This window comes from Choloepus didactylus, chromosome 1 (assembly GCF_015220235.1).
Source record: "Choloepus didactylus isolate mChoDid1 chromosome 1, mChoDid1.pri, whole genome shotgun sequence".
NCBI lineage: Eukaryota > Metazoa > Chordata > Mammalia > Pilosa > Megalonychidae > Choloepus > Choloepus didactylus.
This window is the reverse complement of record NC_051307.1, coordinates 161,152,778-161,714,799: the sequence shown is the minus strand read 5'-3', so window position 1 is coordinate 161,714,799 and position 562,022 is coordinate 161,152,778. Positions and strand designations below refer to the sequence as shown.

The 562,022-nt window shown below is 45.3% G+C and overlaps 1 protein-coding gene across 1 annotated transcript; it reads left to right on the top strand.

Annotated features, from left to right (window-relative positions):
* The first annotated feature begins 85,065 nt into the window (after positions 1 to 85,065).
* On the top strand, positions 85,066 to 537,683 carry EPHB1 (EPH receptor B1). Its single transcript, XM_037844578.1, is given in 17 exon segments — positions 85,066 to 85,476; positions 226,387 to 226,451; positions 247,879 to 248,560; positions 384,736 to 384,891; positions 412,283 to 412,618; positions 446,005 to 446,129; positions 452,734 to 452,896; positions 456,507 to 456,615; positions 457,611 to 457,676; positions 472,161 to 472,241; positions 472,243 to 472,280; positions 483,894 to 484,141; positions 491,503 to 491,718; positions 524,505 to 524,654; positions 531,112 to 531,305; positions 533,234 to 533,389; positions 536,877 to 537,683. Coding segments are annotated over 17 exon segments (2,955 nt in total). The 5' UTR covers positions 85,066 to 85,415; the 3' UTR covers positions 536,986 to 537,683.
* The last annotated feature ends 24,339 nt before the right edge of the window (positions 537,684 to 562,022 follow it).

Here is a 562,022-nt window from a genome sequence, read left to right as displayed (position 1 = left end):
CCAGTTTGAATTTGGTTTCTGTTACTTGCAACCAAAGAGTTCTGAATGATACAGAAATTTCAGTTATTAGAATTTTATTACCTTTAAAATTCACTGTAGTGACTTCCCTGCAAGTCTTTCTTTTCAATCTTTATTTGGCCCTTTGCATCAACACAGGAAACATCTAATTCCTCTTTCATAGGCCAGCCTTCATTTAAAGGCATTATAGTTTCCCTGAATCTTCACTTCTCTAATCTAAACCTCAAAAATTATTTTGTATATTCTTATGACAAGATTTCCAGTCCCCTCACCATCCAGATTACCTTCTTCAAGACAAAATCTGGCTTTCCAATGTTTCTCTTAAGTGTGGCTCCTGCATTTGAACTTGGGATTGCAGAATTGGTTTGATCAGATTACAGTGCTCAAGGCTACCTCTTCCTTTTTTGGATGGATTCTCTACTTCTATTAATTCAGTTTAAAATTCCATTAATAGTTTCAGTGGCTGTGGTGAACTCTTGATACACTGAGGTTGTGGTTATATAAAACCTCTGGCTGTTTTTCAAAGAGTTGTTGAGAAACCAGACCTAATCTGTCCTTAATTTAACCACTAGATATGAACTCTGCTGTCACACAAACTTAAATCCAGCCTTCTTCCATTTATAATCCTGAAAAGCTGTTTACCCTAGAACCTTACTCTTCAAGATGTTGTATAAGGACTGGCGGCATCAGTCTCATCAGAGAGCTGGTTAGAAATGCAGAAACTTAAGCTCTAACCCAGATTTATGGATTAGAATCTGCATTTTAACAAGCTCCCTAGGGGATTTGTATACACATTAAAGTTTGAGAAGCATAATCCTAGGGTATAGTTTTTTTTTCACCTATGGGGTCAGTTTTGTTAAAAATAACTTTGAGATATAATTCACATACCACACAAATCACCCATTTGAAATGTACAATTCATTGTTATTTAAATATATTCATAGAGTTGTGCAGCCATTAACACAACCTAATTTTATTCCATTTCTGTCCCCCCTAATGAAAATCCCATACCCATTAGCAGTCAATTTTCATTTCTTCCCTACTCCCTTCTCTATCTCTAAATGATCACTAATCTCCTTTCTATTGATTAATTTGCCTATTCTGGGCATTTACTATAAATGGAATCCTACATTTGGGTCTGGCTTCTTTCACTTAGCCCAATGTTTTCAAGGTTCATTCATGTGTAGCATGTATCAATACTTTGTTTCTTTTCTATTTATTACATTTTTTTCCTTTTTATTACATTTGTTTATCAGTTGATAGACTTTGGGTTGTTTCTACTTTTTGTTATTATGAAAAATGTTGCTATGAACCTTTGTGTATAAGATTTTATATTTATGTATGTTTTCACTACTCTTGCGTATATACTTGGGAGTGGAATTGCTGGGTCATATGTGAGCTCTAAGTTTAACTTTCTGAGGAACTGCTAAACCATTTTCCAAAATGCCTGAATCATTTTACATTCCCACCAGCATTGTATGAAGGTTCCAGCTTCTCCACATCCATTGACACAAATTGTCTCTCCTTTAGATTATAGCCATCCTAGTGGGTGTATAGTGGTATCTCACTGTGGTTTTTATTTACCTTTCCCTAATGACTAATGATGTTGAACATCTTTTCATGTACCTATTGGCCATTTGTATGTATGCTTTGGAGAAATGTCTAATCAAGCCCTTTGGCCATATTTTAATTGAGTTACTTGTCTTTTCATTATTGAGGTATAAGACTTCCTTATCTTATAGATACATGTGCTTTCTCAGATACATGATTTGCAAATATTTTCACCTACTCTGTGGATTGTCTTTTCACTTTGTTGATGGTATAATTTGTAGCACAAAGGTTGTCAATTTTGATGTAGTCTGATTTTGTCTTTTTTCTTTCCCTCTTGTGCCATTGGTGTCATATCTAAGAAAACATTGCCTAACCCAAGGTCATGAAGAATTACTCCTAGGTTTTCTTCTAAGAATTTTATAGTTTCAGTTCTTACATTTAGGTCTGTGATCTATTTTGAATTAATTTCTGTATGTGGTATGAAATAGGGAGTCCAACCTCATTCTTTTGCATGTGGCTCTCTTGTTGTCCCAGCACCGTTTGTTGAAAAGACTATTCTTTTCCCACTGAATGGTCTTGGCACCCTTGCCAAAAATCAATTGACCATAAATTTAAGAATTTATTTCTGGACCCTATATTTCATTGATACACATGTCTATCCTTATGTCACTATCACAGTGTGTAGATTACTGTAGCTTCTTAGGAGGTTTGAAATCAAGAAATGTGGCTCTTCCAACTTTGTTCCTTTCTGAGATTGTTTTGGATATCTGGGTCCTTTGAATTTCCATGTGAATTTTAGTATCAGCTCATCAATTTATTCAACAAGGCAAATGGGATTGTGATAGGGATTGTATTGAATCGGTGGACTAATTTGGGAAATATTGCCATCTTAATAGTGTTAAGTCTTCCAACAATGAACATGGATGTCTTTCTGTTTATTTAGATCTTCTTTAATTTCTTTCAATGATGTTTTGTGCTTTGTAGTGGATAAGTCTTGCATTTCTTTTATTAAATTTATACCTAAGTATTGTATTCTCTTTGATGCTATTGTAAATTGAATTGTTTCTTAATTTCAATTTTGGATTTTTCATTGCCAGTATATAAATGTACAGTTGAATTTTGTGTATTGATTTTTGTATCCTGCCACATTGCTGAACTCATTTATTAGTTCAAATAGTTTTTTAGTGGATTCTTTAAGATTTTCTATATGCGAGGTCATGCCTTCTGTAAATAGAGTTTTACTTCTTCCTTTCCAATCTTGATGCTTTTTATTTCTTTTTCTTGACTAATTGCCCTGGCTAAAACCTCCAGTACCTATTAAATAGAAGAGGTGGGAATGGCTATCTTTATCTTGTTCCTGATATTGGGAGAAAAGCTTTTAGTCTTTTACCATTAAATATAATGCTAGCTTTGGGTTTTTGTAGATACTCTATCAAATTGAGAACATTCTCTTCTGTTCATAATTTGTTGAATGTTTTTATCATACAGGGTATTGACTGTTTTCAAATGCTTTTTCTGTATCTACTGAAATGATTTTATGGTTTTCTGCTTTATTCTGTTAATATGGTGTATTACATTAAACGATTTTTTTGGATATTAAACCAATCTTGCATTCCTGAGATAAAACCTACCTGGTCATCATTTAGAATCCTTTTTTTATATTGCTGTGTTTGATTTGCTTGTATTTTGTTGAGGATTTTTCTATCTCCATTCATAAGAGATATTGTCCTGTAGTTTTATTTTCACTTGTAATGTATTTTTCTGGTTTTGGTATCAGGGTAGTCTGGCTCCATTGAATGTTCCTTTCTCTTCTATTTTTGGAAGAATTTGTGAAAGATTGGTATTAATTCTTCTTTGAATGTTTGTAGAATTCACCAACAAATCCATCTGGGCTTGGGATTTTCTTTATGGGCAGTTTTAAAATGACTAACTCTATCTCTTTACTTCTTATAGACCTATACAGATTTTCTATCTCTTCTTGAGTCAGTTTCAGTAATTTGTGTCTTTCTAGGAATTTTATCCTTTAAGTTATCTAATTGTTGCTTTACAGTTGTTAATAGTATTCTCTTACATTTCTTTGTTTCTGTAAAGTTGCTGTTATCCTCTCTTTCATTCCTAGTCAGCTAGCAAAATGTTTTTCAATTTTGTTGATGTTTGTAAAGAACCAACTCTTTTCTCTGTTGATTTTCTATTCTCTATTTTGTTTTTCTCTGCCCTAAATCTTTATTACTTCTTTCCTCATGCTAGCTTTGGATTTAGTTTGGTATTCTTTTTAGGATACAATGTTCTTTTAATCTGAAAAAGTGTTGTTTTGAGGATTAAATAAAACGTGCCTGGCATGTAAAAGATGCTCAATAAATGTGAACTCCCTTCCTTACTTATTCAACCCTTGTTTTCTTGGATCCATATGTCCAGCCTGTTGATACCAATTTGAATTTTGATATTTGCCACAAAGGACATTAGTCATGCTGCTCAGCTGTGTATCATCTGCAAATCTGATAAAACATGATTGTAATTGTGCCTGTTTGGATATATTATGTCCCCCAAGAAAAAGCCACGATCTTTTGACCCAATCTCGTGGGATATTGGGATAAGTTTGTTTCCATGGGGCTGTGACCCACCCAACTGTGAGTGATACCTTTGGTTAGGGTGTGACCTCTGATTGAATGTCTCCATGGAGGTTGGCCCTGCCTATACAGCGTGGGCCTTGATTAGCTCATTGGAGTCTTATAAAGGGGCTCACAAACAGGAGGACCTCAGAGCTGCAGCTGAGACAGACATTTTGAAGACAGCTGTTGAAGACAGCTATTTTGGAGAATGCCAAAATGCTTTGGAGCAAGCAGACGCCAGCCACGTGCTTTCCCAGCTAAGAGAGGTTTCCTGGATGCCAATGGCCTTTCTCTGGTGAAGGTACCCTATTGTTGATGCCTTACCTTGGGCACTTAATGGCCTTAAGACTATAACTTTGTAACCAAATAACCCTCCCCCCCCCCTTTATTAAAGCCAATCCATTTCTGGTATTTTGCAAAATGGCAGCACTAGCAAACCAGAACAGTAATATATACACCTAAGATGTGGATGGAATCAGTGCAGCAGGGCAGAAGCTGGTGGTATGCAACTGCAAACTGTTTCCAGGTGGACATTGATCTTTAGGCACAGTGGTTCAGCAATAAATCCACCAGCTGTTGTCCACATTTGCCTCTGCCAAATGCCCTGTGAAAGATAAGTTGCGTTGTCTGTGGCACTCCCCAATTCTCTTATTCCTACAATGGGCTACTGACCTTGCCCATCTGTCACGTGTTCTCCCCCCAGGGGTGGTAGATGACTTATAGTCCCAAATTTTCACCCCTCCCTGCATCCACATCCTTGCCATAGCCTCTTGTGGATCTACCCCTTGACTTTGGATTTGGCCACGCGCTTTACTTTGGCCAATGGTAAGTGGATGAAAGTGACAGCATGCCAGTTCCAATCCTAGGTCTTAAGAGGCTCATATGTTTGTTTTTACTGTTGTGTTCTCCTGCCAGCACCTTGAGAAGAACATGACTAGGCTTTTCCTCTGGTCCAAAGTTGATGAGATACATGTGGAAAAAACCTAGACCTGCAGTCCTACAGCATGAAAAGTTTCTCCAGCCAACCCATAGCTCCCTGAGAATTTCTGATGGCTGTTTCAAGGCAAATAGTGGGTTATACAGCATAATTGGAGCACTAGTTGACCTAGATGAGACCCATTGGAAGGCTGTTTAAGCAAGGCTGAAAAGAGTAATGAGAATACAGGCTCATGATTCCAGGTGTGAGAAAGGATGGTACAACTACCTTAAATCTGAGACTCTGCTGTGAAATAGCAGAAAGAACTTTAGGCTAAAGATGGTTTAAGGGGAGTTTTATTCTGGCCCCATCAATCTTGAGCAGGTTCCACTTCTCTCTACCTGGAACACGAGGGCCTTCCACCAGCAGAGCAGTACTCTGCCATTTTTCTGGAGGAGGGACATATCTTGCGGGTGGTGGCCATATGTAAGATGCGTTCTCTCCACAAGATCCAGATTTTCATAAAGCTCCAAAAGATTATTAGGAGGAAGTAAATCATGACAATAATTTGCAACCACTACAATGAGTGGTACTGCAGTAAAATGCACTCACACGGGGCTATGGTGTAGATAATAGGAGCTTGGGTGATGTGAAAATCCAGCATCCCTCCTGGTTATTAAAGCCCTTTCTTTTCCATTCAAGAAATCAGGGGAGTGAGACTGTAATTATTCATCAGACTGGGAAGTGAGTAAAACTTTAACTTCAAGCTCCTCATTTGCTAGGTCCCTTTCAAGGTCCTTAGCAAAGTGTCCATGTGGTTCTGCATCTTTGTAAAATTTGCAAAGATAAGGGATTTTAACTGCAATTTTAGGACCATCATCATTTTCTATTCTCTCTTCTCTGTTAAACTTTTTTCATATCAGGTAGCAATGAAATGGCCAAGGACTTTTCTGGTACCTGCCAAGGGGCTTGAGTTAGGAATGCATTTAATTTGTGTTTGGTTGGATATATTTCTGTGGTTTGCATCACTTCCAAGGATAAGACAAAACTGGCCATGCTGTTATAAGAATGGCTTCCAAGAATATTCCTACTGCCCACGCTGCAAAATTCTCCCATCATTGGAACATAAAGGTACCTGTGACACCCATGTCCAGAAATCTGTGGGTAATGCAGGAGATGTGCAGAGCTTCAGTAGTCTGTGTATAATCTTCGAATTACTACACATAAAATTATAAGCAATGGATTCGGTTCTCTTCAATGCCTAGTCAAAACAGAAGTTCACTTAGGCAGGAATAAACTCGATAAGCCAGAGCATGCAATTATAATTGCATTATACATTTTTTTTCCCTTTTTAGATGGGAATCATGTAATATAGCGTTGATTTGAATTCCTATGCTATAGAACAGGCCTATAGCAGTATTTCAAACCTCAAGTACAACGGCAACAGCTCATATATGAAAGACACTTCATAAAGGTTTTATTGATTTGACAAGAATACTAAAAATGAACATGACATTACCAATAATGAGTGGTGAAACTGAAAAAAACTTTTCTGAACTATCAATAATTAAAAACAAATTTGAATTAATTGATCCAGAGGAAAGAGTGAATTTCTATGTATTCTCTCCGGAGAAAATATTACCAATTCATGGTCATGTGGAGAGTTAATCCAAAAGTATGCAGGCAAAAATTGTAGGAAAAAAGTATTATAGAAGCATGAGTGGCAGTGAAGCATTATCTTTTAGAATTACCTTGATTCTCTGGATTTTGTGATGTGTGTGATATTTGCCATCATTTTGTAATTTGTAATTCTCATCATTGATGTTTGTAATCCAATTTGTAATTTGCTGTAATTTCTTTTCTCATTTTAAATACATGTTCATTTACACTTAACTTTGTTATTTGTTTTTACATTTCTTCTTAAAAAGTGTCCCCCAAATTGTAAAGGCTTTGGACCACAGCAAATTTGTTTCTGCCCCTGCCTAGCAGAGGTCCCTCCCCAAATGCTTACAAGGGATCGACAGTAACACCAGGGAAGTGTTGTGCCCACATAGCCATCCACGGTGTCACCGAGCCCCGCCGCCCACTAAGAGGTAGGGCACTCAGCTCCCACCAAGGCTGACACATGGGAGCGCCAGTCCCATGTTGCCAGGTCTTCTGCTTTCCCAAGAGAAGTCAACGCTATGGATTTTTATGTGACGTCTCCTGAGTTTCCAAAGTTAGCACATACAATGTTGAATGGGCTGCCATTTCTGTGCCCTCTCTTGAGATAACTTTGTCCTGCTTTAATTTATGTTTTCAAAAGTCAACAATTTGTAAATATCAGGACTTTATTGTTGCAAACAGTTACTTGCCACGGACCTGACCATGGCATCCATAGGTCAGATCGCTGCAGTGAACATGGTCTGGGGAGTTGTTAGGGTGCTGCCTCCTTCCAGTAGGCTCTCTGCTACCCGGCAGCAGAGCAGACGAGCAAAGACCCCAGAGTGTGGGGGTCAGGTCTCTCTCCCCAGCCCGGGCAGGTCAAGGGCTCAGAGGAGTGAGGACAGCCGAGACGATAACCACCAGAGCCGCGGCTGTGTCCTCTGAGGCCCAGAAGGACAGGGGTGTGTGGAAGGGCAGGGGAGGTAGGTGGAGTGCAAGAGTTAATGTGATAATGTCTGTTGATTATTTTAAGCCACACGGAGGAAAAATACATTATAAATAGCAAGGGGCATAATGGATTCAAAGGGTAAGTGTATTGATAGCCTTTCCTCTTCCTAAAATTTCTGATGTTTCAAAACAAGATTATTTTGGGAGCACATCTATTTTAATTCAAAACACTCTTCTTCAGACACGTTTCATGGCAAGAGACACTGTCTCCTCCTCCTTCTCCCCAAGCTTTTTCCACGGAAAGGCAAAGCTCTTGTTTCACACACCTCGTGCCGGCCTCAAGCCTTTAAAAACCTCCCGGGCACCTCTCGGCCGCTGTGCACATTAGCATAGTGCAGGCTTTGGTTGAGGGTTGACATTTTAATCCCCCAGAATCCTCCTTGTTTACCACTTGACAGCAGGCTTCATTTTGAATGAGGCGCTTGGTAACTTCCAGCTCTTAAAGCTGGCACGGCAACACATACACATACACACACATACACATAAAGCAAGAAAGTACCCTGATATTAAGGGACTGCCAAGCTGCCCCTCCACCGCCTCTCTGCAGCATGACACCCCAGGAGATGCTGCAGGGCTGGTGCAGGCTGAATGCTGACCTGAACGCAAGCGCTGGTCAATAAAGGGCATTTAGACTTTTCTGGAGAAGGCTCGGGATCCTGGCCACAGCTGATCCTGGGCATTGGCAAGCTGGTATTTCTTCACCCACACGACATAACTTCCTCTGATCTGCAGCCCCAGGCTCCAGCGCCAGATGCTGAAGTCAGGCAGGCGGCTTAGATTCCTGCGGGTCCTGTTGCTCTCACCAGGATTAGCACAGGGAAAGGCCGGCAGGAGCATGGGGTAGCATGGCCTTCTCCTCTTCCAGCCTGGCTGCAGTTATGTCTTTGCAAGCACTTATTTTTTAAAAACTACTTTTGCTGTCTTGCAGACATATCTTTCTCGTGTCTTCCTTTCTTTCTCCCCCTCTCACTCTGCTGCTTTTCCACCCTGCAGAGCCCATAGTCCTCACATTTGAGGCAACCTGCTCTGCACAGATTCTGATTTCTTCAGTGATTTGAAATTGGATAAAATGATTCCAACAGAGGAAATACAGACTCGGCCACCATCTTGCTCTTCTGCTTAAAACACAAAGCCCAGTCTGCAAAGGGGAGTCAATGAGGGGATTCACTGCTTCTAGGATGGCAAAGATGATCCTGTTTAATAAAGAGGGGAGGGAGATAACCCATTTCTTTCCTAATGTGAGCCACTTTTTAATGGAGATGAATTAAGATTTAACAAGGTTAATGCTGTTGAATTATGAGTTTGATTAAGGTGGGTGATCAGCTAGCAAAAACCCAGGCCCAGAGACCATTTATTTTTGTGCTCAGCAAATGCAAATTGATGATTCTCTTCTCCCACGGATGTGTGTGACTTTGGCAAGGCCTTGGCTATTCTTTTATCCAAAATGCGTGGCTACAATATTTCACCAGTATCCCATGAAGTATGTGCAGGTATGCTGAAAAAAAAACAAAGGCCACATTTTGTATAAAGCAAGAGTCAACTAAATGTGGAGGCATGACAGAGGGCAGGGTTCTGAAATAAAGTCCTTATTATGGAGTCAACCCATGCTCTTCTTAAATAGAATTAGTCATATGGCAGTGTAAAAATTCTTTGGATACTTATGAGTAAAATCCTATGATATTCAGGATTTGTCTAAAATATTCCAGCAAAAATATAAAAAACAAAAATTAAAAAAGTGTATGTATGTGTTTGTTGGGGGAAAAACAGATAAAACAAGATTGTCAAAGTGTCTATTATGGAGGTAAGGCTTTGGGGCAAGGAGTTCATTATATTATGCTCTCTACTTTGTGTCTGCTGGAAATTTTCCACAATACAAATCTCCTCCAAACCTCTGAAAAAATTCCCTGGAGACAATTAGGTAAACCATGTAGTGAGGGTCAAGCAGAGAGATTCAAAATTTAAAAAGAAGATATATAAGCAGATATAGAAGAACAACATGCAGGCCTAAGTAGACAGATAGACAAAGGTATGAAGAGACAACTGGTAAAAAAATAATCAGGTCTAACAAACATTTGAAAACCTGTTCAGTCTCACTAAAACAATTAAAGAGATTTAAATGAAAGCAATAGGATGCCTTTTCACTTCCCAAACAATTAGCAAAGACTTGGAGTAAGAGTTCCTAATTCCAGTGATTGTCTGTACCTGTTCCGTCTTCAGTTGCTGCTGAGAGTGCACACTGGGACAACTTTTTGGATGGCAAATTAGCAGTGTGGTTTCAACAACCTTAAAATTTTTCCTACCCATTGAGCCACTAATCCCACTTCTAGGAATTTTGCCCAAGGAAACAAGTAAAAATGTGCTCGTTGATTTGTGATTTATGTATACGGATGACTAAGCTACCATTATTTAGAGGAGTTAAAATAATTAGAAACCACCCGAATGCCCCATGATAAGTGACTACTTAGGTGATTTTTGGATAATTAACTTGTGCATTTATTCAATGAACATTTATCAAGATCCCTCTACATGTCAGGTACTGGGACACAGAGATGAATAAGACACAGCTCCTATCCCCAAACTGTCGACAGGACAGTGGGGACATGAATAAGTAAACAGGTGACAAAGGCCATTTATATGATGAGGTATACTTCAGACATTAAAAACAGAGATTGCAAGGCTTGGCTTTGCAATAGGGCAAATGCAGGTTAAAAAATTGCAAATATGACTCCATGTAAAATTATTTATACAAAAATATAAATATTAATGAGCAATATATAAAACATGAACTGATTTACCTCTGGGTGCTGGGATAATGGGTGATTATTTTTTCTTTAGGCTTTTCCCTACCTTGAAATTTTTCTCTAATTAAAATATATAATTTTATAATTAGAAAAAAAAATAACCTCACAAAGGGAAAGGGTGCTACAGTTAATAAAAACCTGCTATATGCCATGTAGAGCATGTGCATGTCCACAAACACACAGTCTCATTTATTTTTACAACTCTAAGAAACAGACTTTATTTTTAATTTTTTAAAATGGCCTATTTTTATTTTTTATTTTGGAATAATAAATATTCATAGTGCTCTAAAATCAAAACAATATAAAATTGTATATAGTGAAAAATCTAATTCCCACCCCCATCCTGCACCACTCTTTTGTCACCACCATTCTCCATTCTCACACCTAATGTTACCACTTTTACTAAGGTCTTGTGTATTGTTTATGTAAAATAAACAAATAAAATATATTTTAATATTCCCCTTTCTTTAAAAGGGTAGAATGTTACACATCCTATTTCCCATCTTGCTTTTCTCACTAAAAATAAATCAACCTCTTAGAGTTATGAGGATTAAAGAACTCCCTATTTTTTTTTATGTCCGTGTAGTATTACACTGTGTAGCCATAGAATCATAATCTGACTAATCAGTCCCTAGTTCTGCTGAAAATGAAGTTTGCAATTTTCTGCTATTGATCTCCATGGCCTTTAAAATGATAAGATTTGGTTCAAATATGGAGTTTGCAATTTTTTTTCCTGTTAGTCTGAATAGTTTCTGATAGAATAAGTTCTGAAAAAGATCTAGTTTCCAAGAGGTCACTTGTACTGGTTCCATTTTATAGATGAGGGATATAAGTCTCAGAGAAGTTCAGAGTATTGGCCAAAGTCATTACAGCTCTTGATTGATCTAGGCTGCAAACCCAGACCTCCCAGGGTTCAGAGCCTATGATTTTTCCTCTCAGAGCTGGACTGAGAGATAACCATCATAGATATTATGGGAGAAATGTGCAGGGAACTTAGAGCTTTATACAATTTGGTAAATTATTAGCTTATTATAATTAGTTAGAGATAGAAGAGAAGACAAGAAGACCTCCAAATAATTGTGAGCAGGAAAACTCATGGGTGTAAGGGTTGAGGAAGCAGTGATCAAACAATCTGAGAGGACGTTGGCAGTGATTTTGAGGGACTCATACCCATTGTTTTAGTTCCTTAGGCTGCTGAAGCAAATACCATGAAATGGGTCAATGTAAACAATGGGGATTTATTCGCTCATGGTTTTGAGTTTGAGAAAATGTTCAAATCCAGGCATCATCAAGGCGATGCTTTCTCCCCATGATTGTGACAATGTGGGGCAGGCAGCTGGTGATACTTGGTCCTTAGCTTGCCGCACGGCAAAGCACATTGTGACGTCTCCTGGTCTCTCACTTCTCTTCCAGGTTCTGTGGATTTCAACTTCTCACTGCTCCATTGTGCCTTCTCTATGTGTCTCAATTTCATTCTTTTATAAAGGACTCCAGTAATAAGATCAGCGCCCATCCTGATTGAGGTGGGACACACCTTAACTGAAGTAGCCTCAACAGAAGGTCCTACTTACAATGGGTCCACACCCACAGAAATGAATTAAATTTAAGAAGATGTTGTTCTGACGTACATACAGCTTTAAATCATCATACCCATTGAAATCAAGGTTTTTTTTAAGCAAGTGAATTTCTTTGTGGGCAATCAGTCAGCAATCTTTTATTGAACTCAAGGAGAAAGCAATGCCTGGCCATGTTCCTTCAGTTTTGGGTTTTCCTGGTCTGTTGTAGCTTCTGAGGTCTGAACCTTGGCAGACGGGCTGGGTGGGAGAGCTGGGGACTTGTGGTGGAGTTGTTGGCAAGGAGGCAGAGCACAGTGCTAGGATGCTGGCTCCATGAATCTGAAAACCACATGGCAATAGTGTCCTCATTCTTTATAGTAAGTGCTAAAATGGCCCTTGAGAGAGTATTAGCAACTAAGAGATGATGATGAGTCTGGGTGTCCAAATAGAGAGCATGCAGTCCTAACCTTCCTCAGCTCCATGCCACAGGGTGAGGTCAGGGACTTGCAAGGAAGAGCCACCACATTGCCTCCTTCTACCCTCTGGTGTAATGAATGGGTGAGGCTGACCCATGGTGGACAGTTGCCAGATAAAATGCAGAATGCCCAGCTATATTTGAATCTCATATTTTTTAGTATAACTATGTCCCATGCAGTATTTTCATTTGCTAAATATGGCAACCTTCTCAGAGGGGCTCAACTCAGATGCTTCTGACAGCATCCATTCTCTTACTGCAGTTATTTACTCATCACAGGTGAACATATTTGTGGGGAGAGTGGAAAGGTTCTGCCAGGCCTTCATACCACTTGCATTTTATTCCTGTTTTAAGTCCATCTAGCAATAACCATAACACTATTTCCATTTAAAGTATTATTTATCTATCCATCTATATATCAGACTATTGCTAGATAGTTTTAGATTACAAAAGTAATATACATTAATTGTTGGAAAATAGATATAAAATATATGTGTGTCTACACACATATGCAGTAATACATTTAATTTTACTTGGATTTTACAGGAAAAATATTAAAGTCTGATAGAATTACTAAACTCCAGATAATATTTTTTTAGAATAAAGGAAATTGGTTCTATTCTTAAAAAATAATAAGAAATAGTATGAATATAAAAAGCATGGTAAGTATAAAGCACAAAATAACTTGGGAAACTTATTCTATATAAATATATCAATAGTCTATATAAATATATGAATAATCGCTATATAAATGTACCAAATTCTCTAATTAAAAGACAAAATTAGCAGACCGAATTTTAAAATCCAAATATATTCTGCTTGCAAGAGAACCACCGAAGCTAAAGGACATGAAAAGGCTGAAAATAAAAGGATGGAAAAATATACTTGCTAGGTAAAATAACAAGCACAAAGCTAGAATAGCCATATTAACATTAGTTAAAGAAGATGAAGAATGTCAAGATATAATAATAAAATATTCAATCCATCACAGAAAGATAATCATTATGTACTTGAATATACTTCATAATATAGTTTCAAAATATATAAAGCAAAATCTGAGATACCAACAAGATTTTATACCTTGAGGTGGGAGGTATACTCCACTCTGGGAAATTTTGACATATATTTATCAGTAATTAGTAGATAAAGCAGACAACAGATTTTTAAGGATATTTGAACAGTATAATTAGTAAAATTGATCCAATGAGTGAATATAGAGCCTGCATCAAGAAATTGGAGCATATGCATTATTCGCAAGCACACAAGGATCATGTAAAAACCTATTTATTTCATAGAATCAGCAACATAGATAGTGCATATCTGATCACATGGAATAAATGAGAAACAGATAAGAATAGTTTTAAAACCACATACATTTCAAAATGTGAGAACACATTTCTAAATAACTAAGGGATGCCTCCCCCCCCCCCAAAAAAAAACCATCAAAATGGATATTTAAAATACCTAGAATGGGGGAGACCTTTTAGGTCTGAAAAATAATGGCAGCTGCTTGAATGTCTTTACCTCCATACAGCATATCCCCAAACCATTAAGTCAAAAGAATGGGAACAAACAAATCCTCCCATGATCCACGCCTTCAAATTACTAAGAGACAGAGACTACCCTAAACTTCAAACTAACTGTTATGTTGATAAATAAATACCATTTCCAAAAGAGCTCCTCTGTGTAGGAGAGTAGAAGAAGGGAGGCTTAAGAGAATCTGTGAAAAAGAAAGTGGGGAGAGGGCATAGATAAAATAAAGACAAAATCACCCCCAGAAAGAGAAATTCCAACAATAAGTTTCAAAATACTGAACAGGTCTGGGACATGGGAGTTCACATCAACAGCCAAAGGGAAGGGGCTTAAAAGTGAATAGGATTGGAATTGGCAGCCTCAGAGTCGCAGGTCTGGGAGATAGCAGATAAACAGAGACTCACAGAGACGTAGCAGGTACCGAGTTAGAAGAAGAATACAGATCCCACAGAGATGAAAGAGAAAAAAAGATATGCCAACCCTTTCTGTCCACCATCTTCATCCATAAAGAAACTGACAGAAGAGGGTACTCTTAAACTATGAACCCTGATCACATGATGCTTAGGAATAGGGAAAAATGAATCAAACAAAGTACATACAAGGCTACTGTAAGAAGAAAATAGAAAATGCAAACTATAGCATTCTAGTTGATATAAATTCTCCCCTAAAATGCGATCACAAAGCAGGAGAAACTAATAACACAGAGTTTCAATCTGAATTAAATACACTTAAAAAAAAAAAGCATTTGGAGATTTAGGAAAACACTAGAATCAGAAATTCAAAAACTGAAGACTGAGGTGAACAAAATATGAGAAGAAATGCAATGAGAGTAAGCCAAACTCTGGAAAAGAATGGAAGAAAAGGGCAAACAAATTCAAATGTGAAGAATAAATCACGAGGTATGCAAGAAGGAATATATTCAAATGAAAATTTTAAAAGTAGCCTTGGAGAAAGGTAGAGGACAACCAAAATAACAGATGAGATAATGAAAGAAGTAAAATGGTTTCAAGAGAGAGTTTGAAATAGATGATGGGCAAAAGGATTCAGCCTACATATAACTGGGGTCCCTGAAAAAAGAAAGACGAAACACAGGAACAAAGCAAATACTTAAAACTATATCCAAGAAAACCTTCCAGAAATAAGAGTAAGTTAAATCACCATATTAAAAGGGCCCATCTTGTTGTCAAGAACTGTGAAGGGTCTGAAACTTGATCCTACTTACAAGCTAAAAAGTTAGCTTGCCAGTTTTATGAAGCTAGTAGAAGACATGAGATTCCCAGATAAGAGACAAAAGATATTTTATTACTTACAGCAATAGCAGTACCCAGAATAGCAACATTTTTATACCAGTTTCCAGAGCCCCAACAACCAAAGGTTGATGTAAAGAGGGCCAGATGACACCTGTGCATGAGTGTTACAAGAAAGGAATCCTAAGCTTAGAAAACCTAAATTTCCTGTAATGAATAGGAAGCATCCCCTCCCTTTGCTACAGAGGAAGATATTATCTTTATTATACTGGACAATCAGCATGTTTGCCCCTTGTTCTGGAGGGGCATACTAACTCTATCTTCCAAGGCTGTTTGGTATACAAACTTCCTTGAAAAAATAGTCTGGAACAAGGGAACTCAGCACCTCACAACGCATGCACCTGGACAATTTATTCAAAATGTTCAAATCTGAGATGTATACTAGTAAAACTATCAGCATTTAAAGACCAAGAAATATCCTCAGGGTCTCCAGGCAAAAAGATAAAATTACTAAATGGGTATGAAAAATAAGTTTCCATCAGTCTTCTCATGGACAACATACAAAGTAAGGCAACAACTGAATAATGTTTTCAAAAAACTCTAGTAATAAAATGGGAGCCAGGATTTTACACCTAACTAGACTGTCCTTCAAAAATCAAGGCAATACTTATGAAGCTCATTACCACAAAGGAGAGTCTAAAGTTGTATGTAATGGTGCCTAAGAGTCTCCCCCTGAGTACCTCTTTGTTGCTCAGATGTGGCCCTCTCTCTCTCTAACTGAGCCATCTCGACAGGTGAACTCGCTGCCCTCCCCACTACGTGGGACCCGACTCCCAGGGGTGTAAATCTCCCTGGCAACCAGAGTATGACTCCCGGGGATGAATGTGGACCCGGCATCGTGGGACTGAGAGTATCTTCTTGACCAAAAAGGGGGATGCAAAATGAGACGAAATAGTTTCAGTGGCTGAGAGATTCCAAATGGAGTCGAGAGGTCACTCTGGGGGACATTCTTATGCACTATATAGATAACACCTCTTAGGCTTTAATGCATTGGAATAGCTGGAAGTAAATACCTGAAACTACCAAACTCCAACCCAGCAGTCTGGACTCCTGAAGACAATTATATAATAATGTAGATTACAAGGGGTGACAGTGTGATTGTGAAGACCTTGTGGATCACACCCCCTTTATCTAGTGTATGGATGAGTGGAGGAATGGGGATAAAAACTAAAAGACAAATGGGGTGGGATGGGGGGATGATTTGGGTGTTCTTTTTTCACTTTTATTTTTTATTCTTGTTCTGGTTCTTTCTGATGTAAGGAAAATGTTCAGAGATAGATTGTGGTGATGAGCGCATAACTATGTTATCATACTGTGGACAGTGGATTGTATACCACGGATGATTGTATGGTGTGTGAATGTATTTCAATAAAACTGAATTTAATTAAAAAAAAATCAAGGCAATAGAAAAACAATTTTGGATGAGCAAGAACTCAGGGAATGTTGTACACAAAGTCCTTCCTCAGAAACTTGGTAGAGGATGACTTTTATTCAAGAAAGAGATAACTGGAAAAACATCATCAAAAGAATTGATAGTGATGTACAAATAAGACAAAAACAAGAGTGGTGTGCTAGGCTGAAAATGGCCCCCGAAATATATCCATGCCCTGATCTGTGGAATGTGTAAATGTTACCCTTCTTGGAGACAGTGTCTTTGCAGGTATGATTACATTAAGGGTTATCCTGGATTATTTGGTTTGGCCCTAAATGTCATCATAAGCGTCCTTATAAGAGAGCAGCAGAGGGAAATCTGACACACCCACAAACACATGCACATACTGGAGAAGGTGATGTGAAGAGGAAGCAAAGGGAAATTTCAATTTGCTGGCCTTGAAGAATGGAGTGATGTGGCCACAAGCAAGGAACGCCACCAGAAGGTGAAAGAGGCAAAGAATGGATCCCCTCCTAGACCCTCTGGAGGAAGCATGGTCCTACCAACACCTTGATTTCATCCCAGTCATACTGATTTTAGACTCCTGGCCTCCACCACTGTGAGAGAATAAGTTTCTGTTATTTTAAGCCACCGGGTTTGTTGTAATTTGATATAGCAGCCATAGGAAACTAATACAAGTGGTTACATCTATGGAAAAATAGAATGTAAATTTTATATTTTGTAATAAAGTAGAACAAATGCACTAAAAATGGAAGAAGAGAAGGAGAAGGGGGAAAACAGAATAAAATAATTGACTAATGGATATATCAGGGATTGGCAAACTTTTTCATTAAAAGGCCATATAGCACATTTTTTTTGTCTCTGTAGGACATATGGTCTCTGTTGCAACTATTCTACTCTGTTTTTGTAATGCAAAATAAACCATAAACAATAGATGCATGAGTCTATATCGGGTCTGCAGGCCATAGTTTGCCTGGTCCAGATATGAGATGGATATCATAGAATACTATTTAAAACTGGCAGGCCAGTTGTTAAAAGTTTTAGAAAAAAAGAGGTTAAGGGTTCCAAAAAGGTTAAAAATATAAAGGTAACAACAAAAATCTTCCTAAACATTACAAGAAATTAAAAAAAAATAACAGAAGAGACACACCAAATAGAGTAAAAACAACATAATGTATGTAGTAAATACATGACAGAATTGAGACAAACACATATAAGTCATATAAAAAACGTGAATGAAATTTATTTGTGCATTAAAAATGTTTTCAATTTAGCTCATAAAGCAATTTTCAAATTAGCACTAGAGACAAGAGATACACATAAATCAAAGTGATTCAGACAAGGCAAATACAAAGAGAAGGGCAAAGATATGTTAAGCAACTGAAAAATTAAAAAAGCAAAGTATATCCTCTTGACATCAGGCAAAGTAGAGTTTTGGCCAAAAACATTAAATGATACAAAGGACACTTTATAATTCAAAAAAATCACAATGCACAATAATGATATAGTATTTATCTACTACACAGAAACTACTTATATAAAGCAGAAATTACAGGAGATGCAAGGAGAAATAGAAACACAAATAACAGAAGAGTTTAATAGAGTGCCCTCAGTACAAGACAGATCCAATGGACAAAAACATAAATGAGCATAGAAAAGATATGAAGAGCACAATCAATAAAGTAGATTTTATGGATACCTCTGATAATAAAAAATATGCCTTACAAGGAAATTTGATGCACACAAGCATACATGGAACACTTTCAAAAATTGATCATGTATTAGGTAAAAAGAAATCATCAGTAAGTTCTATAAAGTAGAAATATTACAAATTAGGCTTTCTAATCACAATATTATGAAACCATAAATCTAAAACAAAATAAAGAAAAGGGAACTTCCACTTTTAAATTAAAACAAAAGTTGTAGTAAGTAACTCTAAGGTGAAAGAGGAAATACATAGAAATTATTGAATTTCCAAAAATTAATGACAATTGAAAACTGCATGTAAGTATCTCTGCAGTCTATTTAAAGCAGTGATCAGAGGAAAATTCATAGCCTAAACAATTAATAAACAGAAATTTAAAAAATTAATATCCATAATTTAAAAAAATCTGAAGAAAGATAACAAATAAATCAAAAGAAAACACAAACAAGAAAATTATAAAGATAAAAGCAGAAATTAATGAGGTAGAAAAAAAGTGGATTAAATTAATAAATCAAAATGCTAGTTCTTTAAAGAAAAGCAACAAAATAGACAACTAGATAATATAATCTAGACAAAAGGAAGAAAGCACAAATGTACAAAATTAAAAATGACAAGGGGGAAATAATTCTTGACATTCTTTACAATATCATAAACCAATACATTACACACAAAAGTTGACCCTATTAGAGATATCAGGTTTAAAATTTCCAATTTTCCTAAAAGAAATAGAAATGAATCCCCTCCTGAGCATTTATTTCAGAGAAATTAAAATTTATGTTCACATAAAAATAATGTGCACATGGATGTTCATAGCATCTTTATTTGTGATTGTCAAAAACTGGGAACAACAAAAATGCCTTCAATAGATGAATAGTTAAACAAACTGTGGTACATCCATACCATAATACACTATTCAGTAATTTTAAAAAATACTAAATTATTGATACACTTAATGACTTTTTTGTACCTAAAGGGCATTATGCTAAGTGAAAAATGCCAATCTCAAAAAGTTACATACTTTTCCGGTCAACCAAGATGGCTATGTAAGATGCTCCAGGGTACAATAACCCCCACAGAATCTTTGAACAACTAGCAAAGAGTTTTGAGCCATCTTCCTCAAAACTCCAGTAAACAGTTAAACAGTTGCAGTAAAGGGACAAGTGCCGAATCAAGAAAATGCAGTTTTAAAAATAGGTGAAGCTTGTGTTGCCTTTGATGGTCCCATTTGCAACCATCCCTGGAACATTGTGGAGCCAGTCTGTGCTCCCACTGAGGGCCCCTGGCCCTGTTCCGGAGGGTGCAGAGTAAACGTTATGCACATACCAGGGTGCTTGTATGTCAGTGCCAATCTATTGGATGGCAATTCTGAAAGACTGAACCAGGAAACTCAACTCTGGCTTGCCCTCCTAGAACTTGCAGTGTAGGCAGAAGCAGCTTGCTGATAGGTAAAGCAGTATGAGAAACAATTCAGACAAAGTGACCCTGGGAAAAGGACTACCTACTTTAAGATATACAATGGAGCATCTGGTGCAGGGTGTCTAGTTCACAAGGATCAGAGGGGTTATTTGAATTCCTGTAAATGGGAGAATTCCTAAGTCCACAAGTGAGCAACCACAAGACCAGGACAAGTTTCAGGGTCAGAAAAGATGGAGAGGACCCTGAACTTCACTTTCACCTCAAACTGTTCTCCTGGATAAATTCTGAAGGAAAGCACCAGTCAATGCAGAGCCAAATTTGCAAAGGATGTGAAAGTGTTTTTTGCCTTGGCTTGTTTGTTTTTGTTAGCTCCTGGAGCTCAAGGAAGATTGCTTTATATCACTAACTGGATATAATCTTAGGAAACAGACAGCTCAGGGACTAAATCCCAGAGTTAACACTATAAAATATTAAGTGTACAATATACAACAAAAGATTACAAGACAAACAAAGAAACAGGAAGTGATGGCCCATCCAAAGGAACAAGATAGAAATCCAGAAGCCATCAATGAAGAGAATAGGAGTTTGGTCATACAGGACAAAGATTTTTAGAAAGACTGTCTTTAATGTGCTTAAAGATATAAAGGAAAACACTGGGAAAGAACTAAAGGATATGAGGACAACAATGAATGAACAATATGACTATCTCTATAAAGAGATTTAAATTTTAAAAAGGAACCAAACAGAAATACTAGAGTCAAAGACTACAATAACTAAGATGAAAAATTCCCTAGAGGGATTCAACAGCAGAATGGAGTTTGCAAAAGACAGAATCAAAGACAAGGCAACTTAAATGATTCAGGCTGAGTAGCAGAAAGAAAAAGATTGGAAAAAAGTGAACAGAGCCTAAGAGATCTGTGGAACACCATCAAGTTTATCAACATTATGCATTATGGAAGTTCCAGAAGGAGAAGAAAGAGAGAAAAGAGAAGAAATATTCAAAGAAATACTGGCAGAAAACATCCCAATTTTAATGAAAGACATGACTATACATACTCAAGAATCAAAACAAATTCCAAACAGGATAAACTCAAAAAGAACCATGTTCAGGCACATAGTAGTCACACTGATCAAAGCCAAGAACAAGGAGAGAGTTCTGAAAACTGCAAGAGAAAAAAATATTATGTACAAAGGAGCCCCAATAAAATTAAGCTCTTATTTCTCATGAGAGAGCATAAAGCAAGAAGGCAGTGGGATGAAATATTTAAAGTGTGGAAAGAAAAACAATTGCCAAGCAAGAATTTTATATCTGGCAAAATTGCCTTTCAAAAACAAAGAAGTAATTAAGTCATTCCAAGATTTTAAAAAAAGGGGGGGAAAGCTGTGGTAGTTCATCTACATTAGTCTTACACTACAGACAATACCAAAGTGAGTTCTTCAGACTGAAAGGAAGGGACACTAGATAGTGGAATGAGGAGGCATAAAGAAAGACAGACTTTGGTAAAGGTTACCATATGGGTAATTAAAAAGACTGAAATTATTGTGTTGTAATTTTTGCTAGGTAACTCCACATTTTTTACTTCTTACGGGTTCTAAAATGTAAGTGCATAAAAAGTAATGATAAGTCAATGGTTTTGGTCATGCAATGTATAAAAATATAATTTGCAATAAGTACAAAAAATGGTGGTGGGAAAGAGGAGTATAGGAACAGTATTTGTACATGCTATTGAAGTTTTAAGTTGGTATCAAATATAACATGATTGTTATAGACTTAGGATTTTAAATTTAAGTCCCATAATAAAATACACACATATACAAAAATCTGAAAAGTATATACAGAAGGAAATGCGAAGGGACTCAAAATGGTACAATACAAAAAATCAAATAAATGTGAAAGTAAGCATTTATGGAAGAATTGAAGGACAAAAATGTTATAAGACTTACAAAGACCAAATAGCAAAATGGCAGAAGGTAGGCTTGTATTATCAGTAGTTACTTTAAATATAAATGGATTGAGCTCTCTTGTGAAAAAGCAGAGATCAGTAGAATGAATAAAAAAGCTTGATCCAACTATATGCTACTTACAAGAGACTCATCTTAAATTCAAAGACACAAGTAGATTAAAAGTGAAATGATGGAAAATATATACCATACAAATCGTAACCAAAAGAGAGTTGGGGTGGGGTAGCTATACTAATATCAGATAAAATAGACTTTATATCAAAAATGGTTAGGAGGGACAAAGGAGTCACAATATTGGAAAAGAGGCCAATTCTACAAGAAGACACAATAATTATATATGCACCTAGAGACAGAGCCCTCAAATATGTAAAGCAAATATTGACATATTTGAAGGAAGAAATAGACAGTTATACTCTAATAGTAAGAGATTTCAATACACCACTTTCAATAACAGATAGAACATCTAGACTGAAGATCAATAGAAAGTAAAAAACTTGAAGGGGATACTCTAAACCAGCTAGACCTAACAGACGTATATAGAACACTTCACCCCAAAGCAGCAGAATGCATATTCTTCTTTAGTGCATATAGGTCACTGTCTTGGATAAAACATATGTCAGGCCACAAACAAGTCCCAAATTCAAAACTATTGAAATCATATGATGTATCTCTCTGACAACAATGGAATGAAGCTATAAATCAATGGCAGAGGGAGAAATGGAAAATTCATAAATGTGGAAAGTAAACAACACACTCTTAGACAACCAATGGGTTAAGGATGAAATCAAAAGGTAAATTAGGAAATATCTTGGGGCAAATGAACACTGAAACACAGCATACCAAAACTAATGGGATGCAGCAAAGGGAGTGCTGAGAGGGAAATTTATAGCTCTAAATCCTTACATTAAAAAAAGAAGGAAGATATCAAATTAGAGACCTAAACTCATAACTGAAGATCTAGAAAAGAGGAGCAAACTGAAACCAAAATAAGCAGAAGGAAGGAAATAACAAAGATTAAAGCTGAGGTAAATGAAATAGTGAATAAAAAAATCAATAGAGAATCAGCAAAACCAAAAGTTCATTCTTTGAAAAGAGCAATAAAATCAACAAACCTTTTGCTAGAATGACAAAGGGAAAGAGAGAGGGGATGCAAATAACTAAAATTAGAAATGAAAGGGGGTACATTACTACTGACCCCACAGAAATGAGAAGGATAACAATAGGATAGGATACATGAACAACTGTACACCAATAAATTAGATAATCTGATAGAAATGGACAAATTCTTGGAAATACACAAACTATCTACACTAACTCAAGAAGAAATAGAATATCTCAACAAACCAATAATAAGTAAAGAGATTAAATTGGTAATCAAAAACCTCCTAACAAAGAAAAGTCCAGCACCAGATGGGCTTTGGTTTTATCAAACATTCTAAGATGAATTAACATCAGCCCTGCTGAAACTCTCCAAAAAATTGCAGAAGAAAGAACACTTCCAAACTAATTTTATGAGGCCAACATCAACCTAATACCAAAGCCAGATATAGATACCAAAAGAAAAGAAAATTACGGACCAATATCCCTTATGAAGATAGATGCAAAAATCCTCAACAAGATACTAGTAAACTGAATCCAACAGCACATTGAAAGAATTACATACCATGATCAAGTGAGATTTATACCAGGTATGCAAAGTTGGTTCAACATAAGAAAGCCAATTAATGTAATAGACCACATTAACAGAACAAAGGGGGAAAAACACAAAAACCTCTCATTTGATGCAGAAAAGGCACTTGACAAAACCCAGCTGTTATAAAACTGAAAAATAGGAAACTTCCTCAGCATGATAAAGGGCATATATGAAACCCTTCAGCTACTATCATAGTCAATGCTCAAAGATTGAAAGCTTTTTCTCAAAGATTAGAAATAAGACAAATATGCCCACTGTCACCACTGCTATTCAACATTGTACTGGAAGTTCTAGCCAGAGCAATTAGGCAAGAAAAAGAAATATAGGCATACAAATTGGAAAGGAAGAAGCAAAACTTTCCTTATTTGCAGATGGCATGATCCTTGTGCTGGTTTGAATGTATTATGTCCCCCCAAACACCATTATCTTTGATGTAATCTTGTGTGAGCAGATGTATTAGTGTTGATTAGATTGTAATTCTTTGAGTGTTTCCATGGAGATGAGACCCACTGAATTGTGGGTGATGACTCTGATTGGATAATTTCTATGCAGGTGTTACCCTACCCATTCAGGGTGGATCTAAATTACATCACTGGAGCCATATAAATGAGCTGACAAACAGAAGGAACTCAGTGCAGCTGAGAATGACATTTTGAAGAGGAGCTATAGCAAAGAGGGACACTCTGAAGAACACCCAGGAGCTGACAGAGGAACTGCAGATAAGAGACAGTTTGAAGACAGCTGCTGAAAGCAGACTCTTGTTCCAGAGATGCTAAGAGAGGACAAACACCCCAAGAGCAACTGAAAGTGACATTTTGAAGAGGAGCTGTGGCCTAGAGAGAAACATCCTGGGAGAAAGCCATTTTGAAACCAGAACTTGGAGCAGACTCCAGCCACGTGCTTTCCCAGCTAACAGAGGTTTTCCAGATGCCATTGGCCATCCTCCAGTGAAGGTACTCGCCTGTTGATGCATTACCTTGGACACTTTATGGCCTTAAGACTGTAACTTCATAACCAAATAAACCCCCTTTATAAAAGCCAATCCATTTCTGGTGTTTTGCATTCTGGCAGCATTAGCAAACTAGAACAATCCTATATATAGGAAATTCTGAAAAATCCACCAGAAGCTATTAGGACTAATAAGCAAATTCAGCAATAGGGTTTCTATACACAAGTAGAAAACAATATGGAGAGGAAACCTAGAAAAATTTTTCATTTACAATAGCAGCTAAAAGACTCAAATGTCTAGGAATAAATTTAACCAAAGATGTAAAGGACATGTACATGGAAAACTAAAAACATTGCTGAAAGAACTCAAGAAGACCTAAATAAATGGAAGGACAATCCATGTTCATGGATTGGAAGACTAAATATTGTTAATGTGTCAATTCTAACCAAAGCAATTTATAGATTCAAAAACAATCTCAATAAAATTTCCAACAGCACTTCTTTGTAGAAATGGAAAAGCCAATCATCAAATTTGTATGAGAGGCTAAGGGATCCTGAATAGTCAAAAACATCTTGAAAAAAAGAACAAATTTGGAGAACTCCCACTTCCTGATTTCAAAACTTATTTCAAAGCCACAGTAATTCAAACAGCATGGCACTGGTATAAGGAAAGACATATAGACTGTTGGAACTGAATTTAGATTTCAGAAATACACTTTCACATCTATAGCCAAGTCCACTCAATGGGGAAAGAATAGTCTCCTTAACAAACGATGCTGGGAAAATGGGATATGATTATGCAAAAGAATGAAGATGGACCCCTTCTACACACCATGTATGAAAATTAGCTAAAAATTGATCAAAGACCTAAATATAACAACTAAAACTATAAAACTTCTAGAAGAAAACACAGGGAAGCATCTTCAGGAGCTTGTGTTAGGAAATGGTTTCCTAGTCTCTACACCAAAAGCATGAGCAACAAAAGAAAAAAACAGTTAAATGGGACATCAACAAATTAAAATGTTTTGTACATCAAAGGACTTCACCATGAAAATAAAAAGCCAACGGAATCAGAGAAAATATTTGGAAACCACATGTCCAATAATATCCAGCATATATATAAAAAATCTACAACTCAACAACAAAAAGACAAAGAACCCAATTTTAAAATGCACAGACTACTCGAATAGACATTTCTCCAAAGAAGATAGACAAATGGCCCAAAGCATATGAAAAGACGCTTAACATTATTAGCTATTAGGGAAATGCAAATCAAAACCACAATGAGACACTGTTTCATACCCACTAGAATAGCTATTATTAAAAAAAAACAACAGCAACAGAAAATAACTAGTGTTGGAGAGGATGTGGAGAAGTAGGAAGGCTCGTATGTTGCTGGTGAGAATGTAAAATGGTGCAGCCACTGTGGAAAACAGTTTGGTCGTTCCTCAGAAAGTTAATATAGAACTACCATATGATCTGGCAATTCCACTACTTGGTATATACCCAAAAGATTTGAAAGCAGGACCTCAAACACATAGTTTCACAGTGACATTCATAATGACATTATTCACAATTGTCAAAATGTGGAAGCAACCCAAGTGCCCGTCAACAGATGAATGAATAAACAAAATGTGGTATATATATACATAACAGAATATTATTCAGCCATATAAAGGAATGAAGTTCTGATATATGTTACAACATGGCTCAATCTTGAAGACATTATGTTGCAAGAAATAAGCCAGATACAAAAGGGGAAATATTGAACGCTCTCACTGATATGAAATAATTAGAATAAGCAAATTCATAGAGTAATAAACTAGAATAAAGTTCAACAGGTGCTGGGGTGGGTAGGGTTTGGGGATTTAATATTTAATTGGTAGTGTTTCTGTTTGGGGTGATAGAAACATTTTGATAATGGATGGTGCTGATAATAGCTCAACATTGTGAAAGTAAGTAACACCACTGAACTATATATTTGAATGTAGTTAAAAGAGGAAATTTTAGGTTATATTTATATTACTAAAATAAAAAAATTTATAAAACCATTGGATTATATAACAGTGAACCCCTATTGTAAACTATGGATTATAGTTAATAGTATAATTATAATAATATTGTTTCATCAATTGTAACAAAGCTACCACACTAATGCAAAGTATTAATAATAGTGTGTGAGGGGATGGATTATGGAAATTTGTGTTTTCTGCATGATTTTTCTGTAAAACTACAACTTTTCTAACAAAAATAAATAAAATCTAAAATAAGTTCCATATTGTATGATTCCCTTTTTAAAAAATGCTTTTTACAGCATTTTTCAAATGACAAAATCAAAAGTAGGTTTTTGAAAAGACTATTAAAATAGAAAAAACTTAGGGAGTTTGATTAAGAAAAATCAAGAAGGCTCAAATAAGCAATATTACTGATGTAAAAGAGGAAGAACTTAGACAATGCAGATATTTAAAATGTAATAAGTAAATACTACAGAAAACTTCATATCTATCAGTTTGAAAACTTAGAAAAATTGTCAGTTTCTTGGAAAATAGCCATTGCCAAAAGTAGCAACAGAAGAAATAGGAAAACAAAGATGTCTGATGATCATAGGAGTAACTGAATCAGTTATGAAGAATCCAGCAACCAAAAAAAGAAAAAAAAAAAAAAAGAGGAGGAGCAAACTCAGATTATCAGCTTATTTTATAGACAAGTCTACCAAGATTTTCTGTAGTGTCAACTGTTCTAGAGAATGGTGGGGAAGTAATCCCCCAATTCATTGTATAAGGCTGCTGTTACCTGATACTCAACTAGACATGATAGTACAAGAAATGAAAGTTACACGCCAGTGGTACACAAGACAATAGAAGAAGAAATGTAAACAAAATTCTAGAATTCTGAATCCAACATGTAGAAAAAATACGTCATGTCCAAACCAGTTTTATCCTACAACATGTGTAGCATTATGACTCAATGTTATAAAATTATTTGTGAAATTCACTACATTAACAGATTAAAGGGGGGAAGCATATAATCATCATCATCCATATATTCAAAAACTTATAAAACATCACACAGGATATATATCTGTGCATGTTTAAAACACCTACAGAAAACATCATTCAGATTGGTGCAACATTAGAAGCAATGAGTTTAATATCAAGACTGAGAAAAGGATGCCCCCATTCACCACTTTTATTCAACAATTTACTGGAGGTCCTGGCTAGTACACTAAGACCAGAAAAAGTAAAGAAAGATTAGATAGTTGTAAAGCAAGAAAAGAAAATTATTATTTGAAAGTAATGTGAGTATCTACATAGAAAACACATTAGAATTAATATGATGGATGGTTGTTAGATATAAGATCAATATACAGAAATTAAATGTATTCCTAGTCACCAGCAATGAATAGTCAGAAAATATAATTTAAAAATACCATTTGCAGTATGAACAACCAAAAAAAAATCTAGGGTATAAAAGAATAAATTTAACAACTAATGTTTATGACCTTTATGAAGAAACTATTACACTTCTTTGAAATACATTGAAAAATTTCTGAATAAATAGAGTGATATATCACATTTATGGATAGGAAAAGTTAACTTCATAAATATCAATTCTCCCCAAACTATTCTATAAATTCAAAGAAATTCTAATCAAAATCTCTATAGGGTTTGTCATGGGACCTGTCACCCAGGTTCTGAAATTTTCAAGGAAGAGCAAAGGGCCAAGAATAGCCAAAGCCAGTTTTGAAGAAGAGCAAGTGGTGGTGACTTGTCCTAGCAGATATCAAAACTTATTTTAAAACTACAGTCATAGAAACAATGTGTTGTTCATGTAGGAGTGGACAAAATGAGCAATGGAACCTATAGTCCAGGATCAAGGCCACACTTATATGGGAAATTTGTTTTAATATGGGGGTGACATTGTTGGTCAATGAAAGGAGAGGCTATTCAATTCATGGAACTGTGTCAATTGTTATCTACATGGAAATAAAATAAAATTGCATCCCCAGTTCACAACACAAGCAAAAGCCATTCCAGGGTGATTTAAAACCACAATGTAAAAAGCACCACTTTAAATATTTTAGAAGATACAGAGGAATTAATGGGTCAAAAATTTAGAAAGGGCCCGGTGGGGACAGCTTGTCTCTGCCCCACAGGATGCCTGGCGGGCTGGAAGTCCAGTAGGGCTTCTTCATTCACATTATCTTGCCCCTGAGCTTGGATGACTCTAACAGCTGGTGCCAGCTGGATGGCTCAATGGGGTTTATATGTGGGGGCCCCTCCTTTGGCTGGGTTCCTCAGTTCCCCTCGATGGGGTCTCAGGGCCACTCCTTCTCCATGTGGCTTCTCCAAGTGACCTTTCATTGTGGTCTTCCCATGTGGCTTCACCAGCAGCATAGCTGGACATCTTACATGATGACTCAGGACTCCCAAGGGAGCACACAGGGAGCTGGCAGGCTTTCTCAAGGCCCAACACTGGCCTGTGCCATTGCTGCCATATTCTATTGGTTGAAGCAGGTCACAGGGGCAGACCGGATTCAAGGAGAGGGCTGTACACAAGGGCGTGAATACCGGGAGGTGTGATTCATGGAGGCCACCAAACCAACAGTCTACCACATCAGAGCAATGCAAAATAAATTTGTAATCAGGTACAGTTTCACATCCACCAAGCTGGCAAAATTTAAAAGAATATACAGAATTATTGAGGATGCAGAGGCTTTAGAACTCTTATTCACCATTGCTGTGACATAAAGTTGAAGACATATGCATCCTTTGACCCCTAAACATGCAAGAAGCTCATATGCACATACCGTGGGACAAGAATGTTCACAGTAGCATTAATTGTAATAGCAAACACTTGGAAGCACTCTACCTGTCTATCAACATAAAAATTGATACTGTACCTTATACACTATACAATGACAAAAATTAATGAACCAGTTACATACATCAATAGGGAGGAACCTCACAAACATCAGAGTCAAAAAAACAATTTGCAGGATATAGATGTACAATATGACATCATGTATATTAACTTTAAACATGCAAAACACTACTATGTTTTACTAAGGGGCACAAATATCATAGTAAAATTGAATCACAGGAATGTTATAAACAAAGTTCTGGCTGTGGTTATGGGGGTGGGGTCATGCAATCAGGAAGCGGTATAAAAATTGTACAAAAATACACTAAATAATCAAATAGTTGGGTTTTTAAGCATTTTTTAACAACATGTTTCAAGTCTTAGACAGTGGCTATGACCTCCTGCTGTGACAGATGAGGAAATCACCGTACTTGCCCTTTCTCCTACTTTCCCTCTCCTAGCAGGGAGAACAGGACCCGAGGCACCTCATGGCTATCCAACCAGAAGCTTTGTTCACCTTTCTCCCATCTGGTGCGGGGTGCTGTCTCCTGGGCCAGAGATGGGAAGTAGATCATGGAGCACCTCATGCTCGCATTCCCAAGTTAGCGTCTGTGGGCCTCTTTTCCTTCTCACCGGTGCTCCCCTGCAGGGACTGGTGTTTATCTTGCTCTCCCTTTATCTATTGCATCATAGGAGGTGGGGGTAGGCCACATATTCTTCCTTTTCTTTTCTTCCTTATACCTGGATCTTAGATCCTTGTTATTTGAAGTGTGGTTTGCAGACGAGCAGCCTGGATGCCTCCCGGGAGCTTGCAAGAATTGCAAAGCCTCAGGTCTTACCCCAGACCTATTGACCCAGAATCTTCCCTTTAACATGATCCCCAGGTTATTCTTTTGCACATTAAAGTTGAGAAACACTGATTTAGAACCAAAACCAAGAGCTGGTCTCCTTTGCTCCCTGGTGCCTCCAAGCCACCTTCCCAAAAGCAATGAGGGCTCACCTTGAAGAAGTTCAAACTGGCACATCGCAGAGAAAAGGAGGCTCAGCAGTGGAGGGGAAACGCCGATACTTTAATATTTGATAGCCTCTTCCCGGCACATTTTGATCCTTTCTTCTTGTTTTTGGAGGACCCGTGGCGATGTCCCATGGTGGTTACTGTTTGGATGTTACTCAGTGACCCCTCCTCCTCCCTGCTATTTGGGGGAGAATGGTGGCAGGAAGGATAAGGGAGGGTAAGTGGGGGGGCAGCTCCCTATTATAATTCTCATAACATCAAAACCCTCTCAACTGGTGGTGTGCGGTGCCTCTGTGCTCCTGTGTCTCCCCTCGGTTTTTTGAGGTCTCTATGTCTGCCCCTCCCTGCCCTCCTTCACCCCTCTGCACCTCCAGCTCATCCAGGCAGCAGGGCCGAGACTTTCTTTTTTTGTAACCCAGAGAACTCAAGTCCCAGCTCAGCTGGGAGACTGTGTTGTTTATTTTCTGGCTGTAAAAATTAAAAAACACGAGGTTTTACACACAGTTCTTGAGCCTCTGAAGACCTGATAAAGGAAGCACATTCTCGCCCAGCCTCAGTTTCCCGATGTTGGGGTGGAGTGGAAGTGGGAGTTGGGGTGGGTGGGGGTAAGAGGTGCTATCCCCTTTTGCTGGGGCTTTTCCGGGTGTCTCTTGCTCACACTCCCACACATGGCCATTTTCTCTTGCTTCCTTTTTTGCCCTTCTGGCCTCTGAACCTCTGAATTGTGGCTCTGATCTAATGTCACCTCCTTTCAGAAAAATGTATGTCAGGTATGTGTTGGCTGTCATCCACACTTCCTGCCTGTTTGGTCTTTCTAGGCTTCAGCTTCTTTCTCTGTAAAACGGGAATTGCAATTGTTTTTACATTGTCAAATCTAACAATCATTTCCTTTGTGGTTTCTACCTTCGCTTCATGCTGAGAAAGCCTTCACCAAATGACTATTTAAATATTTGCCTGGTTTTTCCACAGTTATATAATAGTTTGTGTTTCCATTAAACCCATCTGGATATATTTTGGTGTGTGACATGAGTTTCTTTTTTCTAATTGTCTCAGGACTGTTTATTAAACAGGCCATTGTTTCCTCTGTTGTTCTGAAATGCAGACTTTATCATAACTAAATACTTATGGGTATTTGTGTCTGTTTCTGGGTTGGTTTGTTCCATTCTGCCAGGTGTTTGCTGAGAGACCCTTGTGGGCTGAGCCTCGCTGCCGCCACAGCTCCTCTGGGGGGATCCTCAGGAAACCTGTTTCTGCCCAAGGGAGGTTCACACCCAAATGGAGCAAGACAAGCCCAACACTCTGGAGAGGAGTCGGGGACAGTGAGCAACAGCTGTGGAGAGTTCCAAGGGTGTGTGTGTGTGCATGCATGAGCTTGTGTGTGTGCAAGTGTGCATGAGTGCATGTGCGTGTGTACTGTGTGTAGGCACGTGTGTGCCACTTTCATGTGTGAATGTGTGTTCCAAAGGGATATAGCCTGTTGGAGTAGTTTTAACTTGATCCCATTTCCCACTTAATTTAGATAACAGGCTTAAGGCATGAGCTCCTTCAACTTCTATCCTCTCACCTCTCACCCAGAGGATGCTCATTCACAGGAATAGGCAGCCCCTCTCTTTGATGAGCCAGTTACTGATCCTCTCTCCTCCATTCTCTCAGCTGTCATCAACTCTTGGTGCTTTTTCCATCAGCCATTCTTCCTCTCTCATATCTCCACCTTCTCCCTCTCCTCTGGTCCTTTCCCATCAACACCCAGAGATAGAGATGGCCTGGTGTGTCTGGTGGAGGTTGACAAGTCCGGAGTGGCAGGATGCTGGAGCTGGATGGCTGAGGTACACCAGGAGAGGAGTCTGGGAGGGGAAAGGGTGAGGATGGTGCATTTCCTCTACCCGGCAGCAAGGAGCCAGTAGTTGTCCTTGAGAAGGGCAATAACAATGTTCCTCACTGGCAACAGAGAGGAAAAAGCTGTTTTGGGAGGGCTCACGGCTAAAGCCAGAGACCTGGCTGCAGGGATCCAGGTGAGGAGTGGGGATTCAGACCAGGCTGTGTGAACAGATAGGAGATATTGGAGCTCCTGGAAATTTCACTCCACGTTATGAGCAGAGGACCCTACTAGGCCTACTTCACTGAGCCACTGGATTGAACTTGGGTCTTGACGAGAGGTTCATGTCCCATCTGAAATATCATAAGATGCAGCAGTTTGTAGCAGGATTCCATCCATCACATGAGACTAGTTATCTTCCTCTATTCATTCTTGACAACCAGCTAGAAAGGTGAGCACATCTGCTCCTAAAGGAATCTGGCTAAGTCTACTTCCCCTGTTGGAACAAGGTCCTCCCAAACTTTCCCTTTCTCAGGAGAAAGGGAAATGTAGAATGGTTCTACATTCTAAGATAAGCCTCTGCAATTTACAACCTTACCTCCCATTGTAAATCACCGACCCCCCCCCCCCCAACCACCACCACCAAAAAGTATTAGTTTAGAGGACAGTGCCTGGAAGTCATGGTATTCTTTGCAAAGCTCTATGCAGACCACGCTGACCTACTAACCTATACCTGTGGGTCCCGATGGAGAATGATGTTCACCCCACGCCAGTCAGCCACATGCACTGCCTTTCACTGGCTCAGAATCCCAGTGAGAAATCACTAAAGCCCTGTCCACAGTTGAGACTCAGTTATATATAGCTTGACCGTAGATTGGGGAGAGAAGTGTTTGTTGTCCAAACTGATGAAAGATTGTCAAGAGGGATAATAGGATCCCAAAAATTAAAAAAGAAAGGCTGTATTAAAACAGAGTTTGACACAATTGCCCGACTAGCCATTGGGTCTTGAAGAGAGGGGAGTATTAGACTATATTTGAACATACCTCAATATAGTCCCTTAGGGACACCTTTAGATACTTGCAAGGAGGTGATAATAAGATCAAACTGAAAGAATTGTGTCCTTAAGGACTCGCACTATTCCACTGGGGTAAGGGGTGGTAAACTGGGGGCATCCATTCCACTTGGGTTTCAAGGCACTCGGCAGTGGGTCCCCTCTTTATCCTTCCCCCGAGTAGAGTCTGGAAAGGAAGGGAGTGACTGGTCATGGAGAAGTGGGTGGCACTGACCTTCCAATGGGCAGCCTAAGTGGCCCGTGAATAGGGTGGTGGGCAGGTGCAGAGGGCACTAAAGGGATAGAGATCTCAGAAAGGTGGTGACAACGATCCAGGCATGATAGGGAAGCTGTGGAAAAGAGCCTCATATGGCTTCTCTAGAGAAACCACTGGAATGTGCAGAGCAAGGTTGAAGCCAACAGAGGAGAAAGGCCTGGCATGTGGTGTGTGAGCTGGATATGCCCTCCCATGGCAACTGCCTCTGGTCTGGATGGGAGAGAGACTAATGTGGAACTCACGTGTTTCAGATTCTGTGAGCCTGCTGACAAAATTCTGAACTTCCACTGGAAACCGGATCCAAATTTCAGACCAAGATTATTTACCATATTGCATATAAGCAGCGAGATAAGGATCTCACCAGAAAGATATTGCATTCTCGTACTCCCTTTAGCAAGTTTCTGCATGTGTTTTTCTAATGTAGATTATCCTGTTAACCTGGACAGATTTACCAATCCCCTTGTCTTTTTTGTTTAAGCAATTTTATTGTGCTATAATTACATACAGTAAGTGGCACAATTAAAGTCTATAATCTGATGAGTTTTGACATATGTGTACAGCAGTGAAATCATTACCAAATCAAGACAGCGAACATATTCATCACCCCAAAAACTTTACTTGTGCTCTTTATCATCCCTCTGAACCCCTCTTCCTGTGACTGCCTGGAAACTTTCTCTAAGCAGTAAATTGGGTCAGTTGTAGGGCTCTCCTTATCTGTGTCCTGACTCTCGAGGATAACTCCTCTTTGTTGTCTGATGCCCAGTGACCATATATTTTGTCTGGGCTTTTCATTTCAGGTCTGAGAGTAAATCTGGTCTCTGTTACCCCATCTTGAATGGAAAACAAATTGCAATCCCCTTATCTTGAATGGTTTTCTGCAACCTGATCAGAAAATAGTATATTCTCTCCTTCAACTTAGAAAGTCTGAGTAGTGCTATGGTTGATTGTCTTGAGAGATACTTTCATTCATCCAGTCCTTCAGCCAATATGAAGTTGTCCTTTGGGCAGTGCACCCTATTAGGCATTGGGGATACAGTGAGGAACAAGCCAGACATTGTCCCTGCCCTCGTGGAAATCACTGTCAAGTGGAGGACAGACAATTAAACAGGAATCTCAATTCAGAGAAATTAGGGTCACATGAGAGGTGATCACACATTCTATGGGAGTGCGTGTTCACAGACTGTAGCAGACACTTTTAGGTCCCCATTTCACATGGCCTCGGCTCACCTCTGATTACAGCCGCAGCTGTGGTGGAAAATTCCACATGAGCTTGGACTCAAGCTGACAGTCCCACCTCACCTCAAGTTGTACCTTGAACATCACTGCTTCCCTGCCTCGGGCCCTCCCTGAAGCCTTAGGAACTCACGCACCTGCAAACAACAGCAGCTCAGAGATGTAGTCCAGAAGCCTGGGAAAGTTAATGGCCGTGGTAGCCCCGAATCAATGGGAGCTGGGAGCTGTGGATAAATGACCCAGCTTCCTGTCCTTTGGATGGACAGTTCTGGGAGAGGGAGGCCTTCTGGGTGCTTCGTAGAGATCCCTGCAGAATGGAGCCCCCTGTTACCTACAGCAATAGCTCTATTGGTGTTTCGTCTTTCCTGACTTGCTCTCTCCAGATCTTCCCTCCTGCTTCCCAGATTCGCTTCCTAAATAAATCACCTGTACCCAAGTCCTGGTCTCAGGCTCCGCTTTCAGGGAGACCCAAAAGAAGACATATACTTACCTAAATTTAATGCAAAAACCCTGAGATATTTAATAATAATTTTTTAAAAATCCCTACTTTAGAGATGAGAAAACTGAGTTTTGGAGCTTTTCCTGAGGTTACAGTGCTAGAGAGTGGCAGAGCCAGGATTCAGACACAGCTCATGGGACTCCAAGTCCATGTCTTTCCATCACACTCTTGGTGCCCCTGGAATGTGTGTCAAGGGCGTGGCCCAGGAGAGCGTCTGTGAACTTGCCGTGATTCTTGAAGGGCCCAATCACCCCTCTGGCTCTGTTTCCCCAGTAGAAGATGAGACAATGTAGTAAAATGACCCACCCCTGTGTCCTGGCATGTGTCTGGGGATCTGGTGATGATCCCAGGGACAGTGCGTGCATCACAGCTTTGAATCAGGTGCTATGTATGTGCTACATATTCAGTGGGGTACAAAGGTGCAAACACACGGCCCTGTCCTCAGAAAGCTCATAGTTTAGGGAAAGAGAGTAATGGGCTGACAGATAAATATAGTAGGGATGTAGGCCAGTCATGGGCCAAGGGGCAGTGGAGATGGAGAGGCAAAGGTGCTCAGTAGAAAGGAGGGAAGGACATCCTGACATGAGGGAACATGGGACAGACAACTGAAACAGCCCCTGTTTAGGGAACCATAGCAGTTGGGCATAGGTGAAGCGGGGTGTGTAGGGGAAGGGGGTGATAGTAAGTAGGCAAGGAGCAGGTCTCAGAGGTTCTGTAGGCCAAGCTAAGAATTCTGGATCTGGCAATGGGTGCCACTGAAGGATTTTTAAATAAGTCAGTGCTTTTCAAATTTAGCAGGCATTGGAATCACCTGGTGTTCTGGTTTGCTAATACTGCCAGAATGCAAGACACCAGAGATGGATTGGCTTTTATAAAAGGGGGTTTATTTGGTTACACAGTTACAGCCTTAAGGCCATAAAGTGTCCAAGGTAACACATCAGCAATTGGGTACCTTCACTGGAGGATGGCCAGTGGTGTCCAGAAAACCTCTGTTAGCTGGGAAGGCACGTGGCTGGCATCTGCTCCAAAGTTCTGGTTTCAAAATGTCTTTCTCCCAGGATGTTCCTCTCTAGGCTGCAGTTCCTCAAAAATGTCACTCCTAGTTGTTCTTGGGGTATTTGTCCTCTCTTAGCTTCTCCAGAGCAAGAGTCTGCTTTCAATGGCTGTCTTCAAACTGTCTCTCATCTGCAGCTCCTCTCTCAGCTTCTGTGCATTCTTCAAAGTGTCCCTCTTGGCTGTAACAACCTCACTCCTGTCTGAGCTTATATAGTGCTCCAGTAAACTAATCAAGGCCCATGCTGAATGGGTGGGGTCACACCTCCATGGAAATTATCTAATCAGAGTCATCACCCCCAGTTGGGTGGGTCACATCTCCATGGAAACACTCAAAGAATTACGATCTAATTAACACTGATACATCTGCTCACACAAGATTACATCTAAGATAATGGCGTTTTGGGGGACATAATACATCCAAACTGGCACACGTAGAGAGTTTATTAAAATACAAAGTGTTGGGCCCTGCCCCCAGAGTATCTGAATCAGTAGGTCTGGGGTGTGTCCCCCAAATGTGCATTTCTAACTAGTTCCCAAAGGATGCTGATGCTGGTGGTCTGGAACCACATTTGGAGAGTCATTGCAGTAGGGAAATGAAATGCTCAGGTTTTTGCTGGGGAGGTGGGCTGGAGAGGGAATTACTGGTACAGAGAGGTGGGCTAGGAGGCTGTTGGCTGCTGCAGTGATCCCGAGGAGAGTAGAAACCTGAAGCGGGATGGTGGGGATGGAGAGAGGGGAATGGGAAGGAGAGATGTTAGGGAAGAGATTCAACAGGACTCGAGTGGTTGGGGAAAAGATAACACAAATATCTAAGTGGATACTATCACCATCTCAAAATCTTAAGAAAAGAGTATCTCCCACTAGGGAAGTGTTTAGAAAGCCAGACAGACCCTCCCTTTGCTTTCCTTTCACCTTTTTTCCTCTCCCTAGCCAGAAGAGCAACAGAAATTGTTCACAGAAAGGAAAACTGCCCCAAGGAAGATAAAGTGGGGTGATAAACTGAAACGAGTGAAAGCAGAGAATCAATTGCCAGCTGGAACCCAGAGACTAGGAGGGCTGGGCAGACAGAAGTGTGGGGTGAGGAGGACAAACAGACAGAACAGAGCTCCCGCCTGGGAGCTGCAGCTGGGCCATGCTGGCAGAGGGGTGGGGACCCCTGAAACGCTGACAGGTTGTGGCACCCTGTGGGTGGGTCCAGTTTTCCACTGGTTCATTAAGCTCTTGCCACCAACCCTGCGGAACTTGAGTTTGGTGTTGGAGGGAGGTGCTTTTAAGCAAGGGCGCTGCTCAGCTGAATAGTACTTAAGAGTTTCACCTGCTTTGCCTCAGCTGCTGTCCCTGGACCCTACAACTTGCAGTGCTCTGGGGACTAAGTCCCCATTACCATATCCCCAGCCAGTATTCCCAAGCGTGATGTCCTCGGAGCTCCTTTGGGCATGAGCGTCTTTATCTGAGCGCAGGCCCGATGTCGACCAAGGCTGTACGGGATGGCGGGTTGGAGCCACTGTCTTTGGTCTCTGGCCTGCTGTTTTAGCCAGGGCCCCTCTCCCCTCCCTGCTAATAAATGCTCCAGCCCCTGTAGGCAACTTTTGGAGGGAAGACCCCAAGGAGACCATTTTCCCTGCTCCTAACCCTGGGAGCTTCTGGAGTAGGGCTGCCCACAGCAGGAGGAGTCTCCTGATCTTCTCTCCCAGCAGCTCATGGGATAGGGGTGGACCTGCCTCCTTTTTGGAGGATCTGGCTGGGGCTGGGCTGTTCTGAGTCTCTGAGTTGTTGGGGTCCAGCCACAGCACACACCACGTCTGCACACCACGTAGGGAGGCCTGTCATTCCCAAATTGACACTAACCGCACTGCCGCCTCCCTGTGCAGGCAAAGGGGCTGGGGGAGGCCAGCTCACCTGTGGAGGTTCCAGGGAAGAAAGGGGTTCCCTGGAAGCCAGCTCTCTACCCTCTGGCCCTATCTTTCCCACTCAGCCTTGACACTGTCTCTTGCCCGGAAGTGCTGGTGTCATTATCATGGTAATGGAAAGGTGTACAGACCAACTGATTCCCCAGAGAAAACCTTCCATGCTTTTATTTCAGGACTTTTCAAGCCTCAGCTTGACCCTGCTGGACATAGTGGTCAGGTGGGTGTATGTGAGGTGGCTCCCAGGTTCTAGCTGGGGTGGCTGGACCTACTGGTGAATGGGGGTGCCATCCCTGTGGGGGACACACTGGAGGTGATGTTGTGGGAGGTGAGCTCCATTGGTACCTGCAAGATTTGAAGTGCCTGTTGGATGCCCGTGTTGGGGCTGAGGGGCTGGGTATGTTCCCTGGTGATTGCAGCAGAAGGCCCAGGCTAGAGACCACTGGGTCTCGCCAGCCACGCAGGCCATGATACGCATCGTCATATTGATCATCAATTTACTGAGCACTTATCGTTGTCCCAGGCACTGTTTCAAGTGCTTTCCGTTAGTCGATCATCCAACAACCCTCCAAGGTTCTACGAAAATCCCCATTTTCTGGATGAGGAAAAAGGTGCTGGACCCCTTCTCGCTTCTTGTATTCTGCAAGCACAGAGCACGGTGATTTCATTGTCACCTTGCGTTTTCTGGCTACTCTCCCAGAAGACCATGAGCTCCTTGAGGGCAAGGATGGTCCTTCCACCTCCTGGGCCTAGCTCAGGGGCTGCCCTGCATGTGCACTTCCCAAGTTAGTGTGCTGGAGTGAGGAGAGAAGCGGGCCAGGGGTGGCACCTGGAAACCCCAACATTTAAAAGGCAGGAGGAAAGAGTAATTAGTAAGAGAGGCCAAGGAGAGTGCTCAGAGAGGTAGGAGGGAACCAGACAGAATCCACAAGAGGAGCTTTTTTAAGGTGAGCTGACCCATCCAAACAGCACCTTGCAGAGGTCACGACTAATGTGACCATCACAGCAACCAGCCCAGGGCCTGGCTAAGTGTCTAGCACACACAGGCTGTATGCCCAGGACATGACTGATGTTCCCCCCACCAAGGGGGCAAAGTCTAAAGAAGGAGGGTCACTTGGGCTGGGCATCTTCCAGTCTCATTTCTCCAGCTCTGTCTCCTGGGGGGTGGCCCTGCCCCTTTCCCCAGCTCAGCCCATGCTCCCTAACGGTGGACGGCAGCCAGCATCTCTCACATACAAATTCCCAGAGGGATAGCAGATGATTAGATACATAGACAGCATGTTCATTTATCCCCCTTGGAAAGAATTAATTACAACTATAGAAAGAAGACAGAAAGAATATTCAGCCCCCACCCAGGGGAGAGGTACAGCCTCCCCGGGCCGAGGAACCATAGCAGAAAAGCACCTTATTCAGGGAGAAAATTGCATGAGTTCTCATTAATAACATTAAAATTCAGGGCTGACAGGCAAAGGTGCCTTGGTAATTGCCTGTGGCCGCACTGGGGATGGAGCCCTTTGAAGTGGCGGCGTCCCCTCCTCCTCCCGCCTCAGCTTGCTGGTGACCTGCTCTGCCCCCCTCCCCGCCCGTCCCCGCCAGGTCCCATCGCTGCCCGGGCACGATGTGGGCCCGGTGACCAGGAACGCAGCTGCCGAGAGGGAAGTGCCTTTTGGGAGTCCAGGCACGAAGTGGGTGCGAAGGTCATCAGCGGACAAGGATCTGTGTTTCCATCATTTTTTATCTCCTTCCTCAGTTGTGGGTGGCTGAGTGTGTGCAATTACTCAAGGCCATGATCTCGGAGAACGGTCCTTCTGTCTGTCTGTCTGAGAGTAAAGTCTGGCAGTCTTTCTCTGTACGGCCTCCCTAAGCTGATCTCTATATACAGACCATCTCTACTTGTGCTTCTTGCATATGTCACCGCTCTATTTACAGTTCCTCTTTCTCTATATTTATCCCGGCTCTCTTTCCCCCTCATTGACTCCCCACCGTCAGTGCCTCTCTTCACAGGGACTTGTCACTGACTCCTGGGCCTTCCAGGCAAGCAGCACTGGGGCTGCAGGTACCCGAACTCAGGCCCTCTGACTGACCACGGGCTGCAGGCCTTCTGACGCGTAGCTGGCTGAGGACCCTTGTTCCCCATGGACCCCAGGAGTTGGAAAACTGGGCACAAGGGCAGCAACGGCCCCAGGGCCAGGGGCCCACCGCCTAGAGGTGAGCCAGCACCTCCTGCCTTCCAGAGCCCCTCACTCAGCTGTCATCCTGGGTCCGTGGGCAGCCACCAGCTTAGTGGTCAGACACAGAGCTCAGGCTAGGACTTTGCAGGCCAGTTCCCCATTCCATCCTTATAGTGAGCCTTGGAGGTAGATGATTCTGACACATGCATTTTTACAGATGAGAATACAAAGGCACAGAGAGGTAGGGCATCTTACCCAAGGACACAGAGCTTGACCACCATAGGGCTCTCCAGGCCACTCTGCAGTTCTGCCTCAGCATGTGGTCATCTAGGGGGGCCACAAACATGTGTAAGTCACACACGTGTGTGTGTGTGCATATCGTGTGTATATGTGAGGTTTGTGTGTGGGGGGGGTGGGGGTTGTATGCAAGTGGGTTGCCCAGCTGTATAAGATCTAACTCCTCTTTTTAGGGAGTACCTTAATGACAATTTCAGGATTTACTGAAAATTGGTCAAAACAGCATCCCCAAGCCCAAAAGGACTTGCCAGGTGAAAGGCCCTTCCCGAGACGGAGCACACTCCTGCCTGCCTTGTCTTGTTTGTGCCACACATAGATGGTGAGTGGGGCTGGGTTGGACAAGCAAGATTGTGTCTTAGACTCAGGGACTCCCTTCCTTGTCCTCCAATGCCCTGAGGACTAGAACTGGGCCTGGGACAACCACGGGAGGAGTGTGGCTCTCACTCAGAGACCCTGAGCTTTCCATTTCAGTCCATAGCAATCCATGCAGAAGGCCAGAGATGTCCGGGCTTTTGGTTGATTACACAGCTCACCTTGTCAACAGAATGGCTGCTCCAGTGCCAGGAGGGTCTCTTCCTGCTCCCCAGCCCCTTCCCCTGTCCCAACAGGAGGTCCTTCTTCAGCATGCACTGCCCTGAGTCTGCCCAGATCTCACGGCGATGCTCAAAGCCTCAGGGGGCCTGGCTTGGAGATTTCCCAACCATATTCTTGAGACTCTCAGTTCTCCAAAATGTGTCTCAGTGAGCTGAGGATGGAGAGGGAAGCTGGTTAAGGAGAGACTCAGAAGATAGGGAGTCTGTTTACCTGCCTCTGACCAGGACAGTCCTGGTTTTATGTATTCTATAAATTGGACTTTCTCCTAAGAGCCAGGTGAGGCCAGTCCCAGACCCCTGACTCATCTTTGTTTTCTTAAAGAGGGCTATCTACCCTCCTCACTTCCGTGGTAACTCTGAGCTAGGGAAAAGCAAGCTTTTAGCTGCTTAAAGTCCTTCCTCACTGCCCAGTGTGTCTGGGAGAAGGAGACCATGAGAAGGCTGGAAGAGATGTTCAGGGGCTGCAGGGGTGGCGCTGACACAACTTCCCAGATTCTGACTGCACCCTGGGGTCCCACTTCACTGGGTGTCTGCAGGACCTGTGGGGCCTTCTGGGCATCTGGGTGTGAGGCCAGCTCATTCTGACCTCAGAGGAAGGTGCTGGAGCATGTTGCCCCTGAGAGCTGTGCCCAGGCCTCGGGGGGTTTAAGGAGGACCCAGCAGCTCCAAAGGGGGCATGGGAGCACCTCATCCTCTCCCTGTCTGGTTGCTCCTTCCAGAGTCCTCAGTGCTAGAGACCCTGAGCCAGTGGAGCCCCCAGGAGGAGACGCAGAGCCCTGCCCTCACCCAGAGCTGACCTCTGGTGGAGAGTCTGTGAATGGCGACTCAGCCCTCGGGTGGTCAGCATCTCTCAGTTCCCAGAGGGCGTCTCCAGCAGGCTTGGCTGGAGAGAAGGTGTGGCCTCCACCACATTGTAGTCACCAGCTGTGGGCTTGGCTTAAGGGTGGTTGAAGAGCCTGCACGATGGGTTACTTGGTTTCTGACAGGCTCTGCTGAGAGCAGGAGAGTTCACCCCACCCTCTCCACCCAATTAGGCCTGCTGCTTGGGGCTGGAAGCCCACTCGCCGGAGGGCTTTTCCCAGCTCCACTCAAGGTGCCTCTTCTGTGGCCATGACCAAATCTCGGCTTCTTTTCCCATTCCTCCTTCAGCCTAACTTCCTTATGGGGGGAAGATCCTGAGAGAAACCACAGCTTTGGCAACTTGTCTGCATAGCAGATTCCTGTTGCTAAGTAATTGAAAGTTGGGTGCTCACCTGGTCCTCTGAGTGTCTGAAGCAGGAAAGAGCTGTGGCACCTGGACTGGTGCTTTGCATTTCTCAAAAATGCAATGTTTAGATAAACAGTCACTGATGAAACAGCACAAAGTGGTATTAATACTTTGCCTCTGAGAGATGGTACCAGGGGGACTTTTCCCCTGTTTTGGAGAGAGACTCAGACCGGTGGTCCATGGGGCATCCTGGTCCCTACCCAGGGAGTGGGGGAAGCTTCAGGTCCTGCTGGGAAGCCTGAATCTTCGGGGCTGGTGGCTGGCTGGACAGAAGAGGCTCTGAACAGTCTTTGCCCGTGAGCCCTTTGTGCTGGGCAACTTGCCCAGCCCCAGACGGAGGCTCTTCTCCATGCACCCCAAGGAAAACTGAGAGGATTCTTGGTCTGGATGGCATCTCATAACAGTACTTTCTAAGTTCTGCATTCCAGTGTTCCTAAGTTTGTGTGGACACCAGAGGAGAAGGTCATCCATAGCCTTTGGGCAGAGAGCTTTCTCAAGGGAACCTTCCATAGAGCTGGGAGATTCTCATCCTGTCTCTGAAAACTTGGCCAAGTGTTGGGGAGTCCCCTCACATTTAGGAAAGGTATCCTTACTGATATAGCCTTGTGAGGGAAGTGAAGTCCTACTGCATGCAGATATGGAGGGCTGAGATCTGTTTGTCAAGCTTCAGGGTGGCCAGTGTGGTGTGGGGTCTGGAAGGCCATCCTGCCCTGACAGGAGACTCATCTGAGGGTCTGTCTCATACCTTGTTCTTCTAGTTCCAGAAGGGAGACCAGGACTGTAGGAGAAACTTCTACGTGGGCCCAGATTGTGCTCAACATCAGAGATTCTTGTAGCAATCCATGGCAGTGGTAGGGAACTCCCGGCCATGCACATGTCTGGGTCTCTGAGGGAGATGGAAATTGGGACCCAATGGACCTCAGCGTGTGCTCGGTTCCCAGCTTCTGTGCCTCTAAGCCGAGGCCCCTCTATTCCCAGGGAGATGGCAAGCAAGCAGGTAGATGTTCCTTGTGCATCTTTTGCACAGGGTACTGGCTGCTTCCCATGGCTGGTGATGGCTCTGGGGCCAGAAGGACCTATAGGATGAAGCGATACCACTCTTAGGTCAGAATTGGCCCAGGGGAGCCTCTGAAACCACATTTGTGGCTGAGTGTGTGACTGCCCAGGACAGAATCAGGTTTCCATTAAGGAATAAAGGGATAATGGATAATGGTAACCGGCAGTGCCTGCCAGTGTCTTTAAAGTTCATCTAGCCCATACCCCCATTTCACAGATGGGCAAATTGAGATCCATGAAGAGTTGCACAGTGTCAGACATTGAGCTGGAACTCAGAACTCTGGACTCTTAGAACAAGGTTTTTAAATAAATACTTCAATTCAATTCAACAATATTTATCAAATACGCACAGGATTTGTTGACTGGTGGAATATTGGAAGAGTAGAAAAAGAAGAGTCAAGAATTATTTCTATAGAGAGGAAGAATGTACAAAATTAGGGAAGAGATGAATGATTTAATCTTAATCATATATGTTTGGGAGGGGTGGATATGTGTGTGGGGTAGGGGTAGATCGTGGGGTGCATGCTGGGGGTGAGGAGCTGGAAGGCTCCATGTTGGTCAGGACCCGTGGATGGTGCAAGATGCAGAATTGGAATATAAGAGACAAGTATGGACAATTTTAGGTTGGAAACATCAAGAGAAGGATTGCTTTTTAAGGCTGAGAACTCAATAGAATTGTAGGCTGTGGGAAAGAGTCTAAAAAGGGGTGGGCCAGTTTGGCTATATTATGTCCCCCCAAAAACCATATTCTTTAATGCAATATTTTGGGGGTAGATTTATTATCTTTCTGATTAGGGTGTGACCTCTTGATTGAATGTTTCCATGGAGATTTGACCCCACCCATTCAGGGTAGTTCTTGATTAGTTTACTGGGATCCTTTAAAAGGAGCTCACACAGAGAGCAGGGGGACAAAAAATGCCCCAAGAGATGCTTGCTGACATTTAGAGATGCTTGGAGATGCAAACAGAAGGATGTTTGGAGATGCTACACTAAGACATGCTACGCAGAGTTTGCTCTGGAGAAGCTAAGAGAGGAGCCTGTGCACTGAAGCTGAAGAAGCTAAGAGAGACTCAGAGAAGTTTTGGAGAAAGCCATTTTGAAATGCAACCCAAGAGCAAAGAAACAGCAGAACCTCCAGCCAAGTGCCTTCCCAGCTGACAGGTTTTCTGGACACCATGGATGATGCCTTAGTTTGGACACTTTTATGGCCTTAGAACTCTAAATTTGTAACCAAATAAACCCCCTTTGTAAAAGCCAATCTATTTCTGGTATTTTTGCACGATGGCAGCCTTAACAAACCATAACAAGGGGGAATTTGGGGATGCAGAAGGGAGCAGAAAGACTGAGCAGGAAGAGAGGAGAGCAGAGGCCTTGGCACTGGGCAAGAGGAGGGGTTTGATAGGGGAGCTTCAGGCCAGGCCCAGGGCAGGGGCCAGGAGCACAGGGAATTAGTGAGGGTCAGGGTGCAAGGATGAACCAGGATGGGAGCATGTCTGTGTGCCTGTCTGACTTTCCATCAGTCACCGCGAGCATGCTGAGGGCTACGTTGAATTGTGTGTAGAGGTGGGATAACAAAAAAGAAACAATAACATAACTTGTTTGTGACAAAGTTGCTCTTAATGACAGCTGTATGGCAATTATAGACCATTTATGGGTTGCTATCATAAAAATATGCAACCCAACTGTTAGCTACAACCTCCTTGCCCCTTGGAGATCTGGGTGGGGTTGGCCCAAACCCACCCCGGCTGCACAGTCTGTGAGAGACCAAAGCTCCTCACCCTGTCTGCAGATGTCTGGGCACATGGGCACTTGTGTGGTCTCTACAACCTCACAAAGTAAGACTCCCCTTTGAGAGCTAACAAAGACTACTCCCAACTCCCCCCTAAGCATATCAAGCAGTGCACACTTCACTGAAGGTTCACTGTGGGGGTAAGGCAGGGCTTACATCAGTGCCAAGCCATGGCCTCTTCTAATTTGCTGTCCCCCGTGGACACATTATCTGGCTTTCAATGCCCCCCAGCCCACTCCATGACTGCCTCTGCTCCAGCTCATCCCTTTTCTCCCAGCTCTCTCCTCTCCCTTTAGAGCCTTCCCCTGTTTCGAGCCAGGCACACACTATTCCTGAAGGCCTGGCTCCAACAGACCTGTAGCAAAAGATTCCTCAAAAAAACAACAGTGCATTCCATCAGAAGAATTTCATTGAATAAATTTTTCACCACCCACTTATTCATGTTTCAGGTTAGCTTTATTTCAAGCAGTCCTTGAGCTCTGCACTGAACTCTGACCATGTCTATTGCATTCTTTCCCACTCGAGTGGCCCAGGTGACTATACAGCATGGGCATGTGGTTATGACTCCAAAAACAGAGGAGTCAGTGATGTTTTCTATGCAGAGGAAAAGGCTCTGGACCAGGAGCCAAGAGCTGGGCATTAGCTGCAGCTGTACCACTGAGTGTTTTTATCTTGCTGAGGACTTTTTTTCTCTGGGCCTATGATTTCCTCATCTGTAAGTGAGGCTGGGCCAGTAACACTGACAGGCTATTTTTCAGGCTGGAGAGCCTGGCTCTGGGCTTCTCAGCTGCTGACCTGAGAAGCAGCCCTGCAGAGGGTGCTGATGGCCTCATTCACCAGTATCTCAGCCAGGCCCATCCCAGCCTGGCTCTAGCCCAACTTGTGCCAATGCAGCCATGTCCTAAGTCTTCTCTGAGACTGCCTGTGACTGTTCTCTCAGCACCATTTCTTTTCTTGCCCTTTGTCACTCAACTTGTGAGCATCCCAGTCAATGATGTGTCACCCACATCCAAGCCAAGGGTTTCCCAGGGTGTATGTCATCTTGAACATCCTCTGGGGCTCAGCTTCTGCTGTGGGCCTCCTCAGGAGCTGAGCTGAGGAAGCTTTGGGGTCCTTCCAGCCCACAGACCACTCCCATGTGTCATCTCTCCACAGGATGGGACGCTAGTTAAGGGTCAGGCAAGTATCCTGTTCATTAATTCATTCACTCAATGATTCTTCCCTGAGGGCTGCCTTTGTACACATCTACTACATGCTGGGTGCTGGGTGCAATGTGCTGAGCAAAACAGACCAGGTCCCTGACCTTGCGGTGCTTAGGATTGTGCATTTACTTGATGCCAGGCATCAAGTAAATAGTTGCAAAATAGAAGTTTTTGTGAGATATAATGATGATCGGTTCTGCTGGGGCATGGCAGGCCCCTGAATGCATCAACATTACTTTTACTAATGGTGGCAATTAGAACCTGATTAGTGCTCTGTGGCTTACAAGGTGTTTTCACTGCATCCCTTCATTAGTTGGTCCCAATAATCCCATGAGGTAGGCAGGGTTGGCAGTCTCTGATCCACAGATGAGAAGCCTAAGTAAGGTCCAAGTCTTAATGTAACATTTTGCAACCTCCTACTTTAGGGCTCCTGAATTGGGGTCCAGGGATATTTCCAAGCTCCCTTAGATTGGCCCTGACGTAAGGGACCCACTCCCTGTCCACACCCCAGGAAACTGCCTAAGTCTTCACAACCTATGAGATGTGCCTTCGGCTCTTTGACGTGAGATCTGTGGTAGCTCAGAATTTGCCTCTGCCAATTCATAAGAGCTGCCTCTTGAGGCTGGAGTCCATGGCTTTTTTGGAATCTGCGGCTTTCCTTATTGACTCTTCAGCACTTCTGCCTGAACTGGCCCTGGACAGAGGGCATACCCTCGCCTCCAGCATTACCACCCACTTGATTTTCCTGGCAAAAGAAATCTTTCCCTCACCTCATGCCACCTACACAAGACCATCTAGCACCCTAACCACAGGAAATTAATCCAAATGAGCAGGAAACAGACATCCCCTGACTTTGAATTATAACATCTGGATTTTAAAACCCAAAACCACAAAGCCTGGCTTATAAGGAGTGGTGTGGAAAGCACCCTGGAAAAAGTGTGTATTACTCAAGGTTCTCCAGGGAAGCAGAACCAGCAGGATATATTGGATATGTCTGTAAATAAATGTGAGATTTATTATAGGAATTGGCTCACATGGCCATGGGGATGGGCAAGTGTGAATTCTGTAGGACAGACCACAGGTTGGGCACTCTGATGAAGGTTTTGATGAATTCCCCAAGAGAAGCTGGCTGGCTGAAGTAGAAACAGAAATTCTTCTTTCCGACTTCTGTCATCAGCAGTTCTCCCTTTAAGGCCTTCAACTGTTTGGATGAGAATTCTCTCCTTTGATTGTAGATGTAATCAGCCATAGATGCAATCAACTGAATAATGATTTAAATATATGGAATATCCTCACTGCAACAATCAAGCCAGTGCTTGCTTGACCAAACAACTGGACACCATAATCCAGCCATATGAACTTAACCATCACAAAGTGGTATTTGCTCTGGGAGGAAGGGAAGCCAAGTTGCTTTCCCCAATTTAATTTTTATATAAGGGGCTGGGTGAGGTGGACACCTGGCAGTGAGGTGTGAGCACAGAAGACTTCTGGGAAAAGGGACGCTAAAGAGAAAATAAAACCATGGTTATTGCAAAACAATGATGACAATCACTATAGTAATAAAGGAAGAAAAATAGAAACTATTATTATTCACTGAGTGTTTGCTATGTGCCAGGCCCTCTTCTAAACATTTTGGACCTGCATTTTAATCTGTGCAATAACTCTATGAGATGTTTGTCTTTATTGTCCCCATTTTGCAGACAGAAAACTGGAGTACAGAGAGGTAAAGTAATTACCCGTAAAACAGAATTGGAACCTGTGATTAGATTAGTGTGACCCTAGGAAATGCACTGCTGAATAAATGTCAAAGCATTAATTTGCATCATCACATATCTCAAAAGCACTTTCCCATTCTTGGTTTCATTTTGGTGCCCAGAGCAGTGAGGCTGTGAGGTGGACAGGCAGGAATCCTTATCTCCATTCTACAGAGAAGAAACTGAAGTCAAGGGACTGGGGCAAGGAAACGTCAGCTCCACCATCCCTGTCAAATATCTACTTGGTGTAACTGCAGAAAGCAAGGCCCCAATGTGGTGTCACAGGAGAATAAATACGATAATAAAAAAGGGTTAAAATTTATTAGTGTGTTCCTGTCAGGGATGGTGTTAACGCATCACATTTGCTCATTCAATCCTCATAAGAATGCCATGAGCTAGAGACCAAACAGGTTAAGAAACATGTTGGAAGTCACACAGCTATAGCAGACAGTGGCCAATCCAGATAAAGACCCAGATGTGACTGACAGAAAAGCTCTGGTGCTCTTGGCATGAGAGGAGCTTAGAGTTCAAAGCAAACAGCTTCCCCGCCATTGCCCACAAACCTTGTCGCGACTGTACTGTCTAGGGGCCCTCCTCAGCTTGCAGGTCCCCTCTGTGAGGCAGAGTTCACACTTGCTTATTGCCTCAGAACTCACAAAGCGCTTTTCCTGCACCACGGCACTCGGTTCTCACGGCAGAACTCCTCCGGGTATTTGGGGTTTTAATTCTCTGGAATAACTAAACCTAATTCTCAAAAGGCTGCTGTAAAATAGGCTGCCGTATGGGGCAGGGGCAGGGGCAGGGGCACGTGAAATGTTCTAAGGCAAAAACATGTCAGCGTTGAGTCTGAGGAAGAACCCGGACCCAGCTTCCACTGTCACTGGGGTGATTCTCTGCACATCCAGGCTCTCTTCCGTTTAAATGCTCAGACGCCCCGCACTCCCCGAGCTTGCAAGGTTTCTTTAGCCAGCCACCAAGCTCTGCCCATGTGTTCTCCCAACACGGTCCTAATTAAGTCTTCGGGGCTCTTACTTTCCAAAAATGTGAACATGGAAAATGAAGGAGACTGGGAGAGGACCTGGTGTGGAAAAGGAGCCCCACGCAGGCAGGAGGGAGGGCAGACCTTGGAATGGCACCTGCCGCATGAGCCCACTGGACCTCGCCCCCTCCCCGCCCCGCAGCATGGCACAGCTCTGGGGCCTGGCCTTTACAGCGCAAGCCTCTGAGGAAGTGAGCCCTGACTTCATCTTAAATCAGGGCTGAAAAAAATTCATTTGTCAGAAAGAGCAAGGGGCTACTTCTGCTTTGGCTAAGATTGCATCAGAGAAGACTCCACCTCTCTGGGTAAGGAGCAAGGGGCGGGGGTGGGGCTTGAGGGGGGGTGGTGCGAGAACACAGAGGGGCAGGGGCAGGGGCAGGGGTAGCCCTACAGCTGCCATCTCAGCTCCTGTCCACCTAACACTGGTATTTTTGCTTCCAATTTGTCTAGGAAATTCAGGACAGAATTTACAAGGGTCAGCCTCTTTGTCTCTCTCATTCTCTTTTATTTCTCTGTAAATCTTCAAGTATGTATGCCTGAGTCCCTCGTTCTTTTCCACCTCTGTCCCCAAGGTGGAGATGTTGCTGGGGAGGTTTCTCTGCCCTTGGGTGGGGACGGAAGCTCCCAGTCACCAAGGCTGAAAATAAGCAGAACCCTGAGGGATTTTCTCTCCACGTTTTACCAACAACACTGAATTTCTTTTAATTCTCCATCTGCTCCGTATTCCTCCTGCAGGAGCAAAACCTTCCAGCTGTTCTTATCCTGAGGTTTAACAGAGTCGCCACATTTTGTAGCTTTGTCAGGCAGAAAGAGAAGTGAGAAACCTTGACATTGATCCTCTACTATGTATAGTTCCTGATGTGTGAGACCAGCAGACACATCAATGGCAGCGTGGATGAACATCCTCACCCCCGAGATGGTGAATATGGCGGTGCAGGTAGGCTTCGCCTGCAGGCCCAGAATCTAAAAATAGTGGTAGGCCTAAAGGATGTCAGCCTGAGGGAGGCCAAAGGCATGTTCTCCTAGTTAGTTACCCTGGAGTGTGCTTTGGTGAGGGTGAACATTGTACCGAGTGGGAAATTCTCCCCTCGGCTGGATATGCACTATATTCTGGGAACACTACACTCTCACTCCCCTTTTCAGCACAAATACACCTGGACAGGGTTGGGGAACTTGTTCAACCAAAAGAAAATATCTCTAGCTAAAATTTCAGAACTGAGTAAATAAGCAGGGATGTGAAGTTTCTCCCCAGGTCCCAGAAGCTCACCATGCAACCTCTAAGGCCCGTGCTATTGACCTTACTGACTGTGAATAAGAAGGCGAAGACATAGTTTTCCAAACCGAATTGGAGGACTGGAGCATTTTCATCGATTTTTAACATTAATTTCCTCATTACTCATTAAAAATAGTGTCTTGCCCATAGTTCAGGGCTATGTTATGGAGGTCCGTTTCTGCCTTCCTTTATGATACAGGATGCAGACAGGGCAGGACTACATATCTAGAAGGTACAAGAAGATCAGCACTTTTAACATTTATTAGATGTCTACAATGGCTAAATACTGTGTTGTCTAGTTTAATTCTCCAAACAACCCTGCCTAGTAGGTATTTTTATCCTTCAAAGCACATGTTCTTCTCAGACCAATAAATTTCCTCCAGATCAAGTGTCTCCCCTATATATCTGAGATGTCGAACTTGGTATCTCCCCCTGTGACATTTGACCTGATTTAGGATAATTTAAAATAATGCCAAGTTTTTAGTGATCCATTAACACCTTTCTGGCTCCATGTGATAAACTTGCTCTTTGCCACTCATCTTTTGGGACACCCAGGTCACAAGATGTAGTGACAGGTATTGCAGGATTGATGCCCCCCTTATGATCTCTGGGTTATAAGAGTAGTCCAACAGTACCATAAAATTCCTAGAAGATAATGTAGGGAACCAGTTTCAAGAGCTGGTATCAGAAGGTAGCTTCTTAGATCTTACACCCAAAACACAGGCAACGAAAGAAAAAATAGATAAATGGGAACTCCTCAAAATCAAAAGCTTCTGTACCTCAAAGGACTTTGTCAAAAAGGTGAAGAGGCAGCCAACTCAATGGGAGAAAATATTTGGAAATCATATATCTGATAAGAGATTGATATCCAGCATATATAAAGAAATCCTATAACTCAATGACAGTAGTACAAACAGCCCAATTATAAAATGGGCAAAAGATATGAAAAGACATTTTTCCAAAGAGGAAATACAAATGCCTACAAAACACATGAAGAGATGTTCATCTTCGTTAGCTATTAGAGAAATGCAAATCAAAACCACAATGAGCTATCATCTCACACCTATAAGAATGGCTGCCATTAAACAAACAGGAAACTCCAAATGCTGGAGAGGATGTGGAGAAATTGGAACTCTTATTCATTGCTGGTGGAAATGCATAATGGCCATTGTGGAAGATAGTTTGGCAGTGTCTCAGGAAACTAGATATTGAGTTACCCTACGATCTGGCAATTTCACTTTTTGGTATATACCCACAAGATCTGAAAGCAGTGACATGAATAGATATTTGCATACTGATGTTCATAGTGTCATTGTTCACAATTGCCAAGAGATGGAAACAATACAAGTGTCCTTCAATAGACAGGTGGATAAACAAAATGTAGTATATACATATGATGGAATACTATGCAGCAGTAAGAAGGAATGAGATGCTAAAACATATGACAACATGGATGAAGCGTGAAGACATAATGCTGAGTGAAATAAATCAGACACAAGAGGAAAGATATTGTGTGTTACCATACTAAGAACTCCCTGAAAAATGTAAAATCAGTGTCTTATAACATAGATTATAGGGAACCTAGAGATAGACAGAAGCTAGTAAAGGGGGAATAATAACTTAATATGTACAGACATGTTAATGAGGGTGAACTTAAAGGTATGGGAATGGACAGGGGTGATGATTGTTCATTAATGAGATTATAAATATCAGTGCTGCATTGAAAGTGAACATGATCGAAAGTGGTTGTTTAAAGGCATGCATCCCATAGATTAGCACTATAAATATAAATAAGTGTTTGCATGATACACTTCTAAGGTATGACACTGATACAAAGAGTTAACAAGAGAATGCTACATGGGAAATACTACCCATTGCATATTATAGATTATATTTATTAGGAAAACCTTACCAGCACTACACTAATACTAGGGATGAATAATTAGGGGCTGATAAGAGCTTTGGGATGTTGTGTGTTATGATAATTGTTTAAAATTGAGAGTGATGATGATTATACAACTAAGTGAAGTTAGTGTGAGACACTGACTGTTTATCTTGGATAGAATATATGCTATGTGAGATTAGGAACCCACTGCTTAATAAGTCAAGCCCCTGATCTTGAGGCTTGTCCTTGTCAAACTTATGGCTGTAAAAGGAAGGCTAAGCCTATCTACAATTATGCCTAAGAGGCACCTTCAGAGAACCTCTTTTGTTGCTCAGCTGTGGCCTTTCTCTCTCTAAGCCCAACTCTGCAAATAAATTCATTAACCTCCTCCCTTTGTGGGACATGACTCCAAAGGGAGTGAATCTCCCTGGTGATGTGGAGCACAACTCCCAGGAATGAGCCTGGCCCTGGCATCAAGGGATTGAAAAATGCCTTCTTGACCAAAAGGGGAAAAGAAAGTTAACAAAATAAGGTTTCAGTGGCTAAGAAATTTCAAATCGAGTCAAGAAGCTATCCTGAAGGCTATTCTTATGCAAGTTCCAGCTAGTTATCCCAAATGGCCACTATATGCCAAGCCCTAACCAACAATAGTCCCAAAATACCTAGGTCCCTATATGAGACTCTATAAAAGTTTCACTCACTTAAGTTTATTTTTCAGAAACTTAAATCCTCCAGAGTGTTCCTATGCCAGATAAGTCCCCAAACCCAGAGGCAACACCTCTTCAAGAACATCAACCAGATGCAGCCCCCTTTCCCATAATCTTGACACCCCTTTTCAATATGAACAAGTTAGGGTGGTCAATGCCTGGACATCTGTGAAAATTGAGAAAGTGATTAAATGAGATGAAGGAGTAGCAACAGAGAAGATAGGATTTAATAAAGGATTATGAGTACTGAATCTTTATATTAATACTTTTTTTTAGATGCCAGGGTGTTAGAATAGCTAGAAGGGAATAACAACACTGGAACTGTATCCTATAATATTCTTTGAAATCTGCTCTATAGCTACTCATTAAATTGTCCTTTGAAAGTTATAACCATTCTGTATATATGTTATTTTTTACAATCAGGAAATAACTTAAACTGTGGAACTGTAACCCATAACATCCCTTGGAATTACCTATCTAACTGCTTGTTAAATTGTACTTTGAAACTTATCACCTTTCTTTATATATTATATGTAATATATTGCACAACAAGGAAATAACTTAAATTGTGGAGCTGTAACCCAAAATATTCTTTGAAATTTGCTCTCTAACTACTTGTTAAATCATACTTTGAAAGCTATCACTGTTCTGTATATATGTTATATTTTACAATAAAAAGTGTAAAAATAATTATATGAAGTAGGTACAAACAGAATACCAATTTGCCTGATAAAGAAGAAATCTAAGCCAAGGAAATTGATAAATTGTCCAAATTCACAAAGCTAGCCAGTGGTAGAACTGGTAAATCTTACTGTGACCCAATATAAAAAATAAATAAAAGGGGAACTATTCTGAATTGAAGCGGGAGTAGAGGATTATGATTTGATGGGCCCTCTTTTTCTTCATTGTGCTACTGAAGCAACCCCAGAGAATTACTAGAGTTGAGGATTGCTGGTCTTCATGAATGGTCCTTCAATGCCAGTACAGTTCAGATGAGAATATACCTCATTCCAAGGCAATATTGAGAAAAATAAGAGCCATTTAGTAGCAAGAATCGTGTAAGGCTACAGGTGTTCTTTCATAAGAAATTCTGTCATGAAATATTTCCTCTCTCCTTTTTAATCACAAAATGTCTTTTCTTTTATGAAATAATTATGGAAGTAGATGATAATTTTACTGGTGTGTTTATACAATGAAATTTGCACCTTGTATTAATCTGACAATGTTAAGTTTATTTTTAATGTTCCTGTTTGTGCCTGTTATTTTAGGGTGGTCATTGAGGAGAATAGAAGAAGGGATTGGGGAGGAAAGAAAAAAAGAAGGGAAATGGAAACATCCTTATGGTCTACCATTAAGCAAAATGGAATATGAAATTTATTTATGATATTAGTGCCAATATGTGAAGGTTGTATCTATATACAGATAAGGGCTATTCATGACAAGACGATTCCTGAAGATTGTGGGTGATTTTTGTCTTGGATTTCTATTGTGATTTTTACTTTATTTTGCAATAAATAATTATCTAATACAAAGAGTAGCTCAAGGCTAGCTTCATTTACCATATAGAATATACTGTTTGCATACAAAGAATATCTGAGAGCAGGCTATACAGAGATGGGCAATTTAGAAGCATTTGGTGAAACTGTGGACTCCAGCTTGCCATGGTTTAACATGCAAATCTAGCTTCTTATTTACAGTTTGTTTCAATACCAGATACCTGCATAAGTTCCCACAACCCTAGTCTTAAAAAGAAAATGAGCACTTTCTGGTGGGATTTCAGGGACAAGTCCCCCAAGTTCAGGTTGGGGTTACTCTTTCCAAGGCCTCCTGAGGCCTTTGTACGTGGTGGCCTGTGAATAAGTGTGAGTTTTGTACCTGTTAGCCAAAAGAAGAGGCCTCAAATGAAGGCTGAATTATTTCCCTCCTTCAAATAAAAGGCTTTTTCTCCCAGAGCCTTGATTCTTGAATACAACTGTATAACTATGTAGCTTACATGGTGTGACTGTGTGATTGTGAAAACCTTGTGGGTCACACTCCCTTTATCCAGTGTGTGGACAGATGAGTAGAAAAATGGGGACAAAAAGTAAATGGAAAATAGGGTTGGGATGGGGGGGATGGATGTTTTGAATGTCCTTTTTTACTTTTATTTTATTCTTATTTGTATTTTTTTTGGAGTAAGGAAAATGTTCAAAAATTGATTGGGCTGATGAATGCACAACTATAGGATGGTACCATGAACAGTTGATTGTACACTGTGGATGACTGTATGGTATGTGAATATATCTCAATAAAATGGAATTTTTAAAAAAGGCGGTTTCAGCAGGTCAACATAATAGGCCCTTAACAAATCAGGCTTGGGGCTTTTTTTTGGAAATGGAAGGTGAGTGTTCTGGCCTTCCTGGCTCCACCCTTTAGTCCAGTTCAAGATTCCAGATGGGCAGGGCCGGCTTCCTGGGTGTGAGACCTCTGAAGTCACACGAGGGACCGTACTCAGAAAGGCCCGGTACTTGATTTAATGCACTGCTGTTGCCATCTTGAAATTCTTAATAATTTTTCAGAAGGGGCCCCCACATTTTCATTTTGCACTGGGCCCCATAAGTGAAGTAGCCTGTCCTGCAGACAGCCTCTCTTTTGGACCTTCCCTTACTCTCGCACTGACGATTCCAATAAAACTTCAGATGCGCTAGTCCAGGTCTGATTACTCTAAGTTCTTGACAAAGCCTTCACCGTTGCCATTGATTTTAAGCAAACATGTATTGAGTGTCTGCACTGTGCCAGGACCGAGCAGTGTTGGGGAGTCGTCCTCTAGGGGAGGAGGTAGGAGCATAACTGGATCATCAATACCCAGGGCCACCCAATCCTGCCTGGTCAGAGGGAGGGGAGACTGTCTGGAGGAGTGGACGTTTGAGCTGAGTGATGGATGATTAAAGATTAGTCACGTAAAGAGTGGGGGCGGCAGGGGAGATATTCTTGAGCAGAGAGGCGGTGAGAGCAAAGATAGAGCGAGAACAAAGACCTGAAAGCACAGAATGGCAGTTTGCGCAGAGAGTCTGAAACATGTAGGGAGATCTCAGGGTGACCCGGGAGTGATGGGTGAAGAGGCTGGAGGAACCACAGGGGCCAGATCAGAGGGCCTTTTATACCCTCCAGGAACTGGGGGTTGAATGGGGAGCTACGGAAGGACCAGAAACAAGCAGGGAACAGGATCAGATTTGTGAATTAAACATGACAGACTCCTTGGGTGGTTGTGGGGTGAGGAATGGCTTAAAGGCAGTGAGCCTGGAGGGCATTGGTAATATGCTACCCCATTGTTGGGGATTATCTTTAGCCAGTCAGATCTGCATTTTCCAGGAACAAGGACTTCATTTGTTCTGCCACAGACTTTGCCTACAGATCTTAATTTCCCAAGCACTGCTTTAAAGTTACTAGAGCTCTAATTAAGGCAATGAAAGAAGACATAAACAGTGAGCAGAGGCGTTTTTCCTTCTCTTCTTTTTCAGGGTGCCAGAAGGTGCTGAGAACCCTTCTGTCTTCTCAGTCAGCCTTGGCATCCCTCCCTGACTCTGGGCCAGTCCAGGTGCTGGAAGCCCTGGGGTTCTGGATGTCCAGGTACCAATTATACAGCTTCTCCAAGTGCCTACTCCTTGGAAAGCTCTATTAAACAGGTAGGGTGCTGTTGTCAGCAGAAGTCTAAAGATGACTCCCCCAAATCCCTGTACCCATCCCTCAAATTCCCATCCCACAGTTCTCCAATCATGCAGGAATCTAGGTACTATTGTGAAGGGACTTTGATGACCCAATTAAGATTACTAATCAGCTGGCCCTAAAATAGGAAAATTAGCTTGTATTGTCCAGGTGGGTCCGATGTAATCACATGAGCCCTTAAAAGCAGGAGGGCAGCGGAGTCATCAGCTAGACACAGCAGAAGAGGGAAGCAGAAGAGATTTCAAGCATAAACAGGGTTTGACTCATTGTTGCTGGCTTTGGGATGTAGAGGGCCATGTGCAAGGGCTAAAGAGAGGCTTCTGGGAGCTGAGGTTGGTCCTGAGCCGACAGCCAGCAAGGAAACTGGGACTTCAGTCCTCCAACCACAAGAAACTGGATTCTGTCAACACCCTGAAAAAGCTTGGAAGCAGATTCTACCCCAGAGGATGTACTAAGGAATGCAGTTCTGCTGACATCTTGATTTCAGCCAAGCCTATTGGACGCTGACCTGCAGAACTGTGAGCTAATAAATGCATGGTGTCATAAGAAGCTAAGTTTGTAGTAATCTGTTGGCACAGCAATAGGAAAACTATGCAAATGAGCATTTGGGTCCCACAGCATTTAGTGGCTGTAACAAGTCAGCCTTGAATGAAAGACTAGTTACGCATGCACTAGTTTCCTTGGGCTGCTGTAGCCAATGACCATAATCTGGGCAGCTTAACACAGAAACGTATTCTCTCCAAGTTCTGGAGGCTAGAAATCCAAAATCAGATTGCTGACAGGGCCAGGCTTCCTCTGCAGCCTCTAGGGAAGAATCCTTCCTTGCCTCCTCCAGCTTCTGGTGTTTTCCTGCAATTCTTGGCATTCCTTGGCTTCTAACTGTATCACTCCATTCTCCACCTCTGTTGTCACATGGTATTCTCTCTGTTTGTCTCTGTGTCCAAATTTCCTTCTTCTCATAAGGACAGCAGTCATGGGGTTGGGGCTCACCCTAATCCATATGACCGCATCTTAACTTGATGGCATCTTCAAAAACCCTATTTCCAAATAAGGCTCTATCCACACATACTGGGGACTGGGACTTTAATATATCTGTTTGTGGGACATAATTCAATCCACAATAGTGTATCACCTAACTTTTTACCAACAAAGAGAGAGGCTGTGTGTAAGTGAAGCATCCTTTCAGACCATCCGTCTGACATACTGCACCAGTTCCCATACCTGGAGACATTAGCTGACTTGTTCTGTTTACTTCTCACTAGGGTGTGGGGAAAGAACAGGAAATATGAATTTTTAATTAATGGCATTTTACATGCAAGTCTGAGAGTTTGGATATAAGTGCCTGCCTAATTGTAGCATAGAACTCAAAACTAAACTTCTAATAAGAAATACTACACAAAGACATTCTGTTACCTAAGTTTTACTTTGGAATAGAACCACATTTTGAGGGTATGGTTCAGAGAGTTATTCATTGGTGACATGATTTTCAGGTGCTGATCTCCATGGAAAAACAGTGCCAGGCATATGACAATGCCACAGGGGGCACCCAGGGCTGGCTCCATGGGCGTTCGACCTGCGGGGTCTCACAGAATGCGGTGCTTGGTTTAAGGTTCTGCTGTCACCTTCTTGAAGTTCTTAATTTTTGAGTGAGGGGCCCTGCATCTTAGTGTTGCACCAGACCCCGTAAGTTATGTGGTGGGTCCTGGACAGCATAGAGACCACATCAGGCAGGAGTGCTCCGTTCCTGGGGGCAGAGGGAGGCTCACCATCTGAGAGGGGAGATGCCCTCGTGAGGACAGAGCCTGGTCTGGTGGGGGGCAGGCTGTAGGCCAAGACGACCCCACTGTTCCTGTTGGTTGGTTAGCTCCCTTTGCCTCTATATACTGAAGGATGGGTTTGGAGGGCAATAATGTGGGTCCCTAGGAAGACTGGGAAAGAAGGGAGGTTGCAGTGGTGGTTGGAGCCAGTGGGCTGAGAGGCCCCCAGTAGCAGAAGGAAAGGACAAGTTAGATATGGAAACTAGTATTGCAGACTATGGGCTCTGGTGTCAGGCAGACCTTGGTTCTGTTCCCATGTCTGCCTGCCTCTCAAAGTCTTTATGCCCATCATCAGGATGCTTAATTTCTGCAGCCTTTTTCTTCATCTGCAAAATGGAGATAATAGTAGTACCTACCTTGTAGGCTTGTGATGAGGATTGACTGCAAGAATATATAATCATCTAATCTTAAATGTGGCCACCATGGCCACAAAATGCCACACACACACATACACACAAACCCCAAACCCTAGGGAGCCAGGTGAGGTTTAAAGGAGCAAGTAGATTATAGAGGTAAGGTAGAAGGGAGCATGAACTAAAACTCTGGTAATCAGAACATGCATGGTGAACAGAAGCCGCAGAGCTCTTTGTACATTTTTTATCAAAGCAGGACCTCAAGTCAGGCCAGGGGTCTTGGGCTTGGAGGCTCACAAAGTAAAATAGCTTTGGGTGGTACCAGAGTGAAGAGGATATGATTTTTAGGTGGGCTTTGAAGCTGGCTAAGAAACAGAAAAGAGAATACTGTATTTTAATTAGCATGGATTTTGTGAAATGCAAGTACTGAGCAATTTGGCAGTTCTGAGTGTGGTCCGGGACCAGAAGCATTAGCATCACCTGCGGACTTGTAGAAAAGCCAATTCCTGGACCCCACACTGGACCTGCTGAATCAAGGTCTGGAGAATGGAAGGAAGAAGCCCTCCAGATGATTCTGATGCTGCTTAAGTTTTGGGACCACTGGTGTACCTCCAGCATAGACTCACCCTTGGCTGCACGTGAGAATCATCTGGGAAGATTCCAAAAGTATGGCTGCCTGGGTGCTTTTCGAAACCCAATTTTCTCAGAATTTCTGGGAAGAGGCCTGGGCATCTGTAATTGTTAACAGCTTCCCCAGGGACTCTAATGTCCAGTGAGAACTGCTGCTCAGGTGACCGGCACATAATAGAAGCTTGATAAATATTTCCTGATTGGCTGGATGGTTAATAACATATTCTGAACAATCCTTGATGTTAGTGATTTTCCTACCCTAGGAGTTACCCAGAGGCCTGACCATGAGGGGCCAGTGGAGCTGGGGGTCAGGCAGCCTTTTGGAAATTTGCAGTCTTGTCCTGATGGTTATCACCCCACTCATCACGTTTCTGACCTCTACTCTGGCCGGGCAGAGATGAGATGCAGGTGTAGGTCAAGGGCCTATAGTGACTTCTATTTCTGCTTTCATCATGCCTCCAGCTCTAGGACATGGGCTCACTTGTGAGGAACTGGGCAATGGCCTTGTGTCAGCTCCTACACACCCCAGAGCTTCTCCCTGTCTTGTCATTGCTGTGCAGAGCTAGCACATCGAGGCTACTTTTCTCCTCTGGTGGATGCTTCTTCCATTATGGCAAGCTTCCAGCAAATGTGTGGCCTCTCCTTGGCTTTGCAGTCCAAATAGCCAGGCTTCTCAAGCAGATGGTAGTAGAGACCCAGATTCCAGTTCTCAAACCTGGCTGCCCATCACAATCTCCTGGAAGGACTGGTAACAATTCATACCAAAGTTCCCACTCAAACCCACTAAGTCAGGATGTTTTACAGTGGAGCTCTCAAATGCACTTTTAATAGAATCCTTGGGTGATTCTGGTGCAGCCAGCTGATGAGAGTTCTGGAATCACCACATTATCACATACATTTTTTTTGTGCAATTATGCTTGGAGTAAAAAATAAATGCAAATACTTAGGAACAGTTTCTTGTTATCTTCTATTTCTTTCCCACTAATCTGATTCTATCCTCAGGATTTAGTGGTACTTCTATCCTGAATCTCTAAGTTCAGAGTTTGGCTCTCTTCCCTTTGTGATTCTGAGACATAAGTTAGTTTGCCATCAAACACCATTCAAGATGCTTTTACTTTTTTATCCTTTCCAGCCTCAGTCATTGGTTAATTGTATTGTAGTTGACTAGAGAGGCGATGAAATTTGATCCCCCTAGCCACAGGATCTTGACTAGTCTCCCTCTTAGATTTGGCTGATTTCTTGTCAAATGGCAAAGGAAAAATACCGTTATATATTAGCATCATCAGGCCCACCCCTGTGTTCTCCTCTTGTGTCTGTTTTGCCTTAATCACTAGTACATGTGCTAATGAGCTTCTGAGTCTTTCAAAGTTACAGCTTGTGTTGATGCTCATTTGGAAAACAGTAAGGCTCACACACCAAATACTTTCTCCTGATTTCCTTAGCAACCATCTCCAAAACTGATACAAAACTCTCAACCATGCTGACCAGAAGGTAACTAAGGAATACATTGGAAAAGAAGCTGACCTGAGTAGTAAATATCCTCACTTTCCTTTCTGGGACCCCTGAGACTCATCTCTGGGAAGTTCTCAAGGCAAGGAAGCCCATTTACTCGGCTGCTTTCTGAATACAGCTAAGAGCTTGTTTTCCCTGTCCCTCTTTCTCCAGGCTGAGTAGAGGCAGACAGACTGAAGGAACTAGCAAAAAGAAATTTCTGTCCATCTACACCCTCAGAAGACAGCAGATCCAGGAGACTTATTTTCTTTACTAGTTGCGGTTCACCAACTTGTGAGAAATACCTAGAATATTCTTAAAGGATATTCCTAAGCTGTCATGCATTCTAGAACCCTGACTTGGGGAAAAAAAATTGCCAGGGATGAAGAGCTATTTGCAAATGTGCCTGTGAAATCGACTTGCAGACATCTTCGTGCTGGAAAGTGGATCCAGCCCTCCAGGGCGGTTGGGATCTAAAGCAGACAGTCACGCGGAGCAGAGGCTTCCCAGCCGGGCAGGTCTGATAAACGTCAATCTTGGCCGCCCTGTTGCCTTCTTCCCTGGAGGCACTGTGGGCATTGTCCTCTTCGGGTGCCAGAGAGGAGGTGGATAGGAGAAACCTGACCCTTTAATGCCAGACACCCAGTGCAGCTGGTGCAGGGTTGGATGCTCTTGCCAGGCTTGGCTGGTCTCCCTCTCTGTTCAAGGCAGCATTAAAAAGATTGATTTCTGTTAGCCAGCCGTAATGGGAGACTGTAATGGCTGTGAGGGAGACACTTGGCTTGCGGACACCTTGTATGGGTGCCAGTCATTTCAGGGGAGAGCACTTGACAGAGAGCCAGGTGAAGCTTCTCTTTGGCTTCTTGCTTTTCTGTTTTCTCTTCTACTCTAGCCTTCTCTCTCTGCCTCCTTCTCTCTTAACCTCTGTTTTCTTTTCCCCATCCCCTCCCCATTCTCTCCCTCTTGGTATAGAAATGATGCCCCACATGGAAAGCATCGGGAGCCATTCTTCGCTTTGAGGTGCATGGTGCTCCTTACTGGGATGCTCCTTGTCGCATCCCTGTCGCATCCCTGCCAACTGCACACACAGGGCCCACATCTCTGCAGCCCTGCGGGGTGGAGGGCCCCCACTGCATCTTGGATGGCATTCCAAGATGGCCTGCAGGCCTCTCTGGGAAGTGTGCAAGCTTTTCCTTGTGAAATTTTGTTGCTCCCAAGACAGCAGAGCTTGGTCACCTCCAGAGGGCTGCTTTCAGGAGCTCAGCTTGACTGTGACTCAGTTCCCCCCAGTTACAGCCATTTGGGGTGAGGAGAAGGGAATTTGCTTTCTGGTAGGTAGAAACAGCTACTTTGAACTGATGCTGCCACGATCATTGTGGTCAGTGAACATCTCGTGGGAGTGAGGGGGCTCCAAATTCCAAAGCATGGGTGGCTATAGCCTCTTCCTCCCACATGCCCCAGGGACAGCCAGGGAGGTGCCCGGAACCCCACAAAGTGTTGCTTGCCAGTCTCAGCCTCCTAGCAGATGCCCATGTTCTCAGAGGCAGCCTGGGCTAGAAGAGGTCACAGGCTGACCAGGTAAACAACTGCAGCTGTTTCCTCCCTCACCTCCCCCATCCCAGGCTGCAAGATCCTGCTTCTGTTTGCCACCACCAGCACTCAGGAGTAGGGCCAAGGCCCCGGATAAATAGGTGAACCACCTTTCACTATGGGTGGGCACTCTATTGGGCATTCTGCCTGGAGGAACCAGTCTTTCTTGGCAGGGGCAGAGCACTCTATACCCTGTCAGGCTTGGGAGGGATTTTTTGGAGTCAAGCCATTCCCCAAGCCCAGGCAAAAATGACACCCATAGAGGTCAAGCCTATTTTGAGCTTTATGCTCTAGGCACTGCTGTTTTTACTGGATTGGGAAGAGGGAAAAGTCATGCATGGCCTGACATTTTATCCGGCTCCCAGGTGGATCCCTCAAAGAACCAGTGTTCTCCAGGAATGCCACATGAAGCTCATAACTCAGAATAAAGGTAGGACTCCACAGAAATGCCCTACATCTTCAGCCATATTTTTCTCACTGGGCTCCAGTCCCACTGCCCTTACCCCTTCCCTTCATGACATTTTAGTTTACATTCCTGATTAACCATTGCCTCCTCAAAGATGCTCCCCAAAATGGGCCTGGGTAATTGTGCCCCTCATCCTTCCAACAGCCATCCTCTCTATCATTGTGGTGTTTTATCTATCCATAGCTCTTAGTTAGCATTGGCTGTGATGATCTTATTGCATTTGCTCAGTTTTTGCAGGGAGGGAGGGTCTGTCTCTCCCAACAGAATTTAACACCCAGAAGAAAAGGGACCTTGTCTGTCTTGTTGTCCCAGCACCCAGCCACAGTGCCAGGCATGCAACAGAGGCTGAGTAAATATATGCTGAATAAAAGAATAAGAGCAGCACCAGAGAGCCTTGCCTGGCTGCTGCAGGGGCTTGCCTGGGGTGATTATTAAATGACACCCTCCTCCGTGTGGCTGATGGTGCCTTTTCCCCTTCACCTTTTAGTCCCTTCTTCAGGGTCTCTGAGTGATGCTTATACCTCCATTCGTGCTCCTTCTCTTGTGCTAAATCACACAGCCGAGAAACATGACACAATAACAATTTATTCTCCAATTTAGCACACAAACTTAAAACTTAATTTTTAACTCAGGGTAACAAAATTGCATACCATGATACTAATGTAACAGAGAGGAAAATTGCTTATTAATCCACAAACACCCCCTAAAGAGAGCAACTCCTATAAGATGAAAGAAGCTTTTGTGTTCCTGAATGCCTCACTGGGCTCTTATACGCACGGAAGCCTGGAACTGGGGCAGTCCAAGTAGGGTGTCCCGGGTGGGGAGCCCCAGTGATGGTCCCCCAGGTGGGGCGGCTGCGGGTCTTCCAGGAATGGGAATGTGTAATGTTATCTTCAAAGCTATTTGTTTTTCTGCAGATATGTTCTCCATCACTGCCCAAATCCTCAGTGAGGCTCACCTCACACGCAAATGCTTTGTGAGAGGGGTGAGGGTGTGTGTGAGTGTGTGTGTGTGTGTTTGTGAATAGAGTGAAGGTCCGAGCCTGCCAGGGTCAGCTGTGCCTAATGGGGATGTTGTGGGTCCATACACTGAGCTCATGAAGCAGAAACAGAAGTCTGGGGCTAGAATCTAACTCTCGCTGCCCTGCCCGTATTCCCTCATCACGAGTCTCTGGCACAGTGGCCTGACCACTCACCGCCAGCCTCTGAGCCGAGGCCTCCTCCGAAACCTTGGTGGGCTGCCCTGCTCAGGGCCGTGTAGGCTGGAGAGCCGTGGAATTGATGCTCCCGACTCCGGCAGCCTCCAGCCAATGTCTGGTGAGAATCGGCGTGTAAGTGCCCAGCCTCCTCACCCCTTGGTGGGATTACTCTTAGGTGACTGTTCTTTGTGGGCTTCCAAGGTTTGCCACAGGGCTGGTCTCCAGTTACCTACAGTGGCAACTGGCATTTCTTCCTTCCCTGTACCACATCCCCACTCACCTATCCATGTTGCCTTCACCTTCTGTCTTTGTGGGTTTTCTGGAAGCAGAGCCTGAGCTGGGGCTCCTGTTCAAGTGACTTATTGGGGGAGTGCTCTCAGGGAAGAAGAGTGGGGGAAGTAAGTGGAACAGGGGAAGGGGCTTAGCGAGAGTGGGTGCAACCTGACGCCATGGGGAGCTCCAGAGCACAAATCAGAGCACAGAGTTGTCCTCCTTTGAGTCAAGGGGTGTGGCCTTTTGACCCCCCACTTCAGTCAGACATTTCCTGAGAGGTGGGGTGGGCTAAGGCAGTGCCCATTTGGCCAAAGGCAAGTCTCCAGAGAAGAGGCCAGCCATGAGCTGTTAGCAGCTGGAGGATGGGTGCTCCTGTCCGGAAAGGGATCCTGGAGCACATTTCTCAAATAGGCTACTTCTGTTCTAATCCCTACCTCAGGCTCCAATTCTGGTCTATAGAATTGGAGATAGTTTAACTGGATCTCTAGGAAAAGGGAGACCTCAGATCTCTACATGATATTCAAGTTTCTACTACTTTATCTGGCTCTGGGGTCTTTGGATGTTATTTCAGACAATTGGTGGAAATATCTAGACATTGGCCCCTTCCCCATCGTTCATTCTGCATGGAATGGGACCTCTCCTGGAGTGACCCAGACTCTTTTCTTCAACCTTCTTATTCTTGCTGTGATTCAGCTCTTGGTGCTGGGCTTTCTGCCTGCTCACATGATTTCCTTTTCTCTGGATCAGGTCTTCACAGTGAGCATTAACAGCTGAAATTGCAAAAAAAAAAAAAAAAAAAAAAAAAAAGTCAGGAATTATCATGTTTGGTCTCTTCTCCAGCAGAGACATCTGCAGCGTCTGGGACTGGGTGTCTGGCTCACCTCCTCTGCATGGTAGTCCAACCCCTCAGGATGTCCTGGACTACAACCCACCTCTGGGGGACCTCGACACCTGCCTATTTCTTGCCAATCCCTGGCCCCAGAGAGCCAGATTCTGTTTCCTGTGGTTCCAGTCACAGCTGGTTCAGAGTTGACCAATAGAAGTATAATGGTAGCTATATTTTCTAATAACTACGTTAAAAATTGAAACAATGAAATAGGTTTTAATAATATATATTATTTAACTCAAGATACCCCCAAGTAGCCACCATTTCAACATGTAATCAATGTGAAAATTATCAGTGAGCTATTTAATATTTTTTCATACTAAGTCCTTGAAATCTGGTGTGTATTTTATACTGACAGAACACTTAAATTTTGACTAGCCATATATCAAGTGCCCGATGGCCGCATGTGCTAATGGCTATCCAGTTGTGCAGCTCAATTCTAGAGTTTGTGGTGGGAAACGTAACCTTGCTGAAATGGCTTAACCGTGGGGACCTAGGCTGGACTGGAGGCACGTGAAGACAGGAGCAGCTGCTGTTCCTGGTCTGGGGCAGAGGGATGGGGTTGAGGACTGAAGCTCCTGGTGAAGCTGAAGGGTAGTAATGAGGAGCAGGGCTGCTGAAGTCTGAAAGGTAGAAGGCACTGGTCCGAGAGGGGTATTTCCAGAGCTGAGATCAGGGAATTGGGGCAGTATCTGATGCAGGTGATTGTCAAGAGAGGTGGAGACAGGGGCCATTTGATTGAGGTTTTTGAAAACCTTTCAGGCCAGTGTTTTTTTTTTTTTTTTGTTAGTTTAACTTTTTATTTTGAAATGTTTTCAAAATTACAGGACAGTTACAAACTAATCCAAACCCCATACAGAGAACTCCAACACACCCCTATCCTCTCCTGTACCCCCAGATACCCAAATCTACCAATTTTAAGATTTTACCACATTTGCTGTATCACTGTTTATCTATTTAATCACCTTAAGTACAGTGATCCAGTTCAAGAAATTTAACATTGATACATAGCTTATGGTTTATTTTTCAATTTTTTTCATATATCCCAGTAATGTCTTATTGAGCCTCTTCTCCTACCTTGTTAGATCCTGTCCAGTATCGTGCATTGCGTTTTATTGTCATTGTTTCTTTATTTGCTCCAGGCTGGTGTTTTTAACTCCTCTGAAACCGCAAGAAGAGGGACAGATGGACAAGTATACAGGACCAATGCTGATGCTGTTTGGGAAGTCAGGACAGTCTTTGAGAGGTGAGGTGAGATCAGAGCCAACAGTTCTGATCTGTGGTTCATTTATTAATCATTAGAAAAGCCAATCATTCTTGTTTTTAAATCATATTTCTAATTGTAGAATATATAACATATATACATAGAAGTGATAATTTTCCAAGTACAATTTAACAAGTAGTTAGAGAGCAAATTCCAAAATGTTATAGGTTATACTTCTACAGTTTCATTTATTTCCTTATGAAATATAACATATGTACAAAAAGGTAATATCTTTCAAAGTATGATTTAATAAGTAGATATATAGGAAATTTCCAAAGTTGTTAAGAGTTATAGAACCATATATAGTACCATATATAGTACCAATCATTCTTAATTCTAAATTTCCAAAAGGAAGATTTCAAAATGCAAGAAGTGACCAACACAAATTTAGCTAGCATGCTTTCTGTTGCATTACTGAGTCCTCATAGAAAGTGTTAAAAAATAATCACATGTTTCACGTTGACCTCCTTGAAAAGCACTTGTGGATTTTACCATTAATAAGTACCTTTTGGTTCTCACTCTCAAATTATTTCTGTGATCACCTAACAGTATTTTGATCTGGAGCGTATTTCTTGTTTTAATGATTTCTATCATATACCGTACACTCTTTGTGAAAAGCAAGATAAATTGCCTGTATTTCTTCCTCTTGATCAACCATACATACTGTACCATAAAGAAAATGAACAGATTTTTCACTCTCAAATGCCTATTAACTGACTTTTGAGCAGCACATATATTCCCCTACCTTTCCAGATGGATAAACTAAGGTCCTGAGTAGTTACTGGCTAATTCTAATTGACTCAACCAAAAGAAAAAAAAAAAAAAATCAGAGAGTTTGCTTATTGAAAATACATGGGACTGGGACAACTAATAAACAACCAGGAACAACTAGTAAATAATTTGAATAACTGCTGGTGGACAACTGTGACTGTCCACACATCGTACACCAACCTGGATTGGGAGGAATGCCTGAGATCACAGCATAAAATCTGTAAGTAAAAACTGCAAAACAGTGCCAAGAGCCCCTTTCCCTCATGGCAGGCTAAGTTGTAAAACCTTGCTGTGGTAGAATGCAGCACTCTCTGAGCAAGCAAATATAACCCAGCCAAGCTCCAACCGGGGATTTAATTAACAAATATGGACTGCTGAATACAAGCTACAAATCCCTAACAAGCAACAGAGGCTTTTAATGATGACTAGCTTAAAGAACCAGAAGACTCCTCTATCCCAGGAGGGGGAGCCCAGAAGACCAGGTGTTACCTCTGGCTGATGAGTGAAACTGGGGGGCCGTGGACTGGCTCTGAAAGGGGGCTTTCTGTCCTTTTTTCTCTCTTTCAACTCAGGGGCTCAGTGGAGAGAGGCTCAGCCATTTTCAGTTTTCAGTGCTATGACCCAGACAAGGGTGGAGGTAACAGAGTTAGAGAGACAAAGGAGCTATTCAAACGCAGATGATAACTCCCTAGGATGTGTATCTTCCCTAAGAGGAAGGAGGTGGAGACCAGCTCTACTAGCAGTCCTCCCTTCAGAAGCAGACCCCAGAGCCTGGGGGGAAGCAGCTAAAACAGAAACTAAAGGGCCACACTCCTTACATCAGTCGGGAGCGACAGGCTGACAGGTGCCACCTGCTGGGCAGGTTAGGAAAAGCACAGCAGTTGAGAACTCACAGGAAAGTCTGTCAATCTCTAAGACACACTTGCAGGGAGACAAGAAACTGAATATAACCCTATTCTGAGATCTTCATTCTGGTCTGGGAAAATCTGATTGGGGTAACCAAGAAAATCAGAAAATTACAATTTACACTAAGAAAAATGAAGATATGGCCCAATCCAAGGAACCAACTTACACCTCAATCAAGATACAGTTAAGATATTGTTTCACTTTAATGAAACAATCTATTAAAGACTTTCAAAGAAATATGCTAAATCAAATAAAAAACCAAATCAATGTGTTCAGGGAAGACATGGCAAAAGAGATGAAGGTTATAAAGAAAACACTGGGTGAATATAAGGTAGAATTCAAAAGTTTGAAAAAACTCCCTGCAGAATCTACAGAAATGAAAGGCACAACACAAGAGATGAAAAACACAATGGAGACATACAAGAGCAGATCTCAAGAGGCAGAAGAAAACACTCAGGAACTGGAGAACAAGACACCTGAAATCCTACACACAGAACAGATAGGGAAAGGAATGTAAAAATATGAGCAACATCTCAGGGAATTGAATGACAACATGAAGCACATGAACGTAAGTGTCATGGGTGTCCCAGAAGGAGAAGAGAAGGGAAAGGGGCAGAAGCAACAATAGAGGAAATAATCAATGAAAATTTCCCATCTCTTATGAAAGGCATGAAATTACAGATCCAAGAAGTGCAGCCTACCCCAAACAGAATAGCTCTGAGTAGGCCTACACCAAGACACTTAATAATCAGATTATAAAATCTCAAAGGCAAAGAGAGAATCCTGAAAGCAGCAAGAGAAAAGCTATCCATCACATACAGAGGAAGCCTGATAAAACTATGTGTGGATTTCTCAGTAGAAACCATGGAGGCAAGAAGGAAGTGGTGTGATATATTTAAGCTACTGAAAGAGAAAAACCAAGAATCCTATATCCGGCAAAACTGTCCTTCAAATATGAGGGAGAGTTTAAAATATTCTTTGATAAATGGACAATGACAGAGTTTGTGAACAAGATACCTGTGCTACAGAAAATACTACAGACTGATAGGAAAAGACAGGAATGAGAGGTTTGGAACACAATTTTTGTGATGGTAGCACAGCAATATAAGCACACTGAACAAAGATGACCATGAGTATGGTTGAAAGAGGAAGGTTAGGAGCATGTGGGACACCAGAAGGAAAGAGGAAAGATAAAGGCTGGGACTGTATAACTCACTGAAACCTAGAGTGCTCAACAATTGTGATAAAATGTATAAATATGTTTTTACATGAGGGAGAACAAATGAATGTCGACTTTGCAAGGTGTTAAAAACAGGGTGGTATTGGGGAAAAAATATAATCAATGCAAACTAGAGACTGGAGTTAACAGAAACATTGTATTATGCTTCCTTTAACGTAACTAAGGCAATATACCAAAGCTAAATGCCTATAAGAGGGGGACATAAGGGAGAGGTATGGGACTATTGGCGTTGGTGATGTGTCTGACTTTTTTGTTCTACTTTAGTTTAATTCTATCTTTCCTTTTGTTGCTTTTTAGCTGTCATGTTTTTTTTCTTTCTCTTTCTTTTTCATTTGTCTCTCTACCTTCTTTGACTCTCTCTCCTTTGTGGAAGAAATGGAGATGCCCTTATATAGACAGTGGTGAATACATAAATATGTGACTATACAGGGAACCATTGATTGTTTACTTAGGATGGAAAGTATGGTGGGTGAGCAAAACTGTCTTTAAAAAAAGGGTTGATGAAGAAATCTTGAGGGTACTATATTGAGTGAAATAAGTCAGACACATAAGGACAAATATTGCATGGTCTCACTGATATGAACTAATTATAATAGGTAAACTCATAAACATGAAATATAAGTTACCAGGATGTAGAATGAGGCTAAATAATGGGGAATGGTTGCTTATTATGAGAAGAATGTTCAACTAGATTGAACTTAAGTGTTTGGAAATGGACAGAGGTGACGGTAGCACATTATTGTGAGAATAACTAACAGTGCTGAATGGTGTGTGAATGTTGTGGAAAGGGGAAGCTCGGAGTCACGTATGTCACCAGAAGGAAAGTTGGAGGTTAAAATATGGGAATGTATAAAACAGTGAATCTTGTGGTGGACAGTGTCTGTGATTAACTGTACAAATATTAGAAATCTCTTTCATGAACTAGAACAAATGTATGACACAATAACTAGAAATTAATAGTAGAGAGGTATATAGGGGAAAATATACCTGCTGCAAACTATATACCACAGTTAGTAGTATTTTAACATTCTTTCATCAACAGTAACAAATGTACTATGCCAATACTATGAGTCAATAAAGGAGGGGGGTGGTTAGGGGTATGGGAGGATTTGAGTTTTCTTTTTTTTGTCTTTATTTCTTTTCTGGAGTAATGAAAGTATTCTAAAAATTGAGAAAAAATCAATTGTGGTGATGGATGCACAGCTATATGATGGTACTGTGGGCAACTGATTGTGCACTTTGGATCTTTGGATAATTGTATGGTATGTGAACAATCTCAATAAAATTAAATTTAAAAATACATGGGACTGGTGACTATTGGACTATTGTGGTTTGAGTCTCAATTCTGGTGAGATTTGAACCTTCAAATGACTGCGTTTTGTAAAGAAGGGAATTTGTGTTTGAATTCACTGCTGAATCCCAGATTGGCACATTGTATGCACTCAGTAAATATTTTTGAAAAGATGGATGAACTGAATCATCTCTACATTTAGTTTTATTTATATGGTCAGGTCACTTTTGTTGTTTTAAATATATGTTAAATAGTTTCTCATATAGACTTTTTCAAACCGCAAAATCATTTATGAGATAATTCATAGCAAATAAAAAATACATGCACACACACACCTATGGGAAATATATAATACTGTTTTCTTGCATTTTTTCTGCAACTTGCCTTTTCACAGAACACGTCTTGAAGATGTCCTCACATTAAGCACAAATAGTTCCATCATGCTCTTTTTCATTGTTGCATAATATTCCATAGCATGGCTGGATCATAGTTTAGTCATTTCCTTACTTGATGACATTTAGACTATTTTTAATTTTTGGCCTCTTAAAAATTTGCTGTATTGAACATCTTTGCACATTGCCTTCTTATGTGCCTCCATGGTTGTTTCTCTAGGTTAGCGCTGAGCAGTGGAATTGCAGTTCATATGATGCCGAATTTAAGTTTCTTTAGATACTCCCCAAATGCCCTCCAAAGTAAAACTACAATTCGTACTCTTACTGCCCACCTGACGACATCCTTGCTACATTCAATATTAACCAATATTTGTTTGTTACTGGTCTGTTGGAAAAATATATCTATTTCATTTGGGGGAGGTAATTTTGTTACTGTACCTATATAAAAATAAATAATATAACATACATATATGTGTATTTATGTATATATTCACACACAATTTAAAGATTAATAATAAAACAAACATTCATGTACCTACCATCCAGTTGCATATTTCTAATACAGTAGGAGACTTTGTTTGATCCTTCTCAATCATGCAGCAGTAATTCATTCACCTTTTGCTCTTATACGTGAGTATATCATGATTTATTTTTCCCTTCTACTGATGATGGACATTTGGGCTGTATCCTGTTTTCTAAGTACATCTACAAGCTTTCTTGTGTACATTTCCTGTTTCACAGGTGCAGGAGCATTGCTACGGTACATGTAGCTACTCTAGGATGTGGAGGAAACAGCTAGTTGTCCACCAAAATCCATTCTCCTGATCTCCCAACATGGGTGTCCAGCTGGGACCACATTTCCCAGCCAATGGGATGCAAGTAGCTTTCCATTCTGCTACTTTAAATTCAGAACCTTATGGCAGTAGGTGCACCTCCTCCATGCTCTCTTCTTTCTTTCCACTAGCCCAAACCCAAATGTGGTGATGGCCCAGCTTCAATTCTGCAGAAACAGTTGTGCCCTAGATGATGGCAGAGTGAAGACTTAGAAAGAAGGATACCTGGTATCTTTGTTATGGCAGTCTGTGCTTACTCTAATTAATACACAGGAGCTCAAGCTAAACTTCACCAAGTGATACCATACTCTTATCCAAATCGTTTGAACCAATTTACACTCCCACCAGCACCGTATGAGAGCTCCTGTTGCTTAATAACCTACCATCTCTGGCTATTGTCTTTATTGTATTGTATCGCACATTGGTGGGTGAGAAGTGTTTCCTCAGTGTTGTTTTCATTTGCATTTCCCTCAGAAAATGAGGTTGAGCATCTTTTCAGATATTGTTGGACCATTTGTATTTCTTTTCATCTGAAATGTCTGTTCAAATCTTTTTCCTCTTTTTAAATATTGGGCACTTATTAAATGTTTATTTCTCATTGACCTGTAGAAATTCTTTGTATAGACTAAATACACTAATACTTTTTTATTAAATATGTTGCAAATGTTTTCCCCAATGTGTGGCTTGACTATGTTTATGGGTGTCTGTTTGCAGCCAAGTTTTAAATTTATGTAGACATATGTATCTTGTTCTCCTTTGTGGTTTGTGCTTTTTGTGTTCTGTGCATGAAATCCATCCATCCCACTTAAGTAATAAGATATTCTCCAATACTTTCTATGAAAATATTTTTAAAGTTTTGCCTTTCATATTTAAGTTTTTAATATAGCTGTAATTTGTTATATTTGGTGTGAAAGAGGAATCTCATTTTATTTTTTCAACTTGTTTGAAATGCCAAAATGTTTCGGCAGCATTTATTGAAGAGTCCATCCATTCTCCATCACTGTGTATTGCTTCCCTTCGCATGTATTTTACACATGCACAACTAAATCCGTACATCAATTCCATGTTGTCTTAATTACTATAGCTTTATAAGTCTGGATAGCTGGTAAGGCAAGACCCTCCATTTTGTTTGTTTTCAGAATGTTTTTTTCTTGCCTTCTGCCTTTGCATATGACTTTTAGTATTAAATCATCAAATCCTTCAAAAACATTGTGGGTATTTGTATTGGACTTGTATTGAATTTATAGTTAAAATTGGGGAAAAATTGCCATGAGTTTTCTCACCCATGAACATGGTTTATCTTCCCAGTTCTTTAAATGTTCCTTAATAAAGTTTTATAATTTTCTCCATTCAGCCTTTTTATATCTTTTCTTAGATTTGTTCCTAGGTCCTTTTGAGATTTGTTGCTATTTAAAAATGCTTTCTTAAGCAAATTCATAGAGTTAGAAACCAGGATACAAGTTACCAGGGGCTGGTGAGGGCTAAGGAAGAGGGAGTTAAAGTTTAATCAGTACAGAATTTCCATTGGGGATGATGAAAAAGTTGTGGTAATGGTGATGGTGATGGTAGCACAACATTCTGAACGTAACTAACACTGCCGAATTACATATCTGAATGTGGTTAAATGGAGACATTTTAGGTTGTATATACATTATGACAAAAATAAAAATTAGAAATGCTATCTTATTAAGACTTACATGCTCTTCTTATTTATTGTTGATATTTTGGAAAACAATAGATTTTAATGTTGGAATTTGTAACCCACAAACTTCCCCATCTCTTACGTTAAGAATGGTGGTTTGTCTGTATAATTGCTTGGGTTTTTCTATATAGATAATTTTAATGTCTGTTATTGTTCCTGGAGTTCTTTCTTCCTTTCCTCTCCTTATATATTTCATTTCTTTATCATGTCTTAGAGTTCTGCTAGCGAGCATCTGCAGGAAACTGTGAATGGAAGCAAGCACAGCAGGGATCCTTTCTTGTTTCCTACTTTAAAGGGAAAGCTTCTGATGTTTCGCCATTAGATATATTATTTGCTCTGGGGTTTTGGCAGATACTGTGTCCCAAGATATCTTATTAAGAATTACATGCTCTTCTAGTCTTCTTTTATAAAACACTTTTTTAAATTGTGAAGAAGTGTTGAACTTTTATCAAATGCTTTATCCGAGTCCACTGAGATGCTCATATGTGTTTTCTCCTTTCATCAATTAACAAAATGAAAAAATGTCTCTAAAATTAGGCCAACCTTTTAATCCTGAGACAAACCCAAACCAGTCACAATATTTTATAAATATAGAGTACATTGCTGGAATCAGTTAGATATCTTAATTTATATTTATGCTTTATTTGGTTCCTTATTTTCCTTTTTTTTTTTGTACTGTTCCTCTCAGGTTTTGGTATCAAGGTTATATCAGCTTCCTAACATGATGTGGGAAATATATTCTTGGATGTTTGGCATAGAACTCACTGGCAAAACCATCTGGACTTTCTTTTCTGATGGGCAGATTTTTAATTACTGGTTCAAATTATTTCATGGAATAGGTCCATTCAAATGTTTTAAATTTTTGTCTTGAAGCAGATTGGTATGCTATATTTATTTTCAAGAAAACTTTTTCTGTTCACGTTGTTAATAATATCCTCTAACTTTTTAGTTTTATTCTAGTCATACATATCACCCTTCTAATGCCATTATATCCCTAATGCCATTTATTTTTGCTTTATCTCACTACATCGCACCCCTTGCAATCCAGCTCAATCTTTATTAGTTTCTTTTTTTTAAAGAGAGAGTGAGCTTTGAGATTTTTTTGATGATTTCTTCATTTTCCATTTCTGTGATTTCATGTATTTATCCTTCTATTTTGTTTCCTTCCATTGAGTTATTCTGTTTCATTGTTTTTTTTTTAAACTCCTTGAGTTAGTTGTTTCAACTTACCAACTTTCTTCTATTCTAATATACTTTCTATTATAACTTTCTGATATTTTAACATAAGAAATACATTTTCCTTTAAATATAACTTAAACTGCATGCCAAAAGTTTTGAGAGGGAGTGTTTTAATTATAAATCTATTAAAAATATTTTTAACTTCCCATCATGAATCCTTCCTCAAATGTTATTTAAAGTGTGTTTCAAAATATCTTATTGATTTCCAGTTGAAGTGCTTTGGGATCAGAAAATGTGATCTATATAACAAATTAGTTGGCCTTTGTTGAGACTTGCTTTGTGCTTGGTAGGTGGTTAATTGTCACAATTGTTCTACATGTACTTGAGAATAATATGTAATCTCTAATGATTAGATAGGGTTGCATGTACATCTATTATATTAAGTTGGGTAGTTATGTTGTTCTAATCTTCCATTTACTTACCAATTTTCATCTGCTTTTCCTATAAATAGTCACATGAGCTTTGCTAAAAATCTTTCTCTACAGTGTTAGGTTTGTCAATTACTCCTTGGAATTCCGCTGTTTATAAAATTTGTGTAATTTGAGGCTATGCCTTAGGTGCATAGAAATTCAGAATTTATGTCTTCCTAAAGTAATTATTCCTTTTATTATTATGTAGTGATCCTCTTTACTCATAATTCTTTTTCTTTAATATTTATTTTATATGACACTAATATAGCTACACCAGCTTTTTAAAATTAATATCTGCCTGGTGGATTTTTTTTGTTTCCTTTATTTTGAACATATGTGAGTCCTTAGGTTTTGAATATGGTTTTTTCCAGCTGTGTGTGACTGGATTTTTTCTTAAAATCCAATCTGATAATGTTTGTCTTAAAAGGTGAGTTTATTTCATTTACATTTATTGTGATTGCTGATATATTTGGATTTATTTCCACCTTCCTATTTTGTGATTTACGAATACTATGCCTTCCCTCCTTCCCTCCTTCCTCCCTTCCTTCCCTCCCTCCCTCCTTTCCTTTCTTTTTTTTCCTTTCTTTCTCTCTCTCCTCCCTCCCCTCTTTCTCCCTCCCTTTCTTTCTTTTTTTCTTTTCTCCTTTCCCACTTTCCATCATATTGATTGAGTTTCATTATTTCTTCTATTCCACCCCCCCCCAACTCCTGAAGTGGTTACCCCTAACGTACTACAGTATGGTTGACTTAACACATCTAAAATTATTCACCATCTATGCCTGCCTCAAAAATTACCAGGGTTTTAGAAAACTTTTAACTTTTAACATATCATCTTAAATGCTGTTCTTATTTAGTATTTTAGTGTTATCTTGCTTTTATAAAGCCTAAAGCAGTTCAGATGTGCCCACGTTTGCCAATTCTTTTACTCATAATTGTTTTTTGTGTCTAACTTTGCCCTTCTGAGTTAATTTCCCTTTTCCTGAAATATATCCTTTACTAGAACTCTCAGAGACATTATTGTGGTGGTAAACATCTTCAGTCTTTCTTGCAAATGTCTTTATATAACCCTCAGTCTTAAATAAAAAAATTAACTGGATAGAGGATTTTAGGTTATATAATTTTAGGCTGATGGTTATTTTCTTTCTGCACTTACATTTTGCTGTTGAGAAGTCTGTCATTTCTTTGTAAGTAACCTGTCCTTTCTCTCTGATCACTTTTAAGATCTTTACTCTGCCTTTGGCTTCTTGAAGTTTTATTATAGTTTGTCTAGTCATGGATTTATTTTTATTTATTTTGCTCAGAACTTCCTAATCTGTGCTTCTTGAATCTGAATAACTCATTTCTTTCAAAGGTCTGAAAATGTATCTGCCTTTTTCTCTTTGACTATTGCTTATCCTATCATTCCCTCTATTATTTACTCAAGTAATTGTAGAATTATGACAGTCCTTTGTATTACCCATGTTTCTCAACCTCTCGTAATGTTTTATATCTCTTTACTTTCCTGTGTTGTGTTATAATTTATTTTCTCAGAATTAATTTGAAGTTCAGTAAATCACTTTTCAAGTATATTTAATCTCTTAAACCTGTCCATTTAGTTTTTAATTTTAATGACTATTTAAGATTTTTCCTTATTCCATGTGTTTCTCTCACAAATCTATTTTTGTAGTGTCTTCTTTTATTATTTTAAATATTGATATTTAAGTTTTTCTCTGATCATTCTACAATAATACGGGTTTAATCCTGTTTGTTTTGTCTGCTGAATTTTGCTCATGGTAGAGAGATTTATTCTTGTATTCTGTGGTTTTGGATTGTGATTTCCGGTTTGTCAGGGCTTTATCTGTGGGAATTCTGTATGTTGGCTGTAGATACTGAGCTCCTCATGCCTTTCTTTCCACCTGTTGTTCCAAGGGTATTATCACTGCACAACTAATTTTTTTCAATTCAATTCTTGAGAGATCTAAGATCATTCAAGTAGTATAAATTTTCACTCTAAACCTATATGAGGGAAGGCCTATGGTAAGAATTCTGAAGGGAGATTATATTTTTCTCTCACCCTGAGTCCTGGCCAAGAAAGGCATCTTCTTTGTTCTCCTCTGTGACAGGGGTAAACTTCTCTCCTATTCTGTTCTTTCAGTGAAGGTGTACCAATTTGAGGTCTCAGTTTTAGGCAATGCTCTCAGTTCTAACTTTCTTTCTTGTGTTCATTCAAAGCTTTGATTTCAATCTCTACGTACATATTAAAATCCAAGCCACTGGATTTCCAAGACCAGGGACCAATCCCCACCCACACTGCAATATAAGCTCCCAGATTTGCCATTCTGATTTTCAGTAGTTCTTCATCTCCATACCCTTGGGATACTGTTTGTAGGCTCTGAAATACAGTGAAAGAAGCTATTTTACATATTACTGAGGTTTTCTACAGGTTTTTAGGTTACTCTATAATATCATGAATTAAAGTTACTGTTTGTTTTTTGCTTTTTTTGGTATGATATGTAATGATAATTTTTAGCTAATCAGAGTCTTTATCTCTTAAGATATTCCAATTTATTCATATTTGTTGTTAGAACTTATTTGTCATTTTGTCAATTTATATTGCTGGAACAATAATTCCCTTCTGATGCTTTTTTCTTTTTCCATTTCCTCTTTTTTAACATAGGAGTTATATTTTATCTTCTCCAATATTTAAATACACACACACACACACACACACACATACATATAACTTTTAAAGTATATTTGTGGAAACCTTTGACTTTAAAACCATTTTAAACCAAGTTTAGCCATTTTAAACCAATGTCAATATTTGTTAAATTCAAGCATGAAAAAAGTGGCTTCTGAATCCCTCCTTTGCAAACAAGGAATTTCACATCTTTTGCTCCCATCCCTCCAGTCCCCTTCCTTTGGGTCTTACCTAATATATAATTTGATATGATATTTATTGTAATTTGAATTTTAAAAACATATAAAATTAAAATGTCCAAAATAGTCCAAAATTAATATTTTGGACATTTTAATTCAATGTAAAAGCAGATTTGCAAACATTTAGACTTCTATTTTAACATTTTTTGCTTGTTACCAAGCTTCATCTCTCTGTCAACTGGAATATATTTTCAAGTAATTTTTTTCTAAACTGTTGCAAATTATCTGAGACCTGAAACTTTAACTGAAAATGTGTGTCTGTTGCTTTCATCTTGCTGGAAGTACATTTCTTTGCGTCACAAATTTCTGTATTAAAACTTTAAAGCTCTTCCTCTATTTTCTGATGGAATTTAGTGTCATGAGTCTAACTTGATATTTATTCCACTATAGGCAACCAATTTTTCTGTGTGTATGTGTATCTGTATATCTGTGTACTTGGATGCATGTATGATTTCTTAAACATATTTGTATGGTTCAAAAACCTTACCTAGATGTAATTATCAGGTTTTTATTCAGCTAAGAGAAGTTTTTACTTTCTTTATAGCTTCATCATAACTTTCATGGAATTTGTACTGGCCTTTTACGATCACCAATTTTACATTTATTAGCTGTCCATTTCTTGTACTTTATATGTTTTGTATTCTCTCTTAAACATCTCCCCTTCTCTGTCCATTTTATCTGCATTATTGTGGGAGAAAAACTGGACAATCTTTCCATCACCCAGTCAATCACTATTCACTCAGAAGCAACAAATCTGCATTTTACTGTCACATCAATGTGGATCTTAATTTTGATAACTGCATTTTTGTTTCCTTCCTTTAAACCCTTCTTTATCTCTTTTCTCTTCCTTCTTTTTCATTCTGTTAGCTTTTCTGTTGAACTAGTTTCTCATCATAACAGTCTTTTTTTTTTTTTTTTTTTTTTTTTTTGTGGAGTTTGTCTTCATGCATGTTAAGAAATTTCTGGAAAATGACCCTGGACTCTGCAGTGCACCATTGTCAAAGGGATGCTCCCTCTCTGGCTCTTGCAGGTGCTGTTCCTGCTTGTTTTGCAGTGCTCTGATAGGGGGCTGGGATGTGCTGACCCCGCCTCCTTTAAGAGAGAGTGCCTCATTGGCTCTCAGTGTTTTGGGTGGACAGAATTAGCAGACTGACATTGAACCTCCCATCTGTCTACCTGCATGGTGGCTGAGTCACCTCTCTAAGACCTTCAGCTGGAGGCCAGCCAACAGTCAATTCCCTGTGGCCAACAAGCATCATGTAGTGTATGTCTGCTGTACCGAGGCAGCATCTTTCTCCAACCACCACCCCCAATTCTCTGGCGCTGTCCTGTGTTACTGGAAAAGCTATGATCAGCACGCTGAGCTGCTCCCACGGTTATATGGTGTCTGGTCCAGCCTCTTGACTGCTCTTCACCTGCAGAATGCCCCATGTCTTCCTCAGCCCATCCATCCACCCAGTTGTTTCTCTGATTTGCAGGCTCTCCTGGGATACAAGAAGACTTTGGGGAAGGGAGGAGGATGGACAGGAGAAACTGTTCTCTGCCTGGGTTGAAGCTGAAGCAACAATGGTGGTGGCGGGTATTTACTGCATTCTCTGGTTGGTGAAGACCATGGGTGTCTGAGTCAGATATTAAGAGAGAAGGAATTACAACGTCCTCCTATCCAGCCCTTTAAAGTAGTTTCTTTTTAAGAGAACTTAGCATATGGCAAATCTGTGCTTGATAGATTTTTCTCAATCCGGCTTCAGCTGCCTTATAAATACTGTTGTTTCCTTCCAGATCCAGGCAGTTTGGTTGTCTGTGATTGGATGTCCACCTTGTTAGTATGAGTCTTTCATATTTGTCTGTATTTGCTGGGGTATTGTCTTGAGAAACAGAGGCTACTTTGGAAGCCTTTAGTCAGAAGCTGTTTTGGATGGAAGGTCCCACAGTGCATTTCGATTCTTTACCTGTCTGTCTTCCTAGGGCGAACATGCACTCCTTAAGAGGAGGAGCTGGGTCACAGGCACCACTGGGCCCTCAGGACCTTGCAAGCAACCAGCACAGAATTGCTGTTCAGCAAATGTAGAAAGAAAGAACTAAAGAGGGGAGAGAAGCTTTTACTGTTTGTCTGTTATTCATGTTAAAGTGTTTTAAATTACTCTTAAAGGGCTCACATGCCTCTTAACAAAGAATTGATGAAAACGTGTTTTGCATTTCAAGAATGTAATTAAAGTTGGCCAAGATCATGGAGTGTGTAACTAAATATTATGCAGTAAAGTAATATGTAAAAAGGAAATGATGGAATAACGGGACAACTTAGCATCTTCTTATGTACAAGACACACATATGGTCATCCTCAGGATGGTTACTATTCATCTTCTCTATCCACTAATAAGTAGATTGAAGAAACAGACTTAAAATACAACAAAAAGGATATAGGTTAGAGATGAGCAGGAACTTTCTAAAAGAGTAGCTTTGTAACAAGTAAAATTATCAAGGGAAGTTGTACAGTCGCTAGTCGCTTTCACTAGAAATGCTTCTCAATCATCTAGACATAAAACTGTTTAGAGTAGAGGGTGAAACGGTTGACTGCCCCCAAAATCTCCTAGCCAAAAGAACCTCTGAGTCTTAGTGAAGGGCTCTAGTCACCCTTGGGTGCCTGAAACCTGCCAGCTGCTTGCTCTAGTGGCAAGCATCTGTCACTTAGAAGGAGTGATTTAGTGATATCAAATGGCCAAGTGATTAATCAAGAAAACAAGTGAGCATTTGACATTAGGGGAAAAAATAGTAGCCAAGGAGATGCTGTGGAGAAAACAGGCAACCAAGCTTGGAATCTCAAACCAATGGTGCTTTCAGGGATATTTACAAATCACACTCCATTGCAACACAAAGATCTATCGGCTGCACAGCTAAATTAATATTTAACTTGCTGAGGAAAAGTCAATCACTTGTGTTATTAGGGAAATTAATAAGAAGCCCTAAACTAATGATAGCCTTACCTGAGCTGTCAGCATGTTCTAGAAATCATCAATGCTGTTTTCCTTACACCCTTCCAAACTTAGGACCTCTACCTCCACCCCACCCAGCCCTCTCCTCTAATACCTCTTACTTTCTTACTTTTCCCCTCCCTTCCCTTTCCTTCTCTGTTCCTTCCATAGAACCTTTCCTTCAAATAAAACCTGATGTAGAGGCACACCAACACACACACACACACACACACACACACACACACACACACACACATGCTGCTGGGACAGAGATGAGGTCTGAAGTCCCATCCTTTGGCCACTCTCAAATTTCCCCACCTGGGTGTCTTCAGAGAAGGTCTCCTGGACCAGAACAGTGGCTCCAAGCTTTGTCGTATGGCAGAACCAATTGGTAGGGAGATTTAAAATCACATTTGTGGACCTACATCATCCCTACTGATTTAGAATCTTTAGGGGTGAGGCCTAGCAATCAGTACTTTTAGAGAGCCCAGCCAGTGATTCTCATATAACGAGCCTGACAGAGGTAAAAAGACTCTGGCAGGATTCTTCTCAGGAACTCTGTACTTAGGAGTCTCCAAGGATCCTCCCAGGTACAACATTTTGTAGGTAGATAATGGTTCATTGCTATCTTCAGTCAAGTATGGAATGTTCACTCTACACACACAAAGGGATGTAACATGAGGCTGTGGATGAGATGGACAAGCAGAGAGACACCAAGTCTTCCTAGGAGAGGTGGGATTTGGGTTGGGTTTGAAGGAAGGGTAAGGTCTGAATTTCCAGAAACAGAGGGCAGAAAGTTCAATTCATTTTGGTTTTGCACCTAAAGCTTCCAGTACAGTGCTTGCATGCAGAAGGTGCTCCATAAACAGAAGTTATTCCCATCAGGTCTACCCACCATCACCCTTTATCTCTGCTACTCTGCTTTATTATTCTCCAGAATCCTTCTCACCACCTGGCATGCCGTGCACTATTTGTGTATTGCCATGCCTCTCCACCATAAGCTCCATCAGAGCAGGGCCTCTGTAGACTGCATCCCCCAGCCTAGAGCAGGGTCTGCCTGGCTCACAGTAGGCACCCAATAAATATTTGTGGAATAAGCTGGTGAATGGATGACCAGGCAGGTGCCAGAAAAGAATGGTGAGGATGAAGGGTCAAGCCAGCTGAGCACCCCAGGCCTTGAGGGAGGCTGGCAGTCTGGGCTGAGAAGGCAGGTTCTGGGGAGCCTGTGGAGGAATCTGAATGCAGACAACGAGGAGCCACTATGTTTCTGTGCTGGGAAGAGATAAGATCAAACTTGGCTTGAAAAAGATTAATTTGGCAGCAGAGTGCAGAAGGGTTAGAGATGGGAGGGGATGGAGGCTGGGAGACTGTTCCGAGACTCTCTAGTTGTTCAGGGAAGACAGTGTGGGCTAGAACTGGGACAGGCTCATAGGCTTGGAACAAGAGCATCAGGAGAAGGGTGTGCGAGGGGGATTCTGCTGGACGTGTCTCCCAGGAGACTGATGTAGTGAGAGAGAGAGAGGAGTCTGAATTCATCCATCAGTCGCTTCCTTCCATGAGGGGATGACTGGAAACAGAAGGGCAGATGAAACTGCCAAGGACTTGTCCATGGACTCTGGGAAAAGAGATTCCAAGTCAGAGCTTGGGAGGACACCTCTCTTTTGAGTTGAGGAGGTAACAGAAGGGGCAATAAGAAGAAGTGGTAATACAGGTAGTAGGACACCACAAAACTGAAGCAAAAGCCTCCAGAAGTAGCAGTGGTCACCTCTGTCAGAGGGTGCCCAGTGTCTAGGAGGAGGATGCCTAACTGGGAGAGACCAGTGCCCAGGGTGACAGCTCCAGAACAGATGTCTTGACACAACTGGCTGTGTGGCAGGGCAGAGAGCAGCTGGCATGGCGTTAACGAGGATGATGAGGAAGCAGAAGGCAAGATGGGCTCTTCCTTGCAGGCACCGAGGCAGGGATGGGGGTGGATGGGTAGGGGAAGGGTGGCCTCCCGAATCAGAGCAGGGGAAGCAAAAGGAGTTGTCAAGATGCAGAAACTTGAGTCAGAATGTGGCTGAGGAGAAGGAATCCCAGTGGAGTGGAGATTAAAACATGCAGAGTGGAGGACAAATTTAGCAAAGGCCAAAAAACAAGTTGACAAAGAGCACAGGAGGGGTCATCTTGGGTCTGAGAGAGTCATCACATCTGTTCAGTTTTAACTCATTACCAACTCTAGGGAATGGCTTGGTAGGGGAAGAGGCAGGCTACCCCAGACATGGGGGTGGAGGACAAGAACTCCGGGATCCTGTAGGACCAGACCCATCATCAGGTCTGAAGAGTATGTGTGTGCATATGTCTCCATCATAACCTGTTACAGCCTCAAAGGGCGTCTCTGATTTAGAACACTAGGAGTGATCTCCAGAGACAGGAAAAGAAAGAGGATCTGTCAGAGCTGAGCCTGGGAGAATCGCTCCTACCTCCAATGTCCCCTCCCCCTGTTGCTGCTTTGGCACATCCTTAAAACCAGTGCTCAAGGTCTAGCAACCATAGTGGTGCCTGCCTCCGTGCCCTCACCTTACCATAACCCTTGGCAGCCAGTATTGCATTCTCTGCTCTTTTATGACTGGCTGTGTGCCTACTGGTCCCTCCCTTCTGACTCTGTCCTCTAGCACTAGGGCCCTCTGCAGATGCACACAGAATGCATTTGGAAGTGAAAACTTCTTGCAGTGAGAGGCTTCCAGAGGAAAGGAACAGCAAGGAATTAGATGAGAAGCTATTCTAGTGTCCTGTGCACCCTGGGCAGCAGCCAATAGATTCTCTGAACCTTATTTGGTCACCTACTATGGGCTAGACACTGTTCTAAATGCTGGGGATTCTGTAGTCAACAACCCAGACAAAAATCCCAAGAATGGGGCCCCCACTTTAATAAGGGGAGATCCACAATAAATGAAATTGATTAGTAAATACCACGCTGTTTTAGAAGGTAAAATGCTATGGAGAGGAGAGATGGGATGTGACATGGAGGCTGCGCTTTTAAGTAGGATAGATAGGGTAGGTCTCGTTAAGAAGACAATGGAAAACAAATTCGATGACTTAAAGCTCAACCAATCGTGAGTGGGCCGTAAAGGCAAGAACCTTAACCTGCTGGCTTGCTGGGCCTACTAGAACCAGGACAGTGGGGAGCTGGGGCAGGCCCGTGCGGTTCTCCAAGAGCACCACGAGGGGGAGCCCCGACCCCTCCTAGCGCCTTCTGAGCCCTCTCGCACAGCCTTGCAAGCAAAAGTTTTTCTTAAACTAACAATGCCAGTGTAAGGAGGTGCTCGCGCCTGATTGGACGGGTGAATTTTGCAGGTTTGATTCCTTGATTGGACAGGAGGTGTTAGGGGTGGGGAGAGAGCTGATGGTGGGGGATCCCGCTCCCTCCCCCGTCAGTCTGGCCGGCTCCGTCTTCTCGTAGGCTGTGCTGTAGCTCGCAATGTGACACCACGAGCAGCTCGCTCTCTCTCGCCCTCTCTCTATCTCTCTCTCACACACACACACACCCCAACACGCACACACCCACCTCTCCCATAAACACACACACACACACATGCACACCCACACCCACGCGCGTCCGCACCGCCCCACGCGCGTACACTCCCGCCCACGCCCACGCCGCGTTCGGGGGAATCCGGTCCCCGCGAGAGCGCGAAAGGATACCGAGAAGCCACCCGCGGGGAGCTCAGCTGCGCTCCAGGACGCGGCGCCCTCCCTGCGCGGCCACCTCCGCTCCGGCTCGGTCCGGGGGCCGCCGGCCGGCGATGGCCCCGGATTGCCTGCTGCTGCTGCTCCTCCTGGCATCCGCAGTGGCCGCGATGGAAGGTAACGTACTCTCCGCGGAGCGAGTCGGCGGCTGGAGGGTGCTTCCTGGGACCGTAGCGCTCTGCCGCTCGCGAGGCTTTCCTGGTTGCTTCCCGCCGGCCGCATCCCGGGCGGGACCTGAGGGCAAGGCTGTCTGAGAGCCTCGGCCGCGGTCGAGCGCGGGGCGGGGTGACACCCGCTGGCGCGCCCTAGGTTAGCTCTCCGCGCCCACAGCTGGTTCGCGGAGCTCCCTGGCTCCCGCGCCCTGGCGCTCCCTGGCAGCCCTGGTACCCCGCAGTCCCGGCTCGGAGCCCGCGGAGCCCGCTGCATTGCGGAGCAGGTTCCTTAGCGCCGGGCTCAGCTGGGCGTTGTGGAGAAAGGAACGCCTTGGGCCATCCGACCCCTGGAGTGAGAGCGCAGGCTCGCTCCTGTTCTATGCCCGGCATGGACGCGCGTCAGAGTGCCGCGCGTGCCGCCACCTCTCCCTTTACTCAGCTCGGGGTCCGCGGGCTCCGGGACTGTGGGTTTGGCCGGCAAGCGCTGCTCGTGGGGGCCGCAGCAGCTCTGCCCCAGTCCCCAGCAAGTGGCCGCCGAGGCGAGGGGCTGAGTTCATTGGCCGTACCCTCGGGGGACAGAATAGTGGCCTGGGAGCATGCGAGGCTTCATCTTTCCCAAGTCAGTCGGGGGCGAGGTGGGCACCTTTGTTGTCACTTGAGCCTGGGAATAGGGGAGGGGTGAGGTGATCGGTACCTGCCCAAACTCACCCAGTCTTCCTTCCGCCCGGGGAAGGGAGACTCGGCAGCCGGGAGCTGACGGGCAGCGACACCCTCCGCGCTAGTTCAGCCTTGGCTGTGCCTCCGGTTTGTGGCCAGGAAAGTGCGCTTCGCGGGCACCGCGCCTGGTGCAGCGGGGGGCCGGGACGCTCAGCGGCTCCTGCGAATCCCTGTGGGAAATCCCTGCTCCGTTCCCCGCCTCCCGCTCCCTTCCCCCGCCCCCCATTTCTCGTAGCAGAACGGCGGCGGTAGCCCCCTCCCGGAAACACAGCTCGACTGGAGAGCAGAGTTGGAGTTGCCGGGAGGGAAGCAACTTTGGGAATAATGTACCGTCGCAACCTGACTCGCAACCCTACCTTCCCCGGGTTCGGGGGCGGGATGAAACTCCGCCGGGCGGACCCGGCGCCGAAGGGCCGCACCTCCTAGGCACCCCTGCTGCATTCTGGGTTGGAAGTTCGCTCCTCTGGGTTGCCAGCTCTTCGCGAAACTACTACTGATTGCCCAGTGGAAACTATCCCCCAAACACTGTGGTCCGGAGCCCCCGATCTCTCGGGAAAACGCTGCCCTTCTCGGAGCGAAGCTGGGGGACTTGGGGCCGCTAAGATTCCCTCGTCTTTTGGCTAAGACTATGGCATTCCGCGTTCGTTCTCTTGGTACGGTGATTAATGCCCAGAAAGCTCTCGCTTGGCTTTCGGAAGGCGGCTTTTTGTCTGCTCTGTGCTTCCCGCAGCCTTCTCCGGCTGCTGGTCTTTGTGGAGGTTTGAGGTGCCTTTTGGAACGTGCGGCGCTGGAGCCCGGTTGAGCACAGTCAGCATCCTGGCTCAGGGGAGCGGTGAAATAGAAAGGAAATTCGAGGGTGTATACACCCCCAAACCGGGCAAGAATACCCGGCGAGCGAGCATTTGTAACGTGCCGTGGAAGATTGGACTCTGTAGAGCGTGGGCGGCGGCGTACACGGCCGGGGCTGGTCCTGGCCCGCCGCTCTTCGTCCCCGGAGGGCCAGGGACTGTGCCGCCAAGAACTGATGGATGCCTTGGGCCAGCAAGACCCACGTTGGGGAACCTGGCCTTGGTCCCCATCGATAAAGGATGGGACAAACGTGTGGGCGAAATTGTTTGGAGAGCAGATATGCGGGAACGCACCAGGCGCCTGGACGCAGGCGGTTCCCGGGAACCTGGACTCCTCTTCCCTGTCTGTTGGGCGGAAGCTGCCCAGCCCGTGTGGCCGTCCTCCAGGCCGCCTGTCCCGACCCACGCAGGAGCTGTCGCCTTCTCTTCCCGCACAGCCCCGAAACTTTGCCAATTGCTTGGCAGGAAGGTGCCTGGTTTTCCAGGCTGGAAACCTCTCTAGCAAGGGTTAAAAGAAACATCACATTCGGCAGAATATTAAAGCAGCCCGTTGTCCCGGCTGGGTGTGCAGGGATAGTACACACCATTCACTCCTTCCTCTCCTCCAATGAACAGAGAGGCAGGTTCATTTTCTACTCTCCACACATGGAGCCGCCTTCCCGCCTGCCTTTCTGGGCTGGGGCCAGCGTCATTTGGTTTGTGATGAGTGAGGAATAATTATCAGAAAAGTGGATCAATGAGCTGCCTACACAGACAGCAGAGTCCTCCCCATTTAGCTATTGCCAGGGGGTGCCTCTCCCTGCTGATTTAAGCCACTTGTGTGTCTGTCTGTCTTCTCTCCCCTGGGGTGTCCAGTGGGATTTCTGTGGTACGTTATCACCCATGGCAAGCAGCTCTGAAACCAGGCAGGTCCTCTGCCAGGGACACAGGGCCAGCGGCAGCCACAGGCCAGATGGGAAGATAGGGCTAGCGGAGAGCAGGGCCCACTGAGACCTTCTGCCTGGATGGACGGAAGGAAGGCAGGGGCTGGGCATTGTCAAGAGGAGAGGCTCTGGTTCTCATGGCAGCAGGCAGGAAGCTGGTTGACCTGGGGTGTGGGAAACCCAGACTGAAAGAGAGCTCTCCTTCCCTCCTTTTTCCTTCTCTTTGCTACTTCCTGTCAGATCTCTGCTCTGGAGGGAGAGATATGGAGCTGTAGGGAAAAGACTCTCGGGCTTTTTGAGTCTATTTTCAGAGGGGATCAGGGCAGCTGTGGAGGCTGGATGCTGACAGCCTTTGACTTTTTGGATACAGATCTGGGCCTCTTTCCCCAGCGTCCGGACAGACAACTGCCTTTTCAAGCTGGTATTTTTTTACACTGTGTCTGAGAGCTTGTTGAGCTCAGGCTGCTAGTGTCTATGGAGGGAAGCCACCTGCCTGCATTCTCTTAGCTGCCCCTTGGCTTGTGCCCTTCAGGGCAGGGTCTGGAGACGGCTTCTCCCAAGGTGCTTCCACAGCCGGGGCATGTGGGACCCTTTCTTGGAATGGGTCTGGGAGGCAGTGATGGCTTATAGCATCCCCCAGTCCCACCCCCTGCTTCCAGGGAATGATCAGACACCTGCAGGTGGCCTCAATGTGCAGGACACTGGCTGACTGGAGCACTCCAGGAGATCTGTTCTTTGGCATGGCCAAAGTCTGCCTATGTTTGGGTGGTAGATTTATCAGGGCTTGGCCAGTATTAGGTTCTCAGTAGGCATTTGGTGATGCACGAGTGCGTGACTGTGTTACTGTGGCTCTTTGTGGCAAACCCTTCTCAAAATGCTAAGGCACTGAATTCCATTGTGCACATTTGGGATGTGGTTGTCACCATTACAGGTCCATGGTGGAAAACCCCAACCTGAACTTGTGTATCTACAACAGGCCACAAGGCTAGGCAGTGATTGGCTGTTTCTGCATTTTCTGTTAATATTTGTTTGCTGCATGTGCGTCTGTTTGGGTGTCCATGAGTGTGCACGAGCCTAGAAGTAGTAGCAGGCACCAAAGTCTTTTTTTAAATATCTGGGAGAGGGAAGTAAATTTGAGAAAATTCTGTCCATCAGCTGATTTTATTTTCTATACATTGTGTACCAATCACTATTACTCAGTGTCTGTGGAGGGATAGCCTTCACCTGGTGAGGCAAGGCAATTGCTTGGGAAAATTCTTGGCGGTGTAAACAACTGCAGAGGTCCAGCCCCAGGTCAGCCTGAACTTGGGAGGGAGGAGCAAAACTGCTAGCTGCTGATGATGCCCCTGAGCTTTGGGGGGGTGGGGTGTTCCAGAGGCACATGGAATCCTGTCCTCCCTTGTGTATGGGCCTAGATCTGTAGGACACTCATCCCTTTCTGCCCCTTGTTAGCCTGTGCAGGTGCAGACTCAGATATTAGAGGCCTGACCCTGGCCGCTCACAAGGATGGGTCCTGATTACCAAGATGTGTTGGGACAAGCCTATGAAACAAAGGCATGATGTGGCCGCTTTTGTAAAATTATACTTATCAAGAAGTAATCTTTGATAAACCATATAGGACTGAAGAAACTTGGTACCAGGGGATGCAAGACAGCACCATGAACCCTTCCTCTGGATCTAATGTGTGGAATCCTTATTTACTGGAAATTACCTATTCTCTGGTTGGTTGGATTATTTTAATGAACTCGGTGCAATGGAAAGAGCTGCAGGGTCAGGAAGGGGGTCTGGCCATGAGGAAGCAGCTGGAGTCAATGTCAGATTGCAGATCACAAAGTCAGCATATTTGACCTGGTTTTTCCATCTCGCAACTCTCTCTTGGGAAAATCACTTGATCCACCTGGCCATAGTATCTTTCTTGGATCAGTGGGTCATCATGTCCGCCTATTCCAATCTTAGAAGTTGGGATAAGTAAGACACATTATGAGGACATACTCTGTATTAGTTTAAAGAGAAAGTTGCTATTAAAATCAAAGGTATACTTATTTTGTTAAATTTTTAAAAATGCTAATCTCTGAGAGTTCTTATTAACATTAAGATTCAGGAGCATAGTGTTTTTCCTGCCTGGGCAAAGAATAGAGTCAATTTTGAAAACCCACATCAGGCAGTGGTTCTTAGACTTCAGGAAGCCTACACATCCCCTGGGCAATTTGTTACAAACTCCTGAGCTCTCATTCCCAAAGTTTAGCAGGTTTGGGGAGACGCTGAGAATCAACATTTTTAATGGACTCCCATTACAAGTTAAGTACTTCTTAGAAATACTGTCCAGGGCAATGGTTCTAAACTTGACTGCTGCCAGAGATCCTGGGCGGGTCCCTCCCCATCCTGCATTTTCTGATTCAGAATAACCTAAGCATCTGCATTTTTAACAAGGGGCCTCAGTGATTTGCATGCAGGCAGCCCGGCACTAGTGTGACTGGGAACTGCTGATAACTAGCTAATACTAAGACTAGGTGCCAGATGCTGTTCTAGGTGCTTTATATAAGTTAATTCATTTAATTCTTACCACAACCTATCAGGTAGGTATTATTATCAACCCTCCCCCATTTTTCAGATGAGAAAGCTGAGGTGCAAAACAGCTGATTTGACTGAAGTCAGATATTGAGCCCAGCTGGATTGGAACCCAGGCAGTCAGGTTCTGGAGTCTGTTATTTAGCACCACACCTGACTGCACCATGTTTTAAGGCTTTGCATGAAGGAAGGATCAGATCAGCCTGAATCCGGGCTTGGTTGGTTATTGGGGACTTCAGCTTTGAGGGGACAACTGAAAAGCTGAGATAATCCAACTACCCCAGAGTGAGCACCTGTTTCCACATCACTGTCTTCCTACCCCTTCTTCCTACTGCCAGCCCTATTCCTGCTCTATATGCACAGAACCAAATCTGGAGACCTGCATTCACAGCACAGTTTCTGAGAACAAATCGAGTGGAAACACTGGCCTGGCCAACCTGTCCAACAAAGAAATGATTGGCAGACAAGTGTCCCCAAAGGAGATGAACCTGGGCACCCTCCACTTTTGGGGGACAGTGAGGAGGGCACATGAGATCCTTACCTGCCACTACCTGACCATCTAGAGTGTGTCCCTGCATCTGGACTCCAGGAGTTTGCATTTCTTGGAAGAGCTCCCTTTATGTCTCCCTCTTCTGTGCTAGCCATTTAAGCAACCTGAATATTTCTATCAGATTTCCATGTCTCCAAATGTGGTGGAGAAACAGAACATTGGATGTCTGCCCTTCTGAGGAAATTACTGTAATAAAAAAGTAACACCCTGGGAGTGATTTCATATTTAAAAGAAAAATTTTGCATGAAAAATCTCTCACCTCCCTTTGCAGATTCCGTTTCAATTGGAAGGACAGGTGGGGCCCTCCAGTGTTTGTGCTTAGAGGGAGGGCATTGAGTGGTGGCAGGGTCAGGGCCACCTGTTCCTCAAAGACCCTTGCTGCCTGATGGCTTTGAGCACTTCACTCTGAGCTTGAGAACTCCTCTGGGGGTTAGAAAGATAGGAACACTTTCCAGGGAGGCCTGGGAGGTAGGGTAGGAACTGGTACTTGGCTTATGGAAAGCTGCTGACCATCTGACACAAGGTACAGGAAACTACCGGAGGTACAATTAGCTATCTCCCTTCTGGTGCCTCTGTTTTCTCACTGTTGAATCACACTGGGGATGGGGGAGTTTGGAGGGGTTGGAAGCATGGAGAGAGTAGCAGGACCTTGGGGTGGGGGCAAAACCCAGTTGAAGCACTGGTCTCAGAAAGGGTTTGATGATTGTAGGTGACATGGTGACCTCCTGGCTGGTTGTGAACAGAGAGTGAGGATGGGAGTTAATTGCAAGGCAGAAAGGAGCCCAGCTTCAAATGGTGAGGACTGAGAGACGGGCTGTAGTGTTACACTTAGAAAGCCTCCTTCGGTTCATATGGGTGACAGTGGAGCAGAGCCAGCTCTAGGAGGGTAGGACGAGGTATCCTCCTCCCTGCAGGCCCAAGACTTTGGGGCCTGGCAAGGCTGGAGTGGGGCCTGGATCCTTACAGGCTGGCATGGGTTTTCCAGACAGCAGCTCAGGACCCTGTTTTTGGACATCAGAAGGATCTCTGAGGGTGGGCAGTGAGGGTGATCTTGGCCAGCATCAAACAAGGCCCCTTAGCCTAGTGCCTGACACTAGGGTCCCCCCACTGGCCAGCAGCAGGCCTCTTAGCATCCTGGTCTCACTGGCTTGTGTAGGTCCCATGGGCAGCCTTGGTGCCACAGTCCCCACTGGTACCACGTAGAACTATCTGCCAGGGGCCTCAGTGCAGCTGGCTTGTAACCTTGCTTCTTATTTTGTGAATGAGAAGGTTTCACTTCCACAGCTTGGTAAATGGGTACATTTCAGTATGCTGCCAGTGTTCCCAGGCAGAAAAAGCATCTTCTTCATTCACTCACAAACTCCACTGTAAACCTAGGGTGGTACTGTGCTCTGTGGGGAGAATGCCAGGAGCTGAAGATCTGGGGGGCCTTCACTCTAGTGATCCTCCTGCTGCTGATTTGGGCCTCAGGATGATCCACTTGCTAAAAAGGAAAAAGATGAAGTAGAAGCCCCCCTTTTCCCCCTCTATGGCCAGTAAAGATGTTTCTTGAGGTCAGATGACATCCCAGCGCCCGGAGACGACACCATTAGCAGCTGCTTAAGGAGCTTGCTCTGTCTCCCTATGGGCGGTTTCCCCAGAGTTCTCTGTAGCAGAACTGGACCAACGTGGAAACATATAGGAGCTTTCCTGCGAATTACTGGGACTTATTTCTGCTGACAGATTGCACCTGAGGTCCAGCATCTCTCCTCTCTCCCCTTCCTACTTCCTGGCCGTGAGTGACAAAATGACTGATTTGAATTTAACCTCCTTGCTCTGCTTCTCTATCCCCCAGTGAAGGTGATAATGAGCAGAGAAATGGGCAGAGGCAGGTGGCCAGGAGGGGAGATGGGCAGTGAGGGGAACGGGCTCAAGGCTGCTTCCTGGCACCAGCCTCTAAGGCCCCTGGGACTGATTCTGGGGCTGCTTAAACTTGGGGGACTTGGCCGGGGGTCAGGCTTATCCACACAGTCCCAACATATCTCAAGCAAAACTGGAGCTGAGTTTCAGGGAGAGGGAAAAGACTTGCCTGGAATCCAACAGTCTACCAGCACTTCCATCAAATCATTGAGCATTTACCACGTGCTGATCCTCATACAGATCCCATGTGTGTGTGTGTGTGTGTGTGTGTGTGTGTGTTCTGGTTTGCTAATGCTGCCTTTTCACAAAATACCAGAAATGGACCGGCTTTTACAAAGGGGGTTTATTTGGTTACAAAGTTATAGTCTTATGGCCATAAAGTGTCCAGGGTAAGGCATGAACAATCTGGTACCTTCACTGGAGGATGGTCAATGGCATCTGGAAAACCTCTGTTAGCTAGGAAGGCATGTGGCTGGTGTCTGCTCCAGAGTTCTGGTTGCAAAATGGCTTTCTCCCAGGACATTCCCTTCTAGGCTGGAGCTCCTGAAAAATGTCACTTTTAGTTGATCTTGGGGCATTTGTCCTCTCTTAGCTTCTTAGGAGCAAAAGACTGCTTTCAAAGATCATCTCCAAGATGTCTCTGTAAGCTGCAGCTCCTCTCTCAGCTCCTGTGCATTCTTCAAAGTGTCCCTCTTGGCTGTAGCAAGCTCGCTCCTTCTGTCTGAGCTTATATAGTGCTCCAGTAAACTAATCAAGGCCCACACTGAATGGGCGGGGCCACTCCTCCATGGAAATTATCCAACCAGAGTTATCATCCACAGTTGGGTGGGGCGCATCTCCATGGAAACACTCAAGGAATTACAATCTAATCAATACTAATATGCCTGCCCACACAAGATTGCATCAAAGGTAATGGTGTTTTGGGGGACATAATACATTCAAACTGGCACAATATGTGTGTGTGTGTGTGTATATATATATATATTGATCCTCATGCTCTTAATATCTAAGCATTTCTTCTCCCACTTTACAGATGAGGAAACTGAGACTTTGAGAAGTTAGATTATAGGCTCAAGAACTAAGATTCAAACCAAAGTTTGTCCTACTCCCCAGGCCTCTGACTCCCGGTTCAGTGCCTTTTCCACTTAACACTGCTGATTCATGAATTAATTCAGGGAGCACTTATTAAGCACCAGCTGTTTACTCACTGGCTAGTGCTGTCAAGGATACCAAACATTCCTACTCTGGCCTCCCCTGCTGGGGTCCCCATGGCTTTGCTCTCCTTTGCTCTCCTGAGCTGCCCTACCTGTGTCCGCAGCTGGAGGAAAACCTTTTTCCTTCTTGGTTTGCATTTGTACATGGCCTCTCCCATGTGTCCCCAGTAGTCAGACTCCCACTGGGGTCATACTTGCTTTCCTTTTTGCTGCATGTCCATCTGGCTCTTGTCTTTGATGAGCTGTGTTGCTTAGACGGTTGCAGTTTGGCATCTGTTCCTGGATCTTGGGGGGTGGGGGTGGGGGTGGTGTGTGGTGAGCAGGGTGGCTGTGCAGGTCTCCTGGAGCTTGCTCCACTGGCCCACCTTCCAGATGAAGGCCCAGCTGCAGGTGTTCTCCTTTGGGGACCTTTCTGGCTTCTTCCCTGTGAACCTTGCCCTGCCTGCCTTGGGCCTGGGGCCCTGTGCTTCCTAGCGCCCTGGCTGCTCCAGCCCTTCTGGCCAGGTGCAGACTTCACATCAGAGGAGGACGCTGGGATTTAGCATTGGCTTTGAGTGTGGAAGGACATGTGAGGGAATGGGGAGGAGAGAAGCCCCTCAGCATCCTAGTCTCACTGGACAGTGGCTGGTCCCCTGGGACTGTGACTTTGGGAAGGGCTGAACTGGAGGACTGGGAATAATTGCAGGTGGCTTTCATTGACAGTGGCAGCAGAGAAAATGCCTTATCTGAGAGAGGCAGCTGGGCCCTGCAGTTAATTGTTCTGTTGTTTTCCTCTTGCTGTTTTTCCAGCACATCAAGGTAGGACCTTTGCCCTTGGCTTTCTCATTGAGACTGAGGCTGGAGCTGAGTGGTGAGCTGGGAGGGGGATAGGGGGAAGGGGCAAGGAGGGGCCTCTTTACAGGTAGTTTCACATATGCTTCTGCTGCCAAACTACCTGTGCAGGCTCCTTATGGGCCGTTTGCTCCTGAAGGACATAGTCACAGGACTAGGGAAGGCTCGGAGGGGAAGCCCACCAGGGATGCTCCCAGCCCCTTTGGCAGCTCATCCAAATGGTCTGGGGTAATGGGGCACAGGCTATAAGCTTTGGGGCAAGGAAGAGGGTCTTAGTATCATGATAAAATCCACTGAGTTTTGGGTGTGTGACCAGTGGCCTGTGGCGGGCCCTGGCCAGATCATAGCTGGAGTGTGAGACCATACCTTAGAGTTTAATTTCACCGTGGCCACCAAGTGAATGAATGAATCCCTTGCTAGATTCCCTGCAACTTCGGGATGGATGCAAGACCTTTCAAAAATCTAGCTCTTCCTTCTCTTCCCTTCTCCTGCCCAGCAGCGGCACCTCCTGCTGCTCCTTCTTCTGCTCCAGACTGGCACACACGTACATACCCACGTGCCTGCATGTACACACATTCCACAGGTACACACACACACAGCCTCCCCTTTATTTCATCTATGCAGAGGCTTACCTGACCCTTAACCCTGCCTGGTACCTCTGGTTCTGCACCTGCTTGCTCTGCCTGGGATGCATGTCTCATTGATCTTTTCTTGGCTAACTCTAAATTATGCTTCAGAATTCTCCACTATGGTCAGTTCTTCTTGGAAGCCTTCCTCCCCCTCCCCAGGCTGGATTAGGCTCTGCCTCCCTCTGGGGGAACACATCCCACAGTGGTCTGTATTTTTGTGTTTATCTGGCTGGGAGCCCTGGAAGGGTGGGGACTCTATCTTAATTGTCATGGTATCGCATATAATAAATGTGTGCTGAACTAATGAATACAAAGAAAGAAGAGAGCAGCCAAACACTGAAAATCTTCAAGTCATGTCCTAGGTGGTGGTTTAAAACATGTCTACAAATTCTTTGCTACTCTTCCCATCACAATGTGAACCTCGATTCCTCCCCCCGCTTGAATAGCGTTGGCCTTGGGACTCCTCTAATGAGTAGAGTATGAGATAAGTGATGCTGCTTAACTTTGGGGGCTAGGTCATTAAAGATGATGCGGCTTCTGCCTGGTGCTCTCTCCTGAGATGCTTGCCCTGGGAGCCCACCCACTGTGTTCTGGGGAATCCCAGCCTATGTGGAGAGAGCATGTGTAGATGTTCTGGCCACAGCCCCAGTCGAAGTCCCAGCCTGCAGCCAGCGTCAAACACCAGACATTTGAGTGAGCAAGTCTTCAAATAGTCATAGCCCCAGCCTTCAAATCGCCCAGCCGATGCCAAGTGTGGACAGGTGAGCTTTCTTTACCAAGCCTTGCTCAAATTGCAGATTCTTAAACACAACAAGTGTTTTCACTGTTTAAAACCACTAAATTTTATGTTTGTCTGTTATGCTGCAATCAATAACTGAAATATCCTAGGTGAAGTGGTAGAAGAAAAAGTTTAGAGCAACTTCAGAGAAGGTGTGGGGAAGAGATAGGCTTTCTTTCATTCATTTAACATTTAATAGATATTTGTTGCCCTCCTACTATGTGCCAGGCTGTGTGCACAAAACAGGAAATGTTGCAGCCCTTGGAAACTTATGTCCTAGTGGAAGGACAGGCAGTTATCAAGAAGACAAATAATGTCCAATGTAATTTCAGGAAAGTGGTTTAAAGAGATTAAACAGGGTGGTGTGGTTGACAGTGACTGGACAACTTAAAGTTGGGGTGGGAGGCCAGGGAAGGCCTCTCTCTGTGAATACCTGGAGGGTGGTCATGCCAAGCAGATTTAGCTTTACCCTGCACAGGCGATAGATTTTGGCTTGATAATGAAATTGCTTCCGGTCAAGCTGAACCAAGATGGAATAGGCTGCCTTGAGCATCCCTGGAGAGCCTAAGGGAAGGCTGAGCCACTACTGGTCCTGAGAGCGCAGTTCTACAGGAGGCAAACGGGAAGTGCAGGCAGAGAGGCAAGGCTGCCCGCTTTACTTAGGAGCCACCAGGCTCATGAATACTGACTCGGAACACATTTATTGAGCATCTACATGAGAAACATTGTACTTGACACTGAGAACAAGCAGATAAAGAAGGCACAGGCTTTCCTTCAAGGAACTCACAGATCAGCAGACTGGTGGGGGCGACAGAGCCATGCACATTACAAGCCATAACAGGACATGAGGTGGACTGTGATAGACATGGTATAGCGGTTGCACGTAAGCTGCCAGGAGAACCCAAATGAGTGTCATACTTCTAATGGGAAGGATTTAGGACACGGGTGTGTGTGTGGGGGGTGGTGGTGGTGAATGGGGTGAGGCTCCTTGTGGATGCATAGGATTTTGTTAGATATGGTTGCAGGAGAGTGGGAATAAGAAACCGGGAATGATAGTCATTCCTACACCCTGTCCCGTGCAGGGGATCTCCAAGACCTTCCATCAAGGGCTTCGCCTGTTTTGTTAGCCATGTCTTTTTAGTTGTAATGACAGATGTTAAACTCAAGCTAGAGAAAAGCAAAAGGTGGGGGGAATATGATTACTGGTACTTGTTATTACTGGACAATTTGGGATTGAGGTTATGACCATATCCAAGAGCACCGATCCTGTCTTTCGAATCACTTTCCCTCTTTTCACTTCCTAGCTCTGTGTCTGTAATCAGCCAAGGTCCTGGCAGAAAACAAGACAGCACTTTCAACGTGTTAATTGTGGAGAGTTTAATGCAGCAATTCTTTACAGAGGGAAGCAGCAGGGACTGGCAGTAGTGGGAAGCCAGAAGGGGCAAGGGGAAGGAATGAGGCTATCAGAACCTGTCAAGAGCTGTGGGGGGAGGGGCTCCCTGACAGGAGCTGCAGATGCAGACAGGGGAATGCAGCTACTGCCAAAGCCATGCATGGAGGAGGGGGCTGTATTCCCTGAACTCTTTTTCCTCCACTTTCTCATGCCAGAGCCTCCCATTGGATGAAATCAACAAGAAGGCAGAGGGCATAGGAGCCTGGTTGAGGCAGTTCATAGAGGTTACTCTCCTGACGCAGAGGAAAGGGCAAAGAAAGGCGGAGAGTGGATTGGAGGGGCAAATGGAGAATAATCAGCACAGAGTCATTTACACTGACGTCATCCTCCGGGAGACCTTCCCAGGAGCTGGCATGTGGTCACTGGCAACCTCAAGCTCTCATCCTTATAGCTTGAAACCAGCACAAAGGAAAAACAAACAAACAAACAAACTCACTCCCAGTAGCTCTAGTAAAACCGTGGGAATGTTTGCCTCTTTACCTCCTGTTCCAGTTTGCTAATGCTGCTGGAATGCAAAGCACCAGAAATGGATTGGCTTTTATAAAAGGGGGTTTATTTAGTTACACAGTTACAGTCTTTAAGGCCATAAAGTGTCCATGGTAATGCATAGACAATTGTGTACCTTCACTGGAGGATGGCCAGTAGTGTCTGGAAAACCTCTGTCAGCTGGGAAGGCACGAGGCTGGCGTCTGCTTGCTCCTGGATTGCATTTCAAAATGGTGCTCTCCAAAATGTCTGCATCGGCTTCCAACAGCTGTCTTCAAAATGTCTCTCATCTGCAGCTCCTCTCTCAGCTCCTGTGCACTCTTCAAAGTGTCCCTCTTGGCCGTAGCAAGCTTGCTCCTGTCTGAGCTTTTATCGTGCTCTAGTAAACTAATCAAGGCCCATGCTGAATGGGTGGGGCCACACCTCCATGGAAATTAGCCAATCAGAGTTATCACCCACAGGGTGGGGGCACATCTCTATGGAAACAGCCTAATCCAAATGTTCCAACTTAATCAACACTAATATGTCTGCCCCCACAAGATTGCAACAAAGAACATTGCTTTTTCTTGGGGACATAATCTATACAAACTGGTACACCTCCCTTGGGTCCTGAGTCTCTCCATGAACAGGCCCAGACACCGGGGTGATGGGATGTACACACTGGCCAGGCCTGAGTCAGGTGCCTGCTGACCCTGGAGCCTCGCTGCCTGGCCTGAGGTGGGGGGCCTGGCTCTCTGCACAGATGTCAGGGTGCTGTTACCAGAAGGAGCAGGAGTGGGTGCTGGGCAGGCAATGGTTCACCATGCCCACTCACGCTTCCTGTGGTAACTGCATCATGTAACATAATAAGAGAGAAAGTGTATGCAGGAAAGGAAAGAACATGGCCTCTGCAAGGCAGAAGGAAGGGGCTCTGGCTGTGATGATCCTGGTTGAAGATGTGGGAAGAGCTGAAGAGTAAAAGTAAAAACCCAAAAGAGAGAGGTGGAGGCAGGCAGGTGGGCAGCTCCTCTCTTAAGGAGGATATTACCTTGAGGCCCCAGCATCATGATCAAATTCAAAGTGATGAATAGGCAGGTAGCAGGGCTGTTTTGGCTAAAGGCAAAGTAGTTTTAAGAGTAAGGAATCTCAAGCAGACTCTGAAGGAGGAGAGTTCCCATCTGGGGCAAGGTGAAAAAACAATGGATGAGGGGCCATGGCATCCCACGGTAACCTTCAGAGTTCCAACATTGTTGCCAGAGCATCTTGACCTAACCACTGGATTTGACTTGGATACCCAGTGAAGAGCAAGAATGAAAGAAATGCAGACTCATGGGTTCAATGAGATGGCTCATTTCCCCTCAGTGCCCACCGTTATTAATCAGGGCTTAGTCTCACCTGGAATTTCCATTTTACCTCAGTAGAATAGTTGTTCTGTTTTCTATGTACTTTTTTCTTGGTTTTCAGACTTGTATTACATGGCAGATCTTCAAACTCCTTTGCAGCCTACTTCCTGCATACCTTTGATCCCTCTCTCACTTGGAGAGACGTCTAAAAACTTCCTAGAGTTTATCAGAGGAAGGTTCCATTTGCCCTTCCAAGTTCCCTGCTCTTGGCTTCAACTTTCCTCCATCCACTTCCAGCCAGGCAGAAAAAGAACAGTGTTTTTTGTTCTTTTGTTTTTTGTTTTTGTTTTTCACATTCAGTAACGCAAGGGCACTCGGCATGAAAGCCCCATGGTTTTCTTTTTCCAATCAGAAGAATGTCATTTTCCTTCACTCACCTGACTAACTTGTTCAGAGCATCCCCTCCCCACCCTTTTCTGATATCTTGCTGCTAAGTATCTGCCATTTCATTTGCATCTCAATGGTTCCTTAGCAACTATCTCACTCTCCTGATTAGGTACAAAGCTGCTCTCTGACACAGACTGCTAGGGATACATTGCCCTCTTTCTTATGGTGCCTGAGTTACCAAACCGAGCCCTGCCCAGACATGAAGCACATTTACTCACAACATCACACGGGTTCTGAATTATAAAGCACTTCCACCCTGCCTTATCCAGGCATACAGCCTTTTAAGCGACTTTTGCACTGAAATGCCCCATATAATCCACTGGTTCCCAAAAGCTGTCCTCGGACATATGTTTTAAGAAAGAGAATCACAGATCTCAGTGTTGGAATCCCAGGTTTTCACAAAGGTGGTGAATCTGGCTCATTTTATGGATATGGCAGCTGAGGCTCAGAGAGTTCAAATGACCACGCTGTGGTGGGGCAGTGGAGTGTGGCAAAGAAGGACCGAGGGCTCAGGACACTGCTGTTGCTAGTTCTTGTTCCACTCTCACACACTGTGTCCTGATAAGTGCCTCCCATTTACCGACCACTGTGAGATTTTAGAATACATTTAAACAAAATTTTTAATATAGGTATGCTGCTCTTTTCATCTGACGTCCTGGGGAATTTCACTTCACACCTAACCAGGACAGACGAGTGATTTCTGCATATTGCCTTGTTTCTCTGGTCTTGGCAGTTGAGGTTCTGTCCAGTCAAGGGCTTGAAGCCATGGACGGCATGGGTGGAGTGAGGGAAAGCCCCAGGTGTGTAGTGTGGCTGCGTGTGTCCTTGCACGTGTGTTTATGCAGATGATGTGACTCGATGGTGGCACCGTACCACTCAGCAAATTAGAATATTTGGCCCTGAGTAGGTGGTGGTGCTTCTGCAGCAGCACCAGACCTCCTCCACCGAGGCGCACTGGCACGGAACAGCCTGGCAAGTGGAAGATGCTATTCAGAAAAGGACAATAAGAACAAAGCTCATTCTACAGTAGGACTGACCTTTGCAACTTTCCCTTCGTGTTGTTATTAAATATCTGGAAAAGACTGAAAGAACAATTATAGTATTGTCATAACGTATAAACACAAAGCAAGCTGTTCCCAAGGAGGCTGTGGTTCGGCTGAGCTTGACAAAGCAGGGGACTCAGCGACAGCACTTAATTTCTTCTCATTTGGAATTTGTCTTCATTACTTAACATCGGTGGAATCCCACGGATGGTGCTGTGTGCCGTTCTGCGGTCCCAGGTGCTGGATGGGAACAGAAAGATGAGCTGTCAGGGAGGAAAGGAGTGGAAGCTCTTGGATTTCTACTTGTCTCCCTGCTAGGCCTGAGTGTGGAGTCCTAGTTGTCACCATCTCTTCAGCCCTAGGGATCCTGGTGCAAGTTTGCTGAGTTGAGTTGGTTAAAAGGCTTCTAGAGGCGGGACAGTGAGTGCATGGCTTTCCCAGGCTGGGGAGTCCTGTAAAGAAGGACTGCGAGGGCACGTGTGGCCTCTTCCTCCTTCCCACATGCTCCCGGCAGACCTCCAGCTCACCACCTGACCCCGAGTGGGGATCCACCACATAGTCAACCTGCTAGGTGGGAATTTCCACCCTGGAACCATGGGCCTAGGAGCCAGGTCCTTGGTGTCACAGCTCTGTCTAGCAAGGAGTTCTTGCATTTAAATCAATGTTGTCAACCTTTGTTTTCATTGTTGCATCCCCTGCCCGGAGCCTTTTTAGTTTTCTTCCTAATTGCCCCCTGCCCCATGAAACTCTAATTCCACAGATACACTGCGTATCTATTTATGGACTGATACAGCCCTTTGATATAGCCACAAACCATTGCAATAGCTAAGATCCCCTGCCCTTCCAAGAACCAATTTCTGCCCCTGTTGAAATGCATGATCTAAATGAAATAAACCTTGCAGCAACTTAGTCTGCCCTCAGCTGAGTTAGAGCACAGCGATATGCCATCTTTGTTCCCCATAGAGCTTTTATCCAGTGTGGCACTGGCCAGTCAGAAAGGATGTCCACCGTAGCACCAGGGTCCAGTCCAGGAGGCCCCCTGCTGGCCAGGCATTAACCTTGCAGCTGCTGGGTCCTTTGGAGGTCCAGGGAATCCAGAGAAAGGCTGGAGCACAGGGGTGACTCAGAAGCCTCAGGCAGTGGCAGTTTACAAGTAGGTGTGGAAGTTTCAGTGTTTCAGCAAGTATGGCTATGCTAGTGTGTACTTGCAGAATGTCAGCCGTGAGTTCACTGGATGCAGAGCTGGTTTCTTGAACGGAAGTCCAATGTTTTATTCAGCTTTACTGAGGCATAATTTATATACAATTCACAAAATTTAAATGTACAATTCCATGCAGTTGACAAATGAATGTAGTCATGTAGCCACTACTACAAATATGATGTAGAACATTCTCGTCACTGGAGAAAGTTCCCCTTTTGCTCTCATTCCCCTCTCCCTACCCCTGGCCTCTGGCAACCACAGATCTGATTGCTCGCTCTACCATTTTGCCTTTCCTAGAAGTTCATATAAATGGAATCATATAGTAAGTTGCCTTTTATTGTCTGGCTTCTTTCACATAGCATAACGCATTTAAGATTCATCCATGTTGTTGTATATAGTTCTTTCCTTTTTACTACTAAGTAGTGTTCTTTAGATATACCAGAATTGGTTTGTCTTTTCAATACTTGTTGGACATTTAGTTCTTTTTAGTTTGGGACTTTTATGAATAAAGCTACTCTGAACATTTGAGTACACGTCTTTGTGTGGGCATGGGTTTTCATTTCTTTTGGGTAAATACCTAAGCATGGAATTTCTGGGTAATAAATGTACATTTAATTTTGTAAGAAACTGCCAATCTGTTTTCCAGAGTGGTTGCACCATTTTGCATTCCTGCCAACAATATATGAGGTCCCAGTTGTTCCACATCCTCACCAACAGTTGGTATTGCTGATCTTCTAAATTTTAGCTACTCTGGTATCTCCTTATGGTTTTGATTCACATTTCCTTAATGTGTGCTTTTCATGTTCTTATTACCCATTCATTTATCTTTTTTGATGAAATGGCTATTTAGATCCAGCACCCCCCTCTTTTTTTTTTTTGTTAGATTATTTGTTTTGGACCTGTTTTCATCCCATATGGTTATTTGGATGTAACAGAGTAGCCTCACTCTTAACCACTGCGTGGCAATTTGGTTGCTGTGTTGTGTTGAGAAGACCATTGTTTGGTACCTTCTGGGTCTGGTTCCTGGGGTGTGGGGTAAAGATGGGGCATTGTCTTCCTGACAAGCATGGTTTTGCTTATCAGGGAAGAAATGCATCCCCAGTAGAGGCCAGGACCTCAGAAAGTTGTCTCTTGCCACTTTAGCCTCTATAGCAAAGCCCGATTCAGATGATGTGGAATTTTGTTACTCTGTATATTTCCCATGCGTCATCCCCAAGTCCTGGCCTTATCTCCCTCTGCCCCACTCCTGGGCATGAGGGAAGGACCCTGAACCCCCATCCTCACCCAGCATTGCAGTGGAGGCGTTGCCCTGAGGGGGTGGCAGCAGTAATCAGGTAGAAATCACCAAGGGTCCTTCTTCTCCAGGGTGTTCTCATTACACGTATCTTTTGGTTGTGGGTTGTATTTTTATGAATAAAGGTAGGATTCTTCTTCCTGAAAGCACACACTGGGAAGCACAGCCAGCCTCCACCCAGGACACTCAGGGCTGGGCCCATTCAAGGAGGCACTGGGTGCCACAGGCTGCCCTTCCCCTTCCCCCTGGCCACTTAGAGTCCCGAGAGGTTTCCCAGCCTCCCCGGCTTGGGCTGCTTTCTTCCCTTGACTCCCCTCTGAGCTTTAGATGTCCAGCTGGGATTCCCCCAGCTTTCCAACCCTGGGGATGATGTAGGCACTTCAACCCCATTTACTGTTATTCACATGATGTTCAGTGATCACAACAATCACTGGCACATGACAGGATGCGGAGGCTGCCATGGTGTCATCCAGAGTCAGTGCACTCAGCTGGGCCCCATGTCACTTCTCACGAGCACCTCTTGTGCCCATGAGAAGAGGATGCAGCTGATGCTGTGTCACTCGTGGTTCTGGGAAGTACAGGCAGCCCCACTGGTCTGCCGATCCTTGAGAGTCCCCCAGAGTCCAGGTCAGGGCCTGGCACAGAGGAGGCCCTTGGTGAATGATGGCTGGAGGAAGGGAGGGATAGATGGATGGATGGTTGGGTAGACAGATGAATGGATGGCCTGGACTGTCAGACTGTGTGGGATCAGGGTGAGGCTGCTGCTGCTGTCACCATTACAGTAAAACCAGTGGCTCATATTGAACAGGAGCTAGTGGCAGCAGAGGAGATCCTGGAGAGCTAGGTGTGGTGGCAAGACTGATATATCTGTGCTGGGTGGGAGAGACCCGAAGATGTTCAGACAAGGAGCCCACCACTGAAGGGACCTGTTGCTAGTGGAAACTTATGAGGAAGCTGGGCTTTGAATATGTGGAGATGGAGTGGTGGGTGCATATAATGTGTGGGAAGTAGGAGAAGCAGAGATATGGCAATGGGAAAGGAAAGGGCAGGTGTCTGGAACAGCAAGTAGAGTCAAATGATTGCTCAGTGGTATAGTGCTATGGGTGGTCAGGGGATGAAGATATCAGAGTGAGCTAGAGAAACCGGATGGCTTCCTGGAGGAGAGGGTACCTCTTGAAGGAAAGGAAGGGTTTGTGCTAATAGAGAAGGCAGGGTGTTAGGGATTCCCTTCCTGACAGGCTGAAACTGTCTGGGATGGAAAACCTGCAGAGAAGTCTGATTTCAGTGGTGTGTGCCCCTCTGTCTTGGAGAGGTGAGTTCCTGGTTCAGAAAGCCCAGAAAGTGTTCCCATGTGGGGAGCTCTGTGTAGTTGTGTGCTGAGTCCCAGGGGCCCAGCTCACATCGCCAATGTGGGGTTCACCTTGGAGTGAAGCAAAATGTCTCTGGAAATGGTCTAGACCATCTTGACTTCAGCTCTTTTTCTTTTTTGGTCCTGCTACTCAATGTTAGGGGTGTGAACCAGTGTCTTGGGCTTTTCTGGGAGCTTGTTAGAAATACAGAATCTCAGACCCTCCCTCACAGCTACTGAATTCAGATCTGCTTTCATCGAGACTTCCAGGCCCTAAATTTCTGCATCGGGAAAGTGGCCTCTTTAAAACAATTTACCTTTTTTTTTTTATGAGCATTTTTTTAAAGGAACTGTTTCCGATTAAAGAAGACTGAGACATGACAAGTAAATGTAACACATGATCCTTTACTAAATCCTGTACTAGAGAACATTTCTCTGAAGGACATTATTTGGACAATTGAAAAAACTGGAACATGGACTCTCAAGAGTAGGAGAGAAGGTCTTACTTGATGAAAGTATATAATAGTGCTAAATTTTCCAAATTTGAATTAAGTATTGAGGCTAAGTAAGAGAATATCCTTGTGCTTAGGAAATAGACATTGAAGTATTAAGGAGTAAAAGGCCATGATGTATGCAGTCTACTCCCAGAGGGTTCAGGGAAGAAGTTAAATAAATGAATAAATGTGTGTGTGTGTGCGCACAAGCTATGATAAAGGTATTTAACACAGGAGTGTATATATAATAGGATATTATTGTGCATATGTTGCTATATTACATAATAAAAATACATTTGTAGAGCGTGGCTGTGTGGGATCAGGGTGAGCCAATGCCGCTGTCACCAAGAAAAAGCCAATTGACAAAATAATAAAAATCGGTGAATCAGGGTAAAAGGTATATGGGGTTTCTTTGTTCCATTCATACAATTTTGTGAGTATTTGCTATTCATTGAAAATAAAGATTAAAAAAAATAAAAAGTCTTGTGTAAAAGTTTGATGGCTGCTGTAAGTTGTCCTCCAAAAAGGCTGAATCAATTTGTATTCTCACAACACTATGAGAGGGTTGATGCAGCTGTTTGATGTACCTATTTTTATAAAGCTGTTTTGGTGCCAGGGACTTTTTTTTTGATGGGGTCATATATCAGTTTTAACCTGGGGACATTTTGTTTTTTTCCCAATTTATTATGAATAGTTTCAGAAGTACAGAAAAGTCAATTGCATCTTGCAGGGAGAACACCCATAACCTACTACCCAGAACCAGCAATTGTTAATATTTTGACATATTTATGGATGCACAATTTTGGGGGGTGGGAACTGAGACTCAGAAGAATTAAGTGATTGACAAAGATAAGTGACAGAGCCAGGTATAGTGTCCTTGCACCTGGCCCTTTATCTCCTACCTCTGGGATTTTCCCACAATTACTTTCCTGCACAGAAAGAGTTGGAATTTTTCTTCTGAAGTGGTTTGCAGAGTGTTGGAGTCAGGCAGTCCCAGATTTGCATTCCATGTCTGACCTTGAGCAAGCTAGTTAACTTTCTGTGCCTCAGTTTCCTCATCTGTAAAGTGGGGATGGTTCCACTCAGCTCATGAGATTGTTGCAAAAGAGAAATGAGATTACGTGCTGAGAGCACTTACCCTGGTAGCCATTAAATTGTTTCTTCTGTCTCCTCTCTTTTCATTTAAAACAGATCTTCAGTCCTCTGGGAGGAGTGATACCTAAATCTTTATCCTGCCCACCAGTCCTGGGCTTTGTTCACATACTGCTGGTGTGTGAGTTCTAGCTTGTCTACTCCACTAGGCTTAGGGGTCCAGTGCCTTGAAGGTCTTTTAAAGTGTTGATACTCAGGAAGCACGTTTTGCCCAATTGGGCAGACTAGCTGGTTGCTGCTTCCCATACCTCTAGGGAGGACTGAACGTGAGACATCACATTCAGGGGACTTCTCTGATAAATGACTCCTAAGATTAGGGGAGCTGGTCGTCCAGCCCCACAGTCACCAGGTTCCAGCCCAAACCACTGGCTGTCTGGCATGTGCTGGGTGATGTTCCGTAGCCTGCCGTCACACGTCACTGCCAGGGACCCCAGGCCTCAGGCAGCAGGGCGCCCTGGCCATAACCCCCCTGTGGGCATGTCTGGATGAATTCCCAGCTGGGATAACACGGGAAGGAACTGCCTGTGACCCCATCCCATCTCCAGGATTTTATCTCATTAAACCAGGACTCCAATCTAGTGGAAAGGGGAAGCACGGGCTGGGACTAGGGTGGGCCTAGTGAGGCACTCATCTGGGATGCAAAATTTAAGGAGATGCCAAAAATCTCAGCAATCAAGATAAATAGTATATTTTAATACAATATGTTTAAAAATCAAATCTGCACACACTATGGCCCACAGGCAGGCTGCTTGTTTTGTAAATCGAAAAAAAATTAAGTTTTAAAACAAAGTTTTAAGGTTTCAGGCTGCCACCCTCCCCCTTTGGAGAGGACTGGAGAGGGCCCACTGGAGAGGGCACTCACTGGAGCTCCTTATCAATAAAACCATATCAGTTACGTCTGTAGCTTTAGGGTTAGCCCGGCTCTTTCATCCTTATGCCACCCAGTAAAGAAAGCACGAGCACCCCGGGGCTCCTAGTACCTGCTCTGGCCTGCTGACCAGTGTGGACAGGCTGAGGGAGCATCGAGGGCTAGAGGTGGGCATTTCTGGTAGTTCACAGGGTGCTTTGGTGGCACTTACTGCTCTCTCATGGTGGAGGAGTACACATCGGACTCTGGGGTGTCTGGTCACCCTCTGCCTTAGAATTTAAAGGATGACTCATGGAAGGGATGTGGTGTTGGGTGTCAGAACTGGCTCTGCCTTTATCAGCCGTATGATCGAGGACAGTCACTTAACCTCTCTGAGGCTCAGTGTCCTTGCCTGTCCAGTGCGAATGATGGGATACAGCTCTCTCCCTCTGGGCTCTTTAGTAAGAGTTGAGTAGAAATCTGAGCAAATGTGTGGGATGTGCTCAGGCAATGTAAGCTGGTCTTTTTATACTGGTGGATGCGCTTGATGTCAGTGGACGGTGTCAGCTCCCTGCCCGAGCCCAGCTGAGTGGTCATCCCCACAGAGAGTGCAGGGCGGGCAGGTGCAGTGGCAGGCCAGGGTTGCTCTCCTCCCCACACCCATGGAGACCCTTCGCAGTCCTGTGTTCAAGCCCCCACTCACCAGGCTCCTGTTCCCCAGGGAAGTGGCTCCCCACATGCCTTTCCAACTGGCCCATCTAAGGCTTATGGGCACTCTACTCCCCTGACTTTCCTAAGAGCCATGTAGAGGGGAAGGTTATGAAAAGGGAAGCCACATCCAGGGACCGGGGACTCGGCGCCTCGGGATGATCATCTCACACTCTTTGAAGATTGTAGGGCCACGGCTGGAGAATTCGTTTTCTCTGCACCCTCTGCCCCCTCCATTGACCCTTCCCTCAACGGGAAGTGGAAACTGGATAATGAGATTGCAAGTTCCTGGTACCCTGATTAAAAGCCTGACAGACAGACAGCTGGGGCGAGGAGGGGGGTGATGTGCGACCTGACTACACTGACCATGATGTGTCCTTGCTGCTGGGGCCCCTCGGATGCTCCCCTGAGAGCCTTCTAGGCTTCTGGCCTCTCCTCCAACAGCTCTGGAGGTGTAAAGCTCTTCTGTGTTGCAGGGTGAGCAGGGGAAATTATCACAGGCTGAAGAGCAGAAGAGCAGGCAGCCTGGCTGGAGGTGGGAGGTAGGAGCAGATCTAATCTCCAGCCTATGATGGGAGGCCTAGTGGCCGGCTTGTGGGGGGTGGGGGGACTTTAAGCAGGGCAGAAAAGGGTCCAAGCCTGGGCTTTCAACAGGCTAATGTTTTGGCAGGTGGACTTTTTGTGGTATGCAGAGGTGAACTTCCAGCTCTTAAGAGGAATGGAAGTTGGTGGACATAAGCACACCTCTGTCTTCTCATTTGCATGATAAATTGGTATTATCTGTTAGGTGTGTGTCTCTCCCTCTCCCTGTGCCTCAAGGGCGGGGAGCCTCACATTGGTGCAGCAGTGCCTTTTGCAGGGCCAGCAGGCAGTACGTGCTCTCCATTGCCGAATCCCCTTTTCCCATGGAGTGAGGTAGAATGGTTCTTGTTTTGTGGTCCCAAAGACCAAGTTCCCAAGGCGTGGGCCTTGTAAACTGGAAGTGAATAACACCCTCTTAACGGGGCTTCGGTAATGTGATAACGTGGGTCGAGTGCGGGGTACAGTGCTTGGTATGTAGTAGGTGCTCGGTAAATGCCTCCTTCCTTCTTCCCTGTGCCTCTTCTTCCCCTTCTCCTTCAAGGCAGTGGTGTCAGGGTTGTGCTCGGAGAAGCCAGGTCCCACCCTGCACACCTGTCCTGCCTCCTGTGGACTGCTCAGACACTGTCCCGTGGGAAAGCTGGTTGCTCTAGAACTGGTGTTTCCACAACCAGCACTTCTCTCATCTGAGTGGCTTCTCACTGCTGTCTGCTTCTCTGGCCTGGGCTGGCCCACAGAGACCCCCTCCCCCACTTCCTGCTCTGCCACCTTACCAGGGTGGGCCCAGCTCAGAAGACAGATGGGCGCCCCAGTGCCAATTTCTGATTCGGTCAGTGTCACTTAATTGTTGCAACAACTGGCTCCAAATCTTTTACCCACCAGCCCCGTGAGGTCAGCAGTGGGGCTCCACTCCACCTGGTGATGCAGGACTCCAGACGGCTGGGGAGAAGGCACACCAGCTCTCACCTGCTAGGCCTGAAAGTGGCACACTGCTCCTCTCCCACTGCATTGGGGAAGACTGCTTGCATGGTGCCACCGAGCCATGAGCTGAGAAATGGAATGAGCCCCCAGGTCTTGGAAGAGGGCACTGGTTTAAAGAGCATGTAGCAGCATCCCTGCTGCAACACTACAACCTCCCCATATTGCAGAGACAGGGACACATGTTTACCTGCCCCCAGGGGAAGTCTGTCCACCAGAGGGTCAGAGATCCCCCCCCTCCTCTCTTTTTCCCTCCATCCTCCCTTCCAGCAGTCATAGAGCATTGCCTTTGGGCCAGGAAGCAGCCACCTTTGTGGCCTGGAGGAAGGGATGCGTAGGGGTAACTTTCAGCCCGTGGAGGCTGGGCCTCTGACTGCAGGAGAGAATTATCCAGATTATTCCATACAGAGGCAAGCAACGAGTCACAGTGGCCTCAGCGACTCCCCATCAGCAAGTTCCTGATGGTTGTGTTTATTTATTTATGTCTGCCTGGTGCGGGACACTGATTACGTGCTTCAACTTGGCGGGCCTGGGCTGGGGGACCTGATCAGCCCCTGGGGAGGGTGGTGGGCATGGGCGACAGCGCCCTCCACAGCCCCCCAGGCCTGAGAAAGTGAGGCCGGAGGCAGGCCCCATTTCCTCACCCCAAAGTACAATCGTTGGGGAGGGCTTGCCGGAGAAAAACCCCACCCCCGTGCCTTACCCGTACCCTCCACCCTCTTCGTTACCGGAGCAACTCCCGCACCTTTTCAATCAACTTCCACGCCCTCTCAGAACCAATCCAAGCCTTTAACCCCTACAGCTACCCGCCCTCTAAACCGCCCGATATAAGCTTGTACTCTCCCCTAATAAACTCTCTTGGTTTCTTCACCCTAAAAGAAACGTGTCCCGCCTGTTCCTTTCTCGCCGCCCTCCATACTTTGCACGCCCCCGCCGGGGACCTGGCCAAGTCCCCCGCCTCGCCCTCGCCTCCGGGAAAGAGCCCCCGCCGGTACCCTCCGAGCAATCCTGAGAGTTTAGGATTTAGCAATCGGCCGCTACCCCCCCCAGACGAGTTAACTGCGACCGCAGCCTGGGATGCCTGCAGTGTGCTTCCCACACTGGCTGCTTCTCTGTTCCTGCCTGTGCTTCGTCCTGCCCCGAACATTTGCACCTGCTATTCCCACTGCCGATTAAAAGTAGCAAAAATCAGATAAGCTTTAAAACAGAGACAGGACTTAACATTTTTTTTAAAGGATTAGAATTAAGAATGTATAGAAATAAATATTAAAATGACGAAAACCAAGGGATTCATTGCTTAAAATGATTAGTTAATAAAGTGAAAGAGGATAGGGTTAAGATAAAAGATAGGGATAAAAATAATGGTGGAAGAAAAGGTAAATCCTGTGACAAGGTAAAATGTGAAATCCAGAAACTAGAAACACTCCAAGACCAAGGCTAGATGGTATAACACAAGAAGACAAGATTTGGAAGAAAGCAAATGTTCACAAACCACAAGTGAGGAGGGGAGAAGCCTGGCTCTGTGGTGTTCACAGAGGACCTCTCTCTCTTTCTCTGGGGATTCTTGGGGGTGAAAAATACTAATGCAAACAGAAGCGTGTTTGTCTTCAGGAGAGTCTTCTGATGGGGATCTGGACACCGGCAGGTGGGGACAGCGGGTGTGGTTTGTGATGCTCCTGGGTTTCAGCTGTTCTGAGCCTCCCTTTCCTCCCCTAGATTTGCCACTGTTGTGGGGAGAGGGGAGTTGGGGAGGCCAGCGCTTGGGGGCCACACAAGTTCTGGGTTAACAGCAGAGTGGCCCTCCCTCAACAGTTGTGTCCAGGAGAATGTTGGTTAAATGCCAAGTGAAAAGGTTGAAATGGGGGAGGTGTGCAGGGAGGAGAGGGATCCCCCAAAGGCCTTCTGCTGTCTGGGGATGAGTGTAGGAGCTAGGAGGGTTGTATAGCCCATTGGAGATCTCCCCACTTCACTGCCAGATTTAGGGAATGTGTCCCAGGGGTGGGCTGTCGCAGCTGGCAGAGACACCCCCTTTCCCTCTGACTGTCCTCCTGCCTGGAACACAGAATCAGGCCCCACAGCTCTTGGGTCCCCAGGGCTGTCCCCTACGTTGCTGTGCCTCAGGGGTGACTTAGCACAGTAGTTTCTGTCCAGTATTGGCAAACCCACATAAACATCCTCTGACCAGTCTTTCTGGACCTCTAGCATCTCTCAACTCTAGATGTTGACCACCCTTCACTCAGTCCTTTGCTGCAGGTGGGCTGGGCCATTAGGAGCCAATCTTGTTATGTGCAGGGTGGTGGGGGCACTGACCAACATATCTTTTATTCCTTTCTCATTCACACTGCAAAATGACTTACTCCTTCAAGTCGGGAGCCTGCCCGAACATTTTTCAGGAATGTTCGTGATTCTTACTTAACGTGGTATTTAAAGTTGTAGAATATAATTCCACCCCATTCATGAGCAAGACCAGCCTCTCCCTGCTTTGCTCTCACATGCCATCATACACCAATGCACTTTGTTTCTATTTTGTCGCCATTTGTAAAGATGACAGCTCTAAGTTACATCAGAGACCCTTCTATTTTAAATACCATACTTTTACTGTTAATTTTTTTTTCCCCATCAGCTCAAAAGAGATTTACGTCCTTCTCAGAAGTGTTGGAATTGTGAACCCAGATGGTCCACCCAGGGATCAGACTTGCTAATTTCTCAGTTAAGCCTGTACCCTTGCCTCAAATCTGGCCAGGAGGGAAGCAGAAGTGCCCCTGATGGAGTGGCTTGGGTCACTTTCCCCTCTCCCACTGCTGGGCCACGCAGCTCACTGGTTCCTTGCACCCTCCATGTGCCCAGACACTGGGTTTGAAAAGCTCCACTAGTTTTACCCTGGGCCTGTGGCCTCTCGGATAATTGCTTTTGCTTAAAAGTCATTAAATCACTCAGGAGAAGGTATAAACTGGTGTAAATGACTCACCTGCCTCCTTACTGGAGGAAGTAAATTTATCCAGAAGCTTAGAGAGAAACATTCTACAGGACATATTCTCCCAGGAGGGAAGTGTCTTCTACGGGCAATGTGTTTGATGAATGGAGGGGGGTAGGGGAAGGGCAGAGCTTGCATTGGAGAGAAGGAAAAGAGTGAAGGAGGCCGCTCTGGACTTGTGAATTGGAAGATATCCCTAGGAAAGACCAAGGCTTTCTGTAGAAGTCTCCTGGGTGGGGCTGTTGACCACTGGCTGGGGAAGGTGGTCCCTTGCACAGCCCTCAGACAGAGCCTGTCCCCAGCATTCAGAACTGCCAAGGGTCTTCTTGGGTGAGGTCACCCAGAGTTAAAATGTGAGTGCCCTGGGATGATGGGAGGGAGATCCTTCTGGACTAAAGGAGAGTCAGGCCTTAGACTGTGGAGGGCAGGAGGGGTGAGATGGAAGGAAGGAAAGGAGGGAAGGAGGGTAGAGGGAAAGCGGGGAAAGGGAAGTGGGGCTGAGGATAACTTTCTCCTACTTCCTTTCCAGGTGGGACCACCTGACAGATCCTAGGAAAAGTGGAGAGTGAGGACAGAGAAAGAAGGAAGGAAGAGAGGGAGGGGTTAGCCAGGGACTGTGGCATTGATGTCATTCTAGCCCTCTTAGTCCTCACCATCATGCTGAAACAGGCCACACAAGCTCTTTAAGTCTTGGGGAGGAGAAGGCCTGTCTGCCAGTTGAGCACTTGCCTTGTGTCAGGCTCTGTAATAGGTAACTCCAACGGCTTCCTCAGAAGAACCCCAAGGGCTAAGCATTATGATTTCCATGTTACAGATAGGGAAACTAAGGTCCAGGTATTGTCCAGCTTGGCCAGGGTTAACACCAGGGCTGTCCTCTGGGTCCCAGGCCAGGCTTCTTCCTACTATTCCCATGAAGCAGTGAGTGATAAGGAAACCAATAACTACTCAGGAAACTGCTAAGTTCCCTATTGAACACTATATACATGAAGATCCATGCTGATTTCCTCTCAGGAAATTGTAAATACAGAGAAATTTTATTTCCTGAAGTTAGAAGTCTCTGTGATAGCATCAGTTTCCATGGTGACAGGCTATGATGTCACAAGCAGATGCCTGCAGCAGCACAGAGACAAGGAAGCAGAGAAACAGGGAGCCAAGAAGAGGAGGATGTGAGGCATGATCTATTAGCACAGATGCTGAAGGTCTTTCATCAGCCATCCCCCTGCTCAGCATCTGCTGCTGCTAAAATGGAAACACAATGACATTTGGAACAAATACATGGGCTTTATGAACCATTGAATGCTTCAGCTTGCAAATTCACAGAATAATCAAAAAGCAAATACAATTTCCTTAAGAGTTTTCTTTGAATATTTACCAAAAAAGGCAGCACAGTGTGTGTGTGTGTGTGTGTGTTTGTGTGCCTGGGGTCTGGTAACCCTGGGCTCTTGCAGTTTGGCTCTTTATGTGCCAAACATGGTGAGGCTATTAGTTCCCATTGACATGGTGTGTCAAGATGGTGATGACAATGTGACAGAGCCAGTCGGAGGTCAAGTACAAGGAGGCATGTGGGTCCCCAGAAGGAGACGGGGAGGCAGAAAGCAGAGGCTGAATGTGCTGGGGGGAAAGCACACCAGTTGTTGCATACTGGGTCTAAAGGGTCTAAGCCTATGGTTCCCAAGGTGCGACACACAGAAGCACATCACTGATGAGAGTTCTTTTGCCCAATGAGTTGGGACCCAGCCTCAGAGTCCTTCTCATCACGGTGCTCCATGTCGTTAAAAGCTGTGGTTGATTTTATTTTTTCAAAGATATCTTCCATCCCACATACTCTTGGCTGACCTTGCCAACACAGAATCTCATTCCCCTTTTCTTGAATCTGGATGCTTTGGTGACTTGCTTGACTAGTAAAATACAGCAGAAGTGATATTCTGGGGCTTTCAAAGCTAGGTCTTAAGCTGCCTCACAGCTTCCACCTGGATCTCTGGGCACTCTAGCTCTTGCAGTGTTCACTCTGTGAACCCAGTTGCCATGTTGTAAGATATCCAGGCCACATGGAGAGGCACGTGTAGGTGCTCCAGTTGACAGCCCCACGTGAGCTCCTGGTTGACAGCTAGCATCGACTGCCAGGCGTGTGCATGAGCTGTTTTGCCATCAAGCTTAGTTGAGGCTTGAGTTGACTGCAACCTCATGAGGCATCCCAAGTGAGAACTATCCAGCTGAGCCTAGTCAACCTATTGAAGTGTGAGAGACAGTAAATCATAGTTCCAAGCAATAAATTTCAGGGGCAATTTGTTACACAGCAATAGATAACAGGAACACAAGCAATCACTTGTATTTGGCATGCAAGATGAAACCCAGCCAGGTCCAGTGTCAGAAGTCAGCGATCACAGTCCTGGCACGTGCCAACTCTGCAGTGGGCACTAGGGTGCAAGACCTCAGACCTTCATGACCATGAGGAGATGGTCCGTGATCTGCCTGTTGTGGATCCTGCTCTAAAGAAGATAGGCTGGAGATGTTGGGATCATCTGTTTGTTGACTCCAAAAGCTTGGCCTTTGGTCTGCAGTTTGGCAACATAACTGTCTATCAGGCCTGTCGTAGCTCTGATGAGATGGTTTGGAACCCAAATGTGCAGGACTGTTCGTTTCCTCTGGTTGATTTTGGCGGAGCATTCCAGCAATTGAGAGTGGGTGAGTCTTTTGCAGGGTGTCATCCAAGTGGTTGATAAAAATGCCAAAGAGCCCTGTGAAATCCCATGGGAAATGCTGTGTCCAGTTGACCCTCATTGGGTACCATTATTCTGCCAGCTGTGAATCCAGCAATTCGTACTTGTCCTGGCCCACAGTTCTTCATCTGGTCCACCATTTCATCAAGTGCTTTACTGAAATCTAGACACACCATGATCTAGTGGTCCAGGAAAACCTTCATGAAGGAAAGGAAGTGGGTTTGGTGGACTTGTTCTTACTCAACCCGTGATGTCTCCAGGAGATTTTTGTATTTCTTCTGAGTATAAATATACTTCAGTCTCCAGCCTTCTACCCTGATTTGACATGAGGCTCATAGGCATGTAACATTTATTTTAATGAGGAATTTTTCCTCATTAAAAATAATTAGTATTTTCCCAACCAGTTTTCTACCATCTTGTCCTCTATCATTCCTTGAAGATGGCTCTCTATCATCATATCTGCTTAGTCTTTCTATATTGTATTTTTCCCAGAATGTATCATTCCATAAAAGGAGATTGAGAACATTTTCTTAGATGCTGCACTTAGAACCAATATACATTTAGGAAGTTCTTCCTGCTATCATCCTGCTGTCTAGCCTGTATAAGTTCAGGTGCATTGCTGCCTCTTCTCCCATTTCTTCCTCCCCTCATTGTGCAGAAAAGAGAAGTGCCTCTCCTCAGCAGTACAGCTTTGCATGTAATTGACAATTCTTGCTGTGTCCTTCATCTGCCTTCTCTGGTTCTGGATAAATAACCCCCAGCTCCTTGTGCGTTTCTTTGCCATCCCTGTTTTTCAGGGACCTAATCAGTTTTATTTCGTTCTCTGCTATAAATGATTTTCAAGCCCCTTGGAAATATAAAGGTTGTCTAAATAATAAATCATCATTTTGGCAAATGATATGGAGACATTTAGGGAGATAAAATTAATCACGCCCTTATAGCAATATAGCAGCTTTTCCACAGGGAGAGCAAAGCAGTTTGTAGAGCTCACTGTCAATTCTTGTCCCATTTCCTGGGGAAGAGGTTAGAGGTCATTTATCTATTTTATAGGGAGGAAAGGCCATGGAGCTGTGGGTGACTTCTTTTTCAGCACCCCTTAGAGAGAGCTGAACACCGCATGAAAAAGGCCCCAGCTCTCTACTCTTAATATCCCTCTGGGGTGCGGTGCCTCTTCTCAACCTGGAGAGCTTGACATAATTTGAGCTTGCTGGGCTGGGATCACTACCCATCCAGCTGGTACAGTGCTCAGGTTAATGCATCTAATGCACACTTTGCTAAGAGCGAATTCTCCACTCAGAATGCTGCAGTGGCTCCCGTCGCATCAAGTACAAAAACCACAGATTCTACCAATATTCGAGGAGCCTGCGCTTTCACATGGCTTCAGCTCACGAATTATTATGCCTGTTTTGTAGATGAGAAAACAGGCTCAGAAAATCTCAGTGGCTGCTGGCTCAAACTCACACAGCTCTTGTGTGGTAGTGCAGGGGTTTGAGACCAGGTTTTATCTAATACCCTTGTTCAGTGCTTTAGCTTCTGTATTACCTGAGTTTATGGCAACGTCCATTACAATTACTTTGGTTTTGAGTGACAGTAAGCAAAATCAGTACACACACACACACACAGCTTACTGACTCATGTAACTGAAAGCATGATATGATTCTGGTTTCTGACATGGCTGGATTCAGGATGCCGTAAGGACTCAGTTTCTTTTAGACCTGCCTCCTTTTGAATGGTCAGGTTCTCAGACAAGCTCTCCCTTCGTAATACCATGTTCACTGTTCTGACTCCAACTTCTTGGTAGTTCCTTCTTAAGTCCTGGGGCTCATTTTGATTGGATCCCAACTGAGGTCACATGCTCACCCCTGAACCAATCACCACTGGACTTGTTAGGGCCAGGAATTCACTGATTGGCCTAGATTAGTCCTTCCCCTGGGGTATTGCTATGGGGTGGGGCATTCTGCAGGCAGAGACTGAGAATGGGGAGGAGTGAAAGTAGGGTGCATGGGTGCTGGCTGAACTCTGCAACAGCCCTCCATTAGCACCTGACTGCTCTCCCACCCCATGTCCTCACTTTCTAGCTGTACTTCTCTGATTGGCCATCCCCAGTCCCACCAGCATCTCTTTGCTTATGCTTTTTTTTCTGCCCCCAATTTCCACTCTTCCCATCTGGATCCTCTTGTACAGTTCGGCCTATTTCAAGCCTCCCTGGACCGAGGAAAGCCTCCTGGCCGTCTGGCCAATGGGGGGCTTCCTCCCTGGAGAGCCTGTAATCTCTGCTTTCCTGCTAGGATTCCTACCTTCCCTTATTTGGTGAGCCATTGAGGAAAGACATCTTCTTGGCACACTGGAAAGTTTCCAAGAAAAGAGATTGTGTTCAAGTTGGAGTAAAGTGCAAAATTCACATCTCGGTGGCAGTTGGGGCTTTTGTTGAAGGGTTCATGCAAGTCACTGCAGCAGAGACTGGAGGCAAATCTGACTGTGTGTGAGTGGAAACGAAAATGATGCTGGGGTCTTAATAGACCCATGATATGTATGACTCTGAATACAGTGCCACAGTGAAAAGTCTATAATGGTCTCTCCAGTCCCCCAGTGGGATTAAAATAAATGGGACATTTGGAGCCGGGGATTTGTCCCATGTTGAGCCAGCATCTGACTCAATCTAGTCATTTTGTAGATGAGGATCCTGTGTTCCACAGAGGTTGAATTTCTGCAGAGCCACAAAGGGGTTTAGAGGTAGGGCTAGAAATTGCATCTGGTACCTTCCCTAGTGCTATTTCCACAATCTGCAGTTGTCCAGGAGTCTTGGGGGTTGTAGATCATCCCCAGCCGGGAGCTGAGAGCCATGGAAAGGGTCTAAGGGTGCTTCCTGGAGACTGGTCAGCACAGTCCTGGGCACATGTAGGCTCTGAATCTAGTGGTCACTAGACTGATTTGAGAACATGTCTTAAGTATGGGAAATTCCTAGTTAAGAAGATGCCATCCAACTTTTATTGTACCTGCAGAAGATTGTGACTGTCAGGGTGACAGAATGCTGGGGTGGGCCACACCGGATGGCCATGGGGCCCCAACCCTGGAGGTATTAAAGGAAGACGTCTGAGGGGCTCAGACATGAATTGCCTGGGGCTGGCAGGGTAGGGCCCCTGAGCATCCAGCTCATACCCTGTTTGGGGAGCACCTACCTTCTCCGAGTTGATGAAGTATTGCTATAGAAATAGGCTGCTTCTCGGACATGATTTGAATAAGAGGAAAACTCTCATATGGAATCTGTGCTATTTTTAAGAGATACTAGTTACAGAATCAAATTCTGTGAAACACAATTATTTAGCCATCTTTGTTTAGTAACATTCCTCTAATTAACCACCACTAGCATCTATTGAGATGCTGGGCAAGTATGCCCTGCTACAAGCTTGTTTTGGAGGGAAATTTTTAAAATTCATGTTTTCGACCCAAATCATGAGAAAGTTCTCCTTGCAAGGACCCTGGATGAAGGAGTTCATGACCCCTGACTCAGAAGATCAAAGGTCTTCTTAGGCACTCTGGTAGCCAGATTCCTTGGTGTATACTCTGGCATTTCAGCAGAGGCCCGGGAGACCCACTGAGTCACATCTGCGCCCAGGGCACTCTGCTGAGGCAGAGTCTGTCACCTCAGAGGAGGGGGTGGTGGGTGGATAGGAGGCTCTGCTTGTCCTGGGGGCTCAGAGAGCTTGGGAAGATTGCCTTCCTCAGGTGCCCCCCAAGAACTGACTTGCTGGTGGGCTTTTAGGATGTTTCAGCTCTGGGAGGGCTTCCCCTGCAATGATGCTTTCCTCCCCTGTAAGACCCTTCCTTCATTCCTCCTTGGTGCTGCTTTCAGTTTATCTTTTTTTTTTTAACTTTTAATTTTGCAATAATTTCATACCTACAGAAAAGTTGTAAGTTTAGTGCAAAGAACTCTCAAGGCACACTTCACACGATGCTTCAAATGTTGATGTTTTACCACATTGCTTTGCCACTCCTGCCCCTGCACACATAACACACACATGCGCACATAATCGTTAGTTTCTGAACCATTTCTAAGTTGCAGACCTGATACCTCTTTACCCCTAAATGCTTCAGTGTTTGTTTTCTAAAAGTAAGGAAATTGTCTTCTGTAGCCACAGTACAATGATCAAAATCAGGCAATTAAAATTAATGCAACACTATTGCGATACTGTATCTAGTCTGTTTTTTGCATTTTGCTAATTGCTGTACTAATGCCTTTATTACGAAATAAAAAATATTCTGATCCCTTTGATCTTTTTTTATGATTTTTTTAAATTAAAATTTTAAATTTTGTAAACAAATGCACATTTTAAGAAACAAAGTAGTTCTGAAGGCCATAAAATGAAAAGTAATGGATCTGTGTTCCACTTCTCCCCACTCTTAGTCCTTCTCAGAAGTGAATGGTTTTATTATATTTCTTTTTTGTTCTTTTGGTGATTATCCCTACATCTGTATATAACATGTGTATATCAGTATTTCTTAACTTAAGAAATTTAGACACCATCTCTTGACTTTCCTGAAATAATAGATTGCGGTTTAATTCATTTGTCCTTCTCCTTCTCCCCACCCCACTCCTCCGGATATCTAAATCTCTATTTCTTCTTCTTTCTACCTGACAGTATCTCCTGATAACCTGTTTTGTCTTGGCACTCCTCTCAACCTTCCCACCGACTCATCCCAAATTCTTCCAGTTGTACCTTTACTTTTAAATTGCTAATGTTGTTAAAATTTATATTCAGTTCTTTAGTCATAGCTGAGCTTTCCATAATTTGATTATGGGTTGATTCTGAAAGTCAAAAACCGATAAATACCATTAATGACATCATAATTATGAAAATGTCATTTGCTGCAAGGCCAACCTATATGCCGTGATTTCATCTTTCTTTTCCAGGTTTCTAATGCCCTGACTTCTGGACCATTTAACATGAAATATTTCTAACATTTCTTGTTTATACATCACCAGTTCCTCAAAATAATGCCTTCGTTTGGTTTGCTCCATGTTCGGATGATGCCTTCCTTATATGCCTCCCTTCCCACCCCCCGGGGTTTTTTTGATTGCTTTTCTCTTTTTCTTGTAATCTGTGCCAATACCATATCATCAAGTTGTTTCTTCTGGAATGTTCCATTATGATATGTATCCTAGCCCACATTCTCCTCCTTTCCTCAAGCAGAGCCTTCCTTCCTGGGGTTCTCCATCCTCAGTCTCTAATCGGGGCTGGCTTTTCTCTAGGTCTGCTGCACAGCTGCTGCCCGGAGCTTTTCATCCCTGGTCTCTTGGGTTGGAACCACTGTGTCCTGCCCCATTATCATTCTCTTTCATGATTTATTCCCTTGTTTGACTGCAGTATGACCTCAAATGACTTCTTAGAAATGGTGCATGGAAAGTAAACTTTGCCTTACCTGTCTGAAAATGAGAGCTGGGCCCTTGGAGTGATCCTCTGTGACTCTTACCTCTTCTTACATATTTACTGCTTTATGTTGGGAGAGTTCCTTAGCTTCATGCTACAACTACTGTTTGAAATATTTATTTCAACAACTGTTTTAAAAGTTTTATAAGTCCATTTTCCTATTTGCTCTATTTTTTTATATAGCATCCTGTTCTTGCTTTTTGAATCCAATATCTTGTCTCCATCTGAGGGTACAAATTAGAGATATTTAAATATGGAAGAAGGTGGGAGAAAGGCTGAGATAAATCTATTGCCTGAATTGACCATTTTTTATTCCTGTGTTTTTTTGGTTTTTTTTTTTTTTTTTTTTTTTGGATTGGTCTATATCTCTTGTGATGCAGAATTCCTCAAAGATCTGGTGGTCTATGTTTAAGAATACGCATAGAAAAGCTAGGTCCTTTTCTGAATTCTCAGCTGCTGCTTCCACTCTGTGTTCTTGTCCATGAATTTTTTCCAGTCTGCATCAAAAGGAAGCACTTGTCCATCTGCTTTCTTCAAGGAAATTAAGGAAGTCTTTTCTACTTAATTCTCTTTGTGACTGTGGGGTTATATTTTCCTTTACCTAGAGAAGGGGAAGAAGATCCTGTGTGCTTGGCTGGCTATTTTCTTAGAGCTTTGGTTTAAGAAAATAAACCTGGTTAAGCACTAGGGAAAGACTAGAGAACATGGTGGAGAGGGTGCCTGTGACGGAGGTGATTTTCTTTGTTGGAGGCCCTTCCCATTCCAGGGCCTCAGGACTTGGGGTTTGGGGACTCTCCGTTTGCTTCCATCTCCTCCATGACTCGAAGTCGCCTGAACAAAGGCCTCTCGCAGCTAGACTGGGCATCCCTGTGTCTCACACCCATGCAGGAATGGTGGGTGTGAGAGGGAAACTCTCGCAGGCATATTTGGAGCCTCATCCCCTAGACAGCCTTGAAGATTTCAAAAATACTCACTGGCTTCTCTTTTAAAATCCAGGCACCCCCTGGGAAGACCCTGTGGTCCCACAACCCCACACAGGGCAGGTGAGTTACGATTCATACTTGATTGTGAATGTTCTTGATCAGCTTAGGGGCCCCAAAGCTCTGGAAAGAGAAGTTTGGGTGTCCTGAGTACAGAGGGGGAGATTTGGAGCAGGGAGCATGCCGGGGCATTGGGGGAATTTCGACCTGTCTGGAGCTGATGTTATCTGGGCTGAGGGCTGTGGTGGGGCGTGCGGGGGTAGGACAGAAGTAGCAGGTGAGGAAGGGCTCAGATAAAGCAAGTGGGGGAAAGCACGGGAGTTTCTGGGTGGGGGCTGTTTGTTTTTATTTCTTCCTCAGGAAGGAAATGCGTGTAAGAGAGGGTCCTGGGAGCCCTTGGCAGACTGCTAGGCAAGACTGTGCTCAGGGAGCCCCCTACCAAGCCTGACCCCTGCCTGGCTCTGGGCCCCTGACACAGCCCTGCTTTTAGAGAAGGTTTGAGCCCATCACAGGGCTCTGAGGTACCTGAGAGCAGAAAGTCTGGGAGTCACTGATCTGTTCCTGGGTGCCTTGCATTTCCTACCAAAGAAGAGGGCTTCCAAGCTGGAAAGGGTGCTACAGCCTGGGTAAAGAAAGGATAGATGCCTTGGCTGAGAAGTCAGAGAGGGCTTTGGGAGAAGGAGGGAGGTCTTAGACCCCTTAAAACCTACATTGGCTCTCCCTCCATCCTCAAAGTGGACAGTGATTTCCTACTGTCATGTAAATTGCCATGAAAATGTAGCTTCTGTCACCCCCATACACCCATAGTGTTTTCCCCTAAACCTTTCTGATAAAAGAAATTCCAGAGTGATCTCTGGTAAGGAGATGGATCATATAAGGGCCCCTCATTGGCATATTGCCATCCATTGTCCTGCCCAGGCAAAGTGCTTCCCAGATCTCTGAAGACACTTGCAGTTATGGCCGTAATCTGTCCTGGAGCTTGGGCAAAGAGCTTGGAAACCAGGAATGGCCCACAGAGTTGAAGATTAGGGGAAGCCATGGTCTGTTGAGCTGCACCCTGGTCCCACAAATTCTGGACCAGCTGCCTGTCCCCATAGCTGGGCAGACTCGGGAACCAGCACATGCCCTCCCACCCTTTCCTACCCCCACTTTCTCCAGCTTTCCTTCTCCAGGTTTACAAACTTGCTCAAGTCCCAGCTCCCTTACCCATTCAAAACAAGTTACCTAAGTTTGCTTCTGGCCTCTCCCACCTCCTTCTGATTTCTGCCCCTTCCCTTTATACATTTCCAGGATCGTTCCCACAAGCTGCCTCCTCCTCTGTGAAGACATTTTCCCTAAGGTTGGGTTGGCTCTTGAGCCCCCACTTTCATAAATGTTGCCCTACATAAATGGAAGAACATCTTCCTTCTCTGTCACAGGCTATTGTTGCTAGGCTCAGTGCGTTCTTTCCATTTTATAAAACTTCCTGCCTTTTCTCCTCTGATTTTAAAAGTAATATATGCTTCTCAGTTTTCCTAATTTCCCAAGGAGGAGATTCAGTATCCTTCCTTGGCACAACCCCATTGAGGCAGAACTTACCTGTTTGAGTGTTTCTGTGATATGCTTGAGAGAATTTGGGGATCTTACTCTGAAAAAGAAAAATATCAACTGGTGCTTTCGGAAATGGCCCAAATGTGCCAACATATTGTGAGACAGCGTTGGTCAGAGACATGGTGGGGAGGGTTTCCAAACGAAATGCGGGATGTCCAGTTAAATTTGAATTTCCAATAAACAATGAAATTTTTTTTTAGTTTAAGTATATCCCAAATATTTCGTGGGGCATACTTATACTAAAAAGTTATTCATTATCTATCTGGAATTCAAACTTAACTCTTATTTTTTTTGTTGAATCTGGCAGCCCTCCATGCTGGGTAGGGTGCAGAGGGCCTTCCCCTGAGGTAAAGGGCATCTGTGGGAGTGACCACAGGCCTCACAGAATGGAATCAAGCCCTGGTTCAGGGCAAAGCAGTGACAGGCAGAGCTGAGAAGGAAACTGGATGGGTTGTGAGATAACTAAACCTCCAGACCTTCAGATGAAATGTCTGAGTCTTTGCATCACTCTAAGATTCTGGGACCCTATCCTGTCCTCCAGCTTCAGCCATCTGAGCACATCTGCCACAACTCCCCCCTTATCCACTTACCACATGTGCTATTATATACCTGATTTTTTTTCTTAAATCAATTCCTTGAAACCCTAAATAAATGTGTTTTAAAAAAGAAACTCGATTCTGCCACTGCCAATGGAACACCAGTCTCATTTATTTCAAATTCAAGGTGACTATAAACTTACGATAATGAAAATGATGTTATTAAATTCTAACTTTTGACTCTGAGTCTGAAACCTGCTCTTGATTCCTTAAGAAGTGAAATTAGCAAGTGGTACAGAGGTGCTAATGACACGCTTGTCCCCAAGTGAAACTTTCTTCTTGATTAATTCAGAAGGTCCAAAGAAGAGTTGGAAAGAGGATACCTTTCTAACCCTGTGATTCAGCATATGTAATGCAGTGTCCATGCGTTAATGGTTAATGTCATTCTCACTTTTAGGAAGTACTGGTATTGGGTATGTCTTAGCAATGGCCAGTGCTTTTTTTTAGTGCTTTATAAATGAATTTATGAATTTTCTGTATGGAGAAGAAGAGGTTTGGATGCTTACAGGTGGGAGTCTGAGTTTCTGCAGTGCATAGCAGGATGGCCTGATCCCTTGTCCTGTTTGGTCACCCTCAGGGATAAGGTCCCGGGGGACCATGAGCATCTGGAGGTCCCTTGGAACCCTCGTACTCCCATGGGTGAGGCCACGGGGGCAAACCCACCTAGGCTCTCCAGCTTTGATCAGCTGGTGGCCCTACACTGACCATGTGCCATGTGACACCCCCCCCCCCACCACCACACACACAGGCCCTCCAGTTTGATGGAAAGGACAGCACATGAGAGAATGGGCTGGAGGAACAAATATTCTTGTCATTGAAAGTGTGAGTGGGCGAGCTGTGTCCCTGACAGGCCAGGCAGAACTTGGAACACAATCTTTCCATGGAAACAATATACTAAAGGGTGGTTAGGTTTTACGGTATGATTGGTTCAGGGTAGTAAACTTTCAGTGAGCACCTAATATGTTCCAGACACAGTGCTGGGACTGCAAAACATTTAAAGCACTGTTATGGGCTAAATGGAGTTCAGTCTTGTGGGAGAGACGGGCAGACAGTGAATGAGTGGGTGCTGACAACACAGTATGATTGGTGCCAGGATGAAAGGAGGCAGGGTGTGCTGTGGGGCCAGGCAGAGGGGTCCAGCCACAGCTGAGGGCGCTTGGAGGAGCTGCCTGGGAAGTTGAGTCTTGAAGGGTGAGCAGGTGTTTGCCAGGTGCAAAGGAAGGAAGAAGGGACATGCCCAGATGAGTGAAAGGCCAAGAGAGGGTAGAGGGCTAACAGCATTGCATGTGCTGAGGTTCTACTACCCTCCCAGTGTTTCTAAAGCATAATGTGTATAAAGGAAATGGCACCAGTTGAGCCTGGAGAGATAACCAGAGGTTATGGAGACTCCCATAGCATGATATGCAGTATGAGCTCTCATACTTAGTTAGTGGGGAGCCACTGAAAGGTTTTGGTCAAGTTTACGTTTAAGAAGGTTGCTCTGGCAGTTGTGTGAGTGATGGTCAGGAGGCTTCTAAGCCAGGGAAAAAAGACCCATTAGAAGGATGTTGCATCATTCTAGGCAGGAGATAAGGAGTCCTGGACCAGAGGGATGGCTAAGCACCCTATCATGCAATGCAAGCTCCATAAGTCCAGAGATCTTGATGATGCCAAATACCTAGAACAGAACCTGACCTGATGTTGACTGTGCAACTAGGCAGGTGCTAGGTGATAAATATTTGTAGAATGAGAATGCTTAGGGGGTCCAGCTTTGTGGAGATGAAAATGGGCATTAGATATTTTGATCTAGATCTAGCATATCTATATATAGTATATCCATGCAAAATGAACTCCTGATTTACAGATGGCCTTTTGCAACGTGACTGCTGGCTGTTTGAGACTGTCTCCTGTTTGACACCACAGCTGGCATGTCCTCCTTGGTGTCCACGCTCAGGCCTTTTCTGCTGGGCTCAGGTTCGCCTGAGTGTTCACCGTCTTTTTCCTGGTATCATCTTATGTTCTGCGCATGTCACTTTCTAGCTTCTTCTTTGAGCCTTTTCACTAGGTAAACATCAGGTGGTCTTTTCAGATACTCCCAGTTAGGAGTCAGCCTGTCATCTGTGGGTTGAGGATGCCCAGGCGAAGGTCTCCAGGCTCTTAGGACAGCATTGGTGTCACCCATTGAAGGAGCAGGAGCAGCTCCACCATCATGACTGTGATTAACAGACATAATCTCCACCAGAGCATTAATTTTGGGCATAATCAAAGCCTGCTGAATTATTTCAGTGTCAGACCTTGACAGAGAACTCAGGCTGGGATTAGCATTTTGATTTAAAGTTCAATGGGTGGTATTTATCTTTATTTCTGCCACATTCGAGTGATTGACTGTCTGTCTTGGAAAATAAAAACAAATGCTACTTCCCCAGTCAAGTGAGCAGGGGGTAATTTAGAGGAGCTCCCTCACGGTTGGCTGGACATGTGGCATAATGGGTTGGCAGCCTCTCTTTCTTGGCTTCCTCAAGGTGTCTGGGATTCATGTTTCTGATTCTGTCAGAGGCCAGCCAGGTGACGGTGGGGGAAGCCGTGTTAACATCTGAGCAGGTTGTGTCGCTCCTGAAGGTAATGCCTCAGCCAAGCCTTTGCCTTAGGTGGGTGACTTTAGAGATGCCGGCAGGCAGTGTTGTTGGGGAACTCTGGAGAAACAAGGCCATCCAGTGTTGATGGAGTCAGAAGCCCCGAGACCCCTTCCCTTCTTCGAGGTGGACACCAGCCCATGTGATTGCTCTTTCCAGCCCTGAAGCTGTGTTGACGATGGGGAGCACATTGATATCTGGGTGAATATCGTATTTACTGATGCTGAATGTGCAGCCAGGCAGGTGCTAGTGGCCTTACCAGCATCATCTTGAATCTTGACCACAACCCCACTACATACTTTATAGATAGGATGCTGGTGGCCCAGTGAGGCCAGGTGATTTGCCTGAGTCAAGCGGAAATGGCATGAGCCAGATTTGCAGCCAGGAACAGTGTGGCTCTAGAGCGGCACGTGTCCTGTTCCAGCACCTGATTTGTCAAGCCTGGTATGGACAGCCTCTGGGGCTGCGGGTGACAGGACGAGACCACCGAGATTCAAAGGTGGCTCTGTGAAGGGAGGGGCCTGTAGGGGAAGGAAAGAAATGAGGATGAGCACAGGAAAGGGGTGTCGGTGTTTCCTGTGCTCCCTAGGGCTCCAGCCATTCTTGTTCCCATGTCATTCTCTTCATCTGAACCTGGGCTCCAGTCTCCGTGCCTTGTGGGTTCCTTTGGTCACAAGTTGGAGGCTCCAGGCATGGGAGCGGTTTTCATGCAAACTCAGCAACGGCCGGAGCTCTGCCAAGAGTCAGTAAGCTTTCTCATAAATAGGATTTTGGTGAAAAGATAGGTCACAGTCAGGATTACGTACTTCTGTGGACATTTCATTTGAAGGCAGAAGCTAATGCAAAGGGTCTCCTTCAGGGAGATGTATCCACTGGGCACCTGGCCATGCTCAGTCACCCCACCCCACTGGCCATGGCGAGCACAGTGAGCTTTGCCCTAAGGCACAATCGGACTCCATTTTTCTAAGGTTGCTTTGACAGCAATAGTCAATGCTAGGCATGATTTAAACATCTATTAGAGTCAGCTTTTCCAATTAAAAAGTAAATTTTAATAATGGATTAAGCTCCTTGTTTTTCATAAATCAATGCAGCTTTCTGTTTTAAAAGATGCATTTAAAGAATTATTTCATTTGTCTGTTTTTAGTTTTGTATCTGAAAATGTGATAATCCTTTAGGCATTTCATTTATTAACACAAGTTGAAGCAGATATTTGTAAATTAAAAGGTCAACATCTCTAGTCTAAAAGAGGTAGAATATATATTTGGTGAATTTTTTTAAACTATATTTTATTAGGCAAATAAAGTATAAACAGACATTCAAACTATTTTGTTTGGTTAAAACCACATATTTATAATACTATGAATATTTACATTCAACAAAAACACATTTTAACAAAAGCATTTATTAGTTATAATAACTAACATGGGCTTTAAAAAATAACAGAAAATATTAATCAGCCTACATTAGATCAAGATAAGAAACTTAATGTCTTACATTAAGCAGCTACTTCAATTTTACTTTCTCTTTCCTGTTAATTCATTGACAGGAAAAGAAATAGGAGCTCTCCTGCTTTTCTAATTCCCTAGAGATTAATCTGGAATAAATTTGTCTAAAGAAAGAAGGCATTGTTTCTGCATGTATTGAAGAGGCAACTGTTAAAAAAGCTTGGTTTATCATTTTCATATTCTGATGAGTTTAGGTAAGTGACTTTAGTTGACTTGGATGACATTTTTAAATTACTCATCAGTAAATATCTCAACGTGCTCAACATTAGCTCTGCGATGTAGAGATGATATTGAAAAAGGATGACAGCTCCTTGTTCACATGGCTGGATGCCACATGGCTGGGCTGGCCCGAGCCCAGCTGTGGAGAATACTGGCAATAGCATATTGGGACCTTATTTGTAAAACTTTTCTTGAAAAGATTAAGATAATTTGTTCTCTCCAGCAGCCCATAACTAAAAGGTATATTCTCTATTCAATGATTATGTCTTTGAACTTTAGCATATCTTTTTAGTGACCAAAAATAAAGGAAATTAATATTTTTAAAAATGCTATCTTTTTTAAGTATAGTAGATGTTTTAAAACCTGATTTACTCTTGAAGAATTCCTTATTATCATTCTCCTTGGCTCACATGGATGTCGATATTGTTTATATAAGCTCAAGGATGACCACCATATGGTTCCTATGGGGTTCAGGTTGCTTTGCAGAATGACCCTGCCTGTCCTGGGAGCTGGCAGGGGAGGTGACAACCACATCCTCCCAAGCAGACCTTTCCAGAGCAGAGAAGGGGTGGGGCTGGTGAGATGGGATGCCTGCAAGGCTGGACTGGTGGTAGTAGTGGGTAGGACAGGGTGCTTACCTGAGGCTTCTTTAGGCCTTGCTTGCTCTCATCTTTCAATGCATGGTTTCGTCAAAGGAAAACACTTCCAAAGAAAGCTTTCCTCTGACAGTCAGAGATGGACAATTAGCCAATATGGAATGCAGAATCAGGAGACTCCCAGCTCAGCTGCATCTTCAGCCAAAGCTGAAGCTGAGGAATTCTGTAGAAACACAGGGTGGGGGGTGGGGGTGGTGAGGTGGGCAAGAGGTGCTTCTGATATTACAATCTCAATGCGTGCCTACTGCCCACCACACCTCAAAGCTCCTTTTGTGTTGGTTTTGGGTCCTAGGTTTTGGGGGTTATTTGGTGCCACATAAGAAAAATTTAAAAAGAAAGTGGAGAACATGAATAGCCTCATTCATGCAATTTCTCTTCTTGGGATGTACTCTAGGTAAGAAATACGGTCATACTTCCTCCACCAGAACAAGCCTTGGACAACACACAGCCATATTCAAAAGAGAAGATGGTACCTGGTGGGCCCTAAGAATAGGCTTCCATGGTGGAGAGGTGGGGAACCAGAGCATGGAGGCATGCAGAACGGGGGTGAGGGGTGAAGAGGAGGAGTGAAGTGCTGAAAACAAACTTGACTGCTCCTCACCGCTGCCTCAGAGCCTCTCTGTACTTGATTAAAGTAAGGAACAGAGATTAGAGACCCTTCCACAAACACATCTGAATCTTCTGGGCTGACTTCAGATCCTGTGCTTTCCAGGAGCTGTGTTCAGCTCTTCGAGGGCAGAGGCCAACAGTGTGTCCTGGCTGCCACTATCCCAGCCTTTGCTACCAAGACATTCACCTGTGCTTTCTTGACACTGTGGAGTGAGTCAAGCCAGATTAGCCTCTGTCTTGGCCTTAGGGAGCTTGTAGGCTATGGCCTCCTTTACTACCCAACCTTGGGCAGTGTAGCCTATGGCGGGAATTCCAGGGACAGCTGGGTTCTTTGTCTGGAAATATGTGACCTCCCAGACAGCTTTTCTGTGGTAGGGCCAGGCTCTGTGATGGAAGGTGAGTGTAGGGCATGCTGTTTGGGTGGGATTTAGGTTGAGGATTACTTAGGAGGCTTTAGGGGATCCCTGGCCTTGGACTGAGCTTCTGCACCCATACTCCATGTCCCCCATCACCCCCATGCCTGACGGCCGGGCTTCATAGCCTGGGAATGCAACCGGGGCCTGGGCCTTGCCTTCAGCAGGGGCGTTGTCGTCACCACAGAGGACGGAGGCTAGGACCCAGGGAGATGCGAGAGACACAGGGAAGATTCATGTCACCGGAGATCACCTCATCCTTTTACAGGTGAGGAAACTGAGGCCCAGAAAAATTTGCTGATCTGGTCAGAGTTTCACAGTGTGTCAGAAACAGAGCCTGGCCTCCTGATTCCCCGTCCCGGCCTTTCTGTCCCCGCATGGTTTCCCTGGGCTTATTTTGGCTCTTGGGGACATCTCCCAGATGTCTCTTCCGCAGATTCTCCTGGCGGTTTATGCTGGGCTTTCATCCTCCTGTTGGGCAGTCAGTTCCTCCTAGTGTCCATCATCTATTATGCTCAAATTTAAAATCATATTCTTTTATGTTCTGCTCTAAAGTCATGGAGAACAATTTCTTAGCACCCTCCTCTAAAAAATCCTTCACTTCATAGAATTCTACCATCAATCACATGTAGCCTTTCTTGCTCTTTGAAAATTAATATCTGGAAAATTCAGTGTTACAGCTGTAACGAGGACAGGTCACACCTTTTCCAGTTTGATGTTAAGACCAGAGCGTCTACCGCCACCTGGTGGCAGTATACCCTAATTACAAGAGAAGTACTTCAAAACAGGCAGCCTTCTTGTCTGCATCTTTGAGGCAAGAGAATAGTAACAGTCTACCCACGGGCAGAACACGGAACATGTCCAACTATGTGATTTATTTTCTACTATATATTCATCCATTAATTCATCAATTAATAATCAGGAAGAAGAGAACTGATATTTATGTGGTGCTTACAATGTGCCAGGCACTGTATTAAGTGCTGTACAAATGCTACCTCATTTGCTTCTCAATATACAACTCCGAAACACTATTCCTATTTTACAGATGCAGAGAGCTTGACGGGTAGTCTGAAGATACATAATGAGGGAACCACAGGGTTAGGATGTGACCCCAGTTGTTCAGGCCAAAGGCCGGGCTGGTCTCTTTTGCCTCACTGCCTCCACGAGGAGTCTTCTGAGCTCACGGCACAGTCTACTCCAGGGGCTCGTTTTGCTCCACAGCCACGTCCTATTGGACGATGCTTGTCACTGGCTGGTGCCCATTTCCATGTTGTTGAGAGGATGCCTGATTGAAATGTCACCTGGACTTCTAGAGACGTGTTCCTTTGTTGTCGGCAGTTTGGCTGTGTTTAGGTGGGAGAAGGGGAAAGAAGGGAATTTGACCAGAGCCAAGCCATTTAGGGGAGACTGCGGAGGTCTGGGACACCGTCCTGCTGACCCAGGCAGGTGTGGCTGAGCAGGATTACCAGCCCAATGGGCAGCCCCTGAGGGAGAGGCTCTGGCCTGGGACAGGGTCTGGCACCGGGCAGGACAGTGGCGGGTAATGGGGGTGCATCTCAGTGTTACCTGGGGAGTGTCTTCCACGTTGTCACATCCAGACACCCTACAAAGAATGCGCCCAACTCCCTGACCTGTGTATGTGGGTGTTGGAACCTTCTAGGTCATTCTGCTGTATGTCCCTGGGGTACCCTTTGTTGAATGAATGAGTGAAAGTTTGAATGTACTTTTGCCTTGCTGAGGACAATCTGGGGATGGGCTAGGGCTGAGACCTTCTTGGGGACACTGGGGCACCCTGCTTGGAGGGTTGGGGAGTCTGGAGCAGGGGCAGGAGCTGGCAGTCTGTACGGAGCCACATTGACTCCTCTGCCTCCCAGTAAGAAACTCTTTTTTTCACACTCCCCTCTACTTGACACCTCCACTATTGCCCTAATCTCGGTCCTTTTTGAATCAGTTATTTATATGTGTCTGTCTGTCGCTCTCTCCAGGCTGAATGAGCTGCCAGGGCACAGAGACCAGCTTCGCTTATCCTCTTGCCCCCTGACGCCTGGCACAGGGCTCTCCCTAGGGTAGGCTGCTCTGTGAGTGTCTGTAGTTGATTTAAAGCGGGGGGCCCACGCCCAGATGCCTGCTGGGGACCCACAGGCTTCTTCATCAAGTGAGGGTCCCTGAGCGGAGGGGCGGGGGGCGCCTGTGAACATTCGAGCCTTTGCCCCACCTAGCCTTATGAACATTTCCTCATCTTCCAGATTTTTACAGAGAAAACCCCTAATTTTTGAATGTTGGCAAAAATGCATTTTTTTTTCCTTTTTATATTGCTGTGCTGGCCACATAAAATCAATCTGACTCTCAGATGCATTAAAAACCTCTAAATCAAAGCACCACAAATAGCCTCTGTGTGCCCTAATCCTTTAAAAAATAGTTGCTTAGTGCCCATACCTAATTAAATAGGTCTTGGCAATTGAACTTCTATCTTTCAAATGAGCGAGTGTGTCATAAGAGAACCCACTTCATAAGAAGGAAAAATTTAATGAACTTATTTTAGTCGGAACCGTAACAGTACCAATAAAATGTATTTTATGAAGTTGGGGAGAAAATTGTAATCTGGATGCCGTTTCGCAGTGTACCCAGGCATCGTCCCTCCCTTCAGAGCTCCCCTCAGAACCTTCCAGCACAGGAGTGGCCGTCAGTGGCGCGGTTGCTAATCCCTCACCCCACTCGTCTTCAGGGTGGGTTCGTTGTCATATTGGTAACCAAGGTGCTTGTGTATTAGGAAGGGTGTTTTTGTTTTGTTTTGATTTTTTTTTTTTTATTAGAGAAGTGTAGGTTCACAGAAAAATCCTGCAGCAAATACAGAGTTCCCATATACCCTCTGCCCACACAGTTTTCCCTATTACTAACACTTTGTTTTAGTGTGATATTTTTGTTGCAATTGATGAAATGATATTATAATTATACTATTAACTATAGTCCATAGTTTACATTAGGGTTCACTGTTTGTGATGTACAGTTCTATGGTGTTTTAAAATTGTTATTCTGGTAGCATGTATACAATTTAAAGCTTCCCAAGTTATCCACTTTTAAATATGCAATTCAGTGCTGTTAATTACATTCGCAGTGTTGTGCTACCATCCCCACCATCCATTACTAAAACTAGTTTTTGGACTGCCATTTGCTGTCCCATGTTTGGGCTCCGTCTAGGAGAGGGTCTCCCACCCTCTTAGAGCCCCCTCCTCTAGGAGAAGCCCCGTGTGCCCAGGAGGTGGGGAACTCGTGTGTTCAGTGGCTCCTGGCTCTCGTGGGGTGTTTTCCTCAAGGTAGGCTCTCCAGGAAGAGCTCTGACATGGGGGTCCCAGGGATACAGGTGGAGCTGGGGGGCGGTGGGCAGTGCCAGGACATCTCCAGAACCCCTATTAGATGTTCTGCCTGTTCAGCCACGTTCAGACCCTGCCCACAAGCCTTGAAGAAGTGGGGCTCCCTCGTTCCCGGGGCCTCCCTCACTGTGCATCCTGTAGGCCTGTCTTTTGGTGGTGAGTTTTTCTTTCCTGTAGAGGCACATGTCAGTTTGTGTGTGGGGCGGTGGGAGGGTACTGAGGCTGCTCAACATTGAGCCATGTCCAGTCCGTGCATTTTGCTTTCCAGGGAACCTTGATACGGGGGTGGGGGCAGTGGGACTGGCGGTTCCTGAAAGGAGGTAGGGGCAACTCTTGCTTAACAAAGTTCTCTACTGATTTCACTCATTTGTTTGATCTTAAAAGTTGACTTTTGGTGTAGGCACCCCTCCACGGACAGAGCTGGGGGAAACCGTGGGAAGAGCGTGAGTGTTGAATGAGGCACACCTGCATTTGGATCCTCCTTTTGCCCCTTACTCTCTGTGTGGCCTTAGGCAAATGTGTCCTCAGTTTCCTTCACTGTAAAATGGGTTTCATAAAATCTCCCTTCCAGGCTTAGGAGAAGGAATTTGAGATGGTTAGCAGAGTGTCTGTAGAGCATGGATTGATTTAAATTCTCCACTATTCGTGTGTGTTGTTACTCTTCAGGGTTTTCCTCATTGGTTAATGCCTGCCTGAGCCCATTCGCAGGGACTGGGAGCTTTGAGAGCTGGGGAGAGGAAAAGAGGAAGAGGATGACACAGACATCACCACACATTGCTACAGTGCCCTCCTTCTTGACCTCCCTTACTCCAGCCTCAGTCTGCATGCCCATGCCATCCAGTGCCCACTCCAGCCCGGTGCCTGCTCCATCTCAGTGACCACTGTATCCCAGTGCCCATGCCATCCTGGTGCCTGCTCCATCTCAGTGCCTGCTCCCTTCCAGTGCCCACTGCATCCCAGTGCCCACTGCATCCTGGTGCCCGCTGCATTCCAGTGCCCACTGCATCCCAGTGCCCATGCCATCGGGTGCCTGCTGCATCCTGCTGCCCATGCCATCCCAATGCTTGCTCCATATCAGTGCCTGTTCATTCCATTGCCCACTGCATCCCAGTGCCCACTGCATCCCAGTATCTGCTCCATCCCATTACATGGTTCATCCTGGTGCCCACTACATCCTGGTGCCTCTTCCATCCCAGTGCCCACTCTATCCATTGCCTTCTCTGTCCTGGTGCCTGCTCTATCCCAGCACCCACTCCATCCTGTGCCCACCCCATCCAGTGCCCACTCCAATCCAGTGCCTGCTCCATCCAGTGCCTGCTGTATCCAGTGCCCACTCCAGCCTGGTGCCCGCTGCATCCCAATGCCTGCTCCATCCCCATGCCTGCTCCCTGCCAGTGCCTGCTCCATCCTAGTGCCTGCACCATTCCAGGGCCTGCATATTCCAGTGCCTGCAGCCAGAAGAAACTTCCCGAGGCACTGATTAGAAAGATTAATTTTTCTAATTAAAAACCAAAACCAATCCAAATAAGAAAGCCCTTGAATTTTCCTTTGTTTGGAGAAAAACAGTCCTGTCTCCTTAGCTTGGCATTCCATGAGCCTCCTTAATTACCTGCAACTCCCTCACCCAACCTTGTCCCCCAGGCTCTCTAGACAACTTGCTCATCTTCAAACACGTCTTTCCTGTCTCCACATCTTTTGCTGTGCATTCTCTGCCTAGAGAACCTTTCCCACTGACTCCATCTCTTAATACCCCAGACATTCTTAATGGCCTTATTGAAGTGGCTCCTCCCCGTGGAGCATGTCCTCATCCCCAACTTTGTGCTATTCCTGTCATAAATTTTCAGTTGCATACATTATAAGCCCTACAATACAATGTTATAAATTATTGCTTTATATAATCTTATGTCTTTTAAAGGAAATTAAGGGAAGAAATGAGGAAAAATATATTTATAGTCTTTTCTTTGAACCAACATATTTACCATCTCCAATGCTTTAATTTCTTCCAGTGTTTTCAGGTTTCTTTTTGGTGTCATTTCCTTTCAGCCTGAATGACTTCCTTAGTATTTTTTATAAGGCAGGTTTGCTAACAAGGAATTCTCTCAGTCTCTATTTATCTGGGAATGTCCCTAGTTTGCCTTCATTTTTGTAGGGTAGTTTCACTGGATATAGAATTTGTGGTTGAGTTTTTTCTTCTTCTAGCCCTTAGAATAGTTTTCTGTTGATTTTGGGATTTTCCAATTGTTTCAGATAAGAAGTCAGGCATTAATCACATGTATGTATGTGATGAATCCTCTTTTTTCTCTGCTGCATTCCAAAATTTTCTCTTTGTCTTTTAAAAATTTGACTCTGATATACTATATCAATCTCCTTGTATTTATCCTACTTGGAATTCATTGAGCTTCTTGGGTGTCTATAGATGAATGTTTCTCATCAGTTTTGGAAGGTTTTAAAGCATTATTTTTCAAGTAGTTTTCTGCCCCCTTTTCTCTCACTTCTCCTTCTGGGACTCTCATTATGCATATATTGTTTTGATATTTTCCCACAGGTTTCTGAGGTTCTGTTGCTTTTTACTTTAAGCTTCTTTCTCTCTGTTCTTCAGATATGATAATTTCCATTGATCTGTCTTCAAGCTCCCTGCTATTTTCCTTTTTTCTACCTTGAATCTTTTGTGGAACATCTCTATTGAGTTTTTCATTTCAGTTATTGTACTCTTCAACTCCAAAAATTCTATATGGTTCTATATGTATGTGTGTGTGTGTGTGTGTATAATTACTGTCTCCTTCGTGAAAATCTCTATTTATTGATTCATTGTTGTCATACTTCCCCTGATTCTTTAAATGTGGTTTCCTTTAGTTCTTTCAACATATTTATAGTAATTGCTTTGAAGTCTTTTTCTGCAAAATCTGACATCTGGGGACTCAGAGACAATTTCTATTGACTGCTTTATTTCTTGAGTATGGGTCACAATTTCCTGTTTCTTTGTATGTATCATTTTTTGTTGGAAACTGGACATTTTAGAAAATATATTGTAGGAACTCTGATTTCTTATTTTTACCCCCTAAGGCTGTTGTTGTGGCTGTTTTGTTTGTTTAATAACTTGCTTAGGCTAAATTCCTGAAATCTGTCTTCCCTGCAGTGTGTGACCACTGATGTGTGCACTCATGTTTATTTTTTAATTCTTGTTTTTATATTTAAATCTTGATTCCTAGGGGTAGCCCCTGTGTCTGTGTAGCTTAGCGGTCTGACACTGATTAGATGATTAGACAGAGGCAGTGTTCAGACACCTTGAGCCTGTCCTTTCTTTGCCTAAGGGTCTGTGTGTGTGGGGCCTGTGAGTGCATTCAATAAATTCAGGCTCTTTTGAAGACTGCTCCAGCTTTGACTCTCCACTGGACCCTTTCATTTCTCCTCTGAGCAAGCAAAGCCATGGGGTCAGCCAGGAGTGTGTGGCTATCTTGGGTCCTCTCTGGCCTTTGCTGTATAGGCAGGCTGCCTCAGCCAGGAATGTGCTTACCTCAACCGGGACAGCAGCCTCCCCTGCTGCCTGCTGAGACTGTCACTTGCACTGACAGTGCTGCTGCACGTGGGCATCACCAGCCGCTCCAAATCAACAAGCTCCCTTTGACCCTACTGGCTCTACCTGACCTATGTTGTTTCCTGCCCTGGCAGAACTTTTATGCCAACAGAGTAAGAGAAGGCAAGCAGCAGCGCCAGGCAGGAGTGCCGCACATCCCCACCATTTTACCCAAAGTTCAATCTGTGAAGCATAAATACTTCCTAGATTTATTTTATTTCCTGCTGAAATGGTAGCTTTAGTCACTGTTGACCAGCTTTATAGTTGTTTTTAAAAGAGTAAGATTTGTAGCTTCTTCTCTCTTTTGTAGCCATGAGTCCTCAACAGGTTGCATGTTTTTTTTTTTTTTTATATGATCACCTTTTGCCTGGCTGTGAAGTCATAGGAGAGCTTGGCTTTCCTCTCCTATATAACCAAGAGTTCTATTTGAATCCACTTTGGTTTTATCCTTGAATTCTCAACACATAGCACAATGCCTGGCACAAATGTTTGTTGAGCTCATGATCTGAAAGATAGATAAAAGATAGTTTGATTCATCTGAGCACAGGATATGGAATCATACAGACCTGCCTTTGGGTCTCAAGTGCAGTGTCATACCTTATTGATCCTTAGCTTCTCATTCTTAGAATGTTGAAGCTAAAACTCACTTCTTGAGTTAGTTATATGAATTAAATATGGAAATCATCTAGAATAATACCCACCATGGAATAGTATTCTGTAACTAGTAATTTCATTCTTTCTCATAAAATGGGGGATTGATGAAGATAACATGCTTTGGGCGATCTGACCCATCCATCCATCCATCCATCTATCCATCCATCCATCCATCCATCTTGCTACAGATACAGAGATGAATATGACAAGATATGTGCTCTGGAGAAACACTATCTAGTGGAGGAGACAGGCGTATGAACAGATAGTTTATAATGCTGTGAGCAAGAGCTGCAACAGGCAAGAGTGAAGAGCTATGGGTGCAGAGGCCAGAGGAGTGACATTTGGGGTGAGCATCTGGTGCCCATGGCCCTTGGTGTGGCTTCAGGGCTCTCTGATCAGGGAAGGAGCCCAGGTGCATAGACACAAGACCACTCAGCCACTTTCTGCATCCCACAGAATCCCAGTCTAGCCTTGTCTGAGGAGATAACCCGGCAGACCTCGGGCAGCAGTAGTTATTATGTATGTGCTCACACTACTCTCGAGAAGGCATAATTTTATTTTCTTTGGCAAGAAGCAGATCATTTTTTCCCCCGCTGTTTTGCCCTAAAGTACTCACTTGTCTTAGTTTTTCAGCGAAGCCCAGGGCTGCCTTGCAAGCTCTCACTCTTTCTTCCACAGGAGGTGCCCTGACCTCTGTAGGTGACTGGTACCACCCCCTTTCTCCTGGCCCCCGTGTGACTGACACACACACACACTTGGGAGGTGGAGGTTTTTGTTCCCAGGTCAAAGAGAAGTGATCTCCTGGTCACTTCTCTCCACTCCTGCTGTAGGTCTTCTGGTGTAACTAGATCCCCGGGCTTGGGCTTCCTCCTCTGCACAGGGTGGCGTGGCATCCTCCAGACACTTCCTTGTCTCAGAGACCCAGGGGACAGGAGGGCAAGGAGCAGCGGGCGTGTTTTCTCTGGGTCTGTTCGTCAGGCACCACGTCTCCTGCCATGATGAAGCCAGCAGCAATTTTTCTTTGCAAACACAGACCCATTTTAGAAGCTGAGTGCTCAGCGTTGTGGCCGAACAGAAGCCCATTATGAAGTGGTTCATTGCTCGCGCATTACAATCTGCCAGGGCAGGGCTCCGAGGCCCCATTTCGGGGGACGTTAGTGCAGCCCAGCGGAGCCCGGCTTGCCCATAATGCTGCCTCCCCGATACCTCCCGGGCCCTGCACTGTTCCCTCCACATACATCGTGGGAGCATCGCCCAGGTGCTCCCTTTCCGGCCCTGGGAACTTTATAGCCCGTATTTACTATTCATTATTGCTCCCAAAGTACATCTTGTATGATGCCTGTTCAGTGGTAAAATGGCTTTCTCACCCCCTGCCCCAAGGAGTTACTTCAAAACCTAGTCATGGCTAAGGGCCAGGGAGCCGTGCTCTTTATAAAAGTCTTTGCGGAGAGGATGGAAGCAATTGGAAAGCCTTGCTCACCTTGGCAGGAGGAGCGTTCGGAAGGAAGGTCTAAAGAGCAGGGCTGGAGGGGCGAGGGCTGGAGCGGGGCTGCCCGGGTCCGTTTTTGAAGCTGAAACCGAAACCGCTCTGGGTATTTCCCCAGCAAAGTCACCTGGATGAGGAATGGGCCACGAGGGTCATGTGATGGGAGCAGAGGCAGAAACAAAAGAATCCATTTATTATCCTGGCAGGAAATTTGTTCCTTTGGATTCCGTAGCTGCAGACATAATGATTTCATTTCCTTCGGTGGCGGGAGATTAATAGCCCTTACCCCTGAGCCCGTGAGGATGACCGTTTCCTCTATTTCCCTAAGTGTTTTCAACTCCGGTATGTGTTCCTCTCTGAGGGGTCAGAGGGTGTGTGCGGTTCAGGCTGATTAACGGAATGTGGCCTTCCCCGAGGACGGCTCCGGGACAGCCGGAGGTGACCCGGTTACAGCACACACATCATGGAAAAACACATCCCAGCAGAGAGGCTGTCCGTGGGAGCTTCTGAGCTCTTCCAGCAGAAGCAGGGCTGGGCTCCGGTCTCACATCTGCTTCAGGTGTGGCCTTGCCCTGAAACTGTGTACTGGGAAGGAGAGAGACAGCCCATTCTCTGCACGGCTTGGAGCAAGGTTCTTAACCTCACTGGGGCCTCAATTTCTCCATCTGTAAAATGCAGAGGTTATACCTAATCAGTAGGGTGTGGAAAGGATGAAATCAGATCCTGCACAAATGTGCTTTAAATCAGAAGTCCTCTGTAGGACTTGTAAATCGGAGGCCCTTCCTCACTCCTGGAGGCTGCAGGGATGGCGACTCCTGGTGCCCAGTCAGCCTCATTTCACGGAGAGGATGCTGGGAAGAAGTCAAGAAAATCAGGAAGAGGAGGCCAGAGGCCCTCCCCAGGTGCTCCCTCCCAGGCCTGTGGCCAGGTGGCCCCGGGGAGCATTGCCACGCGGCTATAGCATTGCACGTCCCTGGAGCAGACATCCTGGACTCAGGATCTGTCTGGATAAGGATTAGTGTTGTATTGAAAAAAAAAATCAGATCTAAACAGTTTTTCCCCAGTGGTGTCAGTTGTGGGCCTGGTGCCCTGTTGGAGCCTGTCTCTGGATTGTGAGGCCCTACAGCTTCTTCCCACTGAGCCTTGGATCTAATCTGTGCTTAATGGCTATTTGTTCATTAAATACCTTCATTTAGAGAGATGCAAAGATGATTTATTTGGAGAGATTTTTGTATATTCAGATGCCTCAGTTTGCCATCTGTATCTCAACTCCATCCCAGCCATTGATTCATAATGAGGAATTAGTTTCTTTTGCTTCGCATAAAGAGATGTCAGATTGAATGAAATGAAGTTAAACTGAATTAAAGTGATAGGGCTGTTGAACACAGGAACGTGTGGCCAGGACAGGGGGTTGTCTATTCTGTGGGGGCCTTGGGGACATGAGGTGGCTGTCAGAAGAGGTTGGTTCTGGGAAGTCTTCCTGGAGGTGGGGGCATATCTTGAGGAAGCATTGCTAAAAATTAGGGAAACGTGGATAACAGAGAAATTTTAATAAACATTTTTATTTTAGTATTTTAATATGTTTATAGTGTTGTTAATTATTGTTCTAAGTAGAGAAAATAGAAACTGTAGCCCATTGAACAAAGCTTGCTGATTAGGATAATAAGATGGAAATTTTAATCAAGACGATAGCTTTAAGTCAAAGGAGGTTTCTCCTAGGCTGCTGTAGCTTTCCTCTATTAAACACCCCATTTATCATCACCACTCCATTCATTGCAAGCATTAGACTAATACTGACAATTTAAAATAGAATTAACTTTTTCTTGCCATTATGGTACTGATAAGATAATGCTGCTGGAGACTTTGAAGAAACAGTCACAGGCTGTCATGCTTCTCTCCCCTGCTGCAATTGGATGCCTCTCTCCACCCAAACCTCAAGACACCAGCTGCTAGAGAGGGAGGGCTGCTCCTGCCAGGAAGCCCCTCCTCCATGATGTGTGGTAAACACCCTCTAGTCTTGTGTGTTCTTCATTGAGAAAGCAAAAGATCTCTGGTGGCTTGAGGTTGTTTCTTTTGTGGTGGAAGTGTCCTGAGAGGTCATGGGCCTCTCTATTTTTCAACCCAAGACCAAAGATTTCTTTTGAGTGTATACCATCTGTAAGGTACTCTGGAGATGCCAAAAGAGGCAAGGCTCAGCCCTGCCCTGCAGAGACCACAGCTAGGCACAAGGCAGGAGGCGTGAGTCCCATATGATCAATGCAGATGGAAGTGCTCCAGAGGTTTACAGCAGTGATTCTCAGAGTGGGTTGCCCAGGCTAGCAGCATCGGAATGCATAGTTGGTTTGAGATTCATTGTCCTTAGCCAGTGGTTCTCAGACTTTAGCACCAGAATCACCTAAAGGGCTTGCTAAAATGCAGGTACCTGCCTCTCACCTTCTTGAATTTCCGATTGAGTGGCTCTGGGGTGGGGTTTGAAAAATTGCAGATCTGGAGACCGTGCTTGGAGAACGATTGATGTAGACGAGGAAGGAATGCTAAGAACAAGACCTGGGGGACTTCATGGAGGAAGAATCGTTTTGGGCTTTCTAGGAGGAGTAGGACTTCACCAAGTTGAGAGGAGGAGGTATCCCCAGGAGGGTGGAGGGACCTGAATTGGAAATGGAGTGTTTGGAGCAGAACTTGCCCCAGGAGGTGTTTGGCTTAAGAGCTGTTGTAGTTGAGATGAAGGTGAACCTGCAGCTGGACCTGGGAACTGGAGATAGGTGTCGAAGGAGAGGGGCAAGTGGCACAGGGTGGGCTGTTGCTGGCGGCCATGAGAATGCAGGAGGACCCCGAGGGCAGAGTGTGGAGACCCGGGTCAAAAGCTCACCAGCCCTACAGGTGAGCCCAGGCCACCAGAGGCTGCCTCCTGAGCCATGCCCCAGCCTGGACTCTATCAGAAGACCTGTGGTCCAGGACCCATCATCCTAAGCCTCCTACCCTGGTTGGGTCACTGCTCTTACTCTGCTGCCTTTTGCTCTCAGGTTGGGGGAAGAAGTGAGCCTTCTCTGGCTCTACTCCTTGGAGCCCTCTGTTGTGGGGGAAAGAACCACCTCCCTGGGAAGAAGACCATCACCTGCCATGCCCTGGGTCTGTGGGCCCAGCTTTGGGGGAAACATCCAGCGGCAGGATGGCCTTGGCCTTTCAGGTGCCTCTCTGAGGAAACCCCTTGGCTGTGTTGGGAGGCTGCTTCTGATGGGCTGGACTTAAGGGACACAGCCCAGGTTGGGGAAGGGAAGGGGCTGTGGACCCAGCACAGCATGGCTTCATTCCTCCACCTTCCCCAATCTTCTAGGGCTTCATCAGTTTCTTAAAAGGCTCCTTTCTCTTCCTTGATCGTAAAATTGCCAAAGAACAATGGCTGTCATTTAACACAATGGCATTAAAGCTCCTGCCCCACCAGTTACTGCCACTGTCATCTCTGCTCCACATCAAAGCATCAAGGAGCTCCCGGGAGAGAGTTAGGGGGGAACCTGGCCTAGTACTTCCTTGTGCTGCTGGTGGGTCCTCCATGGCCTGACCTTGGGCTGAGAACTTATCTGAGAAAGGGGGACATCCTCCACAGTGGCCCCCAGGAAGACAGGCTCAACCTGCAGTCTGAGAGAAATCAGGCTGAGTGGGCTACAGGGATGGGGACCCCTCAGACTTCCTTGGGGGCCTCTGGGCTTGCCTTCACTGACTACTCTCAGCCAGGGTTAGGAAATGGGGGGGATGTGGATCAGGAAAAGGCCTGCCTCAGAGATTCAGTGGCAAGATGGGGCCATGGGCTGGGACCGGGGATGAATGTAGGAATCCTGGTGCAGCCAGCTCATGCTGGCCCCAGAGGGCTTTGGGGAGCGAGGAGGAGCAGAAGACATTGCCATTTCTGACACTGGCTGAGATTCTAGATTCCCAGTCTAACAAGGGGTCATAATCCACCCGTACCCCCACTCCCTGTGGAGCGCTTGTGGCTACTGTGGGTGTGAGAGAGGCACACACAGTCTCCCCATTCAGCAGGATCAGCTGGAGCAGAAACTTCGGGCCTGTTGGGACAGAGCCAGGAGGGGGTTTGTTGGTTCCCCATGGGGACAGCACTGCAGACGCAGCTGGAAGGGAAATTGCATCACAAGGGAAGGATGGGCTTTGGCCACCATCCTGGACTAGGAACTGCCTTCCTCCCATCTTCCCTGTTGGACTGATGCCCTGTTTCTTCCTGGAGTGAAGACCTGTGTGTTTGGTAGGAAAGGGGCTGCTCTGTGTCTCTGCAGCATCTGAGTGGGTCCATAAAAGAGACAAAAGGGGCTGGGGTCCCCAGGGATGAGCAGGTGTTGTCCAGAGGGAGGAATCCAGGATTGGGAGGCAAAACCAAATGCACACAGTGTCTCCTTAATGTGATTTCAGTTTCTCAGTGACAGGTTTCCAAGGGCAATTAATTCACCGTCTTCCTGGAGAGATTCATTTCACGGGCCTTTGGGGTCTTCTCCACAGATATATTCCTCTGCAGCTTCCCCAGTACTTTTCATTTCACTTCCTAATCTCCGCTCTCCTCTTATCACTTCCCCCGCTGCCTCTTCTCCCCACACTCCCTTTTCTTCCCTTGGCTTTTCCTCCCTTCCCTGCCTCTGTTGTTTTCTCTTCTTTATCTCTTTTCCCTTCCCCTTCTCTCGTTCCCCCACCCTTTACTTTATTTGACCCCTCCCCTGCCTTCTCCTGGTCTTGTAACTTCATGCCCCTCTGTGTCTTCCTCTCTGTGACACTCTCCCTTTCTGCCTTCCTCTGGCACTTGTGCATTTATGGACTGCACTTTTCACTCTGTGTGTCCGTTTGCGTGGGAGGGAACACATGGGCTGCCTTAGCTTCTGCAGCCTTGTTCCGTGGGCTGTTGCCAGTTAATCTTGGGATTTTCACCGCCTCACAATGGATTGTTTTGTTTACATGTAAACTCTGAGGTTTATTTACATGTAAAGTCTTATGAAGAATAAACATTAAATCACCTTTGTTATGTATTTAATGAATTATATTGGTTGAAAATCATAAAATGGTGCAAAATCTTGACAAGTTGGAAAAAAATATTGTAATATTTTTACCCTATTGCAGCTATGCCCAGAGGCATGCTGTTCTACTTTGCTAATGCTGCTGGGATGCAAAACACCAGAAATGGATTGGCTTTTATGAAAGGGGGTTTATTTGATTACACAGTTAGTCTTACGGCCATACAGTGTCCAAGGTAGCACATCAACAATTGGGTATCTTCACTGGAGGATGGCCACTGGTGTCTGGCAAACTTTTGCTGGGAAGGCACGTGGCTGGCATCTTTTTCGGAGTTCCGGTTTCAAAGTAGCTTTCTCCCAGGGCGTTCCTCCCTAGGCCTCAGCTTCTCTCCAAAATGTCACTCTCAGTTGTTCTTGGGGTTTTTGTCCTCTCTTAGCTTCTCTGGAGCAAAAGTCTGCTTTCCAAGGCCCTCTCCAACATGTCTCTGTAAGCCAAGAAGCTCCTCTCTCAGCTCCTGTGCCTTCTTCAGAGTGTCCCTCTTGGCTGTAGCAAGCTCGCTCCTTCTGTCTGAGCTTATATAGTGCTCCAGTGAACTAATCAGGGCCCATGCTGAATGGGCAGGGCCACACTTTCAATTATTCAATGAAAGATCTTACCCACAGTTGAATGCTCACATCTCCACAGAAACATCCAATCAAAGTCCCTAACCCAATCAACACCAATATGTTTCCTGCCCACACAATACTGCATCAAAGATAATGTTGCTTTGGGGGACATAATACATCCAAACCAACACACATGCTTTTGCCCTTTACCAGGCTCTGGAGCCTAATGCACCTCCATGGATTGTGGGATGAACCCGGGAGCTCATTGCATCCTTCCTTGCTCAGTGTCTGTTTTGAAACTCTGCCCAAGGGTGGATTTTCAGTAGAACCCCAGGGCTACAAGGGCCTATCTAAGTTCAGCTTATGTACTCCGCCCCCCTCTTATCCAGCCTGCTGGGCACTTAACCCACCTCGGGGGTGTATTCTTTCCTATTTTAGGTTGTCACACCAGGTGAGTGCGCTGCCATCTGGTGCCATCCACCCTGCCCCCAGCTCTCACCACTGTCCAACTTCATGTCCCCTCCTTCCAGCCGCCCCAGCCCTCTGGCAGCCTGCCTCAACTCTAAACTTGCAGCCACAGTGCAGCCTCCACTCCCACCCTGGTGAGCAGCATTTTCACAGATGGCTCTGTTAAATCTGGATGGGTTCCAAGATGTTATTTGATTTCTGCAGCCCTCTTGTGCCAACACCATATGGGGCTGCTGGAGAGAAGGGCAGAGGGTCAGGAACTGACTCTCCCACCACCCCACCTCCTTCACGCACCTGCCATCTCCTTCAGGCACCTTTTTCAGGGTATTTTAGTAAATCCTTTGTGGTGAAGGGATGGGGTTTTGAAGAGGATTTTCATTGTCATCCAACTGTGGCAGAATGCATCAGCTTTACCAGAAGCAGAGCTGAAGGCCTAACAAAGCCACATGAAGCAACATTGGAGAAGTTGAAGCCACTTTCCTCTGAGACTTGGGGTACAGGTATGTGTGTGTGCATCATATGTGGAGAGTGTGTGTGTGTGTGTGTGTGTGTGTGTGACATAGCAAAGAACCTTGCGTATGGATTTGTACAGAGGATGATCAACCCTCTCTATTAGCGCAGGACTGAAATCATGGGATAAGGGACGGTGGAAGGAAAAGTAGTGAAGCAGTGAGGTACGAGCTGGGGAGCATGTGAGCTTAACCAGCATGCCCTTAGAGCTGAGGCTTACCTGGCTGCCAACTGCTGTGAGAAGGTAGGTGAGTCATTTTACTGCTTGGAGTCTCAGGCTCCCCATCCATAAGGTAGGGAGGGCAGGTTAGGTCACTGTCAACTCCTACTTTCCATGACGTGTATCTGCAGATGAGGAAGATAGTGGAGCTGGGTAGAGAGAAAGACAAGGCCTAGGAGAAGTGGTAGAGAAAGAAAAATGATAGAAGATGACGACAGAAGGGAGAGAAGAAATGGGAAGAAAAGGGAAGAGAAAGAGGAAAAGGGAAGGAAAAGCTGGCATGGGAGAGCGGGATGGTGTTGTCAGAGGGTGAAAGAGGAAGGGAAACATTTGTGTGGGGCAGGCACTGCACTGAAGAACTGCTGCTCCCACGTGGCTTGCTGGCTCCCAGCCCTCCTGGGTCGGCCCCATGAAAGCCGGAGGGGGTCACGGGTGCACCTGAGGACTTCCCCAGTACATGTTGTGGGTGTGGGTAGACTCTGGCATTGGAGTGGAAGTGGAAAGAAATGGCAGACCTGTTGGGACTCAAATCAACAGGTTTTAGTGATGGGTTGGCTGTCCTGGGTGGATTGCCTCAGGTCTTTGAGGGAATTTCAAACACAATGAAAAATTAAGGAGTGGCCATTGGATTCTATAGTCAGACTCATGGAAACTTACCTGTTAAACCTGTAGACAGTTTGTTGGGACAGTACGTTGTAGGAAGTAAGGGAGAGGGAGAAGTGAAAGATGGTGCCCAGGTTTCTGGCTTTTACTGTCAACAGTTGGTGGTACCACTTGTTAGTATGGGAAAAATTGGAAGACTGCCATGATTGGGGCACTTGAGTGTGTTGAGTTTGAGATGCCTGTGAGTCTTTCAAGTATCCCTTAGATATGTGGATCTGGGGATCAGAGGAGAAGTAGTCAAGATGAAAACTTGGTAGCTATAGCCTGCAGGTGGTGATTCTCCTCTGAGATGCACCATAGCCCAGAGGTATTCTTGGCCCCTTATCAGAAGAGTGGAGAAAGACGAGAGCTTGGAGGAAGAAGAGAAGGCCTTAGACTCCCCTGCCAGGAGCTGAAGCAGAAGATATGAGACCTGGGTTCCATGCAAGGTTGGAATTACATTTTTGTGCAGTGCATCTTCTTGACTCCCTCCCCCAGGTCTGAGAGTCCTTCCATCATGGAATCCTCCCCACACTTGGCTGCAGGATTCTTCCAGCAGTGCTTCAAGTAATCACCAACTGGGATCCTTCTGGGTGTGCACTGCCCTGGAGGGAAACCTGAATCTCCCATGCAGGAAACTCTATTTGTCTTGCTGGGAGCCCCAGAATGATCTTGGGTGAGGCTACCTTAGGGCTCCTGGTGTAAGACGGATCTGGGATAATTGGGAGAGGTTGTGTGATAGGAATGCACACTGCTGGTGTGCAGTAGGTGCTCAGTGACTGTGTGTGGGATGGAAGAGTGTATAGATGAGTCAGTGACTGAAGCCTCTGGGGGGCAGAGGCTCAAGGATTCTGCCTGATGCCTTAGGGTACTGAGCTGAGCTCAGCCTGAGCTGGGAGGAGCTGTGTTGGAGGAGGTCCCCTGAAAGGTGGCCTGTGTCCTCATGTTGCTCCTCTAATGCTTCCCACTGGATTAAGTCAGACCCACTGCCAACTTGGCCTCATGGTTTCCACTCCTTGCAGAATTGCTTTTACTGCATCACACTTTGGCGAGATGCCATCAGCTTGCACTGAGGGGCTTTCTAAGAACAACCCCATGAAACTCTTGGCTGTGTTTATTGTGAGAGTGTCATTGGCAGCATTCACTGCATAACCCAGTGTCTTCTCTGTGAGGACCCATTGGAGGCATTCGCTTCAGGCTTCCATATCAGGAGCAGCTGGACTTTCCAAGCAATCATTTTGTTTATGTTCTATGGGCCCTTTGACCCGTGTAACTGATCAAGTTTTCTTCATCCATTCACTGCAAGAAAATCGAGCTCCAGACAGGTGTCCTGACCACAGAAAATGCATTGTTTCATCCTCACCATTGGCTCCAATTTATGTCTTTACTCTTGGTTTGGCTTTTTCTTTCTCACCTATTTTTCTTTGGAGATATTTTTATTGCCCTTTTTTTCCTACCATGAAACAAATACAGATTCTCTGCAAAAGAGTAAGGAAACAGAGAAGTATCAAGAAGAAGACCCTCTCCATGTGACAACCTGTTAAATTTTGGTGTTCAGCTTCCCTGTTTCTTTTCCTATACATGCATGAGTGCGCAACACTCTTCATGCACACACACACACACTTGCACATGCACAACATTCACAGAGAAATCTGATCATATTAAACATACTGTTAAGTAACTTTTTTTCATTTAACAACACATAATACATTTTCTATTCATTTTACTTGTTTATTTTACAGTATTTTGCACAATCCTTGTAAGCCACATTGACGCTTCCAAAAATAGAATGAGTTATAAATTAAATAAAATGTAAGATTTGAGACAGGAGGCTTCCAGGGAGACTTTGGAATCTGGAGCAGGTTGAAGCATGCAGCAAATTACGGAGAAGAGCCTGGAGGCTCCCCCAGAAGCCAAGGCTCTGAGCTGGGGTAATAGCTGTCCTGGGTGGGTTGCTGCAGGTTCTTTTTTTTTTTTTTTTTTTTTACATTTTTATTGTGAAATATAACATATATACAGTAAAGTGATAACTTTCAAAGTACAATTTAACAAGTATCTAGAGAGCAAATTTCAAAGAATGTTATGGGTTATAGTCCCACAATTTCATTTATTTCCTTATCATGAAATATATATGCAGAGAGGTGATAACTTTTAAAGTACAATATAAGAAGTAGTAATATAGCAAATTTCAAAGAATGTTGTAGATTACAGTTCCACAGTTTCAGTTATTTCCTTATTGTGAAATATATATACAGAAAGGTGATAACTTTCAAAGTACAATTTAATGTGCCTCAGGTTCTTGAGGGAATTTCAAACACATTGGAAAAGATTCAGAGGGTGCCCACTGGATCCCATAATCAGACTCGAGGAAACTCGAGTTGAACCTGTAGACAGTAGGGCACAATGAGATGTTAGAAATAGAGAGGGTACGTGATCCTCTGAATTATCCACCTCTCATCTGAGCAGAGATAGCAGAAATCACCTTAAAGCAACGAGATTGCTCCTGGTACAGACTGGCTTGAACCCTGACGGAGTGTGTTCAGTATAATGGGGGTGGTGTTTTAGAAATACCTCCTGATCCATTTTCCAACATACGTAGGCTGGTTTCTTCCCTTGTATACCCTCCTCTAGTGAGTCACCATGGAAGGGGGAGGGAATGTGTCCCACCCAGGGCAGGGAAGAAAGAAGCTATGACCTAAAGAAGTTTCTGTGCCACTGGGTTAACTCATGTTTATTGAGGGCTCATGGTTTTTTATTTTTTTAATTAAATTTAGTTTTATTGAGATTTATTCACATACCATACAATCGTCCATGGTGTACAATAAACTGTTCACAGTACCATCATACAGGTATGCATTCATCACCCCAATCTATTTTTGAACATTTTCCTTACACCAGAAAGAGTAAGAATAAGAATAAAAAACAAAAGTAAAAAGAACACCCAAATCATCCCCCTCATCCCACCCTATTTTTTATTTAGTTTTTGTCCCCATTTTTCTACTCATCCTTCCATACACTGGATAAACGGAGTGCGATCCACAGGTTTTTCACAGTCACACTGTCACCCCTTGTAAGCTACATTGTTATACAATCGTCTGCAAGACTCCAGGCTGCTGGGTTGGAGTTTGGTAGTTTCAGGTATTTACTTCTAGCTGTTCCAATACATTAAAACCTAAAAAGGGTTATCTATATAGTGTGTAAGAATGTCCACCAGAGTGACCTCTCGACCCCATTTGAAATTTCTCAGCCACTGAAGCTTTATTTCATTTCATTTCGCATCCCCCTTTTGGTTAAGAAGATGTTCTCAATCCCACGATGCCGGGTCCAGATTCATCCCCGGGAGTCATATCCTGCATTGCCAGGGAGATTTACACCCCTGGGAGTCAGGTCCCACTTACGGGGGAGGGCAGGGAGGTCACTCGCCAAGGTGGCTTAGTTAGAGAGAGAGGGCCACATCTGAGCAACAAAGAAGCACTCAGGGGAACTCGTAGGCACAATTATAAGCAGGTTTAGCCTCTCCTTTGTAGTAATGAGCTTCTTAAGGGCAAGTCCCAAGATAGAGGGCTCAGCAACCAAACTGTCAGTCCTCAGTATTTGTGAGAACATCAGCAACAATCCAGGTGAGTAAGTCCAACACCACATTTTCCCCCAGCTCTTCAGGGGGCCCCTGTATATATATTTTTATTCTCTACTCAGATTACTTTAGGATATTTCACCCTAACCTATACAAACCTACCAGATCTCACTTCTTATTTAAAGTTCCATGTAATTATGGTGTTTGAACAAACTGATTGTAGAGGTTATATTGTTTAGAAAATATAGATCCTGCACCAAATAAACATCTCTTCCCGTGTTCTCACATGGAAGTTGAAGTTTTAAAACACAAGAGGGCTTGTGTTTTGTACCAGGCATCTTCTGAGTGCTTTATGCCTATGCATCATTTAATCCACAGAGCAACCTTCTGAGATGCTACTATTGGGATCATATCCATTTTACAGATGAGGAAATGGAGAAAGAACCAGGTAACTCATTGAAGGTTATGCAGCTTCTAATGGGTGAAGCCAGAATCTGAAGGCAGGCTATATGGATGGGACCCTCACCCACCAGGCTCCATGGCCCACCCAGGAGTGCAAATAAGGAAGCCCTTGGCTCCTAGAGGAAGGCAGAAAGCGATAGAGGAAGGTGAGGTGGGGGGCTGAGGGCCAGTGCTCCTGGGGAGGGTGGTGCGGTTGCCGTGGATTTTGAGACACCTGGACACGTTTGGGGAAGTTGATGTGTGGCGAGAACTAGCAAATGGAGCCAGGCTGGGGTGGGGCTGCCTCAGGGTGGGGTGCAGTGTGCCGGCCTCCAGGGCCTCCAGAGTGGATGAGCCTCACCCCTTAGTGGATGCCAGCCCAAGGCCTGGGGACAGGAGCAGACAGCCACATCTCATGGGGCCCCTGCCCCACCATCAGGAGAGTTTAATTTCCTCTGATAAGTTTCCTTTGTCTCAGAACTCAGGGAAGGAGCACAAATGAGCCTGAGGCTATCTGAAAAGAAATTCTTTTAAATTGGAAGAAATGCATTTTCTTTAACTTTACAGTTTAATTATTTCTGTGTGCCATCAACAGAACTGGGGAATTGTGAGCAATAGGAGATTAAATTTTAGACCTGTCTGGTCCAGTATGGTAGCCACCAGCTGCTGTGACTGTGGAGCCCACTGAAATGTGGCTAGCCTTAATTGAGATGTGCTGGAAGTGGAAAATACACACTAGATTATGAAGACAGTATGAAAAAAATGTAAAATATCTCAATAATTTCTATAATGATTTTATCTTTAAATGATAACATTCAGGACATGTTGGGAGAAATAAAATTATTCAAATTTAATTTCACTTGTTTTTACTTCCTCTACTCAAAATTTTAAAAATACATAAGCAATTCGCATTATTTTTCTATCAGGTAGCACTGTTTTAGACAAGAAGGAAGGTTGTACTTTTTGTACATTCCATAAAATGTATCCAAAGAATAAATGTATCACTCAGAGGTGGTGTTCAGTCAGGTTCTTTTGGTTTCGGGAATTGAGACCCTCTCATGTGATTCGGGCACAGTGTCGTGGTAAGGATTAGAGGCCAGGGCGCTGAGTGGGTCAGCCCCAGGAGGGCAGGGGGTGTGGACGGCTCCACCAGGATGGGTGCCTGTGGGAGCTCAGGCTGGACCCCACCAGCCAGCTTGTGCCTCAGAGTTCGCCCGTATGTGTCCCCTCTCTCTTTGCTTCCCGCTGGTGTATTCTCTCCATCCTCTCTCGGTATCTTTTCCCTCCCTCTGACTTCCTGCTACCTTCCCTGTCCTCAGCTCTGCCTCCCATCTTCTCTGCAGCCTAGGCTCCTCCTGCTAGCTGCCTCATACTTGCAGAAGAGATTGGTTCATACTCCTGAAACAGGCATTCTACTTGACACGATTCACCTTTTCACACCAGGCCCACATCATTGGCCACTGGCTGGCTGAGGATGACAGCCCCGGGGTCAGTGTTCTCCTCCCTGCCACAACCCCCAGTCCACCCAGTGGCTACCTCCTTCTCTGCCCATGCCAGCTTGGTACCCACCTCTGAGCAGGGGCAGGTCAGTTGGGCATGATAAGGCGGGGAGGGGGCAGTTTAGTTACTGAAACAAAAACAGAGACTGCGGTTCCATCCTGCCACCATGCTAGAAGGTGGTGTCCTGCTCCAAGTGCCTGTCCATGAATGCTGCCCAGTACATCTCCAGGTGTGTGTATGTGCATGTCAGAGTGGCACGTGGGAGGGCGTTCTGGGCTGCCATGGCTGAGTAATTAAATAGGAGAATGTATCTGATGTCCAGGTAATTACTGCTGAACATCTGCTGTATATGAGGTTCCATTGATGGCTGGAGTTGTTAGGCACAAAGTGCTGGTGTGTTTGCACTCAACATGAGAAGGAATGATTTAAAGTCTGTTTCCATCAGCAGCCCACAGAGCAGCCCCAATGTAAATTAAGGAGCCTGGAGCTTATGTAACCTGACCCAAAAGTCATATCCAGAAAGGGGCACAGGAAAGCTGCTTTGCCCTGGAAAGGCTGCTAGGAATAACAGTATGAAAGAATAGACCATAGCATGAGAAAGGAACCCTGAGAGCTGGTTGAATCCACTTGTCCCACTGTTGAGGAAACTGAGGCAGCACAGGGAAGTGGAAGTGACTCATAGAGCCAGCTGGACTGACTCCCGGCCAGCGCGTCTCCTCAGGGTTCCCCAAAGTCCAGCCTGCCATGGCCAAATCCTTGTAGGCACTTGTTGAAAATCCTGGGCCCCCTTCTCACCAGCTGAGTGGAGATCCCAGGGGCCAGGCTCCAGGTGGTTGTGCTGCACAGCTGTGGAGGGAGACGACTGCACCTACCCAACCACAGGGCAAGAGGGCAGGTGAAAGGGAGGAGGTAACGGGGGGTGCTTCATGTGCAGTTTGAAGGGCATTTTCATTTCTCCATGTACTTCTGAGATGGACAAATCCCCTGGCTTTCTCCCTCGTTTCTCCTGCCCCTCTCATCGTCAGTGTCTCTTGGTTAACTGTTTTGGTCCCTGGCCCAGGGACGTCTGGTGTAATGTCTTCTCTCCTCCTAGCCACCCTGCCCCCTGCCATCATCATTCTGGGAATTAACCTAGGGAGTGGTGGGAGGTTTCCAACCTGTTCTAGGCCATTCTGGTCAAGGTATGTAGTGGGTCTGGGCTGTGATCTGGGCCCAGTGGGTGCAGACTTGGGATTGCTGGAGGGGCCATGCCAAGATGCTGTTCTGTGAGGCCAGGTGGTGCCCAGCCCCTGACTGAGACCCTGCTGAGCCTTCTGCTGGAGCCCATATAGCATCTTCCCTCTGAACCTCAAGACCCTGAGTTTTGTCCCCATGGAGCCTGCTGGCTGCACCATTAGGACTTTGGTTTTTTCCCACCTAAGAGCAGTCATTAATTTAATTAACAAGCATTTATTTAAAAATTTTCACCCTTTAAAAAGAACGGCTTTTATTACAAAATCACTCAATTCCTTATTTTGTGATTTCTCTTCTGGTCTATGTCCATGCAAACATGTATATTTACAGAGCTGCAATCATAACTTGGTATTTTGCTTTTTTCTCCTTCATCATTTCACTGTAAATATTTTCCTTGCTTTACATAATCACCGTAATTTTCATGTTTCATTGGCTGTATAATAGTCCATCAAGTGGCTGTATAATATTTTTAAGCTATTCCCCTGTTTAGTGAAACTGAAAATAAGTATATCATGTGTATAGCTTGTAGTAAACTCTGAAGAGTGGGATTATTTCTTCAAACACTTTTATAGCTGTTGAAAGTATGGAGCTGCCTTATGTGCACAGTTAAGTGACCAGAATTCAACTCTTAAAAAAGAAAAGGGGAAGACACACACACGCCCACACACATGCACGTGCGTGTGCACACACAGGGGAGGCCTTTTGACCCTCAGCCAGCCTCTGGCCCACAGGTGTCCATGCTGGGAGCTATTGCCACTCCTGGTGTTAAAGACTCTCATGTAAAGATGCTTGGTTTTTGTGTTCTCTGGTACCTAAGTGTACACCAACTGCTTCATCTGGTACCCAGCCAAAGAAAGAGGCCATCTGTTCCTGGGCTGTTCGGAGATGCGGAAAGATGACATGTTGGTCTTCGGTGCGGTTCCTTCCGTAGGATTTTCAAGGGCAGTTTTGGCTTTAGGGACCTTCAAACCTAACCCTGATGGAAGAAATGGCTCCCCTTACTGCTTCCCCAAAAGGTTGTTTGATTCTGTCATGGTGATTCTATTGCATTTGCCCAGGAATCGCTTGGTGACTGCCTCAGGGTGGGAGAAAGGGTGATTGGAAGAGTGTGTGGATCCCTGGGAGGAAATTTGGTTGGCAGGGCACATGTTGAGTGGGTGGTGGTGAGGGGGCACGTTGGTGGAAGCTGAGAGGAAGGTCTGAAATTCGAGCGAGAGGGCAGGCTAGGCTTAAAGGGAGGAGGATGGGGAAGAATGGGGGGGCCACTACACACATGCAGAGCCACATTATTGTTCCAAAGGAGCAGAGGGTGACCTTGGAGCAGGAAGAAATGAAGAGATGGTAGAGTAGGAAGACAATAATGCCATTATCTCAGGAATACTGTCCTGAGTTGTCCAGGGCCCAGGCATTTAAGAAGAGAGCAGTCAAGGTCATCGGATGTGGCCAAGACAGGCAGGAGGGGGGTGGAAAGAGGCGCAATAGGAGATAACCTTGGCAAAGGTGTTGGGCGGCACAGAGGGGTGGAATCCATATTGTGAAGGTGCAAGGAGGGAATGGATGGAGAGGCAGTGAATTTTTTGTTGTTGTTGTTGTTGAGGAAAGGATGGGAGGTGGAGGTCAGCCTGGGCAAAAGCATGAAGGAGGACAGGCATGTGGACGTGCCCATCTTGGCTGACTTTGGACCTGGGCTTGCCAATGGATGGGGCTCAGTTGGAGGAGGCAGATGCCCCAGGAGAGCTCCCCAGGAAATAAGGGCTGCATCCACAGTTTGGGTTAATTGCCTCGGGAATTCCCCTGGACCCAGCAATCCCTGCAGTCAGCCTTGGGCCCTGCATCAGAGGAGTGAGCAAGTGCTAACAGAGGCCAGTCCACATTTCATTTATATCTGCTTTTGGAATGTACAGACACAGGAGCCCCTTTCCCAGCCTTTTTTTTTTTTTTTTTTTTTTTTTTGCGCTTTTATATTAAGTTTATTCTTCATTTAACTTTTAAAACACTATTATAGTTGAATATTAAAGCAAAAACAATAGCAAGCAGTGAACTCCAGGTGTGGACTGTTCACCTAAGAGTTTCAGTAACCAAAACGAGAGAAGCCGAGGATTTGTGGTAGCACCTAGAGGAAGCAAAAGATTTTTAGAATCAGGAGAGCCATGCCTGTGTGCCTGGGGTGGGGGCTGGCAAATAGGAGGAGAAACGGGACCCCATCAGGTGTGGGAAAAGATGTGTTTAGCATTGTGGGTCTGAAAGAATGGCCCCTGGGCTTCTGCTGGGAGTCTAAACCCGGTATTCATTTTGAACAGGTGAAGAAGAGCCCTCAAAAACATGAACTGAGTGTCCTCCAAGCTAAACCTGGGGTGGAGCCTCCATCTTCAGAGATTCCTTGGAATGTCCCTCTTGTTCTCACCACTGCTTCTCCCCTGCCCGGGTTGATTCTCAGATACTCTTGAGCATCATAGGTGAGGGAGGGATGCTCTGGAAAACAGGGACCGAATAAGGATCAGCTGGGGCCTTCCTTGCTGGCCAGGCACATGTGTTCCCGGCTGCAGAGGCTGGCTTGCTGGGGAGCTCTTCAGGGGCAGCTGGTGCAGGTTGGGGGCAGGAGCAGGGAGGGAGGAGGAGCAGTTTGAGTTGGGCTCTAAGGAGGTCAAGGGTGTGTATTCCATAGATGTCCTTAGTGTGTCTTCCCGAACCCCTAAAACAGACTTACATCTGTCTTAACCACAGTTCTCCTCTTGGGGTTACTGGGCTGTTTGCTCATGGATTTATTTTTCTGGACAAGCTATTATTCTTTGTCCTAATCTTGTGGGCTGAATAGAGAGAGAGAAAGAGACAAAGACACCCAATTAGAATGAAATTTTAATTAAATCCAAACACCAACTAAAATATATCATCAATTAAAGTAAAGCACTAATTAAAGTTCACCCGGCAAGCAGCAGCCAATATGGCCCATTGGCCTGCAAGTGCCAGCCTTGGTCATGGGGCAGCTTGGAAGGGCCGGCTGAACACGGTGCTATGGCTTCTGGGATTTGGAGATCAAGGAACTGAAAGCTGGCTTCGGGCCGTGGGAACAGGACACCCTCTTGCTGGGTCCTTGAACCCCATGGCATGTTCAGTGGCCCCCTCTTTTCCTCTTCCTAGAGACAGAGGGCCCCGCAGCAGATTCTAGCTGCAGATGCAGCTGGCAGGGGATGTCCTTGTTGGGCTCAAACATAGGAGGAGCTGCAGGCCACACAGGAGGGCTTCTTGCTTGCCATACGTGACAGGGTCACCTTGACTCAAAGCTGCATGGGCATTTCTGGATGCCGTTTTCTGTCCCCTTGGCCTGATGGAACTTGGAGCCTTCCTGGGTGGTGTGGCTCCTCTGGGCACCACTCTGTGTGGGCGGCTTTGCTCCAAGGGTCCCTGCACAGCAGTGGGGGTTGGTCTAGGCCCCCTCTGCCCTGGCACTCATGGCCTTGTGCCACCTGGGCCCTCCTACCTGCCTTCCCTCACCTCCCACCATGGCTCCCTGTTCAGCCACTCCAGCCTCCCAGTTGCAGGCACATTACTGGGAGTAATAAAGACATTTCTTTAAAGTCATCCCAGACCTCCCCTTCCACAGGCCTGATGACTTAGTTTGTGGGGCTGCTGTAACAAATACCACAGACTAGCTGGCTTAAACAGCAGAACTGTATTGTCTCACGGTCTGGAGGCTGAAGGCTGAAATCATGGTGTCAACTGGGTTGTGCTTTCTCTCCAAGGAGAGGTGCTGTGCCAGGCCTCTCTCCCGGCTCTTGGCCTGCAGTCCATGGTGTCTCCTTGGCTTATGGTATAACCTGGTCTCTGCTGCATGTGTCCGTCTCTCTCAGGCTTTCTCTCCTTAGAAGGACACTGGTCATATTGGATTAGGGCCCCCTTCTACTCCAGTTTGAATTCATTTTAATAAAGATGATCTTAATAACGTCTTCAAAACCCTATTTACAAATAGATACTTGAGCACATCTACTTGGGGGACACAGTTCAACCCATAACCCCCAGTTAGGCCTGTCTTCTTGCTGTTCCTATAAATCTGCCTGCTTGGCCTCTACTGGCCTATTTCACATCATATTGCAATTACTTATTTTCACAGCCACCTCAATTACACTGTGGGAGTGCGGGTAGAAGTTCATAAATAGTATGAATTTACATGCTTCTTTTGCAGTAACTGCATATTTTTTTAAGGGTAGCGATTGACCTTTTCTTTTCTTTTTATCCTCTACGTCAATACATTTTTATAATTAGTCATCAATTCTTGAAACTTTTATAATTTTACATTTTAACTCTTCAAATGAAGAGTTCTATTTTGACCAGAAAATAGTGTCAGTGTGTGAAAGTGGCCCTCTGGTCTCTTCCCAGCCCCATTCATCTGGGGAAGCTGGCATCATGAGGCCCTAACCTGGGCTCCCTGCGTGCCTGTGCAAGCTCATTTCATGAGCAGATGGGTTCTTAGGAGAAAATCGATAGCCTCACACGTGTTCGTCTTTTAAACCCGATGCTCTTATGTGACAGTGAGCGCCACCGCGAACAAAAGAAGGAAGAAATTAGGTAAAAGGAGAATCAATATTTGTGTTTGGTTTTTAAAGACTTTAAAGTCTTTCATTATGCCTGGTTCCGGGTAGGAGTAGCTATTACTCCGGGGCTCCTGGAGCAAGCCTTTGGGAAGAAACTCAACATTTATAATTTGCCCTTTCACCACAAAAGAGCCTGGAAACAAGAGAAGATGTGTGGCATCTCCAAATACCACCCGCAAAGCATTGTTCCTTCTCTCTAATGTTGTCTCTTCGTACCCAGCCTTATACTTCCAGCAGAGACCAGGGCTCCCAGGCTTACAGGGCACTGCACCCCGTTGCTTCCAGCATCAGGGGCCTCAGCCTGCTTCCCCCTGCTCCCCACCCACCCCGGGACATAAACCAGGTTGCAAAAGTGGGAAACTTTGTTTCCTTCCATTCTGCAGCCATACATTAGTTTTCATCAGGGCGGCTGGTGGTGGGGAATTCGGGCTGAGGGACAGTGTTCTGGGAAATCACGCTGTCACTGCCAATGTTGGTGTGAAGGCTGTCTCGTTGGAAGAGTGCTTTTGGGAAAGTGATGCATCCTTTCCTCTGTTCTCTTAAGAACAATGGAGATGATGGCTCACCTGTGACCCCTGCATCCCAGCACTGGACCTGTTTATTTTTCAGTTGCCTCCACCTGTCTCTTCTGCGCTACCACTGCAGTTAGTTGCTTTGGTGTGAGGGTCCGTTCATTCACCTCTTTTCTTTTAATCCCCTGTTCTAGGGGCTCTGAAACATGTTCAGCAATCCTAGTGTCAGGGGCAGGCTCCCAGAGCCGTTGGGAAGGGATCCTTTGCTCCAGAAATGGGCCTGTGTCGTTTCTTCCCTCAAGCACAGGCTCACCTTTCCTCCGTGTGCTTGGATACCTGTGCACACATGCATGCTCACACACTGCTGTCCCCCGCATGCTCACACAGCTGTTCCCTGCACGCTCACACACTGCTGTTCCCTGCACACTCACACACTGCTGTCCCCTGCACACTCACCCTGCTGTTCCCTGCATGCTCACACACCTCTGTCCCCTGCACTTTCACACACTGCCATCCCCTACACGCTCACACACTGCTGTCCTCTGCACACTCACACACTGCTGTCCCCTGCACAGTCACCCTGCTGTCCCCTGCACGCTCACACACTGCTGTCCCCTGCACACTCACCCTGCTGTCCCCCACATGCTCACACAGCTGTCCTCTGCATGCTCACACACTGCTGTCCCCTGCAATGCCCCCACCACTCTGCTTTCCTCCAGCCTTTTTAAATCATGTCTCAGGCCACCACAGACTCAGAATAAAAAAGAAATCATCGGACTTGAAGGATGGCAATTAATTAGACATATAACACACATGCCTGTCCTCAGGCAGCACCCAGCCACAACCCAGAGCAAGGTCCAGAACCTTGGGCTGGCCTCTGAGAGGTCAAAGTACTGGGATTTTATGTGTGCCAGGGACTTGTCCAGGGGAGGATCTTAGTTTTCCTCAGATTTTTGAAAAATTTCAATATCTAAAACACTGGCTTTCAAAAAGTTTTCACTATGATCTACAGTAAAATATACTTATCTTAACCCTGTCTCACACATCTGTGTGTGTGCATGTGTGTGTACATATTTTCTGGGCCTACAAACACACGCACAACCCAAAACAAAAGTTCTCAAAAAATACTCACCCTTTTTACATGTGATTCACTTTGGTCTTTTCTGTTTTATTCTCCTTGATTCTCTTATAAACTACTCTATTCCATTTCATTAAAAAATACTGATTGCAACCCACTCAATTGATTTCATGACCCAGTAATGAGTCACAGCTTGCACCTTGGAAAACACTTATCTAAAGAAAAATGTTAAGAGTCCCTGATCTGAGAACTCTTAGAGTGGAAGTATAAATTATCTCAATTCTTAATGAGGGCCTTTTGGCAGTATCTATCAAATTGACAAATACACATACCCATTGACCCTGATGTTCTATTTCTAGGGATTTATCTTACAGATATTCTTATACATGTGTAAAATGATGTTCATGATAATTCTTTGCAGCATTGTTTATGATATCAAAATTGGAAACAACCCAAATGTCTATCATTTAGGAACTGGTTAAATAACTAATGGAATATCCACACAGTGGAATACTCTGCAGCTGTTTAAAAAAAAACAAAACCAAAAAAAGAATAGGGAAGCACTCTATAACCTGACTTGGAAAGACTACCAAGATGTATTAAATAAAACAAGCAACAAGCAAAACAGAGTGTTTAATATGTTACTCTTTGTGTAAAAAGATGGGGGTAATTAAACTCTGTATTCATATGTACTTAGGTTGAACCATATGAAATTACCATTTTTAAAGGTATAAATGATTGAATGTTGGCAATTTCATGTGGTTCAACATAACATATGCATAAAGGAAGGGTAGGTGAGAAATGGAGTTACCTGGAGAAGGGTGGGTGGAGGCTTCTCACTGGGACCTGTTAAACACAAGGAATCTCTGAGCAGGTGGTTAATGGGAAAGGAACGTGGGTCACCCTGAGCTAAGGCAGAATCAAGGGCAACCCCACGCCAGAGTGGAGGGTGAGCAGAGGGCTCCTGCCCCTGGACTCACGCCCACGTTCCATGGAAGATCACACTTGGACAGGGGGCTAGAGGCTGGGAGAGAGCAGGCCAGCAGCTGGAGTCTGCCTCTGTCTCCCTCCTTTTCCTTTTCCTCTTTCTAGATACCCTGTGTGGATGGTATGGTAAGAAGGTTTAGAATATCGAAATTTTCACAATTTTGCATTCTGAATGTAATTGCATGTGGCAAAAAAAGAATCACCCAAGGATTGTTGATTGCTGTGGCTGGACCAAGTGGGGCTTTGTACTTCTCAGAGCTGCACTCAAGAGGGCCCAGGATTCAGGAAAGCTGCCCACAGTTGGTGTCCACTTCTCTCGTGCCCCGTACCTGCTGCCTGCTGCCCATACCTGACAGTTGAGCTGTGGGAGGTTCCCAGGGTCCTCTGGGAAGGTGCCTTGGGAGGCCGACCCCTGCTGGGGTGGGTGGGTGGGAAAGGCCTGGGGAAGAGGTGCAAGCTGGTCTGTCCTCTGCAAAGCCCCATGCTGATTTTTTCAGGTTTCCAGTGCTGGGAAGGATCCCTGGGAAGCGGGCAGGGTGCTCATTTAGTCCTCACAGGGCAGAATTTACCTGGCATTTCCCGATCCTCCTGGAATTTGATCTTAGCACTGCAGACCAGGAATCTGTTTTCATCAACGCCTGGAGGGCAGATCCATCTCTCAAGGGCAGAATCATACACCCCAGGCACCCGGATATTCCTATGTGCACCCGGTCACATTTACTACCTTACCCAGGGAGCCAAACTGCTGGAGGAGCAGATACCCAGGTCCTCTGGCCAGCCCATCCACTCCTTCAGGAAACTCCAGAGGGACCAAACCCCAGCCTCAGAAGGCCTTTTGCCAAGCAGGGAGTCTGAGCTAGGCAGGTCAGCCAGTGGCTATTAAAACACCAGCCCCAAAGTGTCACTAGATACCTGGGGGCTGATGTCTTCCACTGAGAATGAGAAATGCATACGTGTATGTATTGGTGGGGGGCATGACCCTATTTGCCTCTGAGAATAAAGGCCTCTGTCCACTAGAATCAACTGTAACTGAATTTCAGGTATTCACAAGGTTAAAGGGGAAAGGTTAAAGGGAACTGGTTCACCCTAGAGAGATCTTTATTCTCCCTCCAAAAACACTGTGTGTTGACGTCTTTCCGTCTGTTTTTGCTCAGGTGACTGAAACAGCATTTGGACGGTGGTCAGTAAAGGTCGTAGCATGACCCCTGTGGGGCTCTCTGAGGTTAGTCAGGAAGTGCCGGGTGGATGATGCGTGGAGAGCAGGAGCCTGGGCAGGAAGTCAGGCTGCTGCAGAAGCTCCAGAGAGCAGGTCAAGGCCTGGGATGTCGGGAGCAGACAGGGGAAAGGGAGTGAGAGGTGTGAGTGGCCTCGAGAAGGAAGAAACAACAGGCATCAGAACCTGACTCGTAATTCTGGCTCCAAACCTGGAGGGGTGGAGAATGTGTTGGTACCATCAGCAGAAATATGGGAAGTCTCAGGGGAAAGGTGATAATTAGTTCAGGATTGGACGTTTCAAATCTGACTTGCTGATGGAGATGGAGATTCCCACTCTACATCTGGCCCTCGCAGTTAACTCAAGCTTGGGATGGAGTTCAGGGTTTTGGCCTCAACTTTGTAGAAGTGAAAGATGGTGACTGTGCTAGTTTAGATATATTATGTCCTGCCAAAAGCCATATTCTTTAATGCAATCTTGTGGGGGCAGATGTATTAGTGTTGATTGGGTTGGAATCCTTTGATTGTTTCCATGGAGATGTGACCCACCCAACTGTGGGTGAAATGCTTGATTAAATTACTTCCATGGAGATATGGGCCCTACACATTCAGGTGGGTCTTAATTTAATCACTGGAGCCCTATAAAAGAGGTCACAATCAGAAGGACATCAGAGCAGCTGAGAGGGACATTTTGGGAGAAGCTAAGAGAGGACAAAACACTCCAAGAGCAACATTTTGAAGAGTACACAGGAGCTGAGAGAGGAGCTGGAACACAACCCAGGATCAGCAGATGCCAGCCATATGCCTTTCCAGCTAACGTAGATTTTCTGGATGCCATTGGCCATCCTTCAGTGAAGGTTCCCTCTTGTTGATGCCTTAGCTTGGACATTTAAGACTGTAACTTTGTAACCAAATAAACCCCCTTTATAAAAGTCAATCCATTTCTGCTATTTTGCATAATGGCAGCATTAAATGCAAACTGGAACAGTGATTCACTCACGTGAGGGAATGAGTGAAATCATTTAAGAGAGAGTACAGAGGAAGGCCACATCTTGGGGAATGTCGTTTGGGGAGTGCTATACTATGTCACTTCTCTTTGGGTTCTCTGCTGAGTGATGGGATGGGGTTGGGTGGGAAGCAGGCTGGTCTCCCAGGACTCTGTCGGGAAATGCTGTGGCCACTGCGTGCTGGAGTCCCCTCCCCATGGGGCCCTGGCATGGGCAGTCTCATCAGCCTGTGGTGGAGCAGGGGCTGGGGGAGAATTGGAGTCGGAGGGAATGGGTGTACTCCAAGGACAGTAAGTTAAAGTCTTGCCTCTAAACGTGAAGTTCACGGATATTTGAAGGAGGGATTCTGTAGCCAGCAGAGAAGACCAGGGTTAGTGAGTCATTGATTGATGAGGTAAGGTTTAATGAAAAGATAGCAAATTGTACTTAAGTGCTTATCTTTCTTTGCCTCTTGTTCTTAAATTATGTATCAGATTTTTAAATGTGGACATGATTAATGCTACTTCGGATCTGTGGCTTAGCTGTTTTAACAGCGAGTTAAATTTTAACTTAAAAAGCATAACTGAGAAGAGAAGCTTACCGTTTTCATCAATTAATCACTGGTGCTTGAAGCTCAGCTGTGAGGACCCTAAAGGCCAGCAGCAAAGTCCCTGCTCCCTCTGGGTGGAAATTTACCCTCATTATGGGCGGAGCACTTTGGAAACAATGAACTGCCTCCTGAGTGCTGCAGCTGTAAGTCTGATGAAGGCAACACCCACTACAGTGGTTCTTACGTTTTATCAAGAAAGAAATGGATTCAGAGGGGTGGAGAGTGAGGTGGGGAGGGGAAGTGCAGTGCTGTTGCTGGAGTAGGGGGTCTTAATCTCCAGATGCATCAGCGAGAGTCCGAGGAGAAGCTGATCTTCGGAGGCGGATGGGACCTTGGAGAGTTTGGGAAGTGAAATGTTGAGTGTGGGCCTGACCTGCTGAGTTCCGTTCAGTAAACATTTATTGAGCACTGACTATGCACCAGGTTCTGGGGATACGAATAAGAATAGGACACATTCCTGGCTTCAGGTCTTTTGCCCAATAGTGGAAAACCAGGACCAGTAAGCAGATGGATATTATATATGTGTGGCCCATGCAATGTGAAATGCTTATACAAGGCTAAAAAAGGACCTCCTGATGGGAAAGTAACGAATCTGTGGCATGGGCCTTGCTGTCTGGCCACCAACTAGGTGGCCTTAAGACAAAGAAATTTATTCTCTCCCAGTCCTGGAGATCAGAAGTCTGAAATCAAGATGTCGACAGGCCATGCTCCGTCTGACGGCTCTAGGGAAGGATCCTTCCTTGCCTCTCTCTACCTTCTGTGGCCCCTGGAGTTCCTTGGCATTCCTTGGCTTGTAGATGCACACTCCAGTGGTGCATGGGCTTTTTCTCTGTCCATCTTTTCCTCTCCTTATAAGGACACCAGTTACTGAATTTGGGGCCCACCCTAATCCATTATGACTCATCAACTTATTATATCTGCAAAGACCCTACTTCCAAATAAGGTCATATTCTGAGGTTCTGGATGGATGTGGATGGTGGCAGGATGCACTGTTCAACCCAGTACACATCGTAAGTGTTAGCTATGGTGATGATGATGAAGTCTAGAAAGACAGGGTTAGAAGGTGATGGAAGGCCTGACCCAGTTTGGCTTAAGCAAACAGAGAATTCATTGACCTTCCCAGGGGAGCAGGAAGGTCCTACAGCCATGTGTCTGGTTTCTCTGTCCCCCTGTGTTGGCCACTCCCTCTAGGTGATGCCGTTGCCACCAAGATGTGTCTCCATGAGCATCGTGGTGCTGCATCCTTCCAGGATGAATTCAGGGGAGATAATAGCAAGAGTCCTTTTTCCAGCACTCCCAGCCTTTGGATGGACCCTGGGCCCTGAGCTGCTGACTGAAGACTGGGGAATGTGATGGCCTGATTGGCTGGGTGTTTGGAGGCTGTTCCTCTCTCATCATCTAAAATGCACCCTCTCTGATTTCCACTTCTGGCTTCTTTTTTTGTTTGTTGTGTTTTTAATGGAGCAGGAACTTAAACATTCTAAAGCAATTTGAGTGCAGAATCTGCTACATATTTATGGTACTCTGTCTCTGCTCTTTTAACTTTGTCTTGCTGTACTCAGAAAGTGATAGCCACTTACCTGCATTTGTGTGGAGCAGCAGTTCTCTTTTCAAATTCAATTGCAATGGTTTATTAATATTTAATTAAATTATGTGTTTATAATAACAAGTACAGCTGGCAAACAGGGGTGGCGACAAACACAGCAGACCCTGGGTAAGCATCCTATTCAACGCATGGGACCCAAGTGCAAGTGTTTCCTTGAGAGATGCTCCAGCCATGGACAGTCACTGGGCTGCGGGCATCAGGTCCAGCCATTTCACAAAGTGAATAAAGCAGGCCAGCCAGGTGAGGTCAGTTAAGCGAGCTTCCACTGCCTGCGTTTGTGCTCGGATGACTGGCATAGAAGGGCCAGTTGCTGTGTGTACTGAGAGAGTGAGCTGGGCCCATTTGGGAGGAGCGGGAGAGAAGGTGAGTTGTGTCCTCCCTGAGAATGGCCAACAGGCCAGGAGCAGGTTTGATAACTCAGTCCATGCCCAGACCTGGTGTTCAGAGTCTGTGAACATCCAGTCTGAGCAAGGAAGATGGGCAGAGTTCATAGGGGCAGGGGTGGGGATGTTAGGAAAGCATAGCCCCCAACCTGCCCATTGCAAGTGTATTTCATCGAGGTGGGGAAAAGAGGAGAGGACTCTATCCCCTGGCCCCAGGAGGTCAGAGCAAAGCAGGAACACCCCAAGCTCATGGACTGGAGCTCCCCTTGGGTCATCTAGGGAGCATTCAGAATGGGCTCCCCACCCAGGAAGGCTAGGAGGGCACTGACCCCTTTGCCCGGCAGGCACAACAGATTCTGAATCCCGCTGGATGTAGGCAGAGGCTGACATCATCTGATGCTGCCCCATACTGGAGGTCCAGCCTGACATCATCTGGGATGGGCTAGGATGCCATAGGCTCAACAAAACCCAGCCAGAGGCAGTGCAGGTCTCAGGAGCTCCATCATTAAAATAGAGGCAATGCTGCCTGCCTCACAGATTGCTGGGAGGACTGAATAGAGTAAGAATCACCAAGTGCCTGGTTAAGAGTATGTATTAATAACTATCAGGCCCTTCTTATCCATGTTGCCCTGTTTTTCAACAGTGGAAACCGAAGTCAGTATGGTGTGAGAGTGGCAGAGCGGGGTCCCAAAGCCCCCTCTTCTCCTCCCAACCAGAGCGTGGTCTGTGATCAGGCGGGCTCTCTGCCTCTCTAATGGCTCAGAACTCCCTGGGGCTCCTGGGGTGGGTGATCTGTGAGCCCTTCACTGCAGGTTACTGCACAGAGAGAAGGGCCTCAGCTTAACAAGGTAACAGAGATTAGAAAAGTGTCATCCAGAGGGAGGCCATAGAAATACCTCATTACGCAGACAATATTGGAGAATGACCTTTTAAACTGGGTGCAGCTCAGGCAACCTGAGTGGAGACAGGCAATGACTGCAGCTAGGGCTCTAAAGAGGAAGCCGTCCCTTATTTATAGCATTGCTGCTTTCTTGTTTTTATTGCCCACAGGCTTCTGGGTCTAGGCAGGTGGATGCCTTTTGTAATCTGAGCAACAAATGAGTGAATTTGGTTGATTCTCTGGGCTGGGATAAAGAATTGGGGAATTCAGCAGGCGAAGTCCCCGGGGACTGGCACTGGGATGAGGAAAAGGGGCCAGCACTGGAGTTCCTGGGGTCTTTTGTCCCAGGGGAATTCCATTTCCGGGGATGAATGAAACAGAAGTGGGGTTGTTGGTCTGCCACCTTGCCATTATAATAATAATAACTAGAATATGGATTATTATTTATGGTCATCATTGTTGCCTTTATTTATTGAATGCTCTGTACTTTGTAGGTGATCTCAGCCAATCTTGGAGCTTTAAGTGCCATCTAGACACGATGACTCCTAAAGTTATTTCCAGCCCAGTCTCTCCACTAGCACCAAACACATAATTCCTCTTTGCCCCTGGATCTCTCCACTGGGGTATCCAACAGACTCAGCCATAGCATGTCCAAGACAGAACTGCTCCTTCTCTGGTCTTTATACCATAGTAAACAGTGCTATGCTCTACCCAGTCATTCTAGCCCCAAACCAAGGGTCATATTTAATCCCTCCCTTTCCCTTGTGGTCCTCACCCAGTCAAACCACAAACCCTGCTGGCTCTGCTTCCAAAGTACCTTCTGGATCTATCACTTCTCTCCATCTCCACCACCTGGTCTCAGCCCCCATCATCTTTTGTCTCCTAACCAAAAAAAAAAAAAGATGTCTGCTGGGATGATGATGGTGATAATGGCAGAGAGGACTCCAGGGTCCAGACAGAGTAACCTTCCTGCTTCCAGGCTCCTTCTCACCCATTCTAAATCTAAATCAGATTATCATCTCCCTCTCCAGTTAAAAACCTCCCAGTTTCTTCCTATTGCACTGAAAGTAAAACCCAAACTTTGTGCCATGGTCATTAAGTCCCTGTGTGCTCTGACCCTTGCCCACCTCCGACCTCACTCCCTCTTCCTCTCCTCTGCTCTCGACTGTCTCGAGGCTTTGCTCGGCTTCTTTCTGGTTCACTCGCAGACTCTGAGTGTTTCCACCTCTGGGCTTTTGCTAATCCTCTGCCTGGAATGGTCTGCTCTCAGATCTTCCCAAGACTGACTCCTCAGCAGTCAGGTCCCACTAAATGTCAGCTTCGCAGAGAGGCCTCCCCTGTCCACCCCCGGCTGCTCTTTATCGTGGCATCTTGCTTCATCATCTGTATAGCACTTGTCATAATCTGGAATTATCTTGCTTGTATCTTTGTTTACTGATCTGTGATTTCCATGCACTGGGGTGTGGACTCGCTGGCAGCAGGAGCTATGTCTGTGCTGGTTTTGCTCTAAGCAGGGCTTAGCCCAGTGCCCAGGACATAGTAAGTTTTCCATGAATATTTGTCTAGTGAATTCATGAATGGGTGCTTTCTAATTTTAATATCAACCTAACAAAATAGGTTTCATTTGCTCTATTTTACTGGAAATTGAAGCTAAAAAATATCAAGTGTCTTGCCTAGGGTCATCCAAACCTGAAGTGGCAGAGAAGTTAAATCCCAGTTTTGTCTTGCTCCAAAGCATGGTCTTTTCTTCTAAAACCATGCCTCCCTTCCAAGGTAAACCAACTGGGTGCTCCTACCAAAAGGCAGGGTGCGGGGATCTCTTGGGAAAGGGTTCTTGAGCTGGCTCATGGTCACCCTGAAGGAAGGTTACTCTGTCTGGACCCTGGAGTCATCTCTGCCATTATCACCATCATCATCCCAGCAGATGCAGGTGTCAAGGAGCAGGTGTGTGAGTGTGTGTGTGAGGGGGGATGAGTAGTGACTCCCCAAAGCTCCAGGTTATCTTCACAGGCACCACATCAGCGTGACCCCATGCTGGCCAGCAGCCAGTCTGCAGAGGGGGAGTTAATATAGTTAATTGTACCACGCTATTAATGCAACCCAGGGCAATACCTGCAAAAAGCAAAGTCCGGAGGCCCTAGGATGGAGCCATGTGCATGGCTACTTATAGCAAGGGTTGGATGCTGTGTTTCCATGTGGTGACACAGGGCCTGCCAAATTGCCCATTACCTGAATCTGCTCTTGCTTCCCCCTGGAAGAGACACCGTCTGCTGTAAAATGTTTGGCTCTCTGGTCCTGTCCCACCCCTGGATTTTTCCTTTGGCACATACTGTTTGTTCTGGGCTTCACCTGAATAAAGGATGGCCTCTCAACACGTGGATAAGGGATGGCTGGATTCAGGGCAACAGCTTTGCCTCCTGAGGTAGGAACTGATGATGCCCCCCCACTCAGGGGTTCCTGGAGCACCTCACAGAGTAACTCCGACATGGTTTACCTGGGCCCTTATAAGCACCCCCGTAAGATAATTCCCATTCAGGGGAGTGGCCCTTTGCTAACAGTGTCTTAGTTCTCTGCCTCCATTGCCTCGTCTATTCCTTACAATTTGGATCTGGTACAATTAATCAGACTGTAAAAGAGCCTAGGAGCATTAAGCAGAATTTGCCATTTTCATGCAAAGCTGAAAGACATGGCTGTTTCATGTGTACAGATTAGAAGTTTTTATGGCCAACCTATCACATTACACTCCACAGACTTCCAATAAATAAAGCAAAGCTAGAATGAGGGCTGCCAGATGTATTGCAATCCAACTAACAATATTGTGGACAAAAGAGTGCTTTTTTGACATCTAATTCACTCCATTACATGAGTGATCATGTCACTCCCTGCCTAAGCTCCTTCCCTTCAATGTCTCTCCATAAATTCAGAATGAAGAGTGTGTATCTTAGTATGCCTCACCTCCCCCAAAGTGGCACTCATCATACAACACTGTGAGGGAATATTCCCCATGTGCCACCCCACCTCCACCCCAGCCTGGAGCCCCCAGGGGCAGGGGCCACACCCTCTTTTCTTGGCATCCCTTGTCTAACACGGAGTCTAGCATCCAGAGAGAACCCAGCCAAGGTTTGCTGAGTGGATGAAGGAGTGACTAATTAGCTTGAGGAATCTTGAGGAAATTAGCTGTAGACAGGGGTGGGGATGGCCTGGAAACATCTCATGCACTGGGCGTGGCTAACGTTTTAGCCACAAATCACAAAGCGACGTTTCTAGATGTTTGACACATCACTGGAGATTTCTCCCTCAGCAGAGACTCTTAAACTAGAGCCATTAAATTAGAATTATGCCAATTTAAGCACCCATGCTGTGACAGAGATTGAGAGAGCATGAGCAAACTCAAGCACAAGAGAAAGAGAAGAAAAGGAGGCAATACAGGAAGGAGGGAAGGAGGAGAGAGTGCGAGCGTTAGGGTGCTTTATGAGAGAATGCCCCGCAGTCAGTGGGGGACAGGCAGTCATTTCTTCTCTGCTCTGCTTCCCTTGTGCTCCTCGTGGCCTGAGGATCTTGCTCTGAGATTAAAGATTTGTAATTCAGACTGACCTTAGAACCTGATTCATTTCACCCATTCCCCAAGTAAGAGAGAACTCTTCTGGGGTGTATTGAATTCATCTGAGGATCTCTGATGGTTTGGAGATTCAGACTGAATTTATCTGTCTTCTATAGTCAACAACAATTTTTTTTTTAATCTAGTCTGCATCTCATTAATAATAGCGCGTATATTTACTTAGGAAATAGGGCAGTGAGAACTTGTGACAGGTTCTGCTGTGAGCTGCCTATTGTGCAAGGAGGAGGTGGGCTGCCCCTTAATTTGATTAACTCCTCATGCTCTTTGATGCCCTTCTGGAGCAGCTGGACCTGCGCCATGGTGCTTCTGAACTGGATGGCCCGGCCGTGCATTCTGGTGAGCTGGTGGGGTCAGTGTGTCCTGTGACAGCCCAGAGAAGCTGGGGTAAAGGGCAAGAGAGGTGTCTCCAGGGTGGCTTGGAGAACAAAAGTAAACAAAACAAGGACGTGGTATCTCTCCACCCAACCTCAGGTTCCGATTTTTGCAGAGTTCCTAATAGGAAGTCATTGGGTAGTCGTTTGTCACTGCGTATGAGTTTGGCCTGAGAGGCTCCAAGGAGAGCCTGGGAAGGGCGACTGGAAACTCCCCTCCACAAACACTCTGATAATAGCAGAAAGCAGCTGTTTCCCTAGGTTGGTTCCGTGGTCCAAACTTAAACGGGGGGTCTGACAAGCAAAGTTGAGGGAGGCTGGGTGGGCCTGTGACTGCAGGGCTGGTGGGCCCAGGGAGGCCGCTCTGCCACTCAGCCCCAGCAGGAGCCAGCATGGCCAGATCTTCTGATGTTCTTTAATGAAGTCTGGAAATTTGGATTTTTATGGGCATAAAATGAATATTTTAAAATATTAGCTTCTTTGATATTAGCAACAGAATTTTGTAACATTACACACCACCTCCCCACCACCTCTAAAACAATAGCCTGTGGGCAGCATTGGAATCGTAGGTCCTTGGCTCCTGGAGGCAGGAGGCCGGAGGGCATGACCTGGAGGGTCTCTTCATGGAGGTGACCTTGGGGGCACACGGTGGCTCTCCACACGTCATCTGTAGGCTGGGAAGTCACTCCTCATGTGGAGGCACACTCTTCTGTCTTCGTGTTTGAGAGGTTTCAGAAGGCGCCATTCCACTGTGTGGACTGTGTTCATTATTGTAGTGACCACGAGGACCTATTTATAGAGTGGGGCAGACTGAGTTTGAGTCGCTGCCCCCTCCTCCCTAGCTCTGGGTCCCTGATCCTGTCTGAGGGAGGCAGTCTGCTCTTGTCACTCTCCTTCAGGGGTTTTCTGACTTGGGGAAGCAGCGGGCGAGGCGTTTGTCTCACTTCCGGATGCTGCCCAGAGCTCAGCTTCTGAGGAGCTTGCAGGCACCGAGGCAGTGTCTGCACGGGGTGGAGACCCCTGCCCAGCTACGCAAGGCACGGAAGCCATGCAGCTCGGCTCCAACTCCGGGGCATCTGGGGAGAGGCTGAGTTCTGTCCCTGATCTCTTTCCATTTGAATCAGCCGGGAACAGCTGACCTGCCTGCCTGGTCTCTCACCAGGGCTCTGTGTTGGCGGGCAGAGGGGAGCAGAAGGCCAGCTGGGATGGAGACTTTGGGCAGATGGAGGAGTGTCGGCAGTGCAGACGGGTGCGTGTGGACAGTTTGGAGAGGACTCGACCCCCAATTCCCTGCGGAAGGCAGGAGCACTTATGGAACTGCAGGGAGTGAGGAGCTGGTGGCCTTCAGGGGGCCCCAGGGAGGCCCGGGCAGCGTGCCACTGGAGACATGCCCGCGCCCCGAGCCTCTGCACGAATGGTGTCAGTCACAGGCAAGTTACTCAGCACCTCTAAGCGTTAGTTTCCACACGTATAAAATGTGGATAATAACTACCTCTCAAGGTGGTGATGAGCTAATGTTTGTGAGCAGGCTTGAAAAACCATAGATTGCTATACCTAAGTGAGATGATTATTATGTTTACCTATTTTTATTTCACTTCTCAAGTACTTATTTTTCTTCCAGGTCTTTAAAGCAAATTTTCAAAAGACATCCAAAATGGAACAGGTCAGGGAAGTGACCACGGGGCTCTTTTGAGCCTTTGTCATCTCTGCTGGGTAGGAGACTGTTGCTTCTGCCCCACTAACTAGCCTCCCAGCACCCGCCTGGCCTCCTCCGAGCCACCCTCCTCACGGCCTCCAGAGGGCTCTAAAAATGCGCTCTTGCCTTGTGGTCTCCCTGCTTTTCCACCTTCAAATCATAATTCAGCTTTCATGTGAAAGATGAACACAGAGCTCTGTGCTAGGCAGGGAGCTGGGAGTGAGAAGATGTGGTGGGGTGGGGGAGTCCTGTCTCGGGGGCTGAAGGTCTAGGGGCTCCTGAGCCCCTGCAAGATAAGAGTCAAGGCTCCCAAGTCCTCTGGGGCTGCCCCTGCCCACCTTTCCAGCCTTGTCCCCCTCCACCTGCCCTCACTGACACCCAGGTTAAGCTCGTCAGCGCTGACTGGCCGGCAGGGCCCTCACAGAACCACCTCCAGTCTGGCGTTGGTCTCCTGGTCTTTACCTGCTTATCTCCAAGATGCCCTTTCCACCTCCATACCTCTTCCTTGGCCAGTTTCCTACCCTGCCTTTGTATGGTTGTAAGGAATGGAACTCCAACCCAAAAAAAGCTTAGAAAAAGGGGAATTTGAGTCACAAAACTAAAAGGTTACATGCTTTCTGACACAGCTGGATCCAGGTCTTCAGGCAGTGATAGGACCTGGTCTCTCCCCTCTCTCATTCTGCTTTCTTCTCTGTAGGCACCATTATTCAGCAGGTGCCCCCACCTTCCCACCACCAGTGGTGGCAAGGATGGCCGCCCAGGACTTCAGACCTAAAATACAGTAGTTCCAGCAAAAGGCCCCAGGCTGAGGCTCAGGAGCCTGGTTTGGATCATCATTCTGGTCGAATCATGCAGACTGAAAGTGGGAGGGTACATTTTGCCAGAACAGAATTGGAGTGTTCTTACTCTTACTCTTACTCAAGAAAGGGACCATAAATGCTGGACTGGCAAACACACGAGTTTCCAGTGCACCTTCCCTGATTGCTCCCACTATCCCCAGGGTGGTTCCATGCCTCCCAAGTGCCTTGCTGCTCTTATCACAGCGTAATGAAGTTTTGCTGATGCACCTATTTCTCCCACTGCTCTCTGAGCAACCTGAGGCCAGGGAGTGTGTCCCATTCAGCTCCAAATCCTCACCTCCTGACCCCATGCCTGCACCCCATGGGGGCTCAGTACCTGTTAGCCCCCGAATGCATGCCCAGCCTCAGGTTCATGTGCAGGTGGAGCTCCACTGAGAAGAGTCTGGAACCAGTTGGTGGGCCTGGGATCATGGTCCTAGAGATTCATATGGGCTCTTGCCAGGCACAGTGGTCCAGATCCTGCGGGTCTGGGGTCTGGTAAGATCCATGGCCGGGGCCCACTCCTCTTTGTCAGTGACATGTCATGGACGGGACACCAGGAGAAGCTTAGCATCAGGTGGGAATGCTGTGTAGCAAGGATAGCGAGGAATGGCACAATGTCATGGGAGCTGGTTCTTCTCGTGGGGATGAAATCAACCTATAGCCCATCCTATGGCCCCCAAGGAGCAGGGTCAGCCCTGAAGCTGTGTTGTTGTTCATTCCTTTTTGAGCACTTCTCCTTATCTTCTTCTGGCTCTTGGACCTCCACAGTCAGCTTGTCCCCTCTTGGTGATTTTTTTGTGCACGCCCATGAAATCAGCTTTCCCAAAGGCCCTAACTTCAGAAACAGGGTCATCACCAGTAAGGAGATAGAAATTCTTACTGACAACAAAGAGCCCAGGTTTGTGACTAATTTACCTGTTTTACAAATTATAGGGGTTCAAGGCTATTGTCTGTAACAGCTACGCCCTCATTCACCTGCATGTGCTTTACTGGGTAGAAGAGAGCAGGGGACTTCGTGTTACCTGCAGCCTCTCTTACCTGTGCGGCCCCAACCTGAGGACCTGGAGAGGCTGTGCCAGGGCTGTCACTGTTGCCCGCTGAGGCAGGGAGTCAGGTACCATCCACTATTCTGTACCTTCCTCTTTTCCTTCAGCAACAGAAGTCCTCTCCGCCAAGCCCCCATCTTCCCGAGGGCTGTCTGGCTAGTTTCCAGGTGAAGAGGGGATGAGTCACACACGGTCTCTGGGGGGACTCTCTCTCCCAGCCTGTGCTCCCTCTCCATGGAGCCTTTGCAGCAATGGTGGGTGCTAAGTGTGTCAATTCTCATACCCAAGCTGAGGATGGCCTTTGGTGCTGAGGCTGAAACTCTCTAGGAGAAACATCTGCCCTCTATGTTCATTGACCTCTCTAAGAGAAAGTGAATTAAGAACAAATTTCAGCCTGTTCTTCAAGCAATTTCTTAAGACAATGGCTCAGTTGAAATGAACTATTCTGAATATTTCATTTTACTTCTTTCAAACTTAAAGTTGCTCTACCCTTAATGGAGAATCAGGCAGATGTAGGGCAGGGATAGTTGGCAGCTCATATTGAAGTTGTTATTGAACAAAGAGAGACTGAAAACACTTGGAATAAAAATCATGAATTCTGCCAACTGTGTCAATAGAGGAAACTGACCTAAGAGGTTGATATCACCATCATCCACTGCTAGAGAGAGATGAGCTGCTTGCCGAGTGCCAGAACTTGTCTGCAGGGCTGAATGCTAACCTCCCAGATCAGAGGTTTACTTTGCTGTGACTTTTTCTGGCTTCTGGAGAGCTAGTGGGGAGGGAGAATTTTGGCTTCATCATGGGCAACTGTAATTATAGCAATAGATGATTTGCTCAGCGATTTAGTTTCCTTGGCTGCACAAGCAAATACTATGCCATGGGCTGGTCTAAACAATGGGAATTTATTAGCTCACGGTTTTGAGGCTAGGGCAAAGTCAAATCAAAGTCATCAAGGAGATGCTTTCTTCCTGCAGACAGGCATTCTGGGGTTTGCTGCCTGTGATTCTTGGTCCCGGGCTCCTCTGTCACATGGCGGCCTATTCTGGCCTCTCCTTTCTCCTCTGGTTCCATTGAATTTCAGATTCTGGCTGCTCCCCTTGGCTTTCTCTCTGTCTGAGTTTCATTCTGCTTATCAAGGACACCATAATAGGATTAAGACCCATCCTCATTGAAGTGGGCCACACCTTGTCTGAAGTAACCTCATCCAAAGGTTCTGCTTATAATGGGTTGACACCCACAGGAATTGGTTAAGTTTAAAAACATGTTTTTCTGGGGTACAAACAGCTCTAAACCACCACACCCAGTCAGGAGCAAAAAGCTATAGATGCCTAGGCCTGGAAGGGACCTTCGGTGTCACGTAGCCCAGTGTTGTCTGGACTTCTGTCTTTCACACACCAACCACCCTGATGAATTTTTACCATGAAGATTTACTCTCTGTACCATTATTGATTCCACTTTTTAAAAATTAAGTGCATTCATTTATAAAAGAAAGTTTAAATCACTGTAGTACATGGAAGAGTGGACACAGACAATAAATGGAAGATAACTGTCTAAATGAATAGAATGAGACAATAATATTAAACTTCAGCTAGAATCTAGCATGTGTTTTCTTATTTTTGAGTATCAAATGTTCAAAGATGTTAAAGAAATGCCATACCCAAACTAAGACTTTCTCCCTTGTAGTAACCAGAAAGATTGAAAGGGAGTTGCAAAGGGCAAGCAATTGTCCCAAAGTAATTCAGTATTATTTAGCACCACCCTAAAATCACTGTATGTCACCAGCTGTGTCTGCTCCGCACGTTGGAAACATTACTCCCGCCAGCCTACCCACCCCATTTTGCAGATGGTGTGACTAATACCCACACCTTCCCAAGTCCCAGGTAATAGAGGCAGCACAGAATACAGCTGAAGGCTTAGGACTATCCAAGGAGCTGAAATTGTTGGATCAGTGCTCAGCCAGGAAAACCATTGGATCTAAATTCCAAGCTAGCTAGCATTTTCCAAGCAGAAATTCCATCAAGAAATGCAAAGGGTGGAGATTAACGGGGGAAGTTGGTCTCATTTCCTGAGCTTTAGAGAAAGGGGATCTAGGTTTGGGAAAGTTTTGGTAGCAATAAGGCAGGTCTGCAAAGTTGTCACAGAATGATTTATATCAAAACCTAACCTGTCATTGAAACAGGCAAAATCAAATCCAAAGAGGCATTGGTTGTGTCCATCCTTGAAGATAATGTGTGAGAAGATAAAGGTCAGAAAAGTGATATAAATGTGGCTGGAAGAATCATCATACCCCAGAGGACATCTCAGGTTTAAAGGACAAATAGTGAAAGCCTGATCTGAAAACCCTGGGTTCCTGTTTCTGTATCTACCATATATGCTGGAGTTTGGCGGTCTTCCCTGACCCTAGACCTCAGTCTGATTTCTCGGCTTTTTCCAACTCTATGTTGTGCTCAGAAGCTTGAAGAACCTTGTGCGAAGAAACACTTCTCTTGGGACACCCCAGAAAGATGGTGGATCCTGCTCTGGTCTACACTGGCCCGTGTGCAGCTGGTCCAGCATTAAACACAGAACCAAAGGGTGGCAGGAACGTGGCTATTCTTCAGCAGTTAAAGAGCTGGCTGGAAACATGAGGTGCTGACAGACAAGCGTTGCTCTGCCCTGGGGGTTCTCTGGAAATGTGTTCCTTTAAGACACTTCAATGACACTTCAGGGTTATGAGCAGTCTCGTGGGCCAACAAGGGGGGCTGTAGTGAGGATGCCTTCAGGACTGTTCTGGCCACTCCACAGAGGGCACCTGCTGGCATTGTGGGAGGTAAAGGTTGGCATTGCTCTTCCTTCTTTCATCCTTCCTTTCACCATTGGTCTGAAAGGCTCTCCAGTGCAGGCCTGCTGGTGGTGGCTCCATCTGGTCTACCCCAGCAGGCGTCCTTTCCTGGAGACTGCAGTAAGGAGATACCCCTGACCACTTCTGAAAGTATGGCATTGAGGGCCTGTCACCAGAGACCATGGGACTGATAACTGGGCCCATTTCACTGTTCAGCTACGTTATCTTCCTGGGTCGCCCTTAGCATACCCAGCCAGATGCTCAGGCAGAGCGAGGCTGAAGGATGTGTGCATCGGCATTGTAGAGCCGAGCTGTGAGGCTGCGAGCCTGCATCCCTTCCAGGCATACTCAACCCTGCTGAGAATCCCAGGTGGGTCCTAATACAAAGGCTAAGCAGCCTTGAATTGGGCTTCTGGGTCTTTCTTTCAAGAGGGAAGGAACACTACTGTTTTATCTGGGAGAGAAAGGGAAGGCATGAGGCTTTTGTGGCCAAGGGACTGGGATGTGGGATGCAGTTCAGAGGAATAAAGTTGTTCATCACTGGAGCAGCTCCATTTTCCCTCTCGTCTTGGCAGATCAAGGGTAGCAAAGGTGCCCTGGTCAAAAAAGTTTGAGTACTCTGCTCTAGTGGGGGATTCTGGGTAGCCAAGCATTTGCTAGTTTTGAGAGGACTTTTTGTTAGCACTGGCCCAGAGCTCTTTACCAATATCTCATTCCCTAAAGCCAGGAAATTGCATCTCCCAGGGAGGCAGAGGCTCCGAAGTCTCCATACGGGGAGGTAGGTGGGTGTGTGTTTCATGTGTGGGATGGATGTGCTAGGTGTGTAGCACATGGGTAGCAGTGTGCTGTGTGTGTAGATATGTATGTGGAGGGACAGGGCATGCAGGTGTGTGCAGGCAGATGGGCAGGGAATTGTCAGAAAGGAGAGCCCCACTCTATTAGTTTCCTAGGGTGGCTATAGCAAAGTACCGCAAAACAGGTGGCTTAATAAAACAGAAATTTATTGTCTCACGGTTTTGAAGATTAGAAGTCCCAAACAAGCTGTTGGCAGGATCATGCTCCTCTGAAATGTGTAGGGCTGAAGCCTTCCTTGCCTCTTCCAGCTTCTGGGGTGGCTGGCAATCCTTGGTATTCTGTGGTTTGTAGCTGCTCCAGTCTCTGCCTTCACTGACACATGGGCTTCTCCCCTGGGCATCTCTGTCTTTACATGACAGTCTCCTTTCTGTGGCTATGTCTCTTTTCCTCTTATATGGACACCAGTCATATTGGATTAAGAGCCCACCTCATCTTTAGTTGTACATGTGATGACCCTATTTCCAAATAAGGTCACGTGCACAGGTGCCCGAGGTTAGGATTTCAACATGAATTTTTGGGAGACACAATTTAACCCTTAACATGCACCAAGAAACAAAGTGCAGACCCCAGACTGACTCGAAATAAAGGTTCCTTGGTTGATGCTGGATGTGATGGACCTGTTCAGGGTAGCTTTCCCTGGGCCCCACCTGTGAACTCAGATACATGGGGTCCCTGGCGAGACCAACAGCCTGAGTACTAGCCATCTGTGGGGCCAGGTCAGAAGGGATGCTCTGCTGAAGTGACGTCTCTTTATAAAACAGGCAAGACCACAAGAGAAAGGCCTCACAGGGGACGCTAAGTTTATAGCTTTCAGCACAACCACCTTGTCCCACCTTAGCAGATGTCCACACCAGAATGGTAAATAAATGAAAAACAGACAAATCGGCCCTTCCACACAGGCTTGAATCTTATTTTTAATCTCTGGAATTCTGACTTTTCAGAAAGAGCCTGACTTGGCAGGCAGTGGGGGAAAACGTGCAGCGACTGCTGCGATACCCGACCTTCTCTTGGTGCAGTTTCCTATCAAAAATGACAGAGCAAATAAAAATAAGGGCTTGCGGAGGGTTAATAAAGCTTTATTGCACAAACCAAACAAAGAATTCATGGAATGAAAGGAAATGGGGAGCTGTCCAACAATTTTATTTGGGATGCATCCAAGACTGTAATCAGAGGCGAGCTAATTCAGTACTAATTTCGGGGAAAAAAGATGGGAAAAATGGATAATTAGAAAAGAAAATGGAAACACTAGAGGAATCGTATAAACATAAATTAGGTCCCAAAATACCAACACAATTAATCATAGCTAGGGGTGAATCAAGCCTCACCCTGTTGGGAAGAACTGAATATTTCATAAAGTATACAAAGGAATCTGAGAGGCATATAACCAAACATAACTAAAAAATAAACCACTCTTGCCAGAAATTAACAACAGAAATGCAAGAGAGAAATAACATCTTCATTAACCAGCAGGGATGAAAAATGGAGTCAGAAAATACAACAAATGCTCCTATTCCTTAAAGCCAACTCTACTCCTATTGAAATTACAGCCATAACTTTCAAAAATCTTTTTATTTTCCTCTCTCAGGAACAGAATGATTCATTGTATATAAAAAAGAAAAGAGAACAGAGGAAATAATTAAAGCTATAAAAAAATTCCATATTACGAAGCATCCGAGTCCAGATGGCCACAGCACAGATTCACCGTGGAGAACTGACTTGGGGGAGGGCAGAGTCTTCTCTAAAATGGTGGAGTTGGAGACTCGGAGCCGGAATGTGTTGGAAGACCTTCTTCCCTCCTGCCATTGTGGTTTCTTAGGGCTGGAAGGGAATATGCAAGGTTCCCACTTTGCTCATCCCACCTTGTAGTCGCTCCACTTTAAGAGAGGAGAAACAAGCCACAGCTGAAGGAGTGAGGCAGCTGGAAAGGAAGAATCTCGGAGGCAGACACGAGAGTCACTGTGAGGAAGAGGGCTCCCTCCTGCGTGGGGTTTACACCGAGTCCCTGATTTGGGCCCCGGCTGTCCAAAACGAAATGTTCTGCCTGGGGGAACAGTGAGCACTCCATCACTAACAGTGGTTGCACAGCCTTCTGGCAGAAATGTTATGGGGGGATCCAAGTACCGAATTTAAGGGTTCTGCTTAATTCTTGTGTCCAGATTCCAAGATTGCAAGCCTGACCAAATTTAAGCACTACCCCTCCCTCCCACAAATGATCAAGTGATATATTTTAAATTTTCTGGAGGAGGAGGTGTTCCTGGGCTACCTTTTAACAACTGGTCCTCAAGGCATAAACCCCAAATTAGCCATTGGAAAATAAAGCACATTGCTTCACTCTGGAAGAGGAATTGAGGTAAGCGGCTGGACAAGGGGATCACTGTCTGTTCTGAGAGTGGACCTACTTGTGTGACCTCTGGTTACCATGGATTTTCTGCAGCAGTGCCCAGTAAGGCTGAGATGCTCCGAGGGCAGGTGTTATCCTGACTGTCAGGGTGGGGTATGGGTTCCAGGGAGATTAGCCCTTAGGTACTTTCCTTAGGTGCTGGGCACCATATCAAGTGCATTTCATGCATCATGTCTTGGTGTTCTTAATGTCAACTTTGTGAGTCAGGAAGCATTTCCACAGTTTTAGACAGGAAGAAACATAACCATTGTGAATTTAAATAATTTGTGCAAGGCCACCAAGGTAGGTGGTGGAGTGAGGTTCTTAGAGGATAGGACTGGGAGGGTGGTGGTGGTGATAAGATGGATGGACCCAGGTCTCTCTATTTTGGAGCTGGGACACTCTGCCCTGTGCTGCTCCATCTGCAAGGCTCTTATGGTTACGGTTGCAGTGCTGAGCCAGTGATGTCAAAATGTCTGTGCAGCGTTAGTGGGAGTCATCCGTGGGCAAATCCTGTGTATCAGAGGCCGGGTGAAGGGCTGTTGTACCTACCACCTTATGGCATGTTCAGAGAGCAGTGATGGGGTGGGAAGCTGGGAGATTGGAATTCTCATTTTTGAGTAGTATACAGCTGGAAGAATTTGGGGTCCATGAGTTATCACAATTCTATTACTTCATTAAGTCTCAAAGAAACCTTTTTGTATGCATATGCTTATTATAAATAAATGAACACAATCTTTCTTTAAGCTGTTTAAAAATGTATGCTTGAAGCCAAGGCACTCAGATGCCCATCTGGAGGACTCAGAAGTTCATTTGATCAGAATGTACTCTGTTCTTGCTACAGAATACGGTGGGCTTTAATTAGTTGAGGTTCAAAGACTGAGCACTAGACATGAGTCTGCTAGTTAAATAAAATATCAAAAAATCAACATAAACAAGCAACAGTATATGATTTAATAATACTATTTCCTTTTAAAAGACCTGAATGGCCCAGACCATATTTCCTTTGGCTCATCTGAATCTTTGCATTTTAAGAGGCCAAGGTCCTGGGGCACAGTGGAACAAATATTGGAATGAAAGGCTCTCCATTTCCTCAGTTGTGTGGTCTGAGCTGCCCTCTCCCCATGCCTGCGGGTACAGAGGAGGAGGAGCTCAACTTACGAACTCAAATCAAGCAATCTACCTACTTGGATTCGGTCTTAGAGATGACAGCCAGTCAATCAGCAAGCTTTTATTGAGCACTCAGACAAACATAGGCATGCCAGAATTGGTATCAGTGTTTGAGAGGAAAAACAAAGAGTAGATGCAGTGATTGCAGTACTGCAGGCCTGTAAGGTGACTTCGTTTTGAATTCCCTAAATAACTGAAGTAAGAAGCTTTGAATTCTTGTGGTGCAGAGAGGTGCCTCTGCATTTCGAGCAGTTAGAAGAATATATGAACATGGTAAGGAAAGATGTGGGAGATATAAAAAAGAACCAGATGGAACATCTAGAGATGAAATATACAATGTTTGAGATGAAAAATGCACTGGATGGGATTAATGGAAGTTGAGGCGTTGCAGAAGAAAAGACTAGTGAACTTTTTATGAAGACATGGTAATAGACACAATCCAAAATGAAACACAGAAAGATGAAAGAATAATGAACAGAGCAGCAGTGAACTGTTGACATTCAAAAAAATAAAAAATAGTATGTGCAGAGTGTTAGAAAATTCAAATGGCAGACAAAAGTGCAGAATGAAAATTGATAGCCTCTCTCCCCAATCTGCACCCCCGTTTCTTTCTATAGTGATAACCACTGTTAAGAGTTTCTAATTAATATATATATATATATATTAGTCAATACATAGGTAAATATTTTGAGATTTATTATAGAAACTGACTTACACAACCATGGGGATTGGCAAGTCTGACTTCCATAGGGGAGGCTGCAATTTGGTGTATTAGTTCGGGTTCTCTAGGGAAACAGAATCAATGAGAGGTGTCTCTGATTATCAAATTGTAAAAGTGACTCACGCAACTGTGGTATGCACGAGTCCAGATTCCGTAGAGCCGTCAACAAACTGTCAACTCCAAGGAAGATGTCCGACGAACTCCTCAGGAAACGAACCGGCAACTTCGACGAACTCCTCAGGGAATGAACTGGGATCTTCGACGAACGTGTTCGATGAACTCCTCAGGAAACGAACCGGCAACTTCGACGAACTCCTCAGGAAATGCTCCACTGGGCAGCTGAAGAAGTGAAGGTCCTCTATCTGTCTCGCTTATAAGTCTTCAACTGATTAATTGGATCAAATCCAGCCAATTGCATTCTCTCATTGTGGAAGGCACACCCTTTGATGAGTCATCAGTCACAGCTGCAGTCAATTGACTGATGATCCAATAAACCAGCCTGTTGGTTTATCAACCAGCCTCAAACGTCCTCACAGCAATTGTTAGGCCAGTGTTTGCTTGACCAGACAGCTGGGTCACCTGGCCAAGTTGACACACGAACCTAACCATCACAGTTGGGAACTCCAAAGAAAGTTTTGATGAATTCCCCAGAAGAAGCTAGCAGCTGAAGTAGAGATAGAAATTCTTCTTTCTGACTGTTGAAATCATCAGTTTTCCCTTTAAGGCCTTCAACTGATTACATTAGACTTCCTTCATTGCTGAAGGCCACCTCCTTTGTTAACTGTAGATGTAATCAGCCGTAGATGCAATCAACTGACTAATGATTCAAATCCAGGAAATAGCCTCACAGTACAATCAGGCCAGTGCTTGCTTGACCAAACAGCTGGATGCCATAAGCTAGCCAAGTTGACACATGATTAACACCTATATGTATTTATATATTTGAGAGGCAATTCCAGCTTTGAGAACAGTCTAACTAGATATGTGACAATTATGCTCTCTTCTTCAGTTCTGTAACTCTAGGACTCCTTAACCAAATTTACTTAAGTGGCCTCTTGGAAACTTCATGGAACATTAGCTGATATTGTGAGAAAAAAGAGTTCCATGGCTTAAAAGTTTGGGAAACCTTGGTAAAAACAAGGCCAAGCAGGCTTAATTATTGCTGACTTGACAGAACTTCAGACCCCCGGTGAAGGTGAGTGTGTGCTGTATTTCCCAGGCTCTTTGGCTCAAGGAACCCCTTCAAGGAAGGGTGTCTCCTATCACTACTGCTTCATGTTGGCCCTTTGGGAGACCTTGCTCTTCAAACATGTGGGCGAGTGTGGCTCGGCTGGAACCTGGGCTGAATGTGCAGGGCGGTTGGGTCTGAGCATGAGGATGGGTTGTGGAAGAGAGAACACACATTGGCCTGACAAACTGAGGATGGGGCTGAGAAAGAACACAGACCCAACCATGTTCACAGCCATCCCTATGTATGAAAGTGGTGCCATGGGATTTTGAGTGTTGGTTAAGGAGTTAGTTAATTAAAAAAAAAAAAGTTTCCTGGGAGAAGGTGGTGACTCAGCAGGTGAACTTAGTTGCAGCAAAGTAGAACACAGTGTGGAAAGGTAGGCTGTGCTCCTTGAGTTCAAGGAAAGCAGGAGGGTTTGGGAGAAACATTTTCACAGGTGTTACAGCAGCAAGAGCAAAAGGCATGGAGTCAGATAGCTCTTCCAGTTATGACCTGTGGCCTTGTTCACATTACTCACATTTTCTGAGTTCTAGCACTGTCTTTTGACCCAGGCATATTAACCTGTTCCTGATATTTATTGAACACTTACTGTGGCTAGTCACTCTCTGCATGCTTAACACAACCCCAAAAGGCTAGTATACTTTTTATTCCTAGACTTCACAGTTGAGAAAACTGAGGCACAGAGGGGTTAAGTCATTTACCCAAGGTCACACAGCTTGCAGATGGCAGAGATGAGAATCAAACTTGGGCATGATTTTCTGCCATGCTCATACATCATTGTGATGATAAAAAGAAATGGATCCATGGCACAGAGAAAGTGCTCCATAAAATATTAGGGCCTTTCCTTCCCACAGATAACAATTTTATGAGGCATGCAATAGAAATATTTCTTGGATAAATATTTTATAATCATTATAACAGCTAATATTTCTTGAGCACTCACCATATGCTGGAAACTATGTAATCATTTGGCATGTCTTATCTTAGGCCTACAATAACCCTGGGTTAGCACTCTGATTATCCTTATTTTATAGGTGAGGAAATCGAGACAGAGTGGTTTTGTTACTTAGTCAAAGTCACACAGTCATTTCTGGATCCGGAGGAGGCATCATGACTTCTGTCAAAGACCAGAAACTTTCAAAGTGATTAAAAATCAGGGTGACAAAGCAATTTGGGCAGAGAATAAAAAATATATTTACAGTCCCCCTCCACCCCCCGAGGAGCTGGGGGAAGGTGCAGAAGTGTTGGACTTCCTCACCTGAATTGGTGTTGATATTGTCACAAACATTGGGACTGGCGGTTTGATGTGCCGAGCCTTCTTTTGTGGGACTTGCCCTTATGAAGGTCGTTACTGCAAAAGAGAGGCTGAACCTGCATATAATTATGCCTAAGAGTCTCCCCCAAGTGCCTCTTTGTTGCTCAGATGTGGCCCTCTCTCTCTCTCTAACTGAGCCACCAATACAGGTGAGCTCACTGCCCTCCCCCTATGTGGGACCTGACTCCCAGGGGTGTAAATCTCCCTGGCAGTGCAAGATATGACTCCTGGGGATGAATCTGTATGTGGCATCGTGGGATTGAGAACATCTTCTTGACCAAAAGGGGAATGCAAAATGAGATGAAATAGTTTCACTGGCTGCGAGATTTCAAATGGAGTCGAGAGGTCACTCTGGTGGACATTCTTATGCACTATATAGATAATACCTCTTAGGTTTTAATGTATTGGAATAGCTAGAAGTAAATATCTGAAACTACCAAACTCTAACCCAGTAGTCTGGACTCCTGAAGATGATTGTATAATAATGTAGCTTACAAGGGGTGACAGTGTGACTGTGAAAACCTTGTGGATCACACTCCCTTTATCTAGTGTATGGATGGATGACTAGAAAAATGGGGACAAAAGCTAAATGACAAACAGGGTGGGATGGGGGGGATGGTTTGGTGTTCTTTTTCTTACTTTTATTTTTTATTCTTATTCTGATTCTTTCTGATGTAAGGAAAATGTTCAAAAATAGATTGTGGTGATGAATGCACAACTATATGATCATACTGTGAACAGTTGATTGTATACCATGGATGATTGTATGGTATGTGAATATGTTTCAATAAAACTGAATTAAAAAAAATAAATCAGGGTGATACTCCTTTCCAAATAGTGAGTTCACCTGGGAGGAAACTGGGAAATAGGAAAACGGAATGAAATCACGGGACAACAGACATGGGGCAATGGTTATGCATTGCTGCATAGCAAACCATCCCCAAGTTTAATAGCTTCAAACAATAACTGTTTATTATTTCTTATAATTCTGTTGATTGCCTGGATTGGTTCCTCTTCTGGATTTACCTGGGCTTACTCATGCAGCTGCCCTTAGCTGGAGGTTGGGAGGTCTAAAATGGCCTCACTCTTGTGTCTGGCAGTTGATGCTGGCTGTGAGCTGGGCGCCTTGGTGCCCCTCCATGTGGACTGTCATCTTCCAATAGGCTACACTGGGCTTACTCAGCTTGGTTAACTCAGAGTTCCCAGAGGGCAAGAGTGGAAGCTGCTGGACCTCTTAAGGCTCAAGCTCTGGAATTAATGCATCACTTCTCCCCATGCAGTTGGTAAAAGCCAGTCACAAGGACAGCCCAGCCTCAGGAGGGTGGAGAAATGGACTCCATCTATTTATGAAAAGACTGACAAAGTCACATTACTAAGAGGTGTAGACACAGGGAGGCAAGGTTCATTGGAGGCCGTTATTTTAACCATCTCCCACACTGGGTTTGGGATGAGGGCAGCCAGAAAGAATCACATATGCATAGAAAAGAACAGGAGGTATTTATTTTCATTTATTTCTTTTGATATTAGCTCCAAAGATACCAAAATAATTCATTATCAATCTAAATAATGAAAAGAAGGTGTTTAGGAATTGACGATAAAGGAAACAAGTTTTGTTGTTTTAACTCTGCAGGATGATCCATTTTTATAAGTTAATAAAAAGTTGAAGAATAATGACACCATATCCATGAAGTATTTGGAGCTCCATGTAAGGAAAGAGCTATATCAATATTAGGGTACTCATTAAACAGTTATCAAAATGCCATTTAAGAGAAGACAGGTAATATTTTCCATATGGAAGAGTTATCTTCTGAATTTCTGAGGTTCCTCTTAGCAAGGGGTAGAATGAGTTTTCCACATCAGGAGATTCACAAATGGCTTTATGCCAGGGGAAGGCTTGATTCCCTCTTCCCAGGTTGCACGGGGTTGGGGGTGTGTGATGGTTCCATCTCTAACAGGGCCCCTCTCTGGAGAGGTGAGGCGCGCTCAGCAGAGGGAGTCCTTTCTGTGCGTGGGGTAGGAATATCTCCTGCGGGCAGCATCTGTGGTTTCACCACAGTGACAGCCGGAGCACTGGGGGCCTCTCCCGACTGGGCTGGACTAGGCCTGATGCCCAGTTCGCTGATATCGAAGCCAGGACAGCTCTCAGTTCCACACAACCTTGGAAGGTTCTTTCCTCAGTGAGCTCCAAGTCATGAGGGAGGGGAATTCCTTAGGGCATCAAAGACATGGAGAGTAAGGACCTGAGGTGAAAGCTGTTTTATGGTCAGATGTGGCCTATATCCCTAGTCCCTGCTGGGGGAAAGTTACCTCCTCCCTTCTGGAAATAAATAAAGCATATCTTCCCAGAGTGTCAGCCTTATCCGGTGATATGCAATTTGCTTATTCATCAGATGTTTGAGTGGCACCGTGTGCCAGCCCTGTGCTGGGACTGGAGATTGCAGCGGTGAACAAGGTAGACCGAGCCCCTGCTCTCCTGAAGCATAGGCGGGTGCTCCAGAAGGGAGGTGGAGTGCAAAGCTTCTGAGCAGGGAGGAGTAGGGCAGACTCCAGCAGCAAAGAGGAGGACAGTGGTGGGGAATGCGTGGAAGGCCTAAGAGCTCAGAGGTAGGCCAAGGTAGTTCCCTCAGGGAGCCTTAAAAAGGCATGGTAAGGAATTAAAATTTCCCACTAAGTCCAGTGGAACGCTACTGAAGCGTTTTAAGCAGGAGGTGAACGAATATGATTTACATGCTTGAAAGATCCCTCTTGCTGTTGAGTTGGGAGGGAAGAGAGGTGGCAGGTGCAGGGAGCTAGGCCTGATGAGATGTTGGCCCGGGCTGGGGTGATCACGAACATGTGTATCGTTGAGGAGGTATTACCTTCTGCGGTTGTTTTAACAAGAAAGCATGAGTCTTCAGAGAAATTTCACCCCCATGTTGGGCCACGTTGGGCAGTGACCTCAGTTCCCTAGGGCCTTTGTTCACCCACCTCCTTATCATAAGGGCTATTTGGGTGAAAAACGAGGAGAAGCAGTTACCATACAGAAACTATTACGTTAGGACAGGTAAGTAGTTGTTCTGGTTTGCTAGTGCTACCGTTATGCAAAATACCAGAAATGGATTGGCTTTTATAAAAGGGGGTTTATTTGGTTACAAATTTATAGTCTGAAGGCTGTGAAAATGTCCAGGTTAAGGCATCAACACAAGTATACCTTCAGTGAAGGGAGGCCAATGGCGTCTGGAAAACCTCTGTTAGCTGGGAAGGCATGTGGCTGGTATCTACTGATCCTGGGTTGTGTTACAGCTCCTCTTACAGCTCCTCTTTCAGCTCCTGTGTATTCTTCAAAATGTTGCTCTTGGGGCATTTTGTCCCTCTCTTAGCTTCTCCAGAGCAAACTCTGGGCTAATGTCTCTAAGGTGTCAGCAAAAATCTTTCAATCACTGTCTCCACAATGTCTCTCTAAGCTGCTCTCCAAAATGAGTTTCTCAGCTGCTCTGAGGTCCTTCTGTTTGTGAGCTCTTTTATAGGACTCCAGTGATTAAATCAAGACCCACCCTGAATGGTCAGGATCATTATTTCCATGGAACTAATCCAATCAAACATTTACACTCATAGTTGATTGAGTCACATCTCTATGGAAACACTCAAAGGATTCTAACCTAATTAACACTAATGTCTGCCCCTGCAAGATTTTATTAAAGAATATGGCTTTTGGCAGGGCATAATATATCCAAACTAGTAGAGTAGTCATCTGGAAAAAGAAAGATGGGGATTTTTTTTATACTTTTAAATTGTATCCCATTAATCTGATGCTGCTTTTATTAGCTATGACATTATAATATGTTTTAACATTTGGCAGGACTAGTTGCCCCTTATTATTCTTTTTTGAAAGTTTTCTTGGCCATTCTGGCTTATTTATTTTGCATTAAAATGATTTTAAAATGTTTCAGACCTATAAAAAATAATGCAACACTTTTAAAATAGAACGAGAATTGTGTTATAAACACCAGTATTCCTACCACTCAGCTCCTGAAATAAAACCCTACAGAAGCAGAGGGAAATCCCACCCATCTTTCCCTAGTCCCTGCACCTTGTCCCCACCAGGGGTCACTCCTGAATTTGATGTTTTCCATTTATATATATTTTATTCACTTTTAATGCCTGTGTATGAGGACCGAAACAAAACATAGTAATCTATATGTTTCTAACTTTTATATAAATGTTATACTTTATGTATTCTTCTGAATCTTGCCTTTTTTCCCCTCTTCCACGTTATGTTTGAGATTCACCCACGATGGGACAAGTTCTTGTCCATTATTTCCACAGCTGCGTGGTATTTCTTTGCACAACTTATTAATTTTCTTGTTGATGGACATTTAGGTTGTATATTATTTTCCGCTATTTTAAAGCATACTTCCACTAACATTTTTGGGTCTCCTTTGTACACGTCTAAGAATTTCTGTTGGATCTCTTAGTCCTGTACCTTGAAATGGAATTGCTTGTTCATAAGGGATGCATTTGTTCAGCCTTACTAGATGTGGTCAAATTGTTCTTTAGAGTGTTCATATCTGTTTGCTTTTCTGTTTGAACTTTAGAGTTAGCTTCTTGTTTCCAAATGAGTATAGAAATAAATAATACTTAATCTTACAGATGAATTTGGGAAGAATTAATATGATTATGATGTTCAGAATTCTTTTCCAAGAATACAGAGCATATCTTTTTTGCTGATCTCTAGGTATTTTGTCTTTTTTGTTGCTATTTTAAATGGCTTTTTTTCTCTTTCAATGTATCTTCCAACTTGTGGTTATTTGTCATTTTAAAAACTATTGGCTTCTGTTCTAGTTTGTTGATGCTGCCAGAATGCAAAACACCAGAAATGGATTGGCTTTTACAAAAGGGGATTTATTTGGTTACACAGTTACAGTCTTAAGGGCATAAAGTGTCCAAGATAACGCATCAACAATCGGGTACCTTCACTGGAGGATGGCCAGTGGTGTCTGGAAAGCCTCTGTTAGCTGGGAAAGCACATGGCTGGCCTCTGCTCCAGAGTTCTGGTTTCAAAATGGCTTTCTCCCAGGACGTTCCTCTCTAGGCTTCAGCTTCTCTCCAAAATGTCACTCCCGGTTGCTTTTGGGGCGTTTGTCCTCTCTTAGCTTCTCCAGAGCAAAAGTCTGCTTTTAAAGCCCGTCTCCAAAATGTCTCTGTAAGCTTCAGCTCCTCTCTCAGCTTATGTGCATTCTTCAAAGTGTCCCTCTTGACTGTAGCAAGCTGGCTCCTTCTGTCTGAGCTTATATAGTGCTCCAGTGAACTAATTCAGACCCACCCTGATTGGGTGGGGTCACACCTCCATGGAAATTATCCAATCAGAGTCATCACCCTCAGTTGTATGGGTTGCATCTCAATGGAAACACTCAAAGAATTACAATCTAATCAACACTGATACTTCTGCCCACACAAGATTACATCAAAGATAATGGCATTTTGGGGGACATAATACATTCAAAACCACCACAGTTTCTTACATTTATATCTGCCCTTTTGCTGTTTAGAATAGATTACCAGTTGATCCACTTGGATTTGCCAGGTGTAATCATTCATCTGCTAATGTTGACCAATTTTGCTTCCTCTTTTCCAATCTATACATCTAATTTCTAGGCTAATTGTTTAAACTATTGCCCCACAAAAATGCTAGATGATAGTGGCAAACGTAGACATTCATTCTTGTTTCTAATTCTTATGGAGAAAACTCTGGTGTTTTTCCATTAAGCATTTTGTATTGAGAAAGATCTGTTTCACCATAGCTGAAAGTACCCATCTGTTGCTATTTTCTTGAGTTTTTCTTTAAATCAAGAATAGATGTTGAATATTATTCATTATGTTTTTGACATCTATTGAGATGTTCTAATAATGCTTTGGATCTGTTAGTACAGTTAATTATATTATAGATTCTCTAATATTGAACCATCCTTGCCTTCTTAGAGTAAACCCCATTTGGTCCTTCAGTGTGTTCCTGGATTCTCAACACTTTATTTAGGATTTTCATACTCATACTCATAATGAAGATTGATCTGTATGGCCTGTATGGGTGTTGGGGATCTGTATATGTAGCCTCCTGCTAGGATATGGATGTTGAGCCCTCCTTACAGCCTCAACATTTGCACTAAGATCCAGTTTCCATGATTAATTCGGTCCCCAAATATTCCACAGACCTTCAACCTCCTAGAGATTATCTTCTCCATAATCCTGTCACACAGTAGGATGCCATCTTAGATGGGGGAGTTGTGGTGTGGAATCTATTCGGATTCCTTGGGAATGACTATATATAGACTTCGGCCTCCTGTTATAGCTCATCCCATTCTCTCTTTAGTCAGGAGTTTTTCCTTCTCAGTGAGCTTTGTTTTGTAGCTCTCATTTTCTACGCAGATCCTTTCCCAACCCTCTCCCTCCTCTGCTTGCTGCTTCATTACTGCAACTTCCCAGTTTCCAAGTAGATTCATTTTCAGAGTTGGGTTTATAAAGGAGACATTTGGATCTGGGAGTGCACTTTTCCAAAGAAACAATGTTTTAAGTGGTGGTTGAGCTCTTTGCTTACCCTGCCTTGAGGCCCATTCATTGCTTAATATCCGTCTGCCTGGTGTGTGGGTGTGACAGTCCCAACTGCAGCTACTACCAGTCATCACAGTTCTTTTGTTGGGAACATGGGCTGAGTTCCGTGCTCAGACCCTCCCCAGGAACCCGTCCTTCTTGACCTTGGCCCAGCAAGGACATTCTCTTCAAAAGGGCTGTTGCTTCTGGAGGATTCTTAGGCTGGATTGTGTACTTACACCAGGGTTACCAGTAGTGGGCTAACTCTATTTAAGAAGAGTACTCCTTCTGTATTTGCATGAGAAAAGAGAACTCTGTACATTTGCACAGGAGAAAGTAACTGCCCATCAATCACTCCCTAGGTGCCCCCTTGGGAGAACAAAGGGCAGTTGTTTTTTTTTTTAAGTCAAGGGTTTGTAAGTTAAGGGTTTCTAGCAAATGGGAACTCTCCTGGTAGGAGGCTTTTCTTTTTCTTTTTCTTCCTGATGGACAAATTAGGCTCCATTTTTATTTCTTTCTGACTCCAGGAATCTCTTTAGGTCTCTATTCTCTGGCTTTCCCTATATCCCCTTCCTTTTTATTCTCACTCTTTTCAATTGGCCACCACTCTGCACTCTCCTCCCTCCCTCCATCCTATCTCTTGGTGTGTAATTTGTTTGCAATCAGGTTGTCTCTTTGATTTACTGGGCCCTTTCTCAGCAGAATTATAATAAATGGATTGCTTTGCTGAGCCCCAGCTAGTTCAACACCATTTGCTCAGACTGGGTCAAGCCCCTTGCAAACAGAGGAGGCATGCAGCCTGCACAGAGGCACATGCTCGCTCCCACGCACTATATCAGCTCTCCACATCTTTTCCTAGCCGAATATAATGAAAAATCTCAAGTCATCCATCTGAGAACCAGTTAAGTTGCAAGAAGGTAGGAAAAGATGGTCACTTCCCTGTAGTGCAGCCCTGGGGGCCAAAGGCCTTCAGGGGGCCTGGAGATCTTCTTAGTTACAGACTTAATTAATTGTATCATTATCAAGTATAGGCCTATAAAATCTTTTCGTTTGCATTCAGAATAGTCATAAAGGTTGTAAGCCTAAACTGTGTTAACAGAAACAAGGGATGAAAAAATCTGGTCACGTGCTGCATGGCTTCAAAGACTTCAGTGGCACTGAGAATAAAGGAGAAAAACAAGTAAACGAACCACCAGTCCAAGCAAAGAATGACCTTAATGGAGCCTACCGAGGCCCAGCTTGCTCTGTCTCCCGCTTCTTTCGCAAGTGCATGACACCCACCCCCACCCCAAATGCCTACCACAAGAGCTTCTCATTTTCTCAGGGGTTTTGGGACTCTCCTCTGCCTGAATGCCCTGCCCTGCACCAAACCCCTCTTGTTCATCAGGGCCCTTCTGCTCATCCCTCTACTCTGAGCCTCAAAGCTACTTCCAGGAAATATTCCTGTCCCCTGTGTCAAGCTGGGACTCCTGTTATCTAGTCCCCCCACACAGTCATCCTCCTCTGTCACTTAGCATGGTGGTCATGGAGTGTTTGGGCCACTCCTTGCTGGAGATCTGTCTTTGCCGCCAAACCATATGCTGAATGGGGGTTGAGCTCCTATTTGTCATGTCCTCAGAGTCATCCCCAGCCCCAGCCTAGTGCCCCACAGAGGAAGGTGCTCCACAAGTATCTGTGGGTTGAATGAGAGTGAAGGAAGGAAGGAATGCAAAGAGCAGCAGTGTCTTTCTTCACTAAATTGTCAGGGGATGTTTGCACTGAAGTGTGAAATGTTTCTTTAATTTTATTTTTTCTTCCCATTCTCACTCTTGTGCCTCCTTTGTCCCTGTGTGTGTGGCCCATTCTGTCTCCCACTTAACAAGTTGAGCCTGAGATGGTTTCTCACCAGCAGAGCAGGAGCCTCCGAGGATAGAGGCTGTGCTTCCCTCAGCTTGGGATCCCCACAGCCCAGTGTATGTGGAGCTCACTCGGTGCTCACTGGACTGATTTGGTGACTTTGTCCTGAGATGCCTGGGGACAGCTGCCTGGGGTCTTTCCCTGTCACCGCTTTGCTTCAGAGTTCAGCGTGGTGTTGCTTAGGGGAAGAGGAATGGACTGGTAATAAGGCGTCGGCTTCAGGCAGGACCCGCATGACCTTGAGAGTGACCTTGGCCTTGAGGGACCCAGCTCCCTTCTGGGCTTCAGTTTCCTTATCTGTACAGTGAGGAGTAGAAGACCCCTTCTAATGGTACAATTTGAACCTTCTGAAGCAGAAATGTGAAGGCTGAGACTTCCAAGGCTAGAAACCTTCCAAGAGGTCATCTAAGCCATTCCCAGCCTCCACGAAATGTACCATGTGGTTTGTTCACTTCCTCTCTGAAAGTCTGTACAGTATTCTCTGTATCTTCCTTTTCTTTGTCTGGCCTCTGTTTATGAAGCCTGGGAAATTTTTCTTTGGGTTCTGACAAATTAAAGGAGGTTCTGTAAGATTGATGGGGAGTTTGGTTGAGGGCAAGCACAGAAGAACTGGTAGAGGGCAGCCAGCCTCTGACCCTAAACTCTCTGCTGTGGGTTTTTCCACACTCCTCCTTGGTTCGGTGTTTCATGGATGTTCTAGTCAAAGAAGGCACATTTTCCCCCTCGCCTCCTTGTGGGCGCCTCTGACCCGCAGAGGTGCATTGAAGAGCCTGGCACTTTGTTCCTGGAAAACGTTCTTTCTGATGGTTTTATTCCCCTGACCAGTATTTTCCTCTCTAGTTTCTCATTCTCTCCTCCTCTCCAGGAACGAGGAACCGCAGCTGTTATGCTCGGGCCTCTTTTCTTGTTTGAGCTCAGTAAATCTCCAACATCTGAAAGGAGTGCCAGCCTCCAGCCTTGGGTTTCTGAACTGAGACAGGCTTTTTGCTCCCTCATGCATTGCCAGAGCTTCTGCTTCAATAATCTTTCTCCTCTCCTCTGGAGATCTGCAGTTAAAAAGATGTTATTTAAAAGAAATGAATGCAAAATAGGGGTCTGTGTTGGGAGAGCCCCCACACCCTCTGCTTTCCCCTGCTTCCTCCCTGCTGCCCAGTGGGGTTGCCTTGCTTTTCCCAGCCATGCTCAGCCCCCAGCAGTTGACAACCACAGAGAGATCAAAGCCTCCTCTATCTTGTCTTCTCCTTCTCTATTACCCGTTCAGTGAATTAAACATTTTACCCAGCCACAGAGAATCAGGGTCCAGGTGGACACCAAGGAGGTCTTGGTGCTCAGTGCAGACGGGGTGTGTTGGAGAGCGAGCATGTGTCCTTACTAGAGGGAGGGTGAGCGTGGAAGGCGTAATCTGTAACTGTTACCCATGGATTTCTTTCCATAAAGAAAACAAGAAAGCTGCAGCTTTGAAGTGGAAATTTTCGAGGCTTGGATGTAGCTGAAAAGTAAAATATGGTGCTAGGACCTTTTGTGTTCACCTACAGTATCTGAAAACATGCACTTTCCCATTAAACATGCTCAGATGTCTTTCTAGTACGCATGTAAGCCCAAGCGAAATCACCATTTGTAAGCTCGAAGAGGAAAAGCCATCCGAATGTTAAGAAGGATAGCTTATGTTTCTATTCAAGTTTAAACTGCTAGAGAAGGTGGGCTGATAATAGAGCCATGTGCATGCAAGGATTATATCCTCTGCATTTTGAAAGGGATGGGTGGGAGATGGGAGAGTTGGTACAATTCAAGTCCAGATTGAAAGGAGCACGGCCTTTATAAGGCTGCCCTCTACCCTTCTCTTTCCATTGTAGGAAAATGTCCCAATTTGGTAGCCCTTGCCAACCATCTTCAGGGCTGGCTATCAAAGCTCGAGGATGAGGAAGGGTTTGGGAAGAAGCAAGGACCTGGAATGGTCTCTCTGACTCTTTCTCCAAGTTTCTTCCCAACTCCAGTAACAGGAGTTGTAGGCTTCCTGGGATCGCTGGAGAAATCTGGAAATAGAAGCATTTTAATGGCACGCCAGGTCAGGTATTGTGGCATGCTAACCCCAGGGAAAATCTTTGATATATAGCACAGACCATTCAAACTCCCAGTCATATAAGCTCCACAGTCCCCTCCCTGCAGAAGTCATTTCACAGATGTGGAATCTGTATTTGACTTGCATCTGCTGGATGCCAAGCTTGTTTTCCAACCAGCTTCCTTCATTCTTCCTCCTGCCTGTAACCTGGTGTATTGGATTTGAGTTACCTCCTCAGTAAAACAGGAACAATCACAGCACCTACCTCCTAGGGTTATTGGAGGATTAGCAGAGGCACCAAGAACCATGCCTGGCACATCATAAGCATCCAGTAATAGTTCATCTTGTTCTTGTGGATGTTACTGTTCTTATTATGACAATTATTATTTCCACATCCTCTGGCATGTCCCTGCCTGCTTGCCTTTCTTCTTGCCAATTGACTTGATTTTCTCTTCTGTCAAAGACCTGCCCTTTACCAGTGACCCCGCTGAGCTAGCTGTCTTCACATGGAGTTAATCTCCTCTACCCCAGGCTCTCTGCCCTAACGTCTCTTTCTCAATAGGGGTAGTTCCCTGGGATGGGCTCAAGTCTGCCAATCTGAGAGGGCGGCCACCACTTGGGCAGACTTGCTAGAAAGTACTGAGAGTTTGATGCTAGCAGATACGGAGGTCTGAATGCAGAGCTGGTGGCTGCAGTTGTCCTCATGCCCAGGTCTAGCTGTCCTGGATTCAAATGGGTGGAGGTTGGTGATGGGTCCACTGGTTGGCCCAGCCTCATAATTAGGAGCAGGAGAAGAATCTTGAGGGACCGCCCTCCCTCCTGGTGAACGTTACGCAGACACATGGTATCTGCCTTGTCACTAGCAGGGCTGTGTGAGAGTGCTGGGCTTGGGGCCATGTGGGGTGGAGAGAGGAGGTCTGCTTGATGAGATGACTGTGCTGCTGAGGGTTTTCCTGAAAAGACTGAGGGCAGATGAACTCCCTGATTCTCTCTCACAACAAGATTTAGATCAGGCATCCCAGGACAAACCCTGGTCCCCTCACTCTATCACTGAATTGTGATCTTGGCCAGTTCATCATCCTTGGGGGTCTGGCAGGTTCCACTCTCTTCTTTGCCTGGGGAGTCTTGAGAGGCCCCAGCATCTTTAAGGGAGGGGTGCCCTAATTCCAGCCACTCCCTAATTCCCTGTGGCATCAGGGCCTTGGACCAAGGGTGAAAGGGGTGCCCAGAGCAGGAGCAGCCCTGCAGAGATGATGGTACCACAGATGGGAGTGCAGATGAGCAAAGCAGAAGGGGGTCAGGTCACAAGTGGATCCCTTACAGTGAGCCTCAGTCCACAGGTGTGCACAATCTTTAGGTACCATCGGCTTCCTCTGCCTGGAATTCTTTCCCTAAGAGTCTTTTCAGGATTGCAAATCATCCAGAACTCAAAAGTGGCATTTCCTCTGGGCAGGCTTTCCTGACCACCCACTCAGTAGTAGCCAGCCCCCCATCATTCTGTGGTGCTGTTGACTGACGTGTTGAATGGATGATGGATGAATGTTTGTTCTTATGTTTAATTCTCATCACAGACCCTCTTTCGCCTTGGCTTGTACATCCTGGGATTGGCTACAAAAGACTGGCTAGTTTTGTACACCAGCCTGAGTTGGCTGTGACTATACTGCTTCCACGAGGAGAAATCTTGTCTTGCTTTGGCATCTGAGTCTTTGAGTGCTGTGATGGTAAGAGGGAATTAGAGCCCCTTTGGGCAACTTCTTTTTCTACTGGGAGCTCAAACTGAATGTAAATCAGGGTCCAGGGTCACGACTTCCTGTGTTCACCATTATACACCACTCAAGCATGCGTAGCTTGGGGCTTCTCTGATTAATCCTGAGAAGGCAAATTGATATTATGTCCTTTGCCAGCTGGGATCAGTTGGGTTGGCCATGGGGTGGGCTGTGGTGTGGATTGGGAGGCTGCACCATTACTTGGTGGGTGAATGTGCCTGGGCATATGGCAATGCTGGTCATGGGTGAGCGGGAGAGACAGTGACTGCACATGAGCCACACATTTTGTCATCTCTGGCTTATCAACGTCAGGCCCAACATCCTAAAGATTACACTTTTACATTCACCATCTCATGACTCCGGGTATCTTCTCTTGAATCCAGATCTCTTCCCTGAGAAAAAGAACTTGATTGTGATGACACTGAGTGTTGGTGGCAGGCCTGGGAGTAGAAACCCAGTCTGTAGAATTTCCTACCTGGTCTCTATGGGTTCCTCCTTTCTACTGACCTCATCATTTAAAAGTCTGCCCCCACTTAATCAGCTTCTCTCTGAACTTGGTGGCAAGCCAGCCCCGATGCTCCTGACTCCCTGGAGATGCCACACAAGTGACTGTAGAGTCTGCGTGCTAGCAGGTGATACGGGGCTGCAGTACAATCTGTAGTTTGGAAGCAATTTTGTGTTTTCTAGGCACCCATCTGTGGGAGGAGAGCAGTGTCTGTGCTGAGTCTGTTTGCTTATTGAAGAAACAACTGCTGCTCGGGAATGGAAATGTCTGCCCCCTTGTGTGTGTCGTTTTATTTCCAAGCTGAGAAGTTCCAGGGCTTCTCAGGACACAGGATGCAGCCTCCAGGAAAGCTCTACTTCCAGGCCCTGTGAGCCCCTTCATGTTTCCCTTGTTTGTTGGAATAAAAGTGTGCATAATGCTGGGTCTGCTGTGTACCTGCTGGCGGCTGGGGCCTAGGAGTGAACAGAATTCTGACTCTAGACAGTCCCCAGAGGGCCTCGGAGCTGTCCACCATGGTGAGCAGGGAGTAGGGTGAGGTGAAGAGTGCTGAGCTGGGGCAGCATGGTCTGGAGGATGCCATGTGCCAGTTCTTTGATTGTCCCCCAACAATTAATGCAGATACCCCTCCTTACCAGTTCCAATCTTTTAAATTTTCCAGTGTGCTGATCACTGGAGTAGAGCTCTTCACACCATCAGAGAGACTCACAGGACATGTCCCAGGGGTTAGGAGCAGAGAAGACGGCCTGGATCCCTGATATATGAAGTTCGTCATTATCAACTTTATTATCATCTTCAGCCAAAAGGACTTCAGCCTTGTGGAATGTTGTTTCTGGATGATCTAGGCAGAGAGTTAGAATGGTGCTAGCTGAGGCTATCCTGGGATGTTCTTTCACACCTGTCATTGCATCCAGAGCTTCTACATGGGCAACTTGCCGGATCCCTAAACACCCAGTTCTTGCATGCTTCAGTGCCTTTGCCCCTGCTCTCTCCTCTGCCTAGAATGTCCTTCCATGCTTCTTCAACCAGCACATCCCTGCTTGTTTGTTAAACCCCAGATCAAGCTCCCCTGTCCCCACTTCTCCCCCCATCTGGGAGAATAAATATCAAGTATAGCATTTACCATTTCCTAGAGTTGATGTCTGCTCTATTTTCAACTGCCCAAAACATACACTAGACTTTGAGCTTCTTGAGGGAAAGGCTTTCCAGGTGGCAGTGCAGCAGGGGCAGTGGCAGGGAGTCATGACCATATCTGGTGTTTTTTTGGGGGTGATGGGGAGCCTGATGGACCCAGAGCTTTGGTTCCAGGCCAGAAGTGGCAGGACATGGATATTATTGGTATTCAAGCTGATAAAACCATCCTTGGAGAATGGACTTGAGGGTTAGAGAGACCTTGGGTGGAATCAGGCTCTGGTTGCAGTTCTAAGGCTTCATCTTCTGTGAGCCTCCGTTTCTCCTTCTATGGAAATATGATAATAACATCTATCTGCTAGGTGAATCACATATGGTGATGCAGTAAAGCCCTTAGTAGGTGCTCAGACATGGTGGCTGTGATAGAGTTCATCCTGGAAGAGAAGCTGAGACCCTTGGAGTAGAGAACTTACCTTTTAAACCTTTATAACTGCCAGTGGGCTTAGCACAGTGCATGTCATTTCTGGGCATAGAGAATGGAGATGAAACTCTCAGAAGAATTTTGAGCCAGAAAGACACAAGATGAAAATGGTAATGAGGGAAGAAGACTCTGGCAATGGTGTGTGTGTAGGGTGGGTTGAGGTGAGTAGGGGTGGGTGGAGGTGAGAGGAAGGACTTTGAGCCTGAGAAATCAGGACATTATAAGCACACAGTTGAAGTTACGTGGACTGGGGGCCTCCAGGTTGACATCAGCCTCTTCCCCCTGCCCTCTAGCTCAGGCTCATCGGGCTCAGTGTGGAGGTAGGCTTGGGCAGACAGGTGGGTGAGAGCATGTGGGAACGAGAGAGCAAGAGTGTGTGTGGGAGTGTGTTTGTGAGTGCGTAAAGGTACATGGTGTGTGTAGGTGTGTATATGGGTGTGTGTGTGTGTGCATGAGTGTATGTGTTCAAAGTACTAAACTCTGACAAATAGACACATCTCTGCTCTTACACTCACTTGAGGAAAGAATGACTTTAATGAAATCATTACTTGAAAGTGTGATGATTGATCTGATGAACAGTCAGATTCTTTTCTCAAAGTCAGAGATTCTTTTCTTGTACAAGAATCTCATTCACACTTGGATGCTTGGGGTAGGCATCTTTTTTGTTTTAAAAAAAAGCTTTTATCTTTTAATCTTATAATTTTAATAAATATAAGTTTAAAATTTTTGTGTAGTTAAATATGTCCATATTTTCTTTCGCTAACATAACCTAAGTACAATTATCACACCTAAAAAATAACAATAATCTTTTTATTAGGGAAGTTGTAGGTTTACAGAGAAATCATGCTTAAAATACAAGGTTTCCATATACCACCCTATTATTAACAACTTGCATTAGTATGGTACATTTATTATAATTCATGAAATAACATTTCTATAATTGTACCATTAACTACAGTCTGTAGATTACATTAGGGTTTACTGTATTGTACAGTCCTATGGTGTATTCTTTTAATTTAGAAGAGAAGGAAAGGTAACGTATATGTGACCTTACATTTCACCTTTTAACCACATTCAAATATATTATTCACTGCTGTTAATTACTTTCACAATTTGTGCTACCATTACCACCATCCATTACCAAAACTTTTCTATCAACCCAAATAGAAACCCTGTATAATTTAAGCAATAACTCCCCATTCCCTACCACCACCCCGACCCATGGTAACCGATATTCTAGCTTCTGACTCTAGGAATTTGCGTATTCTAATTATTTCACATCAGTGAGATCATGCAATATTTGTTCTTTTGTGTCTGTGTAACAATAATCTCTAAATATTATCAAACATCCAGTCAGTGTTCAAATTTCCCTGAGTGTCCCATATGATTTTACAGTTGGTTTATTCAAATCAGGATCCAAATAAGGTCCACAGCTTACATTTGTCTGATTTGTCTCTAAAGTCTCTTTTAATTCATAGGTTCCCTCTTCCTTATCTTTTTATGTAATTTACGTGTTGAATAAACTGGATTATTTGTCCTGTAGAGTTTCCCACAGTCTGGATTTTGCTGACCACATCCCTATGGTAATAGTTAACATGTTCCTCGATCCTTACACGTCCTGTAAACTGAGCGTTGGACTCAGGCTTGAAAGGGTTGGATTCATGTTCCCCATGGGCTTTCTTCTGCTGGTTTAGCAGCCATCAGTGGCTGTTGCCTAGACCTGGGGAAGGCATTTCACTGGTTGCTGCATTTGAGCAAAAGCTGGCAGTTGAGAAGAGTCATGCAAGAGAAGGAAAGGTGAGGGGTGGTGTTCAACGCAAGGTAAACCGTGGGGTAAGTCTTGTGAGGGAGAACATATCAGAACTGAGAACCATTCTGGAGATCTGGATGGTAGGTGACAAGGAAGGTACCGTGGTGAAAGAGGGCCGGGCAGGGGCACACGCAGATCTATGGCAACGGGTCAGTTCTCTTAACCGCTTGAGACCTCAGTAATGTGGACACAATACCTGCAACTCAAAGGGGATGTAGGGGTTAAAAGAGATAGCGAATGCCAAACCTTTAGCACCAGTTCCTGGCAAATAGAAAGAGATCAGTAGATGTTATCAGTGATGATGGTGATGTTGATGATGATGATGATGATGATGATGATGATGAAGAGACATGGTAGAGGGGGAGGGGAAGAGAGCTTGGACTTTTCCCTAAAATCCATGGGAAGCTGTTGAAAGCTTTTGGGTAAAAGAGAGATATGATTAGCTCTGAGTTTTAGGAAGCCTGATCATCTGCAAGATCCGGAGAATGGATTTGGGAGGTACAAGAAAGGGGGTGAGACAGGAGTTGGGGATAGATGCTGTTGTCCAGGAGAGAGTTAGCTGTGGACTGAATGAGGGTGGCAACAGTGAGGATGGGAGATAAATGGAGTTATTAGAAGATATACAGAGAGTAAGCACAGGAGAAGAGGTGATAGCCATAGGGGTGAGAGAGGGAGGTAGGAATCCAGGGGATGGCAGGTTTTTAGGAGGGCGGTACCACACACTGATACAGAAAGTGGTCATCTCCAAAACTCCAGGATCTCAGACTGAGCACGTGCTGCAATAGTTGTATATTTACATATTTAGTGTGTATATGTGTGTGTTACTGCACTAATATATTCTGTGCATTTTAATATATGCAACAAAATAAAAATTACTTAAAAATCAGGTAAAAATGAAACAAACAATATTTTAAAATATCTTGCTATGATTAAAATGGTTTCTTAATCTTATTAGCTTGTACAACAAGGCAAAATACATACTCGGAGAGGTTCATCATTAACAATAGTGAATGTACATCCATATTTCAAATGTCTTCTTGATTATTTCAAATTTTTGGCCAATTTCTTGTCAGGTCTGATTAGATTATCCTGGTTTTAGCTCAGTGTGACTGATGAAGGGCTGTTTCTACGGATAGGGCAATTGTCAGCAACCTCCAGCTCTGGGGCTTTATTTGTGCTGGCACTATTTGAATAGTTCCACTCCTATGTTCTCTGCAGGAATCTTTGAAAGCCACTGCTTCCATTTTTGTAGGGGTTAGAATGGATTAAACCAGATAATAGAACCTGTAAATGCTCTTCCCCAGGCATCTGTAAGCTGCAGTACATCGTGGAGAGCATGAAATGGAGCTGGGGTGCCCTGGCCACCCCTGTGTGTTGCCCTCCCTCCCCCACTTCTCTGAGGACCCCTCAGAAACTGTGCCTGATCTGTGAGCCCTCACTGTGGCCCCAGCTGAGGGCACCAGGCTCCATCTGTATATTCAATATTACTAAAGCTTAAGTTTTTTCGTTTATCTTCTTTTATTTATTAAAAAAAAAAATAGAAATAGGAGTGCAGGCACTCTCCTAGGAGCCCTGCGGCTGGCCTGTGCCAGGGTGAGGACGACAGTGTGCTGTGGGTGTGGCTCTGGGGGGCAAGGCTCATGGGCCCGGGTCCCCTCCACCTCTTCTGCTTTCCAGGTACCCTTGCAGCTCAAGGAGTCTGTTGGGCTGAGTCCTCTTGATGTTGAAAAAGCAAGGGTGGGTGTGTGCAGGGGGAAGGGGCAGGGGGGATCTGGAGCTTCTCGTCCACCCTCCCTGGCCTCTTTGGCAATCTGTCAGGGAGAGAAGCTCTAAGCTTGCCCTAATGCCTGGTATGTGCCAATGTGTGCAGTGAATTTGGCACAGTGAGCGGCATCACCTGTGAATTTAAAACAATTCTCACAGGCTCATTGCTGCCCTTTGTGAGAATCATCTTCTCGGACGGTGCTGGGGGCTGGATGCTGTGCCCCCTCCAGCTGCCCCCTCACGGTCGCTGTCCTCCCACCCTGCACGTGCCACCTACACCGGAACCAGCTTTGATACTTGGGAGGAGGGTGCTTGGGCCACCCAGAGGGAGGGGCCTGGGCACCCAGCAGAGGTGGGAATCAGGTAACAGATTAACCAGGCAGGGTTGGAAGCAGAGAGATTTGTGGGGCTGTTTGGGACCGTTTGTTATTCTGTTGCTGCTAATCCTGGGTCCTGTTGAATCCACAGGAGACTGATGGGCCCCTCACTCCTTCCCTGCTGAACAGTTCTGCTGCGACCCCACGGCAGCCAAATGTGCTCAGGAAGGAAAGGGACTAGAGGATTGTGGCTCTAATTGGTTGTTGCCGTGGCGTTTCTTATTGAGTAGAGGCTGTACTAGCAGTGGCTCCTGCACAGTTCTCAGGGGAGGGAAATCACCTGGAGCGTTTGGAGTGACTTCCTTCTCCTGCTTTCCTTCTCCTCCCTGCCCCCCCACAAGCCATCTCCCCAGCGCTGTTAGGGGGTCAGCTGCAATGGAGAGGACCTGGAGAGATGCGGGGCCTTTGGGTCTCCCAGCCCTGGAAAGGAAGCCAGCTCGGGGTACAGCAGAGGCAGTGCTCCCGACCAATTAGGAGCCCACGCTGCATGGCGCTTTCCTCCCCCGAGTGATAATTTCCTTCTGGGGTTGCATTCTGCCCTCCGATTACTGCAACGCATCGCTTGCTTGGTTTTTCTCTGTTTAACTCCCACGTTCATTTTGTGCATGAATGAGTACAATGAAACCAGTTTAATTTGCTGTTAATTCTCTGTTCAAAATAGTCTCTTCTGTTTAAGGGATGTAGTCCCTTCCGTCTTTCTGAGTTGTTTTGTGAAGGGAGGCTGCTTCCGGGGTGCTGGAGGTGGATCCCGAGGGCCGGGTGGTCTGTGGGGGGTAAGCACAGGTTCTTCAGGAGGTGGGCACCAGGGGTGGGGGTGGGGGGACATTTCCCAGAAGCTTCTTGGGTGGAGGGTCCACAGCTATTAGGTCTTTATGCTTCCTGAGCTAGGGGATGGTTTTGAATCTCTTCCTGGGGTAAAGTTCATAGTAGTGGGAAATCCCGCCTACTGGGGGGCTCTGGCAGAGGGGCTTATGGGCAAGCAAACCGAATCTAGGCCCTCTTGGATCCCAATTAGGGGAGTGAGGAAGTACGTACTACAGCAGATCACAGCTGGGAGAGAGTCAAGGAAGACATCTGACTGTAATTTAGGGAATGAAAACTTAAAATTGCTTTAAAGCATCTAAATATAGTGGGAGCAAATTATAAAATTTGCTCAAGCTTGGCTAGTCTGAAAGAGATCTGTTTTTGATAAAGGTTGTTGTTTGGGTCAATCATGCCTAGATATTCCATTTCTCGCCTGTAACCAGGAGCCTTTGGGGGGCTGGTTGGGGGAGAGGGCTTTGAACCTGAGTGCAGAGTACCCAGTCTCAGGGTTGCATTTTGGGAGACAAATGAACCTGTAAGATAAAAATAACAAGGCAATGACATTGGTCACCACGGGGCAGACCCTCAGGTCAGATAGCAGTGGAGGTGGAGGTGGCCATGTGGCTGCACTGGGCTGCAGGGGTCTGCCTCATCCTCCAGTAGCTGTGGCAAGACCACATCTCTAGCAGAGGGACCTTTTTCTCTCAAGGATACTCTTGTAAGTTGCAGGTGAGTTTGGGGATCTACCAGGGATCAGCCTCTGTTGACTCCTAGGAGCTAACGAAAGTGCTGGCTGAGGGAACCCAAGGAGCCTGTCTCTGAAGCTGACATTTTTATCTCTGTGAGTTTACACAAGCCACTGCTTACAAAACTGGTTGTGGGCAGTGCCCATAGCAGGCCCGGCCCTGCCTCACCTCCCACACACCCCAGCCCAGTGACCGTCCATGATGCCAAGCATTCCTGATGTCACTGTGCCAACCAACCTGGGCAGGAGGGCAGAAGTTCTGCTTTTGGAAACAGACTTGATTTATCCATCAGTTCAGCACATCTGTAGAGAGTACGTGCTGGGTAAAGGTGCTTAGGTGGGTTCAAATGTCTGGAAACCCATGGAAAGGGAGCAGAGCAAAGGCAGCATGTGATGGAGTGGTTTTACAAAAGCAAGGTAGTGTGGTCCTACAGAGTATCCACACCGTGTCCTGGCCAGGAGCAGGGAGAGGAGAATTTCAGAGAGCCCCAGGATGCTAGGAAGCAGGGATCTTCAGAGTACGAGCTGCTCCAAGGATGGGGCAGTGAGCTGGGCTGGGGTGGGCTCCCAGAGAAAGGTAGGAGTAGGGAAGGGGCTGTTTCCTACCCTCTCCGTTTCCTACTTGCCCCACTTGAAAGGAAACAGTTTGCAAAATAAGGGCAGGGGTTCCCGCCAAGGAATTATGGAGAATGAACCAAAACTAGATCAGTGTTCTATTCAGGGAAACTATACTTGTACCACAGTGGAACATTGTCATTAAAGGATATGAAGTGAAGATAAACACAATCTGTGTGCTGTCATCTTGTCTTCTATTTTGATTAGGAAGTTTTCCTCCTCACAGAGAAGACCCAGAGGTGCTGGTGTCCTGGGGGGAGGGTTCCTTTGTCCCCCTGATCTCTTACCACAGACCTGGGCCCTCTGCATCCTTGGCTCCATGCCCAGGTCCTGAGTGATGTGGGAGAAAGGCTGAGAATGGTGCCGGCCATCGCCAGTGTGGCCTTGCCTCGGCCACACCCTCTTCTGTCCATCCACTGTCCACCTACTTGTCAGCCAGAGCTTTGGCCCAGTGACAACTGCTGCAGATGGTCTTCTTTCCTGGAGCCTTGCTTTTCAGCTTACCCCTTCATCCTTTCTCCTGACCTTCAGCATGCCTCCTGCATGGTGAGATGCGCACGTATCTGGGTCCTCCAGAATTTGTGCTGTGCAGCAGGCTGCTGGGAGCTCCTTCGTCTGCTCCCATTTTTCTCCCCAGTTTATCTGCTACCCCTCTCTTTTTCTCCCTCTCTCCCTCCCCTGTCCTTCCTCCTTTCCTTTTCCTTTCCTCCCCTTTCCTTCCCTCCCCTTCTCTCCTTCCTTCCTGCTTCTCTCCCCTCCCTTCTCCTCCCTCCACTCTCCTTCTGTCCGTCTTCTCTCCTTGCTCCCCTTCCCTTCCTTCCCTCCCCTTTCCCTCCTCTCTTCTTCCCTTTTACCCTCCTCTCTCCTGCCCTCCCTTTTACCTTCCTCTCTCTTCTCTTCTCCTGTGAAGTCCTCCCTTCCCTCTTCACTAAAACTAATACATTTTCTGTGCCCTTCTCTGGAGGTCCCTGATATACCCACTGTACTTTCTCCATCTGCAGAAACATCCATTTATTCTGCTCTCACTCATTCTCAGGTCCTCTTTACATTCCAGACACACCAGACAGCTCTTTCTTTGTTTGACCTCATTGTCCCCTTTCAGTCACCCTCCATCTCCTGCCCTGTCTTGGCTGCCAAACCAATGACCCACACTAGCCTTCTCCATGTGCTCTGCCTCTCCCCAGGCTCCCACCATCCTCACCCTCCCTGCTTTTCTGAAGCTGCTTTCCCAGAGGCCTTGGAGAATGTGTTTCTGGTTTTCCCAACACTCTTTTCCAAGTCTCCTCTTTGACCCTTCATCGGTAGAGTCTGCCCATCTGACCATGTCTCCTGAAGCCCCTCCTGGCTCTGGCCCTAACTGTCCTATCTCTCTGACCCTTTCTTGCTTTGCTCTGTTTCTGACTGCAAATCCACATTTCCTACCTGTGTTGTTTATGAAGTGCTAGTCCCAAGGGCTGTTCCAAAGTTGAAGGGTTCTATGTTCAAATACATGCTAATATATGTCTCTCCCACCCTACCCATCCCTGCCTGATTTGACAAAGGGATTGAAGAAAAGGCTCTGAAAAACTCTTCCAGTAAGGACACTGGTCTACCTAACTTCTCTGACTAACTTGACCACACAACCCATTTCTTTTCCTTGCAACACGTACTCTCTTTCTCCAGTTCCACAGATGTTTCCTTTGGGAAACTTTCTTCCAAATCTTCCATTTCTCCTCCTTCTCAAATCCTTTCATAATTTAAGGTGTACCTAGAACCCACCTCTTGCAGGAAGTCTTCTCGACCACTCCAGATGTACCCATTCTTCTCTTCCTCCCAGGGCCCTGGTGGTCTAGACTTCATGATTCTTTTGGTGACTGAGGTGATGAGGGCTTTACTCAGGACAGCCACAAGCCCCAGGCTCATGGCTTTCCAAGGACCCAGCCACTGCTCCCCTCCAGCCCTCAGACCTTTGCTGTCACTTGCCACACTTCCTCACTCCACCACCCAGGGCTACCTCTGTGAACTCAGGACCTTCCAGACCAAGCCAGAGAACACCACAGCCTACAGGCTCAGGGTCCACTCGTCAGTCAGCTCAGGGCCTCCTGCAGCCCTGCTCATTTATGCACCGAGCAGGTAGTGAGGATTTACTGTGTGCCGGGGCAGGGGCCCTAGTGGTGACCAAGAGAGACCCTGCCCTGCGATCATGGAGGGGCCATGCCACCCTCAGCTGTATTAGTTTCTCAGAGGTGCCATAACAAACAATCATGCCCTGGGTGGCTTTAAAACACAGACATTTATTCTCTCACAATTCCGGGGGCTGGAAGTCTGAAATCAAGGTATTGGCAGCATTGTTTTCTTCTGTAGACTCTGAGAGAGGATCTGTTTCTGGTGTCTTTTGGTGTACCTTGGCTTGAAACATGTCACTTCAACCACGGCCTCCATCTTCACACGGCCTTCTCTGTGTTTCTGTGTGTCAAATATCCCTCTCCTTTCTCTTATAAGGACAGCAGTCATTGACTTTAGGGCCTACCCTAAATCCAGGATGATTGCTCAAGATCCTTAACTTAATGCTATTTCCAAATAAGGTCATATTCACAAGTGTCAAGGGTGAGGATTTCAACATATCTTTTTCGGGGACACAATTCAGTTCACTTCAGTGGGCCCCTTTGGGGGTGTGATTGAGGTCCCAGCCTTCATGACCCAGGAGCCACAGCCCTCACCCCACTGCCTACACTCTCAGCTGTCAGCCATAGTAACTGCCAGGCTTGGCAGAAACGTGCACTTGGGTATTGCTGTCTCGTTGGCTCTTGTCTAACTTGTATGGATCTATTAGTTTCCCCTGGAGATAGCCGTGGGAAACTTGTGGCCATGGTGCTGTTTTGAGCTCTTCCTGTGCTGGAGGCTTTGAAGAGTGAGCATGTTGATCTGGCTCTCCCTGGTGGCTGAGGTCACCCCTGCTGTGTCCGTGTCCCCCCAGCTGTCCTCTGCTGTTGAAGCCAGTGAGACCCTTGCCGTTTCCCCATGACTCTTGGGCAGTCCTTGGCCTGTTTTGATTCAGCATCTTATTTTAGCTTCTCTTCTGATACTTCCTTTGCCCATCTGCTAGTTCACTCCTTCTGCCACCTGATTTTGCTGTGTGGCATTTCCTCTCGACTGATCTCCTTCATTGTGCTTCTGTTTGGTGATTTCGTCAGATCAGAGGGGACTTTTCCCTGTTCCCGGGCCCATGGTCCTTCTGAGAACTCCTGTGGTAACTAGCTTCCATTGATGTACCACGGCTGCAGACCCCCAGCTGACAAAAACACTAATTATCCATGTCCCTCTGCAAATTCATCAGTGTTGAATGAAGTTTGTACTCTTCATGCATCTCCAGTTTCCCTTCGTACCCTTTAGGAAGGACTCAGATTCCCTCCTGAATCTGGATGAAGCCGGTTAGTCTGAGAGGACAGCATCAGAGATCAGAATTAGGCCAGTCATCTTCCCCAAGTACACTGTGCTTAGACTGCTTGTGAATATGGGTCTTAGTTAATTTTGTTTTTGTTCACCCAGTGTCCCCCAGGGTCCCAGCCTGTGCTTTTCTGGTGTCCTGGAGGGCCTGTAGGTTTCACTAGATGTTTGTAGATGCACTGATAGTTGCAAGGGCGTTTTAATGTGGCAAACAAAAATACTGAATTAGTTGGTTAAAAATTACAAGAAAGGTTTTAAATATCACTGAATAAATTCTGTCAGTATGTTTGTCCAGGCCAGAGCTGGTGCTTGTCTGGATTAGGGGTGGGTAAAATATACAGCCCACAGGCCAAATCCAGCCTACAGCCTGTTAACATGCTGTAGTGAAAACAGCAGACTTGAGCAGTGGCAACAGAGACTGTATGGCCTACGAAGCCTAAAGTATTTACTATGCCGGCCCAGTTTTATACCATCACAGTGCTCTGCAGCCCAGCTCAGGAGGGCAGTGCTCTTCTAGGGCGGTTGTGCTCCTGGGCTCAGCTGGAGGGCGCCATCACCCGAGGAGGCCTGGGTGATGCAAGCCAAGCACCCATTCAATCAGTGGTGTCATACCCAGTTTGCAGCATGTGATCTCAGGCAGCAGGACAAATGCCTGCCTCTCAGTGGTCTTCTGAAGATTTGATAGTGTCTTTGAAAACATTTTGTAAACTCTAAGGACTAAATAGAGACAACTTATAAAAAGCATAGGTCTTAATTTTTCATACAACTATTAATACTAATAATAGGTAACATTGATGAGTGAGTGTTCTGGGACAAGAATGCTGCTAAATGCCTTACAAAAAGCACTTCACTTGCTTGTCATATTACCTTGGGGAACAGGTACATGGCACCCAAGTTACCATTGGGAAATCTGCAGCTCAGAGAGGTTGGTTGGGTTGCCCAGGGACACATTGCTATTGTCCACAGAGCCTGGATGAGAACCTGTGTCTTTTGACTCCAACTCCTATGCTTGTTGCTGTACCGTGGTTCTCTGGATAAGGGTGCTCTCTGAAGAGGGCCTGCATACGATGCTCTCTGCTGGTGTGTAAAACTTCACTTCATTTTTCTGAAGAAGGGGTGGGTGGGCCCAAGGTGCTTGAGGAGAATAAAGAAAACACAGTTCAGTTGTCTCTGGTCATTTCCAGATTTAACACTGAGTTTTGATTGTTGTAGGATGAAGGACCGTGTCGTTTTGCTGAAGTGTCAACTTGAATTACAGGCAACCAGGGACTGGCTGGCAGATGAAGTTTGTTTTGCTTTTTGCCACTTATTATCACATTCAAGTTACTCTCGTGAAGTGGGGAACATATGACCCACTGCAGCCCGGAAAGACAGCCAGTAGTACTGGTGATGGAAATAAAGAGAAGGTCAAGAGAACAGGCATCTTATGTGAAAGATTATACACTTGGTTGTATTACTCAATTTAACAATAAATGAAAGTCTTGGGACATGTCCGTGGTTGACATCAGGAGTTCATTGTATTTAGGAAGTGAGGAATAACCAGCTATACCTGTACTTACCTCACAAGTATACCCCACTTCAACCCCGTGCACAGCCTGCTGGAACTTGGCTGCAGACCCCCAGGACATTGCTGTCTTTAAATTCAGGATCTCCTGGCTCAGGGTTAGGGACCAGCAACCTTCCAGATGAGCATCTCCCTGGAGATGTGGTCTCATTCCCTCAGTCCCTCCCTCGCTGATTCGGTCACTGGCCCATTCACCCATCCTCTCGGCCAATGCTGACTGGTTTGTGCTCTGGGTCCCACCCCTTCCTAGCACAGTCCCTGCCCCGAGGAAGCCCATGGTGCAGGGATCTGCAGGTCAGGTCTCCCCTTCCACAAATCCTCATCTCCCAGATCCCAGACACAAGGTGTGGGGCCTTCTGCTGTGCATCTGGAGGCTTCAGTGTGCGAAGGTGCATGGGGTGGGGATGGTGACAAGCCTCTGCAGCTCTGCACCTCTATGCACTCTGACTGATAAGGGGTGGCTTGGCCCTTTCCACGCTGCCCAGGGGCCCCACGCCCCCCTTAGTATCTCACACAGGCAGCCCGCAGGGAAAGGGATTTGTTCCCTGTGCCTGTCAGTCCGCACTGCTCGGAGGCAATGGGGCTTTTGTGAGTTCTCAAGTGAGCCTGCTGGTCCATTGTCTGTGCCCATCTCTGCACAGACCTCCACCAGCACCGGGAGGACAGGGCTGGGGCAGGAAAGGCCGGATGCATTCCTGGCCAGAGCTGAAAACACCATTCATTCCAGAAACACCCTATTAAGCAGCAACAACAGCACAAAGAGGGAGGAGAGAGGGGGCAGTGGGAATCGAGGAGGGAGGAGGCAGAGGCAGAGGCATGAGGGGGGAGAAGGATGAGGAGTGAAGGTGGTGGGGGGTGATGGAGGTGCAGACAAGGAGGTTGGGCACCCACACTGCATACTGGCAGCTGCTTGTCAGGAGTCCTTCAGCAGCTGCGGTGGATTCAGAATTCTAAGGAGCCAGGTTTTCCCAGAGAGACCTTAGAAAGCGCAGTGCAATTCCTAAGGGAACTGATAGGGAGGTGAAAATAGCTGCAACCCCCCCCCACACACACACACACACACCAGCCCCTATGCCTTACAGCTCCCCAGGCCATTGCTGTAGTCCTGGGGTCCATCCACAGAAATAGGGTGTGCCCATCAGGGAAGCAACAGTCCCTTTCTGCCCTGTGCCGCTCAAACCACATGGGGTGACTTGATCTCAGAGCTGGGTGCTGTCCTGTCAGAAGACAGTACAGACAGGGTGGTGGGAGCTGGAAGAAGACCTGATGGGACCAGGAGTGTGGCGACTGGGAAAGAGAAAACTCAGAAATGCTTAGCCTCTCCTAATCTGAAGGGCTGCCATGTGGGGAGCAGTTGGTTTTGTGGGGGTCCTTTAAGGAGCAGGAATGGAAGTCCCAAGGAGCCAGACTCCTAAGAGTTGAGACTGTCTAATGGAAAAGCAGCCTGCCTAGAAAGATAATGAGCTCCTCATCTTCAGTGGTGTGCAAGCAGAGACTGAATGACCAACTGATTAGGGTGCTGTGTCAAAGGTTCAAGCCTGCGGTGCAGGAGTACACCAAGCCTCTGGAGCTTTATAGACCTTGAGAGGTTCTGAAATGTCAGCCAAGTGCCTGGATTTGAAGGCCAGTCCCCAGCAGGCTCCTCTCAACAGGCCCGATGCATGCCCTGGGGACAGGACTCTCGATGGATTATGTATCTGCTGTGTGTGAGGTGCTTGTGAGATGCAGAGGGCCTGTGGAAGAGAGTGGAGGTGCTGGCACTGCTTGCTCAGAGCCCACAGGGAACAAGACCAGGAAGCCATCAGAGAAGGTGACATGAACTCTGGCCCTGCAAAACTGGAGTGCCAGTAAGGGTGGGCTTTGCCTTCAAGGGGAGGAGGAGGGCAAAGACTGGAGTGGTCAGGCAGGCAGCAGGGGCCAGAGCTGGGCCTTAGAGGGCTGGAGGGAGCTGGTGGGGTGGATAGTCAGGGCAGAAGGCAGAGCTGCTCCCTGGGGATCCTGGGCAGTGAGTCCGAACGCTGTAGTCAGCCAGCCTGGCTCTCTGGAGAGAGGAGGGTGAGGCCTCTAAGAGGGGGGCAGTGAGGCAGGGCATGAGGCCTTATGTGAGGGGAGCAGTGGCCTGTGGGGCAGCAGCAGTACTGCATGACAGGACTGAGTGTACAGACGCTTGGAAGAGGCTGTCGGCAGCGAGGTTTAGCCACCTGGTGGGAAGTGCTCTGTGCAGCAGACCTAAGGAGACGAGACAGCTCTGGTGGCCCCTGAGGATGCAGTAGCACCATCTGGTCTGGGATGTGTCCAGGAGAGCTCAAGAGCCTGCCTGACCAGCACCCTACTCCCCTCCCCACTCTTTCCTTCTCTGGCCAGTTGCCCCTCACCCTGGAACATCTCCCAGCCCCCTCCACCCCAGCCAACCCACTGTGGTCCCTGGCCCTTCTGGCTCTGCTGCCAGTACATGCAGGGGTCACAGGGACACAGCCCAGTGCCAAGTGACAGCTGAGAGTTACTGTCCCGTGGATCAATCAAGGAAGATGGAGCAGGAGGGCCTGCAAGGGAGAGCAGATGGCAGCGTCTTAATCCTCCTGATTAAGGAGCCCTGGTCACCATCCATTGTGGGCCTTCATTAGGGCTGCAGAGAGTCATTTTGCATGGGTGGTGTACAGGCTCTCCTCCTCGCTCTTCTCCAGGGTGATTGATGCCCCCTGGGTGCCCACATCCCCCATGAAGTGAGAGGCCCTTCTCTCACTGCACCCATGAGGAGCAGAGACAGACAGGCTTATTGAGCATGGTACTTACTAGTGTGCCATTGTCTCAAACTCATGAGTCTGTCAGAGTGACTGGGGCAAACAGAAGTCACAGAGCTGGAAGATTGGAAAATGCCAGTCTCCTAAATTTTAATAGGTCTCTGACTCTCCCCACAAAAATGCAAATAGATGAAGCACTGAGTAGTAGTGGGTTCCTGGCCAGGCCTGCACCATCATGGTGCTGGGTCATAGATTTAAACCATGTCCCGGGATCCCTGCATCCCTAGGCAGTCCTCTTTGCTCTCCCTGCCCTTTGCTGTGTGCTCTCTCTCTCCTTGCTACTGCACTGAGTGGAAAGATAGGCCCTGAAGTGGGGGAAGACTCTGGACCATGGGTTGGCCACAGTCTTGTTAAAGGGCACCCCTGATGCCTGATGGCCTGGGAGTGAGCCAGGCTGCCCCGCAACACGCCTGGCCCGGAGGGCAGCCCCCAAGGCCTGCCTCACCCATGATCACTGACATGGTCTGGGCCATTTGGCTTCTACCTCAGATGTTTGTTGCTGGAATGGTCTGGAGCCCCCAGCCAGGAGTAATGGAATCTAGTTTTCTTCTTCCTTCTCTGGTTGTGACATATTCTCAGACACAGGAGAGGCATGCATGGATTTGAGAGAGTGTCTGGCCATCTTACAGATGAGGGAATATGGGTATCTGAAGAGAGAGGGAGCTGAGATGGAAGAGGAAGAAGGCAGGAGAAGGAATCAGGTAAAAGGACTGTGGCTATTGGTGATCTCTGTACCGAAAATGGAAGGCTTTCTGGCTTCTATTCTCCTTACTCGCAGGTTTGCTTTCACTTGCTCAGGGCTTACCATTTGTTGGAGAGCAGCTTTCAATCTGTGTCGGAGAGCATCCACGCGACCCCTCCTGCCTCAGTGAGCCATCATGGAGATGGGAAGTGGTGCTAAGGGTGTGGAGGCAAAGGTGAGGGAGACCCAGCCCACCCTCCAGGATTGGCAGTGTGGAAAGCACACCGAATGAGTGGGACCATGCAGGGGTGTGGGAGGTGACGGGGAAGTGCACAGACAGCCCCGGGCCCCAGCGCTTCCTGAGAACCAGTCCCCCTGAGGCAGGGCCCAGCACTGAGCTTCTACCTCCGGTTAGGCAGGAAGACTACTGAAATCTTTCACTGCACAGAATGAACCCACCAGGCCTGATGCATCAGGAAGATCAGCAGCATGGTATCTGGGAGGACAGACACTGGACTAGGTCCTTGCTGCCTTTGTCTTGAAGCACCAAAATTAAAAGACGCTGAGCTGCTTTCTGACTACTTTTCCAAGGGCTGCAAATGTAAGGAAAGACTCTTGTCTTAAGTGGTCGATTGCCTCCCAAGAGGGAACTATCTCTGGTGGTCCATAAGACAGTAGATAGGAGAGGAGGCCACTTCCCAGCACCATTTTCCAAACCACTGATTGTTCAACTATCTTTTTCTGCCATGAGGCACCTGACCAAAGGGATTCATGCTCTTCTTGGCCAAGTGTGGTGGGTTGAAGCTGTGTGCACCCCAGAAAAATATGTTCTTTAGCCTAATCCATTACTTCAGGTGTGAACCCATTGTAAGTAGAACCTATTGATGAGGTTACTGCAGTTAAGGTGTGACCCACCTCATTCAGGTTGGGCCTTAATCCTATTACTGGAGTCCTTTATAAGAGAAGGTAATTCAGAGATAGGGAGAAAGCCACAGGAAGCAAGAAGCCGAACATGACAGAACCTGGAAGAGGAGGGAGAGGCCAGGTGAGGCCACCCTGTACCTTGCCGTGTGACCAGCTAAAGACCAAGGATCTCCAGCAGCCAGGCCCAGAAAGCCAAAGTCTTTGGGAAGAAAATATCCCCTTGATGACATCTTGATCTGGACTTTTCCCAGTCTCTAACTGTGAGCGAATAAATCCCTTTTGTTTAACCCGACCTATTTCATGGTATTTGAGCAGCCTGGGAAACCAAAATACTAAGGTGGCTTGTCCTGTGCCGCAGCATGGACAAAACAGGCTGTAGGTCATAGGTTAGGTGTGAGTCCATTACCCCCACACCCAGGCTCCACATGCCACTGTGGGCCACCACACCCAGTCCAGGGCCAATACATGGACATTCATCTCCAGCTAATTCAGACAGTCTCTGCCACCAGCCCAGGAGAGGGTCTGCAGTCCCGGGCCTGACTATGGGAGATCACAGACAGCCAGCTGCCATCTGGGCTGCAGAGGGTACCCCACCAATGATGGGGTCCTGAGGAGCTGAGGGGGAGGGCAGGGCACAGAGGAGGGCAGTATTGGGAGCACTATGTTTGGGATGTGGTCCCATCTATCCAGAGCAGGACATGTGACTGGACTTAAACATCAGCCCCATGTGCTCTGGACATGCACCAAAACCCTGAGCTGCCAACAAAAGCCCAGCTCCGCCTCCTGTGCCTCAGCCTAGGTCTGGCTATTTAGGTTCCTTCTTGTTGGCTTTCCTATTGTTCCAGACCCAGATGGGGCCAGGGTCCACATGGTCTTCAGGAACAGCCAGGAGAGGGGCATTTAGTGCCTCTTGCTGAGACCAGAGCTGTAACCCAGCTTCCCCCCATCCACAGTGTAAGTGGGAGAGGAGGAGGCTGCATGAAGTGTCCATGTCTGTGGTTGGGGCAGGGGATGGTTGAGGACTGTGGCTTCTGAATCACCTGAGGCTGGAATTAGGATTTGGAGCCAGGTTGTCAGGGCCAGATGGAGCTGAAGCCCCCTCTTCCGAGTGGAGGCTCAGTAGCTGGCTCAGAGCCACCAGGTACAGCCAACGAACTTGGACCCAGAGACTCTACTCCCCACACCAGGACCAAACATGGAAACATAGTGTCTGCAATTTGCAGACCACCTACCACTTGTCAGATGCTGCAGTAAGTGCTTGGTGGATGATATTTCACTGCAGCCCCACAAATTTCCTGTGAAGTAGTCATTATTATCCTCATTTAACAGTTGCCTGCACATGAGGCTTCGGGGTTTAAGTAACTTGCCCAAGGCCATACTAGGTAGTGCTATATCTAGGGTGCCAAGTCCTGTGTGATCAATATGTGACCATGCTGGCATGTGCTACTTCCTGTCTGGAGCACCACAAGACTTTGTGGGGTTACGGGAGAGGTGGGTGCTGTCAACCACAGGCCACTCATTTAAGCCCCAAGGATCCTCAGGGGCCTGGCAGAAAAAGCTGGCACAGTCAGAAGAGGTGACTGTGGGGAGATTAACGAAGGGACTGTTTACGAAGGTTTGCACGGAGTCACAGAAGGGCAACGGGGATGATGAAGCACTTAGGGACTAGCAACACCTAGGTCTGAGGGACAAGGCCGGGCAGCATGTTACCTGTTCAAAGCTGTAGCTGCAGGAGCGGCCACCATTCTCCGCGGTTTGTCAGGAGGAGCCAGGGGAATAGAACCTCTCATTCCCCTTATCCTCCAGGCTCCTACTGGCAAGGGGGCCCGGTCGATGCAGCCCACAGAGACCTGCCTGCTGGGACAGAGCAGGGTGGAGAAGGGGGAGCGTGTGTCTGGAGGAGCAAGAGGACACTGCTAGCCTGGGGGTCTTTGAAGGGCTCACTTGGCCTCCTTTGTATCTGCATCCCTGAAGTTCCCAGCATAGGGCATGAGTAGTGGTTGGAGATAACTCTGCAGCCTTATTTCCCAGTGCCCTACCCCTCCTAAAGCAATTTCCATATTTTATTAGTAACAAGCACTTGCAGAGTAGAAGTGTACACACTGTTAAGCCGCCATAGATCCCAGCCAGACCTGGGGATTTAGATTTAGGAGACCTCAGAGGGCCGCCCTCGCTCCTGAAGTTCCCTTTGGTTTCTTGTGGAGTTTCTTAGATACCACCCTAAGAATTTGGAGCCAGAAGAGATCCTCTGAGGCCAGAGAGGAGGGGGACCTTTATAAGCAATGCACCCAGTCTGAGGTAGAGTTGGGTGGAGAATGCTGCCCTTTTGAGGTTTATTCTCAATCCTTTGCTGTCTTTGCATTCCACCCCCTTCTCTTCATTGAACAATGTCATGTCCCCAGGCTCTGGTCTGCTTCCCTGGGAGCCCAGCTTAGAAAACCCTTGGCGGGTGAGAAATCAGAAGTGTCCAAAGTTGGAGGGAGGGAAACCTTGCCTCTGGGCTTCCCAGCTTGTTTGCAAGAACAGACCTAGAGCCCATCCCAACTCCTCGAGGCACGTTTCCATGCTTGGACCAATGAATGCTTCTTTCTGCTTATGATAATGAATTGTACCTTGTGGAGGATAAGAGAAACAGGAGAAGGGTGTGGGGAGGGTGGGGAGGAATGTGCTGATCCGTATGTACTTTAAAAGAGCAAATTTCACAGTTTGTATTTATAATTTAAATGCCTGTTCAGAGTCATTCAATCAGTCATTCATTCAGCAGATGGGTTGGGTTGGCTCATTCAGTTTACCCAGGCTTATTTCTCTTCCTCACTGGCCGTTACTACTCATCAATGCATCAAGACTTATATAGAAATAGCTTCTGTTTGCCTAGTATTTTACACTTGCGAAAGGCAGTGAATAATGTTAGTCAAATGATTCTTCTTAAGAAAACAGGGAGTCTTTCTTGGGTGTGTCACCGGCTCAGGGCAGGATGCCAGCGGGAAGGTCTTTATCTGTGTTACAGATAATGGCTTTGGGATCAGAGACATTACTTGATTTGCTCATCAGTTGGTGGCCTGGACATTTGAACTCAGGTTTCCTGAGTTTGAGTATTTATGTTGAATAAGGCACTTGGTTAAGCTCTGTAGGAGATTAAAAGACACATAAGTCACAGCTCTGCCTTCTCAAGGTACTTGTAGTGTACTTGAGAAGAAAAGATCCAAAGAACTAAAAAACCATTCCTACAGTAGCAGTTATTTAGAAGAAGGAAGACCTCTGTGGGTCCGGATAGGGCAAGTCTCTGAATCCAAGCTAGATTTAAGGAGATAGAGAGGAAGAGGAAGATATTCCAGGCAGGAGGAACCACAGGAGCAAAACGTGGTGAGATGGGAGAAAGGGTTTCCTTTGGAGAATTGAAGATACAGTTGGAAAAGTTAGCTTTGGACTGGAAGATAAAGGGTTCTGACTTGGAGTTAGTGGAGAGACTTTGAAAATCATAAAGCAGGGGAATGACATGATGAAGGAGATGTTTTTAGAAGATTGGTTAATTTTCTGTTTCTGAATTTAGGTCTGCTTAAACAGTATAATTATAAGGAAGCTCATCTCTAAGTTGAACATCCCTCACGCAGCAGCTGTCGCACCTTCTCCTCTGGTTTTTGTGTGTGTGCCATTGTTCTGCTCAGTAAAAACACTGAGTTGCATCTGTGGGGTGCACAAGGCTCTGTTTCTTGCTTTATGTTTTGTTGTTAACGTTCTGCAAGCTGCTTCATTCTTCTTAATGCTCTAGGAAGGTGAGTGTGCTATCCTGCACATCCTCCTTTCCCTATTGGTGCATTCATTTCAGTTTTCCTCATATCTAGATAACGCTGTAATGAACCTCTTCATGATATAGGGCTTTTTGTTTTCTTTTCCTTTTGAATTATTTCCTTTGGACAACTTTCTGGAAATGAAAATAGTGGGTGATCAGAGGACGTGATCATTTTTAAGGCTTTGGTTGATGTGACCATATTTCTTTCCAAAAAGCTGAACTATGTACTTTGGCACCGGAAGATGAGCTTGGCATCTTCTGGTGGGGGCTTAATGGCTGAGACATCAGTTGGGTGGCAGTTGCTGTGTTCCCAGTGCACAGGGATGAAGCCCTGGGCTCAGAGAGTTTGCTGAGAATGGAAAGGAATACACAGCTGAAAAAAGATGCTGCAAAGAAAGAACCATGGTGATTGATTTGATAAGAGAGTAAGGGAGAGTGAAGAATCAAAACTAAATGTCTCTGAGGTTTCACAGCTGGGCTCCAGAGAAGGCTGATAGGAAAGTTTGAGAGGGAGCTAGTGTGAAGAAGTAAATGCAGAGAGATTTAGAAGGGGGTGGGCATATGGGAGGGTAGATGTGGTGTGAAAGTTTTTCTTGGTACTCATTCTCTCTCCAACCTTTTGTAGCTGTGCTGCGTCCAGACAACAGTCGTGCCAGAACAGGTCCTTGAGCCTGGCTGGTGCCCTTAACCACTCACAACCAACCAGAACTGTCCCCAAACCCAGATCAGCAGAGCCCCTCCCTCCCCTGGCCCAGGCAGGCAACTTTAGGCCACTTCAGAGGAGAGACGAGATTACAGAAGGCCACCTAGACTGGCAGCAGGAGGTCTGGGCATGATGTGAAGTCTGGCCCAGAAATCACTGGTGCTCCTGTCATAGGTGCTGAGCATTCAGAGGGCAGCAAACCACCTGAGGAGCCAGGTGAGCATCAGCTAGGGGTTCTGGGACAACAGGGTTTGCCCAGCCCTGAGCTCCACAGGACCTCATAGTGAGGGTGGGCCGGGCCGGCTGCGATGGGTGGAGCAGGGAGGGGATGGGAGGCACAGGCAGAAGCACGTGGTGGCTGGAGGACGAGAGCTCCAGGAGTGTCCTCAGTGCTGAGGCCAGGTCTGGAGGGCAGTAAGGACCCACCTTGGAAAGGCAGGGGGCAGGGGACCAGCTGTGGTCGAGGCTGCCTTCCTCAACTCTTGGCATCCTGGGACACTCAGGGTTTGGGAATGAGGAGACTATTTAATACAGATCCTATTCCTGCCAATGTGGACTCAATCTTAGGGACTGTGTATATGGGGGGGGTCGAGGGGTGGGCAGGGGGATCTGGTGGTCCTTATGGTTTCTCAGGGTTGGGAAAAGGAGGGAAGGAGAAAGTGCCAGCTGCACGCCAGGCTCCACACACCTGTCATCTTATTCACTGCTCCCAACTGCCCCTTCCTGACATTCACTTGGTTGTAGTTACAGATTTATTTACTTTTTTTTTTTTAATTAATTTCTGTTTTCTCACTTGATTGCAAGGTCCTTGAGGGCTGGGGGTCTGTCTGTTCTCTGCTCCATCTCTGGTGTCTGCACAGTGCCTGCCCTCCAGGAGTTATTCACAGAATCTTTGTTGCATGACAACTGGACCCCGTTTTACTACCATTTTATAGCCCTGTTCCAATGCCTTGCGAAGGTTGAGGGAGGGGGATATGCCATGTGCCATGCCTCAGTGGTGCAGACCCCGGATTCTTATATTTACGTAAGAGCTTGGTTCTTGAAACTCCTCCGTGGAGTCACTTTTAGGTTTCAGGAGATCTGGGGACTGCAGAGAGAAAGAGGGAAATGATTGCATGGTCTGTGCAGCTCCTTTCCTGCTGGAAGGGCCCGGGCCTGCCTTGTCAAACACGCATGAGGCACACAGCTCATGCCCCGAAGATGCTTCTCCATCTGTCTGTATGTGTTATTTTTGATTGTTACCACCACGGAGGGACATTGTAAATATTTTCAGCTGAGTGTCTGATTAATGTCTCTCAGAAAAGAAAGGCAGAGCTGCAACGAGAGGGTTTATTTATCTCTCTTTCACAATGATGGGTATCTAATTTATCCCAAATGTCAATACATCCAAAGGTGCCAATTCAGACAGGAACATGAACTGCCTGCAGAGCCAGGCAGCAGCTGCCGCTACGTCCTCACTGGGGGCCCAGACCTGGCCCCAGCACCCAGACCCCCGGGGGAATGGCCCTACTTCGTTGGTGGGTACACCCTGAGGGTTTCTGTATCCATACTGAATCCTCTACAGGGGAGCATCTTCCCTGGGAAGATGGGGTCTTGGCTCCACAGGGATTCTCACGTGCACAATCCGTGTCAGGTTCTTGCCAGTCAAGCCAGCTCTTGCCAGAGCCCCCCGTCTGTCTCCCCTCCTGCCCTCCCCTCCCCTTTTTCTCACTTTCTCACCCTCCCGTATGTTGGGGATGGCTTCTTTCCTTTCAACCTGTCTTTGCCCCACTGCTGTTGCCCCCAGGAGTCACCCTACAATTTTTGTTCCAAGAGACCAGGCGGTGATAATCCATTCTTGCCACCCCTGCCCCTCGCTCCCACCCACCTACCCATAAAGGTGACTTGCTGATTCTCTCTATTGGGACAGGTCCACGTATTCCCCACATACAGAAGAATTGTGTCCATACCTTTGAGTTTTTCAGTCCCTTTCCTATGAGTTCTGCCAGAATAGGATGCCAGGGATGACTGCTTCCTGCCCTCCCCCCTGACTAGACCTTTCTCTAGGGCCTTTTTTAGGACCTGCTCACTCGTGTCCATCATGGTATGTCCAGCGTATTTTACTTCCTTTGATCTTTACAGCTACCTGAGAAAGAAGGTAGGACCCATCTCATTAGACTCTTCTCAGAGCTAAGGAAACGTGGGATGATGAAGTTATAATAATACCATATATTGGACAGTGCTTTATCTCACACCATCCTCCAAACAGCCCAGTATGAGAGTTAGCACCATTTCCATTCTGCTGATGAGAGAGGTGGTGGGACATGAACAACGTCACAACATCTCCAGCGAGTGGTGGAACTGGGGCCAGGACCCAGTCTGCCCATTCCTGCGCTCTCTCTGCCACACTCTGCATGCCCTTCTCTGCTTTTCCCAAAGAACCTTCCCCCCTTGGGCAGAGAAGTAAGTGCTCCTGGAGGGCAGAGGCCAGGCAGTGGACGTGGCTCCCAGCCCCCAGCTGGGCAGGTCTGAGACTGACAGCAGGACTTGCATTTCCAGCTGGCTTGCTCCCCATGCCGCTGTTTGAGAGCAGAAGTGATGGTAAATATTTAATTGTGCTTCCACCATAACTTTCTGCCAGAACTCTCAATATGCTTTATAAATGCAAATGAGTGTTGTCTTCCTCTCCAGGGAGATGTAAACCTCCCTCAAATCACTTTTATTCAGGCCCCACCAGAGGGTAATGCCGTAATCAGGAGCTCTCTGTGCCAGAAAAGAAACTGCCCTTAATCATATCAAGAGGTTGGTTTACGGTTTTGTGGTCTTCCGTCTCCTCGGTGGGCAGGTGGTAAAGAAATGAATTCTTCTTGCCGTACCTTTTGTCCAGTAGAGTGGATGGAAAACATTATTTAGAAACAGATTCAAATAAAGCCCTAGAATAGGGGACTGTGGCTGTTATGGAATCTTAGTTTGTACTTAATGGGGTTAACAGAACAAACCAGGCCTTGGAAGGTTTAGGAGTGAAGGTTAATTCTTATTTTTAATTCCAGACTGTTCCCCTCGCTGATGGAAATCCTCTGCTTACCTTAGTGCAACGTGATCCCATGGTTGTGGTGGTGGCGGCCATGCATTATTTTGGGGGACTTTGTGGCTGCTTGGCTTTATGAGCCAAAACTCACCCCCACCCCCCACCCCCACCTCAGAGCCTCAGCAGAGATCCCGGGAGGTCCAGGCCTGCCTCATGGGCAACGTGCATAGTCTGAGGCCGTCAACCTAGGGTGGGAGGCTGTGTGACCTTGCAGGAGACACTATGCCTTGCTGTGCTCCAGTCCCCAACTCTGCTGAATGGGTTCGGTTGTCCCTGCTTCGGGCCCACCTGGCAGAGACATTTTAATAATCATGGAGCAGGATTTCTACAGAGCCTCATGGAGTGTCTTCTGAGAAGTATATTATGCAAATTTGGTGTGTCATTATGATCATTATTAGTGCCGTGAAGTGGAGACAAGGGGAAGAGAGGGGTTGCTCCATGCAGGGATCAGCCTCCTCAGCTGTCAGAAAAATTGGAGGAGAAAACAAACTGGAGAAGCCTGCTCCAGTGCTTTCATTCCCTTGTGTATACAAGGGTCGCGATGCTCCGTCCAAGCCCAAACACAAATGGGCAAGAAAATGCCGATTTCTCTGTTTATTTTAACTTCCCTCAGTTTCTAATTTGGGTCCCCATTCCACTGGGGTTGCAGACATGTAATCCAGGTTCCAGGCAGGTTATGTGGTGTCAAGTTGTGGAGGAAGGTGCTCCACTGGCCCTGTTTGCACCTGCCCCATCGAGGCACCCCCAGCCCATCAGACCCTTGCTTATTGTCTATGCAGGTCACCATTGGGAAGTCCTAGGTTCCCTCCATTGGATCCGTTCAGATGTTCAGACGCCCCTGTCCATCAGTGCCCTGTCAGCATGGTGGGATGCTGGCTGTCCAAGGCCCTGTGGTCTGCTCGGGCTACCACCGTTTCTTGTCTAGCAGCTCTCTGGGATTGAGCACTGGGGAACAAAAGCATAGGGGACCTCTTTTCTCAACACAGCTCCTCACTATCACTTCTATTTTCGTTTCCTCAATCCTGCCCTTGGGGTGGGTTTCCAATTCTTTGGCTTCTGTCAGGAGTCCTTTCATTCCCCTAGGGACCAGAGTTTTATAACCCAGCATTCTGCAGTCACATCACTTCCCTGAAGTGATGTGAATGGCTGTGCATGTTGGGGGAAGTGAAGATTGGGGAATAGTGATGTTCAGGAGGAAAAGGAAACAGAGAAGGGAAAAAACAAAACATCGTTTATATTTCACTCCACCCCCATTTGTTGAGCAGCAAGGATCTGCTGGGCTTGGCCTTTGGTGCATACCCCAGGGAATCTGGGTGAAAAGACACCTCCACCAGCCTGTAGGGCAGCATTGTGTGAATTTTGAAAAGGCACCCAGATCTGGAATGATTGGTTTTCCATATGGGGAAAAGAAAGCATTTTCATCCATACTTCTCATCACATACACAATTAACTCAAAATGGTTTATAAGTTGACCTATATTGGACAAAAATCTTTGTGATCATGTGATTGGCAAAGATTTCTTAGTTATGATACCATAAGCATGATCCACAAAAAGAAAAAAATTGATAAATTGGACTTCGTCAAAATTAAAAATTTCTGCACTTTAAAAGGCACTGTTAAGAGAATGACGAAACAAACCACAGATTGAAAGAAAATATTTGTGAAGCATATATCTGATAAAGGGCTTGTATTCAGAATATAGAAAAATTTTGCAAAACTCAATAAGAAAAGAAACAACCCAATTTAAAAATGGGAAAAAGATTTGAACAGAACTTCATTTGTCCTTAGGGAAATGAAATGGAAATCATACTAAGATACCAGTACATCTTCTGAGAAGGCCTAAAATAAAAAATGACCATCATGCCAAGTGTTGGCAAGGATGTGGGAGAACTGGAACTCTCATACACTGCTGGTGGGAATGTAAATGGTGCAACCATTTTGGAAAACAGATTTACCATATGATTTAGCCATTCCACTTCTAGGTATATGCAAGAGAAAAGAAAGCTTATGTCCATACAGAGACTTGTATTTGAATGTCCACAGCAGCTTTCTTGCAATAGTCAAAAACTGGAAAAAGCAGGTAAATGGATAAGCAAACAGTTGAATAGTCATAGAATGGAATGTGACTCAGCAATGGAAAGGAATGAACTATTTAGAGCACAAAAACATGGATGGATCTTAAAATATTTGTGCTGATGCTGTATAATTTAAATTGTATGGTCAGTTTATTCAAACACCGTAATTACATGGGAACTTGAATGGGAAGTGAGATCTGGTTGGTTTGTACAGGTTAGCGTGAAACCCTGATACATCCCAGAGTAATTTGGGCAGAGAACAGAAAGTATTTGCAAAGCCCCCTAGAGGCACTGGGGGAAAATGTGAAAATATTAAACTTCCCTACCTGGGAAATTCCTGATATTCTCACAAGCACTGGGGACTACCATTGTAGTAGGCCAAGTCCTTGATCTTGGGGCTTGCCCTTTGGAAGATTGTTATTGCAAAGGAGAGGCTAAGCCTACTTAAAATTGTGCCTAAGAGTCTCCCCCTGAGTGCCTCTTTGTTGCTCAGATGTGGTCCCCTCTCTCTAGCTAAGCCAACTCAGCAGGTGAACTCACTGCCCTCCTCCCTACTTGGGACCTGACTCTTAGGGGTGTAGATCTCCCAGGAATGAGCCTGGTTCTGGCATTGTAGGACTGAGAAAATCTTCTTGATCAAAAGGGGGAAGAGAAATGAAACAAAATAAAGCTTCGGTGGCTGAGAGATTTCAAGTGGAGTCGAGAGGTCACTCTGGAGAGCATTCTTATGCACTATATAGATATCCCTTTTTAGATTTTAGTGTATTGGAATAGCTAGAAGTAAATACCTGAAATTGTCAAATCAAATCAGTAGCCTTGATTCTTGAAGACGATTGTATAACTGTGTAGCTTATATGGGGTTATGGTGTGATTGTGAAAACCGTGTGGTTACCACTCCCTTTATCCAGTGTATGGACAGATGGGTAGAAAAATGGGGACAGAAATTAAATGAAAAATAGGGTGGGATGGAGGAATGGAATGCTGTGGGTGTTCTTTTTTACTTTTACTTTTATTTTTATTTTTTGGAGTAATGAAAATGTTCAAAAAATTGATTATGGTGATGAATGCACAACTGTATGATATAATGTGAACAACTGATTGTACACTTTGGTTGACTGTATGGTATGTGAATTTTTCTCAGTAAAATTGCATAAAAAGTTGTGCTGAGTGAAAGAAGCCAGGTAAAAAAGAGTACATACTGTATGAGTCTATTTATATAATTCTAGGCAATGCCAACTAATCTATACTTATAGTAAGAAGGTCAATTCTTGCTTGGGAACAGGGACAGGGTAGCATAAAGGGGAACAAGAGGGTGGGAAGGATTATAAAGGGACAAAGGAAACTTTGGGGGGATGGATATGCTCATTATCTTATTTGTAGTGACGGTTTCAGAGTTTTAAATAGATGTCAAAATTTATCAAAGTATACACCTTAAATATGTGAAGCTTATTGTATGTTGATGATACTTCATTAAAGCTGTTGAAAAAAACAACAGAAAAGGCTTTTGGGTGTGCTGATCAGGGGCAGTTTCCACCGAGAGAGGGACAGTAATGGACTGAAGGGAAAACAGAAAAAGGCCCCCTGTTCTCAAGACACTTTACTGACAACTGCCAGAAAGCTATTTTAATGAACATGTAATCTGTGATACCTCCACTGAGCCTAGTGATACTGGAGTGTGCACTGTAGCCTGATGGTTCCCCGGAGCTCACAGCAGAGTGCAGGTGTCTGTCTGTCCCTCACAGCAGCAGGGGGAGGGAGGGAACCGGGGCCTGGCTGCTGTGGGCACCCTCACCATTCCACCTCAGTAGGCTGCTGGGCAGCATGTGCTGGGGCTGAGGATGTGCCTTTGTGTTCCGAGTGAGGTCTCTGCCAGAGCTGGGTGAGTCCACAGCAGAGTCCTGGAGAAGGGGGTGGGTGCGTTTCTGGGCCCAGGAGCAAAGGGACCTCGAGGAGGACTGAGTCTTGCAAGAGCAGCTGGGGTCAGAGGAGTTGATGGGACATCACCCAAGGGGGTCAGCGTGATGCCTGAGGGGGGGGGGGAGAGGGAGCATGTGGGAAGAAAGGAGAGCAGACATGGAGGAGGGGGTTGGAGGGGCAGCCAGTGGGGAGAAGGGGGCAGATGGGGTGGCCCATGAAGGCCCAAGGAAGGAATTAAATTTGACTATGGGAAAAGTCTCCAGGAAGTGTGGTCTGGGAAGCAGTTGGGTCTCACGGGGGAAAGGGGTGGCTGAGCAGAGGATTTCTTCCCGCACAGGTGGCTTGGGGTTGGTTGGGGAGAGAGTACCGGGCTTGGTGATGGGATACTTGGGGTCTGTGTCCCACTCTGCCACAAGCTATGGTTCTGGAAGACCTCTTCTTCCTTCTCTGAGCCATGGGCTCTGCAGAGGAGCCCGGGCTTGAAGGTACCCAAGCTCTTTCCAGTGCTGGCATTTTCCTGCCATAAATAACTTCATGAACATGAGGGCTATTGTCAAGCAATCCTTCTGACTCATTGGATTTTTTTTCCTTTTGATCTGCAGAAACTTTAATGGACACCAGGACGGCTACTGCAGAGCTGGGCTGGACGGCCAATCCGGCCTCAGGGGTGAGTGTCAGGCCATTTGACCTGCTTTGGGGCCCTGGGTCCTGGGCTGGGGCTGGCCACATGAGCAGAGGCTGGAGCGCCTGCCCGGGACAGCAGGCTTGGGGGAATCAAATGCAGGTGTGACAGCTGCATCCGATGCCCTCCAGGGAGAGGCTGTGCCAGGGGCCTTGGAGCTGAGCTGCTCCTGACTGTGGTGACACTGACCATCTCTCAACACTTCCAGGGAGCTGGGCCCTGGGCTACTCGGTCCATCCCTGCCTAAAGATGGACCTGCAGCACCGGGGCAGAATGGAGATCAGAGACGCCCACAGGGCTGGAGAGAAGGCAAGGGCATGAGGGAGGAGTTGGAGGTCAGAAGGGCTGAAATCTCTGTCCCTGATGGGCTAAGAGCCTGATGGGGAGAGTCACCTCCTGCACACCCAGGGAGGCCCAAGGCCCCGTAAAGCCCTGTGGGCAGAGAGGGGCACAGGGGGCATCAAATTCCTCCTCTGCCCTTAGTCCCTTGCTCTGGGAAGCCACCACCTCTGGTTGCCAGGAGGAAGATGTTTGGTAATTCTCATTCTTAAACACAGATTCATGTCCCAGCTGAAGCCAGCCCACATGAAAGCTTGGCTAGAGAGAGCTTAGTGCCTCTTTCACCTAGAGGTGGACTTAGAGAGGGGTTGTTCTTGATTCTTGATCCATATTCATGCACCTGGCCAGGCCCTGTGGCTACCAAGATGGAGCAGTCTTAAGTAGCTCAAGGCCTCCTATGAGGATAAACTTGTTAATGATTAAGCTGAAATGCATCTGCCCTTTGTGTTGGTGGAAGATTGGCACTGAGGGAAGAGGGAGAAATGGCCACAGGAGACAGGAAGCCTTTGCAGAGAAGATGCTTGTGAGCTGGGTTTTGCCAAGTGTGTAGAAGTCTGATAGTTGGTGAGTGGGGTGTCTGAAAGGACATTCCAAGTAGGAGGAATAGCTGATACAAAGGGGTGGCATCCAGAACAGACATTAAAGGGAAGAGTGTCTGTCTGGAATGCAGCAGGATGTGGACAGATTGGAACACAGCACGGTGGCGGAGGACGGTGACTGCCATGGCAAGTAGGGAGTTGGGATTTTATCCTGTAGGTGGTAGGGAGATCCTGGGTAGGATTATAAAATGTTCATACTTGCTGGCAGGAGTGTGGAGAATAAGTTGAGAGAGGCATTTAGGAGACCCTTTTAAATGTCTTGGATGGTCAGAAGAGACAAATTAAAATGCAATACTTAGAGGGCAGTTGGGGAGAAGTTAAGGAGGAAGAATTGGCATCATTTGGCAATGGATAGACCGTGGGGTGAGGGGGAGGCAGGAGGTCAGATAATGTTCATGTCCCTGGCTAGGGTGATGGGGCGAGGGGTGGGGTTTAATCATGAAGAGAGAGGGCAGGAAAGGAGCAGGAGGGCTCTTCCTCCCAGCGAGGAGGTGAAGTTGGGCTGAGACCAATGGCTCCAGGCTTCCTTGTCTGGCCCAGACCTTCTCTCTCCTTTCCTGTGTTTGGTGACCTCCAGCCCTGGGCCAGGTGTCCCTCAGCACCCTGTGAGGGAATCTGTACAGTGGCGGGGGTGGGGGGAGTGGGGATCGAAGCACATCATAGAGATCCCCAGAGGGTAGGATGGTTTCCTAACATACCCTTGTTCTGCTGTAGGGACGGTTCTCACTGGGACATTTAGGTCATCATAAGGCCATCACCATGGGCATTTTCCCCTGGGTTCTCACTTTCACCCTGTCCCGGCATTTGCAGACATGCACTGCCACAGTTGCAAGCATCATGTCTTGAGGTAGGGGAGCAAGGTCTAGAACTGAGTTGGTCTTTTTCAAAGCAGGGGCTGGGAGCAAGGGCAGGGCCTGCGGGCCTCACTACTCACTCAGAAGTCCCAGTCCTGCTGGGAAAACTGTGGTCAATGAGGGAAGCCTTGCCAGTTCTCCTAGGACCTTTATGCAAAACTTCCAGTTTGCCTGGATGTTAAGAACTTGCCACTCTTTTACAAATTATGCTATTGAAGCCTTACATGTTTTCACAAGGTGCTGACTTGATTTATGGTTAATTTTTCCCTTGATTTTTGTACACAACACCTGTCTTCTTTAAACTTCTGATCTCCTTTCCCAAGGAAGATTCTCCTTGAAGGAAATTTTCAAAGTCAAGTGATGCCCTTGAGAATCAGAAGATAGCCACACATCAATGGGACAGGGTCCCAAGTTGTTGCTTATCTCCCAGGGAGAGTGTCTGGAGGGAGAAGAGAACAGAGGTATGAATGGACCTTTGAGGGAAACCTGCCTTAAGTGTCAAATAGAGAAAAAGGAGCCTGGAAAGGAGGCTGGGAAAGAGTGGCACAGGGAGTGAGGGTGGTTAGGAGAAAACCAAGAGAGGATCCTGCTGTGGAAGCCAAGGGAAGAGAATGTCAAGGGGGGAGAGGGGACAACAGTGACAAATGCTAGTGGGCATTGAATACTTCAACTGTGTGTAGCTGCAAGGACCTTACTGGTGACCCAGGTAGATGAATAGGGCAGGAAGCTAGAAAGCAGAGTTGAGGAGTCAGTAGGAGGTAAGGAGATAGAGACAGCAGTTATGAAAGGGAGGGAAGAGAGCATGGGAGATGGAGGGAGCCGGGAGGCTGGGGAACCATTTACCTTTCAAGGGGAAGGGGCTCCTTTTCTGTTGAAATGGGAAGACAAAGATAAAGCATGCATCGCAATAGAGCTCCAGTTTGGTGACAGAAGCCATCAGATAGAAAACTCTCTCAACTTCCTATCTTCTCTCTGAGGTTGGAGGTGGGCTCTGAGATCGGGGGGTGGGAAGTCATGGAGCCACAGGTTTTAGAAGGGTGGAAAAGGTTTGAAATAACTGCCACAGAGAGATGGAGAGCGGTGGGCATGTGGAGAAGGAACAAGGCTGTGGGAAGGGGCCTGTTGTAGCAGAAGACCTTGTGTTTGGGATGGCCATGGTCTGTGGGCCCACCTCAGCTGCCTGCCTCTACCTCCAGAGTGAAGGCTGAGCAAGAACAAAACGTGGGATGGAAGGATAAGGAGATAGGGATGTTGGTGAGAGGGGCTTGGCATCATGTACCATGGCATCCACCCCATAGAAAGAAGAGTGCAGCTGGAAGGGACTGAAACATGGTGACAAAGTGCAGGGGCCCCAGGTGGAGGCCCCAGTAAAGCTGTAGCAAAGGTGGGGTGGGAAGCCAGGAGGCTTGGTGGGTGGTCCACATTCTCCCAGGACCCAGTGGGGAGGAGACAGGAAGCCCTGGCAGTCCAGAAAAGGAACAAAGGCCTTATTGTCTCTCTCCAGTTAGGATACCATGCATGCATGCTGAAGATGGAGAAGGGTGGGGAAGGGATTGTTCTGGTTGCCTGGGGATACCCCAGGGAACTGGGTCTGCCCAGCCTAGTGTAGGCATCCGGACTGCCAGGGACCCAGCTGACACAACAGTGGTCCCTACCCATAGTGCTTGGGCTGTGAACTAGGGCTCCCCAGAGAGAGGCCAAGGGGGTTCAGTACTTGAGAACTGCCAGGTATGGGAAAGGGTTGGACCGCTCACCCACACATAGTCCTCAAATCCTTTTCACTTATGTTGCTGGAAAGCCCGTCATAATCTTGTATGTCAAAAACAGAAAGGCATTTATGGCGTAAGTCCAAACTGCTGCTTTATATCTAATTGCAGCATCCTACCTTTAAATTAAAGCCTTAGGTTTCATCTAAATCAGTGGCTACCTGGTGAGCAGAAGGAGAAAGTCTTATAAAGTAACAAAATGCCAGGGCGGGGTTGAGTTTCCGCCAAAGTTCCCTCCTGGGGACACTCCCTGGTGCCCTGTTGACCTCCTCCTTCGCTGGCTTCATTTACCCCTCCCAGACCCTTGCTTCCCGCCCTGCCCCAAAAGGTTTCTTTACATCTCTGGACCTTGGGGTACTCGGGAGAATTGGGGTAAATGTGAGCCTCTCTGCATGGCCTCCTCTCAACGGCCATTTCTGGAAGCTGCCTGGTCTTCTCGCCTCTGTTCCTTTCCTTCGATGCTCCTCCAACATCCCCTCCCCTCCCCCGGTATCATCCACTTGGCATCACTCTCTTCCCTTGGGTGTCAGCTCTGTTCTCACCCCTCCGGGGAGCCCTTCTGGTATTGTCCTTTCCCTTAAGCCGTGTGGACTTAGGACCAATGTCTAACACACTGTCCTTCACTCTGTACACTAAACCTTTATTCATGCACTGGTCTTTTTCACCATACACTGGGCTCTTGGAGGACTGAGGATGGGGCTGCGTCATCTCTGTGTCCCTGGTGCCCAGCACTGGCCTGGCATGGACAGGCTCCCATAAATGTTTGTTGATTGAGTAACTGAGTAAAGACCAAAGAATTCCCCTCCACCTCCTCCCACCTCCTTCTCCTCCTCTTCCTCCTCCTCCTTTTCCTTCATTTTTTTTTTAATTTAACTTTTTATTGTAGTAACATACATTCAGCTCAAATATTTCTCTGTATCTCCAACCCAGGCCCTGGACTTAGTAAATGCTCAATTTAGGTTTATTATAATGCAATAAAATGTTTTTTCTAGGCCTCTGGACATCCAGTTGGGTGTCAATCGATACCTTTCTAAAAAAGCATAATTAGTGATGCAAATGGAGCCAGCTCTTCTGAGATAAGCTTAATAAAGGAGACCAGGACACCCCCAAGGTCTTTGCTGCTTTTGGACCCTGGCTGTGATGGATTAGAAAGGCAAGCCCAGATCACTCTGATGCTGAGGCTTATTCAGTTTGCTTGTAGGAAATCTGAGCCTTGAGTTCTGATACTTTCGGAGAGCTTGGGTTATTCCTGAATTGGGCCGGGGCTCACTGGCAATTTGCTCCTGGGCTGTTGATGGCCTGTGTGTGTGTGTGGGTTTCAGTGTCTGTGAAACATGTGGCCAAAGTGTAAACATCTAACCCAGTTCTTCCCTTCAGAGAGCTCTCCATGGGCTTCCCAATATCAAGTCCATCGGTGCTGCCCTTTGGAACCACCATCATAACCTGTGGCACTCTCTGTTGACTACTTTATCGTTGGCAAATCCGCATCATTGAAGGTGGGATTTGGTAGAAAAAGGAAACGTGGTTTGGAGCCGTGCCTGTTGAGCCTTCAGGATGAGTAAACCTGGCTCATCTCCAGTCTCTCTCTCTATTCCTCCCTGTATATATGTATGTTTTATATGTATGTTTGCATATATATGCACATATATATGTGTACATATGTGAAATCAGCTCATTTAACTTTACTTCGTATTACATATGACAAAGTGAAGTAAAATGAGCTGATTTCACCTTGTGCCTCTCTAGGCAGTTCCTGAAGTTGTGGGATTATTTTAAAAGACGGGAGGATTATTGGACTAAGTGGAAGGCTTCCCAAGTAGGCCCCTGGTTATGGAGAACACCTTGCATTTGCATGTGCATGCCTGGTAAATTAACTGCAGACTGGAGATGCACACCCATGGGTGCAGGCACCCTTGGGCCTTGATGCACCTCCACGGCTTGGTCCCTCGACTGCCCGACTGCCTCCCTCCTCACTGCCAGATCCTCCGGACACCCTCCTCAGCTTCCCACCCCAGGGGACTGAGGAACACACACTCAGGAGAGAAATCCACTCTAATAACAAGCCATTTGTTTCAAGGCCAAATCAATTGAAGCTTACCTGTGGTCTGATGGGTGAGAACATTATGTTATAGCTATTAAGACCCTGGGCCTTGGCATCAAATAAACTGGGCCCACATTCAGCTCGGCCACTCCCTGGCTATGTGGTCTTGGATCCAGAATTTCCTCCTCTGCATCACGCGGGTGAGGAAGGCAAAAAGTTTTCCTCCTAAAAAATTAGGAAATTTTAGTATATCACTAACCCTCTGGAGGGCTGAATGTTCTCTTTCCTTCCTTTGAGGAGTCAATCATGCTAATTAAGACAGAAAAGCCTGAGCTAAGTTAGGCAAATCCAAGAAAAATTCAGCTCTGGGCAAAATGATTCTGTGAATGGAATTTTACTGTATTTGAATTCCAGAGCATGCCAGGGGCAGGTGGGGAAAAGGGAGGGGGTTGGTTAAACCTTCCCAGACTGGTGCCACCCATGGGGGCTTGGGAGCTTTTGACATGATTGATGGAAGCTGGGAGATACTCTCATGCTATACTTTTGTTATCAGTCAGGACCGTGGTGGCAAATGACAGAAAATACAAATGCTCAACCTCAATTTTGGAGGAAGTATCCTGGCTCATGTAACTGAATGGTCCAGGGGCTGGGGTGGCTTTGGGTGCAGGCTGGTTCAGACCCCCAGGAGCTCTACCTCTCTCCCCCAACCCCCAGTTTCTCTGTCTCCACTCCTATGGTGTTGGCTCCATGCTCTGCTCCTCTGGGCCATCAGAGGTCTGCAGCAGCTCCACTGCCTACATCTTTCATCTGTGCTCCCCAGGGAAGAGCAGGCATCTCCTCCTGGCCTTGGATGGGGCCTGACCAGCTTGGTTTGTATCCCATGTGTCCTGACCCAGTCACTATGGCTGGGAAATGCAGAGTGCTAACTGGCTTACACTGGGGTCTTGTGCTTCACCCCTTGTTCTTGGGAGGAGCCTACTAGAAGTCCAGGGACTGAAGGATACGAGAGCCATTACCCAGGGGGGATCAGGATATAGTTGCCAGAAGGGTGACTAGATGCTGGGTAGGAAGAAAACAAAACAAAACCAAAACACCTAACATTATATGACTGACCCTAAGTGCTTTATTGTCAAACACTTAATCCTTACAACCGCCCCATCTTATAGGTGAAGAAGCCAAGGTTCAGAGCAGCTAGTAGCTTGCCTGAGGTCACATGGCCACAGCCATCAGCACTAGCATTTACCCTCCTGCCTTCTGGCTGTCCCAGCTGCTCTTATGTGGACTGTCCTTCCCATTGCCAATTTGCACCCTCCTCAGAAGGTGGGTTCCTGAAGGAAATCCCAGGTCAAGTGGCTGTGAGCTCCTTAATTTTGGGCTCAGTATGTAAAAGTTTTTTTTTTTTTTTTTTTAACTCACAGTATAGGATATGGGTGGAATCCTTTTCCTGAGCTGTTCCCCAGGAATTAGTACCATTTCCTCAACGGAGAGAGGCTCTGCTCCCTGCTGGTGGGGCTCTGACCCCCTCTTCCCACCCTCTCTCCTCCCCTCCCCGTCCCCTTCCCTCTCCAGGTAAACCACAGAGACAAGTCAGAGCTCCCCACCCGAGGCCTCCCACCCACTCTTTATCTTTTTCTCTCTCTACCAAAAGGCCTGTAATTAGGAAACATTAGCAGGCTCAAAACAGCTTTCATAGCTGAAACATCCTCCGTAATTGCACTCTGCAGTGCTCTTCCCTGGCTATTAATGTCACTTTTATGAAGCAATGAGGAACAAAACACCCCGAGGCACTTAAAACATTTTTATATAATACGCATCTTTTAGGAATGGAAGTTTAAAATCACCTGCCTGACGGAGACAGTGATAGACAAAAGGCATGGGGGCTCGGGAGGGGAGTCCTGGAGGCGGGGCCCTCGGGGAGGTGCCAGGCGGGACCGTGGGGCTGAAGACGCTGCGGGAGGAGACGCCAAGGCCCGGCGGGCTGGGTGGACGGCCTGACACTGCATGCACCCCCAGGGCAGGGGATCGGGCCGATGCCGGCGCAACGAGGGCAGCCTTCTGCCTGGCTTCAGGGTTTCTAGGTGCTCTCACCCAGGGATTTTGCATGAGAGCTTTATTGTGGGCATGTGTATGCGTTTAATAAGGAGGTGAATGGGATGTTTGGGAGGACCAGTGTCACTGACTAGGATATTAATTAATACTCAGATTTAAAAAATATATTGGGTATGGCTATTAATGTGTGTGTTGGAGGAGAGGGGGTGGGGGAGACTGAGAGAGGAGCATCTCTAACTTCCTGTAGTAAAGAAGAGTTGAGGTGGTTCACCAGACTTTTACCGTCTGACAAATTTATTTTCTTGTTCTTAGAAAGGGCTCACAGACTCATTCATCAGCAGAGCAGGAGACATTTCCTTCCAGACTCCTGGAGGGAGCTCTGGAGGTCCCCCAGCTCACCTTCCTCCTCCTGAAGTCAGGCTTAACCCACGTTTGCCTGGAAAGACAGGTGTCTTTCCTCGTCTCTAAAACCTTCTCCGAGAAGGCAATCTCTCTGCCCCCTGCCTTGTCCAAACCCTGGAAACCTTTCTCCAAATGGGGGAGTATTTGTGTATTTGAGCTGAGGACCAGTTGCTGGATCCCAGCGCTTCTCCAATTAAAGGTATGACACCCTCTAGCCAACCTCCTTCCAGCTATGATACGCCCTCCCCTTCCACTGGGGACATCAGAGAGCAGAGCTGCAGGTGACAGTCAGGGTGGAGGAAACAGGGCTCCTGACCCGGGCACCAGGACGAGGTGAGGTGGATCAGCAGGCACTCATTGCCCTAGGGGTCTGAATGCCCAGCTCCTTCACGCTGGCTGCCTTGGTGAAGGAAGAGTGAAGCATGAGAAGGAAGGTGAGGCAGAGGCTAAAAGGCCTTGATAAGATGGAAAGGGGGAAACCAGATGAAGGTGGGAGGGTCACGGTTGTCAGAAGAAAAATGAGGACTCTGAACCTGGCTCCAGGAAGGATGATCTTATCCCCTTTGGGAACAGAGCAGCCCTTGATGGATGCCTTTGACCTTACCTATGGCCCACAGCATTAGAACAATTTGGCCTAAATCCTGCTGTACTTCTGGCACTTCTGGAACAAGCCCAGGGTTTGGAATCTGATGTCCTGGGTTCAGTTGCATTATTTGCCAAGTTTTTTAACCTCTCCAAGCCCATTTTCTGTCTCTAAGACATGGGTAATGTAAGATCTTATTTACAGAGTGCTAGAGGGGATTAAATGGTGTTTACCTTTTGGGTAAAGTATAAAGCTCAGTGCAATACCACTTGCCCTTACTAGTGCTAGTGGAGAAATAAGCACTCTTGTTTGAGGGGCTTAACTTGCATGGGACTAGTGTGGGAAATGATTGCTAGGGGCTCTGAAGATAAAAGGTTAGCATTGCAGAGTTTATTTGCTAGGTCGTGGTTCTTGCATGAATAAGATCAGTGGGTACCCCCTGTTATTAGTAACAGTCATTGTTTTTAATTAATAATGATAACTACTAATGGTTACCATTGGTTAAGCACCAACTGTGTACCAGGCATTGAATGGTAACTGGATTACCTCACTGAATTCTCACCAGGACCCTGCAAGGTAGATGGTCATTTCCCCTTTAAAGAGCAGACACTGAGGCTCAGAGCAATTGTCCAAAGTCACAGGCCTGCTCAGGGGTGCCACTGAAATCTTATCCAACCCCATCTGACTGAAGAGCTCACTCTTGTTCCTGAACTCTGCCCTGAAGTCATTGTCACATATCCTTGATAAATCAGGAACAGGGGACAAAGAGGAGAGGCATGTTTCCCAACTTTCTGCAAAGGGAACCAGTAGATTTTGGAAGCCATGGGCCAATGAGTACGCACTTGATGAATCATCTTTAAATCAGGTTCCAATAGGGGAAGTGGCCAAGGTGGTTTGTGACATGCAGGGTTTGGGAGCACAAAGCAGCAGGTCCAGGAGGAGCCTAGAGGGGGAGGCCCTGCTCACTGAGTGGGTGAGGCTGGCCAGCAGTGGGGTCTGCCAGAGCTCCAGAGGACACAGGGGGTCCCTACAAATGGCTGGCTCCCCACGGGGGGTGGAGTAGCCTGGTGGCTCTGCTGCCACTCCCACCATGGCAAATGTTCTGGAAGTGAGGACTCTTGGGAAGGGAGAGTTGGGGAGGGAGACAGTGAGCCACTTTGATCCAGCCCATGACCTCGGTGTCTGTTGTGGTGACCCTCCATTTGAGATGCTTCCGTCTGATGGAGTAGAGTAGGAGATGGGGGCACAGAGCCACGGCACAGCCTTATCTTCGCTTGCCCTGTCTCACTCATCACTCTTTCTGGTGGAGACAGGCATGTCTAGCACATTTCCAGGTGTCACAAAGAACAGCCAACTTGAAAGGTGTCGGAGTCAAGATTCAGACCAATCCTGCTGGCCGAGTGCTCCAACTTCAAAGCAACAGGGTCAGGGTAATGGCCTGTGTTTGCATTTAGGTGCAAAATTCACTGTGCAGCCACAAGTCAGGGGTGACCCAGTGGTGGGGACCCATGCATGGTTGGCCTCATCTTCAGCAGACTTTGACTGCAAGATGCAGGTACAGGAAAGGCCAGATCAAGCATAGGCATTTGAAGGAGCCAGGTACCGGCTGCAGGGATGGGGCCCCCACTGTGCACTGCATGGGGCAGAGCACATCTGCCATGGAGGGCTTATTCTGGTAGCTGAACTTTCTACAGGGCATTGGGAAACTTGAGCATGTTAGAGGTGTGATCAACAATTGTATCATTCAGAGAATGTTTGTGGACCTGGGACCCTCAACCTAGAGACAATCTGAAGCAAAGGAGGCAAAGGAAGGAGTCTTCTTCTACAGGGTGGGAAGAAACCATCCTCTGAACTGGGTCACACATGGTGACCACATTCCTAGCCAATCGAGGGTGGAGGGCACACAGGAAAGAAGTGGGGTGAGGGTGGGATCCTCTTCCCAGGCCAGATTTTCCTGCACCTGGAGAATGGTAATGAAACCAAGAGTTTCATTCCTCCTGGAAGGCCCAGCTCTTTCCTCTCCCTGTGGCTGGATCTCTTGTATCCAAGACAGCTCCAGATGGTCAGTCCTGGTTATAGCAGAGCCCCGGTGTGCTGCCATGGCCACGCATGGTCAAACCCCCTAAGTGGAATGACGAGCGCATTTTCCCAGCTGTAATTCAGCATGATTGTCCAGCTTCAGGCTGGCCTCTGCTACACATTCTGAGCAGAAATCCTTCCAAGCCAAAGGGAAATGCCAACAGTGTCTCCCAGGGGTGGCTCTGGGCTCCTCCTCCATCAGTGGAGCCCAGGTCTGGGCTGAGCCATGTTAGGCATCTGGAGTCTGGGGCCCACAGCTCCCGCCCTGGCCTTGTTCGACAATTCAATCGACAGCTTAAGATAATCACATGTGTGAGGCACTGGAATAATGACAGCTGAATACCCTGCCACTGTTGCCATAGTGACCAGCCAAGCTCTGGTTCCCTCCTTTTTTTTTTTTTTTTTTAAATTCCTCCTCTCTCTTATTTTCTGAGCCTTCTTGTTACAGAGCTGGGTTGTTGGGTGGGCATGAGTTTGGGAAATGGGAAAGAGGAGGAAAGGGGGAGGGGAGACCCAAGAGGGGCAGCCGATTATACTCTCTTTAAATACCCCAGCTGGGGGTGTTTTAAGTCTCAACAGAGACAGAGAGAAACAGTGTCTTAATCCCCAGCTCCCTATGAATTATTTAAAGGGATCTTGTCAGAGGATGAATTTGTCACTGTTGCAGTGTCAACAGCAGCAGCAGCTGTCATAAAGGCTGAGGACCCCACTCCAGGCAGGGCCTGGTACCAGACACTGCTGCCTAGTGGAGGTTCCGGGGACATGGAACAGCCCCCCGAGGCATAAGCCTGCAGTGTTTCTCTTGGTGTCCTGGCAGAAACCTGGGGGTGAAGTGTGCCAGGATGCAAAGAGATGGGTTCCATCTGGACCTTGGGCTCAGCAAGCTTCTCCCTCCATCAGTGTGACTCCCATAGTAGTGGGCTGTTGGTGCAGTGAGCGTGCTCGACCTGGCTGCGGGGTGCAGAGCTGGCCAGGGGTCACACAGCCTCCACAGGGGTGGGCATACTCAAGGTGGTGCCACACACAGGCTCGGTCGGTGTCCCCAGCTACCCCCACATACACACACTTGAGTAAGATGGAGCCATGGGTGCAGAAAAGACAGACAGAGTTGTAGATCATGCACATCCCAGAGGGAGAACTGGGACTTCCAAGGGAAAGGAACTGACCTGTGTGTGCTCAGAGAGGCTAGCATGTGTACGAGAGCTGAAAGATTCAACAACTGACTCACTAGGTGCTTTCGGTAGAGTTTAAGCCCTCTGCATCCATTATCTCCTTTAATCCTCAAAACTACAGTAGATATTGTGAGCATACCTGTGTTACAGAGGAAGAAACTGAGGTTCAGAGAGGCTCAGGGACTTGACCATGATCAACTTGGGACTTGACTCCAAACCCCATCAACTTAACTCCTGTGCAAAAGTCTGTGGTTCTGGGTTGGGTGGGGTTGCAGCAGTGTTTCCTAACCCCATTTCTTTTTTGATAAGCACAAAATTCCCTTTCCTAGTGATCTGGATACACACCCCTTTGGGGGGCCATTTCCCCTACCATCACCTGATACATTCTTTCCTATATTTCTCCACCATTCGAGTTTCCAAAAGGATTTTTTGGAGTTTTGCTCTTAGGAAATGCTCTGGGAAAAGACGATTATATGCTTTTCATTTTCTAAGTATGCCCCTCTCCCACATTCCTTTGCCCTTCTGCATCCTGGAGGTGTGAGCCCTGCTTGAAGTGAATCAGTGGTTTATGGAATTCACTACAGCCTTTTTCAAGGGGATAGAGCTTTCAGAAGCGGTGCCCCTCCCTAGTCAGCTGCCCATCTCTGGGCCTGTGTATGTGGGGCTATGGTCATGACTGGGGGGGGGCATTCATGTCCTCTCAGCCTAGCACATCTGGGAGGTAAATTAAGCATATTGGGAGGTGAGATGGTGCTCTCAGCCCTCAGGGGAGCCCTTGAGTGAATCTGCTTTGGTCGGTTGGTGTACTAAATGGTAGATCCCTTTGGGCTTGTAGGAATTGATACCCCATGGACCGCATTTTACATGTTAATTAGCCCTCTGGTTTGTCGAATTTCTGAACTCTTTCGGGCTTGGTCTACTGTCTATACAGGAGCTGTGTCCTTGGGGTCCAGGCTGATGGGCTGGAAGGCTTGGCAGTGGGGGCTCCAGTCCAGGCCTGAGCAATCTGCTGCCCTGAAGAATCTTTGGCCTCCTGCAGGCTATTATTCAGAGAGACAGCCATCCATATTAGGGGGGCCTGCAAGTTGGTCCTTGGGTATGCCTTGAATTGAACAGGGCCAGGATGTTCTGCTCTGGTCCCACAGGTGACAGTGGGTGGCAGTGACCGAAATACAGGAGGCTCCCTGGGAGATTCTGGACAGTGGCAGGTAGAGGGCTGCAGGATGTCCCTTTGGATCTGAGGAAAGGGATCTTGGTCCTTTAGTCCCTGCATTCTGCTGACCACAGGGCCAGGTTATTTATCTAAGAATGAGATGATTTCCACACCCTGATGACTCAGCTGGAGGTGGATCCTAAGGTTTACCTACTAATAAAGATGAGGAGCATGACAGTCATCGCAATAATTGGTGCTCAGTAAATGGTAGTTTTGTGCAGGCACAGCGCTAGTGAGATACTTACATTATCTTTCAGTTCTTGCAACACGCTGCAAGGTAAATAGCATTTTGCAGGTGAGAAAACTGAAGCTGGGGAAGTTCTCCCTGGTCACAGAACTGTGATTGACCCAGGCATGGTTTGCCTGTCCCCTGGCAACCTCTCCAGCCTGACCTTCTCCCACTTCCTCCTTGCTCTTTGCTTCTCTGCAGCCACACTGGCCTCCTGGCTTTCTGGGCATTGTCAGCCACACTTTCTGCTCTGGAGGTTTGTACTTGTTCCTAGCACCTGGAATGCCCGTCCCCTATGGACCCTGATGTTTGGCTCCTAAGTTTCACTCAGATCTCTGCTCAAAGAGAGAACTTTCCTGACTGCCCCACTGCCTGCTGCCACTATCTCCTTACGTGTTCTTTAATAGCAATTAATGCTATCTGGCTTTATATTATTTATTTTTGACCAAAGAATAATATTTCTTAGTTTGCTCATCCATCTGACTCATCAGATTTGGCCCCAATTGACCTTTGCCCATTTCTAAAATTTATTTCCACTCTGGAGGATAAAAAATGTGGCAAAGGCTCTGAAGGTTTTTCTGGAAGGCAGTGTAGATGGACTCGTGGGTAGGAGGAGACCCTGGTGATGGTTTTGAAGAGGTACAGTTCATATGGATATACAAGTTTTCATAACACGTTTTACACACACACACACACACACACACACACACACACACACAGTCAGCCAGACTGCAGATAGTCAAAATTCACTACCCGAATGTCAGCAGACACTGGGCCACCCTAGAACAGCAGACCTGCAAGCTCTGACTTTCTGTAAGCAACTCTAACAAATCTAAATCTTCAGAGGACCTAGAGGTGTCTTTCTCATACATCAAAGTCACAGCCTGAAAGCCTGAGCAAGTGCTTTCTAATGGGTGTCATTGTTTTCTTTCTTATGCTTATCTCAAGGACAGGTGGTCCATTTGCATCAATAGTGCCCTTTCAAAGGCTGTTAATATTCTGTTGATTGTGCCAGGCTGATTTGTTTCTTGTCTCCCAGGACCGGTTAGCCTGGTGGCACCTGCAAGTCCCCAGGAAGCACCAGGGGCTGAGGAGGCAGAAAAGTTAAGGAACAGACCAGGGCCTTGCTCATTTATTGAGGACTAGGCACTGGGAATAACAGGTGACATCCAACACAGTCTCGGCCCTCTAGGGGTAGGTCCCTGGTAGGGATGGATTTGTGTTTTGGAGCACTCAGGGAGAGTTAAGGAGAACGACTGGGAGAGTGACTCAGAGGGGAGAACGTAGTGAAGGTGGAAAGGCTCAGAGGGAAGAGCTGGGTAGAAGAGCTATAAAGGAGATAGAAGACTTAGGATTTGGTGGTTATTCCTCTGTAATGGGGAGCAAAGGGAGGGAAGTGGAGAGAGCAGAGTGCAAAGGGCTTCCTAGACATCTGATACGGGGACTGTGTGGTTGAGGTGCCATCTGTGGACAGGTGAGACAGGACCATGGAGGGCAAGATGGTTGAATTCTGGTGTTTACTGGGAGGCATCCAGCAGGCAGCTGGATGTACAGTCTGGGCACTGGGGAGAGGTTGAGGCTGGTGATGCACATCAAGGTGATTGAAGCCTTGTGTGTGGATGAGATCTCCCAGGATAAAAAGGTTGAGAAGAGAAGGGAGTAAGGGTAGAGCCCTGAGAATCCTGTGGATTTCACTGGTCCCAGATATAACTGAATAAAATGCTGCTGAGTAGTGCCAGTGATGCAGAGTTAAATAAATGGGTTGCTTTAACTTGTTGAAATGAAGTAATAAATTAGTCAAAACATAATTTCCTGTCCTCAAGGAGCTCACAGCCTGGTAGTGGAGACCACAGTCACAAGCACGAAACAATTAAAGAACAGTTCAGAACAGTGTATTATCAAATGCTAAATTGTGTGGAATAAACTCAATCTTGCTTTAAGCATTCAGAAAAAAAAGTGGTAGCTTAATATCAGCTGGTGAAGACATCATAGAGGAAATAAGACCTGGGCTGCCTCCAAAGAGGGAGCTTCAAAGAGAACTAGGCTTTGCCATGGATCAGTTCCCTGACTACGGGCCAGATATTGAATGTCTCTGGACCTCAGTTTCCCTGTTTGTCAACAAAAGGTCTTGATCCACATGATCTATTGTGGCTTCTAGCCTGGCCTGCTACTCTCTGGCTTGGAGAGAGTTCAGATGGGATGCGGATAGGGTAGAAAAAGGGTATTAGGGTCAGTCAGAACAAAAGTAACAACATCAAGGGGTAGAAATGGGCTCCCATCTCTGTGTCCAGATGTGAGAGCATATGGCCCTGGTTTGGATCCTTGCCATCACCTTCCTGTTCTGTTGTCATTACTTTCTGTCCCATTAGTGGGCCAGGGCCTCCTAATGAGTTAATGCCAGCCCTAGTGCAGTGGCCATGGGAATGCAAGAGAGAAGCTGGGTAGAAGGACTGTTGATCTGGAAGAAATGGCAGATAGCTGTGTTGGACATGGAGTACACTTCTGGCCTGATGACTCCCTGGCTGACCTCCAGGCTGGAAAATCAAGTGGTCCTTGGATCCTTTGGACCTTGGGACCACCCTCCTGATACTACCCAGACCCCCCAGCTCAGAGATAAGAGTGCTGTCTTGGCCAGCTGTCCTCTCTCTAGATGTCATCTTTGCCACAACCTGGTCATCATTTGCTTATCCACAAGCAAATTGAGTGAATATTTGTCATTGGGTTTGCAGGAATAAAGGGGTGGGAAGGGCACTCCTGACAGGGAGGAGAGGGTGAGCAGGGGCACTGAAATCGCCATCAGTGAACTATTTGTGGATAATCAAGACCCCTCCAGCATTGTTGGGGTGTTGAGGCCTAGTCTGGACCAGATAACCAAGGGTTGAAAAAAAAGAAAATCTACATCAAGCTATTTATACATACCATAAAATTCACTCATTTTAAGTTTACCATTCAGTGATTTTTAGAAAATTTACAGAGTTGTGCAACCATCACCACAATTCGATTTTAGAACATTTCCATCACCCCAAAAAAGATCCCTTATGCCCATTTGCTTTCACTCACCAGTCCTGTCCCAGCCCCAGGCAACTACTAATACACTTTTCTGTCTATAGATTTGTCTTTTCTGGAAATCTCCTGCATATGGAATCATACAATATGTGGTCTTTGGAGTCTAGCTTCCTTCACTTAGCATAACGTTTTTGAGGTTCCTCCATGTTCTACCCAGCATGTTAACAGAAATCACTGAACTGACTCATAAAACATTTCAACCATTTACACTTCTGCTAAGAGGCTTTGGACAATACCATTTTCCCCACATTCTTACCAAGACATGATATTTTATCTTTCTAAGTTTTTGCTAATCTGATAAGCAAATCATGGTGCTTTTGTTGATGTTTTAATGGGAGGAGAGAACAGCAGGAAGGAAGAGAGGAGGCAATGCATCAAATGCTTAGAAGTGGCCACAGAACAGAGACCTTTAGGAAATGAGCTTTGGGGCTGGAGGAGAGGGCACCTCGCAGGGATTGGAGCCAGCATGGGACTTAGGGAAAATACATTTGGCCCTGAATAGGAAGTTGAGCATTTACAGAGTAGTATATCCAAGATTGGTAAACTCCACCCTATCCCCCCCACCCCTTTTTTCTCTAAGGAAGGCAAGAGTGGAGAGGTCTGAAACCAGGATTCCTAAAGATCTAGGAAGCAGTGTGCCTGGGGATATAGGGCAGCTTAGAGCCTGTCTGGGGAGACAGGACTGATGCATAAAAGGGTGTTCAGGGTCCCTTGGGTCTTGCCAAACCAGACTCTCTCTGTTCCCCCCACACTTGGCTCAGTGATTCTAGATGTAGGTCTAGATCTAGAGAATCTAGATTCTCAGAGATTCTACCCTGAAGTATCTCTCCAGTCCACACCAGTCTGAGCCAAACCACCATCATCTCTTACCTGGACCACTGCAACAGCCTCCAGTTTTTCCCACCCAGGTACTCTAGCTGCCCTTCAGACTATTCTCTACATTGCAGCAGGGAGATCTTTGAAAAACGCAGATCTGATCACCTGTATTTTTCCTCTCTAAAATTCGCTAGTGCCTTCCAGTTATACTGAGGATGAAATTCAAATTTCTCAACTGACCCACCTTCCCCTCCATCTAAATTCTTGCCATCTCCAGACCTTTACCATTCTCTAGCCACAAGCTTTGTTCCTCAGCCATGCCAGGCTGCTGCTTCCTGCCACAGGGCCCTTGCACTTGCTTTTACTGGGCCAGGTGCTCTGCCCCTCTCTGCTCCCAGCAGACACAAACTCCCCTGGCTAGCTTCTCTCCCTCAGTCCCCTCTCAGCCTGTTGGAGGGTCTTCCCTGACACTCCGCTATATAGCAGGTACACCTGCTCTCTTGGTACCCTGTAATTTTCCCTCACAGCAGAGCACAATTATAATTATTTGGTTATTTTAGTAACCATTTGTCTAATTTCTGTTTTTCTCTTTAGATTATAAGCTTCATATTGCTGTATCCCTGGTGGTTAATGGAATGCCTGGTATAAAGCTGGCATTCAGTAAATTTTTTTTTAAATTGACTAACGAATGAGGTATAACTATGGAGTGATGAAACTGGTTCCAAATATCATAAACAAATGCAATATTTTCCCTCCCTGCTGGGAATGCCTTTCCACCCTCATCCCCGTTTACCTAAATCTCTTTTTTCAAGACCCCCAATCCTAATTGCGACTTGCTCTGGCAAATATTTATACCTCCTCTAGCCCACTCCAATTGTTTATTCTCCCAACCCCTCAAGCACCCGCTGACAAGCAAAGAATAAGGAAAAGATATTAATGTGAGATTCTATGATGGCCTTTCTCCAAACAACAGGGAGTTATTTTGCTTTCTCACAATTTCTACTCTTCCCCTTTGAATATAGAGCTATATTCCCCCTTATTTGCTTTTATCACTCCCTCAGGAGATGTCATGGAATCAATTAGATTTGTAGAATTTTATGACCAGAGGTCACCCAGTATGACTCCTCATTTTACAGATGAGAAAACTGAGGCCCAGAAAGGTTAATGCTCAAAACAATTACCTCTGTTGGGTCTTATAATATCAATCAGTGGCATTTTCTAAGATAAATGTTTTCAATATCCCCACTCCAAAAGAGTGTAAATCTTCATTCAATTTATTTAAAAATAATCTCAGTGCCAAGGTGAGTCACGAAGATGGGCTCTCTGTCCTGCCCCACAGAGCAGAGCTGGATTAGTCTTGTTTGGGTCAAGGACTCTGGCTGGGGCCAGGCCCCCTCTCTAAATAAGACCAAACATTTCACCTGCGCATTAGTAAAAGGGCCCCATATTTGTAACAATACCTCATATAGTCCACAAAATCATTGATCTATGAGAACTGCTGGGTTTAAACAGTTGCAGAGCAGTAAAAGAAACCTGTCCTTTACTCAAAAAAAATAAAATAAAATAATACAACACAACACAACACAACACAAAAGAGGGCTTTCCCACATATCTTGTAAGCCATGGAAGGTCAATGATGAAAATGTTATTTCAAAACAGCCTTGGAAAGGGAGGAAGGACTGAGAATTTAATCTAAAACAATTGTCAACAACTTTTTCTCCCTAATATATTTGCTTTCTGGTTTTGAAAAACCAGGCAACCAGAACATTACTTTAACAAACACATTTAAATATAATAACACACTATTCAAGAAGGCATAAAAAGTGGTTCCTCTACATTTAGAGAATCAATAAAAAATTAAGCAAAGCTTTGCCTGACAATGTCCAGGGCCTGGGTGAGGTCTGAGAGTGTGAATTTCTACTCGGTCTGAGTCACGGAGTTGAGATTTCTCTCTGCTGGTGGCCCTGTGGTAGGGCGTAGGAGCAGGAGGGCCAAAAAGGCAATGCCCTGTAAAATGCGATGCAGCTGTGGCCCTCGTGGGGCTTCCCGACCCTGGAGGGAGGTGCGTCAGTGTCAGCGTGTATATGCTCTTTCAGGGGTGGACATAGTGCTTTGGGAGCACAGAGGATGTGCCAAGGAGGAGGGGCCAATCCCACCTGGGAGCATGAACTGATAGCTGGAGGCTTTCCAGAACTAGAGTTATTCAACCAAAGAACAACAGAAAGGTATCCTAGGAAGAAAGCTTGGAGAACAGGCTTGGAGGTGGACAACAGAGTTGTGAGTTTGGGAAAGTTGAAATCTATTGGTATTGCAAAAGGGTAAAGTGGAACAGAGAGGGGGTGCTACTGGAGGGGTGCTGGGGATTAGGTGATGAATGGGGTCTTGGGTACCTCACCAGAGAGCTAAGGCTTTCTTCATTTTTGTGCTGGTGCAAGGATCCTAGAAGGAGCTCTCCGAGGACTCCAGGTTGGGGAGGTAACTGGCAAAAACGGGTGGTGGGGGGTGGTGGAGGGTGGGTGTGTTTGCTGGAAGGGGCTGGAGCAGAGAAAGGCTGATGAGAGTACAGCTCAGGTGCTTCAGTGATGGGGTGGAGGTGGCAGGAGTGGTTTGTAAGAACACTTTACACAACTAGGTGTGCAGGATCAGCTCTCCATATGCCTATTTTTTCCCCCTTAACACCATGCCTAGCCTTAGTATGCTCTGGCACAAGTTTGAAGGATAATCTTGCCCCCACCCTCCTGCCCCTACAAAGGGCTTAACCCCATACAAGAAGCAACAGCAGTGTTTCCCAAGTGTACATGATTGACTTTTAGCTCTTTCAATGAAAAATTCTAGTGTATGTATTTAAGCTTCACATTGTGAAAAATAAGCAGTTAGCACAATATTTAAAGAAATGGGTATGATTTGTTTACTGCTGGATAGTTAAGGATCTTGACCTGTTTTGTCTTTTCCTCTTAGAAAGTTAAATTTCTCCTCCCCCTTATTTACTTCAGAGTTGAAACCTCTTGGGTATTGAATAAGCTCAGTTCTTGAGATCAGGGTCCTGAGAGCTCCCCAGTTACGGGCAGCAGCTCCCTCAGCTCTTTCTCTCCCAGTACAAGGAAGAAAGAATTGACAAGGCAACTCTTCTTTGGCTGCCCCACTCCTCACAACCCTCCTCTACCCACCCCCAGAGTTTCTCTGTCAAGGAAGCTTGTGCCTGTTACTGAAATAATCTAGAAAATCTTAGGTGAATTTCTTTGGCCAAAGTAATTCTTTCTGTATGTTCTCCTCTCCCTCTTCTCTTACTGCCATTTGACCGCGGCTGAATTGCATGATGTCTTTTCATCTATAAATGGAGGATAATAGTACTTAATTCTCAAAGATTATTGAGTAGATTAATTTAGACTGTGGGTGTGAAGGGACATCATTCAATAAATGCATCATTCCCCTCTTTTCTTCCAGTCTACAGGCTGCTAAAAACAGAGAACTCTCTTTTCCAGTGTGGATCTTGGTTGTCTCTCCCTTAAGTAACACCCTCCAATATTCTCCTCTACCATATCTTTGCTCAAAATTGGCACACAATGAAACTTAAATTGCTTCATTAAGAGTCTCTCTTAGCAGCCTCTACTCTAACAAGTTTTACAGCCTGGCTTTTTCAAAGAGATTGATGTTATGAAACAAAAGTTTATGAGAATCTAAGTTTTTTGAGAAACCCTGAAAAGCTTTACATTCATGTGCAATTCAGAGACATAAAGGAATTTGTCACAATAAAGGAATCAGGATCAGAGATGTGGGTTTCCAACTTGAGAATACCATATAACCAGACCCCTAATCTGTAGAGTGACTGCTAAGAGTGGAGGGTGTGGCATTGAGGAAAGAAGCCCCTGCCATCACCTGGGCTGAAAGCCACAGATTGTGCCCATGGAGAGAACTGGATATGATGAGCCATAGTCACATCATGAGAGTTGTGGGTTAGATGAGGGAAAGCTTTCTAGAACGAAGTCTGTTATATATTTGGAATGTGTTGTAGAGAAATATTAAGAAGTCTGTTTAAAAACAAGTTAGAATTAGATGTGTTCATTTCCCAAGTTAAGCGGCTAGACTGGTGAGCTCTTAAGGCTCCCTTCAGCCCAAGGATTCTTCTCTTCTCTGCCTCTTTTTGTCTTCTCACTCTCTATTTTATGTTTTTGCATGTGTGTGCCTGTGGACTGCTTGGTACCAGTGGGAAGAAGTCAGTGGATATGATGAAAACCTGAACACCATCCGTACCTACCAGGTGTGCAATGTCTTCGAGCCCAACCAGAACAACTGGCTGCTCACCACCTTCATCAACCGGCGGGGGGCCCATCGCATCTACACAGAGATGCGCTTCACTGTGAGAGACTGCAGCAGCCTCCCCAATGTTCCAGGCTCCTGCAAGGAGACCTTCAACTTGTACTACTATGAGACTGACTCGGTCATTGCCACCAAGAAGTCGGCCTTCTGGTCTGAGGCCCCCTACCTCAAAGTAGACACTATTGCTGCAGATGAGAGCTTCTCCCAGGTGGACTTTGGGGGAAGGTTGATGAAGGTCAATACGGAAGTCAGGAGCTTTGGGCCTCTTACTCGGAATGGTTTTTACCTCGCTTTCCAGGATTATGGAGCCTGTATGTCTCTCCTTTCTGTCCGTGTCTTCTATAAAAAGTGTCCCAGCATTGTACAAAATTTTGCAGTGTTCCCAGAGACCATGACAGGAGCAGAGAGCACATCTCTGGTGATTGCCAGGGGCATATGCATCCCCAACGCAGAGGAAGTGGATGTACCCATCAAACTCTACTGCAACGGGGATGGGGAGTGGATGGTGCCCATTGGGCGCTGTACCTGCAAGCCCGGCTATGAGCCTGAGAACAGTGTGGCCTGCAAGGGTAAGCCCTGATGCCTCTTGAGGCTTCTGTTCCCTCTTTACCTGGTGTAGGGCTGAGCCTGCAAAGTTTCCTCACCCTCCAGTTCTGGGTCATACAAGAACAGAAAGAGCCTATTGGCTTATTATAAAGTTCTGGGGAATCTCCATCCCCAGTGCTAGGCCTGATGATTTTCCTATTATGCCCAACCAGATTGTCCATTTTCGTGATGGGAGAGAAAGATGGGGAGAATTCCAGACAGCAGATAATAGCCCAGTTACCACTCAGTTATATTTAACTTTGGGACACACATATTCACACACAGCCCCACATCCTGCATCCATCCCCAGTCTCTGGGAAATGGAGAATTTGGGTTGTCATGGACAATTCATTCAAGGGTAAATGAAAAGGGACTGAATTTGGAAAATATTTTAGTTCATTTTTGTCCAGTTCCCACAGCAGTGAACTGGATACTGAATCCACATAGTCCATTAACTCAAAGCCCTCTGGCTTGGCTGTCTTCTCCCCAGGGGCTAAGTGCCAGGCCCTGAGGCAGAGATGGGGTCCAGTTTCACAGTGCATCCTAGAGGGAGATGAAGCTGTTGGAAGGGGGGTGGGACTGTAGTTTTCCTTCTGAATAATGCAGAGCGATACAAACTTTGCAGATTGGGGCAGTCAGGATACTGTGTTCAAATTGGCTCTCCTCACCCTAGAGAGCCAAGTTCAGCAAGTGGCAATACATGTGGTGAACTGGCTGCAGGTTTAATCCGCTCTGGGAGTGAATAGAAGGGTCTGGAGACCTAAGTGCATGGAAATCTAATGAGGGGGAGGCCAGGGTTGGGGAAGAGGAGACTGCTTTCCTTTCTTAAAATTTGCTTGTGGTCTTCAAAGGCTCAGATTCCTTTAGGAGCAAGGCTCCCCATGTGGACCTCAGAAATGACCACGCTGGCCTTAACTTATCTTCAGGCTGTCTCCCATCCTTTGGGAACAGCTTGGAGCTTGGAGGTGGTATTATCTCCTCCTCCATCATGAGCCTCCTGCCAGCTGGCCTCCCTCATGTCATGCCCATGAACCCCAGTCCAGCTCTTGGGTGTTTACTCCCCTACTTACCTTGCCCCCCAGATGCCTGCAGGCAAAGCAGCAGCACAGGATTGCTAATACCCATGAGCTCTGTGATCCTTTGGACTCAGCTAATTGCCTGGGCTGGGGGACTCACGCAGCCTTTCTGAGGCCTGCTGAGAGCAGAGAGCTGCGCTTTTGTGTCTTTATTGGATTTCTTGGTTATGGTACCCGTGATGGATGGCGTGGAAACAGAGGGGAGAGAGTGCCAGATCAAGTATGAATCAATGCAGACAGTTTAAAAAGCAACCCGGCCTGGTCCCACAGCACTTCTCTTTGTCCCATTGGTTGGGGGTGGGGAGCGAGGAGACTTGTTTGGCATTTGTCAGGGTCTGAGTGGGGACCAGGGCATCAGGCTGGGTTCTTAAAGGCATAGGTGTAGCAGCTGCCAGGCACACCTGCAACAGCCACGCTGGTGATCTCTCCCGGCTTCAAAGGGCTGCCACGTTGCACTTACTGGCTGGGGCTCTTTCGTTTTTCTCATTATTTCCTGAGCAGAACAGCAGGAACTGGAGCAAGCATTGATTGGTTCTGATTTAATTGGGACTCTGGGAACAAGCTCTCATTTCTTTGGGCTAATTGGAACTTTTCTCTTTTGGGGGGGCGAGTTTCTGCTATCTCTGCTGTTTGTCAGTTACCTCCTGTAATTGTCCTGGGAGGGCCTGTGGGGACAAATATGTAAATCAAAGTTGTTTCTTTCCATTGTCCCTACCCAGCCCCAATCTGCCCCAATTCCTGAGTTTGGGTGGATGTTCCTAGTCAGGGGATATTATGAAAATGACTTAATTTTGCAAACTGCTTATTGCAGCCTTGTCGGAGGGTGAATTTATGTGGCATCATCACTTTGCCGTTTCAGAGGCACAGTTGGGCCACATTTTGGTGGTGCTTCTGAGACTCAGGAGTGGCAAGTCAGGTGGTATCGTGGGCTGTGTGGCTCAGCAGCCTAGCTCAGCTTAGTGCTTTAGAAGGGTGGAGAACTCTCCCTTTCTCCCTGTCTCAAGAGCTTTAAGCTGCAGTCTTTGTTTTTGGCTGTATTGCCAACCAGGCCCTGAAGGCTAAGCCAGACCTCCCTGCCCAGGACTGACAGTGGGCTACCCCGGGGGAGGTGAGGGGCTCTTCAGACCTAAGGTGACCTTGGGTAGGTTCTGCACCCTTCGGTGGAGGTTGGGCAGTGCATGTGGATGAACTTGTGACAGGTCCCCATGGTGAGTCTTCATGGAAAGGCTCCTCACCCATTTGGGGATTTAGGCTGTGCTGTCATGTGGCACTGTGGTGGCTCTTCACAGCAGTTCTGGGTGACCTGCCCTGTGCGACCAATCTCCTGAGTCTCGGCGTATGGAGAATGGTGGATGCTGGAGAATTGAGGGTGAGAAACATCTAGCCTCCATTGGCTATCCCTGGTGGACCTAAGAAGGAGTGCAAGCTACTGTCTCTCAACTCAGCCCTGGGAGTTGATATCCCCAGAGCCCAGCTGGGCCCTAGTCTCGATGGCTCTGTGACTCATACATAGTGCCAATCTGATAAGTTTCCTTTTCTGGATATTTGGATCTGGGCATTTGCATGTGTTGAAGCTATGGGGTGGCAGGAAAAATATCCTTTCTGCTACCAGCTGTGCATTCTTTTTTTGGAAGAAAAAGAGTTTTGTGATGGACAGGAAACCATATTCACTTGACTTTCATTTTGCATCTGCTAATCCCTCTCCTGTCCAAGTCTCCGTGACCAGTCTGTTGGCTGGGCAGAAGCACTTGGAGACCAATTAGGCAGCCTGGCCAGCAAGGAGTGGTCCTGGTCTAGAGCTGTTCTGTTGCCAGGAGGAGGAAGGGAGAGCAGAGGAAGCAGTGAGGAGAGCCTAGGGATTAAGATGTGAGGCGGCTCACACACTTTGGCGAGGGCTCCATGGCCAGAGACCTGTTACAGACTCATCCTCTCTGCACACACAGGTTGGACCCATCAGGCAGAATCACAGTGGCTTGATGACCCCACAAGCAACTCTGGCCCCATCATGCATTTATGTTTATGATAAATGGCCCATCTGCACCAACTTTAAGTTGCTCATTGTATAGTGGATTAATGAGAAATCACAGTGTTGTCTTTACCCATTCCCCTGCCCTGCTAAGGTTGATGGCTAAGTAGACCTTCTGTATGGGATCCAAGCAGCTTAACTCTCCTTGTGCCAGTGAGGCCTAGAGGTGGCACTTGGCAAGCTTTGTCTGTGCTGCATAAGCCTAAAATAGTGCATCACATGCTATTGGACTTGGGGGAGGTGATGTGGTCTGGGACCGACAACTGGTAGGGGAGCTGGCATGGGCAGGCCCCTTATCTGTCTTTTAGAAGCCTGGGGGTTGTTGAATCCCATATGGGTGTCCTTGGAGGGGGCTAGGACGGTCTCTGGGCAGCCAGATCCTTGCTGGAGCAGTGTAGCCATGGGGCTTGGGTCTTTTTCAGCCCCCGAGCACCCTCTGAGGGCCTGACTTTCCTTCCTAGGACACAGCTTCTGAGGCTTCCAGAATTGCTGGCTCATCAGCCTCCCTCTTCAGCCAGAGATGGGACTCAGGAGTGAGAGTGGTGTTTACAGTCCTTGCTGCTCCCCTCCCCTGTCCCTCCTTTGCCTCTGCCCCTGTGGGTGTCCAGGTAGCCTTGGAACCCTACTGCAGAGGTCTCGCTTGGAACACACCAAGCCTTCATTGTCTGGAGCTGTCATTCACAGGGAGACAGAGTTGGATGGCGGGGAAGGGGGTATGGAAGGGGAAAGAGGATGAGGGAGTGCCCAGGTAAAAGAGACCCAACCTAGAGACAGGAGCCTGCTTTAGTCCTAGCTCAGCTGTGGACTTGCTGTTTGGTTTTAGGAAAGTCCTTTTCCATTGATAATCACGTCTTCTCTGCCTAATTTTCAGGTTATGTGACAATCAAGTGGGATAATGGACAGGAGAATGCTCTGTAAGCCATGAAATGACATCTACTGCCCTGTGTCATTGCTTTTAAGCTCTAAAGCACACCGTAAGACTCTGCTTATTAAGGCATAAGCTTTTGGAATGAAGGTGGCATATGGTGCCCCCAACCCAGAGACCTAGGAGTCTTGAATGCATAGTTGTCATGTTACTGCACTGCCCAGGCCCAGTGACCAGTGAAGTCAGCGCACTGAGGTCATCCACTTTCCCTCAATGGGTCAGTAGGTCAGTTAACGCACTTTTGAAAGGTGTGGCTCCTATGGCCTGCCCTGACACAGGTGGTCTAGGCAGGTGGTCTCTGCAGTCTGCAGGTCCAGGTGGGCAGGGAAGACTCCCCAAGCCTGAGAGAGAACAATGGCCTTCTGAACCAGCAGTTCTTGAACCCAGAGTGGTCATCAGAAGCCCCAGGATAGGTTTTATAAAATCATGCCCTCTGGCCTCTCCCTTCTGAGAGCACGATTGATAGATCTGGTGTGGGTCCAGGCATAGGGTGTAAGCTGCAGACAGGGACCATCCGAGTAGCAGGAGTCCAGAAGAAGGGACACCGGTGGGGGGGGGGTGTCACTGAAGGGATTCTTGGGATGATGGGAGTTGTAGAAGGCTGGATTTGAGAGCCTGAGGAGAACGTAGAAGGAGTCTGGGAGAGGGCACAGCGGGAGCATAGCAGGGCGACAGAAGAGAGAAGTGCCTGGAGCATAGCTGCACCTTAATTAGACGCTGGGGGCCAGGGAGGCCCTGCAGGGTCCCAACAAGGCCAAGGGGTACAGTTGTGGCCTCTCAGCTGGTAGGAAGTCTGGGCAGGGAAGAGAGAGGCAGAAAGCTGAGGGGAAGATGCAGAAAGAGCAGCCTTCCCTGCAGGTGGCCAGCGCTGGCCAGGTCACCCAGTACCATCCTCAGAATGCTAGGGATGCTGCTGCTGTGTGCAGGGGTCAGTTGAACCTGCAGGATCCCCATGGCCTGCCCTGAGCCTGCAAATCAGGTTGGGACTGAGGATCCAAATCCTATAACTGGGAGTCCCCATGGCTTTTTCTGGGGGCTCTCAGGTCAGTTTGAACACTGGACATCGCCAGAGCCTTTGCAGCTCTTAAAGAACAGAGCAGTTACTGGTGTCTGTCTCGAGGTTTGACGTCTAGGTCTCTCCCCATGTATCTGTCAAAGCTGGTGAGTTAGGGTTGGCGCCTCATCAATACTGTCTTGCCCAGTGGCCCCACTCATGCTCCTCACTCATCTCAGTCCAGGCACATCCCTGCCATCTTCCAAGAGGTCTCCTCTCTCTCCCTGGCTTCTCCTCCATTCCTCCCCCCTCTCCAACAGGGGGCTTTTTTCCTCAGTAGTTTTCCACCTACATGTAAATGCCTTCATGCCTAGAAACCAGAGACATTTTGAACCTTTCAGCAGTTTCAGTGCCTTTGTCAACCTGAGCAGCTGAGATGAGCCACTTTATAAGCCTAGGGGAGCTGAGATGAAAAAATCTGCAGGATTCAAAAGTTGAGAAAAATGTGTCCAATCCAGACTTTCTTGGAGGGAAAAAAAAAAAAAAGATTTTCCGGGCCTATCTCTATCTTCCTATCTTGGGAGCCCTGGGAGCGTGTGTACATGTGCGTGTTTGTGCTGGTGTACATGCATGTGTGCATGTGTGTGTGTGGCCACTGGGCTGGCATCTACATTTAGGGGCACTGAGGAGCCGTTCTGCTCTCTGTCCCGTCAGCACTTGGCTGAGGAATAAGAAGCAAAGCCCCAGCCCTGACAGCTCCCCTCAAACCCTAGGGAGACCAGCTCTGCTCAGGGCCAGGAAGGGCCAGGGTCATTAACACTGCAGCCCTGTAAGATGAGCTTCATAATAGGATTTCCTAACAGGCTACTTCATTTAGAAACCTCTCGGGCCTCCTCTGCTCCCCACGGTGGCCCTGCCCAGTGCTATCCAGAGAGGAATCAGATGTAATTGGCTGGGTGTGATGGGCTGTGACACAGGCACGGGCAACAGCAGCTGGAGCTGGAGGCATGCCCCGTGCAGCGCCGCCTTCAGCTGGCCAGACAGGGCCACGGGGTTCCGGGTGCTGGAGGCCACAGAGCATGGGAGCCCGGAGTCCCTTGTGCTCTGTATCACCCCTTTTGCTTTTCCACTCTGCTCCACCTTTCTGACCTGTGTGTCTGGAAGAAGCACCCAGATTCCACCAGTGTCCCTCAGAGGGTCATGCTTCTCCCAGGCCAGGCTAGAGTTACCTAGAATGATTTGACCATGTTCCATGCATTTGAGGTGCCCTGGATGGAAGCCCACATTTTGACTCAGGTTTGGTCATCCATGGCTTAATCAATATTTATTATCAAAAGTGGTGACGAAGGTGCCATATGGTTATTACAGAGCTTGTGGCACTGGGCCAAGAGTCCAGCTGAGGCCCCAGTGCTGCCACTTATTTCCCCATCTTCTGCTTGGGGTGGGAGAGGGTTGGGTTGCTGGGAGACATGTCTTCTGGCTGTCTCATTTATCCATAGGGAGGATAGTCAGAAGGATTTCTAGGCACCATTCTAGAGAGGCAGGACTAGTAAAGGGCGGAGCAGAAACTGGAACTGATGTCTGAGGAGGACAGCATCTGCCTCTGCTCCTGAGACTTAGTTTTGTTGAGAACAACCATCCTCAAAAACTTCTCAAACTTCTCTCAACTGTCCCTCCATAAATACTCTCTCCTGTGTCTTTGTTGTCCCTTGTTTTTTCTTGGGATCTTGGCAGCTCCCTGGAACCAAGCTCTGAGGTTATACATTTCTGGGTCAGCATGGGACACTGTGTTGACTGTCACCATCTTGTTTTTATCCTCTGGTAGCAGCATGATCCCTCCAGAGTGCTCTGCCATGCTAATTTGCTAGTGAGCAGATATCCAGGCAAGTGTTTCTGGGGGAGACCCCAAGTTCCCAGGCTTTGTGTGGCATCACTCACCCTGTGCACCATGCTTACAGAAAAGGGCAGAGGTAGGGGTAGTGGTGTGTGGGACTGTGGGTTGGAGCCTTTGCTTGTGGTTGTCTTATCCATATCAGGGACTCCAGGCTTGGGCCGCCAAGAGCTGAATCTCAGCTCAGTCAAGGCTGTGGCCATACTGATTTCCTTCATTTCCTGTCTTCATCTCCTCTTGGAGCTGGACAGTCCCTTTCTGCAGGACGTAAGCACAAACATCTGCACAATCATCCTTGCATGGAGGCAAACCACTGGTTTTCAGTTTGAAGCATGAAGATGAAAAATCACACTGAATCCAAGCCTGCCTGGAGTGGGGTCAGACGGCTTGATATTCTGATACTCTTGAGTTCTGTTTTTACTGCTTTTGGACTTTGACTGGCTGTGTAGACAAGAGCCCTAACACCCTTGGTTCTTCCCTCAATGCAACGGGCTGAAGAAGACCATACAGAGTCAACCCAGAGATGTCACAAATGGAGGGAGCTGTATCAGGCACTAGCATATCACCCAGGAGCAAGCCTCATTGCGCCCAAAGGGCTTTGGCAGGGATCTTGGGAGAGGGGCAACCTTGGCCTTTCCCTGGGAAGAGGTCTCTGCCTGCAGCTGTCCTGTCTGCACACCCTTGCTGGCTGAGCCAAGAGCTTGACTACCCATTTTCTAGTAAGGTATTTGAGTCCTCCTCTGGCCCCTCGTCCTTTTGTTTTGAGACTGGTTATTGAGGCATGGCAGGCAACCCCTTGGTAGTACAGCTGAGAATGGCCTGTCTGCTTCAGGTCCCAGGATCCATCCCATATACCTGAGAGCACCTGCCTTCCTGTGTGATCCCCACGCCCAGCCTGGTGCAGGACGGCTTTGTGCAGCTGTGGGTGTGCTGGGCGCATCTTCCCACATCTGCATGGCTAGGGGCAGCTGGAGGAGTTCAGCTCGGCCACAGCAGGCCCCTGAAGAAGTTGGCAAGGGGAATGGGCACTATGGGGAGCCTTAGGAAACTTCTTGGAATCACAGAGCAGAAAGTCAGGGCCAGGGAGAGCCCAGCCCAACCTTAACGGGGCTTTTCACTGTGGGCAGGATCATCGAGGAAACAGGCCCTTTAGTCTCTGGCTTGTCAAGATTTTTTGTTAAGAACAGAGATTGAAAGATAAGCCGAGTGACTGCCCTGATTTATATACTCTTAAATACCCCTCTGGCCATTGAATAGGCGTAAGACTGGAGGAGGCAAGGGACAAAATAGAGCACCTAGGGAGAAGATGCTGAGAAGACAGGTGTAGACTAGCAGGATCCCCCACAACAGCCACCAACTGACAGGTGGCACATGGCAATGTCAAGGGGACTGTGGGGCTGAGCGTGTTGCTGTAAGCTGGAGAACCAGGTGAGCAGGGCACCTCCCGGCTAGATAAAGCCTCCAAGACAGTGAGTCCAGCCACCACATGACACTGAATTTGCTCTACCTCAGTGGTTCCCAGCCTGGGTTTAAACATCTTTAAACATCTCCCATGATGGGACAGCCCATACTTCCCAAGGCAGCCTGGTTCATCTCTGAGCCCATCTTCTTAGTATTAAAATGAACCAGGGACGCACCCCTCCAGTCTCTGGGATGGTGCTTTTTTGCAAATCTCACCCCATCTCAGCCCCCTATCCCCCACACGCACTTTTCTTCTTGTTAATTGCTGTTTTGAACAGGAAATGCATGTGAAAAGTAAGCTTCTCTCCCATGGTGGCCCTCACCAGGGTCCATCACTGTTACAGTTTCTACTGTTTTCTTGCATTTGCACTCTCAAAATGTAGACATATCCTTTCCCCACCCGCACAGGTGCATAGGGCATGGGTGTTTTCACCTAGATTTGGTTTTCCTTTCCCACTTAACAATGAAGCTTAATAGTAGTTTTGTTTTATCCCATGCAGATCTGTCTCATTCTTTCCAGGGACTGTGTAGCACACATTATGTGGAGGTATCTTAGTTTATTTAATAGGTCTTTCCTTTATATACATTTAGGTTGCTCCCTGTCTTTTGCCGTCTCCAAAAAAATGTTGCAATGAATATCCTGTATGTTCATCTTTGCACTTATGTATGAATTTCTCTGTGAGACAAATTCATTAATTTATTTATTCAATGAATATTTATTGAGGTAGTTCCATGTGTGAAGCACTTTTCTAAGGGCTGGGAACACAGTAAATTTTTAGAAGTAAAATTGCTGAATCAGAGTACATGAATTTTTAATTTTGATAGATATTCCCAGAGTGTCATCCAAAAAAGTCATTTTCTACCAATTTTTGCTCCCACCAACAATATATGAGGGTTCCTGTTCCCTATACCTTTGCCAACATAATAAAATTTAAATCATTTTTATCTTTGCCAATATGATAGGTGAAAAATGGCATCCCATTGTAGTTCTAATTTGCATTTTGTCTTACTATGAGGGACGTTGAAATTTGCACAGTTCCATAAATTACCCTGTTCAGGGGTTGAGACACAAGCTTTCCTATGCAATACATCATTTGATCAGGTGAGTTTGTTGTGTTGCAGACAGTTTGGTGTTTTTGTACACCATGATGTGGCCTGATATCACTCTCCTCTGTTCCATTGCCTCCTGCCCTGTGTCACCCCATTATGTGTTCTTTGCCTGTGTCTTGCATTAAGACATTTTGGCACATGCCTCACCCCCAATTTTGGTGTTTCCCAGATTATAGATGGGACCCAGGGGAGTGCAAATAACCATTGCTAAAGGGCCATACCATTCTCATGGTCCATTTCATGAACACTCACCCAGGATGATTTGGTGGGAAACATACTTTTCTTTTCCCATCTTCCCTCTCCTGCCACTGGGCCTGTTCTGGGGCTCCTGGCTCACCTGGTTATGACCCTGCACTGTCCCTACATTTCTCACTTCTCACCTGTCTGCCCAATCCTTTCACTCTCCCAGCTTTCCTTCTGGGACCTCCAGCCTCAGCTCACCCAGGTGACTCCCCCTCAGCGGTGCCTTCCTAAATCCACCAACCTCCACCTCCTTTAGCCTCCTCTTCATTCTCTCACTCCTGACCCACTCTCCTGCCTCTTCCAGACCTGCCACCCCTTCACCAGCAGCCCTGAATCAGTTTCATCCCCTCCCCTGAGGTGTCTACCCCCCAGTCTGGAACACCTTCCTTCCTATGACACTGTTTCTGCCAGTGGATGTTCTCACATGGGGCCTGCTGCCTGCTGCCTCCATGGACATCTCTTTTTGGTTTTTAGTCTCCAGCTCTTTCTATCTTGTCTCCTTCTCTCCTCTCCCCTTTTTTCACTTCCCCTTTGCTCCCCTCCCTCCTCCCTTCCTTACTCACTACTGATCTTTTAAAGTAAATATATTAAGTTAAAAAATGAATAATCTTAAAAAAAGTAATAAATTAAAAACCTGACATGTAGATGTGGTAAAAAGAGATAAAGGTAATTTGCAGAGGACTGATGTTTGAAAAGAATGCTGACTTGCCCTGTTCACCTAAGCTAAGAAAGGAGCTTATACACTCTTCACAATAGTCCTGCATTTCATTGTCCTGGTGATAGTTATGCCTCCGATATGCAGCAAGCTTTTCTGGACTGGCTTCTGACTTGCCTTAAAGTGCTAATATAGCATGGCCATCATTTATTGAACATTTAAGATGTGGAAGATATTTTATCACATTTTTTCCCTGTATTACCTCTTAAATCCTCTGAATAGTTGTTATGATGTATGCACTTGTATCATCTTCATTTTTTGTTTGAAGTTACTGAGGCACAGAGAAGCTAAGTAACTTTTCTGAAGTCATGCAAAATGGACTCTAAGGCCCCTGCTGATAACTAGGATGGTCCACTTGCTTGCCAAACTGGAGAAGAGCCAAGACGTGCTTCAAGGTGTATTTGTGATTTGTGATGGAAGTTGGGGTTTCAGTATCCTTTTGGACTGAGATATAAGCCTTCACTAAGGCGTCCAAAGAGAAGTTATCTGAGTTTGATTGGCATTTAGTGACTTCTTTTTCCGTTGGCTGGGGGTGAACCGGGAAGGTTGTTGAGTGACCCGGTCCATGGTGAGAGTGTGTTGAAGGCACTGTCCCAGCACCTGCCTCCCTCCCCCGCCATGCTCAGCCTTCCCTCGCACTTCTCCCCACTGTGAGCTCTTCACTGGCAGAGGCCACGTCAGATACGTTTCTGCCTCCCTAGTACCTACTCTGTGCCATCTGCTAAATGAAAACAAAACTAAACACATTGAAAACAAAATTTGTGGAAGTAGGATGTGAGCTGAGGAGGAAGTGAGGCTTTGCATTAGGATGCATGAGAAAACATCCTAGCAGCATTAAGCTGAGTGAGCTCTGAAGATGTCAGACGGGGAGCAGGTACGAGTCTATGGATGGGGTTTGCACTCCTGGAGGCTGTCACGGTGGCCAAATGGAGGAAGTAACCAGTGAAGGCAAAGGCTTTGTCTTTCTGTGGTCCAATATGGTGACACATTGTGCACAAACATCGAAAACCAAAACAACAGAATGTTGTGAGCCCATACGATACAAAACTCCTTTCACTAAAAGTTGGTGATAATGTCTCGGTTTGACAGAGGACATAAGGTCAGTGAAACGTGTGCATTTCAACCGGAAAATGACAATCTGCTCTTTGCACAAGATGGATAGTGCTTCTCATTGAAATTGTGTGGAATATGCAAGGCCTCTGCCAAATCATGAACTTGGCAAAAATTTGTCTGTTCTGGGAATTAGGCAATTTCAGGGTTTCCGTTTGGTCTCTGTGTCTGTCTCACACATGCTTGCATTGATATGAAGGCGGCAGCGTTTGTGACTTGGGGCTTTTCTTTTCTCACTGGTTCTGTTTGTCTTCTCCCTTGGTGTCTTTGGCCAAATTTGTCTCCCCTGTTTTCTTTTCTTTTCCTCCATTTGTTCTATTCTCTTGTCTGTCATCTCTCTGGACTTGATTCGAAAAGAAGGAAAAGAGGAATGTGTTTCATTGGTAGGATTTTAATGAATGGGTGGCTATTTCCATTCATTGTTTTGATATTTTTATATTTTCCCTAGGAAACCATTTAGATGCTAATTGCAATAAAAATGAATTTTACATATAGTAGAATAAAGGAAATCAATGTTTATCATTGAAATCAATTTCAAATATTGCCGGAGTGGTTCTGTCATCAAAATTATCAACCTATAGTCACACATTTTGAGAATAAGATCATTAATTAAAAAGAACAATCACTTTAAATTTTAGTGTCTTTGTAAAATGCTCTGCTTCTCTGTTCTCATTTCTTTGTTTTTGTGGAGCACACTTTGCTTCCTTCAACTTATTGGACCCCATTTTTGATTATTCTTGGTTTAAGAAAAATCTTTCAAGCTCCTTTTAATTTCTAAAAGTGTTTCAATCTTTCGTTTCAGCTATTAGTTAGGAACCAGTAGCCAGAGATGTTATTGTTGAATTTAACATACTCAAATTTTGAAAAAAAAAAAAAAAGAAAAAGGATTGGCTGGTAATAATACCAATCTGGTGACTCAACCTTGAGGTTGACATGGCCCCAACCCTTCTAGGGGTATCTCTTCCCACCTACCCTGCAACTTACTAAAAATTTCCTCTAATGATAACTCCATGATTTGGGGGGACCATTCCATCTTTGGGGATTGGCCTCCCCGTAGCCCCTTTTTCTGACCCCCATCAGAGTGTACTTACCTGTAGAGTCTAAATGTGACCATAGGGTAGCAGCAGATGCACGGCCCCCTCCTCTGGGAACCAAGGCTCTGGGGCCATGGATGTGCCACCCAGAGAGCTGACAGCGTTAGTACGTAAGCCTTAGACACATGATCAGCCATCATGCACCCTTTCTTCTTGATCCAGGAGGAGAAGGCAGAGAAGCTTCCCCCTGGACATGCCGTGGGTTGGTGGCCTTGGCTAGGGTCTCACCCGTCCCCTGCCTATGCTGGCTCCCCCCAGGGGCCAGACCTCCTCTCAGGTCTTCCCCCGCAGCCCCTTTCCTGCCTGTTGCTGCATGTTGCCCTTCCTTCTGGGCCACAAAGGGCTCTGTAGACAGACATTGTGTGCTGTTTGCCAACACAGGCGCCTGGGTACACAGAGGGGGTGATGGAGAAGCCATCTGCTCTCCCCTTTCACACAGACCTTTGCTTTCTCCCTTTCTCTCTCTCTCTCTCTCTCTCTCTCTCTCTCTCTCTCTCTCTCTCTCTCTTTCTGTCTTTGAATGTGCATACAAAAAAAAAAAAAAAACAGAAAAAAGAAGCAATTGCTAATTAGAGCAGAAGAATGGGAGGGAGCCTGGAAGAGGGGCGCAGCAGAGAGGCCAGCCCCTGTGCAAATCAGCCTGCCTTTAAGAGCCAGTCAGGAAAGAGACAGGAGGAGGCCCCTGAAGAGATTTGGGGGGGGAGGGGGAGGGGGTGGATATTTGAACAGCATAAGAAACAAAGCTGCTTCTTCAGAATGGCAAAGAGGGCTTTTTCTTAGCCTTCTATCATAAAAGGGGAGGAAACAGAAAAAGTGACAGAGTTTCTTGTAAACTTCCACTGTTGGCTTCTACCTACCCTAGATCCTCTTTATCTTTTTCACTCCGCAAAAGTGCAGTAAACAATAGTCTCTATTTTGGGACCTTTAAGTGTATCCTTTTATTGGCCATTTTTGTTGAGGCTGACAAAGAGTGGGGAACTCAGGGGCTTCTCTTCCCAGGCAGGGCTGGCTGTGCGGGGAGCTTCCCCACGGCTGCACAGCCGAGCCACCAAGAAGTCTTGGCTTGGAAAATCAGGAGTCTCCGTCAAGGCTTTCTTTTTAACTATCCTATTCTTGACCCACCAAGTGATTTATTTTCCATTTGAGCCCCATGTCTTTATGGCTGCCGAGAGCAGCCTTGACGCCTGGTGTTGAAGGCCTGGCTGTCAGTCTCAGGACAGGGCTCCACTGGGACCCCAGACTCTTCAAAACCACTTCACCCTCACAGAAGATTCCGGACACCACAGCAGCCGGGACCGAGGGAGGCTGCATGACGGTTCTGTCATGGCTTAGAATGGAACCGCCCTTTCATTCATTCAGCCAAGCTCACTCTGAAGGCCTGCGGGTGCCCAGGAGGGAGGAGGGAGGCTTATCTGGTCACTGGGTCTATCTGTCTGTCTGTCTGTCTGTCTGTCTTTTTCTTTCTCTCGATCCCTTTTCTGTAGGTGTAGGCTGCATGGTCTGATAACCAAGATATTTACGGGTTGAATTAAGTTCCTTGTGCATTGAGAAAATGAGGTAATTTTCTGATTTCTTGTAAGTGTAAACAAGCAGAAATAAGAACAGTGGAAGTCTCGTCCTGGTTCCCATTGGTACTAATCAGGGAAGAAGAAAGGAACAGGAAATAGAACTTGGAAAGAAAGGATTATAATTACAGTTATCCCTTCCACATCGTGACTTTCCCCATTGTGGTTTCCATACATTGAGGGTTGGCATAAGATATGTTAAATGGGAATTTTGGGGGAGTTTTGCAGAAGCCTCAGACAACATGAGGCACGGAGAAAGTTCAGAAGAGAAGGAAATCCGTGAAGCCTTTGCTGCAGCTACACCAACAATGGCAAAATATTTGCATAAACCACGAACTGTACATATCTCTTGCATAGAAAGTACAACATTCTTTTGGGTGCAGGAATGTTATAAAAAACGCATTCTGGTACACTCTGGCATCATACGAGAAAATGCTCAGTCCATATGTGATTCCCTGAGGGAAAATGAAGGTGAAGGGTCTACCCCTAGACTTTCAGGCCAGCAAAGTCTGGTTTAAAATTTTTAAAAAAGTCTTAGCCTACACAATGTAAAAGTAATGGGAGAGGCAGCGTCTGCTGATCAAGAGGCATCTGGAAAGTTTCCTGAAACCCTGAAGAAACTGATTGAAGAGAAAGGCTACAAACCAGAACAGATATTCAATGCTGATGAAACTGCCCTATCTTGGAAAAAATGCCTCAGAGGACATACATCAGCCAAGAAGAGAAGTGACCCCCAGGTTTAAAGCCGCAAGGGATAGGGTAACCCTCCTCTTTCGTGCAATGTCATAGGGTTCATCATAAAGACACTCTGATTTCTAAAGCTGCTAACCCTTGAGCTTTGAAAGGAAAGGACAAGTACCAGCTGCTTATCTTCTGGATGTTCAATAAGAAAGCATGGATGACCAAAGCGCCTTTCTTTCCTTGACTGGTTCCATCAGTGTTTTGCGCCAGATGTTAGAAAATACCTTGCCAGCAAGGGGTTACCCTTTAAGGTGTTATTGCTTCTGGACAATGCCCCCAGCCACCCAGAACCCCATGAATTCCACGTTGAAGGCGCTGAAGTCATCTACGTGCCACCTAACGCAACATCTCTCATTCAGCCTCTTGATCAGGGGATAATACAGACATTTAAGGCACACTACACATGCTACTCAATGGAGAGGATCATAGAGGCTATCGAAGAAAACGCTGACAAAGACTTCTTATTTTGTACAAAGGGGGGGCCAAAAATTTTACATGGATTTTCCAGATTGTGGGGTGCCGAGTCCTTAATCCCTGCAATGTGGAAGAGAAAAACGTAGTTCATTCTCTTTCACTGGTAGCTGTTTAAAGTGAGGGCTACATGTGAGAAGAGAGAATGGCCTCACTGGGATCTGTTAGGGATATCACCCAATTCGGTGAGGAGGTTTCTAACCAAAAGGCCATAAAATGATCTTTTTGGGAGTCCACAGTCAGTGGACCTGCCTCTGACCCATGGGAGATGATGCCTCAGTGCAGCTTTCCCATCCCAGCCCTGCCTGGGGACCTCTGTAGGGATGAGTCCATGTAACATGTGACTAGCCAGGGAAAACAGCTGTTGAGAAAACAGTCATAGATGCGTAGTTGTTATGAGCTGGGGGCAGTAAAGCTTGGGTTGCTCCATCCTGTCTCCATGTTTATTAATAGAGTGCCGTCTCTGGGGTGGTGCTGCATGCTCTGTGTCAAATGGGATGTGATAATACCGGTCTCAGGTTTGCTGTGAAGAGCCTATGAGAATACAAATGTAGAGAGCTTAGCAAGATCTTGCAACATTGTATGGATTCAAAAAGGGATGTTGATATTATCAATATTTTTATTATTAAACAAGTCAGAAGGCAATTTTCCATCTACATCTGGTGCTGCTTCTCTCGAAACACATGAGAATTATGGAAAGTCTATGGTAAATTTACAGAGATCCAGAAAATATTAGGGAGGCTTGGATAACATGATCTGGGTCATTGGTACATAAAATATTTTAAAGTTAGAATCTCTGAAGAGAGTGGAAGTCACTTATCTAGTCGTAAATGGATATAGATTGTCCAATTTGACCATTACAATATTAAATTCTTTTTTAAATTTTTATTTTTTTTAGTTTTTGTGACTTTAGTTTTACTTTTTTAAAATGTCATGCAGAAAATTTAACTCCTTTTGAGTGGACAGTTCTATGCATTCCCATGTATAGATTCTTGTAACCACCGTCACAGGATACAGAAGAGCTCCATCCTTGTGAGAAGCTGCCTTGTGCTTTCCTCTGTAGTCACACCCTCCTCTACCACTGACCCCTGGCAGTAGCTGATCAGTATTGGATCAGTATGTAACTGTCTGAGACTGGCTTCTTTCCCTCATCATAATTATTTTGAGATTCATCCACATTGTTGTTTGTATAAATGATTCATGCATTTTTATTGCTCAGTGGTGTTGCATTGTACGGATGTTTCATAGTTTATCCATTCACCTGTGGAAGGACATTTGGATGTTTCCAATTTTTGGTGATTATGAACAGAGTTTCTGTAAATATTCACATACAGGTTTTTGTGTGGACACGGTTTTCATTTCTTTAGGGTAAATACCCAGGAGAAGGATCACTAGGTCGTGTGAAAATTGCATATTTTCCTGCCAGACTGATGTCCAGAGTGACTGTACCATTTTACATTCCCGTCAGGAATTTATTAAAGTTCCACAGTTGTATCTCGTTGTAGTTTTAGCCTTATCTCATGGCTAATGATGCCGAATATCTTTCATGTGCTTATTTGTCATCCATTTATCCTGTTTGGTGAAATGTCTGTTCAAAGTTTTGGTCCAATATTTTATTACGTTGTTTCCTTACTGTTGGGTTTTAAGAGTTCTTTAAATATTTTGGGTACAAGATCTTTGTTGAATATGTGATTTTCAAATATTTTAATAACTTGTTTTTCCATTCTCTGAACAGTGTCTTGAACAAAGCATATATTTTTAATTTTGAAAAAGTCCAATTTATCAATTTTTTTCTGTTTATCAAATCAATTATTTTTCAGTTGACACAGCTTATGGATTGTGCTTTTGGTATCCTGTCCAAGAATCTTTTGCCTAATCCCAGATCACAAAGATTTCCTCTTATCTTCTGAAAGTTTTATAGTTTTATGTTTTACATGTAGATCTATGATCCATTTTGAGTTAACTTTTGTGTAAGGTGTGAGGTTTAGGTCAAAGTTCATGGTATTATTTTTTTGCCTTTGAATGCCCAATTGTTCCAACACCAGAGAGCTACCTGGGTGGCTCCTTCTCTTCCACTAGCTTTTAAGCCACTATCACTTTCTCAGTGATATCTAAGCCTTCCTCCTAATTCACAGGTGTAAACCACCCTCAATGTCCCTCCTCATCTCTCTTATCCTGCTTTATTTTTCTCCATAGAACATATCACTTCTAACGTAGTATGCAATTAGTTTATTATGCTTATTCTCTGCCTCTCCTCTCTAGAATGAAGGTTAGCAGGGGTATTTGAGTGTGTGTGTGTGTGTGTGTGTGTGTGTGTGTGTGTGTGTGTGTGTGTGTGGAGTGGGTAAGGGTTCTCCTTTACTGATGCACCCCAAGTGCTCTTTTGAGGAACGAAGCTGCTGGGCCCCCTTGGCACATGGCTGCAGAGGGAGATGGGGTGGGGGCAGCTGGCAGCCTGAGTGCCAATGCAAGCAGCAGCTACGGGCAGTGAGCTGCTGGGAGGGGAGTCCAGCCCCCTCCCTCCCATGTTCCTCAGGCAAAACAGGTTTGTCAAAGTTAACACACCAGGAGCTCTTCCCTCACCCACCCGCCCACCGTATTGTTTGAGGCTAATAAGAACTTAAGCAGTTAAACCATTTTCCCTCTCAGTCTTAAAAGTATTTGTTCCTTGAAATTTAAGCTTTATCCTCTTCTCACCCTCATACCTCATACCCCTTGAAAGAGAGAAAGTGCTCTAATGCCCTGGGAAAGTTATCTTAAATTCTAATCAGCCCTCAGTCCTGGGTGTTAGGAGCAACTCAGAGATGAGGTGGTGGGCAGGGCAGAGGGGGCATGCGGGGAAAGCTGTTTAGGAGGCAAAGTCGGCTAGAAGGGAGGCTTTCAACTGGCTAATATTGCTTCAGTTCCAGAGATGAGGCTTAAGTCATCAAGTGTGAGACCGAGGGAATCCGAGAAGCAAACAGCACACAGATATGGAGAGACCAGAAGAAAAGAGGGCAGATTAAATCCACTGGGGGCTTAGTGGATCTCTGTGCCTTGAAATGGAGCCCCTTCCCTTCATTCTGCCCCACCCTGGGTTCCAACTTTTCTTCCCTTGTTGGGGCTTCACTCTCCATAGGCCTCTCCAGGAGCGGGTGGAGGGGATGCATGGCGTTATATCTGTGCTCTGGAATTGCTTTAGAGGAGGAGGTTGGAGGCAACAGTCTTGTTGGACATTCAGGGAGGGGGCCGACTGGGCCCTTGGAGGTTGCGGTTGCACAGCAAGCACACAGTTCTTAGAGTGAATGTTTTTTAGGGTGTGGGAGTGTCAGGACTTTGCTGGCGAGGGCTGATGGGAAGAGGTTGCAGAGGGAGCTGCTTCTCCCCATCCTCACACAGAGGAACCAGCTCTCCTGGATACCACCTGTCTCCCACCCCTAAGGGGCACTCCGTAGGCCCAGCAGATGGGTTCAGCTAGCCCCATCTTATGATCTCTGAACAGCTAAGACTCCTGGCCTGTTTGAAATCTGCTCACACACTATTTTTTTTTTCTTTTCATCTTTATAAAAAGTTTATTAGAGAAATTGTGGGTTTACAGAACAATCATGCATAAAATACAGGATTCCCATATGCCATTCCACCTCCCACCTCCAACATCTTACATTGGTGTAGAACATTTCTTAAAATTGGTGAAAGCACTTTTTATAATTGTAGCATTTTTTAACAGTAGTTAACTTTGTTTCAATCGATGAAAGAATAGGGCTATTAAATCTCGCCCATAGTTTACAGTAGGTGTATTTTGTCCATATACCACCCTAATATTAACACCTTGTATTAGCATCATGTATTTGCTATAATTCATGAAAGAACATTCTTATACTTGTACTATTAACTATAGTCCATGGTCGATAATAGGGTTCACTGTGTTGTTTTTTTTTTTTTAAATTAAATTCAGTTTTATTGAGATATATTCACATACCATACATTCATCCATGCCGTACAATCAACTACACACTGTGTTTTTTTCCAGAAAAGCAAACCCACATCTATTATTCCCAGTTTGTTTCCACCACTGGATGGACCAAATTGACTAATTTTCCCTTTTAATAAATTTGTCCCACTTCAGTGGGAGGAGCTGCTGATTTTGAGTCATCAGACTTCGGAGAGTGGGGGGAATGCAACTTGGAATATTTCTGAAGCTATGCTTTAATGAAGACTCCCATTAACACTTGTAGTAATTTACAGAGAGAAGCCTAAGCAGAGCTGGTTGAAATGTCTTCCTCTTTTTCTTTTCTTTTTCTTTCTTTTTTTTTTTTTAAGTACTACAAGCTTAAGCAGAGGTCTTAATTACAAATCAGAAACAGAAACTGACAGGGCTGCCCTTTTCCTCCCCACCCCCCCTTGGTGACGCCTGCCTCCAGTGGTTCTTTGGGAGAAGCCCTCCCCCACCCCCCAGGAAAGCCTGCCTCTGCCACCCACCCTGGACCTTCCTCCCACTTCGGAGCACCCTTGCTGTCAGACAGTACAGTGTGCAGGGCTGCTAAACCACACAGAAGCACCTGGCTCTTTTCTCTGAGAACACACACACACATTGTTTTTGTTTTTTCTCTTAAATAGAGGTAATGCCAAAACAGACTTACACAAATTGTGGCATGAACTAAATGTTTGCATTCAACAAATAAATGCTTTGAACACCAAAGCAATACTATTAGTTGTGCTACGAGAAGATACTTGCATTTATAAAGAGTCTTCAGGTAAATAGTATCCTAGAGTTAGGCTGGTTGATAATGGCACACAGTTTTAAGTTGGTGCTGGACTTCTCGTTTCAGTCCTGCGAGTGTACCCCATCGAGTGTGAATTTGAGGCCTTTCTTGAAAGGGAGTGGAGCCAGATGTCCCTCCTACCTTGCCTGCTTGGCCCCTGCGTCTGGGAGGGGCGGGCAGCTCTGACAGAGCTGGGTCCCCTGCCCACCTGCACATCCCATCCTGGCCTCAGTCACATCCCCCTGCCCTGGGCTTTTGTTGCTCTCTCCACAGCTCCCTCTACAGAAACATTTGGAGTTGGAGCCAGAGGATATATCTGATGCTAAGTGAGCTGGGGGCTCCTGGTGCCATTAACCCCTTCCTCGCGTGTGGGGAGCGGGGAGTGGTCACCCTGCAGGAGCCTGGCCCTGTGGTGCACCCTGTAGCCTCAGAGTGCTCGTGGACATCCGTGTGCCTTGACACCCAGGCCCACAGCCTGTTCTAAGGGCAGATGCACTGCAAGGGGACTGGTTTTTCTCTGGCTGTGTTGACCGCCTCCCTTGCCTCCCTCAGGGAACAAGGCAGGGGGAACTGGCCGGGGAAGGGCACCGTTTGCTGACAAGGTCCAAAGCCCCGGCTCCAGCCCTGCAGGAATGCTCCCTGCTGCTTTGTGATGGGGCAGCCAGCTGTAGGTCTGGCAGTAGGAGGGGAGCTGAGCATTCTGGTCTTAAAAAGAAATCATCTGGTCTTAAAAAGGAATCATCTGAGCAGAATTAAAATGCCCAGGGGTGGTGGGAATGGAATGGGGCAGGGGTGCCCAGGAACCCAGGAAGAAAACATTTCTGGAATACTTAATCCCAGAGGAAACCTCTGCAGTTTCAGGTTCCAGGGGGAATGTGCCTTATCCCTTTAGGGAGACCTGTTGAGAAGTGTTGACTGACCTTGAAATAAACGGAGAAACTTGTCTGCAGGGGAGATGATCCAGAGGCAGCAGGAAGCAGGTGATTTGGCTGGAGGGACCGTCTTCAGAGAGTTCTGTGGCGTGGTTTAGAGCTGCATCCGTGGTGGAGGGCATGCCCTCTGCGCTCCACCTTTCCCCTCCTCATTTGAGACCTGGTCAATTGCAGCGGCCTCTAACCAACTCTTTCCTTAGCTTCCCTCCTGTCTTCAGACTCCTCTCCCTAAAGCCCAGTCTGAGCCAGTCGCCCCTCTGCTCAAAAACTTTTGCAGCCCTCCATCGCCTAATAATGCGTTCACAGGCAAGCATTCAAAGATGCACACGCACATGCACACACACAGCACAGGCCCCGAACCCCCTTGGTTAAGACCCTGGAGCCACCACCTACTAGTATGATCTTAAAAACTCAGTGCCTGAGTTTCCTCAGCTATAAAATGGGCATAATAGTAACCCTCTTCTTAGGGTGGTAGCGAGAATGCAATGATTTTGTGCTTGTAAACTGCTTAGGACACTGCTGGCTCCTAAAGAGTGTTTAGTATGCATTAGCTGTTACTATTTTCCCACTCTCACAGAGAGTTTGCTGTCCCCCCTCCTTCAACTCTTAACTCTTCACTTTTAATTCAGATCAACCCTTTAAGGCCTACCTACACTTTTATGTCTTCTGTAGAAGACTTCTTGATTTCCTGCTCCAGTTGCCAACTGGGCCTAAGAATTGGCTTCTCTGTTCGTACCTGTGTCTCTGAGCACATTGCAGATTTGTTCTCCCCACTCCCACCTGTTCTCTGTCCTCTGCCCCTCTGTACTCTCTGTAAGCTCCCAAAGGGGATCAGCAGTCTAGACCATCTTCTTCATCTCTGTGGCAGCCCTTCCCTGTTTCTGCAGCGAAATGCGCTCGGTATTTCCTTGCTGTCCTCCTGTTTGCATCTTGCTGTCTTTCTTCCTTCTTCCCTGCTCTCCTCTGTCCTCCCTGGCCACAAGCCAGACTCCCTCTGTTCCTGTCTTCTTTTGCTGCCCTCTCTCCATCTCCTCCCTTTTGATTCTCCTTGTTTCTCTGACCTCCCCCACCTTTCTCTTAATGAGAACTTTCACACGTCATATCGATTTGGAGTTTTAAAAAGCCAGCATTGATTTTTCTGGGGGACTTTTCATGATCTTATTTTTATATGTAGGAAGAAAGCTGTTTCAAAAGCTATTGACTTTGTTCTGTTGAGTTGATGTTGGAAACTCTTTTCCGGAGACTCAGAGAGCTTGGGGACCTCACATGCCAAATCTAATGAGCCGGGGGTCGGGGCTGCAGGCCCAAATCTGGTGGCAGAGAACTCTTGGGCGGAGCAGGCCTCACGCACTGGCCGGATTTGAGGCTAAGGCTTAAGAGTGTGTACAGAGAGTGGGCCAAGATGAAGCAGACGTATCGCAAGCTGCACAGGAGTGAAGGGTGGGCTGGGGAGGACAGTGGTGGGGATTTGCTGGTGAGGCCACAGCTCCTGTCCCTGTGGTGTGAGAGGCAGCTGTCAGGGAGGCATTCCCGGGGCTCATCTGTTCCCCCATGCGGCACCTGTGCTGCCTGCTGAAGGTATGGTCCCACTTAATCCTCCCAGTAATCCCAGGAGGCAGGACATGTTATTGACATTCTGTTTTAAAAATAAGACAACACAATAGGGATAGATTAAAGTTAACAAAGGCCAATGGCATTTTCGTGTGTTTGTTTACTAACTGTAAAGATGGGATAATAGAAAGATCTAAGAGGAGGACAGAGGGGAGGTAGAAAACAACTTGCCTACTGGAGCATGTGTGCATGTGTGTGTGTACTCGCACCGTGGATGTGTGTGGGCTAAATCTTGTTTGGAATGAGGTGTGGTATGGATAACTAAACCCACAGAATCAAGTGCCTAGATGAGGATGTTGGGCGAAGGGAAAATAAAGGCAGGAAAGTAGGATGGTGCATAACTGAAGGTCCTGATATCTATGGTCAGAGGTAGGCCTCAGAGTGGAAGGACTGGCTGGTTGTCACCAGGTCCCCCGTTCTGCAGACCTAAACCACGATCACCCCTCTACCACATGAGTTCAAAACCCTACGGGAGCAGCCAGGAGAGCAGCAGCCCAGCCAGATCCCATCTGACCCAGGCTCCTGGGCAGGGCAGGGAAGAGGGTGGGAGTGCGACACCTGCCTCTGGGTGCTGCAGCCAGGCAGCCCCCTGACAAACGCTGGAGAGGAGCAGCTGCCTCTCCTGGCTCCATTAATGCAGGGCTGGGTGGGGCTGAGAGGTGATCAGTGAGGGCCTTTGAGTGGACCCTGGGATTTGTGCAGTGAGGACCACAGCCCTGCAGCAGCAATGTGTGAAAACTACTTTGGGGTTGGGGAGCCTTCCTCGGTCCTGGATTTGGAACCTTGGGCTTTCTTGCCAACTTCCTAACATTGTCTAGATTTTGTTGCAGAACAGTTTATCTTTTTTGACTCGGAACATTCTTGCCCCCTTTTCACCTGGCTGACTTCTTATTTGTTGGAACTTAGCTTAGGGGTCACTTTATCTAGCAGTCACCCGATCTCCTCCTCTGGGTGCCTAGATCACCATCATAGTCTGGGCCTTTCTTCTATAATGCCATGAATACTTTCCTAAACAACCTCATGTTCGGCAAAATCGCACTATGAAATAACAAGGCTTGTGGGAAAAAAGGTTAGGGTTTGTCATTCAGCCCTTATGGAACTCTAACCAAAACCATAATGAAAACAACAGTCCTGATGAAGAGAGCAGCTCAGATAAATCTCTTCCAGCATTTGCACCCAACCTCCCAGTAAGTGGCTACTTTGCAGCCTTGAACTCTGGGACTCTGCCTTCTCCTTTGAAATGTAAGCCCCGGGGGTGGGGGGTGGGGGTTGGGCTGGGGGGAGGGGCATCCACTTCTAGCTGAGACCAGTTTTATCAAAATTAAAAATCTGAAGAAGGGTGCAGTCTTCTTTATTGCTCCTTTGTGTTAACACTGGAGAACTGTCTCTGTAGCTTCTTCATCTGCATTCACACCTTCATAGCCCAACAAAGTGGAGGAGCAAGGTGCTTGGAGCTGGGAAACCAGCCACAACTTACTCAGTGAAGCACTTGTGTAGATTTTCAGCTTGTGCTTCACACTTCACAGGGTGCCGTCCAGCAGCCAGTGGCCTGGGATGCAAAGGAGAATGTCTCAGAAAATCCTGACCCGCCAGCCTTTTTTTCCACCAAGGTGTGTTCCGGAGAGGGATGGGATGGGCTACAGGAAATTCACCCTCCCTGAGATTGGATTCCTGCATCTGGCATTCCTTTGGTGCCACCTCCTGGGGCCCTGCTATAGTGGACCCCCAAAATACCGGCTCCCTCATTTTCAGGCTTTGGTTTCAAGAAAGATAGCAAGGCTCAGGATGTTTCTGGCAGAATCTTCAGTGACCACCCTCTTTTGTTCCTCCCACTCCCCATATCCCCCCACCCCTGTGTCTCACTATCATCCTGACCACAGTCCAGCTTTCCCAACTTGGGGTCCATGCTGGAGCCCCTGATTTATTCCTGCTGTGAAATGCCTGGTTTTGTTTTGCATGATGCTCCTCTCTAGGCTCATTCCCTGTGGCTCTCTCTGTGTGTCCTCTCCCTGCCTCCTCAGTTTCTTCTTCTCCCTGCTGCCCTCACTATTGGAAGGATGGGTTTTTCTTTTCTCCCAAGATGATTCGGAACCTCATGGCTTACTCCATAGGAGGCTGACCCCATGGACTTTGGAAACCACCCGAGCCCTTTGTCCACAACAGAAGAAACAGAGTCTCCCACCCTCCAGGGCTGGACTGGTGGGATAGTTCTACCTGTGAAGGGAGGAAAGAAAGGACACCCTTTCCTGCACCTTCCTTGTCCTCATCCATAGTATCCAGGCCCATGTGTAGGATCCTCACGCAGAGTGCGGTCAACCCCGGAGGAGCCTGCAATCTCCAGAAAACTCACACATCGGTCTTTGGCTGAATTAGGTCCCCTCTGAGGAGGCAGGGGCTGCTTGTGGACCTTGAAAAATTGGGTGGCCAAGCTCTCCTCTCCTCACCCCATGGCTCTCCTCTCCCCCAAGCCTTTGAATTACCAAGCTTTGTCCATTCTACTCTTGAATGTCTCTTGAATCTTCCCTCTCTCTCCATCATTCCTATCTCAGCCACTGCAGTTGGAGCCTCTCCTGTTTCCCTCTTTTCCTGGCCCCTAAATGCATCTCCCACATGGCTGATCCAGGGAATTTTCCAGAAAGCAAAGCTGATCCTGTCAGCCCTCTGTGAGACTCTTCAGTAGGTCTCTCCATTTCTCCCAGAATGAAGTCCAAAACCTCCATCTTATCAGCAGGACATCTAGTAACCTGCCCCCCGCCAAACTCTCCAGACTTGTCTCCTGTGGCCCCCCTTTAAGCTTCTGGGCACACAGTGCTAAGGGGTCCCCCAAATTGAGGCTGGTCTTTCATTACTTTGATGTCTCTTACACATTCTTTCTCTTCCTGGATTTCCCATCTCCTTCCCTTCAGTTGGTCCCACTCTAGATCTGCTCCAGTGACTCCTCCTCATGGTAGCTTCCTTGTCTTCCCTTCCCACGGGCATGGCCAATAGCTCTCACTTCTGTGCCCAGTGCTTCATGAGTACCTGGCTCCAGTGGCACTTGCCACTCTGCTCAGGTAGAGTCAGTTCTCTTGCCTGGTCCTCCTTAGAGACCACCAGCTCCCTGAGGACAGGATGGTCTCCAGTTCACTTGTGTGGCTCCAGCACCTGGCACAGTGCAAGTATCACAGGGACTCATGAAACATGTTGAATGAGTGAGAGATGGAGCTACCCCATTAGTGAGGGCTGGTGGACACTGCTGCCATCTGGCTTCAGAGAACTAAAATAGAACCTCCCTTTTTGGGTCTCTTCCCCACGGTGCTGTCCCACGGAGGGTAGGGCCAGGGACAATGATCCTGGCATCTGTAGGCCAGGCAAACACTTAGGATTTCTGGCCCCATGATATGGCTTATTGAAGTCTCAGGGGAAACAGAATCGAGGTGTTGGAGGATTTTTCTTAGGAGAAAGAAATATTCTCAGCTTATATTTAGAATGGTACAGTATCTTCTACCTTGCAATTTGACTGACAGAAGAAGTGTATTTAAGCTATTTTTAACCTGGAACATTAGAGAGAAGATATCTAGTGATTAGATCTTTGGAAGCTGTTGTGTAATTTTAAAACTCTGGTAAAGGAGCATTTTTTTTTTTTTTTAAAGCCCAGCCAGATTGATGTGCTTCAGTTTTCTCTGAAACTTTAGATTTTTGTTCAAAAGGATTCCATTGTCTTCAGGACGGGGCAACCAAGGATATGTGTGTGTCTGTGTGTGCATGCACGCATGTGTAACTCACTCTGTTTTCCATAAATAGCTTAAGATTACATTCTTCTCTTCAAGGAACATTTTAGAAAGGGTCTTTTTCACTCTGTTGACAACAACAGCAGTGTTTGTACTGGCTTGGCAGGCTGCACTTCCCAATTTGTTTTTCAACAATCTTGTGAGGAGGTTATTATCATGACCATTATCTCCCCTTTGCAAAAGGAAAAAAAAAATGAAAACAAGAGTGGCTGAATGACCAGCCCAAGACCATCCAGTCAGCACATGGTTACATGTGGTGTTTGAACCCAGTTCGTCAATCCGTAAATCAATTATATGCTTTTGCATTGTTACTTTGATGCCTTGAATGCAAAAGTTGTTTGGGTTATCCTCACATTGCACTACTGGAGACCTTGACCAGTAGGACTGTGTTTTGGTTACCTATCTCAATGCATGCATAAAGTAGAAACCATTTTTATTATACTTACGGGTTCCATTGGGTAAAGAATTTGGAGAAGACACACCAGGTATGGGTTGCCTCTGCCCCCTGCTGTCTGGGGCCTCAGCTGGGATATTTCAAAGGCTGGGGTTTGAATCACCTAGAGACTGTCTCACTCACAGGTCTGGCACCTCAGCTGAGACTGTTGATTGGCTCCCTGGCATGTGCCCTCTCCATGTGACTTGAGCTTATGCTTAGCATGGAGGCCTCAGAGTAATTGGCCTTCTTATATGGTGGTTCAAGTTTCCAAGACAGAATGTTTGAGTGAAGAAGGCAGAAGCTACATGGCTTTTATGACAGTCTCAGAAGTCACGTATCACCACATCTGCCATATTCTATTGCTTGAATAAGTCACAAGCACACCCAAATTTAAGAGGAGGGGACATATACACCTGCCCCCATACCTTTCAATGGGTTGGGAGGAGGAGTGTCAAGAATTTGCAGCCATAATTTTTAAACCATTCATATTTTTCTTCTGACTAGATTGATCTAAGTTCAGTCCTATCTGGAGGATGGGGGATGAAAAAGATGACCTCTAGAGAGAACTTCCTAGCAGTGGACTCTGGTAATATCTTAGATTTCTCCATCCAAATGAGACCGCAGGCTTTCCAAATTGTCCCGTTTAGTTCTCGCTGGCAGTACCAGGTTGGAGAAGGGGTAGCCTTTGCCAGCCTCTGCTGGGGATAAACACTCTGTGCATGCATGTATGCTGGTAAGGTGGATTATGTGGTAGCACACTAGGCAGGGGCTTAAATGTTATATGTTTTAAGGAGTCTCTGCCTGCTGCTCATAACACTGCGTCACCTTGGAGGGAAGATATTTCATCCGGGATAATCTTGGAAGAAAAGGGATTGAGAACCTTTCTGAGAGAGAAGAGGCCAAGGAGACAGCTTCCTAGGAATGCAAAGCACTTTATCTGTGAGCTCTAAGGGTTCCTCTCTTTCAAGCCTGGATCAGGGAGATGAGCACAGGACAAGCAGGACATCGGACCTTGGAGGGTCATCTTGGTATGGCCCTTTATTGTGCCAAGCCACCACTGCCACATTGGGGTCTCCCAGAAATAAGCTGACCAGCTGCTTCATTCTGGGGAGTCAAAGCTTGCTCGGAGGTGGCCCCACATGACCTTTCTTATCTCATTTCCCACATGCTGTTCCTTTCACCAGCCCTCCAGCCATGCTAGATGCTCATTAGATTTTCACAACCCATTGTGCCTGTAGCAGTCAGCATAGGCTAGGTTGTGTTGCAGTAACAAACACCCCCCCCCCCCCAATTTTAGTGCCTTAATACAACAAAGATTTATTTCTCCCTCATGTTGCATATTCATTCTAAGCTGGCAGGGGCTTTTGTTCCATAACATTGACAGGCATCTGGCTGAGATGAGAGGGCAAGGAGCTATGGAGGGTCTTGCATTGGAATGTCCTGGCTCAGGAGTGACACACGTCACTTCTAGTTACTACTCATTGCCAGAATAGTCTCACAGCTCCACCCAATCTCAACGGACCAAGAAGTGCACTCTCACCATGTGCCTGGTATGGTGGAAAAACTGGCAAATTGCATTGCTTGCCACATGACTACCACAGAGCCCTCCTTATGTCATTAATTTTGTCTTCCCTGTATGTAGAATGTCCTTTCCCTATTCTCCACAATTACATCCATGTGTGCATCTCTGCATGCATCTAGCCAGTTAGCTGTGCACCCATCAGGTGTTTAGTGGGCACCTGTCCTGTGCCTGGTATGGCCCTAGGTGTTAGCATATGGAGATTGAAATGTTCCCTGGAGTAGTCCGTGGTCTTACTGGAGTTGTTCAAAACCTATTAGATTTTTTCAGGCTGTAGCTTGCCCCCTCTATGAGGGCAGACAATATTAGCAAGTCCTTTCTCCACTGTATGTCACTGATGATTAAACATAATAATAACTATTACTTAGTTATTAACAACCCTTTACAATAAACAGGCACTTTGCTGAGAGTTCAATTAAACCCTCACTACAGCTTTGAGTGGTGTTCTGTATTATCTCCAATTACAAATGAGTAAATTTGGGCCCACAGAGGTTAAGTTGCTTGTCCAAGATCACGCAGGTACCAAGCGGTGGAGTTGAAGCGTAACCTTGGGCTGCCTGAGTGCAAGTCCTCACTCTTCGCTAGCTCCATTATACGTCTTTTTTACTGCTCATGGGATGTTTCTCTGAATCATAGACCTGGAAACAAACATACAAAAGTTATTCTCTGCAATTGTAGTGTGAGTGCTTGGAAAGTAGGGGTCGTTTCCGATGATATCTGATCATTCAATTCCTTTTGGATAAATGAGTGGAGGAAGGGGGGAGGGAAAGAAGGAAGGACGGAAGGAAAGGAGGGAGAGGAGCTGACTCTCTTAACAATGAAACACGATCCTGAGAGCGAGACATGTGGGTCTGTGTGAGAAGGCAGGCACAATGCTTTGATTCAGAAGAAAGGTGTTCTGTAAATCTGCGGTGCTGCTCTTATAACCTGATTATAACTCTGTCCCGCTGTCTACCAGAGAATCTCATTACTGCTGAAGAGGTTCTTCAGTCTACCACGTCTGAACTGACTACAATTAAATACACAGATGTATTCCTCCTCACTCGGCTGCTAAAAAGGAAATATTTTTGAGAAATATGACAACTTGGTATCACAGTTCGAAGAAACTGGAGGAAGGAAGAAAGGGCTACAAAGGAAGCATTAAACAGAATTTTTAAAGGTCACTCTCTGATTTTGTGTGTTACTTTCCTAAGTGATGTTTTGAGATAAGAAAAAAAACAACCCTGTGAATATAACAATTACAGCTAGCCTGTGTCCTACGCAGTTAAATAGTGGCTTACATTTGGGATTAACAGCAGTTGGTGAGGCCTGAAAGCATCAGCTTTTTCTGTGACCTGGTCCCACTTGCCTGGGTCCAGTTTGTTTTCCACCATGGCTCAGTCTTTATCAAAAGAACAATCTGCAATCCTGTGCTGTTCTTATCTGGTGCTGGAGCCTTAGACTGTGTCCTATATATCAGTACAAAGCTTGTGTTAACCTAGATTCTTCTAATGCAGCTTCTCAAGATTTTAATAAAAAGAGGCCCCCTTTGGTGTCTTTCAGTCTCCAACCTCAGGGGTCAGATGGCTTTTTGTGTGTTCACTGCTTCATCAGGGACTGTGTGTGTGTGTGGATGTGGACGACCATGCGTACACCAGGACTACTGTGTTGACAAGTTTCATCCTGGAGATAATGTTTAAGCGCCTAATTGCATTTGCTATTTAGCAATTAACCACTTGCAGGTGAAAACTAGTTGTGTGCACAGTTCTGCATGTGTGACTAATTGCAGGTGTAAAACATTCACCTCTTCAGTTCCCTTCATGGCTCAGTGGGGCTCGATGCTAATTCTCCCTCACCATCTGGGTTCAGACTCATTGACTGGCCAGAGCATCTCCTTGGGTGAGGGCTCACGTGGGGGAGTTGGGAAAGTGGTTTTAGAGCAAGAAGGGAAACGGAGGCAAAGGGAGCAGGCCACAGCTTTAGAGAAACTCTGAGGAAAGTCAGAAGCTTATTATCAGATGAGCTTCCCTACCATTCCCTCCATGCCAAAGTGAATCGTTAGCCGGGCCCCTGGGCTGTGGCATGTCCAAGGTCAGGGGCTGGGCATCTCCCATCACCTGGGTGAAGCCCCCAGTGAAGCTCCCTTCTCCCAGCTGAGGTCACATTCACCTAACCCTCACAGTATCTCGGGGGTCCAACAGGAAGGTGGGGGTTGTCATCCCCACCTTGCAGATGAATTGCAGAGACTGAGGGTACAGCTGTCACACGACATTATGGCGACACTGCAGAGGAATCCACGCTTCCTGAATCCTTGTCCAGGCTTCCATCAAACACCGCTGGGTCACAGAGTTGGACTTACCTGCTGAAGGTTAAGTGCTGTGCCCTGCAAGGAAGCAGGGTGACCTTGGAGTAGTTAAAAGGAGTTTCTAAACACCACCAGAGAGGTCAGAGATAGAAAGAAGGAGTGACACAATGGAAGCAAGGACATAACTCCTGACCCTGAGCTTCCTTCACTGTGTCTCAGCCTATTTCATTGCCAGCTGGAAGGGAAAGTCTGAGAACAGCCTGAGATGGTCTCTGAAGTGCAAGGACACAGCCTCCCAGGGGCCCCTGGCAGCTGGGCTTCCTTCCCCTCCCCACCCCACACCCACTGTGTGGGCAGTGACCCTGACAGCAGCTTCAGAGAGTGGTTTCCCACCACCCGAGGCCTGGATGAGATGGTCTTCCAGAGAAGGGAGGAGTGGGAGAAAGCAGGCTCCAAAGGAATGATGAAGGCCGGCAGGCAGCTGAGACAGAATCAGGTGGGTGAGCAGACAGCAGAGCAGATTATTGAGCTCTCCAAGAAGCATCTCTGGAAGGTCCCCAAGGATTGGCTACTTCCAGGCCCTAGAAAGGGGAGGGCCCTGGCACAGTGTCCAGAGAGAATGGCACTGAGCCATTCTTGCTGCTTCAGAGATCTCCTGATCCAGGCATGCACTTCCCCGGTGGGGGCCAAAGCAGTCCTGAAGGCAAAGCCTCAGAAAGGCGGCAGCCTGGTGTTCTGGGGGGCGGGTGTGAGGGCAGGGCCTGAGGCAAAGGGAGAGGAGGTAGCAGAGGGAGGACTGTCAGGTAGGTGGTTCTGGAGCTCATCAGCTCGGGGAGCTTGGGCAGCCTCCGTGGAGAGCCATGGAAGGGCTCTGATTCCCAGAGTTTTCTCCAAGGGAAGTTGGATCAGTGGGGACCACTACCCTGGTTTAAATTGAGTTCTGATTCTTGGGTTGCCCCTGTGGACCACTTTTGGTAAATTACTTGCTCTCTGGGATGCTTGGCCTGCCTGGAGGAGTTCATTGGCGCATGCTGGGGGCTTTCTGGAGGTGGTAGGTTTGAGACGAGTCTTATTTCTCATTTCACAAGAGATCTGAAAGTGCCTTGAAAGCAGGAACAGAATCTTTTCTATATCTACTCCACCACTCACTACTTGTGCCTCAAGATTTCTCATCTATAAAATGGAATAATAATAGAACCTATTTCACGGGGCTATAGGGAGGATTAAATGAGAGGAGTAAAATGCTCAGCACAATATCTGGAACAGAGCAAACCCTCACTCAACACTGGTGTTGTTTTAAAATTTTTGTTTTATCATGACTCCTTTCTTCTGTGAACACCTGCTCTCACCCTGGATGGTTTAGTTAGTGTCGCCTATTGGCTTTGGACTCCAGGAACCTATAATTCTGAGGTCAGTGCAGTTCAAGCCTAAATCGTTAGCTTATTCATTACAGTAAATGGCCCTGGGACCTGCTGGGAACCCCCTGGTGTGGAGTCACACACATGCAATTCCAGCCAGGGAGAAAACCTGTTTTCCCCAGATAATGGCCATCAGACACAGATTTCACTCTGGACAACTTGAGAATGAGACACAAATAAGGAAGTCTGCATTTAGCCCATTGCCTTAGATTATAAATTCAGGCTTAACACATCGGGCCAGGGTGTGATAACTCAGATGCCAACTTCTCAGCTTTATTCCACAATCTAAGGTAGTGAGTAATTTTCCAGACAATTAAAGAATGTGAGCATGGGATAATCCTTCATGATTATTCTACAAAGTCTGCTTTTCCATTTGGGGAAAGAGATGGCAGAGTATTCAGTGAATTTGTTTAGGGAGGGCCAACTAGAGATGTTTTATCTCTTAGATGGTCCCTTTTAAGTCATCCCTGTCAAATGCAATGTGGCTTAAACAAGGCCTTCTAAATTGCCAGTCCTCACAAATAAGCAGATGCATTGATATATGTGTACATGTGGATGGCATTAAGTGTTTTAGCCAGCATGCAGCCAACTCTGGATGCTAGCTTGAGGGACTGATTAAGGCTCAGCATCAGCCAAAGCACTTGAAAATACCCAGGTGGTTTCATGATTCTACCATCCAATCCATCTGGAAAATGGAGGCCTAGGACAGGGAACTCTTATTTTCAGCTCATCTTGGATCTTAGTCCAGCCCATGGGCTCTAGACTTCTGGGTTTCATGGACCAAGAATATTCTACCAAGTATTGGGAAACTAACACAGGCTCTCCATTTAAGGATATTAAAACACACACGTATGGCAAACAAGAAAAAGAAAGCTATTATGAATCATTGGCACATCATTTCTTAAGGCCAGCTTAACAGCAAACGCAGTAGAAAGGATATGCTCTCAGAATTTAAACATTTAAGAATTAATCTGTGAAAATCACTTACCCTTTCATGTTCATATGGCTTTCTCACCTCTGGCAGGTGCGAGTGTGGGGAATAGCTGGTCTAACCTGATCTTAGGATGAGGGACATTCCCTTTCTTACCTGGTGTAACCATGAGGACACTTACCTAGAATCATGAAATACTGGGTGCTCACTATCCTTCAGATGTTAGCCTATCATGATGATGCAATCATTCGATAACAACAACAATCACTAACATTATCCAGCATGGAGTGTATTTCAGGCGCTGTTCTAAGTGATTTACATGCATTAACTCACTTAATCATTGCAACAACCCTATGGAGGGTGTTCTTTTATCAGCTCCATTTTGCCAAGGAGGAAGTGAGTCACGGAGCTGTGAACAGTTTGCCCAAGACAAGTAGGAGTGGTGGAGCCCGGCCTTCACCGAGGGTTGGAGCTTGTACCCTGTAAGGAGCACTGCCTGGTGCTGAGATTGGAGGGAGACCTGAGTCCTTACTTTTCAATTTACTCGGAGCTGCTGAACAAGCAGTTCTGTCCCTCTGAGCTGCAGTACAGGGTTTGGTGTTGTGAAATGCCTGCCAGTGCAGGAAGGCTGTTAGGGTGGAAAGAGAGTGGACATAAAGTTCTGGGCTCAGAGCTGGACCCAAAATAGGCAGGAACCCAAGAGACACTGATGGAATGAAATGAGCAGACATGTGAATGGTACTTACGTTGGCATCTCTTTGTCTTCAGGTTAAGTGGGTAATCAGTCCTGGAGCCCCCTAACTATATTCTTTTCTAAGAAGACCAGTTAGCCTAACCAAATGAGTAAACGGGAGCAGAACAAACCACTGACAGGTTCCATAAATTGTGTTTTAAAATGCTAACTGCCCTAACAAGAGCAACCACGGTCAAACAGTCAATGAATGCACCATTAGACTGAAAACAGGACCATCAGTACAAGAAGATCCCCACCCCCCACACACATGCTTATTGCTAATGGATACTAGTGGGGTAGCCAGGACAGCTACGCGGTACAAATGCTCAGGTATCTATATCAGCGTGGTTTTTACTTGTATTCCTTCTCGGGATTTATGTGCACATAATCTTTTTGCAACCAGAGTCTCTTTCTAAATGAAATTCTGGTATCCTTGGATTTATTTCTGTATTCTTTGAGAATTTCTGTTTCAGGATACTCAGGTTTTGAGTCATGGCTGTTGGGGATAATTTAGAAATAGAGGAACTGGTGGGTGGTAGGAGAAAAGAGAGTGAGTGGAAGGCAGAACAGGAGATGTTTCATGGTGAAAGACCTGGGAGTGCCTTCCTGTGTCCATTCTGGGAAGGCGATTGGCGTGGCCTGCCCAAGCTCAGGGTTCAAGGCCAGGGGCTGAGGAGCCCTGGCTGTATAGCCCCCTGTCCGTAAGGGGGCTAGGGGGTTAGACAGCAGTGGAGCTCTTCTGAGTAGTTTAAATAAAAACTCGCAAAAACATTTCAAACTTCCTGATAACATGTGTGTCAGGGACCAGAGTGGTTGTGGTGAGACAGGGTCTGGTAAGCAGGTGACATAAATCTGAAAGGCTCTGGATGTTTGATTGGAGAACAAGATGGGGGTGGGAGGGCGGGGGCTGTAACTGTGTGTGCATTGGCTGCACCAGAGGAGGAAATTACAAATGTCCTTTTGAAATTGTGGCACAGGAAGATTCTGAAATGTTTTAGCAAATAGAGGCTAGTAAGTAGGAATTACTAACATGGAAATCGTAATTATTACTTTGATTTAGGCAAAGTGTTACCAATATGCCTTTTATTTGTGACCTTTTCTGTTCATTTTTAGAAAAAGAACTTTTTTTTATTAGTTACACATTTCTATTAACATTTCAGAAAAGCAGAAAAAGAAAACAAAATTCAATGAGGAAAGTGAAAAATGACTCAAAATAATCCAGAAAGTAGCCTTGTTAGTGTTAAATCAACATTGTTTTCAGATATATCTCTATAATCTAACTTCCCTTTAGTGAGAAAGATAGATGGAAAGTCATAACTAATTTTAGAAGAAAATCAGTTAATAGTAATTTTTAAATATTAATTTAATTTTGTTTAAATGTAACTGAAGAAAAAGAGACTAATATAAAGCAGAGAGAATTGCTATATTTGATAGACATTTCTTCTCCACAAACATATTATTTCGTGGAAGATCACCTCAAGATTAAGAAAGACTATTATAAAAACAATTAAATTTGATCCATTATTTTAAGCTTCATATTTTAATTTAAATAGTATCAACTGATCTCTTGCTATGAAAGATAAGGAAATTGATATACTTCAATTTCTTACTACCTCTCTTTCTCACCTCCCAATGTTTGCTAAATTTTTTCATTGTTAAGGTTTATTAACAATTTCAGAATGTTTTAGTTTTATTTCTATATTTAAAAGAATGGAACAACTCCCAATTGTTTTGTCACAATTTCTCTATACTGAATTCATTACTTTGATTTATCTCTGGGTTGACTGAATTTTATTATCAAGTAATTTTTTCCCCTAGAAGGACTCTCCATCACTTGAAATCCTAAATTCATGAGACCATCTGCTCTGAATACCTTTTTTATTTTTTGTCTGGAGCCTCTAATTTAGGGTCACCAGTCATCCTCCATAGACGATTTTGAGCCTTTTCTCATTTTTCTTGTGTTTTTCTCCACGGCCAAAGTTCAGTTTTCAGTTCTATCAATTCTGTAGCTTGCCTACTTTTTAAATTAGTTTTACAGTATTGTTATTTTGGCCCATGGTTTATTCCCTTAACTCTGAAATCTCCCTTTTAAATTTTATTCTGTTGTTTTATCATCTGGTTTGGGGGGATTTGTATTATTAAGTTCTTCTGAAAATAAACTCTTGTGTTAGTCAGGTTTCTCATTTTATATATAAAATGAGATTTATTATAGGAATTGGCTTACACAGCCATGGGGATTGGCAAGTCTGAATTCTGTAGGGCAGGCCACAAGTTGGAAATACAATGAAGGTTTTGATGTCTTCTCCCAGAGAAGCTGGCTGGCTGAAGTAGAGATAGAAATTCTTCTTTCTGACAGCTAAAATCATCTTTCTCTCTGTGAGGCCTCCAACCGATTGGATGAGACTTCTCTCATTGCTGAAGGCAATCCCCTTTGTTGACTGTAGATGTAATTAGCCATAGATGCAATCAGCCGACTAATGATTTAAATCCACAAAATATCCTCACAGTAACAGTCAGGCCAGTACTTAGACCACTGGCCACCATAAGCCAGCCAAGTTGACATGTAAACATAACCATCACAACCTTTATGGTAATCTTCTTCTATTTCTTGGGCTTTATTGTCTTCCAGACTGTGTTCTTTTTCTGTCCTTTTCAGGTGATGTTTCCATATTTCTTTTCTTTCTTTCTTTTTTCTTTTTTCTTTTTTTTTAAATAAAATTGGCAATGGGTTTGTGTATCTGCCCTGCCATTTCTTTTCATACTAACTCACACTTTACATGGACAGCTCTGCACAGACCTCCTATTTGCTGTGATACAGAGTGGGTGACTTCTCTTTGCCTCTCCACCCACTTTACCTAGAACTGTTTGCTTTCACTCCTGAGCCATAACTGTAACTGGGGGAGGATGGGTGGAAAGCTCAGCAGATACGTGCACAGTCCTTGAAGGAGGCACCAGGCTCAGCTCCATCTCGTGGATTTTGTTGACTGCCTCCAAGCAGGGCCTGTCTTCCTCTAGTCTGGCGTGGTGGTGATGGTGGTGGTGGTAAAACTCTAGTATTTGAATCATGTCCCGGCTTCAGAATGGAGCCCTGCAGCTTCGATTTCTCTAAAAAAGTGTCAGCCCCAGTTGCTTACTTTCCCAAATTAAAAAAAAGGGAAAAGTTTTTTTTTTAAAAAAAGCCCCCTAGGCCTGCTGCTTTCCAGCCCTCCAAATGTGAGTTTCTGGAGGACATTCTCAGAACCCTGACTCACTTGCTCAGCTGGATCTGGCCTCACAGACCTGTAGGGTCTGTCCCACCTTCCACGACCCCCAGGGCAAACCACTGTCCCCTTGTTGGGCACCCCTGCCACGGGGGACCTGCTTCTTAAGTCTTGACTGTCCCATATTGTCTTTCAACTTGAGTCCTTTCCAAATTCAATTCTTTTGCCTGCAGGGCTCCTCCCTTTCCTACCCCCTGGTGCACTGTCAGATCTCAGCTCACAATGTCAGGTCCTCAGGGAACCTCACAGGCCCCTCACACAAGGCCACCCCCTCTGCTACTTGCATGCACAGTTCTCTGTTCCCCCGGAGGGAATTTCTCTTCTACAAGTGGTGGTAGGTGAGTAAACTCATTCAGGACTTGCACTTGACGTGTAAGTCCAGAAACATCACATTTCTGGGCTATTTATTTCAGCCACTGTCCTCTCCCTGTGACTCACTCGGCCTTCCATTTTTCAAGCTGCAGTTTAGAAACTTTAATCCCAGACCTCCTGTGAGGAAACACTGGCTCGATGTTGGGACCTAAACCGAGAGAGACATCCTGCGGCCATCGTTGCTTGTGATTTACGGCCCTGGCTCAGCTCCTGAGGGGGTGGTCCTGGGAGTAGCTGCTCTGAAGTGAAGACAGAGGCCTCAGGTCCACTTCCAGGGCCCGGCTCGACAGCATTCTCTCATTTCAAGCTGCGAGCTTGTGTGGCCTCGGTGGTGCCTCCGATACAGTCGGCCGTGTGCGCGTCCCTCTGTGGGCTCACAGCTCATGCTCCAAGATGCAGAATGGTGCTGCCCCAGCCTCTTGTCAGTGATAGGGAGAGGAAACTTGTCTGTGTTCTTGTTTCCATACCAAACCTCCCACAAATATTTGATTGCGCATCTGTTATGTGCCAGGCGCTGTTGTAAGCATTTGAGCACCGACAAAAAACGATCCCTGGAAAAGTGGAGGGATCTTTACCAGACCTTTTGGCTCCCAAGGTAAATGCCCTCAAACTCCCAGTGCTACAGCCTTAGCAGTTGCCTCCTTAAAAAAAAATCTGTATGGCGTCAGATGGGGAGGGGGCCTTCAGAGCAAGAACTGCCTTATTCATTTCTCCATCCCCAGTTAGAAATGAAATAAATGGAATCTTTCAGACCCCTTCACTCCTCTGCCCCGTTCTGTGAACTCGTGAACCCCATACCTCCTGAGCTAAACCACACTGGCCCTGCTGACCGGCCCCTGAGTCCCACTGATGAGGGGTGTGTTTAGAGCCATGCTGTGGACTTCTCCCCTTGCTTCCCACCAGGGGCTGGAGCTGACTCATGGGCTCCCTGCTCCCCCACTTGGCCAGCATGTTACGGTTACCTGCACTGTGTCCATTCCAAGCCTCTCCCCAGGGTGCACTTGCTCCTGACAGGCATCTTAAAGTCCAGAAGGACGTCCTGCTTGGCCGGAAGGGGTCCTGTCCCCTGTTGCCCCCTGCAAGGTTGCCCACCTCTTTGCAGTTCTGGCTCTGCCTCTTCTAAGCCACAGCAGCACAGGCTGCCAGCTTCCCTCGCTGCCAGAGCCCAGCCTCATCATCTGCCAAGAGAGCAGGACCTGGGGAAACAGATAGATCTAATCCCAGCCTCGGAGCGGACAGCTAAATTGTCAAGCAGCACACTAATGGGCGCTGCTGACTGCACAGGTATCTCTGGGTTATAAATGCCCAGTACCAGAGAGCCTCCTAAGTCACGCAGAGGACAACTTTATGATCCAGAAAGTAAAGAACTGGAACGAGATCAGCTTGTGACATGGAGCAATTGATCGAGGATGGGAGAGAGCTTGGCCCAGGAGCTCAGAACTCCATAAACCATCGGAGCTCAGAGCTTCCTAAAGGGACATGCACAGACCGCAGCACAGTGAGCCCAGGAAGCTAAGTTGTCCAGGAGCACAGATGGGATGGGGGCTTCCTGGGTGCCAGGATTCCCTAGTTTTCCAGCTCCCTAGTTCATTTCCCTCATTGCCCTCGAATGATCCTCCTGCAACCCAAATCCAATCATGAGCCTGTTCTCTAGAAAGGCATTCAGTGGCTCTTCCACCTCCCATGTGAGTCAGTTCAGACTCTAGCATTGCGTTCAGGGCTCTGCGGCATCTGAGGCTCAGTGGACTTGCCTACCTCACTCACGACTTACTCGTGTCCAACTCTATGTTCCAACCACATTTAAAGTTCTGGATTTCCCCAACCAGGACACATATCCTCACCTCTGGGCCTTTGCAACAGGTGGTTGGTTCCTTTTCCCTTGAAGGACATCTTTCCCCACCTCCTGCTCACTTGGACTTCTTTCACTGAGGCTTCAGATTTTAGCCCAGATGCTACCTCTGCCTTGAAGCCCTCCAGGGTTCTGTCACAGCATTTGTCACATAATAAGGCATTTGCATTTTTCCATTTACATATCTGTCTTGCCACTGGCCCTTGGCAGTGTTAAGGGGTGGAGAAAGAATGTCTTTTATTTATCATTTTATCACTAGGGCATGGTGCAGTGTCTGGCACATGGGGGATATTTGTTAAACAAATGAGTGAGTGCGTAAGTGAGTATATGATATGATGAATGAAATGATGTGACATAGGGGGAAGGAAGTGAGACCCCCCTAGGGCATCCCCTCTCCCCTCTTCTTGGCCTCTCACCCATCCCCAGCATCCATCTGAGGCTCCAGTGATACAGTCCTCATAGGATGTCATGGTAACACTCGCCTTATATTAAATTCAGTGATTTATTTCACCAAACTTAGACACTTAGGTCATTTCAATTTTTCCTCCTGCTGTTATAAATAATACCTAATAGGGTTCTTTTTTCACATATCTTTGATAACTTAATGGGTGATGTTCTTAAGATAAATTCCAAGAATTGGAATTTTTGGAATGATGTTTTCCCCATTTTTAGGGCTTTTAATAAAGATTCCAAATTGGCATTCAGAAATGCTATATGGATGTTCCATTCGTATTCCAGATGCCCATGAGAGTGGTCTTCCTGCTAATGCTTCCAACAGTAGTCATCATAATCTTTTGATTTTTTGCTAGTTTGATAGCTGAAAACTGCAAAATCTTAGTTTCTTAATTTAGATTTTTAAATTTTGATTAACAGTCAGGCTAATTACTTATTTATGTTTCTTCTACTGTCAATTGCCTGTTTATATTTTTACCCATTTTTCTGTTGGTTTGAATGAGATGAACCTTTCTCATGTACATTTCATTTTTTTCTCATTTTGTAATTTGACTTAAAACTGTATTTTTGCAACAAAATTTAAAGCTTGGATTTAGTCTAATCTATCAGTCTTTTTCCTTAAATGCTTTTCCCTTTGATTTCTTTTTTGAAAATTCTTCCTCACTCTCAAGTTACATAAATATTCATCTGTGTTTTACTGTCTTCCCTTTGTGGCTCAATTTTGGTTTAAATATTTAATACAGCAGGGATTCATTTGGGGATTTGGTGTAAAGTAGGAGTTTAACTTGTTTTCCAGTAGCTAATGTGGGTCTCAGCTTCAGTCCTTGAGTAATTCGCCCGCTCCCCCTTCGTCATCCTCTGCTTGCAGGTTGCTTCTGTGTCATGGAGATGTCTGGAGCCACCTTATTCAACCCATGGGCAGCCTGCTTTCTCCCTCTGACATTATCTTTATTTGCTATATTCATCTGGGGTCTCCTGTCACTGATTTTGCCTGGTGAACCCATAGGCCTTTATCTTCAGCTCAGTAACACTTCATCACGTTACGTTTTTCATTTTTCATCTGCTTCCTTTGTGATGGATTCTACTTTAGGTATCCTCAGTATCTAAATATTGCTCTTTATTCTTTTCTTTCCAAATCTTTCACCTTCTGTCCCATTGTTTTAATTTCTTTCATATTTGTCTTCAACATTCTTGACTTGATATTCTTAACTTCAATACTACTTTTTCTTTCCTCCAAAATGGCATTGTTTCCACTATTGCAGTTTTAGTTTCCTTGCTATCCTTCCACTTTGAATGCATCTTCCTTTCCCTCTCACTGCTGATGTTTCCTTCTTACGACTTTCTGCTCCTCTTACTTAGAGCTCATGCTTTCTTGTCCTAAAAAAGTAAACAGTTTCCTAAATTTTTCTTCTGAATTCTGCAGTATCTCATTTTCTAGAGATGTGCTCTTCCTCTGACTCTACAGATTGCTCACTTTCTTGTAATATGTGGTGTTTTCCCTTTTGCTTTAAAGCAAGTTGGACTTTGTTGAGGCACAGTGAAGTTCCCGTGGCAGGCTGAATGGATTGCCCTTGGACTCCATCTCTGTTCACTTGTGTGGTGATTTAATTCCCTTCTCCTTTCTGTACCAGCTGTGGAGATTAACGTGTGCAGGTCTCAGTCCAGTTTTTCATATCAAAAGGTTTTCCATGATATATGTCTGCTCTGCTCAGGTAGCATATCTCTTTGACCTATAGCAGCTGGTTCTTTGTATTTTCTAGTCTGATGCAATATATGAAACATACATTTCCTTGCATGCATTGCTCCTGGGGTGTTACTGTCCTCATGCTCTCCCCCACAGTGTTTTCCCCCAAAACCAACAAATCCCAGAAGGCAATGCACCACTTCTAGTCCTTGGATAGCCATGTTCTGTCTAGTTGATTTCTGAGAGGGGCAGAGAATGTAAAGGGTGAAATGGTAACCAACTTGAGTCATAATATAGCTCCTGGAGGATAGAGAGGGTTAGCTGCTCAGTTTCTCATTGGTAGTAGCACTGGGTCTCTGAGGCAGAGGCAGATGGTGGATCTCACTACTTTTTTTCTCAAGCAGTCTCTGTTTCAGATGGTAGAGGCAGGGTGAGCATTTCCTAAAATCCAGGTGGGTTTTTCTCAGCCATTTCTGATGCAAATTACACCACCACCACCACCACCAGTTCGGACCCTGGGTTATCAGTCAATATTAGTTTGAGGAGAGGTGCTTGTGAGTGTTCACCATTTTCTCTGGCATCATAATAATTTTACAAAAAAATTATTTTGCCAAAATGCTATCCAGAAGCCATTTTGAGCCAGAAATAATTTTTAATATATTGTTAGAGCTTTCATTTATCTGTTCCCCACTTCCCCAACTCTCCCCACCTATCTGTACCCTCTTGCCAGCATTTTGAAAGAACCACTAAACCAAGAGCACCTAACACGGTTTCTTGTGCATAATGTTTAGTAGATTTTTAAATGGGATGTGATTGCCAAAGTAGAGCATGTAGAGAGAGAAAAAAGGGAGGGTGGGTAGAACATTGGGTTTGAGGGACAGTGAGAGACAGGAGAAGGAAGATGAGGCAGCAAAAGAATCAAGAAGTCACAGAGAGGTAGGAAGAGAGTAGAGCAAAGGGCAGGTACAAGGAAACAGGGTGAGTGGGAGAAGGCTGGGCTGGGAAGGCTGGTCAGTGATGTCAGAGTCTGCCAAGTGACGAGAGGGATGACGAGTGAAGTCGATTTGATGCCTCGTCAGTCACTGATGATGGTTTAGTTTCAGAATTGTCATGAAGACAAAGGCAGGGAGGTAAGGCTGAGAGGGTTGAGGAAATGGATGCAGTTAAGAATATATTTTAAAAGGAAAAAAAGGAGGAAAGGAATAAGGAAGCTTGAGGTAAATTCAGCATGCCAGAAGGTTTTTTGTTTTGGTTACTGTCATTGCTGTTGTTGGAATGGGTAAGATTTGATCAGTTTTTTATCCTAGGGGAAAGAGATTGTGACTAGGGAGAGCAATTTGCGAGACAGAGAAGAAATGCTTGAAAAAGCCAGTCTGAGTCTGATCTGAAGAGGGTAAAATCAGATATACCAACGAGAGGGTTGATCTGAGAGCTCCTTGAGGGCAAGGGCTGCCTCTTACAGTGATTTAGCAGGGTTCTTGGGCAAGGGGAGTGCAGAGAAGTGCTGGATGGAGAAGGAAGGGGATGGGCTGTGGTTGATACCTTAAGGGGCGGGGAGGGTGAGGCAGGCACTCACCCTGGTCTCTTACAGCTCAGTTGGGGAGGGGGCAGGGCCACTGGTAGGGGGCATGTGGGAGGAGCAGGGGCCCAGCCCTGGCCTTGTGTAGGAGGCAAGAGAAGGAAACAAGGGTTGCCTGGCAGAAGAAGGGGCAGAAGAAACCTGCAGACATGATGGTGGGCACACCGCCATAGAGCCTCGACGGCATCCTGCTTTGGGGGTCCTGTGGCCCACTCCTAACTTAGTTGCCTTTCTGAGGAAAACTTTTAGGGAGTAAGCCAGGAGTGAGGCTCTCCACTGGACCAAGGCCCGCTTTTCTTTACCTTTTTAATATCACAGGGTAGGGGCCCATAAATATGGCTCCAGAGATATTAAGTCCATAGGCTGTGGACACACAGTAAACCTTCTGTGGAGATGGCACTTGTCCTGGATCCCCTTGCATGGGCATTTGCCAGACAGTAGACCATGATTTTCCTCACCCCCATCTGCACCCCACCTGCCTTAGCCCACCCCTCTCTCAGGCAACCCCTCCACAAGACTGGTTTAGCACTGTCAACTGGATAAGAAAATTGGATGTGAAATACCTAGCTATGAGTCTTTGCTGATGATGGCCTTTTGGGTTGAAAAACAAAATCTCAATTAATTAATTGATCACTTAGGAAATAAAACATCTTTTGAGAGTCCTCTGGGTGTCAGGTGTTGGCTCCCTAGAAGAGAAGAGACACCGTTCCCACCCATGAGAAGTGTATGTATAGCTCAGTGAGGCAAACGCATTTGAATAAAGGCCTTTAAACTAAGAAAACACTTCATTCAAGGGTGTAAGCAGCATTTAAATGAAGGCAGAGAGATGGAGTGAGTGACCTCTGGAGACCTGTCCCAACCAAGTAATTTCATTATAAAGCAGGACCTGCAGATTGGCTTTTCCTTTCAGTATTTTTCATCACCCTTTCAAACAAATAATTAACCATGCAAAAATAATGCAGCATATTCTAGAACTCAATTCCTAGTACTATTCTCCAGAGTACTTGAACCGTACCCTGGGATTGGCATTGTTACAAGAAACTCTTGACGAGAATAATGCCTGATATTGTGCGAGTGCGTGCAGTTGGCTCTCCTTGCATGGTTCTGTGTATGCACATCAATTACACACATTTGGCATAATTTGTCTTTTTAAAATCACACCTTCTATTTCACCCCTAGAAGATAAATGGATCCTGCCTGGATCCCAGTTCCATTGATTTCTTCTGGTCCAATGGTGAAGCTATTATCAACACTAATCTCAAGCCCTGCTAGGAGCCAGGAAGGCCTTAGAATACAGAGCACCAATTTCTACAAATTTCACCTTATTTTTCTTTTCACAGGCTTTTATTCTGACTCCCCTCCTCATCTCATTTTCAAATATGATTTGATTACTGTCCTGTGAGGTCTGTTCAGCTGGCTCTTAGCAGACACCTTTTTTGACATATCCAGCCTGGAGGAAGGTGGTGGACGTCTCCCCTGATGGAGTGCTGACCCTCCTCTGGGCAGGGCTCCCCTGCAACTTTGAAGCCTCCCCTGGTGGCCTCCTCCCGGGAGGCTGAGGCACGAGCAGCCAGGCAGAGGGCAGCTGCACCCTTCATCTTGCAGCTTTCCAAATTACTTTTCTAGGGAGTGGAGGAAGTAAAGAATACACAGAGGGAGTGAAATTGAGAGGCTGCAAGGCATCAGGAGGTTTTTAACAGTGAGTGTGGTGTTTGAAGATAGGGGCAGCAACTGTGATGTTCCAGGGCTTGAAGTGATAAGTGTCATATCGTTCTTTGCTTCCGTTTCCCAAGGCTGTTCTGCAGCCTACCTGCTGTCACACATCCCTACCTTCTGCTGGACCCATGACCAAATCAAGGGGCTTAACAGATCACACACCAATTTAAAAAAAAAAAAAGGATTGATTTTGAGATGGTAAAAGCATTCAGTTAAAGTATTTCCAATAGTAAAAAGGGCATATCATGAAGAGAAAGTCTTCCCTCACTGCTGACTCTGAGCCCACTGGCCTCCCAGCACTGTCCTCTCATTGACTCTTGTGGAACCTTCCAGAAACAGCCTGTGCATCAGGCATCTTGCATCCACTCAGCTCTGCACTTTGCTCCTGCTGCTGCTACTTCTTCTTTTAATAAAATAATATATCTTGTAGATGGTTCCAGAACAGTACTCATAACTGTGCCTCATTCTAAAGGGTTGCATGGTATTGTAACATGTGGATGTACAAGAGTTTATTTAACTAGTACCCTATCAATAGTAATTTTGGTTATTTCCAATCTTTTTGCCATTAAAACAATACTGCAGTGAGCATCCTTGTACAACAGAACTTTGTAGAAATGCAAGTATATCCTTATGATATGTTCCTAGAAATGGGTTTCCAGGTGGGAGAGTATGTGCATTTTAGATTTTGATATACAGTGGCGACTTTTCTTTCAAAAGATTTTGCCAGGTAATTTCCGACTCATGAGGTCTGAGGGCCAATGATAGTCTGGTATCAAACATTTTGATCTTTGCCACCCTGAGAGCTGACACATGGTGTCCTCTTGTAGATTTAGTTGGCATTTGTTTTCGAGCTTAGTTCGTGTGCAGGGTGGGTGTCAGAGCCTCCACAAATCAGGAACCACTTTGGTCCCAGGCAGGACAGAAATAAATCAGGAGCAGCGTAGAGAAACAAGGCAGGGCTGGCTGGCTGGGGCGGGAAAGGATTTCTGACACAGTTTGCCCCTCCCCATGCTTCTCTCACCTGCAGCCTCAGCCTTATTGTGTGATTCATAGAACCGTGTGGAATGGTGTCTTGGAAGAGGACCTAAGAGGTCCAACTGCCCGACACAGCAGGCGTCCCTTTTACGCTTTCTTCCCAGCCTTGAGCATCTCTTTGTACACGACTAGTGACAGGATGCTCACTCCTTCCTAATTGTTAGAAAGGTTGTGCTCCGTCAAACGTACCTCCTGGTGGTGCCAACCCGTAATCTTAGACCATGTAAGAACAGAACCAGTATATTCCTTCTTTTAGTAGTTCTTGGTCCAGTTAGTTGCAAAGCTAAGGTTTGAAATAAATGACGGTGAATAGATACAAGAATAAATGAATTATCTGGAAACTGAAGTTCTTATCTAATGGCTCCTAGAATCTTTGGAAGGGACCTCTTCAATGAAGAGGACAGTGTGTTGCTCCTTTCTGGGATGCAGCCCTGCCCTGGATCAGTGCAGGCCAAACCTCGGTTTGCTTTCCTTAGCAACTGTACCGCCTTTTTGTTCACAGGAAGCATGTGGTCACCTGGCATGCCTTATAATTTATGTTTGTTCTGCATGAAGATCACCTTCTCTTGGCTTCAATACAGAATTCTAATCTGCTGTGATCAGTCTGAATCCTAGTCACTTGCCAATGTTGTAGTCATTTCTTTGGGCTTTCTGTCATTTCCTGATTTGATATACATCCTGTTAGATATTTTCCTCCACATTATGGATTAAAATGTTGCTCAGGTCAGGACTAAGGGCAGTGCCAGGTGATGACCTCCCATTTCTCAATGCTGATGGGATATGGCTATTTCACAGAATTATTGCTGAGGGGATGGCTGTGGTCTCAGCCAGCCATTGCATCTGCAGCCCCCACATCATGGGGGCTCAGGAGCTGTGCTGAAATCAGGACCACCACGACTGTGGGAAGAGGTGGGGGACAAAACTATTTGTGCCTGAGTTCCTACTATCAAGGAAGGATTAGATGGGGAAGCAGAAGTGGGGGCCACTTGGGGAAAGCATTGTTTTGGTATGTGGAGCTTCAAGGAGAGAGAAGGCTGTCTCTATTCAGACAAATAACTGCAATTTGGGACTAATAATAATAAACATATACATAGTGCTTGCTATGTGCCATATGCTATCCTGTGCACTTGTATATCAACTCATTTAATCCTCACGCATCACCATTTTACAGATGAAGACACTGAGGCACAAAGAGAAGTTAAATAACTTGCCGTGAATCATTCCCTGGGATTTAAACCTGATCAGGATGGATTCAGAGTGTGTGCTCTTAACCGCTTCACTGGAAAGCTCAGCCTCCATTATATTATTAAATGAATTTCAAAGAGTGTTCTGGAGAGTCCCACCTCCAGAAAGAAGAATTCCAGACCTCAGGACAATCTCTCCAGGGCCAGCAGTCTCTCAAGCTATCTTCTCTTGGGAAAGTGGGAGAAGCAAAAGTTACTGCTATGAGAAGTTGTTAAATAATTTGTCTGAAAAGGTGTCTCATCTTCTTCTGAATGCATGGGTGACATGCCCCAGATAAGTGGGAAGGGCGCAGGGCCAGTAGAGAGCAGACCTGGGGCTAGGGGGATGTTTGTCACCAGCTGACATCTTGGTCCTCGGTCCTTTCTTCTGTGAAAAGACAAGGCTAGATGAAAAGACATCTTTAGTGTAGTTATTTTATTTAAGCAAAAGTTGAGTCTGTCTTCAGGTAGGAGAAACGAACTCCTGTGAATCTGGGTGTCAGGAAGATGGGTGCATCTGGTGCTGACCAGCCCTTCACTGGACAGGTGTGGTCAAGATGGGATGGACTTGTCTGCCCAGTTGTACTCCATTGCAGAGTTCCAGGGCTGTGGGTTGCCCAGGGGAGAGGATAAACCCATATCCTCTCCTTGTTTCTTAGGGAAGACTACACAAGGATCCAGGAGCAGATGTGAGAGGAGTGGTTCTCAGCCCTGGGTGTGCATTAGAATCACCTGGGAAGGTTGGCAGTACGGGGGATGCCCTGGCCCATCCCAGAGAGGCTGACTCAGTCCCCACACTTTGGTGTGCATCAGAATCAGCTGGAGAGCTGCTAAAGCACACAGGGCCTGGGCTCCTTGAAGTAGGATAGAGCCTCAGCCTTTGTACTTTTACCAAGTTCCCCTGGGGATTCTGATGCCCAAGAAAATTTGACAACCAGTGTTCTGTGGTGTGGCTCAGAGAATAGTTTCTTAAAGTTCCCAAGTTTTATTGTGCAGCCAAGGTAATGCCATTTTTGACTTTTCTGTGTTTAGCTTTTTGAGCTGACACACTTCACTGAGCTCAGGTAGGGCCACTGAGCTTGGGGTGCTGGAGGCCCTGGAGAGATCCAGAGGGTTTGCAACTGCCTGAAAACCTTCCTAACTTAGAGCTCTGCAAGCCTTTTCTACAGTTATCTTGGAAAAGCACAGTTCAATGATAGAGAGCAGTTAAGATTTAAGGCGGCAGATTACCTTATTTGACTTATTTTAAACTTGTTTTAATTATGTTTCTTTAAGATTTATAAACTCTACTAATTTGAGCATCATTTAAATTTGTTTTTCATTTAAACTATTTAAAATAAAAACCTTTCTGATTATGCTTTTTAAAAACTTTCTTTTGGTGAAAACTATACATGCTCATTTGTTTTTTAAATCAAGTAATTAACAAAAATACAAAAGAAAAAAAATGAAAGGAAAATATTACTTCAAATTCCACCATCCAGGAAAAAAATATTTGGTGAATATCATCACAGCTATTTCTCTGATAGAATGATGGCAACTTAGGTAAACTGAAACACTTTTACAAAAATGGAATCTCACTATACATTTTTTTAAATTAAAAGCTGTATGTTTAGCTTGATTTGAATTTAATAGATAAAAATTTGAAAAGAAACTGCAAGAGTTGATAAAGTTCAGAAATATTTTTATTACAAGTAATTTCAAGTCCTGAAAAAAATGTTCTCAAGTTTTTTAAATTGAAAGATGTATTCACATTTTTTTAAAGAAAATTCACAGTATTTATTGATTTCCTGCTATAAAACTTGTACTTCTGCCTATGTTCTTCCACCCGAAACTCAATTATTTTTTGTTATTATATTTACATTGATGAGGTTTGCATCATTTACATCCTTATTCTGTACCTGTCACACCCAGTTGCCCTGTCTGCTCAGTTGCCATTGCCTGTACTTCTACCATGATTTTTGGTTTTGTTTTGTTTTAATTCTAGGACAGTGTTCTAGTTTGCTAATGCTACTGGGATGCAAAACACCAGAAATGGATTGGCTTTTATAAAAGGGGGTTTATTTGGTTACACAGTTACAGTCTTAGGGCCATAAAGTGTCCAAGGTGATGCATCAACAATCGGGTCCCTTCACTGGAGAATGGCCAATGGCGTCCAGAAAACCTCTGTTAGCTGGGAAGGCACATGGCTGGTGTCTGCTCCAAGTTCTGGTTTCAAAATGGCTTTCTCCCAGGACGTTCCTCTCTAGGCCACAGCTTCTCTTCAAAATGTCACTCTCAGTTGCTCTTGGGGCATTTGTCCTCTCTTAGCTTCTCGGGAGCAAAAGTCTGCTTTCAAGGCCATCTTCAAAATTTCTCTGTAAGCTGCAGCTCCTCTCTCAGCTCCTGTGCATTTTTCAAAGTGTCTCTCTTGGCTGTAACAAGCTTGCTCCTTCTGTCTGAGCTTATATAGTGCTCCAGTAAACTAATCAAGGCCCACGCTGAATGGGTGGGGCCACGCCTCCATGGAAATTATGCAACGAAAGACCTCACCCACAATTCAGTGATCACATCTCCACAGAAACATCCAATCAAAAGTCTCCAAACTAATCAACACCAATGTGTTTCCTGCCCACACAAGACTGCATCAAAGATAATGGCGTTTTGGGGGACATAATACATCCAAACCAGCACAGACAGTGGTCCTCAAGTTGTAAAGTGCGTGTGAACCTGTTAAAATGCAGATTCTGGTGCAGTACGTTTGGGGTGGGATGAAATTCTGTGCTTCTGTCAGTTCCCCAGTGGCATCAGGGCTGGTGCTCTGAGAACCGCAGTTTAAGGAAGGAGGCTCCAAAATGTTTTGTTTACTTTACATCTTTGTTGACCCGATTTTATCCTCAGGTTGTCTCCCCCTCCCCACCCCACCCCACACAGACATGATAACTCTTTTTTGCTGCTATTTTCCCTGAATTCTGGCATTCCTGAGAATGCTTGGCTCTTCTTGCATTTGTGGAGTGGATGGGGCAGGGCTGTGATGGTAAAACCTACTTGGGTTTAGAATTTGTATGTCACAAAAATTCCTTTGCCCAGAATTTGTGGACATCGCTTCATTGTCTTCTGGAACTGAAACTTGCTGTGGCTAGTTTAGGGCAAGCCTATTTTTTTTTTTATTTTGCCTCTTTTAGGTGATTTGCTTTTTCCGCCTGGATGCTCAGAGGCCTCCATCCTAATCTGTGAGGTTTAGCAGTTTCACCAGGATGTGTCTTGACTTGATCCTGGGACATATTTTGCCTTTTCAAATGGCAGTTTTGAGGCTTTAACTCAGAGCGTATTTTTGACTGTTTATTTCATTTGACAATTGGTGTCCTTTATGCTACAGGTCCTCTGAGTTGTGACCCACTGAGACTGCTTCTCTGCCTACCTCACACTCTTCTCTGGAAGTTTCCCTCAGCCTCACCTGAGGTCAGAGAGAGAGACAGAGAGAGACCGAGGGTGCCCTTCTGTGCTGCTCCACAGAACTTCATGCCTTCTCTTATTGTTCTCACACTCTACGAGGGCCTTTCAAGATGGTGAGGGCCTTTAGGGAAATCCAAATCTCGGTCAAAACTTAAGGAAGTTTGTGTCAGCCTTCTGGGTCCAAATCTGGGTCCAAATTCCACTGCATCTCCTACCACATGGTTTGTAGTAGAGGGCATTTCTTTATTTTAACAAAGATTGCTCTTTCTCCTGTCCCTTCCTACCTCCTTTCTTGATGAGACTCAAGGAAATGGGGTATAAAGAACTGTATCCTGTTGATGCATTCCAAATATTTTTCAAGTAGATAAAGCAATAATTACTAAACCTGTGCTTCATATTTTCTACCTCTTAGTTATTCCCCATGAGGGAGAGTCCACCAGGGTCCCGTATATATACTTAATGAGAAACTGTTCTCTCTTGGTGTGGGCAGTTCAAACTGGAGATGCCTTGTCTGGAAGGAACCAATGAGTTTCTGCAAAACATGATGAACAAATTCAGGACCACTGAGCAATCCCAGAGCCGTGTCAACTATGACACCCCATGGGCAGGTTCACACTTCTCCAGGACAGAGGAGTAGCCCTGAGACTATGCATATATCCTCGGCTTAGCCCATTTTGCTCTAGAGGCATCAGCAGGGCAGAGTTGACAGTGCTGCTGCTGTTTGGGCATGGCCGCCACATTTCAGCAGGCTGGTGTGTGCTCAGCAAGCAATGCCACCACCCTCAAAGGCTGACTCCATGGGTACAGTGAAAAAATGGCTGTGAACGAAGTAGACTTTTACCCATGGCTGGCTTGTATGTATGCACATGCTTAGAACATTCTCCACTGAGTATCTTGTTTCGGCATGTTGATGAGTGTGTATAGCTTATTAAAACAGGAAACTGCTTTTCCTTGTGCCTTCAGCTAGAGGGATGTGGGAAGAGATGGAGGCCTTCAGAAACAACTTCACTTTCCTCTACCTTTCTGTCCTGGCCAAGGCCAGCATGTGGTTGAATTTGTCACATTTAATTGGCTTTTGTCTTCTCCTGTTTCCCCAATTAAAATGGCTAATGGAGAGACACATGGTCACCAGAGGGCTGGTGCTCTGCTCCCCCTGCCCTGGCTCCTGCAGCTGCAGCAGGTATGTCCTGGGGGGATCCCACATCTCCAAACCCCTGTGTGATCCCCCAAGACAACTCACTCCAAGGATGAAAAAGTATCAACCCAACCTTCTCTGCAAATCTGCAGAGAAATCTGCAAAGACTATTTTATTGGCAAATGGTGAACCAGAAGTAATTCTGCAGCCATGAAACCCACTGATCCATATCGTTGGGTAAAAGCCACATTCACTCATCATTTAATTTGTTATTATTTGCATATCTGAGCTATATTGGAAAGCAGGGACATTGGCTAGAAGTATTTCAAGGTGATCAGTACCTCTGTTTCTGAGTATTCTCATGCCATGCCATCAGAATAGATACAGTGCCCAGTAATTTCAGAATGGAGGCACTTAATCTCCAAAATTGTCCCAACTTTATCTCATTTATGAGTGTGTTGAGCAGGAGGGGGAGTTGTCTCCCCATGTGTCAGAAAGAAAAGTTGGGAGTACAGAGGTGGAGTCATTACCTGTCTCGTTTATACCTAAAAATCATGAAACAGATGATAACCACACTGTCCCTGGACCTTAGCAACAAGTACCAAGCGATAGAGCAAGGAGCAGAGGTTTACCCCTGGGCACTCTGTCACTGGGTGATGACCCCTGTGGCGCCCACCCTGCGATGTGCCCCTTTCTCTTTGGGACAGCTGTAGAGTCAGTGCCTGCCTGTGGCAGAGATCAGCAGATCGCAGACACTGGGGATGGGGGTGGCAGGGTAGTGGCCCGACCCGCTGCCTTACCACTGCCTGCCGAAGAATCCGTATGTCAGAGCACACATCTGGGAGAGCTGGTGCGCGATTTAGACAGACACTCTTAGGGTGAGAGTGGGAAGCAGGGGGTGGGGGAAGGAAGTGGCAGCCATTGAGCTGAGAGTCCTAGGGCCAGGCTGCATAAGGCATAAGGAGAGAGAAGTAATTTTGTCCTGTCCCTTGGCTCCGGCCAAGATTGCAGGTACCCTCCCCCACCACTCCCATTCCACAACAGGGAAGCAACCTAGCCCTCCAACCTAGCTCTCCAGCAGTGCTTATCTTATTTCCAGATATGCCTCCTGAGAGAGTGTCCCCAGCCTCCCTTGGTAACCAGAGGCCGAAGTTACAACTGCAGAAGTGTTTCCTCTTGGCTGTGGATTTAGCACATTGTAAACACTAGATTGTAAAAGTGACTCAATTACACATGGAGCAAGAGAGTTTATTCCTTCTTGAATTCAGCTATTTTTTAAGAACTCTGGTCATTCTGGGAGCTGAAGGCAGGAGTCTTTGTTGAAGTGGGCATGTGTCTAGAGTCTGAACTCTCCTTCCCACTTGAGGGGATCCATCCTGTGGGGACATCCGCAGGCTCAAGCAGACCTTCTCCCACCTGCTGGGATCTAGGGCATGGACACCTCAGCTCAGCTCAGCTACCTGGTGCTCCCAACTAAGGGTTTGACTTTTGAGGGAGGAACTCGAAGGTTCCGGGAGAGTTGGGAGATTTGCTGCAGGCTTAAGTGCCAGCAGATGCGTCTGCATTGAGCACTTGGAGAGGGGCAGTGGCAGGGGTGCCATCGGCAGTGCCTAGCCAGGTCCAGATCCTCCCTGTGGCGTGACCCAGGCGATATGGCCCAGCTTTCTTGTTTCCTGCCCAGCGTTTCTGATGATTCCAAGAGCTTCTCCATAGCTTTCCAAAAGGTAGCCTCCCTTTTCTGCATCTTTCATTTAACCACAGTCAATTTCTGTTGCTTACAGCCAGGAATCCTAACTGATGCCAGGGTGGTGCTGCGTTTTGAGTTTCTCAGAGGAAGGCTGCATTGAGAAATACCTATTTGTATTTCTACTCAAATGGCTATTGAGTATCTGCTGGTGGCAGGTACTGTGCTAAATGCTAGGAAAACACATGCCCTCCTGGAGCTTACTAACTGGCAATGGGGCATGTTCGTCCAGTTTCTAGCTCACCATTCCACATGGATCCCTCTTTGAAAACTACTCACTGGCCAGGACATGCGCCGTCCGCTAACACGTATTTCTGGAGTGTCACGTAGAGGAAGGTCCTGGCCTTCCGTGGTGACTTCCCACCTAGAGCCTACCTTCCGTGTCGGCGTAACCCACCCACTACTTAGCGAGTTGTTATAGCTACTTCTTCCAGTTTGCTTCCTGGTTTTATTTTCCTTTCTTCTCATTTAATCAACCTCAAGAGGAAGAGAATTGCTGGCCACAGCCAATCACAGATTTTCCCTCTGTCTTCTTTAGGGGCAAAAGGGTACAGGGCTGGCAGGTTGTGGGTGTGTGTGGTTAGGTGGGTGCAGTGTTAGGAACTCCCATGCAGATCCCCAGGCTCACACAAACCCAAGTTCTGTCCTCACTTCTGTGTGTGGCTGTCCAGCAACCACCCTCTTACATTTTGCTTATGGAGCCTGAATGCGTCTTTCCCTGACATTTCTCTCAGGCAGAACCATGGTTTCTGTCCTGCAGGCTCTGTGATACTTTTGCTGCTGTCCAGTGCCTGCTTCTCCATCCCTAAAGTCACTGGGCATCTCGGTGCCCATCTGGAGCCTTGGACTCCCTGGCTGCTCATCACTGACCAAGGACTTAGGCACATCCCCAAGGATAACCTGATAATGAAAAGGTGACATGTGCCCTGAAGTTATGTTTCAGAGATTCTTAACTTGGGTGTCTATGAGAATCATCTGGGGAACTCTTAAACAAATGCCGATGCCCTTACCCTGCCCTCCCTCTGTGCCCCCCGTCCCCCTGCCATCTCCCTGCCCTTACCATGCCCTCTCCCTGCCCCTCCCATCCTCCCCTGCCCTTACCCTCCTCTCCCCTCCCCCTGCCCCCTCCCCTCCCCTTACCATTCTGACTGACTTGGTCTGCAGTGAGTGTGGTTGTTAGCATTTAAAAAAGTTTCCCAAGTGAGTCCCATGAACAGCCAGGGTTAAGAAGCACTATTCTGAGATGTTTTTTTTTTTTTTTTTTCCTCTTGGATAAGCCTCTAAGGAAAAACCAAGAAATGGTCAGGAGGCGAAACGGTCAGGCCAGAAGCTGCCCATGAGGAAAAAAGCAGTGAACTTGGCTGGTGTTTCCATGACTGGTGGAGGTGAACTTAGGAGTGGGACTGGACCCTCTGCCCCACATACAGCCAGAGTATTGATAAGTGTCTATGGTGAGAGTCATGTGATCATTTTCTGTTTGTTTCAAATGGGTCTGCCCTTCAGCCAAGGCCCTGGAGAAAAGAGGAGGCAGGACAGGTCTTCCCCAGCCTCCCCAGGCTCACCTCTTCTCTGGGGAGGGGCCCCAGCAACTGAGTCCTGAGGCTGTTCTCCTGTCTCCTCTGAGGCCCCTGTCCTTCTTCATGTCTTAGGGGATCAGGAATGGAAGACACCAGGGAGGGCCCCCTGTCCCACACCCAGGTGTAACAGGCACCCGGGTTATGGCAGGAACAAGAACGAAGATGTCCCTATTCTCAAGCGCTCGCTGAGAGGGGCAGCCCCACGACTGCAAACAGATCAACAAGGATTCCAGCTCATGACAAGGGAATAAAACAGCGTGATGGGATAGAGAGGTCCTGGGGCAGGGGCTGGGCTGGGAAGGCCTCTGCGAAGAGGCCAGAAGAGCGAGAAGCCCACCATGAGTAAATGTGTGGGAAGAGCCTCCCGGGCAGAGGACCTGGCAGGTTTGAAGGCCCTGGGATGGAGAGGTCTCGGCGGAGTCAGGGAGAGGCGCAGGGTGGCCATTGGACTCTGCAGGAGGGACCTGTTGAAGCCTGAGGAGGCAGGGGAGGGATGGCAGGGCTTCTAAGTTGTTCTCAGTTTTCCTTCCTGACAAACGGAGACACCACTCCTCTCCAGTTCTGCAGGTTCCCACCCCATTGTAAATGCAATAAAGGTATGGAAGACTTTGGAGACAGAAGAGCCTTCATTCTGAAGTGATCGAGTGATGGCACGACTTGAAAGCAAACTTAAGAAGGGAGGTTTTGGTCACTTTGAAATAGTTCCAGCCAACAGTCCCTGTTTTCCAGTTTAGCTCGGATATGCAAATGATAGTGAATAAAATGATGGGCACGGGTCATCTGGGTCATGGGGATCGGTGGTTTCAGATTTTCTCATTCACCACTTGCAAATACAACAGCCTTTCAGAGAAACAAACTGAAAAGCATGGGCTGAAGTTTATTTACCCTTTAAGTGTGAAGGAAGCCACTAGAGAGTTTGGAGGAGGGGAAGTAGTGATGAGACAATAATAACAATACTGATAACCACTACCACTTTGGCCAGTGTGTGTGGAAAGCGGGCCGTGATGAGTCAGAGTGGAAGGACGAGCCTGTGGTGGAATGAGGCTGAGCAGGATGGTTGTCAGTAACAGGCAGAACTGGGCTGGGGGTCCTGCCTGCCAGGGCCTGGGGAGCCGGGCACCCTGCCCACGGGCTGCTTGGGCCCAGGGTCAGAATCCTGAGTGACAGCATTGTCCCTTCCAGGGCTCACCTTGCTCCCACTTACTCTCTTCTCAAGATCAAAATACAAATTTCACTCAATAAGCACTGTCTCCATCCCAACCATTTTTTGTCGTCCCTTAAGGATGCCTGTTACACTTATTTCTCAGGATGCTCCTCAGGAGTATTTTCTTACTTCAGATTATTTTCCAAGATGGTCCTCCATTCTGATCTCAGCTTTTTCTAGCTACCCAAATCCTTTCCCTCTTTTCCAAGCGTCAGATGAAGGCCATAGAGCTTGAGTGGGTAGGGGAGGCAGAGTTGGCAGACTTTTTCCTCAGGCAGGCTTGGAAATATTGTTTGAATTTAGGCCTTAACCTCCCAGAATGAAAATAAGTTATTTTTATGTGAATAAGTATTTGTTATTGAATTAAATATAAGTACCGGACACTTCTCCTAATTTATAGCTGAGTTCATGGCACTGAGGCGGCCTTCGCGAGCTGGGCCTGCTTCTCGGACTCTCCCACCCTCTGTGCCCATCTATTTTGTTTGTCTCTCCCAACTTTGTCAAGTACAATGAGAAGGAAAGGGAAATTAAAAGAAAACAAAAAGAGAGATTTTCCAAGAGGGGAAATTAGATTTATCCTGAGGTAATTAAACGTGTAGGAAGCCAAGAACAAAGGACTGCAAATAGTGTGTTTGTGTGTGTGTGTGTGTGAGAGAGAGAGAGAAAGAGAGAGAAAGAGAAGAATAAATCATTATTTTCCAGGCAGTCAGAGCCCTCTGATGAATCTTAGATTCAGGTGCCAATGAAGTTGAGCAGGCGGGGGGAGCCCCACAGGGGCTCGGTGTGGCTGCGGCTGCAGGGCTGCCCCCTCCCGGTCCTGCCCAGCTGCCCGCCGCCCCTGCTCCCACAGGGCTGACAGACCCACCTTCCTCTCCCTCTGAATGCAGCCTTCGGTGCTCACCTTCCTGGAGAACTCTCTGTTCCTGTTCTGCACTCAGGGGCTCAGCAAGCTCCTGTCACTCATTACTGGGCAGTGCTGGACTTTTCTTTATCCACCTGTCCACGTCATCAACTACAGGTAAATTCCTTGAGGATAAGGACTGTGTTTTTACCCTGTGGCATATCCTCCGCCGGACCGGACCCACTGTGGTCACTCAATATGTTGAATGAATGAATGATTTGACACATGTGGGGACCTCATATATTCAGACTCATTAAAGTTGTCTCCCTGATGTTACAGCTGGGGAGACAGGCATATATGCTGTACAGGTGGACTGAGTTTTATTGTGTGCTGTTTATTGTGCTTCCAGATACTGCGTTTTTTTTGCAAATTGAAGGTTTGTGGCAATCCGCGTCGAGCAAATCTATTAGTGCCATTTTTTCCAACAGCATGGGCTCATTTTATGTCTCTGTGTCACATTTTGGTAATTCTCACAATATTTCAAACTTTTTCATTATTACTTTATCTGTTACGGTGATCTGTGGTCAGTGATCTTTGACATTACTATTGTTAATTGTTTTCGGGTGCTGTGGACCACACTCATGTAAGACAGTGAGCTTAGTCGATAAATGTTGTATGGTTCTGACTGCTCCACCAACTGGCCATTCCCCCATCTCTCTCCCTCTCCTAGGACATCTCTATACCCTGAGACCCAACAATATTGAAATTAGGCCAATTAACAACCCTACAGTGGCCTCTAAGTGTTGAAGTGAAAGGAAGTGTCACTCACCTCTCACTTGAAATCAAAAGCTAGAAATGAATGAACTTAGTGAGGAAGGCATGTCGCAAGTCAGATAGGCCAAAAGCTAGGCCACTTGCACCAACAGCAAGTAGTGAACACAAAGGAAAAGTTCTTGAGGAAATTAAAAGTGCTGCTCCAGTGAACACACAAATGATAAAAACGTGAAACAGCCTTATTGCTGATATGGAGAAAATTTTTGTGGTCTGGATAAAAGATCAAACCAGCCACATTCCCTTAAGCCAAAACCTAATCTAAAGCAAGGCCCTAATTCTCTTGAATTCTGCCAAGGCTGAAGGAGGAGCAAGCTGCAGAAGAAAGTTTGAAGCTAGCAAAGATGGTTCATGAGGCTTAAGAAAGAAGCCATTTCCATAACATAAAAGTGCAAGGTGAAGCAGCAAGTCCTGGTGTAAGTAGCTATAGCAAGTTATCCAAAAGATCTAGCTAAGGTAATTGATGAAGGTGGCTGCACTAAACAAAAGATTTTCGATGTAGGTAAAACAGCCTCTGGAAGAAGATGCCATCTGTGACTTTCATAGCTAGAGAGAAGTCAATGTCTGGCTTCAAACCTTCAAAGGACCAGCTAACTCTAGTTAGGGCTAATGCAGCTGGTGACTTTAAGTTGAAGCCAATGCTTATTTACCATTCCAAAAATCCTAGGGTCCTTAGGAATTATGCTCAATCTACTCTGCTTGTGCTCTATAAATGGAGTAACAAAGTCTGGATGACAGTACATCTGCTTACAACATGATTTACTGAATAACTTAAGCCCACTGTTGAGACCTACTGTTCAGAAAAAAAGATTCCTGTCAAAATACTACTGCTCATTGACAATGCACCTGGTCACCAAAGAGCTCTGATGGAGATGTACTGGATTAATGTTGTTTTCATGCCTGCTGACGCAACATCCGCTCTGCAGCCCGTGGATCAAGGAGTCGTTTCTACTTTCAAGACTTGTTATTTAAGAAATATATTTTGTAAGTCTCTAGCTGCCATAGATAGTGATTTTTCTGATGGATCTGGGCAAAGGAAATTGAAAACTTTATGAAAAGGAGTCACCATTCTAGATGCCATTGAGAACATTTGTGATTCATGGGAGGAGGTCAAAATATCAACATTAACAGGAGTTTGGAAGAAGTTGATTCCAACCCTCATGGATGATTTTGAGGAGTTCAATACTTATGTGGAGGAAGCAACTGCAGATGTGATGGAAATAGCAAGAGACCTAGAATTAGAAGTGGAACCTGAAGATGTGACTGAATTGCTGCAATCTCATGATAAAACTCAAGGTATGGGTGAGGAGTTGCTTCTTATAGATGAGCAAAGAAAGTGGTTTCTTGAGATGGAATATACTTCTGGTGAAGATGCCATGAACATTGTTGAAATGACAGCAAAGGATTTAGAATAGTACATAAACTTAATTGATAAAGCAGCAGCAGGGTTTGAGAAGATTGATTCTAATTTTGAAAGACATTCTACTGTGGGTAAAATGCTATCGAACAGCATCACATGCTATAGAGAAATCTTTCATGAAAGGAAGAGTCAATTGATCCGGCAAACTTCATTGTTGTCTTATTTTAAGAAATTGCCACAGCTACCCCTGCTTTCAGCAACCACCACCCTGATCCATCAGCAGCCATCAGCTTTGAGGCAAGACCCTCCACCAGCAAAAAGACTACGACTTGCTGAAGGCTCAGATGGATGATGGATAGCATTTTTTTTTTAGCAATAAAGTATTTTTAAATTAAGGTATGTACATTCTTTTAAAAAGATGTAATGCCATTGCACACTCAATAGACTACAGCATAGTGTAAACATAATTTTTCTATGCACCGGGAAACCAAAATATTCACGTGATTCACTTTATTGTGATGTTCGCTTTATTGCAGTGGTCTGGAACCAAACCTGTGATATCTCCAAGGTGTATACCTGTGCCTGGGCTGTGTGTGAGGTGGGTGTGATGAGAAACCCCCAGAGAGGACAGGTGAGGTAGGAAAAGCAGAGAGGTAGGAGGTGGCATTTAGTCTGGTCCTTCTTGAGAAGGTCTGTGAAGTCCCTGTAATGAAGGGTGCTTAGACTTCCAAGCCGGCTCAGTAACCATTACCATTGTTACCCTGCACTCTGCATAACTTAGACTCAGGGAAGTATAGATATTTTGAGACAAAATGCTAATGCATAGACAGTACACCCTTTGTTTTATGAAGATGGGGGTACTGAGCAAGGACTGACCCTGGGGAAGGGCCTTTCTGGGTGGCATAGTCTATACTTGCGCCATCTGTTTCCCCAACCCTCTCTGACACTCCTTCCACCTTGGGGATCTTGCTCATGCTGTGACTTCATTCTGTGTTGGCTTCCTCCCCAGCTCTGCCATCCTGTTCTTCAAGGACTAGCTCGGATGCCACCTGCCTCCCGTTTGCAGCCCACTACAATCCCACTCCTTCTTAACAGACCCACCTGCATCCATGAAACCTCCCCAGCACCCCCCACCTTCACCACTGGATGTAGTCTTTTACTCATTTGAACATACTTGGCAGATTCTTGAAACTTCTCTTTACACCGATGACCACCACCCATGCTGTATCATGGTTATTCCCGAACCACATTTTCCGATGACTGACCAATCCATAAGTTCACAGGACATGAATAGCATCTCATTCTTTTGGGGGACACGTAACCCAACATGGTATCTCCCACATGGTAGGTGCTGGATAAATGTAGGGCTTATTTCCTTTGCAGATGAATTATACCAACATTTATTGAATGACACTGTGTGACAGGGATTGTGCACGGGCTTTGCCTGATGATCTCACTTACTCTTCCACACTGATCAGGAGTGAGTCTTGCCAGCTGGTGGGGACTGAGGGGCAGAAATTCCAGGCTGAGGCTGTCCCTTGGAGAGGCCAGAGGCAGAGGAGGCAGGGAGATAGCAGCAGCATCGGTAAGTCTGCCTGAAAACACTGTGTATTCAGGGTGGCCTTACCTCTCCTACCAATGGCTTAAACACCACAGGCCACCAAGTCATAGTTCTGCATGCAGTACTGCAAAATATCCACGGGCCTCTCTCCCGGCCCCCCAAGCCTTGGGCTCCATCGGAGGAGGTGGCTGCCCTCCATAGCAGCAGGATAGGAGCTTGAAATTCCACCATGAGGCATCCTTTCCTCTGGATCCTAAATATTCTTTAGTCTTTAATGTATTCCTTATTAGAATAAATACCACTTGGGACAAGAAGACTTGCAGCTGTATCAATGTTGTCAGCTTTATTGTTCTTTGAGGGACTCAGCCCCACAGAGTTAGGAAACCCTAGATGAGCTGGACTTGAGAGTCTCTTAGGCTGGTGAAGCAAGGCAGGCTTTCCCTGGAAGGCGGGGTGGTACTTTAAACTGCCCCCACACCCATCTTGTGGGGAGGGGGTGCAAAGCATTTACCAGCCTTGAAAGAAACAACATTGCTGTATTCATCTCTTTTGGCTAAAGTCTTGTCTGTGAATGAATATTTTAGAAGAATATCATTGTTTATTTCCTAATTATAAAAATAAAATATGCCTAGTGTAGAAATAAGGAAGATATGGGGATTATAAAGAGAAAATAAAAATCACCCAGAACTCCACTCTCCAGAAATAAATTCTGCCAGCCCTTTTGGTGTATTTCATTTTAGCACTGTGTGTATATGGGATTACATTGTAAGCAATTTTATATCCTTCTCCCATTGAACATTGCTTTGTGATCATTTTCCCTGTCATTAAATTTATTTGAAAGCATCATTTTTAAAGGTTGCATAATATTCAGCCTCATGGCTGATCCATAATTTATTTAATCACTTCCCACTTTTTGGCCATTTAAGTTGTTTCTAATTTGTGGATATTATAAATTATAAATATCCACAAATAATGATGCTGTGAACACACTTGGACATAACTCCCTGGGAACTTCTGTGGTTATTTCTTTAGGATGGATTCCTAGAAATGGAATACAAGGTGTGTGTGTTTGGTGATGGGTCTGAATGCAAATTGCCAAGTTGCTGTCCAGAAAGGTCTCCAAATGAAGTCTTGGCCACAGTATACGGAAACTCTTCATCCTTGCACCTCATGTGCATAGAACATTACCATTTTTAAAGTCTTTGCTAACTTGGTAGAATGAACACTTTTCATTACTTTGTTAGTCATTTATTGCCTGATCATTGATTTCTGCCCAGGTTTCCAGTGGGGTGTTAGGGCTTTTCTTATTGTTTTATAGTATTCCTTATATACCGAGGTTATTAATATTTTCTGAATCAAATGTTTCTCCCAGTTGGTTACTTGCCATTAAAATTTTTGTAACAGCTTTATTGAGATATAATTCAAATACCATAGAATTCACCCATTTGAAGTGTACAACTCAATGGTTTTTAGTATATTTGTAGAGTTTTGCAACCATCACGACAATCAATTTTAGAGCATTTTCATCACCCCAAAAGAAACCCCATACCCTTTGCAGTCACACCCCATTCTCCTCATCTCTCCCAACCCTCACCCTCCCCACCCCAAGCCCTAGGAAAATACTCATCTACTTTCTGTCTCTATGGATTTGCCTCTTCTGAACATTTCATACATAGAATCATATTGTTTGTGGCCCTTGTCACTGACTTCTTTCTCTTAGCATAATGTTTTCAAGGTTGTGGCATGTCTCAGCACTTCAATTTGCTGTTAAATTTTGCTTATGATTTTTTAATAGCAGAAGTTTTAAATTTTTATGTAATCGAATGTTCTGAGTTTTCCTTTTGTGATCTATCCCTCCTCTGTGCTTTTATGCTTACAATGTCCTCTAGTTAAATTTACAACCATATTTTCTGGTTGTTTTTTTTAACTACTTCATTAAAACATTAGAATAATTAAATCTCAAAGTAACATATGGATAAGCTTTTGTTTTAAATGGCTTTAGTTTTTACATTAACTATTGAATCCACCTGGAATTTATTTTAGTAAATAGTAATAGGGTGAGAGTCTAATTTATTTTTTTCCTCAATAGCCAATTGTCTCAATGCATTTCTACCCTATTTATTTGTATTGTTTCCTTTGTAATTTATTAAGTTTCTAAATATACTTGGATCTATTTCAAGATTCTTTTCTGCTATAGTATTCTGTTTAGTGATGATTGTCCCAATAACACACTTTCTAATTTTGACAGTTGTAAAATAGGTTACAATCTGGTTAGACAATTTCTCTTTCTCTTCTTTTTAAAGACTTTCTTAATTCCTTTGCACATTCATTTTTTCCATTTTTTCAGAAGATTTTAGAATTGTTTTGTCAAGTTACCTCCTCTCCTCCCACACCCTGCTCCTGCCATGGAACAGCTATGGGTAATTTCACTGGTTGTATTTTAAGCTTCCATATTAATTTGGAAATTTATTATATTCAGTCTTCCATCCAGGAACATGCCTTTCCATTTGGCAAATCTTATTTCATGTACTTTAGTAATGTTTTTAATTTTCTTCATTTTCATATCACAAGTTAGGACTTACTCTGTGATCTTTGCTTTTTCTATTTTTTTTTTTTTTTCCTATCATGAGTGGATTTTTAAACTGGTTATTTCCGATCTCAAATAAAGCTCCCTTTTTTATCCCTTTCTGATGGTCTGCTTTTCCAAACTCTCTTTTCTAATTATAGGATATTTTCCAGTTGTTTCCTTTGCAATTTCTCTGTCTCTAATCCTACTGTGCAAAGCAACGATCACTCCTTTCTCCCTTTCTGATAGTCACATCTTTAATTTCTGTTTCATTTCTTAGTGCATTGGCTTGATCTTCCAGCAAAATGTAAAGCATTAGTGAAAAGGGACATATCATTCTCTTCCTAATTTTAATGGAGTTGTCTTCAGTTGTTTCATCATTAAGAATAGGGTAGGTCTAAAATGGAAAACAAGGAAGAAAAATAATACATAGTTACATGAAAAAGTAATAAAGAATAATATATTCAGTATCTTATGAAATAAGCATACTGTTTTATTTGTTGACCAATTCAAAAGAGGTTTTGCCAAATATTATAAAAATCAATGCAACTATATTTGCAGTTTTAGAATGAATTCTAACTGGTCACGTTGAATGCTGTATTCGGTTTATAATGCATTTATTCAAGATGTTCGCGTCTGTATCTATATGTGAATTTTTCTTTCTGTTTTTTAGCTATATTGGCAGGTTTGAGTAAAAGGTTTTTACTAACTTCATGCAATGAACTAGATGGGGCTTTAACTTTTTTAATGCATGGGGCAGTTAATATAGTTTGGAGTTAATCTGTTTCTTAAAACTTTGAAAGAATCCACCAGTAAAACTGTTTAGTCTTGGAATCTTTCTAAGATGTAAACATTGATAGTTTTTTTTTCCTATGGTCAAAATTGATCTCTTAAGGTTTTTATTTTCTCCTGTGACATACTTTGATAATTTACGTTTTTACAAGAAAACTTCAATTTGCTGAGATTTTTCAATTTATTAGCACAGGCAGATTTTTTTTTTTTTATTAAATTCAGTTTTATTGAAATACATTCACACACCATACAATCATCCATGATATACAATCCACTGTCCACAGTATGATAACATAGTTATGCGTTCATCACCACAATCTATCTCTGAACATTTTCCTTACATCAGAAAGAACCAGAACAAGAATAAAAAATAAAAGTGAAAAAAGAACACCCAAATCATCCCCCCATCTCACCCCATTTGTCCTTTAGTTTTTATCCCCATTCCTCCACTCATCCATACACTAGATAAAGGGGGTGTGATCCACAAGGTCTTCACAATCACACTGTCACCCCTTACAATCTACATTATTATATAATTGTCTTCAGGATTCCAGACTGCTGGGTTGGAGTTTGGTAGTTTCAGGTATTTACTTCTAGCTATTCCAATACATAAAAGACAGGCAGATTTTTTAAATTAGAAAAAAAGAAAATAACAACACTGTGTCTGTGGTTAGATTCCCTTTCTTATTATTCGCGTTATTTGTTTTCTCTCCTCATTATTTACAGTAATAATAGAGAGACCTTTACATTTAAATGGGTTTTATTGCTCTCCTCCAGCTTTTCCATTCTCAAATTCTTCATTTTAATTCATCATTCAATCAGGTGGAGTGTGTTTTCATGTAACATTTTCTTTTTAAAACTATACGTTATAATTTTAGAATTCATGTGTATCTGAAAATGTCTTTCTCTTACTCCCCATTTAGACAACATATTGGTTGAATATAGAATATCTGACCACAACCATTTTCTGCAAAACTCAATGGATGTTGCTCTAATGTCTTCTGTTCTTGACACTGTTTCAGAGGTGACCTGAGGCTAGTCTGGGTTTTGTTCCTTCACCGGTTATTTGTTTTCTTTTGCTTTTTCTCTTGCCTGAATACATGCAGGTTTTTACAAGTCCCGTTAGATAACAATATTAGAGCCTTCAAACCTAATGTGTTAAGGGTGTGTGGGAGTGTGTGTGGGTGTATTTGAGACAAAGAGAAAGGGAGAGAGCGAGCGAGGGCGGGGGTTGATTGATTCAGAATGATGGGGAACAGGCACTCATGGCCTTAAAATGGATCCCCCATATAGTACAGTAAGTTTCTCGACCTCAGTACTGCTGACGTTTTGGGCTGGATGGTTCTTTGTCCAGTATGGGGGGCTGTCCTGTGCATTGTGGGATGTTTGGTAGTATCCCTGGCCTCCAGCCACTTGACAACAGTAGCACCCCCCTCTCAAATTGTGACAGCCAAAAATGTTTCCAGGCATTGCTAAATGCTCTCTGGGGGGCAAGATCACCCTGACTGAGGACTGCAGCAGAGGGTGGTATGACTAGTTGTTCTGTGTTTTGAATTCAGGTGCAGGAACAGAACATCTTCCCTATCTTATTTCAGGCAAAAATAGGCTTTGGGTTGTGTTTTTCAATTCTGCTCCCATGGATGTAATGGTAGAAATCCCTCATGGTTTTAGTATCTTATCAAATTGCAGTTAATGTAGTGACTTTTGAGTTTTTCTTCTTTAGTTTTTACTGGTATTTTAGTGGAAATCTGGGAGAAGCTGTGTCAGGCATTGCTAGCTAGCTGCTGTTTTATACCAGTTCTCCTGTGTTGTGAGTTTTTTTCCTTCCTGTGCATTTTTATACTCAAACTCTTTAAAAAATAATTCTTGTTTCTTAGGGGAAATGTAGTGAATATATATGTTGGTGTTTCAGGTGAATATATCACTGGTTCAGACTGTAATTTGGGATGCCCAGTGAAGTAGTTTATTCTGGGTCACACTGAAAAATGGTCCCTGTGCAACCTTAAATACATGTGGTCACCTCTTCCAGACCTCGCCAACACTTTGTTCAGGCCACACGTGCTAATGCTGAACTGAGCCCTCAGCTTGCAGCCTGCACCTAGTCAATTCCGAAATCAGGCCGTGATGAAAATCCCTTCTAAATGCAAAGAAGTGTAAGACTCAATCGATGCATGGTGTGAAAACAGTTTGGCTGCATACCCTTTGCCCAACTTCATCTCAAGAGACTCGGGAAAAATACAGAAACACCTCCTTTCCAGTAATGTTTATTTTCATGTCACAAACTGTGCGGTGGAATGAAAACAGGGCCCTAGTGTGGCTCTAGTTGTGAAAATAGGACTTTTACTTCTGTTTCAATCCCGGAGAGGAAAAGTTCCAACCAATCTGCTAAAACCACCTTCTTTGAAACCTTTCAACTGTGTAGTTTAGAAACAAGGATGGACGTTGCCAGAATTTAAGAAGTGTGTTAGTTCCTGGCCAGAACAGAACAGTGTTTTGGGGGCTTCCTCCCAGTTCAGGGGATTGTCTAGCACTTTCTTCTTTCATGTTGCTGTGGGCCCATTTGTGGGTTTTTTTTTTTTAATTAATTTTTATTTTTATTGAAACAACATAAAAATTCAATTAGTTCCAAAAGCTGTTAATGAAAAACAGCAATCTTCTGCCCACCTCCCAAGCCCATCTTGCTGCCCAATACTTCTATTTCTTATATTTACTTCCTTATTTTTGATGATATCCTTATAATATTGCTTTTTTTTTTTTTTTTTTTGGTGTCAATCTAGACTTTGTCTTTTGACTTCCTTTTATGATTTCTGAAGATTTGGTTCTCTTATTTTTCCCCTTCCCACATTTTTCCTCTTCTCTCATTTTGCCAATCTCTCTCTCTCTCTATTAAGTAACTATAATGTTTTGGTTTTGGTTTTATATATATATATATATATATATATATGTACACACACACATGCACACACATACATACACACACACACACATATTTGGATATGTAACATTTGGATAGCTATTTATCTATAATATAGCCTATATATTCATCTATTTTGTTAATGTATATTTATAACATAACTTTTAGGTTAAATCCATAAACATGTTTACATTATTATGACTATGCAGCTATATTTCATTGTTGAGCCAAATAGGAATCTTGATCTTGTATAATTTTTATAAAATTTTTATAAAATTTGGGATTAATAATTTCCTCAGTTTTTCATTTATTTAATTTTCTATGTGCTATCCGTAAGTTTTTTTCTCAAACTCAATCAAACCTGTTCAAGAGTTCCCAATATTATTTTTTAAATGTTCAGATGATTCAGATGATCTCCCAGCTCCTTCCTAAAATCCTCCATTCTACTGCTCAAATCTCCTTGCTCTCCAGCCACTTTTAGCATCTTAGTTTTCTCTTCCACTTTCATGCATTTTTTCCTCTTCAGCTTTCTTAGTTTACTCCCTCATTTAGCTTGAGCGTATCCTTCAGAAGTTTCCTAAAAATGTTTCTCATCTTTGCATGTCAACAAGTCACTATTCCACTCTTGTGCTTTACTGATTGGCTGGGTATAAATTCTAAATTGAAAATCGCCTGTCTTCTGACACTTGAAGATGCTTTCCAACATCTAGTTGTCAGTGCTGCTGTTGGGATGTCTAATGTCACTGTGAATTTCCTGATTTTTTGTTTAATTTGGTTTGGTTTCCTTCACTGAAAGCTTTTAAAAATCTTCTCTCATCCCTGGGATTCTGAAATTTCATGCTTTATAAAGTTTTATTTTATGTATTTACTTTTCGTACCCTTCATTGCCTGGGCACTCCATGGTTATTTTAGTCTGGAGTTTGATGTCCTCGGTTCTGATAAAATTTATTTTAGTGCTTTTCTGATCATTTCTTCCTCTCTGTTTTATCAGTTGTCTCTTTGTAAACTCTCATTACTCAGATTGAATGGAGCCTCTTTTTTTTTTTTTTTAATTTTCCATCCCTTATATTGTTGTCTTCTTTGTAGGCAATTTCCTCAATTCATCAACCAACCATTTTACTGATCTTTCTGTTTTATTTTGGCTTTTATTTTTATTTCCCAAGACTTTGTTTTCATAGAAACCTGTTCTTTTTTTCACGAGTGAAGTATCGTCCCACCTCTCTGAGGATATTTATTTTAATTTTAGACATTTTCTTCAGTTCTTTGCCTCTATTTCTGGATCATTTTTCTGTTTGTAGGTTTTGCTACCTCATTTTGCAGGCTTAAGAAAATATATGAGTCACAAGGCCAAGTGTTCATGTTTTAAGATGAGACACTCAGAGGGGATCAGAGGCTCCATGTGAGTGGCCAGAGCTTGTTGATGGTTGAGGTCAGTGTAGGGTGGTTAGAATGAAGAGATCTCTTCTTGGTGTCTCTCCAATTTCTCTGGAGAAGGTGTCTCCAATTGCTGATACTGTTTGTTTGTTGTGGGCATCTTCTGCCTGTGAATCCCTCTCGTCATCCTCCCAGAACTGTGCCTCTAAGACATTGCAGGGACAAGGCAGATCACATCTTGCTTCTGGTCCCCTTGTAGGCTCTGACAGTGTAGTCATTCGTCAAAGCCAGTGTCCACTCCTCCCACTGAAATTGTAGACAACTTCTTGTTTGCTGAGTCTCCTTCCCAGTACTTTTATCTATGGAGAGTTACACCTTTTCTATTCCTTATTGTCATTTTAGTGAGGGTTCTAGAAAGGTAGCAAAGAGAAACACATGTGTTTGAGGCAGAGTTTGAATGTAGATGACATTAGGTGGCAAAAGTCCATCAGTGTGAAGACTGTGACTTAGCACGGAGAGGTGGGCAAGAGGAACCTGAGGCAACAACTGGAAAGGAGTAAGAGCTCATAGGGCTTCAGTGCAGGATTCAGTTTGTGTTGGGAATAGGGTACTGTGGGGGAATTCCTTTCCAGGTAATGTGACAATCAGGGTAGATTCTGGAATTGTTTATGGTATGTCTGGCTTCAAGGTAGAGGAAAGGACTTGGAACACTCATCTTGAAGCCAGGGCAGAATATCCTCCCTGTGCAAGATCCACTCCCCTTGGGGGCCCATGTCTTCCATGCCTTCAGCCACCAGAATCCCCTGAATCAGCCGTCAGCCTAACCCTTCAGGGAACAGAGGCTGGCGGCTCTCTGAAAGGCTGGTTCACCAGGCCGCAGTGCTCCTGACTGTAAAGTTGGGGGAGTACTGTTAGCCTTCTGGGGCACATGACTGTGAAAAACATGGTGTACATAGCATTTGAAGGCTCTGAGAGAAGAACCACCATTGACAGTAAACCTACTATGCACTAGGCACAGCCTAGATTTCACACACAGAAATCCCATTCACAACAGGTTTTAATATCCTCCTAGGAAGATGGGAGAGAGCAAGAGCCAGGGCAGTATCCTGAAAAAATGAGAAACTGCTGTTGCTGAATAAATTGTTTGCAAATAGTTTGAGAGGGGGAATCAGGAGATGAAGCTAATATATCGTCAGCTGTTTCCTGTTGCATCCAGAAAGTTCCTCCCAAGTCCCTTGTGCCCCTGCCCTGGCCCCTGTGAACTCAGTAATGTGTCACAGACTCAGAGAATTTTGTTCCTGGAAGGGACCTGAGAGGTTCTAGCAAAACGCCTCCCTTTGCAGCCCTGCTGTGGAGGAGCTACTGCACCGCACGTTCTTCCTCACCCCATTAGTGTCAAATCTTTGTCAATATTTAAACATTCATTATTCAGAATTTCATTTCTCTGCTCCTCTCTCTCTTTTTAACTTGGAGAAGGAAAGAAAAACAAGGTTAGCAACTGTATCCTGTATTTCTGCAGGAAAGAAATGAGCCACTTCAAAGGCGAGCTGATTTACTGGATAAATATATATTTAGGCATTTGGGGATTTTGAATGTATATGATTTACCAGAGAAATAGGGGGTATCCTTCAGAATCCACTATGCAAAGATATATTGACACAATTTCAACTGTACGGTTATGTCTCTGATAAATCAGCCTGCTTCCTTCAGACCTTCATGGTCCACTGGAGATAAAATATGCACCTCCCGGCTGGGGAGGGCAAGGGGCAGGCGGACTGAGCAGTGCAGCCAGGTCTGCCTGGGAGGCTCTCAAAGGACAGGCTTCTGTGCAGCACAGAAGGCCCAACTTGGGAAGCCAGCGTGGGGGCTCCTGGCTCGTGACTGTGCATCTGTAAATAGCTTCGGAACTCTCTGACAGGCAGGTGTTGCTTTGCCTGGGGGTTGGATTAGAGGCTGAAAAGCCATGCAGGAAATCAGGGAGGTGGATTGTGGTGAATTGATAGCCAAATCTTCCTGCAGCTTTAATGCCTAGACCAGACTTGGTCCCAAATCACAGCCACAGGGACTCTGGACAGGTCCTGCCATGTGGGCTTGCAAGCTCAGGTGACCCTGCCACCTCAGCTCCCATGGCTCCTGGAAGCAAAACTCCTAGGGTTCTCAGAGGAGGGCTTGTGAATATGCAGGCAGATGGGGAGGCTCCCAGCCTGGTAGCTGGCGTGTGAGTACAGCGTTGAATCACCTGGAAGCTTTTGGACCCTCTCTGGGAGTGGGCTCTGCAGAATCGATCCTGCCTGTAGGGCCTGAGTAGGACTTAATGGCTCTTCCCGTGAGCACACCCCCTTTCTGCTGCCAGCTCATAGCCATTTCCAGGGCCACCTCTGCACCTGCTTCTTCCTTGGCTACACTCTGAGCTTGTTCTTCTAGCCCCATTGGGGTTTGGAGCCACATGGCCTCGGCCCTGGGGTTCTGCTGCCCGTATGGAGTATGCATAGGTTACACTAAACAACCTCTACCTCCCCCTGCTCTCTGCATCTCTCTCTCCGTGCAGAGGCTGTGGTCACCCCTGGTTAGGGGTCTGTGGTTTCTCTTGCCTACAGGGCTTCATCTGCTGCCATTTTCCACTGAGGGGTCTGGCTTCCTTACCCACAGAACTGGAAGTTCATTGCTTCATTCCCACAGAAGGGGAAGTGAGAATTGCACAGGGGAAAAAAATCTTATTCTACGCTAGTATTTACGATAATTATGCACAATGGTAAATGGAACTAGGAATTAGGGGGTGTTTTATTCTTTAAGTACATTCCACAGAGCACATCCTGGGGTAATTAGAGAGGGAGGTTGACATCCAGCAGGTTCTGTGTTTGGGTGTGCACTCCTGTTCGGGAGCCTCCCCCTCACCAGCACAGATCCTCTCACACCCATTCGCGTGGATCTGGCTCCAGTTGCTGGGAAAGACTGGGATGGTTGGAGACCTGCTGTCCACTGGCCTCGAGTTACTCTTTCAGAATCTCCTGCTGCCACAGACATCCTTACATGATGTTATGACTCATAGAACATTCCAAAGCATGTGAGCTTGTGGTGGATGGCAGGTGACTGGTGCAGGTGACTGATCCAGGTGGATATCTGTAACATGCCGGCACTCTGCTGTACCACCAAGAAGAGAAAATCGTTTCCTAGGAAGGTTGTCTTATGGGCCTTGCCAGAGTATCTGGTCTGGCCAGGTCTATGGGTTTGAAGAAATAAAGGGCACAGGGCACAGAAATACCTTTATGAGCTAACATTTATTTATCTCTCTCTCCATCCTTCCTTCTTTCTTCCTTCCTCCCTCCCTTCCTTCCTCCCTCCTTTCCTTCCTGCCTTCCTGCCTTCCCTCCATCCAGCCATATATTCATCCATTCACTGATGCCACATTCACCCCCTGAGTGGATGCCCACAGGATGCCCTCAGGAGCCCACAGTTCAGTGGGGAAGGCAGACGAGGCCAGCGTCTTAGTGCAGCACGGCTGATGGAGCCTGTCTCTGGATGGACAGGTGGATGAGTGATGCCGGGGAGGGCTGGAGCCAAGCAGACCAAGCTGCTAAGGGCTGCTTGAATTTGACAAGGAATGAATTTATTTGAGGAAGTGTTGGAATTGGCACACACCTCTCCTAGATGGCCTGTGAGGGCAGCAGGCCCCTCACTGCTTTACATTCTGTGCCCACCTTTGCCCTGTGGGTACTCTGCTGTATACAGATTCCTGGGCCCAGTGAGGCTGAGAGAGATGTGTGCCCTGCGGGCTTGTGCATCTCTGCTGCTGTCTTCTACATCACCCTCCCATCCCTGGAGGGTCCCCCTAACTCAGCCACGATGAAAGTGTCATTGGTGGGTGTCCTGGCCTAGTCCTCCCCTGCAGGGCTGGGATAGGGGATAGGTCCCTTAGCCTCACTGGGAAAGTAGGGTCCTTGTGCCTGCTTAGGAGACTTCTGGAATAGCAGGTTGTGCTGATGATAGGCTGCCAATTCAGGAAAGCCAGATGTAGAAGCCACAGCTGGGCTGTCTGGACGGGGCTAGTCATGGAGTGAAGTGGCCAGGATCCAGGGTTGCCCAGGTTTACAAAAGTGGCAGCAGGGCTTGACGAGCAGCTTTGTGCACCCCTGATTAGCTGATTCAGGCAGCTGAATGCCAGGCCAAGTGGGCGGGACCAGAACGGTGGGATTGTAGCTAGACCACGGAGAAGATGGATAAATTGTTATTCTGTAATCAGACATTCGCAGGACACAGGGAGCATCCTGACCTGGGATGTTACCCCCTCATACCAGCTCAGTAATGAGAAAATTAGCACGTACTGAGGAACTAGAGTAATTGCTCAGACCTGGACACAAAATAAAGGGTTTTCAGTGCAGCAAATCACTCTGAGATTCAATCTCCTTACCCCAGATACACACTAAAAACAAGAAGTCTGCTCTTTATTTTAAATCTCCATGAGACAGGGAGAATATTTGAATGCAACTCTGGCCTCTAGGAAGGATTTGATAGAATTCTCTGTGGTCTTGGCCTTGGAAACCTGGAGAAGGATCCAGCACTTGGGGTGATGTTCCTTGAGGGCATGTTTTGTGCAGAAAAGCGCTCTAAGGTATGTAAGGCTTTGTATGAATTTGACTTCTAAAGGGCACTGGCACTAGCTCCCAAGATAAAAATGTTGGATAGAATTTAGAAATCACATAGAGCGAGTCTATTTTACAGAAGAGGAGACTGAGGTTCAGAGAGTGTGGGTGACTTGTCCATGGCTGGGGACCGCATCCATTTCTCACCTGCTCTCCCTTGCCAACGCTCCTTTCTGCATAGTCAGTGCAAGTGCTGGTAAAAAGGGAATGAATGAAGCAGCTGAAATTTTGGACTCTATTTCAGTTCCAATTTGGATCACAGTCTCATTACTGAACAAGCCAAGAGGTGCAAGGTTGAAATGTTGATTTCATATTTCCTAAAGGTCTTGTGAAAGCTGCATCAAGGGAGTACTAAATAATCTATGTTGAGTGATTGGTGGATTTCATCAAGCCACATTTTCCCTGCCTCCTCAGCTTTTGACTGGTTGGATGATTTATGGAGAAGTTACAAGAATTCTGCAGTTAATGTTAGAATAATTTTCTATTGTGCCCCCTTATCAGGCTCTACCTCCTTTTTTTGTCATGGTCATTGTTTACTACCCACCTAAGAGCCACAGAGACATCTACATCGCGGAGCTCCTGGGGTGTACTCTTTGTGCAGGATGTTTCTCCTATCACCCCTACCAGAACAAGGCATGAGGGGCATGTTAGTCATTTGTAGCAACAGTGGAGGAACCCCACCAAAAGTCCTGGCTGGGGTAACATCTGTGAGGGTAATTATCACCCATGGTGGATTAGACAGTTGCCCCATGGAGAGATGAGGCCCGTTTCCCCCACCCTTGAACCTGGGTTGGCCTGTGACTGCTTTGACCAACAGAGTGTGAGAAATCTAGCCTTTTGTTGCTTCTGGGCCCAGCCTTTGAGAGCATGTGCAGTTTCTCCTCCTCCTCCACACCGGTCTCCTGGAGCCCTGAGCTGCCATATAAAAAGTCCCACCACCCTGCTGGAGGGTTGGCCTTGCCAAGGTGCCCGGCTGGTGAGTAAAGCCATCTTGGACCCTCCGGCCTAGCCCAACCACCAGCTGAATCCCACTGGGGGAGTCTAGGCAATGCCACATGGAGCAGAGGAACTGCCCAGCCAACCTCTGTCTGAATTCCTAACCTGTAACAAAATACAAGTTTGGAGTCAGACTCCCTGTGTTTGAATCTCAGGTCTGCCATTTTCTGACTGTGTGACCTTGGGCAAATACTGGTCCACTCTGAACCTTACTTCTAACATCCATAAAACTAGGCTGACACCATTTTCCTTTTCGGATCATTGTGAAGCATACCCTATAGTATGGTTCAAAGTGCCTGGCACATGGTAGGTGAGCAATAAATCCAAGCTATTCTTCAGACTTTTTTTTTTCCCTCAGCCAGCCAGAATTCCCTCAGGCAGGGGTGTCTTGGAAATAGCACCCCCGAATACATTGTGATGTCCCGAGAGCTAACTGGCTTGTCCTCTTAGGATCCTGCGGTGTTGGGGGGAAGGGTCACACAAAGACACTTAGCGCTGGGGGTCGGGAGCATTTGGTGAAGTGGAGGCCTACGTCCCAACCTGCCAGGAGCATGGGGAATGACATGGGCTTTTGGAAGAGACACAGCTGCAGCTATGCACATGTGCATGGGTGTGTGTGTGTGTGTCAAAGGGAAGGAGAAGGGGTTGCTGTGAAGGGTGTTCAGTCTGATGAGCTTGGCTGTGAAGAGCCTGGAAGCCAGGAGCTGCAAGGGCTCATGGACCCATGACACAGCCTGGACAGGTCACAGCTCTGCCCGCCTCAAAGATAATGCACAGGAAAGTTCTTTCTAAACTGTAAAGCACTCTGTATGGGCAAGGCATTATTCTCAGTAGCGTGACAAGGAGGAGGAGGAGATAGAGGAAGTGGACAGGGAGAAGGCCGCCTGAATCCACCTGATAACAATTTTACAACTATAATTCCTTCCCTTCTTATTGCATCAAAATTTTATGGGGATTAATGAACACTCAGCTGCAGAGGCTCAGCCAGGACTTACTTAATGAACCTCCCTCAGAGGGGATTTTCCTTTGGGGAGAAATATTTCCTGCTGGTGAGGGATGTTTTCCTCTGCCTGGAGCCCCTTCTGGGTTGCTGAAAATGAACCTAGAGGTCAGGAACACATGCACTTTTCAGTGTGGTTGTGATGAGTATGTTGATGAGCCACTCAAAACTCTCCAGCCACAATTCAAGTTGCATCCTTCCTCCTCTCTGTCCTAGGGAGAGTAAATAGCTCCTGGTGCCCACACCTTACCACAAGGTGGTACCTCCTAGAATTTACTTTTCTGGGCCAACACCTGAGGGGTGTCAAGAAGCACACAATGCCTGGGGAGGCTTCTGTGGCCCATAGCGATTTGCGCTGTGATGCTGGGGTGCATTGCCTTCCTGTAGAGCTGCTTCCTCAAATGGTACTTCTCAAATGCAAGTGTTCCATCTAATTTTGCATCAAGAACTCCAGGACCTTATCCTTCCCTCACAGCCTTGAACAGGCCCACTCATCTGGAATGGAAAAGGACTCTCCAGACTATCAGGTATGATAAACAAGAAGGTGGAGATTTGGAACCCAAGATTTGAGGCCCTAAAGATCAGGATGTCAGAGAAAAATACAAAACATCCAATGAAATTTGAATTTCCAACAAACAACAAATTTTTTTTGCATGGGACATACTTTTTTTTTTTTTAATGATTGGCAAAATGTTTGTATTTCATGGTTATACTGATAATTATAAATGGTATTACTATTTATTTTTTAATAACTATTAAAAGTTTTACACTATTCTTTTTCTTAATCCATAGCATTTTTTATTCAATTTTACTGAGATATATTCACATACCATACAGTCATAAAAAGTGTACAATCAGTTGTTCACTGTACCATCATATAGTTGTGCATTCGTCACCCAATCTATTTTTTGAACATTTTCTTTGTACTAGAAAAAGTGAAAATAAGAATAAAAAATGAAAGTAAAGAACACTCAAAACACCCCCCCCCCCCCATTTTTCATTTAGTTTTTTGTCCTCATGTTTCTACTCATCCATCCATACGCTGGATAAAGGGAATGTGATCCATAAGGCTTTCTCAATCACACTGTCACCTCTTGTAAGCTATATTGCTTCAAGAGTCAAGGCTACTGGTTGCAGTTTGATAGTTTCAGGTATTTACTTCTAGCTATTCCAATGCATTAAAAAAGGCTTATCTGTATAGTGCATACAAATGCTCACCAGAGTGACCTCTCTACTCCATTTGGAATCTCTCAGCCACTGAAACATTATTTTGTTTCATTTAGCATCCCCCTTTTGGTGAAGAAGATGTTCTCAATCCCATGATGTCAGGTCTAGATTCATCCCCCGGAGTCATAGCCCACGTTGCCAGGGAGATTTACACCCCTGGGAGTCAGGTCTCATGTAGGAGGGAGGGCGGTAAGTTCACCTGCCGAGTCGGCTTAGCTAGAGAGAGAGAGAGGGCCACATCTGAGTAACAAAGAGGTACTCAGGGGGATACTCTTAGGCACAATTATAAGCAGGTTTAGCCTCTGCTTTGCAATGACGAGCTTCATAAGGGCAAGTCCAGTGATAGAGGGCTCGGCACATCAAACCACCAGTCCTCAATATTTGTGAGAACATCAGCAACAATCCAGGTGAGGAAGCCCAACACCTCTGCATTTTCCCCCAGCTCCTCAGGGGGGCCCAGCATATATATTTTTATTCTCTGTCCAAATTACTTTGGGATGTGTCACTATTTCACACTAACCTGCGCAAACTTACCAGGTCACACTTCGTATTAAAAGTTCCATGTATTTATGGTATTTGAACAAACTGTGTGAGTTAAATTGTTTAGGAAATAAAGATCTTGCATCAACTACACATCTCTTCCCTTGGTGTCACATGGAATTTGAAGTTTTAAAACGCAGTCAGTATTGTCCTTTACCCTTTGGCCTGATTTGACCTAATCCTAACCACATCTGCTTCATTTATATCTCTAGTTGAAGTCTGGATTCTTTTTCAGCTTTTTTAACAGTTGCTATATGTGCTAATATTGACATTCATATATGCCGAGTTCTAGCTCTGAGTTTCAGGTGTCACATAGATACCCAAAGTTCCAGGGATCGATCAGGTTATACACAAAGGGATCAGCATCTTGGAATCTGGAGACAGCCGTTACAATTCAGGAATAGATGTGACTGCTGTAAGAGCTTACAATCTAAGGACCATTACAATAAGCATTCCCTGATAAGCTGTGCTCTATGGTTCAGTTCTGAGTTTACACATTGTAGTTAGTCCATACTGGTGAGGCATTATAGTGTTTGCCTTTGTTTCTGGCGTACTTCACTCAAAATACTGTCTACAGGATCCATTCACCTCAGTTGCGTGTCTCACAGCTTCACTCCTTACAGTAGCTCACTATTTCATTGTATGCACACACCACAGTTCACCATTCTGTTCCTCAGTCGATGTACGCTTAGTCCACCTCCACCCATTGAAAATCATGTATACTCTCTCCATGAACTCCAGTGTGCAAATGTCCATTCATGTCCCTGCTCTTAGATCCTTTAAGTAAATGCCCCCTAATGAGGCTGCAGGACCTTATGGCACCCACATGCTTAGCTTCCTGTGGAACCACCTCACTGTCCTTCAGAAAGGCTATACCATTCTGCCTCCCAACCAACAGTAAATACGTACATCCCTCTCTCCATGTTTTCTCCAGCACTTTTATCCCTGTTTATATCTTTGCATACAATTTTATAGCGCTATATTCACATACCATATGATTATCCACAGTATATAATCAGTTGTTCACAGTATCATCATATAGTTGTGCATTTATCACCACTTGAATATATTGATTACTACAAAAAAAAGAGGTTTTTTAAATGAATAATAAAAAAGATAATAAAATATCATACAATACAATATAATAGTAGGGTCAGACAATAACACCACTACCAAGAATCCCATATCCCTTCCTTATATCCCCCTCTCATACTTATTTAGCTTTGGTATATTGCCTTTGTTACATTTAATGGAAGGATATTACAATGTGACTGTTGACCATAGACTCCAGTTTGCTTTGATTATATTTTTTCCCCAGTATCATCAGCATGGGACATACTTTTACTAGAAACTATTCATTGCTTACTGGAAATTCAAATTTAACTCGATGTTCTGTATTTTTATTTGCTAAATTGGCAACCCTACCAGAGGACGCCATCCCTCCTGGAGTGGTGGTGCTGTCTTGCTCACTGAGCTGAATTTGCAGAGTTCACAAGGCTGATTGTTTCCTCTCCAAGATTTAACTTGTGCCTAGATCAGTGGCCCCAGGTAAGCAAAGTGCTGCCACATTATTGGTCTGTCCAAACAGCATGAGCATCCTGCAACTGTAAATCTAGAGAAAGCTCATGACTCATCTCCTCATACCTCCCCTTTAAGTATTTAAAACAGTTCCCTGTGCCAACAACAAATGTCAGATTATTTGAATTAGATTTAAAGAAGTCATCACCAAGGATTTTATTTTCTTGTTTGTACCCTACTCTCATTTCCAAAAGAATGTGGGGTACCTGAACCCCTACATATGGTTTGTCCTTTTTCTGTCTACTCTTTTTAACTGTTGGTAAGCCGTGCTCACACCTAAGCCAGGTTAGACTGGGACCCTTCATTATGTCCAAATATCTACCCTGGAGTGGGAGACCCTCTGTGAAGCATGGTTATGGGCCTGGGGACTCCCCAGGGCCAAAGCCTGGAGCAAAGACCCTCCCCAGCTTTAGCTCCCTTCTCTCCCCACCTTGACCCTCCTCACCATCTTCCCTGGCTTGCCTATCAGGAGAGAGCCTCGCTGGGCTCCAGGTATGGGGACACATCTGCTCATGTGTCTGGTTTGTGAGGGTGAGGACTCCCCACACCTGCTGCTCCGTCCCCTCTCCCATGTAAGATTTTGCCTCACATTTATACCAGAGATTCCCAAGATGCATTCCTTTGGCAGCATCCTTTTGTATCCATAGAAATACGGCTTTCCCTGCCATGGATTATAGCTTGAGGCCAGCTGGTTCCTTGTGCCTCAGATTTTGCAGGACAAATACTTTCCCGAGTTAGTTTTTGGGAGAGGGAGAGGAAGAGAGCTGACCTGCATGCTCCCTGAAGTCTGGGTAGGAGATGGACTGGGAGTGGGAGCACCTCACGTGATCCCAGGTCCATCCTTTCCACGGAGTCTTCTGCAGTCTCACCCTTGGCAGATCTGGCCATCAGGGCTGGGCTCAGACTGAGAGGGTGCATAGGACAGTCACCAATGAGCAGGTAGATGGTGTATAATGAATGTCCCAAGCAGTGTATTTATCAGGAAATGGCTTCTAATTAAAACTGAATTTGGCCCATTTTCAAATAGCTAACTCCAAGAGTAAAATAAAAAAGGAGATCTGCTTATATTTATTGCAGCTTCTGGGATGCAAGGGACAAAGGTTTTTATATGTGTCACAAGCACGGTGTGGAGACCCCGATGATTTGCAGGGTGTCTGGTGCTGCCATTGCTTCTGCAACAAATAAAGGGATTGGAAGTTATAGGAAAGCAAGGCCATCTCCTGCAGGGTTGCAACTTTAGCACAGCCGTGCCTTCCTGTGGGAGAGCGGCAATGCCTGCATCTGGCCTGGGGGTCACGGTCCCCATGATAAGGCAGGCGTCTCATCCTCAGCAAGCAGAGTAACTGCATCTTGGCCTGTATCATCAGCAGTGCGGAGGGGCTGCACAGCAGAGTATTTAAGAAACACTGACTTCATAGTCAGGCCCAAGTTCTGCTTTTTTATTAACTACTGTTTAATCTAGGGCACTTACTTCAACTCTCTGAGTCTGAGTTTCCTGGCCTGTAAGTGGAGGCCATTATACTTGCTTCACAGGGCTCTTGCAAAGATTAGATGAGAAAATATAGGCCAGGGTCTCAGCACAATGGCTGTCCCTTAGTAAATGTTTAATGCCCGGTACTGATTATTATTAGAAAACATGTTATTTAGGTCTGTTGTGTTTTAACACATTCGGCTAGAATGGCTACAGTGCTGTGTTTTAAGCTAAATTAAGCTGCCTGCTTCATTTAGCTATATTCTTAGCTCACGCATTGCAGTATAGACTATAGACTATATCTTTCTTAGAGTGCACCCCCCCCCCCCAAACACACTCATATTCACCTTTTGTATTTTATTTGCTTGGAGTTTTTAATCTCTTGAGGCAGCTCAGAAGCAGGGCTGAGCATGGACAAAATAGGTAGTTGGTCAGGAGAGACCTGAGAAATGCCAAGGAATTTAATGCTGCTGTAGCACTGTGGTTATTAAACTGTGCTCCGCGGATCCCGAGGGGGATCCTTTCTGGGGTCTGCAGGGTCGGAACTATTTTCATAATATCACGTGTATGCCATTGGCCTGTTTCTCTGTGCTGGTATTTGCACAGATGGTGCAAAAGCTCTGGTCAGGAAAACTTGGTTCTATGACCATGAAACTGGTGGGAATTAAGACAGTCGCCCCCAAATGAACCAGAAGTCATCATGTCCACCAGTCATGCCAAATAAAAAACATTTAAAATGTGTTTCACATTGAAGAATGTCCTTGATGAACCAGTAATTTTAGCAATTTTATTAAATCTTGATCCTCGAGTACACATCCTTTTAACATTCTGTGTGAGCAAATGTTAAATTAAAATAAAATACTATTGCTGTATACTGACATATCATGGTTGTCTCAAGGAAAAGCACCTGTGATTATTTTAATTGCATCATGGTGTATCATTTGTACTTGAAACAAGAGGGACAGCAAACTGTGGTTATTCAGACTTGGGCAATTTGCAGACATTTTCTTGAAAATAAAAGGAGTGAACCTAGTATTCCAAAGAACACGACTGACAATATTTGTTGCTGATGATAAAAGTTGAGCTTTCAAGTGAAAATTAGAATTTTGGGAAACTTGACAGCTTCCCATTGTTAATGAATGCAATTTTTTGATCCTGCATTTGGAAGATCTGCGTAACTCAGTGAACTGATATGACAAATGACCAATACCTGATGTTATCAAATCAAATCAAGCATGGGTAAAGTTCCACTCAAAGTTCAAACTAGACTAATGTATTTTAGTGCAACATTAATGTAATATGGTTTCAGATTCTACATTACAACTAAACTTATAGAGTTTTGGTGTAGTATCAGAGAAGAATATCCCAATTTGTCTGAAAAGGCTGTTACAGTATCTTTCCCTTTTCTAGCTACATAGCTGTAGCAGGTGGATTTTCTTTACATGCTTCAACCAAAACAACATCTTACATCTGAATGAATGCAAAAACAAGTGGGAATCCAGCTGTATTCTACTGAGCCAGACGTAAGAGATTTGCAAAATTGTAAAACAATGCCACTCTTCTCACTTTTTTTGGAAATATAATTATTTTTCATTAAACTATGCTATTTACGTTAATATGTAATGAATTTATTATTGAGGTCCTCGATAATTTTTGCGAGTATAAAGGGCTCTAAAACCAAATTGAAAACTGGCTGCTCTAGCAAATGCTTTGCCCTTTCTATAATATAGATCTCCAGGCATTTTATTCTAATTACTGGTGTGTGTGCCTGCTTTCCTCACTGCAAGTGTGAGCTCTCTGAGAGCAGAAAACGTCTTATTTAGGTTTGTATCCCCAGCAACTAGCACATGGCAGGGCAGGTGGTAGATGCTTGGTAAATACATAATGAATGGAATAATTCATGTTAGATGGCCTCTCCCTCTATAAAATTGGTGGCGTTTCAGCGTTACCTGAAATGTCAGGTTACGACCTCAGACTCCAAGAAACCTGATCTCCACCCCCTCCCCACTCCCCCATACCTGCCCCTTGGTATCTGTGTAACTTGGGCAATTTACTTGATTTCTAGTCTAAGGCTTTACATGTGCAATTGAAAAATGCAAATTCTCAGGCCCACCCCAGACCCAGTGAATCAGAAACTGTGGGTGGGGCCCAGCAATCTGTGGTTGAACAAGCCCTTTGGGTGACTGCAATGCACTCAAAAGTTTGAGAACCTCTAAGGCTCATTTATTCTGTAAAATGGAGAAGATAACTTTCACTCCATGGGGCTGCTGAGAAATTTTATGAGATAATACTTAGCGGCAATGCCTAAACGTGTGATGAACAGAACCTATTGCTATTTTGAAGGACAAGGAAGCTAAGATCTTTTTACATTGTACCGAACTCTTCATTCCTTTGCCCACAGCCAGGTGCCCTCACATTCTGGGGCCCCCACTCGAGTAATGAGTGTGGCTGAAGCACAGAGAGAAGCAAAGAGGGGCAGGGAGCCGTGGAAAGACTGACACTGAACGTGAGGCCCCCAGGGCTTCTGTTTTCTTCTCCCCTCCTTGAGGAAAGTCTGTTGACCTTTAGCCCTCTGCGGGTTCACTGGTTCTACCTTAGGGAGGGACAGCCACACAATAGTCTGGTGAACTCCCAAAAAAGCCTGGGTGAGAGAGGAAGAGAAGTAACCGCTCAAAGAGAGGTCGAGAGAGGAGAAACGCTGGGCAAATTAGAGCAAGTAACCTTTGCAGATGGCAGCTGGGGAAACAGAAGGTGAGAAACTGTCATTCCAAATTGCAGCTTTGACAAAGAGAATGAATCAATGCCTTGGCAGACAGGTGCCTGAGCTTTGAGTCACATTCTCTACCTTGGCTTATCAGTGCACCCATTCCCGTGACCCTATTAAAGGTCCATTGGCATCTGCCAGTCTTCTCATTAACTGAAAAAGCATCGAACTGCATAGCCAGCAAATGCCCACTGAGGCTTCAGGGCCTCTGTAGTTCTGGCTGACCCATTAACTGCTTCCCTACTCATGGCTCTGAGCCTATGACCCTGACTCCCCAAGGATAGTGTGCTTCCTCTCCAGTGCATTCTTTCACTCATTCATTCATCACTCCTTTCATTCATTCATTCCTCTTTGCTCACTTGTTCCTCCTTTCAGCAAACATATATTAATACCCTTGTGGCAGTCTCTTTTTACTCTAGACGAGTGGTTCTCAGATGAGGGCAATTTGTCACCCTTCTCCCCCTCTGGAGGACTTTTAAAAATGATTGGAAACATTTTGGTTGTCATAACTGTGGGGCAGGGGGCTGCTACTGGAAAATATGGGTGTTTCCCAATATCCTACAATGCACAAGACTGGCCATGGCAAACAGTTATCTGCCCCATGATGTCAGTAGTGCCAAGGTTGAGAAACCCTGGACTGGATGGAAGATGACTATTTGAAGGTTACCAGGGAAGCTGTGAAGACAGCAGATCTTGACCTACATTGGCAAGACTGGTGGGAATGAAATAGACAGAAGTGGAAGGATGGCTCAAAGAGAGTGTGTTCTGGTTTGCTAATGCTGCCGTTATGCAAAATACCAGGACTGGCTTTTATAAAGAGGGTTTATTTGGTTATTACAAATTTACAGTTTGAAGGCCATGAAAATGTCCAAATTAAGGCATCAACACAAGTATTCCTTCACTGAAGGAAGGCCAATGGCATCTGGAAAACCTCTGTTAGCTGGGAAGGCATGTGGCTGGTGTCTGCTGAACTCAGATTGCATTGCAAAATGGCGTTCTCCAAAATGTCAGCATCAGCTTTCAATAGCTGTCTTCAAACTGTCTCTCCAAGCTGCAGCTGCTCTGAGCTCCTTCTGTCTGAACGCTTATAGGACCCCAGTAAACTAATCAAAGACCCAGGCTGAATGGGTGGGGCCATATTTCCATGGAAACATTCAATCAAGAGGTCACACCCTAATCAAAGGTGTCGCTCACAGTTGGGTGGGTCACATCTCCACGGAAACACTCGATCCAAAGATTCCAACCTAATCAGCACTAACACGTCTGCCGCCACAAGATTGCATTAGAGAACTTGGCATTTTGTGGGTCATAATACATCCAAACTGGCACAGGGAACAAGGGGTAAACTGCAGATTGTTGTCTTTGAGTCAGTGGAGAGCAAGGTGCTAGGGAGGGAGGATGTGACTACAGATTAAAATCTCAGGGGAGGAGGGAATGGCAGCCTCCCTTAGTCTGTCTTTTGAGTCTTCCTTCAGTTTTAGAAAATCTTCTCTTCTCACCAAGGTCCCGTGTCCCTAGGTTTGAAGTAGGTGTCCTGGAGTGAAATGAGGCAGAGGACCCAAGTTGTCACTGCACCCACCACTCTGCACACACATCCTAGGATGTAGCTATGTTTGGCATATAATGGACACTGTCGTCCTGGGCCCCAGCCTCCACACTAGGCTGAGTGGCCCTTGATTATAGAGCCACTGTGACCTCTGTTTCCTTCAGCTTCAAGCCTCACCTCCTCACATGACTGCCTATCTCAGAGGCTCATACCCACTCCTCCATGTTGATGGATTAGCTCAAACGCCCAACCATCCACCAGTTCATTCTTGCATCCTTCCTCTCTGAGCTTTGTTGCTAAGCACACATTTCTGGCAGGTGTGGAGACCTGCAAGACTGGGGGTCTAGCCCTTGTGGATGCTTTTTTGCACATTCAAATTGGGCCATCTGCTGTTCAGAAAGTGCCTCTGGTTGTCAGGTCCACTGCTCTTTTGGGATCTGTACAGAGCTGTCTGCCTTCTGGCTATTTCTTACCTGCCCTCCTTCTGGCTTTCAGCAGCTGAGTTAGAGAGGGAGCTCATCATTAAAATTTTTGCCTATGTTGAAATGCATCTCCTTGCCTGATCCTTTGACTCTTAATATCTTTTAAGATATTAATGTGTTCTGATTATCCATTGTATAACAAGCATATTGGCTAAAAACAACAATGCTTCATTATTATTTCTCACAATTTTAGGGGTTGTAGGGCTCCCTGGGGCACTTCTTGCTCAACTTCTCTTGTGTAGTTCCAATCAGATGATGGCTGGGTTTGGAGTCATCGTGAAGTCCTCTTCATCTACGGATCTGGTGATCAATGGAGATTGTCCATGAGGAGCTCAGCTGGGACTGTCATCCAGAGCATCCACATTTCTCCTCTCCATATGGCTTAGACTTCCTCACAACATAGTGGCTAGGTTCCAAGAAATTCGTGTCCCCAGAGATAGGAATCAAAGCTGCCAGTGTCTTAAGGCCTCGGCCCAGAAACTGGCATAGCATAGCTGCTGTCGTCTTAGATTGGTCAGTCACAGAGCCCAGGTTTAAGGGGAGGAGACATAGACCCTACCTCTCGATGGAAGGAGTGCCAAATACCCCTACCAGATCTGATCAGAGAAGAATGAGCATCCATTCATTCTTCCATCAGGTCGTTCCGAGCACTAAATTTGCGCCAGGTCCTGTGTAGGGACAGAGGTGACTAAGATGGGTTCACAGCTCACAGACGAACTCCTGGACCTTCAGACTCTGCATTCTTGAATGCTCTTCCTCGCTGGAAACCTGAGATAGGACCAAAGCCAGCTGGTCCTTGAGTCCATGATGCTGCTCTGCTGTGAGCTTCCAGTGATACCCTAACACGAGCACCCTGAGGGGCTCCCCCTGTGAGTGAAGCCTGTCTCTCCCTCCTCATTTTTTACCTTTGTAGCTAATGCATTCCTTTTGAAATTTAACCTAATGTGCAGTGGATTTTCTGTTACTTGTACCCAAATGGATATAAAACATTAACCATCAACAAATTAGAGGGCATGATATAGGGGTGCATGCGAGCCATCCCTGTATGCAGGACTATCTTGTAGGGAGGATGGAGTTTTCCAGGAGTAGACTATATGTGACGTTGCCTTATGTGCTGACTTCATAGCCTAACTGTTGAGTTAGATGTGAATCCCTGTGAGGCCACTGCAAATATAATGACCAAAATCCAGCCAGTTATTTTATAAAAGAAAAACCTTCTAATTCCCTGTCTTTAAAGTGGCAAGGACATAAAAATAAAGGATAGTCCTTTAAATGAAAATGAATTTATACTTGTTTAAAAAGTATTACATTTTTCATTTTTTGTCATCATTTTGTAGACTAATGACCAATGCTGTGGGCCCTGCCTTCCTGGACCCATCTTCTTCACATCCAGGGTGGCTGGTCTTTGATTACTCAGGCATGGCTTCTGCTTCTTTTAGCTTTGGGTCTCACCTCTTCTCATAAGCATTTGCCTCAGCACTTCTGGTTCCATCCTTGAATCTAATGGAATAATTCAGATGTCCAACTACCAGTCATAACTAAGCGTCCTTCTATCCCTGATTTTCTGGAGCTCTGTTATCTTACTGTTGAAACAGCCAGAAGGAGGGAAGTGAGCAATCCAACAAGCTAGACTGGGAGCGTCTTCATCTTTGCTTCCTTCCAAAGTTTAGTTATTTATTTTTCTTTGAAAACCTAAAAGGAGACAAAGGCACCAAGGCAAACTATTCCCTAATTATAAATCCCCTCCACCCTCAACCTCCTTCCCATCATTCTGTTAATGACTTAGTCCCTTGGAGGTTTCCTCCATGAAATTTTGGAATGGCTCAAGCACACTGTCATCTTTCTAAATCATTTCCCATCATAGAGTCAAGATTTATTAGCACCTGTTCTCCTTCTCCCCACCTGGAGGCATTTTTGAGAGCCACATGCTGAAAAGATGACAATGGTAAGGACCTACGTAATTCACAAATGGCTTTGACTGCGTGGGTTTTGATGAGGCAATATGGGAAATGATTGCATTAAGCATTGCTATTTATTTACTTCACTTTTTGCAGGGCAATCAATTTTTTTCATGTTCTTTGCCTCCTGTCAGGAAGTTAAATGGCAGAGAAGGCAGGCTGGATGCATTACCTCATTGCTCTAAGAGATGCTGTCACTTCTTGAATCACTTTAGCATGTTTTTAATAATAACATCTTTCATTCCCATCCACAGGGAATAGGACACCAAGGGAGGTGAGGTCTGACCAGGAGGAGATGAGCTTTTTTTTCTTCTAACTATATGAAACTGCTGTTTCTTTAGGTGAAATATTGGCAGTTCCATTTTGTTCAGCCTAGTAGTTCAATACATGCACTCGCCAGGATAGAGTTAATGTGTCCTGGGCAGGCAGGAATCAGTCCTATTCAAGCATTTAGGAAAAAACCTCTAGATCCTTGCAGGGAGAACGGGTTGCTGTTCAGCCTTGGTCAATCAAAGTGAGGTTGTGTAAAAAGATGGTGGGTCAGAGGGTGAACTGGGCTGATTTAATGGGTCTAATGGGACAGAGTATGAATCTCTGGTGTTCTTGACTGAACATTTTGGAAATTCTGGAAAATTGAGCAAAATGATGGCTGGTTCCTCCAAGATCTGAATCTGAGAAATCTCTAAGGCTAATGCAGGCTTCTGGCTTGGAGGAAAATTCTGGTTAGAGAATGAAAAAGAGAAAACAGTGTTTGCTTTTTATTTGACAGCTGGAGAGTGGAAGAAGGAGGTTGATTAGAGATAAGGGCATCAAAGGGTTTGAATCTGAGTTTAGGCTGTGTCAGCTCTGTGGCCAAGTGGTAGTTTCTCTGAGGATCAGCTTTCTTATCTATAAAATTATATGGTTGGGTGAAATATTTTAAATTCCTCACTCACTCATTCATTCACTCATTTACTCATTCATTGCATGAGGCCCCTACTCCAGATCTGACTCAGCACAAGGTAACTTGACATTAATTTGATCTCTGGGAGACCACACCCATCTCATTCACAGCTGGGTCCCCAGTTCCCTGCACAGCATCTGGCACAGAATTTGTTCCTAGTAAATGATCATTTATTTTTCCTGTTTGAGCCCTTACTGGGTCTGTTTCAGAGGAGTGGGGCTTGACTTGGAACCAGTGCAGAATGAGAATGGAACAAAAGATGGAATGCAATTTTCTTGGAGACCTGGGAAGCTGGGCACAAGAGGAAAATTCAGAGAGCTCTGGGTCGGTGCTAGAAAGGGAGTGCTACATGCTGAATGCTGAGTGCCTCCTTTTACTCTGCCCCAGGGAGCATCAGAGGGCACCACACCCAGGTGTGCAACCAGCTGAACCTGCCATTGTTGTACTGATAACCCCGCTCATCTGCGGGGAGCCTCAGAATTCTCCCAGTATTAGTACGGATGTTAGCTCATCGCATCTTCACAGATTTATGATAAAAGATTTACATCATATACATATTTATTGTTCTTTATTCCAGACACAACACAATTTCCACAAACACTGCATATTCATTCCTTATAAGCTCACATTTATTATAGACTCCATTTTTTTCTCTGCTTGGGTTTCATCCTTTGCTTTTCCATGTGCTTTCCCAATTTTAGAGCTACTTTTTCCTCTAAAAGTATGGCCTGCATTTGTCCATATTCTTCTCTTCTCTCCTAACTCCTTGTGCCTAATGTGCTGCATCATGTTTCTGTAGCTCTTGTTTTTCATTTTTGTTCAAATAAATTCTTTCATTATGAAAGTAACAGATGCCTATTGTCAAAAAATTTGAAAAGGTAAACATAAAATAGGCAAGATGGTACCCATAATTGTGTTAATATTTTGGTATATTTACTTCCAGTTTTCTTCTAAGTAATTTTAGCATAATTTATATTGCACTAACCTGTAACCCTTTTATCTGGTTTATTATCATTTTGTACTTAACAATCTATTTTAAGCCTTTTAATATAAAAATCATGAACCTTCTTCTTAATGACTGCCCATTTGGCTGTCTACCTTTGGGTATAATATCATTTACTAAACAGTTTCTGTAATGTTGGACATTTGGTTCATATCTGTTTTTTAAAAAATTATTATGCATAACACTTCCAAGAACATATTGTACCTAAATCTTTGCCTGCCTTTTGGGCTACGTATTTGGGAAAGATGGTCTATCATAATCCTGGCTCGTCTCTATCGCGCACTCCCTTGGGCCAGACCCTGTGCTAACTGCTTTGCCTGCGTTTGCTCGGCTGTGGCTGACAGCAGCCTTATGGAAGGGGTACCAGGACCTCCATTTGTGTCAGAAAAGAACACTGAGGTAGGTGACTGGTGACTGGGACTTGCCAGTGATGGTCTCTCAGCTGGTGAGTGTCAGAGCTCGCCTTTGAACCAGGGCAATCTGCTCCCCAGAATGTTTAACCACCAGGCTGGAAACCTGGGCATTCCCCAAGCCTTCTGAAACAGAGACTGAGTTGCTTTCCAAAAGGGAGCTCTGATAACTCCTGTCCTGAGCGAGCCTGTCTCGACATCCTTGGCTGTTCAATGGGGTGTCGGTGCCCTCCCCACCTGGCTGTTGGGAGGATACATGGGTCCATGCACGCTAAGGCCTAGCACAAGCCCGGCACTTGGTAGGCGTCTACAAAAGATGGCTGTCGCCTTTGCTGGGACAAGGCCTCTGCAGCATGTGCCCTCTGAGGACAGGCCAGTCCTCTCCCCTGCCTTTAGGGAGGCTCTTTCCTCCTCTCCCCAGTCATGCACCCTCCTCCCTGTGGCCCAGAGCACAGGGAAGCAGGAACCACAGCAGCATTTTCCTGGGTCCTGTTGCAGCTGGGCCTTTCCCATGCCACCCTGAGGCCTGGCCCTCAACTCTTCCTCCGTCTTAGTGCCGATGGCCCACCCATCAGTAGGGCCAGAGCCTTCTGCCTCCAGACTCCCCACAGGGCAGCCCCCCACTGCACACAGGAAGGGAGAGCCTTCCTCCTGATGGGGGGGCTGCCCCATGAAGACCCGTTTTCCCCTTTGGACTCTGCTGCCTCCCAGGCTGCAGGGTCTCTCCAAAAACTTAGCAGCCATGCTAGGCTCCTTCCAAAATGCCCCCTCCCCTAGAGCCTCTGGAAGGGCTTGTCACAGGCAGAGCCAATCTAATGCACCCTGTTCTGCCCCTGAGGTGACAGAATCCTCTAGCAGAGCCAGTGCTGGAATGCAGACTCACTCTGGTGTGCTCACTGGGCCCCGGGCACTTTTGAGCAAAGGCAGGGCCCCAACCAGCCAGCATGAGGTAGCAGCATCAAATCCAGAACTGGGAGAAAGAATTTAAGTTTCATCTCTCAGCTCTACTCTAGTCTCATTAGATTTCCAAGAGATTTCATGCTTTCAAATGCATTTGCCACACAAAGATGCTTAGGGTTTCTCAGAGCCCTGGTGGGTATGAGGCAGGCGAGGAGGGAGGGGTGGCTGTGCAGTAGGAGGCTCGGCTCTGTGAGCAGGGCTGTTTGGAAGCAGCGGGCCTGAGGAGCAGGGGAGGTGATAGAAGAGGTGAGCCTCAAGGGCCACCATCCTGGGAGAAGATTCCTGCCCCATCCCAGTTCTGCTCAACACCCACCAATGTAAGCTGGAGGAAGGACACTGTTTTATGCAGAGTGGTGGGATGGGAGTCCTCTCTGTGCCTGCTCAGAGACCCCACCCCACCCCCACTACAATATAGTGGTTGCTGGGTACCTTGCAGAAGCCATCAGAACTTGTGCACATCATATCCACATCCTTCCTGCCACCTGTGATCCCAGGAGTAGGTGATACAGGGGCTGGAGAAGGAGCTATTGCAGGCTCCAAGGCTTCACAATTGCACAGATGAGTTCCAGGTGCTGCATACAGCCCAGTATATCTTTGGGGAGTGCCCTTATTAGTAGGAGTCCCTGGATGAGGAAGGTTTGACAGGGGGGGCAAAGGAGGTCACAGCAAGAGGTCACAGGCCAGAGGGATTTGGAGGCCAGATAAAAGGAATGGAGAGGAGATTCCATAGAGATAACCCATGGGCTTCAGCATCCAGTACCTTGCTCATTCTTCTTTCCGTTCCTTGCACTGAACCACCCATCTCTCATCTCTCCTTTTCCTTTCCCTCTTCTTCTATTAGTCCTTTGAGAGTCCTTTAAGGATATTCTGGTAGGTCACACCAAAGGGTTTTGGAACCAAGTCCCCTGACCTCCTAACCCCCAGCCCCCAGCCCCACATATTCCTTAAACCATCCCCCTGGGCCCAGCTGGAGGCTCACTCTCTGCTGTCCTTCCCCTCTGTGAAGCTCTCCGCCTTCTTTCCTCTGCACAGAAATGGGCATTCTCAGGCTGGCTCCCGTGTCTTCAGAGGAGTTCTGTTTCCTACCCACCTCACCCCCTCCCAGGGCTTTGGTCACTCTTCCTACCCTGCAAGTTCTTTGAGTATGTTGACCACAATTTCCAATCTCAAAACCGGATTCCTTGACATAGGCACACGCCTGTCATATATATGCACATGTCTATACATACACATATGTCCATATGCCTACATGTATACACAAAATCATGTCCTTTATTGCCTTTCCTGAAAGTCCCAGCAAACCTAGGCTGCAGAGCTGAGTCCCCCCGCCCAGACCATTGTGGGATGGCTTTGTCCTTTAGCTTAGCTTCATTTCAACTCCCTTCTTTTAGTGAGTTTATTTTTCTCTCTCAACCAGAAAATCACATTTGATCAGCTGTAGACAGCAATCAGATACTGAAACATTGGAATTTTGCCCAGGAGGCAGCCCCTCCAGAGCTGGTGTGGGTTCTCTGAGAGGAGATGCAGCCCAATGGGGAGACGCACACGGGCAGGGAGAGCTGTGTGTCAGATGGACCATGGACAGACACAGTCAGTTCAGAGACTGGAAGAAAACACACTGTGCTGAGCTCTGTAGCCCCGAGCTTCTGGGTTTGGGTGGAACATTCTGCATGTCTCATGGTTCCCCTCATTTCCTTTGCTCTTAACCTTACTTGGTAAAGGCAGCGGAAGGTGAATGAAATGCCCATCTCAGCACCAATGTCGAACTCTCTGCTCATGTGAGACCCGGGAACGGGAACAGCGGCCCAAGAGGGCAGTGGGGTCTGCCCTCCACCCCTCCCCGTCTCCATGGCAACTCCAGGCCGCGGAGAAGAGGGGGACGTGTTGTAGCATGAATCCATACTCCATTCCTTTTCATGGCTCAATAACATTCCACTGTATGGATATAATTGTGTTTGAGTTATCCATTCACCTGTGGATGAGCATTTGAGTTGTTTCTACTTTTTGGCCATTATGAATATTGCAGCCATGAACACAAGTGTACAAGTTGCTGCATGGACATAGATTTTCATTCTCTGGGGTTTATACCTAGGAGTGGAATTGCTGGGTCACAGGGTAACTCTGTGTTTAACTTTTTGAGGAACTTTTGAAACACTTTCCAAAATGGCTGCAACATTTTACATCCTCACCAGCAATGTATGAGGGTTCCAATTTCTCCACATCCCCCTCTACGTGTTATTTTCTATCTTGTTTTTATAGCCGTCCCATGTGAAGTGGTCTCTGTTGTGATTTTTATTTTCGTGTCCCTAATAAAGAATGATGTTTAGTAGATTTTCATGTGTTTATTGGCTGTTTGTATGTCTTCCTCAAAGAAAAGTTTATTCAAATTCTTTGCCTGTTTTTAAATTGGATTATTTGTCTTTTTATTCTTGAGTTGTAAAAACTCCTTAAATATCCTGGATACTAGTCCCTTATCAGATATATAAGTTGCAAATATTTTCTCCCATTCTGTGGTCATCTTTCACTTTCTTCATAGTATACTTTGAAACATAAAAGTCCTTAATTTTGATAAAGTCCACTTTATTTGTTCTTTTGTTGCTTATGCCTTTGTTGTCATATTCAAGAAACCATTATCTATTCCAACATCATGAAGATTTATGCCTATGTTTTCTTATAAGAATTTTATACTTTTAGTTCTTACATTTAGACTTTTGATCCATTTTGAGCTCATTTTGAGCCCTTTTTGTAGTGTACTCTCATAAAGCAATCAATTCAATAGAAAACAAAAGCAAACCTCTAAGTTGGGCCAAAACAAACCCTCTCATGGGTCACCAATTTGCAAGCTCTGAGCAGGGGCTCTCTTAGGACTCTCCCCTAGCAGGCTGCCAGGCCTTTTGTGATTTAGTGGCGGGTAATCCAGAATTTCCAGGGGAAGGCAGTTAGGACCAGGCCTTTTGGCAGCAATAGAGACCAGTGGGGGCTGAGAAAGCCCCAGAGCTGGGAAAGGCCTGGCCAGTTAGAGACTGACCCCAGGTCCTGGAGGCTCCAGGCCTGATGTGCCAGCTCAGTGTGTGCTCCCAGAGCACGAGCACCGGCTTCTGCTATGGTCCCCTCGCTGCTTCTGCTATGACCAGCTCTGTGATCCTGGGCCACTCACTGAACCACTCTGAACTTTAGGTTCTTGCTCTGAAACATGGCATCTGTGGCCTCACGTTAAAGATTTTGATAATCACTTTAGTCCAACACACATGTGGACATTTCCAAACAAGTTGAATGATTTGATCATGGAGTTGCTGAGTAGTGTTTCCCCAAGTGCATTCTATAAAAATGTGAGAGAAAATGGTTGTGTGGCCAGATGACTGAGAAACACTAAATTAGACACACAGGTCTCTTCACTATAGGACTTTACAGAGCCTTTATGGGAACACATAGCCTAGGTCTATAGGAAGGGAATGTGCTATGCAGCATTTCCCAAATTTGTTTAACTAGGAAAGAGCTATTGTAAAATATAAATGCTGACAGTTTCAAAGAATGTGAATGAAACGACCATCACAGAGCTGGACCTCCGTGTGGGACACTGTGTGGGGCAGGCAAGTGCCATGTTGTCCAACCTGGCTTGTAGTTATGCCTCCCTGAGTAAGCATTGCATTTGGTTGCTGCCTAGAATAGTCCATCACGCTGGCAGAGTCCTGTCACAAGCCTAGGGTATACAGAGGGACTCTAGTCAGCTGGTAAGGTCTTACTGTCTTTCCTCCTGAATAGTCTGATATTCAGGGCTTCCTGCATTCCTCTTTTGGGCAGCAGTGAGAGACCACTATACCAAGAAATTCCAGAATCTACCTAGTCTGTTCCACACCAAAAAGACTTTGATCATGTTGGAGGTGGAAGGGCCTGGGTGCCACTGGGCAAATAGCTTATCCCCCAGAATTGCTAGCAGTAGAACTGGTGCTGAGCCCGAGGGCTTGAGGGGGAAATCGTGGGCCCAGGGAGATAAGGAAAGGGATGACAAAGCCACTGTGCAAGATGGCCCGCCTCTCTTCATCAGCCCGAGGTCATTTGCTTATATTATAAGAAGTTTGGGATAGGGTGATTAGTGATAGTGATGAAGTTAAAAACTATACACAACAAAACTGTTTATTTAGTTAGTAATTTTTTAATGTACCCTTTTTGCATTCTATTTAACTCCCTGTTTTTGCAATTTCAGACAAATGTTTGCATTATTTTGCATTCCTAAAGTACAAATCGACAGTTGCATGATGGATGGCAGGATTGGAGGTGGGTATTGGGTCATGGGGAGGGAGGGCTCATCAGACCACAAGCTCTGACTCTGCAGATAGTCAGACATGATGCACATGGTCAAGTGCTCATACTACAGCATACATGTGGCCAGATTGGGTCAGATGAATGGTCTAGCTGGTCTAGTGTCCTCCACCTTCCTGGGATATCTGGGGGCTTTGGGAGGATGAGCAAGCTCACTTCCTTGCCTAGTGTCCTCTTCAAAGCCTAAGGAGAACCACTCCCAGCCCAACTTCCTTTGCTGATCTGATCTGACTCTGCACAAGGCTTTAAAATCCTTCTTCTGCAATGCAGTGTTTTGCTGGTAAACTGTGAAAGAGACACAGATTCCAAACATTCGTTCCCTCTGTCCTGAGATACAAAGGTGGGGTTGGCAGAGTGTCTACTCCTGGGGATATCACAGTCTCTCTGGGGGTGTTGGGGCCCAGATAACCATAGTACCAAGCTGAAAGAAGTAGGGTCTTCAGAAAGAAGTAGATACAAATCAATGGGAGCTCAAAGGAGGGAAGGATCATATCCAGATAGTCTGAGGGATAGGAAGGTTTCATGAACATAAAGCAACTTTTTAAAAGGGTCCTTAAGAGGGTAGTCCTTGAATATGCTGAATTGGGAGAAGGATTTATGTGGCTTCTCCCGAGAGTTCATGAAGGGAAGTTGCAGTTATATGATGAGATAATGTGCTGCACCAGAATGTGCTGAGTCTTAAACCCTGGATTAAGGGATTTGAAAATTTAAAGCAATATGACACACCTCTTTCTGTGCCAACACCATTTCCTTTGAGATTCTAGAAGCCTCCCCTTAGTGCTTTATTTTGGTAATGAGTGAAAAAGCTAATAGCTCTAAATACCATCCATATACTAAGGACTGAAAAATTTACATCTCCAGTCCAGTCTTGAGCTCAAGATTCATATATTCACTTCCTGACTTGACATCTCCTCTTGGATGGCTAATAGACACTTCACACTTACTACATCCCACATGGGACTCTTGATTTTTCCTTTCACATTGATTGCTCCCCACTTTTCACCATCTCAATAAATGGCTCCACCACAGATCACCAGTTGTTCAACAAGAAAAGATAAGTTCTTAATTCCTCTCCTCTTCAACATCTCTCCCACCCCTGCTTCCAATCTACCAGCAGATTCTCTCTGCTCTACCTCCAGAATATGCTCCAACTCTCCAGCCCCCTCCAACTCCATTGTACTCCAAGAGTCTCCTCACTGGGCTCCCATGTCTGCTTTTGCCCCCTCAAAAGTCCATTCCTCACAGCAGCCACAAGGATCACTTCAGGAAGTAAAACAGATCAGTTACTCCCCTCTTTAAAACCTTCCAGAGACTTCTCACTTCACTTATAATAAAACCAAATTCCTTAGCAGACCTCCATGGTCTGACCCCACTGCCTCCTCTGACTGTAACTCCTTCCACTTTCCCCAGGCAAACCGAGCCAAAGCCATGCTAGCCTTGCTCTTGTTCCCAAATGCCCAGTCATTCCTGTCGGGGACTTCTGCACTTGCCACTCCCTAGGCCTGGAGAGTTCCTTTCCCTGATCTTTTATGAGGCTGGCTCTGACCTTCACGACTATTCAGTCTAAAGCACCCTCCCCTCCCCGAACCTGGTCACTCTGGTGTAACTCCGTTCTATTTTCTTTGAGGCATTTGTTGATATATGAAATTTTCTTATGCATTTGTTTATTTATTGTCTGTCTCTCCTCCTTCCCCTCTCACTAGAATAGAAGTTCATGGGAGTTTTGTTGTTTTTCCCTCAGTCTGGTTCACTTTTGCATCCTCTGCACCTGTTACCTAGCACAAACTTAAAAATATATTTTTAACATTTTTATAATGGAAAATGTTCAAACACACACCAAAGTAGAGAGACTAGTATAATGAACCTGTCTATGTCCATCACCTGACCCTAGGTCAATCTGTTTTCATTAACCTCCCTATGTTGAATCAAGTCCAAGACAAAACATCATTTCTTCTGTAAATATTTCAGTGTATATCTCTAAAAAAGGGGGCTATTTTGGAAAAAAAATAACCAAAATATCATTGTCCCGTCTAACCAAACTTACAGTAAGCCCTTAATATCATCTGACATTGTCAGTGTTCATAATTCCTTAAATGTCTCACTTTTGAGTTTGCTTATTTGAATCAGGTTCCAAAGAAGGTCCTTAAGCTGCAATTGGTTTGTGTCTCTTTTACTCTGTAGTTCTCCTTTCAATTCTCTTGTTTTTTCTTGAAATCAATTTGTTGAAGAAACCATGTTGTTTGCTCTGAAGAGTGTCCCGTAGTCTGAGTTTGCCAATTGCATTCCCATGGTGTTTATCACGTTCCTCTGACCCCAGCATTTCCTGTAAATTGGGAATAAGATTTAGAGACTTGAGGGGAATCAGGCTTGATTCTTTGGAAAGAATACTCCAGTCTCCTATTCTTCCATCAGAAGGCACACCATGTCTCTCTTGATGTTAGAGGCATCATCGATTATCATTGCCTAAATCCAGTGTTTCATTAGGGTTTGCAAAATGTTAATATTCTAATTTTGTCATTTCTTTTGCATGTATTAGCTGAAATACTTCCAGAAGGAGAAACCTGCCCTCATTAATTATTTGGTTGCCCTGAGGTATAGTTTGTATAGGAAAGGCCATTAATGCTTATTATTTCTCTTTATCAGTTTTCAGAACAATCCCTGCATCCTCCAAAGTTGACCATAAGGTTTTTAAGCTTTAAAGTATCATCATGAGCTCATAGATTTAAATACACTTGATGCATTTCAATCAACAGATATTTGTTGAGTGAATGCATAAACAAATGCAAGTTTATAATTCTCTATAGTATTCTTGCTTTTTTTATAGTCCCAGATTTTATAGTTATTTCCTTCAGGTTCTGACCCATCCACCTAGCCATTGCATAAATTTACTCTACGGTTAATTCAATTCCTTAACTATTTTCTTAGTTCTCTGGTGTTTTATTGGATAAATGCAACCTGGTATCCCTGCTTTTAGGAATGCTCTTACCCATCTTATACTGAACAAAGCAGTTTCAGTTAGATCTCCCATCACTTAGTTATCGAAACCCACTTATGTGTTTCCCACCTGGGAAGGCACTGGCCGCTGACCCAGAGGCATTGACCTCGGCAGGGTCTCAGCAACTAGGCTGTGGCTTTGGGCCAACAACCTCCACTCTGGGCCTCAGTTCCCTCGTCTGAACATGAAGGGAGGGCAGCAGATCATCACCAGGGCTTTTTCCAACCATTAAATTTTGGGGAGCTCTCCCTTCCCCACTACCTCAGTTGACCTCTAATAAAAGGTGATGTGAACAGCCTCAGAGGGGGTAAGCGAGGCAGCAGCAGGGTGGGAGAGGAGGGGAGAGGGCTGGGACCAGCAGGCCTGGGTGAGAGCCCACCACACTTCATTCAGCCAGCTGTCAAAAGGCACCCATGTTGGAAGATACCCACCATTCTGGGTGTGATTTTCTTTAATAACTTTCAGGAGTTTGTTAGGGGTCAGGAGATACCCACCAGATTAGGAAAGATTTCTAGCAGTGTTTGCTGGTCTCAGAAGAAGGAAAGAATAGGAGCCGGATGCAGGAAGCCAATTTCAAAGTGTGGTCAGTCCCCTGGAGCATGGAGATGGCGTGCCTGAGTCACCAGCCCCCTGATCTCGCACTTCCTCTTGGGTCTGCCTCCAGGCCTTCAGTTCCTCTCCCCCATCTGTCGCTGCTGCCCTCCCTGGATCCCCAGAGGCAGAAGCAGCCTTGCCAGCCACCTGGCTGGTATTGCTGTTCTGGGAATTTGGACATTTAGAGCACCAGGGAGTCCAATGGCTTTTCCCTTTGTCTGCCGCAAGGCTAGATTGCACAGGAATCGATAGCTGGCGTTCTGTGAGCTTTCTGATTAGCAGGCCTGGCACTGAGCTGTGGTCTACATTCCTGCCCTCCAATCAGAGGTCCTGTCTCTCCCCATCTCTGTCAGCATGTGACCCAAGCCTCCAGAGAGAAAGTCAGTTTATCTGATATGCACATGGACCTGATGATGTATCCCAGTGATGGTGGAATGTCTCTTTCTCCTGCCTCCCAACACGAGCTGCTGATAGTTGGGGGCCAGAGGGGTTCTATGCTCCCTCCAGGGTGGGCTTGGCTAATAATGGGGTCTGGTGGCTCATATGGTACCGTCCACAGCTCCTCTCACCACCTGCATGGGAAGAAGGGAAAGGCAGCTGTCAGGAGGCTCACCAGCCCCTCCACCCCATCACCCTCACAGTTCTCCTCCAATGTCACTGCCATCTGCTAATCCTTACTGAGTATGAACAATGGAAGGTCACTCTAGAGAGGGGCTGCATGCTTTTCTCCCTGGAGGAGCCCCAGATCTCTCCCCTTGGCCCCATGTAGGCGGTGTTGGCTCTGTCCTATTCTTGGAAACAGGGTTGAATGGACTGTCAGAGTCACATCAGTGGGTAGAAACCATCCTAAGAAGCAGGTTCCTGCTGTCCATTTAGAAAGAAAGGAGGGAGACAATTGGATATTCATATGTCAAAAAAAAATGAACTTAGACTCTTAAACCATGCACAAAAATTAAGTCAAAGTGGATCAGAGGACTAAGGAGAATATATAAAGCTATAAAACTTCTAGAAGAAAACAGGTAAAAAATTTATGACCTTGGGCAAAGACTTCTTAGATACAACACCAAAAGCATGATTCAGAAGAGAAAAGGCTGATAAAGTGAACTTCATCAAAATTTAAAACTTTTGCTCTTTACAAGACACCATTAAGAAAACTAAAACATATTGCAGAGACTGGGAGAAAATATTTGCCAATTGTATATCTGCTAAAGTTCTTAAATCCAGAATTGATGAAGAACTCTTAAACTCAATAAGAAGATAACTCAATTTTAAAAATGGACAGAAGATTTTGGTAAATAAACATTTTACCAAAAGAAGACATATGAATGACTAATACATACATGAAAAGATGCTCAATATCATTTAGTTGGTAAGGAAATACAAATTAAAACCACAAGATTTCTCTACAACTAGAATAGCTATAATTTTTAAAAATTTGCAATACCGAGTGTTGTCAAGCATGTGGACACTAGAATCTTCATACATTCCTGATAGGAATATTAAATAGTATAGCCACTTTAGAAAATAGTTTGGCAGTTTCTTAAGAAGCTAAGCCTACAGTTACCATATGACCTAGCAATTCCACTCCTAAGAATCTACTACCCAAGGGAATTAAAACATATGCCCGCAAAAAGAATTTTATGCAAATGTTCATCACAGCATGACTCATAATAGTCAAAAAGTGGAAATGATTCAAATGTCTGTCAACCAATCAATGGATAAACAAAGCATGGTATAGCTATGCAATGAAATATTATTTGGCAATAAGAAATAATGAGATACTGATATATGCTACAACATGGATGGACCTCAAAAACATTATGCTAAGAAAAAGAAGCCAGATGTAAATGACTAAGTATTGAATGATCCCATGAAATATCTCAAAATGGCAAATCTATAGAAACAGAAAGTAGATCAATAATTGCCTGGGGTTGGGGATGGGATAGACATTGACAATGAGCACAAGGGAACTTTTGGGGGTTATGGAAGTGCTCTAAAATTGGATTGTGGTAATGGTCACACAATTCTATAAATTTACTAAATTTATAAATTTACTAAAAATTGTTGAACTAAAAACTTGCAATGAGTGAATTTTAAGGTATGCAAATTATATCTCCATAAAGCTTTTTAAAAAGAAAGTTAAAAAGGGGGGGAGAGAAGAAGGAAGGAGGGAAAGAATGAAGGAAGGAAAGGAGGGAGGGAGGGAGAAGAGACAGCATGGGTACTATGGTAGCTTCCTATTGCCTCTGTAAACAAATGACCACAAATGTGAAGGCTTAAAACAACAGAAATTTATTTTCTCACAGACTGGAGGCCAGAAGTCCAAAATCAGTATCACTGAGCAGAAACCAAGGTGTCGGCTGGGCCTTGCTCCCTCCAGAGGCTCTAGGGGAGGATCTGTTCCTGCCTTTCCCACCTTCTGGTGGCTGTCATAGTTCTTTGGCTTACGGCACATCCCTCCAGCCGTCAAGGCCAGCATCTTCAAACCTCTCTCTGTTCCCTCTTTACATGACCTCTGTGTCTGTGTGTTAATCTCTCTCTGTCTCTCGTTTATAAAGACACAAGCCATTGCATTTAGGATCCATCTAGCCATTTATTTCTGAGTCTGTCTGAGCCCTTTAGAACTTTGAGCCAAATTTTAGAGTCTTTATTATATGGCAGATTCTATGGGAAGCATGTAATGTGCATCATTCATTTCATTCTCACAAAACCCTTTGAAGTAGGTGCTCTTATTATCACCCTATATTGCAGAAGAAGGAACTGAGGCCCTGAGGGTGAAGTAAGTTATCCAAGGTTTGAAAAGCAATCAGCAGCAGAACCTGGATTTGGAGCCAGAGCAGTTAGTCTTAAGTTCCTGCCTCTGCCCAGATTCGTGCCGGGAATGGATTTTGTGGGGTGAGAGTCCAGACTGTTGAAGGCCCAGCATGAGGAGGCTGGAGGCCTTAAGTCCATTGCACCCAGTGGGATGGAAATGAGGAGGAGAAGTTGCTGACACGCCTTGGGAGAGAGGAGAGGGTCAGATCCTCCCAGGCAGTGTCTTGAGCATCCCAGGGGCCAGAAGCTGTGGGTCTCCTAGAGAGAAAAAAGTGCCCTGGGCACAGTGCAGGGGCCCTGGCTTACTGGCGTCTGGTGGCAGAAAGGCCAGCCACACACTCAACTTCCACATCTGTAGGGTGCAAATAGGTGAAAACCTGAGTACCCTGTGCACCCTCTGGCCTGGACACTGCAAAGCTGGCACCTTGTCTGGCTGCAGCTGACTGGGTAGGATCTTTTGAAAGAGCCGTATACAAGGCTGCCGTGCTGATGGACAAATGGACAGAGAAGGGCACCTGTGTAAGAGGGAGGCAGAGGGAGTGCAGGATCTCAGACGTGCTGTGCACAGAGAAACCTGGTCGTGGATCTCTCTCAGGGAGGAAAGCAGCTCACGGCTGCAAGGCGGCTGGGCCTGAAAAGATCCAGTGACAGAAGAATCCCGAAACTGAGGAGAATTTTTACCTTCTCTTTATATATATGGCTGTGGGCTCAACCTGTACTTTTTAACTGCCTACTATGCGCTTAGCTCCTGGACAGAGGCCAGACTTACCTCCTTCTCTGGGCAGACTCACCCCCTTCTCTGGGTCTCCTTGTCTCTCCTCTGGTCCCTACACTCACAGTAACCTCCAGAGAAGGTCCTTAGAACAAGGGTTTTTGTGAGCAGACATCATGCATCTCCAGCACCCAGCACCCAGCACCACAATGCTGAGCCTGAAATAGTGCCTGGGGTAAGAGTGGGAGGGGAGTCATGGACCCAAGTTAAACAACAACAACAACAACAACAAAACAACAACAACCAAATAAAAGCTAGTTACCCACCATAAATCTTAGAGAATTGATGCCTCCCTTGGGCTTGGGCAGTGATGCCATAGAAGACCAGAATGGGTTGGTTATAGACCAAGTGGGGAGATTTCTGCCTCTGCTATTGCCACAAACTCTCTGACCCACTAGAACAAGTGTTCTGAAAAGCTCTGCCCCAAAACCCCGTGTGAGAGGAGACCTTCACCAGCTTCCCGCCTCCCAGAGCCCAGTGATGGTGGAGAGCTGGGCAGCAAGGGCCTTGGCAGAGCAGTCCTGTCTTCCCTCAGAGCCATTCTCCTCCCCTTTCTTTCCCTTCAGCTCGATTATTATTCCAAAGGCCTCATTATAGAAATTACAAATAATGCTTCTGCAATTTGTGCATGTGTGGCTGTGGATACGCTAATTACCGTTCCCTGCGTACCCTCTCTTGAAGGCACTGCAGTGGCATCTGGAGACATGACTTGTTCTCCATTGCACCTTCCCCCTTCCTTTCCTCTCTGCCTTGTCCTTCATTGTCACCTGAGATAACCCCCTTCTCCAAGGTGTGAGGAAGACATGGAGTGTCTGAGTAGAAATGGCCACCAGAAGCCCATCTTCATATGTCTAGAGGAGCCCAGGACCAGCAGTGGTTCCAGAATTGCCATACTTAGGGACCCCACCTGGCTGGAAGAGGAGGGGTGGAGCTGCATCTGTGTAGCAAGAACACTGTTTAATGGAGTTCCTGTTTATTGGGGGTGGCTTTGGGGGCTGGTAGAGATAATGAGGGATGGGCTAAGGTTCCACACTGCCTCACTATGGCAGTTCTGTCTCCTTGGCTTGATTCTTCTGAGTCGGGAGTTACTTGCAAGGTTGGGAAAGGGCAGGGGTGGGAGTTGGAGGGGAAGTTGGGAGGATGCCGAGCCTGGTCCAGGCATAACGCTCTGAGCAGGGGTAAATCTTGGCTTTTAGGGAGACATCACAGAGGAGTGCAGTGGCCCCGAGCCCATTTCAAAGCAGGGCCAGGGGAAGACTTAAAGGGGCAAGAGGAGAAATGAGCAGAACCCTCCAGCCCCAAACCCAAAATGCCTTTCACTAAGTGTGAGGTGAATCAGACTCTCTGGAAAGGAAAATTGTCTCTGGGGAGAGAGAAGCGTTTTCACATTAAAGGGGGTCAATGGCTTTAATCAAATAACCCCTGGGGGCACTTGGGATGGGGCAAAGGCTGAATCTTTACAGGTTGTTGATTTGGAGAGTCTGAGGGTACCGTGGTGCTGGGTATGGACAGAGCAGGAGGAACAGCAGGTGTGAGAGGATCAGCAAGAGGGGACAGTGGGACAGCTTGGCATCTTTAGGACTTGGATGCCAATAAAATGGCTGGAAACCGTGGTGAGAAGCTTCAAACCTCACCTTCCCTAAACTTCAGTCAGGCTCAAGAATAACAGATCTGGGTTGATTTTTTTTTTTTTTTTTAATTAGAGAAGTTGTGGGTTTACAGAAAAATCATGCATAAAATACAGGGTTCCCGTATAACACCCTGTTATTAACGTCTTGCATCAGGGTCGTACATTTGTTACAACTGATGACAGCACATTTTTATAATTGTACTATTAACTACAGTCCATGGTTTAACTTAGAGCTCACTGTTTATGTTGTGCAGTTCACTGGATTTCTTTTTTAAAATTTTTATTCTAGTAACATATACACAAGCTAAAACTTCCACTTTTAACCACGTTTGAATATAGAATTCAGAGTTGTTAATTACGTTCACAGTATTGTGCTACTATCACCACCCTCCCTTACCAAAACTTTTCCATCATCCCAAATGGAAGCTATAAATTTTAAGCCTTAACTCCCTATTCCCTACTCACTTCCTGAGCCCTGGTAACCTATATTCTAGATTCTAACTTTGTGAGTTTGCTGATTCTAATTATTGCATGTCAGTGAAATCATACAGTATTTTTTGTTTCGTGTGTGGCTTGTTTCACTCAGCATGATGTCTTTGAGGTTCATTCATGCTGTCCCATGTATCAGAACTCCACTCATTTTTATGGCTGAATAATATTCCATTGTGTGTATATACCACATTTTGTTTTTCCTTTCTTCAGTTGGTGGGATCTTGGGTTGCTTCCATCTTTTGGCTATTGTGAATAATGCTGCTGTGAACATCAGTGTGAAAATATCTGTTTGAGTCCCTGTATTCTTTTGGACAAATACATAGAAGTGAGATTGCAAGTCATATGGTAATTCTCTACTTAACTTTCTGAGGAGTTGCAAATTGTCTTCCATAGCAATGACATCATTTTACATTCCCACCAGCAATGAATGAGTGTTCCTATTTTCCTACATCCTCTCTGACACATAATTTTATGTATTTTTAGTAGTAGCATTCTAGTGAGTGTGAAAAATATGTCATTATGTTTTTGATTTGCATTTCCTTAATGGCTAATGATGTTGAGCAACTTTTCATGTGCTTAGTGGACTTTTGTATATTTTCTTTGGAGAAATATCTATTAAAGTCTTTTGCCCATTTTTAATTGTATTGTTTTTGTTTTTGTTGTTGAGTTGAAAGATTTATATAATCCTGACATTAAACCCTTACTGAATATGTGGTTTCCAAATATTTTCTCCCATTGTGTAGGTTGTCATTTTACTTTCATATTAAGGTACTTAAGACACAAAAGTTTTTAATTTTGATGAGGTCAAATTTATCTATTTGTTCTTCTGTTGCTTGTGATTTGGGTGTAAAGTATAAGAAACCATTGCGTAACACAAAGTGCTGCTTCCCTATGTTTTCTTCTAGGCATTTGATAGTTTGGGCTCTTATATTTAGGTCTTTGATCCATTTTGAGTTGTATTTTTGTGAATGGTGTGAGGTAGGAGTCCTCCTTCATTCTTTCGCAAATGGAGACATAGCTTTTCCAGCACTATGTGTTGAAGAGATTATTTGTTTTCAACTGCATGGTCTTTGCTCCCTTGTCAAACACTCAGTTGGGCTTTGATTTCTAAACTCTCAGTTCACTTCCATTGGTCTATATGTCTGTTCTTGTGCTAGTACCATGCTGTTTTTATTAGCGTGGCTCTGTAATAAATTCTAAGATCGGAAATTGTGAGTCCTCCAACTTTGTTGTTTTTTAAAATGGCTTTGGCTATTCGGGACCCCTTACCCTCCCATACAGATCTGATGATTGGCCTTTCCATTTCTGCCAAGAAGGTTGTTAGAATTTTGACTTGGTTTTGTTGAATCTGTAATTGTTTTAGGTAGAATTGACATCTTAACAATATTTGGTCATGAACACGGAATGTCCTTCCATTTATTTAATTTCTCTTAGCAATAGTTTGTAGTTTTCTGTGTACAAGTTCTTTTCATCCTTGGTTAGATTTATTCCTAGATATTTAATTCACTTAATTGCTATAATAAATGGAATTTATTTTTTGATTTCTTCTTTTGATTGTTTATTGCTTGTGTATAGAAACATTGCCGATTTTTAGGTGTTGATCTGTACCACTTTGCTGAATTCATTAATTAGCTCTAGGAGCTATGTTGTGGATTTTTCAGGATTTTCTGTATATGGAATCATATCATCTGCAAATAGGGAAAGTTTTACTTCTTCCTTTCCAGTTTGGCTGCCTTTTATTTCTTTTTCTTACCTAATTTCTCCAGCTAGAACTTCCATTACAATGTTGAATGAAGTGATGGCAGTGGGCATCCTTGCCTTGCTCCTCATCTTGAGGGAAAACTTTCGCTCTTTCACCATTAAGATGTTAGCTGTGGGTTTTTCATATATGCCTTTTATCAAGTTGAGGAAGTTTCCTTCTATTCCTCATTTTCTAAGTGCTTTTATCAAGAAGGGTGTTGGATTTTGGCAAATGCCTTTTCTGCCTCAATCGAGATGATCATGTATTTTTTCCCCTTTGTTCTGTTAATGTGGTGTATTATATTAGTTGAGTTTCTTATTTTGAACCACCCTTGCATACCTGGGATAAATCCCACTTGATCATGGTGTATAATTCTATTAATGTGCTGTTGGTTTCCTAGTATTTTGTTGAGGATTTTTGAATCTGTATTCATAAGAGATACTGGTCTGTAATTTTCTTTCCTGTAGTATCTTTAGCTGGCTTTGGTATTAGGGTGATGTTGGCCTTATAGAATGTATTAGGGAGTGTTCCCTCCTCTTCAATTTTTTTGGAAGTTTTGAGCAGGATTGGTGTTAATTTTTCTTAAAATGTTCAGTAAAATTCTCCTGTGAAGCCTTCTGGTTCAGGACCTTTCTTTTTTGGGAGCTTTTTGATTACTGATCAATCTCTTTACTAGTTATTGGTTTGTTGAGGTCTTCTGTTTCTTCTGAGTCAGTGTATGTAGTTCATATGTTTCTAGGAATTTGTGTATTTCATCTAGGTTATCTAACTTGTTTTTTTTTTTTTTTACTTGGGTTCGTAGTTAATGTCCCCCACCTTTTATTTATGATTTTATTTATTTGTGTCCCCTCACTCTTTCTCTTTGTCAGTCTAGCTAAAGGTGTGTCAGTTTTACTCATCTTTTCAAAGAACCAACTTTTGATTTTGTTGATTCTCTCTATTGTTTTTTTTTTTTAATTCTCTATTTCATGTATCTCTCTTTCAATCTTTTAATTTCCTTCCTTCTGCTCATCTTGGGTTTTAGTTTGTTCTTCTTTATTTCTTCCAGTTTTGAAGTAGTTTCCTGATTTGCAATCTTTCTTCATTTTTAATTTAAGCATTTAGAACTATAAATTTCTCTTTCAGTATTGACTTTGCTGCATTCTATAATTTTTAGTATATTGTATTTTCATTTTCATTTTCTTCAAGCTATTTTCTAATTTTCCTTGTGATTTCCTTTTTAACCCATTGGTTGTTTAAGAGTACATTATTTAATTTCCATATATGTGAATTTTAATTTATCCTTTTCTCCCTCTATTATTTATTTCTAGCTTCATTCCATTGCAATCAGAGAAGATACACTATATGATTACTGTTCCGGTTTGCTAATGCTGCCATTATGCAAAACACCAGAAATGGATTGGCTTTTATAAAGAGGGTTTATTTGGTTACAAAGTTATAGCCTTAAGGCCATAAAGCATCCCAAGGTAAGGCATAAACAACAGGGTACCTTCACTGAAGGATGTCTGATGGCATCTGAAAACCTCTGTTAGCTGGGAAGGCACATGGCTAGTATCTGCTTGCTTCCAGGTTGCATTTCAAAATGGCATTCTCCAAAGTGTCAGTGTCAGCTTCCAACAGTCATCTTTAAAATGTCTCTCAGATGCAGCAATCTGAAGTCCTTCTGTTTGTGAGCCCCTTTATAAGGCTACAGTGAACTAATCAAGGCCCATGCTGAATGGGCAGGGTTACACCTCCATGGAGACATTCAATCAGAGATCACACCCTAACCAAATGTGTCACTCACAGTTGGGTGGGTCACATCTCCATGGAAACAACCTAATCCCAATATCCCACGAGATTGGATTAAAAGATCATGGCTTTTTCTTGGGGGAACATAGTATATCCAAACTGGCACAATTACCATATTTTTAAATGTGTCAAAACTTGTTTGATGACCTGAGATATGGTCTATCCTGGAGAACGATCCATGCACACTCAAAAAAAATGTGGATTCTATTGTTGTTTGGTGAAGTGTTCTTTGTATGCCTGTTACGTCTAGCTAGTTTAGAGTATCACTGAAGTCTTGTGTTTCCTTGCTGATCTTCTGTCTAGATGTTCTGTCTATTAAGGAAAGTGGTATATAAAATTTTCCTACTCTTAATGTAGAACCATCTATTTCTCCCTTCAAACCTCTAAGTATTTGCTTCGAATATTTTTTGGCTCTAACGTTGAATGCACATATATTTATACTTGTTATGTCTTCTTATTGAATTGACCTCTTTATCTGTATATGATGACTGTCTTTGTCCCTCATAATAGATGTTGACTTAAAGTCTATTTTATTTGATATTAGTCTAGCTACCTCAGCTCTCTTTTGGTTACTACTTGCATGGTATAGTTTTTCCATCCTATCACTTTCAACCTATTTATGTCTTGGAATTTATGGTGAGTCTTTTCTAAACAATATATAGTTGGATCATGTTTATTTTTATCCATTCTGCCAATCTCTGCCCTTGGACTGTAGAGTTTATTCATCTATATTTAAAGTCACTACTAATAATGCAGGACTTTCTTCTGCCATTTTACTATGTAGTCTTTGTAGTCTTATACCTTTTTTGTCCCTCAGTTCTTCTGTTAATGCCTACTTTCATATTTATTTGATTTTTTGTATTGTAACATGTTGAGTCCCTTCTCATTTCTACATTTTTATTTTTCAAATATTTTCCTTATATGTTTCAAAAACTTTACCCTGAGGTTAAAATTTAGCATCCTAAATAGATAACAGTCAAATCCCTTGTACATGACATGTTGTTTTTATTTTGCAGCTTTCAGAACTTTCTCCTTGTCCTTTGCATCCAACAGTTTGGTCAGTATGCGATGGGGAATATTTTTCTTTGAGTTTGTCCTGTTTGGTGTTCTCTGGGCTTCTTGGATGTACATAGTCACTTCTTTTGCTATGTTTGGGAAGTTATCTGTCAGTATTTCTTAGAATATTCCTCCTGCTCCTTTCTCTTGTTCTTCTCCTCCTGGGATTCCCATAATGTATATATTGGTATGCTTGGTGTTGTCCCAGAGTTGTCTTAAACAATTTTTGCTTTTTATTATTCTTTATTCTTTCTCCTCCTCAGCCTAACTCATTTCAATTATCTTCTCTTTGAATTCACTGATTCTTTCTTTTGCCAGCTCCAATCTGTTGTTGAAACCCTCCTGGGAATTTTTTATTTCAGTTATTGTGGTCTTCAACTGCAATATTTCTCTTTGGTTCCTTTAAAAAATGTCTATCCCTTTATTATTATTCTCATATTGTTCATTCATTATTTTCTTGATGTCCTTTAGTTCTTTCTCTGTATTTTCCTTCATCTCCTTGAACATATTGAAGATCACATTTTTTAAAGTCTTTGCCTGATGTGTCCACAGTCTGGCCTTCTTCACTGGTGTTACTGGATTTTTATCCTCTCCCTTTGAATAGGCCATCATTTCCTGCTTCTTTGTCTTGTAATCTTTTATTGCACACTGTACATTTTAATATTTTAAAATGTTAAATCTGAGATTTATTCCCTGGGATGTATGTTTCTTGATTTTCTAACCAGTTGGTGATATGACAGAGATTTTTCTGAGTGTCAGTAACTAACAAAACCATGCAAACCTAAGCAGAAAACACCCTACACCGCTTTTGCTAATTGGTTTTGCTTTGGCTGGTGTCCTGTGTCAGAATTCAGCCTTCTTATCAGGAAGGTCAGCTCAAGGTGAATGCAAAGTGTAGTTCCTCCCTGTCTTTTCTGAGCCTGTCCTGGGCTTGTGTTTGCTAGTGGCCTTAGGACTTACCCTGTTTATAGGAGTTTGAATGCCCCCTCTACTTTCCAGGAAACAGACCTCTCCTTCTCCTAGGTGTTCCATTGAAGGGCTTAAAGCAGGTAAGCCTTTGTCCCAGGCCATCCACCTATTGTTTCTTGGACTGCTTTCCTTGTCTCAAGCTTCTTTTGCCTGGAAGGCAAATTCTGGGAGGGGGACTCATGCCAGAGAGGATTTTCTCAAGTCAGTTTTTCCCAGCCAGAACAAGGGCAAGGATCCAAAAAGGGAATGCCAGCCAGCTTCAAACTGCCCCGGGGGCTGATGGGGAATTTTTTATTTCAGGGCAGCTCAGGGCACCAGGAGCTTCTTCCATGTCTCCCCAGAGTTGCACTTTCTTGACGTGGCCCTGCCCAGCAAATGCAGTCCTTCAACTCTCCCACTCTGCTCTGAGGAAGCATGCCATCTTTAATTCTCCTCTGCTGCCTCTGTCAAGGGTGGGTTGAAACTATGCCCCACCCCCCCCTCAGAGCCAGACTCCCAGCTAATCAATAGTAGTGATCAGCAACTGGCCTCCCATCCCACCCCTGGATCTTGGGGATGTGGATTTTTATGTCCCTCTCTGGCACCAGCAAGCTATGCTGGGGCCAGACTCCACTGCTCCCAGACTGAGAGTGGGTGCTGGGCGATCGTAACTGCTGTGTGGAGAGAGCAGTTTTTTGGTATTTAATGTGATTTAGCAGCCTCTTCCTCCTGCTCTTCCCTGGATGTTGTTCAGTATTCTACTGGACTCCAGAGTTTTGAAATAGCTGATTCAGACAGTTTCTGCCTGTTTTATAGTTGTTCTGGTGGAAGGACTGGTTCCTGGTGCTTCCTACTCTGCCATCTTCCCACAATCCCCAACTAGGTTGAATTTTTTTTCCCCTGCTTTAGCCAATATCAGTCTTTTAATTGTATACATTTAAAGAAATTATATGCATAATACATGAATACAAATGCCTAAGGAAAAATTAAAATAATATAGAAGTATATGGAGTAAAAAATGCAGACTCCCCATCCCCAACCTCACTTTTAACCTAGAGGTAAGCACTATCCACAGTTGGTATATAGCTTTACATACATTTTTCTATGCAGTTATATAAATATATGTGTTCATATATCACTACATAATTTTTGCATTTTTTTTTCAAAATTGGGGTCAAAGAATAGGACTTGGTACACCTCTGTTTGTACATTTCTGAATATACAAATACTAAATTTCCCTTTGTTTCCTTGCATTTTATTTGTGTTATTAAAGCAAACACTTGCCAAAGAACTTTATTCATTTCTCCTGATGATTCAAAAGAAAAGCATCTGTCATGCTTGTTCCAGAACTGGCTGGAATTTTTGCTGGGAAGGGGGAAATGAGCCCAGTTCTTTTGCTGTAGGTGGGGCTCCTGCATGCATGAGTGTGTGATAGGTAGGGCCAGTGACCATCCAGCTGCTGAAAGGGGACCCTAGATTTCTCAGCCAGTAATGTTGTAAATAGAATTTAGAGAAGACCATAGTCTTTTCTTTCCTGTCATTTTCCTGCACAAGATTTTCCATTAAATGAGGAATTTTGCAGTTTTTCCATAGGCACACATCAACTCAACAACTCTCATTTAGGAGCACCTACCACAGAGCCATGTCCTGGAAATACAAGATGATTAAAGCAGTGTCTACCCTTGATATTATTTGATATTGTTTCAGTCATTGCAGAAATTTGACTTTTTTTTGAAAATTTAATTTTTTAAACTTAAAATAGCTTCTCTTCTATTTCCTACATCAAAGTTCTGGAAAAAAATGTGATTCTGTTCCAAACTTCTAAACCTTAATTTGGGGGTGAAGTGGTGTACAGTTTTAGTCTAAAATATTTTTTTGCAAATGATATGAAATTTTTAAAAAACTTTATTAAATAAAAATCACTTCCAAACGAAACAAAACAAAGCAAAACAATGGGAAAAATAAATATCCTGAAATAACTTAACTCCTTCCAATAGACGCCTACGATGCCAAAAGAAAGTTAATGAACCATAGTCACACTTGAGCATTCCCGTATCATTAAGATTACCCTCAATATCTTTTCTGTTCTTATTAGATTATTGTTCCCCCCTCACTAGCTGCTGTCTATATTGTCCCCTATATTCTACAATGTAAGACACTTATAATTAGTTTGATAAGTACTCTGCACTGGCTTGTGCTGTCTCTTTCCAATTTTTTTTTTTCCACGAGAAAGCAAGATATTTTAAAGTGATAAGCTTTTTCTACATTTTTTCCCCATTCCCCCAAATGTAATTTATGACTGACTTCAAATACATGCTTTGTTTTACCTACTTCTAGAAAGTCACCATCAGACAAATTATCAGTTTTGCTTCCTGGTTTGAATTTTCATTCTTTCACTTGCAGCTGTAGGATATGATATGAGCTACTTAACTTCTCTGTCCCTTGGTTTCCTCATCTATTAAAAAGTGTAATGACAGCACCTACCTTAAAGGCTGGTGGGGCATTGAATGTGACCATGTGGCTAAGTCGGTAGCATAATACCTTGCCTGAAGCAAGTCCTTGCCCATAATGGTTACTTACCATTATTATTTTGCATGATTATTGTGTTGCTTTGAGAATTAAGTGATATCACTTCTGTGAACATCTTCCAGCGGGCCTGGCAGATAACCACATTGAATTCAGCATTCTCGGTTGCTTTAGCATCTAGCCTTTTTCTGGTTCAGACATCTTCCATTCCAAATCTCCATCCGTCTCCATCTAGAGAAGAGAGGAGATGAATCAGGTGGAGGAAGGAGAGGTAGGGAGGGGGTAGGGAGGAGAGTTTATGGTCCTACCTCCTTTCTCTCCTATGTCAGAGTGCATGACATCTTTGAGGAATTTCATGTTCCTAAGAACTTTGAATATGCTCCTCACAAATTCTTAGAATGTATGACATAAAATGTGCTCTTTGGGAAGAGTGAGTTTAACCTATTTTAGAGAAAGCTGTATGTTGAGTGTGTGTGTATACGTGTGTTTTTTTTTTGGGGGGGGTTAAGGGTTATATTGAAATTTTCCAGATATTCCAAGTAGCATTAGCTTTGATATAGAAATTCGAGTGCTTACAAAACTTTTGGAAAGTCTAGAGGTTCAAAGGTCAGGCTAGGCCACTGAGCACTCTCAGGTTGACCACTAACTCCAGGGATCAATAGCCATAAGACCCTGCTGGTGACAGTCAGAGCTGCCTCTAGCACTGAGGCAGGCGATGTAGGAAAACACCTGGAGGTCACTGCAGCCCATTGAGCATGTCTGGCTAACCCCATGGGCTACCCACCCCCTGCCAGAGAAGCTGCATGAAAGCTCTGCTTCTCTCCCCACTTCTGTTCCTGGTAGGGGTGCCTCCCATGAGTGCACACTACTGATTGCCATCCTAGAAAATGTAGTTTCCATGCTTCTAGCCCCTGCACACCTGAGGAGAGCATTAAAGGTGGTGGCTGATCTTCTAATAAACAATCCTATGGGGGAGGAGGGTCTGACCCTTTAAGACCCCAAAGCAAACAAAGGTCATGAATGTAGCAACAGGGCCAACATCAGGATGGCAAAAGGACATGCAGAACACTACCATTTTGCTGTGAGCAGAGAGTTGGGAGTTGCACAGCTCCCTGGGGCAGGGTGGGGAAGGAGCAGAGGAGGCCTGTGTGTGTCTCTGTGTGAGGCAGATGGGACAGCAGCAGGGGTTGGAAGATCCCCGCAGAAGGCCTAGGCTGGGAGGCATTAAATACAGGCTATTCCCATCATGAGTGATTAGCAGGGTAACCATGACTCAGGAGAGTTACAGGATATCCTATATTGCTCCCAAAGGACCCCTAAAACAGGATGAGGGTCAAGAAAAGTGCCTACTTTCAGTGGAAGGACTGCACAATCACCAGGGACAGACATGAGAACCAAAGAGCCAATGCAGATATATGGGAAGTTTCATAATTAATTCAACAAATACCTGAAGCAGCTGCTTGGGTTGGGCAGGACTTTGGGCACACAGGGGTACAAGATGACCAGGGTATAACCTGTGCTTTCGGAGGCCCAGTTTAGTGGAGAGTCCAAATGACGATGATGGGGAGGGTGGTGATGATGAGGAGAAGGAGGAGGAGCTACTTGTTTTGTGTGCTTATTCTACAAATCACTTTGCATGTATTATCCCACTTAATCCCCAAGAGCTGTCTGAGGTGGTGTATTAGTAAGGGTTCACTAAGGAAACAGAATCAATGAGAGATATCTATAAATATAAGATTTATAAAAGTGTCTCATGCAGCTGTGAGTATGCACAAGTCCAAATTCTGTAGGGCAGGCAGCAAACTGGCAACTCCAATGAAGATGTTCAGTAAACTCCTCAGGAAACAAACTGGCAACTTTCACGAACTCAGGAACACTTCGCTGGTCAGCTGAAGAAGTGAAGGTCCTCTATCTGTCTCGCTTAAAAGTCTTCAACTGATTGGATTAAATCCAGCTGACTGCATTCTCTTATTGTGGAAGACAGAACCTTCACTGATGTGATCAGTCACAGCTGCAGTTAATTGACTGATGATTTAATAAACCAGCCTGTTGGTTTATTAACCAGCCACAAATGTCCTTGCAGCAATGGTTAGGCCAGTGTTTGCTGGGTACCATCACCTGGCCAAGTTGACACATGAACCTAACCATCACAGGTGGATACTGTTGTTATCCCCATTTTACGGATGGGGAGTCTGAGGCTTTAAGAGGTTTGTTACTTGCCTGTGGTCAACACCACAGCTGGTGAGAGGTGGAGCTAACATCTACCCCTGGGACCTGTGATTCCATATTCTGCACTCTCCAAGCTAACTATGATACAGGATGGATAATACACAACAGAATGCAAGAGCATGGACCATGCTAAGGGGCCATTCTGGAAGGAGACATTGGTGACAACTGGGGAATGAAGGAAACTTTCATGAACAAGGTGGAATATGAGCTAAGCCTTAGGGAAAGGGACACATTTTAGGTTTAGAGATGGATAAGAGCCCAGAGAGAGAGGTCAGTGTTAGCAAAATTTGGAAGGTCATAATAATCTTATAGAGGGAGGAGGGAAAAAAAGTCTCAACTCTTTGAAGTTTGTCTTGCCTGTACCAAAGTTTTTGCTCATTGAGCACAAATACATGAGTGCTCTGTAGTACTGGCAGGCAAAGATGCATGGAGTACTGGCAACAGTTTGGCAAGAGAGGCAGGCAGGTAAACAGCATGGGAAGTTCTGCGGTTGAGGCACATGGAAATCTGGAGCTGGCACAGAGCAGGCAGTGTTTCAACAAGGAGGGTCCATGACACATGGGTGGGAGTTCCTCTCAAAGCCAGGGATGGGTGGGCAGAAGGACCCGGAGAGCCATGTCAACCAGGCGTGTTCACAGGGGACCAGTCTTCCGTTTGCAGGGAACTGTAGCCAGAGCTGGGGAGGCAGCCCTGGGGAATGGCTGGGCCTGATGATCCTCGACTGGAAAGGCCACGTGAGGGCACTGGGCTTCATTGTCAAGGCCAGGGGAGCCCTTGAGAGGTTTTAGATGGGAAAGGGGCACCATCAGACTTGTGTCATGGGAAGATCTCTCTCTCTAGCAGGTGTGCAGAGGAGGCAGCGGCAGTCGGGGAAATCAGGAAGCTGGTGACATGATGAGGGCCTGAACCAAGAAGGTAGGGACAGAAATAAGGAGACTTGGCAATAGCTTAGGATGTAGAGATGACAGGATGGAGTGATAATTAGATGTAGGGGAGGGGAGAGAGGGTTAGGGAAGCAACAGGTTTGGGGACATTTGTCTGTGTGCTGTCCACAGGAAGATTTTCTGTAGACAGAGGTTGAAAACAGAGATGGAAGAATGAAATCATTAGGATAAGGCTCAGATCCTAGCAGAAATGAGGCTGAGAGTAAGTGGGATGTGTGTGTGTGTGTGTGTGTGATAAATTTTGATCGTGAGAAGCACCTTTTCTCAAGCGTGGGGAAAGAAGGGTGGGAGGTGGCAGGCTCCCACCTGCTGATCTCATATTTCTCTAACTGGAGCTTTGAATTGGGCATGTAGTAGGCAGGAGTTAGCACTACATGTGTCAAGTTAATTAAAGCTTATGCTTTAAAATAATAACAATAAAAAGACCAAATGAGTCTATCATGTGTTCTGCTCCTTTTACTCTATCTACTGGCATCCAGGAAGTCCAGAGCTGTCCTCGAGGCTCTGATTTTTGTGAGGCTTCAGTCCCATCCCAGAGCCCCCTTACTTCCCACAAACAGATGACGATGGTAGGTCAGTGGGCATCCACACGGGTGTGTTTGTGTTGGCAGAATGGTGAAACAGCTGTCTAGCCAGTGGGCAGGATCTCTGCTGGAAATGGTCCTTTCTCTCCCTTTTCAGGAATAGATTTCTTTCTTAGCTCAGAGGTGTGCCAAGAAAATGAAATACAAGCAGAGGAGAGAGAGACCAAATCGTCTTTAATTTGAATAGCTTTTTCCTATGTGAAAAAAAAATCATCAGTTCATTGCAAAATATTTATCTTCATTATGGTTGGTATCATTATTGATGGAGAAGCCCTGCACACTAATGGGGAAATCTCTCCAGGAGGCCTGAATCCAGATGAGCTGAATCTCTACCTTGCCTTTGACATGCTGGGTGAGTACAGCCTTTAATTTCCAGGTGCCTGGGTTTACCCCTCTGTACAGCACAGAAAGGACAGGGCTCATGGTGAGAGTAGCTTCGCAGAGCTGGAAGAGGTCTTAGAGATTGGGGCTGAGCTCCTCGTGGCACGGACTGCATCTTGCTTGCATTTGTTTCTATCATACAGGACCCTTTCTTAATAAAGGTGTCTGCTGATTGGCTGATTGGTGGAATGAATGACAGAGAGAGCAAACGTGGGTGAGAGGGATAGGTGGATCAATGAATCTAGTCTAACCACTCATTCAACCAGGAAGCAAGTGTGGTTCAGAGAGGGTGAGTCACCACCATTAGCTGCAAAGCCAGCCTGAGGTTCAGCTCCCTCATTTCCAGCGGCCTCTCTGGTTCCATCTGGCCAATCTCAGTCTCTTCTCCCAAGAGATGTTGAAGAACCGAAATGAGAATGTGCACTTGCAGTTATTTTTGCTATTTGGAATAAAAGGGGCTTAAAAAATGTCAAAGTATCATTTATCATGGCAGAAGTTGGAGAGGCCCAGAAAATAGACATGGGAGCTGTAATCAACATTGAAATCATCTTGTGCGTGTTCACCAATAAAGAGCACAGGCAAGATGCTGTTGTTTCTCCTCTTATCCCTGTTTCACAGATTAGTCCACTGAGGCTCAGAGAGGCTCCATTAGGACTTGCCCAACATCCCACAGTTACTAAAGGTTTAGGAACTGGTGAAAGAACCCAGGTGTTTGGAGTGAAAACTCTGGGTGAATTCTGCTGCTCCCTGGGGCCTCCTGTAACATTCTGAGCCCACCAGCTTTCACAGCCATGAATCCACATCTGTGCAGGGATGAGCTGGCTTGGTCCAGGGCTCAGTTGTGTTCTCCCAGGACGAGATGCTAAAAACAGCCCTGACTTTGAGGAATTCCTCGAGGGGAGCTGTGTGTCTCTTCCCAAGCTCATTACCTGGTCTCAGAACTTTACAGCCATGCCTTATAAATTGGTAAATTGTCACATTTGGCTGTTTACTTCGAAGAGACTTCAAGAGTGATTTAGAGCTCCTGCATGCAGGTTTCCAGTTCTGTGTCAAGGCACGGCAAGCTTCTGGAGGGCTCAGGCCTTTATGAGTTGTTTCATTCCTTCACACTGGAATTGCCCACCTGTGGGCCCGAGTTTATGGCCCCGAGATTGTAAAGATGCCGAGGGAGGGAGATCGGCCTGGGTTTTTAATTGAGCCTGCCTCAGATGGAATCTGCTTGTCTGGACAAAGATAGCATTACAAATGTCTGATGCAGAAGCTCCACTTTTCTGAGGACTGGGGGCCTCTCAGCATCTTCCAGTACTCCCCAGCACTCCACCTCCCACCCCCCACTTGCAATCCCTGCCTCTGTCTCCCCCAATGACTGGTGTCCCCTGCCATACATCCATCCCAGCATATTATTAACACCTCCTTCTGTCTCAAACCGCTTCCCTTCCCCCAGGGAGTGCTGTGGGTTTGAAATGATGGTCTTTAATCATTTCTTAAGTGACCATCCCTGAAATCATTTCTTGGTGCCATACACACAAATTAAATCATAAATCCACACTGGGCCCTGGGAAGGGCTGAGGTGCAGCCCTGATTAAGAGCAGAGAGGAGGCCAGCACTGGGGACAGGCATCAGCATGTGCCTGGAGGAAAGGCCGGGGCCTTAGGGAGAAGGTACAGGCTTCCCTATGAACTCCCTTCCACAGAGGAACCCTGTTGCTTTTCTGTTGCTCTGCTCTGACCTGTCTCAGGGTTAGGAAGTCCCAGGCAGTGCTCCCAGGACCCACCCCCGCCCGGCCCCACTTGGAGGGCTGGTGATGCCCTTTGAGGTTTCTCTCCAGGAACTTCAACTGGAAGAGCAGTGGCTTCCGCAGCAGCCAGAGCAGAGCCTTCCAGGGCTGGGCCACCACAAGCAGCCACCCAGAATCAGCCAGGCCCAAGAGGTTTGATTATCTCTGAGAAGCCAGAAGGAAGAGGGCAGAAGAATACCTATAGAGGAGGAAAGGGCAGGCACTCTTCAAGAGAGATACAACACTGGGGGTGGGTGTTACTGTCACACATCCATGATTTTTACTGATTTCAAAAGTCAGCTCATCATTCTGCCCCCTTCCAAGATTATGCCAGCCCATTTTCAACAACCCATCCTTCTCCCCATGAAGACAAAGTCTTCTGCTTCATTAGGCTGGTGATGGGCTTATAGCAAGGACACTAACAGGCTGCCAAACATCCTTGACTCTTACCCACCACCATGCCTTTGCACAGGTCATTTCCTCTGCCTCAAATACCTTCCTTCATTTTATGTAGCTAGTAAACTCCTATTCATGCTTCAAAACCCAGATCAGGTGTTACTTCCTCCAGGGGGCCTTCCATCTCTCCCCACTAATATAGAGAGGGGACTGCCTCTCTCTTTACCCTCATCCTTGCTTCTCTTTTCACATTTAACATGCTCTTTTATAATTATTGTTAGTGTCTGATTCTTCCACTAGACCTTGAGTTCCCTGAGAATAGAACTCTAGCTTTCTCTCCTCTGCATCTCCATTGGTCAGCCTAGAGCCTGGAATCCAAGGAGTGATGATGTTTCTGAAGCTGTGTAGACAAGTAGTTAGAGCCCCAGAGTAAGACAGCTGCTTCATATCTTTCCTTTGCCTCCAACATGCATTGTAATCTTATATAAATCTCTCAGCTCCGAGTTGAGAATCTGAGTTTCTTCCTCTGCAAAATGGGAAAAATAAAACTGGTACCTTCACTATTTCGGAAGCCTACAAAGAAGATGAATCTGAAAGTGGGGTGGTGGGGAAATGTGTCAAAACCCTTTAGCTCCTTGAAAAATTTCATTAGAAAGTCAAGGTGTTGGTCTTGCAATTATTATTTGATTCCCAAACGGTGAGAACGCCTCCAGAAATGTGCTTTGCTTGATGAACCAATACATTTTCAGCCCCCACTGATGAATTTGGGAATCGAATACCTGTCATCTCAAAATAATTGACTCATCTTAGGGAAGCCCTTACATTCCTCTGATGAAATTCTAGATTCTTATTGAGAGAAGGGAGGAAGACACGTTACATGGGAGCAATATTGTTTTATGGACCTTTATCTTGGTTATTAACAAATGAGTGTTCCATGTAGAAATGGTAAAGGGGGAATTCAATAATGAAATTTCACATGATTATAATGATTATCAGCCAGCTGATGATGAAATCCAGGCTTAAATGACATTGGTTTCGTTGGTATTTGCTGTTCTGCTCCCACTCATGCTAGGGCTGGCTGCTTCTGTCCCTAAAATCCCATCACCTGGGTAGTGGACATAAAAGTGGGAAATGCCTCTAGCGTATCTGGGCTGGGATGTCAAAACTAATAATAATTATAAAGGTGTCCGTGTGTCTTGTAGATAGCAAATACCTTCTTTTCTAGGAAGCTGATGCCCACCAGAAGTGGGAGCGGTTAGTTTCGGTGAGCACTCACCCCCAACCTGCTGCCCCCATGTCCTCAGGAAAACACAGCCTGGTCCACCAGCATCTGCCCACCAGAAGCCACTGGGAAGAATGAATTTGCCTTTCAGAGCAGGCCTCTGTAGAACACCCAGTGACCACATCCATACATCACGTTTTTACATCTGGTCAGGAATTCAGGCAGGCAGGGACTCAGAAGGGCTCAGAGCTAGCATATGACACAGACTGTATTTTTCTTTCTCTCCCTTTCGAGGCAAGGAAACTAGGGCAAGATGCCCTCAGTGAGCAGAAAATAAATACATCTTGTCCCTTTCCTAAGCCTTTCATCTGAAGTCATGTGCACTTGAACATGTGAGATTCCGAGCATAAGTGCACATGCCCATAAAAACAGAATCCTTCTATCTCCCCACAAATAACTTTCTGTAGTAAATAACTGGAAAGGGCGTCCACTTTGAAGCCAGGCAGACCTGGCCTGTGAAATCTTAGGCAAGTTGTTTTACTTCTCTGAGTCTCAGCATTACTGACAGTGAAATGGGAATGACAATATTATTCTTTTATAGTTTCACTGAAAATAAATAGTATGCCTAGATTACATTCGTCCATGAGAAACAGAAAACCTGATATAATTGTGGTTTTCAAAATATAATTTCCTATTATTTCATGTAAAAATCAATTCAGGCTGGTGCAATGTTTCATGGTATGGGTCAGAGACCCAGGTACATTCTGTCACTCTGACATCCTTAGCAGACAATTTCTACCTCATAGTCCAAGTTGGCAGCTTGAGTTCCAGCCATCATGTTCACATCAGGAAAGAGGACAGGGAGAAGAGATAGGCTTCTCTCTTGAAGGTCATCGCTCAGAAGTCACATATGATTCTTCTGCTTATGACCTAGATCTTCGCAATTGAAGTCAATGCTTATGCATTTTCAAACCTGGATGGGAGTGTCCAACAGTGGTGGGACAGATGTTTACTCTGAAAAGTATAAAACACTAAAAAGATGACACATTGTCTATAATGAACACCATTATAATTTTGTAATAGAATAGTATTAACAGCTACTTTCAATTGAGCAAATATCACATGCCAGGCACTGTTCTAAACAGTTTATATTTATTATCTTATTCAATCAATCAAACAAGTCATTGAGGTGGGGAATGTTGTTTTTCCTTTTTATGGATGAAGAAACTGAGGCTAAAAGAGGTATATAACTTACTCCAGTTGCCGTGGCTATAAACAGTGGAGTCTGTAACTCTGAAGCCAGTATGCCTTTTCCCATGCAGTCATGTTGGCACAGTTTATATTTAACGTGATACACAGTAATTTTTGCTGCTTCCAAGTAAATTTACTTGATTTTAAAACGTTCCACCCAGTGAAGTATCATTATCATTAAGAGTAGTCTCTGGACTCGGCAACCTGTGTTCAATTCCTGGCTGTCCCACACTGTGGGACTTGGACAAGCTGCCTTGTGCACTAAGGTGCACTGCGGGAAAAATTCTAGCATGTGTCTCTTAGGGTTGATGTAAGTATGAAATGAAGTCATTAATGTAAAGTACAGAGCAAGGAACCTGGCCCATGTTAAATGCTTACTTAAATGCTGTTATCTTTAATAAAACAATTGTTGGTATTCAGCTTGGCAACCCACAAATCTTTCCTCTGAAGAGTACAGTGAAACACAAGTGGACCTGAAGTAGGGGTGGGGGGCTGGCCCACCATCCCACCCCATCCTGTGCTCTGCAGGACAAGCTGTTCTCTCTTTGAAGGCCTTCACTTGCCTGAGCCCAAAGGCCTGGAGAGTGAGCGGGGAGAGGGTGAGCCCACTACAGCCCTCCTCACCTGCTCAGCTGGGCTCCTTCATCCCTGGACTTGGGGCCATCTCCCACCCAATGGGGTAGAGTGTGGACAGGATTTGTGTCCCACTCTTTCTTTAGGGAAGTCCCTCTCAGGCTGCTTTAGCAGGGCTTGCTCCCCCGACTCCTCCCTCCAGGCCTTTGCTTGGGTCCGCCCCTGCCACTCCTTTTCCAGGCCCTCCCCATGCTTGTGCCTCCAGTCAAATGGCTTTCTGGCTTCCCCTAAGTGCACATTGAGAGCTAAGTGCTAAGTGCATCCTTAACACCTCTGATCTTTGCTGCAAGCTTCTCCTTTAATCATGTTTAACTGACAAAACTGAAGGCAGTTGGTGATGCTAATGTTCATCCTGCAAACTGCAAATAGGGAGGACACAGAGCACTTTGGAAATTACCTCTCAGCACCTGAGAATAAATGGTCACTCAAGAGAACACAACTCCAGAGAACAAGAGTTCTCTGCCCCTCCTCCCAGCAGCTGTCATCAGCCAGCTGCTCTGATTTGCACCACCCATGCATGGGGCCTCCTGGAGTCTAGCCCTAAGGGGTGGCCCACTCAGCTGCTCGGGAAGAGGACATCCACACTATTCCAGACATTTCGATCCCCGTCTCTCTGTTCAGAGGCTACTTCAGAGCTGACGAGGTCCTGAGCAAAAGCACAGTCCAGACAAAATCAATCCGGCCAAATACATGTGTCTCCAGCCTTTTGGATAAACCTCGTGTAAATGTTCTGCCTTGTCACACTCTCTTGGAGAGTCTTTGCAGTGGGTATAAACTGATTATCTCAATATATAGTATTACTCATTGTTTCAGTTTGCTAAAGCTGCCAAAATGCAATATACCAGAAATGGATTGGCTTTTATAAAGAGGATTTATTCAGTTACAAATTTACAGTTCTAAGGCCATAAAAAGTGTCCAAACTAAGGCATCTTCACTGAAAAAAGGCCAATGACATCTGGGGTTCCTCTGTCACATGGGAAGGCACATGGCTGGAGTCTGCTGGGCCTCTCCCAGGGTTAGCTTCCGGTTTCCATGGCTTTCTCCAAAATGTGTCTGGGCTTCTGTCTCTCTTAGCTTCTCTCTCTCACCTCCTGTGCATCTTTGCTTGTTTCTCCCAGGGTGTTTCTCTCTAAGCATCTGGGGGTCCTCTCTTAACTTCTCAGGGCAAACTCTGGATTTCATCTCTTAGCTTCTCTCCTGGTTCTGGTTTCAAGAGCTCTCTCCAAACTGTCTCTGGGCATTTCCTCTATAAGCATCTCTCTTAAGAATCCAGTAAACTAATTAAGGCCCACTTGAAAGGGCGGGGTCACATCTCATGGAAATAATCTAATCAAAAGGTCTCATCCACAATTGGGTGGGTCACATCTCCATGGAAACAACCTAATCAAAAAATCCCACCCACAATAAGTCCGCACCCACAAGATGGGATTAAAAGAACATGGCTTTTGTGGGGGACATAATAGATCCACACTTATGATTACTTCACTTTTTCAGAGTTGACTCCTTGGCTTGCAAAGTGCCACATCCACTATTACCGGAATGAAGAGCTGAGACCTGGCAGAACAACCCCTCCTGGCTCTAGGGCGTGCCCGAGCCAGCTTTGATTGCTGTGTGACCTTGGACAGGCCTCTTTTCTCCGGCCTTCTGCTCTGGAAATTCATGACCTGTATCTGCATTGGCCACATTTTTTGGGCAGGAAGGAAGGTCAGGGCAGGGGAGAGCTATGGCCATGCAGACAGAAGGGCTCCTGTCCCTTATCTGTCAGCCAGCTCTAGTAATGCAGCCTGAGAAATGCAGCCTCAAATCTTTTCCCGTCATTACAAAAATTAAAAAAAGAAAAAAGAAAAAGAGAAGAAAAGAAAAAAAAAACATTTCTTTTGCTCACATCTCCCACTTGAATGCTGTGTAATATCGTTGTAGATTTATATGTTTATAGCTTTTGTGACCTGGGGAGAAGCTGGAAATTCCACTGCGCCCATTTCTACTCCTGGGCTTCTGTAAAGGTCACAGCAAAATTATTTTATCAAGTACACCACAGAAGGGGGAAAAATCTTAATCTCATGCATATGCAGCACTTGACCTTCTCTTCAGATGCGCCACCTCTTAGCTACACTTACTTAAACATAATGCAGCTCCTCCTCAGAAGCACACGGAGAATAATTAGGTGCCCCAGCAGCCCAGCCGGAAAGGAGGCTGTGTGCGTGTGCGTTTGTGTGTGTGTGGGGGGGGGGGGTTGGGGGGAGACCTAAAAGATGAGAAAGGAGGGAAGGAGTTGAAACAGGCTGGGGATGGGGGCGGGGTGGGCCCTGCCAAGCCGCAGCAGGTTCAGCCTGATTATCGGGGCACATGGGCAGGCGGAGCAAACGCTGGCGCTGTGTCCTGGTCCCCTTGCTGACTGCACACCTCTGGCCAACATTGCCTTCTCCAGGACTCATTTTCCCCATCACAGATCTGGGATGTGCCGACTCTGATCGATGGGTGGTGGCCAGCTGGGCATTAAAGACCCTGGGCTCCAGTATAGGTTTAGTGGGAATGAGTGCTGTGATTGATTAGCAATGTCTGCCAGGGCTGGCAAGGGAGGGAGTGAAAGTGCCTGTGCTGGGAATGGGTTAGCCTCATTCCAGGATATTCTCAGGTCTTTCCCATCCCTGATTGACTGTGATTTGTGAATTCGCCATAGGCCTGGGCTGAGGAAGCCTGGGTAGGGAGAAACAAGAACAACCTTCCCTAAGAGAAGAGTTCTGTATGCCTTGTCAGTTTGGGAGGGGAAATGAGATTTGGGTGATGCATCCCAACAGTTGTTTTTGGTTGTGTTGTTGTTGTTGTGAAAAGCAGAAGAGTGGGTGAAAACAGTGCCTTTCCTGGGTGTGGGGACTCACAGGTCTGGCTGATCTATTTGTGGCAAAGTTGTCAGCCTGTGCCTCTGGGGCCCGGGAAGGAATGGGGAGTCTTGCATGGATTTCTCATCATTGTCCTGACTTTAGAAATGCACAGAGAAGTCACCTTTGTTTATCTTAAGAACTTGGTTATAAATTATTTTTTAAGGAAATCCATCAAGGTCTGTGTCAGGGGAAGTACTGAAAAATAAGGTTTTCCTCAAAGGGTAAACACTTCAATTTGAAAATGTGGGAAGCAGCCTGACTGCCAGCATATGTCTCCCTCTCTCGCTGTCCAGCATTGCCAGATTGATGGTGTTTTTAGAACACTGGCAGCTGGGCTCTGACTCATGGGTGGAGACAGGGACTGGGAAGGGAGACAGCTAGGGATTCCCCTGCCCCTGGCTGAGCAGCAGGAGGCCGATAGCCGGCACCCCTGGCGGCCAAATGGACCCAGTCAGGATAGAGGATGCTCTACTGATCAGGCTCTCACCTTCCTCTCTGGTTGGACCCTGGGGACCCCCTGAAGCTGTGGGGAGGGAGAGGGGAAAGGGCAATTCCCTTAAAAGACTCAGGGTATTTCTTTGCTCTTCTAAAGGAACGCTCCCTCCTGGCTCCGCAGAACAGGCTAACCCACCTTCTTCACCTCTCTGCTCCAGCCGCTGGGGACTGATGCTGTCTCCTTGCCTTTGCCTGACTGTGAGGCCGCGTCCCCTCCAGGAGGTCTTGCTCTGCCCCTGGAGCCCAGCACCTTAAGAATTCCATCCTCACCTGGTTGTCTTGATTGTGGGCTCCTCTGAGTCCCCTCATGTTTCTGATTCCCTGCCTGCCTGCACTCGTTCTCCAACAACGGCCCTCTTCTTGTCCACTGTAGAAAAACTCAGGACACGTAGAAAGTGCTCCCTAAATGTTTGTTGAATGGATGAATCAATGCCATAAAAGAGAAAGGGCTCACTCCTTCAAAACAGACTTTTACAGCTGCAACTGTGCATATTGAGGCAGAGTTGGAGATACAGAGATGAAACGGATGCACAGAAAGGCTGGGGCTAGTGAGGGTCTTTCTCCACTAACCCTCAGCCACACCTCGCATCCACTGCCCTCTCCACCTTATCCTACCCCAGGGACACCTTCACTTCCTGTCTCATCCCCACCCTGCCCCTGCCTAGCACAGCTCTCTCACCTTCTGGTATTAAGATAATATTTTTTGGTTAAAAAAGCAATCGAGGTTTATTGCATAAAAATGGGAAAATAGACTCAGAAAGAAAAACCTACCCATACTTTCACCACTATACAAAGAAAAATGGGTCCTCGTAATAGTGTTTGGGAATTTGTTTTTCACTTACTGATATACTTGTCACAAAAGACATATCTTCACCATCTTCTTTGATGGAGTCATGGTTTTCCATTGATGGATGTGCCATAATGTATTTAAATGACACCCTATTTTAGGGCATGTAGGTTGTTTCTAATTTTTTCTTGTTATAAATAATACTGCAATGGATATCCTCATAGTTAAACTTTTGAGCTATGTGTGATTATTTAGAATTAATTCCATAGATCTTGGGCACACTTCCTACCCCCCATTTGCCTCTCTGGATCCTACTCCTCCTCAAAGGTGAGCCCCTTGTGGGCCCTGGGGAAGAGGGCCGGCTCCCAGAGAAGACTTCAGGCCCGGCCGGGATCTCGGCTGCTGTGGCTGAGCTCATCCCTGCTTCACTCACTGTGCCCCTCAGGGTTGCAAGAGCCTGGGAAAATGCAGGACCAGGACCTGCCCTGCCCCAGTCTCTGCCCAGCAGCCCTATACTTCCCTGGGTTATTGCCTCCTGCCCCAAGCCAGGGCCCCCATGTCCAGGATATCGGGTGTCTCTGTGAGGAGCCAATTGAGATGCTTATGCTCTTTCTCTAAGGTCTTGGCCATGGACAGGAAGGTCCTGTCAGTTGCCTCCTTGGTGACTCCTACCACATCTTCCCATCTCCCTTCTACTCCAAGGTAGACTGGGCCAAGGAATGAGGTCAGCTGAGTCCCTACTCTCTGGGTAACCTTGAAAAGTTAGGGGCCCTCTCTGGCCCTCAGTTTCCTCTTTCAAAGGATGCATAGCCCTTCCCAGTCCAGACCTTCTCCATCCTACCTTCTCTCTGTCCTATTATCTTTGTATTCCTCACCGCTCCGTCTTCTCCCTCTGGCCCACTCCTTCCTATCCCCTTTGTTGGGCTGAGTCTAAGGAACCAGCCACATGGGGCTCTGGGCAGTGACTGGCTGTCTGGTTGGTCTTTTAGGGAGGGGTGCAGATAATGCCCAGTCTCGGGACAGTGAAACAAAGTAGATGTGGAGACTGGCATCTCTGTCCAGGGATCCTTTCCCTGTCCCAGTCCAAAAAGGGGCTCTTCTTGTCCCTCTGAGGATTCCTGAGTCTGGAGACTTGCCCACCCCTTCCTCATAGTAGAGGGTCCTATGAGCCCTGATGCAGACTGGAAGTCAGGAGACAGAATTGGGAACAGACACAGCCAGCCCTAAGAGTATCAAAGCAGCCCTTGTTTCTGAGTGAACCTGCACTCCCCCCCTTTCCTGCTCTTGGCCCTCTTCTATTATCACCTCCAATCCCCTACAGTGATCCCACTGTCAGTGTGTTGGATTTTTAAATGAGGGCTCTAGGAAGAGGAAAATGCTTAACCTGAGTGGATGAAATGTAGATGGTGGCATCGGTAGGAAAGCAGTGGCATAAGCCAGATGATGGGTCATCATCTTCAACACCAGCACCCAGGCCAGCACCTGGCACTGGGTAGATGCTCAGTGCATGTTTGTTGAATGAATGAACAATCCCCAGTCAATCACTAAGTCCTCCATGTGTAAATCGCTCTTGAATTCATTTACTTTTCTTCACGCCCGCTACCCTGGTTTTGTTACCACGCTTTTGGGCTACTGCATCTACCCCTAACTGTCCCCTCTCCTCCAGTCCATTCTCTTTCCAATAGCCAGCATGCTCTTTCAGAAATGAAAATCTGATCATATTTCTTCCCAATTTTTTGCCCTTCAGTGCTTTTCATAGACCTCAGGTTAAAGCCCAGGGGCTTGACAACGTCAGCCCAAGTTACCTCTCTGGACTCTAACCTTCCTCCAAGAAGGAAGAGGACACACATCTTGGCCTGAGCCTGCAGTGCTTCCACTGTGCCCAGCCACATAAACGCTGCTCTCAGTTTCTTGATTGAGTCACTTTCTTTCCCCTGGGCCTTTGCATATACTGTTCCCTCTACCTGGAGGAATCACCATCTCCCCTCACACACCCACCTTGCCCCTGTCAACCTGTATGACTCTTATTTATTTTTTATGTCTTAACTTGGATGACACTTTCCCCAAGGCTCTCCCAGCCTGGGTCAGGTCCCTGCTGTGGCCTCCTCACACCATATTGATCCCACCCATTGGAATTGCCAGTTTGGAGTGTGTCTTCCCCCTCTAGGATATCAGCTCCACAAGGGCAGGGATCTTTGTGTGTTTCATCCATTGTTGTATCACAGTACCTAACACACTTCCAGGCCTATAGTAGGTGGTGAGTAAATATTTTCAAATGACTGATTGAAGAAGACATTTGATCTGACTCCTTACAAAAAACATCTAGTTGCTATTTATTGAGGATTCCAGGAAATTTGTATACGTTATCACTAATCTTTACAACAGCAGTAAGAAGGAGGTTACCTTAGCCCTTTTTTACAGATGAGAGGACTGATGTTCAGAGGGTTAGGTAACTTGCTTAAGATCACCCAACCAGTAAGTGACAGTTTTCTCAGACCTCAAGATAGTGATGTTTCCACTGTGCCAGGTGGCCTAACGCAGCGATTTTCAAACTTGAGCTGCATCAGAATCACCTGGTGGACTTGTTAAAACACAGATTGCTGGGCCTACCCCTAGAGTTTCTGATTCAGTAGATCTGGTGTGTGGCCCAGGAATCTGCATTGCTAGCAAGTTTCCAGGTGATGCTGAAGCTGCTGGTCCATGTACGACTGATCTAGGTCATTAGAAAATACCTGGGCTTGCTTTACAGCTCTCCCCACCCCCAACCACAGTGACCTTGGGTCTGGGTTGCAGGATCCAGCCCTGGACTGGTCTCTCAGTGGGCTCTGATCCCCGCCCAGCCTCCACATCTGGGCCTGGCCTTAGCTCTGTTCTCTGGGTCAGGTTGCCAGCAGCGACCTGGAGGCCTGAGTGCCTGTCCTCCCTGCTCTTCTGTTTGTCATCCTTCAGTTCTGACTAGTGGCTTCTCCATTTCAACAAGGCAAGCACCTGTCTTGACCTCACCTCTTTGACAACTTCCATGCTGATGCATTCTAGGCCCACTGCTGGTGCTGTTGCTGCTGCTGTGCTGTGCTGTCTGAGCAGCTTCTTAGCTCTGTAAGTTATAGTCTTGTCTGTGTCATGACACCTGCAGCACTCATCAATTTCAGCAGTGTCATCATGAATGAAACGTATATATGACACGGCTAAGTGTCCTCACTGCACAGGCCGTTACAGCTGGCACCAGGCCTGGGGAGGTAGGACCTGGAGACCCATTTGGCTTTACGAGTCCAGGATGATGTAGAAGTGAAAGTGCCCCAGCCTGTCTCCTACCATGTCCCATCAATGCACTGAATTTTTGGCAACATCTATGACTACCCAGAGTTCCCCCCAGGCAAGCTGAGGGGTCTGCTTCTCTGAGTCTTTACACACTCTTTTTCCTTTGTCTCACCATCCCATTTCTGCATCAACTTCTACCCATCCTTCAATGCCATGAGCATGGGTCACCGCCACTGGCTGCTTTCTCAGCTTCCCTCTATTCTCCCCCTCTTCTAAAGACCTCTGGTACATGGCACCTCCACCTCTGGTGTAGAACTTTTATCACTAAACAGCACACTAATACCTGCTGTGCTCAGCTCTTTGGTGTCAGAGGTTGTCATCCGTATATTTGTGTCCTCTGCAAAATTAAAAAAATGCAGTGATTGGGATTTTCTTTGATTGCTAAAGTCAATATGTATACAATGCAAAGCACTGGGAAAGTATAGAAAAGCACAAAATAATAACCATCAGTAATGCCACCACTCCCAGTTTTCATTTTAGTGAATGTTATTTTAAAAGGTGATTCTACATAACTCCCAGGGAGGAATGTAGACCCGGCATCGTGGGATGGAGAACATCTACTTGACCAAATGGGGGAAGTGAAAGGAAATGAAATGAGCTTTAGTGGCAGAGAGATTCCAAAAGGAGCCGAGAGGTCATTCTGGTGGGCACTCTTACGCACAATATAGACAACCCTTTTTACGATGTATTTTGTGAGGCAGTTTTACAACACTACAAGTCTTGACGAAGAAGAAAAGAGGGGAAAAAAAAAAGAACCATCAATACCAGATTAAAAAAAAAAATCGTAGTTTTAGGAGTTCATTTAAACCATAGGAACTTTTCACTTATGTCAGGTTAGCTGTACCAGTCAGTGATTAAGTAGAACTACAAATTGTATAGGCTTTATAGTTTATTGCTGGTTTATGTCCTTAATAAAGTGTAATTATTTATTACCAACAGGGTATTTTTAGCTGTGACTATTGTATAAAAACAAATCTTGATATCCAGAAACACATGAAGCTTGCAACTTTCCACCCTGCCCATTTTTGTAAAACTGCAGTCATCTTGGACCTTTTAAACACAAATTTTAAACTCAACCAAGCTGTGATAAGTGGAAAGGTTACTGTTTATACTGTGGTATGTTTTTGATTACAGCAGACAATGCTTTCTTTTGCAGTCGTCTTTGAGAATAAAGGAAAAAAAAAGTTGATTCTAAAACTATATAGAGAATATGAGCCTTATTATATATATAATGTATAAATACACATTATACATATCCATTTTTGATATGAGATAATTTTGATGGCCATGTAGTATTCCATTATATGGATGTTTCATGATTTATTTAGTCAATATCCTATTGTTATACTATTAGTTTCCTTCCTTCCTTCCTTTCCTATTATAAATAACACTATGATGAACATCCTTGAAGATAAATCTTTTTCTACACCTTCTTGCTTTTTCTTAAGAGTGAGTCCTTAGAAATGGAATTGTTGAATCAAAAGCTCTGAACATTTTGCAGCTCTTAAAACACATCATCCAATAACCTCCAGGAATGCTATAAGAACTGACACTTTGTATAGGAATTCCCACCACCTCATACCCTCTGATATTAAGGGTATATTATATTATCATTGTTATTGTTGTAAAACTTTTATCTTTTGGATCTTATCACCGCCAGCCTTCAGTGAACATTAAATTCAATTAACCATAGAATGCATATGAATATGTGTAAGGCTTGTGCTAAGCACTGCAGAAAGGAAAACACAAAGGTGATAGACCTAGTGTCAGCCTTCAGAGAGCTTATGAACTAGTATGGTAGCTGGACGGGTGGGTGGATGCGGCTGCATGCGTGCCTGCCTGGGAACTACTTCCCAGCTGTTGGTTTTCTCAACATATTGCCATGAAAGTAAGGGCAAGTGGGAGCTTCTAGAAAATCCTGGGTCCTGAAGGGATGTCCTGGGGCTGTTCAGGGAGGCTCATTTCTGGGAAAAGCAAGGTCTGCCAGTGAGGGGAGACAGGAGAACCCTGGCACGGGGGCCTCAGCACCACCTCCTGCCAGGCAGCCTCAAGCCTGGAATTGCATAGGAGTCACACTAAACCCCAGGCCCAATGTGCAGAACCGTGCAGAGCTGTATGCAGGACACTATGGAGTTCTTTGCTCCCCTACCTCTTTTCCCCACCCATGCAGCAGTTCTTAGCAGCTGCCAAGAGCAGTTTTTCTGCCTTTCTTACAGAGTGGGAGCAAAGTGTGGAGATAGAAGGGTGGTTTTTGGAGCGATGAGCTCAGGGTTATGAACCTCCTTCTCCCTGACCAGAAGCCTGTGCCTTGCTCCCCTCCCTGTAACCCGTGAGGCAGGCAGTCCTCCCTGAGCCAGCTGCTGAGCTGCACCTGCCTTGGGAAAAAGGCACCCGGTTCTTAAGGAGGGGATGAATATTCATTGCCATGAACCTTTGCAAACTCATTTGGGGAAAAAAAATTAGATCAGGAGAAGTAATCAGATTATTAAAAAGAAAGAGCAAGAACAGAAAGCGGCAGTGGAGGGAAGGACCATATTTAAAATGCAAGGAGAGATTTCCTTCCCGTGCAGCAGCTCTGACCCCCTGGACCGTGCACTGGCAATAGTTAAGCTCTCCCACATTTCTGCTGCATAAAAATGTTTTTGGAGGCCTCAGTAGAGGAGGGGCAGAGGCAATACGTGCCCTCCACATACGAAAATTATAAAATAATGTTCGGAGATTTTCATTTTATCTTCCTTTGATATCAAGAAAAATAGTGAGTGCCAAAGAGGCTCTGGTGAGTGCTGAGTGACAGGTTAAAGGGCTCCAATAAAGATTAGATGGTCCACTATCTCCTGAGGAAATTGCATAAAAGTGGTTATTCCCTCTTGCTTCTATTAATTTCCTCTTCCTGGCTGCTTGGAAATGCTTCATAACCCGATGCTGCAGATGGGGACGAGAGGCGCTTTCCATTATCTCAATCACTGCACTGTTTATGAGACACTTAATCTGTTTCTTTATAAAGTAATAGTACTGTAGGTGATGGATTTAGTGTCACTGGAAGTCTGCATGCAGGGACGGGAGGGGGGGACATTCTCGCGAGCATTGTAAGCACTAGGTAATTTGTTATATTGTTGAGGCTCTGAGGAGAAGTTGGGTGGGCGTTTCAAGGTGACCTTCTGGGTATCAGCTAGAGGTTTCAGTCCCTTGCTGCTTGAAGGGGGAGGGAAGTGCATGTTTTGCCTGGAGAATAGAAATCACATACATCCCTTCCCCTCTGCCGAAATTAGGGTGTGGGTGAGGTGGGTGCAAATCTTCCCAAAACACACAGAGGATGGGTGGATCTACAGAAGGCTATGTCCTCTGTCTGAACCGTGATCCCTTGTGCCAGAGAAAGAAAACCCCCTTTTCTGAATGAAACATAGTAACCATGGGCTGCACTGATGTCATAAACATACAGCCCTTCAAGTTGCAGGTGTCCCACTGACAAAGGACCTCCTCCTCCCAAAAGGATGAAACTCCCTCCAGCTAAGATCATGAGCTGGGTGCTCTGGGACCTGATTTTCCTCCCTTCCTCTCCTGTTGTCCCACCTCTTCCCTTCTGGCTTTGTCTCCCCGCCCACCCCATCCCCATCCCCACCGCCTTCTGAATATCACCTCCTAGTCGCCACAAAAAAAGTGCTTCTTATGCTGCTCATCTCATAACGGAGCCCCCAAATGACGCACATCTGACTGATCAGAGCAGCGAGCAGCTTCTCCCTCTGCTCCTAGCGCTCCCCGCGCACCCCGGAGCCCGGCACAGATGGCGCTGCGTTGGAGCCTGCGCTTGGTTGTCTGCCTCTTCCTCCAGAAGGGAGCTTCCTGAAGCCTGCACACTATCTGCTCTCTGCTCTTTTTCTGGTGTGGCACCCGGCTCGTGGCGGATCCTCAGTCCTCATATGTCAAATATTACTTTGGTCATAGTTCTGACCTTAGTTCTGTATCAAGGGAAGGGCAACTCCCGGGTTTTGAGGTGATGATAAAGCAAAGTAACTGTGGTACCCACCTCAAAATGGCTTGAATCAGGTGCCTGCATGTGGTTGGTTAGACTATCACAGTATTTAATTATTGTTTCTTTGAAATTGTAGTGCTTTTAGGCAGGGTGTGCAGTCTCTAGTTTGCCGGAGCCCCTCTCCCCCACCCCCTGCCCTTTTTCTACCCTACCTCGCCCAAAACCCATTTGCATTTTCTTCCTTTGGCCTAAATATTCTTTGTCAGAATCTACCCAGAAGCATCATTTATTCACCTCTAATTAGAGGTACTTTTTCTCAGGGGGTAGCACTATAGTAAATAAATAATAGTTTCCTTATTTATTTTTCTCTGTTGAATTTCTGGTAAAATCATAATATTGATTCCCTCTATTTCTTATTCCTGCAGTGGTGTCTGGTACAAGATGAGTTAAAAAGGCTTTATGGACTAGCTTGGCACTTTACTCATTATTTGAAGCATTAATTCTGTGAGAAAATATAGCACAAGGATGATCGCAAGTTATTAAGAGTTTAACAAATGAACTTGGGAATGTTGCTGCTTTACAAATTAGGAATACCTAGACATAGATTTTATTAAAATATTAATTTAATAAATATGAATATTGAAAGATTCATCCATTTCATTCTTATAGGTAAACTGTATTTTATGGATATAATGATTTACCTGCTATATGTACAGAAACAGTCTATGCAGAAACACATTCTTCCATTTTGGTTCCAGGATTTATTTGCTGGCTTTGGGAAATTATTTTCTGACCAAAAGGCACTGCAAAGAAATTTTGTTTTACAAGCAGAAGTAGGTGAATTGGGGAGGAGAGGAATTTGCATTGATTTAGCACATATTAATGCCAGGTACATTTTCATATTTGCTTTTCTTAAATTCTTACAGCCCTGTGAGAGTTGTGAGAATTATGTTTCTTTTTTTTAGATCCTTTATACACATGAGCAAATTGAGGCTCTGAGGAATTATATAACTTGCCAGTGGTCTCCCAGCTTCGAGCAAGCAGAGAAAGGAGTTGGACCCAGGACTGGCTGATCACAGCCTGTGCCCACTGCTCTGGGGAGGATGAGCCAGAGTCCCTCCCAGGACCTCTCTCCCCAACATTTTCAAGAGCTCCTGTCCCTAAGGGTCAGCTTAGACCCACTTCCCTGCATCTCCTCCTCTTGTGGCTGCCTTAGAGTCCAGAGACCTGGCCTCTCAGAGCTGCCTTCTTCCATCAGAAATCTCAGCAGAAAGCAATTTCCAACCCCCTCTGCCACTTGTGGATCTCAAGATGATTGTTTATGCTGTTCACTTATTACATGTAAAGTGAGGAAGCTTTTAAGTGCTGGAAGAAGGTGAAAACACCTTGTTCTTCTTAACCGATATCTTAAGAAAATTACAGTGACACGGAGACCAAATATGAATGTCTGAGACGTTACCATTTTGGGCAGCACAGGCCTGGGAATTTTCCATGTTCATCAGCCCCAGAACTTAATGGGTCCCAGAAATTGTGGATGGTTTACAATAGAAAGGGCTCAATGCTTCTTACAGGAGACAGGAAGAGCTGTGCAAGGAGAGAGGGAGCCAGGGGGAATGAGATAGAAAGAGAGACTCTACTGAGTGGGCTTGGAATAATAGAGTAGCAAGCCAAATCCTAGCATGCTTTCAATGTGCCATTCAGTGTTTTCTCCTTTGGTGTTTTGTTTGTTGAGTCTGCTGTAAAGATTGAACTCGTTTCTTCTTTTCACAGAGAAGTTCCTTTTGAATGTGCTGAGATGGGTCAGTAAGTAGCCCATTTTTATGTGGGTTGCAATAAAAATCTTTAAGGACCTCATTGAGTCATCCGGACAACATTTACCCCAGTGTGTTCCATGGAATGTGAGTCCCAGAGGATGCTCTACAAAGTGGGCCTTCCTGGTTGGATACTTTGAGAAAACAGGATTCTATGTTCCTTTTTTGGAAGTTATGAGAAGTTCTGCAATCAAGAATGGGATTAATTTTTAAACCAACATTTTCAAAATATATTTGGCAATAGGACCCTTTTGCAAGTAACAGGTGTTAACAACCCAAAGAACCTGGGCTCCTGGGAACACACTCAGGTTAAGCTGATCCACAACTTTCCATTCCATTGCTTCCCGTCCAAGATGGACTCCCACCCCAGAGTACTTCCAGAGTAACTGAAACCTCACTTTAAGTGAGAAATGGAGTTAGAAAACTTTTGCAGCATAGGAAACAATTCTTCCATCTCATCTTGGCACAAAAGCAGATTTTTTTTTCAAATAGTTTATATCATCACTATCTTTTCTCCCACTGTTTGATCCTGGGCAACTTTTTAACTTCTCTTTGCCCTAATTTTCTCAATAGCAAAATGGAGATACTAATAGTGACCACATAGAGTAATCATGTAAAGCACTTAACAAAACATGTTGACAGATGGTGGCTGCAGCAATATTTAAAAATACTCTGCTTTACAGGAGGGAACAATATATTTGGGAAGATGAGCTTTTGTATAAGTAGAAACAATTACAAAGTTACTTCCATTACGGCAACAATCATACTGTATTATAATTTTTCAACTACACTGTTCACCAGCAACTTAAGGGCAGGTTCTACTCTCTAAATTCCCTGGGTCAGTTTCTCAAGAGGTAGACAGTAAATCTTGTCAAATGTATTGGTAAGGTGTGTAATACCAAACCAGGCAACCAGTCAATAAGTTTTATCCAGTCTCAGAGGAGTAGGAGACAGATTGGGAAGAGCCAGGGAAAGAAATGATGGGGAAGAACCTCACGGAAGTAAGATTGGCAGGAACAACATTTTGAAGGATCAATGAGGAGAACAGATGTCTGGAATTGGGGGTCTCCATAGATGAAGCATGGTGAAGGCTCAAGGGATATTCTGGAATCAGACTTTGCAGAGCTTAGATCTTCACAGGGAACTAGGAGGAGATGCCCCATATCTGAGGGTAACTGTTAGTGGGTATCAGGCTGTGCCAGGCATTCCCAACCTTCTCCACTGCCATGTGCATGATGGATGACACCAAGTGTGTGACATATTCCCTGGTGCATTGCCTGCAATGCCATCCGTTTCTTTCCCCACCCCCAAGCATATCAAAATGCAATTAAAGGAGAAAGATGTTAAGGCGATAACCTTGAAATCACTTTAATTTCCTTTTAAAGAATCAGTCATGAATTTCAGTCCTTTGCTATCATTCATAACAAATGCTAGTTAACACATGTCACAATGTCCCTCATGTGTTGCAACATGGCATATAAGAACTATGGGACTGGTCCATTGTCAACTGGGACCCCATTGCATCCTGAAGACGTAAAGTGAAATTCCTTCCATGAGTGGCTCAGGGTAAGGCCCTGGCTGTTAACCAGGTGAAAGGGGGAGGGAGCAACCATTTATAGAGCACTTACGTCCCAGGCATTGAGCTATACATTAGATTCATTGTCTCAATTAAATATTTTGACACACCTGAAAGGGATGAATCATTACTCATATTGCTCGAGTGCGGGAGGCCACTGTTACCAGGAAGGTATATTTTACTAAGGATGTTTGAAAAATGGAAGTATTAAAATAGGGGTTTCCTCAATCTGAGATGGGCAAGGGGGGCATCTTGATATCCATTTTAGGGGTCAGAGTCTCTCATTTGTTGTGAGGAAGGGCTGCCTTTCTTCCATTAATTCTCAGATGGTCTCTTTGTGTTCCAGCCTGCCCTGCAGGGATGTTCAAGGCCAGCCAGGAAGCTGAGGGCTGCTCCCACTGTCCCTCCAACAGTCGTTCCCCGTCGGAGGCATCGCCCATCTGCACCTGCCGGACTGGCTATTACCGAGCAGACTTTGACCCTCCAGAAGTGGCATGCACCAGTAAGTGCTGAGGCTCTGCTGGGGTGTTTGGTTCTAGGGCAGTGCAAGTGGTGGGGTGAGAAAAATAAGAAATCCCCTGGATAGGAGTGCAAAGAAGCAGCACTGGCTGTGGTGCTGAAACGGACAGCTCCTGCGCTTGGGAGCAGGACCCTTCTTTCTGCTCAGTAACACAGGCTCAAGGTACCATTGTTTCTCCTCCCCTCCTCCCAAATGGGGGGAGGTCTTCTTCCCACCCATGCAGGGAAAATTTTGCCTACCAGAAGGTAAAAGGTGCCAACCTGGAGAGCTCTATTTGAGTGCAAAACCAAGATTTACTAAGAGATTGGAACAACTAGTAACTCTTCCAATCTCTGCTTTAAAGAAGCCCTTCCTAGGCCCTACAGCTGAGAATCTCTTCTGCAACCAGGCTTCCCTTAGACTTCTCTTCATTTTATTAATTATCCAGTTATTCTCTATTTGCCATATTTGTTACCATGTTGGGGGGAGGGAGTCCTTGTGTTCCAGGACCATACTTTCATCTCTTTATGCCCTTTCCAGTGCCCAGCATGATATAGCAGCTGTTTCCCTGTCAAATTACAAGACCAAATGCCTGGCCACAGAGTACAACTCTGAGGCAAAAATTCCAGGGTCTGAGGATAACCCATCAGCTACACCACCCTACCATTTTCCACTGAGAGGGAAGGGCAATCATCCTGCCAAAAGTGGGAGGGCCCTGTTTCCACTCTCTGGATAGGGATGGGTATGGAAAGACTTCCCTCCCAATCTTCTCCCCCACAATCTTGGGGAGGCAGAAAGCACTACTCTCTGCAAAGCACTTCAGAGAACTTCTCCCTGCCCCCCTGAACATTGCAGCCTTGAAATAGGGATGCTCTCTCTCTTCAATATTCCCATTGTATTCAGGGACTGATACACCAAAATTAGCCTCTAATTATGCTAAAACTTTCTTTTGGGTTGGATGCTGCTACCTGGCTCCCCATGAACAGGGACTTTCCTTTATACCTTTTTAGGCCAAATCCCTTCCACCCCCACCCCCACCCCAGCATAGAAGTGTGCAGGGTGAGAGATTCATACACACTTGCAGTTTGTTGGAGAACAAATGACTGACTCCAAGTGGAAGAATTTAATTGTGGCCTTGAAGTATATGTGTCCTTTGCTGGGTAAAGAGGAATGCACATTTCTTCTAGGTCAGGGTCTGCACTTGATCAATGCTTATAGATTTGAACTGAGGAAAAGCTCATTCTCTTGTAAACTGATTTTCCCCAGATCTCCCTCTCTGGTGGGTGGGTAATAACAGAAATGGTTCTATTTCTGCTGACTATAGTCCCTGTCTTTCTACAGTGATGTCTCCACTGATTTCTAAGTTCCCCTGGGGGGCTGGGGTCTTCCATGAGCCCAAAAAGCACTGTTTAGTGTACTTCTTTAGAAGCCAGTTAAGAATGCTGAATCACCGCTCTCTGGGTGTCCAGACCAAGGACCAGTCTCCATGATTACATATGCCCAGGGTGTCAGCTTCCCTCCTGAAAAAATTCCCTTCCTCTTCCGCTGTGATTCCTCTCTCACTGGCCAGGCTCCCTCTACAGGTCAACTCATGCAAATAGAAGCCTGGTTCTCCCAGCTTGCACTTCTGCAGGCACAGCCTATAAATTCATCCAGCCCCTGGAAAGGGTCCCCTAGAAGGAAGGTATGCCAATGACCAAATGCTCAGAATGCTGATGCAGAGCTGTCTCTTTGCTACAGCATCTCTCCCATCTATCAAGGCCATCTGACCTGAAGTGTGTGAACCAAGAGGATTGAATCCAGGAGAAAAAGGAATGCCCCAAAGCCTCCAGCCTGCACCTTACAGACCCCACTCTTCACTCTGTCTATCCATGTCCTGAGTCCACCCTCATCAAAATCAGACCGCTCAGTCTTTTCTCTCCTGTTAGCCCCTGGGGTCCCACAATAATCTCTCTATCTTACTAGGAGTGAGGGTTTGTGCCAGACTTCCCTATGTGTTTCACCACACCAGTCATACCATTTATATAGCTCTGTGCTATACCCCCAGTCTTAGAGCACTAGGATCAGGCCGTGAGTTGCCAAATCGAAGTCACACCTGGCTGTGCTGGATGCCAAGAACTCATGGATGCATTGTCCAGCTCCCCGCCTTGTCCCCAAGAGCAAGCGCTTGATGAGGTCAGGGTTGGGGCTGCAAAGCAATACAAGGCAAAACAAGTGTAAATAAACTTATTATTTTATTGAGCCTCATTACATATTTGATTTATTGTGTACCAGAGAAGTACTGTATGAAAAAGTCAATTTGTTGGCTTTTATAATCTCATTAGGGTTTCCTTTTAAAGCATTCTAATTGGAGGTGCCATCTGTTCTCTTGAAAAGGCATCGCACATCACCACAGTAAATAATTTTTCAGATAAAAGGAGCATATCTGGAGCTGTTGAGGCAAGGCACAACCCTGCACCATGGCCTTGGGAGCTTGGCTGGTTCAGCAAGTCGAGCAGGGCAGGTGTACACAGGCCCAACCCAGTCTGGGAGAGGCTGGCTGGGGTGGGAGGGCACGGTGTTCCTACACTTTGCTAATGGAGTCCTCCATCTATGCAATCAGGAAGCAGTTATGGCCTGACTGGGCACTGGGTGTATCCAGGTAAAGAAGAAAGCATCTGTCTTTCCAAAATGTCCAGGCCCTTGGGCAGCCACGTGTCCAGATTCTGTGGGCATGGGTTGGGGGGCAGCATCAGAAACATCCAGGAACAGAGGCCTCACAGTCCAGAAGGGCCTTGGGTTTGGCCTGTTCCATTGTCGTTAAGTTAGATTTTATCAACAGTCTCATGCATTCACTGACAATATTGAAAATTTTCAAAAGAATCTTTTTATCTTATAACTTTAAAATGTGCCCCTTGACTAGGCCATAAAACCTATAATGCACTAAGAATTAACATTTTTAATGAATCCTGTTAATTTCTTGGAGCCAGCACACATATATCCATTGTATTTTTGTAGTGTTGAAAGTATTCATTCAACCTAAACACATAGAATACATGGCCACTTTTGTTGCCATGTTTTGAATTTTCTTCATTTTCCTTTTAATCTACTGGGAGAGCTTGGGAGGACCCCCTTGACCTCTGAGAGGCCCTGGTAACCCTGTACATCCAGCCTTGTCCTTAAAAAGGTTCATGGCTTCAGTAGTGTTCTAGTTTGCTAATGCTGCAGAATGCAAAACACCAGAGATGGATTGGCTTTTATAAAAAGGGGGTTTATTTGGCTATACAGTTACAGTCTTAAGGCCATAAAGTGTCCAAGGTAACACATCAGTAATCAAGTACCTTCGCTGGAGGATGGCAAATGGCGTCCGGAAAACCTCTGTTAGCCGGGAAGGCACGTGGCTGGCGTCTGCTCCAAAGTTCTGGTTTCAAAATGGCTTTCTTCCAGGACATTCCTCTCTAGCAAGCTTGCTCTCCTTCAAAACGGTCACTCACAGCTGCACTCTGTCCAGTTTCTTTGAGTCAGCACATTTATATGGCTCCCCTGATCAAGGCCCACCCCGAATGGGCAGGGCCACGCCTCCATGGGAGTATCCAACCAGAGTCACCACCCACAGCTGGGTGGGGCACATTCCAAGCAAATCTAACCAGCACCAAAACCTCTGTCCCACAAGACCACAAAGATAATGGCATTTGGGGGACACAATACATTCAAACCGGCACAAGTAGGGATTTGGGTGCACCCCGAGACAGTATCAGAGGGGGCTGGTGTGGGCTTAAGTGAAGTCAGAGGAGGGAGGCATGGTGAGTTCCATGTTCTGAGTTTGCAATGACATTACCATTGCTGGTTCGTGGACATTCAGCTCCCTTCTTCCTTCTTTTCTCTCCCTTCTTGCACCTCTGCCCAGGTTGGGAGTTCTGGATCTGCCACTTAAATACCTGCCTGCTACCCCCTTGCTCATCCATGGCCCAATACCTGCTCATACCCAAGAGGAGGCCTTGTGACCCTGTGGGCACTGGAAGGAGGGGAATAGGGGTTGAGAAGGCTATTGTAAGAATTTGGATATATGCTAAAGCTTGTCAAAGAAGGAGGGATGGACGACCTAGGCCATGCATGAGAAAAGGGGGTGGGTGAGGGATGCCTAGAGGTAGGTCACAGGTGACCCATATCCTTCCTTGCTAATGAAATCCTCCAAATGAACCCAGGATACTTGGTCGGTGGGGACCAACTTCAGTGATGAGTTATCAAAGGACTACTTATAACAGGAGACAGAGGGTGGGGACAAGGGAGGGAGTTGCCAAGGTTGTGGGCCGAGGAGCTGTCTGAGCTTTGGACTTCCTGAACCTCAGCTGGGCCAGCTGTCATCTTCCTCCTCCTGCTGTCTCCCTGGGGCACTGCCTAAAGGTGACTTGGGGAGCACGGACATCCCCAAACTACCCCAAACTTGGCTGGGCTCTGGGGAAGCATATATAATCATCAACACATATAGCCGCCCGAAAACAGACTTTGGCACTTCATCGACAAAAGTTTGAATCTTGACTCTGCCTCTTTTCTGTGATCTTGGGCAGGTTACTTCCTTTCCTGAGGCTAGAATGGGTATGATTTTAATGTGTGACTTTCTGAGTTGTTAGAGAGATTAAGCAAAATAGTATTAGAGCATCTTTGGCATAGCGCCTGGCTCATAGTAAACTCTCAATCAATGCTGGAACTTGTTTTGGTTACATTCCCAGAAAGCATGAAGATTGCAGCAGATATCAAACTTTCTGGCCTGATAGGATGTTAGAGATCTGAAAATGAAGGCCATGTCCTTTGGAGGAGTCCAGGTTTGACACCCTCCCTGAGCAGCACAATGGAATCCACGTGTGGTCCCAAACCACACTGTCACCTTGGCCTGAGGATCCTAATGAAAACAAATGAGAGAGGGGCCACCCCTGGAACCAGGTGCACTGTGGAAGGAAGGAGGGAGGTGCAGACCAAGAATCCGGGAACCCCAGATGCTGCCGAGCCCTCTCCTCCCGGGACTGAGGCAGCAGAGATGCTGGGCAGAAGCAGTGGCTGGCAAGATTTGCATTCAGTTCTCAGGGAGCAGAGGCTCATTGACTCCTCAGAGTCAGACACACTTCTTCCCACAGAAGGGTCTGATGGCCAGGGAAGTGTGATCAGGTCAGCTGGAGAGAGGGAGCAGCCGGGAACATGGAGGAAGTATACAGCAATGTGAAACCAAGCATCGCCATGCACGTCTTCAGTTTTAAGTAATTTCTAGTTTACTGGGGGACGGAATGGAAAGGAGGAATTTATGAAGCAGGTGAAAATAGACAATTATACCTTATAAAATTGCTGTCTGTGAAATACTGTGTGGAAGGACTGGTGTGAAAATAATTACCTTGTTACATTTCTGACCACAAAACCCTTTTCTGTCACCCACAGGGGAGAAACTTTGATGGATCACAGACAAGCTAGGGCTTGTCTCCTTTTATTTTTTTCTTCAAATGCAATGGGTTTCTCTCTGCAGTTCTGATCATAGAAATGGAATGAGAAAGGGGCTCCAGAAGTCATTGTCTTGTCTCCCAAGCCTGCCTGCCATCCACTCAGAACAAGGGAACACAATGTCAGCCAGTCCTTTGGGGTCCCCACAGGGCTGTCCCTGACTTCCTTCCTACTCACACAGAGAGGCAGGGAAGCTGAGTAGCAAGAGCATGGCCTTGGGTTAGGATCCTGATGGTCTGACCTGGGCATGTTCCTTATCTCTTTGAACTTGAGTTTCCTCATTGGCAAAATTGGCTTTTATGAAACTCAAGTTATGAGGTTGTGAGAATTAGATGACAGAATGTAACCAAAGCCCTAGGATGAAAACTCAGGTCATTCTAACCCCCATGCCATGACTTCACATGTAGGGAGAACTAAAATGTGGTGGCTATTGGAGTGATGTGGTGGATGGTGGTGGCAATGACAGTGATTTGCTGTTATTCTCACTCTTGAATCGCCTTCCAGAAGGAAAGGATAAGGATCCGTTCTTCCCTCTCCCATCTCTGCATCCTCCAGTTTCTTTCCTTTAAGCTCATGTTCCATCCTTTAAGGGGCTGTTCCTCTCCTTCATCCCAGCCATCCCAGGACAGTGGCATGGTCCCCGTGGCACAGGAAGCCCGCCCCTTGGATGGACTGCCCAGGAGAGTGGCACTCCCTGTGCCCAAGCCCTGGTCTTCATAGGAAGGCTGAGTGGAATGGAGAGGAGGGGGGCAGGCCCCCGAGGGTGAAAAGGGCTGTGGGACAATGGGAGCAGAAGGGAATCCTCTACCAGGTGTCCTCTGTAGCCAGGTCTGATGGTCTTCGAGGCATTGTGCAAAGTCTGTAAGGACTATCAGCTTGTAAACCTTCTCCCATTGTCTCAGATGCGGGCCCTGATGGGCTGTGCATGACAGGATTGCCAGTGATGGTTTCCTTGACAAGTGGTTTTTAAATGTGGCCCCGGACCAGCTTCCTGAGTGCTACTGGGAACCTGTTAGAAATGTAAATTCTCAGCTCTTCCCCAGACCTCCTGAATGAAAAACTTTGTAGGTGAAGCCCAGAAATCTGATTTTAAACAAGCTCTCCAGGTGATTATGAAGTACCTAACATTTGAGAACCATTGCTCAAGAATTCAATGGTTTATCTGTCCTCTTTTATGACTCCTGGGGAGGAAGGCCATTGAGTGAATTTCTGCAGACTCGAACCACAGAGCCTGCCCCTCCCCATCAGGGCCCTGTGTGCCAGGCTGGAGAGAGAGAGAGAAAGAGACAGAGAGAGAGAGAGACAGAGAGAGAGACAGAGAGAGAGAGAGAGACACAGAGAGACAGAGAGAGAGACAGAGAAAGAGACAGAGAAAGAGGATGTGTCTGGATGTATTTACTGTACTGTCAGTGTGTGAGCAAGGGTAAGGGGCAGTTGAGTGTGGGTATGCATCTTTGTTTGTTAGAGTGGTTCAAGGGAGGGTCTCATTGGTTTTCAGGACAATCCCCGCCTGCTCTGGTTCAGTTTCCATCTCATCTTCACTCTTGGGCAGTCGGAACACTGTGAAGGCTTCTAATACAGCTGGGGTCAGGGATGGGGGAGAGGAGAGAGAGGAAACCTGGGAGCATGAACTGACTCAGGGAGGGCTAAGGGAGAAACTGGGGCAGAGGCAAGGAGATCTAGGAACTGCAGTATACTAAAGGAGGGTTGCTTTACCCACTGCTGACCAGCACTTTAGGAATGATACATTTGTGGGGCCCACTCTATAGGTCAAGTGGCTTTTTGATTTTACCTTGATATGGGATCCCTGCCGCCCATAAATAAACATATCATTTGTGGTTTGGAGGGGGAGGTAGTCTGTGTGTTCCTTGAAGTGAAATTCAGACCAGGATCACAGATCAATATGAGCCATGGGTCATGCTGCTTCACAGAAGGCCTGGCTCTGGGCTCACGCTGTGTGCCTCCTGGTACTCCTGGGTGCAGAAGGAGGAAGTGTGACTGCATGCTGAAGGCTATTTCTATCTGTCATTGCCGTTTCAGGAATGGCCGGCATTGCCTGTGTAAATGCACTTTTGTACTTCTATAATCTACAATTTATTTTTGCAGTTGTTTGACCCAAGTGGATACAACCCTTAGAGGGAATCCTATGGCTCTAAGTTTTAAGCTAATAGGCAACACACACGCTAACATTTTTGTTTCAGCATTCGTCCTAAATGCATTTGGAGTCACAGGTTGTTATTCTGAGCAGCCTTCTAGGTCCTGCTGCCAACCTCCTCCCCAGTGTCAGCCTTCTCTCTCCAACAGCCCCGAGAGAGGCCCATTTCACCTTCCTTTCTCTGAACACTTGTGATGATGGACAACTCATGTATTTTGCAGGGCAGCTCCATGCCACTGCCCAGCAGTCATCTCCCATTGTCGTAGGAGTGACCTTCCGGGCCTTGGGTTGGACGCTGCCTTTCCCTGCTCATCTCTGTCGGTCCACACTGAGGACCAAGGCTGCAGTCCAGTGTTTCCAGTGTTGAAGGACAACTTTCCCATCCTTTCTTAGTCACCTACTTTAGGCTAAACATCTGTTATTTCATCAGCTCCCCCAAATAGTTTCGTGATCCATCAGTGTCCTGGCTGCCCTTTTTCTGAATCCCTCACATTTGTCAATGAAACTCTCAAAATACAATGACCAAGTTGAAACACGTGGCCCTCAGCCCTTAGCAGGGTTCAGTGAAAAAGCAATGGATGTTCTCCTGTGATTTGGGAGACTGCTGCTTGTTCCCTTTGGTTGTAGACCTTACCTCTGTGGGCGCCTACCAGACTTGTTGGCTACTAAACATTCAGTGGTTTTGTTTGTCCCTTCGGGAAAAATGCCCATTCTGGGGGCCCCCAATCTGTGTTTGTAAATGTGAATTCAGAGATTTTGCCTTGCAGATTTAGGCACAGTGCTCTTCTGTGTATAAATCATTTTAAATCCTGATTTTGTCTGTTTTTCAAAGAAGCAGAATTAGCATAGTTAGGAGTGTAGGCTCTGGAGTCTGTGTGCCTGGGTTCAAGTCCCGCTCTGCCACTTGCACGCTGTGTGACATGGGCAAAAGACATAGCTTCTCTGTGTCATCTCCTCATCCATAAAATGGGGCTGATACTGGTGTCTGTCTCACTGCGTTGTCATGGGTATTAAATGAAATAAAACTATTTAGAACAGTGTCTGGTACACAGGAAGCATTGAATGAAAATAAGCTATTTCATTTTATTACTATTATCAGAGTTGCCTATCCAAAATGTTGTCATTTAGAAAACATTTCTTCCTTTTGTACACAGTATTTCAAGGGAGACTTTTTCAGTTGCCCTTGTTGAAATCCAGGTATGCTCTCCTGACATCAGTCTTTTTCCCTGCAGGTTAATAAACCTTTAGGAGAAGGAACAATGTCAGTTGGCCTGACTGCACTTAGAGAATGCATGCTGGTTCTTGTCACTCTTTCCTTAAGGTCCACAAAGCACTGATTTAATTTTGAAATTCCAGAATTAGGAGGGGATGAGGTAAACCTTATTAATTTAATATACTCCTCCCTATTTGGAAAATCAGAACAAAGGTGCCCAGTGTATGAATTTGAGACCCTGTCTTGTCATGAATTGCTGTCTGAGGCAATGGCTCTGGTGTCAAATTTGCAGGCTCTCATCCCAGACGGTGCTGACTGGTCTGGCAGAGGTGCTGGAACTTGACGGCAACTGTAGCTCAGGCCTCTTCAGTCTGCCCCTGCTCGAACCCTCCTCCTCAAAGGAGAAGACACAATGGGGAAGAAGTGGCTCTGTACCATCTGCCAGCATCTCATCCCCTCCCCAGGAAGGAGGATGTTTTGCATCCTGTGAATATTCTGCTCTGATTAGAGCTGATTAAGAACAGCTCTCTCTCCTGTCCACTAAACTGGAAGCTCTTTGACATTCCAATCTGATTTTTTCTTTACCCCTTCTGTGACCTTACACAGTAGGTGTCCAACACAGTCAAGTGTAAAGAGCCCTGCCTTTGGAATTGGGCAGACTAGGGTTGACACAGCTCCACCCTCCCTCTCAGTGTGGCCATGTGTAGGTTACCTAACCTCTCTGAACCTTGATATCTTTTCTATAAAATGAGGATATTGTTTATTATATTCTGGTTGTAATGATGTATGTAAAATATCTAATTCAGTGTCAGGCATATAGTAAGTGTTCAATAAAATGTTACCTTCGTTTTGGTTGTTATGACTAGGATTTAAGAGGTTAGTCTTGAGTCATAGATAAATTGTACAATCCAAAATAAGAAAACAACAAACGTAGAGGGAAAATGGGGCATTTTTCGATGCTCCTGGAGAGCCATCCTAGGTTGGCTACATTCTGATGTCATCACTTACCTGTCTCCACTCCACCACAATGTGATTTCAAATCTATGTATAATCTGTGAGTCCTCACAGGTGGTTCCCAGATGCCCTCCTAATTCCTCTACTCTTCCCTTTCCCATCCATGATTAGTTTGTACCAGATCTTGATCCAATTCTAATAGCCAGAGATCAAGCCCAGGTCTTGTATTGGGGTCTGGGATGTAGCTTACTCCTAGACCTCTAGCCAGTGTCCTCTTAGTGGCCTCTTCTCAAGGTCACCACTGTCAATCAGACCTGGAACCCATATCTACCAACTGCATCCTACACTGATTACTCACCTTTGGCCCTGTCCAGAAACTAGTTCAGAATCTTCCCTGAACCCCATTCCACTGGGTGGGACCCCTGGTGACATACCACCTTTCATAAATATTCTTCTCAAAGTCTGCCCCCATATCTGAGCTTGCAGTTTTGATCATTTCCCAGGACCAAGACTACTTCCTGCCTTTCCTTAGAGGGCTGTACACCTTCTTTCATTTCCTATGTTTGATGCTCCAGCTGCCATATTGCAAACCTGGTATCAGCCAACATTTTCCCAAACCAAGAATGGGATCTTCCAAATTCCTTGGCTTGGTGAAACATGCAAATGCTGTACTAAAGCCAGTACCAAGACCCACAAATATCACTGTGGCTTTACTTGGGTGTGATAAGGACCAGAGATCCCAGGTATCTTTGACTCTCCTTAGAGATTTAGAGGGAAGCCACATTCAATTTAGTATACAGGTGGACTCTGAATGCCATCCAAAGAGAGCAGAGGCTACATGAGCAAACAGTGATTTCCCCAGAGCTAACAGTATACAAAGAGGTACCAGTGATGCCTGTCAAGAAGGTTTCTGAATTGTGTGGGAAGTAGGATGAAGTGGACAGAAATGGGTCTCATGGTCAGTTTGCACTCTCTAAATTATGTGGGCCAGGAAGCCAGCATTTTGTAGTGATTTATTTTGCAACTCTGTGTCTGGTCTTCTGAGAAGCTTTATACACAACTGGCTGGAAAGTGCCAAATCTGAGCCAGACACCTGAGAACTGTTACAATATGGGGTTGGCTGTGAATTTAAAGGCTGGATTTCCCAATGTATAAATGATCATGGATGATGTTGAAAAGAAAGAGCAGGCTGCACCTGAAGTGCACCTGCAGAAGGGGCAGGATTCAGTCCAGCCTGTGCCAGAGCCCAGCCACCTCCAACAGTCACAAGTACTCTGCCTTGGAAGCCACCTCAAGAAGGATGGTTTGTCTCACAGGGGCTGAAGGGTGGAGAGTCAGAGGTCAATTGAACATGAAGGGGCCACTTCTGTCCTCCCCCCACCCCCCACCACGATGTAGAGTACAAGTTTGGGGCAATGGTAGCAATGGTGTGCTGACTCCTTCATGACCTTGGGCTTAGAATTGCAGGAGATGCCCACACTGGCTTTTTGAGCAGCTCCTCTGGGACACCTCTGAGCTCTGCTTACCTTGGAGATGGCATTAAAGGATGCTCCATGGAGTAATCTGGAGTGAGACCTGGATGGCAGCTGTGTAGTGAAATGAAGCTTGCTGCAGTTTGGCTCTGCTGGGCTGGACATGTGTAGAAGGTGGATGGCTGTGGGGGTCCATCAGTGGGAAGCCATGGTCACCACCAAACTCAGCCAGTGCTCAGTGAGTAGAGATAGAGAACCACTCGGTCCCCACAAAGAGGATGCTGTCTGTCAGCCAGTAAAGGGAAATGGTGCACATAGTGAGATTCACTCTCCCTGTGAGTAAGGGTAGGTTTGTGCCCACATCCTGTGAAAGGGCCTGTCATGCAGTTCTGGTGAGGTTCTCCATGCTCATACCCATGCCCCTCTGCACCAGGCAGGCCATGAACCACCGAGTCCTCAGGGAAGAAGAGGGCCTCTGCTGAGTTTACCATCACCATCCTGTGTGCCATAATGCTCCATCATACCTGAAGCAAATGACTGGATCGGAAACACAGGCTGACACTCATAACAATAAGAACTAACATTTATTAAGGTCTGACTATGCATTAGGTATTGTGCTGAGTCCCTGAGATGGATTTTCTCAATTAGTCTCATAGAATATAAGATAGGTACTACTATCTTATAGATGAGGGAAGGCTAAGTGACTTGCCCAAGTTCACACATTAGTGAGTGTCAGAGCCCAGATTTCCACCCAGTCCTGACTGGACTCAGAAAGGACAGTTGCCTCCAAAGTCGCCTGGCACCAAACTAGTGGAGGTGCCCCATGTGAGATGGTGAAGGTTTGCATTCCATTGGCTCGAACTCATCACATGCTCTCTACGCAAAATGGAAGGTAAATGTGTCTTCTGTGAGACTGGAAAAGAGAGGAGAATTGGATGGGGTGGGCCCCAGCCATTCCCACTGAGGTATGCAGTCCTCCATGGTTGGGCCTTCGGGCTGACTCGTGTTTCACCTTCTAAACAACACTGCCATGAACGTGCTTAGACATACCCTGGGACACGTGTTTTCTAGGAGGAAATCCACTTAGAAACAGAATTGCTGGGTTACTGGGTGCATACATGCAGAAAGCCAACTGATACCACCAAAGTGCTTTCCCCAAGGACTTGACCAATTGACAAGCCTACCAGGTGCATATAAGCATGCTTGCTTCCCCATTCACTAACCCAACTGGATGTTAAGATTTTTTATTTTTGCCAATTTGACTCACCTCCTAGTCATTTAGATTAGTATTTTTCTGATTATAAGTGAATGTATATGTTTCATATGTCTATTGACCAATTTATTGTATCATATGGGAATGGTTTGTTCATAAGCTTTGCCCTTTTTGTATTTTAAAAATTGATTCTAGATATGATGCTCCGAGTCCTCCACTTATTTTTAATTCTGTTCATGGGTAAATTTTTTTGTCATATACAGGTATTTAATTTTGAGAACTCAGATCTATCTTCTTCTCTCCACTTTTGAGGATTTGTGTCTTGACTTTTTGTCTGGGTTTTATGAATGTTCTTCCTACTCTAATTATACATTAAATAAATAAAATATTTTATTTTAATTATTTCTATAGTGTTTTATGTTTCTCTCTTTACTCCAAGTGGAATTGATTTTTGTATAGGATGCAACAAAGGTATTCTTATTTATTTTATTAAAAGTAATGTCCCATAGGCTCTACCTGAATTGTCCACTTTTCAGTGAAATGGCTCTTATTATATACTAAATTCCTGTGCATCCTTTTCTTCATTCTTTCCTATTGATTGATTTATCTCTTCTGGCACCAGTACTAAACTGCTCTAAAGATAGTAGCGTTAGAGTATGTTTCAATGACAGGCAAACCAAATCTCTACATCTTATTCATTTTCAAAAATGTCTTGCCTATTCTTAAACATTTTTCAAGATGAAATTTGGATTGGCCTGGAACATTTCATTAAACAATCATATTAGATTGGGATTGGGGTAACATTGAAATCGTGTATTACTTTGGGGAGGACTGTCATCTTTACAATATCGAGACTTTCCATCTGGAAGCAGGGTATTCATGTCTTTTGTGCCCCTCAGCAACGTTATAGTTGGCTTCCTACAGGTATTACACAAACCTTGTGAGATTAATCCCAGGTATTTAATGGGGTTTGTGGATATTATGAATAGGTTCTTTCTTTTCATTATATTTTCAAACAGCTGTAGTTATTGCAAACAGAAGACTCTCCAAAGGTGGGAGTAGTGAGCTCCACATCACTGGAGGGTTCAAGCAGAGTCTGGCTACCCACATAGTGGAACAGTGGGGGGCATTTCCCACCAGGGCACATCAAGACCTCCAAGGTTCTTCCCATTCCAAGAATTAGTGTGTTTTTGAAGCAGATTCACGGCTGATCATAGATGAGCTGTAATTCCCTGGGAAGCACATTTGCCTTTTTTTCAAGTCTCTCTTTATTCCATTTACCTTGAGTTGTCTTTGGAACCTGGGCCCTTCCTGTGAACCTTGAGAGAGACAGTACACAGCATGTGCCTGAAAGATACTTCCGTGTATCCCCAAGGAAAATTGAGTGAATAATCCACGAATGTTTAACCCATAATCTTCCCCCAACTGTTTTCTTGACACTGTTCTGATTTATAGCCTCTAAAATAATGGATAATTAAGACAGCTAGAAAAATTCAGTCGTGTGGGAGGGGACTCTCAGGCATTCCTGAAGAACTGTGGAGATGCGGGACCTGCAGTGGGTAGCACCCTCTCTCAGGGGTGGTGGGTGGATTGACTGCTGAGCCAGCCTCAGCCTTAAGGCCTCATCCCAGCTGCCACTAACCCCACTCCTTGCATGTGCAGGTGCTTGTCCAATCTGGTCAAGATGCTTGTCTTCTTTTAGAAGACACCTAGCAAGGCCAGTACCCTGCTTTCATCAGTGCCTAGTGTCTAAGGGTTCACAGTAGGCTGGATGCCCGGTGAGACCACTGGAGTTCTCACACCTAAGAGTGGCTCTGAGGCACAGAGATGCTCTCACCTGCAAGGCTCCCATCTTCTTTGGGACATGTGTCCCTGATGGGCCTTAGCCCAGTGGCTGCCAGTCAGATCTCAAGATGCACAGCATCCTCTGGATTCCTGTTCAGTTCTCAGTCTCCACAGTTGCACCTGCATAGAAGGAATTACTGAGTTCTGAGCTGCATCAGGACATGCTAAATTAAATGGATGGTTTAGGGGTAGTTCAGGGTCCATGTTTATATCAATTAGAAATATTACTCCAGAAGAAGTAGCCCTATGGGTGGCCCTGCCCAAATAGAGCCTTTCCCTCTGTTTTCAAAGACTGAAGAGTGCCCCAAAGTTCTTTGACTTCAAGAAGACTCTGACTGCCTTGAAATGTTGCCTGTAGTGACCGCAACACCTTAGAGTCTCTACCCTGGCAGAGAGTGGCCTAGGGTATAGATCTTTCAGCAGGAATAGCTGTGAGGATCCTGTCTGGGCCAGAGATGCCCAGAGAAGGGGCTTGGAATGTGCAGCCTGTCCCAGTCTTGGGTGGGAACCCTTCATACAGGCCTGGGAGATCCTTTAGAGGAGGTCTGTCGGGGGCCTCAGGTAGCCTTAGGCAAGAAGGTACCTCTCCTGACTGAGAGGTCCTTCAGGTCAAATGTTCCGAACAATGTGTTTTTAATTCATTGTATGGTGTGCACCTGATCCCTGTTTCCCTTCTAGAAGGTAAAGAGATGGTCAAGGATTTCTGTGTAATTATACCAGGCAGTCCCTCATGCATGTAGATCACACTAAGGTATGCTGAATGCATCAATGTATTCTGCCCTTTGAATCTCCCATGACTGTGATGAGGGCAGGGTTCCCTCCAAGCCCCTGTAGCACAGTCTGTCCTCTCCAGGCCCAGGGGGATTCAACTCTGCCAACCTTGTAACTCATGGCTTGGGTGGCTTCTGTGCAGATGCATCCCTCCCCTGCAGACTTTGAGCTCCTCAAGGTAGACATGAGCATCCTTCCATAACCTCACACACAGGCTATGGCACATAGCACGTTCTCAGTAAACACAATGGAGTGATCACAGTCAAGAATCAATGAGCAGTTATGCACAGAGAGTATAAGTGACCTACTTGAACTGTGGCAAAGCTGGGACTCAGCCTCCATGTTCCATCTGCAAGTCCACAGCATCTTTCAACACCTCAGAAGGCCATTGAGGCCTCGTTTCTGGAATAGGAAAAGGGTCTTAAAGGCCAAGACTTTATGATGATATGACCTACAGCCCTCCTTGACTTCGAATGTCCCCAGGGGATTTCCAGGGGGTGATGTCCAAGATTCCCTCTATTTGGCCCCACCTTGGGCCACACATAGAAGATTCAACCTTCTGTCCATCCTCCAGGCAGGCAATCAATCCAGAGGGTGGCTGAAAGCACGTTCCTCCTGAGAAATGCTGCCTCCCCTGGGATGCAGGGGTCTCGGCCGTCTCCAAAGGCCTCTTCAGCCCCAAGGAAAGCCAGATGCTTAGGCTCCAGCTCAGTCCAGGGAGAAGGGCTGTCTCTTTTTCTAGAAAGTGGAATCCACTCCCTCCCTCCCCAGACAATTAGCTTCACTGAAGCAGGAGAAACAAAAAGGACTTCCTACAAACATTAGTGTTTAGTGAAATGTGTAACACCAGGTTCTTTGATGCTCCCGAAATCCTTCTCAGCAGGGTCCCTCCCTTGTTTTGACTAATCATTTCTTCTTATTACCAACTGTTATGATTAGAAGAATTGCCTGAGTATAGGCCCAGTGTTGCCAAGACCCTAATGAGCAACACGTGCAGACTTGCTCAGCACAGGCCTGAAACCAGTCTTTCTGTTTCTACCGGGAAGTTTCTGAGACAGTTCAGGAATAAGAGCTTCTTGCCTCCAAGAGAGCTCTAACTCCCTTCCTTACCCCTACCATCCTGCTGCATTTGTATCCCACCTACGCCTTATGCCTTGAGGCACCTTCCCTCTGGGTGAAGAGTTGTTAAGGGTGAGCTTTGGAACTGGCCAGATCCACACTCAAATCTTGGTTCCACTTCTAGCCAGCTACATGACTCCAGCAAGTTAATATCTCTGAGCTGTAGTTTCCTCATATGTAAAATGACGATAGTAGTTCCTTCCTCACAGGGTTTTGGGAAGATGAGATGTCATTAAATAATGCACAGAAATATCTAAGATAGGACTTTGCCTATAGGGTTTATTATTAAAACAAAATTCAAACTTCCATACAGAACTCCATGGAAATGGAAATCAAAGACACCTCTGCTCTTTCAGATGCTCCCTGTAGAAATCTACTTCCAGGAAAAGACCTGATGTTTGACATGCACACAGTGGCTTGAATGAGTTCCACCAAGTGGGAGCCCTGGCCTCCTCTCTGCCGTGCACTGTCTGTTCTTCAGGAAGCCGGGGCCCAGACTCCCCACTGGTCTGAGTTCTTCCTGCCACCCAGCAGGCTTCAGCCAACCCCAGATGTCAGGGCACTCTGCTGAGTGTACACACCTGTGTGGCTAATAACTCTTTGACCACAGATAAACCATTTTGCCTCCTCAGTCCTCAGTTTTTCCATCATTAAAATGGGAATAATAATGTCTCTGAGATGTGCGAGTCTGAAAAAAGACTGTCTCATCAGAGATGTTCAAAAACTATTCAGAATCTGACCGCGTCTCACCCTTTCCACTGTTGCCACCCTGGTCCAAGCTACCACGGTCTCTCACCAGGAGGACTGCTGTGGCCTTCTAATTGGTCCTCCAGCTCCCACTCTTATCCCCTTGCAGATTATACTCCGCAGGCAGCTAGAGTGATACTATAAGAAGCCTGAGCATTGTCATTCCTCTGCTCAGAGCGCTCCAGTGGCTCCCATCTCACTTAGAGTACAATTCCTGGCAGGCTGCGGCCAGGACCTACACTATCTTTCCAGTCTCTATTACTACCCCCTTGGCAATTGCTCTGAAGCCCTTCTGCCTCCTCGATTTTCCTCAAACAAGCCAAATACATTCCTACTTCAAGGCATTTGCACTTGCTGGTCCCTTGGCCTGGAGAACACTCCCCTACATACCTGCATTATTCCTTGTCCTATTCAGTTCTCGGTCCGAATGGCCCCTTGCTCCAAGAGAGCTCCCTTTGCCACCCCATCACTCTCTCTCCTCTTGTCTTGCTCTGTTTATTATCAGAAACTTACTACTGCCTATTTATTTATTGAAGTATTGTCTTGCTCCTCCACTAGAATATAAGCTCCATGAGGGCAGGAGGTTTTCCTGTCTTGTTTCATTTGAATTACTGTAATACAGTAATGAATTTAAATACATAACTGCTATTGGAATGCCAAGCACTGTTCTACCCCTTTACTTACATTGTTCAGTTGGTTTTCCTTTACAAAACTCCAGTGGGTTGCAATTATCCCAATTTTACCAATAAGTGAACTAAGGCTTAGAGAGGTTATGCCAAAGATCTAGTATTGAACTCATCTCAGACTGAATCTGAACATCTGAGACCTCTGATTCCTAGTGAGCTATCCCTGGATTTCATTTTAAACTGATTCTAAAGGTGGCATAAAATTGTCCCTGGGAAGGTTATGTTCACATGGCTACTAGAAAAAGTGAAGCAACATGGTTTCCCCAGCTTTCAACACCCTCTCCTCCTTGCCCCAGGGGTAACCTGGTTCTGAGGCATCCTACATTCTGAGGAGAGGAATCGGGATGCCTTAGCTTGTAATGGGGCAGACATCAATTGTCCTTCCAGCCCCTGCTGCCTCAGGCCCCAGCATGTCTCTGTATTTGAAAGGAATATCTCAGAACTTCAGATACCACCACCTTCATATTGAACAAAACAATGTTCCAAATATCTGGTGCTCATCACTCACAAATTGTAAACAGTCCTGGGTCTGTTTTCTTCAAAGAACCAAGCCCTTCAGGATTCCACTATTGAGAGGAAGATGCCTCACCTGTCTGTTCATTTTGATGCCACCGCTTTCCACCAGGTACCCCAATAACTTATTCCTACTTTCTTGATGTGGCGTCGAACAGCCCACACTATCCCCTCTTCACCATGATAAGACCTCACAATCACTACTCCCACTGTCCCCTGTTATTACAGTGTTATTTTGCCCAATGTAGAATCTTTTAGGATCTCCCTGACTGCCAGTGAGGGAAACAGAGAAGGGAGTAGGGGGCTTATGCCCCTCTCCAAGGTCCTGAACCAATGTGGTGCACACATCACAGCCCTTTCCTCTAGGACACTGGTCCAATCTTGTCCAACTGATCCCAGGAATTCTGCACTTAGTGAGGGAATGATAGGAAAAGAATTTGTATAATTCTTGGGAGGGAGGGAGGGAGGGAGAGAGGGAGGGAGAGGAAGATATTTGAACTTGGGCCCAACAGTATCATGGCTATAATGACTTCTAGAAAGAATGAAGAGTGGTTTGGTTTGACATTGTTTTCAAATAACCAATAACCAATGAAGAAACCTCAACTACTCTACTACATTTCTGACAGTTACAAACTTTCTCTCTTTTGACTTATGATGTCCTCCAACCCATCCTGCTTTCCAGCCCTGTGTGGTATATTTAAGACAAAGCATTAACAACCAGCCTGATTTGATTTACTGCATATTTTTAACCCATAGAAGAACTCTTCAGACCCCCACAGCCCATTTCCATGTCTGCCTCTGCTTCTTGATTCCTGCCTATTCCTCCATTAATCTCAATTCCCTTTCCACCTTTTCCAAGAAACCTTCTGATCCCTCTAACATGGTTTCTTTTAAGTAACTACATCACTATTTAAGTGAGCAATGGATAAGAGATGCCCTAGGAAAATCTTTATTTTAGAGAACCAATCCTGGACCACCCCACCCATGATTTCTGAGTCCTTCACTCCATCCTTTCCCCCACCATCTTTACCCCAGATGTCATTTTCTGGTCTCCCTCTCTATCATCTCTTAACCCGCAGTCCATTCTAAAGCATGTGGTCATTTTTCCAAACTATGATCTTGACTTTAATCAGCCACAGAAAATTATATCTCTGCAATGTCTTTACTCATAATACTCAGGAATCTTGAGTATCAGTGTCCTTCCTGGGTATTTCCCAGACCGTATCTCACCCATTTTTCCTAAAGGGAGGCTGAGTAGAGAACATAGTTTGCTGTAGGAGTAAAGGAGAGGTTTCTTTGCCTGCAGATGCAGAACATGGTGCCACAAGGTGACCATCAGGGTCATGTCAGTGGAGGGTAGGATGAGAAAATCAGGTGCCAAATCAAAGTCAGACCATCTCTCTGGAAGAAGAGGTATAGGTTCACACAGAGGTCACAAGCCCAGGAGATAATAAGAGGGATGTGGATGGGACTTCACAGAGCTAGACCCATTCTGAATACATAGGCCCATGCCCAAGGCTATTCCTAATAACTTGCCTGGAGGGTACAGATTGGGACAGACAGCCTCCAAGGTGCTTCTCCCAAGTGTATCTCCTATGTTGTGGGCAGGGCCCCTAGACATCATCTCTGAAAGTATTGGTCTACACTTAATCTACCTTCTGCCAAACATCTGTTACTCTTTGTGTCTGTATTGCTCACTTTGATCCTTAATTATATGTGTTCATAATTCCCAGTACTCCATTGATATGGGAGTTTTATCTCACTATTAATCACCTAGATCTTTAAACATCAAGGACCATAATTTCCATATCTTCATGGCTTTCCTAGTGCAAAGCACAGTTCTGGGTACGGGGTCTCTTCTCAAGGAAAGAGTGACTGAATTAGATCCATCTTAGATAGATGAGCAGGACAGGGTCCCAGATGATCCAACAGTAACAACACGACTACTACTAATAGAAGCTGATGTTTCCTTGGTTCCTCTGTGTACTGGCCATGCAGGTAAACTCCTTGGGCATATTATCTCATTAAATCCTCAGACTGACCATTTTTTGGATGAGGAAACTGAGGCTTAGAAGTCCACTTTCTCAAGGTCCACCAACTAGACATTAGTTTTTAACTTGGTTGCTACTGATATTTAGGGAGTCCATTAGTTGGCTTCAGGGAACTGTGGAACCCCTCAGAATCTCTGCAAAATTGTGTTTGTTCATACACATATTCATTTTTCTGGGGGAAATTTGTTGCTTTCATAATATTCGCCAAGATGTCATACACCCAATGGGGAGAACCCCATCTCTGGTCTGATGCATAGGAGCACAGTCTCAGCCTGCACCTGGAGTCTCCTGGGAGCGTGTCACCTCCCCGCGGTTCTTGCCCTCACCAGCTATCACAGGAAGGGGTCCAAGGGTGCAGACCCCGGCCGCAGTAAAGCAGAGCTAGCTGGACTAGCTCTGCCTGTTAGACACCTCGTGCCAGCCTGATATTCACTTCTAAATTCTTAGACCAGGAGGCTGGCCTTATTAAGATTCCTGATAAAGGAATTGCTTTATGGGCTTACCTGTCTTCAGTAGATTTTCCCTCTGATTACTCAGGAGTGCCCCTATTTCCAGCTTAATGCCTACAAATAAATTCACCCGATCTCTCCCACCCAACCTGTCTCTCCATTCTTTAAAAAAATCTTCTGGCCCAAATCACATTAAGAAGTGGGAGATTCTATCTCAGTACGGCAACACCTGGGCTGGCCCTGTGGCACTTGAAGGAGCCTTTTTGTTTAACCGCTCAAGGCCCCAGTGCCCACCGTGCTCCAGGCAGGCTGAGCTGACACCTCAAGAACATCCGGGAAGACACTGGAGACCCATTCCCAGAACCCAGGACCCTCCATGCCCCTCCCCCACCCCAACAGAAAACCACAACGCAACACATTTCCTGTCCTTAGCCCTTTTAACAGAATGCATTCGTCAGTAGTAACCGTGGCAACAGATCAGAGAGGCTTCAAAAAGCCTGTCTGTGTAATTAAGAAAAATGAGGAAGCAGACACGAGAGCAGGGTGCTCAGACAGGGAACACACCGGCTAAGCCCTGCTGCGGCACTTACTGGGGGCTTTTGCCGATGGAGGCAGCAGATTTTCTTCCTCTCTCCCTTCTGGCCTCTCTCCTGCTCCTCCTTTTAACGTTTTTGTTTTGTTGCCTCCATTGGTGTCCTTCCCGGGGATGTTGCTGGGGCTGCTGAGTCTGGGCAAGTCCTCCCTCGGGGGCAGGGCCCCAGTGCAGTGAGCATGGCCTGGAGAGGAGGGAAGTGGCCCCGGCACCTCCCACTAGGGAGATTTATTCTGAGCCCAAACCTACTGGTCGGGCTCTTCATTCAGACCAAGAGGGGCCGAGCTTCCTGCCTGCAGGAATGTGACTTTATCAGGCTGATGGAGCACAGACACCTGAGATCATCCTCAATTCAGCCGGCCAGACACTGGGCCCTGGGAAAAGAGACCGGAGGTCAGCCTTGTTAGGAAGTGGACTGATCCTCAGGGCTGTTTTATTTCATAGCACTTCTTCTCTGAAATCATCTCATTTAATCTGTGCTTGCATCTTTCTTGTCAGTTGTCTCTCTCCTGAATGAAAGCTCCATGAGAGCAGAAACTTGCCTGTCGTTTTTGTTTCTCCCTAGTACCTACAATAATCCTGAGTATTTGTCAAAGGAATGAATAAGTGAGTGAATGAATGGATAGTGAGTGGGGTCCCAGCATTGCTTGTGGCCCAGACTCAGGTCACCTTCATACATGTGCCCTGGCACCCGCTCCGCGCCAGTGTGCCCAATCTCTATGTTGAGCTCTGAAATGGAGACCCGGCCTTGCTCTTGAGGAGGCCAGTGGGGAAGGACACACAACAGGGTCACCATCCAGGGAAAAGTCCTTAACATTGGTTTCTGCTCCTTGGAAGGAAGGGATTTGGCTTTACTCACTCCTGGTTCAACTACCATGGGCACTAGGCCTGCCTCCATGCCCTGCCAGGGCATTTGCTCTGAAATGTTCCTGTGGATGAGAAGGGGCAGGTGGTAGCTTTCTATGAGACTCTTTTTAAATAAACATTTTAAAAAGACCCTTCCTAGAAACTCACAGCCCGCAGAACAAATGAACAGACACGGCACAGCATCTACCAGGTTGGGTTTCCCCAGCTGCCGTGGACGCACTGGATCAGCAATGGGGCAGGGCTCTCCAAACCCATTCCTCACTCACTCCCTTCATCTCACCAAAGCCTCTTAGCCCTCTGGGTCCTGAGCCATGGGCCCTCACTGCTGCAACTGCTGCTGCAAGTCCCCTCCATTGGCCCAACAGAGGGGCATTGTGTCTCACACTGGAGAGGAGTGCACACTTGTGACCTTCAGCCATCCACAGGGAGGGAAGGCTAAAAACCCAGTGAAAAGGGCTTTGCAGAACACTGCTGGGCATAGAAGTCCTGGAGACCAACCAGAAACAAGGCCCTGTTCCCCAAGAGGTCACAGAGTGTGGTGAGGATGATGCTAAGGAAGAGACCAGCACCATACCATGACGGTATATAGAAATGGGCTTACAGAAGTCCAGAGGGAGGAGAACATGACTCTGACAGGACATCAGGGAAGGCTGCTAGTGGAAGTGAGCAGGTTGCTGGGTCTTGAAGGGTGAGCAGGAGTTTTTCAAGGAGATAAGGAGGGAAAGGAATTCCAGACAGAGGAAAGAGCCTGGTGCAGAGGTTCAGGGGCATGAAGAGAGGTTAGTGTGCAGAGAGAACTGCAGGAATGTTCTTAAGTGACCACAATGTGAGGGGACATGGCCAAGTGGCCAGAGGTAGGATCAAGAGCAGTAAGACCATGGAGGACTTGAAGGACATGGATAGGAGGGTAAATATGTTGGGAAACTGGAAGTCAGAGATGTTTGAGCAGAGGGACACTATGATCCCATGTGTATTTTAGAACTCACTCTGGCAGACGAGAACAGTTTGGACAGAGGCAAAAGTGATGTTGGTGAATTAATTAGGAGGCTTTTGCAAGGGAGCAAGTCCAGAGTTCTGAAGCAGTGGCAATGGGGATAAAGAGGAAGGCAGCAATCTGAGGGAAAGGAGATAAAATTCATGGACTGTGATGATAGACCATGTATTGGGGGATACAGAGTTATGACTCCTAGGGACTGGCTGGTAACTGCACATGGTGTCAAGGAAGACAGGGACTGAAATTGCCTTCCGTGGTTTTGCCAAGGAGAAGGCCAAAGGGAAAGAATCTTGGTGGAGCAGTGGGGAAGTGATCGGGCCGCAGTTAGCTGAGCAAGGAGAGAGTAAAGGCAGCAAGTGTAGCCCCCTCTTTGGAAAAGCTTAGCTGGATAGTAAAGCTGAGAAGGTGTGCAATGTGGAAAGATGCCAGGTGAAGGTGGTTTGGTTTTCAAATGACAAACACTTACACATGGTGTGCCAGTTTGAATGTATTATGTCCCCCAAATGCCATTATCTTTGATGCAATCTTGTGGGGCAGACATTTTAGTGCTGATTAGGTTGGAATTCTTTGAGTGTTTCTATGGAGATGTACCCCACCCAACTGTAGGTGATAACCCTGATTAGATATTTCCATGTAGGCATGGCCCCACCCATTCAGGGTGGGCCTTGATCAGTGGAGCTATGTAAATGAGCTGACAGGGAGAGGGAACTCAGTGCAGCTGTGAGTGATGTTTTGAAGAGGAGCAGCAGCCAAGAGGGACACTTTGAAGAAAGCACAGGAGCTGCAGATGAGAGACAGTTTGAAGACGGCCATTGAAAGCAGACTCGTGCTCTGGAGAAGCTGAGAGAGGGCAGATATCCCAAGTGCAACTAAGAGTGACATTTTTGAGGAACTGCTGCATAGAGAGGAACATCCTGGGAGAAAGCCATTTTGAAACCACAACTCTGGAGCAGATGCCAGCCACCTGCCTTCCCAGCTAACAGAGGTTTTCCGGACACCATTGGCCATCCTCCAGTGAAGGTACCCGATTACTGATGTGTTACCTTGGACACTTTATGGTCTTAAGACGGTAACTGTGTAACCAAATAAACCCCCTTTTATAAAAGCCAATCCATCTCTGGTGTTTTGCATTCTGGCAGCATTAGCAAACTAGAATACATGGCTAAGCTGAGAAGCTGGAGTCAGGAGACAAGAGATCATTGAAGGAGGGGTGTCTCCAAAGGGTGGGAGGGATGGAAAGTCCCTCTCCCAGCCAGAACTTATCTCTGACCCTCCATCCAAGGCTGCTTCCTGAGTGGTAGACTCAGGATGTCCTGAGGATGCAATAAGACAAAGATTTCAGAAGATTGACCTCATGCTTAGCATACAGCATGCACTCAATGCATGTATTTATCATGAGTATGAAAAACAGTGGCCTGTGGGTGATGCTAGGCTGGCTCCTGTAAAAGTGAGACAGGCAGCAGTGGTGTTGACTTCTGGGAGCTTGTGGTCTGAGTCTCATCATTCTGAAGCAAACAGACATGTGCAAGACAAGCATTGAGCAATATGGATGTTAATGAATTGTGTAGTGTGAGGCAAGTCTGGCCCGGGCCAGTGGGAGCCCACGTGAGACAGTTCTGCCAGCCCTCCCAGTACCAGCTCTGTGTTGATTCAAAGAGAGATTGATGTTTATCTCTGGGCTGGTGGGTGGGGAATTCTTGAATGCTGTTTGCAAGACTTCAGTAAAAATATTTCGTGAATTCTGCCCTGTCACTAGTGTGCATGAAAGTTCTGCTTTAGCCCAAGCCTAATGGGCTTTAGATAGTGCAGTACTGATTTTCTTTCATGCTTTAATAGAATCCAATTTAATATTTGCTTTCTGCTCTAGCTGCTTGCTATTGAAGGATTCATCACACAATCCTTCCCTAGTGCCCCCCGACCTTGTTGTTATTCCCTCATTTTGTGTTGGCATTTGATTCCTGTCTCCAGCATGAACCACTTTACATATGTCCTCCTTCGGCTGGTGATGGTCCCGTGCATGAATTCTGAATGCGTTACTATCCAGAGCGGCTGCTCCAGCAAACCTACCCATTCAGAAGGGGTGGGGAGGACTTCTGGAAAGGATACAGTTCCATCAGTTAAACATTGAAGATATACAAGGCTCAGTCTTGGGATCTAGAGGCTGTGATCTGTCTGGCCTTGAGTAAGAGGGTCTCCATCTTAATTTCAAAGTTCCCACCAACCTCCTAAGAAGTACCAGGCTTTCTAGAGTTTTTCAAAATGGCATTTCAACCTTTGACAGATTGGAAGCAGCAGCCATAGACTGCTGTCTAGGGGGAAGAGGCCACCTCCATTGAATCCCTGTGGGCCTGGCTGGTTTGTAGAAGAGAGAGTCTATTCAGAGCACTCAGTCTGTTCCTGTACCCTGTTATCCTGGAGGCATTTAATGTCCATGAATCTGACCACCAATATTTGAAGTAAAATAGCATTGTATGTGAGCTTGGAAACAGCTTTTCTCCTAATAAGATCCATTAAAGACATCCTATTTCACTAGCAGGAAGCATGGGGCTATAGCTAAGAACATGGGCTTTGGAATCAGGCAGGTGTGGCTTTCCATTTTGGCTTCAGTTCTTATTGACTGCATGATCTAGAGCCAGTCCTGTTTCAGTTTCCTTTTCTGTAAAATTGAGTGAATAATTGTGTCTTCCTGATAGGGTTCTTGGGGTGATTAAATGAGGCAGTGCATGTAAAGCTGCCAACAGTGCCTGGAACACACTCTGATGCCTTTCTCATGTCATGGGGGTCAACAATGGTGGATATCTGAACCTCTCATACCCAACCCTGCTTCTTGCTTTCATGCACCAAATCTTGTGCAATGTGGATTTTCATCTGTCCTTGTGCGTTGACAGCCTGTCCTGCAGAGAGACACCCCTGCCACTATGCACATACCACATAGATCCCAAAATGAGAGATTTTCTACAGAATGCTAGGATATGCCATCTCAACTGTTGGACCTTTTGAGAGTCCAATCATATGCCCATCCCCTGAGTTCTATACCAACTGAGAAAAGACATGAGGACTCTATAAGGGTCCAAGACTCATATTTTTATTGTTATTGAAGTTGTTTGGAGAATGTGGCTCAGTCCTGAGAGCAAAGAGGTCTTCTAAATTTTCTCCCCCACTCCAATGTCCTTCTTGTTCTGAGGCAGAGGAGCAGGACAACTGCTCGCCTCCAAAGTCAAGGGCAGGAACTGCTTGGTGAGTTTGACACAGGGCAGGGTGAGGCATGGAGGGAAGGTTGTACATTGTCCATGGGCAACTTCATCCTCATGTCCTTTTACCAGTCTTGGCAGTCAGATCCATTTCCTTTCCTGGGGGGGAGAGGGAGAGAGGACAGCGAGAAGAAGAATATAACTTTATACCCAGCATTGCTTCCAAGGAGCCATAAATGCCCAGTTGAAGAGCTGAAGTAGGTGAGGGAAGAGTGACAGGATGGGATTCTCCATGTCCACCAGCCTTGCATTCAGGGCACAGCCAAGATCGTGGTCTCACTGTGCTGCTGAGGGTGACAGGACTCCATCTCCCAAGGGGTTCTTGTCCTGGCTGGAAACACAGAACCATAGATCTCAGACTGACAGAGGAGCAAGAGATCCTGGAGATCACCATGGCCTGTCCACCCCTGGACAGTCTCAGATATTTAGGCACAAACTTGCTATTATTCATTTAACAACTGCTTATGCAGGGCTTGCTATGTGCCAGAGATTGTTCTGTTTGCTTTACATATATTGATGTATTTAATCCTATTTAAAACCTCATGACATATTCACTGATATTACCCCTATTTTGCAGATAAAATGACTGAGGCACAGAGAGATTATGCAACTTGCCCTAGGTCAGATGACTAGTGAGTGGGAGAGCCAAGACTTAAGTCCATCAGCCTGGCTCCAGGATTCATGCTCTTAACCACCACACTAGGCTGTAACCTGCCCTAGGCCAAACAGCTGGGAAGTTGCAAGGCCAAGACTGGAACCTGGGTCCCTGGACCCTTCTGGCCCTTGGCACACGATTGAAAGAAGGAAAGCCTCAGCGGTGACAATTGAAAGGGGAGCTTAGAACAGCTTGCCACCTCTGTCCACCTTTTTTTTTTTTCTTTTCTCAGAATTGATGGAACACAGAGATCTGGTGTTGAGGGAGGGGAGAGGGTGAGTGCCCGTGATGAGAATGGGAATGCACCAAAAGCAGACGGAGAGATACTGAACAAGGGAGCTTCTGCCCAGCCTCACCGAGTCCTTCTTTGTCTCCTCACAGGCGTCCCATCGGGTCCACGCAACGTCATCTCCATCGTCAATGAGACATCCATCATTCTGGAGTGGCACCCGCCACGGGAGACAGGTGGGCGGGATGATGTGACCTACAACATCATCTGCAAAAAGTGCCGAGCAGACCGTCGGAGCTGCTCCCGCTGTGACGACAACGTGGAGTTTTTGCCCAGGCAGCTGGGCCTGACCGACGGCCGTGTCTCCATCAGCAGCCTGTGGGCCCACACCCCCTACACCTTCGACATCCAGGCTGTCAATGGAGTCTCCAGCAAGAGTCCCTTCCCCCCACAGCACGTCTCCGTCAACATCACCACAAACCAAGCTGGTGAGTCTGGAGGCTTCTGCGCCCCTTCTGTCTGTCTGTATGGCCAGCTATTTGCCTACCTCTGTGAAGTAACAAAGCTGCAGCCACACCCTTTCAGCATCTAATTGGGACTCAACATATGCCATTGGAAGGAAGGATGGATGGATGGATGGATCGATGGATGGATGGGTGGCTGGCTGAAAGCACTGCAAGACCTTGCAAATGAGAACACAAATGTTGCTTTAATAGAAATATCCAATGAAAGGAAATTATCAGAAATCCTATGATAAAGTCAGTATTGCCTCCATATATTATTTTTCAATTAAACTCATGTAATTCAAGAATACATTCTCCTTTAGAGCTTGCTCAAATGAATGCTACACTATTATAGAGACCTCAGATAGGTGGCAATAGATCACTCCTGATAGCCAGTATGTCCCTGTGGCATGCACAGCTCAGAACACATTTTCTTCTCTCCTCTTTACTTCTGTGTCTCTTACTCTTCTGACCTTTCCCTTTATTACTTTTCACACCTCTTGCAACAATCCATTTATTTTTACATCCATTTAATCAGTCCATACATTCACTCACTCACTCACTAATTCTTTCATTCATTTGTTCATGATTAAGAAACAATTATTTAGCATCTACCATGTGCCAAGCTGTGGACTTGACACAGTGAAGGATACAGTGATGCTAGGATACCATTGTTCCCTCATGAAACTCATTTAACAGAAGAATTTACAAGACAGAGACACAAAGTACACACCTACAAGGTGGTGTGTTCTAAGCATTATATACTGTACATGTGGTGAATACAAAGGGAGTTAGAGAAATGAGCACTCTCTCCCCCAGGGCATGCCAGGGTGTAAAGGGAGAAATGAACCCCACACCTATAGGCAGTGGGGGTCTTAAGCAATGGACCATGATCTTATTCCTAATTACAGATTTTTTTTTAATCAACACATTCTAAAAGGACAGCTTGTCAGTGGAAAAGCAGGAGCCAAGCACCTCTCTTTGCTCTCTCTCTCTCCTCCGTCTTGACCTCCTCTTTCCTGCTCTCTCATTTTCTATCCCTCAGCCTCCCCATGCTCAGACTCTTTCTGTCTCTTTTAATCCCAGGCATCTTCGATGGCAGATGATTCTTGGGTTTAAGCTGTCAGAATTGAGGAGAAAAAAAGGTGTTGTAGGAGAGCATGGCTGTCCAGATGGCTGGGTTGTTGCTCTGAGCACGCGTGTGTGTTCGTGTGTGCATGTTTGTATGTATGTGGATAGTCACGTGTTTACATGCATACGTGTACAGTGAGAAAATAAGAGTGGAAGTGTAGAAGCCTCCAGCTGGTGACCACAGCCCCGGTGCCATGGCGACAGAGGTTGTGACAGCCTGCCTTGCCCAAAGAAAAAGGAATGGCAATTTCTGCATTATGTTGAGCATGTAACATGAGCAGCCTTTGTTAGCAGTATTTCCCTTGGAGAGTTTAAGGCAGAAAACTGGCTGAAATATTTTCATGTCCCAGCTTCTGGGAATAACAATCCTGCCAGGCTGTCATGTTACGCTGGGCTTGGCTGTCTACTCTCTCTCGCTAAGCATGTGCTAACAAACCTACCACTTATATCGGTTTTCTTATATTTCTGCCCCTCCCTCCCCTCACCCTGCTATTCCCGAACCTGCCCATCTGCTTGTCTTGCCATCTGTACCTGCCGGGGCTGCAGCAGCGCCAAGGGACCTGGGCTCCTGCAAGAGGCCGTGCATTACCGACATTCAAAATATTTATTTTTATCCTCACCTCTTTGCTCCTCCACAAACACATTTCTCATACCCTTTGTCCTCCCTCTCTGGCAGCAGCTTGATTCTTAATCTCCCCTGATTTTGCCATCCCGGGCTGCATTGCCACCTTCCATTCAATGATTTCTCCTTGGGAACCCTGGAATTTTGGTGCCAGAAAGTTTACAGTTAGGGAGAGAAGGCCACAGCTGCTTCTTGGTGGCACATAGTTATTACACAACAGGAATTGAGGTACCCAGTGGTTCCTACCTGGGGGCTGCGTAGCTCCAAGGAACATGATGTTATCACCCTGGTCTGGCAAATCCACGCATGAATGCAAATTACTTTCAACTAACAGATACTATATATATTTTTAAAAAGGTGGGAACCATTGAAGTAAACGTTTGAGCTGATACCTCTATAAGCACAGTTCAGAAATATGAATGTAAGCCAGACTTTTTACAAGAGACAGAAGAGAGACTTAACTTAGGGAAGTCTCTAATGACTCAGACCCATTAAAGGATGAGGTGGATGGACCCACATATCAGCAATAGGTCTGACAACTGCCTTCCAGGATCCCCCTAAGATCTTCCACTCTGGGTGAGATCTAGGTCAGCTTCCTTCCCCAAGAACACGTGCTGACCTCATGGGGTGGCATGACCCCTGTAAGTGCCTTGGCCACCACTGTCCTTCTCTCTGGGACATGAGTAGGTCAATGGCAGATAAAGAATTTGACCAAGAGCTTGTCCTGCAATCAATCATGAAGTCAACCAGTAAGTGCTCACTGAGTGACTACTCTGTGCCTGGAAAGCTGCTCAAACTCTGTTAATGGTTGGGGTCATTGAAGGGGTCCTGATTGAGGAAGAGGTGAGTAATAATTGTTATAGTCATACCGCAGATCTCTTTTTCTTTTGGGTTCACAAAGAATTTTGGAATCTGTTGACTCATTTGATCCTCATAATCATGCTCTGACTTTGGCATCAATGTTCCCATTTTTCAGAAGGAAGTTGAGGTTTAGAAGAGTTTGGAGGATCTGGAGTTTGAGGAAGGTCAGCAGGACCCCACTCTCTGTCTCTGTCTTCCCATGTCCTGCCCTAGGAAGTGGACAGTCCCCCTGGGCTCCCCATTTCATAGCTTCTGAGCACGGAGGAGTGTTCAAACAGAGCCAGCCAATGCCATCCTGCTGAGAGGGGGCGTCATCAGTGTACAGGCTCTGGCACCCCTTAACGATTTTCTCAGTGACTCTGAGCCATAAAAGGCTTTCTCCTGCCTCTGAATAGAAACGGAAGGTGGGTGTATGTGAGGCGGGATTGGAAGGTATAAGTTGTTCCCAAATTGAACTGGATCCTGGCAATGGAGGTAAGGGTCTGGCAGTGGAGAAGGGGTTGGATAACTTGGCTGCCTGGTGGTCTTGGACTTGATCCCCAGCCTGGTGCTTCACAGACATCGGACTCTACCCGGGAGACTGCCCAACGTTCTGGACTGGCTTCTCGTTTGTTTAGGAGCTAGGCACAGCATCCGTGGCTGGTGTGCAGTTCTTCCTGGGCAGCAGGCACAGGAGTGCCATGCTCTTCTATCTCAGGGCTGCCATATTTATGCTACATCATCCTGTCCAATGGGTGCAGATAGCTCAACTTAGCTGATATAGGTACCTGACCAAAACTGTTACAGTTGTTGTCAGTCCATCAGACAAAGTCACCAACAGATTTTTCTTGACTCCAAGGGTTGTGACCTAAGAAGAGACCATAGGAGATTGTGTAATCATCTCTTGGGTCATTGGGGATGCAGAAGACACATTGGGATGAGAAAATACTCAGAGGCATGCACGACTGGGAGAAAACCAAAGGGTCTTTGAGTCCTGCGATTCAGAGAGCCTCCACCTTTTGCCATCACATCCCCAGCCCTGTATGTAATCACGACTACTCAGGGATATTGTACACTTGGAGAGCATCAAGATTGGATCCTCATCCAGTCTATGGGAAGTGGCAGAGGACTGTTTTTGAGCACCCCACATGTGCCAAGCCTCTGCCAAGTTCTTTACAGAGATAAGGTGGGTCAGATGAAGAAATCAAGGTCAGAGTGCTTTTGCAATTTGCTCAGCATCTCACAGCCAATAAATGACAAATCTGGGTTTCAAATTTGGATTTGTGGCCATTTTATCCTCAGACTCATCAGAAATCACATTATAGTGGGCTATGGAAGTTGTAAGCTCTCTCTGTGCTATTGCCCCATAGCAGGGCCACTTTAGCTGTCAGAAAGAAATGTCCATCATCTTCGGTCAGGGCTGGTCATGAATTATGCAAGTTCAGATTTATGTGAGGTCTTCAGGGATGCATCCTTGCAGTGAATACAGATGCCTTGAATTTAAAACAGACGAGATCAGGCAGAATGCTCTCTGTTCCAGTAGCCAAATGATCAGTAGAGAGGTTGTTATCACCACTAACTCCCACGGTCTCTGGCCCTTGGCCCCAGATTCAGACGGATGGCTGGATCGTTGGGCTGTCAGAGAGAACTGAGTGAATGAAAAACTTTACTTCTCTCTCCTGCCAGCTAGACTCAGAATGTCGGTGCTAGGGAAGGGGACCTCAGAGGAAATCTTAGGGGGAAAAAAAAAGACAACTCAGACCAGCACATCTATAAAATAAACTTGTAGCAAGATAAAATAAAGCCAGTGAATTTGGGAACATCTCAAGCCATAAAGAACAAATTCAAAAGCCCATGGAGCCAGGCAGGAGAGGAGCAAAGTAGGGCCAAGTATGAAGCAACAGGGAATGGTGGGGACTGCAGGGGCAGAAGAGCACATGGTATAGCCACTACTCAGTCCAACAAGCGTGGCCATTGCCCAGCACTGCCGGATCTTATAAGCTGAAAATACAGATTTAAAATGTTGACCAATAATTCAGAAATTTTAAAGTATTTGAGAGCCAAGCAAATCCAATACTGGACACAGCCTGTTGGCTGTGGTTTGCAACCTCTGATTCAGAGGGCTGGGCTAATGTGATTTATCCCAGTCTTAGCTTTGAGTGTGCTGTGTTGTTCTAGTCCCGTTCCGCTATGGGGCTGTCACCTTTCTGGCCTTGAGGAGGCCTCTTGGGCTTGTGGTGGCTGAGGTTCAGTGGGGGAGTGCTGGGGTTGGTTCACAAATGAAGATTTAAGTCTCTTTTCTGCTCCTCACTAGCTATGTGACTCATGCGAGTTCATTTAACTGCTGCGATCCCTCGTATCTTCATCTGTAACAAGCAAGTAATGATACCTGCTTCCTCGTACTGTGTGACAAGCAAATGAGACAGTGGATGGAAAATCACCCTGTAAACCATGCTATGGAATGAGAGAAAATGAAAGAATATGTTTCTGAGGAGATGTGCAGAGGCCAGAGGGCAATTTGCTGGACTTTTTCTTCCTAGGCTGCTTCCTTCTGAGGCTTTTCACTTTCTCTGTTCGGAACTGATGTCATCCCTATCTGATAAGTAACGGGTCCCAGTTTGCCAATTCTCTGCCAGGAAGAGAAGGCACCAGGAAAGAGGTTGGAGAAAGCTGTGTCCCAATGAGCTAATGATGGAGCCCAAAATCTGTGTCCCTGCCATAGGACGATGCTGCCACTCAGAAGAGCCCATCTGTCTTTCTTCATCGTGTATTTGGAGAAGCTATACTTTCCCCTTTACTTTCGTGATCGCATCAGCGCTATTTATATCTGACATTTATGTTACACACATGTATGACCTGATCTGCCCATTGCATGTGGAATGCTCCCAACACAGGCACGATCCTTTGCTTAATTTCATTTAAAAAATACAGCACCACTTTCTTTAATAGTCACAAACCCCTAGAGTCTGTCCATTTTTAAAACATTTTTAAGTTCATAGACAATTAAAGTCACTCAGATACACTACTTTTCCTACAAAAGAACTACCCAGTCCACCAATTCCTCCAAATACATCACCTGATTTGCATTATTCCTTGGTTAAATTTAGTATTTGCAAGCATAAAGAATAATCTTTGAATATGAAAAGAAATTTTATGATAGTGCAATATATTGAGCTCTTTGGAGGAAAGATATTATGTAAATCTCAGAATTAAATATTAAAACAATATTACACTGCTGCCTATAAAAATGTAGAGTGTTAAGATCCATATGCTGAAACCAGTTGATTTTTAAGGGCTATTCTCACTGGAAATTAGCAGGTAAAATTTGCTCCAAAGCAGAGAAAAGATTAAAAAGACTGGACTGACGTTAAAGAAAACTCATTGAAATTAAAAAAGAAAAGTTGAAAAACCTAAGTAAATTAAATTCTCACGTTCTTAATTCATTTTCATAGTTCATTTCATTTCCTTTTTCTCATTGTTAATTCTAGAAAGTTTATGTATATTGTTCCTTGAGCCCAGGCAGGAGAAGGAAGTTCCAAGTGGCCTCAGAGAGGTCCTGGCGGTTCCTAAACAGTTGTGTGTTAGCTGGCAAGCTGGGTAGGTAAGGCTGCTGTGATGGGATCATGGATTTTGCTCCCAGGAGGCTTGAGGTTTTCCAGTAGATCGTGGGCCCTGTGATGAATCAGACTGTCTCACTGACCACCAGTTTCATGAGGGAGGACCACCAGGTGCTAGGAAGAGAACCTTGACACATTTTTGCCAGATGCCTTTAGTCTCTTCCTGTGAGCCCAAGTATATGTGTTTGGCTGGCATGCGGTGATCAGAATGTGTCCTGGTGGCCCACAGGTGGCATTCGTGGTCCATCCCAGGTCACCAGGTGACCAGGTGTCTTCCTCTCCTGTGGCTCCAAGGAGGAAAAGTTAAGCTAGTGGTACTTAGGATGATACTACAATTCCTGATCCACTCAAGGGAACACAGTGAGACTCAACCACCCTCAGAGGTGTTTGCTCATTTGCTTGCCTAAGCACTATAACTTTGGAAATCCATTCATTCATTCAACACAATCATTGTGAAAGCTTACCATGTACTGAACCGTTGGTTCCTGCTTCTTAGGGGCTCCCATGCCGTGTGCTGCTTTCTTTCTTTTCTCTCCCTTTCTTTCTCTTTCTTTCTTTTCTCTTTCCCTTCCTCCTCCCTTCTTTCCTTCTTTTCCATCTTTTTAGTGCTCACTCTAGAGTTTGCAATATACATTTACAGCTAATCTAAGTCCATTTTCAAATGACACTAAACCACTTCATGGGTAGTGCAGGTAACTAGAGTATTGCCAGTTCTGCCCTCCTGTCCCTTACAACATTGCTGTTATTCATTTCATTTATCCACAAACTATAGTCATCCAATATATTGTTACTACTATTTTTAATAAACCATTAATTGTCAGATCGCTTAAGAATAAGAAAAATAAAATATTGTAGTCTACCTTCATTTGTTCCTTCCCAAACTCTCCTCCTTTCTTTAAGTAAGCTGTGATTCTCTGTATTCTTCCATTTCTCCGGCTTTGGGAGCAGTGGTTTGTATGCCTTGTGACCTTACCTAATAGATCTAAGAAGAGTTCTTGATTTTTCAGTTTGTTCAGCTTCTTTCTTGTCATACAGACAAGAGTGACAACTTTCAACCTCTTTGCATGTTGGACTAGAAACCTTCTTAGGGGCTCCCATTCCATGTGCCAAGCAATGTTCCAGGCATAAGGAACACAGTGGTAAACAAAATAGACAAAAGCCCATGCCCTTGTGGAGCTTGCATTCCAATCCACAGCTCTCGTTTCTGAGACTTGGATATGGAGAAAAGTGAGCTGGTGGCTGAGGTGCAAAGAGCCTCCATGTTGTACCAACCTCTCTGCCATGCTCTTGGTGCCACTCCTGCTGCTATCACACTTTCCAAAAGTTAGGATGCAAACAAATGCAGTTGCTAGAGAGCAGTCATTTGTAGCAGTTGTTGCTATGCAGTGACAGTGCCCCAGGTGGGGTATTTTTGTGTTGTTCACTAACTGACCAATTTGAACTTATGGATAGGTGCCAGGCCACATGGTGATTGGTGTGGAAATTTTCCCTGTGCCAGGTCCTCAGCTGTGGCTAGTGGTGCCTCTAACAGCTCGAGAGGCAGCTGAGAATGCCCCCATCCTGCACCCCTGCTAGGATGACTAGAGTGCCCCACAGGACCCAGGAAGCTATTTGCTCTTTTTACGCTATCTCAGGCCAGGTACTACAAGTACGTGGCTTGTGAAGTGAAAATGGGACTGCTGGCAGTGAGATTATAGTAAGTTCCATACTCTGTTCAAAGTCCAAATGAAATTGCTATAAACCTGCATTAGAGAGAGAACTTCAAGTTGTATAATGAGATAGTTGCCATTCGCTTTGTGGCCTTGGCAAGAGAGAGTGGGAGGGAGGAGGGGTTCTGGTGATCTGTACTTGTGTTCTGTCCATGCCGGAGGTCAGCTTGATGAGCAGACTGTAATTTCCCGACGACCATGTCTCACATCCATCTTATTGGCTATTGTACCCCAGAGTCTAGCTAGGTGACTGATACATAGAAACCATTCAATAAATATTCATTGATTGAATTAATAAGATATTGAATAAATGCATGAATGAGTATGTCAGTTTTAAACTGATCTCAGACATCAGCAAATGGTACAGTTTGAGCTCTCTCTGAGCTCTTTCCTTCATCAGGTGTCTCTGGGCATGGCACTGTGATTGGAGTTGAGACCCTACATGCTCCCAGAAGTTGGTGAGACCTGGGGTTTCTGGGGTGCACTTTCTCCCAAAATATGGCCCTGAAGGAGTCACTCTGCTTTGACCCGGCATGGGCAGGGACCCAGCTGCTTGAGCAAGCACAGTGGGGGTGGCCGTGATGGCGCTCCATGCTGTTGTCTGTCCACCTGCATGCTATCACCATGCCTATCATTTTCACAGCACTATCCTTGTTAAACAGGCAGGAGCACCAGGAGTTTTTGAATGCAGCAATTAACAAAACAGTAATCAAGCTAAGTGTTTAATTTCAGAAAATTAACATCTTCTCTGAGCGGATATGAAAGAGAGGGGGAGAAAAGCCACATTAAATGTGCTGGGTAAATAAAGGCAATGCTGGACCACAAATATTTTCCAGTGCAAGAGAGACTCTTTGCCTGTCCCCCTGGGCCTTAGAATGAGTTTCCTTCTGAGATCCGAGCTATAGGACAACAGTAGCTATAGAATTGAGCCTAGGGCTTAATTTTTTTTAAGGGATAGAGCAAATGCTTTTTCTGTATAGAAGAGCTTAGGAGAACAAGGGCTCAGTCATGCCCCCTGTAAGCATATCTGCCCCATAGAAAATCCCAGTGTGATGTGTGTTGTCCTTCTCTGAATTGTACTGATTGTAAGGATAATACAATGAGGCCTTATACATTTATCTTTTGCCATGTATATAGGCCGTATTTCTCCTAATAGACCCAGGGCTGCCTCAGGGACAGGACCACATCTCATGCACCCTAATAACCTCTACTCCTAGACACCATGCCCTCTGTTATGGGCTGTCCTGGCTGGCCTTACATAAGGCTTAGAGTCTTATGTAAATGGGCTGGTACTTGTTTGCAGGAATGGGTTTGCATGTGGGGAGGAGATAGATGGTTGTGTTCAGGGAGGCTGGATGGAGACAGGAAGGTGGAGAGGACTTCCTGGAGTCTGCTTTCTCATCTAATGCCCTGGATGGGAGTGAGTGCCAGGAACAGGGGGCTTAGATGGCAGGGAAGGCACTTTGTATGAGGGATACTGTGAGGTCTGAGGCACAAACAGGTGGCCTTGAGGCTCTCTATAGGGCGCCATGCCTAAGGAGGGAGGTGGCTTTGAGCCTGGTGAGCCTGGCTCTGCCTCATGGAGCCCCAGGAACCTATGCTCTCTCAGGGCCTCAGGGTTCCGGGGGAGGGCACTGGCAGTCGGGCTTAATGAGCAGCTCCCCCTGAGGGGTCTCTCAGGCAGCTGACATCTAGAACAAAGAAACCAATGCAGGAAAATGAGTAGGTGGTCTGCAAGTACGTAGGAGACATCCCAGGGGCTCCCGGAAGTGTTCAGGGGCAGCGTGAAGGGGAGGCACATTTGCTTCTGCACATGTGTAATTTGTGGAGCTGTGGAGTACCCAAGTGGAGGTATTATTTAGAAAGTTGGATAATCGGCTTCTATTTTCTCTGTGAAGAAGGAAGCAAGGTTGGTTGCTGGGAGTGAAGCAAGGGTTATTAGGGCTGAAGTTCTGAGGAGAATGGAAAAGGTTTGGCAGTGCCATTACAAAAAATGAGAGATTGAATTGACCAGAGAAATCCGAGATTTCCAGAAAGCATCCAGAGCTTATTTCGGATTGGTGATCACATATTCACAAAGCTGCTCATTTGCCCTGTTGTGTGGCTTCCTCAACAGTATGTGGCTGCTGGAGCACCGACGCTACAGGAAGTAGATGGTGGATCTATCCTGGGTTGAGTTTTGCCAGTTGTAAGCTATGAAAAGATAAAGGCAGCCCATGCCTGAGGCGATGGGGAGTCCTGTCAGTCATATTACTGTGTAGATGGAACCTAAGCCAGATAATGAGAGATATGAATAAATGAACGGGCTGATGCATTGGGTAAAAGAGGGTCAGATGACGCCAAGAAGAGTTGTAGTGGGATTATCCGAGGTTGCGGTCAGGAAGCAGAATACTTGGATGTGTGGTTTTGGAAAATGGAATAACTCCAGAAGAGGTAAAGTCCAAGTATGCCATGGAAATGGGCAGACATGGCAGAGTGGAGGAGGTGGGGGAACGGCAAGGCCAGGCTGTGGGGTACATCACTCATGGGGACGTTGCAGTCATTCCCACGATAGTGACACTTGGGGTAAAGAGGAAAACTGAGACAGAAGCCAAAATCTTCACTGAGTGGGGAGAGTGACGGTGGGAGGGAGCCCATGGGGGTCCCAAGACTCTGAGAGGAGTGGGTCAGCTGAATGGCATTTTTACAAAGGGTTCAAGAGATGGTGAGTAATGGTGTGAAATAGGCAAGGGGAAGCAAGGGGGACACACCCCACTTGAGGTGTGTGGGGTGCAAAACCATAAACCACCATCTCTTGAGAGGGCTGTAGAGAAGTGGTATCCCCAGGGGAGAGCTGGCTTTCCTTGTGGCAAGCATGGAGGGAATGCTCTGAGAGGAGATTGAGCTCACGTACTGGGGAGTTTACTGATTTTTGAGCTGCCATTTCAGAGGGCACAGAGAGTGATGTGTGTGGTGGGTGCATGGCGGGGTGTCAGGGTCGAGAAAAAAGAGGCCCAGAACTTCGTGGGGATGATGGTGTGTGGGGAAGATGTTACACCTGGGCCTTGTCAGATGGAAACCTGCCTGAGTAGCCAAAGGAGCTCAAGGCCAAAGACTGAGACCTTGAGTCCTGGAGAAGGACAGTCAAAATGTCTCAGCTCCCCTTCCCAGGGTTGGGGGCAGTGATGTCAGTCCTAGGGTGGTGGGATCCCGAGCTGCAGTAGGTGTTCAGTTGAATAAGCATGGATGAGAGCCAGGGAGTACCCAGGATGCACACCCACTGCGGGGTACCATTTGCTCTCTTCTGTGGCTTCTTGAGTGCTGGTGTTTCAAGTGAATTGAAATGTTAGAGAAACCAAATCTGTAATGTCTGTCATCCCACACCAGGTAGGCTGACAGGCCTGGGGGAGGTGGAGCTGAGCTGCATGTCCCAGCTGACATGCGAGTCCTCATGGTTATGTCCTCCGTAGCTGTCACACCCACCCCAGGGCACCTGCCTAGGACAGGCCCTGCCTGATAAGGTTTCCCCATTCCACCCCCCACATCTTTTCACATCCTCCCACAGCCAAAAGGTCACAGCTCTCAGGTGTGCTCTTATTGCCAAGGTGAAGGACCATTTCCTGATGCACCTTCTGATTATCCCAGCAGGGAGGAGGAGCTGAGGGAAAATGCCAGGTTGGGAGTGACCCAGGAAACAGAGATGCCCTCCCAGGGCTGCAAGGCTGGAATTCACCCTCCTCGTGACATGGAGCTCTGTACACCTCACCCTTGGGTGGGAGTGTTCTGTGGGGACCCTTGTTCACTCTGTAAGTCTAAGGGGTCCTTTGCTGACTCTGAGGTGTGTGGGGTGCAAAATCATAAACCACCATCTTAAAAACCCTGACTGCCTAATCCCCTCACCCCCTGCCAATGCCAGGTATCCTCAAGGGGCTCTGAAAATGCTGATTGTGTGAATTACTAAAGGAGGCCAGGAGAGAAGGATGGGCATTGATCTCAGGAAAAGGAGGCAAGCTATTTCTGGCTCTGCCTAACCTTCTGGGGACTTGGGGAAGTCACTTTACCCCTCTGGGCCTCGGTTTTCAATCTATAAATTGTAAGCGTTGACAGAAAAACGAATGGCTCTGATGTCCTTTCAAAATTTAATATTCTGCTTTCTAGATTTCTAGGTAAGTGGTTCTCAGGCTTGAGCCTGCATGAAAATCACTAGGAGGCCTTGTTAAAACAATTGTGGGGCCCAACCCCAGAGTTTCTGATTCAGTACATCTGCAGTGGGGCTCAAGATTCTGCATTTCTAACTGGTTCCCAGGCGCTGCTGATTCAGGGCCCACACTTTGAGGATGAGCAGGATCAGGTGGATGTTCCCAGTTAAGAATCCCTCCCTGCAATGTATCGGAGGTAATATCTGAAATGAGGGCCTCTGCTATAAACTTTACTGTCCGGCGCCGCCCCGCCCCGCCTCGAGTCCTCGGTCGGCCGGCGATGGGGACCAGAGAGATAAGGGGAGAGAGGGTGCGGACAACGTCTTACCCGGAGCACTTGTGATCACTCAGGACTCGCGGTGGTAAAGCAGATAAACTTTTAATGGGACTAGGCAATCATCATCTTTACAGGTTCCACCCGGGGCGAGACACCTCGGGGGAGAACAACCTCGATGCGGCCGTCAGGTACGGCTCCTTGTGGGCTGTCTCCCCGAGCTCTGCCCGGGAACTTTCTTATAAACCTTACGTATATCCAATGGGCAAACGCCACGCATACAAGCATGATTGGTGAATACAGAGGGTTGTCACATACATCACAAAGCGGAAGCAGGATGTGGGCGCCATCTTTGCACCACTCGATGGGCGGGGGGAACTCAAGGGCAGGCTGCAGCTTGTCTACTAGGCCTAATCCGGAATGTGGCTGCTCACATCTCCCCCTTTTTGTTTTTATTTTGATGCCCCAGTGTCTCCAGTGATGAATGTGCTCCCGTGGACCTAGATGGCCCACAACGTATGTTTTGGTGCTTTGGGGAGTCTGGACTAGGTCCCGGCCATACTGCGGCGGGGCCTCTGGCACCGACCAGAATGCTCACTTCATATAGAGACCGGAGAGCCCATGAGCTGGAAACCATGTGGCTCTCCTTGCAGTACTCAGTCTCGCAACTGGGGGACAAGAGGGTTAGGAGAACGGTAGCCAGTGTCGAGGGCGTCACTAGGTGTCTCTGTGCAATGGCAGGGGTCCCGTCTGGCCACAACTAGGACTCTGCCCAAGAGATCTACCTGAGACAAAAATAGGACCACTGGTGCCGATTATTTATATCCGGGATTTTGCCAAATACTTAGCTGCGAACCTTGCCCCCAAATGCCCCGCTTCGAGTGGTTGGGATGGGTGCTGGGCAGAGGGACTATAGTCATCAGGAGGGTTACAGGCAGAGGACATGGCCATCATGGCGGTAACACGTAATTGCTGTTGTCTTTGAAACAAACGCTCCAGCAAACTCTTAACAATGATCAAACCTACTAATAACCCCACAGCAAGAAGAACCCAGTTGGTCAGATTAGGCCAAGAGAACCAGGAGGGAAAAAAGGTCAATATTCCTGGCCCTCTTCCCGGTCTGCTGGGGAGTGGTCGACACCGTCGACATCATTTGACCGCTCATCACGCGAGTTGAGGACTGGATCCAACAGGTCACGTTGGGGGTTTAACGACCCGTCAGGCTGCAGTTCTTTGGTGTTCTCAGGCGACTGCACGGTTCTCACCAATCTCTCCGGTACCCACACTGGTTGGCGTCCTGGTTCCTTCTCGCGGTGATCAGTCGCGGAAGTCAAGCCACGGATCCCGGGAGCACGTCTCCGTCGGGTCGAGGGGAACGCGAATGAGGTTCCCCGTACGGGCCACCACTTGTCCGGCGCCGCCCCGCCCCGCCTCGAGTCCTCGGTCGGCCGGCGATGGGGACCAGAGAGATAAGGGGAGAGAGGGTGCGGACAACGTCTTACCCGGAGCACTTGTGATCACTCAGGACTCGCGGTGGTAAAGCAGATAAACTTTTAATGGGACTAGGCAATCATCATCTTTACAGGTTCCACCCGGGGCGAGACACCTCGGGGGAGAACAACCTCGATGCGGCCGTCAGGTACGGCTCCTTGTGGGCTGTCTCCCCGAGCTCTGCCCGGGAACTTTCTTATAAACCTTACGTATATCCAATGGGCAAACGCCACGCATACAAGCATGATTGGTGAATACAGAGGGTTGTCACATACATCACAAAGCGGAAGCAGGATGTGGGCGCCATCTTTGCACCACTCGATGGGCGGGGGGAACTCAAGGGCAGGCTGCAGCTTGTCTACTAGGCCTAATCCGGAATGTGGCTGCTCACACTTTACATCCCCAAAGCAACCCTCAACCCCTGACCTCCAGCTGCCACCCCCCACCCCAACCCACCTTGGCTTGGAACCAAACCTTCAGTGGCCAGTGAAGGAAGGCAGTAAGGCCTGACTCAGCCCCCCAGGCCTGAAGCCCACGGTTTTTTTCTCATTCACACCTCATTGAGCTCCATGACAAGACTCAACCATTATTCTACAAGAGCATCAAACTGATGCCACACACTGAAGGAAATCCCCTGGCCCCAGGTGACCAGTGTTGGGAGTAAGATAGGAAGAGAGAGGAAGGGTCATCGCAAGGCAAAAGGCGGACCAAAAGCCAACAGAAAGTCAATGTCCACAATAGGGGAAAACAATGAGAAAAATAATTAATTCTGCTTTTGCATTCATACCTGGTCTCCAAACTAATTATTTATGTGTTTAATCTACTTTGACCAGAAGTGTTACTGTGCCAAAAGTATTTAATGAGTCAGGCTTCCTAATGTAAAATTCAAGCATATTTGTGTATTGAAATGAGTTTCATCAACAGAAGGAGAACCTGTTATCTAAGCAGTAACTTCTCAGCAAAGAAAGTTACCTTCTGGAACCAAAAGGACAGCGGAAACAATTCATCTGCATGCAAATCGTTCTTTGTCGTCAGTGCTAGTGGGGCTGAAGTCTTTAGCTGACATTGAAATATAGATTTAGGATTGTTTCTAGGGATGCTTCATATAAGGAAGAAGACAGCTCACCACCCCAAACTCCTCACTCCCAATCTCATCACCCTTTCATCCCACACCAGGTAAGCTGACACCTCAAGAGGATCTCAAGAGACAACTACAGTATACTTGGATCTTTCTGTGAACCCATCAGGGGATGGGATGGAGAAATAGGAAATGAGCTGGCTTCAGGGCTTTGGAACCCTCACTTCTGATTCACCCAAAACAGCTCTGAATATTTTCTCTTTCACACTTTATGCTTCAGGGAAGCTTTTGTTTGGAGAAAGGATTGCACAGCTTAAAACACACATACACACAAAGTTTGAAACTATTAGCATTAAGATAACGTTTCAACTGGAATATTCCAGTGAGATGAGGATGATCTGAGCATCCCCAATTTCTGGGTCTACACCAAGCAGAAGTTATCTTCAGACCCACTCCATCTTCTTGCCTCAGGTGCAGGCTGCAGAATCACAACCCTGCTCCCCCTCCCCCAACTCCCCTATTCCCCCATCTCCAAGTACCTCCAATTCTCCTTTGAAGGCCAATACCCATGTTTGGTAGAACCAAGCAATTCTGTGTCCCCTTTTACTTCTGATGTCTTTTAAGGAAGAGTCTACAATTAATCCAGTAAGAACATCAATTATGTGCTCATATAAAGAAAAGAGGCTAAAAACATGACCTCTGGCTTTAAAGAGTTCATTTCAGTGACAGAGAGCAGAGATGAGTACCTGGGAAGTTTGATCACAGTGTGCTGTGTCCCAAGGTGGTGATTACAGCCCAATGAGAGTTACAACATTTAAGGGTCTTGAGTTGGGAGATGGAAAGAGGCATGCTGATGGGTGTGGCCTGGCAAGGCAAGGCAGGGAAAGTGTGTGGCTTGATCTTGCCTTTAAAAGCAGGTAAGGTTATGAAGATATGTGATCTAAGAGGGTGATTCCAAAAACTGACTTATCCTGGAAGGTGGGGAGTAGTAGGTTCCTTAGAGGGATCAGCGAGGAACAGCCTGGAATGATCAGTGGCTGCCAAAATGTTAAATATTAAAGAGGGAGTTGTACTTTTTTTCCAGTGGGGAGCCATTGAAGGTTTTTGAGCTTCAAAGTAACTTGTGTAAAATTGAGCTTTGAAAAGATTAATCTGGATACTGTGTAGTTTGAAATGAAGAGGGCTGAAAGTGGACAAGAGAGTTGGGACAGTACATTAGGTGTAAGGAGATACAGGTGGAGGGACCAGGAGAAATGCAGTGGTTAGGCCAAAGGAGCATCAGTTACCCCTGGGCCTGAGTCACACGATGAATGTGTGAGCCAGAGCTCGTTCCCTCCCCAGAGTCACAAGATCACTTTATCCTCGGGAACATGGTGCCACATCTTTTAATTCCTAGATTGCTTCCCAGAAAAGCTCCAGGTCATATAGAAACATAGGGAAACCATCTCTCTTCTGAAGCATTTATCATACCAGCCTCTAGGGAAGCCAGCTCTTAGCCTTCTCTTTCTCCAAGCCAGTTCCTATCCAGTGCTCCCACCCTGACTTAGTCAGCATGTTTATTTATTCCCTCAGACATATTTTTCAGATTAATGGTTTGCTACCCAACGTTGTCACTGGATCTTGCTTTTCACATTCTGAACTATGCCTATAGATTGATTGCCATTAGCAGCAGTGGACCCAGAAAGAGTTTGGGGTAGTTGCCAAGTCTCCTCTATTTAGTTGGGGCCAGGAAGGAGCTATGGACCATGCAGAGCACATCCTCAGAACATTTAGAAAATTCATAACGAGAGACTGATAACCCTGTTTTATGGTGGAATAATTTGAGGACCAAAGAAGTTAAGTAATGTACCCAGGATCAGACAGCAAGAAGATGGCAGAGACAGAATACAAAGCCACCTCTCTCTGCAGCATCTGTAGTGCCCTGACTGCAGCCCTTTATTTCTGCTAATTCCTTCTCTTCTTGGTGGGGACCGTAGACTCCTTATTATTCGTTACCCTTTTTGTTTTCCTCACAGCTAGGGTCTATGATTTAGATTGCTGGTGGTTAGTCTAGGGATGATTTGGCTGGTAAATGCTATTCTAGAAAGAATACAATAGGTTAGCATTACCATATGACCCAGCAATTCTATTCCTAGGTATATATCCAAAAGAAATGAAAACATATGTCCATGCAAAAATTTGTACATGATTGATCATAGCAGCATTACTCATAATAGCCCCAAAGTAGGAACAATGCAAATGTTCATAACTGATAGGTATTTGTCTTAGAAAAAAGAAATGGCCATGATTGTGCAACTGGCCATGGAGCCCCTCAGGTGAATCCTGTTCAGGCTGGGGCAGTGGCATCACTGAGGGGTCACTGTGAGGAGCACCCCCATATGGAAAGGCCAGCGAAGGCTACCCACTCCTCCCAGCATGAGTTATTGTGAGGGGAGCACATGAGCTTCCCTTTCTATGGGCCTCTGATAATTTTAGATGTGAAAGTCCCCCTAACTGGAGAGACCATTTATCATCCAGGACGCTTGCTCGAGCCATCTCCTGAGCCAAAGTAGGGAAGACTCACCTGTGACCTGCACCCCCAGCCCCTAGGGTGGGTGAGAGTTGGCCTCAAAACAAAGCTGTCATTGGTGTGATTTCCACCCTCAGAAGCAGTGTTGTTTTTGCCTTGTGGTTAGATGAAATTTGCTGAACTCTGAAATCCAAGTTTTATATTTTTATAACCTCTTCAAACATTTTGTTCCAATAGATTAACTTAATTTTGAATATATCTAAGAGTGTGTAGCCAATTATTTTCCTTTAAAACTACCTATAAATACTTTTGATGTCTTAAGGAAAGTATTTTACCATAATAAACCATTAGATCATTTATCAAATCCCAAACTGGATTATGGTTAAAACTGCTAAAATAATTAACACAAAAAAATCAATTAAGGCATCATGAAGTAATTTTTACTAAGCAAAGATAATGCATTAGAACTTAGTAATTGTCCTGGAAAAAGCGTCTACTCATTTTCACATTTTGGATTTTGAGATGCTTAGTTGTTGGGGAAAATGCCATATCAAACAAAGAAAAAAATGAGTATGTAGAAAACTTTGAATATTATTGAGTTGATAACTAAACTAGAGGGTTAAGGAATGTCATACACATAAAATGTACTGTGCAGGTGACCTGTGACAAGCTAGTGAGTCTTCCTCAGACCAGGCTCTAGGGTCCGGATTTTGGGTTCCTTACTTTGAGGTAGATAGAGTCTCTCGGATTGCAGGCTCCACAGTTCCCTTGGAGGGTGGGCTGCCAGCCCCTGTCCTGATGCTATTGCCAGTGGCCAGTGACCAGTTGGGCTGACACAGGTCCCACACCACCTGTGAACCCTTTCATAACTTGCATCTGGGACCATCCTGTCCATGCAGTGTATCTACATCTTGTTTGTTGGTTCAGAAGAGAACATTTTGTGCACTTTCTCTGCTGTGTGTGATACACTATCTTGGATCTGTCTGCTTCAAAAGCAATTTGGGAGTAAGATTTCCCCCAAGTCTTCCTTGGCAAAAACTGAGAAAAAGGACTCACTCACACACCTGCCTTTGTTTTTTATTCCTTCCCTGAGCCCCTTTGTCACTAAAGTTTATGGTTCTTTCTGCTTCTGACACATTTAAAGGGCTTCTTATTATTGACTGTAGACTTTCTTATTAGATACTCCTGTTTTTGATTCTGCTGGAACCCTCGTTGATTTTTCCTTGGTGCTGGATGTGACATTCTCCATTGCTTCTCCGTTCTTTTTGGATCCTGAGTTCTTGTTGCACCTACTTCTTTATTTTGCTAAGAAGGTGTGTAGGGGAATTTTGGTTCTATGTGGATTTTTCGAGCATCTCCTCTTTGGGCCAAACACATCTTTCTTCAGCCTTCAGTACCTTTTTTCCAAATAGCCCTTAAACAAATTCTCCTTCCTTTTTTTTACAGAAGCATCCATATTTGTTTCTTTGCTAAATTTGAATAATTTGAGAAACTCTTTATTTTCATTTCCTTCCCTCAGTAGAATGTTTAATTTAGTCAATGGCTTTGAGTATGCTTGCAACGGAAAGATTCTTTCAAGCATTCAATGAAACTATTACTTCATCTGAGGATTCAGGTTTATAGAAAAAAGAAAACCAGCCAGTAGTTACTACTGAACCAGCATATTGAGGATCACAAGGGCTGCCTCTCTGAATAAATCTTCCCCTCTCTCTTTAATCTGCTTTAATTTTGTGAGAAGCAGTTGGTGTTTGAGTGAATACCTGAACTCATTTTTGTTTTCTGTCTTATCTGAAGGTCTCGTAGCACCTAAAACACCAGATTTAGAGGTGGCATTTGCACTTGGAGAAGGAAAAAAAAAACAAATGAATCACTGTACATAATCACCAGTGGCAGATTTTCAGGGAGGAGGAGAAATACTTTCTTACTTTCTCCCATGTGTTAAATCCCATTTCAATTAAAATGTAAAACAGAATGACCTGTGTGAGGATACACAGCCTGCCACGGGCCCTGTGGCCATTGGGTCATCTCCATAAATCTGAGAGATGGCAGAAATGCAGCACAGATGACAGCTACTGTCCGATGGCACCTCCCAGGTGTGTGCTGCTGGTGGGCCACTGGGGATGTGCTCACCATCTCTGGTAACAAGAAGGACTCCTCTCAATGGATCTTTGATTACCTGCAGCCTCTGGATCACCCTGCCACCCTGCCCTGTGAGTGCCTCTTTACAAACTAATCCCCGACTGGACTCCAGTGACTATCAGGGCAGGGGCTGTGACTTTCCCTCAGCCCCCATTGCCTAGCCCAGGTCTGGCATGGTGTTTGGCAAATATGTTGAGTTTTGGATGATGGCTTTCCAGGGATTAGCAGCAAGGAGAAGAACCAAGCCCTACAACATCCTTGGGCTGTTAGGATTAATCCTTCTGATTTTTAAATACATGATGCTTCAGCTCTCAAGACACAAGGATCCTGAAAACCAATCTGACACTGACCTCATTCACAACCTGTAAATCGTGTTTCTGCATAGGTTGGAAAGGGCAGCCCAAGCGATGCAGAGTGTGTGAGGCGGGAGGAAACCAGGGTTATCGGGTGCCAGTCGTCCACCACCTGTCTGGCCGGACCCAGGCAGACCCATCAGGATCTTCAAACAATCTGGGCTGACTCTGGAAATTGCTTCACCTTCCCTGAACCGCCTTCCTCCTCCCCACGGCTCTCCGCAATGCCACATCAGGTCTTGTGGAGGACGATCATGTATCCACGCTGTGAACCATTTAACCAGTTGCTAAATCAGAGGCTCAGGTCTTAGTCTCATTTTACTTGACTTAGCAAGAGCATTTAACACATTCTTCCCAGGAGAACTGCTTCCCAGTGAAGCCAATTTCCACTTGGCTCTTAGGCAATCGCATGCTCCTGCCTTTCCTTCTACTCCACAGGCCTTTCTTTCTCAGGCCCCTTGGCTGTTTCTCCTCATCACCTGAATCTTAGCGTTGGAGTGCGCTGTGGCTCAATCCAAGACCTCTTTTCTCTTTTTATCCTTACCATCTTGGTGATCTCTATCAGTTCCACAGCTTGTATATCTCTGAAATGCTGATGCATTTATCCCCATGATTTCTTTCTCCAGCACAGACCTCTTATGCATCCACGTGCCCACTCTTGAATATGTAAAGGACATCTCAAACTTAGCAGGTTCAAAGTTGAACACCTTGTCTTTCCTCCCAAACTGCTTCTACTGAAGTTGTCCATGACCTCAGTTAATGGCAGTTCTGCTCTTCCAGTTGCTGAGGTAAAAAAAAATCTTAATCATTTTGACTCTTCTAATTCTCCCACACCTATCAAGATATTCTTGACATATCCAGTATTTGACCACCTCCTCTTCTCTCCACCTCCCCTGCTATGAGCCCGGGCCAAGTAACCATTATCTCAGAGCATTTGCAACAACTTTCTGGTAGGTGTTTCTGTTTTTACAAGGTTGCCTGTGTTCTATTTGCAACCTAGCAGAGTGTGATACTGTCAGCATGAAAGTCGGACCCCATCACTACCCTTTTCACACGTAGGTCCCCCTCCAACTCTCTTCTCCCAGGTATCCCTTCCTCCCCTCCTTCAAGTCTGTGCTCAAGTGTCTGCTTTTCAGAGAAGCCCTCCCTGGGCCATGGCTTAGAATGGCAGCCCTGTCCTGTCCTCCCACCCTTGGCATTCCACGTTCCCTCTACCCTAATTTTTTGCATGGTGTTTAATATCTTTTTTCTTTAGTCTTTAATTTTTTTTAATTAAAGAAGTTGTGGGTTGTGGTTTTCTGTCCAGCAATAACCATGGTGACCCGATGAATTATTCGAGACAAAAATCAAGAGAGGCAAGAGTGAGAACAACTCAAGAGAGAGTGTTCTTCCCAGCAATTCTCATCTTGGTTTTTATTGAGATTTTCAGGGTGGGGAGACATGCTGGCACTCAAGGCTGTTTAGGGAGGCAGGAGAGGAGGCAGGACATTTTGACCTTTATGACACAAAGATCAACAGGCAAGAAGACAACAGATAAGCCTGGAATGTACTACGTGCAAAAACATAGCGTAGCAAAGCATGACATTCCCATCGTCTTCGATAGGAGTTTAGACAAAGGCAGTCTTCTGCCTATATGCATACTGAAGCAGAAGCAGAGTTTACAAGTTTTTTATCCATAGAATTCCCACAGTGGGTCACAGAACAATCATATATAAAATACAGTATTCCCATATTCCACCCTATGATTAACATTTTGCATTGGTGTGGAACATTTGTTACAATTGATGAAAGCACATTTTTATAATTGTATTATTAACTTTAGTCCATGGTTTAACTTAGGGTTCACTGTTTGTGTAGGGCAGTTCCACAGATTAAATTTTTTTCCACTACCAGATATACAACCTAACATTTCCCCTTTTAAGTTACATATTTCAGTGCTGTTAATTATGGTCAGAATGTTGTGCTACCATCACACCATCCATTACCAAAACATTTCCATTGTTCCAAATAGGATTCTGCACATTTTAAGCCTTAACTTCCCACTTCTTATCCCTGCCCCATCTTCTGTGAGTTTGGTTATTCTAAGTATTTCATATCAGTGAAATCGTACAGTAATTGCCCTTTTGTGTCTGGCTTATCTCAGCATGATGTCTTCAAGGTTCATCCATGTTGTTGTTGCATGTATCAGAATTTCATTCCTTTTTATGGCTGAAAAACATTCCATTGCATGTATATTCCACATTTTGTTTATCCATCATCAGTTGATGGACACTTAGTTGCTTTCATCTTTTGGCAATTGTGAATAATGCTGCTATGAACGTGGGTGTGCAAATAGCTGTTCGAGTCCCTGCTTTCAATTCTTTTAGGTATATACTAGGTAGTGGGATTGCCAGGCCATATGGTAATTCTATATTTAACTTTCTGAGGAATTGCCCAACTGTCTTTACCAGTGACTGCACCATTTTATATTGCCACCAGCAATGGATGTGTGTTTCTATTTCTCTACATCCTCTTCAACACTTTTATGTTTCTGTTTTCTTTTAATACAGCCATTCTAGTGGGTATGAAATAGTATCTCACTGTGGTTTTAATTGGCATTCTCTTGATGGCTAATGATGTTGAACATCTTTTCTTGTGCTTTTTGGCCATTTGTATATCTTCTTTGGAGAGATGTTTACTCCAGTCATTGTTTGACTCTTTGTTTTTAAGTTGAAGGATTACTTTATATATTCTGGATATTAAATCTTTATCAGATACGTGGTTTCCAAATATTTTCTCCCATTGTGTAGGTTTTTACTTTATTTTCATGATACAGTTCTTTGAGGCACAAAAGTTTTTCATTTTGATGAAGTCCCATTTATCTATTTTTCATTTTTGTAGCTTATGCATTGGGTGTAAAGTCTAAGAAAACATTGCCTAACAGAAGGTTCTAAATATGCTTCCCTATGTTTTCTTTCAGGAGTTTGATATTCTGGCTCTTATATTTAGGTCTGTGATCCATTTTGAGTTGATTTTTGTATAAGGTGTGAGGCAGGAGTCTACCTTTATTCGTTTGCAAATGGAAATGCAGTTTTTCTAGCACCATTTGTTCAAGAGACTATTCTTTCCCAACTGAGTGGTCTTTGCCCCCTGGTCAAAAATCACTTGGCCGTAAATGTGAGGATTGATTTCTGAACTCTTACTATGATTCCATTGTTTATATCTGTTTATCTTTGTATCTGTTCTTGTGCCAGTACCATGCTGTTTTAATGACTGTGGCTTTGTAATAAGTTTTAAGATCAATACATATGAGTTCTCCAACTTCATTCTTCTTTTTCAAGATGGCTTTGACTATTCAGGGTCCCTTACTCTCCCATAAAAATTTGTTGATTGGTTCTTCCATTTATGTAAAGAAGGCTGTTGGAATTTTGATTGGGATTGTTTTGAATCTGTAAATTGCTTTCAGTAGAATTGACGTCTTAATATTTAGTCTTCCAACCCATGAACACGGAATGTCCTTCCATTTATTTAGGTCTTGCCTCAAGATATTTCCTAATTTCACTTATGATTTCCTCTTTAACCCATTGGTTGCTTAAGAGTATGATGTTTAATTTCTACATATTTGTGAATTTTCCATTTTTCTCTCTGTTATTGTTTTCTAGCTTCATTCCTTTGTGGTCAGAGAAGATACATTGCATGATTACCATATTTTTTAATTTATTGAGACTTGTTTTGTGACCTAAGATATGGTTTATCCTGGAGAATGATCCATGTGCACTCGAGAAGAATGTTTATTCTGCTGCTGTTGGGTGAAGTGTTCTATATTTGTCTGTTAGGACTAGTTGGTTTAGGGTATAATTCAAGTCTTGTATTTCCTTACTGATCTGTCTACATGTTCTATACTATCGAAACTGGTGAATTAAAGTCTCATACTATTAATGTAGAACCATCAATTTCTCCCTTCAAATCTGGCAGTATTTCCTTCATATATTTTGGGGTTCTGCTGTTATGTTCATATATATTTGTAATGTTAAATCTTCTTTTTAATTTACCCCTTTTTCAGAATATATGGACCATCTTTGTCCCTCACAAATGTTTTTGACTTAAAGTCTATTTTATCTGATGTTAGTGCAGCTACACCACCTCTCTTTTGATTACTACTTGCATGGTATAGTTTTTTCCATCCTTTCACTTTCAATCTCTTTTTGTCTTTGAATTTATTTATGCAGATAGCATATAGTTGGGTCATGCTTTTTTAACCATTCTGCTAGTCTCTGCCTTTTGACTGTAGAGTTTAATCCTTACATTTAAAGTCACTACTGATAATGCAGTACTTTCTTCTGCCACTTTACTACTTAATATTTCTAAGTTATAATTTGCTTCCTCAATTCTTCCATTAATGCCTACTTTTATATCTATTAGATTTTTTGTGTGTGTCATACAATATTGAGTGCCTTCTCTTTTCTATCTGGATACATTTTTTTATGTATTTTCCTTGTGGCTACCATGGGGTTAAAATTTAACATCCTGAATATATAACAATCATATTTGGTTTGATACCCACTTGACTTCAGTAGCATACACATATACTTTTCCTATGCCCCTGCATTCCCCCATCTATTTTTGTACTTGTTATCACTTATATCTTTGTACATTGTATGTCTATATCCATAGATTTATCATTACATTTTATGCATTTGCATTTTAACACCTGTAAGAAGGAAGAAGTGGAGTTACATACCAAAAAATGCAATACAGTAGTACTGGCATTTATAATTACCCAAATGGTTACCTTTACTGGAGGTCTTTTATCTCTTCATACCACTTTCAACCACTGTCTAGTGTCCTTTCCTTTCAGTCTGAAGAACTCTCTTTAGCATTGCTTGTAGGGCAGATCTAGTGGTGATGAATTCCCTCAGCTTCTGTTTATCTGGGAATGTCTTAATCTCCCCTTCATTTTTTTTTTTCATTTTTATTGAGATTGTTCAGATACCATACAATTATCCAAAGATCCAAAGTATACAATCACTTGCCTCTGGGTACCCTCATACAGCTGTGCATCCATCACCACACTTAATTTTTGTTCAATTTTTAGAAACTTTTCATTACTCCAGACAAGAAATAAAGTGAACGATGAAAAAAGAAAAAAAGAAAAGGAAACTCTAAACCTCCCCTATCCCTAACCAACCCCCTTCAATTGTTGACTCCTAGTATTGATACAGTACGTTTGTTACTGTTTATGAAAAAATGTTGAAATACTACTAACTGTAGTATATAGTTTGTAATAGGTATATAGTTCTTCCCTATATGCCCCTCTATTATTAACTTCTAATTGTATTGTCATACATTTGTTCTGGTTCATGAAGTGATTTCTAGTATTTGTACAGTTGATCATGGACATTGCCCACCATAGGATTCAGTTTTATACATTTCCATCTTTTGACCTCCAACTTTCCTTCTGGTGACATATATGACTCTGAGCTTCCCCTTTCCACCTCATTCACACACCATTCGGCACTGTTAGTTATTCTCACATCTTGCTACCAACACCCCTGTTCATTTCCAAACATTTAAGTTTATCCTAATTAAACATTCTGCTCATACTAAGCAAGAGCATCTACATTTCTTCCACAAGGCAGGAGGGAGAGTCAAAGAAGGTAGAGAGGCAAAAGAAAGAGGAAAAAAAAAAAAAATGACAGCTAGGAAGCAGCAAAAGGAAAAATAACCTTAAATCAAAGTAGAATAAAGAATCAGACAATACCACCAATGTCAAGTGTCTAACATGCCTCCCCTATCCCCCCCCTCTTATCTGCATTCACCTTGGTATATCACCTTTGTTACATTAAAGGAAGCATAATACAATGATTCTATTAGTTACAGTCTCTAGTTTATGCTGATTGCATCCCTCCCCCAATGCCTCCCCATTTTTAACACCTTGCAAGGTTGACATTTGCTTGTTCTCCCTCGTAAAAGAACATATTTGTACATTTTATCACAATTGTTGAATACTCTAGATTTCACCAAGTTACACAGTCCCAGTCGTTATCTTTCCTCCTTTCTTGTGGTGTCTCACATGCTCCCCATCTTTCTCTCCCAACCGTATTCATAGTTACCTTTGTTCAGTGTACTCACATTGTTGTGCTACCATCTCCCAAAATTGTGTTCCAAACCACGCACTCCTGTCTTCTATCACCCTGTAGTGCTCCCTTTAGTATTTCCTGTAGGGCAGGTGTCTTGTTCACAAAGTCTCTCATTGTCTGTTTGTCAGAAAATATTTTGAGCTCTCCCTCATATTTGAAGGACAGCTTTGCTGGATACAGGATTCTTGGTTGGTGGTTTTTCTCTTTCAGTATCTTAAATATATCACACCACTTCCTTCTTGCCTCCATGGTTTCTGCTGAGAGATCTGCACATAGTCTTATGAAGCTTCCTTTGTATGTAATGGATTGCTTTTCTCTTGCTGCTTTCAGGATTCTCTCTTTGTCTTTGACATTTGATAATCTGATTATTAAGTGTCTTGGCGTAGGCCTATTCATATGTCTTCTGTTTGGAGTACACTGCGCTTCTTGGATCTGTAATTTTATGTCTTTCATAAGAGATGAGAAATTTTCATTGATTATTTCCTCTATTATTGCTTCTGCCCCCTTTCCCTTCTCTTCTCCTTCTGGGACACCAATGATACGTACATTATTGTACTTTGTTTCATCCTTGAGTTCCTGGAGACGTTGCTCATATTTTTTTCATTCTTTTCTCCATCTGCTCCTTTACATGTAGGCTTTCAGGTGTTTTGTTCTCCAGTTCCTGGGTGTTTTCTTCTGCCTCTTGAGATCTGCTGTTGTATGTTTCCATTGTGTCTTTCATCTCTTGTGTTGTGCCTTTCGTTTCCATAGATTCTACTAGTAGGTTTTTTGAACTTTTGATTTCTGCTGTATACATGTCCAGTGCTTCCTTTACAGCCTCTATCTCTTTTGCGATATCTTCTCTAAACTTTTTGAATTGATTTAGCATTAGTTGTTTAAATTCCTGTATCTCAGTTGAAGTGTATGTTTGTTCCTTTGACTGGGCCATAACTTTGTTTTTCTTATTGTAGGTTGTAATTTTCTGTTGTCTAGGCATGGTTTCCTTGGTTATCCAAATCAGGTTTTCCCAGACCAGAATAGCCTCAGGTCCCAGAGGGAAGAAATATTCAGTATCTTGTTTCCCTGCGGGTGTGTCTTAGAAAATTGCTCCACCCTTTGATGCCTCGGGTCACTGTGCTTTTCTGCCCAGCAGGTGACGCCTGTTAGCCTATAATTCTTGACTGGTGTGAGGAGGTATGGCCGTGTTCCCCCAGGCTCTGGGGTCTGGTTCTGAATGGAAAGGGCCCCACCCCTTTCCTCCTAGAGAAGACAGACTCCCCAGGTGGAGGTCATTAGCATTTCAATGGTCTCACTGTCTGCTTGTGGTGTCTCTTCCCTTCCCTGAGTCACAGCCCTGGAAACTGAAAATGACTGGGGCTTTCTCCACTGAGCCAAAAAAGAAACAGTCCCCTTCAGACCCAGTCCAAGGCGACCCTCCGGCTCTCCCAGGTCAGTCGTCACCCAAAGCCTCTGTCTGTTTTGGGGGATGCGTACCTGTAGTGAGCAGTTCACACTCGCTACTTAAAACCCCAGTTGGAGCTCAGCTGAGCCATATTCGCTTGCTGGGAGAGAGCTTCTCTCTGGCACCATGAGGCTCCGCAGCTTGGGCTATGGGGGAGGGGGTCTCCCGACCTGGTTCCGCAGGTTTTACTTACAGATTTTATGCTGTGTTCTCGGGCATTCCTCCCAATTCAGGTTGGTGTATGATGAATGGATGTTCTCATTTGTCCCCCCGCAGTTATTCTGGATTATTTACTAGTTGTTTTTGGTTTTTTGTAGTTGTTCCAGGGGGACTACTTAGCTTCCACTCCTCTCTATGCCGCCATCTTGCCCCAGTCCTCTCCCCTTCATTTTTAAGAGACAGTTTTGCTGGATATAAAATTCGTGTTTGGCAGAGGTTTTCTTTCAGCACTGTAAGTATATCAACCCACTGCCTTCTTGATCCCATGGTTTCTGATGAGTAATTGACACTCAATCTAATGGGACTCCCTTGTACATGTTTCTTTTTTTTTCTTGCAGCTTTCAGAACTCTCTCCTGGTTTAAACAATGTGATCAGTATGTGTATTTTTCTTCATGTTTATCTTGGTGTTCTCTGGGCCTCTTGAATGTGCCTATTCAAGTCTTTTGCTAAGTTTGGAAAGTTCTTTGTCATTATATCTTTGAATATTCCTTCTTCCCCTTTCTCTCTTTCTTCTCCTTCTGGAATGCCCATAATGCATATTATTGGTATACCTGATGTTGTCCCAGAGGTCTCTTAGGCTATTTTTATAACTCTTTTTTTCTTTCTGCTTCTTAGTCTGACTCATTTCAGTTGTCTTTTTTTTTTTTTTTTTTTTTGAGTTCACTGATTCTTTCTTCTGCCAACTGCAATCTTCTGTTGAAACCCTCCTGGGAGTTTTTCATTTCAATTATTGTGGTCTTTAACTCCTGTAATTCTATTTGGTTCCTTTTTCTTTACTGAGATTATCATATTGTTCATTCTTTGTTTCCCTGAAAACTTTTAGTTCTTTTTCTGTGTTTCCCTTCATCTCCTTGAACATTTTTAAGATCATTCTTTTAAAAGTCTTTGTTTCATATGTCCATATTTTGGTCGTCTTCTTTTGTGTTTTCTAGATTTTTATCCTCTTCCTTTGGATTGAACATCATTTCCTGTTTCTTTGCTTGTCTTGTAGTCTTTTGTTGCACACTGTACATTTTAACATTTGAAAATGTTAACCCTGGGATTTATTCCCTGAGATGTCTGTTTCTCGATTTTGTAACAAACTGGTGATATGACAGAGATTTTCTTGGGTATCAGTTCTCCTATCAGAAAGAATGCAGAGTGCAGGATCCTCCCTGTTTTTTCTGGGCCTGTGTCTTGTACTGTGCTTGTGCTTGTTAGTTGTTTTGGGTTCCCCTGTTTACAGGAGTTTAAACACCCCCTCTATTTCCCAGGAGACTGACCTCTCTCTAGCGGGGGTAAAGTAGGCAAACCTTTGCTCTATACCATCTGCCTCTATTGTTCCTTATGCTCCTTTTGTTGTCTCAAGCTGCTTTCTCCTGAAGGACAAATTCTGGAAGGGGGACAGACTGGTGAGGAGTTTCCCAAGTCAGTATTTCCCAGCCAGCAAAAGGCCAGGGACCCAGGAAGGGGGCACAGACTGGCTCTAAATTGAACTGGGGAGGGGATCAGGAAGGGCACCAGAAGCTTCTCCTCAGCTGCTTTTGTCCAGGGCAAGTTCAAACAATGGCTGCTCTCAGAGCCAGGCTGTCCACAATCCAAAGTCATTAATCGAAAGCCATGACCAGTGATATAGGTCAGGCCCACCCCTGTTCTTGGAGAAGAGGATTTTTAAATTAAATTCAGTTTTATTGAAATATATTCACATACCATACAATCATTCATGGTGTACAATCAACTTCACAGTGCCATCATATAGTTATGCATTAATCACCTCAATCTATTTTTGAACATTTTTCTTACACCAGAAAGAGTAAGAATAAGAATAAAAAAAAAGTAAAAAAGAACACCCAAATCACCCCTCCATCCCACCCTTTTTTCATTTAGTTTTTGTCCCCATTTTTTTACTCATCCATCTATATTCTGTTTAAAGGGAGTGCGATCCACAACGTTTTCACAATTGCTCTGTCACCCCTTGTAAGCTACATTTTTATATGATCATCTTCAAGAATCCAGGCTACTGGGTTGGAGTTTGATAGTTTCAGGTATTTACTTCTAACTATCCCAATACATTAAAACCTAAAAAGGGTTATCTTTATAGTGCATAAGAATGTCCACCAGAATGACCACTTGACTCCATTTGAAATCTCTCAGCCAGTGAAACTTTATTTCATTTCATTTTGCGTGCCCCTTTTGGTCAAGAAGATGTTCTCAATCCCACGATGCCAGGTAAAGGTTCATCCCTGGGAGTCATATCCTGTGTTGCCAGGGAGATTTACACCCCTGGGAGTCAGGTCCCACCTAGAGGGGAGGACAGTGAGTTCACCTGCCGAGTTGGGTTAGCTAGAGAGAGAGAGAGGGCCACATCTGAGCAACAGAGGCACTCAGGGGGAGAACTTAGGCACAATTATAAGCAGGTTCAGCCTCTCCTTTGCAGTAATGAGCTTCTTAAGGGCAAGTCCCAAGATAGAGGGCTCGGCACACCAAGCCATCAGTCCTCAATGTTTATGAGAACATCAGCAACAACCCAGGTGTTTCCCCCAGCTCCTCAGGGGGGCCTTGCATGTATATTTTTGTTCTCTGCCCAAATTATTTTGGGATGTGTCACTATTGGAGAAGACAATTTTTATGTCCCTTTCCATCACCAGCGAACCAGCCAGGGACTGTACGCCATGGCAGCCTGCCATGAGAGTAGGCAATGGGTGCCAGTAGTCACTGTGCAGAGAGAGCAATTTACTGTTCTTTACTGAAATTTACCAGCCTCTTCCTCCCACTCTTCCTTGGATGCTGTAGTGTTCTAATGGATTCTGGAGTTTCTAAATAGTTGTTTCAGACAATTTCTACCTGTTTAATATTTGTTCTGGTGGAAGGACTTTATCCTGGAGGTTCCTACTCCACCAACTTCCCACAATCCTATCTCATTATATTTTAACATACCTGTGATTATTTATTTATGCCTGGTCTCTGAATCCCTCCACTAGAAAGTAAGCTCTAGGAGAGCAGAGAATTTTGTTTATTTCACTTACTATTGTACCTCTAGAACCTAGAATGATGATTGGTGCATGGCAAATGCTCAATAAATATTGGTTTAATGAAATAATTAAACAAATTGACTAGTTAATTAAACTTGTCCATGAAACTAAGCTGGGAGGGAGAGAAATTGATGGCAAAATCAGGATCCAAAATTTATTTCAACTTACTAGATTAATAGGCCAATTTTAAGGTAAAAAGATTAAAAATGCTATAGTCAAAGCCAAAAGCCATTTCTACAGAAAAAAATAAAAAAGATTAGGAACATGCCGTGAACAAACCTAAAGATTGTATTTGACTGTGATTTCAGAATCAAACAGCAAGGACATGTGTCTGATCTAATTGGTCACATTAATAGTATTGTACACAAATCATGGTAGGTATTAGTTTTCTCTAATCTTTGCTTGTCAGAGGGGAGGTGGAGAATTGGGTTCACCTCTGGGCCTCCTGCCTAAAGAGGGATGTAGAAAATATGGGCCGCATTTGGAAAAGAGTCACCTTGGGTAGCAGTATGCCATGGGAGAAATGTTTGTACTAACTGGCCATTCTTTTCAGCAGGAAAAACTCAGAGGAGACATTACTGGTTTCTTTAGATATTTGAAAAGCCATTCTGCAGAAGAGGGAACATTCTGTGTTATTTTAGTTGGCAGAACTGAGACCAGTGGGAAGAAGACAAATTTCAGTGAAGGATAAGGAAGACATGCAAAATGATGAGAGTTACCCTAGTAGGAAGCAGCAACTCCTAGAGATGGTGAGCCTTCCCATCCCTGCAGGTTCAGCAGGAGAGGAGCAGCAAGTACTTGAGAGGGTAATTGTAGGGGGGATTCAGGACTATATTAACTCAGGTCCTCCAAGAAGTAGTTGCCAAGATGGGATTAGATGCGCAAGAGATTTATTGGGGAAAACACCTGTGAGAAGAAACGGGATGGGGGCCAGAGGAGGCTGGGAGAGCCATTAGACCCCAATGAAGTTCTGATCCCTGTGAAGGAGAGAGGGAAGGAAGGAGGACTGTGTTGGAAGAGTCTTAGACAGCAGTGTGGTTCCAAGAAAGCATTGGTAAGGTGAATGGGATGGGGGTTGGGGGGTCCTTGAGCTAAAGTCTGTCCAGAGTAGTCCCACATCTTGCAAGAATGGGCCTGCCATAGTATGCCTGCCCCACTCAGTCATTGGCTAGGGGCACCTGTGGGAAGCGTGACCTCTGTGTGAACGTGTTGATGGATTTCAGAGCATGGCATCTAGGGCCATTAGTCAATTACACTCCCGGGAACTAGAGATCTGAGGGGGCACTTTTGTGGCTGCAGCAAAGTCTCAACTGTGCAAGCTGCGTTAGAAGTCTCAGGAGGACACTCTGATTCTAAGGCCTCTTCACAGCACTTTTCACACCAGGCTCTCATTGTTGGCCCCCTGTTTTCTCCTTGGACTGTGAGCATCTTTGGAATAAGAGCCCCCTCATCTCCTGGCTCTGTAGCCAGTGCATGGTAGGTACTGACAGCTCAATGAGTGGTGGAGAAGGCGGAACCAGGGCCCCTGCGGCCTGTAGCTGTGCTCTCTAATTTCAGAGCCAGGGCTCAGAGGGAATCTTTTAACTTAAATTGAGGATAGTAAATGTCACTCAGCCATAATCCCCAGAGAAATGCTTGTAAAGTGGAGTTCAAGTGAGGAAATGACCTTCATCAATGCAGAGGTGCCAGGACTAAACGGAACAGCCCCTGAGCAGAGCGCGTGCTGAAGCCTCGTCCATTACCTGCCTCTTTCCTTAGAAAGACAACCCTCATTTATTATTTTCAGACTGTTTTTATTTTACTTACACCGTGTAAACAAATGTCAGATTGGAAAGTAAAATGTTTCTCAACAGAGATTTCAGGGTCACTTTTTGGAATTATTATCCTGTTTTCAAATGTGTGGGTTCTGTATTATTTCTTCATTTACATTTGTGAGCTCCTTATTACAAATGTCCTTATTAGGATAATTCTAATTGTACCTCTGTAGTTGGTTTGCTTTCATGTCTTCTTGAGAGATATCTCCTCTCCTCCTTTTGGAGTGCTGTAAAATCTTGCATGCAGTATCAGAAAGTGATTTTTGCCAGAATGTTCCTTTCTATTGCACAGTAATTCTGCCCTGACCAGTTCCACTCATGCAGCCATCCCTTGCCTCTAGGTCCTCTTCGCAGCAATAGCTCAGCAAGACTGAGATTCTTTCAACACCTTTTAATCTTGCTTTTCCTACTCGGAAACATTCTATTGCCCTCTTTCTCAACTGTCTTACACCCAGACTCCTTGTCCTGGTTGTCACTGCCTTCCCTAATAGACTCCAGCTTCCCCAGGCTGCACTGCTTTCCTCTCATTTCTCCAAGCATTCCTTGTTTTGCTCAAGCGTTTCTCTTCCTTGCCCATGGAAAGACCATGTCTATTCCAGCTCCTGCCCTCATGCATTTTCTCCTCTCCTTTTTCTCTCCTCTGTTATCCCAACTCCACTCATACTGCAAGACCCACAGGAAGTTCTGCGGATCCAGCTCAGCTGATAAAAAGAAAGGGTAGAGTTTGAACCCAATGACGTATCTCTCCCTATCTATCTCTAAAAGATGACTCTTCTCATATAATCAGGTTCTGTTTATCTTCCCTGTCTCTTCCTCTCTCCACAGCCCCTTCCACTGTTCCCATCATGCACCAAGTCAGTGCCACCATGAGGAGCATCACCTTGTCATGGCCACAGCCAGAGCAGCCCAATGGCATCATCCTGGACTATGAGATCCGATACTATGAGAAGGTGAGCCAGCTCTGCCCACAGGCTTGCAAAACCCACGGCCAACCATCATTCCATGGGTGGTAGCAAGATGAAGGCACTGTGTTGAAAATAGATCTGCTATATCTACAGCCATCTAAGCCAGGGACAGTGGTGGCTTGAAGTGGGGTGGAAGCAGAGGCCTGGTGAAAAGTTGCTGATATCCAACTATGTCCAGTGGATTGGATGTGGGTCGTGGGAGGATTTTGTCCTGAGCCTCTAGAAAGATGTAGCCACTGTTGACTGAGAAGGAGACAGCTGTGGGTAGAACACATTTGAGATGAGGAAAGGAACAGAAGTCCTATGTCTAAAATGCCTATGAGATGGCCAGACAGAGAAGTGGAGTAGGCAGGTAGATGTACATGTCTGGAGTTCAGGAGAGAGGACTGGGTTGGGGACATCCATTTGAGAAGTGGTTGGCACATAGCTGGTATGAAAGCCCTGGGCCTGAAAGAGCTCATCCAATGGGCCAGTGGAAATAAGAGGAATAAGGAACAAGGCCTGTAGCCCTCCACCATTGAGGCGGTGTAGAAGAGTGGAACATGACTACATTGGAAAGCTGGAGTCCTAGGTTCTGGTGCCCTTGGAACTAACCAGCATGCAGCTGAGGTCAAATTACTTAACCACTCAGGGTTACAACTTTCACATGTGCAAAATGGCAACAATTGACCTCCCTGAGAGTGGAGGGCCAGATGTATCCCCAATCTGGTCTGTGAGAGTGTGCCCTTCAGCCATTACAGCTGAACTTGAACGCAAGGTGGGGGATCCAGCAGTGTTATGTTCCGTTTACAGAATATAGGGGTTTGTAGACAGTTAATTCAAGTAATTCAGTGAATTTGGGATAATATAAACTATGTGGATTCATAAGCACCCATTAAATCAATTCGGCTTTGAATTTGGGCCCTTTATTTGCTAGAAATTTTTCGGCAGTTAATAGAGTAAATGTTGGCTTTCCAAGATGTTTTGTTTGAGGCAACCTATCTGTTTGGACCAAATGACCACACAGTCTCATTTTGTCACCAAAATGGACCTAACTGTTGCACAGACTATCATGTGTGGCCAGTATATGGTGTGAAGTTAGAGTCTCTAGCACGGTTCCACCCAGCTCCACCTACCTCGCGCACGCATGAGCTTGTAGGCTGTTGACACAGCAATTCATTTCAGAAATATAAAATAATTTCTCCCCTAGTGTGTACCTATTTGTTGCCAGGGGCTCCATAAACATGATCTACGTAACCCCTCACAGCCCAGCATGATATTGTATCATGGGTGCGGTCGCACTTGATTCTTTTGGGGGGGGGGTGGCGGCCGGTCGCTAAATCCTAGGCTCTCAGGATTGCTCGGAGGGTACCGGCGGCGGGGGCTCTTTCCCGGAGGCGAGGGCGAGGCGGGGGACTTGGCCAGGTCCGCGGCGGAGGCGTGCAAAGTATGGAGGGCGGCGAGAAAGGAACAGGCGGGACACGTTTCTTTTTAGGGTGAAGAAACCAAGAGAGTTTATTAGGGGAGAGTACAAGCTTATAACGGGCGGTCTAGAGGGCGGGGTAGCTGTAGAGGTTAAAGGCTTGGATTGGTTCTGAGAGGGCGCGGAGGTTGGTTGTTGGGTGTTGCACAATGATTGGTGCATGCGCACTGGCAGTAGGGGACGTTGCATTGTAACGGAGGGGTTGAGTGATTAGACGAGGGAGGCGGTCTTACCCGGCAAGCTTCCTCCAACGGTTGGTTTTGGGTGAGGAATTGGGGCCTGCCTCCGGCCTCACCTTCTCAGGCCCGGGGGGCTGTGGAGGGCGCTGTCACCCGTACCCACTACCCTCCCCAGGGGTGGATCCGGTCCCCCGGCCCAGGCCCGCCAGGTTGAAGCACGTAATCAGTATCCCGCACATGGGTATGGGTAAAGAAACCAATGCAAAGACATTTTCAAACTTGCCCCTGATCACTCAACCAGGAAGTGAGCTTACAGCTGCGGTTCTTTGCCCTGCAGTGAGTGGCGGCATTGGGAAGGGGCTGGATGCACTGGAGACTGTCTGCTCTTCCCCTCAGCTGTTGTGCCAAGGACAGTCTCTTCCCTGGGCAGCTGGGCCAGGGCAAAGGGCTTACTGACAGGCTGGGGACCCACTCACGTGCCCTGGCCCCTCACATGCAACCCACCCCAAGCTCCCTTACTGCCTTTCCCTTTACATTCAAACCTCCTCCCTTGCAAAACAGTGATTAACATCAGCTTCTGATACTATGAAAGAAGCTTGTTCTCTGATTCAGGCCATCTCCCTTCTTCACAGTAATTTCTACTAATTATTAACAGACACATGTGCACAGCAGCTCAATGCCTGAGGCATCTTGTGTACCTCAGTGAAGCATATTATTGTCTCACTCCAGAGGGTAGAATGCTTTCTTGGGAACACAGAAGGTTCTTTGCCAAAGTGTTGGTTGCCATTTGGTAAATTACTATAGAACTCTCTTTTATTTATAAAGTGCTTGACTCTAAAATCCATTACATTACCTTGACCGTTTCTAATATGACTAAAAAAAAAAGATATTAGCCTGTGAAGGTGTTTTGAAATAATAACCACTACAAGAATATTTCATCATATATTGAGTTCCTATTATGTGCCATATACACACAGATATATTAGCTCTGATGCTTACAAGAAAAAAAAAGAAAAAGCCAAGTAAGAGAAAGGTTAAATGACTTACCCATGACCACACAGGTCACATAGGGAGTCACAGAAATAGAGCCATAGACATTTCTATTATATTTCAAGGGTGGAACTTTCCAAATTCAATATGGGAGTGGATACAATTTCTCTCGATGCTGAGGATCTCAAAATCACTGTGGCTCTGAAGTAAGAGATTGATTCTTCATTTTAAATGCAAATGTTTATATCCAGAATGATCTGTCACTTTTTATTAGCCCACCTGCTCCATGTGGTCATGCAATCTTGGTCTGTAGAAGGTCCAAACACAACCAGAACTCATCCCAGGAGACGTCCCGCTTTCAGTCCAAAGAAAGAACCCAAACCCACCATTTCCCCATCCTGGGTAACTTCTTCTCCCCCAGTGATGTCCCAACTCCATCACCTAAACCAGGAATCAGCAAACCTTTTTGGTAAAGAACCAAATAACAAATATTTTAGGATTTTAGGCCATACATCTCTGTTGCAAATACTCAACTCTGCAGTTATATGACAAAAGCAGCTATAGACAACATATAAATTGATAGGCATGGTTATGTCCCAATACAACTTTGTTTACAAAATAGGTAACTGGTCCATGGGCAGGAGTTTGCCAATGCCTGAAAAACCTCCTTGGGCCTCTTGGCCTGCATCACCCTCTCTGTTTGTGCTTGGGGGCACCTTTCAACTTCAGCTCTGTGAATAGAATTAATGATGCTTTCGCCTCCTCCAACAGCTCATTAATAGAGAGCTCAGATGTCATCAAGCTGATGACACTCCCAGAGCCTCTACCATGTTCATCTTCTTCCCCATTTTAATATGTCTCCATCCATCATTCTCTCCTGTTTACTATCTTGTAGCACTTTTCACTCCTGGTGTCAGCGCTTGTAGGCTAACCATAGGGGGAGCATCTACAGCTGCTCTTGGCTGTCTTAATGATTAAGCATTTAGTCGTTTACTTGCACTTCATAATAGCTGTCTAGGCTAGGACGGGCTGGGTTAGGTTTCTACCCTTCAAATTTTAGGATCATTTTCTCACAGAAACTCTTTCAGAGCTTGGCAATATACTGTGCTCAATCGATTGGTTCAAATAACTGGACTGAGGTGTGCTGTTTATTCATTCATTTAGCACCAGGTTGCTGAACATCCAGGCGGTGTGAGCCTTGTGCTACATGTTGGGGATGGAGAAGGAAGCAAGACATGGTCTTTGCCCTCAGTAGCTGCACCTGTCATCTCTCACACACTTAGAAAATCAGTCATAAGTGACACACAACACACAGAAAAGCAAGCTTGCCCATCATGCTCACTCATTTCCCTGGAGTTAATGAATGGCTTTGTGGAGCACACACACTCATTTCAGTCACTCAGCTTCTGAAGAAAGTGTGGACTATAAAGTGATGATGGGGTTAATGTCTGGTCCTCAGAATCCAAATGCCAATGCATCAGAACGCTTTTTTTTTTTCAGTAAAAGAGCCATCCAACCAATCTTTCATTTATTTTAAGCAGTGCGTGATTTTATCAGATTCCAGTAAAGCCAGAGAATGTAGGGAGCTGCCTGGGGTTTGTAGCAACAGGATTTTATGTTTATTTGCAAGGTGATGAAGTGATTTTCAAAGTTTTAGACCTCAGATCTCCAGTGGATCAAGATAGTAATGACCATGGTTCTAGATGACATCCCTGTAGTATGGAGAGCTTTCTGATGAATCCTTGAAGGGCAGGGGCTGGGGCATCCACTGTCTGTTTAAATAATCAAAAGTTTAGATGATCAGTTGATGGGTGGGGCAGTCCCTCGCCCGGCAATCTCTCCCATGATCGCCTCCCTTAGGGTGATCGCTGGTTTCTTTGTAGATGGGTGAGTCTCTCTCAGCCCTGTTTGAGCTGGACTCAAACCTGTGGTCCCTTTGACTGCCTCAGCCTCACTCATCACCACCCCTGTGCCACCCTCGTTACTTGCAGGCTCCTGAACTGCTTTTGCATGTTTTATTCTGTTCTCCTGGAATGTTTTATTCTCTTCTCACTCCCCACATTCATCTATGTGCCTGATTCCTTTCATCGTTCATGACTCAATAGTCACCCTATCCCCGAGCCCCTCCCCGCTCTCCTCCCAGTCCAGGCTGGCTGGCCCTCTGCTATGCTCCCCCGAGCTTCTCTGCCAAGATCCTCAGTGAACACTGCTGTCATCGTCTGTGTTTTTTCCTATCTGCCCCTGTATGGAGGGATCATGCGTCTGTACCTGCAGCCCATGTACAGTGGCCAGCACATAGTAGGTTTGTCAGAAATGTCACTGCCTGACCGAGGGAATGAATAAATGAATACACATTAGGTCACCTTTGCCTTTGCAAGGTAAACTTTTGCATGTTTTAAGATGGTGGTAAGTCCTTATCATTGGCCAGTACTCTCCTCTCCTGGTTCAACTCCCCAAGTTTCTTCTGCCATTAGATCAAGGACCCAGCCTTCAGACCTCTTGTCACCAGCTTTTCCTCTCATGTGTCACCTTCCTCTTGAAATGTAGCACTGAGAACTCATTGCACATGGGACTCAAAGCCCAGATCTGCACATGGTACTTGGGGGCCTCCCTCCCAGTGACCCAAGCTCTTCATTTCAGCTGATGCTCCTAAGATTCGTGGTACAGACAGGGTCAGGCCCAGACTCTAAACTTATGTCCTTGCACACTGAGAGATAGCCCAGAATCCCAATAGAGGAAAGATAGGCTCGCACAAAAACCATTCGAGCCCTGGTTCTTGCATATGAAGGTGCCAAGGGTGAGGTGTGATGATGAAGGACACGATCAAGACATCCCTGTGGGCTGAAGTAGGGAAGGAAGCCTCCTAGAAGAGGAAGCCTGAGGGGATATGTGCTTAAGGAACCTGGAGGGAGCAGAGGAGCCCGTGAGAGAGGCATTGCACTGGGAAAATAGCCTCAGCAAAGGCCTGGTGGGCAGGGTCTGAGTGACTTAATTAGGAAAGACCTGTAAACCTGGCTTTAGGAGATTTGTCTTAACCTGATAATAGTTTTAGGGAGGTCATAGATGAGGTAAAACTATTTTAAAAGAGGAGTTAGACCGGGTGAGCAGAAAAGATGGGAGACTACAAAAATCTGGGCACAAACCACATGGTAAATAAGATTGGGGGCAGAGAGAAACCCTTTAAAGGGCACTTGTAATGGGTAGAAGATTCAGAAGGGTGAGCAACACAAGCAAGATCTGCACACCAGAGGACACACATATGCGGACTGCAGTGGGCAGGGAGAAGGAGCTGGAGAGAGAAGAGGATAGGAGGGTAAGTGGGAGGGGTAAGTACAAGGGCTGGTGGAGAGGGAGCTGGGGGCTGGGCACACAGACAGATGCAGGCCAAGGTGAAGACAGGATAGATGCGAGAGGTAGTCCAGAATGACCTTGACTTCTTCAGCAGGGTTGAGCAAAGCTGTTTGCCTGAGACTTGAAAGGCCTTGAGGAGTGATCTGGATTAGCCATTGAGAGAAGAGAAAAGAGGACTCAGCAGAGGCAGGGCAAGGAGAGGCAGGCAGGGGTTGGATGTTACCCAGTTTCCTTTTCCTGAGGTCAGAGATGTGACAGGATTTTGCAGAGTTGGATGTGCTGTGTTATTCCACCTCTGAACTCTGAATGTGGGGGTGGGGAGTGGAGGGGATATCTGTGAGCCCCTTGCCAGGCCTGGAGAACTCAGCCATTTCTTCAGACTCCTCTCTTAATAGTGTAGCTGCCCGTGGGTCAGAGCTGATTCTGCATTCCCCTAGTCCAGACCGCCCTCCATCCCATTCGGAGGGATGGCCCGGGGCTGGTGATGGCTTCCAGCAGAGCCTCAGGACTGAGCACTGATGAAGCCCAGATGCTCCAGGGCAGAGTAGACTTGGGGACAGCACCCAGAGGCAGGTTGGTGACCCCTCCCGCCCTTGTTCTTTTGAAGGAACACAACGAGTTCAACTCCTCCATGGCCCGGAGCCAAACCAACACAGCGCGGATCGACGGCCTGCGGCCGGGCATGGTGTATGTGGTACAGGTGCGCGCCCGCACTGTGGCCGGCTACGGCAAGTTCAGCGGGAAGATGTGCTTCCAGACCCTGACGGACGGTAAGGGGCGGCACCAGAGGCACGGCACACACGGCAGGGCGCCCAGGGAGGAGAAGCAGGCCTGGAGACGCCGTCCTCACGGCTGAAACGCCAGCCTCTCACTGGATTGCAGGGGAATTCCCTCTGCACGGTTTGCTTCCCAGGAGGGCATCTGTCTGAAGCCTGCCCCACTTCTTTCCCAACACCTAAGTGGATTTGCCTTTGAAGGATCTCTCCACGAGGTCACCCCGTGTGGCTCAATGAGACCCCAAAATATTCTCACAGACTCAGGGTCCATGTTCCATGCTGCTTTTACCCTCACTCCCCCTTGACTCCTCTGTTCTTAGGGTCCAGGGTCTGAGCTCACGGCCCAATTGCATGAGCCTAGGTCTCCAGGGAGGAAAGCGAGAGACAAAATTGGGGGTGGCACAGTCTCATGCAACCTATGATTTCAGAATCTTTGAAGCAACTTCACATGTGACCCCAGCTAAGTTCTTCTCAGGCATTTCCAGAGGGAGCAGCCACTGTTCTCCAAACTGTTCCCAGGCCAGAAAGTCGGTCTCCAAAAAAAATACCTGGACCTTTGGGCTTTCTTATTTCCCTGTTATAATCATCTCCCCCAGTCTCCTGAGTCTATTCCCTTTCAGAGTTATGAAAATCTAATTTCCCTGTAGTCATAGCAAGCCTTAGCACAAGCCTTTTGCATGGGGTGTGTCTGATTGTGTTCACTCACTCTTTCCCTTATCGTGGTTTATGAATTCATTCATTCATCTATCTATCTAATCTATCTAATCTATCCATCCATCTCTACCATCTATCATGTCTCTATATCTATATTTATATCTATATCTATCTATCTACCTATCCATCTCTACCATCTATCATATATCTATATCTGTATCTATAGCTACAGCTATAGCTATCATCTATGTATCTAATCTATCTACCCATCCATCTCTACCATCTTTCATCTATTTATATCTATATCTATATCCATCTGTCCATCCATCCATCTATCAGCTATCTACCATCTTTATTTATTAGCTGTTTCCTGATAATTTTCCAAATGTTGGTCAATCTATTCCTGATCCGATTTATTGAAAGCCTTTATTTTTTTTTCCTCTGTTAGCTAAATTATGCAGAAAATAGTCTGCCCTTACAAAGCATTTTATTTAGGCCAGCATTCACAGACTGAGCGCTTGATGGGACTTGAGATTTTATATTAATTCACATGGTATTTTTAACAATTTTTAAATTAACTGGAAACATTTAAAAACAGATGATGTCACATAAAAATTAGAATATCCATCTTCTTGTAAAAAACGTAAGAGGAGCTAATGCTGGGGGGCATTCTGGTGTGAGGATCCCGCCTTGGGGCCCAGCACAGCTGCCCCCTGTGGTGTCTGCCACTTGCCAGTGACTCACACTTGGCTTCTTTCACTGAACTCTCTGGCCCCTGTGGGACTGGAGCTTGCAACCCATTTTGAATTTATTTTAGGTGAATTTCCACTCATATTTTGAAGGTGGGGTGGAAAGGTGAGCCAGTTCATTCAGATTAAGAATGTGACTGCTGGAAAGAAGGCAGGATGTCTTCTTTTCCTTAAGGACTCCATCCCCCTCCTTGCACTTCACACACCATCTAGATTTATGGGCACTTTGGCATCAGGAGGTATACAGGATTAAAAGCCCAAAACTCAAATGCTCTGAGCACCGGTCTCTTGGTAATTCTGCTAGACAAATCAAGAAGTAACAAATTTCTCCCAAGAAGGCTATTCCTTTTACGTTTGGCAGTTAAGTTTTGTAAACCCAAGAGGGCCTAGATGTAAGAGAGTTCTGGTAAGTGGCCAAATTCTGGAGTATTTATCTCCATGACTGAGGTTCACACATCGGTTGCAATTATGCTCACTGAGCCTGCAGGCTGGGTCTGCGCACGAAGGTGAGCCTGTGCGGTCATCAACAGAGGGTCACGGGATCTGGGAGGACCTGTCGGACCCCTCCCTGGGTCAGTGACCACGCTTCAGGCAGGTGACCTCCAGGTGGGCCAGAATCACTCTGGCCCCAGGCTGCTCTTAGCTGACTTTTGACTTAGCTGCCAAATTTTTTAAAAACCATTCATATTAACCATATGGAGTCAATAATATATTAGGACATGATTATGAACTCCTCACTGTGGTCTCTTGCATTTTCTTTTTATTTATTTATTTATTTATTTATTTATTTATTTATTTATTGGCCAAATTTATTTTTTTTAAACACTGTCTTACAAAAGGCTCTCAGCTGAGGGCAAATTAAACTACCTTCGGCTGTTAAACCTGGTTTCTCTGTAGTGGGAAGCTTTGTCTTTATAACTCTCTTTCCCCACCCATATATTTGAAGGATGGTTCTCAAACACTGGGGAGCCTAAGAATCACCCTGAGTGTTTGTTAACCAAGCAGATACCCTGGGATTCTGATTCTGCAGATCTGAGGAGGGGCCCAGGAATAATCATGTTTGACAAATGGCCTCAGGTGATTGTGATGCAGGCAGGGAACCCTCACTTTAGGAAGTGTCATTAGAGTTGCCAGCTAAAATCCAGGACACCCAGTTAAATTGGAATTTCAGATAAACAATGAATAATGTTTTTGTATAAGTATATCCCATGCAATATTTGGGACGTACTTTTACTAAAACATTATTTGTCCTGTCTTTTTATTTGCTAAATCTGACAACCTTAATTGTAATAGACATAAATAGTTTGACCTCCGTATGCTTAGCCCTGAACATTAGATAAAGTTTCCTCAACACCAAGTAAAAGAATATAACCATAACAATAATAATAGTAGCCAACTGGGCCAAATGGTTTATATGGATTAAGGAAAAGAGAATTAATATTGGAGGCACCCATGAAAGAGCAGACACTGGGAAAAGTGCTTTACATTATTTAATCTTTTTTTAATAAAACAGACAAGGAACCTGAGGGTCAGAGAGACTAAAATAGTATTTTGTCCAAGATCACAAAGCTTCCGTATGGTAAATCCAGGGAATGGAAGAACTCTGTCTTCCTCTGTGACCCCTGGGCTTCCCACCCCACCACGTGTGACAGTGTGGCTTTAACATTTGGCAAAAGCCTTGATCCTTTTCTTCTTGGGTGGGAGCTTTTAGAGTGCGGGGCCACTTCTCAGCTGATTCTTCATCCTCCCCCAGTGCCCAGTGCAGGGCTGGCTGGGGATGCTCCTTAAATATCCCAGTGACTCTGTCAACTTTGCTGCATCTCAGCAACTTTGTGTTTTATAAGATATTTTGTTGGTCTTATTTCACCACCATTAGACATTTCCTTGCACAGCTCACAGTCCTTCAAGAGACCCCCTGAATGAGAGAGGATGTAGATTGGGAATCATCTCTGCTCCAGGGGCAGATGTCATCGGTCCTCAGTCTCGAGATTCTCTGTCACTGCTGTTTTATTTTTATCATCATTGTTTGTTTTGTGGTTTATTTGTGGCTTAAACAGTGCCCTTCCTTCTGGTTGGGTTTATATCTCAGAAGCATAGAAAGTGTGCTCTACATAACTATAATTTATTTAGTGTCATGCATTGAGTACCAGCTGTATGCAAAGGCTGCATGGGGAGGATTCTAATGCCTCTTTCTCACCTAGACGATTACAAGTCTGAGTTGCGGGAGCAGCTGCCCCTGATTGCTGGCTCAGCGGCAGCTGGGGTGGTGTTCGTGGTGTCCCTGGTGGCCATCTCCATCGTCTGCAGCAGGTAGGCCCTCCTGCCTGCTCTCCTTGGGCCCAGGAGGCCCCTGCCTCACACAGGTCCCTCTCAGGCCGTGCAGACCAGGCAGGGCCTGACCGTCCCTGGCACGCTGTCAGACTCACAACACTTACTCCATCTCAATCCAGAGATGGAATCTTCCAGATTTATTTTCTCTGTGCCTGGGATCAAATCTGCCATGAAAGCTGGGCAAGGCTATGGGTTAACAGCATCCATCCTCAAATCTCATTTGAGCCAAAAATTTTAGCCCCCTCATACAAAACTGCTTTTCAGAGTGATGGTTATGAAATTGCATTTGACCTACTCGAGCACCACACCCCCTGCCTCAGCCCATCGCCAAGTTAGGGGTGGAAGACCCTCAGCAAAGGACAAAAGGAAAGTGGACAGGAGAGAAGCCAAGGAGGAAAGCAGGAACTCTGAATTTTGCAGAAGGGCTGGCTCTGAAGGCCTTGCAATTTTTTTTTCTTTATTAGAGAAGTTGTAGATTTACAGAACAATCATGCACAAAGTACAGGATTCCCATTCACCACTCTACCACTGACACCTTACATTGGTGTGGAACATTTGTTACAATTCATGAAAGCACATTTTTATAATTGCTAGTGCTACTACCTTCAGAGGTGAGCACAGGTTCTGCTGTTGGCTCCTTCCCGGGCAGTTGAGCAGTTCCGCAGCGTGGCCTGAGCACTGATGGGCATCCTCGTCGCCTCTGCCCCAGGCTCTGACTCGGGGCCCACAGCTGTGCCTTGCTTCTGTAGGACTTTGATTGAAGGCAGACCCATCTGCCTGTAGGAGTAGGTGGTCAGAATGCTGACTGTAGGCAGAAACTAAACCTTAAACTGAAGCTTGCCCAGTCCCCAGCCCTGGAAGACACGGAGGCTCAGTCCTTTGAATGAGCCCCAATCTGGGCATGAGGCCTGGGTGGAGACCCCTGGAGCGGGGCTGTGGATGTAAGTCTGAGAGCACCTCTTCTCTGTCTGCAGGAAACGGGCGTACAGCAAAGAGGCTGTGTACAGCGATAAGCTCCAGCATTACAGCACTGGCCGAGGTGAGTAGAAAGCTGACACCCACTGTCTGACCCCTGGCAGCCCCCTGAGTCAAGCAGGTGAGCACTTAGTGTGCTTCCTGTAGCCCGGCTGGCTGGTCTGGGGCATGTCTGCCTCCAGCCCCCAGGGTGGGAGCAGCCGCCCCTCTCTGCAAGACCCGGGGGACCACAGGCTGCCTGCCCCTGTCTGCAGTCTGCCCATTGTGGGCATTCACTGGACACCTGGCAGGCAGATTATCTTCTGCATTGATAAGCCCATATAAGACACCCAATGCAGGGGTAAGATTGCGTTTAGCAAGTCATTGAATCCTGAAATCAGACTCAGTGGGAAAAGATGGTGGGTTCTCTATTAACATATCCTGCCTTATCTTATGCAGTTGAGTGGCTGGGGAATGTGTTAACCAAATTCACAGATAAGCCATAGAACCTGAATGCAGGGAATTAAAAAAATAGCACAGCCCAAGAGACCAAAGTGTTGGGATATCTCCCAAGTTTTCTTTCAAGCAGTACCTTTAAAAGTTTTTCTCACTCATTATCCTGCTCCTCCCTTCTTCAAAACCCATATATAAAATTTTTAAGACTCAAATTTCTCTTCACCAAAGTGTTGGAAGATCCTATGTCAGGATTATTCTTAGGATCAAACATTCCAGGATTAGAAAGAGATCCCACTAGGTCAGCTGGGCCACCCTCCGGCCTCCAGAAAGCAGTACACTTAGATCCTTCCAGCAGAGGCATTCTGTTTCTAAACAACTTTAAGTTCCACGGATGCCCTTAGAAATCTGCCCCAGACTTCTTCTATAAACTGCTTCTATCCTAAATCCCCCTGCCACAGTGTAAGCCCTTTTTTTTTTTTCCGGTTCATTCAGCAGTGAACATGGAAAACAGATCTCATATATGCACACTTAAGCATGCCTTCAAATGGGGTTCCTCCAGGAGCAAAAATGGACTCAAAGGCAAAAATTCTCATGGACCGAGCTCTTGCCTTCTCTAAGGTTCCCTGAGGCAGGAAAGTAAGAGCAGGACTTTCAGAGCAGCAGATTCACCAAGGAACGTGTGTTCAAGCATGGCCATGCTGGCTTGGGGCTGTACAAAGGACATTCTGTAGATAAGGTGTTGTCTTCTGGGGACTTCCAATCCAAGATTAAGAGCTTGTCAAGGGTTGATAGATGACTAAGCCCCTGGAGGCCTGGCTGCTGTTCAGGGCGATTTTGCTGGGAGGGAGGCTTGGGCCTGGCGCTGGCTCAGAGGCCCTAATATTCTCCCATGGTTGTCTTGGGCAGCCCCCATGATCAGTAACTGGCCTCTCTCTGAGGCCACATGCACGGCTCCTACTATACTCAGAGTCCTTTGCTTCCCCCTCTAGGCTACCCTGGGCCTCCATTAAACCAGATGTCACTGGTTTTAGAAGGAAGGACCCTACTTGCCCTCTCTCCATTCCCGCATCTTGACTCTGCACCTCACTTCATAATCTACAGATTCTTTTACTTATGTTGACGTGTACATTAACCCTTCCAGGCAGGGCCTTAGCATCCCCAGCTGGGTAACCAGGACTTTGCTGTATCTTATGCTTCTCAAGTGATGGTATCCCCCACTCTCACCCCACAGGGTAAATCAGAATAACCTGAATCCATCTCCTGCCTCTGCCTCAGGACACTGATCACAACCTCCTCCCTGCTGTGGGGTCACTCCTTGCCATGATGAGCCACCGGAAGGCCCATTTCAGAAATGGCATCCTGTGAGCCCTTTGGATGAGATGTTTAGAGATGGGCATGTCAGCCTGACGGCAGAGTTAGGACCACAGAGCTACAGAATTGGGTTCAAAAGGAGGAATCTCATTTTGAAGCTTAGAGTTGCCAAAGGGAGGGATGGGGAAACTTAGAGAGCACCCCTTGCTAAAGGCCTGCAAACTAAGCTGTGCCACCACCCCTCCAGCCAGGTGCAGAGGATCCCTGAGCACACACAGAGGGTGGGGCTTCATGCCCTTTTGGTCCCTTCAACCCAAGAAGAGGAGACGGCTCTGCTGGGTCACCACATGATGCCTCATGATAGAAGAGAGTGCTTGCAAAATACTCAACTCCGCCTCTGGATGACACTGTCACCTCTAGGGCCAATGGAAAGAAGCTTTCCTCGTCCCTGGGGTTTATAGAAAATCCAATGCCCAGTCTGCAGTATTAGCAGCTGTTTTAGGTTCTTAGGCTGATCAGGCAAATACCGTGAAATGAGTTGGCTAAAACAATAGGAATTTATCAGCTTATGGTTTTGAGACAAAAAGAAAGTCCAAATCAAGGTGTCATCAAGGCGATGCTTTCTCCCCTAAGACTGGTGTTCTGGGGCTGGCTGCTGGCGATCCTTGGTCCTTAGCTTGTCACATGGCAAGGCACATGGTGGCTTTTCCTTCTCTCTCCTTTCTCTTCCAGGTCCTGTTGGTTTTCAGCTTCTGGCTGCTCCCTCTGTGGGTTTCTCTCTGTGTCTGAATTTCATTCTGCTTATATAAAGGACTTCAGTAATAGGATTAAGACCCATCTTGATTAACGGTTGTAACCTCATCAAAAACTCCTTATTTTAAATGGGTTCACACCCACAGGAATGGATTAAGTTTAGGAACATATTTTTCTGCGGTACATAACAGCTTCAAACCACTACATTCCACATCTGGACCCACCAAAGACATGTTCTTTCTATGCGCAAAATACATTCATTCCATCACAACATCCCAAAAGCCTCAAGTCATTTCAGAAATAGTGCTAAGAACAAAGTCTCTCAAAATTCCCCTCGGGCTGTGGACCTATGAAATCTAGAAAACAAGTTATCTGCTTCCAGTACAATGGAGGGACAGACATAGGATAAACATTCCCATTTCAATAGGGAGAAATTGGAAGGAAAATGGGTTTTGGGTCCCAAACAATTCTGAAATCCAGCAGGGCAACTCCATTAGATATTAAGGTCTGAGAATCATCTAAAGATGCATGTTTTGTCCTCCAGGCCTGACGGAGCAGCAGCCCCACCCCTTCCAAGTGCTTGCACTGCAGCCATGCACTCCCCTAACACTAGCATCAGGATGGCAGCCAGGCCCTCTGCAAACCTCAAGGCAGAGGCCCCACCCTCTCTGAGCACTGGGGTGGCAGCACTCTTCCTAAATAAACAAGGGGGTGGAAGACCCGCCTCTCCAAGTGCAGGGGCAGACCTCTCTTTCCACACATGTGGGTTGGCTCTCTTGGCCTGAGGAGATACCTTTGGTCCAGACCTCGGCTTTCATGGTTCTTTCCTTAAAGACATCCTTCCTCAATTTGTTCCTTTTCTGTCCCTTTTAGTCCATTCATACAAATTACACAAAAAACTTGCTGGCATTGCATGTGGTTCACAGGGATTCTATCCATCAGACAGAAGGACTTTCTATAGATCCTTCCTGGATAACTACATTTCAAATCCTGTCTTCCACGGAAATTGCTGATTGGTCCCATGTTCAGTTAAACCCTCATGTGGAGCCTTGTTCTGGACAGGCTCAGAATTTTCCAAACCACCAATTTCTTGTTTATTTGAGCCCAGCTTATCCCTTTCCTCTCTCATTTCACTTTAAGCTGCAAGAGAAACCAGGCCGCACCTTGGACATTTCCTCAGCTGTCTATCTAAGTTCATCACTTTCAAGTTGTGCCCTCCATCTCACATCAGAACTCAATTTCACCAAGTTCTCTGCCACTTTAAAACAAGAATTTCCTTTCCTCCAATTTCCAGTAACACATTCATCATCTTCTCCTAAGGCCTCATCATAAGTACCTTTAGCATCCCTATTTCTACCAACAATCTCTTCAAAGCAAACTAGGCCTTTTCTATCAAGCGCCTCACAATTCTTCCAACCTCTCTCCATTACCCAACTCCAAACCCACTTCTGAATTTTGGGTATTTGCAATAGCAACACCCCACTCTCCTGGTACCAAAGTCTGTTTTAGTTTCCTAGGCTGCTCAAGCAAGTAGCATGCAATGGGTCAGTTTATACAATGGGAATTTATTAGCTGACAATTTTGAGGCTAAAAAAAAGTTCAAATCAAGACACCATCAAGGCAATGCTTTCTCCCCCGAAACTGTGGCATTCTTGAGCTGGCTGTCAGCAGTCCTTAGCTTATCACATGGCAAGGCACAAGGCCACATCTCTGGTCTCTCCCTTCTCATCCAGGTTCTGGGTTCTATTCATGTTCAGCTTCTTGCTTCCTGTGGCATCGTCTCTCTCTGTCTGAATTTTATTCTGCTTGTAAAGGACTCCAGTAATAAGATTAATACCCATCCTGATTGAGGTGGGCCACACCTTAACTGAAGTAGCCTCATCAAAAAGTCCTACTTACAAAAGGTTCACACCCACAGGAATGGATTTAGTTTAGAAACATGCTTTTCTGGAGTTCACACAGCTCCAAAACACCACAGCAGCCTTGCTGTGAACTGTGAAGACGGCTCATGACACAAAAGTGGACTCGGGGTAGATGCAGTGCTCTTCACAGGCCAGAGTCCACTCCCTCAGCTGCCTAAAAGTCTGCTCTCTTTTTAATTCAGTTCTCCCTTAATGCATTTCCTTTCCCTCTATTTATAACTGTTCTGCTTTATCCAGGCCTTGACACCTGGCTCCTCTTTGCACCCAGGTCCCCTAAACTAAAAATATCATGCATTGAATTTCATTATTTCATTTTCTCCTGTGGACATGTGCCACTCCGATAAAGCTGTTATTGTTGAAGAGTCACAATCAAAGGACTGCAGAGCTGTGGGGAGGCTCAGCACACACTTAACAGAAGAGGAAACTGGAGGCTCTGATGGAGGAAGGGACTGGCCAAAGGGGGCTAGAAATGATCAGTAATCAATTATGCATTGGGATTTTATTCTGGTAGCTTTCAACTCATTTAGCCCTCACAACCACTCTAGGAGGTAGGCATTAATAAAAGAAGGCTACGTGGCCTACCCAAGGTCACATGGCTCATAGGAGGCAGACCTGGACTGCACACCCGGTGAGTCTGACTGCAGAGCCCATACTCTTTCTGCACTCAGAAGCTCAAGGTCCCTGGTCATCAGGGGCACTTCCAGGACTAATCCCAGGGGTTCTGGTTGGTAGCTGGTGGCCTTCTCCCAGGTCCCACTGCAGGAGACAGACAGATGGGTAATGGATAATGCCTGATCTGAATGCGTCCACATAAATATCTCTGGGCCATCCTTATCCACGTACCTCACTGTGGGATATGAACAGAAACCAGAGCTCTGGGGGCTTCCTGCCCTGGGGGTGACAGGAAACCAGCAGCAGCTTACCAGTCTCATTGATCAGTACCTGAGAGAGCCTCACATGTCTCTTCTCTGCAGGCCATGTACAGGGTTCTACAAGGAGACTGGCAGCCCCTTCCCTCCAAGACCCTCCTTTCAAGCTGACACAAAGGCTGGAGGAGAGGACAGAACAGAAATGTTTGCAAAACAACAACCTTCTCTAGCCAGTCAAGGCATGGCACATCTGATAAATTTGAGAGCATAATGTGGCCTCTAGGGCACTGGTTTATGCTGGTTCCCTGAGCTGGGAGGCATGGTGAACAGGAATGTAGAGGGGAATTTGGATTTGGGTGGAAAGAGACTACAGCGAAGGCAGGTTGGGAACAGGAAAGGTGAAGGATGCCTGGATGCAGACGACTGGAGCCTGTGGCTCATGGTCAGGGGTGGGTAGGTGGGAGAGTGGGCTTGGCATGTCCTAGACAAGCCCAGCAGGTGTGGGTTCTGATGATTACTGTGAGACAGTTCTCACAAGGTGCTGGCTGACTGAAAACTACCTGGAGAGGATGATCCAGGTGGGCTTAGGTGTGCTTGGGATTCTATCTTTAGAAAGGTTCCAGATGATTCTGGTAGGTAGCTACATTTGGGAAGCATTACTAGGGGGCTTAGATAGCTACATATTTTATAGTGCTTGAGAGTTTGCTGGTTTCTGACTCTCTGGAAGTTGGAAGGAGTGTGATGACGGGGAGGGGGAGTGGAGGGATGTTCAGGGGTCAATGGCTTTAAGAAAGCAGCATCCTCCATGTTGCAGAAAACTGCAAATATATCACAGAGCTACCATTCTTAATCATAAACAAGCAGGGTGGGTGCCCAAAGACTGTAGACCCTAATTTCCACATAGGGGATGAGGGCAGGGCATAGAGATTACAGAACAAAAAGCGTGTGGTTGATCCCTGCCAAACATTTGAAGAGAATATGAAGCACATGGTTTCTGGTCATTTTAAATTGAGTTCAGTGATTATTGAAAGCAAACATTGGTTCATTAAGAACAAATTAGGGGTGCCTCATCTCACTAGGGTTACACATTTAGAAAGTTCAAGAGGAATTGCAGATGTAGTGAATTTTTATTTCAGCAAGAATATCTGATGGTCTCCTAAGGGAAAACATTGTAAAATAGCTATATAGCTTTTCTTCATACCAAAAGAAAGATTAGTGACTCTGTCAGGCAGGAAGGAAGTCACTAGCTTTCTTTTAGTCTTTGTCCTGTTCAATCTCTGGTCTGTTTGATTGTTTTTTTAAAATCCATGAGTCAGATGCAAGCCTGGGGACATTTATCGAGTTTGTAGGTAACAGTTGGAGAGCATAATCAACACCATAGAAAACAGAATCAAGATCCAGAAGTATCCAACCGCTTCGAATGCTAATTTGAAAACTGTGTGATGAAATTGTACAGGGGATAATTCTAGAATCTAATGTTTAGGTAAAAACAAGAATAAAGCAGTAAAAAGGGAGGAGACCTATCTCACAATTAGTTTGTCTGAAAAAAAAAATTAGGTGTTTAGTTGACCACATGCTTAATATGACGTATAGCTGACGAAAGAGCCAAGTACTATTATCGATGAAGAATAATAACAGTAATAACTACCCATTCTGAGTACTTACTGTGCTCAGCACTTTACATGTATTCACTAATTTAATCCTCAAAACAGCCCCACAAAGTAGACTTTGCATGTGAAACAAAGCCTCTGAGAGGATAGGTAGCTTGTTCAGATTCGTGGAATTTGCAAAACAAGACTCTAAAACTCAGTCTGTCTCACTTGTGTGGTCCAACTGAAGTTCAGATTAGAGGAGGTGATAAGCAGTTGCGGTTCAGGGGACCCTGCTTCAAGAAGGACGTTGTTTGCAAAGCACCTGACCGGAGTAGGGCAGCCTGCCTACCAAGGGGTATTACATCCTGGTCTGGTTCTGAAGAGATTTGGAAACACCAATGTTTTGGGACTTGAGAAGCCCAGGCAGGTATATGAGAGGGTCAGCGTCAAGCTTGTGAAATGTCATTAGGGCAAAAGAAAGGAGATGTTGTGCTTCATGAAGTTAAATGGTTCAGTATAAACACCCCCTCCCTCCAGTTGGAGCTGTCCGACAAAGGGACACACTGTTTCATGGGGTGATGATCTCTCTGTCCCTTCAAGCATTCAAACAGAGCCTACATAATTATCAGTAAAGGATGTTGTAGAGATTACTGCTCTAGGAGGGAAACTGGACTGGATGACACCCAGGAGCCCATTTGCTCCAAGAGTCTACATCCAGCTGTCTTGATTCTGGGTGGTGAGTGTTTCAGGACTGCAGAGAACACAGCATCCAGAGCATAGGAAATCACCTTTAGTGCTAGGGTGATGGTGAGCTGTGCCCCCTGGAGGATTGGGACAGGCAGGAGAAATGTTGGCTGTCACTTTTGGAGGCTACAGGAACATTAGTAACTGAAAAAAGACTTACGGGGACAGAAGGAAAGGCCTCTTGGAACAAAAGGTGGCTGAGTTTACAGTCAGTGCTTAATAAATGTCAAATAAATTTAATGAACTAAATGCACCCAGTGCATCTAATGCTGGCTCTAAGCCAGATCCCCCAGAAACCATTAATGATTTTAGTCCTGAGCTCATTGACTGTTGCTCTCCGGACCCCAGCAGGACTTTGGTGGCCCAGAAACCAGTGGGTCTTGCCTGGAAGGATGTTGATACCCAAGTAGTGGGGAGATAAACTGTTTCCTGAAATACCCTCCTCAGTAGGAAGTAGCTTTGTGATCTGCTTTCCTCTTTAGGAGATAGGTGTTCAGCAATAATTGTGGTTTTAGGAACAAATCTCGAACATGTGGTGAGATCCCCAGACAGAAGCTGGCAGGAAGTTCCTCCTCAGATCGTTGCTTTTCCCTTCACCTTCCTGTACACCCTGGGGCTTCCCTCTTGGGCTCTTTCTCAAGCCTGGCTGGGTATCCCATAACCTCTCCTCTCTCATGGAAAAAGACAACCACCCATTGCCCTGGTCTTGGCTGTCAAAGATAAGTGGGGCAAAGCATTTCTAGTGCTCATCATCCATTAGTGATAGTTTTCCTTCAAGAACCTGCCCAGTTTTCAGCCCTTCACTTCAACAATGCTAACCACCACCCATGTGTCTCCCAAATCTGCAACACTAGATCCAGTCTTCCAACTCTTTCCAGTCTGAGTTTTCTGACTTTCAGGCACTTGCATATTTCACTTTTCAATTCAAAGTCTAAAAGCACATATGCCAACTTCCCTGACCATAGGAGTTCTTTCCCAAAGTCCATTACCTGGTTAATAGAACTACCATTTTCTAGAAGTATTGGCATTGATTTAGATTCTTCCTGTGCCTACCTACTTCCCCATCTCTAATTGCTCACAAGTGTTATCAGTTCTTCCTTTGACATTTCTCTTTCCACTTCAGCTATTTTCATTGTAGTGCTCTTGTTGAAAACTCTTACACCTTACTTACTTTAACAACCTCCTGGCTGTTCTACCATCTTCCAGCCCCTTCCCCACAATGCTGCATGTGGAAGGCTGCAAGATGCCAGCAAAATGAACTCCCCAATGCCCTCCTCTCAGCACATGCCTCCCCTGCTGGTATAACAGTTCTCAGCTCTGTATGTCTGATGGCATCAATCCTGAGGCCTTTGTTTGGCATCCAAGGCCCTCCCCATGCCCGTGCCCCAGTGCTGTCCCCTTCTCTCCACATTCAAACTCCCTTCCATCTCTCCCACTTATGCAATGCCAGACCTCTCTTTGAGCTTGCCTCATGACACTACAACCTTCTCTATACAATGCAGGGCCATTTGTACTTTGTTCTTCAGGCTCAACTGAGTCTTGGTGCTTCTAGGCTTCTGACCCTAGGGACTGCTATCCATGGCCTCCTGTCTTCTCTGGTTTGTGCACCACATGCAGCCTGTTTCCAGGTGTGGGCTCCTGTTTCTCAACTATCCACATTGCCTTAATCACCTGAAGGACCTCATGAATTGACTTTCCCTGTAGCTCCCAAGTCCCTAGCTCAGTGTTGTTTGGGTGTCTAGTCGATGTAAAGAAAAATTAGGGGATCATCAGTGTCCTGAGACAGAGGGTGAGATGACCTGAAGTCCCTGCCAGGGACAGGATTGCATGGTCACATCCCTAAACAGCTGCCCTCTCATCCTTAGCTCACTGGACCAAATTCAGGTAAGTCACATAGATGATAGAGTCTGCCCTGGATCCAGAACGGGGAACAAGAGGGCACACTGTCCCCACTTTCCCATGTCCAAACCTTCTGAGACATAAACAATATAAATGACTGAAAACAACCTAACACACTATGTCTCCAAAACCACACTGTGGGGCTCTAGGAAATCACCTGCCAGCTGGAGGGTGCCAGGCTCAGCTCAGCCCCTCTGAAACCTCATAGGTAACCGTAGTCTCCATCCACCCATAAAGATATTCAAGATGATAATTTTGTACTTTCCGAATGCACAAAGGAGCTAAAAAGAAGCATTCCATCTTCTCCAGCTTTTGATCCCCAAATATCACCTACAGTTTAGAATTGGCCCTCTCTCAGCCCACTTCTGCTCTGCGCCAAAACCCTGGTGCTTTTAAACATCTCTAGCTGACTTTTCAGATAGACCCCACACATCTGCCTGCATCCCCAGAGCCTGTCCCAGCCTCTTTACTTTCAACAACATCATGGTCCAGTGATGCAGGGCCTTGGACAATGGCCAGCAATTTCCTCGGCTTCAAGGACTGTCAGTGCCATGGAAGAAGGCTCTGGACAGTGGCTGCGTCATTTCTCCCCAAACCTAATGTAGTTAGAACCTCGGTTCATGTTCAAGTTTCAGTACATCTGCCAGGACCCTGGTCCTTTATGGCCTTAGGCCATCCAGGCTACAACCCAGCCAGAACATAAGAAGCTTCCCAAATCAAAGATCATGTCTGCAAACTAGATCTTTAATAGAAATTAGTAAACCAAAAGACAGTAGCATGTAAGTTTTTTCTCTCGAGGCCCTTCTTTAATCAGAAGGATGGATCTATACATTCCACTTTTATGCCAAGGGTATGTGGGCTCTGTTAAAATAATTAAAAATTGTAAAATGCTATAAATATACAATATTAACAATAAAAGTAATATGAAGCATTGTACAGAACTTCACAAAATGCTTTGCATTGTAGAGATATATGACATCTGATAATATTATTACTGCTACTAATAATATTTCCCCAACACTCACAATTTGAGAACGTTTTCTGATCCCTATCTCCAAATGTTTGACTGTGCCTGACTCTGCAGCCGACTAGAATTCCTTGTTCACTGTCTGGTGATTCATTGCACTAAATACCATTTTCCTGATAATTAAAAACTGCTCACTGGCAAGTGGGAGCAGGAACAGGCTGATGCAGGATTTATGCAGAAACACAAAATGAGCCAGAAGACAAATGACCTGTTCTGCCTAGCTAAAGGCATTATTTTTTTTTCTTTTTCTCATCATCTTCTGGGACTTGAGAAAGGCTAGCTCTAATGAGGGAGAGAGGCCTGGCAAGATGCTCCATTCCAGGATGAGGTGGATGCAGGGGGAGCCGTTACATGCATGTGCTCGGGCCAAATCACACTCCCAATTTAGAACATACAGTTTCCTGGCTTTAGCGAGAGAGCTAGCCAGGTCCATTTCCCACGTCCCTCCTGTCAGACCTCAGCCAGAGAACAAGCATCGAGAATGGGCAGTTTGTTAGGCCTTTTATCTCACTGTTTCCATTCCATTTCCCCAATTTGACAACAGTCTCCTCAATTTTAGGGAAGCCAAGTCCAGGTTCATACTATTGCACAGATGCAGTGACTGGGACATCCTAAATTGACATTTGTAACCACCCTCGGCCCATGAAGCATCCTGGGCTTGGGAAGGCCACAGCGACAAGCAAAACCCCTGGCCCCAGCACGGCAGCCGTCACATCACACATACACACACACTTTCACACACTCACACACATACTCGCACATGCACTCACAAGACACACCCCCACACACTCTCCCATGTACACACATTCTCATATATAGACACACACAAATATACACACACATACATAATCACACAGACACACACACACACTCTCCCACATATACACACACACTGTCTCTCTCACACACACACACAGATACACACACAGACACATTTCTTAACTCTAAGAGCCAGCAAGGCAGCAAACATCTCTTTGTGAGTGAGTTGCCCCCGTCATCAAAGCATTAACTTTCTCCCATTTGGGTGCACTTAGTTGCACATTACTAGCCTAAAAAAATCCTGGCACCATCAAGGGATTTGCCTTTTCCCCTCTGGGAATAGCTCCTTCCTTGAACTGATTGGGGCCAATATCTATAAAGCTCATTAACTCAGAATCCTTTCTCATTCATCCATATATATGTCCTTACTTGCAAACCATTCATTAGAGCGCATTCTAGATTGTTTAATTAGTTTCCACTAAAGGGTTCCTGTAGGACAGCTTAGCACACATCGTTTAAAAGCTCTATCTAAAATAACAAGGTAGTTATTTTTAAAGTAACTAATATAACCCTAAGCGGCTTACATCCCCCAAATGGCCCCCCTCGCTTCTTCTCCCTACTTCCCTACACACTTCCTAGAACAATTTACTGATAATACTAATGAGTCTGTCAGGACATCAGGCAATGTGCTAGGTACATCACTTGCCATATGTCCTTTAATCTCACAGCCACCCTGGGAGGGAGGTGTCATCATCTCCTCCACTGACAGGAGGAAACTATTATCAGAGAGGTATGTGGACTTGCCGCATTTTGCAAGGCTAGTAAAAGGCTTTGGGTTTTTGGTCTCAGCTGTGGACCCCAGCATCTGGGCTCTTTACCTCCTCTCTTCTCTGCCTTTTTTCAAGCTTAGAATTTGGGCAAGGTCAGGGGTTGTTGACACTGACATGCTGCCCCTTTTGCATTTTGAGTCTGTTGCCATCTCCTGCCCTCACTACTCCAGCACACTCTGGCCGACTTTCACCTGCAGCACGGGTATTTCTTTCCTATGGGAGCCTCCCCACCCACCCATGCAGCAAGCCCCCAACCAGCGTTCTGGTGAGAATCAGTGTGGAAATAACCACAGCTCCTTTGACCCTAGGGTGGACCAACTCTGGGGCATGTGGTTTTCTACACTAGTTCCCGGAGCTTCCCTGGTGGGGTGAAGCCTGCTTCGATTGCCCACCATGGTAAGCGGCTTGAGAACCCACCCTTTGTTGGCTGCCTTCCTTTCCCTGTCTTCTCCACTCTCCTACAGCTATTACTTCTTGGGATCACCTCCCAGATCAACCACTGCTTTCAAACCCTTGTCTCAAGGTTTGCTTCTGGAGAAACACAAACTAAGACGAGACTGCCTGTAGATGCTGATCTGGGTTCTTCAGACACTTTCCATCACTAATTCTCCATAACAAATAAGGAAGAGATGAGAAAGATGACCGCCCATCAGCCTTGCTTTCCCATTTGTCCACTGTTATTAAAGCAGAAGCCTCTTCTTATACACGTGTGCACACGCGTGTGCGCACACACACACACGCACACACTCCTCATATGCCCCAGGGATTAGACCATCCCAACATTCCATCACATTCTAATAGCGACTATCTCTCTGTTTCCTTTGTCCACATTTCAGCCAGCACATTCCAAAGTCAGTGCATCCATAAGTTTCCAAGGGGTGTTGTGGGATGGTGTTAACCATCCTAAAGCAAGTTGTCCAGCCTGCCGGGGATGATTTTACTTAATGGCTGGGGAAAAAATCATTTTTCAGAAAATGCAATTTATCTGAGCAGGGCACCTGGCTCTCTCTGGCTTAAAAAAAAATCCCCTTTCAATTCTGTACTGTATCTTCTTTCTTCCTTTGGATGATTACTTAGTTTCCAATCATTACCTGAATTGGTGACCAAGGCAACATCAATTTTTAGGAGTTGTAAAGCCATCAGAAGTATTTTGAGTGAGTAATGTCAAAGCTAGAACATGTGCAAAAGGCTGGGAGTCACCAGAGAATAAGCCACAGTAGGGAGGTGTGTGGCACTGAAACAGAGCTCAGGGGACTTGAGGTCCAGTCTCAGGTCTGAGTTCCGACCCCCAGGCATGGAACAGTTTTGCTTTTTTCAGACCTGCCTGCCTTGCTTACCTGTCTTTTTCATGAATTAGACAGCAGAAGCTGGCAGGGAAAACACCTACCATCCACAAGGATGCAATACTGAGACCATGTTGTTTGGCTTTCAAAGCCCCCACCTCTTCCAACAATCCTACCACCATGAAAACAATGTCTATACTTTGCCTAATGACATATCAAAGATGTTGTAAAATTACATTGTGAATGAATCCATTTGTTTCTTGGTTCCATTTACTTTTTTGTCCTCTCTTCTCCACCTTTTGAATGTATTTCTTCTGCAAAGACAATTCTCTATTTTGTCCCTATGCACACTTATTTATCTTGCACCATATGTATCAGTGACAGACTCTATATTCCTTTGTGTATTTCTCTTTCACCATTTTATTCGTTTTTCATACTTCAGTGTGTCTGAAGGCATGGTGGTTCAATTATCATTTTTCTTTCATTCCCCCTCATTTTTCCTATGTAGACTTTGCTCTCTTCTTTATTAGTATTTTCTATGCTTTTCTCTTCACATTTGCCCTTCTGGTGTACTTTCCCGGCACTTACTCTTTAAGATTTTTTTCTAATAACAATTTCTTTTTTAAAAATCCATCCTCATCCCTCTTGCAGCCCTGTACCACAGCCGTCAGTTATAACCTTAACAGTGGCCTCCACTCAGGAAAGTTGTCAAGTTGATAAATATTGATATCTACCCTACCATTTTACCACCACTTTTCTGCTAATGCGTTTGGTTGGCATCAATCAGCTTTCTTGCTTTCTGTGAGCACCTGGTGTGGGAGCTGGTCCCGATCTGTCATTTATAAGTAATCTTCTCCACATTTCATCAAGAGTTCAAAAAGAGGAAAAAAAAAATATATATGGAGGAGAAGTAGAGGACAGACTAGAGTGGCCCAGATTAGAGTGGCCTAGAGGGAAAGGAGATGGGGAGGCCTGGCAAGAAAAGGGGAGGCAGAGAAGATGTCAGCCTAGTCGATAGGAGATATCTTTTCAGGAACACCTTAGTGATGGGGACGGTCAGCCAGGACTTAATGACTCCCCTGTCCTCTTTGGGATGTTAACCCTGCTTATCTCCTCCAATAAGGAATCCCCAGGGATGAAGATCTACATTGACCCCTTCACTTATGAGGACCCAAACGAAGCTGTCCGGGAGTTTGCCAAGGAATTGATGTATCTTTGTGAAAATCGGAAGAGGTCTCGGAGCAGGTATGGCTCTCCCTTCCCGTCATTTCTGTTCTCCTTGGTGTCCCACCACTCTAGGTGTTCTCTTTCAGCATAAAATGCCATTTTAGTTCGGAAAAAGGAAGCTTCTACCATCTAGAGCCCCAGAAGATAAGTCTGAACCATCCACAATGTTTGCCTAGGACAGAGAGAAAACATCATTCAGGATCTTTGGGGGCCCTTGATCATGGTGGCCAAACTTGTCTGGTGTTACAGAGAAGTCATTTGTAGTTTTAAAGGATTCATAAATAGCTCTGGAAATGGACCACCGAGTGCAGATAAGGAGAGAGAAATAGGGCACACAGCTAATGGTCCTTGGAAGAAATATAAACTCTTGGAAACTGGACCTAATATCCCACTCCCTGACTACCATAACTCCATACCTTTGGACCAAAGCTTCCCACACTTTGAGTTCCCCTTTGCCTAACTACATGCATTTAGAGACAAACTATGAAAAGAAGAAAGACTGCTGTTTCCTGAAGAAAGCCCACCCATATTTGCTGCAAAAGATCTGTGATATACAGGGCGACACAAGACAAATTTCACTCCCAAGAAACACGTGTGCTTCAACCATTTTACTGCATTGGAGAGGAAACCCAGCCCAGCACAGAAGTAACTGCCTAAGATGCTCTCAGGAAATCATACCTAAAGACTGATCTAGCATTTTCATCTTTCTTTATGGTGCAGTGGTGGTTGAGTCATTTTGGTAATGGACCTACCCTTAGTAATGTAAATGAGATAACATCCCCAAATACCATTATTTTATAAGTAATCTCTTTACTGCTTCCTCCACTGCCTATTTTGAATCTTCTTAAAAGATGTGTCTGCGTTGTGTCCTCTTCTCTGCTTTTATTTTCTTCTACAACATTCTTTGCCTTTTCTTCTTCAATTCTTATTAATCATTGTTCAATCTATCTTCATTCAGATGCTGTAGTCTTCTTTTTAACCACTAGGTCTAGAAGTATTTTATTCATGTAAATATCTAGGGACTGAAGTTACTTCTTCCAATAAAATATGTTTAGTCAAAGTCTTACAGACAGCCACTTCATATATTATCTTTAGGGGGAATGTCACCATCCTTCCATTCACTGCCTCCCTTAATGCACTAAGGGGTCAAAAAGCCATCTGTGAAATTGGAAGTCGTATTTGAAAGCTTGCCCCATTAGACCACCATTTTCATGCTCTGGTTTCCCTCTCAAAGAGCCACAACCTCTTTCCTCAGCATCAGCGGGGTGGGTGCTGGGACACACCACTCCCCTCCCACCGGCCCCTCAGGAGTTTCAGCCAGCTGGCCATAATCTGATGCACATGAGTCTATACATATTTCCTATTGACTTTCATTAAATATGTTACTGAACCACGACTTTCACTTCTGTGCAGATAATTTCCTCTTCCTCCTTAGACGCTGACATATTTAAGGATCATGACTTGGAAGGCTGGGTACCAGATAAATTGGATTACTCTTAGGGGCTCTGCTTTCTCAAGTAAACTTGAAAGAGTGTTGGAGAGGTGGGCTCTCCAACCTGTACCCTGTTTCCCTGCATTATTAATTGTTGTTATGGCATGTGGTAATGGTGCTAGTGATTTTAATGTCGTTATTTATATCATGTGCTTAGAGCGATGTGTTCTGGGCTTCATTTCAGCCCTGGCAACACCTAACAGCCCCCCTCCCCACCTTTGTCAGGGGAGGAGTAAAGAGCCTTCTTGCTTTATGACCCTGCCAAGGAGTTACAATTTGAGGTGAGCCCATCAACTGCGAGATACCTATAAAAGGACAATTGATGGGACTGCTCTGTCTTTCACCTTACATTTTTGTACAGCATTTGCTCTGTGCATTCTGCTCAGAGGACGTTCTACCCTCTCTGTGGCTCACATGGAGCTGGGGAGGGACTGATGCATTTAGCAGCTTATGTGATGCCCAGCAGCATGGTATAGAGACCTCTGCCCTGAGACTGCTGGTCACCATCTCCCCGACACCCATCTCCCCGAGATTCAGAACATACCAGAGCTAATCCCTATGGATGTGGATTCGCCATGCTAACTTGATGCGATTTGAACAGAAGACTCTCTTGGCTACGATCTATCTTTTGCCATTCTCCAATAACTTTTCTCATCTGTCACCACCCTTGCTTCCCCCACACCTTCCCTTCACTGAGGTTTTCACTTTGTGCTAAAAGAATTGGTGTGAAGGTCAAGTTCTCTTTTTTAAAAATGATTTTTTTAAGGTGAGATTTCTGAAGTGTAATTGGTAATGTTTCTCTTGGTCAACTGAGAGATTTGAAGCAGGAGGCAAAAACTGGGTTGAAGAATGATAAGGAAAAATCAGAAATTATTTACCCTTCCTTCCTCCTTCCCTTCTTCCTTTCTTCCTTCCCTCCCTCCTTCCCATCCCTCCTTTCCTCCTTCCTTCTTGCCTCCATGAGCCAACACAGAGGAATGTTCAGCCCTTTCTTCTGGCAGGGAGTGGGGTGGACAGGAAGTCTGAGCCTTGAAGGATGAAACTAGCAGAAAAATAAATTTTTCTGAAATTCATTAGAGAATGACACAGTGACAGAAAAGAAAAATTTTATTATTTAAGGGGGAAAATGAGCATGGCCTTCTAGCAGTAGTGTGCTAGAGACAGCTCACACTAACTCTCAAGAGCCAGTTATGTGCATCTCTTCCAGACCCCACAGATGGTGGCATCAAGTTTGTCTCTTGAAAGTGGCATGATACACATATTTATACCATGGAAACTAGCAAATGCTACAAATCAGGGTTTTGGGTTTTTTTGGTATGTTTATTGGTGTGTTTGTTGAGGAACTAGTAGGTAAGCACTGACCAGCACATCACCACCTTCCAGACTGTGCAAGGTTGTTTCAGAGAGTTTGCAGAGAAACCAGCCTGTGCCTGCTAAGCATAGAGCCTGAGGGGAGGACTGTGGTCGTTGCAGGAGGGATTGAGTTCAAGAAGATCCTCATTCATTTAGCACTGATTCTGTGCATAGGACTGGGGTGGATTCTGAGAGCATATACTCAATGCCTGACAATCCCTGCCCTCTGGGGTTATTGTCTAGTACATGGACACATGATGCACTCAGTGAGAGCAGGATGAGCAACTGAGAGCTGAGATCAGGGGCCCAGAGAACAGGGACCTGGAGATGGGAGAAGGGGAAGCTTGATGGCAGGGGAGGACCAGGGAGGAAGGACTGAGTGACCACTAAAGGGTGTAGAGGCATTGGGTAGGCTGACACTCTGGGCAGCACATCCTGGAAGCAAGGAGGAGAGACTCCTGCTGGGGAGGAGTTGAGTGTTAAGTCTAGGGTATGGATTTTGTCTACAGAAAACAGGGAACTCCCATAGTTTCTGAGAAAAGGAGGTAATAGGAGTGAGGCTCTGGGGAGACTAGCTGGGAAATACTGTGTTTGGATTGTATTGGAAGAGGGTGGTGGTAAGAGTTGAGAAAGGACCTTGGAGGCATGGAGATGAGTTATGGGGCTACTGCCTGGAAGAATGGAGAAGGTTTAAGACAGTTGATGCTGGGATCAAGAGTGGTTAAGAAAGGCTGCATTGAAATAGCCAAAAATATCCAAACCAGGGATTCTCCAAATGTGCTGAGTGGCATGGCTAGTGGGCTTGATGCCTGGAGCTGATGGGGTTGTGGCCAGAATTGAGGGGTATCAAGTCAAACAAGTTGAAGGGAGAGTAAGGCTGCCTGGCCCCTAAGGCGGAGGGAGTGGCACCTGTGCATGCCAGTGGAATCAAATCTAGAAACTCGGATGTTGAAGAATTGCATCAGTTGCCAACATTTCTTCTAAAGTTGTTGAGGATGTTGAACAAAGGAATGAAAAACAAAAACAAAAAGCATTAGAAAAAAAACTGTGAGCCAGGTGTGACCATATAAGAAGACTGAATTGCAATTAAATCATTAATTGATTCTGTAATTATTTGCTTAATGTTCATCTCTCTTCATGAGGCTCAAAGTCCCATGGGAGCAAGGGAACAGGTGTGTTTTTGGTGGTCTGGTACCTAGCCTAGTGTGTGGCACTGAGGTGTTCAACTAAATATTGAATATGCTTGGATGAAAGTAGGTCCTTGGGGGGGGGGGAGAATTTGACAGAAATAAAAATTTGGAAAAGAGTTTGAGAGAATAGATCAAGATTAAAGAGAGGTGGAGTGAGATAGTGAGTCATTTGGTGCTCTTGGAAATGGCCCAGGGAAGCAAAGGAAGGCCTGCTGACCCTTCCTCTTCTCCCTGCAGATAGTGGTGTTAATTGAAGTCTTTTTAGAGGGCAGCAGGCCACCATGGTGTCTTTGGGGGAATATCAGCTCTCTGTTACTATGCGTCTGACTAATAAGTTTCATCTGAAAGGTCAACTCCAATGCCTTGGTTGATTCTGATGAGTTTGATTGGTAGACTTGCCCAGAGCATCACCCAGGGCTGTTTTGTTTGACTGAGTCCCACGGCATGAAAGGCATCCCCTGGGTTGTGCAGTGCACAACCTGTATACTGGGCAGCAGCCCTAACTGTAACTGTCAAGTGCATAAAATTGTAGGTAGAAGTGTTGCCAGAAGGTGTCATCTAGGAAAAGACATGCCAATTGTATTTTAATTACTAAATACATCCTCCTCTGACTCCAGCGGCTACTGATTCAGCATTCCACAGATGACTTCTCATGAGGGAAGAGTCTTGCAGTGAGAGGTCTGGGTTAGGGCATCTGAGGGGAGAGAATTTGTGATGTGCATGGATGGGAATGGGGTTACCTGGGTGAGGTCAGCAAAGGCCCAGCATGTGCTTCTCTCCTTAAAGAAGAGACTAAGTTTCCCTGGCAGTTAGAAAGGTCAAGTGCCAGTCTGACTCTCCTGGGTTCATTCAGATTCAGGATGGGCAGCAGGAGGGTAGCCTCATACAGGGTGAGAGTCACAGCAGGAAGGGTTTCTAGAAGGATAAATCAAATACTTGTCTCCAGCAGTTATACTTATAATAGCTAGCATGTATTAAGCACTCACCATGTGCCTGATGCTGCCCTTCATACTTTACAGCATTATCTCAGTTAACCCTCATAACAGCCTTGAGAGTTCGAGTTTGTGTGTATATGAATATGCATTAAAAAAAAACACAAAAAAGTCATTAGAAAATCAAGGTTCAGAGGATGGCTTGCCCAGGGTCACACTTTGAGTTGAGTTAGTGACAGAGATGGAATTTAAACCCAGATATGGCTGATCTGAGCCTGGTTAGTTTAACCTCCATGCGACCTGCCACTTTGGTTACTATTCTGGAAAAGAGCTGCTCAGTACACAGGGGCATTGCTTCTGATGGTAAATTCTTACCCAGCAGTTTAGAATGCCCAAGGCTTTTTGCTTGGGAATTATGATACTGTCCAAAAAATCCACATCCCCCTATGATGGTGCTGCAAAGGCCATTCCACATTCCTGGGGGAAAGCATATTCTTTCTAGAGTACCCTGGTCCTCCCCTCTGTCTCTCATCTTCTAATATGATCAGTTATCTGCCTTAGGAAGGACAACATCTAGGACCAAGTCATTTGACATTTTAAATTATATGTGCTTGTTTATATGATGAAAATAACCTCCCTCTAGCATTATGCAATGTAGGTATGCAACTGTTGTCTACCAAATACAAAAAGCTACAAGAAAAGAAAAAACCAAAACCAGCCTGCTCTAACCATCTGGTTGTCAGGTGTTGTGGACACTGTAGCTGTCGAGCAGGTTCCGTCTCATGTGCCAGCACCAGTAGCCTGGTAATGGGTACTTGGGGCACTCTGCTGAGGATGAAGAATGTTGTGATCAATTAGTAATGTCTGTTACTGGTGTAGGATCAGGAGGTACTAGAATGCATGCCATTGTTCTGCTGTCCCTGGGCTAGCCATAACCTACTTATCTTGCATAGGCTAGCGTGATAAAACTTGCTTGAAAACCTAGTTTAAATTCATTCTTTAAGGGTTCTGTTTCTGCTGTAAGTTTGAATTCATAACTAGGAGCTCCACTTTCCTTTTTTTCTCCCCAAGGCAGTTTGTGACTTCAAAATGCTGCTAAAAAAAAAAAAAAAAAAAAAAAAAAAAGAAGTGCCGTTGCATGTAAATTTGAGTTGCACACAGCCAGCAGCTACTGCTTGAAATACCTGCTGGCAGATTGGATGTTTCATTTTCAAAAACTGAAAATTCTTTCCTTCTGATTTTGTATATAATAGCTGAGGCATTCAACACTGCTAAACCACTTTTTCTCTATTCCTCAATTTGTCAAGGAAGGTGGAAAGAGGAATTGGCAAGGAGCTGAAACTTGCAGGGAGTAATTTCAGGAGCTGTCTCAGAGAGCAATCACAAATTACCCTCAGTTGACAGCCTGGAGGGCAGTGGCTCTCAAACTTGAGCCATCCATGAGAATCACCTGGATGCATGTTAAAACCCAGACTGCAAGGTCCAATCTCCAGAGTTTTGAATCCTAGATTTGATAGATACAGAAAGAAGATTTTGCATTTCTAACAAGCTGATAGTTTATGCTGATACTGTTGGGCAGGTGGAGACCACACTTTGAGAACCACTGAAAGCCATTGGTCCCCAAACTGGCCTGAAACTGGGGCTGGATCCTAGCCAAAGAGAGGTTTGAACATAGGAGAGGATCCAGGGTCAGCTGTGAAGATGTGTGCCGGTGAAACCCTAGCAAGACTAAAATTAGGTTGGTTGCAATTATACGAGTAAAGGATCTATGAAGAAAGAATCAGTCATACCTAGCAGTTTACAAGACACTTTCCTATAAGCATCTATTTTAAATATAATGTTGATGCTTGACTTGTTGAAAGTGTTTTTTAGATATTATAAAATTTTATTTAAAAATGAAAAATTCTTTGCCATGATTTAGAGCTGTTAAAGAAGCAAGCTGGAGTTTAGATCATGGCAAACCAAAGCACCCAAAGACATCAAGTCCTGGCCCTAATTACAGAAAAAGCATCAAAAAGCAAAAAATAGTTTCTTCAGGAGAGTTTATGAACCTGAGGTCAAAGAGGTTTCTTAGATTGTAAGTGATAGGAGGCCTTGATTTTCTGTTTGCTGTTAAAATGGCAAAATGCCCATCTATTCCCACTTCCCGATGAAACTGCGGTGGCGCTAAGGGGCCAGAGGCCCTAGGCTTTAGCGCCCTAGGCTTACCTGGGGAACGCCCAGCAAGCCAGGGTGCTTGGCAGGAGAACTTCCCCGCCACCCAGGCAGAAAGCCCTGTCATGTGAGATCACAAGGCTGCAGAAAACTACTTTTCCTCCCTTTTCTTTTCCAATACCCTTTTTCATATTTCCCCCAGACCCACCCCCATTTTCTCTTTTTCTTATCACCACCTACATGTGTCTAGAACAGTTTGTAGTTTACAAAGCACTTTCTCATATACTCCTCCCAACCTCCTGTTAGAAAGACAGGAATTCATCCTTTTTTTTTTTTTTTTTTTTTTTTTTTGTATAGAGATGAGGAAGCTGAGGCCTGGAGAAGTTAAGGGCCCTGCCCAAGGTCGATGGACTCACAGGTGGTGAGCTGACTTAGACATGGAACTGCTTACTCTGCTGGCAGAGTTTTCTTCCCAAATGCACTCCAAGTCCACTTAATTACAGTGTGGAACACAGCCTCCACATGAGGATTATGTATTGAGTGACTTCTTTTGCAGTTGGTGTATTGAAAACCTCTGGGCTTGGAGAATATGAAGTCATTTCTTTGCAAGACAGGAAAGGAGCTATTTTTACAGAATCACCACTCTTTAAGTCGCTGCTTTCCAAGATTGCAGCTCAGACTTCCGAGAGCCGTAACTCCGCTGCAACTGCGTTAACTGACTACAAAGCCCATCTTGCCCTATTCAAGGAGAACAAGCTTTTGTTTTGTAATTTTTGAAAACTATATGATGAGAACCCTGCAGAGGATGGAATTTAAAGCTAAAATGTTGAATGCATTGTACTTAAAGACCACTCAGAAAGAAAGATTAACAATGAAATAACATTTGTCAACAAGGAAAATAATTTGACCCACATTGTTCTATGTAGATGCAACTTCACAGAGCCACACCTTCATTTGTTTCTTCCCACCTTCTTTTCTTCCTTCTTTCCGCTATCATCTCTGAAACCCAAGCTATGGCAGGCTCTGGTCAGTGTGAGGGAACCTGTATCCAAGAGCTGCTTTCAAAAATATTTAAAGGTGTAGAGAAAGAAATTCCAGTGTACTACAGGGCTTTTGGCAGTTTACTAAAGTGTTTGGAATATGCTCAGGTTGCTTAGACTTCTGGTTCTCAACCTTGGCTGCACATCAGAATCCTCGGGCAGCCAGGATGGGCTTCATGGACATGCAGCCTGTGCAGACACACTGGGCCCCACGCTTGGAAGGACCACTTGCTTAGTTTAATGCTCTGCCGTCACAGTCTTGAAATTCTTAGTAATTTTAAACAAGGAGCCTCACATTTTCATTTTGCACTGCATTCCATAAATTATGCAGGTGATCCTACAGGCAGCTTTTTAAATATATCAGTGCCCAGGCTGCACCCAGACCGATGAATCACAATCTCTAGGGGTGGGGCCCAGGCCTCTGTCCTCTGTAAAGCATCCCAGGTGATGCCAGTGGGCTGCCCACTTTGAGAACCACTGGTGCAGAACAGATGTGCTCAGTTGGGGGTATGTGTATATATATACACTCCGTAGGGGCATGACTCACTTGGAGCACTTTTCCAAACTCTACACAGATGTGTAGAGATTGATAAATATCATGGTTCCTAACTATTCTGATCCCACCCCACTCCCAGGCAGGAACCTCCAATGAATCTGACTTCTGTCTGTGAGACAGCTTCACTTCTGCTCTTGCCTGCTCCTGAGTTGTTGTGATAGTAACTGCATGTGAGCTGCTTGGGCCTGCACGGTCAGGGCTCAATCGTCCCTGAGTTGTCACTTCGTGTCCATGCAGCTGTATTCCCTGCCACCCTGCCTTGAGGCCCTGTGGCAGGAAAAGAGCCGTGGACAAGATCCCCGGCTCTGACTCAGAGCTGTGTGATTTGGGGCATATTTCTGTGTGCCTCAGAGAATTTTTATTGGTAGTAAAATGGAGATGATGATATCTACCTCATGGGGAGGTTGTGAGGATTAAATGAGATAAGGCATGTACAGTGCCTGGCACATAGCAGGTGGTCAATAAATATTTGTGTGCTATCTCCACCAAGAAAAAATATTTGCATATTTCCCCCTCAATTGTGTGTTTTTATTAAATAAGAAAATAGAACTCATTATTACGGTAACAAGGAAAAAATATTAACCAATATTCTTCAACCAGTATACTTTTCAAATATGCACTTCATATTCATTCAGCTCGTAGTTATGGAACCGTTAGGTCATGGTATCAGAGGGATGGATTCCAAATACTATATGTATCAATATATATCTATATATTTATGTATATCTATATATCAATATATCTATCTATATTTATAGCTATATCTGACAGGTCTCAGTTGTCCAGTACTTTTATTTAAATTTCACTCATTTAAATTCAAAAATAATGCTTACTTATTGCAGCAATTCAAACAACATAAAAGTAACTAAATTAAATTTACTAGTTTCTACTTTCCTGCTTCCACTCCCACCCTACTCGTGTAACCATTTCAAGAGTGACTTGAATTTAAAAATAAGTTTATGTGGGTCTTTCCATAATTGTTTCTTTTGCATGCACACACACAACATACACACCCATATGAATACATATTATATTGCCTTCTATTATATGCTCGTCTTTTCTTCATTTAACAATATAATTTGTTCATCTTTGTTTTCAGTAGCTCATGGCATTCCATGTGATGGATGTGCTATTTTCCAACCATTCCTCTGGTTACGGTTATACAGTGTTTGGCTATAGAAGATATTACAGGAAGCATTATTTTACCTACCAATTTAAATACCGGCACTTCTACTTCTTTTGGATGGAAGAAGGAGAGAGCCTTGGCACTTTATAACCCAGGAGTTGGGCAAGGCAAAAGCCGAAAAATAATAAACTTGATACACAAGTTTTATCATGTCTACCCTGTACCAGGTGCTAAAATGGGGTGCACAGGCTACAAGCATGAATGGGACTCAGCCTCTGTTCTCCAGCAGGTCACCTAAACAGCATGTGATCAAATGTCAAAACCCATGTTACAAATGTTGCATCTCTTAGTGTTGTAAGGTCTGTGTTGAAATCTTCCTAACAGTGCTTAATCCAACCACTACTCTAGGCCCAGGTTCTAGAAAGTTCTTGTTGACTCTGGGGGAGTTTTGCATAAAAAGCTCTTTCATGCACTTTCCTTCCAAACTCTTCCATAGCAGAAAACAAGAGGAACCATTTCCAATTAAATCAGAGAAGTGTTAACTTGCCTTTCTAATGAGGCCAATAATTTATCTGATTGCTCACTGTTTGCGCCACCATTTTTTTCCAGAGGCTGAAAATGAGAAAGAAAAGTTTTCCCAGCAGAAAACTGTGTTTCTACTGTCAGGCCTTTGACACACATTTCAGCGATGCACATACAAGTAGATACTTAACCGCTTCATGTGAAAGAGCTGGAAGTTACAAAACCAAGTTAAATCATAAAATAAAGCACATAAAACAGGATTCAACAGACTTTTTTTTTTTAAGCAGCTATGAAATTGTGTCACCAGAATTGTTTTTACTGATGGTGATTTTACTGCAAAAATGTTTAAATGTGGTGGCACCCGTGGAGGTGTGCAGCCTGCTTTCACTTGGAAAAACAACTTGCCTTTCAGCTTTCAGGAGCGCAGTTAGCTGGCAGCCTCCAGCTGCGGTGCCTTCAGGATCTGCCTCAGCTTTCCAGCCAAGGCTGAGATTTTCCCGGCAGGCCCAGGTAATGAGTGAGCATGGAGGGATGCTAGGGCCTGCCCGTTTCTGCAACAGGTGATCTTTACTCTGGAGCTCCCGTTGAGTTGGCCGAGACTTTATCAGGTCTGCATCTCAATCTGGGCTTTCCCTGCCCAAGGCTGCTTCCTCCTTTCTTTTCATAATCCCAGATCTGCATCTGGGCTGAGGTTCTCCCAGTCCAATCCTGCTTCCTCTCTCTTTTATCTTTCATAGATAAGCCTCTTTCCTTCCTAACTTCTCGGTGTACACTTTCTGGAGGCCCCCATAGATACCAGTGCTCAGGGCAATGCATGAATATAAATGTATACGTCTTATTTAGATGAAGGAGGTACTTGAACATATATATCCCCTACACCCTGGACATTCTTGTGCCAGTCTCTGCTAAAAATGAATTATGATTCTGCCAAAGTGAAACTGACTGTTTCATTTCAGTTATTCAGCTGGGGCATAAATGAAAAATGAAATGTGGGGACAAAACAAACCCATATTCTGAAATTCCTCTTTAGTTCCCCCTAACTATTTCTAAGAACCCAGGTAAGGAACTTATTTTAGTATTCCTTTTGTGTTTGACATGACTGATTAGAGCCAAGACATCATGGTTACAATGAGAGAAACTATTTCAGTTTATGCCACTGTAATCACAATTCCACGTTGTACACTATAATCCCTGATAGGAAGCCTCCCCTTGCGGCCACACAGACTGAGGAGGAAGAGGTTAATCATTGCATTCTTGCTGTTGTAGGAGAGTTTGGAGAGGTGTACAAGGGGCGTCTGAAACTGCCAGGCAAGAGGGAAATCTACGTGGCCATCAAGACACTGAAAGCCGGCTACTCAGAGAAGCAGCGCCGGGACTTTCTGAGCGAGGCGAGCATCATGGGCCAGTTCGACCACCCCAACATCATCCGCCTGGAGGGAGTGGTCACCAAGAGCCGGCCCGTCATGATCATCACGGAGTTCATGGAGAACGGTGCTCTGGATTCTTTCCTCAGGGTAAGTGCGGCTCAGGGGCACCAAAGATGCTGGCCCTGCTGGACACTGGTGAGCGATGGCTGGCAAGCAGTGTCTGCAGGAGATGACCAGCTGTTCCTAAATCACGGGATGAATTTTGGGTGGGGTATTGGCGATGTTAAGATTAAGAGAGATTTGTCACCGAGAAAAGAGAACAATACAGAGCATGTGGGTCCCCCAGAAGGAGGTTGGCATGGTATAGGGCCTCATTAAATGCTCGTTGGATGAATATGAATGAATAGAGGAGGTGAAGGATGGCCATTGGCATCTGCATGAATCATGCAGATTGAAGAGACTTTCAACTGCTCAATCACTCGGTGTGTTTCATGCAGGTGCCAGTGGCCATTCTGTCGTTTTACAGCATGGCTGCCCTCTCAGCCAACTCTTCATTTATAGTTCGGAGATAAAACGGACTGCTCTTTGATGACACCTGGGTGACCTGCACTCTGAGGAGGCACTTCTGGACAGGGAAGGGGAATAATGTGTCACCAGTGTCCGCAAGTCTTTCCCAGGGTTGAGGAAGAGTTGTGACTTCCAACCAACCTGCAGTGTAGGGGGTGGGGAGTGGGGGGAGGAAGTGGAGGGAGGAGCGGGGGGTACCTAAAGCCCCACAGCTGGTAAAAGATCATTGTCATTGTTGGAACATGCCCCACATGGAGCCAGGCCTTCACTGGAACCACTTTCATTTCTGTAGGGTATCTCAGAGGCACTCAGGAGAGGAGTGGGTGAGAATGGCCAAGATGCTGCCCCAGGGAGTGGAAGCAGATTGAGTGTAGGCTGTGGGCCAGGACCTGCCCTAGACCAAGAGGCTCAGCTGGGGCTTCTGGGATGCCAATGAGCAGAAGGTCCAATGGGCCGCATCAGAGAATGGGGTGGCGCCTCCTAAGAAAGGACTTCAGGTGATATCAAGTAACAGGCTTCACAAGTCACCAGAGCTGCCACACAGCAGCTGTGGCTGCAGATCAAAGGACCACAATTGGTCATTCAAATATTCAAAGGATGACTGTTCTGGCCAGGCCCTGTGCTAGCTGCTGGGTCCATAGAGGTGAAGTCAATGTTGCTCTAATGCTACGTAACAAATCATCCCAAAACTTAGTGATTTAATACAACAATTTATTTTACTCCCATCTGCAATTTGGACAGAGTTCGGTGGGGATGTCTCATCCCTGTTACATGCAGCTTCAGCCTGGGCAGCTCAAAGGCAGGGGCCAGAATCATCTGAAGCCTCACTCACTCACATGTCTGGTGTTTGACGGTGGGTGTCAGCTGAAACCTCTCCATGGGTCTGCTTGGGCTTCTTCAGAGCTAGCTGGGTTCCAGAAACAAGCCATCCAAGAGGACAAAGTGGAAACTGTACCGCCTTTTGTGATCTAGGCGCGAAAGTCACATGGTGTCACTTCCACCATAGTCACAGGCCCACCCAGTTTCAAGGGGAGGGAAGAGGCTCCTTATTTGGATGAGAGGATAGCACATCAGTGTCTTCTCACACATATCTTGTCGCAGCCATCTTAGAGAATCCAATCTGCCACGGGTGCCATCCCTGCCCCCGAAGACCTCGGTGCCCAAGGCATCCAGCTATCCTCTGAGTAGAGTGTACTTTTCTGCTTCTTGAATGTAGTTCAGAGGTATCATAAGTGACAAAGAACTTAATTCATCCTGGGGAAGTCAGGGAAGGCTTCAAAGAGGAAGGAGTGCATCTTTGGAGAATGGAGGAATATGCCAGACAGACATGGGAGCCAGCAGGTGGGCCAAGCAAACAGCACGTACAAAAGACTAATCGAGTGTGGAGTATTTGGGAAACTATCAGCTGCTGCTTGTGGCCCTAGAGCCCAGAAGCAGAGGGGCTGCAATGCGGAAAGGTTGCTGGGGCACTCATCTAGAACCTGCATTTGCACAGTACTCAAGCTAGTACAGACTTTTGGCCTAGTCTGTGTTGTTAGGGGGCTGTGGCTCCATGGAGGGAGGGGGCACAAATGAAGTAGACTGTGGGGCCCTGAGACCCCAAATACCCCAGCCTGATACAGTATCCTTGAGCATATGTGTTATGTCTCATGGCATTTTGAAACCCCAGTACCGAGTACAGTGAGCACCAGGTAAATGCTGGTTGAATGAAAAACATTAACAATTCTCTTTTGTTTCTGGAATAAAAATGTTCGAGGTTTGGCAGGTGAGGTCTAGTCATCATGTGTACACATGATCTCTTGCTCACTGTTCTTGTAGCCACACCTGTAATGTCAGAGCAAGGCATGGACCATGCTTTCCTGGGACATTCGTTCGTGATCAGAGATCTCATGAAGACAGTCAAATGAAAGGGAGTAGAATGCAACATTAGAGAAAAAGAAGCAGCCTCAAGACCCTGCCAGGACTCATTTACTTCCTACAGGTCACCTACTGCACTTCCCAGAAAGTCACACCGTGAACTGAGGACTGTGATAAGACTCCCTCCCCAGAACGTGGAGACTCATTCTCAGGAGCCTGCGGAAAATCAAAACGCCACACCATTGCTCCTCTCAGGAACGGTTTCTACTTGGGGCCCAGGACACAGGGGCATGATGGGCTTTAGTGTTTTTCATGATGATGAGGCTCATCTTGCAGTGGGAGGAGACCTAGGGCAAGATAGGAGCAAGGAAAAGCAGAGAAGGGATGGCAAGAAAGGAGTGGCGACAGCCGGCAGTGCCAAGCGGAGAGAGGGGGAAATGAAGCATTACTGACTCCTCGCTCAGCATGGAGGCAGGTAATCTATAAATCTAATTTCAGCCTTACTACCAAACCCTGGAGCATAGCAACATTAATTGATGTATCTGCTGCTTGATAAAATTGAAAAGTAGGTCATCAGTTCAGTTCTGCAGGGTCCATCTTCTGGGAAGTACGATAATTTTAGGATCACCATTCAGAGAGAAAGACAAAGGGGTAGTTCTCAATTTGTGTGACTGTTCCTCCCCTCCAATTCCTCCCTTTACACTGGATGTAGCATCTTTGGGAAGAAGCTGCAACTCCAGCTCTGGGTCAGTGTCTGAGAGGCATCGGGGACCCAGTCAGCACATTGGGCATGGCTTCTCACAGTCCACTCACTGCTCGCCTCTCATTTCAGGACTCAGAATCCCACCCATTCTAGAGGATTGGAAATCAGAAACGCTGTTATCCTTTAACCACACATTCAGTAGGTTGTTTATTATTGGGGCTTTTTCTTTTTAATGAATGGGCCATGGATTATGCAGCATGCAAATCCATAATTAAACATTTACTTCTTGGCATTCAAATCCAAGGGATTCAATTTGGTCACTCTTCCATAATCTTAGGAACAACTCCTGAGGAACACCAAAGCTCTGGTCAACGTCCCGTGGCTTAACTGAGAAGGTCGACAAGCTCTATAAAGGCCTTCTGACCCAAACTTGGCATTGAGGACGCGATGGTTCATTCACACAGATGGCCATACCCTGAAGACTCTTGGAACACTTCTCATAGGAAATCTCATTCATGGGCTGGAGCTGTAGGACAGCAGCCCAGAAGTCAGGAAGAGAGCCTGAGACTGAGGTTCTGCTTCAGTGAGTCACCCTGTGGCCTTGAGAAAATGTGTTAACTCAATTTCCCAAACTACAAACTGAAAGCATTGAGCCAGATGATCTTGAAAGGTCTCTTTCAGTTAAAGAAAAAAAAAAAAAAATCTATGATTCATTCTCTTCAAACAAATCAAATAAGGGTTTCATTTTCCAAAGTGGATTTGTCAATGAAAGTTGAAATACCTAAATCCTACCTGTCTAATGTAAGGGCCAGCCAGTGGCTCCAATGCATTTGCAGAAAAGCAATTTCAGCAGAAAGCTCTTCATGAAGGGAAGACCATTTAAATCACTTAACTTCACCTAGGCCTGTATTTCTTCTGATATGTGCTTTGTTTTGACCATGTACTCAGTCACTGGGAAATCTGGGGTTTCTTCTGCCTTGTTTTTCTTTGCTTGCCAATATTCATGTCTAGTTGTTCTTCTTGGGGAGTTATTTCAAAGAGCTGAGCATAAAATCTGAATATGTATATATCCTTAAATTTCATAAATATTATGAACTCAATGGGCATGACCCTGTCTTATCATGATATGTGGCTCTCCTACAGATCTCAGAAATTACCTTGCTCATTGCAGGGTCAGTGTATTCCAATGGGAAAGGTACTGGGCAGAAGTTAAAAGAAGTTAAAAGATCTGGATGAGAGTAGCACGTTTGTGGCACACATGCCTCTACTTTCTGTTCCTGTAGTCATGGCAGACAGCATTAGTCCATTGTGACTCCTCTCCCTGTGAAGTTTATACACAGCCTTCTTCTCCACACAGCTTTTGAGGCAGCCATTGTCAGTGGAAAAGCAGTTTGTCCGTATTCTGGACTTACATTCTTGTTGTAATTCAAAACCATGCAGAGTGATTTAAGGCTGATCACTTAAACTTTCTGGACCTCCTTTATCTATGCTATTGCCTGCCTTGTCTACCACAAAAAACCATTTTTAAGGATCAGAACTTGTTCTGTGAAGTATGGCTTGCCGTTCCAGAGCTGAGTTGTGGAAGAAATAAATGTTTGTTGATTAATTGATCCAGACTTGAGGCCAGTGTCATTAGGCCCCGATCTTTGCTATAGTTCTGACCCCGGAGTCCTCAGTCGTTCTTACAATACGTCTGAGGTACATGGGCGAGCCGACTTGCAAGACAATGCACCTTGCACTGATAGAGTGATTGCTGCTGCCTTGGTGTTCCCAAGGCATTCAGCGAAGCCCATTCGCATTGTCATCTCTTTTAGTCCTCACCAAAACCCTATGCAGATTGGACACCATGTTCTTATTTTACAGATGTGGAAATCCCTGCTCTGGAGGTTAACTTACTTGTTCAAGGTCACACAGCCAGGGAGCAGCAAAGCCTGGATCTAATGGGGTCTGTCTGGCTCCAAAGCCTGGACTTTTAACCACATCTTGGCCCTTGTTGACCAGAGGAACTAAAAGCAAGACTAATATAAGTTTGAAAACTTAGCTGATAATAAAGAGGCTCCATGCTTTACCATATAATGACAATGCAGAAACATGGGCACGATGCAGCATGTGATCCCTTCTTGGAGCTCTTTATGGCCACCACCATTGCCCACCCCCCAAAAAAATGTATTTATTTTGCTTCTTTGGGGAGACATTCATTTTAAACTACATTGTTGTCTACCCTTACAGTGTGGAAGTAACAAACTGAATTGAAAAAAAGAAAATACAGCTCATGTGACTTGAGGCTGAGATATATTTTTGAAATATACACTCTAGGAAGGCAAATCCATAGAGACATACTTGCAGAAAAATGATGGTGCTAGCAAAAGCCTGGCTAACTTCAGGAGAAGGTGTTGATTGAAGTTCATTAGTGAGAAGGACGATTTGCATCACTCACTGCACATCCAGCTCTCACAGATGGGCAACGTGCTGAAAACCGGTTAGAGTTAAAGAAACTATTACAAAGAAACTTTTCTGGTTGGGCTTGGGGTGGTTAAGATGTGAGTCAGGAATAGCCTGGAACTTGCGGTTGTCAAACCTGGTAGGTTTGGGGTCCCTCCCTCTGGCAGGGGTCTCAGGAAGGGAGTGGAGGTGTGTCAGCTGTCTCCATCCTTCAGTTGAACAGGGGGCATAACCCCTGGAAGTGGACACAGGCTTGCCATCTTGCATGAGGAAAAGAATCCTCAACAATTAATTTTATCATTGTTAGACATTTTGATCATTCCTCTAATAAACAGGATATTTTTGAAATAAGTCTTGGTTTTCCTTATTTTTATGGAGAAAATGCTTTTGCAGCATCACATGCATAAATGATGCGTGACACATATTTAAATGAGATAATGTGCATGAGTGCATTTTATAACATCTAGCAGATTGTAGGTGCTCAATAAATGGAAGCTCCTCAGACTGTTTCTGTTTTCTGCATTTCACCTGAGGACCCTGGACCAGAGCATGTGGCTGGTTTGCCCAGGGCTTGTGTTCAGCAGTGATTAGACTAGACTGCAGGTGTCCTGCCTCTCCCACCTCTCTCCAGTCTGAGCATTTCAATGCTGGGCACTGCTCTACTTACAAAATACAACTCATGGCCCTCTGGGGAGCACTGGACCTGGACTAGATGAGAAAAGTCTCAAGGTCCACCCAGTGGACCCATGTGTGCAGAGCCAAGCCACAGGGTTCTTGAGAAGGCAGAAGGAAGGTGCAGACTCATTCTCAGAGAAGTTGTCTAACCAGTGGGGAGAACATACTCCCAAGCAAATGTGAGCCCACCAATAACTGGAGAGAGGGCAGCCCTGCAGGTTGGCATGAGAAGGAACCACCACAGCTTGCGTTCCCTAGGAGGGCCCCACATGCCAGGCACTGTGCAGTGAGCTTCTCATGCCCCACTATCTTTCCAACAACCCTGTGAGGTGGGTATGGCTAGCCCAATCCCAATGGTGCCAAGATTATCCAAGGAAGATGCATTACAAGTAATTTTGGAAACAGGAAAGATATAACGATCATTCGGGCACTGAGAATACTGTGGTTCCCACAAGAGACAGGGTTCTTGTCCTCAGAGAACTTAGAGTCAAGCAGCAGAGATGGACCCAGACACACGTGATTAAAATGTTCATATATGCTGAGAAGAAAATTGAGAGAATGTACTAAAGATAGTAGTAAGAAGACACTAATTATTCTGTGAGAAGGGGGCAGTTACAAGGAAGGCATCTCTGAGGAGGTGACATTTAAGCCGAGGGCTTATACTCCGAGCACAGGAAATAGCATGTGAGGGGCTCTGCAGCAGGATAACCTTGGCTCTGGAAAGAAATGAATGGTCAATCACTGTGGCTTTAGCACAGGAGTGAGGGGTACCATGGCTCAAGGTGAGGCGGGCGCTGATCCCATGGGCTCTCTTGGACAATGCGCAGAAGTTTGGAGAGTTTTCTTATTGCAATGAGAGGCTATTAAAGAGTTTCAAGCCAGGGAGTGGCATGACCTGATTTATGTTTTAAAAAGATCACTCCAGCTGCCATGTAGAAATGGATTGTCGTGGGGGCAGGTGCGGGGAGACTGTTACAGGTGATTGATGACAATGACTTGGTAAGAACGGTAGCAGTGGAGATGGAGAGGAGTAGATGGGTTGGGGATGTAATTTGGAGATGAAAATCGACAGAGCTTGGCAAAGAGAAGAGAGCAGGGCATTCAGGGACAGAGATGATGATAGGGGTGTGGGGTGGGGGAGCAGTGAGGAGTCAGGCCTGGCACTGCCAGAGGCTGCTAAGCAGTGGGGCCATGTCTGCTCAGCCTCTGAAGCTTAACCACTGAAGCCCACCTTGATCCCGATGCCCTTCGTGTCTTCTTACAGCAAAATGATGGGCAGTTCACAGTGATCCAGCTGGTGGGTATGCTCAGGGGCATTGCTGCTGGCATGAAGTACCTGGCTGAGATGAATTACGTGCACCGGGACCTGGCTGCCAGGAACATCCTGGTCAACAGTAACCTGGTTTGCAAGGTGTCAGACTTCGGCCTTTCTCGCTACCTCCAGGATGACACTTCAGACCCCACCTACACCAGCTCCTTGGTGAGTCCTTCTTGGTATTCTCAGGTGAAAACAGGACATACATAAAAGATGGCTGCAGGTGTCTGGGGACCTGTGGCAGGGCACACTAGAAGGGACCAGAACTTGGACCCTTCTCTCCACGGGGGAGCCAAATGCTGGATGTCCAGGCAAGCAGTTGTGCACAGGCTATGAGGACATGTTGGTGCCTTCTCTGAAGCCATGGTGTTCCTTGAGCAGCTGGAAGAGGAAACTTGTCAACAGATGATTTTGGGGGAATTCAGAACTGGAAAGTGGCACCAGAGACATCTGTTAGCAGGGGCAGGCTCCAGGCAGGTAGGGTCGGGCACTGTGCCACCAGGTAGACTCTGAGGACCTCTTCTCCTGCTGCATTGCTTCCAGATGGCTTTAAGTACCTCTGCTCAATGACTGCTGGAATTCCTATTTCCTGTTCACCCCCACCCCCTCCCCAAGCAGCCCTAATTGTCTACATCCCACAGCCTAGTTCACACAATTCCATTTAGAACTTTCACCAGCTCCTCAAACTTAATAGGTCCAAAATAGGGCTCTTGATTTCATCTCCAATATCCCCTCCCCAGTCCCTCCATCTCAGTAGTTGGCACCACTCAACTAATGCCTGAAACCAAAGAATCATCCTTGATTCTCTCTATGCCTCGCCGACCATGTCCAGTCCCTCAGCAACTCTAGTCTACTCCTTCCAGCCCTGCTGCCACCACCCTATTCCAAAGCACCATCCCTTCTTACCTGGACTGTTAAAGTGGCTTCCTAACTGGTCTCCCCGCTTTCCTCTTTCTTTCCAACAGCCTCCAAAGGATAATACATGATTATTATAAAAAACAATATAGAGAAGTAAAAGGAAAAGAATAAATAATTAACTATAATTCCCTTGAGGCAGGGGTCTACAAACTTTTTCTTAAAAGGCCAGATAGTAAATATTTTAGGGACTTATATAACCATTTAAACCATTCTTAGTTTGAGGGACTACAAAGAAAACAGGCAGTCATAGGGACTTAGCGTACAGGTCACGGTTTGCCAACCTCCACCCTGAAGCATCTAATTTCAACAGTTAGGTGTATACCCTGCCACACTTTTCTCTTTGTTCAAAACTTTGAAATGTTTCATTTTGTAAAAACAAGATCATACTATACCCATTATTCTGTATCTTGTGTTGTCTCCTGCACATTCTCATTGCCAGATTGCGTTCCAAAAGTTTGTAAACATTCACACACCACCAGGAATACAGGATGGCTGTCTCCAGCATCCTCACCAGCACTGGATGTGATCAGTCTTTGAAAGTTTGCCAGTCGGAGGATGAAAAATGGTACCTCGTTATGTTTTAATTTGCATTTTCAGCCGAAAATGTAATGACTGCTTGAGGCATTAGTGCCTTGTCACAGTTACCGAGATTCATGTTTCCTCTTCTGTTAATTTTCTGAACACGTCTTTACCTATTTTTCTATTGGGTTGTTTGTTGGTTTCTTAGAAATGTATAGAAAGTCTTTTAGTAATAGGGACATTAACCCTTTGTCTTCCATCTATGATACAGGTCCCCCACCCCATCTGTTCTTTTGATATTTTTTATGATATCCTTTGGCTTGCAAAAATAGTGAATATTCATATAATCAAAAATATCTATCTTTTCCTCTGTTTTATTGAATTCACTAGTTTGCTTTAAAAATTTTCTTCACTCCAGGGTTATAAAATGTTTCTTAAAGTTGCCTGTACTATTTTTATTTTTTTGTTCTATATTTAGATATTTAGTATACCTGAATTTATTTATTTTTCCCAACATTTTATTATGAAAAATTTCCAACATACAGAGAAGATGATAGAATTGTGCAGAGAACAGCCACTTACCCACCATCTTGATTATAGAATTAACATTTGCTATATTTGCTTTATCATATAACCATCCTTCTTTCTATCCATTCATCAATCTATCTCATTTTGTTAATGCATTCTCAAGTAAGTTGCAGACATCAGTCCACATCCCTCTAAATGCTTAGAGTGAAATATTTGTTTGCAGTTCATTTTTTAAGGTAAAAATCATAGACAATGAAATGCGTGAGTCTTCAGTGTACGTTATTGAGCTGTAACAAATGCATACAACTGTGTAACCCAGACTCCTAGCAAGATACAGAATGTTGCCGTCACAACAGAAAGTTCCTCCTTTCAACCCCCAGTCAGTTCTCAGTCACACCCCACATCCAGAGCAACCACTATCCTGATTTTGTCAACCATAGATTAGTTTTGCCTGGTCTACTATTTCATATAAGTGCAGCGTATGCTCTTTTATATCTAGCTACTTTCACCAAGCATGTTTGTTAGATCCATCCCTGTTGTTGTGTGCAGCAAAAGTTTGTTCCTATGTATGACTGAGTAGTTTTCCATTGTTTATTTATCTGTTCTCTCACTGATAGACACTGGGGCTATACTGCAATTTAGTTTTGAATATGCATTGGGAAGAATATTCTTACCATTTTTACCTGGCTGAATAGACAATTATGCCAACACCACTTACTAAATATATTGTTAATTTTTCATTGAATTACATGTCACGCTTGCCATATATTAAGTTCTTCCATATACTTGAACTGTTTTGGTTTTATATTCTGCTCCATTGATCTATTTAGCTATTCTTGTGCCCAACCATTTTGTTCTGAGTATAGGAACTTTAGCAAAAGTTTTGCTATCTGGTAAGGTATCTTTTGTTATTCCTTTAAAGAAAAACAACTTTCTTGGCTGTTCTCAAATATCTTTTCTTCCATATGAAGTTTAAAATCACTGTGTCCAGTTTCAAAGCAGATACACACACATATACACACAAACATTTGGATTTTGAATGCAACTGAAATTTTAATGATCCTGAATTACCTAAATAATGATGTGAGCCAATTATACAATGTTTTAATGTTTTTCCATATTATTTTCCATGTACAAGTTACTTAATATCATTTGTCATGATTTTGTAAGTGTTTCTCATAAAAGGTAATGCTTATATACTTCTAAACCTAAGAGCTTTCTGGACCCTTCACAGTCATATGTTCACCACTCAGGATATTTATGTTTCTCCATATTTTAACTTTTTTTCAAAACAGAGAAAATTATGTTTGCTGATTAAACAATTTATGCCTGCAAAAATCCAAATAATTTATTCATGTGACAGATACTTATTGAGCATCTACTGTGTGCAAATACTGAACTGGAAGCCGATGATCAAAAAGAGACATCCTTAACTGCTCCCACACAGCTCACAGTTTAATGAGTGAGGAAAGAGGCAATCAATCAGATAGATACACAGTGAGTGTAAAATTACCAGTTAACATAAGTCCACTGTGTTCTGTGAGAGCATGAATAAAACAACAAAAAACAAAATAGACTGACTGTGTCTAGGGAAATTAAGAAGGGCTTCCCGAGGAGGAGATGGTGCTCCAACTGTGATTTGAAGATTAAGTCGACCAAATGAATGGGCAGGCTACAGCATTGGAGGCAGAAAAGCAGCACGTGCAAGAGGGAAGATGGAAGATTAAATAAGCTGAGAGGGGGCCCCTATGCCTGGCGTTCAGGAAAAACTTAGGGAAATTGTCATGAGATAAGGCCAAGAGGTCAGCAGCTACATCATGCAGAGACTCTCAGCCTTTATGGTAGAATTTACAGCCTTAGAGCAATGGGAAGCCATTTAAGGGCTGTATGTGTGTGTGTAGAAGGTGATGTGTTTGCATTTTAGAAAGTAACCCTGCTTTTTTTTTCCTTTCCTTTCCCTTCTTTAAAAATGTCCTTTGGCTTTCTTCCTTTTTGCCCCATCCATAGACCATCTGGCAGGTCCAAGCAAGGTAGACATCCTGAGCAAAAAAGGCAAGCCTTAGCAGGAATCAGAGCCCTGTGTTTGAGGGGGCCAGCAGCACAGCGGGATGGGAAGATTAGCTATAAGCAGGGGGGATCGGTCAGAAATATAATGAGGATAATGGGACACAGGTTTCTCTGTTGGAAAATAAGGTACAACTATGGAAAGGATAAAACGATAATGAAATCTTGTGATGTTGAATTGCAATTTCAGATTCTGGTGTGAACTCATGGTTCTCAATGTAGAGAGACAGAGAAATGTATGTAGGCTCAGAGCACCTCAAAGCAATGACACTCTGATAGCAATGAGTGCACCTAGCACCTAGATCTTAGTTTCCATATACTCTTCTCCACCAAAAGGAACCAAGATTAGAGAAATGGATGATTCCAGGGCTTGGGCAGGGAAAGTACGAGATGAGCCCAGCACATCTTTTTGTGCCAGAAAATAAGAAAATGCTCAAAGAATGATGAGGACATGCCAAAAGAACACAGAAGCCAGCTTGAAGGGGCTCCCAATGTCCAAATCTAGGCTCATCTGAGCATCAGAATAAATGATGTTAGTAACAGATAACAACCTATTGACTAAAATAGAAACTAAGAGTTCACACTGATATAAATATATAAATTTTTAAGAAATGGAGAGAAGAGGAAGCTTTTCCCAATTAGTGAAAAGAATGATGTTATTTAAAAAATTACTATTTGTTAGCCAGCGGATTAATAGTTCAGATAAGAAACAACTGATGGATGCTAAACTTGGGGTGGAAGTGGGGAGAGAAATGGGATTTTACTTAGTCCCAAAGTAACTCCACCCAAAATATTTATTTATTATAAAGGAGGAGAAAGTAACTTCCAACAGAGAAACCTGGTAGATACCATCTGGATCAAGGGATTAAGGTTCACATAACTGATAGCAGGACAAATAGACAGTTTGTTCATTAGTTCATTAGGAGGAAACACCAGGTAACTAAAATTGAGGTTCATTTTAGAAAATGTCTGGCCTATGATCTTTCAAAATGCCAAGGTCATGAAAGTCGAGGAGACCGAGAAACTGCTCTTGATTGAAGGAGGTTAGAGAGGCGAGATAACCAGTGTGACATGTGGGATGACTGTTGAAACTCGGAATGGGGTATCTGAGTGAAGAGTGTGCAGACGCTCTTTGTACTGTTCTTGCAACTTTTCTACAGATTTGAAACTACCTCAAAATTAAATCTTTTTAAAAAACATTTACCCTGGCTGCAGTGTGGAAGATGGGGGGGGGGGACAGTAGTGGAAGCAGAATGCTGCTTTGAGACACTATGGGCAGTGGGAGTGGGATACAATGAATGAAACCCGCAGGGGTCAGTGGGGTTCTGCAGAAAGGACTTGGTAGTGAATGGCCCTCAGTGGTGAGGGTGATAGAGTTCCAAGAATGGCACCCAAGGATCTGAGCTGTGCCTCTGGGTGGATGGTGGTGACATTCTCTGAGAGTGGGGCTGCTGGAAAGGAACTGAATGGAGGAGTAGAAGGATTGGGAGTAGATCAAGTTTTGTTTAGAACAGTATTTCTCCAACTTTGGTGGGTGTCAGATTTACCTGAAGCACTGATAAAGAACACAGAGGCACAGGCTCACTGAGGTAAAATAGGGTCTGGGCCTTTGCATTTTTATCAAGATTTCCCAGATGATTCTGATACCAGCCACAGTTTGAAAGGCTGAATTAGAACATTTTGGTTTTTATTGGCTGGGTAGAATAATCTAAAAAGAGCTACTGAATAAGCAGTTGGAAGTTTGGGTTTGGAGCATGGATGAGAGGTACAGCTGAGGATGTGCATTTAGGAGTTCTTGGCATAAAGACAGGGATCAAAATGGTGGACATTAATGTACCTAACTTGGCCAGAGGATAGTGTGGGAACAGAAAAGGGTCTTTTTCTGATCCTGAAAGAGCCCTACATTTAACAACACAAGAGGTTATAAAGCAGAAATGGTGGGTGCCCACTTGTCCCTTTCCTCCAGAGAGGCAATTTCTAAGACTTTGCTGTAAATCTACTCCATTCACCCTAGGCCCAGGGCTGTAAAATGAGTTATTTGGAGTCACACAGTTTGTTGGTGGCAGCTCTGGCCCTACAGACCAGGGCTCCAGACTTTGAGTCTAGTGCTCATGGCTCCCTCTGCTGCCCCACAGTGTGCTGGACACCCCCCTACCACCCTGTTCCAATTTTGATCATTTGTGATGTCCTAGAAAGCCTTTTTCTCTGCTCCTTATTTTTCCTCCCTGTCTCCCAAGGACCTGGCAGAGGATGCTCTTTAGAAGCTGAGTCAACCGTCATCTTTGCCAACTGGCTCTCTTGGCCTTTGGGGTGATGCTTGCAGGAGCCAGGCCACACTGTGCCCATCCCCACCCCAATTTCAGGCACAAGTGGGAAGTAGGGTTTAACTACTTCAATTTAATTTTAATTTGCCTATTGGTTTTTCAGTTATACTTCTTTGCATTTTTGTCTCATGGTTACTCTGGGATTACAATATGTATCCTTAATTGTTCACAGTCTGCTTAGGGCTAATATTGTACCACTTCACTTAAAATGTAGAAACCATGCTATCGTGTAGGTCCATTTACTCACTTACCCCTGCTGCTGCATGTGTTATAGTCACCATATGTGTTACATCTACCTACATTAAAAGTCCCACAAGACAATGTTACAATTTTTGCTTTAAATAGTCATATGTATTTTAAAGAAATTAAGAGGAATTTTTTTTATATATTAACTCAAAATAGTTCCCATTTCTATAGGTCTTCCTTCATTCCCAAATATCTAAGTTTACTTCTGGTATCATTACTTCATCCAGAAGAATTTTCTTCAGCATTTCTTGTAGTACAAGTCTTCTGGCAATAAATTGTCATAGTTTTCCTTTACAAACAAGGGTCTAAATTTTGCATTCATTTTTGATGGATATTTTTGCTGAATTGACAGTTTTGCTTCTTTTAGCACTTTTAAAATGTTTTTGCATTGTCTTTTTGCAACCATGATTTCTAATAAGCAGTCCCATGGTTATTCAAATCATCATTCTCCTGTACCTAATGTGTCACTTCTCTCTGGTGGCTTTCAAGCTTTTCTCCTTATCTTTGGTTTTTAACTTGACTATGACATACCTGGACATGTGAGGTTCTCTAAGCTTCTCAAATATGTAATTTTGTATTTCTGACCATTTTTAGGAAGCTTTTGACCGTAATTCTTCAAATAATATTTGTTACTTTTGTTCTTCTTCAGGACTACAGTTACCCCTATGTAGAACTTTTGACATTGTCTCACAGGTTTCAGAGGCTCTGTTCATTTTTTTTTCCAAATTTTTTTCTCTCTTCTTTAGATAGTGTGATTTCTATTCATCTTTCTCCAAGTCCGTTGATTGTTTCCTTTGTTATTGTCTTTTAGAAATTAAGCCCCCCACAGTGATTTTTTCTGATACTGTATTTTTTTGTTTCTGAACTCTCCAATTAATTCTTTTTCATATTCTCTTTATTGCTCAGCTAAGATGTCCTATCATTTTAATCATCATAAGCATACTTTTTTTTTTACCTAATTGAGCAGAGTTATACTAGCTCCTGCTTTAAATTCTTTGTATAATAATTCCAGCATTTGGATCCTCTTGAGTTGGGCATCTTTTGATTGTTTTTTCCTTGAAAATTTTCCCATTTCTACAGTTCTTTGCATATCTAGGAATTCTGGATTATGTAAAATATGTTGCAAATGTTACTATGTAGAAACTCTGGATTCTGTTAGATTTCTCCCAAGAGGGTTGATATTTTTGCTTTGAAACAGGCAGTTAACTTGGTTGTACTAAAATAGCAAACTCTGTCATGTCTGTTGTGGGCTAGACCTCAGGTCTCATTTCTGATTTTTTTTAGTCTGTCTCATACTTGTATGTTTTGGAGGTCAGCCAGAGAATTGGGCAGAGTTTATACACATAATTTGGGATTCCCCTTCCCTGAATTTCTTATTTCAAGGGCTTCCCAGCAAACACACACACACACACACACACACACACACATGCACACACTCACACCAGCAACCCTGATTACCCTGGACTCCTTCCCTTGGTTCTTCTAGGCAGAAAGCTGTTGAGTCTTCTGTTGGAACTTTAGCCACTGGGCAGACTGCAGTGACTGTGAGTGCCCCCAGGACAAAGCCTCAAAAGGTGACACTCACCCTGTGCTGTACAGTTTCCAGAACCTTCAGGTGTTTTTAGTTTTTATTTTTTGTATTTTGTCCTTATTTGGTGGAGAATCAGTTAGTTAGAAACATACTCCTCCATGCCAAAAGTGAAACCGTCAGCCACTTACCTTTAATCAGCAGTTCTATAAAACAGTCCCTAAGCCCTCTCTACTCCATCGTAATTTCCTAGTTCATGCACTTCTTTCAAGGTCTTTTTAAAAGATCTTCATCATCTTCTAATATGTCCGATTTTACTTTATAAGTGAAGACCTCATTAATAACTATTAAAGTTTTCTAGATTTTCCTACTAGGCCCTCACCTTTCAAATCTTACTCTCTTAATTCTCCACCATGTTTCCCCCAGGTCTTCTTTCCTCATTTTAAATTGCTATGACTAGCCCCGGGAGCATATCTTTCCCACCAGGCTCCTGTAGTAATGAACACATAGAATTTGTTTCTTGTTGCTTTCTTATGATTGGATTAAACCTGCGAAACTATGGAAGCATTCTGAATCTGACTCTCCATTCCTCTAAGCTGGGCTAAGCACTGAAATCCTGTACAATTTACACAATTTTCCTTTTGGCAAGTGTATTTCAGAACATTGTTATGCGTGTTCAAATAAACTTTACCATGGTTATGTTATGGGCCAAATTTTGATGTTTGACCTCCAAGGCCACGTTCTGGTTATTACCAGTCCTGTCTCCTGATACCAGAGGAAAAAAAAAAGATACACACATACCGGGAAAGGTGGTTAACTCTTCCCATTTAGGTCTCATATATACATTTACAAGCCTGATCTTCACCACGTATCAGCTCATGTTTTTGGACAGAGCCCCAAGAGGATCCTATTAATCTTCTCTGGACAGCTGCTTTATGCTAGTTAAATCAAAAACTCTACCCCAGAATGGCGTCCTCTCTCTTCTGATCAGTAAGAAGAAGCCTCATCCAGTCCCTTTGTGAGCAAACTTCTCCCTTCTTTGTATTCAATCAGGTTCCTTCCTCTAAAGTAGTGTCAACTTACCCATCCTTCAGAGCCCCAGGCCATCTTTCTAAGATGTCTCCAGCCTTGCTCAGCATCTTCTGTACAGCCTGCTCCCCGCAGGCCTCCCTTTTCTTTTTTATCATGAATTGCATTAAGGCTTCAAGGCGCCTCTGATCTCTCCCAGCTCCTTCCCCTTTGACTCCTCTTCCCATTCCCTCTTCTTGTCTCAGGCTCTGGGCTCCTCCCACACCCTGTGTTTCTGCTGCTTCTGAGACTCACTGCCTTCCAAGCAGGCCATTCCTCCTCCTCCTCTTTGCTTCCTCTCTCTAAAGTCGGCTGATGATCTCTGCCCTGCTTCTGGCCCCCTCTGTGCACCTCAGATGGGGCTGTTTCTTGGGCACCTGCCCCTCTTGGTGGGAGGCAGGCAGCTGTTTTCCAACTGTGACTCTTGTCCTTCCTTGATCATGGACCCCTTGCTGGCTCTTCCTCCCAAGCTACCCTGCTTATTGCTGCCCTGCAGTCCCCACATGGACAGACTGGACCTGCTCGGGGACAGCTCAGCAGCTCCACTTCTTCTGGAATCTGGTCATCAGCCTCAGTCCAGTTTCCTGTGCTGCTCTGGGGCACTACTCATGAAAGGGACAAGGGACAGCCTCTCCCACAGGGGAGTCTCTGGGAGCACCTGCCCCCATGGCCCATGCTGAACCTGCAGGGGGAAAGCAGGCCTGCCCCTCCTGAGCTCTGCAGAGGCTCTTGTCCCCAGTGATGAATCTCAGTGACCCAAGGTCACAATGTAGGCAGCCCCTCCCCCCAATAACTCATAAATGATTGTCTCAGATGTGACCTCCATCCTCACTGTGCTTCCAGGAGAAAGCTTCCATTCTAGCCACAATCGAGTCCATGGTGGAATCTATAGGACCTTTCCTTTCACAAAAGACCTGGGCTTCATTGTATAACATTACGCTGCCCAGCTGAGCCTTGCACGTAGCCATGTGGGCTGGGAAGGGGGTAAAAAGACCCTTTCTTGAACTTTCTCTCCCACTCAGATGTGACATAGTGGGAAGAATGCATAATTTGAGTTTAAACAAATCCTGGTTCTGCTACTTATGGCTCTATGAACTTGGGCCTATGTCTCCTCATTCATATAATGGGATTTGTAAGAGCCTATGTGATATTAAACAGAGAACTATCACATGACCTGGCAGTCCCACTTCTAGGTACTCAATCACATATTTGTACACCAGTGTTCATAGCAGCATTATTCACAGTTGCCGAAAGGTGAAAGCAACCCAAGTATCCACCAGCAGATGAATAGATAAACAAAATGTAGTATATACATACAATGGAATGTTACTGAGCCTTAAGAAGGATGAAGTTCTGATACATGCCACTACATGGATGAACCCTGAAGACCTCACAGTGGGTAAAATAAGTCGGATACAAAGGGACAGATGTTGTATTATTCCACTTAAATGAAATAGCTAGAATATGCAAACTCATAGAGACAGAAAGTAGATTTCAAGTTACCAGGGGTCAGGGGAGAGGGCAATGGGGAGTTGGGTACAATGAGTATAGGATTTTTCTTTGGGGTGATGGATTGTGGTGAGGGAAGTACAACATTGTGAATGTGATTAATCCCACTGAGTAGTGTGCTTGGGAGTGGGAGAGATGAGAAAGTTTATGTTGTATATATGTTCCCACAATTAAAAACAAAGGAGCAACTAAAGAGGCAAAGATAATTAAAGGCAATCATGATCCTGAATGGGATCTAATAATGGAGGAGAAAAGGCTCAAAAGGACATTATTGAGACATGAAAAAAATTAGAATAAAGACTGTAAGCTTTATATCAATGTTAAAGTTCTTGAACATGGTAACTGTATTTTAGGTGGTTACGTAAATGAATATGCTTATTTTTAGGAAATATACATGGAAATGTTAAGTGTTCAAGGAGCATGATGTATGCAACCTACTCTCATATATTTAAAAAATAGAGACATGACAGGTAGACAGATAGAGAGACAGATGGCAGATAGATTAGATAGGTAGATTGGATAGATAGATGATAGATAGATACATAGATAGATACATAGATTCGATAGGGAGATAGATGAGGTGGATGGACGGATGGATGGATGGATGGATGGATGGATAATAGAACAATATGGCAAATGTGGTAAAATGTTAAAATTGGTAGATGCAGGTATCTGAGTATATGTTGGAGTTCTCTATGTAGGTTTTGTGTTATTTTTACAACTGTCCCATAAGTTTGAAACTATTTCAAAATAAAAAGTTTAAGGGGAAAAAACAACCACCATGTGATAATTTAGTAAAACCTCTACCAGTGCCCTGGTCACAGCTTATTTGATTGTTGCATATGCTGCATTAGTGTTTTCCAGTCTCTAGAATCCACACCCCATGGCAAGAGACACTCAGTTGTGTACATTTTCAAGGCTAATTAGTAAAAAAAAAAAAAAAAAAAAGATTCTATGCTTTTCCCTATTCCTAGTCCCACAAAACAGAAAACAATAAAGCAGAGCATCTCTAGAAGCCCAGGAAAAGCTGATACTCACAAAGGAAAATTGAGAGCCTGCATGATAGGATCACCAACGAATTTTGAAATAAACTTCTCAGCAGAGAACAGGGGAAAAGACAACTAAGATGACTGTATTCCATCGAGACCAGGGGTTCTCAACTTCACTGTGGGCTGATTAAACACAAATGGCCGTGCTGGATCCCAGAGATTCTGATTCATAGGTCTGTAGCAGGGCCCAGGAATTTGCATTTCTTACCAGTTCCCAGATGGTAATACTGGTAGTCCCAGAGCACAGTTGGAGAACCACTGCATGGAAACTATTTTAAGGAGCAAAAATTTTAATTTACAAACTTATGTTTCAAGAAATGTCAGTTCTTTTTCAAAATTCAAAGTAAATCTGACACTGAGTTCTCATCCTGTTAGACTGGGGAAAAAAATGTCGTCTTAGAACTCCGCCTTAACCCCTAAGCCCAGGGGAGCGAGTGCAGGTCCGGGGGCTACATGGGCACCGGGGTTTCCCATGGGCTGGCAGGTTCTGTGCCTCTGGTCCAGCCTCCCGGATGCCCCACCAGGTGTCACCTGTCTGAGGAGGCAGAACCAATAGGTGTCCTCATCACAGAGTCCAAACCAGCATGTGCTTCCAGGGCTTGGCTCTGGTCCTGCCATTTTTGCCTCCGTAATAACCAATTTCAGAGAATCTGAACCTCTCACCACCAATTAGCTCTGAAAAAAAAAAATAAAGCAAAAGTTGATTATGTCTACTCTGGGGATCCTGGGGATGGGGTTAAGGGTTTGGGGAGGGGGAGGTAAAGATCACCCTCATCCTTTAGATTCTTCTGTGCCATAGCACCAAGCATGTACAGACTAACATCTCAGACATTTTCCTTGTCACGTGGTTATCAGATAATTGGCTGCCTGGTAAACTGGGGCTGAACTCCAAGAGCGTTTTCTTGTGTTGCGTTTTCTAGCCCCCTTCTTTTATAAGTAAATACATGTTTGAGGAAAGAAAGTAGTTCAGAGCCCCTGATGGAGTCAGCAAATCTGGAAGGGAGAAGTTCTTTTCTCTCCAGGGAACTTGCTCAGAAGTCTTTCAAAGAGGGGCTCCTTAGGAGAAAAGGTCAAGGGGAGCCAGAGCCTCAGCCTTAGGGGCCCCTCCCCTTCCCCAGGCCAGGCCCCGAGCCCCAACCTGCACAGAAGTGGGCACCGCAGACAGTCTGGGACCTCTTTCTCTTTGACATATGGGCCTCCAGGCCTTGGCCAGCTCAGCTACAGAGGAATCTCACAGACCTGCCATCATGTTACCTGGAAACTTTGCCAATCCAACAGGGGCCAGCCATGCTATTCACAGTCCTCTTGGGTGAAATAACAGATGGGACAGCTCTGTGGTGAGGACAGGAAGGCTCTGAGAATTCCAAAAACCTGTTAACTTTCCCCCAAACCTCTGGTGAGTAGCTCCCCATTGGAAACACACACAAGCGTGTGCACGTACACACATATGTATACAATATAACTACATACACAGACACACAAAGCATGGTCAGAGACACACAGGGAAGTCCAGAGGCACACATACAGAAATACTCCCAAGTATCCAGAAACATCCATGCACAAAGGTGAACACCCCAAATAGGTGCTTGGTGTTGGTGACGGCTTCCTTTCTCCTTTTATTTCTGCTGAGAAGTGGGTTTGATTGCTGTAATACTGTGTTTTAGATTTTTTTCTTGTAATGTGCTTAATACTTAAAAGGTGCAAAGAAAGCAGATAATTACCTGAAAGATAATGCTTCCTGCAATTCTTTCAGGAAAAAGCCCTCTTTCTGCACCTTCCTGCTGCACCACTTTAAGAAGTTGCTGCTAAGTAGGGTTGGTTGATCTTTTGGCCTGACAGATTTTCAGCTCAGCTATGATCTTTATTCTCAAGAATGAGATGGGTTTGTTGGCTTCCCATCCGGCAAGCCGAGGTCCAGCTTTCCTTCTCTTCACAGTTCCCTGCTCTTCTCACATTTAAATCATACTTCTCCTCCCTTTCTGATGCCTGACTTCCCTCATGAGGCCGTTTTCCAATTATGATTTCTCGCTCCCCTTTCAATCATTGAGCTTGGGTAACAAGCTGTCTCTTGGGTGGACGGAAAAGTGGAGAGGAATGGAGATAAGCAAGGAAAAGAGGGGGAGACCCTTTAATTGCAGCCAGAATAAAACCTAGTCCTGGTCCCTTAGAAACTCCTCTCCAGCATTAATTAAACCAAGGGAAGAATAATTCAAATGCCACTCTATTCCATGTTCCACCACTCAAATAATTTTTCTTCAGGTATATCTGTCCCCTCCTTCCTCTTACATCTCTCCCTGGGTCACTTTGTCACCCGACGCTCAGTTAGGGATATCAGTCCCTGACTGAAATGCCCTTTTGAGAAAGACTCAGCATAATTATTATTAGTAAGGCCTGTGTATTATTAGCATGGGTGGGATTAGTATGGAATGTGGGAGCCTGCAGCCAGCCCGTGCCCTGGGGACTGGCACACAGAGCAGCTCAGGTTTCCAGGGAGCACATCTCTCGGCTCTGGGCTCTGGGGTATGAAGTCCTTCTCATGTGCGTGTTGCCACACAGGAGTAGCCGGCCGCCTGGGTTCAGGCCGCACAGTTTCTCTGCAAGCTATTCTCCCAGCCAACACATATTTATTAAGCACTTACTATGTGCAAAGCACTGCAGTTAACAAAACAGATGGTTCCTGAGCTCCTCAAGTTTCCTTCCTGGCAGGAAAGGTAGACATTAAACAACTAATTACACGATTAATTACGTAATTACAATTGTTAGATGCTATGGTGGAGAGGCATACATCAGGCACGTATCACAAGACCCTGAGGGAGGGACATCTGGGCTGAGACCCGAGGGTGGAAAGGAGTTAATTAGGGGAAGAGTACAGCCTCATGGGAAGCACCCCCAACCTGGACAAAGCCTTAATCCTCCAGACCCTGCTTCCTCAGAAAGGATGAGGTGTGGAAGAGAGGATGGTGTTGGGGGAGCTTGTGCTCAAGCACACACTGGGGAGAAGCTTCTGTCCGGTAGAGAAAGTCAAAGGGATGTTGGGAGAATTGGCAAGTAGAGGTGAGTCAGCATTCAGGTGTATGGATGGTGTGAGCAGCCCAAAGTGGGACCACAGAAGCCTTCTCCACCCTCTGGGCTCCAGGGGCGTAGGAAAAGGGGAAGAACTGGGAACAAGACCCCAGATGCAGGTCTTCAGGGATTGGGCTGGTTAGCCCTGTGAAGAAATGCAGATTGAAATATGAGGGCCCCATGGGGTTGAAGCATTCCTAGCAGAGGGAGGTAAGCCAGACTTTACCTTCTCAACTGGGATCCCAATGAGAGTCAGCCCGAATAAGTCAATGAGGCAATCAATCAAAGGTTAATGATTTCTTCCAAGAGGCAAGACCTCTGGTAAAGAAGGGAATTAAACTTTACTGACACTTTAATATGTTGATTAGCAATAGTCCCTTTATATCATTTATTAAGACATAGGTGTATTTTTCCTGATTGAGTGTTTAATAAAAAACAAACAGAGCTGTAAGTTCTGAGAAAGAAGAGATCACATTCAGCTGAAGTGAAATAAGCTTAAAATTGGGCACATAAAAGGTCCTCGGTGACTGTTTACAGGATGAGTGGATGGGTCGATGGATCAAGTTACGAGGGCTCAGAGACTGAGGGTTTTCCAGAAAGATCTGATCAGAAGGGTGGAGGCCAGATCAGAGGGTATTGAACAGGCCAACTTGGCTGGGAGGAAGGGGTGCTGTGTGCAGGCCAATAAAATTATGATAAGGGACCCAAGGAAGGGCCCCAGAGACCAACCCCCACCCCCATGATGGGACAGATGTGCATCAGTTAGGCAGACTAAAGAATGAAGGGGTGGGCCACAATGTGGAGGGTCTCCATGCACATCTGGAATTTATACAGGAGTCAGGGGCTGAAGACTCCCTGCCACATGAGAATTAAGAAAAAGAACGAACGAAAATGCTTTATTATCCCTGTTTGTTCAGCTAACTGGGGTCGCAGTGCTTCTTTGCAGGAGCCATGACCCCAAGATGCCAAATAACAGGGGTGGCTCCATTTTCTAAAGCCCCTGAGTAGCCTTGAGGTTCCTGGAGTCTTTGCAAATCTGTCGTCTAGTTCTGCAAGTGTCCCGTCCATTGTTAGAGAACTGGTGACAGTGGGTGGAGATGCTGTTCCTTGTACCCAGGCTAACAGGGCTTCCAAGACTTCATGGGGGATGGACTATAGGCTTCACAGGGCAGAGCTGCCTCCCAGTGAAAACCCTCTGATTCTAGCAAATCTTTGTAAGGCAAGGTGTTTATCTATGAAAAGGAAAAAGGCCTTCCCTTAAATTCAGTCCTCTGAGAGCACACAGAGGCAGGAATGATTTTCTAAAGACCCAGATAGCTCAAAACCAGCCCTATCAAGGCTGAGCATATTACACTTCCTCTGGGAAAGCTGAATTCAACAATCTGAAGGTATCTGAGGAACTCTCCTGCAGTACAGTTTACAGATCCAGAGGTAAAAGAAAAAGTCAGTCAGTAAAAGCAAGAGGGAGAGAATCAGAGAGAGCTGAGCGCGTAAAGGAAGGACCAGGAGGAAAGCTGATCAAAGGCCACTCTGCTAATGCTCACTACAGATACTCTAGCTGCAGGGGGAGTACGGGGGAAGGATTTTAGAGGTGAAGGTTTTATTTTAATCCTCCCGCAAAAGCATTCAAGTAACCCCTTTCCCTGTGAGAAAGCGAGAGAGTAAGAAACAGGAAAAGAAGGTTCTCAGTGAAATGATCCATGTAGACTTCTACTAATATTGTTCACTTAGAGAACACATGCCTCCTGGGTGTTTGATAGAAAGAAAAAAGGGCATTAAAAAAAGTTCAAAGGCATGAATTCGGCTTGTGAGTAGAAGCAGCTTGCTTCTCTCATGGCCAGCTCTTTCATTTGTTGGAGGCACATTTTTTTTTCTCAGTTAGCAGTGATATGTTTTCAAAGTGACCTTCTAGGTCTTTGTTCCTTTATTCCTTTGTCACCAAGGAGCCCTGCAGTGGGGAGAAAGAAGGGGAGGAGGCCTAGGTGACGAGGGCAAGGCTGACCTCCTGGTTGTAACTTCCCTGAGAGTTTTCTATGAAAGTACAAACCACAGCCCAGTTGTGCCTGGGGCTGACCCCAACAGCTTCATGGGTGCCTGGCTTTATCAAGATATGTTTTCCTTCAACCTTCTGTCTATCAGAGGTGCATGTTTTGGGCACATGCCCCAGGACTCTGGCCTGTGACTCAACCAGCAATGGTCATGGGACCCTGACTTGAGGCCCCATCCCTTTTACAAAACTTCTCCTTTAGAAAGGAATTTGACCCTCTCCAGGGATCATAGAGGAAGGCAGGATACCCAGAGAGACTCCACACCAAATAGCTAAGCAATGCAAGTTCATGTGCTTCCAAACCAGCATCACTAACAAAATGGTATGGTGTGGCTTTGTAGTTAGATATCCTACATCCTGAGAAATTACATCCTGTGCTCTCAGAGGACTGAATTTAAGGGAAGGCCTACATCCTGGGAGGTGTGGGAGGAATCCCTTATTATTCTTCCCAAATTACTTTTCCTTGTTGCAAATACTATACAAAATAATGATTAGTCTTGTGTAATAATTCTCAGTATTAGAAAACTATTTTAGTATTCAAATAAGACACCACCATTTAAAACCCATTATTCAAGTTTTTGTTGCTCATCTGTTTCGGCCTTTGATATCCATTCTCCTACCTGTAATCATTATCCTAAATAAATACACACTAAACACATCCTTTCCTTGTTTTAGTTTTCAGTGTTTTCACTGTATTTCAAGTCATGTAGCATAACAGATCCAATATATCTAATCACAGAAAGTTCAAGGCACAGGATTTAACAGTAAGGAATTCTGAAAGGTGGTTCCCTCAGTAATTATAAAGAAAAGCCTGAATTTTGAGCCAGAAAACATGTTTTGAGTCCTGACTCTGCCAACTATTAACTTGGGCAAGTTACTTTATTCCTCAGGGCTCCGTTCCATTATCTATCGAATGGATAGAATACCTTATAGCCTAATCTACCTCATATAACTGCTGTGAAGATAAAAGAAGAAATATTGTATTTTAAGTTCTTTTCTAAAACCCAGTAAAGTGTCAAAAAACAAATTATAGAAGCTGATAAAGTAGGATCACTCTGGATCTTAGTAAAACTTAGTAAAACTTTTATCTAATTGTAGAATAGGTAAGAATCTGCTCCAACAATTCATGGTATGCTAAATATAATTAGCAACCCATGCTACTATCTCCTTTTGGTTAGTAATTCAAGTGGTGCAGATTGTACTATAAAAGCTAACCAACATAATGTAAAGAGCACAAGCTTGGATGGTAAACCCTGGCTCTGTTACTAACACATGATGTAACCTGTGTGAGGTATTTTACTTCATGAACCTTAGTTTTCTAATCTCTAAAATGGAGATAGAACTCTTAGTATTATTGGGAAAATAGAATGATGCCAAATATATTAAGTGCCCAGGAGAGCAATTGGCACCCAGTAGGTCTTTGATGAACATCCCCGTGCTCTCACCTCCCCTTAGGTACCCCACCTAACTGGGAATGCAGGTAGGTACATGTCTTCTATGTCAATTTGTTCAAGTGTGATTGGTAGATGGGGTATCGATGTCAGTATAATGCAGAAGTTCTGTGGTTCACTGATGATCTTTTCCCAAGATATTTAAGCTTTGAAGCAATTAGGCCCATGTTTTCGTACAGTTACAGAGAAAGCCCTGGCAAGATGAGAGGACCTCAAGAAGAAAGCTGATCACTGACAGAATGGTCTTTCTTTACTGCAAATAGTGTCTGGTTTAGTGTCTTCAAGAGCCACTATATTCTCCACCTTAAGTTATCTGGTGAAACTGAGAGTAGAAGTGAGGAAATTTGAAGACATTTTCCTTTGTGTTAAATTTTTATTTTTTAAGAAAGATTTTGTTTTGTTTTGTTTTTGATGAAACTGATCTCTAAGAGATGTGAATGCCTCCAGGACCTACGTTTCCAAGGAGGAAACACAAAATCCAGCGTTTAAGACTGCAAAGCATCAACTGACTGACACACTGGTAAAATAGAAAGCCGCAATTTACTTATGCTGCTGTTTTTATTAGGATAGTTGTGTTTCTGTTAGGTTTGGAATGGTCTTCTCCAAATGTAATTTTCCCATAAGCCCTATTATTTTATTGTGCAGTTTTGCTGAACATGAGATTTTTAAAATGTATATATGACTAATGCCTGTGGTAGGAAATTAGAATCCATTTAGTCATGTTTAGGAAGCATACCCTCCATTTAGGCATAATAAATCATTGAACCATCAGTAGGCCTAACCATTTGAGATAAGGAAAACTTTTAGAATTTCAATAAGATCAAAATTAGAGCAATTATGTTGGAACGTATATGTGAATCAAAGGAAAAGAAAAGACACGAGTTCATCCTTTATATATGGGTCTACTGAATGCCTCTCTACCTGTGTGTGAGATGTGTCAGTGCTCTTTCCTCTTCATGTCCTAGAGTTTTACAGGAATGAAAAACCCCAGGCAGGCTCCAGACTACCCATCCCACTTCAATGATAACAGCTCCCCTCTTACCTGTTTAAGATATTGAACTTTCTCACCAAGGTTTCCTTTTTAAACAAGGATTTTGACACTACAGTACAGTACTTGAAAAATACAGACCATCAAAAGTGATGATAATGGGTAATTTCACGTGGTCAATATTTCTGTCCCCAATCAAACTTTTCCAAGAGTAGAAGAGGCTCTATAGACATGACCAACATCAGTCTTTTCAAAAGATTCCCCAGGGACATTTTATTGCATTTAGAAGCTCCAAATCTAGGAGATTGTCCATATTATTTTTTATTTACTGTTTACATCCGAAGTCATGCTATAAATGTCTTGAGCTTTCCTCATTGGAGAACTCATTCAAGAACAATTTCAAAAAAGAAATTTGATTAGAGAACCCCTTTAGACACCTGATCAATTGATGAGAGGATTTTTGTTTCACTATTTAATTGGATAAAATTTCAAATTTTTAAAATGAAAAGTTCCACAGCATGGATCAGATTTTTAATTTTGACCAAACCAATCTCTACTAGAAAGAAGTGAATGCCCTCCAGAACCCACAGTTTAAGATTAGGTATTGCATGTAGTTGTCATGTCTCTTTAGTCTCTTTCAATCTGGAACATTTTCACTGCCTTTTGTCTTTTATGACATTGACATCTTTTTAAAGAATGCAGTCACCCTTTTTTCATTAATAGAACATTCCTCATTTTGGGTTTTCTTATGTTTCCTCCTAATTGGATTCAGAGTATACATCGTTGGCCTTAATCCTACATATGTAGTGCTCTGTCCTTCCTAGGCTGTCACATGACATCCATCTGCCCCTCACTGGTGTTGTTTATTTTGATTGCCTGGTCAAAGTTTTGTCAATTTCTCTAATGTATAGTCACATATAATGCAGATTACATTTTTTTCTCTCGAAACTAATAAGCAGTCTATTGGAAGACACTGTTAGGTCATACAAATATCATGCTCCTCATCAAAATTTCAGTTTTAGCATCCATTGATGATTCTTGCCTGAACCAGTCTTTACTGTCACGGTTGCAGAATGATGTGTTCCAACTCCAGCCACCAAATGCCCTTCAGCACTTGACATTCTGCTATAAGCAAGAGCCCCCCTTTTGACAAGGGGATATTTCAGATGGTAGTTGAAGCCAATCAATGTTCCTTTGTCCCCCTTGGAAATTCACCCTGATTCTGTTTGAGCTTTGTAACATTTGGAAGATCACATTCTCTTTGATTTTTGTCTGGAAAGTTTTAGAATGACCTTTGGCCAAAAATATTAAGATTCTCATCTGTTCCCAGCTTGCCGATCCCTGTTCTAGGCGATGACCTTTCAGACCTGGTCTTACTCCATCACTCCCCATTCTGCCCCCACCTTCAGTATAAACAGTCTGTGCTTCATTTGAGGGGAGGGGAAAGCAGGCTGAGGATGGATGCAGGCAGGCTCCTTTTTGTCCCTACACATACTGGCTCCTGACCTCCTGCCTTGCTGCCTCCGTATCTGTTCTAGTCTGGAGCTAGGTTGACTTGCCCTCTACCTGTCTAATTTTACCCATCTGTTCCCGTCTTCTAGAGCTGCCATTACACAAAATACCAGAAATGGATTGGCTTTTATAAAGGGGGTTTATTAGGCTACAAATTTACAGTTCTAAGGCCATAAGAGTGTCCATACTAAGGCCTTCAAAAAAGGATACCTTCACTGAAGGATGGCCAGTGGCATCCGGAAAACCTCTGTTAGCTGTGAAGGCATGTGGCTGACATCTGCTTATCCTGGGTTGTGTTTCAAAATGGCATTCCCAAAATGTTGCTCTTGGGGTGTTTTGTCTTCTCTTAGCTTCTCCGGAGCAAACTCTGTAATCTCCAAAGTGTTAGCAAAAATCTGCTTTCAATGGCCATCTCCAAAATGTCTCTCTCAGCTGCTGCACATTCTTGGTTCTTTCTCCCAGGACATTTCTCACTAAGTGCCTGGGGGTTCTGTCTTAGCATATCCCTGGACAAACTCTGGGCTTCATCTCTTAGCTTAACATTTACAAATGTCCTCCTGCCTGCATCTCCAAGCATCTCCAAGTATCAGCATTGGCAAGCATCTGGGCCTGTGTGGCTCTTTTTGAAGGTCTCCAGTAAACTAATCAAGATCCATGCTGAATGGGCAGGGCCACACTTCCATGGAAATAATTCAGTCAGAGTTATCACCTACAGTTGGGTGTCACACCTCCATGGAGACACTCAGTCAAAAGGTTCCAACCTAATCAACACTAATAAATCTGCCTCCAGAAGGTTGCATTAAAGACATGGCTTTGGCTGGATTACATAATATTTCCAAACCAGCACACCATCCTTTGCTTCATACTGTAAAACACATCCTTGGAGGGTCCAGGAACGTGAAAGTCTTCTAGGCCTTGGGAGATACTGAGGTGTTCCCTGGGATGCAGAACCTCCCAGGTCAACATGGCCAATGGGAGGCTCCTGCCTGCCTTGTACAGAGGCCAGGAGCCTGGGACCTTCCCTGTGCTTCTCTGGGCCTGTGGTTGCGGATTATTCTCTGAGCCTTTTGGGCCCCTGTGATCCAGTGAATATAGGTCCCTGGGCCTTGAGAGGCCACAGCTCTTGCAGGGCAGCTGAGCATAGCCCTGTGAGGGAAGGGACTGCAGAGTCTGCATAGGAGAGAGGTTAAGGGCACAGTCTCCAGACCTACCTAGCTCTGGGCCTTCGAGCAGGAGTTACTTGACTTGTGTATGCCTCAGTTTCCCCATCAGTAAATGGTGATGACGATAATAACAACACTTTACTTACTTCATAAGTCTTTTGCCAGGATTAAGTCAGTTAACACATGTAAAGTCTTTAAATATGTATTCAGATGATAGTATGTGCTATATAAATGGCAGTTATAATTATATTGTTGCATCTTGGACAAAATGGGGATTGCTCTGGAGTGTGTTCCTGCAGCACAAAATGCAGCCCCAGGGATAAGAATTTAAGAGTTTGAGAAACCTGCAGGGGCAGCAGCAAAAGGTCTCAGGCACTGGAAAAATATAGCAAAATATTGACTGGAAATAAATGCATGGGCAGGCTCTACAAGGATTATAGGTTATTTCATAAGCATCATCTCATTTGAAGCTCAAGCACTCAGTGAGGGAGATATTATTATTGTCCATTTACAGATGAGAAAATGGAGACAACTTGCTCAAAGATGCTTGGCTAGTGAGCAGTGTGTTTTGCTATTCAGTTTTCTTTAGCCATTTACTATTCTGTCCCCCTTCCCTGCTCCCTCCCCTCATGGCTCCCTGAGCACAGATGGACTTGTTGTCAGTTTTCCAGAGGAAATGGGAATTGATTTGGGGGCTCACAGTTCACCAGCCCCAGATAAAATGGGTTCTGAACCCTCTGAAAAGAGGGGGTCTCTGGGATTCAGCAGGTTGTGTGGCCATGACTCACAATTCCAGAAAACTCTGGAACTGAGGCCTCTTGGCTCTAGGCAGAGCTTTGAGGCTGTGGCAAGATCGGGCAGGCCCCAGCCTGCTGAGGGACGCCGGTCAGAGCAGCCACTAAGCGCCACAGGGAAATGGCCACATCCAGGGTGGAAGAGCAGGAACTGCACAGCCCCTTTCTCCCACTCTGTAGAACCCATTTCATGAAATGATCCTTTTCCCTTCTCAGTACCTTACCAAGTACCTTGAGAAAACTTTGGGGCTGCCCCTGTAGTTCTCGTGGCTCTTTCTCAGGAGTCCGTTGTATGAATGACCTGTAGAAACTATTCAACAAGCTCTTTTTGGATGGCCATCTAGGTGGCTTTCACTGTCATGTTATGTCTAACAATGCTTCAGTGAATATTCTCAAACAGACCTCTCTGCACACTTGCATGGATATTTCTATAAAATGAATTCCAAGAAGTGTGATGTCTGGGTCAAAGAATTTTCACATTGAAATGTTCTAATAATTTCAAACATACAGAAAAGTTTCGAGAATAAGAATAATACAAACTACACCCATATACCCTTTGCCCAGATTCAACCATGGTTCTCATTTTACAACATTTCTTCATTATTTACTTGTGTCCCCTCGCTCACACTCACTCTCTATCTAAAATATTTTTTCTGAAGTCATGGAAGATAGGTCATATACATCACGGCTCTTTGTCCCTAAATATTTCAATATTTCCTAAGAATAGAAATATTCCCTTACATAACTATCATACAGTTATCAACTTCAGTAACGTAACCTTGATAAAATAGTTTTAATTAATCTACTGTCTCTATTCTAATTTTGTCAACTGACTCAAAAAATGTCCTTTTTAGCACTTTTTTTCCCTCTAGTACAGGATCCAGCTTAGGATCAGATGCTGCATTTAGTTGCCATATCTCTTTAGCTTCTTTTAATCTGGAACATTTCACAACTTATTTTTTTTTATGTGATATTGACATTTAAAAAATAAAGTCTCTATTTTTTTTAATAGAACCTTCCTCACTTCGGGTTTGTCTGAAATCTCCTCATGATTATATCCAGGTTATGCATTATGCATAACATAAATGATGGTGTGTCCTTCTCAGGGTATTACATCTGCCCCTCACGGTGATGTTAAGACTGCATATTTGAAATTTTTGAGGAAAAAGTTTATTTCTCAAAACCTTTTGCTAATTTATACTCCTGGCTTGTTTGGTGAGATTTATCCATTTCTGCATTCCCGCCGTCACACAGGGAGGGTCTCACTGGTGTTAACTTGTTCCCAATCTGTACACTGTACTAATTAATGCTTTTTTTAAAAAAAGAAGCAATGTTCTTTTTCCTTTTTCACTCTGAGATACACCTTAATATTCCTATCTTCATTTCCATGACACTCTTTATTATGATTATACTTACACTCTAAGCAAACGTTCCCCAAACATCAGCAATGCAGGACACTCGTGTGGTCTTTTTTTATCCCAGAATTCACTGGGAGTTGGACAGTCTGATGCGATGATAGCATAGGTGGGAAGGGACCCCTGGCTGAGAGTTAAGGGCTCCAGCCTGTGTGTTAAGTAAAACAGATGCCAATCATTTTTTTTTCCTTGAAAGAGAAATCAGGTCCCTTCTTTCTACCCTCCCCTTCCCCTCCCCCAAAACATACTTCTCCTTTTATTTTCCTTCTCCTTTTTTTTTGTTATCCAAGAAGAGGAAAAGGCATAAGGAGATTTGTAATGGGAGGACCTGGTTGCAAGTCCCCCAACCACCTTTTATTAAGTGGGGACTGATGGCCGCCCTCCCCCACTCCTAGTTCCAGTGCTTTGTCTGCAAAATGAGGCTGAGCACACCTGGCTCACCACCGGGCCACACCAGCTCAGGACAGAGGCCCAGAGGACAGTGCTCCTGCAGGGAGGCAGAGGGACAGCCTCACTCTGCACACTCCTGCACTCTGCCAGCGTTGGCTAACAGCTTCTCACATACCCCTCTGAGATAATTAAGACAATTATCCCTATTGGCAGGTGGAGACGGTAAGGCAGAGTGGTTAAGTGACTTGGTTGTGTCTGCTGGGATTGTTGGAGGGAGAAGCCTTGCAGAGAGGGGAGTGCAGTTCAGGAAGCCGGAGGAGCTTAAGCTATTTAGTGTGACTGATTATTTTTAAATTGCTGTTGGAGGATGGGGGTGGAAGAGAGACTAGAGGTGTGGCTAGTGGACATGGGTAAGGCATGAAAACTTACAAAGTGGATAAGCCATATACCTCACGTACCTATTAAAATGACTTGCCACGACAGCGTGTCTAATGCTTACCCCACGTGAAGAGGACGGAAGTAGACTTGAAGGCCATGATAAACTCAGTGGGGGCCGTAGAATACACCCACAGGCTCCTATAGAGCTGGACACAGTCTCCAAGGTCTCTGAGCAGAAGGCAGCCTCCATCTGAGAGCCCCAACCTTCTCCTGAGACAGAGAATCCACTTGACCAGGCAGCCCCTACCTCTTGCTGTCACCACCAGGAGCCCCGCCAGGTGCACGTGCCCTCTGTGCACAGGGCAGAGAACTGGTTGGGAGGAGAGTGCAGGTGACTGAGGGTCATGCAGAGGCTCGGGGGCAGGTCCGCATGGCCTATTGATGGAGACACGGGGACCAGTGGGCGAACTCAGGGTGGCTGGCATGGCTAACAGACTGGCTATAAAAGTAGAGGAGAGCTGTGATCTCTCAGGGTGGGCCTGAGCTGGGGGAGGACAGAAGTGAAGCAGTGGGGGTAGGGGAAATGAGGGGAAACTGCACAATTCCTGCCATATCTGGAGAAGCCATGGATGCACTAGATGTGGTCCAGGAAGAGAAGGGCAGGCAGCAGGTGACCTTTAGGTTCCTCCTGTTCCCCAATCCTCCATGATAATCTTGCCATCCAAGGGTACTGGAGGGTCACTCTCCCTGCCCTGCCCCCTTTGCCCGAGGCATTTTTGTTTCAGTGGCAGGAAGGGCACAGTCTTGCTCACCAGGCTCCCAATGGGTTATCAGCAGTCCACCACTGGGGTCAGTAAATCTGTAAGGACAAAGTGCACAGAGAATCCACATCCCTTAGGCCAGTTTATTCAACCTCCCTCTGTAGACACAGACTTTTCAGAAGCACCGAGAGCAAGGCCCAGGCTTTGGGAGTTGCACAAGGAGAGACCAAGACCATGTGGTTACTGAACTGACCACTGCAGGACTCCTCCATGGTGCACTCAAGGTGTCGCTGCCTTCCCCTCTGCTGACCCCGGCCTGCTTGTCAAATGAATGAATGCAGCGAATGAATTCTTTAGTCCCTCGCCCTCCACTCTCTCTTCTTAATTATAAACCCAAGAAGTTCTGTGCAATAAGAAATAATGCCCACATCCCAGCCATCAAGGAGTTATTTGGAGTATGGGTAGGAACAGGCATCTATTGTCCCTGACGATGTAGCAAAGAGAAACAAATGTTTGTTTTGTGGGAGAACAGGATTTTTTTTTCCCCAGCTGGGAAACATCACCAAGTGGCCTTTCTGTTCTTTACACATGAAACACACACTATCATTCGCATATTTTTAGTTAATTTATGTCCAAATAGGCCTTTCTCTAGCTGCTGGAAAATGATGTTTGGGCTGCAATTACCTTTCACTGCTTTGCACAGAAGGTTTCAGCTCCCACAAAAGGCTGTATGGACTCCAACAACTGTAAATCTTTCCATTGGTAGTTATTCAAATCACATATTTTATTACTAGTTTGAAATACATTGTGTCATTCATTTTGGAGGAGCAGCTAATGCTTCAAAAAAGCTTTGAAAAACATTCTATTTAGAAACAATTTTGTCTGCAGCCAACGCTGTGTGTCTTTTTGGGCTGTCTTTTCTCCCAGCCCTTCTCTCCCTTATGTGTGCCATTTGCATGACAAACGAGACCATCCTGTCCAGAAGCTCACCTGTTCCTGCAGTAGCTGATTCCCACCTAAAGTTCTACTTCTCTGTATGTTGCATCATAATCCTTAGCACAGTAATAAATTACAGTGTCACCATCAAAATCGTGGTTTCCGGAAAGAAATAAGCAGCAGGGCCAAGATGAACTCTCTTAGAAGATGGAGAGACTGTTTTCATGCAAATTCCTGGCCTCCTGGGGAACTGGGAACAGCCTCTGTATTATATAGACTCAGTTGCAAATCAGCAGCAAGAAGCCATTTCCACTGGCTGTTAGAAGCTGGTAACACTCAGAGAAAGATAACCTTTTATGCAGGCACCTCTTGATTGATATGGGTCTTATCCGGAAAAGTCTCATTACTGATTAGGTTAAGGAAAATGGGTCAGTGTACTTTCAGAGTTTTTTTGAGTAGAGACATTCATTCTAAAATACCTTCTTAATTTAACACTCATAGCACTTTAGACTTCTCTGTCCAGGACAGTGGACAGTGACTGGGAAACGGGAGGCGAGTGGCACAAGGGTGCATGTGGAGGGCAAAGCCAGCTGTGCCTGAATCCACCTACAAAGGGCTGCACCAAGCCCCTCACACGGGCAGATGCTCACCCAAGCTGGGTCACCTGCAGCCAAGATGTTCACGGCTCCAAGGGGAGCACCCAACCTGCACCTCAATTCATCCTCCCCCTCCCTTGGACCAAATTTAAGGGCCACTGACCTAGGCCAGTGGTTGTGACGAATGGCTGGCTGCACAGTACAATCACCTGATGCATGTCAAAGTGGACCGATGCTTGGACACCATGCCCAGAGAGTCTGAATACATTAGGATGCCCCAACAGCATTTAAAAACACCCTTCCCCAGGTGACTGCAATGGGCAGCCAAGCTTGAGAATCACCATGGTGCTAGGCCTTCTGGGTAGGCAGAGCAGAGAAGTGTTGACCTTGCCGTCAGCCAGTTTATGCAATTAAGATGCAGCCAGCTTGGCCTGCAGTGGCTGCCTGGGTCTGGGGATACTCCTGGTACACTGAGGCTGGGTGGGTTCCATGCCACCCCAGCGGGTAGTAGTAGTGACAGGTAGCTCCAGCATCATCACCAATGCTGCCTTCTGGTTGTTGTCCTTGTTGTCACATCAGCAGAAGTGCCTCGGCGCTGCTCCTTGAAATCCACGCCCCACAGCACTCACAGAGCTAAGCGAGAGGCAGGTCCTTCAAGGTGTAGACTTCTCTTGGGTCTGAGCAACAGCATTGAGTGCATATTGTAGGGGGGCCTGTGGTTTATCTCCAAGGCTTTAATAAAAAATATTGGAGGTATTCCTTACCCCCAAATCTCACTGCCCCCTGATAGTAACCCATGATGTTTCTGCCACCTGAGAATTTAATGACAGTATTTTTAAACTAGTGTGTGATAAAATTGTGTATGCAAAATAAATTTTTGTTTGATGGTAACAATAATATACTGAGTTACTTACATATATGCTATATTGGATCTTCACAACAACCCTGATATGTTTTAATGTATAGTAACCCAGATTTATAAATCAGAAAACCAAGGCTCAGAGTGGTTACTTTCTAGTATGTGTCATACAAAGAATAAGAGAATAAATGGACTTCAGTCCATGGTTTATCTGGTTCTAATGCCCATGTTTTCATCTCTACAACCTTTTAGAGAAGAAAGTGTTTTGAAATTCAGAACTGTCACATGAAGCTCTTGGAAATATACCCAATCAATTCCAAACTTCAAAGAGGGTCCTTCATGCAGCATTATTCCAATATTTGATAAACAAGGTGATGGGCACCGTACTTGATATTCACCTGTGTCTGGATTTCTGCCATATCCCATTGAGACTTCATCTCATACGAGATGGCAGAGAAAAGTACAGTAGCAATGTCCAGGCAGAAGTATCACCCTAGGGGCATTTCGAGGATAAGTAATGAGCAAGGGGAATCAGTCCCATGTCCGGACAGACTTTGGCCAGAGAGCTTTATAATGGGGTGGATTCTAGAACCAGCTGTGAGCTGCACGTTATTTAAACTCCTGGTGGCAAGAGGGTGAACTGGCTGTGTGGCATCAGGGTGTCCACTGCTCCTGGAGCATGTGGCTCTTCACCACAATGTCCCCAGCACGATGCGGGGGGGAGTGGGAGCTGTGTAGATGCCTGACGTAGGCTGGCTGAGGCAGAAGGACTCAAGTTCCCCTCCACTGAGACCTTCCCCTTGTAAGTATCACACCACTTGCTGGCATCATACCTGCTGGCAGGTGTGGATGTGGGTCAGCAGGTGACTTTGAAGATGGCTGGGGTAGGATTATTCCACTGCCAAGGGGATATATTTTCTACACACACACCCACACACACCACACTACATTGTAATCTTTGTCTTATACCAGGCTTAAGACATGATCATCCCACAACAGTGATTTTCAAACTTTTGAAGAATTTAGTAGCAGCAGAACAAGTCACTGCCAAACTTTATATGAAAGTGAGTGTGTGAAATCCTAGGGGAAGCCCAGAATCTCCCCCTCCCCTCCTTTTCTCCCTCCCATGTCCCCTTGTGGCCCTGCAGCAGCCCTGGGGACATCAGGGTTCCTGCAGAATGGCCATGCCCTCAGCATTCCCTGGGGAATTGGGCCCTCTGGTGCCTTGTGGAAACTTCTTGCCAGTGGCAGTGTCCTTCAGGCTCAGTGGCAGCCCCTCATTGCCCAACGGAGGTGCAGAGAGGTGCAGATTCCTGCTCAATGGGCCCTTTCCCTTCTTCACCACCCATGAGAATCCTCCCCTCATACTCCTTCCCATGCAACAGAGCAAATCATTCCTTCTCTACACCCATCTTCATGCCTGCACTGGTGGGAGCAGAGGCCCCTCGGGGCACCTTGCAGTCTTCTGGATGTGCTGGCCTCGGGCCTCCTGGCCCAGGCTTCCTCTTCCAGCAGGAAGAGGTTCTGCTTCCCTAGCAAAACCCTGCCTGCAGCAACCTCATTTCACTTCCTTTGTTTTCTATCCCCCTCCATAGGGCGGGTCACCATCCTCTAAATTAATAGAGTTCCTTTCATATAATTGAAGACAAGTTAAATAATCATCACCATAATTACCTCTGAGCAACAGAAGGCAGCAGCTGATGATATGATGTTTTAAAAGACGCAAAGAACATTTAAAATTCCCGAGAAGGAAAGCACCCGTCCCTGTTATCCCCTGGCTTTGTGTTTTCTTTCGTTCTGCCTCAGAGGTCAGTGCCTCCTGCTCTTGGCTGCCTGGGAGAGCCAGTCAGGACAAGCTGTCACTGCTCTGTCCAGGGCGGCTCTTCTCACAGGCTCTTCTCGCACCCCTGCTGGGAGGGAGGGGGTGACAGTGACAGGCCAGCTCCAGGCTCCGCGAGGCCCAGCAGTGCGCAGTGGCAGGATGGCTCAAGCACCTCGCCACAGGCCTGGCTCTGCCACTTTGCATGCAAGAGGGAGCAGTTCAACAGCTGTCACTGACAGCCCACAGGGTCTGCTCCAGGAGGGGCAGAGGAGGACACCTTCAGACTCCCAAACTGGCTCTTTGAAATTCAGGAGAGACACATTTTCATACCTCTCTCTCTCTCTCTCTCTCTCTCTCTCTCTCTGACGAAAGCATGCACACAGACCTACAACACCAAGTTTTCTCTCTCACTCTCTCACACATACTGATAAGTTCTCACTCATAGAATTTCATTTTCTCTTTTCTGAGACTCTCTGTTTCCCCCTGTCTCTCTCTCTCCCTCTTTCCATCTGTCTGTCTCTTTCTCACTCACACATACACACACATATTCTAATTAGACTCCTGCTGTCTCCCACCTTGCTAAGGGGGGACACACTTGAAAGAGCAAAATACCTCTCTTCCAGGAGGACCGTACGTCACTCTAAGGTACAGCAACACCCTCTCCCCTAATGGTGACTTGCCACCATGGGGTCCCTAAGCTGTCAGACACTGACTTCCAGGTGTTTGAAAACTTTTGTGGGTCACTGGATGAATTTTCCCCTTTTCTTCCCATCGTGGGGGCCATGTAGTAAATTCACTCATGTCCTGGGGGGGTGGTGAGAACAGAGCATCTTGGTGCTGCTGCAGCCCAAGCCTGCCCTCCAGGCGGTTGTCACATTGCTGGCATTTGGGCTGAGGATATCTCCCACCACAAAAGCCAGGCGCTATTCTGGGGGGAAATCAGGACTGTTTTCTTTGCAGAAAGCTGGATATGTGCCTGGGGAGGTCCAGGCCAGATGTCCTTTATTCCTCCCCCGGAATAGAAAGCCAGATGTAAACATACTTTGTAATTTGCTCCTTTTTCCCCACCCCTTCTCACCCTGATTAACCACTTATACATTTTAAGGTATTTTTTGCTAAAGTCCAACATGTATCTCTGGTGCATTTGAACAGGTCGTGAGGATGGCCAGTATAAAAATAGCCTCCTTCAGCAGAGGGACGAGGCCAGTGAGGAGAGGCAAGTGGGAGCTGCTGTCCCCCGCCCCGTGCCCACTGCCACCCAGCCAACCTGGCCCCAGAGAGGCAGGTTTAATGTATGATGGAGGCAGAGCCCAGGCATTGCAAAAGGGCCATGTGGTGAAACCTTGGTATTAGGTGTGAAGAATTTAAAATAAGGATCATATTTGTTCTAGAAAATGATGACATTTGGAGGTCAACCTTGGTGAGTGCCCGCTTACCCCTTTAAGTGGCATTGATGCCCTATAGACTGTGTGCCCTGTTTCCTGAGCTATGTTCATCTTTCTTCACCACCCCCTCTTGGGGATTCTGTGCTTCAGCCATGGAGGACTGCTTGCAGTGGGCATCTTCTCTCTCACCCAGCCTCTGCAGTTCTGTTCTCTGCCTGGACTTCCCTCCTCCCATCATTTTACTTGCCTACCCTCTACTTGATCCTCAGGACTGAGCAGAGTGAAGACACCAGCTAACAAGAACACAGCCCTTACTCTACAGGCCAAACCCTGTCCCAAGTATCATATAGCTATGAACCCTTTTAATCCTCTCAACTACCTGACCATGTAGGTGCTCTTATTACCCCTATTTTACCAACAAGTAACTGAGGCACAGAGAGGTTAGGTAGCTTGTCCCAGGTAACACAGGTAGAAAGGGGCAGTATGGGTATCCAGACTCCAGGTGCAAGTGGCCGTCTTCCCTGACCCCATACCTGTGTTGGGGAGTCTCCTCTGCTTCTCAGAGCACCCCGTACTCACCCTCATCCTCGAACTAATCACTTTTCTGTTTCTTTTACTAATGCATTTTAAGTTTCTATTTTCTTATCTGCCTCCCCCATAGCCTGTGCGCCTTGAGGGCAGGGACTCTGGCTGGCTCTTCTTGAACACCAGCTTCTCCAAACGATTGGCACAAAGCAGTGCTTATGGCTTATTTGTTGACTGAGTGAATGAATGAACAAATGGATGTCAGTGCCTTAAGTGAACAAATTGGTTACGATCTAGCAGCCAAGCTGAAGTATCAAGCAGAGAGCGACGTTGGAAATTTCCAGTATGGGGTTGGAGGGCGAGAAGAATTAAAAACAAACCTAAGGGCGGCCCTTTAGAAAATGTATCTTCAGCCTCTGGGATCTCCAGTCTCCAGGAAGGGCAGGCAGGACAACTGGCATCTACGGAGGCCATAGGGTAGGGCCCATTAATCCCCAGTGCAGCCCAGGCTGTCTCCAGGTTCAGAATTAGGAAAACCACCACCACCACCACCCACCAAGGTAAAGCACAAAAAAAAAGGGGGGGTACAGTAGATCTTGTGGGAGGTTCCTCCAGGAGTTATTGCTCATGACTCTCCTTTTATTCTTTTTCGTTTTGTTTCCTCCTGACCCAAATGGTGTGACTTTTACATTGCATGGAACAAATACAATAATAACTTGCATCTCACGGTTGATGCAGCCTCTCTCATGTACTGTGAAATTTCATGTCCTGGTGCATTTTGGCAGTTACACTCTCCACTCCCACCCACCTCCCAATCAGCAAGCTTAGGATGAGCATGCAGGTAATTGGGGGTGGGAAGTGAAGCTTCAGTACCAGCCCTTACCGCACATGTGCCCACATACTCCATGGATCCAGCCCACGCCATGCCGTTCCTCCTTGGGCTCCTCTCTGTAGGAGCAGCCATGTTGGCCTGCCCATGAGGCACAGGCTCTCTGGGCCATCCTTTTTCATGAGACATGGGAAAGTTGTGAGTACGCGCATGCCGAGGTTATTTTCATCTGCTTTCCACCGGAAACCTGATGGTCAGGCTGACTGGTTTTCTCTTTCTTCCAGGGCGGGAAGATCCCGGTGAGATGGACAGCTCCGGAGGCCATTGCCTACCGCAAGTTCACTTCAGCGAGCGACGTCTGGAGCTACGGGATTGTCATGTGGGAAGTCATGTCATTTGGAGAGAGACCCTATTGGGATATGTCCAACCAAGATGTGAGTGTCAGCAGCACCTGGTTGTCACAACCCTGTCTAAGGGATAGAAACCATGGGCATACCCAGCCCTCCTATTTTCAACTCAGGGCCTTATAACCTGAACTTGAAGTGTGCAGGGTAGGGGTTACAGTGACACCCTCAGCACGAATGTTTGCCCTAATCAAAGAGCCCAGCATGGAGAAGTGACAGTCCCAATGACCCCAAATCTTGTAAAGGTGCCCAGACCACGGACAAGGGGCTGGCTCTGAATGGCCACGGACTGTGAGTAGATCAGGTCAAAGCTTAAACCCAAATTCTGCCTGCTTCGAAGGCCCAGTCACAGTGCTCTCCTCCCCATGTGCAACAGAGGGTCAGGGCCTGGGTTCCAATCCTCTCTGCCTCTGAGAGCTGGGCTGCACCGAGCCGGGGGCAGCCTCACTCTGGGACTCGTGCCCCTCAGCTGTAAAGAGAGAAATCGTGAAGGCCCCTTCTTCTCTGAGAGTTGCCTCTCCTGGGAGCCTGTGCCACCTCTCAGTGAAGGAAGAGCTGAGAACGCTTCCTAAGGCCGGTCAGGGTCAGATGGGCCAGGAGGACTGCAGCCCTGTCCACATGGATGTCATCACCACCTCTCCAGGCTGCTCTCAGGGAACAAGGGGGACACAGGGAAGGGTCATCTGAGATGCTCTAAATAGAGGCATTTTGGGGGGCTTCCATAATTAACAAAGTGTGAGAAAACCATTTTGGGATCATTTGCTTTGATACAGCCCCTATCTAAAGTCATACCTGGATTTTAGCACTGCATTTGACCCTCAGCTATTTCCCTCTGGCCACTCTTCTTTTGCATTTTGAATGCAAGCACTCTCCTTGGAGCTGAGACTAGTTTGCAAAGCCTGTGTGCTGTGTTCTCTCCCTTACTCTTCCCATCACCTTAGGGGGAGTTATTATTATTCCCCTCTTACAGAAAAGAAGCAGCAAAGCTGTACTGAATCCAGATCTAGTCTGGTGGTTACCCAGCCTCATGTAAACTCCTCTCTGCTCCAAGGGCTCAGAGGCTCTCCCAAGCTTGTGAAATCTGCCCTCAAGAAGCCAGCAGTTTAAAGCCAAGCCACAGCAGTGGCTTAGATGATTGATATTTGTGGCCATCTGGGAGCCAGGAAAGCCTTTCCCAGGGAGACCATGGAAAGAGGAGCTGGGGTACTCCTTGCCAGTGCTCCCTGCTCCCATGGGCACAGTGGCTTCAGCCTACAGTGGGCAACATGGCTGAGTCCTTAACCAGGTCCTGATGCCAACCATGTGTGGCGTCTGGGTCTCCTATTATCTGTGATTATCCATGCCTCCCCTCTGTTCCCGGAGCGTGTCGAATCCCTAAATGGTAGAATTGACGCCGAGGCTGCTTTGATGAAATCAACTGCACCCTGGTTCCATCCATACCATCAGCTAGATGAGTAATACATGTTAGCCAGAAAAAGCAGATCTGTCTTGTCCTGCCCAGAGACCTTAATCCAATTAAGAACAATTCAGCACACACAGAATGGATTACAAAACTGCCAGGCAAGATTTGACATTCAAGATATTCTCAGCAAATGCATTCACCTATGCAGAAAACAAATGGAATTTCTGATATTAGACTTCCAGAATTCCCAAATCATTCATTCAACAAACAGTCATGTTGTTGACCACTACTATGCATTGGGCTTGCTAGTCGTGTTCTTGAAATTGTTGAGGGATTTACAGTTCGGTGGCAGATACCTAAGGCCTTGGGAACATTTGGGTGGGGGAGGTGAAGGAAGGTGTCCCAGATATTTGACGTTTGAGCTGGGTCTCAAAGAAAATAAGAATATTTGCAGAGTAGCAATTTATTAAAATTTTATTGTATGTCTCCAAAATAAAGCCTCTAACCATCATCTCAAGTGTAACTCTGCTCCCTGTGGAAGGTGGAGATAATTCCATGCCCATTCAGAAAGCTTCTTATAACTTGGCCTGGGAGGGAACAGGGAGGGGCTCCCAGCTGCTCTGGCTGCAGCCCCACTCATCAGAAACCACTGAGGTGGTGGCGGTAAAGGATTTAACAGATGACAGTTGAAAGGCTTTAAGGAAGAGAATTGCAGAGGCAAGTCGGAGTGCTGGTAATTGGGCTTCCGGAGCCCAGGAAGGTCTTTGAACATGTACAGAGAGTTTGTTAGCCAGAGAGAGCAACTTGGAAGTTCTGCTGCTTGGATCTGATTGACAGAGATAATGAGAGTGGCAGTGTCTGTGGAGAGGAGCTGCGGTTTTATTGAAACATCAGAGCTCAACTTAACCCCCTCTGCCCTGGTTCTTCCACTGCTCTGAGCGACTCTACTTCACTAGCCCAGGTGGAAGGCCGAGAAGGCATCGCCTGCTGCCCAACTCGTTAATGGGAAATACATGTGTGGGGGCAGCCAGGAACCCCCACTGAGGACGAGAGGGCAAGGGGAAGAGCCTTGCTCATTCCCCAAAGGAGCACCGGTCACCTCGTCCAGCACCCAAGAACACCAGAGCAGGGAGTCAGCCAGGCCAGGTGAGACCAGGTGCCCCAGGCCCTCCCTGGTTCCCACACCTACCATCTCTGGGTATGCGGGAACAACAGCAGCCCACCAGGCCTCCCATCCCTGCCTGTTTTGGCCCCAGGGAGGTTATTTTGGCCTGTAGAATGGCCAGCAGTGTTGTTGCAGATATTCAAAGTAGACAACAGTGTGCTGGGGGAAGAAGAGTTGCCTAGACTTGTTCTCTCACCCCCATCCCCTTCGCTCTTACCTCTCCCTGGGAAAGCCATCTAATCTTGTTCTAATCTTCTATCCATTCAACAACCATTTATCTCATTCTGTTACAGACCAAGCAAAGGGGCCCCAGATTTGCTCCAATTTTCAACTCTGCTCAGTAGAACCCCCATACCCTCAACCTTCAACCATATCTTTTCATTCAGTTCCAACATTGTCACTGGTGTTTAGAGCTATCAGATGGCTACACTGAAGGTGTTTCGCTATGCCTCTGAGTTTTCCATACCTGCTAGCAAGGCAGGCATGACATAGAACGATCCCAGAGCCCCATTGAAGGACCAATAATATTTTTGAAATAGTGATTGTAAAAATTTGATTATAAAAGTTACAAAAACCTCAAAATTTGGGAAGTACGCAGTTCTTTAAAAGGAGAATAAGGCTCTCCAAAGGTAAAGGACTTCCATCAAAGACTTGAGCAGAAAAATGCTAACCACGCCCAAATTGATGACCTGGGTTTTTTTGTGTGTGTGTTTTCTCATGTGTTTGTTTGGTGTTTTTTTGTTTGTTGTTTGTTTTGTTTTTTGAGGTGGAGGGTAAAGGCTATTTTATTTTTCATATGTGCAAGAAGCACCAGGGCTCCCAAAACACCTGCTAAGTAATAACAACAAAGTTGTCTGGAAGAGATGGTAAGGGAGCAAAATCCCTTTTTATAAACATGAACATAGCAAGTAGTTCCTGGGGCCATCTACTGTCCTGAAAGGTGAGAAATATGGATGTGGCATTTACCAAGTCCCCTTCCCATGTAAGCACCTTCCCATCTTCCCAACTATGTGCTTCGGGCCTCTCATACTCCACCTTCCTCTGCCATCCACTCTAACAGAAGGGGCAGTATTAGCAGCCTCTGTGTGATGAGCTGATTCTTACTACAACTCACATGGGTGGCACTCCATTTCATTGTGTCCTCCAATCTTCCATTTGCATAGTTTTAAGAAATCAAGTGACTCTCCCAAGGTTCTGTGGCTAATCAGAAGTGGAACTAAGATTTGAACCCAGGCCTTCAAGGTCTGTGCCCCTGATCACTCTGCAATACAGTCACCAACACATCCACATGGATCTTTACTCCTGAAAGATCTGATCTGCTCAGGGAGGAGGAATGATTGGCTCTTTGATGATCTCTTAATAAGATAGTATAAGCAAACCAAACAAACAGAAGGAATATAAAACAAAAGCCAGGGTGGTCTTTTAAAAATCCAGTGAGGTGGCATGCAGAGGAGACAACAAGGGAAAAATAAGTTGGGTTCAGTCCAGAATTCACAGCCAGAGGATTCAGCACTTGCATGGGTCCCCCATTCTCTTGACATCCTGCAGAAAGGAGTGCTTGGGTCAGCTGGACACACCATGGAGCTGGGCTCCAACAGAAGGGCCTGACTCAGTGATCTTCCCTGTTACAGGACAATTGGGTTAGTAGTTTTATCAGCGGGTTGGGGGGGTAGTTTTTTGGGCTCTAGCATCAAATGATTGGAGCACAGGTGCTGGCAGTTTAGGGGAACTTTAGGAAACAGCAGCTGCCCTGTACTCAAAGACCTTCAGGGTCCCTAGCCCCATAAGAAGTTGAATTTAGACATTATTCCCTGCTGACCCCACTTAGCTTGCCATTAGACAACCCAGAAGAGCTCCTGGGGCCTCTCAGTGGTAATCCCACTTGTCTCCACAATGAGTAGAGATGCTGATGCAGAGACCCTAGATCTAGCCACCTGGAAGGAGCTAGGAAAGGGATTTAGCTAACAAACCAGGCTGATGGATCTGATGGTTGTCTCCTTGTCCTCGTGGATAACTTGCTTTAGCTCCATCCCCTGCTGTGGTGCCATGAAGGCACAGTTCCAGGGGCTGTTCTCCAGGATCAGATTACAGTGACAGCCCCCCAGAGGCCCAGGAAAAGTGAGTTTGGAGGTTTTCAAAGCCTAGAGTTAGACAGCCCTGTGATTTTTGCTAATCCCTTTGAAATACTAGTTGTGTGACCATGGGCAAGTTATTTAACTGATTGTGCCTTAATTTTCTCAATGAGAAAATGGGACTAAAATGCCCTTCTATGAGCATTGTAAGTAATTTGGTAATAGTCTGACAGTGATGAAAATTTGAAATTTGCAAGTGCAATACGCTGTTCAAAAGTGAATGTTCTGAGCCACTGGTTTCTTATATAGTGACAATACTGGTATGCTTTGTATGCTTGTTTGTTTTTCTTCCAAGATGAATGGAAAGAATAATACATCTTTATTATCTCTAATGACTTCAGGTCATCCTATTATCATCTGCCCCATCTCATGTCCTATATACTGTGTGTAAATATTATAAAAATATAAAATGATTGAAAAATATTCACTTTTTGACCAATTTACAAAGAAAAAAAATTGAACAAGAATACTCAACGGATTTTTTTGAAGTAGAGGCAAAACACCTGAAATTCTCAAACTCCAAATTATTTCTTTTGTTGCTTAAGGTACTTACACGGTTTATTTTATTACAAAATCAATGCATAATTATTATAGAAAATAAAAGATACAAACAAGCAAAAAGAAAAACACAAAGAATATTCATTTTTCCACCTGCCCAGAGACAACCACTACTAACTCCTTTCAAGGTCTTTTCTGTGCATGGGTATAATTATTGGGATTTTTTGTTTTGTTTTCATTTTTGTTTTTTTTTTACAAAAGCAAGATTATACCATGCCTGTAGTAGTTATACAACCTGTTCTTTTGCCTAATATTACAATGTTAGCATATTTCCATTTCAATAGATACGTTTTTCCAACATCACTTTAAGCCCTGCATTGTATTCCATTGTATGGGTGTACCATAATAAATTCAGTTAATCCCATATGTTTAGCACTCGGATCATTTACAGTTCTTTCCTGCTGCTACAAAAAGCACAGAGCAGGCATAATTGATTTAACTGAATTCAAAATTAAGAACGAAAGGGTGAAAAACACTTAGAAAAACCTGAAAAACAGACAAAAGTGCTTAAGATTCCAAAATCTTTACAAAATTCCTCCCTGGGGTCTGAAAATTACCAAAACCTGATTGGAGATATTTATGTTGGAGCACCTTGTTATTTTTGACTATTGTCATTGTACTGAACCAATTTGTTTAATTAAATTATTTTCAACCCAATTTATGTTGCTGCCTCAGGAGGATTAAGGCAAATAATGCATAGGGAAGTATCTAGAAGGTCCCTGGTGTGGAGAGAAGACTCTCCATCAAACGCTAATTCCTTTCCTCCCTTTGTCTCCCCTTAGGTTTGGAAAAATGGGCAGCACCCGCTTTATAAACAGAGGGTTCACTGGGTTTCCCGTGTGTCATTGTTCCAGGAGCCCTGGGGCCCACCAGCTGCCAGAAAGGCAGAATTGGGCCCAATGTCCTCTTAAAGAGAAGGGAAGCTTGAGCTATTCACTGGCTCATTCTTCAACAAAGATTTGCAGAGCTCTAGTGTGTCAGGCCTGTGCCACAGGCTGGGGAATGCAAAGGGGCAATGAGATGTGGGCTCTGTTTTCTAGGAGCCCACAGTCTGGGGCTGGGGGTGGGGAGCCAAGAAGAGAGAAAACCCCTTCCAGTGGGAGGCATGTGGGCACAGAACGAGGGCACCTGTGCCGTCTGTTCAGGGAGGCTCTAACCTCCAGGACTAAGTGGTGAGCGATCAACACTGGCTCATCACCCAAACACACGTTTCCCTGTGGGTTTCTGCAGGTCATCAATGCCATCGAGCAGGACTACCGGCTGCCCCCACCCATGGACTGCCCAGCTGCTCTGCACCAGCTCATGCTGGACTGTTGGCAGAAGGACCGTAACAGCCGGCCCCGCTTTGCAGAGATTGTCAGCACCCTGGACAAGATGATCCGGAACCCGGCAAGTCTCAAGACTGTGGCAACCATCACCGCCGTGTGAGTCTAGTGGAAGAGGGAGATTCCCAGGCAGGGGTGGTCTCAGAGCCAGGACCAGAGTGGACAGTGAGGACGGGAGACTTGTGGTCTACTGAGAGCAAGGGTGGGGTGCACCAGGATAACCACTGACAGAAGAAGCCACACATCTTCCCTTCCTCTTCCTCTCCCATCTCTAAACTATTGCCCAGCCCCAGCATGGGCTGTAGGCAGATGTTGAGAGACCGGCTGGTCTCCACCTTCCATTGCCTTCAGATGGGCTGGGCAGTGGGCTCTGGAGTAGGTGAGCCATGTCTGATCTGACTGGTATGATGCCCCACTTCTGGGTGATCCTGTTTCCAAAGGACCTTTTTTGTTCGTCACACCAGTCCACGAAGCAGGGGAACCACAGACTTGGAGCCTTGGCTATTCTGTTGTCAGGTGAAGGCCCTGTTTGCTGAGGGACAAAGAAATATAAAGCAATTGGATTTGCTATGAATGAATGCACCAAACAACTGTCAGCTACTGCCTGGCTGAGCGTCAGCTACATTTGCATTATTAACTGATTTCTTAATTCATCCTTTTTATCCAAATTTTTTGGGTGCTTATGTGCCAAACATTGTGCCCAGTGCTGGCAATACAGAATGAGCAAAAACGACATGGTCCCTGGCCTCATGGAGATTAGAATCATTCAAGAGAGGCAAACATTAGTCAGATGATCACACCGGGAAATGCAGAATTGAGAACTTAATAAGTGCTGTGGCAGGGAGGAGCATGGGGCATTGAGAACATACACTTTAGTCTGAAATGGCATCCCCATGGAGGGGCATTTCTGCTGAGAGCTAAAGAGCAAGATGCACCAACTGGATGAAAAAAGAGATGGGAGTAGAGGGCCAGCATGTACAGAGGCCCAAGAGTGGGATGGGCAGGGCCAGTGTGGCTAGAATATAGTTGGTAGGAGTAGGGGATCTGAGGCTGGTGAGGTGGGCAAGAGTCAGACCACACAGGGCATTCAGGCCACATTAAGCATTGTGCACTTGATTTTCAGAGCAATGAACACCCACTGAAGGGTTTGACGCATATTAGGATACAGGTGGAGGTTATTGACTTGGTCATATCTGCATTTTTAGAAGGGCATTCTGGCTACAGTGTGGGATATAGATTGAGGGGAACAAGCATGCATGAAGAAAGACTGGTAGGAGAATGTTGCAAGAATTCATGATAGAAATTCATGTCTTTTTTGCTCATTCTATATCTCCAGCACTGGGCACAGTGTTTGGCACATAAGCACCCAGCAAATTTGGATTGAAAGGATGAATTAATAAGTGAGTTAATAATGCAAATGTTGCTGAGGCTCAGCCACAGCTCAGTGTCTTGAGGGTAACCATTGCGGAAAGCAGTGGATGAGTTTGAGGGATTTGGGAGGTAAAATCTTTATAACTGGTTCAGGAATCGAACATGGGTTTTGAGGGTGAGGGAGATCGCAGTGGCAGTGCTTTGAGAATGTGCCAGAGAAGGCCAGTAGCGGGCTTACTCTGCTCCATTTTTTCAAGGACCTGAGGATGGATCCAAGAAAAAAAATGTTGCCAATTGATTTGGGAAGGTTATGACAAACTGCATGTATTTTTAAGGGACCATATATTTGGATGGTAAAGCTCCTAAATTTTGATTTATAAAGGAGTGGTGGGCTTTCCTTGCCTTCAGACTGAAAACATGTCAGTCTGTCTGTCTGGGTTAGCTGACATGTGACCGTGCCCAGAGGCAGAGGGACCGGGCCTTGAGAGGTCATTCCAACTCAGGATTCTGTAAGGAAGGAAAAGCCAGCCCAGGGCTCCACCGTAATCTTCATCCTGTCAGAAGTGCTGTCCCCACCCATGAAATCTGCTTGGCGTGTGGCCCTGTCCACGTGTCCCTGTAGCTGAGGGGTCACTGCTTCCTCTCTGTCCCCTCAGGCCTTCCCAGCCCCTGCTAGACCGCTCCATCCCAGACTTCACGGCCTTTACCACCGTGGATGACTGGCTCAGTGCCATCAAAATGGTCCAGTACAGGGACAGCTTCCTCACCGCCGGCTTCACTTCCCTCCAGCTGGTCACCCAGATGACATCAGAGTAAGTGACAAGACCCCATCCGCCCAGCCCATGGGTGGGGGATGGGGCTCCCTTCCTGCTGCTCGGAAAGCATGGGTCCTCATTTCTTTCCTCACCCCCAGAGCTCCCCGTCCATACAGAACCAGACCAGACAGGGGAGCAACTTGGGAAGATGGAGGGGGAGAGCGGGGTGGGGTGGGAAGGCAGAGAGCTGTTCTGGGCCCCAAATGGGAGTTCTTCAAAGTCACAGCCATATGTCATTTGCCTAATCACCAAGTCTCTCCCACGTTTAAGTTTTTAAACTCATCCCATCAAAGAGAGCATCCAGATGGAAAGAACACAGCCAGCCAGCACTTTAAACAACATAGCAGGAAGAGGCGTTGCACTGATTCAGCAACAATCTCAGACGTGTGGGGAGCCTGTGTTCCATACTAGATGGCACTAGTAAATAAGCATATATTTTCCATCCCCCACACATTATTTACCAGCCTGCTGCCTCCACAGGAGCACGGGGGAACACAAAAGATAAAATTATTCAAATAAGATGAGAGCCAGAAAAGGTCTTAAATATCCATGGAGTCTATCATTTCCCCAGGAATATTCTGAGTAGTACCAGTTTGTGGAGATGTTAAAAGGTTCTCTTTGGAAAACGGGTCCTGTGGTCAAATAAATTTGGGAAATACTGTGCACTTTATCACCCTCCTGGAGATTCACTACACATATTAGCATTATAAAGGCCATGAGAAATCCTGAAATAAAGAAATCCATTTAAAATTATTAAATACTGTGGAACCATATTTTCGAAGGGCAGGGTTTTATGGAGCTGTAGTTTGGGGATATTCATCTAATCCCACCCCTTCCATTCTGCAGATTCAGAAAGTAGGCGAATGTGAGTGGCTTGCTTTTAAAATGGCAAGCCTTTTTAAAACCTGCTTTCCTGACTGCCAGTTCATCATCCTTTCTACCGATCCACCCCAAGGCTGCAGCAGTTCCCGTATTTTGCTGCACTCTGGAATCATCTTGGGGGTGGTGGATGTCTTTAAAAAATACTCATGCCCGGCTCCTACTCTCAGACCTTCTGATCTAGGTGGTACGTGGTGAGACCCGGGCTTTGGAATTTTTAAGAACGCCCCAGGTGATTCTAATATGCAGCCCAGTTTGGAAACCACCGGGCTAAACCCGACCAGGATGGAATTATGCTTCTGCACTCACAGAAGCTCAGATAATCCTACCCTGGAAGTTAACCACACACGTGCGTGCACACTTACACACACCAGAGTGGACCTCACAGGCTGCCTGGGCTACCACTTGTACTGACGGTACCAGGGCTGGATCTGGTGGCTGGTAAAACACATCTCCCCTGGGTAGAAGAACAGTCAGGCACTCAAGACAGTTGACATTTATTGATCACCTACTGTGTGCCAGGCAGACTGCGAGGTGCTTGCGTTCTGTCTTGCAGCGTGCCGATTGCTGAGATTCAGAGAAGAGGGTGGTCGTCCACCCCTAGCAGTCAAATCTTCTGTCCTGCACTCTTGCTTTGCAGTCACTCTTTCTGGAGTCTAGCTCTGCCTCTTCGAGATTTATTCTTGTCTGAAATAATGGAGGCTCCACTTTCTCTAGGGAGATGGTTTGAATGTGCACCTGGCCTTGGATCCACTAAACATCAGAATTCATTTTCTAAACCTGGGTTCACTTCCTAGTGATGCCTAAAAAAGACAGTGCCTGCCATTATGAATGATTGTCAGACAGACAGCAAAAAATAATAGTAGTAACATACAGTAAAATAAGAAGCACTTAGCAGTGGAAAGCCGGCTCCCAACTTGCAGAGCTAGAATGGATGTGGCTGGGTGAGAGGAGGGCCCAGGGCTAGAAGTGGATCTCCTTGACAACGGGGCTTCTCCTGATTTTCCACTGTCATTCTGGCTCCATGTGGGAACCGCAGTCACCTCATTCCGCCCCCTCCCCACTCACCCCCAAGTCCGAAGGAGTCAAGTGAAGTAATTCCCTCAGTCCAGGACCAGCCACATGAAAAAGAACAAGGGGGAAACTAAAAGGAAAGTGAAACTGAAAATTAAGGGATTTAGTTCAAAGTAAAAAAACAACCATACACTATTGTAGCAATTCGGTCTGTTTCTTGAGGGATAAAAGATGGAGAAAGAAAATGAGCAACTTGTGGGACAATCTGTGAATTCAAAATTCAAGCATGTTTCCCAAAAATGATTTCTAGAATGACAGGGGCAATTTGGCAATGTCAACCAGCTGCAGCCTGGGTTGGGGGTGGCGAGGATCAGCCACCAGGCAAAGAAGATGGAGGGGTTGAGCCAAAGCACCGTGGTTAGGGGTCAGGCACAGTGTCCTCCTCGTGGGTCTGGTGTGCAGTGTGCAATATGACCTTCTATGTTGGGGTCAGGGGCTTTGGGGGGAAAATAGAGTCAGAACCTTAGGCTAGCTCTGAAAGCATCCCTGAAGGGTGGCTAAGTGTGAGACGGTTTTATATTTGAACTCTACCTCTCACTGTTGCATGATCTTGAGCATGTTACTTAACTTCTCAGAGCCCCACTTGATTTATCCCTAAATCTGCAGACAATAATAATAATGCCTGTCTCACTGGTTTGTTGTGAGAAGTAAATTGAATAATGCATATAAAGCACTTGGCCCTGTGCCTGCCTGCAGGATACACGTACTCAATGGTTGCTGTTAAATTATTATTATTATTGACTTTGCAGTGGTTTGTCAATTTTTACAAAATGTTTTCTTGTAGGGTTAAGTGAGATAGTGTATGGCACAAGGCGAGCCCTCAAGCAATGTTCTGTATTGTTATTATTAGTCAAGGAAAGATGTATGGGTCTCCCCAAGGTTAAATGTAAGCATGGACTTGTTCATATTAAGATTTACAGCTCAAAGATGAATCCAATTCAAACCCCAATCCCAGACATATTCCTTGGATTCCTAGTTGGGCAGATATTTTAATATTATTTCGAGATCACCCCTCTTAAAAATGCATGACATTAAAATTCAGATAAAGGCAGAAAACGGAAACACAGGGGGGAAAACATCAGAAAACCAAGCAAGCCCCACAGCCTTTCAGTCTCGGTGGGAGATCATTAGTTTAGGCAGAAAGCTCCACAGAATAACTGAAGCCCCATAGCATGTGCACTTGAAGTGTTTATATAGAGAGAGAGGAGAAGAAAGTTCCAGTCCACCTGCAGGTCATGGACACACAGGGAAGGGGCTGCTGCAGAACCGTAAGTGAAGAACTATGCACAAAACAAGGCACAGCACTTGCAGGATTGTCCACGCAGGTGGGGGCATTAGAGATGAGGGAGTCTGCGTGGAGAAAGCAAGTTGGAGCAAGAAAGTACCCAATTAGGAGCTTACCAAAGACTTAGGCAAATTTATTAGACTACTTGGATTTCCAACACTTTTCTTTGCTTCTGTGATGGGCTGAAAAGCTGCCCTAACATTAAACACATGAAATTGACTTCTTTTGTGACTTCTTCCCTCCTAGAGATCTCCTGAGAATAGGGGTGACCTTGGCAGGCCATCAGAAGAAGATACTGAACAGCATCCATTCTATGAGGGTACAGATGAGTCAGTCACCAACGGCTTTGGCATGAGAACTCTTGTTTTTTGGGAGGAGGAGTGGGAGAAAAAGGACCATGTATCAAGGTTGACCACTGTAGAATGATCTGGAAAGATTGGCTTCTTCGCTGAGAAATGCATTTCCATCAATGAAGAATAAACTGGACCTGCTGCTAATATGCAACTTTCGTTTCTCAGTGACAGAAGCATGTTTAAGATGCCATGGGAAACCAAATATGTAATAAAATATGAAAAGAGGATGTTTAAAGGAAATGAAGACAAAGCAGTTGCACTGGGGGAACAAGAGTAAACTCAGCTCCCATTCTCGGTGGGCTGGAGTCGTCCATCAATAGGAAGAAAGGGAAGGAGGTAGAGGGAAGAAACAGAAACCATTTTCCATTTTCTTCCTCACCAATGACATTCTTTTCTTTTCTCCTTTTGTACACCTCCCCCAGAGACCCCTCCCTTCTCCCCCATCTATTTCCCTTTGCTCATGACCCGTGTAGGGAAGTTTCTTCAAACAAGCCCCAGCTCCTGAGTCTCCAGATGTTGTTCTGTCAGTTGCCAAAGGACTTTGCTGATCACTGCATGGGGGATCCAACCAATTCAATTAATGTCTTCATATTGAAGAAGAGATGTACCTTCAATTGAAAACCCTGTTTCTCTTTTGTTTGCATTTTTTGCAAAAAGGATAAAAAAGAAACCACAAATTGGGGAAAAAAAAAAAAAAAAAGAGAAAACCTGTTTCCGTGTGTGAGGGCACACATATGTATGTCTGCGTTATAAAATGACTGTGCTTGTTCGTAACAGATGCAAACAAGAAAGAAGAACTGGAAAGTCTTCGCCCCTGGGAAATCCAAAGGGGCAGGAATGTGTTGGTGGTATGGCTTCCTGGTTGGCTCAACTGGTCTGTGGACCCAGTGGGGAGAGAGGGTAGAGAGAAAAATAATATGGAAGGAATAAAACTCTCAAGAGTTTGCAAATTCAGACAGGAAACAGGTGAGTGGTTTGAATTGGATGCAGTGTGGGCCATTCTAGAATGATACTGACTGATTATTCTTGGCAACATCGAAAGAGAAGACGAAAGTGTTTCTGGAGAATGTTCTTCTACAGCCCTGGAATCTGTAATTCAAGAGGTGGCAAGGAGACTTCCTCTTGCCTTATCTGTGGACTGGCTTAAGCCATGTGGCATAGGAGGAATGTTTCAAATGTGTCTGTGTTTCTCCTTACATTCCTTGTTGTACCTCATCGTTCAATTCAATTTTGTAAATTCCACCTAACATTTAAATATTTTTAATTTCTCCTTTTATCTTAATCTCCTTGCTAATTTTATCTGTCTAATTAAAATGAGCAGAAGCATGTCTGGGTTTATGTAGCATGGCATCAGAGTGTGTGTTCCTGGGCCCCAGTGGGGCGTCCCCAAGTTATGAGCGAATCCTCAACAACCAACCTTCTTCCCCCTAATCTGGGGAGGAGGGGGCTCATCCGTGACCCCATAACTCCAGAGAAGCAGAATATATTAGGAACACTCTACTGATGTGACCCAAAGGAAAAGCTCAATAAATATGAGGCTCTGGAGCCTCAAACATGAGGCTTAAGGAAGCTGCTGGCGAGTAAACATAAACAATCAATAGTCATAGACGACCAGGCCAAATGCTTTTGAGAGGCTCATATCCAGGCCAATTTTGTAGAAGTCGCTGAAGAATAGCCTAGACTTCTTGCTCAATGTGAGTCTGTGAATGTGCGATAGGGGATGGTGAGGCAATTAAGGAGCTACAATCTTCTCACATCACTTGTTTAACACATATTTAGGGCAGGATCGGCCTTTCCCCTGTCCTAGATAACTTTGTATTTGGGGAGGTCCTTACCTTCTGAAATCACCAGCCAAGATTCTCTATAGCAGGAAGCCCTTTCAAAGAGGCCCATAGGCCTAGGGGTACAGCTCCAGCCCAGGAGAGCCCCATCTTAAAGCAGTGCCTTTGTCCTTAACACTTGGGAATGGAAGAAGATGGACAGAACTCTTCTCAAAAGAGTTACATACTGCTGCCAAGGGCCCCAATCTAGCCACTTGATGGGTAGAAGAGAAAATTTCCCCTTATTAATTGCTTACCAATTCCATGCACAATTGACTAATTACCCCCAAAGACCTCAATTCATGAAGTATCTTATAAGCCCAGGCAATTCAACTAATCTCTCAATTTTCCACAGGAATGAATTTTAATTTGTCACCAATTCCTCAGGCAGCATCCTTAAACTGAAACCCTCACTGTGCCTCCACCTATGCCAGCCCACCTTCTAGCTGTGGCCAAAGCTGAGCGAAGTTGAAGGTTATGCCACACCCTTTGGTTTGGTTTTGCCCAAAGATCCCAGACAGGTGAGAGAAAGAACCAAAAGTGCCCAGGGGTCTGCAGAGCCAAGGCCAGCATGCCTCAAGGCACAGTTCCCAGCGGGAAGGACATGGCCACGCTCTGGACACACTCCCCCTCCCTGCAGATGCCACACACGTAGTCAGCTGGATGAACTAAAGAGCACACGAAGTGAGGCATATAGGTGATGAGTGAGACCTCACATCTTAGCTCTGCAGCACTGGATCATAAGTCATCTTTCTGAGCCTCAGTTTCCTCATCTGTAGAATAGGATGGTAACACCTACCTTCCATGAAGAGTGTCTAATGTTCCTGAGCTGTTTTCTCTGTGCCTTAGAGAACAGCTAAGTGGTTTTTATGTATTAGCTCTCGTCCTCACAATAACCTTGGGTAGTAGTAGTAGGGACTATTATTCTCATTTTTTCAGATGAGGAAACTGAGAAATAGAAACTTTTCCCAGATGGCACAGTGGTGGAGCCAGGATTCTGACTCTGGCAACCTGGCTCCAGAGTCCACGCTCTCAACCACTACCCCAGTGGGTTTTACGCTTGAACGAGTATAGAACACAGATGGCTGGGCTCCACCTGGGGTTTCTGATTCAGCAGGTTTAGGGTGGAACTCAGGTTCTCACTAGTTCTGAGAATTACTGATAATGGACATAAGCCGCTGATCCAGTAAGTGATCATCATCGGAGTTTTGGAGATACCGTCTCTAGAGCGTGAGGCAATGGGAGAGGCTGGATGTGCCCTGTGGTCTCCTGCGCAGAGGCACCTGTGCCGACTCAGGAGAGCTCTGCAGGGAGGATGCTCATGGGCGCTGAGACACCACTCCTTTGAATTTCTGTTAGCTATACTGCTTCATCAGCTGGTTGATCAAATCCAACTCGGATCCTCTCTTAAAAACACACTTTGCATGGTTGTCAGTGGCATGTGGATGGAATCTGTGACTGGAGCCGTGCAGCCCAGGGCTCACAGGGAGGGGACCACGCTGTCCGCACACCCGTAGCAACTGAAGAGTCAGGTGAGTGGGGACTGAGCAGGAGGCAGGTGGTTGATACCTAGTGCTCCTGAGTCAGGGGTTCTGGCAATGGAGGTGATTTGTGGGAAAGCTCTGGAGTTATGACTCACCATCCTGTGCCCTCCCAATGTCCCTTCCAACACTCGAGGGAAAGAATGAAGAATAGAGAAAGAGTAAATAAATCTACAGAGCACATGTTTATGGCATCATCTGGAGATCACTGAAGCTCATAGATGTCAAGGAAGATCAGATGCTATTAAAAAGTATATGCCTTCTCCTCCTCCATTCCCCCTCCCTCACCATTATGTGTACAGCCAGGGTCACTGGGCTCTCACTGAGGTCACCTGGGATAATTGAAGTCAAATGAGGGCTAGAAGCTATCACTGAACATGCATTTATGAGAAAGAGAGACCAGTGAGGACTGAGGAATAGGATTCCAGGAGTGTTGGAGGGCAGAAACAGTGAGACAGTGGGAATCTACAAATCATCAGAAATGCAAGATTCTAATAGCTACATTTGGTTCTAAGAAGCCCTTCGTGGGCTAACCTGGGAACCTCATAATCAGAAATAGTAATGGGTCTGGCTGAGGGCATGATTAATTCCCTGGAAAGTGGAATGCGGAGAAAAGACACAGGATGATGGGGTATCAGCAGGTGCCCTGAGGATAAACAGGTACCATCCAACATTCTCTACCACCAAGAAAGCTCAAAGGACAACCAGTGCCAAAAGAAGTCTTGCCTGCTGAGATCCAGGCCAGGATACCAATGGGGAGAATGGGGAGGTAATGGAAGAGGGGAATTGCTGAGGTCACAGAGAGATCCTCACATTCAGAAGAGGGATTTTGTATCACTTGGGAAGGTCATTCAAGTTGATGGAGGTCAAGTTGTATCTGTGTTCACCATCAGGGAGTCTCTTAAGACCAACAATTTCCAAGTGAGAACAGGTGCCCAGAGGTCTGAGAACAAATTCCCTCCCAGGGAATACAGGCCCTAGTGTGTTTTGCAGACCCTGCTTAATGACAGGTGGAATGGACAGCTGCCAGACCTCCCTCTCACACCTGGGAGGAAAGGAGAACCCTCTTCTCCTTTTCCCCCTATCTGCACCTCCATTCTGGACTGACTAACCTTGCTATCCCGGGCCCTCAATGGGGTTCCTGCCTTGCTGGGTGTCATAACTGGACACACAGCCTTCCCAACCAGAATCTTCCAGTGACCCCCGAGTGAGAGAGAACACAGGACACATCCTACTCACGTCTGTATCTGGCATCCAACACTTCACCTCACACGTGGAAGGTGCTCAGTTATGTTTGGTGATTTACATAAGATTGAATTGAGAAAGTTTAGCATGTCATTATTTCACCTACAGAAGTCCATGAACTTAAACAGCAAGCTTTTAAAGAAATTAATCCCTAGGTATTTAGTTGGAGTCTTTCTCGGTGACACTTAACTGCTATCACTCGTAGCCTATTCTAATTTTAGTTTAGGAAAGTTTAAAACACTCCTTTTATAACCCCTTCAGAGTCATTAATATGATGTCACAGTCTTCCCTAGAGTAGCAGCCTGGGGTAGAGCAGCCTCCCACCGAGTGTCAGTCACTGTGCAAAGCCCCTGAAATGCAGAAGTGCAGGCAGCACCATGTACAATGGAGGCAATACAAAGGGCAGGGTAAGGGCAGGGACAGAAGATGGACCAATCCTGCTAAGAACAGGACCAGGGCTGCTGTCCTGTCCAGGGGACATCTGGCTGAGCAGAGAAGATGCGAAGGACTTCTCAGGTCAGGGAAAATAAATTTGTGTATGTGTTTTTGCCACTCCCCGTACACCAAGACATTCTTCCAATGAGTAATTTGATCTGTCTAAAGCCACCACTCTTTTGAGAATTCCTGGAGCCCACCAGAAGATTAAAAGAAAAGAAGTTGAAATAAAAAAGCAAACAAAAAAAATATATAGGCAAATATGCCATTTCTAAGCAAGTGAGAGATTGAACACATACTATTCTTTCTCCTAAAAGAGAGACTCCACTTCAAGACTTTGACTTTCTTTTCTGATCTTATTTAAATTGATATTTGCATGTACATTAGTAACTGCTGAAGCTTGGGAAGTGGCTTTCTGACTGAGTATAGTGACAAGGAAGTTCAAGCTACCATCTTCTATAGCAGGACTCAACTTGGTAGTAGCTTCAACAGGGGGTCAAAGAAGGCATTCACAAGGAGGTAGAGGTTTCTGCTCAACTGGAACCTACGGAATAAACCAGATATATCGAATTAGAGGGTAGTAGTGGTGGAACTAGGCTTTTAGTTATGAGCAGGGGTTCCAAAGTGGTAGAGTACATGGCACATCTGTGTGATCACAAGCTGTTGAGTGAAGCTGGAGAGTAAAGTGCTGGACGTGTGGCTGGATGGAATAGGCAGGGGCTAGCTCATGAAGTAGGGCCTTATGTGGCATGATAAGGAATCTGGGTACTATTCTAAAGGCAGTGGGTGAAAGTGGGTTGAAGCAAAGGAATTATGTTTTATATATATCACTCTGGCCATAAAATGGAAAATGGAGTGGCAAGAATTAGACTCCAGTCCGAATACTAGCAAAGATGCTGGTGCAGTTATCTGGGCAAAAGATGATGGTGGCTTGGCTGAGCATGTAGAAGTAGCAGTGGATATGGAGAAAAATGGGCTAATTCAAGAAATATGAAGAAGGTAAGATCAGCAGAAAGTGGAGGTTGGTTGGCTGTCAGGTAGAGTGAGAGAGGAGTCAAGCCAAGTTTCTGTTTTGGGTAACCTGGTGAATTTTGATACCATTCACAGATAGGACATAAAAAAAGGAAGAGAATGGGGAGGACAGATGAAGCATAGTTGCCATAGGCAATTGGATGCAGGGGTCCGTAATTCAGGAAAATATTTGAGTTGATTATGTCAACCAGAGAGCCATCCTTTTTTCTTAAAGAGAAATTAAAGCCACAGGCATAGGAGAGTTCACTGCATGAGAATGTGAGAGTGGGGAGAGAAGGGATCTGCATGGAACCGAGGGAAACAGCCATCTTGGAACTGAGGGAAACGTCCATCTTTAAAAGGTGTCCAGGAAAAAAAAGGCTCACAAATGAATCTGGAAAGAGCCACCACTGTGGAAGAGGAACAACCAGGAGCATGCAGTGTCCATGGAGCCAAAGGAAAACATTTCATGGAGGGATCAGCAGTCCAAGGACCCAGTGCTGCCAGGGAGGGGGATATGAGGTAAGATTAGAAACCTATCCATGGGGCTAGCCACAGGAGCTCCTAGGGGACCTGACCTTAGCAAGAGGTGGCCGCAGAAGGCACTGGCTGGATTGGGGAAAAGGGAGGACAGTCCTTCAAGGAGCTTGACTTCGTAACAGAGTCGAAAAATAAGTATACATAGCAAGAGAAGACTCCTTTTAGTTTCTACTTTATTTTTTAGTGGGAAAGTCTTGAGCATGTTTAAAAGCTAGTGAAAAAGAATCCATAGAGAGAGAAAAAGAGAAAGAGGATGATTGAGAGGCCCAAGTCCCTGAGAAGGCAGGGCGAGCAGTTGGAGGGATAGTGTGGCTTAAAATACAGTGGTTCTTATTTAGTTTGGAGGATGAATGCAATGAAGAATGACTTGAGTTCCTAGCAGAACTCAGCCTCACCTTCCAGTTTCCTCACAATCTAGTCACTTAGTTTTTGCAAATGGTTGAAGAGCCCAACTGAATCCATTGAGCGTTGCCATCTCAATGCTAGAGCAACAAGGCAAGCATGCCTGCTTCTGATGCAATGAGTCCCAGCAGTGAGAGGATCTAATGAGAACATAAATAAGAAAGGATCACAGACCCCCTCCTGTCCAGAACTCCTCCGTGGCTACCCATTGCCAGTGGGATACATTCTAAATTCCCAGTCATAGAAGAGAGGCCCATGCCCACCATTACAGCCACTCTTCTCACCAGGCAACACCTGCTGCCTGGCCTATGCCCATGCCATGCTGGGCCAATGGGCAGTTGAGAAACCCTTTCCATTTCTGTGCCCGTACTCATGGTTATCCCTTCACTAAGATCCCAACCACTTCCCCAGCCCATGAGCCTTTCAGGCCCCAGCTCAAATGTCTTATCTCTTGTGAAGGTGGCCCAATCTGCAGTATCAACCACCACCTCTAACCCCCAAAGAATTACCCTTACTTCCATCATATTTGAATCAGTTGGCTCATCCTCTAGTCAGTGAGCTTCCTGAGGGCAGAGAATAGACATAATCATTTTATATCTCCAGCACCCAGCATGGGCCCAGACATAATAAATGTTGCTGTGATGGATGGCATGGCCAAGCCCAGGGGAATTGTGTCCAGAAGGAAGAAGCAGTTTAGGAGAGCTGGGGTCAATAAAGACAACTTCTGTGAGCAGGGTCAGGGAGAGCCCCAGCCACAGGGAGTGGAAGGTATGCCCATGGGAGTGGCTCAGGCCATCATCTAGGATCATGGTTACAGGTCACAGCTGGGTCTCCCTGACATGCAGGGATCAGCACTGGGGAATCAAGATGAACTTCATGGACATTCTGATAAGTGGAAGGGCCAGGAACAGGACCAACCAAGCAGCCAATGGGGTTGGGATTTCTGTGCATCAGGTTCAGGGCCTTAGCCTTAGGGCAGAACCCAGGGTCATGACAGATCCCAGACTTCCAGAAACTAGGGTTGGGTAATGGGAATGGGAAGCAGAGACCGGCAATAGCAAAACAGAGATCTACTTATTCATTCAACAAACATACATGAGTCTGCTACCGAACTCTAGGGGCTTTGCAGGATGCTGGGTGTTTTTGGTTTGCTAAAGCTGACAAAATGCAATATACCAGAAATGGACTTGCTTTTAACAATGAGGATTTATTAGCTTACAAATTTACAGTTTTAAGGCCATGAAAATGTCCCAATTAAGGCATCAAGAAGACATAGTACCTTCTCTGAAGACCAGTTGCTGGCGAGCTTGGGCTCCTCTGTCAGATAGCAAGGCACGTGACAATGTGTGCTGCTCCTTCTCTCCCAAGTTTTTTTGCTTCAGCTTCTGGCTTCTTCATCTGTGGCTTTTTCTCTAAACTTCTCTGTGGCTTTTTCTGTGAGCTTCTCTTAATTTCATCTCAGCTTCCCTGTGGCTTTTGTCCTCTTATAAAGGACTCCAGTAGGAGGTTTAAGGCCCACCTGGGGCATGCCTCAACTGGAATAACCTAACTAAAAGGTCCCACCCACAACAGGTCTACACCCACAGGGATGGATTAAAAGAACATAATCCCTTTTTGGGTACATGCAGCCTCCAAACTACCACACTGGGTATATACCATTGTCATAAGTTGCTTGCCCACCAAGGAGGAGTCACAGCCCAGCAGAGCAAGCTTAAGCCTGCTTGGGGACCAAGACTTTGGCTGCACAGAGAGACAGCAGCTAGCAGATCTATGTCTATAATATGGTATGTGGATCAGGGAATGTGGGGAGGGAGTGTGGCCATCAGCAGGGGTCTGTTTCTGGACTCAGGTAGATGCAGAGAGGACCTTGACTTTTCCACTTAAGCATGGTATGTGCTCAGGCAGCTCACTAGCTCTCCTTCAACTTTTGGCTTCCCAGCACTCACAGGAGGGAGCAGCTTCCATGGGATATTGGAAACAACTAAATTGGGTGGATTGAGGAGGTGGTACCATTCTTGTGAGGACTTCTATTGCTGTAGGACACAATCCTGAGTGTGCACAGCAATCTCTGCCTATTCAGCTGCTGTGGAATCTATTGAACAGGCAGGTGTAAGCTCTGGGCTCTATCTGTCTGTTTCAGGGGCAGAGGCAGGAAATGAAGACCTCAGGTAGTGCCCCATATCTGAGCCATATGGACAGAGAAGACTGCTTCCAAATCTGAACAATTAGTCCTCCTTTTGCTGTAGTGCTGTGATTCTGTGTTGACTCTCCAAGGCCCCCCATGCTGGAGCAATTTGGTTTGATGATGGCCAAACCTTGCTCCTCCAGCACACATCAAGGAAGATCTGAACCCAGGAGGCTGAGCAGGTAAGTGTTCAGCTCTGAAGGCTAACCAGGTTTGGCACACCAACCAGGCTTCCCCTCTGATCACAGACGTCTCAGGGATCCCAGTCCACAGCCAAGAGATTTTCAGAGGGGGTAAACTGATCAGTACTCCCATACCAGGTTTGGGTATAAGGGTGACTGCTGGAAGTGGTCTACATTTAGAATTTGATGTGAACTTTCCTATCAGCTAATTAGAAGAGGTGCTCCTGGGATGGAGAATGAAAGTAAGGCCACCTGAGAAGTTCTAAAGAATAAAAATCACAAATTCAATAATGTAAGTGATAATAGCAAATGAAGTTTTTGTGCACTTTCTGTAAGGCAAGCAAAGTACTTAAGCAACTGGAATTATTATACCCATTTTGAAAACTAATTAATTAATTAATGAGGCTCAGAGAAGTTTAAGTAGCTTGTTGTGGATGAAGATGAAGAGCCAGGACTTGAACACAGCTTATTTCCCTGAAGTTTGGGGCCTGAATCACCAAGCCATTCTGAGGTAGACATCTGGAAGTTCCCACTAGCCATCCCAGTTCTTTCAGACTGCATGGGTGACATTTACACTCTCCAAGCCTCTGAGTGCCTATCTGTAAAATGGGTGTAATATTAGCCACCCCAAAAGGGTTTGCAAGGTTTAAAAGTAAGGGCCACAAATAAATTACAGAGTTCCTGGGTTTCAGGGAATGCTCAATAAATGATGACTAGAATCAGGTAGTTATTTTACTTGTAGGGGTTTGGGAACATGGTCTAAAAATAGAAAGCAAATCAGAGTCTGAGTTTGTTGTAAAAAGTCTTCTTGCCTTCTAATAAAGGTCAATCCTTAACCTCTGTGGACTTGGGATTTTTGCGAACTTCATACTTGCATGTTTCTGTCATCTTAATCATTTCTGCCCTTCACTTTGCAAGTTTGCAGAGATTGGAATTGAGCTTTGCCTTACTCTTGGGTGGATTTCCAGGCTGCTGGTCATATTGAACCAATGACTAGATTCTGGAAACTATTCTTCATTATTTGACTTTTGGCATAAGTACTTTGCTTGCTCATTCTCACTGGCCAGCAGTCTGTCCTTCCTGGTGCTAAACCAAATCTCTTCTTTTGATGGAAACCTAATTTCTGGGCCTAGCAGTCAATCAATCTGAAGTGTTTTCTTCAGCTAATAACTGTTGAGAGATTCTCATGTGACTAAAAAGTCATCCTCAAGGGTCAATCTACTTACTGGGTTCCCAAAAGAGTTCTAAGTAGGCCAACAGTGAGAAAGAGGACTTAGAATGTACATGTCGAAATTCTTAAAACTGTTACAGCTACACATTTGTTTTAATGTATATTAGAGGAAAATGTATCTAGCACATAAAATGCATTAACATTTCACAGATATGAATTTTCTTTTTAAAATAAGTTTATTCAGGTAAAGTATTTCTCAGTTTTAAGGAAAAATTAGTAATTAAGTACAGTACAATTATTGTGTGGATATGGCATAAAAAAATCATAAAGGAGGGACATGAAAAACTGAAGTTTGGGAATTTTGGAATCCTCACCACTTTACATTGTATTTATCAATCACTTCTCTGGCACCTACCAAGGTGTTTGCTGCCCACTCCTGATCCCTAGAGGTCCAGCTGGAGCAGTGACCCCTCCCCACATCTCACCTGGTACTTCCCAGCCTTCCTTTGAGCCTCAGCTTCACTTCACAGCATCCCAGAGTCCTACTACCTTGTCTAGCCAGATCTCCTCTGTGGTTCCTCAGCTCCCTATGCTTCTCAACATCTTGGTGTTCAGCTTGCTGTATTGCAATGGTCTTCTCCAGTCCTGATGAGTATGGCTTATTCACGGCTAGATCTGCAGAACTGGGGCACCGTCTGCAGATTCCCACAGTAAATCTGTTGAGTAACTGAGCTAATAAGTGTATGCATACACTTGTGCCGTCAGTTGCCTCCAGCCAGGGAAACCCAAGGACCAAAAATACTCGTTGATTACAGTGACTCTTCCTGAAGTTATTTCATCCCAGTCCCGGGGCTAGACCATATTTGCTACAGCTCTTTAGGACCGTGTTTACACTGTCCTACTCACATGGTTTTATTTGTGCTCTTGCTAAATGAAATGCAGCAGCTGAGCAGGGCGCCTGGGGATGGGTCTCCCTGCAGGGTGGAGCAGATGGCACCAAGTCTTGCATCCACTTTGCCCAGCATGGAGAAGGCTTTTCTGCCTATTGGTGACCTCCAGCCTTGCTCACAATCTGATATTTTTCAAATGCAAAGTGCCTTCTGCAACTTTGAAAGATATACTCTCTGACATCCAATTTAACAATAACAATTTTTTAATTGTTTTTTTCCACCATGGGACTCAGCTCCTGCTGGGATATTTCACAGAGAGGGCAGTTTGCCAAGCATTAACTTGTCTGGCCCAGGGGGCATTATTGTACAGCTGATTTCATTTGAGTGAACATCATTCCTTTGGTCTTATTTGCAAACTGTCATACGGTGCTGAGCTTTAGTTAACTGTTTGTGGTTCTGAGTCCTGTGGTTAGCCAGAGAGCAAGAAAATCTAGAATCTTTTCTAGACTCTAGTGCAGTAGATCTAATCCAAGGGATAGTAAAGGGTCATATAGCAAATATTTTAGGCTTTGTGGGCCGTATATTCTCTGTTGTAACTATCCAAGTCTGCTGTTGCAGGATGAAACCAGTCATAGACACTATTTAAATGAATGGGCATGGCTTTGTTCCAATAAAACTTTATTTACAAAAACAGTTGGCAAGCTGCATATGATGTACAGGCTGCAGTTTGCCGACCTCTGGTCTAACGTAATGCATAAGAGCTCCTGCCCTGCAACCACACCAACCTGGTCACAACCTGCCTAAAGTGGATTGGAGGGACAATGGCTGTAGTCAGGAAGGCTATGGCAGAGTTTAGGAGTCCAAAATATGGTAAAGTCTCACTAATTAAATCCTAATCCTGGGACTGTCTAATTGTCCTTATCAAGCACTCCTTACCAATGCTCTCTTACCTTTCATTCTTGAAAGCTGGTTTCAGGACTGTTTTATTGTACAGTAACACTGCTTATTACCACCCACATTAAAGAAAGGTAGAAACAAAGCAAGTTCCCCAGAATATAACTGAGTGGTGAAAGGTTGATGATGGTTCATGGTCAGTGTTCAAAAGACAGTGGCCCTGTACTAAAAAAGTCCTAGTCAAAGGAAAAGTCAGTCACCACGTACTCCGTCTCCTTGGCTGATCAGGGCAAATGATGGCATGTTCTCCAGGGGACCACTGGGCAGTCAAGGGGAAAATAGAGCCATGCAAGCAGGTGACTCTGCAAAGGGTGGTGGTAGTGAAGACTTGAGGAGAGAGAGACTCCGAGAGGTAAAAGTATTCATTCATTTATTCATCCATTCATTCACTAATCTTTCCTGAGTTCCTACTAAATGCCAGGCACAGTCTTTGCTTTAATGGAACACACGGTCTAATAGGGGATCCAACTGGCAAAGAAAAAATGATTTGAGAAGTGCTGCCCTGCAGGCAGGTGGCCATGCCTGTGGGAGTCCTGGGGGAATGCCCAGGAGACTTACTTATGAAGGTTTGGGCCTCCCGTGTGAGGAATCTGGCAGGAGACAGGTGGGCATTTCCAGACATCCCCTAGCTGGCCCAGCACCAAGGGGAACTCCAGGTTTGGCAGGGCTCCCCTGTGACTGTCAACACCCCTCACGGGCACTTCCGCTGCTGGCCTTGATGGAAATGGCCCTGATGACTCACAACTACCAGTCCCTTACCCTGCTCTCCATGCCTCAGCCCACCCCTGCAGCCTTGAACCTACAGAGTTCTTCTGGAAGGCTTGGGTAAGATTTATTGCACCCACATAACACAAGGAAGTCGTCCCTTTTCCAGCTGGTGATGAGAAGCAAGCATAATCGGCTGCTGCACACGTGTAATTAGAAGAAATAAGAGCAGTGAGAGAAAATTGTTTAAGTAAGCCCAAAATGACTTGTGTAATGAAGGAATAAATCTCAGAGAAAAGAAGCTAACTTAAGCCAGAGCTCACCACTATTTTTGTTTTTGCCACATACCATGTTTCCAGAGGGATCATGAGGTCACTGCACCAACACAGGATTTGGCCTCCCAAACCAGAATGCTTGTAATTCCACTTCTCGGGGGTGCAGAGTGGGGGGATTTGGGATAGTTTCCACGTGCATAGGTGCATTTCTGTAGACACCCTGTGCTGCCTGGTTCTCGAATTTTAGGCCTAGCAATTCCATTCTTATCTCAGTCCTGCTCCCTCTGGCAGAATCTGCACTCCTAGACCGGGACACTATCTCCACATCATCCTTCCTCTAAATGTATTTTATGCAACTGCCTATTGATCAGCTGCTTCTTGCACGGCATTTATCGCCCCTCATGCACCTCTCACCCTCCTTCTCCTTTGCTCTGTGAAATGCTTTTCAGTTGTCAGCTCCACTTCTGTATTTCTATGGCAACCACAACCCCCAGCCTCATTGCTTCCCCTCACCCTTTGCTTTTCTCCCCATCCCCCTCTTCCTTTTGCAAGCAGGATTTGCAGGGAAGCTGCTGACAGGCTGGTCTTCCAGTAATTTACCTCGTAAAACAAACAGCTGAGGCGAGGAGCTGGTGGTGGGGGTGGGGGTGGGGGTGGAGGTGGGGGGCAGGCCTGTGCAAAGGGACCAGCCGGGGAAAGCCACAGGGGAGCAGAGAAATGAGAGTGGTGCGCACGTGAAGACAGGGTCCTGGGGTGCTGCGGTTGACAGCCTTGCGAAGCCACAGTCACTTTACCCCGTGGGGCCGAGTGACGTGTTGAAGGCTCTCCAGTCACAGATGCACGGTGGGCCAAGTGTTAGCAGGACAGTTTGCCATCAGACAAGCGCAGCAGGTAAGCAATGGGGCAGGCAGGGCCAGGGGAGGTGTGCCTGCCTGGTGGCTGTGACACAGACCAGAAGGAACGAGGACACAAGCTGCAGCCCACAGAGGAAATTATCCCAAATATCCTCATTACCAAGGCAAGTGCCTCTGAACCCATCAGCGCTTAAAAGTGCCCTCACCCTGGAAGGCAGGACCAATTCACCAACTGTAATGGCAATTTGCATCCATCGCAGTCCTCTGAGGGTCTCAGGCTCCTCTGGATATCGCAGGCCACCAAAGCAGGTGTCAGGGAAAGAGCAGGTGCGAGAAAGTGAAGGCCAAGAGGAGGTCACGTTGCTGGGGGGCCTCCCTGTCAAGGCGGGCGGCTTATGCTGGTGAGAGGAAGCACTCACAAGCTCAGGAATGAGAGTAAATATTAATAGCTTTATTACATGACTTTTTTTAATAAAAGAAATGTGTTTTTGGCTGCTAATGACCTTCAAATTAGCAGCTTTTTCAGAAAGTGCTTATGTATTTTTAATTCCAAGTGTAGCTGAGTGTCAGTTGCAGCAGCAATGAAAGCAGCAGGGCAGCTGGGTAGTTTTAAATAAGAGGAAAACCCAGATCATTATTTTTGAAACTGTCAGCTTTTTGCACCCTTTAATAGAGTCACTTTCTATCATTTCTCCCCCCGACTCTTTCTTGGGTCTTTGAAGATTCCCAGGCATTCTCCATGGGGGAGAGGAGCAGAGGCACAAACCCTGTCACATGGAAGGAACTGGGGCTTCAGTTCCTCCCTGGTTTGTAAGGTCATCGCAGTCACTGGTGGGGAAACTTCAGCACAAAGGGCTTCCGAAGAGTATCAGGGAGAAGAGAATTTCAGCAGGATATGGGGTGATGCATCTTGGGGCTTCCTTCTTTAGCCTGCTCCTGATTGCAAGGTACAAAAAGAAAAACTGGGGACCTTGGAGCAGCAGCAAGACAGAGAGATGGAGAGGGCAGAGAGGAGAGACAGAGGCAAAGAATTACAGGAGGAGGCAGAGAGGCAGGGGTAAGCAGAAAAGCCCGGTGAGGGTCAAGAAGTGGGGAGGATGAGCAAGCGATTGAACAGGGGTTCTCAAAGGGGGTACCCAAGAAGAGAGGTCTCAGCATTGCCTGAGAGCTTGTTAGAAATGCAAATTCTCCAGCCCCACTTCTGACCCACTGGATCAGGAACTCTGAGGGTGGGGCCTGGGGATCTGTGTTTTCACAGCACCCCAGATGATTCTGATGCTGGCTAAGGTGTGAGGACCACTGATCCAGAACGGAGGAACTGAGATAGAGGTGAAGGGAGCGAAAAGGAGGAGGAGGAGATGGTGGTAAAGGAGAGGGAGGTGGGACACAAGACAGGAGGAATGTGGCAGTGAGTCTGTGGGACCCCAGACCTGTTTCCCTCCATCCATACACTCCATCTGGCTTCCAAAATAACCAGCCCACAGGTGACTGCTCCACTGACTCCACAAGGCACCAGCACCCAGCCTCACTACCTGAGGCCTCCCTTTACCAGTGGGTTTCCCCATGGAGCTGCCCTCCAAGTTGCCAGTGACCCTCATCAGTACCAGGTTTCTTCCAGTGTTGGAGAAGGCACAATGTTATTCCACTGGTCTGCAAAATGGGGCTTGTGTTCATCTTTTGATCATGTGGGTTCCTGAGCGGCCTTTTCCAGTGGATGCTCCACTTTCATTTTCAGCTGCCAGAAGGATCAGCTTCCAGGTTAAATTCTAAATAAACATTGAGATCTTTTCCAAGTTGTTGGGCTGATGGACAAAGAGCAAGGATATTTTTCATTTGGTCATGGAGACTTCAGTGCCTAAAGCATAATTGTCTCTAAGTTCATAGTCAACAAATGTATGCTGTTTTCAAATCCAGCCAATATACCTTAATAGAGTGTCTCCTCTATACAGATACGGCCCCAACCTGGCTCCAAGGCCTCCAGTCAACCAGGTAGTGATCAGGAACTCCCCACTCTACTGAGACCTCAAACCGGTATTTGCCTTCTCCAAAACCTCTGACCTTCTCAAGGTGCCATTCTGGCACCATAAAAGCATCTTAGATAGTCCCTCAGGATTCTTCTGATTTTAGCATCACTAAATAGAACCATTCATTCAACAAATGTTTTCTAAGGAGGTACTCCAAACACTTGGAAACAGGCACATGGGATCCATCAATAAATAAAACATAAATTCCTGTCCTCAACAGGATCTGAAAGGGAAGACAGTCAAGTAACAAGGAACAATACACAATTAAATTATCTAATATCCTTGGAGGTGAAGAGTGGTATGGAAAAAAAGGAAGAAAAGGAGAATGGGAAAAAAGGGGTTTGCAAATATAATTACTGTGATCGGGATAGAACTCATTGGTAAGGTAGGATCTGAGCAAATATTTGAAGGAGGTAAGGGAGTGAGCCATGATGGGAGTCTTTCATGCAAAGGCCCCTGGAGATACAGCCTGGTGTAGTCAAAGAACAGCAAGTAGACTTTCCATATGTTCTCTTATTTAAGCTTCACCACACCCCAATGCAATAGATATTATTATTAGCATTTTACAGACATGGAAACTGAGGCGTAAGAAGACAGTGGCTTGGCAGAGCTGGGATTCCAATTCCTATTTGGACTGATTGTAATAGCACATTGTTTTCTAAAACCTGTCTTGCATCCCATTGTGCAGAGGGAAAGGGGTGGGGGATCAAAAAGCCCAGCTGTAAAGACAAGGGAGATGCCACAGCCAGTTGGCATGGACCATGCATCAGGCCATCCCCACCATGCCTGACATCTGGGCAGAGGGATGCTTCCCTGCCAAAGGGAGTAGTCTCACACTGGAAAGGATAAAACATAGTCAAAGAAAAAGATGTAAGTCCTAGACAGTTGCAAATGAATCAAGCAAAAGGTGACCATTCTAAGTGATTTTAAATCTCCTGGCCCACATGACTGTCATACAAGAGCTTGTCTGAATGGTAGGAGTTGAGGCAATCTGGGTGCCCTTTACTGGAGGAGTCAATAAACAAAACGGGATGGATGCACCCATGAAGTGATGTATGTTCTGGATAATGAACTACTTGGTTTTCACATAGCAACCCCTGTGGATTTTAAGATCACAGAGCTGGTTGGGCAAAACAAGAAACAGAACGGGCACAGAATACAGCAATACCCATTTTATAAGAATGCATGTTGCCAAGTATATACATTGAACACAATAGAATGGTTGCCTATGCTTGGGAAGAATGGGGATAGAACAGAGGGGAGAGGGAGAGGAAGAAAGAGGGAAGGGTCTGGGGCCTATATGGGATCACTGATGGTCTAGATGGGATCACTGATGGTAGTGTGCTTTGAACTGAGGAGTGGAATTATTAACTCAACCCTGTACACCTGGGGTCAAAAAAAATAGATGATAAAGAAATTTGTGGGTGAGATTATGAAACACAGTCAATAATATTGGAGAAATTACAAAATTTGAAAGAGGAACCAGAGAGCTCTTTTAAAAAATATCTATTGTTCCTTCAAAATTATATATCTTAAGTATTAAAAATAAGGATATTCAGATAAGCCAAAAGAAGAATAAAACAGTATAAGATTCGACCTCCAGAATAGGACACCTGGGTTTGCATCCCAGTCCCACTGCTCACTGGCTATGTGACCATAGAAAAGTCACCTAACATCTCTTTGCATTTATATTCATTTATAAAATGGATGTGATAGTATCAATCTGTGCATGTGTGTGTCTGTTTGTGCCATATTCTCACTTCACCGTGACAGACAGTGAATGTTTTAGAGTATATCATTCCAGATTTTTCTCTAGGCTCACGTTTATTAATATATTTTTAAAAACTGGGGTACATAATGCCCATAATGCTTTGGACTCCTCCAGTTAACTGATGAATACTTGGTGTCTTCTGATATAGTTGTCAAACGTCCTCCAGACCAGTTTATAGGCCCTCCAGCAGCATCTGGGAAAGTCTACTTCTTTAAACCCTTTCTAATACTGGGTATAATTCTTTTTAATAGTTATCAATTTCCAGAGTGGGTTCCCATTGTTGTTTTAATTCAAAGTATTCCATTATTACCAGGGTGGAAAATTATTAATATGTGCCTAGTTTCTTGCATTTTATGGCTTCAATATTTAACCTATCTTAATTAATATTGGGCTATGATATGGTGTATATGGGCAGTTAATTTTTTATTCAAATAACCACCTATGTGTTTGAACAATACATACTGAATAATCCACCCATTCCTTACTTTTTTACTTGCTGTTTTTTAAACCATATTCATAGATGTTTCTGGATTTACAAGATGCTTCATTAGTCTGCTAACTCTTAGCCCAGGATAGCACTATCTTAATTATCATAGCCTCATTGCACATTTTAATGTCATGTAACATGAGTCATCTATCCTTGTTAGCCTTCATAATTCTCATAACTATTTTCACCTGTATACTTTTCCAGCTGAATTATGAGGTAATTTTGTAAAATTCCAAAAATCGGTATTTTTATTGGTAGCATAGCCTTAAATATTAAATTACTATGGGAGAGAATGGATACCCTTACCAGATACATCTTTTTATTTACAAATATAGTGTTTCTCTCCATTTACTCATGTTTTCTTTTATGTTCCTCAGTGAAGTTTTGAATGTTTTCTACAGATGCTGTTTATTTCTTGATAAAACTCCCATAATTTATATTTTGCTGTAGTCAGGGTAATGTTTTCCATTTAACTTGCTATATATATATATTAATTGGTCAACGTACTTAGCATTATTATTAAATTGTTCTTCAACGAAATTTGTTTTTTTTTTTTAATTCAGGCACATGATAATACAGTCTACAATAAAAGAGAGTATTATTTCCAAGCCTTCAATGTTATTAATTTAATTTGTTTCCCTGCCTTATTGCATTGTCTAGAACTTCTAGAAAAATACTCAACAATAGTATTGGCAGATATTTAATTTTTTTCAGATTTTAGTGGAAATATCTTTATCATTTTATAATGAGGTGTGATATTGGTTGCTGCTATCATATAGCTATTGAAATAAGAGTGTATAACTTTACTAATAATTTTTTTTTATAATGGCTGTTTCTTTTTTTCAAATACATTTTAGCATCTATTGAGACAATAACATATTTGAACCAGACTTAAATTCCTGAAATAAACTGCTTCAGCATGGGATGTTTCACTTTTAATTCACTGGTGGATCCAGTATGTTATAATTTTACTTGGGAGTCTTTACTCTGTGTTAATGTGGTTAATTGTGTAGTTTTCTTGTTTGAGTATTTGTTTTAGCTTTTTCAGCATTTTATTATCAATGGCCTTGATTATTTCATAACCATTTTTGTTAATGTATAATATAGAGAGGGAAATTTGTGACACGTCCTCTCCAACACTACGTGTTCTAGTGTCACGTGGATCCAGACAGCAATGGTGGCCATCTAGGTGTTGCAGGCTTGATCACTAGCTCGATCCTGGTTGGTCTCATTAGAGAATGGGTCATTAATGTAGACATCTACATGCATGACCCATGGCTCTATCAACAACTGTGATTTATTTCCAGTTTAGAACACATAAAATGGGTGGCTTTAATCTGTCATTCTGTAAGTTTCAAGTGGCAGCTAGGTCATTGGTAACAGCCTAAGAGCTGGTGAAAATATAACAAGTTCATCTAGGGGAGTGTTGGAAATAGATAAGGGAATGGTTTTGGGTTTTGGCTACTGGCTGGGGTGAACCATGTCCATTTTCAGTTCTGCATAGCTGGTACTTAGACTGGACAGCTGCAGAAACACTGTGGGCACAATCAAGTTTTAGCTTAGGTGAATCACCAGTGAGCCCAACTCAGGCATTTGGGGGAGCCTCTGTGAATTGAGAGCCCCACTGAGCCAATGACTTCAGGTTATAGAGTAAGTGACAGAGTTTCTTCCATGGGGATAGCTGCCACCTTTTCATGTAAATCCAAGATGCTGTTGGGGCCAAGCTGGCTAAGTCTTTGAATACTCTATTTCTATTTGTCAGGTGAGGCCTGTTGGGCATTTCCTACCTTGATAATCCTTGAGTCTGAGTTAAGCCACCAAAAAATTAGAATATCTGTCCTGAGTAACAAAGGTGTTGTAGATCAGGTATTCATTTTTGACAAGAACAAGCTAATAGATGAATTTCCAAAGAGATGAACCAATAGTCATGTTAGGAGGAGGTTGAGCCCAAAACTTCAAGGGGTACTTCTGGTTGGCATTGGAGGCTACTTCCCATTACCAGAGGTTCCAATCGGCAAATTCATCACTCACAATGACTCATAGCTCAAAAAGGTCATTAAGGATGGGGGAACAAAAGATAAAATCATACAGTGGTTTTTGGACAACCTCCAACACAGCCTGTTGGTTTAGGCCCAGTAAAAAGGATGCTAATTCACAGGTTAGTCTATATAAAGGAGCAAGCAGAATGCTCAGAGTGTCTCTGTACACCTCAAGAGCCCAACAAGATCCTTGGTCCCTTTTTGGGGTTCTGAGGAGACAGCAAGTTTTCCCTGACTGATGGAGGGATTGAGCGTTGTGAATCCACACACAGAGTCCTAGGAAACTTTATTTGGAGAGCAGTCCTCCAAGTTTTTTCAGGAATTATCAAACGTCCTTGGCTGGCAGTGGTATGATTACACCATAGTCAGAGCTATTGAGATTCAGGCTTCACGCTAAAATCTGACTCACCTACTAATGGCTTAATCCAAGGGAGATTACGTACCCCTGCGGAAGTTCTAAATATCCATCTAGCACTTCTCCTCACGCAGCTATTCCTGATAAGGAGCATCTCCTCGACATTGTGAGCTTTGATGGTACAAGCGAGCAAAGCAACAATACCAATTATAGAACCAGTGGTGGAAGGCACATCAGTAGTACATTTAATCCTCCCAAAGAACTCTCTGCCCAAACCACATTAGCTGAATCTAGACAATGGGTAGGATGGTGACTTGGGCACCTGTATCCTACAGAGCCATGAAAGTTTGAGTCCCTCCCAAACCTGAGGTTCCTGAGCACACTCAGACATATGGTCTTTAGTATTCCTTGGGGACTGGAGGTTACCTCAGCCCCATCCCTAATAATCTTTCCCGTTAGCTGTTGAGGTCAGAGTAGAGGGAAATGGAGTCAATAAGGAGACTGGAGGGAAAGTGCTCCATGTCATTAAGCAAGGTGCATTTTGGGCAGTGCCCAGGGGCTCACAGTTCAACCAAACGAACTTCCATTATTTTCAGCCTGCCCAATACTCTATTGGTTGGTGAAGTTCTCATGGCTGACACCATCTATTTCATCCTTGGGAATACTTCGACTCAGCAACTACATTGGTTTCTAGCTGTGGTCATAGGTTTGTCCCTTCTGGCTGTCTTGAGCTTGGCTCATAGTGTGGTAACCTTAATCTGGGGTATTATTACCCACTACTAAGATAATATCTCCCAAATTCTCACTCAATTTCCACATAAGGGGTAGGGGAATTTCCAGGGTGCTTTTTTTTTTTTTAATTCAGTTTTATTGAAATACATTCACACACCATACAGTCATCCATGGTATACAATCAACTGTCCACAGTATGATCACATAGTTATGCATTCATCACCACAGTCTATCTCTGAACATTTTCCTTACATCAGAAAGAACCAGAACAAGAATAAAAAATAAAAGTGATAAAAGAACACCCAAACTATCCCCCCCATCCCACCCCATTTGTCCTTTAGTTTTTATCCCCATTTTTCTACTCATCCATACACTAGATAAAGGGAGTGTGATCCACAAGGTCTTCACAATCACACTGTCACCCCTTGTAATCTACATTATTATATAATAGTCTTCAGGAGTCCAGACTGCTGGGTTGGAGTTTGGTAGTTTCAGGTATTTACTTCTAGCTATTCCAATACATTAAAGCCTAAGAGGTGTTATCTATATAGTGCATAAGAATGTCCACCAGAGTGACCTCTTGACTCCATTTGAAATCTCTCAGCCACTGAAACTATTTCGTCTCATTTTGCATCCCCCTTTTGGTCAAGAAGATACTCTCAGTCCCACAATGCCAGGTCCAGGTTCATCCCCGGGAGTCATATTCTGCATTGTCAGGGAGATTTACACCCCTGGGAGTCGGGTCCCACATAGAGGGGAGGGCAGTGAGTTCACCTGTCGAGGTGGCTCAGTTAGAGAGAGAGAGGGCCACATCTGAGCAACAAAGAGGTACTCAGGGGGAGACTCTTAGGCACAATTACATGCAAGTTTAGCCTCTCCTTTGCAGTAATGAGCTTCATAAGGGCAAGTCCCATGCTCGAGGGCTCAGCACATCAAACCACCAGTCCCAATGTTTGTGACAACATCAACACCAGTCCAGGTGAGGATGTCCAACACATCCGCACCTTCCCCCAGATCCTCGGGGCTGGGGGGGAGGCTGTAAACATATTTTTTATTATCTGCCCAAATTACTCTGGGACGTGTCACTATTTCACTCCAACCTATACTAACCTACCATATCTCACTTCCTATTCAAAGTTCCATGCAATTGTGGTGTTTGTACAAACCGACTGGAGAGTTCTACTGTTTAGAAAATGTAGATCCTGTACCAAATAGACATCTCTTCCCTTGGTCTCATATGGAAGTTGAAGTTTTAAAACACAGTCAGTTTCGACCTTTACCCTTTGGCCCGACCTGCCCTGGTCTTAACCAGATCCAGGGTGCTTTTAATTTGCATTTCCTTAATTATTAATGATGTTGAGCATCTTTCTGTGTGCTTATTTGCTGTTTGTGTGTCTTCTTTGAGGAGACCTTTGTCAAGTCTTTTTCCATTTCTATTGCTTTTTTCCTTATTGTTGAGTTTTTAGAATTCATTACATATTCTGGATAGAAGTCTTTTCTCAGGTATGTGTTTTGCAGACATTTTCTTCTAGTCTATGGCTTGCTTTTTATTTTCTTAACACTCAAGGAGCATAGGTTTTTAATTTTGATGAAATCCAATTTATCAATTCTTTTAATTTTATGGTTTGTGTTTTGGTGTCCTAAAAAATCTTTTCCTAACTGAAGATCAAAAATATTTTCTTTTATGTTTTCTTTGGTAACTTTTAGAATTTTTTGTTTTGTATTTAGGCTTAGGATGCATTTTGAGTTAATTTTTGTATATAATGCAAAGTATTGGTTGAGGTTTATTTTTTGCATGTGGATATCCAACTGTTCCATCACTATTTGTTGAAAAGACTATCCTTTATCCATTGAATTACACTGGCACTCTTGTTGAAAATCAATTGCAAATTCATGTTTGGGTCTATTTCTGCTATCTCTATTCTATTTCATTGATCAGTGTGTCTAACCTTTCACAAAAATTAAACTGCCTTAATTACTGTAGTTTATAGTAAGTCTTGAAATGAGGGAATACAAGTTCTTTTAAAAATTGTTTTGGCTATCCTAAGTCCTTTTCTTACCCATATAGATTTTAGAGTCAGCTTTTTTATTCTAAAAGCCTCCTGGTAATTTGAATGGTAGTGCATCAAGTTTATAGATTTATTTTGCAAGAATTTATGTTATGAGTTCTTTGGAAGTGTATTGTTTACATTCCAAATATTGGGGAACTTTATAGATATTGCTCTTTTATTATCAATTTCTCATGTTTTCTTTGTTTGAGAGCAAACTTTTTGTGATACGAATTCTTTTAAATTTACTGATATTTGTGTCATGGCTCATAATATGGCCTATCTTCATAATTATTCCATGTGCACTTGAAAAGAAGATGTATTATGTTGTTGTTGGATCTATATCTTCACTAATTTTCTGTCTACTTGTTTTGTCAATTATTAAGACAGGGATGTTGAAATATCTAGTATTTCTTTTTTGCAATTCTATCAGTTTTGGGTTGTGCATTTCAAAGCTCTATTATTTGGGGACAAACAATTAAGGTTTTTATGCTCTCTTGATGCATTGATACCTTTACCAATAAGAAATAACCTTTTTCTCTGTCTTGATTAATGTTAGCATGTTGTATCTTTCCCATCCTTTTACTTTTAACCTATTTGTGGCTTTATAAAGTGCATTTCTGTTATGGGTTGCAATGTGCCCTGCACTCCCCTGCCCCAAATAAAATAAGATGTTCTAGTCTTTAACTCTTATTCCTTGAATGTGGTCCTCTTTGGAAATAGGATCTCTGAAGACATGATTATTTAAGATGAGGTCAAATTGAAGGGGACAACTGGACACACCAAGACAGACACTGGGGAGAAGCTCATGTACCTGTGGAAGAGGCAGAGACTACAATGCTGCATCTACAAGCCAAAGAATGCCAAGGATTTCTTGCAAACACCAGAAGCCAGAAAAAGCAATGTTGGATTTTCCCCTACAAGTTTTGGATGGGGCATGACTCTGCTGACACCTTGATTTCAGACATCTAGGCTCCAGGACCGTGAGACAGCACATTTCTTTTGTTTCAGGCTACCCAGTTTGTTGTACGTTGTTATGGCATTGTTAGGAAACTAGCACACTTTCTTAACGGCAGCAAATAGTTGAGTCTTTTATCCAATCTGACAATCTCTGCTTTGTAACTAGCATGCTTTCTTAAAGGCAACAAATAGTTGAGTCTTATTTTATCCAATCCGGCAATCTCTGCTTTGTAATTAGACCATTTGCAGTTAATGTGACTATTGAATAATATTGTTTTGAAGGAAACTTTAAAATACTATTGAGAGATACAAAATTAGTTTTTAATACTGAAAACACATCTGTATTATTGGGTAGGAAAAATCAATATTATAAAGATGTCAGTTATACTTGATTTACAACATCTAAATTTAAT